This window comes from Xiphophorus maculatus, chromosome 15 (genome assembly GCF_002775205.1).
Source record: "Xiphophorus maculatus strain JP 163 A chromosome 15, X_maculatus-5.0-male, whole genome shotgun sequence".
Classification (NCBI taxonomy): domain Eukaryota; kingdom Metazoa; phylum Chordata; class Actinopteri; order Cyprinodontiformes; family Poeciliidae; genus Xiphophorus; species Xiphophorus maculatus.
This window is the reverse complement of record NC_036457.1, coordinates 5,390,971-5,897,426: the sequence shown is the minus strand read 5'-3', so window position 1 is coordinate 5,897,426 and position 506,456 is coordinate 5,390,971. Positions and strand designations below refer to the sequence as shown.

Genomic DNA, 506,456 nt, shown 5'->3' with positions numbered 1-506,456 from the left:
TTACCACTTAGGTCACTTGTTAGGCTCAAAGGAGTTTGATGAAAAAGTTACTCCTTACAGAAATGTTTTGAGGTTCTGTTCTTCATCGTTTGCACACTTCAACAATCGGAAAAAATGTGCTTCCTGGAACATCTCGTCAAACTACGCACCCCAGTAAACACACGATAAATATAACAATATTTCAGAGAAAATATTTCCGGGAAACGATTTTTAAATTCCTCCTTTAGCAGAGTTGAGACTAACCAGGCCTCTGTTGATGGGGTAACCGAGCAGCTTGGCTGCAGAACAACAACCAAACAAAGGGAGCCGGTTCAGGGTCATGAACCCAGAAGAAAAGGACCTAAACTCCGAGGAAGAGGGCAAAGATGTTGACATATACACAGGAAACTTCTATGTTTCTGCTTAAACTCGTAAAACTCTACAGTACAACAGAATTTAAAGCAGCTCTGACGTCCATTTGAAAGATAAATAGTCAAAGCTTCGTCACTCACATGGACAGTGTCATGCAATGCTTCCAAAGTTGGAGTAGTTTTTTCCACTTCTAGAGTTACAAACATACCATACACTTTCTAAACATCAATACTTTTGCTGCTTTTTAAGGTATTGTAAGTGTAAACAAACTATAAGGTATTCACAATACAGGTACATCTAAAAAAAACATTAAATCAGGGGTGTCGAACTATTTTTGTTTTGGGCCAAATCAAGATCATGAATGCTCTTAAAGGTTGTGCCAGAATGTATTGATAAAACCTGTTCACAAACTGTTAAAGTATCAATGAATTCTTAAAATTAAACATTATTGAACATCTTTTCAGTCCTTCCAGGATTTTGGCATTCTTTTTGTAAATTTTTTTGCAATAAAAATCAAAGTGTTTATGGTACTAATGTGGAAATATTTTCAATATTTGTGCTTATTTATGACGGTAAATGTGACTTTTTACTCGCTGTATAGATAATGGACTATACTCTGACAACAATTAATGCTGAGGCAGCTGCTTAGTACAAGTCAGAATGTTTTTGACCATTTTTCAGCAATAAACTCCTAATTATGTTATGGCGCAAAAAAGTGCAGGGATTTTCACAATAAATCTCAAGAAACTGGAGGGACTGATTGATATAACTTGGCAGTAAACAGACAAAGACTACATTGATTTGATTGATAACAAAATATTTAAGCTCACTTAGTGTTTAGTCGAGAATCTAGAGGGCCACATAAAAAGCCCTCTATGTGACAAACTCACAAACATGTGAGTTTGTCACATGTGCATTAGAATATCATGGCAAAGTTTAATATTTTTTGTGTCTCGTTTTAAAATTTTTAATTCACACACATATGGGGAAATATTTCAAGCCTTCATTTCATGTCATTTAATGAAAACCCAAAATTCAGAGCATTTGGGCCTTCTTTTGCTTAAATTACAATATTGGTAAAGCATTGCACATCCGTGTGCTCTCCAATGCCATAATTCGAGAGCACACGTTTTGTAGTTTGAAAGCAGGACTTCATGTTTTTTTCCTCAAAACTTGCAACGCTTTTACTCAAAACTTCTGTTTTCTTTCAAATATTCATTCTGCTTTCTCAAACTTTTCTCCTCCAGCAGCAGCGTCGCCTAGCAACCTCTCAGCCAATAGAATGCAAGTGTTGTACTGGGTGCGTTTGTTTCCTTCTAGTGGGCGTGCCTGTGTGGCTACGATCGATTGTAGCAACCTGCTCTACACCCTCCCTCTCTCCCTTACTCGTCCGTTAACTGATGGATTTCCACTAAAATGAAAATGTGTTTCTCTCGAATTATAAAATTCCCCCATAAAAATGGGGTTGAATCAGGGTAAACTCTCTTTGCTTAAATCTCTGTGCACCAACAATATGTTTAATAACAGTGAAGCAAAGCATAACAACACCTGTGGCCCAGCTGTTCAGCTACAGCATGCTTCATAGCATCTTTTTTAAAATTTATTATCTTAGAAAGAGATTTTTAATTAAACTTATTTTATAGTAAACCTGCTATTTTGAGAAGCTTTTTGGACTGAACCCTTGTGCATATTGTGAATCATGAATAGGTGCATCGCACGCAGCATAATCATAACTTTATATGAAACTGGATGTAAAGGTTATATACTTTAAAAGAAGCATTAATTGACAAAGTAGACAGCAGAGCTGGTACATGTTTACTAAAAACATTTAATTTATGGGCAAAGAATTTTCCAAAAATTAATCCCATTAAAAGAGTTGACACGTTTCCAGTTATGTATTTGTTTGCATGTCCAGAGCAAATGTTGTTTTGGTGTTTTTAGTGGAAAAAAAGGATAAACATAGACAAAATACTTACAGAATTTTATAGACATTTTTGACACTGAATAACTCTGTATCTTAGGTGTTTTTTTCAGTATGTAACAATAAACTAAAATCAGATTTAGATCAACACATGAAAGTCTAGCGGTGTTAAAGACAGCAGTAATGTACTTTACACCATGTACCTCTAAAATGGACTAAACTCAATTGCTCAATTTTGTAGAGCTTACTTTAAAATCTGAACTTTTGTTATGGTCCTTGTGTCTGCAGGTTTCAGGTTTCATGTGCTTTTGTATTTTCAATATTTTCTTGGTTTTTATCTTTATCACATATTGCCATATTCTGTTCATTTATCTCTGATCATTATTGCTAGTAAAGTATTGCCATATAAATTTATCCCTTTGTTTTTCTTTAATTATTCTCCGTTCGTTTGCGTTTGAATTTTGTTCGAATTAGCGATTTAAGTCTTAGTTCACCTCTTTTGTTTCAATCATTCACTTTCCCTCAGCTGTCTGATGGAAACCTTATGAGGTTTATTTTTATAAAATAAAAATATTTGAAGACAAATAAAGTCTTCAGGTTAGCAAGATGGAAGTAACTGGAGGTCCTAACATCTGTTTAAACCATTTTTAGCTCTGAGTTTTCAAAAATGATAAACTATCAGCTTGCTTTCTAAACCCCATCATGATCAAACTTATGTAGGAGTCTCTTTAATTGACTATTACACCAATTTTGAATAAATGTCTAGAGGTGTAGCTGTATGATTATAGCAGAAATAACATACAAAATAACAAATTTCCAATGCAGAATTCTACCAAGGTTTTTAAAAACTGAGCTGTTAATGTGACTCTTTGTCTGGGCAGCATTTTATGTAACGAAGCCTTTAATTCAGAAGCTAAATCTTAATCCATTCGCTTGTTTTTTGCTGTACAAAGTCAAATTATAACTACAAATACATAGTATTTGTATGCATACGATACAGCTTAGGAATGCAAACAGTTTTTCCATCTTGTTGATGACCTTGGACTAAGATATAATTAGGAAGCACAGTGTGTGCTGTCTGCACCAGATTACTGTTTCAATCCGCATCTATATCTGGAACATCCAAATGTTTGTATCAAACAGCACAAACTTTACTCGCTTATCCTTGCAGATTTATCTCCAGTTGTTTTGATTTAGATATGGCAAAAACACAACAGTGAGATTTAAAAACAAACAGGTGTGGCAGTGAATGCAGGTTTATGGCGCGTTCACACCGAACGCGTTTTGAGCGTCAGGCCCGTCTGGTTTACGTCCACAGTCTACGTGGAGGCGCGCCGATGCGTTTCATGCATCTAGCACAGCAAGATTTGAACTGTTTGGAGCTTTTGATGCATCAAGATGTCCGACAAATGGGCCAGCAATAGAAAACAAAGGCTAGAGGGATTTTGACGCGTTTGACGCACCGCCACAGACTTTGAATGTAAACCAGATGCACAAAACGCTAGGTGTGAAGCAAAATGCCAAGTATCTGCATTCAAAGTTGACGCATTGGGTGCGTTTGGTGTGAACGCACCATTAGGATTTTAAAATTGTCTTTAAATTATAGTTTTTCTTCTTTCCTTGCAAGTCTGCAAACACAGACGTCTCATTGAAGCTATTATAGTTATGCCAAAACCAGATTTGGTGAAACTGTGGATTAAACTGGTTGATATTAATTAGGAATAAAAAAGGGAAGTGAAGTTGACCCATTTAGATGAATGTTAAGAATTTAACTTCTTTTATCATACATCAAAAATCTGTGTGTCAGGAGACTTTGTAGTTGCAAGAAGAAAAGTCGTGTTAAGCCGCTGCACCCTACTGATTTACTACAAGGCCTTCGGCCCTGTTAGTCCAACAGGGACTAAGCCTTTTCCCTGCCTTTTCTCTCTACAACCTGCTATTACATGCCAGGTGGATAAGCTCCAGGGGTATGCAGGGTATTTGTCACAGTGATCGAGCATGTAAAGACTGTATTTTCTCAATTTATTACACGTGCACCAATGTCTGCTGTACCCTGAGTGTAATTTACTGTTACTGTTGGTGCACAGACACATGAATTTGGACCAGTGACTGTTATATAATCACTGGTCCATACAACAGAAGGGAAATTATGTGTGTCTTCTGCAGCATCTTGTTGGGTGAATAAAAGAGCAGCACATGAAAGAGGCATCAGCCCAGACAAACCAACGACAGATGATTCAATTGATAGGTGAAGCTGTTGATGGAGAAATAAAAATAAAGGCCTGGCTTTTGAAAACCCAACTGAGGAAGAATGCAAAGAATGTCTGCCATCTGAGTGAAAGTTGTTCATAAAGAAAATCCCAAATAAACCATTGAAACTGTCTTTATTTCAGAGGTAGGATGTTGGGAATCACCATATTTCAAATACATTATTTTACAGTTAAGCAAACAAATATATGCCCAGGTTTACTGGTTAAGTGTTAAAGCTATAGCCATCTTTGACCAAATTACAATATTTGTTTTTAATGTTGAGTGAAAATTCACCAGGCTCAGATTTTCAAATTTTAACCTACAAACAAATTCACTCTGAAAGATTTGTCTTAGGGGGCAGTATTATGTATTTTCCAGGAACATATTGCCACTTTATAGCATAATCAAGTAATTATGTTAACTTTAGTTGTTATAAAAAAAATACTGTATGTATAAAACATAAGTTGACTTCACAATTCAACACATTGAAATTGGCCTTTGTCTTTTTGAGAAGCGCTGGCTCTTTCAGACACACGTCATCACAACAATGCTCCTCCAAGATCCCGTTTACATCTAGAACATTAGTCTGGATGATACGACGCACATGAGGAAGAAAGCGCATGTTGCTTATTTTGGGGCAATTCTAGAGTTCCCATAAACAGGGGCGCTTGCAGGATATTTTCAGATGCTACGCACAAAACTATCACTGCACCCGACCCACAAGAACACAACCACATCTCCAACGTGCATCATGTGTGTGTCACACAAAACCAGCACAGACCTAAACCACACAAAACAGGTCACACAAGCAAATACAGGTGCACCTCTTTTTTTGTACAAATTATGCTAAATAATAAAGACATGAAAGCAAAGCCTACATGTGTGAGAAGGAGGATGGAGATTCCCAGGTTCAAGTGGTGTGTCAAACGTCCAGAGGAGGAAAATGTTTGGGTAACGTTTCAACTAGATCTAACCTTAGCGTGATGCTCAGGACGAGCGCAGCAGATGTCACGGTCACCTAACCAGGTGACCCGTCAGCTCTTCAGTTTGCAAAACCACAAAAAAAGAAAGGCTCATAGACGGGTGACCCCGCCAGAACCACATGCGGTAAAAAGCTCAGGCAGGATCCACAGGAGGGTTCAAACTCTGCTCATTCATTTTCAGCTTGCAGACAAACTCCAAGCCGCCACATAAGTAAACCTTTCCATAACATTTAGGCATTGGCGTTCCTGCCCTCACAGACTCACAATTACACTTTCAAATTGTAATGGTCTGCATATTTCTCGGTTTCCCCAACTTTCTTTCTAAATTCATATTAACATTGATCTGTGAAACTTGTTTTGTATTTTATATCACCAACCTCTTTATTTTCAGAGTTCAGAAGAAAAAGTAGAAAACTATGAACATAAAAAAAAGATTTCCTCTTAATCTGAGAATAAAAGATAATTATGTGGTACCTTTGATCAAACTGCCAGCTGGCATCTGAAAACACAGTTGTAAGAGTCAGAATGCAAATATTCACACCCTTGCTTGTTTTGTAAAGCGAAGCTATGAAGGAACTCCCTTATAATTTGCATTTTTCAGGCATTATGTGTTTGTCACCATGTGTTGCCTGTACCTGCCCTGAACGTGCAGCTTGTGGTGAGCTCAGGGAATCATCCTCTGCAGTTTCATGTTGCCAGAAGCAAGGTAACTCCGACTGTTACAATAACCATACATGTGCCAAAGTTCAGGAAATATCAAAACTCGATACACCCAGAATCTATCAGACGTCCAGAAGCTGGACAGCACCCATGTTTTCTTACGTTCTGTGGCCTTTTTTAATTTGCATTCCTGTCTAATATTTCCCTCATTCTTTCTGGATTTTAGAGATGATTGGCTTCCTGAAATCACAGCTGCCACTCACTTTTTAGCAATAAAAAGCCAACTTGTCACAGCTCTGTCGCTGTTTTTCATATCCCCACCACTATTAGTAGCAGCAGATTCCATGTTTATAATTGTATTTGTATTAAAATGATCAAAAGTGTTGGATTGGTGCTTCTAACTCTCGCCAGGGAGCAGCGGGACACCACAAGTTCTGGGAGAATGCTATATGCAAACATCTCAATTTAGGATTAAATATACACAGCTACACATGTGTTGCTTCTATTTATTGCTTGCCTAATTTATGCTTGCTCTATAATTTTCCATTTAGGTCAATGACCACAGGTTAGCAGCACGTTTGAATGTTTGAATTCATTTCAAGACTTGCTGCATCCACTGTATGACTAAACATACAGTGGATAAAAGTTTGGGAAAAAAGCGTAAATCTCTCAACTTCAGCAGTTATTGGTGCTAAGGTTCATGAAAGGAACAAAAACACAAGTATTATTGGTATAATTTCTTAAAATAAGACAAAGTCAACTTACAAGTAATTTTTCAGCAAAATATAGGAGTTTGCTTTAAGTCAAACTTTATTTTTTCATTAATATTAATACAATAACTTCCTGTCTTGGTGAAAAGTTACTTGCAAGTTTAGTTTTAATGTCACTCAAGTCATGTGATCAACAACCGGATGTTACTACTGGTGGAGAAGATGAAGAAGACAACAGGAAGTGGTCGGAGGAAGATGATTGATGAGCCATGATTGTTTTTTTAATGAATAATCATGTGAACAACCTTATGCACATGTGATTTTAATTACATTTTTTTATTTAGTAGAAACACTGCAATTGCAAAATTGAGTTTGTTTGTTTTTTTACATTTTTTTATATTAACAAACTTTTGCACACATTTGTAATGGAAACGCAACTTCTGTCATCTTCTCTGTAATTCCTAATGAAATCATTATAACAGTATTTACAATAAATTTGAGTCTAGAGTCTGTTTCAATTGAGCATCTTTCAAACATTTTACTTTGCTGTGAAGTTTCCTCAATTCTTTTGGACACTAATCACAACCTGTTGATCTTCTATTAGGTCCAAAGTACTAAATCATGGAAGTTAAATATTTAGTGTAAAACTGCAACTTCTCTCTTTTCTTTCTCCCATTTGGTGAAAAAGGACTTTAATAAATTAGATTGTTTGCAGTCCTTCAGCACTTTCTAACCAGAGTAATTGGTTTCTCTCTCTCTCTAAAATATTCCAGTCTGTCTTCATCGGTCTCTCTCTTCTTTTCCTGCCATGTCTGGAATCAGTGCGACTTTCTCTCAGCAGATCAAAGCTGCAGTGACCGAGTCAAAGGAAACATTGTTAACAAAGCTGATACCGTGCCGTCGGCCTATTTTGTACAATGTTCCCAATAACAGGAAACCAGAAAAAAATGAGTTCTCCCATAATTACATTGAGCCTGTTTCCTTCCCCCACATATAGTGTTCTTGCGCTGAGATCAAACACTTGAATGTTGATCGCTGGTCTCATGTAAGAGGAGGTTTCCAGAGCACAGCAGCAGTAGTTTAATAAACCCCAAAGCTGCTTTATAAGTGGGACCATTAGTATCACACACATACAAAAGCTTAAAACCTCTTTTGGAAACAATGTTGTTGACATTTTCTGCACAAATAGAAAACGGTGTAAATGTTTACCTGAGGGTAAACACTGGAGAAATACCTTCTTTTACTGCAGACTTTCAGGAACATTTTTACCTGATTTCTTTTATCTTTACATCCTTGTTTAGTGACAAACTTTACAACACTCCAAAAACACAAAGTCTTAAGTATTTTGATTTACTTTTTATTACAAATATCTTAGTACACTTGAAATAAGAAACTAACTTACAAGTAGCTTTTCAGCAAGTTAGAGTCTTGTTTAAAGTTGCTAATTGCTTAATATTGGTGAAAAAGTATTACTTTTACTTATAACGGGACATTTTAAAGCTGATTTTTATTCATTGACATTTAATTGAGGCCTGATACTGTAACTTTCCTGTTGTGATGTCTTATTTTAATTTTATTTCTATTATTATTTTAAATTTTTTTTGTATTATTTCTTTCTTTTTCTCTTTTTATCAACTTATTCTATTGTGTTATCGTTTTTGTACAGCACTATGGTGCCGTTTAGGCTTTTTTTAAAGTGCTATATAAATAAATTTGACATTGACATTATTCCCACGTTCCAAGCGAAATAATCTACCAGCGAACTAGCACATTTCCATCTTTTTCATGCTTTTGCATCTTGCTGAAAAGTTACTTTCGTAATTATTTCCGTATTTTTTAAGTGTGATAAGATATTTGCACTAGAATCTAGACAAAAATACTTGGTAGGATTTTGTGTTTTTGCAGTGAACTCCTTTACTTTTAACTGTCTGCATGTTTTTTACGTCTACATTAAATGATGCAACTTTCCTGCAAAACAACAAATTTGAAACGCAAGAACTTAATGTTCACTCCATTAGGTTCAGTTGATGCAGTCCTGTCCAAATTAGTAATTCCTTTTAGTAATTAAAGAAATTGCTAAAATCCCTTTATTGCAATGTCACTTGCAATAAAGTGACATTGCAAATCAATGGTTCATGAACAACAACCTTAAAGTTGAGACCAAGTGGTCCATATAAATATTCTCTCTGGTTTGGTTTAAGGTTAGTAGACAGCCATAAGAAAAGCTGCCAACTGATCACCATCACCATCATATAGGATTTTTTTTTTTTTTAAGATCCAGCAGCTGAAGTTGCGTTGATGCCTCTTTCTGACACTTCTTACATGAACTCTGAGCGAACCACTTCTCTGTGTTTTAAAGGGAGACCGGGGACATGATGTCAGAATGGATGCCGTTCAAAACCGCCATCATGAAAACAGCTGCAAAAATGCAGGGCCACAAAGTGGTCATTAAAAGTCAAGGCAGGCACCCAAGAACCTGTTGTTAGAGGTTGTGAGCAAATCTGCTGTAATGAAGAGTCCTTCTGAAAGTAGTTACTATAAGTAAGTGTTGAAAAGATCCAGAGAAAGGTTAACGCAGGTGAAAGAGATACATCTCAAACGTGGAAGCAGAACTTAGTGAGGTCTTTAACAGCTCACTGTTAAAATAAGCTTAACAAAATTATATATATCTGTAAAAATCAAATACTGCAAGGTTAGAACTACTGGCTGCTTATGTTTATTTGGAAAGTTCACATTTGGTAGGCCTGATATAAATACCTTACAAACTGGAAAGTAAATACTTATTTAAATAAAACAGAGTAAGCAGTAACCAACATACTAGCCACGATATTAGCACCAATGAAAGTGAATAACATAGCTTCTTACGCTAAAGGGGATCTGTTACGCAAAATTCACATTTTACACGTTTTTATGCTTCCATTTGGACCTCTACTGCTTCTTTAAAAAACCACCAAACTGCTTTTTTTGCAATAAGTTTAAGTTTTTTTGGTGTGTGGAAAATTTGCCGTTTCAAAAACCTTTGGCATGTGAAGCCCAGCCCGTCGCCTAGCAACCAAACCAGAGCTCCAGCACGTTTGGTCAGCTGGTTTTACTGCTGTACAATGGCTGCTGGAAAAGACAAGTGTTTTTTTTGTTGACTTGCCGTTCATAAACCTCATGCTGCATTCTTGTTGGTTATGCAGGAGGCTCTACTTCTGCTTTTAAAAGATGTTCAATGGTATAATTCAGGGGTGTCAAACTCCAGTCCTCAAGGGCCGGTGTCCTCCAACTTTTAGATGTGCCTCTGCTGCACCACACCTGAATAGAATAATTAGGTCATTAGCAAGGCTGGGAGAACTGATCTACACAAGGAGGAGGTAATTAAGCCATTTCATTCCAGTGTTTTGTACCTGTGGCACATCTAAAAGCTGTAGGACAGCGGCCCTCGAGGACTGGAGTTTGACACCTGTGGTAATTGCACAAGATCTGTTTGCAGCCATTTTCACACACGAGTGTAAACGCTGAGTGGCAGGTACCTGGCCAGCAGCAGCTTATATGGATTTAAAGTGACCCTAAAACAGCTCATTATGAAAGGAAAGAACTGAGCAGAAGAATTATTTTGTGCACAAAATGTTACAAACTTGTTTTTTTTTAACAGTCCATAGACCTATCCTAGCCTGTTCAAGGAAGCATAACACTAAGAGGTCACCTTTGCAGTGTTACTCCAGGTAAATCTGAGTCTTGGCAATCACTGATAACCTTTTTGATTTGGGCAACATGACTGGCTTTCCATGAATCCTTCCCTAAGGGTGCCACAGACTTCTTCAAAGAAAAAATCTCTGCTTGTTGAGTCTAAAAGGACTTAAGTTGTAACTTTTGTTACAAGCAATGTGAGCAAATATAGCTGCACTCCAAGAAGTTGGGCAGAAGTTGGGTTTGTGAGGTGCCTGATTCTTTTTCTTTGGTATTTAGTTTACTTTGAGGTGTTTTGCCATTTAAAGCCTTCAATATTAGTCCATTCCTTTGTGTTTTATACATATTGTAAGTATTCATCTTTAGCTTCTTGTTAGTAAGATCATTTTATGAGCCAATGCCTGGCATTAAATATTGACAGCCTATCTTCCTATTTTCAGAATGCATTCTAATTGTTTTTAGACTGCAGATGTGTACATCGTTGTATAGTATTTAGATATAATTTGTTAATCATGGGTTTTTTTTTGTCTCACCTTATCGGATTATTTTGAAAGTTTTCCAAATGTTATGAAACTGGAGCCCTGGGATCAGAGCTCTAATGAAAGATTTACACCCTCGAATGCTGGCGTTTTTATCCCATCAAAAGCTCCATGGGAGAATGTCGTTTACCTTTGATTCATCTTTAAAATGGCGGTCAGAGAGGTTTTAATACCTTTAAATCTGTGATTACACAAGTTCATTAATGCCAAAGGTTGTAGGGGTTCCCTTTGAAATCATCCATGCTCCTTGAGTCATTAAATCACTTAATGGCTTATCAAAGCAGCTAAAGGAGAGGAGAATAGAGCTGTTGTGTAGCTAGCGAGCATGGGAGAGAGAACCGACAGGAAAAAACGGAAAGTGAGAAGATCTTCTGGATTTCTTTTTTCCCAAAATACGGGAAGGAGGAATCAGAGGTGAATAGCAATTATCTGCCAGTGACTGTAATCAGGTACAGTGTGAGTGATGCAGTGACAGTAATCCTTGGGAAAATATGGACCACAATGAACAGGTTGTCCTTGCGCATGACAGCAGTGACTCCGTCATTTATAAGTGGAAGAGGCCAAAAAGGATGTTTATGTAGCAGGGAGAACGATTCAACTACTGATTAAAAAGTGTAATACACAGATCCTGATGTGTTTCACCACCCACATATTGAAAAAAAACATTAAATCTTACTAAGCATTTTGGTCTAGTTTCTAGTGCAAATATCATATCACACTTGAAATAAGACAAAACTAACTTACAAGTAACTTTTCAGCTCAACGTAGGAGAAAATAATTCCTTAATATTTGTTTTAAAACTTATAACAAACTTTCTTTCTGCCATAATCTTTCTGAAATAATCTGCCAGTGGAACTAGAATTGGGTTGCTAGGTGACGGGCTGAGCGTGGCTGGGGTTGCTAGGTAACGGCTCCAATGGAACTAGAACTTTTTCATCAATATTAAGGAGTTACTGACTTAAATGAAGCTCCTACTTCTTTCAGAAAAGTTACTTGTAAGTTAGTTTTGTCTTATTTGAAGTCTGCTAATATATTTGCACCAGAGACTAGACCAAAACTACTTGCTAAGGTTTACAACTGGTTTGAAGGTAGTACTTTTTTTTTTCAACTTGTCAAGTTAAAAGAACTCGAAGGCCACATTTTTTAAAATTAAAACCGAAAAGACTTATTTCTGAAGACATTTGTCAGACAAATGACAGAAATTTGTTATTTGTCTGAACAAATGTCTCCAAAAGCTCCTGTTTTGGAGCTTTTGGAGCTTTTAAGAAGATTTTATTTGTCTGCAAAAATTTCTAATTAATCATAAATTTGCGATTCAAGAGGGCCACATGTAAGACGTCAAAGCTCTATGTTAAGAGGAAAATGTACGGTAGTTTCTGAATAGAGTGCACCTGAATATAATCTGCACCCAGAAACTTTAAAAATAAAATAAAAGTCTACATAAATGGGCCACACTTGTCTATAAGTTTCTGTTAATTTATGCACAATTTATACAAATTTACTTTTTTTATTTTTCATAAAATATGTAACGGTAACTCAGATATGTACTGTAATTCTTTTGCCTGTAACATGGCTGCCTAAAAGAAGAGAAAAGTCATGGATTGCTGTCTTTATCTTCATCCTGATACAAAAAGTATTAAAGAATATAATGGTTATTAGCTACCATTGTATAGCTAAAAACTATATAATTTTTTATATAGTTATTAGTTATAAAAAAAAATGTAAAACTGAAAAAGAAAAGTTTTAAAATTCACAACATATGCCATTTAATAAACAATTTTATGAGAGTTTGTGGTCAAGTTATATTTTTATTCTACATTCTCTCATATTCAGAAATAAATGTTCTATTTGCAGAGTGGAGGAAACTTTCCTGCTCAATCTCCTCTGGGATTTGAGTTATACTACTTTACGTCACCGCCTGTAAAAAGTGATGAGATGAGCCCTGACATCCTTTAAACAATAAGGAAGACTTTTGCAGACAAAATTATGGCACAAAGACAGAGGAGTTTTTCTGTGTTTTAAGGGTCTGTGGTAAGTCGGCCATTTTCCTGTCAGTTTTGATGGGCTGTAGTCCACCACAGCAGCCACACATCGAAAGACAAGAACCCTTCTGTTTACAGAATGGCTTCATGGAAGACAAATTCCTATTTGTTGTTTACTGACGTCATATGTTTTAGTCTGAAAGCACATTTAGAGTACAATCAAAGCGGAACAAGTCAAGAATTTCCCACGTAAATTGTTTTTCTGGATGCTTTTATTCAGCTAACTGTCCTATATGTTCCTTTTTCACTTGAATCACGTTTGTCAAACTCAAGGTCCGTGGGCCAAATCCGGCCGGCCGTAGATTCTAGATTCGGCCGTAGATTCTCTAGATTCTAGACTAAACACTAAGTGTGCTTAAATGTTATGTTATCGATCAAATGAATGCAGTTTTTACCTGTTTACTGCCAAATTGTAAATCAGTCCCTCCAGTTTCTTGAGAATTGTTGTGAAAATTCACGCGAAAATCAACAAGTTGAGCTAAAAAGAATTTTCTCAAAAATTGTCCGAAACTTTTTTACTTGTATTAAACAGCTGCCTCAGCTTTAATTGATGTCAGATTATAGTCCATGCAGCGAGTTATAAAAAGTCACATTTACTGTCATTAATAAGTGCAAATATTTCCAAACTAGTATCCCAAACACACACAAAAATCACAAAATCTTGGAGGAACTGAAAAGATGTTCAATAATATTATTTAGTTTTAAGAATTCATTTATATTTTAACAGTTTGTGAACAGGTTCTGTCAATACATTCTGGCACAACCGGCCCTTTAAGAACATTCAGGATCTGGACTTGGCCCAAAACAAAAATGAGTTTGAAACTCCTGAATTAAATAATGAGCCCAAACTAAAATAAACATCCTTTTCTTTAATATTTAACTTCTTATAATTATTTCTAAATTTGAAACCATTTTAAAGTAGTTTAAATAATCACAATGCTGCAAAGTCACCAGTCTTTTACGAACCAACTTCAGCTAAATACTGGATTCTTTTCCTAGAAGCGAAGCTTGCACCAGAACCATCTCTCTTGACTGATCCACTTGTTCACTGTCAGGGGTGATAAAGAGGTAACCTGGTTAAATTGAACTCTTTTTGTTGTTCAGGAACCTCAGCGTCCAACAGTTCAGGTGACCTGGTTTCTTCGCAGCACCTGAACACATCCTGAATGTCTTGCATGCTTGAAGGATCCCAGGTGCTAGCTTGCATAAGAATCCCGTTGACACTTGCCAAACCCATTTATGCCCGGAATGGGTTTTTTAATTAACTTGTACAGTCACTCTTTATCTATTTGCCTTCCCTTTCTCTGAGAGGCCTTATTTCATTACAGCTTATGAAACATCGACTGGGCATTAAGAAAGCGAACAATACAATGGATCTATATATAATATTTTTGTACTGTCTTGTTTGGTTGGTATTGGCAGTCATTTTTTGTTTTTCTCGGTTGATGAGCCAACAGAAACTAAGACTGGTGTTTTGTTCAAATCTGTTAAAGTTAAAGCAATTGCTATCTTATAATCTTTACACTTTTGTCGCCTTTGAAATAAACAGTTATTTAAATAAAAACCTATTACTTACGGAATAGCAGAGTCCTGAGGCCAAATCTGATCCGAAGTGGGTGATTGATGCAGACAGACTTTTTTTTAAATAATTTTTTAGTGACATTTTTACAGACGACCTAAAACCAAAAAATGTTGGGTACAACACAACTTATTTCTCATTCACAAACAAGGTTTACATGTTCATTTTAATTGTGTGCACTGTTAAACATTTGAAGGTGGTTTAGGTTGAAAATGAAAGTCCACTTGAAAGTGCCTTGAAAATCCAATTAAAGTCGACAAGAAAATTGTTTTGGTTTTAACTCAGAAATTAAAGTTCATGAAGTTGATTTAACAACAAGAGACAAGTTGTCTAAACATTGTTTTTTAAGTTCGTTAAACTTGAGTTGTGAATTTTAACTTAATGCTGCAATTAAACCACATAATTATTTCACAATCAAAAGAAAAAAAAACTGTTCTCACCTGGTTAAAGAGCCACATTTCTCTATTATTTTACTCACATTATCAAGTTAAAATAACTATTTATTTTCCTTTAGAATAATTTCAATTCTTGTTTCAAATTACAAGAACAAAATTTCTGATCTGGTAATGAATTTTATTACCAGATTATTTATTTTGCAAACTGAGAATGGCATTGAAATAATGTAATAAATAAATAATAAATAAATAATGTAACGCACTTCCATCTCAGGATATAAAAACACACCGCCAAGCATTCTGGGAAATAGTTCCCACTCCTGTATTTTTCTTTCTTCAGCTTCAAATAAGTAGTTATTTTAAATTGATAATGTGAGTAAAATAAAAAATCAGAAAAAGCTAATAAAATTAATTATTATGAAGTCTTTGTAAACAAATTTGTCCTCCAGAAAAAGGGATCGTTAAGACCAAAACGACAGACTGAAAACTTTTATCATCCAGTTTTTGATTGAAAGAGAAAAACAATAAATCATGCAAATGGGAACGATTGAACTCGTTTTAATTTATCATGCAATTAATTGTAATTATTTATTGTGACAGCCCTTCTCATGTGTCATGTGTTGGTAAATTTTTGCCATTTTGGTGAACATGTTTGCATTCTTCCAGTATTAAATAAGAGTAAACACATCATTTTGTGCTCTTATTAGTTATTAAGGTAATCTTTTCGGTTTGCAAAGATATTTTTGCATTTTTGAGGAAACTAAAACAGATGCTGAGCAACAACAGGCTCTCTGAAATAACCATAAATGTTAACTTCTTATCAGTCCACTGGGAATTTATTTCCTGCCTTCGTCAGTCCTTATTTGCTTCTTTATATTCAAATATGATTGGTATTGTAAAATAAGAGCAGTGGCTCCTTTGGGAGCTGTGGGAGTTTCTTTTTTCTACCAAAAGTGAGCAGTGCTGAAATTAAATATTATCTCACTTCCTCTGTATTTATGACATTTAGCCTTTTACTTTCATCTGTAGTAATCCAAACAACCTAACATATAAAAAAGCAGATTGCAAGAAAAGTTTAGTCTGTTTTTTATTTCTTTTTCTTTTTTGCAAGTCTTCCAGAAGGATAAAGGTTTGGTTGTGTTTGCTGAAAATCCCACATTGAAGAGAAATTGAAGGATGTAAATTTAAGCTAATTGAAAAATGCGTGTTGTGAGGATATTATTGGAACAGGCGCTCAACTGTGAAATACCTGAATAAAAGTGTTTGCTTTCCAGAAGAAATAATCTAATTACATAGAATGAGATAAGCTGAGGTAGATTTTTAGCATTCTTTGAGATATAACCAATCTCAATTGTCTATCATATTTATTTTGGCGCCGGCTCAGCTGGCTGCCTGCAGACGCAGCTCCTGTTGTGTGTGTGTTAATCTGTGTATAAAAAATTCTTGCTGTAACTGCGAAATAATTTCCCTACTGGGATGAATAAAGTAATTCTTCTTCTTCTTCTTCTTTTATAGTATACTAATGTTGTTTTCTTCTGTCACTTTCCTGTCTGTTGGAAGACTGACTTTTCAGAAGTGATTAAAATTTAAAATGCTTTTTTTTTATGTCTTAAAAACAGTTACATTGACACCTACACTGCAAAAACGCAAAATCTTACCGCGTATTTTTGGTCTAGTTTTCAGTTGAAATATCATCGTACTCTTGAAATAAGACAAAAAATGACTTATGAGAACCTTTTCTGCAATATACAGGATTACTTCACATTTTTCCCATGTTACAAGTGGAGTAATCTCAGTGGAACGAGAACGTTTTCATAGATATTAAGGAATTATTGACTTAAAATATATAAGCTCCTATTTATTGCTGAAATGTTACTTGTAAGTTAGTTTAGTTGTAAGATATTTGCACAACAAACTAGACACAAAGACTTAATAATACTGAATTATCCGTTAAATGTCTTCAGTTTATTTGACATTCAGCTACATGGAAAACACGTCTTGAAGGGAATTCTTATTTTCTAAACATTTCTCAATTTCTGAGTGCTAAATCATCTTTTTAGAATACACTTTAATCTTCTTTAGTTCAACAAATTCACGATATGTACAGTCAATCCTCCACTACAAATGCACTTGCTTCAAATCTGCATACACTCTGCAATTCCTGCCAGCATGAATCAAGGTTAAGAATAACTCCAGATAAAAATGACGGCTTCATTCATAAAGATGGAATTACATTTGAGAGTATCAGCATTCATTTTTCCTCACCGTCTCTGACAAAGAATGAAAATCTTCAGCATTTCTGCCAAACTTTACACCTCAGGTCCGAAACCCGACGAAGTCCGAAAACACGAGCAGGAAATTAACGACATTCCTGAAATAAAATGGTCTTTAAGAAATTAGTCTAAAGAGTTTAAATCTCAGGGTTTTTGAATGAGCTGGTTTAGGATTTCTTATGTTTTGCTTCTTTGAAAATTGATTGTAAGCCTCTACTGTATGGATAATCCATCAGTTCCTCTATTCCTGACTTATGTGAAAAGAAGAAAAACACGCACATGGCTGAGGTCAGGAGGTCAAGGCATGAACAAACCGATGGAATCAGATCTTCTTTGATGGGAAGGAAAAACTCCCAACAGTCCAACCAGCTAAATGAAGATGGATCTCACTCCATACAGACATTCACAGTAATCTAACAGTTGTTTTATTGTTCGATTTAGGATTATTAACAAAGCTGAAATGAGAAGTAATTCAATAAAACCAAATATGAGAGGATGTCACAACGTCCTGCTTCAATCCAGACACTGAGCAGCTGCAAGCCTCTTCTCCACTTGTTCTGGTAATGATTATCCTCCAAGCATGTTGCATTCACCTGTAATTATCTGCTGCACATCAGGCCTATAAACGGCAGACATGCTCTGTCTGCTGTTTGCTACCAGACGGCTGTCTAACAAGTCATTAAAATGTTTTGTACTGGAGAAATCTGGCAGACTTCTCATTCCAGATCCAAAAAATGAGCCCATTACGCTGTCAGCCGCCTGACTGATTCGCTGAGCGGGTTTCCTTGCACCCTTGTTCCCAAACACAAGGAATACAAGAAAACATGCACGACGGATTTGGACATTATTGAACTCAACTAGCAGCAAAAACATGTCCAAAAAACGTATTTATGAATTCGGTTTGACTGTAGAGTATCCGACAAACTGTCCCATTCTAGACGCATTGCACATCTGGATCATATTTCTTGTTTTAAAGACAAAAATCTGGTTGAAAATAACGTCACGCCGTCACATGGGAGGTTATGATTTTAACCTCCCGCGGAGTAATGGATTTATAGCAAAAATGAAACCTTATTTCACTTTTTTTCTTTCCTTTGGATAAGTGTCGGCTTTGGAAAATTAAATAAGTGATTGTTTTCATAGAGAAAGTGATTTCTGAACAAACTTCACATTTCACATATTAATCACAAAGCTTTTAGGGAAACCAGAGTTTCTCTTTTCTGAATGATGTCACAGCTCTTTTTCTCGTTTTTCTTTAAATTAAATAAAAATCATAAATGCCTTAAAAAGCAAGAACAGCCTCGAGACAAAAAGTGTCACATCCTCATCTTTAGCGAACGCCAACAAAAGCCAAGAGACGTTTTATGAGCTTGGGAGATGTCACTCTGATTCGCTAAGTAAAATGAATATCCCCTGCGCAGCGGGTTAGCACGCCCCACGTTTGGAGGCCTTAGACCCGCGGACGTCGCGGGTTCGACTCCCGGTCCCGACGACCTCTGCCGCATGTCCTCCTTCAAAAAAAAAATGGCGCCGGCTCAGCTGGCTGCCTGCAGACACAGATCCTGTCGTGTGCTGTAACTGCGAAATAATTTCCCTGCTGGGATGAATAAAGTAAAAATTAAAAAATGACAGCAAAAATTCAATAAAACAGTGTTTAATACTAATTGTAAAAGGAGTAGGAGCAGTAAAATGTTGAAGATTTAAGACTTGTCTTCTTTTTGTATGGTTTGAGTAAAAATTTCAGTAACACTTTATTGGAAGGGGTGTGTATCAGACTGACATAAACATGATATAACACCTGTCATGGCCATGAATGACTCTTCATAAATGTTTACAACTGTTGTCATGAAGTGTCATCCGGATAATAATGACACTTTTAATGCAAAGGTGAACTAAAAGCTGCATTAAAAGTTAGTTAAAAGAGTCAACTTTCCATTATTCTGTAAATAATGACATTTTAATGCAAAGTTCAATTAAAACTTGCATTAAAAGTAACTTTGCATCAAAAGTGTCATTATTTACCAAATAACACTTTATGACAACAGTTGTAAACGTTTATAAACACTCCTTCATGTTCATAACAGGCGTTATGTCATGTTTATGACAGTATTATGCATACCCTTTCCAATAGAGTGTAACCAAAATTTCTGAAGCAGCCAGAATGTAGTGAAGCTTTGTTTAAAACTGTGCACACAGGACAAGTTATGCAAGTGCATAATAAACGACTGCAAGTTCATCAACAGATTGTTAAAGTGATGGCGTGAAGGCACCAAACGGAAAGTAAACGCTGCTGAGTAACGACTGGAGCGCTGGTGGCTGTTTGGGTTTAGATGGAATCACATCGGGAGTGTTGAAAAGAACACATTCCTCCACTGCTCCTTGTCTGCCGCCCAATCGGACGGCTTCTGTGATTCGAACTGCGCCTGGTGTTATTAGCTTTATCTGCACCAGGCCTGCCACTGAGCTATGCGGCTCCTTGGTGCTTTCGTTTGCAGACAGGATCTGGGCTGAGTACGTCTGCAGCAGGAGCGTCACACCAACAGCAGGGCATCCTGGAATAATCTGAGAAAAGCTGCACTGCAAAAACACAAAACATCTGGTACACTGTAAAACACTTCAGCCGCATTTAGTTGTGTTTACTGTCTTCTACTCTTTAAGTCAAATAAATTTAGCAAGTTTTAGATTTTGAGCCTAAATGTGCGAGTTTGTGAAAGATAAATTTATACTTTTCATTAATTTTGACAAATCCCTATGAGTTGAATAAACTAGAGTTTTTAGATTAGCACTTAAAAAAACTGAAAGAAGAAAAAGACAGGAGTGGGGACTATTTCCCAGAATGCTTAGCGGCGTGTTTTTATACCCTGAGATTGAAGTGCATTACACTGACCTGACTTGAGTTTTATTTTAAATAAATGTTTATTTTAATGCAAAGCTTGAGGAGAATGTCCTGTACACGCTAAATATTTTTGAGCAGAATTTAATCAAATTCATTATCAGATCAGAAATTTTGTTCATACAATTTGAAGCCTGTATGACCGGTGTCAGAGTCTGGTCCGCATTGCCGGCAGTAAGTCGGGCTCGTTTCCGGTGAGAGTTGGACTCCGCCAGGGCTGCCCGTTGTCACCGATTCTGTTTATTACTTTCATGGACAGAATTTCTAGGCGCAGCCAAGGTGTTGAGGGGATCCGTTTTGGTGGCCTTGGGATCTCATCTCTGCTTTTTGCAGACGATGTGGTCCTTTTGGCTTCATCAGGTCGTGATCTGCAGCTCTCGCTGGAGCGGTTCGCAGCCGAGTGTGAAGCGGCCGGGATGGGGATCAGTGCCTCCAAATCCGAGGCCATGGTCTTGAGCCGGAAAAGGGTAGAGTCAGGGGTTTGTCCTGCTCCAAGTGGAGGAGTTCAAGTATCTCGGGATCTTGTTCACGAATGAGGGAAGAAGGGAGCGGGAGGTCGACAGGCGGATTGGCGCAGCGTCTGCCATCAAGCGGGCGCTGTACCGGTCCGTCGTGGTGAAGAGAGAGCTGAGCCAAAAAGCGAAGCTCTCGATTTACCGGTCGATCTACGTTCCCACCCTCATCTATGGTCATGAGCTTTGGGTCGTGACCGAAAGAACGAGATCGCGGATACAAGCGGCCGAAATGGGTTTTCTCCGTAGGGTGGCTGGGCTCTCCCTTAGAGATAGGGTGAGAAGCTCAGTCATCTGGGAGGGACTCAGAGTAGAGCCGCTGCTCCTTCACATTGAGAGGAGCCAGTTGAGGTGGTTCGGGCATCTGGTCTGGATGCCTCCTGGACGCCTCCCTGGTGAGGTGCTCCGGACACGTCCCACCGGGAGGAGGCCCCGGGGAAGACCCAGGACACGCTGGAGGGACTATGTTTCCCAGCTGGCCTGGGAACGCCTCAGGATTCCCCCAGAAGAGCTGGAAGAAGTGGCCGGGGAGAGAGAAGTCTGGGCCTCCCTTCTGAAGCTGCTACCCCCGCGACCCGACCTCGGATAACCGGAAGAAAATGGATGGATGGACAATTTGAAACAAGAATTTAAATCATTCTAAAGTAAAATAAGTAGTTATTTTAACTTGATATGAGTAAAATAATAATAGAGAAATGTGGCTCTTTAACTAGGTGTTATTTTGTTATTTGGTTTAAAGGTAAAACTCACAATTCAATATTAATGAACTTAAAAACAATGTTTAGGCAACTTGTCTCTTGTTAATAAATCAACTTCATAAACGTTAATTTCTGAGTTAAAAACAAAACAATTTTCTTGTTGACTTTAATTGCATATTCAAGGCAGCAGGTGGACTTTCATTTTTAAGTTAAACCACCTTCAAATGTTTTACAGTGTAGCTTCTAGTGCAAGTAGTACACTTGAAAATAAGACAAAACGAACTTACATGTAGCTTTTCACTTAAAATCTGTTTTAAGTCAGATTTGTGAATATTGATGAAAAACGTATAGTTTCACTGGCAGATTATTTCATTTATGACATGGAAAAAATGTGTTATAAGTGAAATGGAACTAGTACTAGTATAACAGTATAACAGTGGAACTAGTACTAGTATAACAGTATAACAGTGGAACTAGTACTAGTATAACAGTATAACAGTGGAACTAGTACTAGTATAACAGTATAACAGTGGAACTAGTACTAGTATAACAGTATAACAGTGGAACTAGTACTAGTATAACAGTATAACAGTGGAACTAGTACTTTCTCATAAATATTAATCATTTTTAGACTTAAAACAAGCTTTTATATCTTGCTGAAAAGTTTCTTAATAGTTCGTTTTGTCTTTATTCTTTATGTACTAAGATATTTGCACCAGAAATACTTCTTAAGATTTTGTGGGGTTTTTTGCGGATGTTGACATTAGAGCGCATACAAAGCATTGACCCTTCGCACGTGACGTCACTCTCTTCGAAACTCCGCCCGCTCCGCCATGATGGACGTCAAAACAACCAATGTGCTCCGAAAAACGCACATCTGGTAGCCTGATACCACTTTTATCAGTTGACTTCGCAGTAAAAATGGTCACAGGTTTCTGCGCGGTTGCAAAAACAGACAAGGATGAAAAGGAAATTTTACATTTTACTGAGGAAAGATGCGGTGGCGCAGGACAGCAGCTGTTAATCGTAATGACTGTCAGCCCTCGGTGTAACCGCGGATTTGCAGCGAACACTTTTTTTCACAAGGTAAGATGATTGACGTTCACAAACTTTATAAGTAAGTATGATTAGAAAGATATGAAATATTGCGTTATGGCGAAGGTACGCGTCTAACCGTTAGTAACCATGGAAACAGTGCCCCACCGTCATGTAGCCTAGCATGTATGGGAAAAAAAAACTGGTTAGCATCTCGTCTTCTGTATGTTTTTGATGCTGCTCCGGTTTAAAGGGAAACGCAGTTTATGACATAGTGACATAAATCATGTGGTGTGAATTCAGGCAGAGTCGGTAATTTGATCAACACGTCAGGAGGGAGGAGGAACGGGTCGGTTTCTAAGCTAGCTGCTTCCAATTTTTATAAATACCTCCGTCTATGAGCCTCAACCAGGTGTGTCACGATAACAGACAAATTAGCTCCACTCTAACAAGTAGAAGACATGAATAAACTGGCAAGAATAACTTAGCTTTGGAAAACAATTTCAGGCGCTCAGTTCAATACCCAGGTTCCTCACTTCCGCCGTCCATCATGGCGCCTCGGATGATTAAGTGACGTAGTTACAAAAGGTCAATATTGAAGAATTTAAGAGGTTTTTTTTGTTGTCACTGTGTTTTACAGTAGCAGAGAAACCAACCCCTTCCATAAAATGTGTTGATAGTGTGTAGTGCAATGAAACAGGCGACTCATTAAAAGTTTCTGCAGCTATTTTGCTTGCTGTACTTAGACCATCATTCATTGTTAAGGAGGGAAAGAAATCACACAAACACAGCACTTTCACAATACACTTCAATCAGTGCTTTTTATCCTCCCGATCTAAAAAATCTCTTACTTTGTACCAGGGGGGGAAACACAACATTAGTCTGCTTCACAGATACTTATTTGTGGACAAGGTTTTAATCATGTTTTTGTTTTTCACACAGTGGTTTTCATTATGTGCTGCATTCAAACCTCAGCCTTTACTCTGCGCTCTCTTGCAGTCTTTACTCGCTTTGATCGGACGTTGTTGAAAGAAAGATGAAAAAAAAGTTACAACTGGTACAGCGGGGGTAATTATTCTGATGTGGTTTTTGTGCCAAATATTTGGTCTGTGTTGGTGCAACAGCCGGAGAGACGCAGCAGGCTGTAGCAGCCAAGCTTTTCCGGTCACGGTAAATGTGAACCAGAAGAAATCATTAGAGCGGTGTTGTGTCTGCTGGCCTTTGAGGGTGTTTGTCATAATTCATTCTGCTTTGAAGAGAGGAGAATAGCTGGATTTTATTTATTATTAGTTTTACCAGCACATTTTTACAGGAGCAATAGAGAAAACAATCAAATTACACTGCAAAATTACAAAATCTTATCCAAGTATTTTTGGATTAGTTCTTGTGCAAATAAATTAGTATACTTTAAACAAGACAAAACTAACTTAAAGTAATTTTTCAGCAAGATGTAGGAGTTTATATTAGTAATTATTTAATATTGATTAAATAATTGATTAAGTTTTAGTGCCACAGGAAGATTGCTTCACTTATATCAAAACATTATTTACATGTTTTAAGTCACACGTGTCAAACTCGAGGCCTGTGGGCCAAATCCGGCCCCCCGTAGCTTTTTATGTGGCCCTCTAGATTCTAGACTAAACACTAAGTGAGCTTAAATATTATGTTATCAATCAAATCAATGCAGTTTTTTTCTCTTTACTGCCAAATTACATCAATCAGTTCCTCCAGTTTCTTGAGAATTATTGTGAAAATCAACAAATCCCTGCACTCTTTTGGACTAATTCATAATTAGGAGCTTGTTGAAGATTTTTCTCAAAAATTGTCAAAAACTTTCTTACTTGAACTAAACAGCTGCCTCAGCTTTAATTGATGTCAGATTATAGGCCATGATCTATACAGCGAGAAATAAAAAGTCACATTTATTGTCACAAAGAAGCGCAAGTATTCCCAGATTAGTACCACAAACACTTTTATTTATTTATTTTTTTGCAAAAAATCACAAAAAGAATCACGAAATCCTGGAGGAACCGAAAAGATATTCCATAATATTTAATTTTAAGGAGTCATTGATATTTTAACAGTTTATGAACAGGTTTTATCAATAGATTCTGGCACAACCTGCCCTTTAAGAGCATTTATGATCTTGATTTGGCCCAAAACGAAAATGAGTTTGACACCGCTGATTTAAGTGAAATAATCTGCCGGTGGAACTAGAGAAGAAGATTTTGACGTCTTCATGGAAAAGAATTATCTTCAACCGTTTGAGTTTATTACAGTTCAGCTTTTATGTCTTCAGTGTTGAGCATCTGCTGTGTGAAAGAATCAAAAATATTTTCCCTCCATATGTTTCAGATTTATCTGTGAAGACAGAAGAATCTCTAGGACTAGAATGCCTTTAACGTTTTTATTATTATATTCAAGTCTTGATGATGGTCTTATTGTAAAGGTGGAAAAATAGGATTTTTGAGCATCTGCAATATCTTTCAATCATCTTTAAAACATCCATATGTTTTTGTTGTTTCAGAAATATCAGTCTCTGGTAATGTCCAGAGTTGGGTTGCAACTAGTTACCTTTACTCGATTACACTTACCTGAGTAACTTTAAAAAAAAATAAAAAAAACATGTACTTGTTACTTCGCAGCACTTTTTACTTTTACTTGAGAGATTTTATTATGAAGTATTTATGCTCTTATTTGAGTAAAATTTCTGGATTTTCTACCTACTGAATGAAAAACAAACGTTTTAACCAAAAATCCACCAGACTCAAGACACACACCTGCAGTTTTTGTTAAAGTTTTATAAGTTTTTTAATGACAGAAACTGATCTGGAAAAATTATTTTGCCTGATTTTTCATTTTCTTGCTACTAATATTGTTACTAATATGAATTATTGTAATTTTCATCTGTAAAATACCAAAATTTACACTTAACTTTATATTTTATACTTAAATATTAAATTATTGATAATCTGATAACTGAGTACTTGAGTACTTTTACCTTTCACCAAATACTTTTTATTCTTACTAATTTCTTGTATGGAAACCTTTTACTTTAACTTGAGTAAAAATATGTTGAAGTAGTACTACACTTACTTGAGTAGAATTTCTGGGTACTCCAACCTCCTCCGGTAATGTGTCAGATGTGTAGTGATGAGGATTATTTTCTAAAAAACCTGCAGCACTGAAGGACTCTTTGTAAGTCACATCTGGTAACGTGATCTATGTTTGGGTTTGCATTGTTGGCATTCCTCCGCGGCTTTCGCTTACTGTATGTCAGTGTTTCACACCACCACCCTTCACACAAGTCGCTTTGTGCACCGACCCAGCCTGGTAGGAGGCAGCGAGGGAAACTTCTGTGTGTGAATCTGATGCAATTTATAATCAAAACTAAGGTGTATGGAGAGTTTGTTTAAGCTACTGGATGGTTTCAGTAAATGTGAGAGATCTTTTCTGTAAGAATTGAGTTTCTTTGGCCGAATCGCAGCTGTCCAAATATTTGCATGGGTGTGTTTTTTGGAGCACTTTAAGTTAAAAGGAGCATCAGATTTCTTTTTTTTTCTCAAAACAACCAAAGGGTTTCCTAAAATATCTCTGTAAATAAGAAGTGACAAAATCTTTCTAGACCTGCAAAATGTGCTAAATTCTTGGGGGTGGCGGGGTTTGTTTAATTTCCCATGACCCGCTGTCAAAGGCCAATTGGGTTTCAGTTAGTCTGTGATCTTGACCCAGAAAGCTGAGAGCAGTGAAGTCATTATTAAACCACTGGAAAAGCCAAAAACAGCCTCTCTCGCTCAGTCAAGACAGAAAGATGTGAAATAATATCTGAGGTCTCAGTTTCTCCTAAGAAACATGTTTATCCATGTGTTTATTTAGTTTGCAGCTGCTTTATTAGCAGAAATGAAGATAATTTAAAACGGTGTAAGAGGAATTACTTCATTTTGATTGTTACACAACCCAGGGGTTTGGCAGTGAGATGCATGCTAACTTATTAGCTGGTTCATGAGATATCAAATCTGGACTACAAAAAACATAGGAAGTTCAAGCTTATAGTCTAATATATATATAAATTATTCTTGTTTGGACATAAATATGATACAAAACATATTACAAATGAGAATCCTTAAGCAAAATGGCAAAGTAGCCCCAAAACACGTACACTGTAAAACATTTGAAGGTGGTTTAACTTGAAAATAAAAGTCCACCTGCTGCCTTGAAAATGTCATCTAACACTGGAAGTGCTGGAGTTAGAAAACTGAAAACTGTTTTGGTTTTAACTCAGAAATTACAGTTCATGAGGTTGATTTAACAACAAGAGACAATATTAAGGAATTCTTTACATAATTGTAGCTCTTATATCTGGCTGAAAAGTTACTTGTAAGTTAATTTTGTCTTAATTCAAGCACACTAAGATATTTGCTCTGGAAACTAGTCCAAAAATTCTTGGTTAGATTTTGTGCTTTTGTAAATTAACTCCCGAATTCTGTGTTTGTAGCAACAAAGTGGTGACATAAACTACTCTACACACACATACACACCTCTCCTTTCAGTTTTAATTTCAAGGACTTAAAGTAAGAACATTGGAATGGTGAAACTGAAAATCCAGTTAACATAAATCCTCCAATACCTTGTGATTGTGCATTTCCAAACTGTCTCCAGGCAAGCACAGGTTGAAAGGATGTGCAGGTTGTCATTGGCTTTGACTGCTCAAGATTTATTGGAACTGAAACATGTGGAGCAGTTTCTGACTGCCGGATGATGGCTGTAGCATGATGGGGTAATAAAATTTCTGGTGGACCAAACCCTCTGCAGTCCCTTGTTAGCTCATTAGTGGCTGTTTCTTAGTGACTCTTTCAATGTTTGATAAAAATGACTGCCTTGGGGATTTTGTCACAATTTTAAGCCAAACAGTGACATAAGACTTGGTAAAAACCCACTTTTTGCTTTTAGGTGACTGCAACGAAGACTTACCATCTGTGATTCAGTAACTGAAGCCATTTGTGACTTTGGGAGAAGCTTCACTCAAAATTCAATCTTCTGAACTCTGCTTTTCTGGGCAGCATTTCATCTTTTTCTGTCATCCTCATTAGAACTCTGTTGGGACATGCTGCTTCTTATTTCCAATGGAGGCTTACGTTAAAGGGATCCATGAGTAGTTGTAACAATAGACTTTATGTGGGAAATATTTACACATTTTAGATGTAAAAGCAATACAGTAATAATCCTGTAGGTTGTTTAGGTTTTAGAAATTTTAATAAAATATTGTCACACAAATATTGCCAAGTTGTTCACGCTCCAATGCATTACGGGTAAATGACGTCAAATGGTCCAACTGCGCTAGCTACGTCCAGCCAAAACAACGATGGGTAAAGTCATTAAGCCTTTTTAATTTGAACCAGAGCGTGTTGAAATCAATGGGAATGTAGAAATCACAAGAGGTGATGAAGATGAGGACCAAACGGAGGAAGAGGACAGAGTTGGCTGTAGGAGCTGGTGTTTTGCTGCTGTTGCTATCTTCCGTTTTGTAAATGAAACAATGAATGACACTTACCTCTGGTCGGACTGTGTGATCCAGTAAGTACTTCTATAGCTTTGTGTCTGGTTCGGCAACAGCTGTTTAGGTTCCAGCCGTGGTCAAGTCGGATCGGTGGTTTCATATTCAGTACCTGCAGCAGTACAGCTCCGATAGCATTACAAAGAGCCTCCAGCTCCGCCTGGCTCAGCACGGCATTTATTTTTAGGTCATTAAGGTAATGATCACCTGCTAGAGCCTTTGTCAGTTTTGCTCATACAAATGACTCAAAGTCTTCTGGAGAGAAATGTTGAGAGCACAAATGTAGGTCCTTTGGAAGTTGTGCTCGGCTCCAGCTCCTCCCACTGTGCTCTGCTTACAGCCAACAGTGACACAGTGTGGCATTGTCTAAAATTACACCAGTCAAACGCAATATGAGGTAAAATTAGCTTTCCTGTGTTTACAGATTACAGTATAGAATGGACCAAAACATGTCATCGGCCGACAGGGTGAAAGAAATGGCAACCTCCATGGATGAAAAATATAACAAAAGATGTACATTTTTAAAGTCATTATAAGTTTTGGGGTATCACAAACATCTATTTTTTAGTTAATAGGAAAATTACAATACATCTAGGCCAACATGGTCAACTAATTCAGGGGTCTTCACTGAATCACAGAGGTGGTCCAACAGTTCATGTGTGCAATGTAAACTTTTTGGACGGAGAACCGTGAAGTCAACCAGACAAGCCTATTTACAGATGAAGATTCCTGGCACCAAATATTGACAAAGTGTTGCGTCAAACTCTTAAGGTCACGCCCTACAAAACCCCACTGCCTTGTTTAAAATCCCAAAATAGACCATAATTCCTGTGTCACTCCTCAGACAGAAAGTGTGTAATAAGCGTAAAGAGTCCATTTATTAAAGATTATGATTACATATTTTTAATCAACACATATTCTTGTACTATGACACGTTCGGCCTCTAATTTAATGTTATATAGGTGTTAAAATTTTCTGGGAGTTTTTGGAAACTTTTAATGTCTGTAGCCGCCACCATCACAAACTGAAACTCAGTCAACACGGCAACATAGAAAGAAAGAGCTTCCCTCAGCGTGAAAAAACTGCACAAATAACTCCAAAATCCCCACCTCTTCCTCGTTTTAATAACAGCAGCTGTGGGTGTGATACATCCAGCGCACAAAACATGATACCAGGTCCACAAGAATAAGACAAAAGTTCTTATGATACTGATTAAAGTTTTCATAAAACTATCTAAAAAAGTGCAAAACTAGTCCAAGGAGTTTCAAACAATGAAGTATTCACTCCATGCCACAACAACTCATTACATCACTAATTGCAGCATATTCAGATCACAGCCATTTTAATACCCTCTAATCTTGTTTGGCTGTATGGAAGAGGATTAGTGCCACCGAAAAACAAAATAAATCTGACTTCTTTCTCAGGATTTTGACTTTAATTTTGAAATTACAGTCAGAATGCTGAGATAAGTACTTTTCTTTTTCAGTTTCAGGCTTTAATTCTCTTTCATACAACTCTCTTCTTCAACAACACAATGTTAATTGCTCAGGCTATTATTGGTTGCTTTCACATAATGTCCCATTGCTATACTGGGACCAGTGGATTAGCATAAGTGGAGCAACCAGTAGCCAACAAGAGCAGAAAGCACAGAGTAAAAGAGCACCATGAAACATGGCAGGACATCACCACAACATGTATGACTTTTCTTGAATGAAATAGCATGTGCAACTACAACGGCATATTAGGGCTATTGTATTTATATATATAAGAAGAGTACATTTCTGACCAAAATTTTCAGAAATGTTTCCCAAAGAAATTTCCTGAAAATTTCTGAGTTTCATAATTAAAGAAAATTTCTAAGATATAAAAATTTTAGATTTTTCTAGCAAATTTTCAACTTTTCAAGTTAAAAGAAATTTTCTATTAAATTTTGGAGATAAATTTCAAAAGTTCTTTTTTTTCCTAAAAAAATGTTAATTTCAAACTCAGAAATATCCATATGTTTTCTAGAAAATTTCTGAGATTAATCTCAAAATTTTAGATTTTTCTCTAGCAAATGTTTAACTTTTGACACTCAGAAACTTCCATATTTTTCTAGAAAATTTCTTAGATGAATCTCAAAAGTAAAAATTTTTTCTATCATTTTTTTAACTTTTCAAATTCAGAAACTAATATATTTTTTCTAGATTCTTTTTTATTAATCAAAATTTTTCTTGGCAATTTTTTAACTTTACAAACTCAAACTTCTGCGTTTTTCTAGAAAATTTCTGAGATGAATCTCAAAATTAAATTTATTTCTAGCAAATTTTTAACTTTTCAAACTCAAACTTCCATATTTTTTCAAGAATGAGTATTTTGGCAGAAAGGTATGTCTTTTTTTCTATCTATAATGACCCGAAAACGCTGTGGTATAAAACATCATCATCAAAGCTTAAGCTAAGATATTATTGCCTTACCATTTTACTTCCAATAAATAATTAAAACTCCTCCAGGCACAACCACTGCGGTAAGTTGATTTGCAGCTTTGTTTTTCATTTAATAATAATCTTGCCCGTCAGCACATTGTTATTTCTCAATGCTATGAACTAATCAAAACATTGTAATAAAGCTTCAACAAGTCACAGCAAAAAAAAAAGAAATCATTAGTCAAAGGAAAGAAGAAAGACCTGCACAGTCTAGGAGAAATTCTCATCTGCATTCAGTCATCTGTGAGGTTCAGGCTTGTCAGATCATGTCCAGTCTCTGATTTGCTTTCTCTTTGCTTTTCTCTCTCCAGCAAACTTGTTCTTGGAATGGTTTTCAGCAAAAATCATTAGCAGATTTTCTCTGTCTTTGCTTGTCTACGGTTTCCGCTTAAGTTGGGCTTTTGTTAAGCTTGTCACACTATGATGTTGCTTGTTGGAGAGAATAGTGGAGAATTTGTGCCTGCGGGGTCAGCATACTTCTCAGATTTAATATCTCCCTCTGAACCTGGAAGATAAAAGGATTTAATCATGGTTGAAGCAGCTGGAAAATAATCTTCATAACACCGCCTTGTTAATGCAAACCGTGAGTGTTGGCAAGATTTCAAGATTGTTTGGGCATAACCCAAAACAATTGGTAAAAATGACTTGTTATTGCACACGTTTTTTATTTTTTGTTATTGTTTTTGGAATATCTATTCTCTGATTTGCGACTAAACTTCCAGTTGGTACCTAGAATTAGGAGATTCCAATTCCAAATTGAATCGTTAAGTTCAGATACCATTTTGGCTTGATCAAAGTTTTTATACAAAGTTGAGTAATAAATGGGTTTCAAACAGTTTGAGTAATAAATGGGTTTCAAACGTTTTAAGATGAATATCAGATCCTGAGAACAACATTTTTAATTCAAATGGAACATAATCTTAGACTATCTTAACCTTTCTGGCTTTCACAGTTGTATTATGCAGCACTCACCAGTTTGTTATTCAAAACAATCTCAGTTTTTCATGACAATCTAAGTGTTTCTTACAGCAGACGACTGTATCGGGTGCTGCAGCTTTTTTCAATTTGTGTTTCATCTGGAGAATGAAGCAACAAGTCATATCAAAACAAAGAATAAACACTTTAGGGCTTTAATAAATTGTGCCTGACTAAGTTTAGCTGCATTACTCCTACACACAAATAAACATGCACAAAGCAATTAAGAACTTGAGACTTTTACAATCATTGTTGAGTTTTGAAACTGGACGTAACTCGTTATTCTGATGCTCTAAAATGTATTTGGAAAAATGCTGTCTTTTTATTTTTATTGTTGCTCATTTTCTGTGTATTTTAGGTACAGACAGTGCTAAAAACGTGCAAAAAAAAGTCGCATCAAGCCGACTAAGGCAACAGAAACACTAGGCAGTGATTTTTCTCCATGATGCTAACAAACTTAATCTTGAGAATTGTGTTTCAACCAATAAAGCACTTGGTTTGATTTTGTTAATGTATTTATGTATTTCAATGATTAATAAACAATTTTAGTTTTCCTCCTAAACTATAAACATTATGCATTCATGCTCACCAAAGATTTATAGACTCCGTCCAAACAACAGTTATTTAAAGTGCGAGAGCCATTCAGGCCTACATTATACGTTATTGCTACTCCTTAGATACCATAAATGATTGAAACATCTCATCATAAATGCCCGTAACTGAGTAGTTGTAAAGAGCTACAGATGGAAAATGTTGGTGGATAACTTTATTTAATTCCTCCTCTTGTGAAAATGTGGTCAGACACTTGAAAAACAAGCTGTCATAATAGAAAACACCAGAAGTCTACATAACAAGTTACTCCTCATATTATTCTTGCTTTAAATTACAAGTGCACATCTTGCTAATTGCTCCAATGAGGGCCTCGTTAACGATTTACCCGCACAAGATTACCATCCGTCACTCCTTGTTTTCTCTTTTGTACATATCCTGACTCTGAGCTGTGTGAGACCTCCTCTTTCTCTGAGAACGTTTGGGTTTCAGTGCGAGTGATACTCTTGGGAATAGCTGCAGCTCTCCGGCACATGAAAAGCGTCATGTCACTGCGGCGATGCTCAGACTGTCTGGCTCTGCCTTTGTCCTTCTGACTCACTGTCATCGCCGGCGTCGAGCCTCCTCTCATCCACCGGCCCTCTCCAAGCTCCTGTCTGGAGCGGCGCAATAAAATCTTTCTTGGGTCGGACCGCATCACGGTTGTCAGAACTGAGAACTCCAAGTGCTGACTTCCAGTTGAGTTCTGAAGTGTTTCCCGCTGCGCGAGCCAATGCATAAGCAAAATATCTGACGTAGATTTGGCAGATGTTGACAAAAAAGTTCTCTCAAGCTGTGAAAAAGTGCAAGATGTTTTAAAACTTTCACTTCTCATAGATGTCATCATTAGGAAGGGATCTAAAGTTGTAATAAAACCAACATTAATGTAAAGTTTTCTGTTATCTAAGGGCTTTATTTTTCTCTAAAATTGTCCTTGTGAATCATTAAGCAGTGAAAGCACATGATTCTGCTGAGGGGGGATTGTATATTTTCTGGCAAAAAAAAACAAACTCACATTTTTGTAAATATCTCTTGAAAAATTTCCAAAAAGAAAAAAAATGTCAATACCAAAACTTCTTATGTATTGAGACACTCATATCTGTTGAATTTAATCCATTTCATGGATGTTATATAATCACCCACAGCAGCACTGCACTGACTGTTCCCTACTGCCAGCTGAAATTATGAACACTGGCTGACTTTAAAAAACCAAACCGTGACCATACAGTATTAAACTTACTTAATGCAGTTATAGTGTTCATCACGGCTCGACACCACTATTCTTTTATTGCATTTCACAATAGATTTTGGATGAAAAGGTTTAGATGTGGCATAGGAGGGTTGTTTGTTAATAAGATGTCAATAATACTCATTACGACCATTTTTACATTGCATTTTTCAGGTGTAGTATGGTTTAAAATCTATTCAGCACAAACTGTGATATTTCTGTTCAGCTACGGCAGCGGTGTCAAACTCATTTTCATTTTGGGCCAAATCCAGATCATAAACGCTCTTAAAGAGCCGGTTGTGTCAGAATAAAACCTGTTCACAAACTGTTAAAATATAAATGAATCATTAAAATTTAATTATATTATTGAAAATCTTTTCAGTCCCTCAGGATTTCATGATTCTTTTTGTGTTTTTTCTTTTATGTTTGTGGCACTAATTTGGAAATATTTCTGCTTATTTATGACTGTAAATGCAACGGTAATGCTTTATTTGACAGGGTGTGCATGAGACTGGCATGACAGTGTCATAAACATGACATAACACCTGTCATGAACATGAAGGAGTCTTTATGGATGTCTCACTGTTGTCATGAAGTGTCATTCGGTAAATAATAACAGTTTAATGCAAAGTTGCTTTAAAGTTGAATTAAAAGTCCATTAGAAGTGCCAACTTTGTATTATTTTGTTAATAATGACACTTTAATCCAAAATTGGCACTTTTAATGGACTTTCAATTCAACTTTTGGAGCAACTTTGCATTAAAAGTGTCATTATTTGCCAAATGGCAGCAGTCATAGACATTCATAAAGACTCCTTCGCGTTTATGACAGGTTTTATGTTAATGCACACCGTGTCAAATAAAGTGTTATCGATGCAATTTTTTATTACTCGCTGTACAGATCATGGACTATAATCGGACATCAATTAAAGCTGAGGCAGCTGTTTAGTACAAGTAAGAAAGTTTTTGACAATTTTTGAGAAAAATCTGCAATAAACTCCCAATTGTTAGTTCAAATTGTTAACTTTGCATGAATTTCCACGATAATTCTCAAAAAACTGGAGGGACTTATTGATATAATTTGGCAATAAACAGATAAACATTGATTTGATTGATAACATAATATTTAAGCCGACTTTGTATTTAGTCTAGAATCTGGAGGGCCACATAAAAAAAATACGGCGGGCTGGATTTGGCCCACGAACCTTGAGTTTGGCACATGTAAACTACAGAAACACTCCCCCACAGTGCAGTTCCTCAAGTGATTTAATTATACTTTTTAAAAACGTTTCATGTTTTGTAACTTTTGTTAATGAATTTTTCTGGCTTTATATGTGCACCATATGGAAATAAAAGTAGTTTTAGGATATTCAGATTATTTTTATTCCAGTTATTATATGGTGTGTTTTTTAAAAAGCCAAATATAGAGCTAAAATAACCTTTGTGATGGGTTATAAGTTTCAACCCAATCTTGAGTCATTTTTACTTTAAAAATTGTCAATTCAACACAACATTTGGGTGGTTGCCATAATAACCCAATATGGGTCAAACCATCAACCCAACCCAGTTGAGTTAAAATAATCCATGTTGGGTCGGTCCAAATTTGACCCAGATTGGTTTGTTTTTAGCCCAGCATTATTTAGTGTTCATCCATACTAACTAACATAGTTGGCTGTAACTTACAGAACATTAATTAAACTTTTTTTTTAATACCAACTGGGTTGAGATGTTTCACATTCCTTTGCTTGTAAGTTTAAGAAATCGGAAGGATGTGGTTTAATCCCCTAGTTCTGCTGTTTTGCACAGAGAGAGGAGCTGTTACTGTTGGAAATAGTCTAACAGAGATCATTCTGTCCTTGGTACAACGGCTACATGTCAAGATAATAAAGCTGTGCACCTAAGTGGACATTTTTTTGGCGTTTTGGGATAAAGGAGAACAAGAGTCGCTGGCTGAAGTTGGCTAAGGCTTTTGAGTTCAACCTGCACCTGCCATTTTAACGAGATTAACATCTTATTTCCGTTAGTGGAGGTATTTTACATAACTGAAGCCGTGTCAGAAAAAAAAAACGGTTCCCAAGGACGTAAGACTGAGACTGTGGGTGAAAATGGATAGAAATTCTCTAAACCTTGCTGAAATGTTGTTACATAAAGATCTTTTTATTGCATCTCATCTCATGGATTTCACATGTGCACCATTGTGATCCAAGAACAATCAATCTTTTTTATTATTATTGATGATTTTATGGGAAAGCTAAATATAATCTGATTGTTCTTCAAATGGCATGCTTAAAACAATTTAGATTTGTTCTTCAATCCACCCTGACTGATTGATTTAGATTTATATCTCAGTGAAAATACTCATGTTCTTTGACTGACTTGACGTCTTCTGTGGATTAGCTGTTGAAAGGTTAGCATCTGTCCTAATCAGCTGTATTTCTCGCTATTTGCTCTCTATGATGAAGCAGTAATAAACGTGACTCCCTGCTGAGCATAGAAACCAACAAAAAAAAGAACTCCGATAAGCAGGTTTTTGTTCACTTTCTTTGTCTGAGCAGACGCTGTGGATCAATGGGGAACCATTTAACCATAAGGAGGAAAAAGAGAGAAGTGTACATGTTACATAACTTTTTCCAAACTGAAACAGATTCCTGGCAAATTTGCTAATTCATTTTTTTCTATTTTCTAATCCACTTCCCAATCCATTAAAAGTTGGACAGCTTTGATGTGATTTCCCCTAATATAGTTCTGGCCCATTTGCTTCTAATTTGATGGTTTGTAGCACACTCCATTTCCTCACTCTGAACCATTCACAGAGCTTTAATCGGGCACTTTTCTAAAGACTTTGAACCAAAGTTTTGGAGCACGGGGCGTGATTGTGTTGAAAACAAATTCCTTGTATAACTCTGAAATGTCTAATAATAGGGTTGGAAACCTATCTAGATTAAGCAGAGAAATGTGTTTGATCATGGGCTCGGGTTTAATAAAAATAGATTTGTTTGTTACCAAGCCATTGTTGTGAATACGCCACAAATTTCAGCAGATCATCAAAAAAATTATTGAAAGCAAGTTCAGATTCAAGCTTCTCCAATTTGGATGAAAATCACTAATGTGTAATTTTCTCAATTTAGTTTCAGTTGCACATATTGAGGCAGTCCAAAGCAAAACGCCTCCACATCTGGGTGCAGTGATTGCTAACTCGGCTGTCTTCTCAAACTTTTTCTCTGAGATGAAAATCAGCACGCTCTGTAGTTTTATCACCATTAATTTGGACAAAACCGGTAAAAAAATAGCTGAAATTAGAATATACATAGCATTTATTTGATACAACGTCTCCTCAAAATTTGTCATTTTTCCTTCTTTCAAAATTCAGCAACTCGGTTGAATTTTGACGAATGTCTTTAGCCCCCCGTCTAATTTAACTTCCTGTTTCTTGACGCCTCTTGGTAAAACGCGATGCTACACAGAAAATTTAACCTTGTTATTTCTCCCTTTTTTGCAGATTTTCTTTATCCTGTGCAAACTTTTCATGTTAACTTGAACGACTAATATGAAATTCTTCATTTGCACTTCGACAGCTCCTCGGGACATGATTTCATTTAAATGTTATTTCTGTAACGTACCTGAAAATGTTATTTGCACTTTACAAATCTTGTCATTTTGGGAAAACCATGTGCAACAATTTCAACTTTTTTGTAATCCATGTCATGGCAAAAACGGAGCTTAAAAAAATCTCAACTTTAACCGACACTTTTTGAAAAAGGCTCTGCAAACAATCACAAAAAAAAACATCACAGTATTCTGCGGTGCTACGCTAAATCTTTCCAAAAACAAGTGTGACTCCAGTTTTCTTGGCCACTGCTTACATCTTTTCTCTCACTCATCAACTTCTTCAGCTTCCATTTGAAGTTAAATTAATATTCAGCTCATAAAAGCGGCTTTGTCATTGTTGTGCGTTTTAGCACAGATGGTGAAAAACCCTATTTAGGCAGAACCATTTCTAAAAAAAATTTTAATATCTACAAAGTTATGCTTTTTTATTATTATTATTTTCCACCTTGTACGTGACACGTTTTGCCTGTTTGTGTGACTCTGACATATGAATCACTCAGCCATAAAGCAGCTCCTAAACTCAACTTATGAACCAGTGTTGTTTTGAGGCATAAAAACATTAGATAACTGTACTGTGAATCCCTGATATTTCATTCACATCACATTTCAAGCCTGGAACTTCAGGAAATATGATTCATTCATATGTCTGTTGTGTCGTCTTTGCTCATTTCACATCAGACGCTCAGTCCACTTCCTCTCAGCAGCTGCCTATAATCCACGCCATCTTCGTCTGGCACACAAGCCGTGAGTCATCTTACCTGAGGCTGTTTTTTTTTTTAGCAGTAGGAATCCACCAGAAGAATAGTTTTTGGAAAAGAGGATCTCTGGCTTCTGGAAATTGTTTGGACGTGCTTCCATAAAAAAATTTTAAAAATGCAATGTTAACTGTAAAATTATGAAATAATTATTCCTTCAGTTAATAACTTGATCAACAGTTTGGCATTTGAAGAGTTGTGTTGTTTTTTTTTTGCAGGAAGCATTTTAGACATGCATTGCTGAAAAGCTAGTTTCAGATAATCAGCGATAAGAGAGATCAACTTTGAATGACTTTAAATTTTATTTATGATCTTTTACTGCCTGATTAACATTAGAAGCATTTTTGCTGCCTAACTAATAACATGGAGGCAATAAGACCAGACTTGTTAGTCTTATCTTATTTTATTTGTATCTTTTTGCATTTTACGAGTAACTATTAAGTGAACTGTAGATGTTTTTTCACATATCTTCTCCCATAAAACAAGATGGACCAATTCAATCATGTTTGATCATTAACCACATCCATCAAACATCATTTCATAAACTGAAAACATTTAGTTTTTACTTAGCTTTTTGTTCTTTTAAGATACCATACCATAAAAAAAATCATAATTAGTTATTTTTTTGTGAATTCATGTTTGCCTATCTGAATCATTTTGTGGCATAACTTTCTGCAACAGTGAAGTCTTTGCTTCCTGTACACAGACGTGTCTATTTCCCCATGCTGAGATAATTGGCGCTTGCGTTCCTACGTGGAGCCCAGAGCAGGAAAACGCCACGCTGCTACCAGCCTCCTACAGAGCTGGGCTTGTTTGGCGGCTACGGTGGGTGGCCTGAGCCTTTCAGACTGCAGCAGCAGCGGGCCAAGGGAGCTGATGAGGTCAATGCCAAGCAACACAGGCAGAAGATAAGACTGTGTGTTTATGCAAACCGTGTGAGAAAAGTCACACACAAGTCTGGAAATGTGGCTTTTAGAAAGCATTCACCATTTTTTTTTAAATCGCTCGCTTTGATTGGTCAAAGTAATGAGCAAAGTGAAGACTAGAGTCAGTAATTTGAGTATTAGTGGAAGGTTTCTGATGGATGATGGGTGGGTAGATGAAACCAAATGGTTTTAAACTCAACGCTAAAATTTTGCTGACGAAATATAACTAAACTTCATTAAAAGTAAACAATTTAAATTGGTAACATTGTATTTCAAGAGGTGTGCACAACACTGACATAATACTGTCATAAACATAATATAACACCTGTTCTGAACATGAAGGAGTCTTCATGAATGCTTATGACTGTCATTCGGTAAATAATGACACTTTTAATACAAAGTTGACACTTTTGATTGACTTTTAATGGACGTTTTAATGGAACTTTACATTAAAAGTTTCATTAGTTACCAAATGACATTTTATGACAACAGTCGTAAGCATTTCTGAACAGTCATTCATGTTCATGTCAGTCTTATGCACACCCTGTCAAATAAAGTGTTAACGAATTATTTTTATTATCTTAGAAAATGATATCAACTGACTTCACACACATTATTCCTGAACAAATCCTACATGTTTCAGACTCAAATTATCTAAATTTTCAGTTTTACAGTATGAACACAACAATTCTCCATAAATTTAATGAATACATTTCTATCAAGGTCAGGCTGACATGGATGAGATGCAGATTGGAGAAACAGATGAAGTAATGGATAGATAAAAAGGGAGAGATGAACGGATAAACAAATGAGGAGCAATAAAATCTGAAAATATAAAATACTTTTCCATGCTTGTTCAGATCTGGGAAATACTGAAAGGACTCTCATTTTTATAACGATACCATCTGGGCATTGAAAAGGGAACTACTGTAAGTGCCAAAACAGGTAAACCCTCCTTTCATCCAAATCCAGCATAAAGTTTTTCTCATTCAAATGTTTTTCTATGGATCTAAAAGAAATTATGAAATAGTCTCCAACGTTTTTTTCCCAAGTTTTATTAGTACTGGGAAAAACAGTCAAATCTTCTTTTTTTTTTCACTTTCACTCTTTAAAATTTCACCCTCAACACAAAGTAACTCCTATATTTGCTTAAAAAATGCATTTTTCTTGCTCTGACTGTGTATGCTCCTGTTTTCTGAACAGGAGCGAGTGTACGTTTTCGTTTAGTCTCTGAAAACAATCCTGTCCTGTTCTGCATTCTGCACTTTCTTAAACTGCTCTGACGAAAGTGCAGGCCTTGTCTCAGCTACGTGAGAATCTAGAGAACTGTTTTATTTTACCAAACATCCTGCAAGAGCCGGCAGTGGCGCGCATAACCCTTTCTTCCTTTTGGTGAGGTTTCCTCTCGCTGCGCTCGGCTATCCCTGGCCGACACGCCAATGGAAAGAACGAGGTGGATGAACTCTTGAGATTATCAGTGACTGTCAGCACGAAAGGAAACACATGCTGTTTTCTGTGTTGTTTTAACACGGGTCCACTTACTGTCAGGAGAATGTTCTCTCTCTGCTTGATGAATTCAAGGAGAACTGGTGAGCTTATTCTCAGGGATGGAGGCAGGCACCTTACTGCTGCTACCTAAAGAGTTTTACTCACCCAGGCTGGAGTAGACCACTATGATGACATTACAGCTGACTCAGACTGTACTTATTTTTAACAATTTAGTAAATTGTAATGTTTAAGGACTTCAGCACTTAAATCTTGGCTTTCCTTTCACTCTGGGCATAAAAAAAAAAGAATCTGCAAGCCTTAACTTAAATAATTAACCTTAGGCAAATGAACACGCTTTGCAAAATACTTCTCCTTAACACTTATTTCTTTGCAGTTGAATAAAACACATAACATAGCTTCACAAAGTGTGGAGGAAAACCAATCTGTTCCACAGTTTAACCTGGTGTCATGCCTTCAAGACAATACGCAGAGCAAATCTGACCCACCTCTACTGGTTTCCCGCCTGTCAGACACAAAGAAGGGCAAATTAACCCACGAGAGCGGCGGAGTGAAACGAGACTTTTTAAAATGTAAATAACTTAGTGATGGGATTTTCGGCTCCTTTTTGAGATGCGGCTCTAATGGCTCTTCTTACTGTGGAGAGCCGGCTCTTTCGGCTCCCCATATATATTTTTGACATTATTAATTAATTAATAGCTTAAACCTAATTTTATAATATTTTGTTTCATTATTGACATTGTTAAGCACTTATGATGAGTAAAAATGCCGCATAACAATGCTATAGCAATACCGATGCGTGTGATGTCCGCATGTGCAGGTTGTTTGTTGAGCCTGCACGATAGGAAATGCTGACTTTGCACAGTCTGCACTCTGCCCTGGAGCTTGATGTAGCATTAAAATGAGTCCAAATCTTGCTCCGTTTTCTGTCACTCATTTACTTTCACCTATTCAGTTCTCACACTGACTCCCCTTCTTTCTGTGCTTCTTGACCGCTGAGTGAGTGTCTGTACATAAACACCTGCCGACGAACGCTATACAGCTTGGCCAATTGCCTGCCGTTTCCACAAAAAAAGTGGAGATAAACTTTTTTTTCAGTGTTTTCCCGCCACATTATTAATTGAAACTATGTGTGATTGGTCAGATGTGTGGAGCACATGCTTGACATGAGGGCAGTGGACCGACCGAGGGAAAAAACTCTCTGCTCTAGCACTGGCAGAAGAGCAAAAGGCGCAAGGAGAGGGAGAAGGGGGGGAGAGACAGCGAGGCACCGCAGGACAAAAAAAAACGATGTGGGGAAAAACTATCGGCTCTGGCACTTGCAGAGCACAAGCACAACGACAGGGAGGCGGAGAGACAGCGATATACTGTAGAAAAAAACCCGGCTCCCAAATAGGATCCTAAAACTTCTCCCATTGTGGAGCCGGTTCCAATCGTTCACTTCAAAGAGCCGGCTCTTAGAGCCGGATCGTTCGCGACCGACGCATCACTAAAATAACTGTTTATAAATCACATTATGACTCTTTCTCTAACATCCGCACAGCTTAGCTACATTTTTAGGGAACATTTCTGAGTGTTCGATTCCAAGATACACTTCTGTAAATATGTTATTATTTCATACCCAGATTTGGACATATTTTTGAAATAGTTCAGGTTGCCCAGCAACACCCATCAACTTTATTTTGTCAGTCGGAAACAGCTAGATGGATTTTTATAACACTTAAAAGAAATGACCCACGAAAAATGATTTAGTAGCTAAAAAAATGTTAACGTCTTGTGTGCTTTCTGACCAAAACCAAAACCTGACGCTGACTGGACTCAGCTAGCATGTTAGCATGGCGGAACCTTCAGATTTGAACGTTCGCCGAACGTGCGTGATGACGTTTCCGGACGTCAAAATAAAACACCAGTAGAAGGCCAGCGGACTTTCAGTTGAACGTTCTCTGTAGGGCAAAATAAAATGCTTTATATGGTTCTGCCAGGTCTGTAGATATGCTAATATGGCCAATATCATTGGAATGCAAAGTTTTCATGCAACAAATTGGAAAAATGATTACAACAACTTAAAACACTTGGCAAATAATTTATTAATTTCACAGTATTAACACTAAAGACTACCAAGACAAAATATGACAAAAAATAAAGGATCACACTTATTCATCTACTAAAAAGACATTAATGAGCCTTCCTTTGAACAAAGTACATTGGTACAGTATCAGTTTTAATAAATCACAAAGTCAGCATTTATAAACCAACCACTGCTTAACAATATGGATATATAAAAGAGATATCTACACCAGAAATACACCAAATCAAGTTTTTTGGTTGAAGTTTCAGGGTTTAAATAGGATTTGTGTTTATGTTTGTTTCCAAATGCGTAACTTCGGTTCATACCAGCGTTTTATTCATTTAATGTAAATAGATGCAATTCTATAAGTAGAATATCCTTTAAAAGAGATTAATATTTAAAATTTATTTATTTCCTTGAAGAATAAAGGTATATATTTTCATATTTCAGGTTATACAAAACACAGCTAACACAAAATGGAGCTTTGTATGTGATCAAATACAGGAAATGATTTGGCACCAACCATCCAGTGCAGCCCAAACATGGACTTCACCCCCGGATGCTTCTGAGAAACCCTCAGTCATCATCCCAGCTTTATCTCCTGCGGCTTGGTTTAGATGTTGGATGTGTGTCGCATGGTAGATTTTAAGTCTGGTAGATTTCAGTGTGAAACTGCACAGACAGGAAAAGTTGGTTTCCTTCCAGATGGAGAAGACTGGCACAGGAAGTCGTCGTTCACACTCTGACAGAAGCTGTTTGTACATATTTGGTTTCTCAATTCAGAGTTTGATAATAAAAAAAAAAAACTATTTTGCAGCCAAGAGACCACATTGTAGAAAAACTGAAGGATCCGCCTTTGTTGTGGTCGGACTGTTGGCTCATCGGCCTTCATAAGTGTGTGAAGCTAAACACTCCTTAATGTGGGAATCAACATACTGGAAAGGCTCTCATTGAAACTCAATTAGGGACAAACTGCTGGGTTCAGATGTTCTGGAAATGAAGATTCAGTCCACAGTTGCGGTATTTTAGAGAAATTAAGAGGAACTGAGCAATTATCATTAAACACTGATGGTTGACTAAACAAAACCCTTGATGATAAAGGAGGAACCAACAATAACATAAAATATTCAGTCAGGATTTTGGGGTTTTATGCATGTTTATTACCAGATTCACACAGTTTATTGTGCCTTCCAGTAGAATGGCTTCCTTTTCTTTTTATATACAATCTACCAACTTAAGTATTGGTTAAAATATGGATTATTTTGACTGCCTTACTGTTTTAAAATGACATTAGGAGTTTCATATCGATCGATAACAGACGTGTGCCTTCTTGGATAGAAAACAAAGTTCACTTATGACACAAACTGCATCTATTTTATGTGTGAATTTGTTTTATTACATACTTGTGAACCTTTCCCCTCCAGCACCAGCCTATCCAAAAATAGGTTTAAACCCACTTAACTTGATGACATAAATATAAACAACACAATTCAATGTCTGTATTAGGAGGCGGACAGCTAGTTTCAGCAGGTCCAGATAACTGAGTGAAAGCAGTAAATCTGAAGGTAAAGATATTGTGTGATACTTTGCCACATTTTGCCAGCTGCTGAAAACCTGCCAGATGTAAGTTGACCAACCCAAAGCTGCTTTATAACTGTTTAAAGCTCGAGCAAATGCCATATAAACTGCATTCATGGCTAATGAGAGCTTTCCATTTTCTTGGGTTCAAGCTTTTTGGGAACCCAAAGTGAGGTTGAGGTTTTCTGTGTTGACTTGTTGTGCAATAAATTTAACATTTAGGGGATATTCTATCGACTGCCAGATTTAGATTGATCACAGGATAAATATTCTATAGTCTTTGTTTCACCAAGAAGACAAAAGTAGAAACCCAAAGTATATGCTTTGAGTTTGGTTTGAATTAAGGCTTGTGAAAGTACACTGCGTTTCTCAAGCCTTTAATAAGGTCATTAAAATATTAATGCTGCTGATAGATTACAGGAAGCATGCGCTAAGAAGCTTCGAAGGCCTACGTGTGTTTCTAGTGAATCACACAACAATGAAACTTACCTTTTAGGTTTTTCTTTGGACATGTCAGTAATTAGTGCTGATGTGATAATTGTAAATAATTAGGATCTTCACATCGGAGGTTCTCACATTGGAACAAAAACCCTCCGTTACAAAACATGGGAGTGTGGAAGGCAGCAGCCCGGACAAGCGCCAGCAGGAACAATAGTTGCTCTGTGTTTCTTTCTTGGCTTTGAAAGCATCACTGGGTTCCTATGGTCGCCGTCTTGTTTGTGAGGCATTCCTCGCATACTGCAAGTCCATAATTTACACAGTGGAAACTGATATTATGGACGTTTATTTTTTATTTAACTTTAAAACAACCAACGGAAAGGTATAAGTGTTAAAAACTAACATTTTGATTTAGACTTTACGGATTTCACCCAAATCTAAATCTAATGGGACAACTGCTGAAACCAAGAGAGGCCAGTGCACTGTAAAACATTTGAACCACATTTAGTTACGTCTACTGTCAGCGGTGGTAAACTCATTTTTGTTTTGGGCCAAATCCAGATCATGAATATTCTTAAAGGGCCGGTTGTGCCATAATGTATTGATAAAACCTGTTCACAAACTGTTAAAATCTCAATGAATAATTCAAATTAAATATTACTGAACATTATTTCTGTTCTTCTAGAATCTCCTGATTCTTTTGGGGATTTTTTGCAATAAAAATCAAAGTGTTTGTGGTACTAATCTGAAAATATTTGCGCTTATTTATGACAGTAAATGTGACTTTTTATTCCTCGCTCTATAGATCGTGGACTATAATCTGACATCAATTAAAGCTGAGGCAGCTGTTTAATAAAAGTAAAAAAGTTTTGGACAATTTTTGAGAAAAATCTGCAATAAACTCCCAATTATGTATTAGTGTAGAAAAGTGCAGGGATTTGTTAATTTCCACAATAATTCTCAAGAAACTGGAGGAACTGATTGATATAATTTGGCAGTGAACAAATAAAAACTGCATTGATTTGATTGATAACATAATATTTAAGCTCATTTAGTGTTTAGTTTAGAATCTAGAGGGCCACATAAAAAGCTGTGGCGGGCCAGATTTGGCCCACGAGCCTCAAGTTTGACACGTGTGCTTTAAGTCAAATAAATTTAGCCAGTTTTAGATTTTGAACCTAAATGCGTGAGTTTGTGAAATATAAACGTAAAGCAGTAAGTTGTGTTACTTTTGTATTAATTGTTGAAGAAACTAGTTTTTAGGTTAGCACTTAAAAAACGAAAAAGACAGGAGTGGGAACAATTTCCCAGAATGCTTAGCGGCATGTTTTTGTATCCTGAGATGGAAGTGTGTTACATTGACCTGACTCTTGTGTTTTATTAGCTTGAGGATAATGTTCTGTTCACACTAAATGTTTTTGAGCCGAATTTAATAAAATTCATTATCATGTCAGAAATTTTGTTCTTGCAATTTGAAACAAGAATTTAAATCATTCTAAAGTAAAATAAGTATTTATTTTAACTTGATGATGTGAGTGAAAATAGAGAAATGTGGCTCTTTAACCAGGTTTTCTTTTTATTGTGAAATAATTATTTGGTTTAAATTGCAGCATTAAGTTAAAACTCACAATTCAAGATTAATACATTTAAAAAACAATGTTGTCTCTTGTTGTTAAATCGACTTCATGAACTTTAATTTCTGAGTTAAAACCAAAACAATTTTCTTGTCGACTTAAGTTGCATTTGAAAGCAGCTGGTGGACTTTTATTTTCAACTTAAACCAACTTCAGCTGTTTTACAGGGTACTGATTGTTTATTTTTGTTATTAGCAGTGACTTGCTATTGGAACTGAAACGGCGTGATTCAGAGAAAGGAAACAACCTGGTCTGACCTACTGCAGGCGCTATTAATAATCCTTTCTAAGCTTTTCCCCTCAATTAGGACTCAGAGTTCCAGGCTGTAAAACTCTTAACTCTGAATTATTTTGAGCCTGTTAAGTTCAACGTTTAATCACCGTAAATTGAATTGTGAGAATTCAGTTTTGTAGGATTAGTCTGTCCGATTTTTAATTATATATTTTTTTAGATATATATGATTTGCGTTCTGGTTCTCTCACTCAATTGTTGTTTTCATCAATTAGGATAGACAAATACAACCTCAATCAATCAATGCAATCCATATCTTGTTTAATATCTCATATGAATTTAGTTTGAATGCATATTTGATTGTTTTCAATTATTCTGAACGCTCATGTTGCATTTTATGAGTTTTATGTCACTGATGTGAGACATGCATCATAATTTTGCACATTAGGAAGCCAGTAAATCTGGATGTAAACTGAAATTTATAATTGTAAAAATTCTGAACTTTCTGAAAAAATCTGTCTCTGAATCGCCACTCTTGGCTCTGACTGCGTCTAAATAGACTTCCCTACTGTAGTCGCAGTCAGCGTTCCAGAAAATACCCTTGCTATTACTTGTGCTTTCTTTTTATTAGCTTCCTTCTTGTTGTTATGAACTTGTGAAAGTCATATCGGCTGCCATTGCTCAACGACTCCATCCATTATTACGTCCGTAAACAATGTGCTGCTTTGAAGCCTTTGTTCCGCTGCACATGCAGGTTGCTTTGGCGTTGTAAACTGTTCACACAGAAGTCTGATTGCGGTCACATTTAACAAGTTGTTTGAATAAACGTTGGGATTTTAGCAAAACAATCAAAACTGAGAAATCATACCTGCTTTTTTGCTCTTTTGACGTTTGGTTTGGACTCTTATTTTTGTGCTTTTCCATTTCTAATGTATTGTGTCCATCATAATAAGGGCTGATAAGCTCAAAAAGAAATAAGAATCACAAACATAAAGTGACCATAAAGTGCACACAGCTATAAATCATTTTCATTCATCAAAATACTGAATATAAATAAGCTGTAAAATAAAAATCACTAGCCTGATAAAGCTGAGTGAGGTCTAAATTTGACATATTTTTGTCTATATGAGGGATCCAACTAAGCGAAACGGCTCAGTTTCTCAGTTGGATTCCTAATGAAACCACATGGTTGCTAAACGGCATTAAAAGAAGTGCTGACATGTTTGTGGGATTAGCAATGGAGCGTTTGTGCCTCTCACAGCTTCGTGTTTTTCATGCAGCTGTTGTGATATGGGGACATTATGCATCATATCTGCAGGAAAATAAGAAGTTTGATACATTGTTCTTATTTAAATGGACATTATCAGCATATCTGTGTGAAGGAAGGACATAATTTCCGTCTGTAACATGACTGATGTCCATATCTGGGCTCTGGCAGCTTTTTATTTGACAACAATGATGGTCTTCCAACAAACAAAACAAACTAAATATCTGAAAACCTTCATGTCTATATAAGGACAGAGCCAGTTGTTTAAAAAAAAAAGTTTTTTCCCATGAATGTCTCTCAGCTGAGAGTGTTTGATCTCCTGGAAAGTATTAAGACATAAGTTACAATTTGCACAAGAATCTGAATGAGTTTATTGACAAATAATTGAATGATAAATTGTAAAAGTGCAGTGAAAGCTCAGCCAATTAATCCAAGTTATTGATTTTGCTGCAATCCAGACTCCTGAGCAAGCATGTGGGGACAGTAGAGAAGAACAACTTGCTTTTAACAAGAATCTGCAGATCGAGATACAAATACTTACATACAAAAACAAGTGAAGCACTGAAGAACTGAGTCACGTCCTGTGGTAAATAAAAAGCCTTCTTTGCTTTAGAAAAATTGTGATTTAAAGAATAATTTTGAGGAACAAGGATTTTTTCAACTTAAAAACAAAACATTCATTGATATAGACAAAGGTTATATTGAAGTAGTGTAACAAATTAATTTTTAAAGAGTTTTTTTAAAAAGAAAACTAACTTTGTTTTATTCCAAAATGACATTTTGTTGATACTTCCAAACGCTAAACCAGCATACTAACTGAGTTAATAATTTCTTTATGTATTTATTTTTTATTCTACACTAATCATATTGCATACAGGACATACAGGACTTACTTCTGTTTAATAAATTAGGTTATCACAACATACAGCTGCACTGAACCTCCTGGTTTTTCCACCAAATATTGATTCCTGAACTCTTCCTGAGTTAAAACTTTAGTATTGTTGTTTCAAAATGAACATGAACTTGTTTTCTCTATGTTATTCTGCATCTTTTTTGTTACTTTGGCCATTTCTCATTTTCTCCAAATAAATACCACATTTTTGCTTGTAATTTCAGAGACATGTTGTCAGTAGTTTACAGAATAAAAGAACAATGTTCATTTTACTCAAACATAAACCTATAAAAAGTAAAATCAGAGAAACGGATCATTTTAATTGGCTTCGTAATTTTTTTGCAGTGTGCTTTCAGGTCGTTTGGTTTCTGCTGAGACTGCGAGTGAAAGTTCACCTTAGATAAAATTTAACCAAAGTGAGAAAACCTGTTTGCAGAGGAACCCCACACGGCGCTGACCCGTTCTCTGCTCCTGCAGGGGATTACATTCCTAACCGATGATTCGGACGTTAAAATTTAATTCGTCGTATTCACCGGCCGTATAACCAGCCCAGAAACGGTTGCACCGATCGTTTGGTTTTCCATCTTTGCACACATTAATCACCTTAAGCAGCCGGTAAGCTACTTGTTTCATGCTGGCATTTACACCAGTATCTGTGAAAATAAACGAGAGGCGTTTGATGCCTCGCCAAATCTAAAATAAATTTATGAAAGCCTAATTTTGAAGCTCATTTAATCGTGTTTATTTTTATTATAATGTGCAGATGTTTGAGCTGATTAGACATTAATCCCTATGAATTTCCCAGAATGGTGCTTTAAGGAATTACTTTGAAGAGTTCACCTCATGATTTATCGTCAATAGAATAAATAATTAATAACTAGTTCAGCGTGTTATTAGAAAGGCGTCAAATCGGAATGGGCTTACATTCACAGACTTTCTTTACAGACTGACACAGTATGGCAGGGGTGTCCAAAGTGCGGCCCGGGGGCCATTTGTGGCCCTTGGACTGATTTTGTGCGGCCCCAGACTGAAATTAAAATTGATAGAAATTTGGCCTTTAGATGCAGATGGAGACTTTTAATTTGTAATCAAGGTAAAAATTGTTGCCAACAGATTTTTGTTTGTGTTTTTGTAACCAAGCTTATCCAGAGACTTTTACTGAAAATCCAACGTTGCTGCACCCAGTACATGTTTGCCACAAAAACTCATCTCAGAAAATTTATAGAAAAAAACTGGGAAATTTGTTAGAAAAAAAATCTACGTTTTAGATTAATGTCAGAAAATTTTCTATAAAAGGTGGAAATTTCTGAAATTCGAATGTCAAAGTTTTTCTATTACAAATTTGTCTAGAAAATTTACAAGTTTTCCAGATAAATTTCTGAGATTAATCACAAAATTTCAGAGTTTTTGGAGGAAATTGACTCCTTTATAATGGCCCTAATACAGCGTCATAAAAAATCCCTTTCAAGTTTTGGATCTCCAATAAATATTGAGCTGCTTTATTTGCTTGATTTTAGGTTTGGTTTTTATGGCCCACGGCGACTTTGGAGTTTGAAGTCTACAATTTTGGCCCACTTGGCAAAAAGTTTGGACACCCCTACAATATGGGATTTCAGAAAAGTATTTTCAGGAAAAATAAGTCTTTGGGAAACAATAGAAAAATTCACTTATCTATTTTTAATCACCCACTCCTCTATTTATTTCTTCTTCGTTGGTTTTCAGAGGTTCTGATTTTAAAGTCTTACCACTTTTGCCATATTTTTCCTTAAATTTCATGAAATTGATTATACTTTTTCTAGAAACCAACTGAATTTTAAACTGGAGAAGAATTGAGTTTTTACAAGATAATGTTTTGGAAGCATGTAATAGTCTTTTACAGCTGTATTCACATCCATTCTCTGATTTAAAAGAATAGATCAACACCATTTCCAGTTGATTGTTTAATGATAAGAATAATTATATCGGCGGTTTAACAACAAACAGCAGTGATCTGCAACCATCATATTTGTTAGTAACAATTTGCTCAAATGCAGCAACTGAGGGTAAAAAAATGGATGAAAAAAAACAGGTAGGAAAACTGTGATGAGCTCACTTTTACAAGTTGCTTCGTAAAATTCACAATTTTGCTACGGCTGCAACCAGAATCGTCTTTGTTTGCCCCAGAGGAAAAACCCTTCAGAGGAAGATGAATGTAAGCTTTAAAATATCTTTTACTTGTAAAAGAAAATACTTGGAAATACTTAGCGGATCCTCCACTGTGTTTAGGTCAGTAAAATATGAGAATGATGCTCTTGTGAACGTCATGAACTCTTGGGAGTAGAAATATTTTTATGTTAATAGGCATACTTTTGTTTAGACAAAGTTCGGAAAAAATTTTCACATGAATCTTTTGCCAGGTGAAACCTTAATCTAACCTATTTGACAAATGCCATGAAAACTACTAAATTTGTTCATTTTCATGCCAAGCTAATAACTTAATGGGACTTTTTGTGCTGCGTATGCTTGCCCAGTTGGCAACACTGAACTCCTCTCTTTAGGCTTCCCCTGCCAGTGAAAGAATAGTCACCAGAAATGTTTTCCTTAAAGATCTGAGTGCAAGGAGACAGAAAATTCTCATAGATGAATCAGGAAACTCCAATCAGTTCTTGCAGTAAGACTAGTCTTCCTGCAAGACGAAGAATAGAAAACAAAGATCTCCACTCATTTCTTTGTTTTCCTCAAAGAAAGCTCTTATAGATGGTTGATCTATGAGAATTTTCTGTCTTGTTGCACTCTGACTTTTGAGGAAAACAGATCTGAGTGCAAGGAGACAGAAAACCCTCGTAGATTAATTGATTGTTTAACTCCAATCGGAGACTAGCCTTCCTGCAAAAAGAAGACTAGAAAACAAAGATCTGCGCTTTGATCTTTGTTTTCCCCAGAGAAAACTCTCATAAATGATGGATCTATGAGAGTTTTATGTCTCCTTGCACTCTCATTTTTGAGGAAAACAAAGATCTGAGTGAAGGGAGACAGAAAACACTCTTAGATGACTCATGAAACTCCAATCGGTTCCTGCAGGAAGACCAGTCTTCTTGCAGAAGAAGACTAGAAAACAAAGATCAGCACTCATTTCATTGTTTTCCATCTATGAGCGTTTTCTGTCTCATTGAACTCAGATCTTTGAGGAAAACAAAGATCTGAGTGCAAGGAAACAGAAAACTCTCCTAGATGAATCATGAAACTCCAATCGGTTCTTGCAGGAAGACCAGTCTTCTTGCAGAAGAAGACTAGAAAACAAAGATCTGTGCTCTGATCTTTGTTTTCCTCAAAGATCTGAGTGCAAGGAGACAGAAAACTCTCATAGATGAATCATGAAACCCCAATCGGTTCTCGCAGTAAGACTAGTCTTCCTCCTCGTCTTCCAAGGGCTCCAGCCTGATCCACTGTTGATGAGACAGTTGTGATGACACCCACTCACCCTCCTGCTGTTGTTTGATAGTAAAGTAAGGGCTTTCCTGGAGAATATCCCCAGGGAGAGCGCTCTGTCCTCGTCTTTGAACATGCAGCGGGTTTACATTAGGCAGACGTGAGAACAAAGGAGTCCAGGGGACGGTGCGCTCCGCTTTCTGAGGCCCACTTCTCGTCGCTTTGTTTTAAGATGAGGAGGGAAACAGCAAGGTGTTATTCAGGAGAGGCAGAAATAAAACAGATGCAGAAAATTCCTGGAGACTGGAGAAGTTTAGACTCCAACACGTGGGGAAGGATTTCATAAGTTTCTCTTTTCATTTCCTTTTTTCTTTGATTTTTTTGTATTATAAAACATAAAGTCAACATTAGCGACTATTGGTCCTGAGCTGAACATTATTAGTACTGGAAGCTAAATTAGGAAGTGAAAACCTTAACAGTTTTTGTAAGTAAATCTATTTTTCTGTTGGCATGAAATTCACACAGATTATGAACAACAAATACAATAAACAAAACAACAAATTGATCCCCCAAAAAATGTTACGGGTAAAAGACTGGAATGGTACGGATCCCCCAAGGGGAAAAATGTTTCATTTGTGTTCCCTTGCAGTAAGGAAATACACGCTGGTCCATTTTGTATGCAGTCACAAATGTCAATTTAAAATTTCAAATATATACAGATTTAGAAAGCCTCAGTGAAATGCAAAAAACTGACTGAAAATGTATTTATTCGCTCTCTTCTTATTTCTCACTGGAAGTCCAGAAATACTGCTGTAACCATTTGCTGTTAGAAGGTTTTCCTGCGGTTATGTGCAGTGCTTTGGTAATGAGAAACCCTCTTCATAGACCATCAGTTAATATTAAACCAGCTGATATTGATTTAACAGCAGGAAAGCTTTCTAAACACAAACAGATTTAAGGTTTAATGGGGTTTTTTCCACATGCTTTTATTCAAATGTATTCTCTGTACCATTCCAATTTATTACATATTACGTAATACGTGACACAGAGCTGATTTGTTTGATAATATGCTTTAGGTCATAGGAGGAGTATTCACTTCCAAGTTCAAAGTCAAGAAACTTGCAGCAAAAGGTTGACGAGGAGTTACGGCAGTACGTATGGATCAGTAAACCTTTAATCAATTCATAAGTGTTTTCTTTAAACTAGAGATTATTCAAAAAAGGCAGCTTGTTTTCTGAACCAGGGGAAGTCAAGAAATATACTAGACAATCAGTAACATAGAGAACTAACAGTGTGGCACTCGATATAAAGATCAAAAAGCTCCAATACCAATTCAAAAAACAAAGATGGATGATCGGTTGCAACTTTTTTGACAAATACGAAAATAAATGGAATCTGAAAACACATATTTTGCCTTTTTCCATACTTACTTCCACCTCTATAATACTTAAATTCAATAGTTTACCAGAATAAATGGTAACCATTAAGTTAGTTGTCTTATACAAAACCTTTTCTCCCAGTTAGGTCAATTTAAGCTAACGCTATGCATGTGACAGATGGCCAAGTTAAAATGCTGATATACAGACGGACAGCAGCACTCCTTCATTTGGCTCAGACATTGTGGAAAAAAGAAGCTAATCATCCTGAGTAAAAAGATGTAGAGGTAAAAATTATAAAATTACTGTACTTTGACACAACTCCATAACAAAATAAAACAGACCTAAACACTCTAAGAAACTTTTATTAATTTAGAAATAAACCCAAATATCTTTTGTTTATAGCTCCTTGCAGAGGACAGAGTTTTCCTCCTGCTTTTGCATTCAGCAGGTCTCCCAAGTGAAGATGCAGAAAGCTCTCCTGGAGAGAAACCGCCTTCAGGACGACCACTCATACCAAAACACTGAGTGTGAGAATAAAAACAACTGCGAAGTCTGGCTTCACATGACAGAAGTTATCCACTGTTACTCTCACAGCAGCAATTACCATCAATATGAAGCTCATAAATAGCATCCAGATGTTGAATTAAACATTCCCAGCCTTCCTTTTGAATTGCTTTCACATTCAACTTTTGCAACTGTTCAGCCATCGCCTCTCACAGTCGTCTCTCGATAGCAACATCGTGTTCCTGCTTAGTCGTAGCAGAAGATTGCATGATGTCACATGGCGGAGACTGATAACAGATGTAGACTGAAGTCACTTTTAGATATTTGTCTACTGATGCTTCTTGTAAAGGTGAGACAAACCTCCATCCTGTTTGTCCAGAAGCTACATGCAGGTGAAACTTGTATTCTGACACATCGATTTTTGTTTGCTTTTCTAATATTTTCAACTTCATATCACAAACTGCCTGACCCAAACAACAAAACTGCAAGATAAAGTAAAGTTTTATACAATTTTTCCAGTGATGTTGAGAGAGTCAGTCCTCGTTAATGCTACACTGTAAAACATTTGAAAATGAAAGTCCACCTGCTGCCTTGAAAATGCAATTTAAGTCAACAAAATTGTTTTGGTTTTAACTGAAATTAAAGTTCATGAAGTTGATTTAACAACAAGAGACAAGTTGTCTAAACATTGTTATTTAAGTTCATTAATCTTAAATTGTGAGTTTTAACTTAAACCAAATAATTATTTCACAATATGCAAGAAAAAACTGTCCTCACCTGCTTAAAGAGCCAGATTTCTCCTTTATTTTCACTCACATTTTCAAGTTAAAATAATTTCTTATTTTACTTTAGAATGATTGAAAGTGTTTCAAATTGAATGGACAAAATTTCTGATCTGATAATGAAGTGTATCACCAGATTATTCGCAAACTAGAATTGCATTAAAATAAATATTTATTTAAAATAAAACACAAGAGTCAGATCAATGTAACACACAAAAAAAGCCGCTAAGCATTCTGGGAAATTCTTCCCTCTCCTGTCTTTTTCTTCCTTCAGTTTTTTTAAGTGCTAACCTAAAAACTCTGGTTTATTCAGCAATTAATAAAAGGTTAACACAAGTTACTGCTGTAAGTTTATCTTTCACAAACTCACACATTTAGGTTCAACATCTAAAACTGGCTAAATTTATTTGACTTAAATGGTAGAAGACAGTAGACACAACAAAATGTGGCTCAAATGTTTTAGTGTACAACTGTGATTGTGAGGGAAGTTGATGTGTCAGTTTATTTTGAACACTGTGATATTTTACAGTGCTTTATATTAACAGAAAGGGGTTTTTGTTTGTTTTAGATGCCATACTAACAGTAGTGAGGTGTCAAAGTTGTCTTGAGTTTTTAAAAGAAATCCCTGTATTTTCTTCATAGTGCTAACCTAAAAACTCTAGTTTATTCAACTGTTGGAGGTTTGACAAAATTAATAAAAAGTTAACACAACTTACTGCTGTAATTGTATGTGGGAGAGAGAATGTGAGATATTTCCCAGTCCTTCCCCCTCAACGCTCCACCTCTACGGTTCCTGGTAATTTTGAAAGCATTACTCAGGTAATCTGTTTTTACCCTGGTAGGTTCACTGAATCAGAGGTTTGATAATAGCTCAAGAAAACTACCCTGCTTCCTGAAAATACCTCCTGAAGTAAAAAGGCAGCCAGCGGCGCTATTCCATTCTATGAAACACTCATATGTGCCTGTTTTAGTCAGCATTAAGCACCGTCTGCTTGTCTGCTCCTTTTCCATACTTACATAAAGCCAGAGGAATGCATAAATAAAACCTATAACATCATTTCAATCTGGAGAGACTCACACGGAGAAGAAAATAGCAGTTAAAAAGATTTAATGGTACAATTTCTTTGGCGCTCGGACCCGGCAGAAGACCGTGAGCCGAGGATCGCCGTGAGCAGGCGGTCTGCTCGGCGAGCTCGGGATAGTCTTCCCCCCCGGGACCGAAACTGGTGGTGGAGCAGAGCTTGGAGAGGGAGAGCACAAGGTGATCCTGGAGGACGACCCTCATGGTGAAGGTGGAGAAGGGGAGGAGGTGGGTCGAAGCATGGCTGACGAGCAGGAAGACCCCAGGGTAGCTTGGACTTTTGAAGGTGTCTTTGGACAACGATTGGCTGGAGTGGCGTGAAGCTCCGGTCCATATTGGCTGCGGTCGGGCGTAGTGATTAGATGATGTGGTGAAGCTGATCGAGTCTCCCAGTTTGAATTTTGGCCAAGGCTCCATAATATGTGCGCTTAAATATTATTGTATCAATCAAATCAAAGCATTTTGCAATTCCACGATCATGGAACATCAACGCTTTTTTTCAATAATGCTTAAATTGTGAGTTTATTGCAAATTTTCCACCAACATGGTCAGAAACATTGTGTTTTATGTGATGCAAAATCCCACCTGCAGTTGGCAGTATTTCTAACTTCTTCTGCACTTCTTCAGCTTTACTTGGTGTCAAGCTATGGGCTCTTTGCACGTTAGCTTCTGCGTTTGGGGAAAAGCGGCTCAATCGTTTCCAATCTATTGAAAAAGGCTCTTTACGCTCGGTATTTTCAGGGCTTGTCCAAGGTAACAATTAATGATGTACATCAATCCGAAGCCCCGACAAGTAGCTGGAGAAAGGTTTTAAGATGTTCGCCTCGTTATACACAGATACGAAGGTGAGTTTTACTTTCTTTAAACTTTGTGGCTAACATTAGCTTTAGCTTATGCTAGTAGGAAATATTCTCTGACATTTTTCTTGTAAAAATGTGCTATTTACGTATTTAAACATTTTTCATCCATTCTAACGGACAATGTTTTTACCATATTTTCAAGTATATTACGTGCGTTTATTGTCGTTAGTGTCAGAGACCAAGTAACGGGGATTTTACGGTTCAGGCTTTTTGCTTCTGAAGCCTGAGGAACAACAAGCCCATAGCTTAACAGTAGAGCAGCTCTGGTGTCTGAGTTCTAGTTCAGCTGACTGTTCAGGTTCAAAGTTGTTGCATTTAGAAAAATATGGCCGTGTTCCTTAAGGTCTCTGTTACTTCGCTTTATTAGTTGTGCATGCTTCTTGTGAAGCAGGACGGTGTTTACAGCAGTGTGTTCAGGCGGATCAGTTGCTCTGCTGTCTGGCTCTGGTCTGCTCTCTCGTTCCCATAAACTCTTTCAGGCTGAATACAGAAGTGATTCCATGGAAATAACACAGGAGGCTCCTTTACCTTCTGCTTTAGGCTGAAGAAGTTGATCCGGAGTGAAGTGAAGGCTGTAAACTTTGCTGTGCGGCGTTAGCTTTAACTGGTAGCGATAAATATTTACAAGCCCTCATCTTCTTAATTCAGGATCGCTTGGAAATCCATGAAAACTTAAAAGCCCATTATATTAGGAAGACAGAAATGTTCATAGGATTGTTTTATTTGCGTCTGAAATACGACTTTGTCTTTTCTAGCTGTCATGGTAACTCAAAGCGGAAACAAGAGAGCCGCATTTGCGCATGCGGTTGTGACGTCAGCGCGGCAGGTGCAAAGAGCCCACAGTCGAACAAAGAGTCATATTTACTGTCATACATATGCACAAATATTACAAAATATTTTGCAGGTATTTCTAAGTTAGCTCCACAAATCAGTGATTTTGATTGCAAAAAATAATAATCACTAACTGATCAGAGGGACTGATCAGTTTCAAAACATGTCCAATATTATTTCATTTTAAGAAGTTCTTTTTGGGTGCAGACACAGCTTTATTAATATTTTAACATTTTAAAGGGCTTTTATCAATACATTCTGACACAACTGGTCCTTTAAGAACATCCATGATATTTCATAAGGCCCAAAATGATCTGTGGCCTCAAGTGACCGAAAGATCCTAAAGATGGTGAGGAACCACTGACTCCAATTAGTGTCCAGGTTTACATTTACAGTAAGCTCTAAAAGAGCTACGGTGCTTTATGGATCTGCGCTGCTCAGTCATCCATTTACAGTTTACTTGTGCAACCGCGAACGTTGATTTATTGCAGTTTACTGGACTCTGAAGCGTTCAGTTTCATATTTAGCATCCTGCCGATAAAGACAAGCTGGTCACTGTGTGTGTGTGAACCCTGTTTTGTGTTCCCGGCTGAAAATAAATGTTGACTTAAAGCTGCAGAAGGTTAGATAAATACTTTTTCTGAGGTTCAAAGGGGAAACCCTGTGAATCCAAGATGGAGTAAGTCTGGGAATATGGGCTGTGTGGGATGATAGCGGGATTATAGAGCATGAATAAAGCCGCTGCTGAGTTATATCTTACAAATATCTCCATCCTGTCTTAAATCCTAATACGCAACAAGGTTTTTACTGTATGTACATTCCTGAATGCTCTATTTATTCCTTGTAAATGGGGATATTTGCTTTATAAGTACTTCAATGAATGAATATTACGTCCAGTTTATCTGGCTCAGAGTGAAGCCAGAGATTACCTTCTATAAATAATCTGAAAAATGCACAGAGTGATTCACTTATTCAAAAATAATGCGTGCTGTGAGACATTTTGAATGTGGAAAACAAACTTTCTTTTCTTCCAGAAGATTATCCTTAATATAAGAGGAGAAGCTGGCAACATAATGTTAGGTAAAAACCCTCAACATAATGGTTTGGAGCTAAAATGGTCCACACAAAGCAAAATCATGTGCTGCTAGGATGGTCCAGTCAAAGCCCAGACCTAAATAACATTGAAGACCAACTTGAAAATAATTGTTCCTGATCCAGTCTTTTGAAGCATGTATGCAGTTTATGTTGTATATCGTTTTTTAATTGTATTTTAATGAATACACTAAAAGAGTGTAAATTTTACTCCCTTCGTTAAAATACACTTCATGTGTAATTAAAGAGTAAATTACTTTTTTCCGCCCCCATATCAACTTCTGGGACTAAAAGTTTAACACTTTATACAAAGTCTATGAGCGCCACCAAGTGGTGAAATAAATATTAGGTGAATTATTCAGAAAATAGGTCTGACAACATCAAGCGTTTAGCATGATGAGGTGAGTGAACGTTCTGGAACACACTTAAATATTTTTGTTCTATAATAAATTAACCAATATACTTGATTGTTTTCACTTTTCTCAAAACACAAAAACAGTTTCCAAGCAAGTTTTAAAACTTTTTGTGTGTGTTTGCAGCTACACTACTGCAAACACTTATAAATTGGTAGCTTATATTCTTTAAATCGAGACACATTTCAGGGAAAACTACTTAATTTTATGGGAGTTCAAGGTTTGGTGTCAGGATGAAAGTAAAACATGAACAGGTCATAAAAGAACCATAAAGGAAGATACATTATGTCCGCTGTTTGTCCAGATTGTAGATTCCTTTTGCGTCTGCCAACCCCAGTATTTTTGACTTTACACTTAATACATTTTTCATTCTCTTTCACACACACAGACATGCTTGTTATGATAAATCGGTGCCATTTCCCTCTCTGTGTCCAGTAAAAGGCCAGTTTCTCTGTGATATTAAACACAACCTTTCCGTGTTCAGGTTCTTTTGGCTTGGCGGCACCAGCTCTGTGCCCACTTCCTGTTGGATCTTTCTGCTGCCAGCACACCAGCACATCATATGTGCTGTAGGTCCAGACCTCAAGTTTGGACATGGAAACTCCACGATGTCAACTGTGAGCTGGAAAGATTTCAAACATGGCCTTAATTCACCCAGAACTGAATCAGAACATGTTTAAATGTGAGATTTCTAACAGTGGAGGAATTCAAACTAATCACAGATGATTTTGTTCAGCACTGAATGCATTAAAAGAATATTGCTAGAGATTTGGAAGATCAAAGATACATAATTTTCCGAACATCCTATAAAATAAGAATGTGAAAAGTGTGCTGTGCATTTGTGTTGAGGGCCCTGAATTAATACAGTTGAAACCATAAGTTTACTTGCATCAAATTCACACAAACACCTTTTTTCCCACTCCCTAAAGTTAAATCCTAACAAACCTCTCTTGTTTAGAATTACCCAAATTGTTTCTATTTGCAAAATGCCACAACAATGAAAGAATTTCTCTGAGATTTATTTATAAATGTCATCAAAACCAGAAGATTTTGTGTCTTTGTACTGTTTAACTCGGGTCAAATTCTGTGAAATCTTATCACAATATCTTGCTGGAGCTCTCTGAAAGTGGGTTTTTGCAGTGCATTGTGGGATTAGTAGTTCCTATACCCATCTATTTCTTTCCTGTATGTAGTTCAGTCCTTAAAGCCTGAAGGCATAACATGAAATAGTGGAATATGCATTGTGGGATTTTGTAATCTTTAAATCAGATTAAAGTAATTTTAAAACCTGATTAAGATTAGATGGCATTTAAATGTTAAAGTTGACAACAGGTGAACTTTAAAACTACTTTTATTAAAGACAACTAAATCAAAATAAGGGAAAATCTAATTTTGTCCAGTTCAGTGTCAATCATTTGGGTTTATATTTGGACAAAAATAACTTTCTAAATTACATTTTCAAACAACCTGCATGTGTTTAAATACCACAAGTAATTTACAATCAGTATAAGTTCAAATATATGGTATTAAATCTCAAAACATAACTGAGAGACGTACAAAATTTTAACCAATTTATGTATTTTTGGGTGGTTTTGCAACAAAGCCCACCAACATGAAGCTTCTGTTGCAGTACAACATAAAAATCCATCCCCAGAACACACAAGTCTTACAGCTTTTTCTGCATGTTTGATGAATCTACAATGGCAATCAACAATCCTATAAATTCTCATCTTCTCACATTGGGTTATGAAGTTCTGAAACTATTTTCTCCTTCAAACAATGCAGACTATCGGTCTTCAGATTACAGAAACCCAAGGGTGATAAAAGACAGAAGTTAATCTATTTGAGATGTGCAGCTAAAATACAAAATAAAGATAAATTAGAAATCAGAAGAAAAAAAATGACCTCATGCAACCGCGATGTTGATGAAGACGCATTGAGCTCTGGGGAAAGACTTGAGGGGTGCAGAGAGTTTAGCAGACAGGCCTAATTTATCTCGATCTGTGTGATAAATTTAAAATGTCATCACTGTTTAAAAAAAAGCTTCAATTTACTGTTGGCACTCAGCTTTTCTGACGTTAGATTCAGGAATTTATCAACCACTCAGCAAAAATGGTACCATGAAATAAAAAGTAGACAGTAGTATGTCTCAGTGACTATCAAACAGTGGTGGGCTGTCAGGGCTTTCTCTGCTAGCCTGTTCATTTTTTGGTGTAGGTATAAATTATACTATGTTACCTGGCAAAATGGATGCTGATCCAGGTGAGTGTTGGTAGTTGTGCGCTGCTTTACCCGTTATCTGGTCCTTTTTTTCTGCATTGAGCCTCGATGTAGCTAAACTCCGTCAAGTGCTTGTTTTTTGAAATGCCATATTGGATTTGTTGTGTTGATGCATTTTGACGTGCTTCACCCCCCGAGGTGATTTTCCATCGCAACACGCAAACTTCCCCCATTCACTCTCAGAGCGTTATAGCTTCACACGACAGGATTTGTTGCCGCGCGCTTGCGCGGTGTGACAGAAAGAGGAGATCAGTTTCACACGTAGGCTGCGAAGTGAGATAAATTCGATCGGTTTTGGTGATCGACAAAGAGACGGTGATCGGCGATCACCGATCATTCACGGAAATCGGCCGATTATGATCGGTGGTTGGCTCACCTCTAATATTTTTATTTATTTCCATATTATTGGATGCCTGTTGCTTGGTGTGGTGCATAGTTTTTGCATTGTCCTGCACAACGTGTGTTTTGTTAAAGACCCACGTTGTAGTTGACGTCTATTGAAGGCCACTGCTCTCAAATATGAGACTGCCCCTTTCTTGAACTATTCAAACAGTGCCACTTTACTGCATATTGTCTAACAAAAAGCAGCTTCTATGCACACACACTGTACAGAAGATCTCCCTGCATTACTTAAAGAACAGCGTCTCCTCCTGCAGGTGTGTATCAGACTCATAAAGAGCTGTCTGTCTGCGCCATGTTTGCCCTCTGCCCATATCATCATTAATGAAGTGGGATGAGAAAATAAGCGCTGAGGGGGGAAAAGCAACCAGGAGCCGGCCGTCTCAGCTTACCAATTTATGAAGCAGCTTTCATGAACGCACAGGGGGCCCTGCTGCAGTCCCCGCCGAACACACAGCTTTCTGTTTGCGAAGGGAGCTCTCGCGGTCTGCCTCTTCTGGCGTGCAGCCCTGCATCCGTGCACTCCTCCTTTGCAAACCCTCGTACATACCACTAACTGCACTTTCCACCTTTTAACCATTCATACCTCTCCACAGCCCTGCAGCCTCTTTGATTCCCCCTCATTCTTAATCCGTTGCTTGGCTTCGCCCTCGCCTGGAATGTTTTTTCCACAGAGAAAAAAAATATACCGCCATGCATCAACACCAGACACCGAAAATCTCCTCAATTTAGAGTGTGCCAGAGGTGAACAAGAGAGGCAAGTGCACAGAGGTTTACATGCAGTTGTAAGTCGATCCGCCTTGGAAATGTTTACCTGAAAATCCCGTGTCATTTTTTTCCTTCAGGGCTGCTGTTCCTCTTTCAGTCTCTGCAGAATGGGCCTTTGTAAGCGAGAGGTCAGCCCTTAAAGCGCCTTCCTGGATACTCCACTACTTTCTATAGCAAGTGCCTCATCAACTCACCTCCACAACTGGAATTGCTCTTACCTGCAGGCCCTCTAAAATCCAAACGAAGGCCACCATATTCCCATATTAATGTGTCACACACACTGTAAGACATTTGAAGGTGGTTTAAGTTGAAACTGAAAGTCCACCTGCTGCCTTAAAAATGCAATTAAAGTCAACGAGAAAATTGTTTTGGTTTTAACTCAGAAATTAAAGTTTATGAAGTTGATTTAACAACAAGAGACAAGTTGTCTAAACATTGTTATTTAAGTTCATTAATCTTGAATTGTGAGTTTTAACTTAATGCTGCAATTTAAACCAAATAATTATTTCAAAAATATGCAAGAAAAAAAAACTGTCCTCACCTGGTTAAAGAGCCACATTTCTCTATTATTTTACTCACATTATCAAGTTAAAATAAATACTTATTTTCCTTTAGAATAATTTAAATTCTTGTTTCAAATTGCAAGAACAAAATTTCTGATCTGGTAATAAATTTTATTACCAGATTATTTATTTTGCAAACTGAGAATGGCATTGAAATAATTATTTACCTTAATAAAACATAAGAGTCAGATCAATGCAGCACACTTCCATCTCAGGATATAAAAACACACCGCTAAGCATTCTGGAAAATAGTTCCCACTCCTGTATTTTTCTTTCTTCAGCTTTTTTAAGTGCAAACCTAAAAACTCTTGTGTATTCAACTCCTTGGAGGTTTGACAAAACTAATAAAAAGTTAACACAACTTATTGCTGGAAGATTATCTTTCACAAACTCACACATTTAGGTTCAAAATCTATAACTGGCTACATTTATTTGACTTAAAGAGTAGAAGACAGTAGACACAACTAAATATGGGTCAAATGTTTTACAGTGTACAACTGTGATTGTGAGCGGCTGAGGGAAATTGATATCAGTTTGAAGATTGTGATGTTTTATAGTGCTTTATATTAACAGCAAGGGATTTTTATTTGTTTCAGATAAGATACAAACTGGTAAGGTGTAAAAATTGTCTTGAGTTTTTAAAAAAAATCCTGGTAGTTTCTTCATTTTGTTTTGTAATTGGTATTCACCTGCACCATTTTTCTCAGAATGCTGTACATTTGTCTACGTGTTGCTATCATATACCACTGATAGCATTAATTTGGGGTAACATTTATGATACTAAACTGGAAGAATGATGCATTTACTGATGTGGTAAATGGCTAAAAAGAACTGCAGAGAGATAGCTTCAAGGTTCGAGCAACAAAAATAATAAATGTTAGATTACACACCAAGAAACATCAGATCTCATCCTCCCAAAAGCATTTTTATCAGGTTATTTCACAGTGCTTCACAGTACATTATGATACAGCTTTAGTAAAAAAAGTGAAAATATTGGGTAGTACGGATTACAATCCTTGGCAGCATCCCAGAAACAACAGACGATATTTAAAGTCCAAATTTAAGAAAGTTTGTTCTTGTTGGAGGAACGGATATGAACGTCAAAGAGGGATAAAAATGTTGGTTTCCTATATTTGGTTGGTGACTTACTGTTGGCCTTTTGGTTTAATGACACAACCATCACTAAATGAGACAAAAGAGAAAGAAGAACTGAGGCCCAGAAAGCAAACAAATGTCACAAATTCAGAAATGATACATCAATTCACAAGCAACAATCAAACTTACTGTAGGTAAGACTCCCTCAAAATGCTTGTATGTGCTTATTTGAATAGTTGCAGCACTAAATATACCTTAATATGCATAAACACATGTAGTGGAAACCATCTTAGCACCACAGCAGAACAAACATCCAATGTCTTCCATGTTTGACGCGCTTGCTTAGTACAGCTAATCAGTTTCTGGGTTAACTGGTTTACAAATGCAAATCAATAATATATGAAGGAAAACTTCGCTTAGATATTTCAGCTTCTTGACCTGCATTTTCAATTATTTTTGATATGTCCTACGAAAGATTCTGCAAACATGGACATTTTTCACAGGTAATTTAGTGAACGCCTCTCAAATGACACTGTGTTCATTGCATTACAAGCTCTGGTTATATGAAGTTTAGAAAGATTGAAAAGGCATCAGCAAACACAACATTTGACTCTACAAAGTTCAATTTCACAAATTTTACCTGCAAATTGAAGAAAAACATAATAATGATAAAAGGTGTTTTACAGTGAAAACCTTTGTTAGCATTAAGCATGCCTAATGGCCTAATGTTGCAGAATCAAGCTGAAAAACTAAAACTCAGTCACTTTTTCGTCTCTAAATCAGATCCTAAATGACATTTAAACTTTTGTAAAGAGCCAGCTGTATGTTAGGTGTGATAAAGTTTCAGAGAGCATTGACTGCCTCAGCCGGTCTGCGTCCTGAGGGACTTTTAGTGGTACAGACTGTCCCCAAGACCAGGGGCAGGTTAGGTAAGTTTACCACGCAGCAGCACTGCTACAGCCCATCAGATAAAATGTCCCAGGACATTTCTGAGTGCCCAGCCGGAGCAAGAATTCCCGCAGAAAGCTGGAATGCCCGGACTGGATTGATCCACCGGAGGATTATGTTAAACCTGGTGTAGTCGAGCCAGACGCAAAGGAAACACTGCAGCTAATATCTGCGAGAGATTAATTATTCTCATCTGCATTAACATACCACAAAATGTTCTGTGTGTTGTTTATTTCAAAAGATCAGACTTGGAAATTCGACAGACATGATCCAATAAACTTTATATAACTACACATTATACAATTCTGAGAAAAGAGTAGAATATTTTTTACTTTTGTGTAATAATCTAGTAATCTTCAACTGTCAAGTACAAAATACAGCTTAAACCACATGTGTCAAACTCAAGGCCCAGGGGCCAAATCTGGCCCGCCGCAGCTTTTTATGTGGTCCTCTAGACTCCAAATTACGTCAATAAGTTCTTCCAGTTTTTCACAAATCTACATAATTCACACAAAATCAACAAATCTCCATATTTCTTTCAGATTTTACCGCAAATTTCTTTCAAAATTGGTCAAAAGCATTGAGTTTAAGTGACTACTGCTTCAGCCTTACTTGATGTCAAGTTATAGTCTGTAATTGATACAACGAGTAATAAAAAGTCACATTTAACATCATTCATTAGCACAAATATTGTAAAAGTTTCTTACAAATATTTCCAATAAAACCCCAAAACACAAAATCCTGGAGGGACTGCTATTTATCAATATTGGTTTAATTGGTTTTAGTAATATATTCGCACACAACAGGCCCTTTGAGAACTTTCGGGTTTTTGATCAAATGAGTTTGATACCCCTGGCTAAAAGAACTGGATGACATTGATAACACAGTTAACTGGCAAACTTCTCATCTATAATATTGTCAAAATAAAACCTTGCTATAGGAATGGTGGGATTGTGTTGTGGAACAAACTTCCTTCATAATTTTCTGATTATAGTTTTTTTCAGCCATGGTTTACGTCCTGCAGAATAACGATGCACATCAATGATGTTTTTCAATGACTTGTTGCATGAACAAACTTATTTATGAGTGATTTTAATTGCATTTCTTATTTAACTGAAACACAGCAATTGCGAAATTGTGGGTTTTTGGACATTAATGGAATTTTGACAACATTTTGCACACATTTGTAATGGAAACAGACAGAGATAACCAACACCATCACTTCAGCAATGGCTAGCCTTAAAAACTCATGTGGTGTCCATCCGATCCCCTTTCTTTTATTTTCTTAGCTATATTCCTCTTTCAAGCTGCTCTCACAAACACTTTTAGGTGAAGGAAAGAATGAATATGATCTGCTGTCTTTAAAAAGTTCAGACGGAGACCAGAGAAAGTGCCAAAAATCTGAACTGCCAAAATACTTGAACAGTGTCATCAGTCATTCATATGTTAGAGTGTGAAACTTCACTTCTAAGAAATGCTAATAAATATTTTAAGATCAAACTCTTCCCACAATGCTCTGCAAGGAAATGGGCAAGCAGTTATGCATAGCAAGCAATTACTTTTATGGGACATTTTCCACATTGATGCAAATGATAGAGGGAGCTTGTATTTAAAACTGATGGAAGTTTTGCAGATGGCACCAAATGTAGAATATTAACATCAGTACCTGCAGCCTCTACTGTAATGTTTTATCTAAAAAAACCCATCAATTTGTAAAATAAAGCAGAACTCTTCCTTCTCTTCAGTGTACGCCAGCAACGTCTGGCCCTCAAGCATCAACAGCACCATTGTTTGTGAGCCATGTAGCAGAACTGCCTTTTTGATTTGGCCTGTATCCTTTGCAGTTGCTCCTGTGCCACAGGTAGAGTAAACATAGTTGGTGTGAGGTAGTTTTAGCAGGACCTCAGTGTATTCTGCTGAAGGTCAAAGTGCCTGTGAACAAGCTGTTCCCACTGTGAGACAGCCGTGGTTCGTGGCATTGTGACAAGGCAGGATTTTGGTCTGAACCTCGAACAGAAGAGAGCAGAAACTCTCCTATTTGTGTCTTTGGCAGCTAAGTTCACTGCTGACTTATCTTAACTTGGGCTACAATTACCAGTCAATAAACTCTAAATTCATATGTAAACTGAGCCTAAATTTGACCCATTTAATTGCTTTTCGTGTCTCAACAAATAAAAGTTGTAGATCAATACATACACTGAATATAAAGTGAAGCAAGACATAGCAAGAGTAAAACCACTGCTTGTGTCAAGCTAGGACTCTATTAAATTTGATTATTCCCCCCGCCCCCAGTTTTGATTTTCTTATTTTCTATATTCTGTTTGAATTTTTCATAAGTTGTATTACAAACCAAGCACGATATTTAACCCTAGAAAGGACCTCATCACAGGGTAACTGTAGAAAATTTTACTTATAAATAAAAAATAAGCTAAATGTTTTTGGAACTGTGGAGCAGCTGTTTATTAGGAAGTAATGTTTCTAGAACAATATAAAATATCAAACTTTAAGTATAACATGATTCATGCTCCTCATGTCTTGTACCTTGATGGGCCTGATTAAATTATTGTCTTGTTTTTTTTTATTTCTTGGATTGACGTTTTGTTCAGTCTGGATCAGAACCGGACTTTGAGAAACCCTAATATTGACGTTTTTGTGTTTGTAGTTTGACTTTAACGCACCTTGTTGTGGTAATTGTCCGGCCTCTAAGTTGCTATTGTTCTGAAATCTTTTAATTTCCAAATAATATCAGTTATAGTTGATGGTCAAATATTGGTAATTCATTGTATTACAACTGATTTGACTGAAACTTGAATTCAACAGTTACTAGGTGTGGTCAACTACTTTGTTAGTATGAAGTATGTTTTTTTGATGCTACATAACAAAAAAATTACTTTTTACTTCTTGGAGTCGGCTTCTGTCTGTATGTTCTCCATCAATTTAATCAACAGAATTTGGTAACATTACCATGATTGTTAACGTTTGTTTAACAAGGCCTTTGTGGTTACAGTTAAACATGTGTGACTGACAGCTACTGAAGCAATTTCTATTAAATGACACTCATCTGGATGCAGACAATATACACTAATATGATTAGTTAACAGTCAGATGTGCAGAATCGGCCACACGTGTCATGTTTTATAACCAAAGATGGCCGCACTGATTAAAGGCTGACCCACACAAAGGCTCCTGAAATCAAAACGAGTGCGGCGTGTTCTTCGGGTGAAGGGATTGTTATTGTTATAATCAGTGAAATACAATAATTTTTCCTTGCCAAACTGAAGACCCTGATTTAGCTTGATTTCTGTCGGGTTTGAACAGACAGTCACATGTTCGTGGTCTGGCTTCACTCCCAGTTCCGCCTACATCTGCTTCCTGTGGATGGTGTGAACAGAATATGAATTAGATTCTTCTACTTGTGAGGAATTCTGTTTCAGATTTGGGTCAGCAGCGACTGTACTGCAGCTCATATCACTTCAACAAATTTGCTCTCTGGTGCAGAGCCAGGACATCCACCCACAATGCACTGCTGTTCTGCAGTCTCCATCTCCACGTTTGCAATACCAATACTACAGTCTCATATGCACGGGAAGTTTCTAACAGTACATATTTTGTTGGTATTTTATGTAAAAACAAAAAAACACTACACATAATCATGAATTATTTTTATAAGGAAAAATGTGAAACGCTGGTCTGTATTTTGCATTAATCTTTGGTAAAACTAAGGCTGAAGATTTGGAGTCTGAATTGTTTCTTCTCTGCAAAGTAGCTCAAGCTCAGTTAGATTGCTGTAAACATAACATTTACACATCTTACCAAATATTACAAATTGTATTTACTTCTTTTCTTTTTTTTTTACTTAATGTGTAGGTGTCAGAATCTTTTGCTGTTCGGGTTTGTTTTGGCTTTTGCTTCCCAACTTTCTTGCTTATTTGTAATTAGCCTTAGTTTCTGTCTTTACATTTGGTCACTTTTTTAGTAGTTGTTGTTTATTTAAGTTAGATCTGTGTCCCGTGTTTAGGTATTCTTTGTTGTTGTTAGATTTATGTTTTCCCAGCCACTTCCCCTTACTACTCATCTCTCTCTCCCTCAGCCTGCCTTCTTCTCCACCCTCACAGCTGCACTCAGTTAGTAATTAGTCTTCATCCATTGTTCCATCAATCACACTTCCAGTATTTAACCACCTCTCCTTCTCTCTCCTCACCGTTTCCTTACATTTGCTTCATGTTTCCTTACATTGAATGGCAAATTAAGATGGACAGCCATATCTTGGTAGGTTTCCAGCTGTTCCATACTCTCTCTGTTTTAGATAATGAGTTGAAAATTTATTTAAGATGTTCAAATCTTGGGATATTTTTGCATAACTTAACCCTACTTAAAACTTCTCCAGCCTATCTGTATCAATAATGCTTTTTGTTCACTAACACACCAATCAAGCCATGACAGAACCATTTTATTTAGAGGTGTCAGAGTAAACGTGGATCACATTGCAAAATTTTATTTGTAAAAAAATCAAACCTCCAGTCCCCCTTTGTTTTTCTGTCACATAAAATCGCACTACAATTTGTTTATTGTAGTTAGAATATGATAAAATAAACTGAAAAGCTTTAAGTGGTGAGAATTTTTTCAAAGTTCTGCATGACACAAAAATTAAGAAATAATTTTTTTAGGAAGTATGTTTTGCTGACCACTTAATGCAAGTTCTAATGTTTTTTAGTGTGGCAGAAGAATCTAATTATTTGAACAATGTGGTAAAACAGGCTTCAATAAAACAGACAAGTTTATTTTCACCAACTTATTGAGTAAATAAAAATGGCAACTTCATAAACCACTAATAAAAGCCACAAGGAAAGCATCTGCAACAGTTATATCACCCATTCACAGAGCCACTTATTTTCTCTCTTCCTTGCAAGAGTTGCTGGGCAAATATCCCTCTGCTGGCTGACAACCACAGGCCTGTCTCACAGCTTTTACCTACTAACTTCCTCTGCCTCCTTCCGCTCAGCGTATTGAGTTTTCCTTCTTCTGGATTGGAATAAAAGAGACCAAGCAGCCTCCAAAAGCTTCAGTGTGGCGGGTTAAAGGCTGGCCTCTGTTCCCTGAACCCTCACCTCTTGTACCAGGAAGAGATGGAGTTTCATTTAAAATAAATTTATGGTATTGAAATGAGTGAAGCAAATGCTGTAGCTGTAAAAAGACAGCTTTTTCCATCAGATTTATGAGTTATAGCTTATTTTAAACTAATATTTGTGGCCATTACAATGTGACTCCTTTTATTCTAACAGCTAATTAAGCATAACTACAATATAAAATTAAACTGGTTTAAATACATGCATCATGAGGATCAATGTCATTAATTTGAGGCATTAATGATTGATCCAAGTTTGAATTTACATTGAATTTTCTTTAGTACATGGGGTGCAGCTGCTATCCATTGCCTTCGTATCTTTCCTCATGAAAAGTTATAAAATAAAATTACACGTTTGTCTGTTTGTGCAGCCGACCGCACAGTATCCTATGACCATTTTTAAAGAGAAATTAACTAATTAGAAGTGATATTAGGTTACAGATGTCTGTTTTTAGACTAACTTTAAAGGAATACATTAGTTTTGACATCCATCATGGCCGAGTGGGCAGGGTTCTGGATAGTGTGACGTCAAAGGGTCAATAGGTCGGTTTGGAGACAACAATCTGCTCTGCCATCATCTGTTAAGGTAGCAGTGGCAGCTAGCATAGAAGATTTCTGCACAGAATTATCTTTGTGTCTTCATACAACTGTACACAACTCTGGGTAAGGCACAACGGTAAACTCCCATGCCGGTTGCCACATATGCTTGCAATAATATGCCACTTTATTGGTGTTCTGGCATGTCTTTGCTGAGCTTACCAAAGAGTTTCTCAAATTCACAGAGGCAGGTGTGCCAATGCTAGTACACTCCTCATTCATCCTGTGCACAGCACTGCTCTGTCTGAAGCCCCAAAACCGCAGCTTTATTAACGGTTACATAACAGCTCAACAGATGCTCAGTGTGATGGTCCTTTGACCGAGCACTGACGCCTCTCTAATAGACACTGATGCATGACCCTGAAACAGCAAGGCCCCAAAATCTTTTTTCCGATCAAACACACGTGTGGGAAATTTGTCCAAGGCTGCATCAGCGTCTCCAAGAAAACAGAGCCTTACTCGTACAGTTTCAATAACTTCAAGCTGTACTTAAAGCAACATTATGGACTAAAAATATACAGAACTCTTGGTAGCTTTGCTGTGTCCTGACCTGACCGCTGCTGCATTTTCGAATATTAACTTGTAAGCTCTGAGCAATTGGTGCAGATGACCACTTAAAAACACAAGACTGGAGAGAAAGGTGACATGGTTGCCATAGCAACTCACAGGTGGAGAAGATTTGAAGTGGAACTTTTGAAATGAACAACCCGTGATATCCACACCAGTGAACACACCGCTGTGATCATTCCTATTCCACACATAATAACAGATTTATGCTAATAGCCTTGTTGCTAGGAGACCGACAGAAAATTAGGTTTTCTGTCTACAGTTCAAATGCAACATGTATTTGTTACACTGGCATTATATGCAGTGATAATGAGTAATGAGGATGAAAAAAAAATTGCAAACCGTCCGCTGTCTGTGCTGTGTAGAGCAGTGTTTCTCAAACTTTTTCAGGCTGAGGACCACTTGCCCCATTTAACAAACACAAACTACCTAACTTGAATTTGCCCCCGCTATAGCATAACATCTTGATATACAACCTGAAATTAAAATATTAGTCCCTTAACTTAGCACTCCCCAACCCCCAGGCCGCAGACCGGTACCGGTCCGTGGACCAATTGGTACCGGGCCACACAAGAAATAATTAAATATTTCCTTTTTATGTGTTATTTGAGTCTGGAGGATTTTTTATTTTGAAAATCCTTTAACTGGATTCTCTCGGTTACGTCTTGCGCGCCAACATTGAGCCCACAAGCAGCAAAATGAGTAAGAAACAGATCAGATTCTTTGGAAAGTTTCTTTGCGAAGGGAAAAGGCCCAGAGAAGAGACAGGAGAATGGATTTATCCCGGTAGGTGATTCCCACATTCCGAGCTCTGCATGATATGGTGACCGACTCGTTGATGAGGCAATGAAGCTTCAAACTGCTTCGCCACTAGAGACCATGAGCTCCCTGAGCATCAGCAACACTTCTGGTGTCATTGTCTCTCATCACTCCCAGATGAACCGTCTGGTTGCAGAGAAACAAGCTCAGGGCTCCATTATTCGTTATCGTGAGTTAAAATTTTCACGAAAGTAAAATGTTCGTTTTTGTGGCGCATATGTATCTTATTTTGAAGGGATATGTAAACGTTACCATAGCGACCAGAGTCAGAGAGCGTTAGCAGTGGTAGAGAGACGAGATGAGAGGAATAGAGCTTGTGAGTTTTAGGTCTGGTTCACACGGCACGATTTAAGGATTGTCAGCCGATTTTCCAAACTTCTGTGATCACAGAGCCGATAAAAGTCCAACAGGTTCAGTCGGTTCATGTGTCCAGCCACACGGCAGGAGCAACACACCACAGAACCGATTCCACTCACGAACATCCCGATTCCTGAAGAAAATTCAGTAAAACCCCCAACATACCATAGGTGAATTTAGAGTAATCAAACACGGATGACGATGTAGAAGCAGCAGTGATAGTTTGTGGCTCATTTTAAGCGATAAAAAACGTAACAAAAAGAAAAGGTGTTTGATAAAAGACGGCGGGAGCAGCCGTTCTGTTTGCTGCACTATGATTTGGAGGTGAGTTATGTTTCTTCGTAGTTAACATTTTTAACTGAATAAACAAAACCACATATAATAAACATGTCTAAAACTGACCTTTACATATAGTTATAAACATTTCCACATATTACCTCTGACGTTGCGCCATGTCAACTGTTTGGGATTCCCCTCCGTTCTTACGTCACCGCGCTCTCTGATTGGCTACCTGTCACATTCAACAGGCTGCGTTCTCCTCCCAGTCAGGGAAAACCCCACGGCTGAGATAATCAGGCCAAGACACACACCACCAAGTAACACACCACATACTGCAGGACGTAGTAAGATTGTCGTAAAGGAAAAATCGGGGCAAAAAAAAAAACAGGCTTTAGCGGGAACACCAACATGCAGAAGCGTTATCTGACGGTCCTCCCCCCCCCCAGGCTGCAGCAAAATTGCCAAGTCTTGACCGGTCCGTGGTAAAAAAGTTTTGGGGACCACTACCTTAACTCATTCTTTGAAGGGTGGCACTGTTTTGTAAATGTGATTAGCCACAGTTAAACCATGAATACATTTCTCAGAGTGTTTTGAGTTATTTACAGGGTCTGAAAGCATGGATTATAAGCTTTCCAATGATAGAAAACGCATGGAAATCAAAAAAGTTCCTTACTACAAGTGTTGTGTGCACTAATAACATTTTAGGGCTATTTGTAATTTAGAATCATAATAAAAGAAAAATAGACTTGACTTGCGTCGGCAAAAACAGTATTTAGCCCAACAAATAATTTTATTTTAGGTGTTAAGATGCATTTAATCAGCAGCTCTGCTCACCACCTCCTTACTGTCATATGGTATTCAGCACAGCCATAGACCGAGATCTGCATGCATGTGGCTATGTATCATAGCAGTATTAAAAAACTAATGTTCTGAAACTCCCCCTGAGCAACTTTCCACCGGCATCTTCGAGCTTGTGTCTGACTACCACACGCAGTACAATACAGGTTAATAATGTTCCTTCTTGAAAGGATGTTGCTCTGCTCCCCAAACATAGGAAAGGTAGATTTGATCACAAGGTCATCAGACGAAGTTAAGCTTGGAAGGTAAAATATGTTGAAGTCCTGGGCCCCTTTGTTTCTGTAGCCTCAGGGCATATCTGAAGAGTTATGTGAGCAATATCAAACCGTTCCTTGCCAAGCAGCCCAGACAGAGAGGATCATTGTATAACTACCTGACTCAAGTACTAAAGGGTCACAACATCCGACACCCTCCAGGATCACCATGTTCTACTGTAGCCCAACCAAGATGTCCCTTAATTCACTATACAATAAATTGAAAAATTAGGTTTTGCTTAAAGCATATTTGGTTTTTGTTTGTCTCCCTTTGCCCTCTTATTGAGCCCTTGTCATTCACCTTAAAAGTATCCATGATAACAATAGACTTTATTTGAGAAATATTTATTTTAGATGTAAAAACAATACAGTAGTAATACTGTAAGTTTAGTTTTTATAAATTTTAATAAGAACATTGCCATGTTTATCCTACAATGCATTCTGGGTAAATGATGTCTAAAGGTCCGACTGCACTAACTCCGTCCTCCGTTAGCATTTAAAGAGCTTCCAGTGCGGTTTGTCTGTTGTTCCTCCCAGGGTTTTTCACTGTGGGGCTTAGTGGTTGTGTGGATAAAAACTGGTACAGCATTTCTTTCTACCTTGTTAATGTAACCATCACCAGTTGGCCTTCATCAGTTTTGCTCATACAAATGACTCAAAGTCTACTGGAGACAAATGTTAAGAGCACAAATGTAGGTCCTTTGGAAATTGTGTTTGATTTCAGCTGTCTCCCACTGTGCTCTTTTTTTTTTTTTTTTTCGTGTGGGAAGCAATTAAGATTCATCTCACTGTTTGATTTTTATTTTTGTTTTTTACTTACAGACAACAGTGACACATTATTTAAAATTACACCAAAGGCAATATGAGATAATGTTAGCCTTTATGTGTTTACTCTGTAGATTCCAGTACATACTGGATCAAAACGCATCATCAACCCAGCAGCTGGAAAATGGCAACTTACATGATTGAAAAATATAACAAAAGATATAAAAATTTTGAATAATTATGAGTTTTGGTGTGTCACAAACAGAATTTTTTTTAGTTATTAGGAAAATTACAACAAAGTTAAGCCAATATGTTCAACTAATCTTGGATCCCTTTAAGATAGTGATCACCTGTTGGAGCCTTCATCAGTTTTCCTCATACAAATGACTCAAAGTCTTTTGGAGAGAAATGTTGAGACCACAAACGTAGGTCCTTTGGAAATTGTGTTTGTCTCTTGCTCTCTCCCACTGTTCTTTTTGTTTTTTCGTGTCACAGCTATTTTTTTTAGTTACTAGGAAAATTACAACATGTTCACCTAATCTTGGATTACCTTAAATAAACCACTTCTTTCTCAAAACACTGATCTGACTATGCAGTACTGATAAAACTGTAAGTGATCACTTTAATTTGAAATGAAAGAAGGTGAAAGAGAGTAGGTCATGGCTTAATGTGACTCAGAAAGCCAGTGTCAGAATGAACTTTGACCCATGGAAATAAAACATAATGAACTTCTGCAGGCTGTTTCACGGCTCCTGCTTGCAGATTTTGTGTACAGGAGCTTCACCGCCAAATGATGCGAAAGGGTGACCGCAAGCCATCGACAAAACGCTCTGGCTGATCTCTAACAGATTACCTCACATTACCCGAGAATCTGTGAAGCAGCTTGTGATTTTGAGGGAATCAAAAATAGGCTGGTAAAAATTTCATTGCAGAAGCTCTGACGCATGAGGTCGGCCTTCTTGGAGTCAATCATTTGATTCCACCATGTGTTGAATTTATCACGTAAGTTTGGCTTTTTGATGTCTGTTTCCAACAAAATATTTGCTTCTGGAAGTCTTCATAAAAAAGGACAAAAGAGAAATTCAAACTGGAAAACAATTAATCTAATCTATTCACATCTGCATCAAATTAAAATACATCCTTTCTAACATTTAATGCAAATCACTTCCTCATTACCTAGGTAGGAGCAGAGGGAAAATAGGCTGTCGTAAAGTCTTCTTTAAGGATTTTTTTTTGCTTATTATCTCACCTGAGCACTTTCAAACTACCTGAGCATCTGCAAGCTTCATTGTAAGGATAGTAGCAAGAACTAAAGCAATGAGCTTTTTTTGTATCCTGGGCTGCAATGCCAGTTTGTTTTGCCTGTTTCAGTAAGTTTGGCCCCTAATGTCTTCCATACTTTGTGCCTAAATTGAGATTTCTTTCTGGTTGGACATGCTTGTAATACCTCATCTGGAAGCTGTCTGCATGGAATCTCAACAATCTTAATTGCTTCAGATAGAAACAAGCAGCAGCTCTACAGCCATGTCTGCTGCTCACTACATCTCAAAGGGTTAGGCCAGACACCCTTGAGAAAAGGCTAATTTTAATGGGTCTTATCTGCAAAATAGTTTTTTCAGTTGCAGCCTACAGCTTGTCACGAATGACTGGCAAAAAATGTTTATTTGTTATCCTATAGTAGCAACTTTATAGTTTTTTTTGTAAGTTGTAGATCACCAATTTTGAGTCTCAGAAAGTGAACACCTTTAAAAAAATTTTATGCATTTAGATTTATTTTGCACAAGAACAATCCTTTCTTGTTATTCGACCTGGATGTTTTAGAGCATTGGCTCTTAAACACGTAGCAACTCAATAAATCTGTTTTACAAGTACCATTATTCTGATCCACAGTTAAAATTGTTGTACAAAAGAACTTGGACTTTCCCAGCTTCTTGTGTGTTGTCATGAAAACATACAAAAAATAAGAACATGTTTGGTGAAGGACAGTAAAAGGTCTTGCACAAATTCTGTCCTGTTCGAACGGTTTCCTCTGCTTGTGATGTGCAATATGCAATTCACAAAAATAAGGGTGTAAGCATACATGTTGTAAAACCTTCACATTATTGCAAAAAGCAGGAATCTCCTTGTTTCAAATTTGTAATCAGAGTAAAACTTAGTCCTGTTTTGACCCGTTTATGTGCAACCGTTCTCTGTTTGTCTCAGGTACAATAGGTTGTCGTTACAACAGACACATTCAGGTTCATTGTATTTATTTTAAGAAAAGAGGAAATCAAGTTGGTGATTAACATCAGCCCAGCAGCTTCTGCCCCTGTACGTTAAATAAAACATAATAAATAAACCTAAACAAACTACAAAGCAATAGCTCTCAATGAGCAGCTGACAGCAGCTAATAGCAGTTAGCAGCAGTAAACATTTGTAAAAAAATTTGATTAACAGTTAAAAACATAGCAAAATTACTCATGGAACACTGCATATTATTGAAATTGTCTAAAATGTATGTTAAAATATAATGATTCTAAAGAAAACACAGAGCTGATCCTAATACACATAGCACAGTTACAAAGAGCAACAGGAAAAAGGGGGAGGAGCTGTAGGTTACTGGTTGCTATGGTAACCACCAAATGCCAAGAGCGCTGAGCTGTCGGTTACTGGTTGCTATGGTAACCACCAACAGCCAAAAGCAGCATGACAGAACTTAATGCAGCAATAAAAGTCTGGAGAAACAACCTCTTGACTAAACAAAATGAATTGAAAAAATAAATAAACAAATGTTGACAAACTTCATGTCTAGAATACTGTTAAAATAAAACCTTGTAACACATATACTCCTCCTCACATGCTTCTCATTCAAGGTTTAACAAGTCTAAGTATTTTAGAGTTAAATTTAGAGCTGGTCAAAGAAAGGAACCCAATGACCCTGCAAGAAATTAAGAAAACAAAGAAAATAAATGGTCATATGTAATGTAAAATCATAATTATCCAAGGTTTTTTGTGTTTTTTTTTTTTTATTACCAGACAGAAAACAGGCATAGAAAGAAGTGAGGGAAGACATAAAGAAAGTATCTCAGCTTCTTTCTACTTATTCCTCTTGTTCTGTGGAATAATAAAAACTGGTCATTGTATAAAAAAAAAGACAAAAAAAAATTTACTCACTAATTTTTATGTTTTCCTTAAAATATCAACACCTGTGCCTCAATTTAACTCAATTATCTAGTGAATCCTACTAATCCATGGTGTCATCATCAGAAATTTCCCAAGTAGTTTAAAGGGAAAGTCATGTTAGTTTGTCCACTTTTGACCTGGAAGAAAGTATAGAAAAATCCTGATTATTTTGGCATTAAGCAAATAAAAATGTTAGTTATCCTGTCTGACCTACAGGAAAAGCTTAGTCTGATTTAACGTCAGAACATGAGAAATAAAGTCTTTTCATACAGTGTACGTAAATATCTGGGTTCAACTTTGTACGTATGTATTGAAACCTACATATGTACAGTAGTACTGAATGCAAGTCAGTTCATGTTTGTCTTCCTCGTTGCGCCTAAGCTAACATAGCAACAAAAAAAGTGTGCTGCTTTCAGTACATCCTTCTTTAACCTTATGAATGAACACAGTCAGTGCAGAGTCACGCAAACCACTGAAGAAGAATGTTTACACAAGAAAAAAAACCATTTAAAAATCTGTCAGGTCTGTTTGATCATATCGCAGTTTTAGGTGATTCTTTGATGAGCGGGTTGTGCAGGTTTTTGCTAATGCATACTGAATCTCCACTGTAAGGTACACAGCCTGAACTGGGACATAAGCGAAGCTTTGAGTCGATTCAGAAGCAGACAGTGAAGATTAGACGTGCAGACAGATGAGGGTGAGGCAGGGATGTCTTTTCAAAGTGGTTCCCTCATGGGAAAGGAGACACAATATTGTGCAGGTAGCCTTAAAAGAACACAAGTTGTACTTTATTTTCAATATCACATTTAGCTCAAATTTAAAGAAGTTACATAATGTGACAAGATAAAACTTCAAATATACGATTGAAAGAAGAAATGTAAATACACTGACTAAAATTATTTTTTCTCGCTGTCTGAAGTCAAATCTGACCAAGCATTTCTTGTTTTAGTTTACCGTACTTTCCAGACTATAGAGCGCACATTACTATAAGTTGCATCTACAAACTTTATTTAAAAAACTGGAAAAGTACATATGTTAGCCACACCGGACTATATATGTACGCTGATATCTCCACCTCTGATATTTCCGCCGCTCTCAGTCTCCGTCTCCAACGCCGAATCATGGAATTGTTCACGCTGGGTTTACATGCAGCGGTTATCGGTCTGTACTGCCAGATCGATAGCCTTCAACTTAAAAGATGCATCATATGAACTTCTTCATGTGGTTTCCATGATGAGGGGGTATGAGTTTGAAGAAATTTGTCCGTCATGCCTGCTGCTAGCATGTGCTTGTTCTACGTGAATATTAGTGCTTTCTTCTTTCCAATTTTGACTTCCAATATTTCAGTTCCTGCTAAAGAGCCTCGTGGTGGTTGAAGAAAAATCCACATAAAAATCGCACCGGGCTATAAGACGCACGGTTCAAAGGGTGGGAAAAATGTAGCGGCTTACAGTCCGAAAAATACGGTAGTTAGAATTACCAAAATTATTTCTATTTGCAAAATGGCAGAATACCTAGCGAGAACATATTTAGAGATTTTTTTTTTCTTTTAATTCAGAAATTTACACATTCAGTCAGTATCAGGGATAAATGTGTTTCAAACTCTATGACTTGGGTCAAACCATTTGGGTTAGTTTCCTTCTCACAGTAGTTTGCTGGAGTTCTGGCCCATTCCTCCTGACAGAATTGGTATAACCGAGTCCTTTCTGTAGGCCGCCTCATGTGCACACACCGTTTCTACCCTCTATTACTCTGTGCTGGTTATTGCTATCTTCAAGATTCAAAAGTCTTTAAAAAATTAACTGAAATGAAGGAAAACCAAAACAAGCGGGAACCAATAAACCTGACTGATAATCTGAACATGAGTTAAACTGAAGTACCATATCTTCACTGAGAAGTTCAAACTGAAAATATAAAAGAAATTGGTTGGGGCTGATATATCAAACAGCAAAAAAAAACTGAAGGAAAAAAAATAATAATAATTAAAAGAAAAAACATAATGTAGACTGGAACCAAACACACACACACTTCTCCATACAACCTCTGAAGACTAAGAAATAACAAAACCTTCAAATATCTGTGTTTTACTGCTAGACATAAACCATAATCAAAAGAAAATTTCAGTGTTTGTGTTGTATCTGTAAAACTGCTGCGGTCAAACCAAAAGCATGTATGTGGTTTAGCTAAAGGGAAGAGAAAATTACTTATCACAATATTTGGAATTATGTATCAATTTCAATGATTTTAAATCTTTATTTTTAGGTCTTTTCAGCATCTGATCATCTATGAAGTTCTGTATGGACTTAAAATGTGATAGAAAGCAAACATTGTCCCTCCTTTTGAACGATGTTCAACAATATGGGCATTTTAACTGAATATTCCTGAAAATCAGAAAAGGTTGGCACAATACCATGTTTTATCCATCCATTGATTCATTAATTGATCCGTCCATTGTCTTCTTTTAATCTAATATTGAATGGAGACATCCAAGAGGCAGAAGCAGACTTACTTTTCCCAGCAACCATCCTCAAATGGTTCTGGTGTCCCAGTCCTGAAGGCACATTGTCTTTTTGGTGGGATGTACCTGAAAATGAATGATCCAAATCCAAAATGAAATAATATGACTCCTATTTAAATAATAGTAGTAGATTAAACTTTAATCATAAAGTTTGCTTCTGTAACTTTGACTTTTTATTGAATTTCTTTTCAAATCGAACTAATCGGGAGCTGCCATTGCTTGCTTCACCAATATTTTCTGTCCTCTCTTGAATCCGACAGCTGGATTCAATATCTGAAAAACATTTTTGAAATGCAGTTGATGCCACTTATGAGACACTTTGTGTTTATTCAATTTCTAATAGTGCCTGTGATTTGTGCAAACCACCAGACTTGTCTAGTTAATTGATGTTTGTTTGGTTTTGTAGCTGGAATTACTACATGTTGGAGAGAAATATTTCTCTGTTTTTGCTATCAAGTGTGCACATGTGAGTCCATAATTTTACAAAATCCTCCAAGCATGTGATTTTCTGTCCTTTGTATTCAGTAAGCTAAACATTGCGCTCATACTGGCTGATTGTTGTTAAGATTTCAGGCCTATTTCACTTTGTTGTGCCCTAACCAGTGGTATTTGATGTGAAAGGCTGTTGACTGGAGTTCTTGTGTTTCCTCCTGATCAAAGAAGCATGCAGAAGCTATTTGGGTTTATTTATCCTGAAAGTCAACAAGGAGCTACTTCTACATCTGTGTTGATCCCATGTTTGCATGTTGCTGTGTTCATACCAAGAGTTTCATGTTGAGAAACGCTTTCCTGTGAAGATCGAATGTCACATTAGAACGCAGTAGTTTAGTTTTTGCAGGTTTGTGCTTCATCACGTTGTCTCCAGAAAGGAGCTGTTATCAGTTTCATCATGTTTATACCTCAAAAAAGGTCAGCCTCTCAACAGGTTCTTGTAGTGAGCTGATAACGTGTACAGTATACGCCACACTCCTCCTGGCCTGACGTGGGTAATGTGATCCTCTATGAATGTCATTGATTGCGGTTTTTTTGCAACTTAAAATGCCCAAATTGGGTGAAAGTAATTAGATCTGCCTTCCTGAAAACTACTAAAGGACTACTTTGATGTTTTATTTGTAGGTTGTTGCATTTCAAAACAAAATTTTATCCCATACTGTCATGTACTGCAGTGTAAATGTGCTGGTATTTTCCATCTACTTCTTCATTGACTGGTGTGGAGCAGTAATGCTGCTGCTCAGGTTCTCACTAAAACCAGGAAGATGAAGCTCATCACCTCAGTTCTACAGTCCTTACTCTAGCTCCCTGTAACTCAGAGAATGTTACCTTAAAAATCACTGAAAAACACTAAAATATATTAAAGACACTACAAAAACACATAATCTTACCAAGTATTTTTGTCCTAGTTTCTAGTCCAAATATCTTAGTAGACTTGAAATAAGACAAAATTAACTTACAAGTAACTTTTCAGCAAGAAACATGAGTTTTAAGTCTGTAAATCCATAATATTGGTGAAAAAAATACAAATTCAATTGGCAGATTATTTCACTGTATCATTGGAAAAATATCTTGTTATAAGTGAATTTATCTGCCAATGGAACAAGTATTTTTTCACCAATATTAAGGAATTTTTGACTGAATATAAGCTCTTATATTTCCTCAAAAAGTTACTTGTAAGTTATTTTTGTCGTACTTTAAGTCTGCTAAGATATTTGGACTAGAAACTAAATCAGAAATACTTGGTAGGATTTCTGGCTTAATAGGTTTTTTTTTTTTTTTTTTACTTTCCAAACCTCTCAGGTCTTCTGGTTCTGCTCTGCATCCCCGGAACCAGAACCAAACATAGAGAAGCAGCAATGTGGAACAAACTTCCATAAAACTACTAAACAGCCGAAACGCTGAGTTCCTTTACTGTATCATGTATTTATCATGTGATCTGCTTTGTTGCTGAAATGTGCTTTAAAAATAAACTTGCCTTGATCTGAGAACGATCTAATCTTCTGTCTGAATTCATAAGATTGAACTTACTGGTAGAAATCAAAGCCATTACTTATTTCTCTCCTTCGAGTCTAGATCAGTCCAGGTGATCTAGCAATCCCTGGATCCTCGAGTTCAGTGGAACAACATAGTGCAAATTGGGGACCATTAAAAGCATACAATGCTAGATAAATTGAAGCTTTTCATGAAAAGAGAGATTCATTTTTGATTTAAGGTTTGCATTTCAGTTGAAACAAAACTAAAACCCCTTAAATAGACAGAAAAAAATATATTTTTATTAAATGTTTCTATATTATGAAACCACAAATTCATAGGTTGGTTATGAAGTATTTATGGATTTCTCTGTTAAATGAACTCCCAGACAGTTTAAGCAACCACAGAGCATCCACCCTGCTCTATCAAGGTTTGAGCTGTATATAATTTAATAACAGGCTGGAAACCACTGAACAGTAACTGCAGCCTAAAGACAAGCCCACGTCTGGACACCCATTCTTGTCATGCCTGGAATTGTTCAGTAACTCACAGTATTAACAGACAAAACCTGGCAAGCAGGACGTCGGGGTCCAGAGGCTGGTGTTAAAGTCTTATGACCTCAGATACTCCAGGAATAAAACATCGACAAGCCTTGAGAGCAATCACAGCTGGCAACCTGGAGCAAGCAACGTGAAAGAGGATCGGAATGCATTTTACTTGCAGCCGAAGTGGTGTGTGTGCTGTTAATCTGTTCTTAAAAGTTTGTAAAATACTGTTTGATTTAGCTACTTTGGTCTGTTTGGGATTGGTATAATTTTGAGATTTCGTAAGTCTTTTCTCGCCTCTGATTTTTGTTTTTGTGCCAGTAAAACAGTCCAGTATTTAGTTAAATTAGTTATGCTTACTTACGGTTAAGCTATTGACTTCTTACAGGCTCTTCCTAGAACCACATTTGAACAAATCTGCAATTTCTTCAAAATTTGGCTTTCAAAAATATGTAATTCTTAATGCTGTGCATTCTAACAACACTCCCTGACCCTTTGAGACAGAAATGAGCCCGTAGCATCACCATCTCTCCACACCTGAGTGAAGATGGCACCCTACCTTCTTCAAATCATACAAAATTGGTGTAGCATGTTTGTGCTGTGTTCGTGCAGCAAAACTTTTTGTTTGCGCTGCTATCATTTTAAAGATATTAAGATATCAACCGTCCCTCCCACTTTTTTCAAACCAGATAAATTCGGTGTCAATCACTTCGACTGCATTTGTGCTGGTTTGTGCAGCAAAATTTTCGGTTGGTGCTGCATTGGCTTTGAAGATATTAATGAAAGTTTCAAGGTCATTTAGCTTTAGTAAAAGTGTGGGGCTGGTTGACCTTTAAACTTTCATTAAAACCAGCACAAACTTAGTCGAGTTGATCGACACCAATTTTGTCTGATTTGTACAATGTGAGGGGGCTGGTTGACCTTTCATGACCTTTGGAAACATTTCTTATAATGTTTAAAGTGACAGCAGCACAACTGAAGATTCTTCCTGCACAAACGTAGCACAAACATTTGACACCAATTTTGTCTGATTTGAACAGCAACTTCACGCAGGTGCTCTTCCGCCATAGTTTTTCTTTTTATTGCCTTTCTGTAGTTTAAAAAAAGAAAACAAACAACAAAAAAACTTAGTAGAAACCTTTAAAACACTTTATATTTTGTAGAAATCGTTAGGAGTGTTAAGTGTAATTTTTTCTAAAACATTAGTAGTTGTTTTAATAGTTGTGGTATTATTCACACAATAAAAACATACATATTATTTCTCTGATTTCCGTTTTGTGTCTTGAGTGACTTTGGATGTTTATTATTCCATGTTTGGTCACAAGTTGCGTGACAGCCTGCCCTGGAACATGATGCAGACTTCAACCTTATGGACATAATGTCCTGTTTTTTTTCACTGGGCCATTAATTTTCTGTTTGTGATTTTTAGTTGTTTAACTTTCTCACCAGCCTGCATACATTTCCTGTGGAAAATCGGCAGTATAATCGATTTTCCTGGCAGTCTGTTTGCGGTCGTAACTCTTATTTTAAATGTTTCGAAGTAAGAGCACAAGTTCAAACGTGCAGCTGATAAACTGGGTCTGAAAAAGTGAAAAGAAAAGAAAGTCTGAGTGTGCTGTTTTTGTAGCAGCACCGAACCTTCTTGTTTAGAGTCTATTGTAAAGACAAATACTCGTGCAAACACATTTAATAACCTTCCGTCTTTTTTTCATCAGCTTTTAACACACAAATGACAGCTTTGACCTCCAACCTTTTTCTTGTAATCCTCGAAACTGAGGCTGTTCCTCCTCTTATGTCAATAAGATGAAGATTTAAAGGGAAAAAATAAAAGTATCGCACTATTTCTAGGAGCTACAGTGAAGTATAAATACGACTTTTGTTGGGCTTTTGTTAAGAACAGTTGGTGTATTCTGTTTTCATAGTTTCTAAACTCAGAAGAGTCATCAGCTGATTTGACCACAAACCCAACATAAACTTTACATTACATTCACAGAAAGATAAAATAACCCCAGTGGATTGAGTTGGTGGTCTTGTCTGCTGGGTGGACACATGCTTTCCCTTCAAACAGTCTCATGGTTCAACACATCCTCAGGCTTGTGGCTCATTGACAGAGATGTTTACCTCTCCATGGATTGTGGAGGAGAATCTAAAACTCCCTCAGCTCCTTTTAGCTCTGCATATTTGATCCAAAGAGTGGCTGGATATTTTTTTGGTGAAGTGATCCGTGATACATGCCAGGTGTGCCTCATTACTACTCAAGTGGGAATTGAAGGGTGAGTGAGGGAGCAGTTGGGGCAGGATGGTGCATTTTTGAGCACCTGCGTGGAAGAAGAACTGGAGGAAATGGAAATCACCGAGACACGGACATGTTGACGAACCTAGCACATTCGCCCTCCAGGTTTATCTGCAGCTCAGGGAAAGATGTATAGCAAAAAACAAAAGCATAAAAGAAATTACAAATTCTCATTAGTTTATGTAGCACCCTCAAGGATTTATGCACAATGTAGAATCAAAAAAACAGGGTGTTGAGAACCCGTGAGAACTGCTCACGAAAGAAAACAACGAGCAAAACGATAACATATCAAAACTGATTCTTGTACTTTGTATCTAAGGGTTAACAATTAATTACAGAAATAAACATATAAATTGAACAGACCTCGTATTCTCTTGTCCTCTATTGCTTTTCTCGCGTATTTCTAATTTTTATCTTCAGCTTTTACATTTCTTTCTTTCTGTGCCGTCTCACGGCTGGCATATAAACAAAATCAGCTTCTATAATTTATTACTAGGTGGTGCAAAAGCTGGGATGGAACATTAAAAGTAAAAATACTGTTACAGGTTATCATATTTTGTCTGAAACCGAATAACTTATTTACCAATTAGCATATCGATAATGTTAGTACCAAGCACAAGACATTTTTGGCAGGAAACTTGTCTGAAGACACAACATGACATTTCAAAAAGCGAATCGTCAAGTTTCAAGAACACCTAAATGTATTTGTTTTAAGTTAGAAACAAAAAAACCCACAATTTTATTCCTAATGCTAAGTTTTAGAACCAGAAATTTCTTACAAAAAGTAAATTGTGATGTTTTACAAAACTCAAACCAGTCTATTTCTGGCCACATCAAGACTTTTTATTGACTTCCAGTTAGTTTACTTTCTTATTTTTTTGTATAAACCTAATGTTTAACCAGTAAAATAAGATTTAGAATCCAAACTTTAATCTAAACCTTATTAAAATTATAGCCTTAATTCCCAATTCCAACAAATTAGAGTTTGCCACGTTGGATTTATTGCTGGCGTTGCAGCCTTACCTGTTACTCTCACACATCCACCCACATCCTGTTAATGTCCGGATTGCAAAATTAAGGATTATTTTTTGTCGTCAGCGATGCAAATCCTAAAGGTTTATTCACCTGTACCTACACTCTGCTGTATACCGACTTCATTCCTGGGTGCTGGAAATGGCACAATGAACGTCCTGTGCTGGGTCACTCTTGCATGTCTTCTTTTGGCTTCTTTCAGGCAAGCATCTTTAATTTCTGGGCTTACCAAAACACAGCAGGAAAGAAGCAACAAAAAAAAAGGCTTGAGGTGGAAAAACTTTTTTCTTGTCTGTCATCAAAGAATCTAAAGGGGCTGGTTCTTCTTTGATGAAAGGAAGTTTCTTATTTGGACGGGTCGTGTGAGTGGGGCAGTGTGGTTAAAGCTTTTACAAGGTGGACTGTGTCTTACCTGGAAAATGCTGCTCCTGTGATGAATAAATCCAGCTTTTTAGGTCCTCTGAATGTGTGAAACTCTTGTTTCCTAACATTTTTAGCATTATGAATACCTTGTGTAACCCCATTTGTTGGTTGAGCTTCTACCAATATTGTGCTCAAAAACAGAAACTCCAAAGCAAAGGCAATTAGGATAATCAAATCTTTCTCAGATTATTCTTTTTTTTCTGTGAAGCATAAAACTTCCTTCTTTATCTCATGATAATTTATTTTGTTGTGATATTGCGCTTTGTAGGTCACTATCCCAGACTAAGAAATATTTTTTTGGAGATAACAAAAACATGTTTTATGGGGTTTTTTTGACCTAGAAATGGCAAAAACTGATTTAAATTTGGCAATCAAGTGAAAAGATGTTCACACATGCAACTGGTTCAAACTGAATTTTTTTCATTTATCAACTATAGTAAATCTTGCTGTTTTATATGAACCTTACCAACAATCATGGCTTGTTTTTATCAGTTTTAGCTGTAAGTCAGCATAAACACTCTGAACCTTATCTGCTCAGAGTCTAAATGCCCTGCTCACTCATTAGAAACAAGGTTTTTCCAGGTCACATGTGTCAAACTCAAGGCCTGTAGGCCAAATCTGGCCCGCCATGACGTGTGTGAGCTTAAATATCATGTTATCAATCAAATCAATGCAGTTTTTATTTGTTTGCAGATAAATTACATCAATCAGTCCCTTCAGTTTCTTGAGAATTATAGTGGAAATTCACACAAAATCAACAAATCCCTGCAATTTATTTGCGCTAATTGGGAGTTTATTGCAGATTTGTCTCAAAGATTTTCAAAACAGCTGCCTCAGCTTTAATTGATGTCACATTATAGTCCATGATCTAAACAGCGAGGAATAAAAATTCGCATTTACCGTCATAAATAAACGCAAATATTTCCAAATTAGTACCACAAACACTTTGATTTTTATTGCAAAAATATCACAAAAAGAATCACAAAATTCTGGAGGGACTGAAAAGATGATTCATTGATATTTTAACAGTTTGTGAACAGGTTTTATCAATATACCTGGCACAACTGGCCCTTTAAGAGCATTCATGACCTTGATTCGGCCCAAAACTAAATGATTTGGTATAGGTGACCTGTTAACCTCTGAGAAAACAAGTCCAAATCTAAGGGTGCCTTCAGACCGGATGGTCCGGTAGACTCGGTTCGATTGGGGACCGAAAATTGCAACATTTGTTACATTTCCAGAACTCTAGTTCGCATTCACACTGCACTATGTCAAACGACTAAAACGAACTGAGAAACCTGTTCCCCCCGTCGCCTGTGGGGGCGCTGCACCAACAACTACTGAAGAAATCGACACAAAACCTCTGAAGAAGACCAGCGCAACTTCCTTCTTCACAAAAAGTAAACAAAAACGGAACAGTGTCAGATTTTAGCTGTTGCAGGATTTCTTCATTGATATACATTACTGGTTCGGACATCGACTGTTAGCCGCTAACGCTAGTTTTTGTCATTTATTAAAAGTTTAAAAATTGTTGTGTGCAGAGCGCCACAACAACGGGACCATAAGCTGATAAAAAGCTGTAAAACAACTACAAACCATTTACATTCTGCTTGTCCTTGCGTAGTGTCCGCACGCAAACCCGTTGGTATGACAACCGACGCAACATCTCCGTTAACCCGCAGAGCAGAGAGGGATGTGTTGACCAGAATGTCCTGCACTGGAGCTCAATCCCTGCTTTTGAAACGGTCTCTAGTCCGGTCGCATTCAGACAGGTTTTCTACCGTTTTAGAGTCCACTTCAACCGGACCGAGGCCTGGGTTTTTAGGCGGATCAGAGTTCGGTTTTTAAGTCCGTTTTGGAATTCAAATTTGCATTCAGACCTCCCCCCAAAAACTCGGACTTTCTAGACAACCGGATTAGAGTCTGATTCGGGACTCTAATCCTAGGTTGGTGTGAATACACCCTAAATCTAATAAAGCATTTTATAATCCTGTTAGACAAAATATGCAACCGTGTTTTCCATGCCAACTCTTTTGACTCTGTAATTGTCTTATTTTGGCGTGTGATTTTAAAACCTCTCTGGGACTTTGGTAATCATTTGGCAGTCAAAAAATCCCAGTGAAACCATTAAAGGAGGTCTGAACAGCTGGATCTACCAGCTTTGATCAGTTACAGACAAACGCTGCCATCTAGTGCTGGAATGTGCATTTAACAATCTCTCAGTGTCTATTATTCTCATCTGTTTGCTGTGATGGGCCACCTACTTTGAGATTCATCTCACCAGACTATCAAAAAAGATTCGCTGCGACATTTTGATGGTCTGAAAAAGCTTAAATGTTGATACAAAAGGTTCAAATACTCTTGAACTTTGTGTTTTCTCTTTTTGTCAAGTTATAATCATCACTGTATCTTATTTAGATTTTACATCTCACAGTAGCATACCAATGTGAGATCAAAGAAAATGACACATGGTGATGATGTAAAAATTAGTCATGTTACTCTGATGCCCCTAAATGAAATTACAGAAGCCTCTAGTTCGTAAATAAGCCAAACGTTTCATATTTTTATTTGTAAAATTTATGATTTTCTCTCCATTTTTGTGTCAGTAACAAAAACACAATAAAATATACTGAAGGTTTAGGCTAGTTACAAGTCAAAATTTTAAAAATGGTGAGAAGATTCAAGGGGTGTGAATAGTTTTATTAAGTCTTGTTGTGTTATTCATCTACAGATGGTAAAAGTCTGCAGAAAAAAATAATGATTCTAATTTTAATCTCAGAATTCTGACTTTTTTGGTCATAATTCTAATTTAATCCAAAAGTTCTGATTTTAATCTCATAATTCTAATTTTATTCTCAGAATTCTGACTTTTTGTTCAGAATTCTATTTTTTTTTTGTCAGAATTCTAACTTTTTCTAACTCTAAAATCAAGAATTCTGATTTTAAAATCAGAATTATTATTTTCTCAGAATCCTGACTTTAATATTCGGAAATCAAAAGTTTGAATTTTTTTTGTTTTTTTCCAGTGGCCCTAATCCTCTTCCATATTCGTTTAGAATTATGGCACTTATTATTCCCACTCAAAGGCATAGTTAAAGACCAGTCCTGTTTTTAAGTTATAGTTACTCACATACAGCCTGGTTCTGTTTAGGAGAAAAATCTGAGATACAGATGAACTTTCTGAACAGTGTAAATGTTCCCACGTTGACTCATCCAGCTGGTGGCTTTTATTTCAGGGAAATTGCATCAGTGTGTCTCCTGCTGATTTTCTGATGACGCTCTCTTGGTGCCAGATGAGAAGAGGAGCTCCACCAAACACAGGATCTGTGGGGAATAATAGAAATGTATACTTGGGCTAAGAGGGAGTTTTATGTTTTTGGAGCATCTAAATGAGCCCCGACGCTCTCTGTCTGCTTTGAGATATTCACCCAGGAATGTTGAAATCTCTGCCTCCGCTGCTGTCTTGATGTCTTTGTCATCCTTTTCATTTCATGTGGTTTTGCACTTTGCAAACAAGAAGCCTTTTGTTTATGCACTGAGCTGACTGGACAACAGAGGTGCTGTCATTTCAAAAGAATTTCCAAATGATGTGAATGGAATTATTTACTGTATACAAAGCTTTGGATGCAAGGACAGCAGATCAAAAAACATTTCTAATCCCAGAAGAGACGGCGTGACATGGAAAATGTCATACAGGCAATCATTTTTTTATTTAACAATATATAAAAAAACAAAGGGAAGAATAAGAGAAATACGAAAGAGGATTAGGCCCACTGACTTTTAATCAGACTTTTTCCTCAGAATTCTGAGATTAAATTCGGAATTCAAATTTTTCAGAATTATGACTGTTTTGAGAATTCTGAGATTAAAGTCATAATTCTGAGATTAAAGTCAGAATTCAGAGATTACAGTCAGAATTCTATTTTTTTCCAGTGGCACTCTGAATAGTAATCTGCATATTGAGAGTTTTTTCTTCTTCATTTTTCAATAAAAGAAATCTGATCTGCATCATTTCAAGATTTTCCACTTTTAGGCCTGAAATGTCCTCCTGTTTCATGAATACTTGACAAAAATGTCATGTTTTCTCTGCTAATTGTAATATACTTACCTGTGAAACCAAAACACAAAGCAGGAAGGGAAATGTTGTGATTTAAACTCGACGGACCAAAAGCGTGTGAGCACGCGAACAGGAAACCAGCCACACAGAATAATCAGAGTTTACTTTTTTTTATTCTTTTTTAGCGCTAGAAAAGAGAGACGCTTACCCTCACAGGCTAATTTGTTGTGGAGTGAATATAACCGAAATTATACAGCATCTGAATCATTGGTCATATCTAAAAACACGCCCAGTGGTTGCCTGATGTCGTACGTCAGCTAAAGTTGCTATTTCTACAAAGGGGTTTGTGTGAAAGTGAAACATGCCATGTGTGTAACAAACTGTGTGTGCGTGTCCTTGATAAGCGTCTCAACAGAAATCACTTAGATTTCCAGAGGTTTTGTCAAATAAACCGGTCAATTTTAGTTAATTATTACATAAGTGCTACAGAATTATTGGTCATGTTTTTCAGAAAGTTGGAGTTGATTTCTTTGAGCGTCGTTTAAATAACAGTTTCTTTCACTCAGAGCCGGAAGAGATTTCTTCTGCACTCGCAAACGCCTTGCTTAGCAGTAAGCACATCCTGCTAAAAGAGACTAAACACCCTTTCACAAGTATGGAGGGGATTTTCTGCACCTCAGCCAAGTTCCAGCTTAAATTTCAAACAGCCACAGACTCCAGCAAACACTCTGCTTTTATCTGGGTGAAACCTTGTAATGCAAATCCTTCCTTGCTGATGTAAATCTGATAATGCTCTTAGTCTCTTTGTGGGTGGTTGTTTTTATCCAGACATTGAAATCTTTCCGAGTTATTACTTAAAATGTTTCCAATAAGCCAATAAAGTGAGCTGGAATAAACAAGGTTTGTTGTGATATAATTAATTTATATCTAGATGTTCAGAACTGCAATAGAATGGCCAGAAAATGTTGAAATATTTTTTCACGACCTTATAAAATTATTGATTTAGGTTCTACTTTTTTATTCACAACCTGCTTTTACCTAAACTCATCAAGAGTCATCAACAAAAATGTCTGAAATCTTAAAAACACTCCAGTCACTCTTTCAGATTCCCTCACTGTCATCTGCAGGGCCCTCTGGTTTGGTATTTTTTAGTTTAATCAATAACTTTTGATTTTTTGCTGTTATTTGTTACAAAACTCTCACAGTGAAATAAAACAAGCACCTCTTACTCTAAATAACTTAGTCAAAAATGTCACTAAAAATGCTTAGAGAAGTAGAGTTGGTCTAAATATCTTCCATTATTGGACTCAGATAAAATTGAAATCAAACGACTTGGACTCTTATTGCACCACAGATTAAGCTAAGAAAAATAAAAGAAAAACTTTAATCAAATATAGACATTTGTTTTGGAATATTGATCAGTTTGTCTCACAAGAGAAACTTATAATTTGATGTTTTTGTGTCAGTGTATGCAGCTGGATGCTGATCACGATCTGCTACAGATTACCAGAAATGTTCATTTTTGTGGTTGTCTGGAGACAGAAACGTCCACATTTTAAATGTGCAAGTTTCTCCAAAACAAAGCCCTGTCGATGTGCGTTGCTTTATTTTCAATTCTTCCAGTATGTGTTGGCTGGACTTTACATGTGTTGCCACAATGAATGAACCGTTAAACCTTCCAAAGAAAATTAGGTCACTGGTTTGTTATTGTTCCTATTGTCTTTGAATTAAGAGAATCAAAATGTCTGGCATCCAGATCGTCAATAAAATAAGAATATAATCTTTTCTGGGGAGAATTTCAGATATTTCCATGCTAATACATAAAAGGAGGAGCAACAAAAATATGTCATGCAAAGGAAAACTTCTTTGTATGACATTGAAGGTAAGTATCTTTAGTTTATAGAGTTATGTATTGAAGATACCCATTAGTTTAATATATAGCAAATACATATTGAAATGCATAAGTTATCTAAGGTAACATTAATTGTTGAAAGATTATTATATACACTTATTGTTTCATAAAGTCTAATTTTTCATGACCATCTGTCTAGCTTCCATCCTTTTATATCAGCATTAATAATAAAAAAATAAATATAAACACACAAAATGTGTTGGAAGACAGTGTTTGGTGGCTGGCTGAGAACATGAGAAAGTTGGAGAAGGACTTATTCTCTGTCATTAAAAGCAAAACAGAAAACTGTAAGAAGAACCCCACACAAGACCAGGTTTACTTATTTATTTTAGACTTTTACTATTGTTTTAACAACAGCTGTCGATTAAACTGAAAGTTACAACTTTGACATTATCATGAGTCGTTTTACTTAGAAATCGTCCAGAAGCGCCGTGAAAATGGCGCTCTACCTTTACTAAGCTGCAGTGCAGACTACCGACCACATGATGGCGCCATAGCGTGGCGTTACAAATGCTTGTTTGTCAACGTCCACCAGTTGTCGCTAAAACTACCCAAACTCCATTCCTTTCTTTGCCAAAATCAATCCCACAATCCCGCACACCGGTGGTGTATTCATTTGAATGGTTAAACTGTGAGGCGTTAACATCGAGGTGGAGTTTTCGGTCTGACTTTAACCAGTTTTTCACGTTGTTTTTTTTTGTGGATTTGCACATCTGAGGAGCCTTTACTACACCTTACAAAATGAGTTGGTTGGTATTCAATCCCCCGATGTAAATGGTGAAAACGGTAGCTTGTCGGAATAACCCTTTGTTTTTGTGTGAAGCCATATGTTCCCTGAAGGTGGCGAGGCTAACTTGCTAGCTAGCTAGCTCGTAGCAGCGGCCCAGCTCGTCACTTTTAACGTCTCCGTGTTTTCTTCGCAGTTGAGCTAAATGCTAAAAGTTAAAGCCACTTATAACGTCAGTTGGGTAGTATTAAATTGCCGTCTTATCGGTTAATGTTCACTTCCTTACATGGCCTGTTTTCATGTTTATGAAAGCTAGAAGTGTATTCTGAACTTTAATTTCGACTTTTGTTGCAGCTTAACGAGTCTAAATCGGGAAACGCCTATTTAATTAAAACGTTTACACTTGGATTTACCTTTTAACACATTCTTAGTTGATCTTGTGTTAAAAGATAGCCTTAATGTTAGTTGCCAGCTCCGGATATATGAGTTATATTATCAATAATTATGTTTGTTCAACAGTGTCCCTTATTATGGCAGCTGGCAACCATTGTAAGCAACGGGAAGTCTTTAAGGTCAACTGCAATAAATCCAATGGCTTTCTGCGGTCCTGCCTGTATGTTTCTACTGAAAAGAACATGAAGCAGGTATGAATACCAAGAACTTTGGTTTAATGCATGAAATACAGTAAATTTGTGTGTTAAATCCTGGTGAACGTGAAGTGTAGATCAGTGGTTTCTAGCAGTGGTAGTGCCTTCATCCCCTATCCTTTTGTTTTAGGTGGATTTTATTAATAAGGAAGAATTAGATAAGGACAGGTGAGTCTCTAATTTCACATCCGTGGGGTTTATCCAAATATAATCATTCTCTCACCGTCCCACAGATTAGTCCCTCTTCGCCCTGGAATATTACAGGTAGACCTCAAGAAATTAGAATATCATCAAATTTTTTAAGTGATTGAAATAAGAAAATGTAGCATTCATATGTTTCATAATCTTTAAATGTAGAATTGGATAGTTCAAGATAATTTCTATTATTAATTTCACCTTATCAAAACACAACATTCAGTTTTTAAAAGAATTGGTGTACATTTTTGATTTGTCGTATCCAAGCATATTCATTCAAATTGTGTGGAAGGAAATTGGTAGAAAAACATAAATGTAGAAGCAACAGGGACACCTAGAAATTTGAGAATATTTTTGAGGCAAAGTCCATTCAAATGGGTATATTTATAAGATGGATTGTGACTGACTTGAGTTCATTGTAAACATAAACTCTAGATAAAAATCCACTCAGTTACTGGAAAATAATTACATGTACTTTGATCCAAACAACACAGTTTTGTGTTGTTACAACACAAAACTGTTTTACAACTGGGTTAAAAAAAAAGAGTTACAACTGGGTCCATCTGAAGTTTTGTAGAAGAAATAACTTTATTGTAATCTTTTAATGAGTTTACAAGAGTATCTTAAAGCTTTTAAAACATTTTTGAGACGATCTCAACACGCATCAACACATATATTACTGGCATAGTACTGAATAGTAGGGTTTCCCTACTGTATTATAAGCCTGGCGGGCCACCAGGCTTTCTTTGTGCCCCCACCAGGCTTAGCATTGTTAAATTATCTTAGGTTTTTTTTTAATTTTGCCTTTTTTTTAAAAGACTTTATAGTTGGTGTTTAGGTATGAGTCTTCCATACCTAAACAAATGCACAACTATCAAGTAATTTCAAATTTCCTGTCAACTTTAAATATTTTTTAACTCAAAAACATGGCGGACAGCTGCCCTAGCGCCCTGAGCACCGGGCTTAGCAGGTTTTCTGGGGGAAACCCTGTACAGGCATACATTTGAAAAGGCTGACATTTCTGTACTGTGTATATTAAAAACGTTTTTTCTTTTTCTCCAACCTTTAGTTAAATAAAACCCATTTAGAACCACAAATTTTATGGGCTTTTCAATTTTGAGAACCAATTTCCTGTTTTCTTGTCATTTTTAAACAGTCCCCATTTTATTTCTATTTCTAGACGCCAACATAAGGACAAACATTAAACTTTTGCCAAAAACTGATGGGTAAAAATTTCTTCTTTGGAAATGATGAAAAATACCTCAAAATTTTGAACTCACAAGAAAAATAGATCCCCATAAAAATATGCGAACAAACATGGAAAAAATTCCACAAACAGCTAAAACTTGATATTTAAATCTTTATTTAAAAAGATTCAAATATTAAGTTTTAATAATAGTTTGGCCATTTTTAGTCAAAGTTATTAAGAAGGTCTGAAGAGCAGCAGATTGAAGATTCCTGGTTTTGGGTGGGCTAATAAAGCTGAATTTTGTGTTTTCAGTAGTCGTTGGTCATAATCTAGAATTAATATAGTTAGTTTTCAGTGATATTCTAATTGATTGAGATGCACCTGTAAGTCATCTTCCCATTCCATCAACACAGAATATTTGTGGCTTTGAATCTCACTTCCTGACTGAACCACCGCTGCTTTGGCCCATCTTGGCGTTTCTCCCCTCAGATTCCAGGTGCATCACAGAGTGCAGAGTCCAGGCAAAACACAGCGCCCGTTGCCTTGCAAGAGGAGGAGTTGTTCATCGGTGGAGGTGGGCGCAAAGCTGCTCCGAAGGTCATCAAATGTAGGCCGTCTCCGTGGCCCCGGCATGGCCAACAAGGAAAATGAGGTGACATGCTCCGATGACGTGCGGGGCGTTCACTCCAGGCCGCCGATGAACCCTGCTGAGGCTTCCAAGATGGCAGGGACCAGCTCCAAGTACGCAGACTTTACCGAGGTGAGAAACAGACTTTTAAAAGAACATTCACAGTCTTGGTTTTTCTCTTACACGCAAGTATTTTTTATTTTTCACAAGTTATCAAAGGACCATGAAGCTATGACCCACATTCTCTTTGGAAGAGATCTCCGACTTAAAGTAGCTCTGACACTATGGCGAAGAAATGCCAGCGAGCTGGTATCCTACCTTATAAGGTAGAATTATATCGTATTGTTTGGTGCTTTGGGCTTTTTCTCGAACCATGTGACTCATTTTTTGTTGTTTTTGCTCCTCAGAATACAGGACACGGGAGTGCTGCTTGACTGCTTACCTATCTTAACTAACAAGTGAGTCACATTTCGTTTTTATAGCCCAGATGTTAAATTTGAAAGTTTTTTTTTCACTACTGGTGGTTTTAAAATGTAACATGTCAGTAATAGGATTATACAGCAGAAGCCATAAGTTTACATACAGCAAATAAAGATACATACACAATTTTCTTATCACTCTCTGAAGCTAAATTAGACCAAATTTTTTCTGGTTTTGTCAGTCAGAAGTACTAAAATTATTTCTATTTGGTAAATGTTGGAAAACTTATTGAGATTTCTTTTGTGTGACTATTTTTGAATAGATTATATATCAGGGAAATTTCTTTTAAACTTCTGGTTTCAACTGTACCTTGTCAATATATATTATACTATATTAATACAAATAAAAACACTTGCATATCAATAAATACCACAATAAGTGATAAAAATCAATGTAGTTTTTAGTGACCTCAACTTCTTTTTCTTCATTTCATTTAAATATCAGTTGTGTTTTATTATTTTATGGCTGAACTGAATGTGTGACGTAAATAGATGCTAAAGAGAGTCTACTGCTTTACTGAAATAAAGTATTTTACCTTTCTGCCTCCTACAGAAAATTCAGGTGTACGACTGTGAATCATCATCCATTCATTATTTATGCTTCTTTTTTTCTGATTTTTATCAGCCTTCAAACTGAAGCGCCATGTTTGTCACTTGGCTGCTGTGTTGACCTGCTGCCCCAAGTCAAAGTCATTCTTTCCAGCAAATATGAAGAGTAAGTTCCTCTGATATCGTCAGTATTGTATCACCACATCCATCCAAGAAGTTTTAGTTGTTGTGATTTCTTCCCTTGCTTCTCCCTCCCAACCATGTAGCAGTAGAAATACTCGTTTTTGTGAAAAGGAGGAAGATGACAATCTTGGACAGAGAGTGTAAACTGTGAGAAAATATTTTAATATAAGGGTGAACATTTTTTATGGACTTCAGAGATTGTTTTTCCTTCCATATCTGAGGAAACGCTGAAGCAGAAATTCCTCTCATTATAGTTTTCCAGTTCCACTTAATGAAAGTATGACAACATAAACTGCTGATTTAAAAAACTTATTCAGTGTTTTTAATACACCGAATCATTGTGCATGGGATACGATGTTGTGCGGAAGTAAAAATATAAAACTGATGTCATTATAATGTTACCAAAAATTATGACGGGCAGAGGATGATATGACTAAAGTAAAGGAGCCATACTTACCGTCCACCACAATACTACCTGCTCTTTTCTGATTTGGTCCAGAAAAAACTTACTAAAGTCCCTGCAGTGAAAACGCCACAATTATTTCCCTGAAAAATGAGTTTTTAGATCTGCCTTGAGCCAATTCTGCTAGCCATTACAGAACCAGAGGGGGCGCTCTTCTTCTTACATTATACAAACCTGTTGTTTATGTCTAAGAATGACTGGGATGGGGTGAAAACCGGTCAGGCCTAACTACTGCATTTATCTTTTTTCTTTTTTTTTTTTGACAGGCACATAACGGTGGCTTTACGCTGGGTTCAGTCCGTCATCAGGAAATGGTGGCCTGAACTTTCCAAAGCCGAGAAGAGACTGCAGGACAGTTGTTCAGAGGACAGGTGGGTGTGCCATGCTGATTACCATCTTAACGAATCTCCAAAGTTGAACCTCTGATCGTCTTGTGACGCTCATATTTCAGAATGAGCGAGGATTTCTAGTGGCCTTTAAGGTGGACGGCTTTAATGTTGTTACCGATTAATATTCAGCTTGATATCTCAGATTTATCACAACTAAATCTACATTTAGCTCTGTTGACGACAGCAGCTGAATGTAGAATAAAATGAAATGTGTTCAGCTGAAATTAGTGCTTTCCTTAGTTCATACTAAAAGACAGGGTCAAGACTTTGCTGTGTACACTTTTAAAAAAACTAACCAGATGTTTGTTGGCAATAAGTTTGTATTTTGGTGTCTAGAAAATGAGTTGTTTCAAAAACCTTTGGAATGTAATGCCACAAAAAGATTAATACCTGTCTTAACAACAAGCACTGCCCCTCACCTAGCAACCACAGGAAAGCCCATCCCGTCACCTAGCAACCAGAGCTAAGCTTCAGGATGTTTGGTCAGGAGGTTAAACCGTTGTACAATGGCTGCTGGAAAAGACAAGCGTTTCCCAAAATCACTTACTAAATTTTTGTTGGTTGTGCAGGAGGCTCTACTAATGCTTTTCAAAGATGTATGGTTGTATAACTGTGCATCTGTTTGCAGCCATTTTCACATGCGAGTGTAAATGCTGATATTTGGAGCAACTTATTTGGATTTAAAGTGATAAGAGGCCCAAAAACAGCTAATTCTGAAAGGAGCTCATTAGTATATGGAAATCTGATTATCTAAGAATTATTCTGCGTACAACATTTATTAAACATGTTTTGTATACTTGTAGGCCTATCCTAACCTATTAAAGGAGGCATAATGGGTCATCATCCAAGGTTTCTCTCAGAAAACCTGCTGGTGGTTGAGCGCTAGGGCAGTCATTCACCCAGCAGCTCGTTGTGTTTTTGAGTGAATTTTTTTTAAAGTTAACTGGAAATTTGTAAATATCACTTGATAATTATGTATCATTAAAAGATTGGAAGATTAATACCAGCCTTAAAAAATGCAAGCATTTTAAAAAGACTTTTAAAAAAGCAATTCTTAGCCTGGTGGGGGCAGAAGTAAAGCCTGGTGGCCCTCCAGACTTATAATACACCAGGGAAAACCATGCCTTTAAGTTTGTAAGTTCTGGTAGTTTTCCAGGTCCTAGTTAAAGTATTGGTTGGTGTTGGCAGCTGTCAGTTGTCAGCCTGTAAGAACCACTAGATTACACTTTTGTGTTTGTTTCAGGAATGTCGATGTGATGAAGCAGCGACTGAAGGACTTGTGGAAGGAAGGATCTCGATTATGTTTGGTTTCAGGATCAGTGGGAGAGCTGGCGAACGTAAGTTCCTTCAACTGCAGTCTCTAGATATTTTTATTCAGTTTTAATATTGTTTAATGACTTTAAAAACATGTTATAGTTTAATTAATGATCATGCTCTCTCTCATTTGTATTCCAGACCATTGACTCTCATCTCTCTCAACTGCCCTGACAGTTAATAAATGTAGCACATGTGACCACTACTGCTGATCATGGCTGTATTTTGAACTGATAATGTTTGCTAGAGAAATGGACTGGTTCACTCTGCGGACACTCCAACCTCTTAACTGGGACTGAACTTGATCATTCAGACAAATCTCCTCCCTAGAGCTGGGGACTCCTCTGGAGGAGGGCAGCAAGCCTGCACAGAAAATGACTGCTTCACATTGAAGTGGACCGTCTTGTGAAGGGGCATGTTTAGTGGACCTCATAAAACCTACCGTTTTGATGCTCTATGAAGTGCCAATATCTTTGTCTCTCACTAAACCACTTGTCTTTGAAATGCCCTGTTTTTTTCTTCTGTGTGCCTGATTCTTTGGAATCAGGAACTTGAATCTCCAAGAGTCTTTAAGTTATTAGTTGTCTTGCCTCTTCTTGTTTTGTTTGACCAACAAATGTCCAAACAAGTGATTCTTTTAATTTTCTTTTAAATAAATTTCCTAAAAAAAATCAAAAAACACTATTGCTTTTCTTCTCTCTATGGTTTGTCTACTCATTTCTGTTGAACCAGTCTTCTGTGACATTCAACAGCAGTTTTCAGAATATTGGATATCTCCTCTCTAGTCAAGTATGATTGTAACGCTAGAAAAAACTGCTTGGTTCTCCTTGAGAAAAAAGAAAATGTCCAGTTTGTGGTGACAGTTTTGGACAAAACAGCAAAAATATTCTCAAAGACAAGTTATAAACAGTAAATGCAACTTTAAATCTCTAAACTTAAGCTAGAAACATTATTGCCAAATGTTTACACTTTAGTAGGTGGAAGTAAGTATGCAAACATTCAGTCTGTTACAATATCAAGTTTCCAGGCTTGATATTTATTTCTCGATTATTAATCAGTGCTTCCCTGAACACAGCCATGGTTGATTGACTAGCTGTACTTGGTGCTAGAGTGGCTAACATGAGTAACAGTTTAGTCCAAAGCCTTTTCTGCTAAAATAAAATCTTTTGTGTATGTCAGATACAGACACATTACATATTGATCTGTTTAGCTAACGTCAGACTGTGTAGCAGACAGGCTTCAAGGTGTAGAAGTTGTATCAGTTCTGCCATTATGCTGTACTTAGCTAACGGGAAGCTAAGTGTGTTTGTGAGACGGCCACGCACGTGACCAGCTAGAATGGGCATCAGCCAATGAAAAGTGGCCCCTCTGGTAAGGCCCATGAAAGCATATTAGATTGTCCCCACAAATCTTTGGCAACTAAACACAGATTACATGTCTAACATAACAATCATCAATGATACATTAATAAAAAATGTCTTCATGAAATGTGTACTTTTCTTTTTTTTCCGTCAGTCAGGGGCTTCACCTATTCGCTGTAATGCTGACCGCTACAGGAGATGTTCTTGCCAACAGCATTTACCACTCTCTGAAGGAAGGAAATTATTTAATGTGAGTTAAAATACAACTTAATTTGTCTCTATGATTATAAAATAATTTTTGAATTGAATTCAGTTTTTATAGTAAGGGTCATAAATAAAACGGTGATTTAAAAAAAACATTTGGTACCAAAATTTGTATATCGCTTTTCCACATGTGACGTCACTTCCCCGCAGAGACAGCTGATGTTGAAATAAGCGCTTCTCCCACAACCTGCCATCACATACATGTCACTGCGAAGTTTATTCGAGGTCGCTTTAGTTTAACAACAACGGACAGCATGTCGCAGAGGGGAAGGATGCCGCTGTTATGGCTTTTCATTCAAGCCGGCCTCGTCCTGGTTAGCTGTTTCACCGACATGGAAACGGGGCCTGGTGCGGGCGTATCGACGCAGCCGAACGGAGATAAGTTCAAAATCGAGGGAAGAGCGATCGTTCCTGGCGTGAAAACGCAAGACTGGGTCTCTACGGCCAGAGTCTTGGTAGAGGGCGAGGAATATGTGGGGTTTTTAAGGTAAGAAATGACCAAAGACGCTCCAGCGGTTAGCTTGTTTGCTAAGTATTTAGTGTTAGCATTGCTGGTTAGCATCTCAAGATCAGGTGATCGCACGGTTGATGCGGAACACAAATAATGGCTTAAACCTGGAAGATTACTTACAGATTAATACACCTGGATGTAACTATATTAACCATGTACGAGAATTTGGTTAATTTCGACATAAAGTGCACCTAAGGCCCCCATGCTAAATGCTAAGTGTGGGCCTCTTGAGAGTCGAGTCTGTTAACATAGTAACAGTTCAAACCAATGTTTTCTACAAAACATGACGGGTAATGGCTTCTTATTACACAAAAAAATTCTCTGAAAAGTTGTTTTCAAATGTTGGAGTTAATGAGAATAACATCTTCACAGTACATAACAATACAGTCATTTCAATTTCGTATCTTTTATGGATATAAACCGAACACTCGTTTCCAGGTGTAGTTCTGTTTAGATTGCTGCAGTTTCTCCTCATCCCATTGGAAGGAACAGTGATTTTCCCATATGTCACAACTCAAAATGCACTTATTAGTGAATTGGAATTGAACACAACTATTAAATTAAATATTTAAATTAAATTAAATATTTATTGCCATGTATGCATGTTACCCCAGATACTACAGCTGTCACTCTTGTACAGGAGGTTGGTGTCTTTCAGAAAAGTGCGTGTTCACACCCTTTCAGTGTTATTTCACTCAACTATTTGGCATATCTCAAACAAAAACAACACAATTTTGATGCTATATATTTTTATTGCTTTAATGTTAAGGATAAGCTGTGTTGTGGTTGGAGAATGTGTGATTTAAATGATTTAAATCTGTTTTCAATAATATAGAAATATTAAAAAAATTACTGTATTACTTGCAAAAATGTTGCCCTTTTGTTTTTACAGAACGGATGGGAGTTTTGCAGTGAATGACATCCCTTCAGGATCTTATGTTGTGGAGGTTGTGACCCCTACATATAGATTTGAACCAGTTCGTGTTGATATCACTTCCAAGGGGAAAATGAGGTAAGGCTTTACCATAATTTAAGCCAGAAATACATTATTTACAGCTGTAACCCATATTGAGGCCATGTCTCCTCCACAGGGCGCGTCTTGTAAACTACATTAAGACTTCAGAGGTGATTCGTCAGCCTTACCCACTTCAGATCAGGGCCAGCGGTCCTCACAGTTATTTCATGAAGAGAGAAACTTGGGGCTGGACAGATTTCCTCATGAACCCGATGGTAATAAAACTAATTAGTGGCTCACTTAGAAATCACAATATCCGGAAAGCAATACTAGATCTCAGGTCATGTAAAAGGAATAATAAACTTATTTATATTTCCTGTAAAATGAATTGTCACTACTTGTGATTTAGATTTTGTCATCTTCAGTTTACATATGAACCTGTTTAGACTTTTGTCAACAGTGAATTGAGCTCCAGGTGAATTCCTCATTTAAATGTTTGTTGCTTGTGCAGGTGATGATGATGGTTTTACCTCTGCTCATAATTGTTCTGCTGCCCAAAGTCGTCAACACCAACGACCCAGAGATGAGGAAGGTAAGGGACACATTCACGTCTCCGATATTATGTTATTATGTATTATTATGTTCATAATAAGCAGCATTTTTAACTGGCGTAAAAGGCATTCTTGTGTTTAAATATTGACCTCATTGTACTGAGTTGTAATGGAATAACTTTCTCTTAGAGAACTGTAAGGAATAATATCAATTTGCTGGGCAACAACTGGCCACAGAAGATTGCAGGGTTTTTGAGTTTTTTATCGGATCCAGGTCAACAGTCAATTTCTTGTTTAACATTTATTTACTTTGCTTTGGAGGAGAGGAGGAAGGTGTGATCACAGCAAAGAGAGAAAAGGGAAAGCAACAGTGCAGAACTGGCAGTAGGGACTTTGAATGTTAAAACCAGGATGGGTGAAGTTAGAGAGTTGGGCATGAAGCAGAAAAGAAGGGTGGTATAAGATCTGTCAGGAAACCAGATGGAAAGGTAGCAAGGCTAGAAGATGAGGAGCAGAGCTCTCATGGTTCTGCTTCAGTGTAGATGAAATGAAGAGTTTATTCAGAACTTTCTGGTTGTGAAAAGAGTTTCAGATCGACTGATGAACCTGAAGCTCAAAATGTGAAAGAATCATGATCGGTATTCAGAGTTTCCCCCAGTAAACCTGCTAAGCCTGGTGGTAGAGGCAGCAGCATACCGTGATTTTGTGTTAAATATTAAAAGTCATAAAAACTCAAAGATGCACCAGCAGGCATCATAATAGTGTGAGGTCAACAGGAATATGGAGGGGCCGCACAATTAATGCACACCCCCTTGCTTAATCTGTCTTTACTGTCAATGGTGTATTAAAAATCCTATTTGAATTAAACAAACAATGCTTAGCCTGGTGGGGAAGCAAGTAAATCCTGATGGCCCGTCAGGCTTATAATACACTCAGGGAAATGTTGGGTATTGTTGGTGGTTATTCCCTGCAAGTAGGATTTGAGTTGGTGATGGGAACAGAGGTGATGGGCAGGTTTGGTGTCTAGGGTAAAGACAGATGGGGGCAGACTTTGCAAAAAGAATGGAAATGGTCCTGAAGAGGCATGAACACAGAGTGACTTATGATAGTGAACTACAGCTTTTGTAGACGTTATTGGTGACTACACAGTTGTTTTCAATGTGGGTAGCACCTTATTTGACTTATTTTGCATTAGTCTGACATGAGACTGCCATGAACATGACATAACACCTGCTATGAACATGAATGACTTCAGAAATGTTTACAACTGTTGTCATGAAGTGTCATTCAGTAAGTAATGACTCATTTAATGCAAAGATTCACTAAAACTTTGCATTATTCGCTAATAACACTTTTAATGCAAAGTTCAATTAAAATCTGCATTAAAGGTAAATTAAAAGTGTCATTACAACACTTCATGACTTCATGAAGACTCCTTCATGTTCATAACAGGTGTTCTGTTTATGACAGTCTTCTGCACACCCCTTCTACCAAAGCGTTACCTCAGTGGGTAGCTACAGACGACCGAAGGATGTTAGTCTGTAGTTTCTTAAATCCCTTCCATGTTTGCAGGAAATGGAGCAGTCCATGAACATGCTGAACCCCAATCCTGAGCTTCCAGACGTCTCTGAGCTCATGACCAAGCTCTTCTCCGGCTCCAAGGGTTCCAGCAAGGCCGGCAGCAGCAGCAGCGGCAGCAAGGGCAGCAGGCCCGCAGCCAAACGGAGGTAGTACCGGACCAACCTGCTGGAACTGACTCACTACGTCAAAGCAAGATTTTTCAAGTGTCATTTCCCCCCCCTCCCCATTCACCTGGGTCTGCTGTACAGTTTTCTCCATCTGTAAATGTTCTGAGCACGCCGTGGTTTCCAATATACTGTCTGAAACGGAGCTAAGTGTTTTTGGTTTCAAGCTGCACTGTGGAAAATGTTTGCTAAAGCTATTATTCCTACTTCCTGTTTGTCTTTCCTACTTGTGTAGTTTTCCCACTGCTGCTAAATTCCTCTATCTAACAAAAAAGAGCCTATATACATATTCAGAGTTTTTCTTTTCCTGGACAGTTTTGGTAATCCGACTGTGAATGAAATTGAAATTTAAGATGAGTTCTTATTTAAAAGTATAGATAAATAAATTAAAATGCTATATAACCTTTTTTTACTTGAGAAGATCTGATTTGACCTCATTCTATGAATTATTATAGTGCACTGTATGCTTACATACTGTACATGATGTGCCTGAGGTGTATAAATTAAAGCGACAGTGGTTGACAGGTTAGAGAGTAAAGGAGGTGTGGCTGGTTTTCCAGATCTGCGGAGTGTTGCTGGTTTTGCTTTTTAATAAAGTGGGAAGTAAAGTCAATATTAAAATCATTAACTCAGTTGTATGTGTAAAATGTCCTTATTTTCTTTCTTCATATTTAAGATTTTCACATCATAACTTGATGTGAAAATCACACATCATTTCTACTAAGGCGTAACGTACGTAACCTAATTTTGAAACATTCAATTCCTTTTTTTAAAAAATAAGAAAATAAACATTTTCTTGCTCAAAATGCAACAGCATAACATTTCTTTAACATACACTTTATTTGTAGCAAAACACGCATCTAAAAAAATACTTTCAATATTGTGATTAATTGAATAGCAATTACAGAATTTGAACCAAGTGAAGCAAACACTTTTACTTGAGGAGTACTGGGTAAAATATATTTACAAAGGTTCTTTTTTATTTATTTAAAATGCAAAACTTATATATATATAAAAATCATTGTTGTTTTTTTTAAGTACAAACATATTTGGGGGAAACGGTTAGGGCTAGGCAATATGGCTGAAAAACGTATCACGATATTGGCATTCCTATCAGTTGACATTAATAATTACTGATTAGATTTTTGTATTAAATATCCAAAGTACTGTACTGCTAAACTAGTGATGTGACCTTTCCTCTTTTATCTGCAATTTCTTCATGAGTTGTTCTCATTTTCTCTGATCACCCCCATTTGTTTTATTTTTAAGCAGTAATGGGTATGTAAAACAAAAACTAATCAGTAATTTTTTATATGCACTGAAATAAAATGCACCCGGTCTCCCCTGTTTTCCTCTGTTTATTGTCTTCTCTGGATGGGGTGTACTGAAATAAATTTTGTTGTGGTTCGGTACAATAACAAAAAAGCATTCATTAATTTGATCGTGATAATCTTTTGGGGCCATATTGCCCAGCCTTAGAGAAAATTATAAATATTTTTGACATGCTATTTCAGTTAAAAATGTAATTAATAGAACATTGTTTTTCAAAAATGGAACTATTTTATCTTATATTTTTAAAGATGCCCGACTTATTTAGTTATTGGTTGAATAAAACTGACTTGAAATCTAAATCTGCCAGGGTACGAATAATTTTGACCCCAACCGTAATATTTTCCTACCTGGAAAAAGAATTGCTGAAATAATGAACATGACAATCAGGCTGTTGAGTCTTTATCAACGTCTGTCTGACTTTGTTTCCTTCTGCATTTATTTGGATTCTAAATGTAAAAGTTCAGAGCAGCACAAATTCAGTCACAAATATATAAACAAAACAAAAGGCACAGAGTTTATAACTGTAAATTCAACAGTGACAGGTTTACAGTTGGAGCAGTATCGACCCTTTGCGCGTGACGTCACTGCCTTCAGAACTCCTCCCGCTCCGCCATGATGGACGTCAAAACCACCAACGAGCTCCCGCAAAGCCGATCAAAAAACGCACATCTGATAGCCTGATATCACTGTTATTTAGTCGATTTCGCAGTAAAAATGGTCACGGGTTGCTGCGCGGTCTGCTGCACAAACAGACAAGGGTGACAACTAAACTTGTCATTTTATTTTGTAACTTTTAATGAGAAACAATGCAGCGGCGATGGACACCAGCCGTTAATCATAATGACTGTCGGCCCTTGGTGTAACCGCGGATTTCCAGTGAACAATTTTTACAAGGTATGAAGATTAACTTTTATAAACTTCACATGCAAGTATGATTAGAAAGATGATATCCAGTATTACATTATGTTCGTGTAACCATTGGCAACCATGGAGACAATGCCGCGCCATCATGTAGCCTAGCATGATGGAAAGAAGTGGTTAGCATCTCGTCTTTTCTACCTTTTTAGGGCTTCCTCTGTGTAAAGGGGAATCGCCGTTTATGATATAATCCCATAAATTATGTGGTGTGAATTCAGGCAAAGTCGGTAATTTGATCAACACGTCAGGAGGGAGGAGGTACTGGTCGTTTCTAAGCTAGCTGCTTCCAATTTTTATAAATACCTCCGTCTATGAGCCTCAACCAGGTGTGTTACATTCATAGATAAATTAGCTGAACTTGAACAAGTAGAAGCCATGAATAAACTGGCAAAACAACTTTAGAAAACAATTTCAGTAGCTCTGTTCAATACTCCCGTCCCTCACTTCCGCCGTCCATCATGGCGCCTCGAATAATTTAGTGACGTTGTTGCAAAGGGTCAATACAAAATCATCATTCAAACATATAAAATATTTTTTACATGATGGATACTAGTAGGGCTGTTATCCTTAAATAATCTCACATGTACGTTACTGTTCAACTACATAATTCACAAAATGCACAATTAACCCTTAAATATAAGATAAGTTCCCAAAAGCCAGAAACAGAACAGAAGAAAACATCACCAAACCCAAACAGTGTATGAAATTTACATTTAATATTCACGGGTGTGAAACTTAAATTATACTGGTAAATATAATCTTTATACATAATTAATCAGATTAATTATTTACTGTATTTTCGGTTGAGGAATGGAGCATTTCGCTAAAACTTAGCAACAGTCATTTTGAATGCATATGAAGAGTTTAACATTATAACCATTGTGAATCTTGTACAAAAACCTTACAGAACAGTATAAAATACAACTTTAGATTGGGAAATTTAAACAGTTAAATATATAAATTATAAGTAAACAGTAACAATGGCTATTTTTCAAATTCAATCTCCCTGTTTTAACAATCTAGTTGATGAAACTACAGAATAGACAAACACTACTGCTATCTATATTTTGTACATTTATAAACACAAGTCCATGTTGCTGCTCACTAAAGTCAAGTTGTTACAGATCACTGTTTTTATATTCTAATTTTAATTTAAAGACATTCTTGATCTTGATGTGGCCTGAAATGAAAATAAGTCTGACATAGCATAAAACAAATTCCAAATATCTGGCAAATGCACATGTTTACTGTTGAGTACAGTGGAGGATCCATGATGCTTTGGGCCTCTTTCTCTTCCAAAGGAAGAAATCTTGTAGCCTCTACCAGAAACGTGAATGTAGGGCTTCATTTGGTCTTTCAACTCTCTGATTATCCTGAACATACAACTGAATCAACGCAGAAATAATTCACCACTCTGAGAAAGTCTTCTCAGTCATCCAGAATATTCTCCAAAATTACTTAAAAGACGAGAAACAGAGAAGAAGCTGAATAAATTTCTGTCTCCTTTATTCTTTACAGCAGGGTTGTCAAACTCATTTTGGTTCTGGGCCAAATCCAGATCATCAATGCTCTTAAAGGGCCAGTTGTGCCAGAATGTATTGATAAAACCTGTTAACAAACTGTTAAAATATCAGTGAATCCTTATAATTAAATATTATTATTGAACATCTTTTCAGTCCCTCCAGGATTTTGTGATTCTTTTTATGATTTTTTGCAAACAGATAAAAACTGCATTGATTTGATTGATATCATAATATTTAAGCACACTTAGTGCTAGAATCTAGAGGGCCACATAAGAAGGTATGGTGGGCCGGATTTGGTCCACGGGCCTTGAGTTTGACACCTGTGCTCTACATATCTGGATATATGAATAGGATTCCATGATAAAATCTTTTTCTTTTTTAAAAAAAACATCCAGGCCTGGATAAAATCTCCTAAAACTAGATGGAAGAATGTTTTCTGGTCTGATGAAACCAGAAAATAAACATTTGGGGCACAAATTGAAAAAGTACACAAATCAGGAACAAAACAGACACAGTGAAGCAAGGTGGTGGCAGCGTCATGCTCTAGAGTTTGCCTTTATTCATACTTACAAAAATGTTTTGTTGTGGATAAAATTAAAAGCTGGAATAAGTGTTTCTTTTAGGATCAGTGTATTTTTAAATACTAAGTTGATTTAAAGTTGAATTGTACAGGATTTTTCATATAAAATAAAGTCAAAAAAGCTTTATTTTGGTTTCATATCACAAAAACCTGGCTGGTTTTTGCACACCTTTGAGAACTATAGTGTAATTATTTGCAATTTTTGACATTTAAATACAGAAAGTTTATTTTCTTCAATCTTAATTTGAGAAAAAGTGACTGAACTCCACTTTTTGCTTCTTTTTTTGTAAAGTCACAATCACAGATACCTCACATCCCCCTTGTTGATATAGTCATAGTTAGAATTTTATTCAGAAGACATAACTAACAACTGAGTTGTGAGTCTCAAAACAAAAATACTTTTCCAGATAAAACACATCAAGAACAAGAATAGAAATACTGGAAATGCAAGTAGCATTAGCAGCAATAAGCATGTGAATGATTGGTAATCTCGTAATAAGAAAACGCAAATTAATGTGGCGGGATGAAGAATAAGGACATTTTTCAGATACATCACAAAATAATTACATCTTCTCAAATCAACCTGTGTATCTGACTCTGCATGGAAAAAGATCAGTACAATGCAACAAATACAATGACATTAACAGCTGTCATAAATGAGCACTTCAAGCTTTTTGCACTTGTGTAGCTTATGCTGGACCCAGAAACACAGATTGAAGACAACACCTAGAAAAATACACTGAATTATTCTTATTTAATCAGTTTTTCTTTGCTGTGAATAGTGGCAGCATCATTAACCACCATGGTACACAAATTACAAATTCTTCATTCTGAGATTTGGAGGCATCATAATCTGAAGCCATACATTTCAAGAAAGATTTTGGTTCCTTCATGCGTTCACATTGGCTCTTTTATACAAAAGCGTTTGAAAATTTGAGATATGTTCATTCAGGGTAACTTTTGCAAAGCCGTTAGCTCCTTCTAAATACACACATATACTGGAAAAAGATGTGCAAAAAGCCTTTAAATAAATCCGTCTTTTACTGCAGTAGTATACTCACACAATTAAAAATTGAGAAAATCCAGATTTTATATTGAGCACAATTATTGAGGGTTAAAAAATGCAAACAAAAAGGAGAAGAAATGTACAGGTCTGGAAAAAATGCACTGACCCCCATTGAAAACATCCTGGTTATTCCTCCAAATGTTAATTTCTAAACTCTTCCTGAGTTAAAACATTAGTATTGTTGTTTCTAAATGAGTATTAACTTGTTTTTTTTTGCATTATTTGAGGTCTGAAAGCTCTGCATCTTTTTCATTATTTTGACCATTTCTCATTTTCTGCAAATAAATACTAAATCTTTGCTTGAATTTCTCTACAGCAGGGGAGACATGTTGTCAGCAGTTCATAGAATAAAAGAACAATGTTCATTGTACTCAAACATATAACTATAAAAAGTAAAATCAGAGAAACTGATCATTTTAAGTGATCTCTGAATTTATATAAAAAATAGTAAAAATAGCTATAGGACCAAATCAGTTGTGCTGTACTTGTAAGCACTCCAGCAATTTAAAATGGCGGAGGCGTGTTTTTCTTATACCTTGATGCAAGGCAGGCCATCATGACATATTTGAAATTACAAGATTTTTTAAAACTAAAACATGTAGTCTCTGTCAGAAAAAATGTTAATAGTCTAGAAGCAGATTAATAATCCAAATCTTCCATGGCAGAATTGGTTAAAAATTGTTCATGAGACACAAAATCAACCTCATCCTCTAGACCTAAATTAAGAGACTAAACTGATTAGATCTTCCTCTTTCTCCTCTTGAACTTTGTGAAATTCTAAATGCAAATTCTCAGTGTTTGCTACTGCTATAAAATATAGTTTTTTACACATCTTTCTCTTTGTAGGGTGCTTATCTACTTTAATATGCTGAGTAAACGTTCCTTCCAGTCATTTTGACTTTTTCTCATTTTCTACCAACATATATTAAATACAAAAACCACCACACTGCAAATGAATACTAGCAAATATCAAGAGATGCCGTTATGTGGGGATAAAAAGCATTAACCACCACATCAGTTCATTTTATTGTTGCCTCGCCTCTTCTTCCTCCACTGGCAGAGCAGGAGCATGCGGAAGGTCTTCCGGAAGGTCTTGTTGCACAGAGCGTAGCACATTGGGTTGACGGTGCTGTTGACGTAGCACAGCCAGTAGCCCAAGTGCCAAAGGGACATTGGGATGCACTTGGAGCAGAACGCGGAGATGAGCACCATGATGTTGTACGGCGTCCATGTGAGAATGAAGGCCAGGAGGATGGCGCTGAGGGTTTGGGCTGCCTTTTTCTCCTTCACAAGCACCATCCTCTTCCTCTTGGTGATCCTGTTCTTCATGGCGGAGTCTATGGGCTTAGAAGCAGTGGAGGATGAAGAGGTAGACGGCTTTTTGACCGGCTGCTCGGGCTCTGGAGGGCACGGTTTTGGACTCGGTGGATTGTCATTTTTACCCTTTGAGATGCCTTTGAACTTGTAAGAAATTAAGCTTTTATGGCTCTTCTTCTGAGGAGTGGAACAATACTCCTCCTCTGGATAATCTGGAACCTCCCCGTTCTTATTACTCTGTTCCGTCTGCTGCTCTTTGAATGATCCTTGTGGGGTTTCTATTGAAACCCGATGCTCCTCCTCTGATGATGATGTGTAGCTGTTGAAAGAAGTGATCTGATCTGCTTTCACCCATGCTTCACCTGACCTGCTGGTCATTTTAGTAACGTTACTTTGAGTAGACGAAGACCAGGAGGCCTGACTCTGGTCTCTTCTCTCTCTAGGGAAATGAAAACAAGACCGAATCATTGTCTTCTGTGGTTTATTCCCCTCTGGGACATTCCCAGTTGTGAGTCCTTGAAGCTCTGCAAGGTCTTTTGTCCGTTTTTGCGTCTCCTTGTAGATCCTCCAGTAGAGGATTGTCATAATTGAGACCGGGATGTAGAAAGCAGCAATTGCCGTTCCAAACGTGATCACAGGCTCGGTTAAAAACTGGATTTCGCACTCGTCATGAGGAACTGTTCTCCTTCCTACAAAGTACTGCCAGCATAGAATGGGTGGCGCCCAAAGGACAAAAGACACCAGCCAAGCTAGTCCAATCATAATGGCGGCTCTCTTCGGTGTCCTCTTTGCCCTGTAAGTCAGTGGCCTTGTGATGGAGAAGTATCTGTCAAAGCTGATCACAAGCAAGTTCATGACTGAGGCATTGCTGGCCACATAATCCACTGCCAGCCAGAGGTCACAGGCAATGTTCCCCAAGGACCAATAGCCCATCAGTATGTACATGGTGTACAAGTTCATGGACAGCACTCCTATGATGAGGTCAGCAAAGGCCAAACTAAGCAGGTAGTAGTTGTTTACAGTCTTAAGCTGGCTATTTACTTTGAATGAGAGCAACACCAGTATGTTTCCAACTATAGTTATCAGACTGACGATGGCTGACACTGTAGCGATGGCTATGACCTCCAAGAGGCTGTAGGGAACTGTCGCATTGCGTAAAGTGCTGTTGTGGACATCCATTGTCTTCTGTTATTAGTTTTTCCTTAATAGTAGGCAGTCTCCTCTTTGTGTCCCCATCAAGTTGGCAGCCTAAAATAAAACAAAAACAACAATGTTGAGACATTAACATAGAAAATATATGATAAAACACTTAATTAATCATCAAGAACTTTTTTAAAAATGACTTTTTAGTGATTTTAGAGATAAAAGGGCTGCTACCAGCTCTGAGTAATTTCAGATTTTTAAACTGTTTCTGTGTTCAGAAAAGTCCAGTTTGGGTTGCATTTAAGGTGGAAAGGGTTCAACCGTAGTCTGACTCTGACTACCCTCAAGTACTAGTATTGTGATTTTTCATGTTAAAAAACATTTAACATATTAAACAATTACCAGCTTTTGTTATTTTCAAAGCTGCTATAATAAAAACACTTTACTTTTTTTATTATATATATATATATATATATATATATATATATATATATATATATATATACATGTTGTATTTTATTTTTATTATACTGTAAGTATTTAACTCTGAAGAGAATATTCATTGCAGTAATAAAAAAAATTAAAAAAAACTCAACCGGAAACATTTTTACGGGACATATTTTGCGGCAGTACCTCTTAGGCGGTGCCACCCGCTAAAGTGTCCGACACTCAGTAAACAACAACTGTTATGGAAGGTAGAGTCATGCGAGGCAGGGGAGGCGGCTGGAGGAGAGGCGGCCGGGGTGGACACGACGGCGACGGCAATAACAGTGAGCACAGAGGCCGGGGGAGAGGCGGCCAACACCGCGGCAGGGGCAGGCGAGACCACCGGGGACGCGGACGCGGTGGAGACTACCACGCCGCAGCAAACTTTCCCCAGCAGGTGAGAACTGCTGCACCAAACTTCATTGAAAAATATTAAAACTCATACTTTTTTGTCTGTGAGCTAACAAACTCGGTTATAGATAATATTTGAAGCTTAAAAATAAGGTTGTCTTCAATTCGGCATAGATTGGAGTTGAGTTGCTTAAGTCCTGCATGTTTTAGATGTCCCCTTTTTCAACACCTGAATTGAATGAATGTTTCATTACGAGACCACTGCACTGAACTTGCTGGTCAAACAGCTGTATTGGAACAGGGACACATCTAAAATATGCAGGATATTGACTTTTGAGAACTGTTGTCTCCTCTAAATAAATTTAATGTTCATGTGCGACACAGTAAACACTTTTACAAGGAACGTGCAGAACCTCAGCCTTTGAAATTAAACCTAATATCCTCCAAGATGTTGAGTCATGTGATGCTTCTGACAGAATTAGAGGAAAAACAATAGGGGCTCCTTGATTGCAATCATAGAAATAAGTTTTGTTACTTGGGGCTTCTTGATTGCAATCATAAAAATCTCCCTGGTGCATCCATGCCTGCTGTGTGGTGTTTAATGACGTGGCTGGGGGCGAGAATGGGCATCCTTTAGCTTGATTTAAAAGAAAGGAAGAAAGAAAATTGACTTTAGCATGTTTCCAGAGAATCATTACTGGAATAACTGCAGATGAACAGGAAGAGCCACGACTCCCAACAAATTTAATGAGTCTACTGTTGACATTGGATGTTGTTTATCTTTTAACAGTAGGCATTGCTTGCAGTTGTGAATTACAGGAAGTACTTCCTGTAAGTAGTACTTACAGTCCTTTGCAGTCCTTTTCAAAAGTGTGGTTTATTATAAAAGAATGATTTGAGCAGATAAAATTTGATTAGTATCTTAATTTCTGTCTTAAAACCATAAACAGTCGTCATTTGATTAAACAGGAAAAATGTTCAAAAATATAATCAGTTCAAGTTTTGTGATTGTTTTGAAGGAACACTACAATAATAATTCCTAGTTTTTTTCCATTTGTTTTTTTTTTTTTTCCAAATAATCTCACTTCTGATTTGTTTTCCTTCAGCACCAAGATGAGGGGGAGAACCTCGAAGATGAAGACAACAGGACGGCGGTGTTCTCCAGAAGAAAACTGGAGTCCAACTGGGACCGTTACGAGGCATCAGAGAGGGCGGAGGAAGACGACGGCACGCCGTCTCAGAGAGGAACCGACTTCCATGTGCTGCTGGAGTCAGCGGGTAAGAGCAGATCCACTTTTGTTTTACTTTCTACTCTTTCTGCTCCAATATCTCAGATTGTTCACTGATGTTGCTGCTGATTACTTTGAGAAAATCTGTTGTTGAATATCCCTGATGGTCTTTGTTTTCTAATTGACTACGTTGTGTTGCTCTGTGAGGGTTCTCGTGTCGGCTATGCTGCCTAGACGACTGCTTTGTTTTGTTTGGATCTCGTGGACCCTTTGATTTTGTTAATTATTTACTGCAAATGATCAAGAAAAAATTTACAGTGCTTGTTCATTGAAAGGAAACTAACAATGGTGGTGGCATTATTCTTACAGTGGGAGGAAATAATTACTATATTTGTTTCTGATTTTGTTGCAGAAACTCTCTAAATCTGTCAGGTTGCCACTTGAAATGTCAAAGCTTCAGCTTCCTTCACAGATTTTCTCTGCAGGCTGGTTAGATCACTACACAAACTAAATGTGTGTTTTTTAAAAATATTTTAAAAAATGAATTAAGTAAAGGGCCAAATAAAATATATAAAACAAATATTTAAAAATCTCTTATCTTTTCTGTACAGTCGGTACAGAAAGTATTCAGACCTCTAAAAATCTTTGACTTTGTTTCATCGCAGCCATTTGCTATAATAAAAAAGTTCACATTATTTCTCATGAACGTACACTCAGCATCCCATCTCAACAAAAAAAACAAAAAAAACAAACAGAAATGTCGAAATTTTAGCAAATTTATGAAAAAAGAAAAACTGAAATATCACATCTACAATGTCAAATATGTGGCCTGGAGTGATAAATAAAAAATAACTCTCAGGTCAATCAGAGTCCTAAAGTTTAAAAGGAAAAGCCAAATCTTTGTCACAACTTCTAGGTAAAATATAATACCATAAATCACTAGTTACTAGTATTTAAGTGAGTGTATTATTTAGCAGTTTATCTTCTGAAATTTATTCATATTATCTATACAACTGGATGAAGAAAAATTGGTGTAATTTCATAAATTTCTGTGTTTTCCTTGGACCCACTGATACTGGGAACTGCTAATTTTTTACCTTCTTCACTCAGTAATGCCATCCACACTCAAGATGTTTGTTAGTAATTTGACCTAGTTGTGCTCTCACTGATGGGGAAAAACTGCCTATATTTCCATCTGCAACCAAATCAAGCAGATTCCTGCTTCTTCAGATCAGCTGCTTGAAAAGGAAACTTTATAGTGGATTAATCCTACAGATTACAGTTTTACAGTTTCCACTAAACCAAGGTAGAGGTAGTTGTACAGCTTCATAACAAAAAAAATTGAATTTATTTTAATTAAAACTGTTTTCATATTTAAATTTTTTAGAATTAATCCCCTAATTAAAACAATTGTTTTATTGTGTTCTACTAGATTAATATTATCTTTATTTGGAATAAACTGAAAGTATCATAAAAACTGGAGACTGTTATTTTAATCAGCAGGTAATTATCAACGATTATGTAACCCATAATCCATGTGTCAAACTGAAGGCCCGTGGGCCAAATCCGGCCTGCCGTAGCTTTTTATGTGGTCCTCTAGATTCTAGACTAAACACTAAGTGAGCTTAAATATTATGTTATCAATCAAATCAATGCAGTTTTTATCGGTTTACTGCCAAATTATATAAATCAGTGTCTTGAGAATTATTGTGGAAATTCATGCAAAATCAACAAATCGCTGCCCTTTTTTGCGCTAATAAATAATTGGGAGTTTATTGCAGATTTTTCTCAAAAATTGTCAAAGACTTTTTAGTTGTACTAAACAGCTGCCTCAGCTTTAATTGATGTCAGATTATAGTCCATGATCTATACAGCGCGTTATTAAAAGTCACACCATCATAAATAAGGGCAAACATGGCAAATATTTCCAAATTAGTACCGCAAACACTTTTGTAAGAAAATGACAAAAAGAATCACGAAATCCTGAAGGGTCTGAAGAGATGTTCAATAATATTATTTAATTTTAAGAATTCATTGATATTTTAACAGTTTAACAGGTTTTTATCAAAACATCCTGGCACAACCGGCCCTTTAAGAGCATTCATGATCCTGATTTGGCCCAAAACAAAAATCAGTTTGGCATCCCTGCCATCTTCCTTCTATGTTTGAGTCACGTTTACGTTGTAGAAAATTCCAGAATCAGTATATAAGGACCGATTACTTCTCTTCTCTAATCTGCAGCTCTTCGTCTTGGTCTGCACGGTGTGGCCGGGACCTTCAACCTCTGCCTGCTTTCATACTTTAATTTTGTGCTTCTCATTTTCACGGATGCAATTTTGTTGCATTTTTCTGATGTTTTGCACTTTGAAGCCTGAAACGGTTTCCTCGCTTTCAGGCCGGATCTTTACTGTTTGTGTCATCTCTGACAGAACTACTGACAATTTATCTTCCTCAGAAATCCCAATCAGTGGGGCCTGTGGGAGCTGCGATCGGTTTGCTCGAGTTGTTTGTGTTTTCTCTCTGGCGTGTGGCAGATTTTTTTTAAACTGCTAAAAGTCTGTAATCATTTAATTTTTAGTAATGCTGGTTGACTTATTTTGCAGTGTTTCCAGTCAAATCTTACAGTGAGATGGAAGATTTAAATGCATCAGAAGTTGATGCTAAATAGTGTTTTTTAGTGATTGCAAGGGGGAAAAAACACTTTTTAAGCATTTCAACAGAAACTAAAAATTGTGAATTAAATCTAAACAATCTATTTGTCTAAAATATCATCATATGATGTCCCTACCAAGCTTTTGTTTTTTTTTCCAACAGCCGATTTATTTTTCCTGACAGATTCAAATTAAACAGCATGTTTCCTAATCCACTTAGCCTTCTTGTTGTCTCACTCTCCAAGCAGCCAACGGCTTCTTTTATGAGTAATTCTGATATTTGCAAAACAATTTCCACACCTCTGTTTGCTTAGCACACATCATTATGTGTTGCAGTCTTTCTTTTCTCTCTGTCAACATCAAAATATCTCCAAAGGACACAGTGAGCCAACAGACTGCCTGCCTCACTAGGTTCTGGCAACTGGTTCACTTCATAAAAATCAGATGAAACAATTTGCAGCAAACACTATTTGAATTACAGACTGCTAAACATAATTAACTTACTTGTGCTGGGTTTTTTAAACAGCAGTTTAATAAGTGGCTTCTGATCTTAGAGCATTGGATTATATTTATATCTGCGTCTTAATATGAATTGGAAAAACTTCTCATGGCGTTTACTGCAACATGCAGCATTATAATAAATGTCTAAAAGACCTTAAAGACCAATTTGTGTACCTTTTAGAATGAAATGCTCTAACAAGAAAAAGTCTATAGGCACTTTAGGTAAATAAACTAACCATCCAATTGGTAGTTTATTTGATATTTATCTTCTTATTGTGCCTCAGGAGGGTCTGCATATGATCCAAAGTCATCTCTGATCAGCCAAGTTTAAAGATAATTTTATTTGTATAGCACATTTTCAGCAACAAGGCAGCTCAAAGTGCTTTACATGAACTAGAACTAAATTAAAGCAAAACAACAAAACCAAAAGAAAGGAAAAAGTGTAAAACTACATATTGGTTCCCCATGTTTAATAAGAATAAATAGACCATAATTTATAAACTAGTGGGGGTTTGACAGGATTTTTGTTCTGATAAAACTAAATGTTGGTTCTAGTTGTTCTGGGTTCTAGATTTGTACAACATAAAGCTAAATGTTGGCTCTCCATGTTTTATTTTTGTCCTGGGTTGTTAAGTAGATGATACTTTCTAAGTTTGTTCTAGATTTGTAGACCAACAGGAGTTTCTCTCCAAGTCTTGTTCTGATGAAAAGACTAGATGTTGGTCTAAAGTAATAAGTTCTCCCCAATTTATAAAAGTAGTAAACTAACCTGACAGGGTAAAGAAGTGACACATCAGGAAAAATAGGCTCATGTAGCAACTAGGCTTGTCACAATCAATAAACCAATTAATTGCTTGATAAATTAAAACAAACTTAATAATTTCCCTTGACATGCCTTAACGTTTCTCGTTTTTCTTTCTTTCTACCAAAAACTGGATGATAAAAGTTTTCAGTTTGGTGTTTTGGTCTCAACTAGACCTTTTTATTTGAAGAGCAATTTTGTTTACAAAGACTTCAAAGTTCATTTTCTTTGTTGTTTTGTTTATTTATTTGGGATATTAAAAATGTCTTCCAGTTCCAGTGTTTAAATGTTCATTAGAATTTGAAGTTTACTCATCTTTTAGAATGTGCTCTTTCATGAATATTTTTGTCATTACCATTATATTACTTAAAAATTATCTCAAAACAGCAATGCTATCGTTTATCACAATAACTTCTGGAATAATTTATTGTCCAGCAGAATTTATGCTCTTCTTTGTGTGAATTAATTGAGATTTGCGGACAAACTGAACCTTTTCAAGGTCCCACCACAGCATTTTTACTGGGACGATGGCTTTGACTGGACCATTTTGTAGTCTGAGCCCAGCTTCAGCTGTCAGACAGATGGTCTCATGTTTTATCTCTATAATGCTTTGGGTTTCAGAGGAGTCTGTGGTTTACTCAGCAACATCTACAAAAAGAAAAAAACAACAACAAATCCTAACTTTTCCAACACCTGACAATTAGCATGCAGTATTTAGTTTAACAGCATTAGGTCATAATATACGGTTTGGTTTTTTCCTAATGGTGCTAATGCATTATGGTCTCATCCATCCTTAATATACCGAACTAAATAAATTAATTTCATGCTGTAACATCTCTTCTTGTTCACTATTTTTCTAATTATTCTGGATTATTCAAAAACTGATTTATTTTTTGTTTAGGTAATTTGTCTTTACACCACATTTTGTCTAATGTTTTTCTCATTCCAGTCAATATTTTACACTTTTGCACTGTAGCAAGGTGTATTTAATTTTTCAACAAATGGCTTTTGCTATTTAGTTTTTATTTAATTCTCTTACTGTGGCATAACTGAGTTGGTGTGTTTTTGTTGATTGATTTTATTTTAAAAACAAAAAACTATTTGAAAACCTAAAAGTGAACACAGGTGTATTTCTTTCTACTGTAAATTTTAATACAGCTCTGGAAAAAAATTAGACCACTTAAAATGATCAGGTTTTACTTTTTATAAGTATATGTTTGAGTAAAATGAACATTGTTGTTTTATTCTATGAACTACTGACATGTTTCTGAAATTACAAGCAATGATTTAGTTTTTATTGGCAGAAAATGAGAAATGGTCAAAATAATGAAAAAGATGCAGAGCTTTCACGCTTCAAACAAGTTCATATTCATTTAGAGATAACAATACTAATAGGAAGAGTTCAGAGGTCAACATTTGGTGGAATAACCAGCAGGTTTTCAATGGCGCTCAGTGCAGTGGGCTCTTCATTTTTTCCAGAGCTGTACATTAAAGCATTAGTGTTTCAGCATCTTTCTGGCTGTTGTAGTGTACATGTAAAGTTGCTCTTTTTTTAGTTTTTTTTTACTCATCTTCTTTGCCTCTGTGTTTTGTTGGATTAGTCATGGCATATACAGCAAGAGGCTGCTGCTGCTCTCTAGAGGAGACATAATTGTTCGTGGGCGGTAATGCTTTCACAAGTTGTTTTCTTTTATTTCGCCATATGATGTGACCAAAAATAACCCAAAAACAAAAACTGGAATCTACAAAACACCTTTCTACTGTCACCTTTTGGCTGGAGCTACGATAGATTACATATTAGGCTTCAACTTTCTGCTGTAAAGTAAAATCTGGCGAGAATGTAACAGAAGTATTTGGAGATTTTCTGTATTTTGGGAGAGGAATGGCCTGCGGCAATGTTTCTCACCATTTTGTAATGTATCTCATAAGGCTTGCGAATTTTAAAAATCTCAGGGCAGAAAGGTTGAAAGCAGAGCTCTACTTACGGCGATGGTGGAGGCGTTAGAAAGGAGTTTCATTATAGGAAGGTTTTTCAACATTTTAATCAACAAGCTGAAGTATTGTTTGTTGCACAGCAGATTCTGCAAAAGGAGAGCTTCAGAGATTCAGTTTAAATTCAGTTTTTTGACAAGAGTCTTACACCTAACTCATATTTCCAGGATGAGTTTTTGACATTTTATTAACTCTGAAAGTAATATATAAGGACTGGACGTCGCCATTCTTCTTTTCGGATGACTCTTATGCAACCTGTTCTTCAGGTTTGCTGTTGCTGAATATTTAAATCTTTGATAACGTATCAAGATCAGCGCTCCCTGCCTGTTGTTAAAGACATTATTAATGCAAATTAGCCATAAGGTATACCAGGTTATGCAAAAGTAGCAACAGTGTAGCTGCTTTTATTACAGGTTTCCCTTGTAAAAAAGGTAAAATATCTCAATGGGACTAACTTGGTTAAATAAGTAAAATATAATTTTGATTTTATTAAAAAATGAAGGCAGTTTTAAATCGGACATATGGAGTTTTAATATGTTGCATATGAACAATGTGGCTCCTGGAAACTATTGTGGTCATATTTTAAAAATGATTCCTTTTGTTTTATGGAAATGACACAAAGTCATGTTGACTCCACAGAGATGTTCAGTCGCCGTTTTTCTTCTCAGTCAAGTTTTTTATTCCAAGTCTGAGTCAATCATCCAAAATATAATTGTTCACTTTATTAAAACATAAACAGACTGATAAATGAGATTTTGGTTAAATTTTACTTTTCATGCTTCTGTTAGACAGCATGACGGGTAAAAGTGCCACAAAATTTCCCAGTCTATAGAAAACGTGTGTCAAACTTGAGGTCCGTGGGCCAAATCTGGCCCATCACAGCTTTTTATGTGGCCCTCCACAGTCTAGACTAAACACTAAGTGAGCTTAAATATTATGTTATCAATCAAATCAATGCAGTTTTTATCTGTTTACTACCAAATTATATCAGACAAAATTCACACAAAATCAACAAATCCCTGCACTTTTTGCGTTGATACATAATTGGGAGTTTATTGCAGATTTTTCTCAAAAATTGTCAAGAACTTACTTGGACTAATCAGCTGCCTCGGCTTTTATTGATGTCAGAAGAAATTACTCGCTGGTCTATACAGTGAGGAATTTCTTGTTCAGGCGTTGCTTTTTCTTCTGGTTTGGACTTTCAGGCAGTTGTTAAGATGTGTAACCATGGCAACAATGCATTTTTTTTCCTACTCTTTTTTTTTTTTTTTACAATTGAGAGCTTCTGATTAGCATCTCAAAAATTCAAATGACACCTGAACTAGAACCTCAATTCCCTGAGGAGTTGAAACTGGAGCTTCATGAATGTAGAGCAGGGAGAGAAAGAGGAAGTTCAAACCATCTTATGGAGGTGGATTAGCAGTGCTTTCCAACTACTGATGATGTCAGAGGCTTCTTCAAAATTGTTGCAACACTGACTGCTACTGGAGATCCTCCTTTAATGAGTTACGGCAACTTTTAATCTCCATTTTCTAATAAATAAAATAGTTTTGAATTTGATTGAATTAAAACAAAGCCATTAACATATATTAGTCGGCAAAAGGTTACAAAGCCATGTCCCAGTTAAGGTTCATGATTCCACAATAAATAAAAGACTCTACAAAAACTGCATCTGTGAGAGTTTGAAGGAAAAAATGAAAATTAAAAATACATTTTCAGAGAAGTAAAAGCTTAAAGCTTCTCATGTATTCAGTCTGTTATAGCTGACTTTAGCAGTTTAAAACAACTTGCACTTTTTCAGTCGACTAGAATAATTATACTTCATGTTAGTCAAGTCTACAATTTTACCTTTAATTTGGTGCAATTTTTTTCAGCCGTACATCTGTACGTCTGCGTAGATCTACCTTTTATTTAAAAAGATTACGAGAACTAGGAGATCTAGAAAACAGAGGAACATAACGTCTTTGATACTAATTGTTGCACAATTGACACAAGGTTCAAATGTTCACTTTTGCTTGAAGTTACTCCAAATAAAAACATGATGATCAGCTGAAAAAACAGAACCAATAACAACTGTTTTGTGAAATTAAGACACCTACCAGAGTGGTCTCTCCTGTTTATATGAGCATTTGAGGTTAGCTACTAGCATTCACCACCCACTACATTTTCAAAGAGCTTTCTGCTGTCACCTGTAACTTCTGTCAACAGCCAAAACATTTTCTGGGGTTTTTCAACTGTTTTAGGGCAATTTTGATGTGCTGAATCCAAAAATCACGTCGGTTTTGCTCCATCGGGTCAACTTTCTGAACTATGGAACAACATGAGCATCAAAATGCTTGACCTGTTCTCACATATGGATCGGTGTCCTGAGAATCTGGGATCAATGTTCAGGAATTATTTACTTAGAATCTATAAGATCTATATCTTACTAAAAGTTCATTTTAAGTTAGCGTTGTCGTATTTCAGGTTTACTTAGATATTTGCACTCGAAAATAGTTGTTAAGCTCTTGTGTTTTTGCAGTGAAGCTACATATTAAAGTTCCAGTGTTTTTATAACCGCTATTAAAATCTGCATTTTACTGTGTGGCATTAGGAAAAATGACATAAAATTATGTAAACAAATTGTTTGCTTTAAATTCAAGGTCAGGTGCATTTCAGATTTTAAGGCCTCATTGAATGTTTTCATGCATCATCGATGTGTTTTTTAAAACCCATCCCGGCTGGATTTAATGAACGTTTTGTGTCCTCTGTGATACAAAGCAGCGGATATTTTTCAAGGTTGAAAACTTGATTAAGTATTTTGAGAAAGATTTTCATCACCTGGTTCATTTTGGTTTGCACCAGTGTTTTTATTTTTTATTCATGACGTTCTGTTTGTCATGCTGATTGTGTCGTCGGTGCACATGGTGCCATCCTGATATTTTGAGTCTGTAAGACTTGGGGAAATTGCTGCCCAGTTATTTTCATCCTGACGCTGTAATCCATCTGCACACATTAACACGAGGATCAATCCTCCTCCCCCGCAGCCGTAGTTTACCGAGGCCGCTAATGGGCACCTATCAAGGCTCAATCATAATGAAACAAAAGGAAATCGCATTACGGCATCACTGATTTGGCCAACTGGATCAACAAACGCAAGGACGATTTCCTAACTGAGACAAATATTCCCAATCATGTTGTTAATTAAGATTTTCCAGTTTGGTTAAGAATACGACTGAACAGGTTGGACTCAAAGCGGAGGAATGACTGCAGTCGTTCAATTAGAGGTTGGACGAAAATAGGAAGTGAATCATTGTAGGTGTTTGGTCCGTTTGTCTCCAAGTACTGACATGTGGAACAGCCCACTGAACAATCCGTGGAGTTGTTTAAAAATAGTCATCATTTTGAGAAGAAGTCATTTTTACAAAACCCAGAAAAAATCCAAACCTGAATTGAATTCATAGCTGTTTCCTTTAGATCAGCGGTGTCAAACTCATTTTTGTTTTGGGCCAAATCCAGATCCTGAATGCTCTTAAAGGGGCGGTTGTGCCAGAATGTATTGATAAAACCTGTTCACAAACTGTTAAAATTTCAATGAATCCTTAAAATTAAATATTATTGAACATCTTTTCAGTTCCTCCAAGATTTCGTGATTATTTTTGTAATTTTTTTGGAATAAAAATCAAAGTGTTTGTGGTAGTAATTTGAAAATATTTGCAATATTTGCACTTATTTATGACGGTAACAGCAACTTTTTATTGATTATGATCAATTGATTTGATTATGATCCTATAATTCTTTTATTTTTTTGTACCTAAAAGTTATTCCTCTATTAAAGAAGAGGGATGACATTTTTTCCTCTTAGATGTTTACAAAAAATCAAATACTGGCATGTTAGAGCAAGAAAAACAGGAATCGTCATTAGTCTGCAAAAACCTTATCGGTTCATTTACAAAATGAACAGGGTAAATATTAGATCTTTAAAAATATATATGCAGATTTTGAACAATTTCTAAGAGCTGAAGGGAATTTTTGGGTTTTGTATGTTGAGTCAGAAAGGCAGCTCATTTTTAATTTTAAATCCAAGTGTAAGGTGAGCTGCAAATTTTATAAAAAAAAAAATAATTTTAAGGAAATCTGGGTTTCTTCAAGAGTATCCTTTCAGAAATTTTATTTATTAACAAAACGTACAGCAATAAAAAAAATAATCTAGTATCATAATTTGATATAAATGTAAATTTTTGTGCATCAACATTTCATAATGAGCAGAATATTTTTTTCGTCTTCCTCTCCCCTGAAAGTATAATTTTGGGGGTTTTAAACATGTTTTGCTTTTAGTTTAAGGAACATTAAAACTGTTTTAATGCTCCTTATTCTTGAATAATCTGAAATTAATTCTGTAGGTAACATTATTCAGCAGTTTGGGTAAGTTAAGCATTGATTAAATAACCTTCTGTATAAGAAAATGCAGTTTCCCACCCAAGTTGAATAAAAGTTGACATATTTTATATGCATTTACGATACAGCAATTAAAAACGAATGCTGTTGGAAGTCTGCTCTTTCAGACGCTGCTCTTATATTCATCACTTCAAATAGAACATATACTCACCGCGGCGCTCCAGAACAAAATGGGCGTTTGACCAAGTCTGAATTTTTTTCCCTCCCTCCTCCTTCTGTCTGGCAGCGATCGTTCAGTCTCTTCTCCCCGCGGTGCGAGTCATTTTTCCTCTCAAAGCGTTTGCCTCGCACCTTTCCCGGCTGGCTCTCCCCTCCCCTGCTCACTCCTGCACACTTTTTCCCTCTGCGCTCTCCTCTCCAACGAGGTGAAAAACACACTTATCAAATACAGGTAGGTCGCCACGGCATCTCTCATCCTCACCAGTTGCTAAGAACAGAGCACTTTTATGCAAACAAGTTTGTCAGGATTGTTCGAGTTCTGCATCCTGTAGCTTTTTTTTTCCTCTTTAAGTCGAGGTGGCAGAAGCAACAGCTGTTGAGTATCTGCGTGACAAAACCAGCTGTGGTTCTTCGAAGCCTCTGCCCAGATTTCTCACCCGAAAAACGCAAACTACCAAGAAGGACTTCTGATTCCTGGGAGCAGTAATCACAGTTCACCGACCATGCCCTCTCCAGATCTGCATTTTGGAGAATCAGTCGTAGTTTGCGTAAAGTTTCTCCAGCTGGAATTAAATTGAAGACAAAGTGTTAATCCTCAAGGCTGCACAGGATGAATCACTTTTTGTCACCTCACTGCTGCTTGGATCCCGATTCAGCCGTGAGTTGCTGTTGCATGACATTCCCTTGTAGATGGACCTCTGATGCTGCTTCAGAGCCTCGAGCAACACGCGAAAGAGGAGGTGGAGGAGACGGAGGAGGTGGAGGAGTAGGATGAAACGGAGAGGGGAGGAGCTAGAGGAGGAGTTGATGTGGGTGTCTGTCGTGCCTCAGGAAAATCTGAATGTTGATGCAATGACGGAGCAGCAGATCTTTATGCTCTCATATGCTCTCCTTCAATTTAACTTTCTTTAGAAGGATGGCAGTTATTGTTTTACATTAAAACCACAATTATTTAAAAAGATTCCTTAGAAAGTTTTGGCATGGTTTGGACAAGAACAGTGTGTTAATTGGAACGTTAAATTTATTTTACCTTTCTGATTAATCTAGCAGTTAAATGAACTAAAATCTAAAGAGTTTTATTAAAAATAACCTAAAATCTGCAATTATTTGTACTTAAACAAACACTGTGTAACAAAATACAAAATTTCTGACACTATAGAACAAGAACCTAATAACATTATATATGTATAAGAAACTCAGGCTGCAACTAACAATTATTTTAGTAAATGATTATTTTGCACTGCAAAAACACAAAACCCTACCAAGTATTTTTGGTTTAGTTCCTAAAGCAAATGTCTTAGTTTTGTCTTATTTCAAGTTTGCTAACTTAAAAGCATCTTTGTACCTACTGTAGATGTTTTGTACCTAAAATAATTATTTGATTTATTTATTGTTTAAAATAAGTAAAATAATTTGCTCATTTTAAGTAAATAATTCCTTAACATTGATTAAGAAGTTCTTTTCCATTGGAAGATTATTTTACTTGTAACAAGATATTTTTCCCATGTTATAGGTTAATTTATCTGCCAATGGAACAAGTACTTCATTAGTAAAGAAATTATTTACTTAAACAAGTGCGTATATCTTGCTGAAAAGTTTTAAGTTCAGTGGTTCCGAAATATTTTCTGGCCCTATGGATTACAATAAACCCCCCCCCCAAAAAATCAACTGGGCGCACACATCGTTCAACCAGACATAAACCTAAACACATATTTTGTTTTTAAACTCTACTGAAGTTTATTTTACACTTCAGGTTGCATCAAAACACACTACAAACCATCTTTACAGTGAAACACTTTTGTGTAACTGTTTTGTTTTTTTTTTCTTTCATTCATTCACTCTGCTTCCCGCGCCCCCCCTGCAATGGGACTGCGACCCCCCTATGGGGCGCGCCCCACACTTTGGGAACCACTGCATTAAAAGATCACATTTCTTACAGGGATGTTTCTTCATCCCTGTAAGAAACACAGCAAGTGATTTATTGTGGTGCAGACAGAATATCATATTTTGAACGTTTGTGTTTTAATCGCCATATTCCCACACAAATTAACAGATTAGCTTATTTATTTACTAAACCCTGCTGTGCCTCCTCTGCTCTTTCTGGTGCTGATTCTTCGAAATGCGACCGCATAATGGTCAGACTTTTAGAGCTGTGGAAACCTGCATCAGTTAGAATAATGCAACATAATGCTGTGATGCAGAGTTGAACATGCCAGCAAATAAATAGATTATATATACTTTTTTCCCCCAAATAAAATATACGTCAATCACTAAAAATATACAGGGCCGTTGCTCTCCAATCATTCTGGTCAAATTATTGATTTGCAGATTATGAAATTTTGTTACATGAAATATAATAACCCAGTAAATATTACACTCACTGATATTCATATTTGTGCAGCTCAGAGAGGAAAAATTTAGGAAAGCAAACGCTTAGTCACGCAGATTTATCTATTAAATTATATTAAGCTTTCAGCTGCAAACTGCTGTTATTGCTCCACAAAAAGCTTTTGCAACTTGACATTTTTATAACAATAATAAAGCTGGCCAACATTCAGCAAACATTACAAAATTTATGTTTATGATTAACCCATATTTTACTCAGTCAAACATGCATTTACGTAAACTTTTTCTGGTATTTGTATTGTTTTTTTCCCATTTTTCCACATCCTGTTAAAGGATTTACTTGGTCATTGTTTAAGTAATCTGCATAAGGCTGGACAAATAGGCTTAACCAACCAGGCTGTCAGATGGTTGAAACATTTTTCAGTGTATACAAATGACCCGATCATGGTAACCAGGAGTCCAAATAACTAGGGGTGTTCCCCAGGGCTCACTGGTTGGACCACTTTTATTCAATATTTGTTCAATAATGATGTCTGCAAGGATTTATTACAAGCTATCTATCATTTTTATGCAGATGATTATAATCATTTACAGCACTTGCATTTCTTTTGTGCAGACTTTTAAAACTCTTCAGTCTACTTTTAATCAGGTTCAGTGGCATCAGATTCAGCTTAAGCTGGTTTTAAATGGAAACAAATCATTACCCGTAGTTATTCCAACAATGAAGACTATCAATAGGGCAGAAATTGAGATGGTCAACTCTTTTTGAGTACCTGGTTGTGACCATAGGTGATACACTTTCCTTTAAGGAGCTCACTATTGTGTCTAAATTAAAATTGAAATTGAGTTACATTTTTAGAAACAAGACCTGTTTTACTCAAGTCTGAAATCTCATGAGATTCTCTTTTGGACTTTGGTGAATTGTTTATGAATTAACCTGAACAATATCTCAAGAAACTGGACTATCTGGTTAAATAAAGGCACTTATTACTTAATACATGTCCTAATGAATCATTGTGAATCAAAAATACTCAGCGATAAAGGCTCACAGGTTGTTGTGTTTGAATTCAGGAAGCATTTTCCACTCTGTAGAGAAACCCTTAGGGACTTTTGTTAATGCCGTTAGCACTCACTAAATATATAAATACAAGAAATGACATCATACTTCAAGGCAGCAAAGAAGATGAATATGTAGTTGATGTTATTTTTGTCTTATATTTGGGTTCATAGATATTTATAGGCATCATGGTTTTTCTTTGTAGACTCTCTTTGTTCTCTGTCTGGGAAATGGGGTCAGTCCTTGTGGTTTTGCCACATGTACTTCCCTTATGGTTAAAAAAAATCATAATTAATTATGATTAGGCGTCAGATTGTTGGTATTGTTTTAGTTTTTAGAAAGTATTCCAGTAGACATGTGGGCTGTATTTGTCTGATAGGTCATTAGGACTTGCATATACGCTGTAATTGTTGGATTTTGTAAATTGGGCATCTGTGAAGTAACAGGATGAGTCTGAAAAACGGTTATTGAATCTGGTACATGTCACTTTCACTGACCTGATCCTCATTTGCCTTCTGAACTGCTTTAATTCTTTTGTGGCATAGATTCAGGTGACCAAGTTCCTCAAATGTTGGTCCGTTTTGACCGAAAAATAACCCAAGAGCACACATTTTCAGTCTGAAAGCAGGATTCTACGTCTTTCTTCTCAAAACTTGCCGATGATTGTACTCAAAACTTCTCCTCCCGCTCACACTTAGTCTCTGTTCTGAGCAAATCTTTTCTTGCAAAACTCTCTACTCGCTTGTTGGAATTTGAGATATAAAAACTTGTGCTTAAAAATATGCAGTTTCTGAGTATTTCAGAAACTGTTGACCTTCTGAGACAATCTTGTGTGGACCCTTATTGATGCAAGGCATCAGAGTGCAACAAGCAAACAGGTTCAAGACGACAGAAAGGCAACAGCAGCTCAACCTTGAAGCAGAAAGGCTGCAGCAGCAGAAAAAAATAAGTTGAAGGAGATACCGTTGAAATTTCATTGTTCAGAAACAAAGCTTTGTTTGAAACAAAGCTGAATACTGAATACTCAGACTATAGTTTCTTTTGTCAGTAGATTATATGCAATTATACCAGAGTAATGCTTTGTAATACCGTTTAATTTTCAAAACCTGAGCCAGTTATTTAAAAAAAAAAAAAACTAAACGGTACGTTTCATACAATAAAAAACCCCAACAAATTAGTCATTTAATGATGCGCTTCCCAGCCTCAATTAACGATAATTGCTTTGTGTACTTCACATCTCCCACACTGCTTGTCTTCTGGTAAGTAACAATAGCAACACCGATAATTGCGACGCATAAACCTTTCCACCAGCAGCGCGGTCTCAGGCGTCTCTCCGAATATTTTCAGCTTTTTATTATCAACTCGGGCTTCTCATTAGCTGTGGTCAACCAAACGTAAAATTCCTCATCAGTTAGACAAACGTCAAACCGTTTGCAGACCATTTTCTGCAAACGGACACTGCAGACGTCAAGCAGCGTCTCAAGGAGCTGTAACTACTTTGGGATACTTTCATGATAATCTGCCTGATGTGGGGAATACATTATTAACTTGATTGATTGGATTGTCTTTTACTGTCTCCCATTAGACATAATCTGGAATATGAAAGTAAGTCTGAGGCAAACTAGATGAATGACAGCCATTAAGGCTTAAGAAGAAGGAGATAAAATTATTTGTTTTTCTGTTTTATCATTTGAAAACCCAGATTTATAGAGAAACACTGAGGGAAAGATGGAAGTATGAGCAGCTTGTTTGGGATAATTGCTGTTGACTTGATGACCCGGGCCTTCTGACCCGCATATGACAGCATGACCCATCTGGGTGGGTAGACAAGGATTTTAAATTACATGGAAACATTGCTCTTTCTCATGCTTCATTAAAAAATCACAAATTTACATCCTCTACTCTTGAAGAATAGACTCTGAGTCCCTTGTCTGCTTATATTAGTCTCTTAAGTTTTGTAAGGCTGGGATTTTAAAACGCCTCTTCCCTGCGGATTTACGATCTCAACTTGATTTTCTTGATGCAACTGAACGGTGGTTGCTGTTTTTAACTGCAGCATTACAGTGAAATATCCAGACCCAAAATCGTCATTGTTTGAGTCGGAAATGTAATTTTTACACAGACACTCAGCTGTCAGCAACTCGCCGTGATTCCCTGCTTGTATAAACTTGTTTGACCTGGCAAGAAAACCAATGCATAAGGTGGAGGTAAAGGACACGAAAACCAAACAGGACGGAGGAGCAGAGCCAGCTGTTGGCACAGATACTCTGTTCATATTATGGAGTATATTTATGGAGTATGAGAAATTTGAATATCACATTTCAGCAACAAGGCTTTATATCATAAAAATACAAAGTTATTGAACACACAGTCAACGACTGAACATTACATTTTGCCGTCGTTACACAGCAGAAACTTAGACTTAGACTTGTACTTTATTGATCCCTTGGGAAGACTCCCTCAGGAAATTGAAGCTTGATTGTTTCATTAATTTTGTTTCAAAAATAACTTTAAACGGATAGATTTAAAGGCACTCAGTGTTTCAGCTGTTTTGCAGTTTTCTGGAAGTTTGTTCCAGGTTTTCTTTCTACCATCTTCTCCTCTTAAGAAACTTTTAGTCTCACTAATAATCCTAACATTTTAGGAGCTTCTTAAAGTTGCAGTGTGTAACTTTTATATTTAAAAAAAACCTTGTTTTTTTTTTTTTTTTTTACATATTTGTTAAAACTGCCACAATGTTGAGACAGATAATCTTGATCTCCTCCACCTCCCTGAGCTACTATTACCGCCTGAAGGAATGCAACTCTCCCGACCAACAACAACAGCCAGGAGGAGGGTCTTAGCGCTGCCAATCATCCTTATGTCTACTATCTTCTAAATGTGCCAATAGCGGAGAAACAACTTATGGTGCCTTCACACCAAACGCTTTTTGACACATCTGGTTTACATTCAAAGTCTATGTGGAGGCGCGGCTATCGCTTCGCCATTTGAAGCGTTTAGAGCGTTTGAGGCGCATCCAACGCTGGAGTCAAAAAAGCCGAACTTTCGCCGCTCAATGCGGACATCAACCAATCAGTAGTGGCGCATTTTTCAATGTGATCTAAAAAAAATAACAAACTATGGAGGATAAACAAATGGTCACTGTTTGCTCTCATCCTATAATCTTGACCAATCAAGTTATGACTACAGAGATAGGAATATAAAGGACTTTGCTTGGAAGAGGATCAATGAGGAAGTTGGGGTAAATATTTTCCCGTATTTGAGCTTCCCATATCCGTCCAGCTAAAACGTTGAGTCATGTTGAGCCACAGTAAATAGATGTTAAATAAATGTTAAAAGTATTTATTTAGATGAAATATGCAGGAGATGGTGGAAGAGTTTGAGGGACACTTAAGCCAAGGAGTTTCCTCTCAAGGTCCGACTAGCACAATTTTGACGAATCTACAGCAAAATGCTAACATCTGACTTCAAAATGCACACGTATCAAAATTAAAGCATCAGACATGTTTCTGACGCGCAAAACGCGTTTGTTGTGAACGCAGCATCACTGTTAAAGAAAAACAGCTTGTCTGCTATTAGTGGTCAACAGCAGAGAGGACATGATTGACAGCGCTAAGACCCACCTCCTAGCTCTGATTGGTTGTTTCTGTCTCATACTGTCACAACACATGGATAGTTTTACCAAATATGTAAAACGAATATATTTTTATAAAAGTTACATACTGCAGCTTTAAGTCCAAAGTTGTGTTGCCGTTCAGGTAAAATTTAGTTTCATAAATTACAAGAATTTTCCCAAAATTCGTAGAATCTTAGGATTCTTCGAGGAAATGTGCCGTGATGGGTGCATCTGTATTATCAGTCTAGACAGGAAGAAAAACATCACCTGACCTTGAAGAACCTGCTTAGCAGGTGGTGGAGGTTTTCAGCAGAAAAAACATCCTTGCATTGCGTGTTTGCGTAGCTGGGAACACGGTGAGCGATCCTATATGTCCTGTAGGCGTGCCTTTACAGAGTTTAACTGTGTAGCGTTTGGTTTGACTCAGCCAGACCGCAGCGCCACTCTCACTCAGGAGAAGTTTCAGTGTCTCTTGGTTTAGGGAAACGGTGAAGACACCAACCTGTGTGACCGGTCTGGATGTGGTGTTTAAACTTCTGACTCTTCGTGCTTCGTGGAATGCATCCAGTCACGCTTTGTTTGAGTTTGGTACTTATTTAAGGCGATCCTCAGATCTTTATTTAGATGCCCGAAAGCGTTTTCTTTTCCTCTTTCTCTGTCCTTTTGAGTCCATATTTGTTTTTGAAGGTAGAAGGAACGCATGAATAACATTTATATTTAAATATTTCACTTTATAATCAGATATGTTCACAAATTAGTCAAATAGAGGCTGGTAAGATAGATTAAAAACTTTAACATTGTCTGGGCTTTGTATCGGATCAGGACTTTATATTTTTAATGTCTTCCTGGACGTGCATTTAAGTTTTGGATCACTGTCATGTTCCAGTTAAAATTCTGCTTCAGCTTAAATTTTATTTTATTTTTTAATAGATTATGTTGGATTTTCTCAAACACCCTCTGATACACTGTAAAATTCATAGTTGACTCTGTTATTTGGTTTCATTTCATTTAATTAACTTATTTCAAACAGGTTTTTGAAAACAAGAAAACAATTAATCAGTAGGACAAGAAAAACCAGGAACAAAATAATTAGCGTACCACTACTTTTGTGTTTGAAAAGGAAGAAGTGAACACTTATTTAATCCTACTTCTTATCTCAGTTTAATGAAGTATGTTGAGCTATGCAGCAAACATGAAGTTTTATTTATGCAATTCTATGTCAAAGATATTTAGTTCTTACATTTACTGAATAAAAAAAGATAAGACTTGCATTTTCACACTGATTGAAAATGAGACGATAAACAAAGAGTTTTTAGCACAAAAAAGTGCAGGGATTTGTTTTTGTGTGAATTTCCACGATAATTCTCGAGAAACTGGAGGGACTGATTGATATAATTTGGCAGTAAACAGATAAAAACTGCATTGATGTGATTGATGGCATAATATTTAAATTCACTTAGTGTTTAGTCTAGAATCTAGAGCTACGGCGGGCCGGATTTGGCCCACAGGCCTTAAGTTTTGACACGTGTGCTCTTGGTTTTCATGTGTAATGAGAATCGACGTCTCTCTGGACGAGCAGCAGACATGCAGACCTCGCTGTCTTCACGCTTCATGGAGGTGAATCTCTGAGTCACTGAGAGTCATTTGCTGCTGATCAACTATATGATCAAAGCCTTTCATTCACTCTGATTGTTTTGTCTGCGGATCTTTTTGATGGAAGAATGGAGACGGTTTTGCTTTGAGTGCAACAGAACAGTCCAAATTGCTCCTATCGTGTGTCTGCATGGAGCCTTTCTTTCAATATAATCTTGGTTTTCATACATTGGCTTCATTTTTTGTTAAATATTTTGTGGCATTATCCTGAATTTGTTGAACAGAAGCCATTTAATGGAGCGTTGATTGTGCAGAAAAATATCAGATACTCAGACACAGAGTAACATATTAATATAGAAATAATCAATTCAGAAGATATTTAGTGGTACAGTAACTTCACCTGCTAATCAGCGGCACCAAAGTCACCAAAACGCCTGAAATAAACATATCAGAATCAAAACATCTGCTGTACTTAAACCCTTTGGAGCGAAAGCAAAAGTTTGGACTCTGTGTGAAGATATCATTCTAAATTTGTAAACTTTGCTGTCAAAGATACAAAAAGTAAATAGTTTTTTTATTTACTACACATAGGAATAATGCTTAGAACTGGAAAACAAATGAAAATGTAGATTGATGTTTTTTCTACTTGTACTCCAGAGAAAGTGAGTTTTCTAGACGTGTTTTTGTACGTTGGTGTCCACAATAATCAAACCTGGACATTTGGAGCAGACATGTAACTTCTCTGTGCTTCAACATACCTTAATGATGATTCAAAACTCAGAGGGATACTCTGTTATATGCAAATTCACTGACAGTATGGCTGATACTCAATTATTGACAAATAAACCCAATGGAATAGTGATTACACCATTGTGCATTGCAAAAATAAAAACTGAGAAATGCTGATCTGCAAAATGGGTTGTGAATGTGAAAGTTATTTTAAAAACAAAAGCGCTCTGCTCCACCCTCAACACGTTATTGGAGCAGGCAGGTAAAAATGACGCATTAGAGCAGATACTACAGCACAGTGAAAGCTCCAATGCTACTATTTAACACCTTCCCTTCTCCCAAACTAACCAAAACACAGTATAAATTACCACTGCCAGACACTATCACTGTGTTATTTCTATGTAGTTGTGCATGTGAAGCGCACTTATCCAAACGGCATACAAACAAAGATGAGCTGAAAACGGCATACAAACAAAGATGAGCTGAGAATAAAAATCTGCGCTTACTTGCAGATGAGATTATCTCCTTCTGTGAGCAGCAGCTGTTCATTTGTGGGATTCTGCCGCCATAAATCCAGTGGAATCAGTGAAGTCCTCTAATGAATCACAACCCGCTCTGGTGAGGCATTTTGCCATTTCATTGAGGAAATACTGTATGTCCTGCTTGGCTTGTTCTGAGAAGCTTTAGGTGCGAAAAACTTCTCTGAAGACCGATTAAGAGTGTAAGTTGGTTCATAGACTCTAACTTCCTGGAGGACTGACTCATTACGCATCAGCTTGTGGAGTCATGTCACAACAAACCTGAAATAGTTTAACTATACAACTCTGGTTTTATATTTAGTGTCGGAGTTGACGGCCTGAAAAATTGGAGAAAATATCGGCATGTTGTTTCAGAGTAGCTTTGTGACGCTTTTGGTTTGGAAAAACCATCCAACTAACAGGGTTGGTTGGATGAGATGTCGAACAAAATGTGAGGTTTTAAAACTGTTGTTCAGGGTTGAATACAGAATTATTTTGACAATAAAAGGCTGCAAATCTGTCTGCAGTTTTAACCTTTAGTTAAAACTTTAAGGTACTTCTGTCCCCTCTTATTCATACAACCTTTTACAGAATATAAGCCTTGTATCACAAAATGTGGCATTAGGAATAGTTTTTCATTCCCCAATAATTATTTATAGAGTATTTTTAATTGTCTCTATGTAATCTTTAATTTATGGCTTACGTTTAATTTTGTGATAAATAGTAAGTAGGTTGGTTGTCCTATTGCTGTTTTTCCTTTGGGAATGGCATTTTAAGTAGTGGAGATACAATGGTAGTAAATATCAATAAAAGTAAACACATATTTCAATATGTATTATTTTTAAAGTTTAACATAATATGTTTCTTAAAAAAAATGACGATAAGAATATTTTCAGTTTGTCCTATCCAGCATCCTGGGGGTCTATGTCGGTACCACTTTTCATATAGTTACAAATCAGTCAGTATAAAAAAATTAAGTTACGAGCAAATAAAATAAAAAAATCACAGATATGTCACAAATTTGCAGAAAGGTTGAAACTGCAATCGTGCAGGGTCTGTTAGTAACGGCATGATATTTGTAGTAACAAATTATTACTAGTATTACTAAATAACATTTGTAATCACATAATGTCCACATAAAGTTGTGCAAAATATTATGTAAAACAACATAAAACACTGACAGAGAAGTTGGATTATTGTGTCAAGAAAAAACTATTTAAATATCTGCCCATAATTTTTTGTAGAGCGCTTCAAATCTGATTTTATCTAACAAACTGAACTTGGATAAATTATAATGTATAGTATTACTCAATAAATTTTAATATTATTGAAAAGTACTAACGCATTAATTACACACAGACTGTCATTTTATGACATTTATAATTAAGTTTTACATCAGAGCAATAAAAAACATTTTCAATACAGAACTATGGGCTTAATTAAAAGTACGTTTATTATCCGCTTTAATTTTATTTTTCAAAAAGTACTATTAATCTCATAAGTAAGCTTCTTCCAAACGCATATTCTAATCTGTTGAATATTGCATTTGAATGGATTGAACAGGAATACATACTTCACTCAGTTTATTAATTTTTACATTTTTTGCCTCATCTACTTAAATATTGTAGTAAAATAGCTCTAAATTTATGAAACTGGAATCGAGGTTGTAAATATCTGTAGCTAGCAGCAGGACAAATCATCTTACTTTCATGATTTTTGTTGTGTTTTTTTTGACTCAAAGAATCAAATTATGTAAATATACCAGTGCCAGACTGGCTCTTAACCAAGAATGTCCAGCAGAGAAGATGGCAGAAATTTATTATGATTGATGAATTTTGAAGTAGGAAGTGGTTGAGCCTCTCGCCTCTAAACAAATAAAAAACCTCACACGCCTAATGAGAGCAGAGCCTCGGGTGGATTGGCGCTCCACTGATATGACTTTGACACAAACAGCCTCACCATTAAAAGTTAAGAGCAAAGACCTTCGCTCCTTCATCTCCTCGCCTGGTTTGCTCCAGATTTTAATTGCAATTAGCTCCGACAGTGATTTATCGACGCGTAGTGGGTTTCAGCGCCATGTCATGGCGGACTAATTGGTTTGGTTAAAAAGGCGTGACAGGGAGCGCGCTGGAGGTGCTGCAGCTCTCAGCGGGAACATCAACTCTACAGGGAAGTTTGTAACTTTCCCTTCATTCTCCTCTCTTTCTCACCTTTCAAATCAAAAATCTAATAAAATTTTATTTCTGTGCAACGTTTCAGTAACAAGGCATTTCAAAGTGTTTCACCTCATAAGATTAGATTTTTTCTTACTTAGCCGTTCAGTGATTTATAAACTAACAATAGTATTTTAACATCTATCCTCTGAGCAACAGGGAGCCAGTGGAAGGACTTTAGGACTGGGTGATGTGCTCTAACTTCCTGGCTTTAGTCAGAACTCCAGCAGCAGCGTTCTGGATCAGCTGCAGCTGTCTGAGTAATTAGTCGATGCGACTAAAGATAAACTCATGGACAATTTTCTCTAGATTAAAGGTGTCAAACTCAAGGCCCAGGGGCCAAATCTGGCCCACTGGAGCTTTTTATGTGTCAATAACTTCAATAACTTCCTTCAGTTTTTCACAAACCTGCAAAATTCACACAAAATCAACAGATTCACACATTCTTTCCGTTTTTACTGGAGTATTTTCTCAAAATGTATCAAAAACATTGGGTTTAAGTGACTGCTGACTTACTCGATGTCAAGTTATAGTTCGTGATCGATACTCTGATTAATAAAAAGTCACATTTAACATATTACAACTGATATTGTAAAAATTCCTTGTAAACATTTATAAATTAGCACCATAACATTTTTAATTTTGAATGCAAAAACCACTTTAAAAAATCACAAAATCCTGGAGAGACTTGATCACTGTGGAAAAATTTTCAATATTACATTTTAAGAAACACTTATTGAATGCTGAAACAAAAAGCTATTTATTAATATTTTAATAGTTCAATGGGTTTTTATCAACCGGCCCTTTAACAACATTGAGATTTTTTTATATGGCCCAAAATGAAAATGAGTTTGACCCTGCTCTAGATCTTGCTGAGACATTAGTCCTCTAATCCTGTAAATGTTCTTCAGGCGATAGAAGGCTGACTTTGTAACTGTGTTTATGTGGCTCTGAAGGTACGGGTCATCTCTACACCCAGATTTCGGGTCTGATCGCTGGTTTTTAGTTGTAATAATTTAAGCTGTGCAGTTATTACAGATATTTCCATCCTCTCTCCTCTTTCTCAGATCATCAAATCTGATTTGTCAGGCTTGTAATAGCATTCAATTGCTCCTAGTTTCTTGAAAGCTGCTTTGCTTGATCTCATCTGGTATCTTGCAAGGTTTTGCTGACATTGTGTTTAAAAAGAGAAGAAATCATTCTCTGATGTCGGCCCATTAATCTACAGACAAATGGAGGCGAAAGCAGGGGCAGAGGACGAGTTTTCCTCTTCCAGTCACACGAAATGTCAACATTTCATTACAAGTGTTACTGGAGACTGAGCAGTGGGAAAGTTTCACCTCCTGGTTCTGCTCAGTTACCGGCTGCTCCAGGTTCATGTGTGACGGTTGTGTGTTTAGGGAGTATCCTAACCGTTCAGAGTAAACCGCTGTGCTGTTTGCACTGCGTGACGGTGAGCAGTGACAAAGTTTGGATAAAGTATTAGCAACGCTGTACACAACACAACACAACCATGGAGACCCGAGGTGTGCTTAAGATTGTTTCTGATAAATAAATAAAAAATCTTTTGGATGACATATTAGCAGATTCACAGTCTCTGTTTCATGCATGAATTATGGTCTTTTATGTCAGGATTTTTCCTCAATGTTTTTGATTTTATTAAGGCATAAAAATTGTAAAAAAATGTTTGGGGGGGAAAACAGTCAGTTGTAATTTTCAAGAAATACAAAGTTGTTTGGAAAATTACTTGATATCACATTTTTTTTTTTTTTTTTTACCTTCGAGAGTTTCTACAGTAGAAGGAAGGACTGGATGTTCCTGAGCTGCTTTTTTGTCTGTCTGCCATATTGGATTTAACAAAAAATGTCTTGAGGTTACAGCATATGTCCAGTAGTTGGCAGTATATTGTATGATGCACTAGTATCAGTGGTCTGTGTGCATTTATAACATAAAAATCCACAAGAAAATGGCTTTTAGAAAGCTGTCCACTGCAGTGACCGCTATGCATGAAAGAGTTAAATTAGCACAAGTTTATTTATTATTTTTCAGCAACAAGGCAGTTCAAAGTGCTTTCTTTTTGTGATAAAAACATAATACAGTAACCAATTATCAAACAAGCAATAAACATTACATTTTGTCAAGTGCCAACATCAAAATTATCAAGCAAATACACATTAAAAACAGCTCTGGAAAAATTAGGAGCCCACAGCACTGAACCAAAACCTCCTGGTTATTCCACCAAATGTTGATTCCTGAACTCTTCCTGAGTTAAAACATTAGTGTTTTTGTTTCTAAATTAATAGGAACTTCTTTTCTTAGCATTATTTGAACTCTGAAAGCACTGCATCTTTTTTATTTTGACCATTTCTCATTTTCTAAATACTAAATTTTGGCTTGTAATTTCGGAGACATGTTGTCAACAGTTCATAGAATAAAAGAAAAAAGTTAATTTTACTCAAACATACACCTATGAAGAGTAAAATCAGAGAAACTGAGCATTTAGTTTTTCCAGACCTTTATGTTGATCACTGTTGCACAGATGGGGTTTGTAGGCTCGATCTAAAGTAACTTGGTTTAATATATTGTTTAAAAAATATTAATCAAAATCAAATAAAATGTTAATTGTGTAGCTTATTTCAGAATCATAAAAACAAATTGAAATATTAAAATTTTCCTTAATTACGGTACAAAACGGACTCTAAACAGGTTTTTAATTTAAATTTAAAGGAGCTCAGTGTTTCGGCTGGTTTGTAGTTTTCTGGAAGTTTGTTCCGCGTTTGGTTCTGGTTCTGGGGATGCATTTTATTGCATTTATTAAACTATTTCCACTGCATTTTGGAACTAAACACACTTTATTCCTAATTTTAATTTTTGTCAATTTCCCCCCCAAACAAGCCAATATGTTTAATTATCTTTAAAAAACAGTTTTACTCAACACTACTCGAAAAAGATCCTTGTATATGATGTAGACATCATATACAACTGGTATGCATGTTTTCACAATGTGAGTGAGATGGAAATAAACACTATTTATCACAAATCGACCTCCTTTGGCTTTAGAAAATACAGTTTCTGTACATTTTTAAGTTTAATGTTTGAGCCAAAAATTGGTGTGAGATTCAACACAACACTGTTTTGAGAAACATGTCGTTGCGTAGGTTTTCTTTTATCTCCAACTTTAGTCGCAGAATCAATTCCTGTGAAGTGGTAAAATAAACATGACGGCCAGGGAAATAAGCATCATGAAAGTAAAATAAAACAAAGGTTTCACGAACCTCAAAGAATCTGTCCTGATTTCTCTGTCCGTAACAACATCCCATTTTCTCTCCAAATTCGGCTTTTTGAAGCTCTTGACTGAAGAGGTTTAGTACTTCAGTGAAGCAGCGGATGTGCAGAGTGTAAATTATTTAAACAACAAACCCACATATTGAATCTGCACAGTCTAGAACTCAGTCAGGACTATTTATCCTCTTCACAAAGTTATATTTTCGTTACGGCACGGCTGAAAAGTTCAGGAGCAAAACGCTTTGTCTTTTTAAATATTGGTCCAAATTACAACAAATATAATCTGAAATCACTTAACAATATAGAAAGTTCAATTTAAAGGATACAAATTCAGTTTATATCAATCAAATGGAATTATCATATTATGTTACTTTAATATTCAGAACAAAATAATCCTAATTCATGGATTTTAGAAGGCTAGTTGGTAAGAATATTTTTTTTTTTAAAACTCAGCCGTTTGCCGTTTAAGTTTCACAGTAACTTAATTTAAGGAGTTATTGGTTAATTTATGTTACAAAATTAAATTATTTTTTTCTTCCAGATAAGTAGTTGGAATTTAAGCATAGGATTATCTAAAAAAATTAGAAAATACTGAAAGGTTATTTTATTTCACTAACTCAGTCAATAAATTAAACACATTATATAAACTACACTTTTTTAAACCCTATATTTCAGTTATCAGGATGTTGTTCCATTTAAGATTAAAATACTACACCTGACCATTTTTAAAACCCGACTGGAAACTCATTGGCCTTCAACCCAACTGAGACCTGATTTTAATTTTTTATTTTATTTTTTTTGCTTTTTATTGGTATTGATTTTATCTTCTTAACTGCTTTTTTTTATAATTTCTTTATCTTATTTATGCATTGCTGATTTTTAACACTGTTTCAGCTGCAACTGGTTAAAAAAACGTTTGTACAAAAATAGGGGTTTAATGAAAAGTAATAACTTCTTAAATGTTATTTCACAAGTTTATTTTAGACAGACAAATGAGCCTCGTCAGAGTACAAATCCTAATTTCCTAAAATGTACCTGTAATTTGTCTATTTTGTTCATGTTCAACAGAAATTCCCAAAATTTTGACGAGATATTTTTTAAAGAAAATTCTCATTTGGTAAAGAGAAGTTAAATTGAACGCACCTTAAATCTCATCTACATGATTTTGGCTTTCAACAGGTTAATTTGTTGAAAACGGAGAGAAAAGTTAGGATTTATAATTAAAGCTGTTCATAAAAAGTCATTCAGATCCAGCAGTCCTTATTTTTATGCAGAGCCTTGGTGCCTAAGCGCGGCGGGCGCACAGATGGGGTGAAGATGAGCAGCAGGGAAGTGAAAACACGGCGGCGCTGAGTGGAGCAGGAAAAGAGCAGACGCCAGCGAGGGCGAGCAAAACAACCAAAATATAAAATGTGAGTGGAGAACAGGTAACAAATAAAATGATAATCTGTTAGCACTGAGATTTCAAGAGTTAAAATGGCTCTTTACGCTGATTTGATTGATACAATATCCTAGAAAGGATATTCAATTAAAAGCGCCTTTCTAGGATATTGTATCAATCAATATGCGTGATTTTTGTATCACGCATCCCTAATTATTCTATTACTCAAAACGACAATATTGTTCATTGCAGTAATTTCTGGGACAATTATCGTACCAGTTGCTATGGTAACAGGCCTGGTTTCAGGTTTTAAAAAGTATTTGTCACTAGTGGTCCGCGGGCGCCCCCTAGTGGGCCGACAGGTACTGCATGTTAACAGTTTATTTGCCATGATGTCAGCTCATAGTGCTACGCTACAGCTAGCTTACCGAAGGATTGTCTTTAAAACTAATAATTGATAAATAACTGAAGGCCAGGTCACTAAAAAGAAAACCTGAAGGTTTGCAGAACTTTTGTTTTTGAACATTATTACGATGCATAGCATGCCACAGGCATGCAGATCTAGGTCTGTGACTTTGCTGAATGCGATACGATGGTGACGGTGTGTGGACAGTGCTGCGCCCCACGCTGCATCTCAACACCTAAAATAAAGTTATTTGCATTGGGCTATCTTCTGTCTGAAAGAAAATGTTTGTGCTTATTGTGTTTCAAAATTACTAACAGCCCTAAAATGTTAATGCACACAACACTTGGTAGTAAAAAACATTTTTGATTTCCGTGCGTTTCATGTAAATAACTCAAAACGCCACAGGTCAACTTGTTCATGGTTTTATTGTGGCCAGTCACATTTGCAAAAAATGCCACCTTTTCACTTCAGGAGGAACAAAGAAAATGAGTTAAGAGACGAATAATTTAATTTCAGGTTGTATATATTTAGATGTTTTGTTATTGTGAGGTAATGAGTGGTTCATGAGTGTTTGATAAACTCGTCTAAACTTCCAAAATATCCATTCAGTCACCTGAATATTAAAAACAAAGCATTTATTATAGCGCTTAAAACGTTAAATGTTGCATTCAGTTGACTCTCTTTCCTGTGTTTTGGAAATTTGACAGCCATTTTTCTCGTCTTGGTTTGCATCTGTTGCTATGGTTCTGTCGGTCCGACATGCAAGGCTATTTCTATGGACACAGATCAGGAGGACACAGGCAGTGTAGGTGGGAGACATCAGCAGGTTTCTGCGTTAGATCGAACAAAGACGCCGAGGGAGGAAAAGGAGGATTAGGAAGATTTTAAACAGAGAGAAGCAGGAGCCGGAAACAGATGGAATGTGAGAGTGAGAGACTGAAGTGTTTTCAAAGTGAGACGCAGTTTGGCTTTAATGCAAATTCACCTTTTAACACAGAAAGTTGGGATTTAGGTAACAAGGCTGTTTTACTGCATCATGTAATTATCTAAAAACCCGACTTGGTGTGAATAAATAAAACAGAATTAGGTATTTTGTGAAGAATTAACTGATGCCACTGAGGTGTAGATTCACAAATATCACTGTCATCAATAAGAAAAAGTAAACAAATGAGTCAAACCAAATGCAGCATTTGCATTAATTCGTTAAATTGTGAAGAGGAGCCGGCGGACGGCGCTGACCTCGTTCAAATGTGGTCTGGGTCGCATATGGTGGCTTCTCTTTTAGCGGCCTGAACACAAATGTGCTCTGGACTTCATTCAGCCGTCGCCCACGCATCTGCTGTGCCTCCGCTGACTAACCGGCAAAGTTTTAGACAAGATTTGTCCAGAAATGTTTTTAAAAATGTGTGAAACAGAGCTTGAGTCAGTTACACAATTTATTCGCTTTCCATTTAGTCGGCAGACTCTTTAGTTCAAACACGATCGATTGCAGTTTTATTGTTAACAAAACTATATAAGTTCACAGGAGTTTTAAAACAATATTTTGGTTAAATACTTTATTTAAATTTTATGCTACTCCTACTGTTTTGTCAAAAGCCGTTTTATTTTAGTACAGGGGTGGGCAATCCTGGTCCTCGAGGGCCGGTGTCCTGCAACTCTTAGATGTCTCCCTGGTCCAACACACTTGAATCCAACAGCTGAATCACCTCCTAAGTGCAGTCAGGTTCTCCAGAGTCCTGCTAATGACCTCATTATTTGACTCAGGTGTGTTGAAGTAGAGATGCATCTAAAAGTTGCAGGAGACCGGCCCTCGAGGCCTGGAGTTGCCCACCCCTGTTTTAGTATGTTACAATCTAGATATGGCATTTATTGCACACCACAAAAACATTATAAAACTCTAATGTAATAAAATAAATACGAAGGTTTTATTTTGTGTCTTAAGTGTTTTTAAAAAGCCTGAATGTCAAATATAATCAGACAAGAAATAATCAAAAATAGAAATAGATTCTATTAACTTTTTAAAACCCCACGTAAAACGCAACAAGGCAATAGATACAACATATCCGTTCTATCTATTACCTGTACATATAATTTATTGGGTTATTTGATTATATTTTAAGTTAATAAAATAATAAAATTAGTTAATTGTGTTTAAAACAGATCAAAGGAGCATTTTTGGAAACATTTAAATATTTCCAAACCCTCAAAACTCTACCAGTAGACATCCTCATCATCACAACAAAAAAAACTCATTTTTAAAAATATTTTTAACTTTTTTTGAAAATTTTTTTTTTAGCAGGATTATAATACTGTAAAACTGATTGCTTTAACTTGTGGTGAAACTGCTAGTTTGAACATTAGTTTAAGAAGGCAGAATTGAACCAAAAACCAGAAAGATTAAAAATTGTATGTTGAAGTAAAGCAGGAGTGTCAGCCATTTTTGTTTTGGCCCAAATCAGGATCATCAATGCTCTGAAAGGGCCGGTTGTACCAGAATGTATCAATAAAACCTGTTCACAAACTGTTAATATTTAATTTTGAGAATTCATTGATATTTTATCAAACATCTTTTCAGTCCTTCCAGGATTCTGTGATTTTTTGCAATAAAAATCAAATTGTTTGTGATACTAATTTGGAAATATTTGCGCTTATTTATGACAGTAAATGCGACTTTTTATTACTCGCTTTATAGATCATGGACTATAATCTGACATCAATTACAGCTGAGGCAGCTGTTTAGTACAAGTAAGAACGTTTTTGACCATTTTTGTGAAAAATTTGCAATAAGCTCCCAATTATGTTTTAGCGCACAAAAGTGCAGAGGGTTTGTTGGTTTTGTGTGAATTTGCACAATAATTCTGAAGAAACTGGAGGGACTGATTGATATAATTTGGCAGTAAACAGAAATAAATTGCATCGATTTGATTGATAACATAAAATATAATCACACATTTAGTCTAGAATTTGGAGGGCCACATAAAAAGCTACGGAAGGCCAGATTTAGCCCACAGGCCTCGAGTTTGACACATGACGTAAAGTGCTGATGTTGATGTCATTGATTATGTTGACTGGTCTAAGCAGTATTATTAGTAAATTAAACCAATCAAAAACATCAGTAAACGAGATATTTAATTGTTCATGATTATTGGCACCTTTGGATTTCCATCATGGTGATTTAAATTCATGTAGCTGCCAATGAAAGTCCTGCAACAGTAGTGAAGAAATGCGTTGTTAATATATAAAGGAAAACATAAGGTAGGGTTCTGAAATCAAGAATTACTGACGTTGAAGATATTTTTTTCCCAAAGATCGTTTACAACGTCTCTGACTTTTATTCTCTTTTCTTCATATAAATGTATTTCCAAAATGAACAGAGGATAATTTTAAAGGCCTTGATTTACATTTATTTGATCAGCAGTGGAGCTCTGGAGTCAAAAAACATCAGATCCTTATCATTTCACATCCTTAACTTTTTATTATTATTCTCTCTTATATCATCTGTTACATAATGAAGCCAGGTTTGGAGGAATGTAGCTATCAGGTGACTCATGTTCTCTCTCAAACTCATGTCTCTGCCTATATCTGAATGTAAAATGAAACTTTGTAGAAACATAAACCTGCTGGAGAAGAAAAATGACTGTGTGAGCTGATGGTCGGATTTTTTACAAATAAAAGAATATGAGATAAACGGTGCAGATTAATACCAGCTGTAATTTTAGCCGCTGTCCAAAGTTCACTGAATATTCAATCAAACTCATCATGTGACGTCATAGTTTTATGTTTTATAGTGGTTCACCACAGAGTGGGAGTGATTGTGGAGCACGTGTGTCAAAGTCGAGGCCCGTGGGGAAAATCCGGTCCACTGTAGCTTTTTATGTGGCCCTCTAGATTCTAAACACTAAGTGTGATTAAATATTATGTTATCTATCAAATGAATGTAGTTTTTATCTGTTTACTGCCAAATTATGTCAATCAGTCCCTCCAGTTTCTTGAGAATTATCGTGGAAATGTATGCAAAATCAACAAATTGTGCTAAAATCTGGGAGTTTATTGGAGATTTTTCTCAAAAATTGTCAAAAATCTTCTTACATTCTTACTAACAGTTGCCTCGGCTTTAATTAATGTCAGATTATAGTCCATGGTTTATACAGAGAGTATTAAAAAGTCGCATTTACCATCATAAATAAGCGCAAATATTGGAAATATTACCAGATTAGTGACGACACACTTTGATTTTTATTGCAAAAATTCACAAAGAGAATCACAAACTCCTGGAGGGCCTGAAAATATGTTCAATAATAATATTTAATTGTAAGAATTCATTGATATTTTAACAGTTTGTGCACAGGTTTTATCAATACATTCTGGCACAACCGGCTCTTTGCTTTAAAAGTAATTTTTACCCGAATAATGCAAAGCTGGCCATTTTAATGTACTTTTAATGCAAGTTTTAGTGCAACTTTGCATTGAAAGTGTCATTATTTACTGAATGACACTTCATGACAACAGTCATAGACATTCATGAAGACTGGTATTAAATTTATGACAGTATTATGCACACCCCATCACATGTTACCATTCAGTCTTCTGAAAACTGCTTTTTCTAGTTACTGATGATTTATTAGATCTGAAATGAGCGTAAAATTCTGACTCCAGCCTTTTGTAACCTCTAGGCTTCATTATGTTAAAGTCTGATAACCAGGCATCGAGGTTCTTTAGGTTCTAGTTAGTTGTTTTGCAAAGACCAACGCCTGCTTTCATGTTATCACAGATCCCGCTTTTCACTAAATATTGTTATCTGTTGACGTCTGATCAGCTTAAGATACCATCTGGGGCTAAAATCGATTTCACTTCCACCCCAGGCAGGATTTATGTGGCAAGACCTGAAAAGATCAGCTATTATTGCTGATATCAATCACGCTCATGGTCAAACATAAAGGCATCCGTCGCTGAGCCTTCACTTCAAGCTGACATTCACATTTCCTTCTCTTATCCATCTGCGTCACAGTCGCTGTGTTCTCCGAAACGCCAGCCGGACTCGGTCTGACGGACACAAAGCCCTCCTGTAGCTGCGGCGGGTTGACCTCACTCACTTTTCATACAGCCAAGATATCAAGGACAACTGCAGATGGTGCCGATGAAGGCCGAGTGTAAAGCAGGAGAGTAAAGTGAGCAGCAGCGACCGACGGCGTACATTGTCTCCCGCTGACTGTCCGTCTGCGTATGGCAGGCTCAATTAAAAATAGACATTACTATAATAAGAAGGAGATCTAACAAAAATGAAACATGAGCTTCCAGGCTGCTGGTCGTGTCCCATATTTCCTCTGAAAACCAGAAACAGCATTCAACTGTTTGAGAAAACTGCAGCTCAGATAATGAAATCAAAATCCTGGTGCGTACTTTTATTCTTAATAGGGCGGCCTTCAAAATAATTTTATGTTGCGTCCAGCCGATGTTAAAAAAATGGTGTAAATTTGATGCCATCAAAAGATTCTGACGCAGGTCATCACTTCTTGTAATTCTTTTTAGTGAATTAGTTGACAATTATTAATATAATTGTCAAGTAATTCAGTATATATATACATACTTTCCAAGCAAAAAAAAAAGTAACTTCCTGTTCTGAGGGGGCGGGGCTTAGATGACATTGGACTATGATGACAGGATCGTCAGGGATGCAACCAGGATCATTCATACTAAGCTTGGTGCCAGTTGACCTTTTTATGTGAACGTTATAGCGTTTCATTTGTTTTGGCGAGTACGCCAAGTTCGCCGCTCCGCCACGCCCCCTGAACATATACAAAAAGTCAATTTTTTTGATAACTTTTAAACCCCCATGCCTCAACTGCATTCTGACCAAGAATGAAGCCGATAGGTCAAAATCCCTAGGAGTAGTTTGTTAAAGTTCGACGTGAGTAAAAGTGAAAAATTGCCAAAATTTGACCTTTGACCCAAAATGGCCACCTCCCTGTGCATTTTAGAGGGTACCTCCAAGAGACTTTTTTTCTTGATTTGGGGGGATCTACCTACATACCGAGTTTCAGATCTCTACGACCTACGGTTTCTCCCATCTCACGTTAGGGGGCGCTGTAGAGCAGTTTGGCCACGCCCACTTGCAATTCCACCGGAATCCAAAGATTTTCCTCGGGGAAACAATTTTCTGTCAAGTTTGGTGAGTTTTTGAATGATAAAGCCTCCAAAAGGCCACGTAAAGTGGAGCGCATTGGTTGTCATGGCGGAGCGGGCCGAGTTTCTAAGAGTGTGACGTCGCGTGCAAAGGATCAGCACTTAACCTGTCATTTTTCTTACAGTTCTTCTGTTTTCTCAAATTTGTAGGCGGTTGTTATTTTTTTTGACGTGTCCCAGTTTTGTTGTCTGTTTTCTTTAATAGCTAAAATGTTTCTGTTCTTCTCCTTCTACCTCACAGAAAAGGGCCGACTTACTGTTACCTCTCTGTTTTGCATTTAAGAATTTTTAGCTTGCTTTTTGAACAAAGGCAGCCTTTCATCATGTTGTGTAAAAATACCCACAGCGGCCTTTTATTCCATCCGAAGTGACATCCTTCTGCAGCGCTGCGGAGATAACCACATGCATGAAGCGGGCAGAGTGGTGCTTCACACCTGACACTGTGTCCTTGTTGTGCTGGATGTTGTGATTTAACTCTGAGCTTTCTGCTGCAGCGTTGTGCCTCGTTCAACACCACAAGTTTTCTCTTTTATTTATTTTTTTTATGAGTTTTAGCACCCTGATTCTGTTTATTAATAACACTTTCTCGGTGTCTGTGGAGTGTTGCACACCAGAGCTATTGCTGTTAATGTTGTGAAAAGTTGGTGCTGCTGTAGCTCTCCAACAGTTCACACAAAGATGCTGATTGACTTCCAAAACATTTCCAGATGTTATTGCAGCAAAGTGACGGATCAGTTGAAACAGATGCTCATGACGTTATTTCTGTTTGTCTTCCAGGGGATTCGTTCACTCAGTTCCGGTTTGCAGAAGAGAAGGACTGGGAGATGGATCCATTCGCAGCCAATCAGGTCAAACTCTGCTTTCGCTTTCATTAACCTAAATCAGGGGTGTTCAAACTGTGGCCCGGGGGCCATTTGTGGCACTTGGACTGATTTTGTACGGCCCCCAATTACGATTCAAAAATGCTACAAATTTGACCCATATTTGCAGATGGAGAGTTTCAATTTGTAAACGGGGTAAAATTATTACTGACATAATTTTCTTATAAAGTATTTGCCTTTTTATATCCGAGCTTTAAGAAAAAGTACAACCACGTTTATCCAGAGACTTTCATGCACCACTTGCATAAAATCAGATTTTATGCTTTCTTAAATTAGGTTAAATGTATCCTTATGTGATTTATTTTTCTCATATGGACCTATTTGTGTCTTTAATAAAGTTAATAAATGATGGCAAGCCTTTTGAAAGAATGTGAACCAAATCCTGTTACTACTGAAAATAAATATATTCAGTCGAGCCCAAAAGAAACTGATGATCAGATCTTCATATATATCAAAACTGCAAAATCTGCCACAGGGCTGTTGTTGAGGAAAATAAAATTTTTTTGTAAATTTCTGCCAAAAATCTTGGACATTTTGGATGTTTGAAATTCAGAAATTTCCAAATTTTTTCTAGAAAATATCTGAGATCAATCACGAGATTTACTCTGCCTTTTAACTTTTGTTAAAGTCCCTTCCAAGTTTTGGATCTACAGTAAATATCCAAATCGAAAGAATTTAAAATGAAAATCGGGTTACTTTTATTTTGGGCTTTTTTGAGTCTAGAATTTCGGCCCACATGTGAAAAGGCTTGGACACTTCTGACCTGAACCAATTCTAAATCTCAGTCGAGATCACCAGGATATAGACTTTGAAAAGCTGTGGAATAATCTAGCTGCTCAAAATCTGTCTCTGTCTGGCCGAACGCTGAGATTAACCAACACTAGTTTTGGTGAAAAGCCACAGGGACGTTTACTGAGAGTAAAAATAAATACATATCCTTGAAGAAGCAGGCTTTCATGACGTACAAAGTTGAAATTATCTGAAATAATCTCAAAGGTTTTCTTGAAAAATAACTTTGTTTGAAGGAAAACACAGCTTCCTCGTCAATTTAAAAACCCAGATTATGAAACTGCCACCGCCGTGTTTCAGCCTGGATGTGGTGATGCAGTGTTGATATTACATCCTGTCAGAATAACACGAGATCTTCCCTTTGTTCCCATGCTGAAGATTTGACCTGAGCAGTAAATCTGAGTATTATTGTCTAAATTCACATAAGCATGGAAAATGAATAAAACAATGTTGCAGTTAAAATAAATTACCATTAAAGTCTCATAATTACATCAAATTTAGTAATTAAAAAAAAATAAATACTTTGCATATTACCGATAGCAGCTCATTTTGATCAACATCTAGTTCAACAAATATTTTCATGAAATAAATTATTTGTTTTTAATATTTTTCATTTATACTTGATGCCTATTATGGATCCAAATCTTTAAGCAATAAACTGTCAGTTGTTTCTAATAATCGTTTATTGCCTAATGTAAAGTCGTTACAACTTCGAAGTTTTTAAGCTAACATGATTTTTGTTTTATGGCTGCTTTGAATCTTTTCCTTTCAGAGGCGTTTGATTCTGATCATTTTCTCCGTTTTCTTTATTTTTTAATCGTCAGGTGTCAGCGGTGCTTTTGGACCTCCCTGCTCTCGCCCAGAGTCTCCAACAAGTTCCTCTCCACCGGAGACTGAATCTAGAAGCTGAACTGGTTCAGGTTGGAGCTTCTTCTTACGTCTCAGGTGGAATTGAAGTGGCAGAAATAAAGTTGTGGTGTAAAAGAAAATTAGGTTATCACTTAAAGATATTTCTGTCTTTTGGATTTTAAAACAAGTGTATAAAGAGAGTTATCTGGAAATAACCTTTAAGAAATGCTGCTTCTAAGAAGTTTTTGTTTGTTTTTTTTTAGCTATCATTAGCGTAGCTCTGTAAGAACATGGTGTACGGTTACTATTTGCTTTTAACTGTGTCTGTAACTTTAGAAAGGTTGAAAATGACTTCCAGTTATTCTGATCTGTGTTTTTAACTATTTATTTTATTTATTTACTCTTGGGCTCTTCATGATTCAGGTCTCGACACCAGTAGAGCTGCCAGCTGTGAGCCTCGCACCTAAACAGGAAGTACCCAAATTTCCTCCTCCGCCTGCTGCCTTTAAAGGCCTCAGCACCAGTCAGAAACCAGCAGTGGGCTTAAACTCCCAGGTTTCCTCTGTGGCTGTTAAACCTGAGGAGGAGGAGGATGATGAAGAGCTGGATGAGCTACTTGGTTTACAGAAACCCGGTTCAGATGACGCAGGACATCAGCTGATCTGCAGTCCGAACGAGGAGAGACGATCGCCAGAGAAAGGCGAGTTTTATTATCATCTGTTCTGCAGGTTGATGAAAAATGAAAAACCTTTCGGAAAATAATTTGCACCAATTTTAAAAATGTTGATTTTGGGTTTTTCATGGTGGAGAGGGATTCTTGAAACTTACAGAAGAGAAGAGTATGTTTGCTAATCTTGTTCATATGCAGTTGAAGTATGTTGAGCAGAATTATCAACAAGTCGTATCAAAACAGTAAATATGCTAATGCTTCACATGGTAACATTATGAGAACTATTATTAGAAAAATAAATATTTAGAGGGCAGAGCATTACAACTTAAAAATAAAGTCAGATTTTTATTTTGCTAGTTCACTTTTTCTGAAAAAGAAATTATGTAAATTATTTACAAAAAATTTAGTTTATTTGAATCATAAACCTAATTATATTAGGGCCAAGACTACAAGATGTTTTTGTTTACAAGAAAAAAGCCATTATTGTGGTTAATTCTTTGTAAAAGACACTGTTGTTTGCATAATTGTACCGATGACTTTTTAGCATATCAGCATAATTAAAAAAATATATATATTATTTGTAAAAATTGATGAGATGAACTTTCTTAATTTTAAAATTTAAATTATTCTCATAATTTAAAAAAAATTAATTTACTTAGCCCTGATATTATGTCACAGAGTAAACATGAATTCAAAGTCCAAATAATAAGAAGCTGAAAAACAAGATGGCGGCTCTGGCTGTGCTGATGTCAAAGTTTAACTTAAATATTCAAAAACCAAAAATAGATTTATCGCCCAGCCCTTTATATGTTATAGGGTAACTGAGATGCTTTAATCTTGTGTGGATTCAAGCTTCCTTCTACCTTAATATTTACTTTTAAAGGATTTGAAGAAGCGGCACCGGAAGAAAAAGTTTTAGACGAGGATATTGCCCCTCCAAAGCCTGCGGAGGTCAAAGAGTCGATGACTGAGGAGGACCTGGAGGACTGGCTGGACAGCATGATCTCCTGACCATGAAGAAGATGCACAATTTAAAGACCGGAGGTAAAACTGGGCCATCTGCTGAGAAGTTTGCAGAAATGTGTTGCGTTTCTTTGGCTGGAGACAGACGGCATGTTTCCGAAGTCAGAGGGTGTAGAGAGGACAGCGCATCCCAACCTTTGATGCAATGTGTGTTCAGTACCGTACGTTTCTCTGCCAGAGGCTGATGGTCAAACAGGCTACAGATGACACAATATATCATATTGCATCAGTTTATTATTTTCCTCCTACATACGTACAAATGGCCGCACAGTTTCAGCCAATAAATCATTGAACCGAGTTTCATAACTCTCCTCTGCTGTGGGGTTCGTCTACTGTGGAGAAGAAGTGCAGGGTGGGCAGGACACCACAGTGTAGGAACACAACCAAACTAAGCAACATTTACACAAGAAATGTCTAGATTTTATACAACAATTTTTTTTTGTTCATTTAAAAGCCAAAAAACCGATGTGATTAAGACCAGAACTAGAGCACTGCTTGTGTTAAGAGGAACAAAGATTCGTTTTTGCATAGTTAATTTTTCCAAAGGCACGTCGGTACTTGTTAAATACCTAACAGAGTCGTCTCTGGTCCTGACGGAACCACGTTCGTTTCGTTACACGCTTGAGCCAGCGTTGAAAAGGCAAATCATTTAACTCAATCAGCTCTGATCCATTCCAGGAGCAAACATCCACTCAGGTTCGTGGTGACGAGAAATTGTGCATTTACGGACATTCAGTCGTCATGCTGTAACCCTTAGCCGTGTTTCACATGTCTACACACAACACATGGTGGGTTTAAGCAAGTGGGAAAGGCAATGTGATTCAGAATCAAAGCAAAGAGATTTGCATAAATGAGCCGTCGTTACAGGACGTACAAGAAACTTGATGCACAAATCCGGAGCGTCCAGTGAGCGGTAGAATTCAAAATGCGTTCAGGTTCTGGTAACAGGGCGACGTGGAGTAGGGGAGGGGCGTTTGGGGCGGCGCCGGCGGTGGCCGCCCCCTCCTAACCCAGCTGGTCCTCGTATTGCTTACGGAAGCAGTCTCCGGCAGGGAAGAAGTCCCAGCATCTCTCCTGGTACATCTTCCACACGTACGACTCCTGGAAGAGGAAATGGGAAACGTTAGTGATGGGGAAACGAGGCGTCATGAAGCGTTTCGACCCCAAACTGCATTGATACTGAACACTGACACCTGCTGGACATTAAAAATCCCTACAGGCAAATGTAGTTGACAAATCTTATTGTATAGACTAGGTCATCAAATCAGTCTAAGTCATTGTATTTTATTGAATATTATATATTGTATTAAGTCATATTTTCAGTTAAATTCAAAATACATTTTATATTCTTACAGTCAATAAATAATGTGAACATGTAACAAGTGAACATATTCGCTTGTGAACAGTTTTTTTCTCTCACAAATTTTCATTAAAAAAAAGTTTTTCCAACATTTTGAAATTTAGTCTTGCGTTTTTTTGACACAACTTCTCCTGCTGTAGAAAAAAAATGAAGTAAACAATACATTTATATGAAATAATTTATAAAAAGCAACTGAGTAATTTGTAGAATATACCTGAGTTTATCCCAGGTGTATCCTTCACTCTGATGCCTGGCACTATAAGGCATCAGCATCGCAGAGGTGGATTTATTTAAATAAGTTCTGTCAAACATATGCAACACTTAACCTGCAGAACATAATGTGAAAGTAAAATAAGAGTCAATTTCAGCTGAATTTGGATTCAGATAGATCAAGTAGAAACTGAAAAGAACTGGATGAAACAACAACGAAGTGATAACCAATCCCTTATTTTCTGATGTAACATCAAAATGGTCCCAAACTACGAAACCTTTTAACGCTGTACCGTAAAGGATCAAGAATTATTTTGGCAAGTGCATCCAGTTGGGATGAAAACTTCAGCAAGGCGAGAAACACGTCTGATCAGACCAGTGGTGTCCAAACTTTCACAAAAGTTTGACTTTTTTATCTTATCTGATCAATACCATATTTTCCGGCACATTAAGCGAAACAAAAAAAACCAGGTCAGTCAAAACACAAAATCTTACCAAGTATTTTTGGTCTAGTTCAGTGTTTCTCAGCCGTTATCCAGGTCCCTAACCGGATCCGTCAAAGAATTTGTGGGCTACTTTGCACTGAATAACATTTTATTATTAATATTACTATTACTATTGTTGATGTTTTAATTTTTATGGTTGTTTCTGTAATTATTATCAAAAATAATTTCCCAGAGAACAGAAAGAGTGGAAAAACGTATTCTTGTTCTGTGTCATTTTCTGATGTTAGTTGTTAAATATTGCACAAAACGACCAGATAAAAGACGTACAATCTGCCAATAACTGCATCTACATTAATTATAGCTTCTGCTCTTCTCTGTATTTACTTTAGTTTCTTAGTTTATTCTTGCGTTTTGTTCTTCATTCAATTCCATTTAGTTTTCTTTGATTAGTATTATCCTCTCTTGGTTTATTGTTATGTTCTCTTTAGTTTCTTTCCTGTTGCTAGTTTTATTTCATCTTTTTTTTATTGACGCTCTCCACCAGTAATCTTCACTCGTCATGTTATCCACCTGCTGTGCCGCATCATGTGTTTCACCTAATTTGACACTCATATTGATTTTTCACTGTTCGCCGTCGGATTCTCTGATCCTGATTCACATCTAGTTTGTCGCTCAGTTCTACGTCCTGTTTCAGAGTTTTGCTTATTTATTTATTTTTTACCCCCCATGGTGCGGAGCGGTCGGGGAGCGTATCGATGGAGAAAAACAGACTGACGTAAACCTTTTAAAACAAGGGAAAAAATCCCCGTATTCTGATGATTAAAATTCAAAAGTGCTGGTATTACCGTTTCATACCGGATCACTTACAGCACCAATGTTAACTCTATAAAATGAACGCTCTCTGCCACGGTATCACCACAGACAGCGTGGAGGGATTTCTTTATTTAAACGGGGAAATGTATCCACACAGTGAGGGGATTGTGATTTTAGTCATTACATGTTTATAAGAGCGACATTCTGTTGTCCTACCATGGAAGTGGCCGAGCGGGCAGCATCCAGACGAACATTAAAACACTTTAATATACGTCACAGCACTGCCGAAACATATGTACAAAAATCCTCAATAAAACATAAAATATTTGAAAATGAGACACCAGACAAGTAAATCTGTCTGGTGTGACGCTGAACTGACGCGGTGAAGCTTCCAGTAGCAGGAGAACGGAGCTGCAGCAAGAAGCCAACAGAAACACTGAAGAGAAGAAGAGCTGCCGTCGATACAGTTGCAGCCAAGGATGTTTTAATGTTGCACAATACAGTTTTACCAAGTTGCTCAAAGTCTAAAACTGCTATTGTGCATTTAAGGTGTAAAGTTTACCTTGGAGCCAACGCCCCCCAAAGGAATCTCAGAGCCCCCCTCTTGAAAACATTTCCACCAGCGCCGTCCTCAGAACGCCCCCAGGGGGCGGTACTGCTCCCGTTAAGAAATGCTAGTCTAGTTTCTAGTGCTAATGTCTTACTTCACTTGAAATAAGACAAAACTAACTTAAAAGTAGCTTTGTAGCCACAAACAGAGGCTAGTTCCATTGGCAGATTATTTAACTTATAACAAGACATTTTTCCCAAATGATGTTCAATAATATTATTTAATTTTAATAATTGATTGATATTTTAACAGTTTGTGAACAGGTTTTATCAATACATTCTGGCACAACCGGCCCTTTAAGAGCACTGATCTGGATTTGGCCCAAAACTAAAATGTCCAAACTGCATCCTGTTGTTGAGGGCCACAAACGGCCCCCTAACCACATTTTGGACTCCGCTGGCTTAGTTTAAGTAGCTGCATTTCCATTGAATTCACAATTGTACAAAATGGGATTATGAACATAAAAAGAAACACTTGTTTCACAGGCCTGATCAACAAACCTGCAGATCTGTTTTCTATAAATCTCTGAATTAGTTTTTTTAGAAACTTCATATCAAATAAGAACAACTTAAATCTCAGGTGCACCAAAATTGTCAAAGCGAGCCCACGCGTTGCTTCGTTCCCCTGCAACATTTCAGCCCACTTGAAATGTTGCATAAGTAAAAACCTGAAACCGGAGCTTTGCTGTCTTATTGTGCAGAGGCAACAACAGACGCGGAGATTTTCACGTACCTGACCCGTGTGTTCAGTCTCATCCTTGTTGATTAGGTACATCAGGAAGAACCTGCACAAAGGAGGGCAGGAGTTATTTAAAATATTTAAAATATTCATGTTTTAGAGTTCAAGTGTGTTGCTGCACTTACAGGTAGTTGGCCAGGTTGTGCTCTTGTAGGGTGTGAGTTTCAAACCCGTGAGGCGTTCGATCAAAGTAGTCGTTCCCAATGCCGCAGATGAAGCATTTGGTCTGACGGAAGTAATTGAGAATTACATATTTGGATTTTAGAAACTGTTAGAACTTTAAAGTGCATTTATATATATATTCTCTGTATCCCTACTTTTATTTTGTGAGTACTGAGCAATAAATTAATCGCATGAGCATGCTAATTTCCATTACAATATTTTTTGAAATGCAGCTTTGCTTACTGAGATGTCATGACCCATTTTAATCATGGTTTTGGTTTTAAATGGTTTTAAAATATTTCCCAGTTCCAGTACTAAGTATTCTTGGCCATTATTATATTACTTGAAAATGGTCCCAAAACTGTATTTTCTTGTTTATCGCAATAATTACTGGGACAATTTATCATCTAGAAATAAGAAAAATGTAAAAGTATTCATTTAGATCATACCCCAAATTTTTCTGTTTTATCTCTAATCAACAGAGTTTCCTCAGAAAACTTGCTAAGCCCGAGGCGCTACGGCAGTCATCCATCCAGCCGGCCGCCATGTTTTTGAGTTAACAGGAAATTTGAAAAGATCACTTGATAGTTTGCGGTATTGGCAGACTGGAAAATTAACACCTTAAGTCTTTAAAAAGGCAATAATTTAAAAAACCTAAAATAAATAAACAATGTTAAGCCTGGTGGCCCGCCAGGCTTATAACACACTGTGGGAAAGTCTGCGTTTGTTTCTCAAACTGCATTTTTTTCCCCAAAATATTTTAGAAATGCAGAACCAAAAACTTGTGAATGAGACTGTAATCAAAAATTTAAAAATCTGATTAAATCAGTTAAAATTTTAGTTTTTTTTCCAAAGTAAAAAATCAAATAAACACAAATTCAGTTTTTTTTTGTTTTTTTAAAAAAAATAAAACAGTTTGTCTTACTAAACCTACACACTATTGGCTGCCGTTTTGCACACCAGAAAATCCAGGAGTGTCATAAAAAATTTTTCGGGCTCCCAAGAAACAAGGAAGACTGTCGATGCTAGCTTTGGTTTCAGTGCCAAGATGGCTTCCACTTTGAGCTATTAAAACATGCAGTTATGAGCATTTTTAAAGGGGGTTTCAAGGTTTCACAGGTTAGACGTGAGTCTTACCTCCATGTCCTCCTTAACCTGCTCCTGCTGGTCTCTCAGCTCCCCGAAGGCGTCGATGATCAAACCTGTGGCAGGTTGGGGAGTTCTGAACAGTCAGGAAGTACTTCTGGATCTGCTCTGACTGGGAGTAAATATTTACCCTGAATGATGGCTAGCAGGATGACGATGACGAAGAAGAAGAAGGTGATGTCAAACAGGATGCGGTAGAGTTCGTAGGGATCTCCGGCCGGGTCCTCCAACTCGTCTCCGATGCCTCCGCCGGCTCTCACGCCCACATACATGTGGAACAAGTAGCACTAAAGCCAATTAAAGGACAAAATCATTGAAACTTTCATTATTTTGTTGAAGACTGCTTTACGTTTATGTCATTAATAAATGTTAAGCGCGATTGCGTTGGAAACTGTCAAGGCCGTGAAGAATATTCTAAAGGAATTAAAAGCTTAAGAAACGTTCTTTCTGCTCAGTCTGGTAGTCGTGTCTTCATGCCGCGATCAAGGCCAACAGGACTTGATCGTCATCGGTTCAGAATAAAAGCCAGAGGAATCTCTTTCAGCTACAAACAACGTGAAGTTATTTTCCAATTTCATGCCTTTTCTTTGTTCTAAACAAACAGAGGTTAGACGTACCGTCATCATGTCGTCACACTTCATGTCGGGCTCGTCTTCGTCCTCGCTCTTATTGTAGAACTTTCTGAAGAAGTTGAAGGCCACCACAGTGTAGAGGTAGACGACCACGGCCAGCAGACCGACGGTCAGCACAAGCTGAGGGAAACGGAAACCATTAAGCTTCGCTTTCCTTCCTTTACCTCCAGTCAAAGTTACAAATATTCTGTCCAGGAGTGACGCTGAAAAACTACTTCACACATTCAAGGCTGGACTATTGTAGCTGTTTACTAACAGGAAGTTCACAAAACTCAATTAAGATCAAAAAGAGAGATCATATTTCTCCTGTTTCTGCTCCCCGTCAAAACCAGAATACAATTTAAGATTCTCCCTTTTATCCACACACCGCCTAAGCCTACATCGCAGTGGACTTCAATGAAGTCTTTTACCCACAATTCATTGCTGCATGTGACGTTTTGAATTAAAATGTGAAGTATTTAAACATTTTTCCTTTCTTTGTATTCGACAAGTCAAAACGGAACACATTTGAACAGCCAAATATCTTTTGCAACAACTTTTGGAAAGCAAAATAAACGCATACTGTACATTTAAAATGAAACTGATGTTGAGAGGAAATCTAAGAAATCCTGGGCATAACTTTGATACTTCTGCTTCCTTCAGAAGTATTACTAAATACTAAATGTTGGCTCCAGCGATGCCCCTCCACCCTGAAGCTTTTTATAAATATTATGAACATTATCCATGACATAGAGATGTGGACGTTTTTCAATACGTCTCCATAAGAAGGAAGGAGAGAGACTTTGGGAAAAATGGGATTGTTTTATAGCCAAAGACTTGCAGCAGTTAATTGTTGATTCCTGAACTTTTTTGCTCCTCCGGTTGACTTTAACCGAGTATTTTTCTGTTGCTTCCCTTAGCCCTCATGTTTTGGTGCATTTTGCATAAAAATAAAGTTTAAAAACGTAAATAAAATCATACTGCCACCTTAATGTGCACTTTGAGTCCACACTTGTGAAGCAGACACCATGCCTCGTCTTAAGACTTTTCCAGAATAAACTGACCAATTCTCTCACTCTGCTACTTTTTCCTACTACTCTCCAATGTTTCGGTTTTCATCCATGATTGCTGCAAGTCAACTCAGACTGCTGAGTTTCCTCGGATTAAAAACTTCTTAACCAAACCGAATTATAAACTGACTGTAATGTTTATTAACCAGGTTCAATTTGGGTTACATTTAGTTAACCTTCATTTTTGAAACCACGTTTCAAAAATGAATTTTTTTTATTTACAAAATGAATTGACACTTTGTAAATAAACAGAACTGAATGTTTCCTGTGTCACTGTTTTCAATATTTTCTCTAGTTTATTATTCCTCAGGTGTGAATTTATGAACCTCAGCTGATCAACTTCATCTTAAGAATTTTATTTATGTAATATAGTTTATTTGTTCTTCTTTATTTGCTCTTTAGCACAGTATACTGAACAGGCACATGAACATTTAACATGAATTTATTAACACATTTTGAGTCATTAAGTAATATATTTCCTTAAATTGAGATAAGGGGTTGGATTGAGTCTTCACTTCTTTCCAAACAGAAAAGTGGTGGCAAACAAATTATTTTTGTTCCTTGTAATGCATGCATGTGTTTTCTCCGTCTTACTGATTGCTTGTTTTTAAAAACCTGTTTGAAGAATAGTCTGCATTTTATAACCCATCCAAATTATGAAGTTATATTTGTTTCCAGTCGCTAATTTATCTAGACAACACATATGCATCTGTGTTTGGGTAAATTAATTTCAGTAAAGAGTTTGAGATGTTCCACTGTACATGTTACAAAAACGCCTAATTTTCTTAGTTTGAACCTGGATTAATAATAAAAGTAAATCATATTTAATTCCATCCAGCTGCATTGGTTTAGCGACATTCCTGATGCTCTACAAGTCTTAAATCTTCAATAAATCAAATTACTTTATTCTTTTTAATCATGTCATTTTGTTCTTTTAGTTAAGATCTTACAGAGTAAAATATTTAAAAACACTTTGGCTCCCTCTAGTGGTTGGCGCACTCACCTGCTTGCCATTGTGAGTGACGGAGGACAGGATGGTGCGAAGCGTCTTGAAGCCCATGGCGATGTCCAACAGATGTGCAGCGAAGAAGAAGTTGTTGAAGTGTCCAAAGATGGACATGGTGGTATACCAGATCAGATACAGGAAGTACTGGAGGACAGAGACGGACAGAAGCCTGTCTTTAGAGAAAAACATCATGGCCGCCGCTGGCTCCTGTGATGTTATTTTACACAGATTAATAAACTCACATTGTCAGTCAAAACCACTCCCAGTTTCCAGATGTGGTACTTTGTGTCAATAGAGCTCAACCTGTTAGGGAGGAAAAGGTTTATTATAGAAATATCAAACCAGCAGTTTGTTTTACAAACCCGACAATATAATAAAAATCACATAATTACTGAATACAACACATTATGACTCGAAAAACAGCAATTTAAAAACTGCAATTTTGTGAAAATAATTACCTGAAACCTGACTGTGATGTGAAGGTTTAAAAATATTTCCACAATGGGGGAGACATAACAGCATCTACCATCAGTCCAAATTCATTTTGAAGCTACTAAATAACTAGTATGTATTGGATACGGCTTATTTGTTATAAATAATCCACATTTCTGTATTTTTATTGGTCTGATATCTTTTATGCCATGGTTTCATTGGCTGTAAGCAGAAAATCTTCAGAATTACCAGAAATGAAGGCTGTAATTAAATCAACTCTGAATTGAGTTACTAAAATAAATCAGCATTTAATTATGATTCTAATTTATTGAACTGGTGCATAAAGAAGTGTTACCACAGATCCTTCCTCCTGCAGCTGTGAGAACAAACTCAAGTATTTACATTCCTGTCATTATCCACATTTTTTCTTTTAATTTCTCATAGCATGTTGTTGTTTTTAAGCACAAATATATGTGCACATTTATGTTAATAACTGCTGTAGATTTGCCCTTACTTCACAGTTTATTTTTATTTTTGTGTTAAACTGCATGCTTCCATTTTCCACTGAGGGACAATAAAGGAGATTTCTATTGTTTTCTAATATGGCATGTGTCTGTTTTTGGCTTTTTCATTTCAAATCAGTCTAAAGTCGCCTTATAAGGTCTAACTGGTCTCACCAGGACAGCAGGGACGCTTCCTTCTCCACAGTCTCCACGGTGGGGTCAAAGTCCAGAGCGCTCTTATCCAGGCCCAAAAGCTCAGCGATGCGCTCGGCCCCGTACATGTCGCCATATTTGTTGATCACCTACATGCACAGAGGAAGTACAGTATATTACTCGAATCAAGCTAAGGAAAGCATAAAAAAATATTAATTTAAATATTTCCTGATGGCTTTGTATTTTTTGAACGCGCCAAGTTACAAATAAAATTACAGAAAAACAATAAACGTTGAAAGCTGAGGGTAGAAGTATAAACTTATTAAAACCTAACCTTTCTCCAGTAACATCACAAAATCATCTCATCCTATTTAAAGGTAAACATTCACTCTTCATTCAGTTTATTTCTTAATACAGTACATTCAATGATGTGCCAATAATGAATACAATAACATTGAAGTTAGCAGTGCTGCGCTGACTCCATCATAATGGTTTTACTTTGAATCAGAAGTTGTATAATAGAGCCGTACTGCCACCTAGTGGACATTCAGTGCATTTGCCATTTGAGCTGAACTGCTCTGGCTGTCCTTCAGATACATTTGTTCCTTGTCTGTAAGTTCATTTTTATTAATTAGTTGAATATTGTGTAGAATAGAAAACTTCTTTCTACGTCTTCCAGCTTAATTTTCAAGCTAAGCTACATCATTAGCTGAGGTCTAGTTGCCTTCCATATTTTTACGTACTTCATTTTGTGTTTTGTTACAGCTTCATAAAAGAACTTAATGTAAAACAGGAGCAAATAAAACCAGGAACCGTCAAGGACTGGGTTATTTTCCAACTCAGATGTTAGCTAGCCGTGTAGCTTTGCATAGGAACACACTGAGAGAGCGTCATAAAGGCAACAACAACAGAAAACATCAAGACAGTTCCACTACAACAAATCAATATTTATGAGGAATTAAATAAAACCTTTTATTCAGAGCTTTACATTTTGACACTGAACCAAACTTGTATCTAAACATTTAAATTGACTTCTACGGGTCTCAACAGTTAAACACACGTCGGATGTTCGTTGCCGTTCACTAGACAGTTTTGTTCCTGCAGATTGAACACATTAAAAACTTTTTAAACTACATTTTATGTTACATTTCACTGTATCTGTACCGAGCTCCCGAAACTTCTCTTAATAAAAGTCCCTGCTTTTTGTGCAATCCAGTAATGAAATGGAATGTCCAAAGTTTCACACCACAAAATGTCGTGCGTGGGTGTGGGTGTGTGTGTGTGTGTGTGTGTGTGTGTGTTTGAGCCAGACACTCACCTTGCGTTTAATAAACTTGTCCCAGTAGTTGTTGGGGAAAGATCTGAAATCCCAAAAAAATAACTACATTTTACTGAGTTAAAATCAGTAAAATGACAAACGTCTCGGTTGACTTACGGCGTGTTGATGACGAGTCGATCCCACTGGCCCTTGATGTCGTCGTCGGACGGTTGCTCAGTGATGTACAAACCGTCGAACTCCAGCTTCCTGGCGATCTCCTTCTCCCTCTTGAACACCACCAGAGGAACCTGACAGCAAAACACAAAGAGTGCAACGACTGTCACATCTAATCGAACCCAAACGGCTGGTTCTGCTGGAGGTTTGATGAAAATCTGCACCTTCAGGCAGTAGTAGCCGACCAGGCAGAGCAGCGAGATGACGGTGTGGAACACGGCCAGGAAGCGCAGCGTCGGCAGCATGTACCCGGTGCTCTCCTGCAGCACAAACTCGTCCATGTCGAACAGTGTGTTCTCGTCGTCTTCCTCATCCCAACGGTGCTCCTCGTCTTCCTCTTCTTCCTCAGCTTCACCAGTGACCTAAACAAGAAAGTGTACAGAATAGGCCAAAAGGCCGTGAGTTTCATCTTAACTCCTCAATATGCTGTGGAAATTAGCAGCATTTTTTAGCAAGAAGTTTTGTGGAAAATCCTGGGAAGATTTTTGAATTCATTACCTTGTAAAAGAGCAGGATGAAGTTGATGGCGAAGCAAACGAACAGAGCCAGGAAACGGAGGTTGTAGAAGTTACGAGCCAGGTAGTTCTGCAATAAAAACGTTTGTTACGAGTGAGAATGGCGGCTTTACAACAATCCAATAATAATACTCTTCAAGTTTTCCCTAATTTTCTTCTATTTTTATTCATAATAGATGGATGTCTTTTTTGTAACGTCTTCATTGTGGTCTTGAGTAGAAACGCACTAACTAAGGTTTTCCTACTTTTTGCTCAATATTCTTAATTTATGACATTTTCTTTAAGGGTTAAAACACATAAGAAGAAAAAAATGATGCAGGATCCTTAAGAGAGATAGTAGTTTAGAATAAAACAGAAAAGATTATCCCACTTCTGCGTGAAAGAAAGAAATAAAACTTGAAAAAAGTGCATCAAAGTGCTGCATATGGTTCTCACCAATGCATTTATAGACTGACCAAAAATACTCGGTAGGATTTAGTGCAAAGAATAAGATCCTGCAGACAAGAGGTTGAAATGAGTTTCCCTGGTTTGTGTATTAAAGCAAATTTCTAATTCTGTTCAGAAAACAACTCTTGATCTTTGATTGCAAAACATTTTGAGTTTAGTTTCGCTCACCAGTATCTTATTCAGATAGACGTCAAGAATGGTGAAGATGGTTGACATGAAGGCTGGAGACGCCTCTTTGGGCTGACTGGATCTGGGTTTGGGTTTCTCCTCCACGGCTGGTTCCTTTGCCTCCTCCTTTGGTTTGTCCTCCTTCTCCCGGGTCTCTGTGCTGTAGCAACAAGTAAATAAATGTGTGTAAAAAGGAGACGTCACTCTGCAAGGCGGCTGACTTTCAGCTCAAGTTCACTCTGTTACTCACTCTGCCTTTTCTGTCTCGCTCTCAGAGGGCGCGGCTGTCTTGGCAGCGGCTTTCTGGAAAGCATTTTTAATAGACAACGGAAATTACTGTCTGAGCAGAACAGTAAACACAAGATGATAGGGGCAACTGAGAAAAAAATCAGTCATTTTTTTCAGAATTACAACTTTTTTCTCAGAATTGTTTTTTTTTCTGAATTCAGTTTTTTTCCCCTCAGAATTCCAAAACTTTTGTCAAATTTACCATTTTATTCTTAGAATTCAGATTTTTTTTTAAATATTCTTTTTCAAAATTATGACTTTAATCTCACAATCCTGCTTTCTCTCAATTCAAACTTCTTTCTCAGAATTTTTATTTTTTACCGAATTCAGTTTTTTTTTTCTTAGAATTTAAATTTTTTGTCAAAATTACGAGTTATTTTCTCAGAATTATGAGGGGTTTTTTTTGTTTCAAAATTCTGACTGTAATTTCAGAATTCAAATTTTTTCTTAGAATTCCGTTTTTTTGGTCAGAATTCCGACCTTTTTTGTCACAATTGCAAGTTTTTCTCAGAATTCTAAGTTTTTTCAGATTTTTGTTTTTTCTCAGAATTGTTTTTATTCTTTTGCAGAATTCGGACCTTTTTTTAGAATCAGAAATCTTAAAATTCTGACTCTAAGGTAAATTCTGAGATTAAAATTCTTTTTATGTTTTTCAATAAAAACTAGTTGAATAGAAGAAGCTGAAGCACCTTTTTACTGTCTGCAGTGGAGGACTCCCCGCTCAGCTCCGACACGTCCCCCAGGCCCGGCTCCACGTGTTTTCCTCCTTCCTTTTTAGGCGTCAGCATCTCCAGCATCACGTCCACCTCTGTGGCGTCTCCTGCAGGAGCCATGGTTTTGTCCGAGCTGCCCGACGACTCCATGGCTTCCACTTTGTCTCCTTCTCCCACGTCCCCGTGGATGCCGAACTGCGTCGGGTCCGGCATGTTGCCCAGGATATCCGTCACCTTTATGTTCTTGGCTCCTTCAACAAGCCCTCCGCCGAACATGGACGACCAGATGACGTGAAAGAAACCAAAAACGAGGCTGAAAATCCCCTTAAAGAAGCCAATAAAGATCATCCAGGAGAAGGAGAAGAAGCCGGTGATGAGTTCCTTGATGCTCAGCTTCTTGATTTTCTTGAACTGCTTGCGCGCGGTTTTAATGGTGAAAATCTGCCGGATTTCTGAAATGTTCTTCTTGACCGAACGACACGCGGTGGTGAACGCCGAGGCAGACTCCAGGGCGCCATCTTCTCCCCCGGAGAGCTCCTCAAGGATGCTGTGCACCTCTTCCTCGTCCTCCTCCTCCGGCTGCTCCACGGCGTCCGGCTCAGAGATCTGCGAGGCCAGCTGCATCTCAAAGATGGTGTCCTCGCAGAAGTTCACAAACATCTCCATCTTCTCGCTCTCTCCTCCCTCGTTCACCACGTCGAAGATGAACTGCCGCTTCGACTCCTTCACCTGCGGCTTTTCCCACTGCTCGCGGCTCGACTCGCTGATCTCGAAGTAAACGCGTTCGATTCGCTTTGCGCTGCCTAAGATCTCGATGCGACCCAGGTAAGGCTCGAAGTAGCTGAGGACGCTTTCGGCCAGGTCCAGGAAGGTGGTGAGCCGGGCGTCGTGGGGCATGTGTTCGGACAGGTTGGTCAGCAGCACGGCCACGTTGAACCCGATGTCCTTGGCGGGCTCGTGGAATCGCTCCACAAACTCCTTATAGTTGAACATGTCGTTCTCATCGGCCTCCGCGCACGACAGCAGGAATTCGATTTCTGACTGGTTGTACTGCTTCTGGCTCTCCATCGACTTCTGGAACTCCTTTTTGGAAATGACTCCTTTGCATTCCGGGTCGTACTCCTTAAAGTTGTCGGACGTCGTGAGATCTTTCAGTTTGAGGAACATGTCGAAGAATTTTAGGATCATCTCCACGTTACTGGAAGACTCCACCAGCGTGTCGACCATCTGCTTCCCGATTGTCCCGTTCACCACGTTTCCTGAAGAGGCACCAAACCACTCTGCTTACTTTATGACTTTAAAATCATATTAAATTAAATAAAGTAACATTTTTATCATCTTACCCTCAAGGAGAGACAGCAACATGACAACCATGTCCTTCTGTAAATCCATCAGTTCCTTCAACAACTCAATCTGACTGGCATCCTTAAAATTAAAACAAATATTTAGGATTTGTTTCTGTTTGTACAACAAAACAAAACTACTGAAATTAACCAGATATTTGATGGAAGCAGACCTACGCACTGCGAAAATACAAAATCTTACAAAGTAGTTTTGGTCTAATTTCTAGAACACGTGTCAAACTCGAGGTCCGTGGGCCAAATCTGGTCCACCATACCTTCTTATGTGGCCGTCTAGATTCTGGACTAAACACTAAATGAGCTTAAATATTATATTATCAAACAAATCTATGCAGTTTTTATCTGTTTACTGCCAAATTATATTAATCAGTTCCTCCAGTGTCTTGAGAATTATTGTGGAAATTCACACAAAATTAACAAATTGAGCTAAAAACTTTGAGTTTGTTGCAGATTTTCCTCAAAAATTGTCAAAAACTTTCTTACTTGTACTAAACAGCTGCCTCAGCTTTAAATGATTTCAATGAAACTAGAACTTTCTCACCAATGTTGTTTTACTTAAAACAAAAACTTCCTTTTTATCTTTCTGAGAAGCTACTTGTAAGAAAACTTGAATTAAGAGAAAACTAAGATATTTGCACTAGAAACTGGACTGAAAATACTTTGTAAAATTGTGTTTTTTCAGTGCGTTAGCACATTTTTTTTGCATTTTAAAAGGCTAATCTAAAATAAAATGTAGTTTGCGAAAATGTGGAAGGAAACAAATGTACGGTGGCCGACAGGTGCAAATGCGCAGCAAAAGAGAAAACATGCAAACAAAAAAGAAGACACCCCCGAATGAAATGCAGCAAACAAAAAGAGAGACGCAAACACCCCCGAATGAAATGCAGCAAACAAAAAGTGTTGAAAACGGAAGTGCTCCAGACCACTAGGGGGAGTCAAAGAAAATAGTATTCATTTCTATGGGACCAGATGCAAGATTCTTCTTCTTCTTCTTCTTGGTATTTATTGGCGGTTGGCAACAAACTTACAGTAGCATTACCGCCACTTACCAGTATGGAGTGTGGTTCGAGATGGTCTATAAACTTTCACTTTCTACCTTTTCCCTCCATTAACTCCTGATTAAACATACCCCCACACATACACACCTGCTTATATTATCCAACTTGCTTATAACTTTATATACCCCTCTTTGATATTCTTTACACATTCACACCCAACTTGCTCTACTCATATCCTATGAAATAGCTTTGTTTTTTTAAGATACCGAATAATTATTTGAATATGTCTACTCCCGAAATCTCTCCTCAAAAATTCTATTAAATTAAACCTTTCTTTAATACCTACACACTCTCTCAGCATGCATCTTCTCTCTTCTTCATACTTACAACACTCTAAAATAACATGCTCTATTGTTTCAGACTTCTCACAATAATCACACTTTCCAGATGCAAGATTCAGAGAGATACCTTTACTTTCTTTCAAATTTCTTTCTCTGAATCTTGCATCTGGTCCCATAGAAATGAATACTATTTTCTTTGACTCCCCCTAGTGGTCTGGAGCACTTCCGTTTTCAACACTTTTTGTTTGCTGCATTTCATTCGGGGGTGTTTGCGTCTCTCTTTTTATTTGCTGCATTTCATTCGGGGGTGTTTGCGTCTCTCTTTTTGTTTGCTGCATTTCATTCGGGGGTGTCTTCTTTTTTGTTTGCATGTTTTCTCTTTTGCTGCGCATTTGCACCTGTCGGCCACCGTACAAATGGGATAAAAAAATGCAAAATAGAGAGAAAATGGTTTAAAAATGCAAAAAACTGTTTTGTAAATCACTTACTGTTGGACTATTTAGACTTATGGATCTTTGCCACATGGCAGCTATTTAGGCAGATAATTGTAGTTTATGGTTTTAGTAGCTTTAATTGGTTGTGTATTTCAAATCGTCCCTAAGATTGAAGTCCTACAATTTTCAATTTGCTTCCTCTTTTCACATCGTAACAATTCAAACTAATTACTTGAAGTCAAATCTGAACACTGTTAGGTTTCACTCAGGCTTACGTATCAACGTACACATAATGTTTTTTACAATTTGTGACAAAAATAAAACATGACTTTAGGTTAACCTGTGAAAGCTTCATTTGCATGTTTGCAAACACGTGCAGGAAGCCAACAACTGCATCCCACAGTCTGCTGTGGGCTAAACTCTGCTGGTTTCCAATGCAAGGCCCCTGCAGGTGAGAGAGGACAGAAAAAACACCATGAAATAAACGATAAAAACATCAATAAATGACTTTATTCATGAGTTTCCTACCTGAATGTACTCAGTGAGCGAGTTAAATATCTGTTTGGCTACAGATAAAGCTTTGGAGAAGTTGTGCTTCCCAGTTTCATCAATCACCTCTTTCCCAGAATAATACCAATAAAAATCACTGATTGATTCCTAAACGGGAGATGAAGAGCAGCAGATATGATCACAGTAACAAACAGAAATGATGAAGAGGAGGATGTGAGCGTGTTCGCCACCTGGAGGCGGAGCAAGTAGTCCACAGTGCTGATGATGATGTTCACTGTGGTCGTGTTTCCAGTTTGGGTCCTCAGGAAGTTTTGGAAATCTGACAGAAGGAAATGTTAAACTTGAAAATGAATCCGTGCTTTAATGCACCTGTTTTTCAGTCCGTTCCTCACCGCCGTTGTGGCCCTCGCAGAGAAGTTGCAAAAAGCGGAACAGATCTTTGGTGAATTCGTCGTTCTGAAGCACCTTGGAGCCTTAAAGAAAGATTTTTACATAAATGTGGATCCAAAGTTTTAAATCATTTATTTAAAACAAGAAATTATAATCCCTTGCAAAACTTTTCATACCCATTTTGTCACATTTCAGCCGCATGTTTGATTGGGATTTTATCTGATAGAGCAACACATAAAATGTTCAGTTCTTCTGTTTAGAAAAATAAACTTTTTTAACAAATATCCAAAATCTGTGATGGAAAACTTTACATCTTTGTGGAAATAATATCTTCATGATGGATGGAGGCATATGAAGCGTAGTTCTGGAAGAAAATCTTTTAGTGGCCACAAAAGACTAAACATGCAGCTCTGGAAAAAATTAAGAGACCACTTAAAATGTCCAGTTTCTCTGAGTTTACTTTTTATAGGTATATATTTTGTTCTTTTTCCCATAAAAATTTCTGAGATTAGATTTTTTTTTCTACCAAATTTCAAACTCAGAAATTTCCTTTCTTCTTCCAGATAATTTCTGAGATTAATCTCAACATTTCTGTTTTTTTTGTTGTTGTTGTTTTTTTCAACTTTTGGAGCTCAGAAATATATTTTTTCTAGAATATTCCTGAGATTCATCTAAAAATATCAGTACTTTATTTAAAGCATATTTTTGACTTTTGGAGCTCAGAAATTTTATTGTTTTGTCCAGAAAATTTCAAACTAAAACTTAACATCTTAGTGAAAAAATATCTCCATGGTGGATGGAAAGATGGATGTGTAGTCCTGAAACGTGTAAAAACAACAGCTCTGGAAAAAATTAAGAAACCACTAAGAATGATCGGTTTCTCTTGTTTTACTTTTTATAGGTTTATGTTTGAGTAAAATGAACATTGATCTTTTATTCTATGAACATGTCTCCAAATTTTCAAGCAAAAATTTTGTTTTTTTTTGCAGAAAATGAGAAATGGTCAAAATATCTAACTAAGATGCAAAGACAACAAGTTGACAATTTAGAAACACTAATGTTTTAACTCAGGAAGAGTTCAGAAATCAATATTTGGTAGAATAACCAGGAGGTTTTCAATGGGGGTTTCAGTGTTTTTGTCCAGAGCTGTATATTCTGTTAGGATGATCTAGTCAAAGTCCACACTTAAATCCAATTGAGAATATATATATAAAAATATATATTTACAGTTTCCATCTAACCTGCCTGAGCTTAAACTATTTTAAAAAGATGAAATGTGCCAGCTGACTAAAAAACTGCGAGCACAAATGCATAAAACATTTTCTTTTGTAAAAACTGTTTTCATTTTATCTGTAAATCTGTTTTGTTCTGATTTGTCACATAAAATCCCCCCAAACCAATGAGGTTTCCAGTAGTAATGAGACAAAATGTTAAAAAGTCTAAGAGGAATCAATACTTTCGCAAAGCACTGTGTCATATAAAAGGCAGGCCGGGCATTTCTTATGTTCAAGGTTTCTGAGCCTTTAGATTACAGGTGGAAAACTGAATTCAAAGAGCAGTTTTTTATAAACAAAAATAAAATAAAAAACACCAACGAAACACCAGGACATTTCCTTAAGCTGGAGGAAGCTGGAAAACTTTCACATGCAGGCCGTGAAGAGGCCCGATGAAAACAGCGGACAAACGGGTTTACAAATCATTTTAACTGGATAATCCAGTCAGAATAAATTAAATCAGGTGGATTCCAAATCTGAAAGCTACGATGGAATAACAGGGCCACTGTAGGTAGAAGAAAAGAGAGAAAATTTGCTTGAAAAAAAATCAGAAATTTTCTAGGAAAAGCAAGAAATTTGAAAGTCAAATATTTTCAAGAAAAAACTCAGAACTTTTGAGATTAACCTATAAGATTTTCTAGAAAAAAAACAAGGACATTTCTGAGTTTGAAAAGTCAAGAATTAGCTACAAAAATCTTACATTTTGAGATTAATCTCTGAATTTTTCTTTGTTTGAATTTGTTTGAATTCTGAAACAGAAATTTCCATGTTTGTCCTAGAAAATTTCTGAAATTAATCTAAAAAATTCTAATTTTTTTTCTAGCATATTTTAAACTTTTGGAAATCAGAAATCTTTTTATTTTTTTCTAGAAAATTTCCGAGATTAATCTTTTTTCTTCCAAATTTTTGACTTTTCAAACTCAGAAATTTCCTTGTTTCCTTCAACAACATTTCTGAGGTTAATCTAAAAAAAAAAAAACAGATTTTCTAGCATAAAATATAAAGAATAATACCAATAAAAATCACTGATTGATTCCTAAACAGGAATCAATCAGTGATTGCATATTTTCAACTTTTGAAGTTCTGAAATTTTGTTGTTTGTTCTAGAATATTTCTGAGATTAATCTCAAAATGTCCGAGTTTTTTTCAACAAATTTTCAAACTCAAATTTCATACTTTCTTCTAAAACATTTCTGAGATTAATCTCAAAATTTCCGTTTTTTCATTGTTTGTTTTTTTTTGGGGCATATTTTCAACTTTTGAAGCTCATAAATTTCGCTCTTTTTTTCTAGAATATTTCTGAGGTGTATCAAAAAAATTTCTTAGACTTTCCTAGCAAAGTTTTGACTTTTCAAACTTGTTTTTTCCAAAACATTTGAGTTTTTTTGGCAGAAAAAGCGGGGGAAATGTAATCTTTTGTTGTTCTACCCACAGTAGCCCAACCACGCCGTCGTAGAAAGCAGCTTGTGACGCCATGTGAAAGTTGATAATTACGAAACGGAACCAGCTTTGTGGAATAGCCCCCAAATCCAAAGCAAGCCAAAGCTTTGCTTGAGCTGTGGAAGAGCCCACAGACCTATTTAGTCAAACCTGTTGGGAGTGGCACTGAAAGCCAACATATCTGAGCAGCACTAATCAGGACTGGCATTAGTAAATGTTAACATGGGAGGGAAACTGGAACAAAAAGCAAAATAAAACGGAAAACAGCCAGTGGATTGATTTTAATGGCCCACTTTGGGTGTTCTCCATCAGCATGCTCCCTATAGGAGGAGCTTCACAAATAAAAGCAGGGAGGATGGACCACATATATGGAGGGAACATTCAGGGAGGAAGCATAGCCATATCACGATGATCTAAATTTGCTATTTACCCCGCCGAGTGTGGACTGCCATCGATGGGTTTTTAAAATGACAGGAAGGAGACAAACAGCACACGAAGACACAAGCAAAAAGAGAGGACACCGAGTTACAATACAAAGAGATATGAATACATCAGCTACGAGTGGAAAAACAAAGACATGCTGCTTAGGACGAAGGGGGAAACCAGTGGTCTGGGTTGCATCTAACAAAACAGGAACTGAGTCATGGTGAAAGGTTTGAAACGGCTACAGAGACAACAGTAGCTACAGTGTTAAATCTCAGTGGAAATGATGATGAGGAGACAAACAGTTTGATGAGACGGGAGGTTTGTGGTGAAAGTTAGAGAGGTGAGAGCTTTGAGTGCTAAACCAAGTCTTCCTCATCTTCGCTCCAGTTATATCAGAATATTAACCTAAAGTGGGATTTTTTTCAGGGCTGCGGTGAAAAACATCACACCGAAAACTTCACTGACCCCAAGACAAGCAGCAAACCGAATCAAAATTCATCATTTTGATTCTTCAAAAGTCCAGGCAGGCACTGATCCACACGTTTCAAACATTGATACTCAACAGCTGCAAATGTCTCAACTGCAATGGAAAGTTTAAAAATGCATAACAGGAGAAAGTCTTCAGACTTACTTGAACCTTCTTCCGTTACCATGCCAAGTCCTTCTGCCTTGTTTTGCCTCTCAAATGCATTCAGGTCCAAGACACTGAGAAACAAAGTAGGATAAAAATAGTTAGCTCCACTTCAGGAGATCGACACATGCTGCTAGCTTCTTATTTTTTTAGCATCCTGAACATTTCTTCTTGAACTTCTGGAAGATTTCATCAATCAGGGTTGTTACACATTTCTCATGTGAAGCTGTCATGGTTTTTATTATTCCCTTAAAAACAATAATTCAAAATCTCTTTATGAACTAAATATTTTGTTAGCCAACCAAACATTTAGTTAGCAACCCAAGTATTTAGTTTAAAGCTAATATTTAGTTAGCAAGCTAAATATTTTGTTAGCAAACCAAACATTTAGGTAGCAACCAAGTATTTAGTTTAAAGCTAACATATAGTTAGCAAGCTAAATATCTAGTTAGCAAATGGAGCACTTAGTTAGCAACCCAAGTATTTAGTTTAAAGCTAATATTTAGTTAGCAAGCTAAATATTTGCTTCAAAGCTAATACTTAGTTCGCAAGCTAACTATTTTGTTAGCAAACCAAACATTTAGGTAGCAACCAAGTATTTAGTTTAAAGCTAACATATAGTTAGCAAGCTAAATATCTAGTTAGCAAATGGAGCACTTAGTTAGCAACCCAAGTATTTAGTTTAAAGCTAATATTTAGTTAGCAAGCTAAATATTTGCTTCAAAGCTAATACTTAGTTCGCAAGCTAACTATTTTGTTAGCAAACCAAACATTTAGGTAGCAACCAAGTATTTAGTTTAAAGCTAATACTTAATTAGTAAGCTAAATATCTAGTTAGCAAATGGAGCACTTAGTTAGCCACCCAAGTGAATAGTTTAAAGCTAATACTTAATTAGTAAGCTAAATATCTAGTTAGCGAGCAAAACACCTAGCTTCATAAATATAGTAAGTAAGCTAACTATTTAGCTCCAAACTAAATATCTAATCCTAAGCTAGCTAAATTAAACTAACCCCAAGCAAGCTAAACACTAAGCTGGCTCTGAGCTAACTAAACATTTATCTCTGAGCTAGCTAAATATTAAGCTAACTATGAACTAGCTAAATATGAAGTCGTTTCTTGTTAAGGAGTAAAGCAATTTGAATTTGGCAGCCAGTCAGGAAATTAGCAACAGAAATAACATTAAAATTAATTATTTTGACTTATATTTTATTTAAAATTAATTGAGTAACAGAAAACAAAAATTCTGATGAAAAATATATGATTTATAGCCCCTGGTGGCTCCCACTTTTAAAAACAACACAGTTTGCTACATAAAAGCAACAGAGTTGGTAAGAAAACATTTCTGTCCATCTCAAAGCTTTTTGCCCCAACAATCCCTACCTGCAAGACTGCATCAGTCCTGACAGACTCTTGAAAAAGCCTGCGTCTCTTTTGTCCGTCAAGTAACCGAGCATTTTCTGTGATAAAGGAAGATTATGAGTTCATAAAACTCTGCAATCATGCAGCTCATGGCAGGTTGTTGAACGGGAGCAGAGATCTGGATCAAGGTCACCTGTTGAACTTGCACGTTGCCTCCATTTAGGATGGAGATGCCCAGTTTGAGGGTGCAGGTCACCATGGGGCCCAGACGACCTGATGGTGGAGAGATAAAGGTTGTAATCAGCCGCTTTTTATCCTGTTTCTCTAAAGCAGCGGTGTCAACCTCATTTTCGTTTTGGGCCAAATTAGGATCATGAATGCTCTTAAAGGGCCGGTTGTGCCAGAATGTATTGATAAAATCTGTTCACAAACTGCTAAAATATCAATGAATCATTTAAATTATATAATACTGTTGAACATCTTTTCAGTCCCTCCAGGATTTTGTGATTCTTTTTGTGATTTTTTGCAATAAATATCAAAGTGTTTGTGGTTCTAATATGGAAATATTTGTGCTTATTTATGACGGTAAATGACTTTTTATTACTATATATGTTCAGATCATGGACTATAATCTGACAACAATTAAGGCTGAGGCAGCTGTTTAGTACAAGTAAGAAAGTTTTTGACAATTTTTGAGAAAAATCTGCAATAAACTCCCAATTATGTATTAGTGCAAAGAAGTTTCGGGGATTTGTTGATTTTGTGTGAATTTCCACGATAATTCTCAAGAAACTGGAGAGACTGATTAAACTAGATTGATGTAATTTGGCAGTAAACAGATAAAAACTGCATTGATTTGATTGATAACATAATATTTAATCACACTTAGTGTTTAGTCTAGAATCTAGAGGGGCTGCACAGTGGCACAGTGGGTAGAACTGTTGCCTTGCAGCAAGAAGGTTCTGGCTTCGGTTTCCGGCCCGGGGTCTTTATGCATGGAGTTTGCCTGTTCTCCCTGTGCATGCGTGGGTTCTCTCCGGGTTCTCCGGCTTCCTCCCACAGTCCAAAAACAAGACTGTCAGGTTAATTGGTCTCTCTAAATTCTCCCTAGGTGTGTGTGTGTGCATGGTTGTGTGTCCTGTCTGTCTCTGTTTCTGTGTTGCCCTGCGACAGACTGGCGGCCTGTCCAGGGTGAACCCCGCCTCTCGCCCGGAACATTAGCTGGAGAGGCACCAGCACCTCCCGACCCCTCTAAGGGACAAGGGTGTAAGATGGATAAGGATGGATGGACCAGATTTGGCCCACGGGCTTTCAGTTTGACACACGTGATCTAAAAGCATCTCATGAAAACTCAGTCCAATGAAATACAAAGTTTCTACATAGCATAAAAAGTTTTGAATCTGATTTTTAGCAATTTCCAGGTCTGGATAAAAATGGAGGAAAAAAGGAAGTAGAATTTTCTGAGTTTATTCTCATTCTGATTGTTTAAAATTTGTGTTTTTTCCCATTCTTTCTTGTGTCCCTCCTTTCTTTTCTCCAGGACTTCCTAACTTTTTAAAAACAAGTCTCGCCATCTTTCTTTCTTCTTCCTTCTGTCTTTTATTCCTCGAGTCATTTTTGTACTTCATTTCTTCTTCCTTCCATCATTTTTTCCTCCCTTTCTCATAGCTTTTCTTTCCAGATTTGTGACCTTCCTTCCTTGAAATTGCAAGTTTTGAATTTTGCAAGTTGTACAGAAAATGTGGCCTGGATTCCAGTTGAATCTTATCATTTTATATTTTAAAATTAATGTGAAGGGTTGAACACATTTGAAATCAACGTTCAACATAAAAGAATAATGAAGCTGAGAGATGAAAGCTTAGTTTTCCAAAATACATCCTAGCATAAAGTCAGATCCTTCCTGAATTATTCCTCCAGACGTTCAGATGATTACAAGCAGGCAGACTTTTTCCAGCCGGATCATTTTCACCTTTGCTGGCGCTGATCATCTGCAGCACCATTTCTGCAGCCCCACGAGCGTGCAGCCTCGCCTGCTGGTACAGGATCTTCTGCTTTTCCATCTCCTTTTCCTGAAGGTGAAAAGCAAAAATGTGCCTCACAAAAAGACATAAAAACAGTTTTAGAGCCGCTGTGCCAAGCAGCAACGTCCAAGTACCTCGAATGTCTTTTCCCGCCCTTCTTCTTCCTCTTCCTCCTCATCCTCTGCACAGCTCTGACAAAATACAGGGCCACAATTTAAAACATTTAATTAATAGATAATGTTGCAGCTGTTCAAAAGGAAAATACCTTTGCCATCATGTCTGCATATGCGATATATAAAGGATCTACTTCCAGGTAGCTGAAAAAGAGAAAAATCAGAATATTATGAAAAGGTATTACAACCACAGTTAGATGTTAGAAACCGTGGTGTCAAACCACGGGCCTCAAGGTGTCAAACTTGAGGCCCGTGGTCCAAATCTGGTCCACCATAGCTTTTTATGTGGCCCCTAGATTCTGACTAAACACTAAGTGTGATTAGATATCATGTTATCAATCAAATCAATGCAGTTTTTATCGGTTTATTATAAAATTATATCAATCAGTCCCTCAAGTTTATTGGGAATTATCGCGGAAATTAAAGCAAAAACAATAAATTGAGCTAAAAACTGAGTTTTTACAGATTTTTCTCAAAATTTGTCAAAACCTTTCTTACTTGTACTAAGCAGCTGCTTCAGCCTTAATTGATGTCAGATTATATTCCATAATCTGTACAGCGAGTAATAAAAAAAATCACATTTACCGTCAAATATTTCCAAATTAGTACGACAAACACTTTGAATTTTAATGCAAAAAATTACAAAAAGAATCATGAAATCCTGGAGGAACTGAAAAATTTTTCAATAATATTTAATTTTAATAATTCATTGATATTTTAACAGTTTGTGATCAGGTTTTATCAATACATTCTGGCACAACAGGCCCTTTAAGAACATTCATGATCCTGATTTGGCCCAAAACGAAAATGAATTTGACGCACCTGGTTTATTAATTTAAAAACATTTAAAATCAGAAAATTGTGATTGTCACTGCCTTTAACTTTGAAATCTCAAAATAAAATTCCTAATAAGTAGATAGAGTCCACCTGAGCAAACGTTTAAAATGATTTGAAAGTTGATTTTGTGAAGAAAAATTGCCAAACATTTCTCTCTCTACAGTAGACATATAAATCCAGAAAAAAATAAAAAAACTTAAAGTTGTGACCGTGGTTAAGATTGTCCTTCAAAGTATTTACTTCCCAATAAATCACTAACATTTGTAGCTTTAACATCACTAACTGAGAAAAAGATTTTAAAAAAGACACATACAGTATATTTGTACTAATTGACATTCGTGTTGCGGTTCTGAGGAGAGTTTTCACCCTCTCACCTTCTCTCCGTCAGAGCGTTGTGGCTGAAGTGGAGGATGAGCTGGTGGAGCGGGTCCGGCTTGATCTCAGCCACCTCTTCTTCCTCTTCCTCCACAATCTTCATCGGGGTTTTCTACAGGAGTCAACAAACTGCATCGTTATCACTCATCCTGCAGGAGATTTTCTCACTCCTTCTTCTTCCTCTCAAGCTTGAATATAATCGAAATTATTTATTTAAAGGTGACCTATTATGCTTCTTTGAACAGATTAGGATAAATCTGTGGCCTAAACAAATCATGTTCTTTGCATTCTTTGCATCAGATTTTTGTCTGCTTTGAGCCCCTTCCAGAATGTTTTTGGGTCTCTGTCACTTTAAATCCAAATAAGCTGCTGCTGGCCACGCCCCCCAACTCAACGTTTATGGCTGCAAACAGATGTGTAAGGTTACAATCATACATCTTTGAAAAGCAAAATTGGAGCCTCCTGCACAACCAACATAAATTCACCAAGTGGTTTCTGGATGGTAAGTCAACAATAATTTCAAAATTCAAAATGGAAGTACAAAAAATGTGAATTTAGCACAACAGGTCCCCTTTAAAACACATGAACGAGTCAGTTATGTCTGACCAGCATGCAGATCTTGTTCGCCAGGTGATTCGTGGAGAGAATGAAAAAATTTGAGCTGTGTTGGATTTTTAAAAGCATGCATGATGCAACAAACAGATGCAAGCACACTGCAAAAACACAAAATCTTACCACGTATTTTTGGTCTAGTTTCTAGTGCAAATATCTTTAAAAATAAGACAAAACTAACCTAAAAGTGACTTATTAGTAAGATAAAGAGGCTTGTTTTAAGTAATTCCTTAATATTAATGAAAAAGTACCAGTTACTTTGGCAGATAAATTAACTCATAACAAGGGAAAATGTCTTGTTATTAGTTAAATAATTTGTCAATGGAACTAGAACTTTTTCATCAATATTAAGGAATTATTTACTGAAAAAAGCCTTTTTATCTTACTAATAAGTCACTTTTAGGTCAGTTTTGTCTTATTTCAAGTGCACTAAGAAATTTGCACTATAAACCAGACCAAAAATACTTGGTAAGATTTTGTATTTTTTGCTAAAATGAAGAATGATCCTCGTCCAAAACGGTAACCTTCATAATCTCAAACTAACGTGACGGATTGAAAACTAGACCTAAACTTTTACACTCGGTAGGAAAACGTTTTACAGTTTGACAGAGATAAAATATGACGTGTGATCTCCAACCAGCCGAGGCGAGCATGCCCACTGACGACACCGCCACAGAACCGCACTGCAACACCACCGTCACACACTTCTTACAGAGTGCAGCGAAAAGACAACTGATGGGTTGGATCCGCGTCCGACAGCCAAACAGCTACGGCAGCCTCCTGCTGCGGGGCGAGAACCCGCCTTACCGCTGCCGTCAGAACGCCACAGCCCGCCTTTCTGGCCCTGCGCCTCCTGAGTTCGTCATGCAGCCTCTGACTCCTGACGGATCTCTGTCTGAAGGACTTAGCATGCCTGGAGCGAAGCCCGCCGGGCGCTTCGGGCGGCATCCCCGCCCGGACTCGCTCCCAAGGCTCAACGGGCGCCAATCTAAGGAAGCATTCTGCAAACAGGACCGGCAGAGGGGTGCCAACGCAGGGCAGGGGCGGGGCGAGCCCCGTACTTACTGCCAGGTCCTGAACTAGCTTTTCCTCAAAGGAGTACTCCTCTGCCTCTATCCAAAGTCTCTCATAGGCCGGGATGAAGAAGTTGATAGCACGATGCCTGGGGAGGGGGTTAGGGGAGATGGAGGGATGAAGAGGAGGTGGGAGGGAGGTAGAGTGGCATTAGGATGGATTCTGGTGAGGATTCTCTCCTTTTTTGTGAGGAGAAAGAAAAAGAGATGTCAGGGAGGAGGAGAGGGTTACAGGAGGTGCATTTCAGGCAGGGTTGTGATTGGTCAATGTAGGATCCACTGGCTCTTCTGACTGGTCAAGTTTGGGCATCAAAACCCATTTTCTTAAAAAGGATGAACAAATCTAGGAAGATTGTGCAATCTTTCAATCAAAACAGGAGGAAAAATTACTTAAGATTTACTGAATTCTTCCACTAAGAGCTGAAAAACATTTCACACGCTGCAAAAACACAAAATTATACCAAGAGTTTTTATTCTAGTTTCTAAGTTGATAATTCCTTTAAATTGGTTTTACAACAGCGGTGTCAAACTCATTTTTGTTTTGTGCCAAATTAGAATCGTGAATGCTCTTACAGGGCTGGTTGTGCCAAAATGTACTGATAAAACCTGTTCACAAACTGTTAAACCCTTAACATTAAATAATATTATTGAACGTCTTTTAGACCCTCCAGGATTTCGTGATTCTTTTTGTGATTTTTTGCAGTAAAAATCAAAGTGTTTGTGGTACTACTTTGGAAATATTTACGCTTATTTATGACGGTAAATGCGACTTTTTATAACTTACTGTATAGTTCATGGAATATAATCTGACATCAGTTAAAGCTGAGGCAGCTGTTTAGTACAAGTAAGAAAGTTTTTGACAATTTTTGAGAAAAATCTGCAATAAACTCCCAGTTTTTAGCTCAATTTGTTGATTTTGTGTGAATTTCCACAATAATTCCCAAGAACCTGGAGAGACTGATTAATATAATTTGGCAGTAAACAGATAAAAACTGCATTGATTTGATTGATAACATGATATTTAAACTCATTTAGTGTTTAGTCTAGAGGGCCACATAAAAAGTTATAGTGGGCCAGATTTGGCCTATAAGCCTCTAGTTTGACACGTGACTTATAATCTGCCAGTGAAACTAGTACATTCTCATCACTATTATAAAATTATTGACCTAAAATAAGCAGCTATGAGTTAGTTTTGTTATAGTCTCAAGTGTACTAGAAACTAGGCCAAAAATACTTTGTAAGATTTTGTGTTTTTGCAGTGCAAATAGCCTAAAACGTTTTTAATTATTGCCACTACATCAATTTCTCTAGGCTCGTTCTAGCCGACCAATCAGAATCAGCAGTTGGTTGCTAGGCAGCCATTGGTCCACAGCCTGGCGGATGAGAAGAAGGGGTTTGAAGGCGTGAAGCTTTTGCAACGTCACTTTACCGTCAGCAGGGAGAACAGGCGGTCAAAGCTCGAGGCTTTGAACGCCCTTTCCAGCCAAACCTCCCGATAGCCATTCAGGAAGTAATTATTATTTTTGTATCTGAGAGGAGGGAGGGTGAGGCGGTGTTAAAAAAACATAAATAAAAAAAACAACACAGAGGAGAGAAGGTCAGCGGGAACGGGATGAAGGCTTGTACTGGTTAAGTAACAGATCCTACGTCTAGGACGATGAGAAAAAGCTGTACTTTATATTATTTTAAAGCCACTATTTAAGTGTTGAAATTGACAGTTTAAAAACTGAATAATAAACGCTCACCTGGGCAAATTGTAGAGTGGAGCCATGCGGAAACAAGCGACGACGGCCCGCTTACGCTGCTTGGACAGCAGCTTCTGGACGATGCACTTCTTGTTCCTCAGAGGCTGTTCCACCTGGGAGGGAAGAAATATGTGACAAAACGGAAATATTTGCCTTAAAAGTCAGTTTAAAATCAGATAAAACACCAATCATCACATTAGAAATCTGTGATTTTGTTGACTTAGTTTGCTTAGCTGTTTAACACGGGAATAAAATAATAAATATTTATATTTATTTAAAAAAAAAAAAGGATTTTATGTGAAAGCTTGTTAAGTTGAATGTAAATTATATAAGTTAAAAAAAAAGTGTAAGGAAAAAAATCTGAAAAGTGTGGCGTGCATTTATATTTACCCCCCTTTTTCAAAAACCCCCTAAAAAAATTGAGTACAATAAATTACCTTCAGTAGTCATTTTATTAAGAGAGCCCACTTATGTGTAATTTCACATGCGTACAAATTCATGGCTGTGGCAGCATCATGCTGTGGGAATGTTTCACCATGAATAAATCCATGCAACAGTTTTTAAAATAATTTCATCTGAATGAGTTAAAATTTGTTGAAAAAAGTGAAACGCTTTTAAGGGAGTGATGTGTGTATTTATATCAAAATAAAAAAATGTTTTTATTTAACACCAACACCATCGTAATGTTAATGTGACACCCGAAAGCAAACAAAATGCAAAAATGGTGACAAATGCTGCGTTTGTGCAGCAAAAATTTTCATTTGTGCAGCTTTCATTTTGAAGATATTCAGAAATGTTCCCAGAGGTCATGAAAGGTCAACCCTCTACTTGTACAGCAAAAAATTTCCATTTGTGCTGGCTTGGTTTTGAAGATACTAATGAAAGTTTAAAGGTCAAAAGGTCAACTAGCCCCTCTCACTTTGACAAAATCAAAACGACCTTTAAAATTTCATTAATATCTTCAAAACCAAAGCAGCACAACAAAAACGTTTGCTGCACAAACCAGCACAGAAGTAGTTGAGTTGATTGATATAATTGTTTGTCTGATTTGAAGAAGGTGGGAGGGCTGGTTGACCTTTCATGACCTCTGGAAACATTTCTTAATATCTTTAAAATGATAGCGGCACAAAAAAAAATAATTTCTGCACAAACATAAAGACACTTTGTGTTAAATTAACACTTTTTAATTTAACACTGGTGTTTTTACTGCGTAGTTTTGCGTTCTTGTATATGTCTATTCCTTATTTTGAATGTATTTAAAATAATTTCTACCTGCTCCAAATTGAAGACTGCTGCAGAGATGCTCTGGATTCTCTCCACCGTGTGCTCCGAATCCGACGGCTCCTCCGATTTCACCACTACATCTTTATAAAGGTTCAGCTGCCAGTGAACTGCTGGATCATCAGACTAGAATTAAAAAAAATAATCAATAATCAAGCAAATTGTGTTCAAGGGATTTCTGCTTTCTTCTGCTTGAAATGCTGAAGATGATTTCACCTTTTCCTGCAGGTGGAGGTTCTGACGCAAATGCTCCTTCACCTCATCGTCCGTGTCTTTCTGCGAAAAGACGGTTTGTTGAAAACACCATTAATAAGCATCGGAATAATTGATTTATTATTTTAGAAACTGAACCTTAAATATCTTTGATAAAGGAATGCCGAACTTCTGAACTTTGTCTTTATTTTGGACTCAACTCTTAGCTTAAATACAATCATCACTCGCATGAAAAACTTGGAAGTTACGCTCAAAAGTTGTACTCAAGTAAAAGTAAAAAGTAGCCATCTAAGAAATTACTTGAGTAAGAATAAAAAAGTATTTAGTAAAATAACTGAGTAACTGATCAAATTATCAATCACTTAATATTTAAAAATTACATCATCATATATAAAGTAAAGTGAAAATTTTGGGACCATAGAAATTACAAAAAGTAAAACTAAATTTTTCCAAATCAGTTTATTTCAATAAAAATCTTATGAAACTGCAACAAAAACTGCAGGTTTTTGGTGAATTTTTGGTTAAAACGTATTTGTTTTTCATTCAGTGGGTAGAAAATCCAGAAAGTTTACTGAAGTAAAAGTAGAAATACTTCATAATAAAATTACTAAAGTAAAAATAAAAGGTAAACATCTAAGAAATTACCCAAGATTAGAAAGTATTTAGTGAAAGTCTACTGAAGAACTGAGTAGACTTAAATTAAATTATTGATCATTTAATATTTTAAAATAACACAGACGGACAAAAATATAAAACTAAGTGAAAAAGTTGGAATTTTAAAGACCAAAATGACAATAATTTTTATAATTAACAACAAAAAAATCAGGAAAAATAATTTTTTTCCTTCAATAAAAAACTTAAGAAACTTTAACAAAAACTGCAGGTGTGTGTTTGGTTTGTTCTTCATTCACTGAGTAGAAAATCCACAAATTGTACTCGAGTAAGAGTAGAGATACTTCAGAATACAATTACTCAAGTGAAAATAAAAAGTACAGCGTTGTAAAAATACTCCTAAAAGTATTTTGTTCTTCAAAAACATAAATGTAATTGAGTAAGTGTAGTTAGTTTTGGATAGTACATTTTTTGCCGCTTTGTAAATAAAAGTAACTGCTTACTAAAAGCTACAGCTGTGAGAATTGAACTTGCATTTCAAAGTTTAAAAATCAGAGCAGCAGCGATCCGTTGCTCACCAGGCTGTAGCGTATCTTTGCCAAAGAGATGAGCTCCTGGTCTCCCGGTGTGCACATGTTCAAGCCGATAGGCAGCAGCTTCTTGAGCGCAGCTACGATCAGAGACGTCTGAATGGAGTAATATTCACCGCGGCGGCGTTTATGTTTCCGCTCCTGGTCCCCACCAGACTGCAGACGGAAAACAGAGTTAAAACTTTACGAGTAGAATTGGCAAAGTAACAAATTTCTTTATTCTTTTTTTTACTGTTTAAAGAATCTTCTGCACTAAAGTGATGAAAATTACCTTGGACATCTTGGATTTGCCCTCCCCGGTTAGGAAGCCCAGATTGTTGATCTCGTTCTGAATCACAAAGTTTTGCTCCTCACGCTTGAAGTTCTACATCAGAAGAGAAAAACAAAAGTCTGATCAGAAGCTGGAATACGAGGGGTTAACGCGGCGGCCTGAGCAGAGGGACCTACGTTGGATTTGCACCAGAGGATGAAAATCTCAGCCACCATCCTGAAGAGCTCAGTGGAGTCTGCATCTGGCTCCTTCAGCCACCTGGACCTGGAAGGGACAGAGAGATACTTTAACTATACCATCCTATGTAAACGACAGGCCTGTCCTGGTGACTAAATTTATCATTATTGCAATAAATGGTAATATTGTTGTTTTGAGACCATTTTATTATAAATATATGTATAATCAGAGTTGGGTAGTAACTCCATTACTTGAATAACTTTTTAGGAGTATTTTTACTAAAAAGTAAAATTACTTCAGTAATTTTATTATAAAGTATCCAATGAATGAAAAACAAACAAGTTTTAACCAAAAATTCACACACAAGTTTCTTTTAAGTTTTATATCGAAAAAAACGGATTTGGAAAAATTTTCTTTTGCCTGATTTTGTTACTTTTTGTCATTTTGGTCCTTTAGAAGCCAAAATTTCCACTTAACTTTATATTATAAGTTATATATAACTTAACTTTATATTTGATTGTGTAGTTTTGCGAATATTAAATTGAGTAATTGGGGCCTGCCATGCAAAGCAATGGCAGGAACCTATTGCTATTCTCCCAATTCTTTATTTTTCATCCGTAACCGTTAATGCGGCTCATACCGCTGCGTGCACACCTACAAATGAGGTATCAAAACGTGCAGAAAATTCACGCCATTGGAGCTATTACTTTTGGTGGGATTCGGGCTTAACGTGGCGACATAATTCGCAAAAAACTACGAAAAAAAACCCATTATAAGTCAATGGGAAAAATCCTTCAAATACCCTATTTTTGAAGATTTTCTGTGTCGTCACGAATTCACGTAGAAATGCCATTCAAATTTCATTTTGTAGATATGTCTGTGATCTCTTCGAAAGTGAAGACGGCTCGTCGATACCAGTTACGGTTTGTCCACAATTTGTCTCTAAGCGACCCAAAGTTTCTCATTTTTCCTAAAATTAGAGTGCGTCTCTGGCTGATTAGAGTGAGAAATCAAGACAACTTTTTCACCCAAAATAATTTTGAAATCGCCATCACGCCCACAAATATCGCACGATTGGTATCAAAATCGGTCCTGACATTGATACGCATGTCTGCTCCGGTAAAATGTTTTTGAAATTTATCTAGACCGTACGGTTTTCTGTCACGGTGCTTCAGAGCAAAGTCATGCCACAAGATTTTCTGAGGCTCTCAGGCTCTTTCACTAACAGTTCACACCTTGGTGTGAAACTTATTTACCATAGCAACGGAACTCAAGAGGCTATTGGCTGGTGGTTAGGACTACAAATACGCATCACTGTAGTTCTATCTATAGTGGACCGCTCAGTTGAAACAGATCAGGACTGAACTGGCCTTTAGAACTACTTGCTGCTATGGGCTGTATATAACTGATTTAACTCAGTAACTGTTACACATGGGATTAGTTTGGAACTTTAAAATTAAGCATACTGAAAATTTCAAAATAAAAGCCTTGAATATTTTTAAATCAGGTAATTGCTCTGTTGAGCATTATAATTGATTTAACCCAATGACTGTTATACATGGGATTAGTTTGGACCTTTGAAATGAAGCATAATAATAATTTCAAAATAAAAGCCTTGACAATTTTTACATGAGATTATTGCTGTTTTGAGCACTATATAACTGATTTTATCCAATGACTGTTATTCATGGGATTAGGTTGGCCCTTTGAAATGAAGTTTAACAAAAATTCCAAAATAAAAGCCTTTAATATTTTTACATCAACTACTTGCGTTTTCAGCATTATATAACTGATTTAACCCAATGACTATTACACATGGGATTAGGTTGGCCCTTTGAAATGAAGTTTAACAAAAATTCCAAAATAAAAGCCTTGAATATTTTTACATCATGTAATTGCTCTTTTTGGCTTTATTTGACTTTTTCATCCAAAGCACTGTTACACATGGTATTAGTTTGGCCCTTTGAAATGAAGCATACTGAAAATTTCAAATTAAAAGCCTTGACAATTTTACATCAGGTATTTGCTCTTTTGGGCATTATGTGATTTTTTTATCCAAAGCACTGATAAACATAGGATTAGTTTGGCGCTTTAAAATGAAGCTTAACAAACATTTCAAAATGAAAGCCTTTAATATTTTTACATCAACTACTTGTGTTTTGAGCATTATATAACTATTTTAACCCAAGGACTATTACGCATGGGATTAGTTTGGCCCTTTGAAATGAAGTTTAACCAAACTTCCAAAATAAAAGCCTTGACAAAATTTTAAATCATACTGAATGGTGCACGTCCACCTTACTTAACGTTCTTGTGATTCTCCACATGCTATTGATTACGTTGCGGCGTTCTTTAGCATTGATGCTAATTTGTAGCATGACAACGCCGGGCCCAAACCGACGGGCACGCCTTGGCAGGCCCCGGCTAAATTTCTTCAGAGATTTTCTAGTTTCTAATATGATTACTTTTTTAGTTTTACTTCGCTAATCTTATTTGAGTAAAATTTCTTTATTTTCTACCCACTGAATGAGAAACAAACATGTTTTAACCAAAAATTCACCGGACACAGACACACACCTGCAGTTTTTATTAAAGTTTCACAAGTTTTATATATTTAGATTTTATTATTTTTTATTACTTTTGCCATTTTGGTTCCAAAATACCAAAATTTCCACTTATCTTATTCCGTCTGATGATGTAGTTTTTAAATATTAAATGAGTATTATGAGTTTTACTTTTACTTGAATAAAAATATGTTATAATATTTCATTTTGGTAAGAACTGGAAGATATTTTATATATCCAAATAAAATACGACAACCAAAAACAATAACTAATACAGAAATAAAAAACCACACACAACTGAAACCACAAATAAAATGAATTATGACCCCTCTAAACAAAATTGCGCTTCCAAAAGCATTAACAGGTGAAGTCTGCAGTTGTACCTGTTGTTGTCCACGTAGCGGATGAGCATGGGGTAGAAAGCGTAGAGGTCCCTGCAGAGCACAGAGAACTCATCCAGGATGAGCAGCTCTGCTTCCTGGTTGTCTCCTTTACCGTCGGCTTTCAGCAGCTCCTCCTCAGACACAACCTGCAATCAAACAGAAATCTGCTTATTCCTGATCGCACTGTAACGCATCGCAAATCAAAATCAAATCAAATTTTATTTGTATAGCACATTTCAGCAGCAAAGTGCTTTACATCATATCAAACACAAAGTCATGCAACACAGAGTCAACAATCAAAACATTACACTAAGTCGTTAAATTCGTATTAGATTAAGTTTCAAATACAATTCTAAACAGGCGGGTTTTTAGTCTAGGTTTAAAGTAAGTCAGTGTTTCAGCTGTTTTACAGTTTTCTGGAAGTTTGTTCCAGATTTGTGGTGCATAGAAGCTGAAAGCTGTTTCTCTTGCAGCAGCAGATCTTTAATGTATTGTTGTGCTAAACCGTTCAATGATTTATAATCTAGCAACAGTATTTTAAAGTCTATTCTTTGAGCTACAGGGAGCCAGTGTAGTGACTTTAAAACTGGTGTTATGTGCTCTATCTTCCTGGTTTTAGTCAGAACTCCAGCAGCAGCATTCTGGATCAGCTGCAGCGGTTTGATTTTTTAGGCAGACCTGTGAAGACGCTGTTGCAGTAATCAATGCGACTAAAGATAAACGCATGGATGAGTTTCTCTACATTTCGCTGAGACATAAATCCTCCTCTGATCACGAGACCATTTGGTTTCAAGACACGAAAGTTACTGAACTTAAACAAGCGTTTGAGAAAAATTGATTTTATCAATCAATCTAGATTGAAGATTTAATATTTGGAAAATCAGATATTTTTTTTTTCCCACCAATGAACGCAGTGGTTGGGTTTCCATAGTTCAGAATGATGTCATCACAGCCAGAGCCGCCATCTTGTTTGAGAGACGTGTTTCACGGCTTTGAATTGGACTTTGAATTCAGGCACCAAACGAGAACATAGTCATAAAATTACAAGAATAAAACTGTAATATTATCAGAATACAGTTAAACTTTTGAGAACTAGGGCATGGAAAAGTAATAAAACATTAAAATGAGAAATGTTGAGCCTCTTGTGAAGTTATACTTTTGTATAAGTTCTACAACTGTGTCTATTTCAAAGAAAGTATTCAAATTCAAAAATACTTTATTACTACCATAGGGAAATTCAATAATATTTTAACAAATATAGTTTGTTAGAAAAGAAAGTGAGAACAAATAAATAAATAAAAATCAGAAATTGGATCTGAAATGAAAAAATCTGATATTATTTTTAAGGCATACTGTTCATACTTCACACAACTTCAACTCTACAGAAGTGATTACTATACTTAGCAAAATTATATTTTAAGGATGTTACTGGTTTACCAAGGAAGTAAAAAACAGTTTTCAGTGCATTTATGGTTCTTACCTTCACCGTCTTTTTCTTTAGTTTTTCCATTGTGGGCAGGAAGTGGGTTCTCAACAAATCAGCTCCAGCTTTGCAGACGATTGGCTGCGAGTAAACTGGAGACCAGAAAGGTGAGTTATGATTGGGAGAGACAGAAATATAACTGGAAGCAGGAAGAATCTGCAGAAGAGACTTTTTTCACCCAAAACAAGCTTTATTAGTGGTAATGTTAATTTAGAAAGAGTGGAAACAAAAACAGCTATTTTCTAGATTTTTCTGCTTTTGTTTAATCAATCAGGCTTAAAACGTTTTGTAAATGTATCTAACTAAAGATATTTAGGCATTTAATTACTTATAGGCTGACAATTTGTTCCATTTACTGATGCCTCCCATTACATGTAGTCAGATTTATGGAAAATACACAACTTGACTAAACGGCACTTTAAGTCCGGCTAAAAGATGAAATCTTAGTGATTCACCTGCAATCCTCTTCATCCAGGGAGCGTCGTCAATGCCCAGATTGTTGTTGAGGATCTTCAGGATGTTTCCCAGAATGATGCTCAGGTGTTCAGACGTCACCATGGTGCAGCAGTCGGTGTCCGGCGGCGAGTTCTCCGGGCCTTTCTCCCACCAGTAGGACAAGTAGTTGCACAGCATGGGGAGGACGACCTCAATGACCTGCAGGAAACGGCTGGAGGTCACACTTTGACACAAAGGTCAGGTCAAATTGGCAGGAAAAGTATAACGTCCAGAAATGACCAGGTTAAAGGTATGAATATGAAATACAACTCCTGCAAATTTGGCAAACAAGTAAGGAAATCTAAAATATTTTGGTACCAATTCATATGTTTGTTCCGACTTTAATCTGAGAATTCTGACTTTTTTCCTAGAATTTTGAAATTAATCTCAGAATTTTGAAATTAATCTTAGAATTTTGAATTTAATCTCAGAATTCTGACATTAATTTCAGAATTCAAATTTTTCAATCTGAGAATTCTGACTTTTTTCTTGGAATTTTGAAATTAATCTTAGACTTTTAAATTTAATCTCAAAATTTTTAATTTAATCTCAGAATTCAAATTTTTCGATCTCAGAGGTCTGACTTCTTTTCTTGGAATTTTGAATTTAATCTCAAAATTCTGCATTTAATTTAATAAAACTGACCTTTTACTCAGAATTTTGACTGTTTCTCCAGAATTCTGACATTTGATTTCAGGAGATTAAAGTCAAACTTCTGAGAAAAATATTTGTATTTTTTTAGTTGCCCCAATCTTCTTCTATATGTTCCAGTGGGATCAAAAAAGATAAATAAATACAGGGTCCTAATTAGTCCTAATTTTACATAATTTCTCAAAAGCAGCAGCTGTTTAGATGAAAAGCGGACCTGTGGCATGTCACTGTAGCGAGCGCCGCACTCCGACACGTCGTTGACGTCCTTGAGCAGCTTGTCGAGGCGAGGCATTTCTGGACACATCTCCTCCACCGTGTCGGGCATGCTCAGGACTGTAACGCAGAAACATCCGTCACCGTGAGCGAACACAGGCGCCGCGGCCTCAGCGAGGTCGACGAACGTCAGAAGAGGAGACGAGGCTCGGCTGGAAACTCACTGGCTCGCTCTCGGGGCGTCTTGGTGTTGAAAACTGAAAGTGGGTTGTGAGCGTTGAGATGAGGCTCCAGGAACGCCACCGGCATCGCTCCCACCAAGGTCGCCAGACTCTCCCCAATCGCTGGAAGATGTCTGAAAATCAGCAAATAAACTCATACAATTGATCACATGTTAGGAAATATGATGAACTGATAAGAGAAAGCATGACCTAATGTTTGATTTACAGATTCCTATGTGTGAAGTGATGGCAAATAAGAGCTAAATTGCAAAAGTAAATATTTTATAAGCAAATTCTGAGCACAGAGCAAAAAAATTATTTATAGTAAAAGTATTTTAGTTTAGGAAAAAACGATATTTTAACTCAAGAAGTTGGGAAAAGATCTGGAAATTTCTCACCGGCTTTGGTTTGGAAAATTGTGTGGCTAAACACGTTTGTGTCCAACAAAAATAAAAACACACGACATCTGATTCGTTTCTCTTTTCCCCAAACTTGTCCAATCACAGATAAATTTTAACACATAATGGTTTTATCATTTAATCAGTGATCAAAATCTCACATTTTCTCTCTAGTTTTCACTTCAAACAAAGCTAAATTGAACTTTCCTTCAGATTTTCTAAATGCATAAAAACTTAAAATAAAAACTGATTTGGACTCGTAGACATACCAAAACACAGATTGTGTCCTGATACACTTTTGTTTTAAGCTTCACAAAAATGTAATATTTATGACTTAATTTAAAAAATAATAATTTTATTTCTGTTGAATTTGAGCTCTTTGTTTGCATGAAATCACTGGCTTACTGAAAAAAAATACCTATAGTTCTTGCAAATAAAATTAAAATTAGCCAAAGCAATATCTTTCAGGTCAGCACATGAAGAAGAACGTAAATCAGTGCCATTGAAGATCTTGACCTCTCACCTCTCCACAAAGACATTCTTTCCGATTCCCAGGCTGTAGAAACACATCAGGATTCGGTAGCAGGACAGCTGCACATCATCCACTAACGAATAAACACGGATAATAAAACATTCATGATTAAATCAGGATGAGAATCCTGGTAGGAAATGGATGAGTTTCATTTGGCTTCACTCTCTTTTATCCAAACTAAACACAACACAGTTAAACATGATTACGCCAAATATAAAAATGTGTTTTGAACATTTTGTTTGACTTGGGCTCTCTAAAATTTCACACACTGCAAAAACACAAAATCTTACCAAGTATTTTTGGCCCAGTTTCTACTGCAAATATCTTACCAAACTTAAAATAATCCGAAGTAACTAACAAGTAGTTTTTTAGCAAGATGGAGAAGCTTGTTTTAAGTAAATAATTCCTTAATATTGATGAAAAAGTAATAGTTCCATTACCAGACAAATTCAAAGTTGAATAAACTGCCAGTAAAACTGACGTGTACTAAGATATCTGCACTAGAAATTAGGCTAAAACTACTTGGTAAGATTTAGTGTTTTTGCAGAGCTTAAGCTGCTGGGCTTACTGAGCAGGTCCACGTCAAACTCGTGCGTCCTGATGTGTTCAAACAGGCCAGTGAGGATGGGCAGCAGGGCCACAGTCACATAGTTGATGCTCTGAGTGACGCTCTTCATCTGCGCGCGTGACTGCATGAACTTCCCCAGCTTCAGCATCTCCACCAGCTTCTCCAAGTCCTCCGCCGCGTTCTCAAAGAAGGCCTTGAACCCGACTTTGACCAGCTCTGCGCCGGATTTCATCACTGTTCTGAGGGAAAGTTGGACGTTTTGATAACCGTAAGTCACATGACGACACATTCCCAGAGCTTGGTTAGTGGAGACGGCGTGGAGGTTTGTGTACCTTGTGTCGAGTGAGTGGGACAGGATGTGAAGACAGCTCACCATGATCGCAGAGTCACTTCCTGTAACAGAAACACATTTTTTTATTGTCTGCTGGAACAAATTCAAACTCCAGACAGAGACAGCGGCAACCTTACCGAAGAGAGAAATCCTGTGTCTAACAAGAGCTGCCATCTTACAGAACAGGCTGGAAAAGGAGAGGAAATAAAGGTAGAACTGAAGAAAAGCTGACAGGAAAGAAAAGTGAAAGAAATTAAAGGTGACCTATTATGGTCTGTCGGATCGTATGACCCAAACGAAACCATTCTTAGAAAATGAGATTCTAGTCTGCTCCGTTCTGCCTATTTTGAGCTCCTAAATCTAAATAAACTGCCACTGACCACGCCTCCACAACTCAAAGTGTACTAAATGGCTGTAAACAGATGCGCAATTATACGACCGTATATCTTTGAAAAGCAGAAGTGGAGCCTCCTGCACAACCAACAACAAAGCAGCAAGCAGATGGTAAGTAAAAAAAAAAAAAAAAATTCTTGTCATTGTACAGCGTTTATAGCGGTAAAACTAGCTGACCAAACATGCTGGAGCTCAGCTGTGGTTGCTAGGTAACGGTTGTGACTCAACATTTATGAGGTTTTTGAAATGGCTCATTTTCCAGACACCAAAAAAGCATCAGCTTATCGCCAAAAAAAACCCATCTTTGCTGTTTTCAGAAAAAGTGGAAATGGAAGAATAAAAACGTTCAAAAAGTAAATTTTCCATAATAGATCCCCTTTAAGGAAAGGTTTTGGGAATATATAAAACTGCCAGACATCAACTCCACCAGTTTAAAGGAGAAAGTAACTTAAACAGGTCGTGATTTGTTTGCGGTGATACCTGGTGACCATCTCCTTCTCCTTGTTGGAGGCGCAGCCACAGCTGCTCAGGTTCTTGCTAGGTGTGGACAGGAAGTAAAGGCAGTGGTTCTTAAATGTCTGATCAATCATTGGAAGTAAAACCTGAGGAGAATAAAAAGAAAACCTCAGTAAAAATAAAAACTGTCTAAAAAAACATATACAAGTGGAGTAATTCCAAATCCTCATCCCAACCTTTGCAAAGAACTTGATCTCCTGGTCATGGGGGGACTTGTCAGTTTTCCCACTGGTAGCCATGGCCTCTGTAAATGGTTGAGTCAGTATTTTAGTTTCTACATCTTAGCGATTGATAATATTAGTATTAGTGCTGCAGACGCACCAAGATGGGCGATAAACTCCTGAGCAGAGTCGATATTCTTCAACAGCCTCTTTAGGAACTTGTAGGCAAAACGTTTTTCCATGGATGACGAGTCCTGCTCCATGTCCTTCAGACCTCTGAGACCGAGAGACGAGACGCAAAGAGATCAACTCCAACCAATTAGTTTTTATTCATAACTTCAATATTCCACAAAATCCACACACAAGAAAATTAAACAATTCCTAATCTTGCTTGTTTTTGTCACTCCAAATGAATTTGAGTTTTATATTTAGCAATTATAGAACAAAAAAATAATAATCTATTTAAAAGAGGCTCACCTTGTGATAACATAGCCACTAATCTGCAGGAACTTGAAGAGCTCTTGGGCCTTTTCTTTGTCTCTGTACTTCTCTTTAGCAGTCAAGGTATCATAGGGAACAAGCAGTGGGTGAGCCAACCCTCCTCCTGTTCGGTCAAAGACAATTAATTAAAAATTTTTTTTTTAAATGCTTATTTTTTAGCAAAGCTTTTTAATTTCGACACCTTTACTCAGAAGTTCTGACTTCTTCTTCTTAGCCCAGATGTTGTGGTAATTTTCTGCAACCACTTCCACCATAGTCTGTGGAAATAAAAGAATAAACTTGAACAGTGGAGAGTCTTTTCCCCCAAACTAACATGAGTTGAGACCTACCTGTAGCTCTCGGGACAGTGTGACATTGTGCAGGTCCATCGGAGCAGGACTGAATCCGTTAGACTGCACAAATTAAACAGAGAGGAAGCAAATAAGGCAGCAGATGCATATCCTCCTTTTTCAGACTAACCTGTTTTCAGTCAGAAACTCTATTAGACTCTACGACTCCATCTGGAATTTAAATAATCTCAGTTGTAAATAAGAAGGTTGTTGAATGCTGGATCGCAAGGAGTAGATTTGGGAAATCAACATAACAACAAAAAAAGACGATATTTTTTGCAATCTGGTCGTGTCAGAATCTGGAGGAGTCACCTGAGATTCTGAAAGCTTTCTCTGTTTTTCACTCTCTCGCTGCTGGAACATGGCTTCTCCCTCCTTGGTCCTCTCAATGTTCCAGTTCATCGCCAGCATGCTCTTCAGGGACTCTTTCACAGGCCAGCGGTAAGTCTCCCTCTCCTACAAATTACACACAAAAAGCTGAACTCATTGTCCTCTGTAAGACTCTACACCAGCGGTGTCAAACTCATTTTGGTTTTGGGCCAAATCCAGATCCTGAATGCTCTTAAAGGGCCGGTTGTGCCAAAATCCATCCATCCATCCATTTTCTGTTCACCTTTGTCCCTAATGGGGTCGGGAGGGTTGCTGGTGCCTATCTCCAGCTACGTTCCAGGCGAGAGGCGGGGTACACCCTGGACAGGTCGCCAGTCTGTCGCAGGGCAACACAGAGACATACAGGACAAACAACCATTCACACACACACACTCACCCCTAGGGAGAATTTAGATAGACCAATTAACCTGACAGTCATGTTTTTGGACTGTGGGAGGAAGCCGGAGTACCCGGAGAGAACCCATGCATGCACAGGGAGAACATGCAAACTCCATGTAGAAAGACCCCGGGCCGGGAATCGAACCCAGGACCTTCTTGCTGCAAGGCAACAGTGCTACCAACTGCGCCACTGTGCAGCCCGCAGCCGTTGTGCCAAAATGTATTGATAAAACCTGTTCACAAACTGTTAAAATATCAATGAATTCTCAAAATTAAATATTATTATTGAACATTTTTTCAGACCCTCTAGGATTTTGTGATTCTTTTTGTGATTTTTTGCAGTAAATATCAAAGTTTTTGTGGTACTAATTTGGAAATATTTGCAATATTTGATCTTATTTAAGACAGTAAATGTGACTTTTTACAACTGTATGGACTATAATGTGACCGTAATATAGATCATGGACTATAATTTGACAGCAGTTAAGGCTGAGGCAGCTGCTTAGTACAAGTAAGAATGTTTCTGACAATGTTTGAGAAAAATCTGCAATAAAATCCCAATTGTAATTTTAAAAAAGTGCGGGGTTTTGTTGATTTTGCGTGAATTTCTACGATAACTCAAGAAACTGGAGGGACTGATTGATGTAATTTGGCAGTAAACAGAAAGAAACTGCATTGATTTGATAGATAACATGATATTTAATCACACTTAGTGTTTAGGATCTAGAGGGTCACATGACTATGGCGGCCCAGATTTGGCCCAGAGGCCTAAAGTTCGACACATGTGATCTATATGTTCACTAATAAGAAAAAAATATAAGTGTCTCCCATTTTTATCTATTTGACAGAAGATTAAAGTCAGAAAGACTCAACTCTGCAAGTATTTCAGATTTATTTTCATTTGCTGAGTGCCATGAAAATGCTGTGTATAAATAATTTGGAGTGAAAACAATTCAAGCAACACATTCAGTTGTAAAATGAATGTTACTGGTGCCACTTTGTGGCTGATCATATTTTCTGGTTGTAAACTACAATAAAAGTCGTGTTAGATGATTAATATTTCATCAAGGATGACAGAATGAAGATCAGATCAAATTCTGCTCAGGGATTTAATACCGGCTCTGTTTTTGCAGGATTTCGATTCATTTTGGTTGCTTTGACGGTGAGTTTTTACTCGCATAATTACAATTCTCAGTAACTCTCCAGTAAAATAAAACAGAAAAGCAAATAGAAGTGTAACAACTATCATCTTAAGGGGATTCAAGTAATTTCTAAGCTTTGTGTCAATTTACTCCACCAATTTTTTCAGATCTGTGCAACCTGCTTCCATTTCTGTCAATATCCTAAACTATTTTAGTTTTTTCTCTCTGCACTTTAGTATTCTATTAAATATGTATAATACACCAATGCAAGAAAACTAGATTGTTGAGAATTAAAAAGAAAGGGTTTATCCTTCAGGAAGTGTCTATTTACTATATAATTTACTTACCGTAGTTAAATACAGAAAAGTAATGTCTTTCCAAAATAATACCCCCTTGTTCCATTTTTTTGTTTTGTTTTATTTTTGTAAATGGAAATGTAAAGAGAAGGAATTTTGTATCTAATCACAGACTGAAATTGTGCTTTTGTAATCTTCTCAATACCTCAAAAACAAATAATAAAATATATATATATATATATATATATATATATATATATATATATATATATATATATATATATATATATACACTGTATACATGTATAATATACAGATTGTAGGGAAATTTACATTCAAAATTCTCCCTAAAATTTATTTGCATATATTTTTTATCGTACCTTATTTCAACTGATTTCAGTTCTGAAGCATGTTTGGGTCAGTTAACTTGTATGAATTATTCCACTAGTGTATTATAAGCCTGGCGGGCCACCAGGCTTTACTTGTGCCCCCACCAGGCTAAGCAGTGCTTATTTATTTATTTTTTTTAAGTGTTTGCATTTTTTAAGACTCTACAGTTGGTGTTCAGGTATTAATCTTCCAATCATTCAGTAACACATAATTATCAAGTCATATCTTCAAGTTTCCTGTCAACTTTAAACACTTTTACTCAAAAACACGGCGAGCCGCCGGATGAATGACTGTCCCAACCACTGGGCTTAGCAAGTTTTCTGGGAGAAACCTTCAATCAGGGCAACTATTAGTTGAAACTTTGTGGGACAGAACATCATAACATAAAAGAACATGTAGTTTATTTTTATTCATTGAGAACATTAACACATAATTACCTCTTTCCTGCAATTTTGATGAAGATATCAGCTTTTTGAAACAAACAAGCTGCTCTAAAGCGCTGCAGAGCAGGAAAAATATCAGTAATCTCATAATAAATCAACAGAACTTGAGTTTTTTTATGTCATAGTTGAATTGTTTTGACTTTGCAATAAAAACAGCAGAGTAAAATCCGACGAATAAGGGAAATTCTTTGTTTTTGCAGATAGTGCAACCTTCCATACCTTCTCACTTAAAGATTTATAAGGCTTCAGCAGTGGATGGGCTTTGGCCTGCTCGTCCAAACTGTCTCCGTGTTTCCAGCCAGCCGACATCTAAAGATGCAGGTTGTCAGAGTCATTACTGCGCTTCTGAAAAACACGCACTGCATGGATAAAATATGCAGACATGTGGTACAAAAAGAGGAGGTTCTGACCTTCTCTGAAGCCCACTTGTCGTGGGAATGCTCTGCATACTTATTAGCAATGTAGTCAAGTTTTTCAGGAAGGGAGATGCTGGAAAAGAGGAATGATGGCTTAAATATCTGTCATTAACCCAAAGTCAGCTGCTTTGCATGTGTTTTAAATAAATTCTTGCATAATATTGTGCACAAACACAGATAAAATCACATACTTGGCAGTGTTGATGGGTTTTGGCTCAAAGTTTCCCTGTGCATCCACTGACTCCTGTTTCTCCACCATCGCCCCTAAGCTGGTATCCACAAAGTCTGGAGGCAAAGCTCCAGCGATGGCGCACAGGCACAACTTGGCCATTTTAAACAGTTCAGAATCATATTTCTACAACACAAACGAAAGGCTTAAGAAGTTGGTTTCTGCCTTTTTGATGGATTTGTGAATGTTGTTACATTACAGCCATAAATGTCAATGCAGAATCTAACCTGAACTGCAAAAACACAAAATCCTACCAAGTATTTTTGGTCTAGTTTCGACCGCAAATATCTTATTACACTTGAAATAAGACAAAACTAACTTACAAGCAACATTTCAGCAAATAGAGTAGGTTTTTTTAGTCAATAATTCCAGAGGAACAAGATATTTTCCACAGATTACTTTTAATAGTATTTAAAAGTAGACTTTATCAACTTGCTGAAAAGTTAGTTGTAAGTTTGTTTGCCTTGTTCAATTGTACTAAGATTTGCGCACTAATATTTGGTAAGAGTATTAATAGAATTGTAAGTAAAAATATGTTTTTTAAAAGAGTGGCATGCAAATTTTCTCAGCCCCTTTTACTCTGACAGTCAAAAATAAAATCCCGTGCAACCAAATTTTATCAAAAGTCAAATAGTAAACAGAGTAATTCAATCTCAGGCTTGCAGGTTTATGTGAAGACCACAAATCCTGATTCAGAGGGACTAAACATAAATGCAAGCCACACTTTTCAGATATTTGTAAAATATGTTGACCATTCAATCTTTTCTTCCACTTTATTTTATTCACAACTTACTGCTCATCCTCAAGATACAGTATTGACAAAATATTTTAAATCTCCTATTTATGACACGAGATAAAAGACACTGTGAACAGTTTGGAGTTAAAGTGAAAGCTGAAACAGACCCTGTCACAGACTGATAAATGATCAATCTGGGCTTTGCTTCAGCTGCACAGCTCACAGCACTTCATTATGTAGTCAGTACAAAACCGTCTCTCTCAGGGAAGCAAAGCTCGAGTGTCGAGAAGGGAAATTACCATAAAACAGAGCAAAAAGAAAACACAAAAAGCCGACGAGAGCCTAATTACTGGAAGCATTTTATTTTTTATAAAATATTGAGTTGCTCCCACTTTTTAAAAGTCGCAGCAGCAAAATAAATTTAAACATTTGAAGATAATAGAAAGCTATCCTACCTTCTGAGAAAGAGAGTCAAAAATTCCCCAGAAGAGTTTCTTTGTGAGAAGCAGTTCTTCCTCAGAGGCCATGCCGAAGCCGCCCATCCCAGACGGCAGGCAGTAATACTTCCAGTTCTGCTCATAATGGTTGGTCAGCAGCTGCAGAAAGATGCAAGAATCAAAACTTAATTCAGTGATGTACTATAATGAAAATAAATTAACTTGTGTACTGTGTTTTAACTCAAATTTGTAAAGATAAACAAGGCAACTAGAGAAGCATGAATGCTGGATTTTCTGGAGGAGGGTGAAGGAAATCAGGTGTAAAATATTCGATGTCGGCAAGAAGCAAACAGATGCGCTTCCTCACCCGGAGAGGCATCTTGCAGTATTCAGTTAGCAGAGGAACGTCGAAGACGAGGCGCCTGAGCAGCTGCTGCATCATGGATGGACGAAGATGCCTGCAGATAATCAGAGTTGCACATGAAAAATAAAATAAATCTCAAAGCAGACTGTGATGACAGCAATAATAACAAAAAACAGGAAGAAGAAGTCAAATAACTACAGTGGGACTTCCTTAGATATTACATTAAATCCTAGTTTTACTTTTGCAATTAATATTTGATTCCTGCAGGATGGATGGTTGCTCTTCTATAAACCGCTCACATGTACAACAGCATATTAAGGATTTTTTTAATTAAAAAAGGAGATCATTTCTGCCAAATTCTTTTTTAGGAATTTAAGTTAAAATTTCCTATCAAAAACTTATTTTTTTAGAGAGAAAATACTTCTAGATTTCTGAGTTTGTTAAGTCAAACATTTTTAACATTTAGGAAATTTTTCAAAAAACAATTTCCCCCAAAATTTACACTTTGTTTGGGAAATGTGTTCCAAAAGTTGGACACTTTCAAATTTTGAAACTCAAATATTTCCATGCTTTTTTTCTAGAACATTTCTGAGATTAATCTCAGAATTTCTGCATTTTCTCTGGCAAATTTTCAAATGATCAAACTCAGAAATCTGTTTGTTCTAAAAAAAAATAAATAAATAATAAAAATTCTGCAATTAACTTAAAGATTTCTGAGCTTTTTTCTTGCAAATCTTTGACTTTTCAAAGTTAGAAATTTCCACGTTTTTTCTAGGATATTTCTTAAATTAATCTCAAAATTTCTGATTTTTTCTTGCAAATGTAGCCAATTTTCCAAACTTTCGACCTATTGCAGCTCTGAAATTTTCTTTTTTTATTGAGAAAATATCTGAAATCAAATTCTCACAAATTTTTAGCTTTTAGAACTCAAAAATTTCCTCATTTTATCTAGAAATGTTTTGGGGTTTTGGTGTAAATTTGCTCCCTTTTTTAATGTACAATGGCCCTAATACACCATCATACACATGAGTCTTCAGATAAAAGTCCTGTAAATCTATTTCTCTCTGTTTCTGGGCCAAACCAAGTGAGCGCGTACTTGCAGATGGCCAGCAAACACTCCTCGATGGCGTCCCGCTGGGCTTTAGTGAGCGAGCGACCTTTGGACAGCCGATAGATGGTCTCCAGCGTGGAGTCGACCAAATGCGCGTAGTGCTCCGTGTTGCCGAACAGAGCGGCGCAGCGGGTTAGCAGAGGAAGCAGAGCCGAACCGATGTAGCGATTCATGGCCAGCGCCGTCTCCGTGGTGCTCAGGACTTCCTGTGGGACGGAGAACCAACATGCGGTCCAGTTTTCACACAGAGATGAACTGAAAAAGTGTTTTTATACCTGGTGCCTCATTTCAGAAAGGAAAGCAGAAGTTTTCTGAATAAAACTGAAGCTTAAAAGTGAAAAGGTAAAAAATTACTGAAAGTATTTCCAGATATTTTTAATACAAATTAATTTATTGTGGTGATGCAGCTGAATTAGTTTGTTTGTTAACAGATTGCAGCACGTTTTGGCTTATGATAAAAAAAAACAAATAAATCTGAAACATTGGACATTTTCAGACAAAAAGTTCCCCTGGTGCTCACACCTGCATATGATTAGATAAAAGCAGTGCCTCGTGACATCTTGAAATCATGATATTACACTAAGAAATTGGATGTCATAGACGCTTTTGAGAAGCTTTTTCTTCCCTTCAAGTGGCTTAAAGTTATTCTAGGTTAGAGTTGTGAATTAGACGAAGGTTCTTTTGGACTCACCGTGTCCAGAGACGCCGAGGCTTTGAGGTCCGGCAGGAACCCGACTTCCAGCATCTGCAGCAGGAAACTCTGGTCCTCAATGCCGTAAACTCTGTCCAGGAAAAGCACCATGGGGGCCTTGTGGTCCGGGCAGAAGCAGGCCGACATGTCAGGTTCCGTCACGGATCCGTCTGCAGGCCAGATTAAACAACTCAGATTAAGCACCGTGTCTAATATTTTAAATTTCACAGTGTATTTTAGAAAGCTACAGAAGGCTTTATGACGAGGGTAAGAGGACAAAATTAACTGAAAGTAAAAAGTTAATAGTTTAAAACAATCCCAAATGATGTAAATGCCACAATAAAAATGGGGAAAATAAAAAAGTAGCAGTGCAGTTATTTCAGAATTTATTGCTGCTGCCACGTTTTTACATAATAATTTAGGTAAAATGATGCATTCAGATTGCTACAGAAAAAGGAAAACTGTTGTTTCTTTAGTAGCAAAGGCTAAAAAAGGTTGATGGATGTTTGCATAATATAATTTAAAAAGTCTCTTTGGGATTCTAAGATGGAAAATTGATCAAATTATTTTAGTTTCCATTGGAATATTCCATTTTCTGAGATGTGATCTGTGCATAAAAAAGCAGCAAGATGGATTATGAGAACTAAAACATGATTATAATTTTAAAGCTTCTGACTTAAATAAAAACTAAACACCATTTCCTGCTACAGCCGAAAGCTTTTTACTCTCACATCTCCAGAAATGACTGCAGCCACTAAAATGTGCTGACCTTTATTAATCACAGGCATCTTGAGGGGGATGCTGATGATGCCCACCAGGTCTGACGTGGGAACCAGAGAGCGCAGGATGGCTCTGATACGCAATGCTTCACCTTTCCCTGCATTGATAAGCTGCAAAGGGAGGACATACACTGAAGACTGGATCATGCAAAGTGCAAAAAAGCCCAAATTTAATTATGAAATACTAAATAAAATCTATGTTAATTAGATACAGGTATCTGAATTCCAGACTATTCAGCTTTCCTTCTCTTTTTGCTGATTTTTTGTTTTCAAAGTCAGTCATGAATGGAAATATCTCCAGTAAACAGATTTGGACCTTTTGTGAAAAATGTGCCAGAATTGATTTATAATCAATTATTTACTAGCTAGCCATTAACCGAGGCGTGAGTGTAATTTAACCAACAGTTTTCCTCACATGCATCTCTGGAGCGCAGCGTCCCAGCAGGTCGATGAGGGCGGAGTAGAAGGACATGATGGCGTTGCCCATGTGGATAACTTCTCCTTCCTCTTCACCAGACCTGGAGCACAAAAACAGGAACCTGGGATCAACCTGCTTCGTTTGGCACTTTTCTTGGTGTATAACTGCGTTTTGAGCTCCTTCCTGCCCACTGCATTGTATATTTCACTGATTGTAGTTCCAAAGTGCCTGGCTTCACCTCAGGCCATAATTTCATTCAGCATTAAAGCTCCACTGTGTTTCAGCTTCTGCATAACAATGTGAAAAGCAGCTGCAGCGCCAGTAAATCTCAAAGCTCCAATTATTTATTTATTTTTTCTTAAATCACCAAATTAAATCTGTAGCTTTGTAAAAATGTTGCTACAGAAGATCTGAAAAAAAAAACCCTTCAGTCTATCATACTGGGATTTTCTAGATAAACACAAAGTAGTTCATAACTGGGAAGTGTACGGAGCCAACTGGGGGACACGGGGAAAAACTTTTCTTTTTCGTTCCCTCCCAATAAGTAAATACGCTGGTTAATACAGACACAAATGTCAATTTAAAATGTTAAATATATAAACATTTAAAGAGCCTCAGTGAAAATGTGTTTATTATAAAAATTGACTGAGAATGTATGTATTCTCTGCACGTTTATGTCTGTTTGTGTAAGGTTGAGATGGAACAACTCATGAAAACGGCCCTTTATTCAGACGACCAACACAACAAAGACACAATCAAAACTGTCAGATATAACTTTATTATCCCGTGAAAATAACTCAGAAATAGTCAAAATAGTTTGGATGTATTTTTTCTTTCTTATGGAAAGTTTCTGTTTGTATCTTAGAAGGGATGGAAAGAGATGAAAAGCCCATGATTGGTCTGTTTTGCTTTTGCATTTCTATGCTATAGAAAAAGATATAAAGCTTTAGATATCTCTCAAAAGAGATGGAAAAACGTGACAAAAACCTGATGTTAGAAGAAAGAAAGACTTTCAGTGTTCAATTATGCCGCATGAACTGATCGTTATTAATCAGTTCATGAACTGATCATTATTGATCAGTTCATGCAATAATGTCTCACAACATTATTGTGAGAAAACGCAAAAGAAAGAAAAATCTCCCTTGTCCGTAAAAGTGAAATGAAGAAAAATGTTTTAATATTTCCTCCAGTATTAAATATTTTATAGCACCATCCATTTCTGCCAGCTTTTCACGTCACACTGAAATCTTTCTCCACTGTGGGTAAAAAAGCTCAGTCCGAATGGATTTTTGAGAAATATTTTCTAAGATTTTACACACATTATCAGTGAAATTCAAGTCTGGCGTTTGGATTGTAGACGATTCAGCAGTTCTCTGTCAGACGTCTGAAACTTGAGATCATTTTTCAAAGCCTAATCTTGTTTTAAACTTCTTCGGAAAGTTATCCACAGTGTTCATTTGTCTTTCCTAAATATGTGACGTCTTTGCAATTTACTGCACTGGAATGTAAAGGGGTCTGAATTTACAAGCATGCCGCACATTTCAGTTTCTTTTTAAGACTTTCTTGTAAACCATGTACAATTTTCCAATTTTCCATGTGTGTTCATGTATCATATGAAACATCTATAAAACCCCTTAGACAACAGTGAAAAATAATAAAAGGTTTTCGGTAGATGAATATTTCTGTATCATACAGTTATGTTACACATCATTTCAGTTGTAAAATGAGAAAGTTAAGACTTTTTCCTGTGGATGGAGGACAATCAAGCTGCTTTGGATCTTTAGCAACACAATAAACTCATAATTAAAAACAAAGACTTGGCCTATAAAACAGATCCAGCCTTGATTCCTTTGAAAAACTCAATGAAGAAAATCTGAGCCTCTGATTTCCTTTGGGGTTTTTTAAACAATCTAATGAAGTCGATGTAATTGATCAAGGGTGGAATGAGAGCAGCATCTCTCTTTTGAGCAAAATAAAAGCTTCTCAACATTTTTTTTTCTCAAAGCTTCACTCAGGAATGATTTCTAACCTTTAAAGGTGACATTTTATGCTTCCGTGAACAGGATATGTTTATGTGCAATACAAAACGTATTCATAGCACTTTTTTTGCACAAACTCATTCTTAGATAGTAAGATTTAAGTCTACTTAGTTCTGCATATTTCCCAGACTGAGCTGTTTTAGGATTTAAATGGTGTCACTTTAAATCCAAATTTAAAGTGCCAACATTTACATTTGCACAAATAAATGGCTCCAAACAGATGTGCAATTACACAATCGTCCATCTTTGAAAAGCAGAAGTAGAGCCTCCTGCACAACCAACAAGAATGCAGCAAGACGTTTCTGGATATTAAATCAACAACAAAACACTTGTCTTTTCCAGCAGCCATTGTACAGCGCATACAGTGATAAAACCAGCTGACCAAACGTGCTGGAGCTCAGCAGGGGTTGCTAGGTAACGACACAGAGCATGTGAGGCTCATTTTCCAGATACCAAAAAAACACTAACTTATTGCCAAAACAATGGCTGGTTGTTTCTTTTAAGAGCTTGAGTTGTTTTTAGAAGCAATAGAGACCCAGATGGAAATATAAAAACATGAATTTGCAGTGTAGGTTCCCTTTTATATAAGATTTTGACTAAATCTGGTTTACAAGCTAGAAGGAGCCAGTGAAACTGGAGACATTTCTACCCTGCGGTGGCTCCAGCCGGGCTCTTGGGCAGGTCCAGAGCAGGATCCTCAGAGATCTTGATGGCCTCCTTCATCGCAGCCAGCAGACCCTGTCCCCCCTCGCCTCTCAGGGCGGGGCCGAAGCACTCGGGACGTCGGATCAGCAGCTTCACCACCACGTTAGCATTTTCCTCCACGCTCTCACCTACAGCCAAAAGGAGCTCCACATTAATCTTCCGTGCACATTAACGATTCATATCACGCACAAAAGGAATGGACGGAGTCAGCTGGAGCACAGTTATTACTGGGAGTGTTGAAAAAGCTGACCAACATTTTTACTTCTTAGTCCTGGCTACTCAGCAGCAGCTTGGCAGCCTTTCCTGGCAGATTTCTTTTAGTCACAGCATATCCTGTTCTCATTTCTATCAACATAATGCATTTTTCTATGGATCTGTGTGCACGGTTCACATTTACCTACATAATCTATTCTATATGATCCCTTTTTAAACACAACCGTGACTTTTCTAAGCTACACAATTCAATTTCAAGGTAATCACTCCCTGATTGTCGAAGCTGCACTATTTAATTCACTGAAAGATTATCTCTGAGGAAATATTTGATATGAAAGTCAATGTGAAAGTAGACCGACGTACCATTGCAGAAGACGACAAATCTCAGAAATGAGAGGTAACGCTCTCCCTCTATGGGGTTCCAGCCCAGGTCCGGGTAACCCTTGGCAACCAGTATGGCACAGCTCTGCAGGCCACATCCTGCCAGGTACGTCACCACCTGAACACACACACATCTGGGTAAGACTCCTGGGCATTTAGGCAAAGTTCTGTCATTTTACAACTAAATGTGTGAAAATATGGACTTGTGTGTTCCTAATCCCAAAATTATATCCAAAATGGAAACATTTGTCCTGAACCAATAATTTTTTGTGCTCATTTCATCAACTGAAGCATTTTTACATACATTTATGTATTTTTAGGCAAAACATGATTAGAGCAAACTGAATTACGCTATCAAAAATCACACTGTTTGCATTATGCAGGTTAAAAACAGTCAGCAGGAGGAAAATAAATAAATAGCAGCTTGGTTTTGTTCACCAAGATCATGGATGTTTCTGGAGAGCATCAGGGTATTAAGAGGTGACAAACATGCACACAGAAACCAAATACTTTTTATTCATATATTATGTGAAATTCAAACTCTGCAGCCTCAAAAGGTTTTATATATATATATATATAAGTACAAATTAGTGTAGCCTATCACTACAACTCTACTTTTACTTTTAATAGGTCTATGTTTGAATAAAATGAACATTGTTATTTTATTCTATGAACTACTGACAACATGTCTTTGAAATTACAAGCAAAAATGTGGTATTTATTTGCAGAAAATGTGAAATGCTTTCAGAGCTCCAATAATGCAAAGAAAACAAGTTCAGATTCATTTAGAAACAACAATACTAATGTTTTCACTCAGGAAGAGTTCAGACATCAATATTTGGAGGAATAACCAGCAGGTTTTCAAGGGTGTTCAGTGCTGTGGGCTCTTCATTTTTATCAGTAAGTTAAAGAAATGAATGATTTCACTAATCAGCATCACTTTAACAAAACTCCATTAGTTAAAATTTGTTTTAATTTATGGAAATGCACCTGTAAGTGTGTCATTTTCACTTATCATTTCAAATCTTATAACAGACTGATAAATTGAGGCTAACCTGGCATGTTCAGTTTTTTAAGCTTTGTTATTTAAATAGAGATTTTCCAGGTTTGCCAAACCTTTTCCAGGTCAGGTTCCTCCAGAGCCAAAGCCAGACCGTTGTTGTCCATCACTGAAGATGCTGCAACATCCAGAGGAGTGGAGCCTCGCATCGCTTCAGACGCTAAACACAAACAAAACATTTTATTTCAAATGAAACAATAAAAGGTGGTAACATATCACATCAGATTCAAAATTTTTGTTGCTACTACAAAGCCTTGAAAAAGGGCTCAAACCTTTCATTTCGTGTAAAATGATCCATGGTCTTCAAATTATTTACAACCATCTGAAAGGTTTGGTTTTATCACATTGTGTGTTATTTAATCTCAAAATAAATGCAGCTGTCAGATTATAACAGGAGCAAGAAGGAGAAAGTAAAATATTTATACTTTAAGAGAACAGTCACAACCACTGAGCCACACTGCGGTCACAGCTATGAACCAGCCAAGAGAATAACTCATCCTATTTTTAGCTACACGTGTCACCTAGGCGTGTTTTCTTGTTTTACTTTATTTAAAAATTAAATACTTCACCAAGGTTTTTGTTTTATTTAATTTACATGAGTTTTACAGTTAAGTGCATAACAATTTCATACTCTGTTCACTGGAATATCATTGAATCATCTATTTTTCTGTTACCAAAAATCATAAATCTTTGGTAACAGAAAAATTACAGACAAATTACAGTTTGTCTGTAAACCTCTCAAGTTTAGACATCTTACAGACAAACTAAAAGTTCTACACAATTTAAAAATATTATTAGAATCAGCAAAAGAAAAATATTAACACAACCATATTTGATATTTCATAAATGTTCTTAAAATATAATATAAAAAACTTTGGTCCTAGCACTGAACCCTGGGGGACTCCACAATTAATCTTCACTTAAAGATCTGCTCTTTTATTTTGTAATTGCACAAACTGTTTCCTATTCATCAAATAATTACTTAACCAGTAGTAAAATGTCCTTTTTCTCCCATATTCATGTAATTTAAGAGTAATAAAGTGTGGTTAGCTGTACCAAATGTTTTCCCTTAAATGCATTTATTCCATTTGTACCAATAAACTTCCACAATATATTTTGTTTCTTTTAAATTTCTGCTCTAATGTTAATAGTGGAAAGTAAATTGGGAATTTATCACCTTTTCTTATAATAAAAACATTTAAAGGTCTTGGACTTTAGCATACATTTAGTCTAACTGTTTTGCCAAACTAAAATTTGTTATTTTAATTAAAGAAAATGTAAAACGCTAACATTCAAATTAAGAGTGTTCTAGTTAGCTTAATTAGCTTATGAAAACATAAGAAGAAAATGTGTTTTCACAAGAGTAAACCAATCAATCTGCCATTCAGGTAATAAAATTATCTTTCCAGATCATCAAGTTTTCATGATTTGTCACGCTACATTTTGCTGGGTGATAAATTGTCCCAGAAGTTATCGCGATAAATGATAATATTGTTTTTTTTTTTTTTGAAAGACCATTTTCAGCTTATACAAAGAACACATAATCAAAGATCAATTACATTTCAATTCTAATGAATATTTAACACTGGAAGTGAAAGACATTTTAAATATTCAAAATTTATAAAACAACAGAAAAATACAATAAAATAAAATCAATTATGAAGTCTTTGTGAACAAAATTGGCTGGTTGGGGCCAGTGAAGACTTTCATCATCCAGTTTTTTTCTCGCTCTCCTATTGTTACATGATCTTATTTTGCAAGTCAAAAGGACATTATACAGACGATGCCCTCCAAGTATTTTCTCCAGAGGTCCAGGTCAAATTATGCTTTTAAAGAGACTTGGCAAACACCTATAGCAGGGAGTGTCCAGCTTCAGTCCCTGAGGGTCGGTGTGCGCCAAGGTTTAGGTGTGTCGCTTCAACGCAGCTGATTCAAATCACTAATTAACCTCCTCTTCAACATGTCTCTAGGTTTTCCAGCGGTGAACCAATCATTTGATTCAGGGGGACATCTAAAACATGTCTGACTTTGGAAACCTCTGACCTAATGTGATATGTTGGACAACAACTGTTGTGTGCAATCATCAGTCCCACCCTGCGTGTCTAACCGTTTCGCCATCCTGCTCAGTCCACCAGCTGCCTTCCTCTTAACCTGATATCTTGGCTGCATTTGGAAACACAGCCTGTTTATGACTGAGTTTTAACACTGATTGGCTGAAAACTCTTTAAAACAACTTGGCATTTTAATACAAAAACACGTGGCATCAGTAAATTCCTCGGTTCTCGTATGATTTTATATAGAAATTCCTTACTTTTCCAGATTTCTGTTTTACTAACAACAACCTTAAAATAGTTGTCCAGACCTGATTATCTGTCGGTTCCATAAATTACAAAACAACACAATGTTAATTTTCAGAATGTGGCTCCAAGTCATTTGGGGCCCTAAGCAGAGTTTACCAACATGTCAAAACCAGATACTTCATTATTCCTAGACCACGTTATGCATGTACAGAACCTACTATTATTAGCTCATACTGCAAAAACACAAAATCTTACCAAGTATTTTTAGTCTAGTTTCTAGAGAAATATCTTACTAAACTTGGAATAAGACAAAATTAGCTTACAAGCAACTTTTTGGCAAGATAAAGGAGCTTGTTTTAAGTCAATAATTCCTTAATATTGATTAAATGTCTTTTATAATTGAGACATTTCTTCACTTATAGTGTGAGAAAATACCTTCGTATTATTTCCTCATATTAGTGGAACCAACACTTAGGAATATTAATCAGTATTAAGGAATTATTGACTTTAAACAAGCTCCTATACCTTGCTGAAGAGCTACTTTTAAGTTAGTACACTTGAAATAAGACAAAACTAAGACATTTACACTAGAAACTAGACCAAAAATACTTGGTAAAACTTGTATTTTTTGCAAAGTGTTATTATGGTTCTTGATTATAATCTTACCGGAGTAGCAAACAAGCAAAGATGCTCTAATTAATTTGCATTTTGAAATGGAGAGTGGTATTTACTAGGGATGCTCCAATCAGATTTCTTGATGCCGATACCGATACCGATCATCCAGGAGGCCGATCTCTGCCGATTCATTGATAGTTTAACAGTTTGTGAACAGGTTTTATCAATACATTCTGGTACAACCGGCCCTTTAAGAGCACTCATGATCCTGATTTGGCACATCATGAGAAAGAGTTTGACACCGCTGCCTTACCCAATCCAACGCTGCTGTTCTCCAGCAGGTAGCTCAGGTGGTCAAACATGGCCTTCTGGTTCTGGCGGCTGATGCGGCAGAAATAGCACAGAAATCGACAGCAGCTGGCCACCATCTTGGGAAAGGCAATCTCCTGTAGAAAACAGAGACACACGGTTTTAGCTTCACTTTAATACACCTGGAAGATACAGAGAGTAACTTTTTTTGCATATCAATCAGTCAACTGATCCCAGAATTGAGTTAAAATTACGGTAAAGTATTGACAAATGGTGAAAAATGCAAGTAAACTAATGTTTTAAAGAAAATCTCATCAAGCAGCAGCTTAACTTTCAATCACATCAAATCCAACTAAAGTCATGAGCAGATCTTGACGTCTAAAGCAACTTCTCTGAATGTCCATCTATCATAAAGCCTTTTTAGCTATTAAAATGTTATTCTTTCATTATAAACCATAAAGAACCTGATTGTATAAATAAAAGCTAATTAATGACGCAACCTAGATGGTCATAAAATACATATTACAACCCCCTGGAGCTTTATATAGACACAGTGAGAGGCGTATCTAGTGGCGGACTGGAATCCGTCTCTGACTGATCCGATCGTCAGCGTCAGTCATCGGGTCTTAGAGCTTCCCGGAGGTCTGTCTGTCTGTCAGGCTGAGGCTCAATCCCTGTTTGGTTCTGGCATTTAATCCCAGCTGGCTCCTCCAGCTTCTGTCAGCAGGCTTTTCAGTTCCCATGCCGGGTCCACTCCCTGCGCCGTCTCCGTTACTCCTGTGGTTTTTCAGGGTGTTAGGCTGTTACTTTAGGCTCCTCTTGAGTCTTAGGATAAAATTTGTTTTAAGTACAACCTAATATGAATTTAAATTTAGCCTTCGCTCATATTTCACGACAATACCGGATTTTATAGGAGATGCTATGACCAAATAATTAAAATATATTAAATAGCACCGTCTACAATTACCAGAGTAAAAGGTTTTCAAATATTTTTCCTTCTTTAATTTAATTTCTTTCTTTTTTTTCTGTACAAAAAACATCCCACATTAGGAAATATATTTTTAAAAATGCAGAAGTGTCACACAAATGAAATATGTTTGCTGCAGTAAGCAATAAATCAATAAATCAACTATGTTTCACTACCATAAAACATAGTGAGAAAAGATGTTGTCACTATGGCATTTAGCAAATAGAAATAATTTTGGTAATTCTAGCTAAGATAAAACAAGAAAAGTTTGGTTGATTTCACTACAGACAGTGAGAAAAAAATGTGTATATGTCTTTTCATTTGGTGTATGTAGTGTTTAATATATTTATTGAAAGGTGTTTATTACAAATATGCAAGCATACAAGAGTTACCAAAGAGAAAAAGAAAATTATAATAAAAAAATCTCTCAATTTCTCACTGTCATTGAAGAGTGCAAAACTGTTATACAATAGTAGATCAACCACCATAGAAATCATCTTTTTCTGAGGGTACATTAAAGAAAAGAACATTTCTTTTCTGAGCCACTGATTACACATCTGATTTTGTCCAGTTTTAATTTGGATAATTCATCCCTAATCCAGTGTCATTCGGTGTATGTAAATATTTGGCTTAAACTGTGTGTGTGTGGGTGTGTGTGTGCGCGTGTACCAGGTTTTTATATCCTTATGGAAACCTATTCTGTCTACAATGTGGGGTCATGGGGACCATTGCTCCTTGTGGGGATATTTTCTTGGTCCCCATGAGGGAAATTGTTGTTTTTGGGTTAGTGGTTAGGTCTGTGATGGTTAGGTTAGGATTATGGTAAGGATTAGGCTGTAGATATTAATGGCGTGGATGGATGGGTGTTTTACCTGGGACTTGTCTCCACCCAGGACGTTTACCATGACCTCCATGACCGTCTCATGCATTCCCAAAACTCTCATCAGATTGGGATGCTGGTAGAAAACCTTGTTGTTCATGATGTCCCTGTAACCACAAAAATAAAATAAATCTATACACTTTACATCACCGTTCATTTCCAGAACCATGTTCCCTTCTGTTCTCTCACCCGAGCCCATCGATCATGAGCTTTTCCTCCTCCTTGCCCATGCGCACAGAAAGCAGCGACCTGATTTGACCCAGAGACGCCAGCAGGTTGATGGCATCCTGCACCGAGGCGGCACTGATGGTGTACGACTTCTTCATGGCTCGCAGCAGTTCGCCGATGCCGTCGTACTGCCTCCTCAGCAGGCTGAACATGACTCTGACCAGCTCCGGGTCCTGGATGTGGGACTCCTGGGCCCAGCTGGTGATAGTCTGAGAAATCAGCTCCTTCAGGTTGGCTGGAGGAGGAAGGAAAACGCATCAATCTCCATCAATTAAGCCACACTGAAAGGCTTTTAAACATGAATGATCGGTTTAAAGTCATGACTCTGCATCTCAATTTTTGACTGTGCCACCAAAAAAACCTTCATTTTGTTTTGGAGCCTTTCAGTAACAGACTTCCTGGTGTGATTTACATCTTTCTTCAGCTACTTGTGCATCACGCTACCACCGCCATGTTTGACTGCAGGTACGATGTCCTTTAATATTAGTGTTGTTCAATAAGAATGAGCCAATCTACGACGGTGCATTGGAGCAATTAGAAAAAAAGAAGGAAATTTCTGAGTTTTAAAAGTTGGAAATTTGCTAGAAAACAATTTAATTCTTGGATTAATCTCAGAATATGTTGAGAAAAAAAACCAAGAACATTTCAGAGTTTGAAAAGTCAAAAATTTGCAGGAAAGATTGTTGGATTAATCTTGGAAAATTTCTAGAAAAATACAAGGAAATTTCTGTTTAATATTTATAAAAAGTTTGATATTTACAAGAATAAACTTAAATTCTTAGATTAATCCCAGAAATTTTCCAGAAAAAACATGAAAACGTTTGAGACTTAAAAGTTAAAAATTTGCTAGAAAAAAACTTTAATTCTCTGATTAACTTCAGAAATTGTCTAGGAAAAATACTGAAATTTTCTGAGTTTGAAAAGTCAAAACCTTGCTAGAAAAAAACTTACATTTTTAGATTAAACTCAGAAATTTTCTAGAAAAAAATGCAAACATTTCTGAATTCCTGTAATTTGTACAGAACTAGACAGTTTTTTCAAAGCACCGCAAGAAACACAGAAATGTTTTCCATCAAAAACAATAAAACTCAAAAAATATTCAAATATAGTTTGTTTGACATTTGGAATTAAACTTTAAATATACTTCCAGAAGTGTTCAAATAAGACCTTAGGATATAATTTGGTTACTTTATTCACTTTAAAACACACCTCAGAAAGGATAGCATTGCAGCTAATCTGACAAACCTGAAGTAGCCACTCTTCACTCTTCTTAGATAAACGTCTCTCTGTGATAACATTGGCTCACCAAAGGCCTCGCTGAACTTTGAAAGTTTCAAAGCACAACATCTGTAGCAAACAAAGGGTCAGATTCCAGCAGAATCCTAATGAGGGACGAGGCAGGGAGCCGAACGCCCTGAAGGTGAAACTCTGACAGCTGCACAGCTGCTCTGTGTCATCTACCCCTGTTACACTTTTAACAAGGGAGTATAAACACAAAATAACCCACGCTTGCTGCATTTTCTCTATTACAAAAGCCCCGAAAGCTATAAACTCACACTAGCATTATGCTGTATTACAACTTCATCTCTGGAGCAAAGTTCAACAAACCTATTAACCTGATAAACTAAATCACTAACAAAACGTTTTTCAAACTCAACTCAAATCTCATTGTTTGCAGATAAAATGTCTAAAAGTAGGGCCTGAACACTAAATTGTGTTTCAGAATCATCTCGGTTATCATTTGTCACTTCTATGTAGCTCTTCAATTATGCAGGCTAGCTGGGCAAGAAAGGAGCACAGCATTAAAATTCATAGCCTCAGGTCTTACAGACTCTGCAGATTAGTCTTTCTATTATATGAACCTGGACAAAGCCACACATTCAGCAAAAGGAAGAAGCAAGTGTAAAAACCACTGACCCCAGCCTGAACTGAAGAATCAGATAAGAAGTATCTGAATAAAAATGGGAAATCTCCTCAGTTTACCAGATTTCTCAGAATATTATTTTGGAATCAAAGTAGACTTGATCTGATCTTGAACTGAAGTCGTTTGGTGTGAAGCTGAATAAATATTTAAACATTTACTTTAATGACGCAGGCAGATTCTGGAGGATGATTTGGTTCTTTTTCTAACATGAAACTGATCAGGTTTTCACAAAACCCTTTCCTTTTTCCCGTGTAAAGGAGGATGTGGGGGAGGGGAAAGAATCACCGTCGTAATTTGTAGAGCTCTCAGAAATGACAGCAGTCGGATCACCAGTACATTTTTCTCATCAGTGTGTTATTCGCTTACTCGGGGCGGCCTGCTCTGTCTCTGCAGGCTCCTCTTCTGTCTTCTGAGGGGGGCCCTTGATCTTGTAGAGCAGAGCCAGGAGCCGACCTTTAATCGATGTGTCCTGCTCTTCCTCCTCCTCCTCCACGGGAATTCCTGCCAGGCCAAACACCTTTCTTTGAGTTTTAATGCGATTGCTCAACTGCTCAAGCAGGGAAATTACATTTACAACACAGCTGCTGCTAAATCAGGCGTAAATAACCTCCGTCAAGTCTTTAAAATAAAGTAAAGACATTTACATTTTGTGTGAAAATACTATTTAGTCCAGAGGTTTGCAACCTGTGGCTCTTTGGAACTTCAACAATTCCTCTTAACAGCTTTGTGTAAAATGTTTTTTGTTGGGAAAATGTTTGTTCATTCTCATTATTTTATGTTATCTAACAAGAATAAGTCATGTTTATTGATTACATTGATTTAATTATAATTTGTTGATCTTACACTCTGATTTTGAATAACATATTGATGGTTAAAGTGAAACTTGCGCATTGCAGCAAAATAGTACTTAGATATTTTAATGTAGATGAAATAACAAATGCAGCCTAGCAGGTTTTTCTTCTATATTTTTAGTAAATTTCTTTAAAGAATGATGCTAAAAGTTCCAGCAATATGATTTTCTTGTCATTAGGTTGCAAATCGTTTTCCATGCCACAGATTAAAAATGAATTTTATGCTAAATCCTAAAAATAGGAATAAAATGGCGGTTATTTTAAAAAAAATACACAGCATAGATGTTTATATGTTGTCTTTTGTTGTAAAAATCACATGACAGTTGCAGCTGTGTATGAACAGAGAGAAGAAACTTTATACCACTGGTTTAGTCATGATTGTCTAACTATAATCAGCAGCTGAACTCTACCACAGTGCAGCCGTAATTCTTCATGGAAAGACGTGAGTTCATCCTGGATCTCCTCGGGACAAGGGCAGTCCTCCCCCGCACTGAAGTTCAGCAGAATATTGATCTGAAAGAAACAAGACGAGCTACAGAAGGTTAGAGGAGCAATAAGTCGAGGGAAACTTGAGAGAATAAGAGTTAATTAGGATGAAATAAGCAAATAAGATGCTTGTATAGAGACTTAATCAATGAAAATTTAATTTAAACCAGGAATAAGATCAAATTACCTGAGACACAGTCACCTGAATAATTACTTGAATAATCCCTCAGAAATGTCTCCCAATGACTTGGATTTTAAAACAACTAGAACTGGAGAATAACATGAGGAATAAAGAAAGAAAATTGCAGATCTGAGCTTAGATTAAGAAAATGTTTCTGAGCACTTTAACTAACATGAATAAATAATGATGCTGTATGATTATGAATTATAAACCAGTGTTAAATAAACCCAACCTTTCTATTTAAGAACAAAATGAACATAAAAAACCTTCATAAAGACTTCTATTTACTATTAAAACATTAATACATTCTTCCATAAAAATTATAGTTTTAGCCATATTTCCATCAGCGACAGACTTATATAATGTGCTTAAAATCTTCTGCAACACATCACGACCTTCAAACTTTAAATTGAAGACATAAAACACTCCAAGCACCATCATTTCATATTTTTCTGCTCTTAAATGCCAGATGTTAGGCTTCACCGCACAGCTGATTCAATTTAGCTTCACATGCGGTCCAAGCTGCCCTTTGGGCATTCCAACTCGAAATAAAGTTAGGAGACGAAGGAAACCAAAAGCATTTTGAGGACTACAAAACCATCTGTGAAAGGCTCTGACTGATGCTTTTTTAATGGGTTTTTGCTGGAACATTAGGAGATCCAGCACCTAAAGTTCACATTTTTCCTGCTAATTTGAACAATTTGGTATGCAGAGTGAAAAACACTCAGAATTATGAGACTCAAGACAAACATGTATAAGAATATAGGTCGATGTTTCTTTAAAAAAAACACAAAAAAACTGTAATATTACCCTCACATATTGGCCTGCCTTCAACTTCGATTAATGAGAGAATATCTGTCAAAATTAACTATTTCTCTAAAGCTTCACAAGTAATGAAATAAAACTCTGTCCATCTCTTATTTGATTTTAATCATAAGCTAATCATTTTTCATGCATGAAGCCATTAAAGTGCAGCACCTGTTCATGTGGCGGCGAGCGAAACTCCTTGGTCTTCTTGGCCGTGACGGCGGCGGACATGTTGAAAGCCTGCATCAGCTCGTTGTAGCGAAACTTCTGGTTGTACTGCAGTTTGGAAACGAAGCGGTCGGAGAAGGAGACGATGGCCTCGATGCGGTGCTGCAGCTCGCAGTCGCAGAAGTAGTGCAGCAGCTCGCACATCTGGAAACAGCAGAAATCTGATCAGATAAAGAACCTTTTCTTTCTTTATCTGAGGAGATAAAAGTAGTTTTGACTTAATTTGATCTTAAAGGTGACCTATTATGGTTCCTGGAACAGGTTAGGACAAGTTATGGGCTAAACAAAACATGTTCATTACATTTTTTGTACAAAATTATTCTTAGATTTTAAAAAAATAGTTTTGAACTGTTTTAGGGGCTCTGTCACTTAAAATCTAGATACGTTGCTGCTGCCCATCTCTCCCAACTTAGCGTTTACACTCATGTGAAAATGGCAGCAAACATTATCACGTGAAAAGTAGGAGTGGAGCCTCCTACACAACCACAAGTGGTTTCTGGGTGGCCAGTCAATAACAGAACACTTGTCTTTTCTAGCAGCCATTGTACAGTGGTAAAACCAGCTGACCAAACATGCTGCAGCTAAGCTTGGGTTGCCAGGTAACGGGCAGAGTTCTGTGGTGGTTGCTAGGTAACGGGCAGAGCTCCACTAGGGTTGCTAATTTAGGCGAATTTCCTGCCATTCGGAAGGTTTTTGAAACAGAGAACAAAAATCATTAACTTGCTGCTAAAAAAATCATCTGGATGATTTTTCTAAGCACTTGAGCCATTTTAAGAAGCAGTAATATCCAAATAGATTTATAATAGATCCCCTAGCATTTAGCATTTTTTCACTGAAATTAAATATTTCATCACCTGGTGTTTGACAGACTCCGGCAGGGACTTCTCCAGCAGACCTCTGGCGGCTGGTTTGCTCTCCTTGGTCTCCTCCTCTCCCGCCTCCACAGCCTTCTCCTCGTTCTTGCTCACCTCCTCTTTCTCTCCCGCCACCACCACCTCGCCCCCACTCCCTTCCTCTCCCTCCTTGGCCTCCCCAAACACGTTGGGCTCGATGAGGAGGAGAATCAGCCTCACCTCGTCGCTGGTCAGGACTCCCATGATGAGCAGCGTTCCGATGAGCTTCAGGATGGGAACGAACTGGTACTCTAGGCTCCCGCCTACCGGGTCTCGGATGTGGGAGCCTCCTCCCTGCACGGCCTCCATCAGCATGCTGATGGCTTTCTCCTTCAGGACGCCCAGGGGGATCTGGGGGCTGTAGAGGAGCTGGTGGCGTTTGGTGCTGATGATGCCGACCGGGGAGAAGTTGACCCGAGGTTTGAGGGAAGTGCTCAGGCCGACTCCGGGAAGAGAATGCCGTTTGGATTCATCCGGGAACAGCTTGATGGACCGGGTCTCGTCCGTCACAGGGATAATGAATTCGTTGTTCATCATTAGCCGTGCCTCTTTCGCCGTCTCAAGATGAATGCTGGATGAAAAAAAAAAGTAGTGGTTATTTTAAAGATTTTAGATCATAATAATTAATCCAACGTAACTGGCAGGATAACTTTTGTAGACTAAACCCACGAGATAAAACATGCAGCTATGAATTTATGTGAAGATGAAATCTGATTAAATTCAGTACATGCTGAAACACAACCTTTTTTAAAGTGACCTGTGATGCAAAATTCATATTTTGCACATTTGTATGCTTCCTTTTTGGTCTCCACTGCTTCTAAAACAACCCAAGTGCTTAAAAGACAATAAGTCAATGTTTTTTTGTGTCTGGAAAATGAGCTGTTTCAAAAACCTAACTACAGACAGGCACTGCACCGTTACCTAGCACCCTATCCTGAGCTCCAGCAGGTTTGGTCAGCCAATTTTACTGCTGTATGAGCTGTACAATGGTTACTAGAAAAGACAAGTGTTTTGTTGTTGACTTGCAGTTCAGAAACTACTTGCTGCATTCTTATTGGGTGTGCTGGAGGCTCCACTTCTGCTTTTCAAAGCTGTACAGTTTGATAATTGTGGGTCTGTTTGCAGACGTTTTCATGTGTGAGTGTAAATATTAAATCGGGGGCGTGGCCAGCAGCAGCTTATTCAAATTTAAAGGCCCTAAAACAGCTCAATCTGAAAGAAACTCAAAGTAGGAAAAATTAACACTAACATTTCATTATCTAAGAATGATTTGGTACAAAAACTGTAATAAACATTTTTTGTACCTAAATCAAGCTGTCCATTGAAGCATAATAGGTAACTTGTCATGTAAGGGTGGTGTTGAGGTGGTGAGGCAGTCGCAGATGGAACCAGGTTAGATGAATAATGAAGATTTAATGAACAAAATCCTAAAACAGTCCAAAAACACAGGCAGCACGACTGAGCGGAAGCCAGGGCTCAACGTCGGTAGCAACTGGTATAACGACAGGACAACACGAAGGACTGAGCGCACATTAGACACCAAATGAGACGACAGCTAGACAAGGACCCGACAAACACACAGACACACAGGTGACACTAAATACACAGGAGGTAATTACAGGGATGAGAAACACCTGGGGACAATCAAGGGGAAGACAGGACAACATGGAAACTCAGAAACTCGAAATAAATACACAGGAACAACATGGAACATGACACAACTATCTTCTATATTTAAATTGGACTAAAACTTTCTAAGTTTTTGCCATTTTGGATTACTAAAATTGTTAGTGCTGGAAAAATTTTGATTTTTTTTCAAAACGCTTATAGCCTGAAGTGCCTTGAACCCACTGCTTCTTTGTGTGACATGGTAGAAAAATGAAAAGAAACTTAAAAGTGAATCAAACTGTATCTTTGGAACATGCTGCTTCGAACAAATCGCCAAAAAAGCTCATTTTTTAGCCAACTCCTCTGTTATGCCATTGAGTTTGGGAGCCTCAGCCTGAAATAATCATAAGTCACAGATAAGTGGCTCAAATGACAGACATTTCTCTGAGAATGGCCAGATAATATCGTGAAAGTGAGTGTGAAATTACCCAAAAATCAAAGAAAAGACTTCAAAAGAGCCTCAGAAAAATGGTGAACATTACCTGGGATCACTTCAAAAGCTACAGGAAAGCTCGGCTCATTAGAGACAAAATACACAGAACTGAGGGAAACTGAAGGCAGAGATTTATTCATAAAAGAAAGATATTCAGACGCAGCAGATGTGAGCTGGCTACATAAATATATCTCTACCATTAATTTGATTTACTGAGTAATTGTGATGTTGATTGTATTTACCACTTCATCATGTTACCACTTATTGGCACTAAAGCTGACACTGAAATAGCCATACATCAGTAAACATTTTTTCTCTATCCTTTGCTGAGATGAAACCAAGAGGCGGGTTTTATGTTTTATAAAAGAAAAAGGAACAAATTAAAAAAAAGAAGGGTTGCTGTGGTGGCGCAGGGGCAAAGCACAACACACATGTGGAGGCCTTAGTCCTCGTTGCGGTAGTTTCAGGTTCGATTCCCAGCCTGGTCAAATTTGCTGCACGTCTTCCCCCTCTCGCATTACCCTCGTTCCTGTCAGGCTACTTTCAAATAAAGGCCAACAAAACCTTTAAAATAAATAAATAAATTACCCACCTGATGAGGACATCGTAGAAGCCTTCTCTGAGCATGCCCGATAGGTACTGGTTGTCGATGGTGTAGAGAAGCTGTGATTGGTCTAAGTGGCTGCAGAGGGCGTGAGCCACACGCGTGTTTCCCAGAGCACAGAGGGCGCAGTACAACTTCAGAGTGTGGTAGTGAAACTTCCTCAGGTCTTCATGCTCCGACAACTCCATGATGTCCAAACACCTGGAGAACGACGGAAAAATATCAGCTTTTTAGTCCATTCGTTGATCCTTGATTTAGGGAAGCGTTTTCACCATTTGTCTCTTGTTTGACCTCTAGGGTTCATCCTGGTTGGGGTCTATTTTAAAAAAAACTAATTTGGGGTTTCACTGTTCTGCAGACATTTAAATGCACCTGCTGCTTTAGGTAATTACGACAAAATTATCTTAAAAAACAGAATTTTGTTTTGCAAGATAATAAAATCTTACAAAATAATATTTTGTTATCTTACAAAAACCTTGTAAAATAAGATTTAATATGAACTTTTTTGATTTTAGTGAATGGCTACAATTAGCTAAAATTTAAAGGTTTTTAAATACTTTCAGTACTGATGTGGAAAAATTACAATAAGGTCACACCTGTTAGTTGTATTGCTATATGTTTACTCTAAGTTCCAGTATATTCCCACCAAGTTAAAACTATTTTGGTTACATGTTCAAGGTTGGACGTTGTTTTTCAAAGCTGCATGGGAACCAGTCTGTTTCCAGGCTTAGGATCTTTTATCCCTTTGTATAAAACTCATGTGTTGTCACTGCCTAGCAGAGCTTTCCATGCAGACCTGCTTCATTACTGATTGTCCTAAAAGCTCTCTGTATTGTGCACAATATATGAATAAACCTGATTAAGTGATTTCACCTGAACAGTGCTTGGAAATAGTTTTTTTCCACGACATGTACCCACTGCACATTTAAAGGATTTATAATCCATGTTTCTCACTAAATCTCACTTGAATTACTGTAAGTCCCACTGTGCAGTTCCTGATAAAACCTCAATTCAATTCAAGGTAAATTTTATTTGAGTATCATTGTGATCCTCAGCTGCAGGCTGGGCTGACCTGAGACTAAAATAATAACCCTTGCATGATTATTTATATGATATGAGAGGGCACATGGTGTACCGGAGGGTATATGGGCACATTTGTTTAAAAAATTAAAATAAAGCCCAGCAGCGTACAAGGAGGAGAGTAGCCATGTGAAAAATTGATACGCTCTTTCTTTACTCTCAGAGACTTTCATTTTGGGAGAGGCGGCCACAGTGTCACAATTCCCATCTTGAAGTGAAAATGGATGTCAAAGAAACACTGCTAAACGTTTAAACTCAGTGACACATTTAAACTGGTCTTGTAAGGCAAACATTAAACTTCCTGAAGAGTCTTTTCAATTTCTTTACCTCTTACAAGCTAAGAAGGCTCCAGTAAAACAAATCAACTACACCAATTCTTTTAGCCCTCTTAGTGTTAAGTTTCAAATCTCCGCCTGGATGTTTTTGCTTATTAATTGTACGCAGTTTTTTAAATGTCCTGTGAGCAAATATATTTTTCCATTTATCCATAACAACTGGAGCTTCCAATATCTAGCAGTTATTTTTGCAATTTACCGTCTACTAAGAGTGTTTCATCAAATTAAACCAAGAAAAAACATGCTCTGTGCTACGACAGGAGTGAAATTACCGTAATAACCCGATATTGGCTGGAAAGTGCAACATCTCCCCTTTCAGAAACGGTTGGAGTTTTTCAGATAGCACAAAGTATCGCAGAATTATGGTACTGCAAATTTGGCTGTGTCGTCACCGACACGTTGAGTGTAGAAAGGTTAAGAAGAGCGGTCAAATATCCAGATCAAATAATAACAAGCTTGTCGATGACTTCCAGAAATGGTATCTCTTCAACTTGCTAAGATTTACAGTATCTGAATATTATTCCTGTTAATAATTGAATTTTTTTCCAACTCCAAAAGAAAAGCAGCTCAAATGCGAGTAAGCCCCATTATTTTCTACAATGGCAGCGTGTAAACTTCTGAAAGACAAAAAAACCTGAGGATTCAAAACTGCCCTGAGAAATACATTCAATCAAATGAGATATATCCATCAGTCTTTTATATGCTACCTGTTCTCTTCAGGTATGTGCACGGCAATCATCTGCAGAGGTTCCAGACACTGCACCACCCAGCCGTGCCGCTCGCTGACCCGAGCCATCTCCACGTTCAGGAAGGTGTTTGGCATCCGGCTCCAAAGGACGGCCACGATGGTTTGCACATCTAGACGCGGCGGACACTGTGGAACCGGGTTCCGCTGCTCGCTTCTGAACATGGCTGACGACAGTGGCATGGCATCCTGGGATACGACAGGGAAGGCAGGGGAAACTATCTTTGGTTCCTTCAATTCATAAAAGTTTGTCCTTCAGAAAAATTTACGTGAATATTTAGCTCCAACACGTTTTAACACTGTCTTTTAAAACACATTCTTGCATATGAAATCTAATGTTTAATGGTAGCAAATTGAGACAAACCTTTATTTTGACAAATTCAAACTGGAAAAGGTTGGAACTGGTGGGGCAGCAAAACACAGCCGGGAACAGCTTGGTGTTTGGCTCCACCTGGAAACAAACAAACCACAAATAATGACATGCATCACAAAATGAAGAGAGAAGATTTTTCAAATTTATTCCTCAAAACTTTCAAACAGCAAAGCATCCTTGACATGTGGAAGATCAACAATAGTCTGAATGATGAACAATCCTGAGATCCAGTTGAAACGATCATTAATAAATGCTGCAGGCAAAAACAAAAACAGAGATTTCTACTTTTTTAAAACATTTACAATACTGAAATATTTACTATTAAGTAACCAAAAACAACCCGACAAAGACGGATTACGAGAACTACTTGGCATATAATTTCTGAAATTCAAGACCTATAAATTAAATATAAAATACTAAATAAAATAAAATAAATTTTAAAACATTATATATTTAGAGGTTTTTTGCAAAAGATTTGCTTATTTTGAAATGGATCAAACTACATTGTTTTTGACAAAAAAGACAGAAAAAGAGGGAGTTTTTATCAATTTAATGAACAGAGAAGAAAAGATTCAAAATTTACTTTTAATGTTGAAACTTTAACGTTTAATCATTTCATTATTTACCAAAACAACTTTGGAAAGTCTTTTAAAATTTATGCTGCAGAGATTTTGCCATCCACTGAAAAACAAAAAAAGATAAAAATGCATATATATCCCAACTTATTTCTGCTTTGCCTTCAGGCTGAATCGGATGGATTTGCTGGCATAAATAAGCTTCACACCGAAGCGTATTCCCTGTGGCATCCCCGTTTTTAGGACGATAGAGTCTTATTAACCTGATACGCTGTAGGCAGTTCTTTGCCGTTGGCAGTGAAGGAGACGAGGCCGGTGGCCAAGTCGACCAGACAGCCGATTTCCAGGTCGGTGTTTGAGTGGCTGGAGGAAGACGGGCCGAGTGCATCTGCTGCACACACCATGTAGCAGTTGCTCCTCTGAATACTGCAGCAAGAGGAACAACAGGAAGAATTCAGAAACTTTGAAACCTCTGCAAAACACATTCCCAATAATTCCGATTGGATTTGTGTTTTGCAGAATAAAAAACGACCATCCCAGGCAAAATTAAGGCTTTGGGTTTCATTGCTGATCTAGATAAAGAAATTAATACCTTTCTATAATAAGGGTCACATAACTTCAATAACTTCTCTGCTGTTTGAAAGATAAAACTATATATTTTAAGCTACTGCAATGATTTCTGGAATACGTAGTTGCTTTGAAAAACTGAACACCTTAAAATAAGAGGAAAAATATGATTATAGTCATTCATGCTGAATGAAATGCAGAAAAATTGATTGTAGAAACCATTACTATGAGAGCAGATTTAGCTGCACATCAATACAATAATGTAACCATCTAATAATGGAACATTCTAGATCCTGGGCGTCAAAACTCATTTTCATTTTGGGTCAAATCCAGATCATGAATGCTCTTAAAGGGCCAGTTGTGCCAGAATGTGTTGACAAAACCTGTTCACAAACTGTTAAAATATCAGTGAATTATTAAAATTAAATAATATTATTGAATATATTTTCAGTCCCTCCAGGATTTTCTGATTCTTTTTGTGATTTTGCGCAATAAAAATCAAAGTGTTTGTGGTTCTGATCTGGAAATATTTGCAATATTTGAGCTTATTTATGACGGTAAATGTGACTTTTTATTACTGTCTCGATGATGGATTATAATCTGACATCAATTAAAACTCAGGCAGCTGTTTAGTACAAGTAAGAAAGTTTTTGACAATTTTTGAGAAAAATCTGCAATAAACTCCCAATTATGTATTACACATTTGTTGATTTTGCATGAATTTCAATGATAATTCTCAAGAAACTGATTGACATAATTTGGCAGTAAACATATAAAAACTGCATTGATTTGATTGATAACATCATATTTAAGCACATTAAGTGTTTAGTCAAGAATCTAGAGGGCCACATAAAAAGCTACGGCGTGCCGGATTTGGCCCACGGCCCTTACGTTTGACATGCGTTCTAGATGAACCTGCTGTATTTCCCATAATTCTTATACACTGTGAGGTTTTGCTCTGCACTTTAATTTTACTTCAGTTTCTAGGTCTGGTCAGAGGAATGACATTGTTGCAGAGAATATCCTCTGAAACACACTGAGGAGCTCTGAGCGTTGTTTACTCCCAGACTTCCTATAAACTGCAGATATTTAAAAACCAGCAGCTTGCCTCTCGTGGACCCGGCCCCGCTCGTCTCCCAGAGTGACGGTGACGGTTTGCGTCTTGCTGAGACTGAAGTTCTTGCTGTAGTAGTGATAGTCTGGTGTGACCCAGCCCACCCACACGGTGGCGGGATCCTGTCCGGCAAACACTCTCACCGAGTGGTAATACTGCAGATGTAAAAAATAAAAATAATTTAATGAAATGGGAAAGCATATTGTGAAGATTAAAAAGTGATATTTTATCAGTAAGTTTAAGAATTAATGGTGATTTACAGTTGTGATGCTTCCATAGTCAATACTTCCATCTTCTTTGGGAGTTTGGCTGAAAAAACAAACAAACATGTTTAAATAAAAGGGTTCTGACAGCTTCTGGAAGAAAGGAAACAGATAGATGGATAAATAAACAAATGGATTAATAGAAAAGAAAATGGATGAATTGAAAAGAAAGGAAACGGGTGGAGGAACAGATAAACCAATGGATGAAAAGGAAATAGATGAATAGATAAATTAATGGCTACAGAAAGAAAGCAGATGGATGGATAGATATACAAAGATAAATAGATTAATGGATAAAAAGAAAGGAAGTGGATAGATAAATATACAGATGGACCGATGGGAGGAATTTTAGGGGAAAGAAGAATAAAATCTAGAAACAGTTTTTCCATTCTCTATTTGCCAACCTCATCCATTCCTGGAAAACATTTCAGTCCAACTCCATACTTTTCCAAACCACATTGGAAACGTGAATAAAAGTAACCTTAGATCTTGCATTAATTGTTTTACTATCTATTTAAAAGAAAAAAAAAAAACAGGCTCTACACAGGATGAAATCATCAATCTGAGTGCAGATGCCTTACCTGAGTTTCAGTGACTCGTCCAGCAGCCTGTCTGCAGAGTAGAACTCCACCGGCATGCTCAGTCTGCAGTAAACCATGTCGCTGTTGCTGTTCTGGGTGCCAAACGTCTTATGTGTGACCTTCAGACACGGGGGGCTGTCCACTGTCCCGTCAATCCTGGTAACCTAAGAGGACAAGAAACAAATCCCAAAGAGAGTGAGGATAGACGGCGTGTCCATCAACAGCAATCTGTGGCCATTTTTGCTGCGTTTACATTGACCATAAAAATTTCACAAATTGGAATGTAAACCTGGAACTTAAACTTTTATAAATAAACATTTTTTTTACATATTTGTTGAAACTGTCACTATGTCATGGCAGAGCAGTATGAGACAGATAATCTGTGAAACAAAATCAAGCTCCTCTGCCCTCTCCCAGTGCCATCTAGAAACAACCATTCAGAGCCAGTAGGCGGGGCTTAGTGCTGACAATCAATCTCTGGTGTCCTGGTTTCTGCTATGCTACAGCTTCTTCCTGATAGCAGAGCCTGTGTGAATGCGCAGGCTAGTTAGAATGGCCATCAATGACAGCAAATAAACGGTTTTCCAGCACGTTCATGGGGTTGATTGTCAGCACTAAGACCCTCTCATCCTGGCTCCTACTGGTTGTTTTTGACCCGGACAGCAATAATGCCACAGGTAGGACATGGAGGAACACAATCTTTCATGATATTGTGAAAGTTTTTAACTTTTTAAGTTTCAAATCTCCGCCTGGATATTTTTTCTTATTTTAATTGTACAAAGTTCTTTAAATGCCAACAAATTTCATCAGATTAAACCAAAGGAAAAAACGTGCACCCTGCAACGGTGGGAGCAACATTACCGTAATAACCCGACATTGGCTGGAACATTTTTTCAGATAGCACAAAGTATCGCAGAGTTAGGGTACTGCAAATTTGGCTTGTAAAAATGTTGTGGGCGACACCTTTCGGCCAATAAGGGTTAAATATTATGTAAAAAACACGCCACATCTGGAAAAAAAAAGGCTCACGCTTTGATGAAGTGCTTTTTAGCCATATCAAAACTGCAATGAAGACATGATTTTTAATCACTTATCATGTGAACAAGCTTATTCACACCTGATTTTAACTGCATTTCTTAATTAATGGAAACACCGCAATAGCAAAATTGTGTTTTTCAACATTAGCGGAGTACATTTGAAATGGAAACGCGGCTCATGAATCCTGCGGATACTAAAGTTTGACATGCACATCTACCTCGATGTGCATGTGGTCGTGTGGAACGTTGAAAAAGGTGGGCAAGCGCTTGCTGAACCACATGGTTATCTCCCTGTTCATGTTGACAGCAAAAGGCTCAAAACCCTCCTGGAGACCACACATGGTGTAGTATTTAAACGTGCCGGCATCCTTGCCGAGGTTCATGCGGCCGATCTGAGACATCCCGAGACTGCACACCGGAATAAAGCCTGCATTAAGGCAAGAAGTTAGTGGACAATTAGTTCTTGTGTTATGTTTTCCATTTCTAAAACTAAATACTGAAAGAATCTGACTGAAGTTCTCACCATCCTCTGTTTCAAAGTCAGCGAAGCCAAGCTCAGAGCCCTTGCTGGTGATCAGGAGCTCTCCATTCAGAGTGAAAATCATGGATTTGTCCTCCATGTTGATCATGCAACCAACCACGTCGCCCTTCTTCCAAGGATGTCCAAAGTAACGGCTACCAGCATGCATCCGTCGACCCTGAAGAAATTAAAGCATTATGACAAACAAAACTAACAGAGATCTCTTGCTTGGATTTCATTGCAAACAATGAGCAACTGTTTCAGTTTACCCTGTATCCATCAAAGACGTAGGCCTGGTCATCCGTTCCCAGCTCCACGTCGGGCCTGCAGCCCGGCCTGGCCCAGCCGACCCTCATGTCGCCTCCACTCAGGACCTCAAACTCAAAGTACCACTTCCCGGTCTTCACGGCGTACGTTTGCTCCACACGGAAAAAGCGGATTGTCTCGATGCTCTGATTATCTATTGCATGCACAACTTTGGTCCAGAGAGAAAAAGAAGAGCCGTTTAATTAAAAAATGCAAATAATGATATAGATAGATAGATAAATCTTTATTGTCATTGTCACAAGGACAACGAAATTTAAAAGCTGCCATCAGTCAGTGCATATGCTTAAAAACAAATATATAAATATATATATATAATCTTTCCAAATATATAATAGTATATATAATTATACTTCCAAACAGGGAGACCAATGAACTAAAGATGAGAAAAAAATATTTTATGAATTAGTTCCTAATTTTAAAGGTTAAATAACCATTTTTTTCTGCACTGCACTGATAGCTCAGGTCATCCTGAGTTAAATTTGAAATTATCCAGCTATTGTTTAGGCAACTGATACACTTACTTAACAAATATTGCTCACTCTGCATTAAGTACAACTTTAGCTACCATTCATTTTGTGTTGATTTGTTTCAAAGCTTTGATTTCAGCTGCACTGCAAAATATTATCAAATATTTTTGGTTTAGTTTTCTAGTGCAAATATCTTACTACAACTTAAAATAAAACTTTTCAGTGAGAAATAGGAGCTTCTTGTAATTCCTTAATATTGATGTAAAATTATTAGTTACAGGTTAAATAATCTGCCAGTGGAAGAAGACATTAGTCTAGTTCTAGTTACTCGATAAAACTGTTTGTGTTGCCCTGAAGTTTTTCCACGATTCTGCAATCGAGGAAATTCATGCAAAAAAATAAATAAATCAGCAGATCCCTGTGAGTTTACTGGTCGAAAACATTGTGTTTGAGTCACTTCTTCCTAACTGCTGCTTCAGCTTTAGTTGATGTCAAATTATAGTCCATCATCGATAAAGTAAGTAATAAAAAGTCACATTTATACATTTATCATCATACATCTGCGCAAATATCACAACATTTCTTGCAAATACTTCTAAATTTAGCACCACAAGATCATTGCAAAAATCACAAAAACAATCCTGGAAATCCTGGAGGGACTTAACGTAAAAAGATGTTTAATATTATTTAATTTTACGAAGTACTTATTGAATTAATAATGGGTTTTTCAATGCATTTTGGGGACAATCGTCCCTTTAAGAACATTCATGACAGAAAATGGAGATTAGCTTGCCACCCCAGATTTGGATAATTTATCAGAATCAGAATCTCACCCTCTTGGTCTGGAGGGTCGATGTCATATCCGTATCCAACCATCGTCCGAATGGCCTCTCTCAGACTGTCTCTGTTAGATTTCTTTGTGCGTTCATCCAATAAAGCATATGGCACCAAGCGAGGATTACGTCTGCTCTTCACATCCTGCAACACAATTTAATTTATGAACTCTGCATCAACGTCTTAGTCTGTCTGAACATCGCATGAGAACGGTTTAATTTACCTGCTGGATGCCATAGGTCCATCCTTGTTTGATTCTGTCTTTGGCCCAAACATTGTGTGCGTTTTCGGCCAGTTTATCAACCAGAACCTCTTGACCTGGAGTCAGTTTCACGTCAGAGAGTTCCAGCGGCGCAGGCTTGTATCCATTAGACATCATGTAGCTGGAAGATTTATCAAGGTAGAATTATAAAATGTGGAAATTTGCACAAATAAGCCAAAAATGATGGAAAATGTTGACCATACTCTTTTGGTAATTTGTTTTTCTTCAGGTCCTCTTCAGCGTGAACATTAACCTGGGCAACATGGCAGCCGAGTGCCAACAGCGTCCTGCGGCAAATGAGAACAATGACAAGTGTTAGTCAATACAATAACACTAAACTTCATTTAGCTTCGACTGTCTGAATAAACGGCTCTATAACAGGAAGTTCCTTTAATGAGGTGAGCCAAATGTTTTTACAGTAACATGACTCAGTACTCAACTTGAAAAGCCTCTGGAGCCAATATTTCCTAGAAATCAATGCTGGAACTGCACCAGAAGACGAATATCATTAGAAGTGCTGCTTTAATCTTATTCTTAATCTTGTGCTGCTAAGCATTATGCCGAAAACTGCTGCTGCAGCTGTAGGAATGGATAATTGGATTATTTAACGGCCTAAAACATATAACCCTTTTCTAGTGGTGTACAATCTAAAAATCTTGCAAGCCTCAACAAACTGGACTATTTAATTGCAAAAAGGAACATGCCAAATAAATGTATAGTTACTAATTATGGCAACAAGGGAAGGAGTGAGCAATCCGATTTTTCTCAACGATTAAGAAAACAAAACAAAACTGAAGTTATTATCTTTGGACCTAAAGAGGAACGATCCAGAGTCAACACACAGTTTCAGCTATTACAACACAAAAAATTGAAAACGGGCCTGAAATCTGGGAGTAGTGATGGAGTCAGATCTGAACCTTTAGGGCCACATAAAGACTTTTACAAAGTCGGCCTTCTGTCACCTGAAGAACATTTCCGGGATTAAACAGCTTATGTCTCAGCGAGATCTAGAGAAACTTATCCATGTGTTTATCTTTAGATTACTGCAACAGTGTCTTCTCAGGTCTGCCTAAAATAAACAATGAGACCAAAACGCTGTTGCTGATGTTCTGACTAAAACCAGGAAGTTAGAGCACATCACCCAGTTTTAAAGTCCTTCACTGGGTCCCTGTAGCTCAGAGTATAGACTTTAAAATACTGTTGCTTCTTTATAAATTACTTTAACGGCTCAGCACCACAATACATTAAAGATCTGCTGTTGTCATAGCAACCTTCCAGTCCCCACAGGTCTTCTGGTTCTGATCTTCATACCAGAACCAAATGGGGAGAAGCAGCATTCAGTTTCTATGCACCACAAACTGTAAAACAGCCGAAACACCGAGTCCCTCTAACCTTTCTAGACCAAACGTAGTGGCGACGACACAGCCAAATTTGTGGTACCGTAACTCTGTGACACTTTGTGCTATCTGAAAAATTCCAACGGTTTCTGAAAGTGGAGACGTTGAGCTTTCCAGTCAATATCAGGTTATTACGGTAATTTCACTCCCGCCGTAGCAGGAAGCAAGTTTTTCTTTGGTTTAATCTGATGAAACACTCTTAATAGAGCGAAAATAACTGCTGAATATTGAAAGTCTCAGTTGTTGTCGATAAATGGGCAAATATATTTACTCACAGGACATTTAAAGAACTTTGTACAATTAAAATAAGCAAAAATATCCAGGTGTAGATGTGAAACTTAGGACTCAGAGGGTAAAAGCAAGTCTAAAACCCACCTGTTTAGAGTTGCTTTTGAAACATAATAAATTAAATACTAACCAACATTTTGATATGTAATGACAGCATTTGGAAAATTTTTTATATTTCAATAGTTGAGTTTTGTTGTTTTTATGATGTAAAGCACTTTGAACGGCCTTGTTGCTGAAATGTGCTAAACAAATACAATCTGATTGATTGATTCTTTACCCATTTCAATTCATGAATTAAAAATGAATATTGTGATCGCTTGCTAAACTCTAAATGTAAAAATGTTTTAAAAACCATGAATTTTCCTACTTTCAGGGTCACCCGCAGCCTTACTTGAGTGTTTCGCTTGACATCTGCACGTTGTAGTTCTTTTCAGTTTCAGGCAGCTTGCTGAAATCCACAAGACAAGGGTGCTGCCTCTTGTTGTCATCACGAACCTGTGGAAAAAGAAAACCGGCATCTCTGTTTAAAGTTTCATCTCACATCGCCCTCGTCTTGTCTGAAAACCTTCCTCTCTGCTGCAGAGACTCTACATTCAAAGCCAGGAAGAAGTCAGATTTATCTGCTCTTAGTTCTGTTCAAGTTTCTGAACTTTACGAGTTGCTTAGACTAAAGTGTTGCAGTGGATTATGTTTTAATTAGCGCCTTTACTGTCTGCAGGAGACCTGATTAAGAGAGATTTACTGCTATCATGACATCCATTAAGACTCTCACTGATAATACTCTCTGCTACAGAATTACACCAATTTTTTTAAAGGTGACAGCAATACACAGTGCAAACCAAGCAAACAGATGTGATGTATAACACATTCCTGCTTGCCAAATATCCACAAAGAGGAATCTGACCTGGAATTATAGCAATGTCATTTGTTACAGCACATTTGTCATGCCAGGCATCTGTTTGGACCTAAACGTAGGCCTTGATATTTTTTTAGACCTTTTGTCCCTGTCTTAATTACTGTGGATGTCACATTCTTGGAATAGAAAAGGGATTCATTAATATTGGCTGAATGGCCTCTGTGGGAGCAGCCTCCGAGGAATATTATCCTGTGATAACTACAACAGTAAAAAAAGAGGCTAATTGTGTGATCAGACTTCTGATGGCGCTTCTGCAGTGATGAGCTGCAGAGAGAGAGAGAGACCAGAGTGATGAAGATGTCTTTGGATGGTGAACAAAGTAATTCATGTTAATGCAGTTTTAGCTCAGTTTTATTACCTAGAGCATATTAGCTGAAGCCCTAAAACGTTTACTGTATTTTTCAAAAGTACTTTTGAAGGACAGTCAAAAGTTTCCAAAACAATAGAAACCTGACACAATTTCAACTAAAATAATTCAAACTATTAAGGGAAAACTAGCAACATTACCCAGAACCAACAAAGTTTTTTTTGTTTTCTATCGACATATACAGTCTACATAACAAATTCCAGTAAATACGTTCGACGTTGTGCAAATTCACAACAAAATTAAATTTCACGGCATTTGATCAGACAAATGAGACCCATTAATATCCCATTAAAGCATCTCTCAAAGTGTACACATTGCTGTTAATAGGTCATGTTTTGTGACATACAAAATAAGACTTTCATTACACAATGAAGGAGGACATTAATAACTGGATAAAATATGGGACTAAAGAGACGTCATAAAGTCTAGATGGTTATCCAAAATACATGAAAACAAAAGCTGACAATTGGACAACAGTAGCTGGGAATTTATATACAGATGAAACCAAACTATACATTCACCAAATAACTTTTTTTCTGAAGTTAAATCAGACCATTTTTAAGTTAGCAAATAGAAATAATTTTTTATAATTCTAAGTGACCTAAAACAAGAGAAGCTTAATCTGATTTAACTTAAGACAGTTAAGGAAAGAAAAGGTGCACGCGTCTTCTTAGACTTTTGGTTTCAACTGTATATAATCAATATGTGTAGGTGTAGAGCTGCAAGACAGAGGCGATTCTGTTACAGACAAACTTCATAAGATCACCTAAAGCATCGTGGAACATTTTGCCATTGTCTGACGGTACTAAACGTGAAAAAAAAGAAGGACACTTTGCGTCACAAAAAAGGAACACCGTTATACTAGTATTATACAAACAGTGAAACACGGAAGTGGTAGCAGTATCCTACGGAGTTACTTTTAATCAGATGAAATTAGTTTTTGTCTAGATGAATAACTTAACTGAAGTAGCCTCAGTGAAGGTCATCTGACTTTACTCACCTTTAATGACCTCTGGAAACTTTTTTATTAATATCAAATGAAAATTTTTGCTGCACAAATCTAGTAAGAAGAAAATAAAACTCAAGTTGTGTAACAGCCTAGCAAGAAAATTAAACTAAATCCAAAAAGCTAAATCATATGAATATGTTAACCACAGATAGACTAGATGTTGAAATGTTTTAAATCAAAGAATTGGTTTAAGTTTGTCCACACTGACTACTAAATTGTTTACTAGTTAGTGTTTATTATGTTTAATTTCCCCAAATGTAAATGATTTTCTGTTAAATTTTACATGGCCAATGTCACATCAACGGTGAGAAAAAATTGTCTTTACAAGGCATTAATTTGCTGCATCTGCAGTGAATAACACCAACAGCTTTAATTAAAAACAGACAAACACTTAGACCAGGATTCTCCACCTGTACTGAACAAAAGAACAGCAGCCATGTGGGAAGTTTTCTTTTTTCTGGAGCCACTAAAAAAGCGTAATTGGTCCACTGGGACTAAACAAATAAGCATCTCCGATAAGTAAAGGACGCAACGGCAATTACCGACCTTTAAGTGAGTTATCTTGCAGATTTCTCAGTTTTTACCAGCCAAAAAGTAAGAAATTCCTAGTTGTGTTTTTAAACTCTAAGGTGAAATGACGCTGGATGTAATATTAAAAGAAAAGCAAGAGGGATGCAGATCAGTAAACACTGTTTCAATCAGGATTAATCCATTCACTTTCTTCTTAGATGATGATATCCTTACTATTTGCCAAAATATTTTTGATAAATTATTTTTACAAAATTTATTGGATTTTAATTATTAAAGCAAATAATTTTGCTTTGATTTATATTGCACATTTTACTTTGTGCATTAATACTTCTTTAAAATAATATGCACTCCTAGGTTTTCTGCAATTTAAACTTCTTATAAGGAATAACTTTTGCCTGATCATAAAACGTTTCTGCATCTGCAAGCAATAAATCATTTTTCAGACGGGATGAAAATGGTGAAACATTTTCAGGTGACTGTCTGCAGCTCTGCATCATCAGTCATGAGTTTCAACAACCTTTTTTACAGCAGGTTTACCTTGCCATACGTCCAGCCCAGCTCAATCTTATTCATTCCCCAAAGTTCGTGGATGTTTTCTGCCAACTTGTCACGGATGTTCTCCAGATGAGGGGGCAGAACAATCTGCAGAGAAAGAGAAAAATAAATAGAACCATTTCATTAATGCATTAAGAAAGTCATTAGGGAAGCATTTGTTGATCTTATAAAAGAGGAGCTGAAGCAACATTCATTCTTTCTCAGAAATACTAAGCTTCCAAAAGTAGAATAAGCTTTTCAAATATCCTAAAAGCTGTACAAACTAAGAAACAAAACAAAAATTAGACGCTCTTTAAAGTTGCTTATAATGTTCATTATTGCTTTGATATACATTCAACATGCAGCCCAGTGAATGGTTAGGCTCACCTGGCTGGTGTCAACCGGAGTGGGAATAAAGGAGGCCTGAGACAGGAACTGAGTGGTTCCCAGCAGGTCACGGACCCCGTCATGGTCCCGCTTGTAATCCTTCACAGGCTCCACATGCATCTTCTCCTTGGGCAGGAGCGCTTCGTAGCACGGAGAGTAACCGGCTGGCGGCAAGAACTTAAAGTCTCCGTGACGCCCACCAAGCAGGAAACGGGCTCTGAGAACAAAAGTCACACAAACTATTTGGAAAATAGCCATTTTTATTGCTTTTTAATGGGGTTTTTTTGGGCTTATTTCAGTTCTTTTTACTAATCCTTAAAAAACATTCCCATTTAAAATGGACTTCTCCAGGATTCCTCTGACTTAAAAAAGTGTAATTTATATAACTAAACTGCCCACAGTTACTCCGGTTTAAGGAGAAATGCTGTTTGTGACATAAATCATGTGGTGTGAATTCAGGCAAAGTCAGTAATTTGATCAACACGTCAGGATGGATGAGGTATGGGTCGGTTTCTAAGCTAGCTGTTTCCAACTTTTGTAAATACCTCCGTCTACGAGCCCCAACCAGGTGTGTTACATTCACAGATAAATTAGCTCAACTCTAACAAGTAGAAACCATGACTAAACTGGCAAAAACAACTTCAGAAAACAATTTTAAATTCTCCGATTCTCACTGTGACGTCCATCATGGTGCCTCGAATGATTAAGCAACGTAGCCAATACTGGGAATGATTGTCAGGGTTTCTCTGAGTGTATTATAAGCCTGGCGGGCCACCAGGCTTTATTTGTGCCCCCGCCAGGCTTAGCACTGCTTATTTATTTAAGTTTTTTTTTTAATGTTTGTATTTTTTAAGACTTTATAGTTGGTGTTCACATATTAATCTTCCAATCTCCCAATAACATATAATTATCAAGTAATATTTTCAAATTTCCTGTCAACTTTAAACATTTTGTAACTCAAAATCACAGAGGGCCGCTGGATGAATGACTGTCGAGGGCCCAATCATAGGGCTTAGCAAGTTTTCTGTGGGGAACCTTTATTGTAATGTTCGTTATTCTATCTTACTTCACTCCAGCAGAGAAACTGACGACGGGGAAGAAGAATCCGTCGGTGTTAAAGTCCTCGAACATGCCCTGCACCGGCTGCCCGTTGATCCTGAAGGACATGCTGGGAGCGCCCAAATCCAAGCAGCAACTGACCACATCGTCCGAGTTCAGCAGGTGCTGGTTAATGGAGGCCACGGCTCTGGGGATCCGACCTGGGAGACGAGAGCGGATCTCAGTTACAGCAGCAAAGTCACAGCAAATGCAGGGCAGAATGATTAGTGAGGAGAAGAGACGGGGCGGAGAGACGTCTGATGAATGCTTTAACAGGAGTGACATAAAATGGATGAGTGGGGAGACGTAATGGATCTTTTAGAGGCTTTGGAAGTGAAAAAATCATGAAGATGTGGAGCAGATTTTCAGTCAGCTGGAACTTTTAGTGGCAGGAGCTGCATCACGTTTGATGCAGGTCATTTAATGACAGGCAGTGTGTTTACAACAGCTTAGGTTTGTCCTTCACCGGAGAAGATTAAACGTGCCACTTTTCAGTAGAAGTGAGCAATGCTGCATATTTTGGTATTGATTCATCACCTTTACCGATACTCTTTATTTAAATTTGATATGTCATCAAACTTATGTCCTTTAGGTGTTTTTGTAGAATTACTTTGTTAAACCCTGGGACAGAATTTGGATAACGTTCATAGATGTCTACAGAATACTTTAATAAATGTTTGACATAAACAGAAACAATAAAAAAACTAACAAATTTGTGTCCATTTTTCCTAAATAAAAAGGAAAACAGTATAATTTAATTGCAAATCAGAACTTCTTTTAATTGTTTTTGCTAATTTGTCTTGAGAAACTACAGTAAAAAAAAAAAACATTTCAAGAGGAAATCTGAATCTTGATCCGATACTGATACTGACTTATAATCCTCCACCTTTATTTTTCATTGGAAAACTTTAATGAAGTACTCAATTATGTTGAATAAAAAAACTAAAATGCATTCATATTTAGAAATAAGTCACTGGTTGTCACTTTAGAGTTTAAGAAGGAAAAAAAAACTTTTTTTTCTACAAACATGTGAAATACTTAGTTGCTTTTTCACACAGCTAACCAAACCCGCTTTATATAGATTTAATTAACAGTAGGAAAACTGAGTTATTAAAGAAAACCCAGGCGGTTTAACTGAGTTTCTCACCTGACCACAGATGAAGTCCATCAAAGCTGTAGGAGTAAAGGTCATCCCCAACGCCGTTTCCACCCCATCCCTCTCCTCCGCCGGGATACGGAGCGTAGCCTTTGGTGTTGGCCCAGCCCACTCTCAGGTGGGTCGGCTCTCCGGTCACAAAGTGGTCCACCTGGTCGATGACCAACTCGTAGTACCACTTCTTATACTGAGCCGAACCTTCAGCGATGCCCAGGAAGATGTTGGGCCTCATACTGGAGTCAAATAAGATAAGCAAGACTGCATATAAATACAAGACTGCATATAAATACAAGACTGCATATAAATACAAGACTGCATATAAATACAAGACTGCATATAAATACAAGACTGCATATAAATACAAGACTGCATATAAATACAAGACTGTATATAAATACAAGACTGTATATTAATACAATACTTTATATTAATACAAGACTGTATATTAATACAAGACTGCATATTAATACAATACTGTATATTAATACAATACTGTATATTAATACAAGACTGTATATTAATACAAGACTGTATATTAATACAAGACTGTATATAAATACAATACTGTATATTAATACAAGACTGCATATTAATACAATACTGTATATTAATACAATACTGTATATTAATACAAGACTGTATATTAATACAAGACTGTATATTAATACAAGACTGTATATAAATACAATACTGTATATTAATACAAGACTGCATATTAATACAATACTGTATATTAATACAATACTGTATATTAATACAAGACTGCATATTAATACAATACTGTATATTAATACAAGACTGTATATTAATACAAGACTGCATATTAATACAAGACTGCATATAAATACAAGACTGTATATTAGGGTGGAATGATATAACAATATCAGTGTGTTCAGTATTTATATTGCAAATGTTTGGAGTGCAAATAATTGTTTGTCAATATTCCAAGTGTTACAAACATGAATTTTCACATGCTAATGTAACATAATTACCCTGAGGGAAAATCCCAAAGTAACGTAAGCAAAGTAAGTAAAGTAAATAAGTAAGTAAGTAAAGTAAGGTAAATAGGTAAAATTAGTAAAGTAAATAAGTAAAGTAAGATACATAAGTAAAGAAAGTAAGTAATGAAAGTAAGGTAAGTAAGTAAGGTATGAATTAGGTAAGTACAGTTAGGTAAATAAGTAAAGTAAGTAAGTTAAGTAAATAAGTAAAGTAAGTAAGTTAAGTAAATAAGTAAAGCAAGTAAGTTAAGTAAATAAGTAAAGTAAGTAAGTTAAGTAAATAAGTAAAGCAAGTAAGTTAAGTAAATAAGTAAAGTAAGTAAGTTAAGTAAATAAGTAAAGTAAGTAAGTTAAGTCAATAAGTAAAGTAAGTAAGTTAAGTAAATAAGTAAAGTAAGTAAGTTAAGTAAATAAGTAAAGTAAGTAAGTTAAGTAAATAAGTAAAGTAAGTAAGGTCCGTCCATCCGTCCAACCAACAAAGTACTAAAAGTCACAGAGTGATGGAAACACAGAAGAGAAAGAGGAATTTAAAAATATGCATAAATCTCTATTAATGTTATCTTTACAATATTTACCAATATTATTGCATCAGTTAGATTTTCTAATATTGCGTAGCCCGTAATGACTGAACAACATATTTGATGTATTGATGATTTTAATGATGGCATTTGACAAAATGTAATGTTTGTTACCAGTTTCACAATGTTTTTTACGTTTTTATGATGTTTTTATTTTTTTATGATGTAAATCACTTTGAACTGCCTTATTGCTGAAATGTGCTATAAGAATAAACTTTGACTGATTGATATTGTATATGTCTTTCAAGGAATAATCGAGAATTTTTGTTGTATATAAAGAGACAGTTTCAAAAATACTTTTTTGAATGAAAATGAGTAGCTGGAAGGAAAAAAAAGTCTAATATAGTCTACCTCTTTTTCAAACGTCAATTCGCTGTACCATTAGCAAACATCCCTACCAATAAATCTTTAGACATAAAACAGGCAATGTGTGTCTGTGTATGTATGTATATTGGAATAAAAAAAACTTTTCAACATGTTTCTGCTTTTTTACCTTTGAACATCGTTGACCAGTCGGGTCTGGAGCAGCAGGTCCCTTTTTGGCAGCAGGTTGTCACAGATCAGGTTCTGGTTGGTTCTCACTGCCACCCCATTGCACACACACAGAGAGCACAGCACGTCCAGAATCTAAAGAGCAGAAAGAAAGAAGAGGTATTTCCTTTTTTCATTCATGCAACACATTGCTTTACATCATTTACTCTCACACTGCATGTAGAGAAAACCTAAACCAAGCAGGACTCTCACGCCCCGACTGTTCATGATCTGGATCTGTTGTTTAGTCAGACGTCCTTTCATGTCATATTAAGAGACTGTGACATTTAAACTCTGCATGTAAAACACGAGTCTGGAAAGTCTGAAAACGTGCTGATGAAGACCTCCTGTCTGTTGACTTTGGGTTAGCTAAAATAGCCAACCTATAGTTAACTAGAGACGTTCCTCTTTTAGGAAGAGGAACTGTTTCTGTTTCTTCATGTTGAAGACATTAATAGTTGTGCACTGGATTTAGGTTTGTGCTTGACGAAAAGAAAGCAACAGGTTTACCAAACACATCAAGTAGGGAAAAAAAATTATTAATCCAGTGTTAATTTGGTAATTTTTCTCAGGTGTAAAGAGTATTTACAAATATATACAGCTCTGGAAAAAACTAAGAGCAGAATGATTTTTTGATAATGATGAATGCAATTAAAGATAAAAACCAGACCAATTTTTCCAGCCCACCTTGTGGTTGCGTCCGTGCTTGTAGAGAAGAGAGATGATGGATTTAATGTGAGCTTTCTGAATGATGTTCAGGGCTTCTGGGCTTTCCACCAACACACAGTGGAGGACTTCTAAGATTCCTGCCCAGCAAAATTAAAACAAAACACCCCTAAATATCCGTCGTTCCATGTTTATAAGTTAGTACAAAAACAAAGAGACTTGTGATACCTGATGATGACTCCATTCTTTCCAGTTTGCTGACCAGCCAGTCCAAGTTTCGGGAGAACTGGGTGCAGTTGGTCCGGTTTCCACGAATCAGTGCAGCTGAACAAAAGACAAAGTTTGACTCAACACAATAGGTTTTTTTGAAGGTCTCACGTCTGATAATAAACTGTTGGGTGAACATGAAGCCAAAAGCTTTTACGGTTTAAAATTATTTAGGATTTCTTTTGGGCTTTCTTTACTACTTAGACATTTAGAAGAAATATTAATGAACATCTTTTCAGTTCCTCCAGGATTCTCTGATTCTTTTTGTGACTTTTTTTGCAGTAAAAATCGAAGTGTTTGTGGTTCTAATTTGGAAATATTTGCGCTTATTCATGACGGTAAATGTGACATTTTATTACTCGCTGTATAGATCATGGACTATAATCTGACAACAATTAAAGCTGAGGCAGCTGTTTAGTTCAAGTAAGAAAGATTTTGACACTTTTTGAGAAAGATTTGAAATAAACTCCCAGGTTTTAGAGTAATTTGTTGATTTTGCGTGAATTTCCACAATAATTCGCAAGAAACTGGAGGAACTGATATAAACAGTAAAGAAATAAAAACGGAATTGATTTGATTTATAATGTAATATTTAATCACAGTTAGTGTTTAGTCTAGAATCTAGAGGGCCACATGAAAAGCTACAGCGGGCCGGATTTGGCCCACGGGCCTTGAGTTTGACATGTGTTTTAGAGGAACATCCACCTCTGATGGATGCGTAATTAATGTCAAATTATAAAATTGATGTTTAATGAACAACCTAAATAAATAACTTGGACTATTAAGCTTGTTTCCCCTTTATACTGAAAGGAAAGGCAGAACAAATAATCCATCATGAAAATCTGCTTCCTCAGAGGCAACCCCACCGAGGGGCAGCAATAATTTACGATTAGCTGTGTGTTTGTGGGCTAAACCTGTGCACACATGCAGGACAGGGAATGATGAATGTAAGGGTGGTCAAGGTGAGCTTGACCACTCTGGAAGAATGCCAGCGACAGGAATACAAAACACCCACTGAGCTTTAAAAACAAAACAGTGGAAAATTTAGGATCCGGTATGGGCCAAGTGACATATCATTTATTTATTTTCAGACAAATGAATCTGCAAAAAGTTGTGAACTTTAAACATAACCAACAGAATGTTAGCGAAGGATGAAATTAAGGACTGTAGCGCGATGAGAGAAGAGGAGTCCAAAGGGGAAAAAAGGGATTCAGTGAGGGATGATAAATACTTCATGTCCACTCAGACTGAACAGGTGCTGACAGGAGATATTTTCTGTGATCCATCACTCACCCAGGAGTTCATAGAGGAGGTTGAGGATGTCCTTCCATGCTGCACCAGCTTCCTCCCCGGCCATCTCTCCGAAGTGGGCCGCGCTATCATACAGGTTCATCCGGTCAATGCATTTGGAGAGCAGGGCCAGCATACCCTGACGGAAAATACATACATTATTATATATAGTCATGCAATTGCTGATTATGAGATGCGAAATTTGCTATATGTTTATTATAAACTTAAATTTTGTCATATTAAAAACCTTTTATGTAGTAAATCAACAAAAAGTAGTGCTTATATTTGTGGTGGAAGTAAATTATTACAAGAATTCAAAATTTTTTGGCAGAAAATGAATATAATTTGGAAAGTACTGCATGAATAATGACAAAATAAAGCACTGTATTGAAATATGTAAGTATAAACATGCATGTACAGTAGTTGCCATAATAATGATATAACTATAAAGACAGTTTGTTCATTGTTAGTCAAGAAATTGCGACATGTTATTTTGCTGTAGTTATCACAATAATTCTGTTTTTAACTTTAATCTTTTCCCTTTTGTTGAATTTCTTTTTTAAATAAGATATTTAATTTTGTTTAATCAATTTATCCCATCAATAAATACTAACTGGTGGACTTCCTGTAGTTGGGTTAGATTTACAAAAGCTAGCCCTCTGATTGGTCCTTGGGAAGGAAATGAAGTTTGAAAACAGAAAACTAAACTAAAATGAGAAAAGGTTGCAGTGCATCAAACTAAACCAATTCTGCAAAATGACTAATTTTGCAGAATAAAACATATAATTCAGTTTTATAAGTAAAAACTGACTTATAAGTAACTTTTCATCAAGATATGATCGTTTCTGGCACTGAAAATATTTAAAAGCCTTCACTATTAGAAAAATAGTAAATTCTGGAGCATTATTTTGGAAACTGCATGTCCTTTGTTGAAAGCAATTTATGATGATATTCATAAATCATCATAAATTGATACGGCTTTAGTCAAACCCATGACTACAGCCATATTTATGGTTTTGGACCTCAGAAGTATTTATGGACTCCACTTTATAAATTAAACAAACAGATTTACCCACAGTAAACACAAAGTTATAGTTTTATATAAAATAATTAAAAACTATCCCTTTAACCAAAAACATCCTTTTAAAATCCTTAAAATATAAAGTATTAGCTAAGATTATTTCCGTATTTATATTATATTTTTTCTATTTTGGTAACGAGTCAACTCAAGATTTTTCCTCTGATTCTCCAAACTAAGGTTACTTTTAATTTTTCCAATAAATTGAAGATGCTGCCAGATTCTTTAACTCCCACATAACATTATTTACCAAATAAAACAAAAACCCAGAGTCTGTGGACCGATTCAGCCGACTTACCTCCTCCTTGAAGAGGTCTTGTTGTTTGATGAGTGAGCGAAGCCTCGCCTGTTTTTCCTCGTGCTCTAGATCTACATCGGGCTGCTTGAAATATTCAATCAGATCGTTCAACGTCTGCAGCACCTCTTCAACATATCCGGCCACCGCATTCGTCTCTCCAGCTGCAGCGCTGTCCAGTGCCCTGAAAGTCAAAAATCAGACTTTTAAACTTTAACTTGATTCGCTTTGGAATCACATGTTGGCTCTGCGGTGCTTTTTACCCACTTTATGAAGTTTTTGAAGAGGAATGTGGTGTTTCGGATGATGCGAGCAGCCCGAGATTCCTCATGCTGGCAGCGCTGTAGGATGAGACCATCATCCATGTGGCCCTCAGAGTGAAGGCAGGCCTAGATCAGAAAAATGTGCATAATGTAAAAAAAACAAAATATTTTCTGATTGGAATGATTGAAATATTACCTCAGATTCACAAAAAAAGAAAAAGCATTGAGAAAAAAACCTATGAAAGAACTGAGTCACTGGAAATCCAGCAGCTTAAGGACAAAACAGGGAGAGGAGAGATGGATTTAGTTGTAAACTGGCCATCACCTTCAGCTTGTCAGGTGTTTGGCTAACGCTCAAGCCTGCAGACGCTGCCTTGCATCATCACAAGGTATCATCTCTGCAGGGAGACTCAGCCTTGAGCAGCAGACAAGAGCCAAACTCATTTAGGAGTCCCCATCACTCCTAATGAGACAATTTCTGTGAAATTGCTGCCAGCCGAGTAAAAGCGAAGCCTGGTTTTTAATAGAAATATGAGCTGTATAAACAAGTTTGATGGACTGTGATTTGATTCTGCAAATGTCACTTTTGTCCTGGACTTTTCAGCCTTCCAGGGCAATTTTAACTTGTGGCAAACAAAACCTTTTAAAAAACCTGTTCCCCTATTCGCCTGTGGTGGCGCTGCAACAAGAACTACCGAATGAAATGACATGAAAATCTCTGAAGAAGAAATTAGTGCAACTTTCTTCTTCACAAAATGCAAACAAAAATGGAGTTATGTCAGATTTTAGCGGTTGTAGGATTTCTCCGGAGTCATTTCGCTGTAAAAACAATCTTACCAAGTATTTTTGTCTAGTTTTGTAGTGCAAATATCTTAATAAGCTTGAATTAAGATAAAACTAACTTAAAAGTTACTTATCAGCAAGCTATAGAAGCTTACTTCAAGAAAGTAATTCCTTGATAATGATTAAAAAGTACTCGTTCCATTGGCAGACTATTTCATTTATTATTATTCACTTAAAATAAGCCTCTATATCTTGCTGAAAACATACTTGTAAATTAGTTTTGTCTTATTTCAAGTGTAATAAGATATTTGCACTAGAAACAAGAATTAAACAATTTGGTAAAATGTTGTGTTTTTGCAGTGGATCCCACTAGCACTAGACTCTTGCGTTTGTTTTCATTATATTTACCCAGAATCCCCAGCACTTCCTGCTTTTGGAGCGGTCTCCAGTCCGCTTTGCATCAAGATATGCGTTCAAACCGCGCCCGAGTTCAATTCAACCGGACCAAGACTTAGGGTTTTAGGTCAGAGGTCGCTTTTTTGGTCCACATTAGAGTTCAAATGTTTATTCACAACTCCTCAAATTAGCTTACCCTTCTAAGCAAATGAACTAGAGTTTGATTAAAGTGGACTAAACAGGGCTGGTGTGAATGCACCCTTAGATTCTGTCACTTCCAATCCCTTCCACTCTGTTAAACTACCAGTAACAGCGTCATGGTACCACACTGGTCTTCACTGGGTGTTTACAAATCTTCCACAAATGTTTGTGGAAGCAGACTGCATGACTAGATTTTAGATTTCAATTCAGTTATTGTAGATATCCACAATTACTTTCCACTACTGGTTTTTATACTTTATCTACCTGGAATCCACTAGAAGCATATAAATGAATGGATTTAAGTCAGTGGTGTCCAAACATTTTGAAGCTGAGAGAACTCGAGGGCTTCACTTAAAAAATATATTTTTATTAAAACTGGAAAGATTTATTTCTTAAGACATTTGTTGTCTTTATTGGCTCTATAATATACCAAATAGACAATATTTTAATAAAACATAGTAGTTTAATATTTTGTAGAAAAGGAATCTGTATGCATTGTGTTTCTGTGTTATTTTCAAAAACTTTATTGGGGTTTATAATCCTTTTATTTCCATTACGTTTGGAAATACGTTGCGCAGCGTAAAGTGTAATCAATGATTGCAAAAACACAGTTAATAAAAGAAAAAATACTTTTCCTTGTAGCTAAATGATTAAAAGTAAGAAGATTTTATTTGTAAAAATATCTAATTAATCAAAAAGTCACTCTATTCTTGTATTGTGGACCAAGGGGCCAAACAAAAGCATCCAGAGGGATGCAAATGGCCCCGAGCCACAAGTTGGACATCCCTGATGTACTAGATAAAGTAAAATCTTTCTAAATTGCCTAAATAAAAGCGGACCAAAAGATGAGTGAAATATTTATTCCCACTGTCTGCAAACAAAATATTTACCCTTCTTTTCAGGGGACCAAGACGAGACGATTTGGCATCAGGCGCCAAGTAGGACAGCCACAGTCCAGTTGCCACGTGCATGACAAAACAGACAGAGTCACCATACTTTATCTCGGGTACTCCCATCCCGTCAATATCCCTCTTCATGCCAGAATCGCCTTTTTCCTGATTTATTCAGAATGAAAAGGAAAACAAGGATTAGCAACAAAAAAAAACTAAGCAGAAAGACCTAATTCACTCACATGGCTGGAAATATGACACAAAGTCCAACAAACACGATGAAAAATTGGTATTAGATGATAATCACAGGTTGAGGACATCAATTTCATTGGAGGCTCGGGCAGGGATCAATAGCTTGTCAGACAGAGATGGAGTGATTCAATTGATTAATGTCAACAGCAAGTTGGGAGGAACATATTAATGCAATGTTGAGCACGACGAGGAGTTGACCTTCCTCGATAAAGGAGCCGATGAGCACAGGCTGATGTGGGTAGAGAAGATGGAGGGATTAGCTAAAAATAGAGTAAATAAAGACCAACTCTGAGTCCTGAGTAATAACTCTAGGAGGAGTGGTTATTGGCAGAAGGGTCATTACTCTCTGAGTTTTATGACTTTAGATAAAAAGGTTCTGCAGGTAACTCATGCAGCTCATTTCTGGGAGGTTTTACTAGGGAAATCAAGCAGGGATTGCTTGCATAATAAAACAAATAGTCAAACAAGATGAAAAACAAAACAAATTGATTGTGTACTATAATCCAACACTTGGAAATCTCTCTAGAGCACTTGGCCTGTAAACCTGTAAATATGAACATCGTTTGACTAGTTACATTGTTTTCCACACGTTTCAAAGTCCTACACTTTCAGTTGTTAAATTTGAATTGGATGGTAAATAAATCTTGATGCATTGATACATTTCTCCTCACATTCTCTGTGAAAAGTGGCCTGAATCAGAATTGGCTTGGACAACATGAATGATTGCTCTAATATGTCAACAGTGCAGTTTGTTCTGAAGAGAGAAAAGGTCAGATTATGATGGTGACACAGTATCTCATTAGAGGCTCCCTGAAACAGTCATAGCTACAACACAAAAGCATGGTTACGGAGTAAAAACAAGGTCTAAAGTCAGAGAATACGAGTAACCTTGGATGCCTTAAAGCAAAAAGCAGTGGCTTTGGTGTGACACTTCTCTCTGTCCTCCAGGACCAAACCACGGTCTTCAGTCAAGGCCAGATAGTGACCAGTGGAGAGATGACGCAGACGGAAAGACTGGCCCCATCGAATATGGCTGCCGCTCCAGCTAAGCACACAGAACAGATGTTAAAAGCTCTGAAATATGACATTTTTATATAATAAAATTACTTAATTCATGTTTTTGTTTAGCTGTACTGAATTTCTTCCAATCAAAATGTCTTTTTTTGGACAAATTTCAATTGTAAATACTGCATTTTATTTCATATGATCTCAAGTTATCAACACTTGTTTGGTAAATATTTCAAAGTTTTCTCAAAAGGGATTTTATGATTAAGTGCCATTTGAAAGTTTTTCAAACCTACGCTCTGTTCAAGTCAAACTAATTTTTGTTTTGGGCCAAATCAAGACCATAAATGCTCTTAAAGTGCCGGTTGTGCCAGAATGTATTGATAAAACCTGTTCACAAACTGTTAAAATATCAATAAATCCTTAAAATTAAACAGTATTTTTAGTTCCGCCAGGATTTTGTGATTTTTTGGTGATTTTTTGCAATAAAATAAATAAGCATATGTACTGACTGATGGCACCTTTTAAATTTCGTTGTCCTTGTGACAATGACAATAAAGATTTATCTCTATCTCTAAAAATCTAAGTGTTTGTGGTTCTAATTTGGAAATATTTGTGCTTGTTTATGACGGTAAATGTGCCTTTTTATTACTCGCTGTTAGATCATGGACTATAATCTGACATCAATTAAAGCTCAGGCAGCTATTTAGTACAAGTAAGACAGTTTTTGAGTTTTTGAGAAAAATCTGCAATACACTCACAATTTTTAGCTCAATTTGTTGATTTTGCGTGAATTTCTACAATAATTCTAAAGAAACTGGAGGAACTGATTGATATAATTTGGCAGTAAACAGATAAAAACTGCATTGATTTGATTGATAATATAATATTTAAGCTTACTTAGTGTTTAGTCTAGAACCCAGAGGGCCACATAAAAAGCTGTGGCGGACTGGATTTGGCCCACGGACCTTGAGTTTGACACGTGTTTTAAAGCATTTAATTTTTGAAGAGACAGATACAAGCAGAAGATTTAAGAAGACGAGTTCATATTTGACTTGAATGTCCATCCTGCACATAGCAACATTTATTTTTCTGGAATTATAATGATTCAAACAGGTGTGATATTTGTTGAGTTATTTAGGCAACAAATCTCAGTTAGCTCAATCACATGGGGTGAAACAGTTGATATGAAAGTCACAGTAAAGACCTGCGTTTTCTCAGAAATAAACTTTACTGTCCACATAATGAGGAAATATCAGTAAGAGCAGTCTTCTTTTTTAAACAACATGAAGTCAATCAAGAAATTCATTAGAAATGTAGTTATAAAAACATGATTTTATAAAGGACTTTCCCACAGACAGTTGATTTAAGCTATCTGGCAGCACTGTCTAATTTGAACAATCCTGTTTTCTATCTGTATTCTATGCTTTGACAAAAACACAAAAAAACAGAAATGTCAGACAGGACTTCACATTCTGCAGGATTAGCCAGCTAACTGGCAGTGACTCCTAAGGACAGAGGCAGGGGAGTTTTAAATATAGTCTACACTGCTTGACACATTCAAGAAAGGTGAGCAGTGAAATTTACCAAGCTTGAAAAAGTGAGTGTGTGACATATCCTCGGTTCATTCGGCCATTTTGTTTTGTCTTACCTGATCCTGAGAGGCTCCAGTCTCCACAGGGAGCGGGCTCTTGATGCTCCCTTCCCCGCCTCGTAGTTCACTATTCTGTCCAAACAACAACAAATAGGGGTTTTCATAATTCTGATTACACAAATCATATAAAATGAAGAGGTGGAAGAGAAAACACCAGTCACACAAAATGTAATACTTTTTTTAATTAAAGAAATTGCATAAAATTAAAGCAGCAATATTGCCTAATATACATCTGTGATCGGAGGGCTTCAAATTGTTTTTTATGTGTATTTATAGAAATTAAAGATAATATTACATGATATAATATAATATAAATAGATAATATACATTTATTTATTTTATTTATAAAATTTGCTGCTGAATTTTTGTACTTAATCTTAAACTTCCTGTGTTTAGATAAAGTTGAAACCAGATGCACTGCTCAAAAACCCCATTAAAATTGCTTATTTAAATATTAAATTAGGATAAAACATTTCCTGTTGTATGTCAAGTAGGATTACCAAAATATTTTTATCTACTAAATGCCAGAATAATGACACTTTATACATTTACTTTTGTACTTTTTTAAAATTCATAACTGAAAACTCATACATTTATTGAGTATTTGGTAGGTTGGTAGAATGAATATTATTCAGCAAGTTTCTGACTATATCTTGCTGTAATTTCCTCCTGATAGAGCTGGTGTAACTGAGTCAGGTTTTTTACACACACCTTTTAATCTCTGAATACTTATATGTTACTGGGATCAACACAAAACACTGATTTTGTTTCGCTTAAGCCACTTTGTAAATAATATATTGGTATATTTAGAGTAATTTTCAATTTGTAGAACTCATTTAAACCCAACCCTTTAATTTCAAGGCTCATATAGTCCCATTCAGCAACTAAAGACCCCATCTTCAGACGTATAACCCCTTTCTCAACGCTGTGGAGAACAAACATATTTTCTCAGGATGAACTAAGTGCGTTCTAGATTTAAATCTCTTCAGCAGTTTATTACAAACCTTTGCTCCTCTTCACTCTTATCTGCTCCAGGGATTGTCAAGCTCTCGTCGTGACCATGACAGAGACGCATTACATGCCCGCCAATCAAATACCCTTAGAAAGCAGAAACAGAACGGAGTTAAACGGTAAATGGAGTGAATTTACTTCATGCTCTTCTAGTGATACAGGAGCACTTTACACTAGAGCCGCTACTTTTCCCACTGTGCCGCAGTTACCTGACATAATAACATGACAATTTTAAAAGTAACCTATAATTCTTCGTTGAATATGTTAGGATAGGCGCATAAAGCCGTAAAAGTAACCGACCAAACATTCTAGAGCTCAGTTTGGGTTGCTAGGTGACGTGCTGGACTTCAGTGAGGTTGCTAGGTAACGGCCTGGGTTTCTCTGGGGTTGCCAGGTGAGGAGCAGTTCCTGCTGATTTGTAATGTTACATTCCGGAGGTTTTTGAAACAGCTCCTTTTCAAGACACTGAAAAACATTAACTTATTACTTGTAGCTTATTATTACTTATTGCTTATTATTTAAGCAGTTGGTCTGTTTTTAGAAGCAGTAGAAACCCAAATGGAAGTAAAATCCTAAATTTTCAGAATACGTCCCACTTAAATTTTTCAAATTCTGAAAGAAAATGATGTAAACATTTGTCTATGGCTACATTCACACTGCAGCTGGAAGTGACCCAATTCCGATTTTTTTGTCCAATCTGATTTTTTTGGCGTGGTCGTTCACACTTCCAAAATATATCTGACTTGTATGTGATCTCTAGTGTGAACTGCAAATGACCTGAAAGTGTCGCAGTAGAGGGCGCAGTAACGTTACATGCTCAGTGTTTCCAACTGCCAGAAAAAAGAAGTAATCCGTATTTGTGGAAGTAGACGTGGATGCTAACGGTTGAGCATAGCTTATGATTTTGGAGTTGTTGTCCGACTGGAGTCAGCACATTAACAACTTAATCCTCATTACAGTCCGCCGTGGTTTTTCCTCCCGCTTGTGCCTATCAGCACGCAGAACAGTGACCTTAGTCGAGTATCAGTGACGTTCAGGTCGGATGAATAAGACCTGCACATTAGTTCACATTTGAATAGGATGCATATCGGATATCCAAGTGGCCTGGGTCGCATTTGAAAAGAATCCGACCTGTGTTGTTCAGAATGTCATGAAAAGATCAGATACATGTCACATTACGTCAAAAAATAAATAAATAAACGGAATTGGGTCACTTCAGGCTGCAGTGTGAATGCAGCCTAAGACTCCTGCTGTCATTGATGGAGGATGAAGGACCCACCTACAGCCATGCTGCCTGACGAACACGTAGGCTGGACGTTCCAGAGGGTCTGCATGAAGGAGGCGTCTACCTGAATGTTGCCGTTGCAGTTCGAGAGATGCTGAAACAGAAAAGCAGGTTACGCGGGACTTCAGATAGAATGGAAGACTACTGCTGCAGACAAAACAATCGATTACATCTAGCTTTATTTATGCATTATTCATAGCAATACTGAAGTCATTGAGGTCCTGAAGCAGTAAAGCAGCACCATCACACTTCCACCAAGTTTTACTGTCAGTCTGATCTAAAATGCTCTTGTACCAGATTTAACAGAAAATTTCACTTAGTTCACAGAATATTTTCCCAGAGGGGTTTAGGACGTCACCAGAAAAGTATGAGCATCTCTGTTGTCGGGGTTAAGCCGTGGAATAGTTTGAAGAAAATCAAAAACAAAGTAAAAACATAAGATTTAAAAGGGAATAAAAACATAGAATGATTGAAAGTTACACTGCAAAAAGACAAAAGCTAGTTTCAATACAAATATCCTTGTACACTTAGAAATAATGTTTCTGCAGGACACGAGCTTGTTTTATGTAAATAATTCCTTAAAATTGATGAAAAAGTACTCGTTCCAATGGCAGATTATTTCACTTGTAACATGGGAAAATGTTTTATTATAAATGAAATAATATGCCAATGGAACTAGTTGTTTCTTTTCATCAATTGACTTAAAACAAGCTCCTATAACTTACAGAAAAATTACTTTTAAATTAGTTTTGTCTTATTTCAAGTGTAGTAAGATATTTGCTCTGAAAACTTGACCAAAAACACTTGGTAAAAATGTGTGTTTTGCAGTGTATAAATATTTGACAACTCATTGAAACCTTCATGATGGCGATTTACTTACTTTTTCTTCTGTTTTTTGTTTCTTTTTTGTGTGTATTTTGTTAATATTTCTCATGCTAAAGCGATGAAGAGTTAAAATGGTTTATTTGTAATGAACACAGAAGGGTAAGCATGTAAACGCTCAATAGATTTAGCCTACAACTTTTCAATCTTTTCATTAAACTTCAGCTTTAGACATTAAAATATATTTTAAAAACAGTAGAAAGGAAAAACATATTCAGTGACTGGATCAAGTGTGCAAACCAGTAAAAATCTGTAGGTTATTATATGCTAGCGTAGATCTCAGTCAACCAAGATATGCAAATCCTAAGTGCTTAAGGAGAAAACAACTGGATTTCTCTGGATTTCTCAAAATTTACAGAAAAGAAAAACATTTACTGAGTAATTTATCTTGACGAAGCAAATCAGAATAATTTGGATTCCAAAAAACCTCTTCAAATAATTACATTTTTGGAAGACAGTTTTGAAGTTCCTGAACTGACTAATTATGTCCGTGCAGAAGAGATAAAAGTCTGGATTTTTGCCAGTTTAGCTATAATTCAGTACCTTCATCACTGCAGGTGGTTAGAACACCCAGCATAAAGTATTTTTTAAAAAGTTTCATATGCTTAGCACATCACAGTGGCTCCCTTTAGGCAATTTCACTCTCTGCCTCCAGCTCTCCCTCCTGAAATCCCTCTCTCCCCTTTCACAGAGCAAGTTAATTGGGGTCAGGTGTGGAGCTGAGCTTAGGAGACAGCATTAACTTTAAACCCATCTGTCAGATGAGTAAGTACATCACAAATAGTTTTTAATATGCATAGAGGTGTTTTACAAGTAATCTGGTTTCCAGCTCAGGTAACAGAGCAAAGATATGCTGCTTTCAACTTAAATAGTCTTGTCACTCTGATGTTAGCTGGAGCTAGACTGATCAGAGCTTACATAGCTAATCAGAGAACCACGGTGTGCATGTATATATATATAAAAAGTGGACACTTTATAAGGTACACCAACCGGGTTGGGCCTCCTTCTGCCTTAATCCTTCGTGGCATAGATTCAACAAGGTACTGGAAACATTCAGCAGAAAGTCTGGTCCATATTGACATGATAGCATCACGCAGTTGCTGCAGATTTGTCGGCTGCACATCCATAATGCGAATCTCTTGTTCCACCACATGCCAAAGCTGCTCTATTGGATTGAGATCTGGTGACTGTAGAGGCCATTCGAGTTCAGTGAACTCATTGTTCAAAATTGGCGCTTTATGACATGACACGTTATCCTGCTGGAAGTAGCCATCAGAGGATGGGTACACTGTGGTTATAAAGGGATGGACATGGTCAGCAACAATACTCAGGTTGTGGCATTAACATGACGCTCAATTGGTACTAAAGGGCTCAATGTGTGGCAGGAAAATATCCCCCACACCATTGCACAACCACCACCAGCCTGAACTTTTGATACAAGGCAGGATGGACCCATGCTTTCATGTTGTTGACGCCAAATTCTGACCCTACCATCTGAATGTCGCAGCAGAAATCGAGACTCATCAGATCAGGCAACTTTTTCCAATCTTTTCCAATTTTCCAAAACTCATAGTCTTTCCTCAGGTGAGTGTTAAAATGTGACTTGCCAGGTATCTCTCAGTGGACACGCTGACGAGAATCAGATCATCTCCAATGCGGACTTTCTCTCCTTCCGATCTCTGCTTGGACGCCGGATGAATCGTCCACCAGCAGGCTTCTCCTAAAGGCACAAATACAGAAATACGTTGATCAGGTGGAACCTTTTGACATCTTTCATTCAAAGACATCAGAGAGGGTAAGATGTGCAGATGTTTCACAGCACATACAGAGTTATATTTCAATCATATCCGGTACTTACTTAATCTCAAGGTTAATTCAAACTGGTTCATACTGGTTGAGTGTTCATTAGTCATACTGTACCTACTGAATCTTCTTGCAGTCCGACATCAAATGACAGCTTGTCTGTCAGAGACCTTGATGTCTTCAAACAGGTCAAGTACTGGTGAGTGAAAAATGAATTAGTGTTGGGTCAAAGGAAATGGAGCTCTGATGCAAACTGGAAAAATATTAATGTTTTAGAAGTAGGAATGTGAAGTTTTAGTGCTTAATAATAAGTGTATTAATTTATTAGTCAATTAAATCAACTCAGTAACCAAGTTTCTGAATAAGAACAGCACTATGGGAAAAACGGACATGTGCTTGTATAGTTTTTGCAGACTTTCTCATAATCTTTTAAAGTCATCTAGATTACCAAACCTGCAAATTGTTTTTATATCCTATCATTTTCTGCAGTGTTTGGATCCAAACTGACAAGAGTGCTTAAAAATAAATAAAGTACATACAACAAAAGAAACAGATATATAAAAGAGTTTCCACTGCAGATGTGCTGGGTCAAAATTTGATTTGTTTTGGTCAGAGAAAAATAAATCCTGCAAACACCTGGATCTATTTTATACCAGTTTGTAAGAAATACTGAACTAGTCATAAAAATAATTTCTTTTGAAAATTACCATGGACAAAAAATGAGTAAAAAGCTACAAAATCTAAAGGAAAACCTTTATAGACTTTCCGATTGTCAAAGAAAATATTTCTTGAGACCATTTTAACAGATTGCAAGAAAGGCTGACTTTCTTGTAACAAAGAAATATGAAATGTCTCAAGAACTTTATCACTTTATGCAATAGATCAGAATTGTTTGTATTGACTCTTTGGAAATACGTCACTTAGTCATTCCAAGCGCCATGATGGACGTCGGAAGTGAGGATCGGGAGTATTGAACAGAGCGCCTGAAATTGTTTTCCAAAGTTATTCTTGCCAGTTTATTCATGGCTTCTACTTGTTAGAGCCGAGCTAATTTGTCTGTGAAAGTAACTCACCTGGTTGAGGCTCGTAGACGGAGGCATTTATAAAAATTGGAAGCAGCTAGCTTAGAAACCGACCAATACCTCCTCCATCCTGACGTTTTGATCAAATTACCAACTCTGCCTGAATTCACACCACATGATTTATGTCACTATGTCATAAACTGCGTTTCCCCTTAAATCGGAACAGCCTTAAAAACGTATAAAAGACGAGATGCTAACCAGTTTTTTTTCCAAACATGCTAGGCTACATGACGGTGCGGCACTGTCTCCATGGTTACTACATGGCGTCTACATGGTGACTTGGACTTTCTCCATAATGCGATATTTCATATCTTTCTAATCATGCATACTTAAAGTATATGACCGTTAATCTTCTTGCCTTGTAAAAAATTGTTTCGCTGCAAATCCAGGGTTACACCGAGGGCTGACCGTCATTATGATTAACATCTGCTGTCCATCGCAGCTGCATCTTTCCTCATTAAAAGTTATACAATAAAATGACAAGTTTGGTTTCACCCTCGTCTTTCTCCGCAGATGACCGCGCAGCATTCTGTGGCCATTTTTACTGTGAAATCAACTTAATAAAAGCAAAATTAGGCTCTGTGTTTTTTTGGAGGGCATAATTTGTTTTGACGTCCATCATGGCGGAGCGGACCGAGTTTCAAAGAAAGTCAATATTTAATAATAATTATTTTTTTTAAAAGCAGCTCCACAACCTCAGTAACAGAATGTCTAACAATTATCAAAGTACAATTTATCTCCATCTTAGTAATTGGAGTGTAAATACTCACCATGTCACTGAAGGAGTGACGTAAGAGGATGGCGTGACCGTAAAGCAGGGTCCGGTGTCCGCCTCCCTGACCCGCCTGCCAACAAACAGATCCATAACATCACTGCGCGTCCCCAAATCTACATGCTGTTGATGTAGAAGAGGGGGAACAGGAAGCTGGCTGTAGAGCTGCACAATATTATAGTTGGTCAAGGTTGCGCCAACGACATAACGAGTGATAAAGTGAAATAACTGAAAAGTGTTAAAGTTACGAACACAGACCCTAAATAATGACCAACAAGGATTTATTTTTTAAAAACTTCCTCTGCTGTTTTGGTGTTAAATCAACTTAGCTGAAGTTTTTTAACGATTTTACCACCTTACCAGCTATTTATGTTGCATTAAATAAAGATTGTTACTAAATAACTGGAACAAATGTCCAAATTATTGGATTTTTGGATTTGTTCGTGGCTAGATATCAAGTAGCATTCAAGCACAATGCTACTTGACGTGCCATTGGAAAGCAGCCAATCCAGAAGGGGCATTTATTTTCATTGCTACTGATTGGCTGAACCCCTGTAAGCAATATAAAGAAGAACATGAATGCAGTATAGCCAAGATGGCTTCCACTGTGGGTTTTGGGTATAAGTGGTGTTGAACTATTCAAATATGCCGCTATAAACGACTTTAGAGGGGCTGTAAAGAAATCATTGTAAATGATATGGCTCCACTGTATTATATTTAGTTTTTCTATACAACTTTTATATAATTTCTGTGTGTGTGCTCTGGCGATTACATTTTATTGCCAATTTCACTGATGTATCTTTGTGCAAAGACAATAAAATAGGTCTATATACAGTGATATTGCAATAATAACTGCGATATACTGTGCAGCCCTACTTGATTCTCTACTGTTTTTGCATTTTGCCCACAAACAACAATAGTCTCACATTTCCATGGTATTTTAATGTTGAGAGACAGAACATGAAGCAAAAATCCAAAAAGAACACATTACATGTAGCTAAATTTGTAACTTACATTTTGTTGAGTTAAATTAATATTTGACTCTCTACCATTGACAGACATCTGCTCACACAATTAATTTCTTCCATTTCTACCTTTTAACTGCCATCAGCAAGACCAAACAGGACATCAAGAACAAGATGGCACAACCCTGAGATGATGGTGTAGTTAATCTAAAAATGCAAGACAAATAAAATAACAATTGATTGCCCTCTATCTGTAGATTTCTAACGTATTTTTTTCTCATAGTGGAATGCTTAGTATGACCCAAAAACCATTGAGGTGGAAACATTCAGATTTTTCAAATGAATCTGTCTAACCTTTCTTTCTCAGCCAGGAAGAAATGATTGGTGAAGAAGAATCATTTTTAGGTATTTCATTAGTCTTCACCTCAATCCTGCACATAATCTGTGATGTGATAAGTAGCCAAAACTAAAGGATTTTCCACCAAATCCTTCCCAAGGTGTATGAAAACCTTCTGAACCTGCAGAAAATGTTTCAACTCTGCAGCCGATGAAGATTTCAATACATACTTCCTCCAGTGACATGTAAATTTATCTTCAACTCATGCAATGTGTATTTCCTCGATTTTTGATTCCGTCTTCATTAAAATCAAGCTACCATAAAGATTAGAAACTTATATTCTCGTCAAGTGAGCAAACATACAAAATCTGCAGAGTCTCTCAGCTTCTCCTCCCCACTGTAACATTTACACTGCAAGTTAATATCTTCCACTTCACCTTTGTGTGAGATATTAAATCCGAGTTGCCATTACTTTACGTCTTTTGAGTAAAGTCTGTGAAACTCGAGGGGTTATATGTTTGGTATTTAGTTCAAAGTGCAAGCAACAGACAGAGGAACTAACACAAATTATGCTCACAATTAAAGATGAAAACAAACACATGATCACACTTAATGCCAACACTTACTCAACAACAGAGAAATTTGTTCTTTTACCCAAACAACAAACAGTTTCTGGCCTAAATATTTCATACTTCACAGGAGTGCAGAACTCCTGGGAAGTTTTCACAAGTTTCTCCCACCAGCGGTACCGCCGAACCGGTTCAGAGACCACAGAAGAAAAAAAAGCTCTACCCATAATATGCATCAAGAAAAGACTGCAAAAACCAAAGCTGCAAAAACAAAATATCATTTAGATCAGGGGTGTCAAACTCATTTTGATTTTGGGCCAAATCAAGATCTTGAATGCTGTGATAAAACCTGTTCACAAATTGTTAAAATATCAATTAATTATTAAAATTAAATAATATTATTGAACATCTTTTCAGTCCCTCCAGGATTCTCTGATTCGTTTTGCTATAACAATCAATGTGTTTGGAAATATTTGCGATATTTGAGCTTATTTATGACGGTAAATGTGACTTTTTATTCCTCGCTGTACAGATCGTGGACTATAATCTGACATCAATTAAGGCTGAGGCAGCTATTTAGTACAACCAAGAAAGCTTTTGACAATTTTTGGGAAAAACTTGCAATAAACTCCCAGTTTTTGGCGCAATTTGTTGATTTATTGTGAATTTGCACGATAATTCTCACGAAACTGGAGGGACTGATGGATACAATTTGGCAGTAATCAGATAAAAACTGCATTAATTTGATTGATAACATAATATTTAAACACACTTAGTGTTTAGTCTAGAATCTAGAGGGCCACATAAAAAACAGTGGCGGGCCAGATTTGGCCCACTGGCCTTGAGTTTGACACCTGTGATTTAGTTCTTGAATTTCTGGGAGAAAGAGCAAATTTCTCTGTTCTTGCTGTGTACAGGCCTTCAGACGGCTCATTCTTGTGATGAACAAGAATAAGTACGATATCCACTTGCCAGACACCTGAGGAAACGTGGAGGAAGGTTATGCAAGAAGAAACGAAGTGGGTTTTCTGTCATCACCAAACACAAATAGGAGCACCTACCTTTTTAATTAACCTCTAGCAGCAGGGGGAGAGGTACAAAATTAAACCAGTGGAGCTCCTGAGAAGCTTCTAACACTTTACTTCTTTTGTTATTTGATATATTTTTCCAAACTTCTCATATAAACGGCATCTAATTTCTTTCAAAGTAATCAAATGTAATTTATTTGAAGCTTAGGTCTTATTGGTTTATACAGAGAAACTGCTGGTGTACTTATTCTTATTCTGCTTAGCAACCCAGAAAAATAAATAAAACCTATTAGTTGGAGCAAACTTTGGATCCAGAAAGACTCCTTTTAGTTTATCTAGAGCAGGGGTGTCAAACTCATTTTCATTTTGGGCCAAATAAAAAACCTGAATATTCTTAAAGGGCCAGTTGTGCCAGAATCTGTTGATAAAAGCCATTAAACAGTTAAAATATTAATAAATAGCTGTTCCTCCAGAAGTTTGTGATTGTGTTTTTGCTAATTTATGAACATTTGTAAGGAATTTTTATGATATTTGAGCTAATGTATTATGTTACACGTGACTTTTTATTGCTTGACATCAAGTAAGGCTGACGGAGGAGTCACTTAAACTCAATGAAACATTTGCAGTAAGATCAGAAAAAATGTGGGGATGTGTTGATTTTGTGTGAATTTTCAGGATCCGTGAAAAACTGGAGGAAACTATTGACGTCATTTGGAGCCTAGAGGGCCACATAAAAAGCTACAGCGGGCCAGATTTGGCCCCCTGGCCTTAAGTTTGACACGTGATCTAGTTGTTTTGTTTTTCTGTTTTGTTTGTATTTCCTCTAATTCATGTAAATAAAATTATCTTACCTCAGGTCATCTTTAAAACAAAAAAAATAAAGGTTTAGCCCTAAAGTGATTCACAAACTAGCCCTCTGATAATTCCTCCTTTTTGATTTTTTTAATTTTTCACGGTTTATTTGGGACGGACAAAAAAAATGAATCAAAAGAAGACAGGGAGATTTTCAAGCCAAAGCTGAGAGGAAGAGGAGGATGTAATCTTGTAGTCCAGGCCTGCTGCCTTGTTGGCAAATGGCTCCCAGGATCTGCTGTGACCTTTGAGTCGGCCATCTTATTGCAAAACACGATCCTGAACATGAAATCCCGGCTTGTTAATGTACATGTACGTTATAGAAGTTAATTGGATCATTGTTGCATACAAAATATACTCTATTTAGCTCCATCATTCATTAAATCAGTGAAATGTGTTAAAATTAATCAATCCACAGAAACACTGGACTGAAATATTGAAGCTAAAAACCTCATTTACTGCTGTGAAAAGGGCATTTTGCAATCAAACACATTCATTAAGTCCTAAAGGTAATCTCTGGAAACTCAAATCTCTGACAAAACTCAAATTAATTTGTCATAACTAAAACTAGAGCTCATTTAAATGCGGCTTCATGCTAATCAAGTAATTTACTCAAACCTCATAGGCAGATAATTATTTAGTTCCTTAGTTCTTTAATTAGGTCCATAATTCCTTTCTTTATTACTGCATCATCTTCTTCTATTATTTTCTCATTCTTAATCCTAATCATTCAAACTCTTGGCTACTGTACTCATTTTTTCCTTAATCCCCTTTCCCCCTATTCTTTTCTCATTTTTATCCTTGAACAGTGGTTTACTCAAATATTTTGTCCTAACTGTTTACTCAACTCTTTCTCTTCAATTCCTCCTTTCCTCAATTATTTCCTCATCTGCTTCCCTTACCCAATCTGTCTTTAATTTTCTTATTTCATTCCCATTTCATCTTTGCTCAATTCCTTTTTCAACATTAATCATTCTTCAATTATTTACTTCATTGTTTCTGCAGTTTGCTCAGTTTATTTATTCATTTATTTATTCAATTCTTTTCTCAGCTTTTATTGCCCCACAAAGGGTAAATTCAGGATATTAATTTCCTTCTTTCCTCCTCTATTCAATTTCTTGCTCAGTTCCTCCAGTATGACTATTAGGGACATGCTAAGAATAAAAACATATTAGTAAAACATAAAATACAATCCAATTTAATTTTACTTTATTCTCAAAATATTGACTTTATTCTTTCTTATTTGTTTTTTTTGTGTGGTTCTAATATTTTGTTGGTTTTATTTTCTTAATCTCTCCGATCCTTACTCAACTGCTTCCTAATTTCCAGGATTACTAAGTCAAATATTCCTGAATTGCTTCCTCAACTACACCAAATACATTTCTTTCCTACATAATTCCTTAAATCTTTTTTCATACTATTCATGTTACGTTTAGTTTTTACTGTTTTCTGTTAAAATGTTTTCTGAAAATTAGAACGATTAGAAACTAGACTACATAAATAATGTTTTCAATCCCTGAATTCAGAATTGATTTCAGAACATTACCTCTTGTCAATCTTTTAGATTTTTAATTAAAAGATCAAACTCAGAGAAAACAGAGCAACACTCACAGACAGCAAACTGACGTCTCTGCCAATTTTGAAGTTTGTTTGATTACATTTACAGGTTTTGTTTGACTACATCTCCACAATCTTCTCTTAAAAATGCAGCTAAAATGAAAAAAAACATATGAATAAGAAACAAACCTTCAATTTGAAAGGCTTGGACATTTGCACACTGAAGGGGTCAGGTCACACATTCACTCATGTAAACAAAACAAATGCATCTATTTCAAGATTGCCATATTTAGAATTTCATTGGCTTTTAAACGTTTCCAGAATAGCTAATGTGAGCTGAATGTTTTTCTGGAGAGTTTATTCAACACTCCAATGCAAATTTTGTCACATCCCCATCGATTGGATGGTTTCCCTTTAACAAATGCAGCTTTGACAGTCGAGAAATAAGCATCACATTGAGTGAAAGTGCCTGAAGTTTGGCCCCTTGAATTAGCGGTCGGTCATGCACACTGGCAACATGATGGATGAACAAACTGATGAACCTACCCATTTTTCATGGTCGGCTTTCTAGTAACAAACAAATACAAGTGAGAAGAATGTGTTACTGGGATGTACGGCAGTCGATTACACCAGTCTGAGCAGCAAAAGGGTAGAAATGGGGCCTTACAGTGGAAACTGGGGGAGGTGATTTATTAGCCCTGCTATCAGAGAGTTTGTATTCCAGCCAACATCATGTTGTCTTGCCAAACAAGGCCAGCCAACAATGTTGCACTGTGGAGCACAAAACAAATCTGCTACCCAGGCTAATAACAATGCAGGCCTAACTCCCCGGCGAAGCGCCGTACAAAATAAGATACTTAAAGAACTGTCTGTGCCAGAGGGCGATGTTGTGCATGAAAGGACAAATGTGGTTACTGTAACCCAGAACAGCCTGCAACTTTTCTTTTCTTTCCTTTTTGTGTGAAAATATTGCAGGGTTGTTTTTGTTTTTGTACCCAATTACAGTGCTGTACTGTCCACATCTGTGTTTCACAACAACGTTTGCTGATTTAGCCGATTTATTCCTAGAATACCAGTGGTCTCGTTAAAATATCCAATAACAATTTGGGGTTATTTGGGGGGATTGCTTTATAAATTGAATCAGACCACGTGTATCCACTAGGAAATGTGATTTCTTTTTTTTTCTTCTTCAAGCAATACCAAGCAGCGTATTCCAAATAATATCAGCTCGTATAAGAAGTAAGCATTGTTTTCTCTTTGTTTTTAAATTTAAAAGAAAGAGATTACCAAACTAATTCCCATCTCATGACTTCAGCCTTCATTTCAATCATACATTTTCTATTTAAAGATTTTATTTTAGATTTTTTTAACTATAGCTCTGGAGAAATTAAAGAGAGTGAACCCCATTGAAAACCTTCTGGTTATTCCAAAAGATATTAATTTCTGAACTCTTCCTGAGTTAAAACATTAGTATTGTTGCTTCTAAATGAATATAAATTTGCTTTCTTTGGATTATTTTGAGATTTGAAAGCACTGCACCTTTTTTTGTTATCTTCTGCTAATAAATATATACAAATATATATATATTTGTAATTTCAGACATGTTGTCAGTATCTCATAGAATAAAAGAACAATATTCATTTTACTCAAACATATTCCTACAAAAAGTAAAATCAGAGAAACTGATTTTTTTAAGTGGTCTCTTAATGTTTTTTTCTAGAGCTGTATATGAGCCTCCCCCCTTCCCCACCTGTTTCTGTGCAAAGTAATATATTATCCTTTCATTTCATCTACAAGAAAGAGCAATTTGGCTGATTGTAAATATTTGTGGTTGGGAAAATAAAGCAGTCTATTCATCTGCCTAATCAAAGCAAACTCATTTAATCTAAAACAGTAAAGCAGCAACTAATTAATCAGATAATGTCAGTGTTTTTATAGAACTGTTCAGCATTACACAAAAGGTGTAATGTGTTACTGACTTTAACTGATTTTCACTAAATTTTTCTAAGCAGATAGAACTTTCACACAACGTATTTAACAGTAGGAAGTTCATTGTTTTCAATCGCACTTCTGTGGGAAGAGCAGAGAATCCACAGGATCCGAGAGAAACGAGCTTTTCAGTTTAAACCAAGGATGCAGAGGGTGCAACGGTGAACCCAGAACAATATTTCCCTCATTTGTTTTGAACTTAGTGAATTTTAATTCATCAAAACCTTTCAAAATACTTTGGGAAGCCTTAAATAATGTAGAGAATATGTTGACTACAAGTACACAAAAGCAAGTTTTCATCCGCTGAATGATAATTATTCAAAATGTTTAATACTTTATGCAAAAAATGTAAACTAGAGGGACGGCACTGTTAAAAATGTCTAAATCCAATTAGTTAATTTTTCTATTTAAAGTTTTTTCTATTCATGAACAGATTGTCTTCTATGGGGGGAATTTTTCTGCCATAATAACAAATTTTCGATCTGAATCTTTCTATCTATATGGGAATATAGATTGAATTCTATCTATATCTATATAGAATATAAATCTATTCTATCTATATAGAAATATACATATAAAGATATAGACAGTGGGCGGCGCAGGTTGCTACAATTGATAGTAGCCACACACGCACGGCCACTAGAAGGAAACAAACGCACCCAGTAGAACACTTGCATTCTATTGGCTGAGAGGTTGCCAAGCGACGGTACTTCTTTGTTCCAAGTGAGCAGAAAATGTTTCATAAGCGAGCAGTGAGGTTTGATACAAGCAAAGACAAGTTTTGAGCACGAGGAGAAATGTTTGAGAGAGCAGAATGAATATTTGAAAGAGAGCAGAAGTTTGGAGTACAAGAATTACAAGTTTTGAGAAGAAAGACATGAAATCCTGCTTTCAGACTGAAAATGTAAGCACGAGTATTTAAAGGTTAAAAACAAGACATGAAACCCTGCTTTCAGACTGAAAATGTAAGCACGAATATTTAAAGTTTAAAAACAAAAGACATGAAACCCTGCTTTCAGACTGAAAATGTGTGCTCTTGAATTATGGCAGGAAAATTTTCCCATAGTCTTCAGGCTTTTTAAATATCTTTAAAAGGTTTTCTTTGGAAGTTGGCTGTTAAGAGAGATTGGTTTCTCTCCACTGTAGCCACATGCTTGTTTAGGTTGAAGGATTCCCAAAAGAAAATCACATGAACTTCCCTAATTAATACTTTATCAAAAAGCATTAAAGATACAATCTGCATCTACATTATTGGACTGAGATTAACTGAATTTGGACCAAGAATTGTTTTATTCATTCATCTTTTAAGGTATCTTATGATGATACTCTTTTTTTCCATTTGCATTTTATAAGAAAACTGAATTGAAGACATTTTGTTCCAATTTCTTTAGCAGATTTAATGTAAAATATCAAATATACAGTCTAACAAGCAGAAAACTGTATTTAAGCCCCAACAACGTGATTTCTAAGGAGTTATTTAAGAGGTTTGGCAAAAAGTAGCTCCTGTCTGCTGGATATTTCAGTAAATTCATAAAAACTTGCATTGTTTATCTGATGTTTATTGAATTTTTTATTATCCTTTCCATTTGATTCAAATCTTTAGAGCACATTACACATAATGTCATGTGCAGGTTTAAAGACTAAGCAACAAATAAAAGAATGGTTTAAATACAATATAGTATTGAAAAACATCATATATTAAAAATATTTTTGAAAGAAAATAAACAAAAAGAGACTGACTAATAACACTTAGGTGTAAGACGTACCACTCAGATGTCCGCTACGTACCAGACGTTTTCACAAAAATGTCCTTTTTTCTCCGCAATTTTGTTGATCGTAAAGAGATTAGATAATAAAAAATCCCATAACTACTCAAAGGAAAATCTCAAGGTGTGCTCAGTGGGTACAGCTGCAGGTGCTACTATATGCTATATTCTAATTAGGGGTGTTAGGGTAAATTTGGCTGAAAACATGTGCACACCACACTTTTCAGAACTTTATGTAATACGGTTGGAAAACAATGCATTATTTTCCCTAAACTTTGCAATATTTCCACCACTTTACTCTTATTTAAATTTGTGGTCGTACCAGGAGAAAATGTGGAAAGGTTAAAGGTCACTGAACGCTGCGCATAAAGCAGAGGTTTGAAGAACGTACTCACCCCTTCGCTGCTCGCTCCAGTGTTAGCCAGCATCTCCTGCAGGGCGCGGACCGACAGCGACTGCTCCAGCACAAAGTTACAAATGCACATGTCTGGAGGAACATACTGCAGGACAGAGGGGCAGGAAGGCAAACGGAGGGCAAATCAAATCACACATTCATTATATGAATAATGAAAAACACATCACTGCTCCACGGTTAATTAGAAACAAAGTTTTATGTTTCTTGAATTTCTTCTTATGTTACGTTTGGGGCTGCAGAAGGAAAACAGCAGCTCCTCGCCTTTCTTCTCTATCCGATATAAAAATACTTGGTTAAACCTGAGACCCAATACTTTAGAGTAAAACTATTTTAGAAACACTTTTAGGATTTAAAATTCAAAATTTATACGGGTGGAATCTGATATGCATGGAGTGACCTAGACGGAAAACATCGTCTGTGAATAACAAAAACTAAAAACTGGTTAAAAGCTAAATTTATGATCAACAAACAGGGTTTGGTGATTTATTAAAGCATAATTATACATATATAAATAATAATAGATTATACTGGTCAAAATGCAGCAATATTTTACCACAGTATAAATTAATTGTACTGTAAACAAGATCAATTTTTAAAGGTTTAAAATAAGCAATGCAAACAGATTTCTTTAGACTATGATTAGAAAATTTTCAGTGCTGCATTAGGGTAAATTTGGCTTTCAGAACTTTATGTAATACAGTTGGAAAACAATACATTATTTTCCCTAAGCTTTGCGATATTTTACATTGCAAGTTAAAGTTAATTGAGTAATTATAAATATTAAGTACAATATGGGTTTTGTTAGCTGGCGCAAACATCATACAAAACAATATTTAATTAAAAACTGTTTGAACGATTCAGATTTTTCTGCTGCATTAATTAACTCAGATTTCCTACTTGCTGTGATGGAAACATCCGAACAAATGCATATTTTTGTTTTTTCTGGTTATTTGGTGCTCAATCTGCAAAGAAAAAATTATCTTTAAAACATGTTTGGAATGCAATTTGTCACATCTGTGTTTTTATAACAACATTTCTTCTAAAATGTTCACTAAACTTACAAGACAGTAGCTCTAGTTCTAGATCAAATGTGTCAAACTCAAGGCCCGTGGGCCAAATCCGGCCCGCTGTAGCTTTTTCTGTGGCCGTCTAGATTCTAGACTAAACACTAAATAAGCTTAAATATTACATTATCAATCAAGTCAATGCAGTTTTTATCTGTTTACTGCCAAATTATATCAATCAGTCCCTCCAGTTCCTTGAGAATTATAGTGGACATTCACACAAAATCAACAAACTGAGCTAAAAACTGGGAGTTTATTGCAGATTTTTCTCAAAAATTGTCAAAAACTTTCTTACTTGTACTAACTACAAGTACATACTTGTACTTGCCTCAGCTTTAATTGATGTCAGATTATAGTCCATGATCTATACAGCAAGTAATAAAAAATCACATTTGAAGTCATAAATAAGTGCTAATATTTCCAAATTAGTACCACAAACACTTTGATTTTTATTCCAAAAAATCACAAAACAAATCACAAAATCCTGGAAGGACTGAAAAGATGTTCAATAATATTTAATTTTAAGGATTCATTGATATTTTAACAGCTTGTGAACAGGTTTTACCAATATATTCTGGCACAACAGGCCCTGTAAGAATATTAATAGTCTTGATTTGGCCCAAAACAAAAATGAGTTTGACACTCCTGAACTAGATAAAGACGTCATATGATCAGTCTAACTGTCTATAACCATATTATTCTATCCCAGTCACCCTGGTCTGCACATTCTTGATGTTTTTCTTCTCTTACATATGCATTTTAAAAGGGGATTAACATAAAAATGCTCCATCAGTTCAAAAGGTCAAACTAGTCACACAGCTGTATGAAGGAGGGAATCACTAAAACATGAAGCTGAAGAAACTCAGAGGGAAACTTGTGTCTAGAAGTTAAACTCAGAGAAAAGAGAAAAACTTTTTTATTCAGATATTTTAATAAAAGGCAAGCGTGGTGGTATTTATGGAGATATAAGCTCAGAAATGAGAGAAAAAGATTAATAAACTTTGACAGTATGACAAAGAAAGAGCTTAAAATAAACATTCACCATGATGAATGTAGAGTTACAGCACTTCCAAATCACTAAAACTAAGCTTGATAATGCAAAAAAGTCTGTATTAATGAATCCAATTAGCTGAGTTATTTTGGTATAGAGGTACTGTAGAACAGATGTGAATTTTATGCGTTAAAGTTAAATTTTGGTAAATATTTCCCTTCTATGCAAAGTCTTCATGCAAGACAGAGTTTAAAAACTAACGTATGTCAACAGTCTAGTTAAAACACTTTTGACACTGTGAGAATCACAATTTTTTTTAAATATATGAAAAAAATAAAGAAAGTAAAATCCAGTAAACGTAAATGACTCACTAGAAGCTGGGAGCAAAAACAGATCAGGAAATCTGACAAACTGAGAGGAGAGAAACTAAAAAGTAACGAGACACAAGTGCAAACAATTAAACTGAACAAGCAGGACAGCCAGGAAGTGACACACAGACACATTTACTTTCAAAATAAAACACAATAATTAAAAGAAAACTAAGTAATTTTAACCTTTTGGAGATCCAACTTAAATCCATTGGCTTCAACATAGTTAGTTTAATTCATTTCATCTTTGCATACTTGCGTTGCAGCAAACAGCATTAAATCTGGCCAGATTGTGTATTTTGGGATCTTATGCCTTTCAAAATAACTTAAAGCCATATACTAGTAGCATTTCTCTAGCAATATTTAAGCATTTTTGTGTCCAAAAGACGTAGCACAAAAAACAAAAAGAAAAACTCAAAGGTCAAAGAAGCTTCAGCTTTCCTCAACGTGTTTTCAGGCTTCTAAATCAATTTTAAAAATAAATTCAAAACCCACTTAGAGCTCCTTTTGTTTTGTGGCGCCTCTACATCCTGCCGAACGTGTCGGAGTGCACACAGCTCATAAAGAGAATGTTGGCGGCGGAGAGGTTTACGATCGTGAGATTATCACCCCGACATGTAAAGACTGTGTGCAAAGATTCCTGCTGGACAGTAAACATGCCGTCGTAGAAATGCAACACAAACGTCTCCAGAGAGGGATTGTTATGGAGCTAAATTGGTGCCACACAGTTTGATTTAAAGAGGAAAAAAAGTTTGAAACTGAAAAGAAGATGAGTAACCTTATGGAGGGGTGTGAAAGTGATTTTTCATTTTGTTCTTTGTTGTTTTTGCTGTAATATTTACTGTGTTATGGTGAAGGTTTCAGAAAAAATCAGCAATTATTGGAGAGAGAGAAGAGAGAGAGCTAATAATGTTCAGATAGAAACCAAGAATTTAGAAAAGTATGACAACTACTTCATCTTCCATTTAATGTACGATGACGTATTTGGGTCATTGTAGAGAGAAAAAATAAAAAGTAGGAGTAAATTCCTGCCAAAACATTCAGAAATTTTGAGATTAATTTCACACTTGACTTAATTTCTCACTTTCAAAACTCAAAAGTCTGCCAGAAACAACTTGGATATTTTCAAACTAACCTCACAAATTTTCTAGAAAAAATTAGGAAATTTCTGAGTTTCAAAAGTCAAAAATGTTCAAATTTTAAAGTGATTTTCTCCTTTTTTTCTTTCTGTGATGGTCCTAGTACGCTGCCATATTTACTGAGTTGCAGTGAAGGTTTCAGAAGAAAAAAGAGTTAATTATTGGGAAGAAAATCCTTATGATTTGGATTATAGCATGACATCTTTACTTTAATAATTAATGACATGATAACTTTTTTCTTTTACTTTAGAACAAACTTTATGGCCCCAATTTAGTTCCATACTATCTCCTGAGCTACATTTAAACACCAACTTTGTGAAACTGCATTGAAGAAAACTGACGTTCTCAGATTCTGTGTTGAATTTTCCAAAGTGAAACTCTACTACTGCAATAAAACAGGATTCACACACATTTTCTCCAGTTGTATCAGCTTCTATTGACGACGTTTCTCTATAAAATCATCTAAGTTTACACAAAGCTGTGAGCCGTTCCCACCTTGGCTTCAGAAGTGGGTTCCAAGTAACACAGGCGGTTTCCGAGTCCCTCCGCGGCCAGGCAGAACTTGCGATGCTCCTTCTGGATGGTGGCCACGCTCTGGAGCACCACCTCATCATCCTGCCAGGGAGAGACAGGAGTGTTAATGCCAATAATGTTCCGATAGCGACCGAACGGAGATGAACAACATGCCTCCCTGACCGAGAAGTTAGAAAAGTATGACAACTACTTCATCTTGCATTTAATGTACGACGGCGGAGGCCGAGGGCCATCGTAGGTAGAAAAAATTAAAATTGGAGGAGTACGTTTCCAGCAAAACACTCAAAGATTTTGAGATTAATCTCTCAAATTTTCTACAAAAGACTTTCTGAGTTTCGAAACCTGAAAATGTGCTTGAAACAACTTGGAAATTTTGAGATTAATCTCAGAAGTTTACTAGAAAAAACTTGGAAATTTCTGACTTTCAAAAGTCAAAGATTTTCTACTTTTTAAACGATTTTCTTCTCCTTCCTGTCTGTCTACATCAGCAATGAAGGTTTCAAAAAAAAATCCTTCAAAACTTGAACATTTGCTTGAAACAACTTGGAAATTTTAGATTAATCTCAGAAATTTACTAGAAAAACTTGGAAATTCCTGACTTTCAAAAGTCAAAGATTTTGGACTTTTTAAGTGATTTTCTCCTCCATTTTTTCAATCTACAATGACCAAAGTCTGCCGTTGCATTTACTGAGTCGCGGTAATGGTTTCAGAAAAAACCTTCAAAATTAAAAAAATTGCTGGAAACAACTTGGAAATTTGGAAATTAATCTCCAAAATCTTCTTGAAAAGACCTAGAAATGTCTGACTTTCAAAACAAAGCAAAATTTTCTGGTAAAAACTGGGAAATTTCTGACTTTCAAAACTTGAAAATTTGCTAGAAACAACTTGGAAATTTTTAGATTCATATTAAACATTTTCTAGAAATTTTTTTTTGGAAATGTCTGACTTTCAAAAGTCAGAAATTTGGTACTTTTTAAGTGATTTTCTCCTCCTTTTTTCTGCCTACAACAGCCCTAGTCCACCGTCATGTTTACTAATTTGTGGTGAAAAGAAAAAAAAGAGACAATTATTGGAAAGAAAACTCCTTTGATTTGCATTATTTGTGGGGTGAGAACCACAAATTTGTAATTACATTCATAGCAACAAATGCACCAGTGGGAAAGACAAATAACTATGTTAATCAATAACAGAATATTATTTCTAAGATCAGGAGGGGAAGAAAAAAGCCTCGACTCAATCAGTCCAGCCAACAATAGAACATCTGATTCTGTCGGGCTGCAGCGGGTCAACCAACACACACACTTATTGATTTTCTTCACATGGGCGTGCGCATCTGTGTGTGTGTCTCCAGCCAACTTACTTACTTACACACAGATTTAGACAGAAACGGCGATAAATGCTCCTGAAAATGTTTAAAACAGCGGCTGACCGGTTCTAAAGGTGGAAAATTAGAAGCGAATGCAAAGTTGGAAATATTTTGGTTTGATTTAGAAAATCTAAAGATTACAAGAGGGAAGTCAAAAAGTTTGCAGAACCGGTTTGTTGTTTCAGGATGCAGAAACTTCATCCAGTCAGCTGAGAGACCAAAGGCTTCACACTTCATTAAAATCAAGTAAATAAATCTCTTTCTATTTGGCTGTTTGACATTCTGGAGGCCTTATGACCCAGCAGGCTCTGGCATCGCTGCTCAACAAACTATCTTTACGCCTGCATGCGAACCAGCTCCCGGTTTTTACATATAAAGACATGAGACAGGCCGTTTGGCTTTTAAATAGTTTTAAAGTTACAGAATAAAATGTCACATAATTCATCTGAAAGCCTCCCAACTAGTGCAGTTTTCTTTCTCACTTGTTTTTATGTTTAAATATTTGTTGTTTATTTTTTAAACCCAACTGAGAATGTAATTGCAAATCGTGTTTTCAATTCAAATTTAATAATTTTGGACATATAAAGATTTAAACATCCTGTTTAGGACTTAGATTAGGGGTGCACAAACTTTCTGTTGAGTTAAAAGCGATGGGGGAAAAAATAAAAAAATAAAATCAAGCAAGTGAAGTAGTCTGATTTTGTTTTTGTAGAAAAGGGATATTATTCACAAAGCATAAAAATAATTTGGTATGTTAAAAAACAAATTTATACACAGTTATAATTACAGAATTTAGGTCACTTTCTTTCAAAACGGTTGCTATGCTCAGCCAAGTGAAAGAAACTAAATAAAAGCTGATTTGAAAAAATCTCTGGATATACGTGCTTTTCTTGAAAAAGACGAGTACTTTGTGTTGTACTTAAGAAAATTATGTGAGTAATAATTTCACTCTGATTAAAAACAAAAAAGTTTGATAAACAAATCTGCATGATTCTTGAACTGCAGTTTGTGGCCCAAAACAAATCAGTCCAAGACCTCAAAATGGCCCCCGGGCCACACTTTGAACACCCCTGATTATAGAACATGATTTTAAAGTATCTATAAAATCTAAACCTTTTCACTGGACTACGACACAACAGTTTTAGCTCAAAGTGTGCAATATAATGGCCTAGTCAAAGTCTAGATCTAAATCTAATTGAGAATATGTGGCAAGAATTGAAGATTAAGGTTCACAGACACTCTTCGTGTAATCTGAAACTATTTTGCAAAGAATTAAGGAATTTTTTCAGTATTTATTTGTGCGAAACTTTAAGTGATAAAACTTTGAAGTTCAGCTGTGACAAATTCTGTTTCGTTTTGGGCCAAATCTAAATCATAAATGCTCGTAAAGGGCCGGAATGTATTGATAAAAACCTGTTCACAAACTGTTAAAATATCAATGAATTCTCAAAATTAAAGACTATTGAACATATTTTCAGTCCCTCCAGGATTTCGTGATTTTTTTAATATGATTTTTTGCAATAAAAATCAAAGTGTTTGTGGTACAAATTAGGAAATATTTGAGCTTATTTATGACGGTAAATGTGACTTTTTATTACGCGCTGTATAGATTATGGACTATAATCTGACATCGATTAAAGATGAGGCAGCTGTTTAGTTCAAGTAAGAAAGTTTTTGACAATTTATGAGAAAATCTGCAAAACTAATAATTTGTTGATTTTGTGTGAATTTTCATGATAATTCTCAAGAAACTGGAGGGACTGATTGATATAATTTAACAGTAAACAGATAAAAACTGCATTGATTTGATAGATAACATGACATTTAAGCTCACTTAGTGTTTAGTCTGGAATCTAGAGGGCCAAATATAACGCTATGGCGGGCCGGATTTGGCCCACGGACCTTGAGTTTGACATCTGTGTTCTAGAAAGTAATGACTGACAAACATTTTGAGCATAAAAACCATAAATCATTTTTATTCCTCTTGACAGTTTAGCTTAAATTTTTGTAGATCCCCAATCCTTTTTCTGTAAATTTTTTTGTAAATTGCTGTTCAACATAAAACAAAACTTCTTTCATATCTTCTACTTTCAGAGATAGCGCTTTCCAAACAAGATGGCAACATTTTTTTAAACCAGTATGACTCTAGTGATTTATCCAGAAGCATGAATTGTTTAAACTCAGCAATAGCAGAAAAACTTCATTTCTGAAATATTTGATTTCCTCAACAAAAGCTGTTCACCTCTAAATATTGGAGCAAAACAGAGACAGTGAATCCTGGGGTTCAGAGAGAATATTGGCGCACTGCAGTCTTCAACCCAGAGAAACAAAATGAACACCGCCTGAGGTTAGAGGTCGCTGAGCAGCTCAAACTTCAATATCAGAAGCAGGGGAAATTGCTAATATGAATTGTTTATTGGCACTTTTGGCATTTTCCACCTCATTAAAACACAGTTATGCACAACCTCTATTTGTCAGTGTGTTCCTGTAAAACAGCAGCGGTTGAGTCCCGCTGGTTTAAAATGTTACAACTAAACCTTAAAGCTCCAACAGAAAAATCAAACGCAACTTATATTTCAATAAATTATAACGTGGTTTCTTTGTAACCACAACAAAACTTGGTAGTTAGCATTTCTGTGGCTTCAGTATACTGTCTGACCCACATGTGTCAAACTTAAGGGCCGTGGGCCAACTCTGGCCCGCTGTAGCTTTTTATGTGGCCCTCTAGATTCTAGACTAAACACTAAGTAAGCTTAAATATTATGTTATCAATCAAATCAATGTAGTTTTTATCTGTTTATTGTAAAATTATATCAATCAGTTCCTCCAGTTTCTTGATAATTATTATGGAAATTCATACAAAATCAACAAATTGAGCAAAAAACTGGGAGTTTATTGCAGATTTTTATCAAAAATTGTCAAAAACTTTTTTACTTGTACTAAACACCTGGCTCAGCTGTAACTGATGTCAGATTATAGTCCATGATCTGTACAGCGAGTAATAAAAAGTCACATTTACCATCATAAAGAAGCTCAAATATCACAAAAATTTCCAAACACTTTGATTTTTATAGAAAAAAGTATCAGAAAATCCTAGTGGACTGAAAATATGTTCAATAATAATATTTAATTTTAAGGATTCATTGATATTTTAACAGTTTGTGAACAGGTTTTATCAATACATTCTGGCACAACCGGCACTTTAAGACCATTTATGATCTGGATTTGGCCCAAAACGAAAATGACTTTGAGTTTTATGAGTTTTTTCCCGCTGCGCTATGGGATAAAGAAACACTGAAAACACTTTAAAATGTTCCGTTTCTCTGCCTGTGTTTCCACTGTCCATAAAATTGCACAAATTTGAATTACTAAAATAAATTTGCTTAATGAAAACATGATCATTTGCAAAAACATGTTTTTGATCAAAAGTTATTACGCTAGCATGAGTACTAGCATGAGCGCTAGTATTTTTATAAGATAAGATAAGATAAATCTTTATTGTCATTGTCACAAGGACAACGAAATTCAAAGGGTGCCATCAGTCGGTGCACATGCCCAAAAACAAAAAATAACTGTCTCACAATTCACACACAACGCAAGAATCAACAAACAACTGGCAAAAAAAAAAAAAAAATGTAAGAACATATCTCATATCTCAGCACTAATTTCTTAATAACCAGCTTATTCACACGTGACTTCAATTGCATTTGTTATTTAACGGAAACACAGCAATTGCGAAACTGTGTTTTTTTAACATCAGCAGAATATCGTGAAAGCTTTGCGTACATTTATAATATAAACTTCAAGTAGAAGTTTATATTACTCCAAACTGACTCCAAACGCTTTACTTTGACTTAAACTCCTGGCTTTGGATGCTAACTTCAGACTCAACTAAGTTGTATATTGCAACATCTACAAGACAAAAAAACTAGAAACTTTTAAAATTGTGTTTATAAGTTTAGACCGAACACTGTCTAGACGGAAAGATGACGAGTAAGCAGAAACGGCCGACATAGCGGCCAATAAATAGAATCATATTTGACAGATTTTTCACGGGTCTTATCACCAATAAAAAAAGGTTCAGGTTCTAATGAAGCGGCCATGTGTGGCTGACATTTTGACACAGTTTCTGCCTCTGCACTCCTGACTTGGTTCCAAGCCAGAGAATCTGGAGACGCTGAAGCACAGCGATCTTAGCGACAGCAGAGTGACCATCTGCTAGACAGCTAGACAGATAAGAAGCAGCTTCATTACTATGTATAGGGCTCTGGTAGGAGGAGGAAAGTGAGGGTTGGGTGGATGTGTGCAGAGGGGGGAACTTGACCCTGGCCTCTCCCACCCGTCTTCAACATGTCTGCACCAACATCAGTGTTATAACACAGCGAGAACAGGAAAATATGCTGGTTTCTTTCGCAACCGTTTGGTTTCTCTTGGCGCTTTTGGGTGTATTGACCCTCCAGAATAAACCACAAGTATTTCTCATCCTGTTTGTTCTTCCTGTTCATCTTTGTGCTAGATAACCGGCGTGTGTGTGACAGCAGCAGGTGTGTGTGTGTGTGTGAGACCTGATGCATCCACTGAACGAAACCCGAGATCTCTCCCGATGCTCCTGCGTGCCAAATAAACTCCTACAATTCACCCGCCACTGCCACCAATGTGAACTTGAGAAAAGTTGAATCTGTTGCTGCTATTTTGACGCACTTGCTTCTCGATATACTTGAGAGAGCAACGCTTGTTGAGTTTTTTTGAAAGACAGAAGACATGTTTGAAATCCAAATTAATTAGAAGAATTCCAGAAAACGTGTCTCCTTGTTCACACCGTCTTCGAGTGCGGTCTGTTTAAACTGGTCTGGCTTGACGGGAGTCGTGTTTCTCATAAATGTCAGGCGGGGTGCTAAGTATACGGCCTTAGCTGGGTGTTTTTAGTGAAGCTTTGCTAACAACATTTGGAGAGAAGCAGATACTGTGTAGATGTGTGAAAACAAGAGCCTGATCATCTGCATTAGAGCCGCAAATGTTGTCATAGAAAGGACTTTTCCTGCTGGAGGGGAAAAAATCAACTTAGGTTGGAAAAAATGAGTATTTATACCAGTTAAACTTAAAAAATAACATGTTATTGACATAGTATTGCTAACTCTGTAAGGTCTGGGGTCTAATTTTGAATTTATTCTTATATTTTCACCTTAAAAACAATTTACCTTGCCTTTTTTGGTATTGTTATTTTCAGCACAACCTCAGCTTTGTGGTTTTACAGTGTTTGTTTCATTTTCACAAAATGCATTATCACAGTGGACCAAAAAACTCATTAAAAAAAACCAAACAAAAAAAATCAACTCAGGTTTAAAAAAAATGAATATTTAAACAAGTTAAACTTAAAAAATAATACATTACTGCTACATTATTGTTAAATTGTTTGACATTTTGAGTTCAAACTCAGACTGAACGGAGAGAATCTGAATATCAATTTTCAGTGTCAATTGGATTTGGGATTTGGATTTGACTAGGCCGCTCTAAAGCATGAATATCCTGTAAGCTGTGTCTGTAAGCTTTACAATCAGAAAAAGCCACATTTTCTTTCAGTTCAGCTAACTAAAATGTAAGACTTTTCTTTTAAACTAAAAACATATATATTCCAACAGTGGGAAATATGTTGTAATTTATTGTTGTTCAACATAATGACAAGAAACATTTTTATTATAAAATACTACTGATATTTTTAGTCTCATTCTGTTTTGTGAAATTAAGTCATAAAATACTAAAAAAACTGCTACAACCTGCATATTTTTATTTTAAAAATATGAAATGTTTCCTTGTTATTTTATTCAAAAAGCCACTTGCAGAGCTGCAGCTGCAGACCCTTCATATAAATCATTCAGTCTGTCTTGTGCAACTTCTTGCAGGTACTGAACATTTCCGAGTGCAAGTTAAAGGAATGTGAAACCTTTTCTAGCATTTAAAAAGTCAAATTGTCACAAAAGACTAAACATACAGCTCTGGACAAAATTAAGAGACCACTTAAAACAGTTCAGTTTATCTGATTTTAGTTTTTATAGGAATATGTTTTGCTCTTTTTCCTAGAAAATTTCTGAGATTAATCTAAACATTTCTGGGAGGTTTTTTTTTTTCTATCATATTTTCAACATTTTGAGCTCAAAAATTAGCTTCTCCTTTTCTAGAATATTTCTGAGATTCATCTAAAAATATCAGTTCTTTTTTTTGAAGCATATTTTAAATTTTTGGAGCTCAGAAATTTCATTGCTTTTTCTAGAAAATTTCAAACTAAAACTTTACATCTTGGTGAAAAAATATCTCCATGGTGGATGGAAAGATGGATGTGTAGTCCTGAAAGAAAATCCTTTAGTGGCCGCAAAAGACTAAACATACAGCTCTGGAAAAAATTAAGAAACCATTTAAAATGATCAGTTTCTCTTATTTTACTTTTTATATGTCTTTGTTTGAGTAAAATGAACATTGCTGTTTTATTCTATGAACTACTGACAACATGTCTCTGAATTTATAAGCAAAAATTCAGTTTTTATTTGCAGAAAATGAGAAATGGTTAAAGATTTCTCCATTTCTTTTTGGCTCATCACCTGTTTCTTACAATAAATCTGTATTCCCTTACAGTTCCCTGCAATGGATAATAAAGTATTCTCTCAGTAAAATGTTCAGAAGAGGTTCAGAGAAAACGCTAACTTTTCATTTCTAACAGAATAATGTTGGTTCCGATCGGCAGAGCTGTCATCCTGCGGTTGTGCTTCAGTCTGCTGCTTTAAAACATCAATAAATGGAAGAAAGTGAAGAAAATCAGGCCACACAAAAACTGTTTTCTGAGTTTACTGTAGTGAAAGTGTTATAAGAAACTCTATCAAGTTAGTAAAAATAAAACTACCAAAGAAAATGCAATTATCTGGCAGTTATTTCAAACAGAAAACAAAGTCAGATTTTTTTTTAATGCAAGGTTTAGATTTTGTTTAAATAGTAAATTCTCTCTATTTTTTGCTAAGTTGTGTAAAAAAGTAATGTTTTTCAAAAAGATCAGCATTTATTGACAAAGTATCATGCCGCTCTCACCAAAATTGCCAAAATGAATCCACGAAAACCAAACCCGACCACAGTGAGAAGCAAACTTAATTATGTTTGAGATCCAGAAAATCAAACAAGTCTTCACAGCAAAACAAACAAAAAAAAAACAGAAATAAATCCCCACAAGTCTTTATAGTGTTTACAAAGCAGATAAATGATTTCAAAATAAATTTTCCCACAAAAATCGGCTTCGCGGAGTCTCTCTAGGACCCAAATGAGTAAGAATCAGCAGAGCACAACTGTTCTTTACAAAAAAAACTTTCCATATCTGTATTATATCATTGCCAACACAAACAAAAAAGATAAAGTGAGTTTTTTTTTACTTTTTTAAAAGTAAAAAAGCTAATTTTATCTTTTTTTTCTAAACAATTTCTGCTCCAGGATTGAGAAACAATTAAAACATCATTTAGGTAACAGATAGAATTATTTAATCTGTCTTTTCAAATGTTCCTCCAACATGTTTCACCCACAATGTTTTTGCTTCAGCTGCAAAATTCCTTCACAATAGATTGAAAGCCAATATTTTCCCATTATAGCCGATGTAACATATAATTTTACAGTAAAATTATATGGTAAAAATTGGCAACTGTAAACTAATTTCTCATCATAGATATTTAGTTTTTTACATCAATGCAGTGCAGTATTATGTCAGGTAAAACAGATTAATTATGTGTGGAAAAACGAGACTTTCAGCTGCTTCCATTCACTGCTGCTATGTTTTACACAACCACTGCACATTTCAGAAAAACAAAAACATATTTGGGGCCACAGCTGTTTGGAAGAAACAGAGTGCTGAGTCAGTGTAACAATGCAGGTCAGAATTGGAGCAGATTATATAATCTGCAACTGCTTTCTGCAAGGATTTCAGTTTTCCAAATTATGAATTTTGTCACAACAGACCAACAGACTTTTAAATTTCTTATTTCTTCTTGGCCGAACATTTTTTATTAGCTGCTGGTTGGTTTTCTGTATTTAACGTCGTCAAATGCAGCAATATTCTCAACGGCTTTTCGATTGCTTTCACTGTTTTAGACGTTTTCCTTACATATTTCCAAACTTTAAGCAGGGGAATTAATATTTACATGAAAGGGAAAAATTTAATAAATGACGATATGTGAGATTTAAGCAAATCATGTGTCATAAAACAGTAAAGCAGCTTTTAGTGTAAAAAGCTGTTTTACACTAAAATTAGATGTCCAATGAATACAATGTTAAAATAGGCTAAAAATACAACTAAAATTAAAATATTCAAAAAATAATTTGTAGCTCCTTCTACAAACAACTCACATCTGCTTCCCTATTTATATAAACATTTTTATTTCAAACTGATCTCCAGCTTTAACCAACCCTTCTCTTTATATCAGTACTTGTGCAGCAGAGTTTTATATAAATTTTAAATCATAATTCACATTTTCATGCAGTATGCCAACAGAGCCATTTTTCTCTGCCCTGCTTATCTATCATACCTTGGGCAACTAATGGATGGATGCATCTAATATGCGGCCAGAGTCGTTCTTTATGCACAAACATATAAGCATAAATTATTTGTGTAGGTGTATGTATAAGTACAAGTGCATAAATGTACAGGTCAAAATGAATAATGCATTACACATTAGGCTACATGTTAGAAAACATAAATTATATTCCGCTGCCGCCTGTGTGGTGTCCTCCTAACTAATTGGATTTTCTGGGCTTACTTTGCATGCATATTGCCTCTAAATAATGAAAGCCTCCACGCATGCAGGAGCAACTCATCCAGCTAACCAGAAAGAAACAATTGAGTGAGTTTCTGTTTCATCGTTCAGCAGAAATGCTGCGTGAAGAGACTCAACGAGTCGCTTATGTGTGAGAGGCGAAAAAGAGCCGAGATCAGGAGAAGTGAAGGCATCGACCGGCGTAGAGCCAAACAGCTAACCGTTAGCGCTGTTTGTGTTTCAAACTTTATGTGCTGCACAATTACCTCCTCAGAAAATACATCATTTAGTACGCATGTGTCAAACTCAAGGCCCGTGGGCCAGATCTGGCCCGCCGCAGCTTTTTAAGTGGCCCACTAGATTCTAGACTAAACACTAAGTGTGACCCTGTCACAATGACAAATTTTGCTGGTCGATAAATTGTTCCAGCAGTTATTGCAATAAACAATAATATTGTTGTTTTGAGACCATTTTTAAATAATATAATGGTAATGGCAAAATAATAATGCAAGAACACATTCTAAAAGATCAGTAAACTTTAAATTCTAACGAACATTTAAACACTGGAACTGGAAGACATTTGAAATATCAAAAATGAATAAACAAAACAACAAATAAAATGAATCCTAAAGTCTTTGTAAACAAAACTGTCCTAGTTGAGACCAAAGCACTAAACTGAAAACTTTAATCCTCCAGTTTTTGCTAGAAAGAGAGAAAAAGAGATAAACGATAAATCATGCCAATGGAAATTATAGCTTGTTTTAATTTATTAAAATTAATTGATTTATTGATTATTGTGATAGGCCTAACTAAGTGAGTTTAAATATTATGTTATCGATGAAATCAATGCAATTTTTATCTGTTTACTGCCAAATTATATCAATCAGTCCCTCCAGGTTCTTGGGAATCATTGTGGAAATTCACACAAAATCAACAAATTTCTCAAAAATTGTCAAAAACTTTCTTACTTGTACTAAACAGCTGCCTCAGCTTTAATTAATGTCAGATTATTGTCCATGATCTAAACAGCGAGGAATAAAAAAATCACATTTAACGTCATAAATGAGCTCAAATATTTACAAATTAGAACCACAAACACTTTGATTTTTATTGCAAAAAAATCACAAAATCCTGGAGAGACTGAAAAGATGTTAATCTGTTTACTGCCAAATTATATCAATCAGTCCCTCCAGTTTCTTGACAAATTGTATTGTTTGCCAAACATTGTGATACATATTGTATCGTGATCAGAATATTGTATCGTGAGAGTATTGTATCGCTACACCTCTAACAACAACAACACACGAAATGGTAAAAGCCGGATACTTTAAGTTGTGGTGAACCGTGGGAGAGAGTAACTCAGCTCAGTTTTTCAGATGCTCTGACTTAGCTGCTACAGAATATGCTGAGGTATAAATATAAATATAAAGTTTCCTTCATGAAACATTAGAGCCTTTAAGTCTTTTTGGGATTTCAAAAGGCCCAATGTCACTTTGAACAAAGTAGTTTCTGTTAGATGTGAATATCCAGCTGTAGGAGCTGTAATCTAGGTGAGACATCTTGTTCTCCTGGATAAACCCACAAATCATTAGCAAGTCTTTTAGCTTTTTCACTGACCATTTTATTGCAAACCCTTCAGAAGAATTACATTTTATCCTGCATATTTTCTTTATTTACTAAGTTACTATCAGCAAATAGTAACTTAGTTGATACGATTCGATGCACTTTTACGATTTTCTGAAATATTTTATTAGGACAGAGTGATTTTAGTGACATGTTGTGTTCCATAGACTTGGATTTAATTTATTAAAAACCGATTAAAAGCACCAACTATACAATACCTGACTCTGATTGGACAGAGTCTAACAGTCTACAGCTGGACAAAATGAATCAAAGATGCAGAGAGAAAATTAGTTTCTGTCATTTAATTCATGTGGATTTGACATAAAACTCAAAGTTTCAACAGTGATCTGTGAGCTGAGTGGGGAGATTATCAGCCTCTGTAGACTCTCAATATGCAAATTATTGCACTTTTGTTTTTCTTTTGGACATAGTGTGGCTGCATTTTGGAGTAAAAAAAGTCTTTTGGACTCTAGGAAAAAGGTTTTTCTACCTTGGCTCTCGGAGTTAGCCGTGGCTGTAAGCCGTTTACTACTAGCTGCTGGGGGAGTGGCTCTGCCTCACCCTGCAGTGATCGACTCCTTGCAGCTGCACAGCGCCGCCGTTCCCCTGTTGGACCTCTGAGTAGCTGCCTCTCAAACTGCCAGGATCTCATCGTACTCTCAGTCTCTGATACTCTTTGTCAGTTGCTAATAAGAATGATCGATCCACCATCGTCATCATGACAATCCGCACTGCGCCCAGACTGCGGGTTTCCCCTCTTCTACTACTACTGCTCCATAGGGAAATACTCATTTGAGTAAAACTAACTTATATTCCATCTGAAATAGTAATTTACTGATCCGAATTTAAGTGTTGCCTGCCTCAAAGTGATTTTAAATGATTTATATTGGAGTCAAGGCTAACTTGGTCAGCCATTTTGCAAAAATCCCTACTGTTTTCAAGTGCATGGCTAGCAAAACTGATGTATTATATCGTCAATCTTACAAATATGTGTTTGTAGCAAGCAGCTAGCATCCCAGTATGGATGCACAGAGCTGAAACAGTAGTCAGTAACTATTTCTGCAAGGTCAGAAACTGTAAAATAACTTTTTATTTTTGTTCACTCTGTACAAAACTGTAATGAAACACATGGGACCCAAATGATCAATAAGTCATATAAAAACAGAGATAAAACATGATAACATTAGCCTAGCATTTTTGAGTTACATGAAAACATAATTACCAGGAGCCAGAGATGAGATTACTGTAGCTGTATGTGTTGAGTGGAGGTCAAAACAGCTTTCTTAACCAAATTAGCCCATTTTGAAGCAGCGCATTGAGACTATTGACCAAAAACTCAACATGTGACAAAATATTTGAACTGAAACACGAATGCATCATCTGCTAACTCATGAGTGGATGTCAGAAGTTCTGCAGGGCTTCTGGTTTTCAAACTACTGCAGGTAGCATACTGACTGTCCATAACTACCCCACACAGCCCCTGTTCGAGCCAATGAAGCAATCCAAAAGCAAGAAGAAAAAAATAAAGACAAATAAAAATCTATTCAGTTCCAACAAAGCTGTAAGATCTCTGGGGATCCTGCCAATTAATTTCAGGAGATTATGCAAATGTATGAAAAATTACTAACAACTCAAAGTTTCAAAATAAAAAAGACTGATCAATAATGAAAATCAACCAAAAGAAACCCAACAGTTGCATTTACTTTTACTCTCTATTGATTACTGAAGGAAACCCACCCACTCACTTTCTTGTTACCTGCTACATTTATATTTAATAACTGTAAAAATACAAAACATAACAAGTTTACAGTCAATAATTCAAACAGTGTGTCATAAAAGGTCATGTTGTCACTAAATAGCTCTTCCTGCAGCATTTGAATGGAAACTGAAAAGAGAAAAATGTCATCTTACCGCCTTCATGTTTTATAGGTAGGAAGTAACATCACTGAAATCCAAATATCCCATGATGCAAACTTAAGTCACCCCTTTTCCAGCGGGAAAATGCTAAGCTAACGCAATCCTACCCAGTGCTGCATAATTTAAATGATCAATTAATGGGATTTCCCCCATTACCCCTCTGACATTTCATTTATAAATTAAATTAAAAGTTGTTGCGTTGAACCCAGCTAGAGTTAAATCATGTGTTTCTGTGACTGATGGCGCCGGCAGCCGCCTCCCTGTCCTTCATTACAGATGACTGAGAGCACACATTGGTCCTCTGCCAGCCAGGCCTGCTAAATCAATACAGAGGAAATCCTTCACATTTCATTTGGGTCCAGCTGGGAGAGCTTCACCTGATGGTTTAGGACACATCCACAAGAGAGGCAAACTTTGCAAGGACATCAGCGAGTGACACGAAGGAAATGCAGCGTATTGGAATAATGATGCAGTGAGTCACACAGGATGTTTCCTTTATTCTTCCACTCTTTCTAAAAAGTCTGCTGTCCATTCAAGATTCTTTCTTATATCTAAGAGTGTCTTTCCACACTTCCAGATAAAATTATCTGTCAATATTCTATAAAATAATAAAAATTTCTAATGTTTATTATACAGCAGGGGTGTAAAACTAATTTTCGTTTTGGGCCAAATCCAGATCATGATTGCTCTTAAAGGGCCGGTTGTTTCAGAATGTATTGATAAAATCTGTTCACAAACTGTTAAAATATCAATGAATCCTTAAAATTAGATAGTATTGAATATCTTTTCAGTCCCTCCAGAATTTAGTGATTTTTTTGCAATAAAAATTAAAGTGTTTGTGGTTCTAATTTGGAAATTTTTGCAACATTTATGACGATAAATCCAACTTTTTATTACTCCCTGTGTAGATCATGGACTATAATCTGACATCACATGAAGCTGAGGCAGCTGTTTAGTACAAGTAAGAAAGTTTTTGACAATTTTTGAGAATAAACTCCCAGTTTTTAAGCTCAATTTGTTGATTTTGTTTGAGTTTCAACGACAAAACTCTATGAACTGGAGGGACAGGTTAATATAATTTGGCAGAAAACAGATAAAAACTGCATTCACTTGATTGATAACATGATATTTAAGCTCACTTAGTGTTTAGTCTAGAATCCAGAGGGCCACATAAAAAGCTACGGCGGGCCAAATTTGGCCCACAGGCCTTGAGTTTGACACGTGTTATAAAATATATTTTACTTTAAAAAAGTGATCAGAAGTTTTTTTACTAATGTATGACAGAGGCAAGTCCCTCTTTGCAACTCTTAATACTTATCAATCTTTATAACTCAGAAAAACGCCACAGGAATACAGTTACTTGCATAAATGTATCCATATCTACATCCTATCACGGTTGCTAGGTGACGGCCGGGCTTGGCTGGCGTTGCTAGGTAACAGTGCTGGTGGAACTTGTACTTTTTCACCAATATAAAGGAATAACTGACTAAAAACAAGCTCCTATTTCTTGCTGAAAAGTTATTTTTTAGTTAGTTTTATTTACAACCAATATTTGGTTAAATGTTGTGTTTTTGCAGTGCAGATGCCAGCTATTTACCTATGAACTGGTTATTCGGGAGGCGTGCCAGGAAAAGAAAAGGACTTTTCTGACCTTGGAACCTTAACTGGAACAATTTGTATGTATCAGATTAATTTAAATGAGTTATTTTTAGCTATAAACATCCCAAGTGGCTGCGGCATAAAGTAGAAAAAACTCCAAATGTTTATTGATAAACATGGTAGAGGATCTGTGATGCTGCGGGTTTGGTCTTCTATTGACACCTTGTTGGAATGCAACGCATTTTTAGGAAATTATGCCATGAACTGGATTATTAAACAACTTTTGAAGCAGATAATGTTTAAAAACACCGCACTGTAATTTAAGCAAGTTATCTAACTCATTATTTATTTTATTTCTTGTCCCATAAACCATGCAGAATAAAATAAATAATCTCTTTAAGCCACACTACTAATCCTGAAATACTCAGTTAGTTTTACTTCTTTATTTTTCTCAGCATTTCAAGCTTTTAAAGGAATGCAGTGGGTATAATGTGGATAAATCAATGGGTTAGGGTTCATTTTCCTACGATGGATTTCATTGTAAGGAGCATTTTATAAGTTGAAAAGCACTTAAACCTGACTACAACTATCACTTTTAATTTAAAATCCCCCGAACATCTGTCAACCTTTTAACCCTGCCTATTACCAGACACACTAAGCTCCAGAAAATTTTATATATTACTCAGTGGTTACGTTTAAATGCTACTTCATCCCCATAAAAATGGTGTTTAAGTGTTTCGAGTCTTGTGCTGTCATTGCTAAAGCAGCTCCCCATGGTGTGGTTTAGTGCCAGGCCAGCAGAGCTGTATGTGCTTTGGAAGCATCGTCTTAAAAAAGGCTAAATTTAAACCCCCAGAGTCTCTGGCTTGGTATGCACAAGGCTTCCAGAACAACATAAACTCCAAATAAGCCCAGCAGAGAAGCTGCTGCTGCTGCCATACAAGCGTCAATCACCTGCGTTTGAGAAAAGGTGCAACTCACCTGCCCTGCAACAGGCAAAAAGGACTTTCAGTCGTCTTATGTATTGTTACAAAATAAACCTAGAAATAAACTCAACTTGGCTGAGTAAGAGAACATGAGTCAGGTTTTTCTGGCGTGTGACTTTTGCAGAATACAAAAAAAAATGATAAATATTTCACTAGTTGAAATGTATTTTTATATTTTTTCTAAACTGTTTTCTCCAGTCAGTTCAATTATCTTGATGCCAAAAGCGTCAGGAATTAAACTGTGTTACGTTTGAACTTTTAAATCTTCCAAAAAGAAACAAGCCTGGGTCTAAACTGGTTGAGATTAGATGGCAGTGAAAGTTATGTTTGTTTGTTAATCTTGTGTTGGCGGTATTACTCAAAGGAAGAGCTGTGGCATGACCCAAGTTAGACGTTTGGGTTTCAGTCTGGATCTGGATCAAGATCTGAATCACTTCAGACAGACTCGATTCTCGTCTTTGCTTATCTATTGTTGTCAAAGATAAAAGATTGACAAAATACAGATAGTTTTGATAAACAACTCAGATGACAAATTTAGCAGCATTGTCTTGGAATCAGTTATTTAGAAATTTACTGTCAGAAAAAAACAAAATATTTGCAAATCCAACCTTGTTTTTAACTAGTAAAACCAAGTGAAATTGTCTCTACAGCTGTAAACAAAACAAACAAAAACAATAATAAACTGATGAGTTGGTTTCCAGAGCATTCTGCTTTTAGGGTTTCCTATAAAATCCCATTTCTCTCAGCTCTAAGAAGCTCAGGGAAAGACTGCCCTCCCCCTCTGACTCCGCCGCTCTCAAATCGCTGTTGTCATCAGATAAGCAGGATGCCAGTGTGACAGTAGAATCTGAGAGGAGTGGGTCAGCATATCACTGGCATCACAAATAGTAGGAGCTGTTAAGAACAAGGTCCCAACCTGCTTCCGACAGCTCAGCCCAGCCTTCAGGCTGCTTACAGCACATGTGTCAAACTCAAGGCGCCTGGGCCAAATCTGGACCGCTGTAGCTTGTTATGTGGCCCTCTAGATTCTAGACTAAACACTAAGTGAGCTTAAATATTGTTATCAATCAAATCAATGCAGTTTTTATCTGTTTACTGCCAAAATATATCAATCAGTCCCTCCAGTTTCTTGAGAATTATCATGGAAATCAACAAATCCCCACACTTTTTAGCACTAACACATAATTGGGAGTTTATTGCAGATTTTTGTCAAAAACTTTCAGTAACACTTAATTTGAAGGGGTGTGCATAAAGCTAACGTGACACTGTCATAAACATAACATAACACCAGTTATAAACATGAATCAGTCTTCATGCATGTTTAAATAATTCCACTTTTAATGCAACAAGCATTACCACAGTTAGCCGGTAGACTACAGCTCTCTATCGTAGGACAAATTTGTACCGTATATACCGCACATTCCTATTCATAAGTCACACAAATGAAGTATATGTTGTTGCTCAGGATGCAGCCCCAAATGTCTGGAGCCAAAAGAGACACAAATGGCAACACCTCAAACAGTGCTTGCTTACATAACGTCAGTTTTGGTTGTTAGATTGGAAAGAAAAAGGGGGAAACTTGTAAACAAACCTGAGAGCACCATCTGAACTGTGAAGTTTCTCTGCCAAGGGGATTTATGCACTTCACAAAAAACAATGGCATGTGTAAATACTGAAACAACCTCTCGAGATATTATCTAGGATTCTGTTTCAAGAAGGAATCGACCAAAGTTCCCACAAACTATTCCAAGAACTACGACTTGGTGTAACCCAAGTCATACAGTTAAATGGTCATTCTATGAAATGCTCAGGAAATGTATGTCCAGTTCTGAATTTGAAGAGTTAAAAACATTCACCAAAACCAAAAAAAAATCTCTCTCATTATAGAGGCATTTATGTAAATATCCCCAAAGACGCGAATGTTTTCGTCTGATTTATTGTCAGATCATCTCTGAAATCTAGTTCACTTCTCAAAGTCTGTGTGGGAATAACTGTTAGCTGAATTAATCAGAAATAAAGAAAGAGGGTCAACTACCCCGCCACAGAGAGCCACTTATAGCACTTAGCATGTAGATCTGAGTGAATCTTCATCAGCACAGACAAAGCATCTGCATAGCATAGCATATATGTTGAACTTATATGAATTTCGTAACAGTAGCACCTCTTTGAGATGTATATATTAGCAAATATGAGTTGCAATGCTCATATAACAGAATATAAAGAAGTAATGGCACCCTGGCTTAGCTAGAGATCACATCATGTGATCTCAGGCTTAAATCTGAATATCTTAACGCTTCATAGCAACACAAAAATAATCCAGTAAAATACATTAATTTTACTGTTTCTTATCACCAATTTGATGATTGGTTGTTTCAATCTGGGAAGCTGTCGGTGTTCACCAGGCAGGTCCAATGTTTGACGCCACTACACTAAATATCTAAAAAAAAATCTAAAACATTCAAAACAAAAACTATCAATGCCTTCAAATGCTATTTCCAAGCAACATCAGCAAATGTAAATCAACCACTTGAATGACAAAGTACATCAAGAAAATTGGTACAACTGCAAAAGAGCACAAAAAACTGAGTTGAACAAAGAGTGAAACTTATTTTCTGTTCTATAGGTTCAAGCAGCATCGCAAAAACAAACCACAAATTCAAATATGACCAAGATACTTTCCAATCATAATACTGGTCCTTTCACAGTAACAATCAATATGTGGCTACGGTAGTTAGTGTCTTAGCATATCTTAGCTGCTGCAGAAAGAAAATTAATTTAATTATTTTACTTCATGGAAACATTTTGGTAACAACAACCATTTATCTAAGCTCAGTTTTATTTCCCAAATACCAAAAATGCTTTAAAGCTTGGCACTTTTTATGACTTGTATGCAAAACAAAGGCTCCAAATGATTAAAAATGCATGTATTTTTAGATGCAAAAAAAGTCAATCACTTTTATTTCCAAACTGATTGAACAGTTTAGAAAAATTAGCTGCAACTTTCTAGATTTGTATGGCTGTTCAATTGATCATTTTTGTCACTTTTGGTGTTTCAGATGCTTGTAAGTAATATAGTTTTTTGAATTAGCTTCAATGTAGCTCATCTTAAAGATCTAGATAGTGTGAACATTTGTACTGCATCATTTTTGACAAACCAAAAAGCAAACTAGTGCACACTTTGGATCGGAGATATTAAAACTGGACTAAATGCACATGATTTCCAACGAAATATCAAGACTATCTGCTGACTCCTGACTATCGCTCTTCATGCAGCACCAAAATAATAACGTTTTATGAAGCAAGCGAGAATAATATGTGCTCTGTCAGGGCACCACTATATCTGTTCCCACCACACCAACACACAAGCTGTCATATCATTTACAATACCGCACAGAGAGAGGGACACTGTAATCAATCTGCGCCAAACAACTAAAATAGTCACCGCGGAGGGCGGTTTGCGTGTAAGGACAACTTGGGTCTGAAACTCTTCTCCCCGAGGAGGTCACTGCGTCCATAAAAGTCAAAGCAGCGAGGATAAACCTGACATACTACTCGCTCCACCTGGTCGTGGATTTTAACGCGATCGGGTTCATTATTTCGCCCTTGCACCTGCGGATCGGATCGTCCCCACATCGTGAGCGCTGCCGACAGGTGCGCCGTGACCGCGGGGGCGCAGCGTGCAACCTGCGGCAACTTCCACACTCATCAATTGTGCAGACGCACCAGCGACACCGACGATGCCATTCAATAACTTCCGCAGAAATACACTTTGGATGATTTGTAGTGTGGATGGGACTCGGAAACGCTTCAGTCTGCTTGAAACGATGAAATAGTAATTATTTCTCTCTTTTTTATTATTTTACTTACAGTTCTCAAGAACTGGATCTCATCCTCCCCTTCTCCGCCCTCAGCCATGGCTGTGAAGGCGCCTCCTCAGACTCTGGAAGCCACCGCTGACTGCCGGCAGAAACGCAAGCTGAGCCTTTCAAGCCGATATTAGCATAGAGCTCATCCACAGCCATATAGGGCAGCCCGAGCGAGGCCCCCTCCTCTCCTTTTGCAACCCCACACTCCTCCACGAACCTTATACCCCTTCCTCTTCCTCCCTGCGCCCAGCAGCAGTGCGGAGCAGTGCGCGGTGTGAGCCGGGGAAGCAGGGGACGAGTTACAGAGGGAGGGTGATGCTGCTGGAGCTGATGGTTGCTGTGATTAAATGTTTGCAGTTTCTTTTTTTTTTATCAAACAATGACGCATTCTGTTGAGTAGCAGCAGCGGGTGAAGTTATGAATGGAGGGTTTGCAGGGAAATGTGTTAACAGGTGCATCCTAATGAATTAGAACATAATTTAAAAGGTTTATATCAGTAATTCCATTACAAATGCTCGCTATACTTTGTCAATATTCCAGCTAATGTTTCCATTAAATAAGAGTCATAATTAAAATCTCGCGTGATTAAGTTTGTTCACACTAGGTCATTAAAAACACATCTTACCACTTCCTGTCTTGTGCGTCGCTTCTCCCAGTAGCAACATCCGGTTGTCGATCATATTTAGATATTTCTAAATGTACTTACTGGAGTAGTTTTACTTTTACATTAGTAATATTTTATAAAGCATCGCTACTCTTGAGTAGAAAAAAATGACATACAGCCGCACCTACAGTTTACGTTGAAGTGAGACTTCCTGTTTGTTCACAAGCTTTGTTGTAATATTTTCTACCGGCTGAGCCTGCTGTGCCATTTGGCACCGGAAGTACTTCACCCGGTTCTATTTGCTTTAGTTTAATAGTTTTTTATGATTTGTAAAAGAGTTGTGTGAATCATGTATTTTTCTTTTCATTTTGTCTTTAAAATACCAGAATTTCAGCGTAGCTTTACGTTTTCTGTCTGTCTGATTACATCATTTGTAAATATTACATCAGATTCTTTTTTTTAACTTTTACTTGAGTAGTTTCTTTAAGGAGTACTAATATTAATAGAGTGCAACTTTTGGGAACTCTGCTTACTTCTGATTAGCCTAAACACTCGTGAGAACGACTGATTATCTGGTTGTCCAGCAGAAAGTCACTGATAGCATCGAGACGAAGAATAAACCCCCAAAAGTTGGATTTTAGAGAATGCCATTACATTAATTGAGAGTTAAGTGGAAGGAAAAAGGCACAGAAAACAATACTGCCGGTCCATATCAAGCTGAAAGTCATTGCAACCGTGAACCAATTAACTGTAGAGCTTTTCATTTGTACCTTTGTTGACAATCTCAGACTTCCAGAAGTAACAATGTCTGTTTTTATGACCGTAATATTTTATTTATTAATAGTTCTGTTATTAACAGTCCTCAATGAAGCCCCGCAGAGAATCTGCTAAGTATTTGTCAAGAGGAAGATGATTCAACATTAAATCTGCTTTTGAAACCAGTTTTCTTGAATTATCAGCAGCTACTATGCATTTACTGCTGCAGTAGTTCATCTTAAAGGCGTGTTACAGTCACATTTAATAAATATTTTTGGTTGTTTCTAGTGGCTGCAGTGCTGGAAGTGCCACCATGAGGAATGCAGACAACTAAATGATCACTTCCTGTTGCTGAAATGTAGTCAAATATTTAAATAATTTGATATTATCAAACTTGTCGCTCTGATTCTGAAAAGGAAACAAATCTTTTGAAGTTTCTGCTTTGGAGATAAATTTTTTCTGGTTGGTTTTATGTTGAATCTACATTCAGTTACACATAAATCTGTTATTTTGCTGCAGTAGAAAAATCTGATTGTGGCCCCTTTCCTTGGATTAGGATTTACTTTAACCCTACAGAGATTCCTGTTGTGGACCCTTGTAGAAAAAGACAAAACATATAAATTTCTCGACAAAAACACGTTTAAGGAAAAGAAAAAACATTTTCATTATGTCCGTTTTTGTCGTCCTTATCCCATACTGGATCCAATGACTGGTTTGCAAAAAAAAACCTGCAAAAATATTTAAAGAATATAAATCAAAATGATACATAAAGCATATAAATTAATCACAATTTTTATTTTTTAATTTATATGTGAACTCATCCTGCTCTCTTTGAATGCCTTGTGTTTTGTTTTACAGAATATTTGTTTATATTCCCCTGTATTCATTTTGTTGACGTTTTTATTGTTGCAAATGAAATATATGAAGAAATAAGAAACATTTCCAACTGATTATGAAATAAATACATAATAAATCTCAAAGTCTGAAAACTAAATTACATCTTATGTTAAAAAGATTTTAAAAATGAACAACCTTTTATTTGATTTTTTTAACTATTCCATAATAAATTAAAATGTTGCTCTACCACAAACTAATGCATAAATATTCAACAAAAAAATAATATTTATAAGAAAATGTCAGCCGATTTATATGTCAAAATTAAACTACTTTTACTGTTAAGAAATTTTGTTTTTTAAAATTTTAATTACTGTTTAACGATAAAAAATATTTCAGTTTTGGGTAAGCCATGTATATCCTGCGCAATATATTGTACAAAAATAATGATTTTATTTCAAATTTGTAGTGAAATAACAGTCGCCAGAGATGTATCTTGATGTATAACAGATTACTGTGGTTAACTTTGAATTTTATCGGTTTTTTTATGGCTGTAAATTACTGTAACTAAAAGATTCTGCATACATAATATTAAATAAAACATGAAACTATAGTATTTATTGTCCTCAGTGTAGGCGCCAGTCATTTCAGGTGACTCTGGGAAAGGAAACTGCCTTCAAATCATGTTTCTGTCTATACATGACCGCCACCTAGTGGCCGCGCGGCGCATTTCAGGTGAAAATAAACATGATTTTATAATCCATGGACTGTTGGGTATTTTCATGAAAGCAGAATTAATCTGCCCTTACACCTTCATTTTTATTTTTGCTGCACAAAAATATGAAGCAAAAAGTTATATTTATATTTTCAGTTCATATTTATCTAACATTGATCCAAGTGATAGAAGATTTATGAAAACTTTAACATTTCTAAAGTGTTTTTTTTAGCATTTCTTTTCATCTAAATCCTCCATTTTCTCCTCTAGCGCCCTCTGAAGTTCTGGTCGCTGCATTAGGACATATGAACAGTTGTTTGTTTGGTTTAAATGACAGCGATCGCGCTGAGGCAGCTGGTCTGTGGTCAGATTAGCTTTCCGTGCAGCACAGCATGGTGCACAGCTGACCTTAATAGAGCCAATGGTCAGTGAACTTCAGCCAAACAGATGTGACTTACGGCCAAACCGTTAGCCGACATCCTTTTCTCAAAGTTTGCTCCTGAAAGCAAACTTTATGGAGGCTTTATGCAAGATTAACTTTATGGCTTCTGGTAGACTAGACATTGACCGACTTATAACTAAGGCACTGATTGAAGTCCAGAAGATTACACTAATTAGAGCAAATCCCCTCCGTCTGTTTCTTTTCTCCCCTCTGGGGGGGATTAGCTTTCTGCGAGCTTTGGGAGACGAACCAATGGGAGATGTTTGAGTTTACATCCTGAGATGGTGATTGGCCGAAAGCTTCCCAACAGAAGGTGGACACAGGTCCTCGGTCACCTGAGCATCACAGCTGGTACAACAAGGGAGTGACCTGCTTCTGCAAGTAGGGATGCTGTTTGGCTGAAGGTAAGTCCAAAGATATGCTATTATTACTTAAATTATTTTGTAAATGAGTTAGGGAGAACCTTCTTTGTAACCTGATGGTTCAGGGTAACTACATTGGTATTGTGAAGTTTGATTTATTAAGAACCTGGACAACCGAGACTGGGAGCCTTGCAACTTTTTACTCTTGCATTGCAAAAACAAAATCTTACCAAGTATTTTTGGTCTACTTTTTAGTGCAAATATCTTAGTACACTTGGAATAAGACAAACTAACTGAAAAACTTTTCAGCAAGATATACATACTTGTTATGTATATCAAGTATATCTTATTTTAAGTCAATAATTCCTTAATATTGATGAAAAAGTACTAGTTCTATTGGCCAATCAATTAACTTAAAACATGGGAAAAATGTCTTGCTGTAAGTGAATTAATCTGCCAATGGAACAATTACAAGTTCATCAATATTAAGAAGCTGGCTACAAAGTTACTTTTAAGGTAGTTTTGTTTTATTTCAAGTGAACTATGCATTCACACTGCAGCCTGAAGTGACCCAATTCCGATTTTTTGTTTGAAAGGATCAGATAGTATCGGATCTCCAAGTGTCCTGGGTCACATTCTAAATAAATCCGACCTCTGCTGTTCAGACTGTCATAAAAAGATTAGATTCAGGTTGCATTAAGGCAAAAAATAAAATCTGAATTGGGTCACTTCAGGCTGCAGTGTGAACACAGTCTAAAATATTTGGTTGTGTTGAACAAACTGAAACTGAAACAAACTGCACTTGAAACTAGACCAAACATACTTGGTAAGATTTTGTGTTTTTGCAATAACAAGAAACTAAATTGACAGCTAAAAAGGTGTGCAAGAATATAAGTTTTATTTTTCATTTCAGGTCTAACAATCGTCACCTACAAACACCAGCATGGAGAGCACCTATTCTTCCTTAAGCTTTTACAAACTTCTAAAAGAGAAGATATGTCAGAGTTCATCTACCGTCTCTGATGCTCATTCATGCACCCAACAAATGCCAACCTCTCAACGTGAAGAGGAGGGTTCAGCTGAACCAGCAAAGCACAATCAGGCAGATCAATTCAGCCTCGCAGACTTCAGGGAAACCCTAAATGCCTTAGATGAATCGCTGGGGGACTACTGGCTAAAATCCTGCTCCGAGTGCCAGGCCTTTATGAGGATGGGCAACCAACAAGCAACAAAACTGAATCCAAATTACTACACAGAGAGCTGGGATGACTTACAAACAGCACCTGGAGTCCAAATTCCCCGCAAAAGAAGGCGGAGAGAAGAAGAGGCATCGACGTGTAACTTCAGGGCAACGCCAGGCCAAGCAAGATGGAGAAAGTGCCAAATAGTTGATGAGGAAGCAACAGAAAGAAGACGAAGAGCAACAGAAGGAGAAATGAAGCACATAAGGACTTTTTCCTCTGAGCTGCCGAAGCCAGTTTGGAGAGTGAAGCTGCCAGCTGCTTCTCCTGGACGTTCCCAGAGGTGGGAGGTTTTCTCCGCAAACCAGGCCGACTCTGACACCGAGCTTTCCGAATATGATAACGAGATGTTAAGTCCTAGCAGTAAAACTGCAGACCAGAAACACGAGAAAGAGGAAACTGAAGTTGTAGCCGCGGCAGAGGGAGTGATGGGAAAGATCAGGGAGGTGGAGGGGATTCTGCGCCGCGTCAGTCTGACCAGCTCAGACTGGATCAGAAAAACAAGCGAGGAGGAAGATGGCAGCAATTTCGCATCTTCAGACGCTTTGCAACAGGTTGCAAGCTGGCTGGAAGATCAGAACAGAGTATCTAAAATTTTAGGAAAACCAGAAAATCCGACTGAGATGAATCCAACGTCACATTCTCATCACTTCACCTTTCCTTTCCAGTCGCACAGTCTACCAGGTAGAGAAGACACCTCGCCAATCCCCTCTGCATCCAGCAGCTCAGGAAGTTTATCCCCCATCCTGTCTTCTCCTCTCACATTAAGCCTGACCGATGTGACAAAATGGCAAGACTCTGAGAAGAACAAAGCTTGGATCAATTCAGAAAAAGGTTCGCTGGATGCTTTGGGTAGTGGCTGCAAAAGGGTCGCCACAAACCCAAGAGGAGCGAAAAAGGATGAGAAGTTAATGTGGTCAACTCTGCAGCTGAAGGAAGATTATCTGTTATCTTCTGGTAAAAATGCCTCCAATACTTTACAAATTAACAACTCCATGAGAAATTTACCTTTAAGATTAATTAATATTAATCCAAAAGGTTAATCTATGGTTTGCACAACAGTGTACTTATCTGTGAAACACAAAATTTCACATTTACTTCATTAAATGTATCAAAATGTAACATTTTAAATTTTAATTTTTAACACAAAAACGTTAGGTTTAATGTTGCTTAGCAATTTTAGAAGCCAAAAACTTTCAATTCATGTTTAGCATAATTATGCATCTTATTTTTAAATGTTGCACATATACGCTTGTGCCAGAATGTGTTAAAAGAACCCATTAACAAAATGTTAAAATATTTACAAATAGTGATTTCTGCATTCGATAAGTTCTCTTAAATATTAAATAATACTGAAAATCTTTTCACATTGATAATCCATCTAGAATATCACTTTTCTATTTTTTGCAATCAAAATCACAGATTGATGGGAACTAATTTAGGAAGATTTCCAAGAAATTTTACTGGTGCGCTTCGATCACCGACTATAAATAAAAAGTAAGGCGAGGAAGCAGTGTAGAAGAAACAGTGCCACCTGCAGGTGGGGGTTAGATAGCATCACTTCAGCGATGCTAACTCAACGGTTCAGTTAGCATCACTTAAACGATGCTAACTCAACGGTTCAGTTAGCATCACTTAAACGATGCTAACTCAACGGTTCAGTTAGCATCTGTTAAGTGATGCTAACTCAACGGTTCAGTTAGCATCTGTTAAGTGATGCTAACTCGGTTAGCTTAGCCGATGCTAATTTTATGCGGAAAAATTAGCAATGAACTCACAATTATGCATTAGTGAGAGAAGAAGTGATTCATGGAAATTGGCTGTATATGAATAAAAACTGCTTGGATTGGACAGATATAATATTTGAGCGCAGGACTCTTCACGGTTCCGTTTACGTAAAAAGTTACGGTGGGCCGGATTTGTTACGTAAATGAAACGAGAAGGAAGCCTTTATTTTTCAATGTCACACGTAATGATTCCCACGTTACTCATCCTGAATAGAGTACAGTGAAGAAGCAAATAGGGTAAACCAAATATTTAAAAAGTCTTACCTGGTGGGGGAAACAGCGTGACTTTGACTTTTAATGGCTGAGCAGTTGAGTGAACATCAGAGGAAAGAGCAGCACCATGCTGAGCCCTGACTGTCAGATTTACACATCGATTTAAAACACGCTGCCTTTAAAGCTTGATGGAAGCCTGGAGATCTGCTGCATCAAAGCTCTTACTGGAGGATGTGTAGCAGGCTGAGAATAATCACCCCTTACTGTTTGACATCTCTATTAAAGTGAGAGTTGAATTACCTCTTTGGTCGTGATATGAAAACTCATGTAGGTTTGGTTTGGACTTGACCTGGAACAGACGAAAAGAAAGTTGCTGTTCGCATTTTTCATGTTTTATGCCTCATTTGATCGAACATTTTGGCTCTGGTTTTATTTTGGGGGTAAATAATGGGTTCAAGCATCACTTTGATGGTTTAGGGTAAAGTTAATTGCATGCTCACATGAGGTGAAGGACATCCGTAATGAAAATTAATCAGTGAGCTCTTATGGAGTGGAATAAATGTAACCTACTCCTCATTTTATTTCACTATAGTTACGATTTTTTCCCAAACAGTAACAACACTGTTTAAACAAAGAAACGTTTTTTACTTACTGTAGCTGCGCAAATATTGCGCCAGTGTCGTAAAAACAAAATTACGATGTTTCTATTAAGAAACAATTAAAATCGCACATGAATAACTTTCTTCACGCAATAAATCATTAAAAACATGCCGCGCCAATATACTCCTGCCACTTCCTGTTGTGTTCTTCTTCGTGGCTTATGCTAGAGGCGACATCCGGTTGTTGATCACGTGACGCAAAAAAAAAAAAAGGAATTTTATTGCAGTTTTGCGAAATAAACCCTTTTCCATATGGCCAAAACACACACCTACCACATCCTGGGACCAAAACTATATTTTGAAAAATGTCTTTGAAATTGGTGTGTTTTCATTAAGCGATTTTATTTTGAAAATTTCAAATTGCACACTCATATGGTAAATGGAAACGCAGCTGATTGTAATTTACAATCCTAAATCAACATTGATTAACCAAAAATTCTGGGGTTTGGTACAAACACAGAAAGCAATGTCATCAGAGTTTGGAGTTTCAAAATAATATTGTGCAATATTTGTGCCTTTTCCCCCTGAAAAATAAAATAGCTAATAAAAAATCTGAATTAATGACACGTATTTGCATCTTGTTGTCTGCAGACGAAGCCCTGCAGAGGCAGGAGGAGATCTGGCAGCAGGAAGTGGAGGAGTCTCTGTCCCGCTGCAGATCTCTCTTTCATCCATCACGACCAAAACACGTCGACTTCCTGCACATCACTGCTCCTGATGATGAATTTTCCCACCTGACGGTGAGTCAAATAAAACTTATCACGTCAAAAAATATATATATTGTTCTTACAATGCTTTATTAGGAAGGAGAAAATATTTACATAAGTTGCAGGTTCAAAATGTGGACATCTAGTAGGAAATGCAAACATTCTTAAATATCTTGAACCAAAATGCCTTCTACATTCACCCTACATTTATTGAGCCAACAAACAAACCTCTTTGTTGCATTAGTCTTTGGATTTGATGAAAAATATTCCTTTACATTACATATTTACACCACAAAATTATCTTATTTTTTTACTGTCTGACTAACTGGGATAAAAGACAAATACATATGCAGCTCTGGAAAAATTACAAGCCCACTGCACTGAACCTTGTTGAAAACATCCAGGTTTTTCCACCAAATGTTGATTTCTGAACTCTTCCTGAGTTAAAACATTAGTATTGTTGCTTCTAAATGAATATGAACTTTTCTCAGTATTTGAGGTCTGAAAGTACTGTATCTTTTTTTGACCATTTCTCATTTTCTGCAAATAAATACTAAATCTTTGCTTGCAATTTCAGAGACATGTAGTCAGTAGTTCACAGAATAAAAGAACAATGTTCATTTTACTCAAACATAGACCTATAAGGAGTAAAATCAGAGAAACTGATCAATTTAAGTGGTCTCTTAATTTTTTCCAGAGCTGTATATGTATAAAAACATGTTGATATTTTCTGACATGAAGCTCCTGATGTGCTAAAAATGTAAAAACATGAGCCGAATACATTAAGTAGGATTTGTACTGCACTGCTTTATGATGTATTGTCAGAATGAAAAAGAAAATTAAATAATATATGTCTACAGTTCATATCATGCGATGCTGTTTGTGTTTGCTCATAACCTCATTTGACCCCCAGAGGAAAAACTGAGCAGATTCCTCAGTGGGCAGCAGGCCTGTTGCCCAATGAGGATGGATCTTATTTACAGACCGAATGAATCCGACTTCTGTTTGTGAACCAATCTCTAAGTTCCACAAAAACAGATTTCGAAACAAGATATTGGATTTAAATTATGAACACCATTTAAACAGCTTTCAAGGTTTCCCCCAGAAAACCTGTTAAGCCCGGTGGTTGGGACGCTCAGCAGTCATTCATCCAGTGGCCTGTTGTGTTTTTGAGTTAAAAAAATGTTTAAAGTTGACGGGAAATGTGAAAATGTCACTTGGTAATTATGTGTTACTGAGAAATTGGAAGATTAATACCTTGACACCAACTGTAAAGTCTTAAAAATGCAAACATTTAAAAACATTTTAAATAAATAAGCAATGCTAAGTCTGGTGGCCCGCCAGGCTTATAATAGAAACCCTGACTTTCTTTCCTTTTGTATCCAACATTTTGTTTATTTTTCTTATTACCACCAACTTTCAGAAGACAATATTTATATTTTTATGGAAATAAAAAAAGCAAAAATATATTACATTGAAAAAATGGCTAAATAAAATTGGCTTTTCGCAGAAACATGACAGGTTGTCATTCTTTTAGGACTTATATTAGGGCAACTGGTGCAGATTCAAGATCGAATTGATCAGATGAAATCTGATATTCATGTTTTATACACATTTAAAGCTAAAAAAAAAAAACAAAACATTATGCAGGTTAATTTTCTCCAAATCCAAATCTGAAGTTAGTTTTACAGAAGATAGTGTTCATTTAAAATTTTTCAATAAAAATGTGTTCTATTACCTTTATATTGTCTTTTGAATCTGATCATTTGAATGCAATTGTGGTAAATTAAACTGATTGTTGCAAAATATAGAAAAAAGTGGACATCTTATATTAACCTACAGCACTAACTTATCATATAAAGCTGTTATGCTGCAGTACATCACTACTTTCTTTATACTGAATAAAATGGAGGATCATATTCATGCATTCTTATTGCATGAATTTACATAAACATCAAAGTTTAGATCCATTAGTATTAGTAATCTAAAGTGCAGCTCATTAAAGCTGCTCCCTTGTAGAGAAACGTAAACATTAAAATCCTCTCTGTTATCACTCTTCTGTCTCTAACCTGCTGGCAAACAAAGGTGGAGCCTGAAGAGGAAGAATAATTCAAACAAAAGCTAGATAAGAAAACAGAAGTTTACATTTTCATTTTGATGTTTTTATATTAATAAAACAGTTTATTAAAGATTCTTTCAGTTGAGTAGAAAGTGGGAATCCTTTGACTCCTTGTGTGACATTTTAGCACTTTAAAAAAAATTTTTTTAAATGTATTTATTTTAATTTTGTGTCATTTGTAACTATTTTCTATATTTTTTAATCAGTACAAGACAAGTGTAATATTTAAGAAATTTACTTATATATTGTGCACTTACATTATGTATCGTGTTACTGTTTAAGATGTCTATTTTTGTTTTGCTTGGCATTTAAAATTACAATAATTATGATTATTTGCAGCTTTATTTGAATTATTTTTCTACTTTTCTTGACTTTTTTGTGTAAAACCTCATTAAATGTTAGTGTTCCTTTAATGCTGAAGTGAAGTGAAAGTTAAATATTCAGTTCAATTCAGAACACAAGATGTAATTAATTAATTGTAAAACGTTTCATCGGGCCATTGCACACCCAGCCAGCAGGAGTTGGCATTGCATTTACATACCAAATGTTTAACAAGGGATCCCTGGCCGTCTTGTTTGCCCTCCTTCTGCTGTGGGTGTGGCGCTCCTCCATCTGGTCTGCGTGACTCCTTGTAGGATGTCAGGGTGTCGTAAGAGACGGGCTCAGCTGGAGACACCATCTGTCTGAGCTCCGGTCTGCAGGACGGCGTCCAGGAGGTAAACAACCACACCAGGTAGGGAGCAGCAGCAAGGAGGAAACCAGCCAGGGATCAGCGGCTGAGACTCTGATGGGATTTTAACGGCATGTGGCAGAGCTGAGTCACTCCAACCAGCAGCGCCATGGAAAAAGAGTTGGGAAATTTTCCATTCCGTCTGTGGATTTCTGCGGCTCATCTGGATCACTGAGAGCTGCTTCCACTTGTAGGAGGAACTTGTGGAAAGGATTCATTGGTTTACTTTCGCCAAACTGAAGGATAAGGCTGAAACAGTAAAGTGAAGTTTCCTTGCTAATAATCCTTTAAAGTTGCATGCTGGAACCAATGAAATAATTTAACAAATGACTAATAATCCTCCCTGAAATCTCAGATTGAATCAAATGGAAAAGCCAAGAACTTTAAGTAGCCCAATGGAGGCAGAAAATGCAGATTTACTGACAAATGTTAACAGCAAAATGAAGTCTGAAGACGCTTCTGACCCGTTCAATGATTCTGAATGCTATTTCACAAAATCCTTGCAAAGTGACGTGTCTTTTGCAGAAAAAGAAACAAGGAAACAGTACATCCTAGAGGAACAGAAAACTTGGATTGAAAGCACTAAAATTGCTTCCAATACGGAGAGCTGGATGCCGAATAATGATCAGATTAACTCTGCAGTTGAAGACAAAGTTAATAACTGCAAGGAAGTTGATCTGTCACTGGACAAATTTGGAATAAATGAAGCCATTTCCCCAAAATGTCCCCAAAACGATAAGCAGGATGACGTAAAGGAGACTGAAAATAATGGTGCACATTTTCAGGAAGACTGTTTCCCACTTGTGCATTCTGCAGTGGAAACCAAACATCCTATGATAATTGTAAAACGTTTGATTTTTGCTGTTGAAGAACAGGAACCAGAGTTGGAGGATGCTGAAGGTAAAGAGAAGAGGAAACATTCTGAATATGAAGAACAAAATGCCTCTGCACGTCTCCTTTCCAGCCCAAATGACGTTCCACTTCATATTAATAAACAAACTGTTAATCCTCCGATTGGGTCAACTCTGACTAGAGCTACTTTCTCTCCAGGCTGCCCAACAGACAAAAAGGTCGCGCTCCCGGCTCTGTTCAGTGGCCTGCGGGTCTTGAGGAAGGGAATCGGTGGGCCTGAGAACGGCACAACCACTCAAACCAAACAGAGTCCTCCGTTTGCAAAAAATCCAGTTTTCACAGAAAAACAGAGCGACACAAAGACCCAGAACGGATTTCTGGACCAGATCTCCCAGCTTCTGAATCAAGAAAAAACTCCTGGTGATAAAGAAGATGAAGATTTGGTGACTGAACCACATCAGGATGAAATCAGGATCCATTTGGATGGAAATGATGAATGTCCAGAGAGTAAGAGGAGAGAACCTCAAGCAGAAGAAGATACAAAACCAGTCGAGCCGACCAGACCTCTGTCGAGCGCGGAAGCTGCTTTCGATGCCTTCAAGGCCTTTTTCACACCAAAACCTCTGAAGAAAGACTCGACAGAGAGGATCGACCTGGAGGCAGTGAGGAAGAAGTTGAGAAACGATAAAGATGTGCTAAGAACAATTTTTGAGAGAACCTCCAAAAAAACACTAGAGAAGAACGATGCATGTGATGAAAAAGTAAGAAAGCATAACTTATGTTTCATGCAGAAACTCTTTGTGAAAGCAAAACGGAATCCTTTTAGAATGATAAATGCATGCTTGAAAACTTTGCATCGCTTCTGATTATGGCTACAGGGAGCAGAGACTGTATTTTAAGAGTCAAAATAACTCTGTGGTTAACTTACAGTCAGAGACGCCCACAGCAGGAGAAGGAGAGGAAAAAACTCCTGGTCGTCTGCAAGCCGTGTGGCCACCTCTCAAGGAAGAAAAGGTTGGCCTGAAGTATACAGAAGCAGGTACTGATCAGTTTATAACAGGGCTGGTGTAAATTCACCAGCCCTGTTAAATCCACTTTAATCAGACTAATTCGTTTGCCTAGAACTTGTGTCAAAATCAAGGCCTGTGGGCCAAATCTGGCCCTCCATAGCTTTTTATATGGTCCTCTAGATTCTAGACTTAACACTAAGTGAGCTTTAATATTATGTTATCAATTAAATCAATGCAGTTTTTATTTGTTTACTGCCAAATTATATCAATCAGTCCCTCCAGTTTCTTGAGAATTATCGTGAAAATTCCCTGCCTTTTTTTTTGCATTAATACGCAATAAATAGGAAGTTAATTGCAGATTTTCTCAAAAATTGTCAAAAACTTTCTTACTTGTATTAAACAGCTGCCTCATCTTTAATTAATGTCAGATTATAGTCCATGATCTACACAGCTTACCGTCATAAATAAGCTCAAATATCGCAAATATTTCCAAATCAGTACCACAAACACTGATTTTTATTGCAAAAAAAAAAAAATCACAAAGAGGAAATCCTGGAGGTACTGAAAAGATATTCAATAATATTTAATTTTAAGAATTCATTGATATTTTAACAGTTTATGAACAGGTTTTATCAATACATTCTGGCATAACCGGCCCTTTAAGAGCATTCATTTTCGTTTTGGCCCAAAACGAAAATGAGTTTGACACCCGTGGTCTACAAAGTCTGATTCATTTGACAGAAAAAAACAGTCTATAGATTTATATCAAGGGAGAAAACATGTTTTATATATATCAAAGCATCAGCAATTTACTCTGCTTTAATTTAAGCCATATGTATAGAAATCAGGTAAGAAATAAGGGCGCAACGATGATTTTTGTGACAAATTCCTGCTCACCCCGCATTGGAGCAGTACGGTTTTGTGGACGTGACTCAGTCACTCACAGTAATGGCGCCTACCGGAGCGTCGCTATCGTTAGCGGCTAGCAGGCTATGTCCAAACTAGTAATGTATACCAATGGAGAAACCGCTAAAATCAGACGCCGCTCCGTTTTTGTTTACATTTCATTGAAGAAGGAAGTTGCGCTGGACTTCTTCAGAGGTTTTGTGTCGATTCCTTCAGTAGCTCTGGTGCAGCGCCACCACAGGCGACGGGGGGGAACTGGTCTTTCAGTGTGAAAACGAACCACAGCAGCTGAAAATGTAACAAATGTTGCAATTTTGGTTCGCAATGAACCGAGTCTACCGGATTATCAGGTGTGAAAACACACTTGCATTATTTTAAAAATATGTTTGCTATTAAATATTATTAGAGTAGGAGGCCCTGCAAAAACTCTTGGATTTTCACTTGTCACTGTTAAAACTTAATTTGTTGTATTTTATAGGCATAAAAAACTAAACTTTTCCTTCATTAAACAAAATTTCCTCCAGTATATATTTGTGTTGTAATGAATCAAAGAAAATCTAAAGTGCTGAAAGAAGTATATTACTCCATTAGTTTTATATTTTTCATAACTTGAGGGAATTTATGAAATGTCTCAGCAATGGTGAAACTGGGCTTCACTGTACACACCCACATCTCTGCAAACAGTCAGAAAGACGACAGCAAATACACTTTGTAATTTACCTTTCAGTACTTCTAGTCATCCATTAGCAGATGAATGTTTGCTTAAACTGTTTGCTCAAGATGCAAGTGAGCGGTCATCTTTTTGTCGTGAGAAATATTTCTTCTTTAATCTTTAGGAATCTGCAGCAATCATCTGGTCACATTATAGAGACGTTTGTTTGACAGAGATTTTTTCCAATTATTTCTTTGACTCCAGTGAAATGTTGACATTTTGAGAGGTCTTGTTTAGTTTTATTTCTGGGAAGCTAAAGCTGTATTTTGTTATTGTATGCTTTCCTTGGTAGAGCACCAGGCCGCTCTCCTGCAGCTGAAGAGAGAATGCAAACAGGAGCAGGAGAAGCTACAGGTCAGTATAAAATTCATAAAAATATCTACATTTTTAAGATTTTCTAAAAATTCTCAATTCTTAGTTTCGGACTTGCACACAAATGCAATCTAAAGACTCATTAGAAAATAAACATTTCCAATTTATAAAAGGTCCAAAGTCCGCGACAGTTTTAAGGCTTTTGCAAGATAGAAAAAAAAGAAAAAGTACAATTCTGCCAAAAAAGATCTCAGAAATTTTCTACAAAAATATCCAAGAAAATTTCTGAATTTGAAAAGTCGAAAAATTTCTACTTTCGAAACTCAGAAATGTCCAAGTTTTTTCTAGAATATTTCTGAGATCAATCTATAATTTTCAGATTTTTTTGGAAGATTTACTACTTATTTATTCGAGCTACAATAGAATACGTTGTAAAAATATGTTCAAATCAATAAAACCCTTTCTAATAGGACAGATTGGTTTATTATATTATTGCCAGAAGGAATATTAAAAATATAACATAAGATCAAGAATATGGCTGTGAATGTTAAAATAGCATTAATGACTACACTTAAGCCTTTTTTTACTTTATTATGTTGCTAGCACAGATAATAAATAAAAACTATTTCAAAATAAGGTCAGAACAAAACATCCATGATGATAAAGTAATTATTTTCTTTTTCAGAAATACTTATTGCAGCTCTTTGCAACACAGTTCTCCCTTCTGACATCTTTTCTAATTTCTGCCATAATCGATTGTTTTCTCCAAAAAATTCAAAGAAAATTTCTTTAAAATAATAAATTAATTAATTAGATAGTAGTTTGGGGACTCGGCTCAACAAAGTTTTTCATCCCACAACACAAGTTTTCAGCTTTTGGTCAAAGAAAAATTTAATATTTGATTGCCAAAGTGAGTGACCATGCTACTTTCTTCTTTTACGAACATTATCTTCAGGAGGATTATGAGCGTCAGCTCTGCAAACTGAGGGACGAAAACAGAGACAATGTTGCTCGCCTGGAGTTGATGCTTGAGGAGCTACAAGTCTCACAGGTTTGGAGCCAACATCCCGATGGGCTCAAAGATGCTGCCGTTTCCACAGCCGACGGCTTGTTAGACAAATCCTTCCGCAATGTTAGCATCCAGACTGACCGAGAAAACTTTATCATAAGTCCTGAAGATGGTGACATTACCACGACAACCTGCTCGAATCTTCAGCAGTCAATGGGAGCCTCCAAAAATCCAGACATGGTTTCCACAGAAGTTTTGTCTTCTTCTTCTGTGGTTTCAACGTTATCTCAGAGTCATCCTCCTAATTCTCAGAAACAACACAGTTTGTCTCCTCCTCCACCGCCTCCACTACCACCACCAGGTGTCGCTCACCCACCACCTCCTCCACCAGCAGGGGGCATCATTGCCGAAAAACCTCCACGGAAGCGGGCAGTGGAACCTTCCCGAGCCATGAAGCCGCTTTACTGGACCAGAATCCAGATCCAAGATGACAAGTAGGTTTGAGCATTTAAAATCAAATTGATTGGAAGTTTATTTTGAATAATCAATATTTATTTATTTTTTTGGTCATTTTTAACTTTTCCATACACAAGTCAAAAAAGAAAGAAAAAGTACAGAAATTGGTAATATTTAATTCTTGTCAATGGCAAGAACACAAAGTGTAGCCCGAAAAAAGTGGAGGTAGAAGCAAAAGCTTCTTATACCTTCACTTTGTTATACAAAAAGTCAAAGCAGCAGAATATTTTCTGTACGTTTTTCTAAAACAAGTCTAGGGAAAACAAAATCAAACTGTAATGTATTTGTTTAAAAATTATTTTTATACTTTATTACATTTCAAGAGTGAAAAACTGAGCTTTAACTCCTCATAACAAATAATCCACACCTGAATCAGTCGAACTGAAGTACATTTTTTTCTCATATTCGTCCTGATTTTTATTTGTTTGTTTTTTTTAAATCATAACATTTTAATTCATAGTTTGTCTCTTTAATTTTGAACCACTTTTGTCCCAAGTGTCAGGACTGCTGTAGCAGTGATGTGTGCAATCTGAAGAATAAAAGCAATGACGACCTAAGCGCTGCCTTTAGCATCCAGATCGCATCTCATTTATTTAACCACAAACCATTTATATTGTACAATATTAACGTTTTACATTACTTTTGTTTTATAAACCTTGTTTCCTTTTCTCACAAGTAATAATGCACCTTAGCACATTATCTTTTCACATTAAAATCCTTCACTTAGATGAAGACAACCATGGTATAGTGTACTAAGTAGGATAAAGAAACTGTTTTAAAGTTTTACTGCATGTAACTGCATATTAAATGGCGTGAATATCGAAATGTAAACTGATTTTAAGTTAATAATGATCAAAAATAAAATAAGACCAAAAAATATATAGAATTTACGTCAAACTTTAACGTCACAATTCTCACGCTTCATAAACAAAAAATAGTTTCTCTTCCTTTAAACTCAACCACAGTCTTAGGCTCTGAGCTACTTTATGAGTCACCAAACAACATTCACTGAATATTATTCAAACAAGCGCAAAACAAAACTCATAAAACCCGAAGTTAGTAAGACAACGCGGTCTTTCAATCAGCTAGCCCCGCAAGACTTCCCAGGCGTGGGTTAGCTTGGTGCTAATCTAAACCTCAGCTGATCAAACTTACATCTGTTAGCAGAAAGATGCACAGAAACCGAAACGCAACGCTACCTGCTGATCAAATAAGAGGTAAACATCTTACAGAGTAGTTTTGGTGTGTTTTCACCGTTTACTGACCTGAAGAATATTAAAACAGGACTCAGAAATGACGACCGAAGCGCTGCCGTTAGCATCCAGATTGTTTCTGAAGCAAACAGGAAGTTCGTCCTAAAGCAAACCCGGAAGCAACCAACCGTCCCAAATATAGGTTCCGCTTCGCCACTACTGCTCCCATCTCCACCTCATAAAAGCATTAATGCAGACAGATTAGCATTAGATTATTCATGTTTGGAAAAAATACAATAAACTGTATGTAAAAATATTTAACAAAATATAAAACAACCGAAATAAATGTGGTGACATTTTTAGGTGCACCACAAAATTGAATAGAATCAACATCATGTATAAGGGTTCACACCAAAAAGTTCTTAAAGTGTTAAAAACAATATATTAAAACAAGATTAATAATAATAATATAGCTTTGGCATATCGCAGTTTTTCTCTAATAAATAACGACATTCAAGAATATTTTCAGGTTGAGTCAAATGATAGACTAATACATGCAGCATATTGGAAACTAATTTCCTAAGTTAATATGACTGATTTACTTTTCCATCTTTAGTAACCACTCGCTGTGGAACATGTTAGAGGAACCACACATAAACGGCAATGAGTTTGAGGATCTGTTTGCTAAAACAACGACGATGGAGAAAAGGAAGCCGCTGTCTCAGGCCTATGAGAAGAAAGCGAAAGCCAAAAAGGTATGAAGCATCCTATCAACATAAAACACAACTCAGTTTCCAGAAACTGTTTTACTGAAGATATACTGTTTCTCCACTAGAGGGAGTCAATACCAATACTTTTGGGAACCAATTTCTGAACGTCTCAGTACTTATCAACAAAAGTTAAAGTCATTGTGGTTTTAGGTTTTAGTAATTGTAATTTATTAACTGGAATAGTTTTTCCAATGTATGATCTGGACAACAATTTCTTTGTTGTTTCTTTTAAACATTTAAAACATTGAATTTCAACCAACACATAATTAAAACTAAATTCATGATGCAAAATATGACACTGACAAGTAGAAGGAAACACTGTAACATGATCTGTATTCTTTCAGTACTGCCGTTACGAACGCCTCGTTAATGGTTTCTGATGGCCAGGTTGTCATGGTAACCGTTTGTTTTTAGATCATTAAGCTGCTGGACAGCAAACGCTCTCAGGCTGTGGGCATCCTCATATCCAGCCTCCATTTGGAGATGAGAGATATTCAGCAAGGTCGGTGGATTTTACTCATTTACACACCAATTTTATAAACTGGAATCATTTAGATTTGAAGGTTTGAAAGCCTTTATTTTTGTTAATTATGATGATTTTTCTCTTTTAGGCAAAGAAAACATTACATTTAAAATTATAATATTACATCAGAACAATAAGAAAAACTATTTTTTATACTGCAACGTTATTTTCAAAAGATACCTTAAATCTGAAGGCATTAAATATGATGTAGATGTGAATTAATACTGGAATTAAATGCTATTTGCATTATATGGAGATTATAGTAAAGATTATTCTTATTGTTAGCAGGAATAGATTAAAAACAATTTTTATCAAACCAATACGTTTATTTTTTATTGGAAATAAGAGAGGCATTGCTGAGAATACATTAAAACGATGCTAAAGAAGTACAAATGTAGATAAAAATGAATACTCTGCCTTTATTTACATTTTATTGAAAGCTGGTTTGTCAAAAGAATCCATACCCTTCTTAATAATCAATTGAAAAATCTCATAATTGTTGATGTTTCCATTGATATTTTTGACGATTTATCTTTTAATTTTGCCAAAATGTTTTGGGGTTTTTTCTGATCAAAAATATTAACAGCTTGGGACGGTCCAGACAGATTAAAAAAATAAAATAAAATACAACTTTAAATCTAAACAATCCTGGGGTATGAGTAAATTTGAGCTTCATAGGAGTAGTTTTGATTTTATCCACTGTGTTATTTATTTATTTTTATTTTACGACTTAATATTAGCAAGTATTGACTACTAAATCTTTTCTATGGGAAATAAAAGCAAATATGCAGAAAAGAAAAAAATATGTATGAAAGAAAAAACTGAAAGGAAAAACAATATCAAGGTGAACAATAACTATAAATGGAAAGTAGTAGGATAAAATATCAATAAACTAACAATAACAAAGACTTTTAAAGGTTAATGTGGATTTTATGAACCGCTTATTGTGCATCTAACATGTATTGTTTGCTACTTTTAAACCTTTTCTGTAATTTTTCATTCTTTCAGCTGTTCTGACTGTGGATCATTCTGTGGTGGACCTGGATGCTATCGAAGCCCTTTATGAAAATGTTTGTACTACACAAAGCTTTCTGAATGTTAAGCAAATATTCTGAGTTTTGTTTTAAAATGTGATTTTGCTGATAGAGAGGTCAACCGGATGAGTTGGAGAAGATCAGGAAGCACCGCGAATCGTCTGAGGAAGATGATGTCAAACTGCTGGACAAACCTGAGCAGTCAGTTTTTATATTGACTCGTTTTGTGGTCAGAATCAACTATGCTATAATCCAAGAGCACACATTTTCAGTTTGAAAGCAGGATTTCATGCCATTTGTTCTCAAAACTTAATACTTTCGCTTATATTATCATTTTGAAAGAAGGACTTCATGCCTTCCTTCTCAAAACTTGTCAAAGCTTGTACTCAAAACGTCGGCTCTCTTTGAAACATTCAGTGCTCTCTCTCAGACCTTTCTCCTCGTCTCTGCTCGCACCTGGAACAGAAAAGTATCGTCGCCTGGCAACCTCTCAGCCAATAGAATGCAAGTATTCTACTTGGTGCGTTTGTTTCCTTCTGGTGGATGTGCCTGTGTGGCTACTATCGATTGTAGCAACCTGCGCCATCCATCCATCCATCCATCCATCCAGGTCTATAGATTATAGATATATATACGTTTACTGTTAGTTGTTTATACTATATATATATATATATATATTGTTCCAAGCACAAGTACAAATTGATTCGCAAGCTTTTCAAGAGGAGATTTGATCCGAGCAGAGATGAGTTTTGAGCGCGAGGAGAAAGGTTTGAGAAAGCACAGTGCAGAAGTTTTGAGTAAAAGCATTACAAGTTTTGAGAAGAAAGACATGAAGTCCTGCTTTCAGACTGAAAATGTGCTCTCGGATTATGGCAGAAAAACGTTCCCCATACTATGCTGACATGAAATGGATCAGAAGATAATTTCTGTGAATGTTCTCCAGGTTCCTGTATGAACTGTCTCAGATTCCAGACTTTCCTGGGAGAGCTTGCTGCATGATCTTCCAGTCGACCTTCACCGATGCGATTTCCTCAGTTAAACGCAAGCTGAGCTCCGTCTCATGTGTCTGCAAGGTGGCCATCAGACAAAGCCTTAACAGAGAACTCCAATAAACATCAGCTCCCAGTCGAATGAATGCATCTGGTTTACAGGTTCTGCTGGAGAGCAGCGGTGTCAGGGAAGTGATGGGACTGGTGCTGGCGCTGGGAAACCACATGAATGGAGGCAGCAAGATCAGAGGCCAGGCCGACGGTTTTGGTCTGGAAATCCTCCCGAAACTGAAAGATGTCAAAAGCAGAGTGAGCGCTGATATCTGCACATGAACAGGGACTCTTTTTCTGCATGCTTTAACTCAATTCATACGTTTTACAGTGAACATAAAGCAAAAGGGTCTTTATTTGTAAACTTCTAATTCTGGTGGTATTAGAAAACCTAAAAACACAATTTTTAGGTCTTTTGAATACCTATTATAATATAGAAATCAACTATTTTTACTTGATTTAGAATCTCCTGAGAGCAAAACAAACATAATAGTTTGTCTTACAAAACTGTAAATAAATTCAGTTGTTACATATTTATTACATTTTTCAACAAAGGCTTCTGGACTCAATTATATTATATGTGTGCAATAATAAAAAGGATTATTCCTATTTGATATGCAGTCATTTACATGCATTTCTAATTGTGTTTACAGAATAACAAACATAATTGCAATATGTCTATATAAACATTGAATATTTCATATTAAATCACAAACAATAAGGTAGACTGACAATAGTCGGATACAAAAAAGATATTTAGGCAACTTTTCAGATTACACTCAGATACTTAAAATATCTTTAAATTAGGTACATCATACAATAAAGAACAAATGTTTTATATTATATTTTATATTTTTGATGTGGCTAAGAAGTCAACATTTTCTCTCAGGACAACCGGATCAGCCTGGTGGACTACGTAGTATCGTACTACCTGCACAACGTGGACAAGGTGTTGGAAATTAAACTTTTATTAGTTATCTGTACTTTAAATTAAGGATTTGTGTGTTTTTCTGTGGAAAATGGTCAAAAAAGGTAAAACTAAATAAGTTTCAAGTTTTTTAAAATGACGATTGACAGAGACCAGGTGGAGACTTAAAAGTGACCATTTACTAAGCTAAATGCTGTTTACTGTTAACTGAGCAGGAACGTTAAAGCTAATGTTTTGTTTGTGTTCCCTCAGAACGCTGGAACAGAAAAGTCCATGTTTCCTCTCCCTGAGCCTCAGGACGTCTTCATGGCAGCTCAGGTCAAATTTGACGACCTTCACCGAGATCTGAGGCAGCTTGAACAAGACTTGACAAGTACGTGGCATAATAACATGTCAAATGTAAAAAATATGACTTTAATCATGAAATCTGAGGTTAAAATATGACTGGCCAACAAACGCATCACAGCAGATGTTCCTACACTGTAAAACATTTGAGCCGCATTTTGTTGTGTCTACTATCTGCTACTCTTTAAGTCAAATAAATTGATCAAGTTTTAGATTGTGAACCTAAATATGTGAGTTTGTGAAAGATAAACTAACAGTAGTAAGTTGAGTTATCTTTTTATTAATTGTTCAATAAACTAGAGCTTTTAGGTTAGCACTTAAAAAAACTGAAAGAAGAAAAAGACAGGAATGGGAACTATTTCCCAGAATGCTTAGCGGCGTGTTTTTGTATCCTGATATGGAAGTGTGTTACATTGACCTGACTCTTGTGTTTTATTTTAAATAAATGTTTATTTCAATGCAAAGTTTGAGGATAATTTTCTGCTCACACTAAATGTTTTGGAGCTGAATTTAATAAAATTCATTATGAGATCAGAATTTTGTTCATGCAATTTGAAACAAGAATTTAAATTATTGTAAAGTAAAATAAATAGTTATTTTAACTTAATATTGTGAGTGAAAATAGAGAAATGTGGCTCTTTAACCAGGTGAGGACAGTTTTTTTTCTTGCATATTGTGAAATAATTATTTGGTTTAAATTGCAGCATTAAATTAAAACTCACAATTCAAGATTAATGAACTTAAAAACAATGTTTAGACAACTTATCTCTTGTTGTTAAATCAACTTCATGAACTTTAATTTCCGAGTTAAAACCAAAACAATTTTCTTGTCAACTTAAATTACATTTTCAATGCAGCGGGTGGACTTTCATTTTCAACTTAAACCACCCTCAAATGTTTACAGTGTGCCGACCAAACCTCTGTTCAGTCTGGTTTCCCACTGAGGATCTGTTTTTACTCTGGACTGAATGTCTGCAAAGTTTGATGACAGAACAAAAGATTTCCTCTCCTCTTTCTTATCCCCCATGACGCCATCCTGCATGCCAGTCAGCCACTCTGAAGACAATGCTCGCAGTGCACAATTATGATTGACTGCTTTGTTGTGTCCCTGTGAGTTTCTGCGTTTCTGATATACTGGCCTGGCGCCTTCCAGATCCAGTTCCTAATCCCTCTGCCCATCAGATCTCCCATTGTTGTGCCTTTTGTGCCCATGTCGCCAGCGCAAGGAGACTGTTGCCTTCTGCTTATGTAATCTCCAGACCTCCAGTATCTGCAGCATCTCTGCAGAGAAGCATGCATCCTTAACCTGCTCCGTTGTTTCACCTGGGCGCCCGTGTGGCCCTGAGATGTGCACAGCAGATAGCTTTCTCTTCCTCTCAACACAGCTTTGTCTCAACCCAAACTACCGAAGGATCTAGATCTGCAGTCGCAGCTTCCTTTTGTTCAGTCTGTTTGAACTGCCCTCATGCCTGGTTACCAGCTCCACTTTTGTCTTTCTTCACTCTCCCTGTGCATGTTTGGAAATGGACGCTTTTATTGTGCTTTAGTTTCTCTTAAATCATTCATCTTGACCCCATTTTCTGACGAAACACCCTTACATCAATACATATATCGGCTAGATAAACCGTGTTTGAATTTCAGGCTTTGAAAACCAAAAAAAAATGGATAATGTTTTAGAAACTACAAACTGTTTCCACTTCTAATGTAAAATATTTCCTGTATAATTAAACTAAACTCAAGGCCCGGGGGCCAAATCTGGCCCACCATAGCTTTAAATTTGGCCCATATACACCAGAACCATAAAGATAACAGTTGTGCGATTAAATATTATTTTTTCAATCAAATAAACGCAGGTTTTTTATCTATTTGTTGCCAAATTACAGCAATCAAATCCCTCCTCTTTTTGTGGACATTAATCCAAAATCAATCACTTTTTGACACTAATATATAATTATAAATTTTATGCAAAAATGTTCAAAAACATTGGGTTTAAATGACTAACTCCCTCTTGTAGGTGACAGTATGTCTTACTTCTACTAAACTGCTTCCTTAGCCTTACTTAATGTCAAGTTATATTCTGTGACCGATATCAAAAGTTGGAAGTTACAGTCTTCCATAAGAGTGAGTATCGCTGAATTAACTGCAAATATTTTGACATTAGCACCAACAAATCTGCAATTTTAATTGCAAAACAATTACTAAATCCTGGACGACTGAACAATGTGGAAAAATGTTCAATATTATTTAATTTTAAGAAGTATTTATCAAACTTAGACACAGCTATTTATTAATATTTTAACAGTGTGTTAGTGGGTTTTATCAATACATTCTGGCTCTTGTGGCTAAATCAAAATAAGTTTTACATCCCTGATTTAGGGGGTAAAAAACAACAGAAACTTTACAGAAGCCCTTTTTTATTCAGTTCCACTGCCAGATTATTTTACGTGCAGGAAATGTTTTCCCATGTTGCAAATGAAATAATCTGCTAGTATTATCAGTACTTTTCCATCTTTTACTTTTATTGAGTAAAACAAGCTCTTATATCAGGCTGAAAAGAACTGCAAACAACCAGAAAGTGTCCTGCATGCAAAATAACGTCACACGAGAGCGAGCTCAGTGTTTTTCCAACCGCCATAAAAAGGAAGAAGTGATCAGTGAAGTAAACATGGATGCTAACGGTGGAGCATAGCTTACGATTTTGAAGTTGTTGTCCGACCAGAACCAGCACAGTAACAACTTAATACTCATTATTGTCCGTCATGGTTGTTGTATTTCTTCCCGCTTGCACGTGTCAGGACGCAGAACAGTGACGTGTGTCGAGTATCAATGACGTGCAGGACCTGGCCGTAAGGATTCAGGTCACATTTGAAAAGATCGGATACGCATCAGATATCCAAGTGTCCTTGGACGCATTCGGAAAAAATCCGACCGGTGTTGTTCAAACTGTCATGAAAAGATCAGATACGGGTCACATTACGGCAAAAATTACACAAACAATTAAAATTGGATCACTTCGGGCTGCAGTGTGAATGCAGCCTAGAATTTGGGGTTAAGTGCGTTGCCTAGCAACCCACAACTTCCTCTGCTACTTTTCCCACCGAGCCACAGTTTGTGTAAATGCAGTCTCACATCAGACAACGCCCTTATTTTCCTCATCCGTCTGTGTTTATGTGAAGTTTATGTGAACTCTTCAGTCTGACAGAAGAAAACTTTTTAGTCAGAACCAAAATTCAGACAAAAAGAAACGCGGAGATAGGCCGCCTTAACAGTTTACACAAATCCTAAATGAAAACACTATTCTCTTCTGTAACCTTATCTGGGAGATGCGGATCAAGCGTCAGGGCCGGGGAGCCCGGCTCCATTATGGCTGGCTCCGGAGACTGGCTCCGCTGATCCACTGATTGGACCCAGACGGCTCAGAAACAGGGACAGAGTAATCAGAGCTGCATAGTAACTAGTTACATTTACTCAGTTACATCTACTTTTTTGAAAAAAATTACTTTTTAGAAGTATTTTTACTATGCTTTACTTTTTACTTTTACTTCTGTAATTTTATAATAAAGTATTTCTACTCTTACTTGGATTTTCTTCCCACTGAATGAACATTTTAACCAAAAATTCACCAGACACAGACCTGCAGTTTTTGTTAAAGTTTCTTAAGTTTTTTATTGAAAGTAACTGATTTGGAAACATTTTCTTTCGCCTGATTTTGTTATTTTTGTTACTTATATGAATTATTGTCATTTTGGTCCTTAAAATACCAACATTTTGACTTAACTTTATTTTTTGATGTAATTTTTAAATGTTAAATTATTGATAATTTAAATGATCAGTGACTCAGTGCTTGAGTAGACTTTTGACCAAATACTCTTTTACTTTTACTTTTGAGTCATTCTTTGGACAGCTACTTCTTACTTTTTTTATGAACTATCATTACTCTTCCTTGAGTAAGATGTCTGGATTTCAAAAACTTCCTCATTTAAAATCAACAATATTAGCATTCAAAAGCTGATTTTGGCAAATCATAGTAAAATACATAGTTTTACTTTATAAGACAATCATTATTTTTGTCTTGCTGTCAATACATTAAATTAGACTAAATATTTTCTGTTTTAGGTTATTTTGGATTACAAAAATTATTCCTACTTGCATAATAGACCAAAAATGAAAGACAATAGCAAAGAAGTCATAAGTTTACATAAATTACTTTACTATTTGTTAGTATTGCTTTATAAATAATGATTTTGTGTTAAATGTTTTGAATATTGTTCAGCCCAGAGGATTTTGCGATAGCCACACAAAAACATCAACTTTATTATTCTTAAGCTACAAATATGTTTAAATTTAATGTCAATCATTGTCAGTTGTGTAGTCAGGCTTCCTGTTGCTTTTGGAATAATTTTATGGCTTCACTACAACGTTCAAATGGTTTAATGCAGCTGTTTCATCTATGATTTTTAATTTTGGTTTACTTTCATACAAGCTTCTGCATGCTTATGTCCAGTCTGGTGGAATCTGTGTCTTCCTTTTAGAAAATGGCGACAAGCGAAGCAAAACACGACATCTTTACTCACGTTGTATTCCAACCACAAGTGTCCATCAAGCCTGAAACTTCTGTGTTGCACTCCCAATAACCGTGACGGGTATTTTGGCAAATGGTGGTGACCAACGTCCATCTTGAGGGCGTGCCGTGGTGGCGTAGCGGTTAGCGCGACCCGTATTTGGAGGCCTTGAGTCCTTGACGCGGCCGTCGACATTTGCCGCATGTCTTCCCCCCTCTCCTTCCCCGTTTCCTGTCAGCCTACTGTCATATAAGGGACACTAGAGCCCACAAAAAGACCCCCTGGAGGGGTAAAAAAAAAAAAAAACGTCCATCTTGAGGACTTCCGCTTAGCTCCGCTAGCTGTCCGGTGCTAACGCTGTTAGCATCCTCAGCGGCGGTGGAAGGACAGCTGCTGCACAGTTGATCTCCTTCATCCAGATTAATGTTTATTTGTTGGTCGGAGTCTGCTTCCAAAACAATTATACTTCTGTGATTCCATTTGTGGAATTTTTGGTTAAAAAAAGAAGACGATCCATATTCGCATAACGTGTTCCGGAAGTGATAATGCGCATACACAAAGTTCAAATCCTGTTGCGTCACGTGATTAGTTATTGGGTTTTTTTAACTCAATATATAATAATAAAAAAAATTTTCTTTGAAAATGTTATGTATTTTGAGAAAAATGCCACAATAGCTAAATCATTAAAAAAAATTTAATTAGTTGAAGAAAAAAAAAACTAAATCAAATATTTCCAGGGGTTTGCCATAGCGCCCCCTATCGCTCACCTGGCGCCGCCATTGTTTCTCTGCCTCATTGGGGGTTTTTATACTCTAAGAAATTTATATTGTTTTGGTATATTAAGTTGTACTTTCTGTTTTTATTTTTACCTTAGGATGCGAGAAAAATGTTCATAAAGTCTGTTCAGAGTCTTCTGAAGAACACCTGCAGCCGTTTAAGGACAAGATGGAAGTTTTTGTTTTAACTGGTGAGAATATACAATAAAATAAAATTATGTTTTTATATGTGCATGTTAAAAAAGTAGTGATGGAATAAATGTTTCAGAATAAGGAAACCGAATAAGGAAATGTCAATTTGAGTATGTTTGTTTTGTCTAAGATAATCAGTTCACGTCTTTCTTATCTGTTCGTGTTTTCTCTTATTAGTTCTAGTCCTGAGCTTTAAAAATATTTTTTCTACTTATACTTTTGTTTTTTTCTCTTTGTAGCTCTTTATGTCCCTGTCTCACATGTCTATGTAGAAAACAAGCACACATTTTGTATAAATTGGGTTGTTTGTGTCACATTTCTTACAGGAAACAATCACTTTAATCGCTATGATTTACAAATGTTGCATCTGTTAATTTTATTTACTTCAAAATTACGCCATTAAGGCTTTATTTCAATCAATTTCAGGTGCAGTATTTAATTCAGCTTTCTTTTTTTGCAGTCTTTTCTTGTCAGAATCAATCCAATCAAAGTTTTGGCTTTGACTCGATCAGACATTTTTCTGAGGTCTGCAGTATAACATTTAGTAAGAGACGGCCGCAGATAATAACTAGAATGACTTATTTTATCATAACAGCGCCGCAGTCTGAACAATGGCCTCACTGTTTGAGGAATGACTGCGTAATTAAAGTCTTTTAGAGGCTAAATGGTCGTCTGGCTCTATTAGACAGACTTTTCATCAGTCCCTGTTCTCCTGCATGTATGTATGTAGGCTTGCAGCAGGATGCAGCCTGAAGAGGAGGATTGAATTAAATGTTTCTTTCTGTTTTTCTTTGCAGCTCGAAAGGAGCATGCAGAAGCTTCCTATCAGCTGATGACTGTGCAAAAAACGTGAGAAAATTAAACTATCCAATGCAGTTCTTGTTAAAGTAGTGTTTATGCAGACATTTTAAAAAAAGAATTACATTTTCTATTTGAATTTCAGTATGCAAATACACAATTTTTGTTTTCAACTTATTTGTTAACATTATATTTTATTTAAATTTAAATTTATTTCTGGTTTGCTATATCTGTATTTTTTATGTAATTCTTTATATTTAGATTTTATTTTTCTAATTTGGTAAACTTTTCTTATTTAGCAACAATTTTAAAAAATCCTCTGAGATTTACATGCAACTCAATGAAATACAGTTTATTATAACTAAATCGCAATATTTTAGGTGAACAAATTTATTAAAGAAACTTTTCTTTCACAAATTTAAAGAATAATTTATTCAGAATTGATTCAGAATCAATTGGTTCTGAATTTGTCAGAATCAATTGATGACAAATTCATTTATTATTGCAGTAATTTTATGCTCAATAAATAGTTATTTAACTATAAAGCTTTGCAGCTGAGTGAATGAAATGTTTTGTTTTTTTACAGGATTTTTATGTTGTGAAAATCGTCAAATATCTGCACCAGAGAATTACTAACTGATTTAATTTTAAGAATGATAAAAAATAAAAAATATCTCCAGTGAAATTTTGTGGGGAAAAAAATTCTATAAATAATTCAAATAAAAGATGTGATTTTTCTACATTTCTCAGTGTGAGACCCGGCCAAATTTATTTTAAAGTCTGTGTCTTGTTCTCTGTTCAGCTTCCAGGATGTTGCTCTGTACTTCGGACTCAAACCCAAACCCGGGGAGATGGAGGTGACGACGGGTCACCTCTTCATGCTGTGGTTTGAGTTCAGCGCCGACTTCAAGGCCCGATGGAAGAGGGAGAACAAAAACATCTCAAAAGAAAGGTTTGTGTGTCTGAACGTTATTAACTGGATATTATTAAGTTATCCACTAACCTCAGAGGAAACATTATGAGAGTTGTCCTTCGAAAACTCTCCAAAACTTCAGCGGCATCGCTCTGTTTCCATTTTCTGAATGCTCCGGTTTTAATCCGACAGATTAAAAGAGGCTCAGATGACAGTCAAGAGGATCACTGGAGAGAAGAAAGTAGAAACAAGGAAGATAAACCCCAACAGTCTGGTACGACATCAACTTTATGACATTTATTAATGTCATCTTTGCTTGTTCTGACTTCTAATCCACAAGTGTCAAACTTGAGGCCTGTGGGCCAAATCTGGCCCGCCGTAGTTTTTTATGTGGCCCTCTAGATTCTAAACTAAACATTAAGTGAGTTTAAATATCATGTTATCAATCAAATCATGCAATTTTTATCTGTTTACTGCCAAATTATATCACAGTCCCTCCAGTTTCTACAGAATTATTGTGTAAATTCACACAAAATCAACAAATTGAACTAAAAACTGGGAGTTTATTGCAGTTTATTTTGCTGTGCAAGGCAGTGCACTAGTGGGGGCTGGTGAAATGCTAATGTTTGTGCTAATGTGAGCATTAGCCTTTTTCTTAAAGAAAGCTTTTACTCATCTTTCTTACTTATTAGCCATGTTTACTATACTGACGGACAACATGCTAGTGATGCCCCACATGCTACTGACAGCATTCACGCTAACACTAGCGTTTTTCTCATTTTAGCTTATGCATTAATTTTAACATACTAAATGGTGCAAGTCCATGTTAGTCAACATTCTTGTGATTCTCCACATGCTATTTTGTAATTGTTAGCTAAGCTTAGCATTGATGCTAATTTTTATCATCAGAACTCTGGGTCCAAACCGATGGGCACACTTTGGCAGGAACCCATTAAATTTCTCAAAAATTGTCAAAAACTGTCTCACTTGTTCTAAACAGCTGCCTCAGCTTAAATTGATGTCAAATTATAAGATCATATCTATATATATACACAATATTGGAGGTTTGGGCGATATCCGATATGCCGATATTCTAAAATTAATTTGGCAGATAACCAATACCGATATTTTTTTCCTATACTTACTTACTGAAACAACATGGCTTTCTCTACTGTGGATTAAAATACTGCAGTATCTTTGTAAATTTAGAGCGCTACCAAATGAAAATGCTAAGAAGTTAAAAAGGAGCCTGAAGTGTAACATTTTCAACTTGAATTACGTTTATGTCAAATTTATTCATGACATTTGCTCTCTAAGACAATAAGACAAAACTCAGAACAAATTTGGCATTGTGCTGCAGGCATCATTGTCTCTTGTTTGCCATATAAAAATGTCTTTTATATCAGTGGCGTATTTTGACAGAATGGCCGATGTCCAATATTAAATTTTACAGCTAATATTGTCCGATACTGATACTATGGCAATAATATCATACATTCCTTAGCATTTACCGTCATAAATAAGCAGAAACATTTCCAAATTAGTACCACAAACACTTTGATTTTTATTCCAATAAAATCACAAAATCCTGGAGGGACTGAAAGATTTTCAATAATATCATTTAATTTTAATGATTAATTCATATTTTATCAGCTTGTGAACAGGTTTTATCAATACATTCTGGCACAACCGGCCCTTTAAGAGCATTGATGATCTTGATTTGGCCCAAAACGAAAATGAGTTTGATACCGCTGGTCTAATCCAATATTTTACTTCCAACAGAAGGAACGACTGCGCCAGAAAGAAGCTCAAGTTGCTTCTCCTTAAAAATTGTAACTTTTGGCTCCTGATATTTAAATATCCCCAGAAATCTGGAGCGGACTCAAAGAGGACCAGGACAGAAAATCTACATTTTCATCAGCCGACCAAAATATTTGTTCTTTAATGTAATTTAACTATTAAAGATGTGATTAGTTCATAACCAACTATTAGACTTTTAAAAAATTTTTAATTTCTTTCACAAAAATAAACAACTTGCATGGTTTCTCACTGTATTTTTTTCAAAAATAAAACAATATTTTGACAAAGTCATGGTGTATTTTGTTTATTTAAGTAGCAGAATTCAAAAACCGAGTAGTATCAAGGAAAAAAGAAAAGGAGCATAAAAACAGCTCAATAAATTAGAATATCATTTTAAACTACTTTTTAGTAATTAAACTGAAAGTGAAACTTATACACAGCAAATGATCAATTTCAAGCCTTTAAATCTATTTAGTATTTATGATAACCGTATAGAAGAAATGAATCCAAAACTGAAATGTCTTAGAAATCAATAAAATTAAATTTTCATACAGAAATGTTACGACCTGCACAATAATGGATAAAACTGCTGATTTGTTCAGTAGACAGAAGAAAATAAGCCACAAAAAGTCAGTGCTAAAGAAGCTAGCTTATTTTAGTGCTGGATGCAAATGTATTGGTAGAATGTTGAGTGGAAGGAAGACAGGAAACCACAGCCTTGTTTGTTAAGTAAAGTCTCTTCACGGTTTTTGGGGAGGTTCAGATTTCTGAACAATCTTCCAGAACAGATGAAAGTCAAAATATTGCCAAATACGTCACCAATGCTAGGCTACCCTGTGTGTGCACAATAACTACTATTATTACCTCATACTGCAAAAACACAAAACATTACCAAGTATTTTTAGTCTAGTTTCTAGAGAAAGATATTAGCACACCTGAAATAAGATAAAATTAGTTTACAAACAACTTTTTAGCAAGATATGGCAGCTTGTTTGTAATATTAATCAGAATTAAGGGATTATTCACTTTAAACAAACTCCTGTATCTTGCTGAAGATTTACTTTTAGTACACTTTTTATTTACACTAGAAGTCATTTACACTAGAAGCTAGACCAAATATACTTGGTAAACCTTGTGTTTTTTGTAGAGTGCATCATATCGGTGTTATTAGGACTCTTGATTTTAATCTTACAGGCGTAGCAAAAAAGCGAAGATGCTCTAATTAATTAGCATTTTGAAATGGAGAGTGGTATTTACTGTAGGTGTGGCATGTTAATTTAACTATTTGAAAGTAAAATGTTATTTACAGTAAACAAGTTAGCAAGTATAATGTCTTTTGTTGTTAAAATTTGGTGTAGACAGTGTAAAATGGGCAATTCATCACTACAAAATAAAATAAAATGATACTCTTGGGGGGCCCTGGTGGTGTTGGGGCCCCAAGAAGCCACAACTCGCATTTGCTTTGGGCCGGCTTTGGACTCTGCAGCAGTTCGGTCAAGTTTCATCAAAGGTGTCCTCACTCTGGTACCCTGACGCCTTTTTCTTGATTATTTATCAACGGTCCGGTCATCCGGCTGCGGTTCAGTCCGTGTTCATATTTACGCAGCGGCACTGCTTCACGCGCTGGACCCGCTTCCTCCGCGTGCTGGGCGTCTGACCCGGACAAAACAGCGTGAGGGTGATGGTGCTGAACGTTTTCGGTCTGCAGGCGGAGCAGGCCTGGAACACGCCGCCGTCCTGGTAAGTGTGCCGCGGGATGTAAAAGGAGTTGCACTGTCCGTAGCAGAAGCGGTTGGTGATGGTTCGGCTCAGGCAGCCCTCCTCCTGGATGGTCTGCTTCAGCATCTGCGTCTTGCACCAGTCCGTCCGCAGGTAGCGGCGCTCCGTGACGAGCAGCGCTTCCTGGCTGGACTCCAGGATCTCATCTGTCGCGGCTGCGGCGCCGCGGGAGAGAAGCGCGGAGAGAGGAGGCTGGAGGCACCCGACCGATTCGTTCGGGTTGACGGCTTGAAATGGGTCGGACTCGGCGCCGCTCGGCCGCGGGAGTAGAAGAGCCAGGACTGCTTTAAAGATCAGCCCCGAATGGGAATGCATCGCTGGAGCTGAAAGGAGAACAATGGAGAGCATTTTACGCACAGCTTTTACGCACAAACTACCCGTCAAGTCTCCCGTTTTGGCCGGGAAACAACCGTGTTTTACCCCTCTGTCCCGCAAAATTTCCCGCCTTATTTCCTCATTTTTAAATCCAAAACTTGACAAAGTTCTGAAGAGCCCACTGCAGTGAACCCGGTTGAAAACCTCCTGGTGATTCCTCCAAACATTGATTTCTGAACTCTTCCCGAGTTAAAACATCAGTGTGGTTTCTGAATAAATATGAACTTGTTTTCTTTGCATTATTTTGGGTCTGAAAACTCTGCATTGTTTTCGTTATTTTCTGCAAATAAATACAAAATTTTGCTTGGAATTTCAGACATGTCAGTACTTCATAGAATACAAGAACAATGTTCATTTTACTAAAACAAACTTATAAAAAGTTAAATTAGAGAAACTGAGCATTTTAAGTGGTCTCTTAATTTTCTCCAGAGTTGTCCAAGCACTAATTCAGGAAATAAAGTCTGTCAGTGTATCTCCATTTACCTGCTGTGTGTTAAATCCCCCTAAAAATGTTGTTCTGTCCACAAGATGTTCTCCCTCTGCTAGTCCTGGCTTCTCTAGAGCAGCTTTAAGTTTCAGCAGAAGAACACACCTCCCGCCCCGATCCTCGCTTTATCTTTCTGAAAACTGGAAAAAAAAACAAAAACTTCCAGACTTTGTCAATGCAGATAAGTCGTTTATTTGACTTTACAGAACAAAAACAGAAGACAAACATTTTGACAAGATCCGGTAAACAAAGATAAGAGTCGCTGCAGCCTGAAGAGAAAAAGCTCAAAATATTTGTCATGGCGGCGTGAAGATGTTCATAAGCAGATTTTAAATAAAAGGAGATTTAAGGATGTTGAAGAGACACATGAATCATAAAATTTTAACAAGCTTTGTAAAACTGTTCTCTGAACTGCTGTGAATAAATAAGCTATAATTTAACCTCCAGATCTTTAATAAAACTTTACACATTCTGGATTGAATCTGTCATTATGGGATCTTGCTTTAACGGCATCAATTTTAATCAGCTGAAGGATTCTTGAATCAATTTTTTTCCTTCTAAATTTAGTTTTAAATATTTACCAAAACAGTTTTAACACGGACTCCACTTCCTGTTACCAAGTTTCTAAAGCAAAGTTGCACATGACTTTAGCATTGTCTTTCCAAAATATTCTGTTTCTAAGCCCACTTGTTTATTTTTGAGCTTCAGATATAAACATGTAGATACTTTAAGTCAGGGGTGTCAACCTCATTTACATTTTGAGTCAAATCAAAAGTCTGAATGTTATTAAAGGGCCAGAACGTATTAATAAAGACCCACTAAATTGTTAAAATTTCAATAAATAGCTGCTTGTTTCTTAAAATTAAATATTTAACATCTTTTCACACTGATCAGATCATCCAGGATTTTGAGATTGTTTTTGTGGTGAAAATTTAGAAATATTTGTAAAACGTTTTAATGATATTTATGATGCTAAATGTGGATTTTTATTAATCGCCGTATCGGTCCTAGACTATAGCTCATCAGGTAAAGCTGAGGTACCAGTCACTTAAACTCAATGGTTTTGGGCAATTTTGAGAAAACTTTGCAGTAAAAATCTGAAAAAAATGTGAGAATCTGTAGATTTTGTATGAATTTTGCAGATTTGTGAAAAACTGGAGGGACTAATTGATGTAATTTGGAGTCTGCAGGGCCACATAAAAAGCTACGGCGGGCCAGATTTGGCCCCCGGGCCTTGAGTTTGACACCTGTGCTTTAGGCAAATCACCAGATAAATCTTGGCACATTTTTACGTTTAAGTCAATGAAAATGCAGCGTTTCTGCTGAAAACACTGTCCCAGTGACTAATGAAACAAATCCTGGAATGTGCAGCCTACAAACATTTTTCTGAGAGGAAAACATTTTCCAAGTTTTCCCAAATTTCAGATTGCAGGTTTGCTGGGAGCCGCGGTGGTCGATGCTTCTTCTTCTTCTTCTTCTGAGAAATGGGGAACAGATTTCTTGGCGACCACATTGTCCAACCTTTGACCCTGTAAATAAGGGTTGATGCTCTGTGGAAACAAACATCAGGAATGTTTATGTAACTTCAAAAATATTGGTTTATCAGAAGGATTCATTTATTGATGAACTGATTGAGATTATTGGAAGATTAACACCTGAATACCAACTATAAAGTCTTAAAAATGCAAACATTTAACAAAAACTTAAACAAGTAATGTTTAGCTTGATGGGGGCACAAGTAAAGCCTGGTGGCCCGCCAGGCTTATGATACACTGCCGAAAACACAGTAGTCAGTGTTTCTAAAAGACAAGACATTTCTCAAACTTAATCCTACAAATGAAAAAATGTCAAAGGTAAAAGTATTGTAAAAAACTAGAGGTAAATATTTTACCCTTTTCCTTCTCTTTGGTCCTCCCTTCAGCTTTTGGTATAAAAGTTCTTTGTTCTGAAAGAAACCAAAGAAATTTTTTTTTTAAATAAAACACAAAGTTGTAGTTCACATGCTTTCAAATCAAAGTACAAATATATAATCACATTTTGCAGGAGATAAAATTTCCTGCAAAACAAGATGTCAATTTAAAATAAAGTCTGTTTTGCCCAAAAGGAGGTAAAAAACCTAAAACAAAGAAGCTCAAAGATCCTGAATCACTGCCACATTTTAGACAAACCAGTCAGTTTGAAGCGTCTAATAAGAAACATTACATTTAACTATTTTTAAAAATAATTTTAAGAGTTTATGGTGTCGGCTGATTCTCTCACCCACTTTCCCAGAGCGGGGTAGTCATGCTCTGGGTCGAAGAGGTGCTGGTGTTTCTGAAACTCCCTGCTGAACTCAGCCGTGTCCGGAGCATTTTCCAAGCAACCGTCTCCAGCTGCGAGTAAAAAAAATAAAAGATACTTTTATGAATTAATGTGTTGTCAGAAAATAGACATTTAATGCATTTGTGGTTATATCCTCCGATGTAAATCTAAATAATTGCCACCGTTTTTTTCTCACCGACAGACTAAAATCAAACGTTTCCTGTTTTACGTTATTTCTACACTGTAAAAACACAAAATATTACCAAATATTTTTGATCTAGCTTATAGTAATTTATTTGTAATGTCTTGAAATAAGACAAAACTAACTCACAAGTAACTCTTCAGCAAGATACAAAGGCTTGTTTTAAGTAAATAATTCCTTAATATTGGTGGAAAAAGTACATGTACCATTGGCAAATTATTTAACTTACAACAAGACATTTTTCCCACCTTATAAGGTAGTTTATCTGCCAATAAAAGACACATTCATTCTCTTAAGTTGAATAAAGCAACAAAAACAAAACCTAAACCTTCAATTTGTCTTTATTTTGGCATTTGTTGCTTTTAAAAGTCATTGTCTGCCTGTATATTTACATTGGTGGTTCAGAACATAAAAATGGAGGTTAAAGTTTCTACCCGTTTTTCCCAGGGGGCAGGGGTTTGGGGGGTCTGGGTAGCTGTGGTCATCGCTAAAGTCTTTGGGAACATTGTCGCCTGTCAGCTCAGCCACGATGTTTGGGATGTTTCCGTAAGGACCGAGGTGCTGCAGGCCTTCATGAGCACCACCTGGTGGGCGGAAGAGACATTACAACCATCAACCTTTTTCCTACAATAAAAAAAAAAACATCTTACTTCTTACACTGCAATATCTAAACACAATGTTAATTTAAGTGTTCTTAATCTTATTCTGAGTTATTCCAGAATAAGAACAAACTGAGACTGATGAAAAAAGGGGAAAACATTTTATTAAAATGAGGGGAAGGAGGGGAATAAGTTGTTTTGATTACCTTGTATGCTCTGAGGCCCGACGATGTTCGTGGCCTGATGCGCAGGGTACTCCACCCGGGGCCGAGCGATGCCCAGCTGCTCCATGACGCCGTGCAGCAGCCGCTGGATGTCGGCCTCGGACACCTGGTCCACCGCCGTGCGGGGAGTGCGAGCTGGAGCTCTGCCGAGCTGCAGGCACAGCAGCAGTCCGAGCAGAAAGAGCCGCGCCGAGGATCCCATTTCTGTCATCTGCGGGGGTGAAGAGCACACCAAGCATCTTTGGACAAATGGCACATAACCGCCAACAAACAGCTGTTTTTACTTAATCAGTAAATAATTAGCCTGAACTTTGACCCTTAACCATAACAGATTGAATGCAGCAAGCTGTTATCTAAACTGTAGCAAATTATAAAATGGAGATACACATTTATGATGCGCCACTCTCTGTAAACAGCCCGTGAATAGCCAAAATAATCAGATTACGTTAAATTCAACCACGTGCTCTGTTCGTTTTAAGTTTCATTTTATGTACATTTGAAAAAGAAACGCACAAAAAAGCACTAAAATGATAAATGTTTTTCTTTACCTTGAATGCGTAGACGGAGGAACCTGCCTTCTCCATCAAGTAAGTCACCATGAAAAAAATGAGTTCCGTTTTTCTTTCAAAATAAAATACATTAATCCCACATGTTAGTAACTCGCGCAAAAGCGAATTCCTGACGACTTTAAATCGATGTTATACAGGAAAATGTAACATTTAAGCGTTACCGCTCAGATTGATACACCAACTCCTTGTTAAACGCAGATTTGTTGGAACCATCTATATAGTGGTGTTTTATTTTGAAAGAGAATTTCCCCATTTCCGGTGTTGTGTGTCCGCTTCACGGATCAGATGCAGTTGCTAGGAAACCAGAATTCCTATTTTCTCATTGGTGGCACACAGAGCCGTTAACAAATGTGTGCCATTTTGTGTCGAATTTCATTATTTACCTTTTCAACTGAGAAATAATGGAGAAATTCAAAATGCTGATATTTTTAAATAAAAAGCTTTAGTTAAATTGCTTCTATATGACCTGATCAGGCCTTTAAACCCATATCATCTTATTTATTCCAAGCAGGAACAGTCAAAACAAAATGTTAATTCAAACTAAATTTAAATACTGAGGTTTTCTGAATGAGTGAAGTAATAAAAGGGACAGTACCAGGAAGAATGTTTACGTTTTAACAATGTTTAGATTTGAACATTTCACAGAGCAATGTTCAATCCATCTGGAAGAGGAAATAATTAGCAACTTGAAATCTAGCAAGATTTGTTTCAATTGCACTCAGAAGTGGATCTAAAAGCAGATTTTTTTAGGGGAATGCATGACACTTCAGATTTGTTTAAAAGTTTTACTTCACAATATGCTCAAATGAACTGAAGTTTGTTGATAAACATGACAAAATATGTAATGTAAGAAAGTTAAGTCTTTGACAGATGAAGTACAGGAAAGTAACAGTCACATAAAAACAACATTTATTCAAGAGAAAAAAAGTCTGATACAACAAAGTCTGTTCAAATATTTTCAGAGATGGACAGACATGGGACAACTAGTAAAATTTAGATTGGTGAAGAACGTCTCCTCCAGTTTTTGTGCTGCAGTCTCTCCATGGCAGTAACAAAAGTTTTGTTTGCAGATCTGAAACGTTGATCTACAAACATGTGTATTAATTATTCTTTCCACAAGAACAGAAGCGTCCATTTTAAAATAGTTCATACCTTCATTGGGCATGCAGGTCCTGAACAGCTGGATGTTGGGGAAGGTTTCAAGACCAACGCTTCTCCTCAGCTTTGGGTCGCAGACAAGAGTCGGATCAGAAACTGCAGGCCTGACCTTTGGCTTGCTCTGAATCCGGAGCACGGTCTTCTCAGATCGTTTTACTGAGAAAAAAAAGCAACTTTAATCAAGTGAAATTTTAATTTCTCAGCAATAATTGTTTTTTTACCCTTTAAGCTGCGCATCTTTTGGTTTCTTTTCTTGAACACATCCTCCAGATGAACAAAGTTCATAAAATATTTCATGCTGTCCATAACGGTTTTAGAAATCACACCTAAAATATGATGCATTTAGAAGAAAGTCAGCTAAAGATATTTTAAAATGATATTCAACCAATATGATTAATTTATTACCAAAGACATGAGGAAACTCTATGAAAGTGCGCAGGACAAGAACTCGAAGTTCAAGTCGTTCTTCTGACATTTCGGTTTTGTTTGGCGGCGGTAAGAGGCATGGGACAAAGACTGTGGCCAGATTGGAGCTGGTCATCAAGTTGTCAGAGCATCTGAGGAAAGAATAAGACATTTATTTTTATGATCACATGAAAATGTATGAAACTCTTTGGTAAAATGACACCTTCCCTTTCAAGCCTCAAAAGTTGACTAGTTTCATTCTCAGTTTGAGAGAACTTTGAAAACCAAAATGTCCCAACAGAGAACTGATTTAACAACATGGTCTTTTTGCAAACTAACACTCTAAAATAAAGAATCAGGAAGTAATAAAATTGGCTCAAAATGTTGCAGCATTTAAAAATGACAGTAATAAATTTGTTCACAAAATAGGTGATTTTTAAAAAGCACTACTCCAGCATCATCCTACCATTTCCTGTCACCTTTGTCTTTTCTGCAACATCCGGTTGTTGATCACATAACTCATGATGCAAGTTATGTGATAAACACTAGCTTTAAATACAGCCAAAAAAAACCCATCCTAGTGCAAAATACAGCTTTTTTTTAAAATTGTCGTGTTTCAATTAAGCAAGTTTATTTTTGTAATTCCAATTAGTACAATGTTATGGTCAATGTAGACGTAGCGAATGTTGATCTCACTCAGCATGCTGAATATCCAAGCAAATCCAGCTAAAAACTGTCCAAACAGGTTTCTGATTAGTTCTGGTATCAATCACAGGCCTCCCTTCACTGCACTAATGAACCATAAAGGAAATTAATATATAACAAATAATGTTTGTAAATGCTTTTAAATTATATTTGCGCTCTTTAATCGTGTCACTGTATGGGGTGAAACAACCAGTTTTAAAGCCTGTGATGTCATTGTTCAAACACGTTTTAGAGAGAAATTGTTGCAAAATCCAAAAGAGTAAATTGCTAACTGATACTTTCATCCATTTTTCTTTCCTATAAATGTGCCTCAGTGGTGATACTTAGCAAAAACAAAAACAAAAAAACTATTTTCTGTGTCTATGGGTCCAGTATTCTCCACTCTGTTAATATTCATTCATACCTCTGAGAAACTTTGTGAAGGAAGTCAAACAGATACTGCAGGCAGGACGAGTTTCTGGCTGGAAGCAAACAGGAGAGTAACTGAAGGGCGGCCATCTTGCCCTGCAGGTCGGGTAGGGCCTGTGCTTCCAGCAGGGCTGCATGAATCTCAGAAGGGAACAGCAGCTCAGGAAGTTCCCTGCAAAACTGTTTGACGAGGGTAGCAATATCATAGGGGGAAGCAGTGGACAGGGCATCGTCCCCACGATTCAATTTCTCCTAAACCAGGCAAAACAGAATGTTCATTTTGATGCATGATAGCTATAAACATAGAAAACAGATCAAAAGTACTGCATATGACCATTTAATATGGTTTAAATGGAGGATAAATCTTACCCTGAGGATCTTAACGCGAGAAAGGGAGCCTGGTTTTCTGAACAGGCCCACAGTACCAACACGGTCCAACAGAAAAGAGCAACCTTCCACTAAAAAGCTAAGATAGAAACCAAAACTCTAGATTCAATCAAGCTAATCAGTGTTTACTTTCCGCATTCACTTACCAGGGTACAAGACCAAATTCAGGAATGTACCGTCTGGGCAAGTTTTCCAGAGGGACCCCAAACACCTTAGCTCCAGTGTACACCAATTTCCCTTTCTTCTTCGCAAAGTTCTTTGCAGAAATCCCATAAAGAGCTTGGAGGTGAAATCGAATCACGTTACCGTCTGTAATCTTCATTTCAAAAACAAGAATCCAAAAGCAGCCAGCAGTTTTCTGTTGACCTGGGAAAATAACTAAGAAAATGAACCTGCATACATAGAAGAAGGCTTTTTATGCTAATTATACTGATTAGTTTCACCTGGGACACAGAAGAAGGAAAGTGTTGCATTCAGGTGACAAAGGGAAGATAGTTGACATGAGTTTTTATCTTGCGCAACATTTTACTCAACATTTTACACCCACTCTTTAGTAATTGAAAAAAACAACTATTCTTTAACTAAAAGAGGGCTTTGAGGATAAAACCTCCCCAGTTTTACTCTCTTTACTATTGTTTTAAATATATTATTTATTCGTAAACACATGGTGCAGTAGTCTTATTAGTTATAATTTTTTGTTTTCAGGGGAAGGGGAAATATTGAGGAAGTTTAATTTTCTTTGGTTCCAAAAGTTTGATTTCAGACACAGTTTTGGGTTATTAAAGCATAACAGCCAAACCATTTGGTCATCTGTAAAATAATCTCCAACTAAATAATAATAATAAATGATTGCTGACAGTGTATTGTTATTGTGTCGGCTTGTGCTTTTAGTCTTTTAAATGACTTGTTAGAAAAGAAAATGGTTTGTTACCAAACCCACCAAATACTTAGAATAGCATTAAATGTAATTTTATCAAAACAACTCTCCAAACCCTTAAATTGCATTTTAAAAAACTATTTATTATTACAACAGTACATGTATATACATCACAACACAGTAGAAATACAGTTATGGAAAGTAAGCTAGTTTGGTTGTTGGTTCTGGTTCTGGTTTTGGTTCTGACTGGCGATTTAGAAGCACTTCCTGTGGACGATGGAGGGGCCAGCTTCATCATACTCCTGCTTGCTGATCCACATCTGCTGGAACGTGGACAGAGACGCCAAGATGGAGCCACCGATCCAAACAGAATATTTCCTCTCAGGAGGAGCAATGATCTGCAAGGAGAGAAGAGAGAAAGGTTTTTACAAAAAGGACATCAGAGCAATCTATAGCTTCCCATAAGGAGTCATGCTCACCTTGATTTTCATGGTGCTTGGGGCCAAGGCGGTGATTTCTTTCTGCATACGGTCGGCAATACCAGGGTACATGGTGGTTCCACCAGACAACACGTTGTTGGCATAAAGATCCTTACGAATGTCAATGTCACACTTCATGATGCTGTTGTAAGCAGTTTCATGGATGCCAGCAGACTCCATACCTGAGAAAGTCACACAACAAATGTTTTAGGAATTTACAGTAAAATGTGAAGTTTAGAGAAAACATTTGAAATAAAATAATGTACAATAGCTCAAGACCTAAACAGCTAATATTCTTTCTTTTTGTTTTAAATATGTAATATTTCAGTCCAACTGAGGCCCCTGAATTTTACAATGGTGTTTTAGGGCCATTGTACGCAGAATAAAAGGAGCACATTTCCACCAGAAAAATCAGAAATATTTAGATTAATCTCAGAAATTTTCTAGAAAAAATGGTGAAAACTTCTGAGACTGAAAAAAATTTTAATGCAATAAAAAAAGAAAGAAATTTTGAGATTAAGATAAGTTTGAAAAGTCAACATTTTTCGGTATTTAGAAATTATCTGAGTATGAAAAGTTTGATAAATTTGATTAAAAAAACTGAAAAATTCTCTAGAAAAGTAAAATATTTTTCATGTTTGGAAATTTTCTATGTCTCAAAAGTTTAACATTTTTAACTTTAGAAACTTTGAAAAGTCAGCAATTTTTGATATCTTAAAAGTTGTAAATTTGCTATAAAAAATTTAACATTCTCTAGAAAAAACGCAGAAATTTCTGAGCTTGAGAAGTCAAAAATGTTACTTTTAAAAGTTGAAATTTTTTAACTTTTGAAAGTTAGAAATTTCTGTTTTTTTCTAGAAAATTTAAAAAGTCTTTCTAGCAAATTTGTGACTTTTCCAACACCAGAGATTTCCAAGATTTTTCTACAAAACTTCTGAGATCTCAAAATTTCTTGTTTTTTCTCTAGCACGTTTTTTTATTTTTCAAACTCAAAAATTTTCATCTTTTTTCAAGAACATTTCAGAAATTTACTCTTTTGTTTTCTATCCACAGTAATACAGCTAATACATGACGAAGAATTCATATATACACAGAAACGAAAAGTTACAACTGAAAACTTGCATGTATGTGTAAAATAATGGTAGTGATCAAAATAACTATAGCAGATTGTGGTTTCCTCCAGAAACATATTTTACCATGTCAGTAAAATAACTCAATTTTCTCCTCGTCAGTGTTTTTGTAAAAGGTTTCTGTTGTTTCGGTCTTTTTTTGTTGTTGTTGCGGTTCATGGCTCACCGATGAAGGAAGGCTGGAACAGGGTCTCCGGGCAGCGGAAACGCTCGTTGCCGATGGTGATGACCTGCCCGTCGGGAAGCTCGTAGCTCTTCTCCAGGGAGGAGGAGGAAGCGGCGGTCGCCATTTCGTTCTCAAAGTCCAGCGCTACGTAGCACAGCTTCTCCTTGATGTCTCGCACAATCTCACGCTCAGCTGGAGAGAAAAATTATCTCAGTTCAGTCAAAAAGTATCACCAGACATTCAACATGTGAAACTCAGATGAACTTGATAATCACGTGACAATTTATAGATTGTTTCTCAAACAAATTAGCTATATCCATTAGCTTAGTATATGTTTGCTAGAGATAGTTTATTTCAGTGGTTGTAAAAGTACAATTATTTACTCACCAATCAATTTTTTATCTTCTTAAACAGAGGTTGTGTTTAAATTGAACAAATGTAATCAGACTTAATTTATTTTTTATCGTTTTTCAAGCATACAGAATCAGCTGTAACCATTAGCTTAGCACAGGTTTGCTAGCTTAATGTCGAGAGCTAGCTAATCATTCAAAACTGGTTTCATCCGGTGGTTGTAAATGTACAATCATTTAATCAGCAGTAAACTTTTCATCATCTTAACTAGAGGTTGCATTTAACAAATTGTAATCACACTTAATGATTCATTATTCATTGTTTTTCAAGCAAACCTAATCAGGCATTTCCATTAGCTTAGCACAGATTTGCTAGCTTCATTTCGAGAGTCAACTAAAGTCAACACTTGTTTTTTTACATTGTAGTGCATATGTGTTTGTAAACACTAATTTAAAATGTGCTTTAGATAAATGAACAATTTATTTTTTAGTTTATTAATGTGTTAAGACAATAGTTTGCTAATGCTTCATGTGGTGGCATTAGCAAAAACATCCATTTGTTTTCTTTTAAGTACATAATGTTTTAAGCTTAAAAGTGTTGAATATGTTTAGTATAAAGTTTAGGCTAAGCTATATTAGTTTTTATTTGCAAGATATAAACTATACCTTTTGCTGAAATGTATATTTTATATACATTGTTTTTAACTTTTTAAAACTATTTATAAAGATTTATCATCTAATAGTCAATTTTTAGCTAAACTAATCGACTTGCTAATGCTAGATGCATTTTAGAGTAATATTTTAGCTTTACTTTTATTGTTGGTAACACTATAATACCTGTGGTGACAAAAGAGTAGCCACGCTCAGTCAGGATTTTCATCAGATAGTCAGTGAGATCCCGACCAGCCAGATCAAGACGCATGATGGCGTGCGGCAGAGCGTAGCCCTCATAGATTGGTACGTTGTGTGTCACACCATCCCCAGAGTCCAGTACAATACCTGTTGAGAAAAAACAAAAAACAAAATGTCCTTAACCAAAAAGTTGACTTTTACTGTGATGTTGTGGCGTAAACTATGGCAGAGTCTCACCAGTGGTACGTCCAGAGGCATAGAGGGACAGGACAGCCTGGATGGCAACATACATGGCAGGGACATTGAAGGTTTCAAACATGATCTGAGTCATCTTCTCTCTGTTGGCTTTTGGGTTGAGAGGGGCTTCAGTCAGCAGGGTGGGATGCTCCTCTGGAGCCACACGGAGCTCGTTGTAGAAAGTGTGATGCCAGATCTAGAAACATTCAAAAGTGTCATGGATTGATTTTGATGTTTCACCTCACATTTACTGCTGATTCGCTTCCATTTCTCACCTTCTCCATGTCATCCCAGTTGGTGATAATGCCATGCTCAATGGGGTACTTCAGAGTCAGGATACCCCTCTTGCTCTGGGCCTCATCTCCCACATAGCTGTCCTTCTGACCCATACCCACCATCACACCCTGCCAGGGACACAAATTCATTACAGATATTCAGGATAAAGATACGAAAAATCACCTTTTTAGTTACTGACTCTTTGTACGTGACGTCACGCTCTTCAGAACTCCGCCCACTCCGCCATGACGGACGTCAAAATAACTAATGTGCTTCTTTAAAACTAGTCTAAAAACAGAGATATGTAACCTAATGTTGCTTTAATTTAGTTGATTTCACTTTAGAAATGGACGGCTGCACAAACAGACAAGGATGGGAACCAACCTTGTCATTTTTCTTGCGTACCGTTTAATGAGCAGCTGTTAATCATAATGACTGTCAGCCCTCGATGTAATCGCGGATTCGCAGCAAACACTTTTTACAAAGTAAGAAGATTGATGTTTAATTACTTTATAAGTAATTATGATTAGAAAGATATCAAATCTTGCATTATGTAGACGGTGCATCTAACCACCAATAACCATGGAAACAACGCCCCACCGTCACATAGCCTGGCATGTATGGAAAATAAAAAGGTTAGCATCTCGTCTTTAGTACGGCTGCACCGGTGCAAGGGGAAACGCTGTTTATGAAGTGGTGATATAAATAATGTGGTGTGAATTCAGGAAAAGTCGGTACATTTGATTAACACATCAGGAGGGAGGAGGTATGGGTCGGTTTCTAAGCTAGCTGTTGCCGATTTTTGTAAATCCCGCTGCCTATGAGCCCCAACCAGGTGTGTTTACAGACAAATTAGCTTGACTTGAACAAGTAGAAGCCATGAATAAACTGGGAAAGACAACTTTGGACAACAATTTCAGTCGCTCTGTTCAATATCCATGTTCCTCTCTTCCGTCATGGCGCCTTGAATGATTAAGTTACGTCACGTGCGAAGGGTCATTAGTAGTTGCCTCACCTGGTGACGGGGGCGTCCAACAATGGATGGAAAGACGGCTCGGGGAGCATCGTCACCAGCAAACCCTGCCTTGACCAAACCAGAACCGTTGTCGCACACCAATGCGGTGGTCTCATCATCGTCACACATGTTTGGTCTGTTGTGTTGGCCTTCTGCAAAACCCAAAACATGGGAACATACTCAGAAATGGCTCGGTTCTGTGAAGCAATCTGGCGCTATTTTTGATATGCAGACACCCTTAAGTTATTTAATCTCCTCTTTAAGCTCTTCCGCTTTGTGAAAAGCTAAAACTGGACTTGGCCCAGTCCACTCAAACAAACTAACACGTCTATTTTAAGCCTCAACAGCCCAACTCCTGCTCAGTGTCTCATTGTTAAGCCAGGGCCAGTTAACAGCTGATGCAGTGAGTCTTTAGACAAGTGGCAGGAGGTCTGGGTCTCCTCTCAGCTGTCGTGAATAATAAACTCCTGTTTGGATCCAAAACATATGCTCAGATCTTTCTAGGATTTCTGGGACGCATCCAAAGTGCCAGCCTGTTTTTTTAAACTTCCAAATTACACAAAGCATCTATTAACTGATGCTGGATGCTTGAAGCAAACCAAAACTTTTAAACTCCAAATGTGACTTCATTGCTTTTAACTTCAAGTTATTTCACATTCTACTTGTCTAAAATCATTCCCTCTTTGTTATTTGGGAACAGTGACTCTTAAATGTTCAGCTATTCCTGTTCAGTCAGCAAAATTTCCTTTGTAATGTAGAAATCTTTAGATGTATTTCATTTTTGCAGCACAATTGACACTATAGTTGTGTAAAACTAAACATTCTCCTTGTAAATGTAAATAATGTAAATTTATGTGAAATAATAACAGAAATAGAAAGTCTAATAATATTGGGGTTTAAAATAAAATTCACTCTCTTGCAAATTCTCCTTTTCAAGATGTAGAGTTTTTTAAATGCGTTTAATTTTATGCAACACAATTGACATTATAGTTGTATAAAACTAAACAAACGAAAAAGGAAACATAAAGTTGGGGTTTAATGTTGTTTATAAAATTCACTCACTTGTTTTCTAAATGATAAAATCTTGATTTTAATAAATGAGTGTCAAGAACTCTCCTTAAGTGCACAAATATAATAATGTCCACATTTCTGTTTGTTATTTAGTCAGTTTATAAGATGTTGTATCAACATCCCACATCCTACATCCTAAAACTGAATTACCATCCAAATATCTCTTCAGTTTCTTTCACAAACGATCTAATTCAACAAGCAAAACCGGCAGCAAGAAAATAGAAATTCAGTATCTTCTGAGCCAGATTGTTAAAGATACTCACCAAGTTGTAACCAGTGGGCTGGAGTTTCCTCTGGGATTCGGGGGCGAGGGTGTGAGGGCCTCCTTAAATATGATTCAGCATGCTGAGGCTGGGGGCCAGTGGGTGGGCTCAGGACTTTATGCAAGTCCAAATTAAGTGTTGCTCAGCAAAAAGGCAGCATAAAGTGGATCCCGTGTCAGGAATGCCTCCAGAATGGAGAGATATTTCCTTTGACAGTTTAAAGGTCCTGGATGAGACATAACCAGCAGCACTTTTTACGATCCCAATAAACTGCTAAATAGCAGCTTTTATGGTGTGTGTGACAAGAATTTATTATGACTTAGGGTAAATGTATACTTTTAATGCAGGGGTCTGGTTTTTAAACATGTTTGGGTGTTATGGTTATTGTAATTATTTGGATTTATGAACAAAATATCATTGGTAACACTATATTTGAAGGAGTGTGCATAAGACTGATATACGGTCATAAACGTCATGAAGTGTCATTCAATAAATAATGACACTTGTAGTGCAACATTGACAATTTTAATAGACTTTTAATGCAAGTTTGGAACAACGTTTTATTAAAATTGTCATTATTTACCAAATAATGCAAAGTTGACACTTTTAATGTACTTTTAACGCAAGATATAATAGAACAAAAGAGTCATTATTTACCAGATAATGAAAAGTTGATGCTTTCAATAGACTTTTAATGCAAGTTTTGGAACAACTTTGCATTAAAAGTGTCATTATTTACCAGATAATGCAAAGTTGTCGATTTTAATGGACTTTTAATGCAAGTTTTAGTGCAACTTTGTTTTAAAGTGTCATTATTTACTAAATATCACCCCATCACAACATTCATGAAGACTCATTCATGCTTATAACAGATGTTATGTTATGTCAGTCTTCTTCACACCCCTTAAAATAAAGTGTTACCAAAACATTTCTTCAGTTTGTGCTGCTGCTCGGATCCTTGTGAATGAAGTATAATATCGCTTTAATTGGGGATGTGGATGCTTGCAGGACATGATTGTAATGTGAGAACATGTCTGAGTGATTCAGTTGCCAGAGACAGTCTGCTTGTGTCATGGTATGTGTGTGCTGAGTGAGAAGGGACGGAGCGGTGGGGGGGGTTGCAGCCAAACAGCTGAAACGCAGCGTTGTGAGATGGGGAGGGAGGCTGCAGACCTCCAGAGAGCCGAGGCGACATGTGGGGAGCGACGGCTGACGCTCCTCAGCTCTCATTGGCTCCAGCGTCTCCTTTTAGGGGAATGGCGTGCGGCCGGTGCCAGTAGCTGCACACACTGAAGGTAGAAAGATGGCAGCTCAGGATCCTTATTCGTCACCTTGTACCGCCTGCAGGGAGCCTGTGCAGCGGTGAGGGCAGCAGGAATGTAAATACCCCCCACCTGCCTCCCCATTACTCTACGAGTGCCCTGAAGTACTCCATTTGTAGACATGTGCTGCGATACGCGCAGGAAGAAACCAGTTTGAATGAAAACTCATCTTCATTCTGAGCCATATCACCATCAGAAATGTTCTTAAAGGGACGGTTGTGCCAGAATATATTGATAAAACACATCAACAAACTGCTAAAATATTGATAACTCACAGCATTCAGTGAATAATTCCTAAACTTAGATCATCAGTCCCTCCAGGATTTTGTGAGTCTTTTTGTGATTGTTTGCAATAAAAATCAAAGTGTTTGTGGTTCTAATTTGGAAATATTTGCGCTTATTTATGACGGTAAATGTGACTTTTTATTCCTCGCTGTATATATTATGGATTATAATCTGACATCAATTAAAGCTGAGGAAGCTGTTTAGAACAAGTAAGAAAGTTTTTGACAATTTTTGAGAAAAATCTGCAATAACTCCCAATTATGTATTAATGCAAAAAGTTCAGGGATTTGTTGATTTTGCATAAATTTCCACAATAATTCTCAAGAAACTGGAGGGACTGATTGATATAATTTGGCAGTAAACAGATTAAAAACTGCAAAAATGTTTTATCTTGCATAAAAAGAGGCAAAACATTTTCCTTTTTCTGTATTTGGAAGAATTAAAACGTTTTACACAAATGAAACCGTGAAAAACGGGACTACTTACTTTCACATGCAGGGAGGAAGAATATGATAATCAAGAAAATTGTTGACATTTTGAGTCAATTCATGCAGTAATGTAATATTTTTAACACAATGGATTCCAGTAATTGTGGAGAGTTGCTGTATATTTGTCTAAGCAAAGCAGCCAAGATAAGCATTTAAATATGTTGGATGTTCCACACATAGTTTGAAATGCGGTCATTCCTATAATCAGGCTACAGCGAAGCTTCTATGTTTACATTTTTACAGCAGCAGCATCATCAGAGATAGCATAAGAGCTCAGATTTAAATTCCTGAAACTGACTGGTGGAAGAAACCAGCGCTTTGTTTTGTCAACAGCTCTGTTCAAGTCAAAGAAGCACTTTTTGGCAGAATCCCTGCAGCTTCAGGAGGAAGCTGATCGCTCCTAAATGGGTCACGGCGTTGCGGGACATTCGTCCTTATAAGGTAACGCAGGAAGTCCCTCTGTCTTGACAGCTGCCTCCTCTGCATTTCAGCCTCACACACATAAACACACTCAGGCAGCTGCTAGAATCAACTGCTGTCCAACACAGACAGGATTATGTTCTCTGAGCGGTAATATAAATGTTTTATGCAAACTTAACCCACAGCATAACTATGTTTTACTGTGGATTTGATGTAATAATTTGTTAAATCAACAAATAAATTGAAGGGAAACTCGTCTAATAATGTCAAAATGATTCATTGTAGTGATTCTGATGAAATCAGCAGAAGTTTTAAAGGCCACACCTGCCTGTTGCAAACAGCTGACAGTTTTTAACAAACAGATATTCTGTGCCACAGGTGTCAAACTCAAAGGCCGTGGGCCAAATCCGGCTCGCCATATGTTTTTATGTGGCCCTCTAGATTCTGGACTGAACAGTAAGTGTGCTTAAATATTATGTTATCAATCAAATCAATGCAGTTTTTACCTGTTTACTGCCAAATTATATCAATTAGTCCCTTCAGTTTCTTGAGAATTATTGTGGAAATTCACGCAAAATCAACAAATCCCCCCATTTTTTAAATTATAGATATAAAACAGTTTACCGTATTTGACTTACTTTTTATTGTGATTATTACACAAAAAGATAATTCTGTTTATTTAAATATTTCAACCCTTAATCACATTTTACAATTCCTAAATAACCTACAGGATGATTATTGAACACTTTAAACCAGACACCCTCTTATTACCTCATTGAGGATCGATTACTATACATGGTAAAACCCAACCAATCAGTCCTCATTCTGTGTCATTGTGCTTTGAATAAATGACTGGCGCGTTCCACTGAGTGCCCAGATCTGTGCGAAGCAGACGCCGTGAAGAGCTGATAAAGTCAGCCCTATAAATAAATGGGGTGCTTTGAAAGTTTCCATGTCAGCACTCCATTGTCCTGCACAACGAGGGGATCGACAGGACCACAGACGGGGCTTGTTTGTGCAAATAAGGAGTCCAGAGTGGCAGCTGCTCTGTCTGGAGGGTTTTAATTTGGTATTCCCTGCAGGAAGAAGCCAGTTACATCACCTAAATGGGATTCATGAAGCTTTACATTTACATTCACTTTCCTTGTTAAATTTACATTACTTGGTAAAAGTGTAAAAAATAATCTTCATAGTGTGTTTGATGGCTATAATTTTTTATATTTTCTTTATGTTTAAAGCTTTGGGTTTGTCTATAAACACATCTCAGCAAATAAATGATCCCTGATTCTACCACAACTGTACTGAAATGCTGTTAAACTACCTCTTAAGGTGTTAAAATATGAATAAATAAATGTCTCAGCATTCAATGAGTCCTTAAAGTTAGATAGTTTTTTTCACACAAATGTAATTTGGCAGAATACAGATAAAACTGCTCTATTTTGATTACTAAAATAATTAAGGTATACAACTGAAGTTTCTTGTTATGTGTCTTTTTAGAGTCTGGAGGTCGGGCTCCAAATCAAGTTCTAGTTAAGGCCTCATATGATTTTGAAATAAACCGGTTGGCACTTGTATTTATTTATTTTTGGTAGGAAAATCTGCACCAGTATTTAAAAAGTTTAATAATATACAAAAAGGAGAATATTTTGCTAGTTTTATTCCAGCTTTTAAAATTAGGCGGCACCAAATAAGAAGTTAAGCTAAGCTAACTTCATTCACTTGTATGTCAAGTTTTGTTTTTTTTTAAAAAACAATAATAAAAAATAAGTAAACAATGAAAGAAAATTATATAGGTATATATTTTTTAAATGGGTGGAAGGCCCCAATGTTTATGGATTGTAGAACCGTCCCTGGCCTCCGTTTTGACGTAGCTTACGTAATCAACGTATCTCTGGCTGAACCCTACCAACCGTTTTCGAGTCCATAGCAACCGCTAAGACTGGCGGAACCGAGCCGTTTTTGTCTCAGCAGTTTCCCTCTTACCGCCGGTTATTCTGTGTATCTACAGCAACAGTTTTTGTCATGGAGGAGGAGAAGAAGTCATCGCTTCCTGTTAAGCAGATTTTCGTGAACGACGTCCACACGTACGTTTCCAAGCACGTCGCCCAGGTAAGGGGTGGAAAAAGTTCGCCGTTTCGGTACCAGTTAAAGTCAAGACACCTGTGGTATGTTGTCTGACTTTTATTTTTACCTGGGAAGATTATAGGACAGATTGAAGCTCCTGAGGAGTCGGACGATGACGACTCAGACGACGAGATGCCGAGTCCCCGAGAGGAACCTGCTTTCCAGGTCGTAGGAACTTCCATCAATGAGGAGAAAGTCCAGAATGTTCACCAAGTGTATGTGGTGAGTCGGCTGCTTAAAGGTGCTCCTGTTTATTTAAAGACAAAAAGGAAAAAAATCACGTCGTAAAAGCAGACTATTATGTAAACAACAAAAAAAAAACGCTAATAAATAGTTGCAGATGGCTCTTAAAACGGACGGAAGTTGTCAGCATCATGGATATGAATGTGTTAGTGATGAATTGGAACACTAATTTTTAAATTTAGCTTTTAATCATAGCCCTCAAATTATTATATTATAGCATAATGTAATAATTATAAACCCAGTTGTTTTTTGGGACAATTGTCAACTGTTACTCTTAGATCAGGGGTTTTCAACATGAGGCCCGGGGGCCATTTGTGATCCACTGGATAATTTTTTTGTAGCCCCCAACCACAAGTACAAATTGATACAAACTTGGTCAAATTTTGAGGATTTTTTAGTGACTAATGTATGTTTTCCTAAATTGAAAATGTTACGTACAAAGTAAACAGTTTTGTTTTAATATTTAGCTTTTAATTGTAGCAACATTTTACTCAAAATGTTCAATAAGTTGGCTTAATACAGCAATGGTCTGGCTAGAAAGTTTTCAGTGTCATCGCTGCAAATATGAACATTTTCTATGCTAACAAAATAGAAAACATTTGACCCAAAAACATTCCTTTAAGACAAACATCTGCAACCATTTTTCTGTCATATCATAATTAGTTCCTTTCTACTTCATTTACACATTTAACATTTAATTTAAAGCTGAAAAAATAATTCACCATAAAATTATTTTATGTTGCCATTCAAGTAAGTAGTCAAGTAAGAGTAAAAAGTATTTGGTAAAAAGTTCACTCAAGTACTGAATAACTGATAAAATTATTAATCATTTAATACTTAAAAATTGCATCATTAGATGAACAAAATGTAAAGCTAAGTGGAAATTTTGTTATTTTAAAGACCAAAATGACAGAAAGTAACAAAAAATAAAAAATCAGGCAAAAATAATTTTTAGAAATCAGTTTCCATCAATAAAAAAAAACGTATAAAACTTTAACAAAAACTGCAGGTGTGTCTCTGTGTCTGGTGAATTGTTGGTTAAAACATGTTTGTTTTTCATTCAGTGGGTAGAAAATCCAGAAGTTTTACTCAAGTAACCGTAGAAATACTTCATAATAAAAATACTCAAATAAAATGCAAATACTCCTAAAAGTACATTTTGTCAAAGAAAGTTACCCAATAAAAGTAATTGAGTAAATGTAACTAACTCTGATTACTGAAAACGCAAAACTGCCTCCATATTCATTTAGCAATAATAAAATAAAAGACTAATAATTGTAATTTGGTGTGTTAATCGGATCTTAATCCCTGAAAAACGTCAAAGCTTTATCTCGGTTTTGGAAAATGTGTGGATTGAGCTTAAAAGCCTGGCGTGTCATTTCCTCCCAGTGAATCAGTGTAAATCCACAATAAATTCAAACTAATTCACCAAACACTGGCTTTTGAATTTGAGTGAGCAGTTTAAATAAATCATTGAAATGAATATTACTAACATCCTGTTGTGTTTTTTGCCAGTCCCCCAGCAGAGAGGAGCTGCAGCTGCTGCTGCTGGATTGTGACATTGTGGTTTACTGCGTCACCGAAAGTGCAAGTCAACAGCAGATTGAAGAAGCAACATGGGCATTATCAGGCGAGAGTCAGAAAACACAACAATAGCGTTATCAATTGGCTTTCTGAGATCGTTCACAGATGAACACTGCATGTTATTTTATTTATTTTTTTGTCTTTTTACAAACAGTCCTTCAGGATCAAATGGCAAACTTCATAACCCGGAGATATTTTATCGTCGTCTCCACATTGATGACTTGGACGAATTTCAGGCTTTCAGATATAGTAAATCCCCCAAAAAAGTCTAAATCTAAACAATTATAACATCATTTAATTCTAATATTTCTGTTTTTATATACGAAATTGTTCATTTTTATTTCAGAATGACGCAGGTCTCCCTGTTTTAGAAGAAGATTTTCTGCGCAGAAGGCCTCATCCCAAGTTCAGGAAACACAATGAGCTGGAGAAACTGGTGCTGAAGTTGCCCCGAGGTGTACGTGATTTCACTGTGCCACAAAGCAAATTACGCCAAAACTACGGAGGCAAATAAGAAAGCAGAACTGTAAAAATATATATATATTCTCATTTTCCAGAAAGCATCTAAGCTCAAAGGTTACGTTGTATGTGCTGGATTTCAGTACGGAATGGGAGAAAATCTCTTCCACTACTTTTTTAAGGTAAATATAATAAATCCCTTATGAACACATAATTTGTATAAAAAAATCTTACCAAGTATTTTAGTGCAAATATCTTACTGCGCTTGAAATAAGACAAAACTAACTTTAAAATAACTTTTCAACAGGATATAGGAGCTTGTTTTAAGTCAGTAATTTCTTAATATTGGTGAAAAAGTCCTAATTCTATTGGCGCCGTTACCTAGCAACGCCAGCCCCGTCACCTAGCAACCCAGCTCTAGTTCCATTGGCAGATTATTTCGCTTTTAACAAGACATTTTCCCATGTTATAAGTTAATTTATCTGCCAAAGTATTTTTTAACAATATTAAGGAATTATAGACTTAAACACACATAGCTTGCTAAAAAGTTACTTTTAAGTTGGTCTTATTTCAAGTGTAATAAGATATTTGCAGTAGAACTAGACTAAAATTACTTGGTAAGATTTTGTCTTTGCAGTGTATTTTACATTTTTGTCATTTGCATTTCTTTTAGGTTTCGTGGTTAATGCAGGAGCCAAAGGTTCCCATATTTGGAAGTGGTGAAAATTTTATTCCCATGATTCATGTTTGTGACCTTGGAAGGTAAATTTATTTATTTATCGATGTGTAGTGTTATTGTTGTTGTTGTTTGTTATTTGGGGAAAAATTGGATCAGAGCTGCACTGACTTCTAATTTATTACAGAGTGGTCCAAGAGATCATTAAGGTGAAGCCAAGCCCAAGGTACATTGTTGCCATTGATGAATCCAAGACCACGTTAGAGGAAGTTGTAAAGGTAGCATTTTACGTCAGAATTAAGCTATAATAACAATATCGTGTGTGTAAACCGATAAAACATCATAAAATGTTTATTTGGTCTCTTTTCTTTTAACTCTTTAGACTATTAGTGAGGTGCTCGGGCCAGAAAAAATCTGCAAGTTACTTCCAGAAGACGCCATCAAAATGAACGCTTTTAAGGTACAACTTGTATAAACGAACTCAAAACAAATCTTATTTTCGATGCTCTTATCCTTTAATTTTTTCCCCCCAAAATCCCAAAACGTGAGATGTAAAATAAAACCTGCAAACAAAGAAACAAACAGATGAATTTAATATCGATTCAATAGTTCAGTTTGCTCCTGGTTCCAGCCGGAAGAACTGGACTGTCTCAACATGAACCTGCGAGTGGATGCCTCTATAGTCAACGACTATTTGGCCTTTGAATGGACGAGTGAAGAGGGACTGGTGAAAAACATCAAGAGCATCGTGAAGGAGTACAAACTCACAAGACAGCTTTTCGTAAATATTTAACTCTTCAAATCAGAGTGTTGTTTGTGTCGAAGCCGTCTTTATCTAAATATTTGATCAATTAGGATCCCTTTTTGCTAATAAGCTTGTTTTTAAATGACAGCAGTGGGTTATATTTTTATTTCCTGTAGCCGATTCGGATCTGCCTGATTGGCCCTCCGGCGGTGGGGAAGACGACTCTTGCCATGAAGCTCTGCCAGTACTACAAACTTCATTACATCAACGTCAGCAACATGTTTGATGAGAAGATTTCTCATCTGGTCAGTGGAAACACAAAATGCAACAATAGAGATGCTCACTGTATACTGCCCCCTTGTGGAAATGATTAAGCGTTTTCACATGTTGTCAAATCCAAAAGTCAAAAGTGTTTTACTCTGTTTGTAAACACAAAATCTTACCAAGTGTTTTTGGTCTAGTTTCTAGTGAAAATATTTTGGTACACTTGAAATAATATAAAACTAATTATACGTAACTTTTCAGTAGGAAATAGGAGGTCGATTTAAGTCATATTGATGAAAAAGTATTTGTTCCAGTGTGATAGATTATTTCACTTACAAGACATTTTTCCCATGTTATAATCCAGGGGTGTCAAACTAATTTTCGTTTTGGACCAAATCAAGATCCTGAATGCTCTTAAAGGGCCAGTTCTTCCAGAATGTATTGATAAAACCTGTTCACAAACTGTTCAAATATCAACGAATCCTTAAAATTAAATAATGTTATTGAACATCTTTTCAGTCCCTCCAGGATTTTGTGATTTTTTTGCAATAAAAATCAAAGTGTTTGTGGTTCTGATTTGGAAATATTTGAGCTTATCTATGATTGTAAATGTGACTTTTTTATAACTCTGTATAGATCATGGACTATAATCTGACATCAATTAAAGCTGAGGCAGCTGGTTAGTACAAATAAGAAAGTTTATGACAATTTTTGACGAAAGTCTACAATAAACTCCAGTTAGTGCAATTTGTCAGTTACTAGGATAAAAAAAGTGCAGGGATTTGTTGATTTTATGTGGATTTCCATGATAATTCTCAAGAAACTGAAGGGCACATAAAAAGCTGCGGTGGGCCACATTGGGCCTTGAGTTTTTACGCATGTTATTGGTTAATTAATTTGCCACTGAAACTAGTATTTTTCCATTAATATTAAGGAATTATTGACTTAAAACAAGCTCCTACTTCTTGCTGAGAGGTTACGTGTAAGTTAGTTTTATATTATTTCAAGTGTACTAAGATATTTGCACCAGAAACTACACCAAAAATACTTGAAAGGATTTTGTGTTTTCAGTGAATATATCAGGATTTGTACTAACGATGCAAGTTATCCATCAACAAGTTCATCCAAATTCATTGTTGATCGACTAGCCCTTCATTTCATGAAGATTAATCTTTCATAAAATTAAAGGCTATTTTTTTCATAATATGTTAAATTAAAAAAAGCACATGATTCAGTTTTAACATTATTTTGTGTTGGTTGTTGTTAATACTGACTGAATAAACAGAAATTTGTGGTTTTCACATCAGCCTGAACTTTGGACCTTCCACAATGGCTAGGCAAAATTGTAATAAAAAGCACCAGCTAATATTCTAAATATAGATATAATAAATGTTTTTATTTTTTCTGCAATATTCCCATTTAAAAGAACCGATTATATGGTTTTAGATTTGTTTTTCTTATCATTTAAGTTTTACATAATTTTCCATCTCAGAAAGAAAATTGTCCATCCATTTTTTCTTTTTTTTACAAAATTGTATGTTTATATTCATTTTAAAGCCTAAAAATAGAGTTAAAATGGGGATTCTTTTAAAAAATTACAACATATTTCCCAAAGTAGATATTTATCTAAATATACAAGATTTTCTTTCTCCAAATCTTGTGACATTTGGGCCTCTAAACTGGTTTTTGGCTGGCCTGAGAGTGCAACAGCTATGTCGGTTATAAACGTTTAAATTTCAACGTAGAGCAGCTGCAGGTCCACGTCCTCGTATGACAAACATAAAGAGATGTTTTCTGTTCGCCGTGTTTGTTTCTACGTTTTGCAGGAGACGACGATCGCTACCGAGGAGTACGAAGAAGAAGTTACCGAAGACGCTCTAGCTGCTGCACAGGACCAGCTGGAATATATCAACAGGACTCTGGAGGACAACGAAGGCGAGTCGACAAAAGAAAAAACCACAGCAAAGAAAGTTTTCAGTTAATGAAGGCTGATAACAAATCCTAATACACGCACTGTAAAACATAACTTAAAAATGAAAGTCCACCTGCTGCCTTGAAAATGCAACTTAAGTCGACAAGAAAATTGTTTTGGTTTTAACTCAGAAATTAAAGTTCATGAAGTTGATTTAACAACAAGAGATAAGTTGTCTAAACATTATTTTTAAGTTCATTCATCTTGAATTGTGAGTTTTAACTTAATGCTGCAATTTAAACCAAAAAATTATTTCACAATAAAAAGAAAAAAAAACTGCCCTCCCCTGGTTAAAGAGCCACATTTCTCTATTATTTCACTCACAATATCAAGTTAAAATAAATACTTATTTTACTTTAGAATGATTTAAATTCTTGTTTCAAATTGCAAGAACAAAATTTCTGATCTTATAATGAATTTTTTTAAATTCGGCTCAGAAACATTTAGTGTGAACAGAACATTATCCTCAAGCTAATAAAACATAAGAGTCAGATCAATGTAACACACTTCCATCGCAGGATATAAAAACACACCGCTAAGCATTCTGGGAAATAGTTCCCACTCCTGTCTATTTCTTTCAGTTTTTTTAAGTGCTAACCTAAAACCTCCAGTTTATTCAACTCTTGTAAGTTTGACAGAATTAGTAAAAAGTTAACACAACTTACTGCTGTAAGTTTATCTTTCACAAACTCACACATTTAGGTTCAAAATATAAAAAGGCTCAATTTATTTAACTTAAAAAGTAGAAGATAGTAGACACAACTAAATGAGGCTCAAATATTTTACAGTGTACGGAAATGTCCTTGAGTTAAATTTGACTTTTAAAAGCTTTGATGTTGTTTGATTTTTGTTGTTTTTTCAGGTGTTCTGAGCGAGGACCTGATTTTTGAGGTTCTGCGTGAAAAGCTTTTCTCTAAAGGAAGCAGGAACCAAGGGTTTGTTCTGGATGGCTTCCCTCAGACTCTGGATCAGGCAAAGGCGGTTTTTGCTGGCAAGTTTTATCCGTCAATATGGCTTTTGTTGAATTAATGAATGAAGACGCATCAGTAATATTAGAAAAACGGTGATTTTCATTCTGTACAGATGAGAGTCAGGAGAACCAGGATATAGATCTACTGTCCAAATTGCCGTGGTACAACAAGTTCATCACCCCAGGTTCTGCTCATAGCATCAACTAGTCGCTGTAGTTAAAATGCATCAACTCACAATTGCTCAAATGTGTTTTTACTTCTTCCATATCTGTATTACAGAGTACATTTTTGCCCTCGAAGCACCAGATGATTTCCTGATCAACCGAGTGCAAGAGCTTCCAGACAGCGTAGCTGAGAAGATGCGCTACACCCAGGACGAATTCACGTCTCGCCTGGGTGTATACCGGCAACTCGACAGAGCTCCAGTAACCTTGTTGGACTTTTTTGATCATCGGGAACTCCATCCAGAATATTTAGGTAGTCTGCAAAACCATAATTGACCACCAGGGGTCAGCACAGCAAGTTGATTTGTACCTAATATGTATTATATTTATGTAAAAGGAGAAGCTGCTTGTATTTAAAAAAACAAAACAAAACAAGCCACCCTTGTTCTCCTTTTCCCAGACATCAGCTCAGATGATTCGGAGTACACATCTTCTATGAAGAAGATTATTGAGATTATAGGGGAGCCCAAGAACTACGGCGGGACTCCAGAGGAGGAGGCGGAGAAGAAGAGAATTAAAGAGGAAGAGAGAAAGCAGAAACTGGCGGCGGAGGCAGCAGAGAGGAAGGAGAGGAAGATGGCTGCTCTGGCTGAGATGACGGGTCATTACGAGGATTGGGTGAGCTCAGAAACTAGGAGCTTTAAAAAAACATCAAATAAAAAATGTTTTACACCTGTGTGTGCTTTTTGCAGAAGAAGAGTCTGGGGATGGTGTTGGAACAGGAGTCTGAAATGTTGGAAGCCAAAGGTCTTCCTCTCAGAAACTACCTGATGAAGCACGTGATGCCTTCGCTGGGCGAGGCCATGCTGGAGTGCTCCAAGGTCAAACCAGAAGACCCCGTCGACTTCCTGGTGCTTACGCCGCAGCCTGTCACAAAACGGGTCAGCGTGTTGATAAATCTGTCCGTTTTCAAGGTCTGTTCTGCTTTTCGCAGGCTGAACATCTTTTACGGAACAGCACAGGAGACTGAACAACGTCAGATCTAAAAGTCATGGACAAATTGAGATGATCGGTTTGTGAGCAATCACTCAGACTCTTAAGATATTATGATAAAAAGTACAGTTTCGAGCACTTCATCCTCTAATCTAAATTCAATAAAAGCAAGTTTTACGCAATGGAAAACGTCACATTTTGCAAAAATGTGAAATCTGCATTGTAAATGTTAATTAAATAGCAGATTAAAGAGCTTGTCTTTGTAAAAGGTTCACTTCTTCCATTATTAACTCTTAATTGTGAAATTTTGACATCCTGCATTTAGAGAAAACCAATTAGAGAGATTTGACTAAACCGTTGAACTCAAAATTATAAGTTACCGAACTAAATAAACAGTTTAAATAACAAGGGAAGCAGCAATGCCCAACGGATGAAAGAGACAAAATGCAAGGAACAAAATCTGATTCATGGAAATTTAGCCAAATATTCCAGATTTTTTGGCACCACCTTTACTTTCAGTTGCATAAAATATTTTTTTAAAATATAACCTTTAACATTAGTGTTTATTACTTGCAGTATCTACTCTGACCATTCCTATAAAATTAATGTATTTTACATACACTTAGCTTTTCTTTTGTTTTGTTGATTAGTGTTATTTTCGCCACTCTTCAAAAGGAAAAAGACAAGAGAACATAAGACAGATGTGAGCTGATGTGCATGACTCAGGACATGGCTATAGGGAAATGGCTGCTTGCCAAAAATCTGTCAAATTCTGGTAAGAGCAATAATTTATGTTTAAGCGAAACATGAAATATCTTCCAGGGTTTTTAGTTAAAAATGACTAAAACTGCTGGAAATTTGACAAATTGATTAATAAATGTTTAGCTTGCCATAAGGCAAAGTAGTGAAGATGGTAAAGGAGGTAAAAACGTCAAAACATCAAGCATTTTAGTAAATGTTCATGGCCCTGTGAAAGCAAAACCCAAAACTTCCAAGCAGATTTGACAAGTAATATGAACACTAAGTGACTAAAATACACTTTTAAAACATCCTGTGATAGAATAAAGTGTAAACTTTACCAAACATCTGTAATTTTTGCGGGTTTGTACTGGTTTTGGTTCTGTTCTGTTTGTGGCTCAGACTGAGCTGCAGAGCCAACACCTCCTGGAAGAAGGATTATTCCCCCAATGTTTCCAGTAAAGATGTATAAAGTTCTAGAGCTCACAAAAACAATCAATTAAATACTGCAGAAATATAATGCAGTATATACTGTATCTATGTTTTATCTCCAAAGCAACAATCATAAATATCACAGATGCAAGAGGTCAAATCCCAGGCATTCCACTGGTAAAGCCTCCAGTTCACCACTAGGTGGCGCAGAAATACTTTTTTTTGGAATAGAATAGAAATATCCTTTTAATGTCCCAAAGTGGGGGAAATTTGGTGTAGAAGGAAAACAAATGACGTAGATTCACAAACCCACTACATAAGAGCAAAATTACAACATAAAATAGTGCGACTGAGTAAAATCTTTTTTTTTTAAATGTTCATGTGTGTTTGTGTACATCTTACCTAAGATCTTCTCATAAAAGTAACAAATCTTGGAGGGAAACCCAGACAATTAAAATAAACCCAAATAAATGTCTAATAAAGATTTATAAAAAATATCAAGTGGAGCTTGTGGGTTGGTTATTGTTGTAACAAAAACTGCCATCATAGTTTGTGTGAGTTGGTAAAAGTAAGTGCTAACAGAAAGTAAAGACTCTGCGCTGGCCATCTTTTTTTTATCTATGTGTCTTTGTAGGAAATACATTATAATTTTCTCCAACGTACCATCTGTTGCAAATAAAGGATTTCTTTTTTGTTGCTGATTCCCGTGAGCTGGTGAAATTACTGACGGTGCCCTGCAGTCTGTATGCTTTCCTCTAAGTTAGTGGACAGAAATCTGGTTCTAAACTTATATTTAGTTTTCTATTTTCACCCTACTTTTGAATAATGTCCAAGCAAGAAGAGAGGAGTTGTGGACCAGATGTAGGGTGTGTATTTATCCCTGTGGAAGAGCCGGTGGGAGGATGGTGCTGGTTCTGACCATGTGGGTTTATCTGCTACGGTTCCAGCTGCCCCAGTGGTGGTCACAAAAACACGTTGGAAACGGCCCGCAACACGCCTGTGGTGGTCACCCAAACATGAGCCGGTGGTGAAAATGCTGGAGGAGGACCACACACACACACACACACACACACACACACACACACACACACACGCACACACACACACACACACACACACACACACACACACACACCACTGAGGAGAGCAGTGAACCCTCTCAGTGTTTCTTGTTGCTTCACACACACATTACCCACATAATATATCCAGTCTTTACGCATTTAAGAATAAAGTCCGAAATCATTCTGTTTTATTTTAACATTATCGTCGATATAAAGTTTGTCAAAATTTGTTCATTTATTCCTTGATTTTATTTTGTTTAGTCAAGAAGTTGCTTCTCAAGTCAGACGTTTGTTGCTGTTTTAAAAAGTTCTGTTACGCTGCTGCTCTTGACCGTTGGTGGTTACCGTAGCAACCAGTAACCAACAGCTCCGCTCCCCTTTTTCTGTTGCCGTTGGTAACGGCTACATACAGTATTACCATGTATTAGGATCAGCTCAGTGTTTTCTTTACAAGTATTACACTATAACATATATTTTAATCACATACATGAGATTTCTTGGGTAATTTTGCTGTGTTTTGTTTAAGTTTTTAACTTTATCAATGTTGTGCATGTTAGCCATCTTTAATTTTACAACTGCTAACTGCTATTAGCTACTCATTGGGAGCTATTGCGTTGTAGTTTGTTTAGGGTTATTTATTATGTTTTATTTAATGTTTAGGGGCAAAGGCTGCTTGACGTTGGCCACCAACTTGACTTCTTCTTTTGTTAGAATAAATACTGGATCTGAGATGAACATAAAGGGGTTACACATGCATACAGACTCCATCAAGCTACAACTACACTAATAATCTAACAGCATAATTTGCATTTGTCGGAGCAGAGAGGCTGGCCCTGTGTCAGTGTGAGCTTCTGAATATAGGCTTGCTTTAATGTGCATGCAAACCATTCAACCATAACTAGGCCCCAAAGGTCAAACCTCACGTGTTTGACCTTTAGGAGTCAACATGTTCACTGTGTTGTCAGGGGAAAAGTGCTTTTGATAGTTTCCTGAATGAAGTTCTGCACAGTCCATCAGATTTCAGGTCTGAAAGTCTCAGTCGACACCAATTTAAAATTCAAAACACTACAAAGTAATGATTCCATTTATGACGGCGCATTAAAAAAAGACAAGAGGAGAAAATTTCCACCAAATTTTTAGAAGTTTCTCAAGTTTTTTTTTTTTTAATTTCTGGGATTAATCTGAGTTTGAAAAGTCAACATTTTTCAAGAAAAAGGTTTTATTCTATAAAATGTCAGTTTTTCCAAGCTGATTTTCAACTTTTCAAGATCTGTACCGTTTTTCCTAAAAAATGTATTAAATTAGTCACAAAATTTTTACGTTTTTTTTCTTGCAAATTTTTGACTTTTCAAACTCAGAAATGTCCATTTCTAATGCAGTTTCTCTTGCATACAGCCTCCATACGTAAAGGCTTGTAGGACTTCCTGTTGTAATAAGATGCAATAAGCGTTGCATAAACAAGCTCTGGATACTAAGCTTAAAAGTCCGGTAAGTTGCAAAATTGCAAGAAAGACACTTTCCATTTATTCTGAGTTATATTATGTTATTAAATTTTTCTCTTTACAGTTGAACTCCCCTGATTTTTTTTATAACAAAAAGACAATAAAAATTTCATCTGTTGCAAAAATAAAACTGTCTACTCAAATAAATCTTTATTCCAGCTTTACTTCAAACATCTTCTCCGCTGTATTATAATGTTGCACATTCTCCAGAAACCCATCCAGATCAGTACATCACACAAGCTTTTCCTCATCCAGTAACTTTTTCTTTTTGGGATTATGATCAGATGGCAGTCTTATTAGGAGTGAGCAGCTAACTCAGACCAGTTCCTCTGGGGCTGTGAACTTCTGTCAGATCTTTTTTTATATCCTTTTTTAAGCATGTGGGATCCTGCTGCTCCATCTGGCAGACATTTGTGTTTGTATATTTTCAAAATGAATCTCTTTATTTATCTGAAGTAATTTTCTGATTTATTCCACTTAGTGTCAGATTGAGGAGTTGACAGTTTGAAGTTTTAAACCAGCTGTCAATATCTAATTTGTGTATGAAAAAAACAAAATCTCACCCAAAACAAATGTCAGAGTCTATTGCTAGTGGGAGAAATGACTTCTGTTCTTTTACCAAAGACAAAAGAGAAATCCTAGGATTGCTCAAATCTGACACTGCTTCATTATTATTTACATTTTGCGAAGAAGGAAATTGCGCTGAAGTTTTCTTAAGAGGTTTTTGTGTCATTTCCTCTAATAGAAGCGCCACCACAGGCGAGGAGGCGAACAGGTTTTTCAAACAGTTTGGATTTGACACAGCGCAGCAGGAAAGTCAACAGCACCAGCTGAAAAATGTAGCACATGTTGCAGTTCCTCTCATAAGCCCAAAAACTTGTTTATGTGCAACTTGGAGGTGTGTGCGTGTCCTGTGACACAAAGCCCTCGTCAGAACATTGTATCTATTTGCTTTGCAGCTTTGGATTAAATTTTGTTCGAGGCATGGCAGTGATGGGATGTGATGCACACCAGCTGGACTGCCAGGAACCTTAAAATAAATTACTTGGAGTCCTACCAACCTGCTGTGATGAGGTTGCATTTTGGGCAGGAGGTTAGCATGGTTCGTCAAACCGCAATTTTACGACAGTCAACACACACCAATGCAGGCAGGCCACAGATTAATGCACGTGTCAAACTCAAGGCCAAATCTGGTCCACCATAGCTTTCTATATGGCCCTCTAGATTCTAGACTAAACACCAAGTGCACTTAAATGTTATGTTATCAATCAAATCAATGCAGTTTTTATATGTTTACTGCCAAATTACATCAATCAGTTCCTCCAGTTTCTTGAGCATTATCATGGAAATTCACAAAAATCAACAAATCGCTGCTCTTTTTTGTGCTAATAAATAATTGGGAGTTTATTGCAGATTTTTCTCAAAAATTGTCAAAAACTTTATTACTTGTACTAAACAGCTGCCTCAGCTTTAACTGATGTCAGATTATAGTCCACGATCTATACAGCGAGGAATAAAAAGTAATAAATAAGAGCAAATATTGCAAATATTTCTAAATTAGTACCACAAACACTTTGATTTTTATTAGAAGAAAAAAAAATCACAAAAAGAATCACAAAATCCTGTAGGGACTGAAAAGATGTTCAATAGTATTATTTAATTTTGAGGATTCATTGATATTTTAACTGTTTGTGAACAGGTTTTATCAATACATTCTGGCACAACCGGCCCTTTAAGAGCGTTTATGATCTGGATTTGGCCCAAAATGAAAATGAGTTTGATACCGCTGGATTAGATGCTTTAGCACCCAGATCCTCTGGATCTAGAAGCTTTCTGCATTTTCAAAACAGTCTGGGAACTTTTACGCTCCTCCATGCTGAATACAGTCAAAGTACGCAGCTAAAGTTATGTCGCTGTCTAACATCGGTGTGAAGGGAAGTTTGACGAATTATATTTCTGTCTGGTTAATGACGCCTGGTTGATTTATGACACTGACCTCCAAATGACTCATTTTACATAACACTGCAACTATCCTTTATGTTGACAGTTAATGCTAATGCTAATGTCTGTGGTTGTTTACTGAGTAAAACCAGGACATGTGCAGCAGCTTATGTATGAAACCGAGGTTATTTTAATGTGAACTGACCGGCCTTTCTCCCATGTGCTTAACGGCTGCTGAGTCAACTCACAAGAAGAAGAAGAAGAAAAAAAAGAAAGCGTGTTAAGGACAAAAAGCAGACAGCAGAGTTAGAGCAACCAATGGGCAGAGCAAAGTGAGAGCTGCACTTTCCATCCAGAGCAGCTGGATTTCAGTTAATCTAAACAGGGACAGAAAAGGAGACAGAATTTTATATTTGCAACTCCTCCCAAAAACAGTGGACAAGGCTTAGCTTAGGGTATGAGTATTTGTCTGGACCGGGTCATGTGGTGGGCCATGTTTTTAAAGAACCAGACCTCATTTTAGTGAGGTTTTATATGAGTTATTCCCCAGCCTTAGAAGGCTTTTGCATAGTTTATTCTCACAATTTTTAAAGGGTTTTGCTTCCCTTTGCTGCACAGATGATACTGAGGCCCATCTCCTCGTAAAGCCCGGTAACAACTCTGATTTATCCTGGGAAAATCAGCTACAGATGTGAAGAAAGCTTGAACACTGTTACTGTCCCGTCATCTGCCCAGAAACTGGATTTAAACGTGCAATAACTGAGAAAATACCTATTTTATCCCGCAATATATGATGAAATAACTTTTACCTGAATGAAAACGGTATAAGAGCAGCCAAAGTTGTTAAATTGGTCTAATAATGAGTGTTTATAAAATAAGATGTATAAATGGAATTCAAACCATCAGATTACTGGTTTTTACTGTCGAAGCTCATAATGAAAACCTTAAGTCTTACGAGGCTTTGACAGAACGTGGCATGTTTAGCAGTGAGAGAAAATCCACCAACCCACAACAAGACCACCACTGCATCACTCCCAAACAGCAGTGATGGTACTTCAGCACCAACAAAATCAGCAATTACATTCAAATGAGCTGTTTGGAGAAGCAGAGAAGCTAAACAGGAGGGCAGATCATCTTCCACTGTAATTACAAAATCCAAGACGCTGCAGGTAAACAGCTCTCCCACATGTAAGCAAAAAACAAATCTCTTTAATTGGATCCAATTTTATCTTCTTTTAACTCACAATTGGAAATGTGGGACAAGTTCCCTCCACTGGCGATGCGAGAAATATGATTTCGCTGTTGTTGTTTTCCTGTTTGTAAAACGTTTGAAGGTAGAACCGATGCTGCGTTCAAACCAAACGCGTTTAGCGCGTCAAAAACGTGTCCGAAGCTTCACTCTGAAGTAAGACGCTTGCAAAGGGTCAACAGATATACAAGGTGGGCCATAAGTTTCCACACATAGAAAAAATAAACATTTCATATTGGACAACCGTTTTTATTTTTGTGGGACTCTGTGTAATCGCTGCACGTCTTGGACCACTTCGCGGTTGAGCTGCAACATTTCCAGTTTTCTGAAACTTGCAAAAAAATTTTTACAGTGTCGTGTTTGATGCTGGTTGCATGTTTTCTGTTAAAGTTTCGTGCAACCATCCGACTGCTTCCCAATCCAGCCATCAGCATAATTTAAATTCTTTGCTCTTTTGTCAAACGCATCTTCTTGGGTATCTGAAATATAAAAGAATACATTTTACATTCTCCTATGTATGTAAACGTATGGCCCACCCTGTACTTATCATATTGATATAAAAATATGTTAAAAGTCAGAGTTTTCTTTTCTTTTATTTTCTGCGTTACTTGCTGACTCACTTTGGAGCAGGTGCGACTTCACTCTTGGTTACCTGAGCCTGATTGAAACTCCCAGGTTGTTTGTACAGCTGTGCATGTAATGGGCTCTTTGGCGGCCTGTCAGAGTCGATGCTTAGCTAACGTCTCAGGCTGTGTATGTTTGTGGAGGTTAGGTAATGTCTCAATGTGTCACATTCCTTCTTCTGCAGGTCTGGTGACTGAAATCACACAGAATAAACAACAGCTGTCACACTGGTTTGGAAATAGTCTTGAATCACGGAAACGAATCAATTAACTATCAATTTAGTGAATGATTCAATGAGATTAGCTAAAATACTAAGACCAGCTAAGGCAACAAAACAAATAATTTCTTGAAATACTTCAGTACTACTGCTTTAGTTGTCAATAGCATTCCTTAGAGGTTTTGGTCCATGTTTACATGGCTACACAGTTGATTAGCAACTAATTTCTCAAGGTTTTTATTTAAGAAAGAAATATTAGAAATATGGTTGTAATTTATTACATCATCTTGATTGAGAGAAGGTTTTTTAGGTGTAATTACAGCTACCTTTCTTACTGCGATCAGATTAAAACTCTCTTTCCTTATGGTAATAATAATAATTCTTTTCAAACTTCAAAGCCATTAAGTATTTCTACTCAGTTATAAAATTGGATGAACAGGATCTGAACTCAACCGTCCGTCTAAATCAGTCTTTCTAAACCACTTGTGTCCGCGGGCGCCCTCTAGTGGTATGCAAGGTACTGCATGTAAACATGGTACTGAGCTCAAAGTGCTACACGTAAGTTTAGCTTACCAAAGGATTGTTTTTAAAAAATAATAATGCATAAATGTCTTAAAACTGGGTCACTCGAAAGAAAATCTTTCTTGGTATCTGAAGAAAATCTTTAGATACCAGTGGAAAGTTTCTCAGGGTGAGTTGCAGAACTTTAGTTTTTCTGACACGATTCCGATAGATTTAGGTCTGTGGCCTATAGAAGAGAAGGTGAGCAGCACTGAGCCCCATGCTGACTAACTTGTTATTTAACTTCCATCCATCCATTTCCTGTTCACCTTTGTCCCTAATGGGGTCGGGAGGGTTGCTGGTACCTATCTCCAGCTACGTTCCAGGCGGGAGGCGGGGTACACCCTGGACAGGTCGCCAGTCTGTCGCAGGGCAACACAGAGACATACAGGACAAACAACCATTCACACACACACACCCCTAGGGAGAATTTAGAGAGAGACCAATTAACCTGACAGTCTTGTTTTTGGACTGTGGGAGGAAGCCGGAGTATCCGGAGAGAACCCACGCATGCACAGGGAGAACATGCAAACTCCATGCAGAAAGACCCCGGCCGGGAATCGAACCCAGGACCTTCTTGCTGCAAGGCAACAGTGCTACCAACTGCGCCACTGTGCAGCCCTGTTATTTAACTTATAACAAGAAATTTTTCCCATGTCATAAGTTAATTTATCTGCCAATACAAAAGGTACTTTTTTATCAAAATTAAGAAATTATCAACTTAAAACAAATCTCTATATCTTATCAAAAGGTTACTTGTAAGTTAGCAATGTGTAATAAGATATTTGCAGTAGAAAATTGACCAAAATTACTTGGCAAGATTTTGCGATTTTTGCACATTGTTTGCAAAACAGAGGAGCCATTTAATTATGGTTTTCCAGTCGTGGCTCATCGTCTTTCTGACAGCAGTAAACATAATAATTCACAGAGGAAAACAACTAGAATGTATCATGCAAAGGTTCCTGAAACCTTTTTTTTATTTTTAGATGTGAACGTCTTTCACTGTACTACTCAGTGAAAAGTACAACCTTGAGTTAAACTACAAAAAATCTCCAGCAAGCATTTAAAGTTGGAAGGGTTCCTTCAGCCGAGCCAGCATAAATCTTGCCATTAGGTGTGTTCGTTGGAACATCTGACAAGCCTGAATTTATTAAGAATAATACATGAAAGCTTTTTTTATATGTGCAGACTTTTTCCACGGACAAAAAAAAACCCAAAACAGTTTCATAATGTCTTTTTTTCCATCTGAGAATAATTATTTAAGGGATGTAGCACCTCTGCCCACTTCAACATGTAACCGCTCCCAGGCTGAGTGAACTTTGTAGCCAACGTCTGATGCTCTGGGATACGTTTTTGCTGCCCAAGTTGCCAACAGGATCGCTGCCTGTTTCCAAATCAGTTATGCAATGTTGTGTTTGCACTTGGGTGAACTGACATGTGATACTGTAATTCTCTGTTACTGACAAACAGTGCTGTCACGTGTTCACAACGGATTACATCAGAGAATAATTTGGATCTGACCACGAAGACATTGGTTTAGACCACAGATGTCAAACTCCAGGCCTCGAGGGCCGCTGTCCTGCCGTTCTTAGATGTGCCACAGGTACAAAACCCTGGAATGAAATGGCTTAATGACCTCCTCCTTGTGTAGATCAGTTCTCCAGAGCCTTAATGACCTAATTATTCTGTTCAGGTGGTGCAGCAGAGGCACATCTAAAAGTTGCAGGACAGCGGCCCTCGAGGACTGGAGTTTGAGACCCCTGGTTTAGACCAACGTTTCTCAAACCTTTTCAGGCCGAGGATTACTCAACCTATTTAACAAACACTCACTGACCACCTAATTTAAAATTGCCCCACAATAAAACCACATCTTAATATACACAGCCTGAAATTAAAATATTAGTCTCTTAACTTATTGTCTTTATTCGTCCTAATGTGAAGGATGCCGTTGTTTCCAAAAGCAACAAATGTGAATGGCTATGTTATTTACACATGTTGAAGATTCCAAGCTTTCCATAATGGAAAACATTTGGAAATCAAAAACGTTTTTTATTACTACAAGTGTTGTGAGCATTAATAGTTTTAGGGCTACTTGTAATTCAGAAGCACAGCAGAAGAAAAAAAGACTTTGGCAAAAACAAACATTTTTGTTCAGCCCAATGTAAATAATTTTTCTATCTGCCAATAGAAAAAGTACTTTTTCCATCAATATTAAGAAATCATCAACTTAAAGCAAATCTCTATAGTTTGCCAAAAAGATACTTGTAAGTTAGTTTGTCTTATTTCAAGTTTGCTGAGATATTCACACTAGAAACTAGATCAAACACAGTGCTGCTCCCTTTAATTATTCTGGCGCTAATAAATCTAAAACCACAATAGTTTTTGTTTACTTCTGCCTCTTGTGAAAACTGAAAGGGATTCAGAACAAATGATTGAAGTAGAGAGAAGTCTCACAATTTCAGAAAGAAAGGAAAAACGTTTTTGTTTTGGTCCAGATTTCTTACTCTACAATGGATTGTCATGTTGCAATACAGAGAAAAAGAGGGAAATGCCTAAAAGTTACAATTCAAGGGGGACAGGGAAAGTCTTCTGCAAACAATCATTTGTTTTCTTCCACATCTGTTTTATAGTCTGTCTTAATACAAGCATTCACAAATCCTACCAAGTTTAGATCATTTGTTTTACTGGAACATAAACCAGATGATATTTTGCATGCAAAAGCAACGCAGTACCGTGAACTGAAAGTGAATCATGAGCCACATTTTTGACTGCATGCAGTAAGTTACAACAACAAGCTAAATATAACCAGAGCCTAAGGGGAAGAGGTGACATGTGCTTTTGTTTATTAACAAATTCTCCCCCCTCCCACATGCGCTACATGCTTTCAAGTTATAGACTAATGCTGGAAAAAAACAAAACTTTTTATTGAAGTTCAACGCAAACCAGTCGCATTTCATCACAACAACAGATTACACTTTTAAAGCATTTTTTAAGAGATAAATGAGTAAACAAGACAGACATTTTACTGTCACACATTAACCGTAATTGATACTTAGATGTTTGTCGCATCATATATTTACAAATATACAGATTTGTGACATATTTGTCCTTTTATGTTTCATGTTTTGGAAATTTGTAAAGTACTTTCATTTATTTTATTTCCAAAATGTGATCAGCCAACAGGGGCGTTACGCAGAGTATCCATTTGCACTTTGAATGTGGAGCTGGGAGGGACAGCTGTAAGAGGACCAGGCTTCTGGTGAGTGTTTTTTGTTTTGTCGGAGGTGAAGCGTTATGGTACTATGAGGTAATTGTTGATAAGATTAAGAGCAATACATAAGTTTCTAAACTTCTTCTATTCTACTATTTTTGTTGCACGGAGCTCTCACTTCCGCCTGAGTTGTTGACAAAAGCAGCATAACATCCAGTTTTCATGTTCGGTCTGGGAGGTTTTTATTGATTAATGATAATGTCCAGGTTTTTATTGTTTTTCGGGGGACCAATAAGCATCTTTAAAATAATTGGCAAGACTCCTGGAGTACGGCAGCTTTTCTCCTCCTGGAGCTGCTGGTTCAGAGTGAACTGCGAGGAAGAGTGCGTTGGGATTATTTATACAGGTGAGCAGATAAACTGAACACTGTGCTTTAGATGTGCAGCTTTACAGACAAACCGGAAATTTTATTTAATACCATCCTGGTCTCAACAAATGGGTGGCGGAGCTCATTGTGGCGGAGCGATGGTAGATGTTCCTGCGTGTAAGTGCCAAATCCCGTCGCTAACATGGATACAAAAGCTATAAATGGTTGAGTAACGTGAGAGTTTATTTGTTTATGAATACATAAACGAAAAGCTACAGTATAGACATTTTTATAAGCGTATTTTTGAGCCTGCCTCTTTATTATTAAATTGAGTACAATTTCAATTTTTTTTTGAATAACTTTTCTTCAGGTTAACTTAGAAATGAGCTATTATTCTTACAGGTTCATTTGATAAACTACAGAAAAATAATTGTTGGGGAATCTCAAAAAACAAAAAATGGACTGATGTTGATATCCGATAGTAGCGCTGCTGTTATGTTAAGATTTACCAACGTTTGTCCCTCACTTCTGACGTCCATCATGGCGCCTGGAATGATCGAGTGACGTAGTTGCAAATGGTCAATAGTGGCTAATTAAGTAGCTAGATTTAGTCACTTTTTGAAAAAGAGTCACTAGAAGGGTTGGAGTACACACTATGAAGCCTCTTCGTTCTTGAACTGTTTTGGTTTTGGTGCCGTCAAACTTCAGTGCCATGTTAAGAGCTGACCAGTGACGTGCGGTGAGGTGCATGACATGAAAAGTAAAATAATATTTAGTTGTTTTAATGTTTTGTTTGGCTGACCTCTCGTTTCAGATTTAAATTGAAAATCATGTACGATCTTACCTTTATTTTATATGACGTCCAAGCCTCTATCCTTCTCCACAAATATTTATTTTTAAAAAGTCCTTGTTCCCCATTTTTCTTTAATTTTCACAATTCTGGCAGCCAAAGAGTGGCCTTCGGCGGTTCTGCTCCGTCTGTATATTATTTCTCCGACTGTTTTCAGTCTTTTAGATGCGTAGAAAAAGAGGACAGGTTGCTCGTTGTGTCTATGGGAATCAGCACTGCCCCCAGAGGCGAGGCACAGCACTGCACTGCCTCATCCGGGTCTTTTTTTCATGTATTTTAACAGACAATGCGTAAATTCAGCGATTTTGACCCGCAAAATTTTGAAAAACAAAATAAGAAAAGCATTTTATGGAAAATTCAAGTGGACAAATACATTTTCTTATTTTTACTTATTAGGCCACACGTCACTGGAGCTGACGCCCGCTTCCACCAAGTATTCCTCATCAAGCAAGATGGCAGAGCTAGCTTAGCTGTGCTCCTTACGTCTTTGTTTACGTATTTTCCTTTAATTTAGCAATCCACAGACCTTTCAAATGATCACCAACAGAGGAACCAATGTCATAAAACATCATAAAAGTTGATAAGTTTGTGTGGGGGAGCGCTTACCAGGCGATAGTGAAGATGATTGTCTTCTGCTTTCCAGCACTCCAATCAACCTAAAATAAAATCAACCGTTTCCTCAATGTACCACTACTCTTCACTGCCATTTCTTTGTTCACAGTTTACGTATCAATTATATTTAATGTTTTCTGGAAGTCTGATGTCATTGTGCAGCCATTAAACAAATTCACAGCGAGAAGATATCTGATCATATCATGGTACATTCCTGTGAACACCTAAAACTTTCTTGTACTTGTGAGAAAATTTCTTTTGGCACATGAAATGGCTCTTAAATGCATGTTGTTTCCATGAGAAACCCAATTGTTTATTTATTGCTAGTCAGTGTCACCTCACAAGCTGTAATATATGACAAATATATCTTAAAAAAAGAAAACAAACTGAATTTGATTTCTTAATTTTCTTTACAAACCAGCTAGTTAATAAAATTGTTTTCAGAGTTCCCGCTCTGAAATCTCTTTAGGTTTCACGTTTTAGAGATAATAAAGTGCTTCAAATTGGACGTCTTTCTGTTTATAGTAAATAAGTAAATAATTTGATTCTTTCCTAATTCATGGTTACCATCCTACTTTTAAATGATTTTTTGGCTTAACAAACCTCTATGTCATATTCTTTTATATTCTGAAATAAAGACCTATTAAGATGATCATTTTAGTTAATCTGGTTGATACACATGTGCCATATAAAAAACTCAAGCAAACAAATCGAAAAAGATAATATTTCACTCAATAGTTGAGTCCATAGAAAGCTGCTTTGGTCTTCCTTATTCCATTCATCATCACCATGTTTTGTCAAATTCCATTGTGAAGCCAGTGTGCTGTATTTTTTATTTAGTCTTCATGGCTTTGCACAATCCAATGAATGAATTCTTGTGTGTCTTCAATGAAAATCAGTATTTTAGTTCCAGAATGGTCATTCCTCAGCTTCTGCGTACGAAAACATCAAACTCAGACTCTTCATTCAGAGTTACTGTCTCTTGGGGCCAGCAGCAGGCGTCACGGTTTGTTGCTGAGGCTCATGCCTGTACGGTAAGCCAGGAGGTCCAGGTGTACCTGGTGGTCCAGGTGGTCCTGTTGGCCCAGATTTTCCTCTCGGTCCTGGAGGTCCAATGATACCTGGTAGTCCTACATGGCCCTGGATTCCTGGAGGTCCTTCAACTCCAGGGATGCCATCAGAACCAGAGGGCCCCAAATCCCCTTTCTGGCCCCTTTCCCCTTTGGGGCCTGGAAGACCGATTGACCCCTTGGCTCCTTTTAGACCTGCGGGCCCTCTGCTGCCAATAGAGCCCGGTTCTCCTGGTGATCCTCTAACACCAAGCGCACCCTTCACGCCAATGGTTCCACGGCCTCCTATAGGGCCTCTGTCGCCTTTACTGCCAGTAAGGCCCATGGGTCCTTTTGGGCCAGTCTCACCACGGTTTCCTATGGGCCCAGGTGGCCCAGGAGCGCCTGAAAAGAAAACATCAGGATGTTAATTTGAGAATTAAAGTGGACCGACAATGTTCTGCTACGGAAAAGGATTAGGGACACTGGAAAATAAAGAGAATTCAGTTTCTTTGGGGTTTTTTTTTTCGTTTTTCACAGAATTCTGACTTTAATCTCAGAATTTTGATTTTAATTCTGGTATTAAAATGTAGATTTTAATATCAAAATTCTGACTTAAACCTCGGAATTCAGGCATTTTTCTCAAAATCTTTACTTTAATATCAGAATGCTGACTTTAAACAAATTCTGGCTTTAATCTCAAAATTTTGATTTTAATCCCAAAATTCTATCTTTTTCTTGGAAATTTGACTTTAATCTGAAGATTCTGACTTTAAAAGAATTCTTACTTTAATGTCAGAATTCTGGCGTTTTTTCCTCAGAATTTTGTTTTTAATCTCAAAATTTTGACTTAAAAAAACTTGACTTTAATCTCAAAATTCTGACTACTTTTTTCAGAATTCTGACTTAAATCGTCTCGCATCAAAAGTCAGAATTCCAAAAGAGAAAGTGAGAATTGTGAAAAAGCACAATCTGAGAAAGCCAGAACTGCTCAGGCTTTCATCTCAGAATTATGACTTTTTTTCCCCAGACATTTTTCTGACTTTAATCTTCTGAAATCAAAAATCTGAACTCGTTTGGGATTTTTTATAAGTGGCTCTAATCTTCTTCCGTAGTTCTGGTTTTCCTAACATATTTCAAAACCAGCTGTACCTTTAAGAACAGTGAAATTATTTATGAGGTTGGAGTGAAAAACATCAACCAGCTTCATCTCCTCCATCACCATCGACAGATTCCTCACATCCATGTCTAGCCGAACATTCAGCAGCATGTTCTGCTGCTTCAGAGTGCTGGCCAAGTTGAGAAGTAAGAAAACGGTGGTGTTCATGTTCTGCATAAAGAGGAAAACATAGATAACACAGAGCAATACTATGATACAGGGATAACTGGAAAAAGACACAAACTGAATACATGTCCTTACTAACATTAGTCATTTTAAACAAACTTTCTGCTCTATGAGTCAACAATAGAGCTATTGCTGCAATTAACTTTGCTTTTTTTCCCCCATAGTAAATGTTCCTGAAAAAATTCTGTATATTTAAATACACATTTTGTGTTCTCTTTCATTTTTCAGGGGTTTTTAATTCATAAAGAGTACCTTTCCCACGGCTTCTACGTTTCGCTTGGTGTCTTTCTTGCATTTAGTCACTGAGGGGAATAAATCCAGTTAAATATTCAATGTTTTCCATCCTCTTAGAAAGCAGTTTCTTTATTTATTTTTTTTTTCAGATAATTTGTGTATTTCTTTCCTTCAGAGGAAAAATAATTTTCTTTGCATTGTTTACAGCTATTCTTGACACTTACTCCAGGTTTTATGGATGGAGACATTGCTGCCATTAATTTCATAAGCAGGAAAATTAAAATAAGTCAAAAATGACTTAGAATTCAAGAAAAGATGCAATTTTTCCAATGCTTTTGATAATTATGATGATAGAATCAGAGATCTTATGTGTTTATATCTATTTTTGTAAAACTTCTGATATATTTTTGTCATTTTTAGCACCTGTAGGTCTTCGGTGTGTCTGCCCAGGCGACTCTTGCAGGAGGAGCTCTCCACGTTGATGTACTTGTACATGCTCTGGACGTGGCTGACCGTGGCGTTGACGCTTGAGGCGATGGTTTCAATCTCCATCTCGATGGAGTTCAAACGGCCATCTAAAGCTGAGAAACGCTCACCTGTCCGATTCTCGTAGTACCTAAAATAAACAGTTTAAATTTAGTCTGAGTTGATCAAAGTATTTCTCACCAATCTGTGAAGATATACGATTAGAAAATATTAATTTTGGGGACAAAACACTTTACAATAAAGCTCCTTTTAGAGATGGCTAATAAATAGTTTATAGATATTTTATCTGTTACTCCATAAACACTTTATAAATCATTAATAACTGTTCATTATGCAGGTTAGAAATGCTTATTTTGCCTACAAGTTAGTCTGAAATGTTCAATATAACAACTCTAGATAAAATATATGGTTGAACAGATTTAGCTGATTATTTGGCAAGAAGCTGTTAGATTCTGTCTCTTTCACATCCTTCATTAATGCATAATAAAAAGTTCTTAATGATTTGTAAAGTGCTTACAGATGAATTAATAACAATAATTAGCCTTATTGTAAAGCAGGAGCGTCAAACCCATTTTTGTTTTGGGCCAAATCAAGATCCTGAACGCTCTTAAAGGGGCAGTTGTGCCAGAATGTATTGATAAAACCTGTTCACAAACTGTTAAACTATCAATGAATCTTTAAAACTACATATTATTGAACATCTTTTCAGTCCCTCCAGGATTCTTTTTGTGAGCTTTCCAGTAAAAATCAAAGTGTTTGTGGTACTAATTTGGAAATATTTGGGCTTATTTATGACAGTAAATGTGACTTTTATTACTCCCTATTAAGATCACTAACTATAATCTGACATCAATTAAGGCTGAGGCAGCTGTTTAGTACAAGTAAAAAAGTTTTTTGACAATTCTTGAAAAAACATCTGTAATAAACTCCTCGTTTTTAGCTCAATTTGTTGATTTTGTGTGATTTTCCACGATAATTCTCAATAAACTGGAGGAACTGATAGATATAATTTGGCAGTAAACAGAAAAAAATTACATTGATTTCACTGATAACATAATATTTAATCATTCTTATTGTTTAATCTAGAATCTAGAGGGCCACATAAAAAGCTACGGCGGGCCGGATTTGGCCCATGGGCCTTGAGTTTGTTTGACACGTGTTGTAAAGTGATACTTATGTCTAGTCTGTGAGAAATACTAGAGAAAGGTTGCAAGAATCTGACAATGCAGATGATTTAAAAGAAGAAATCAGTGAAATGTGTTTATTTATGTCACCTGGAGTGATACTGAAGATCATGCATGTTTTCCTCGTTTTCATCCATTAGCGACGTCACGTTGTCGAGCTGCATCTGGAGGTTCATAACCTGCAGGAATGAATCAAACAAGTTTACAACCTGGTCTGGTATTAATAAAAAAAAAGGACACTACTGCTCCACCTTTAACTAGCCTCCTTTACAAAATGACTTCTTCGTCTTTCTATTTAGTTTCTAAAACAATCAAGGCGCCAAGGGTAAATTAAGTCAGCCTGAAACTGCTGACCCACCAGGGAAATGCAGCAATGGTTGATTTTTACAAAGGTATGCCAGTTTCATGGCTCAGTGGTAACATGTGGTGATGATAGACAGTCTGCACACAAAAATGTGAAACTCCTATGTTGTAACATGATATGCCTAAATTGTGATAAAAGTAAATAAAACACTGACTTGTAGCGTCATGGAACAAAGAAAACCAAACATCTGTGCAGCTCGATTGGTGATTTAAAAATGACTGGTAGCTCATTTGAAAAATTTAGCTCCTCTATGTTGGTTTCCAGGCAAATTTAAGGAAGCAGATGCCAGATTTGTTTAAATATTAAACTCTTAAAGGGAAATATTAAGTGTAATTTTCCAGCATAATCAAGTGATCATGCTAACTTCAGTTGTTATAAAAATGCTATATACTTCAAATATGTCTTAAAATAAAATTGACTTCCTAATTGGGCCTCTGTCTTGTTCCTTTTGAGACTCCGCCTCGCTCCTGTATTAACTCTCCAACAACGTTTTTACCAGCGTTGCACTAAGAAGTAGCTTCTATAATGAGCTCAGCAGGTGAGCAGTTCCACCAGATGTTTGCAAATGGTTGCTGGCTAGTCTGAAGGAGTTGAGTGGGGGAGTTGTGAGCTTGGAAACTGCAGCACCCAGCTGAATGTCCGGCGTGGGAGATTAAAAGATTGCTCAAAAATGCATGAAAGAATCAAGACAACACCGCAGGTATGTTTTTGATAAGGGAATAACATTATAATGCTCCATTAAGGTACAAAAAAGTATTTTAACCCTGAAAATGTGCATTGATAGTGCAAATGGCAAAAAGGTAAAAGAATTTGAATTTAAAAAATTACCTTTTCCGCCAAACAAAAATGTTTTCATCAAACTGTCCGACTTTGAATCTAGTCTTACCTGTTGTGTGAGGTCGTAGATCACATCCGAGAACATTGCCATTTTCTGCTGGTCTATTACGATTGTGCCCTGAAGGGAGCGCATTTTTTGGGAGGTGTTGCTGGTGTTGGATTTGATAGCGCTCAAAACTCGAGTGTAGTTCTGCAAATTATTCGTCAACGTCTGTAGGACGGCAGTCTCTTCATCTGCTTTTTTTTGGAGGGCATCGATCCACATTGTGCTGAGCAACAGAGAGAGGAGAGCATTATGGGACACTTAACTTTGATTCACTATTTTAGGAATTCAAAGTCAAGTTTAGATTTTTTTTTCCTAGGGAGGCCAAGCAGAAGTAGAAAATACAGAAGGGTGACACACTAAAACTGAAATTTCCTCTTAAACACACTGTAGTCTTAGGCTATAATACACAAAACTTGAATAACATAATATTTATTTACCTACATATCTGTTTACCATGCAAGAACTATGCAGCAGATTAATTTGTTACAGTGGTTAGGACACAGGCTAGCTTTAATTATCACACAATTAGCCTTTTTAGCTTAGCACAGCTTAACCACTCTATTTTCAGCGCTGTTATGCTAACTCTATTCAACTTATCAACTTAAAGTGAAAGTTATTGAGTCATTACAAATTACCCGTTTCTCTTTTATGAAGTTTTTTGTGTGCAGTAGTCCAAAGCGGCTTTTTCTTATTATTAATAAACTTACACATCAATGAGCCAAAGGACTAGAAATGGAAATTAGGCTATGTTCAGACTACAACCCGAAGTGACCCAAATCCTTTTTTTTGTCTTAATCCGACCTGAATCTGAACAGCCAGATCACATTCAGCGAACCTGAACGTCACTGATACTCGACAAACGTCACCATTCTGCATCCTGATGAGCGCAAGCGGGAAGAAAAGCAACAATCATGGCGGACTAATGAGGATGAAGTTGTTAATGTGCTGACTTCGGTCGGACAACAACTTAAAAATCGTAAGCTAGCAATCCGTGTTTACTTCCGCAAACACTGAGCATTTCTTCTTCTTCTTCTTTATGGTGGTTGGCAAAACCACAGACATGGATACGTCTCATGTCTACGGGCAAAGCACTGAGCACGCTACAACGTGACGTTATAGCGCCCTCTACTGCGCATGCGGGAAACTTTCAGGCCGTTTAATTGCATATTAGAACTACATTTCCAAATATTCACACAAAATCGGATTTGGGTTTGAACGCAGCTTTAGTTACTTAAACTCATGTAATTACATATAAATGTTCATTAATATGCAGCATCTCTTCTGTTCAGTCACCTGAGTGCTACTGTTGTGTTGACTTGTTGCGCCGTTGCTTTTACGTCGTACTGATCCTCTGTTAAAGTTTTCATCTTTTCTTCTGTTTCATCAATCACCTCCTTCCAACCCTGCACCTGATTGGTGAATCTCTCCAGAGATTGGTTGAGGAGTTTGAGCGACATGAGGTGGTTTTGGACTTCCCGTGTTAGCTGGTTGCTTGTTGCTTTTATGGTGGTTTGGGTTTGGGATGCCTGATCCAGAAACTGGGTAATACAGAAATCAAAGAAGAGATTCATTACACTCAGAATAAATAGGAGTTTAACACATTCCTCCTTTATATATTTCAAAGTGTATCTTTTGGTTTTAAATGCAGTCTAGACAAAATGGAAAACCTTTTTCACTGTGGATTTAGCTTCAGATTGATCATACCTGCTCTTGACCCAGTATCATCTTCTGAATGTCTTCAAATTCTCTCTTTAGCCTGCTGATCTCTTCACTGTAAAATGAGACATCCAGGCAGTCTGAACTGTTCGACACAGACCTCAGATCTGAGATAAGAAAGCAGGCAAGAGAGAAAATTAATAACAGCAATAGCTAAGACAACATTACAGACTTTTTAAAGACCATATGTGAGTTGGATGGTAAATGTTTAAACAATAAGTCAGTAAAAAATGAGCATTATAGTTTTAAAAGTGACCTATTATGCTTCCTTGAACAGGTTACAGTAGGTTTATGGGATATACAAAACATTTTTTATTCTTTAGATCGTTTACAAATTACTATTTCCAAAATATTTTACTTTACCCTCTATTCCTTCTTGAACTTTTGCAATCTTCTTGTTGTGCGCCGATTCCTCTTCAGACAAATTGTCCACCTTTTTGAACACTAAAGACAAAGAAATATTTTCGAATGTCACAAAAGTATATACATATCCACGCATTTATTTTGCATTCTTTATAAGAGAGAATCACCCGAGTTAGATAAAAACATGTACGAAAAACCAACTAACCTTCAGTGTAAACAGGAAATGGGAAATATTTGAAAGAACACAGAGAAGGTTGTAAATCAACCCAAAACAACAAAACACGTTACGTTTTCATTAACTTACAAAACATGGAGAAGTTATTGTTTTACTAGCTGACCAGGTCTTGGCCCCTCACATGTTTCCCAAGAGAGAGCTAACAGTTTAGTGAGTGTGAGCGTTTTGTGTGTGTGAGTTTACATTATGGAGAATGCAATGATGTGTGGTGTGTGTTTTCATGCTATTTTGCCCATTTAAGCTCTGGCCCAGAGGAAATATGGATAAATGCTTCCACATGTTCAGCTCCTGTCATTTATCAACTGTCAGTTGTATTAGACGTCAAGATGACATATTATTTTCATTTATTCAATAGCATAGTATTATTTTCTTATGCAGATACCCAGAGGAAGTGACACATAGTGTTTGTATGTAGGTTTTGTTTTATTTTTGAATGTTTATTGGTTTATTTCCACTTTAAAGTGCTAAAATGTTATATAAATATAACATTTATATTTAGAAATTTCCAAGTTGTTTCAAGAAAATTTCTGACCTTTGAAACTTAAAAATGTTTTTCTGGTGCATTTCTGAGATTTTTGGCAAAGATTTACTCCACTTTTTCCCCCCCAATCTACAGTGGCCCAAATACGCTGCTGTAGCTCTAGGATAATTTAAGGATACATATCAACCTTAAATTAAATATTTTGTTATGTTTTTGCATGCAATTCATTACAACTCAGAAAAGCTTGGCAGCTTGTTGCTCATGAATACTTATTTCAACAATTATGAACTGAATTAAATCAGATGGATGCTATTTCTGCTAAGAGAGAATCAGGGATAAATAAAAGTAAACCAGAGCTCACCTAGTGATGCCAGAACTGCAACAGTTATGATGAGGAAAGCAACAAAACCATAGAGGACCTTGACAGCCAGCTGGAGAGAGTGGCTTTGCTGGCATCTCACACAGCCAACTCTTGAACGACCTAAAGACACACAACGGAAATGTGGCTTAAAGGTCTGCTTAACGTTTTGTTGACTTTAAACCTTCTGATTTGTTGCAACATTAAGCAACGGTGGTTGGCTCGTTGGCTGCTGTTCTACATGCTCCATTAAAGCATTGCTAAGCTGCATGCCTCTGCCGTTACAGCAGATTTAACGGAGGCGGAGTTGTGTTTGCAGATTGTTTTGTTTGTTTCTTGGAGATGGGAAGCATCCAGCATGTCTAAAGTGGAAGGACATCAAGAGAGGCTGGGCAATAAATATTGCGAGGGAACGCAAAATAAAAAAAATTCCCTATGTCCCCTAGGGGGCTCCGTAATTTTTTCTCTCTCAGTAGGTGAGCTTAAAGTTAAGGTCAAAGTGCGTGACTCGTTGCCATGGCAACCAATAAACAGCCCCGGGACAGCAGAGCAAAGGTTACGCTCAAGTGCATCAGGAATCAAAACAAAACAAAAAATAAACACAAAAACATTTCCCACACAAAAAAAGTAAAAACACCAAACAAAACATTCTGTCCGTTGCAGATTTATGTTTTTGAATTTTCATTTTGCGATCATTAGGAAGGAACACTCACGGTGGTTGATTAGTATAAACTTAAACACCTGCTCTCCTGATTATCTGTCAGAAAATGTGGATCGCCTTATTTTTGTGTTAATTGAACCGAAATACTCCGAACTGCGCAGCAATAACACATGTTAAGGTGATAAACGTTAAGCTAGCATAGCTAACCTACTCCCCATTTTCTTTATATATATTTTTTAATTAAACCTTTTTACTGACCTGTTAAATGTGAATCCCTTGGACCTTGTTATCTTGCTGTCGTAGTTTTGACAATTAATATCAAAACTATTCGTCACTTTTCCAGATTCTTTGCTTGATTATGTTATTTCCCCACCACTGATATTCCTGACTCAATGTAAACAGTAGCGCACAGAAAGTCACATGATGTCCAATCCACTAGATCAATCAGCGGACATATATATATAAAAAGAGAAGGAGATATTGGTGGGGACATATCCACACCGGTCCTTCGGGAAGTTACGCTTATGCATGTATGTGTTCACCAGTGAAATGCTAACGACCTCAAAGTGTCCCGCATGCGCAGTAGAGGGCGCCATAATGGCAGGCTTAGAGATCTTGCTCGGTGTTTTGCCAACCGCCAGTAGTGCGTCGTGTTTGCGGAAGTAAACATGGAGGCTAACGATGGAGTATAAAACTTACGATTTTGAAGTTGTTGTCTGACCGCACCAACACATTAACAACTTAATCCTCATCATAGTCCATCATAGTTGTTGTTTTTCTACAGGGCGCAGAATAGTGACGTATGTCGAATATCAATGGGATGAAAGCGACCTGGCTGTACAGACTCACATTTGAAAAGATGAAATATGTATCTGGTTTCGGACCACATATACAAGTATCCAGAATCGCATTTAAAAAGCCCGATCTGTGTTGTTTTAGACGGTCATAAAATGATCAGTTACAGGTCCCATCTACCGCACTCTGGTTACCTAGCAACTCATTCTTTCTTTGGTTACCTAGCAACCCCAGGCTAAATAGCTTGCTTAGCTGGATTCGCCACTGTTCCTCCCAACTACTTAAAAATAAACAACAAATGAAAACTGTGGCTACAACAGGAAGTGTCATGGCAGCAGTTTGGTAGTACTTCTGATATTTGAAACAATACAGTAAAATAGTAAAGCGGTTGTCATATAGTCTACTTTTAAATCACACACTGCAAAAAGGAGTTATATTAGCATATAGTATGAAGCTTACCTCTAAATGAAGGCATTTCTTCCTCCTCTCCCATGAAGTCCTCATCTGAAGAGTGAATAAAATATGGATAGCACAAGTTTAGGTTTTAATATTTTGATATTAATAATACAAAGAACAACTTTGGTTTACAACCCTGTGAGTTTGAGACACAGCAACAAAGCTGGGATTCACAAATACATCCCCTAACAAAAACTTAAATCTACAAGAAACTATTGTCACCTCTTCATTGTTTTCTTATTACGTTGTTGATAATTTTTTGTTTGTCTTAAAAAAAGTCCATAATAATAAAGTTTTTGGACATTTTTGTAAATTTTTAAAAGATGTAAACATTTCAGGAGCAATAATGCCTTAATATTGATGAAAAAGACATTTTTCCCATGTTGTAAGTGGAATAATCTGCAACTTTTTCACCAATATTAAGGCATTATTGGCTTAAAACATGCTCATTTATCTTGCTAAAATGTTACTTGTAAAATAAGTTTAATCTTATTTCAAGTGTACTAAGACATTTGAACTAGAAACTACTAGACCGAAACAGTTGATAAGAGTTTGTGTTCTTACAGTGTAGGTTTTTTTTCCCTCTTTTTTAAAAATAAAACAGTTGGAAAAGTGAATGGTTGTCAATATTTTCTGGTGACACTAGCGCCCCTTTATTGCAGCGGTGTCATATTGAGCTAAAAAATCTGAATGTTCTTAAAGGGCCGGTTGTGCCTCAATGTACTGATAAAACCAATTAAACTGTTAAAAAAATGAAGAAGTAGCTGTTTGTTTGAACATCTTTTCACACTGATCAGTCCCTCCAGGATTTAATGAATTGTTTTTTGTGGGGGTTTTTTTCTCCAATCAAAATCACGCATTTTGTGATGCTAATTTAGAAATATTTGTAAGAAATTTTTAAGATATTTGCGAGGTTTAATGTGCCTTTTTATTACTCACCGTGTCAATCACAGACTATAGCTTGACGTCAAGTAAGGCTGAGGCAGCAGACACTTAAGACCAATCAAAAAAATCAGAAAAAATTCGGGGTTTGTTGATTTTGTGTAAATTTTGCGGATTAGTGAAAAACTGGAGGGACTTATTGATGTAATTTGGAGTCTTGAAGGCCACATAAAAAGCTACAGCGGGCCAGATTTGGCCCCCGCGCCTTGAGTTTGACACATGGGCCTTATGGCATCAACTGCCTTTAAAAAAAAAAAAAAAGACAGAAAAAATATGATAGTTGTTTTAAGCAATTAAGTTTCATATTTTCTGCAAAAGGTTACTAATTTAAATTCATAACCTTGATGACAAAACCAGCTTAATTTTTTACTGTTACCTTTGAATAGCTGGTTCTCGTATCCACCGTTGGTGTCTGCAGAATAGAGACAAAGAGACACAGATTTAAAGTCTAAAGTTATTTCTACCTCTAACGAGCTTAATTAGTTTGACCGTTAGCATCTGCCTCCCTATCGCTCTCTCCTGCAACACAGCATGTGGTCCCACCTGGTTATTAAATGCTTTCTGTGAGCAGGAATCAGGAAAGCAGCTGTTGGTTGCGAGTGCTGATGCTTGTGGGATTTTCTGTGTGTGTCGAGAGTCTGAGGAGGCTGTCATCACAACCACTGTAAAAACCAATAGCGCTAATAAACTGCGAAAAGTCAGTTTTTATTACGGGTCCCACAAAAGGGTTGACTTCATGTTTTTATAGCTGCAGACTTTATAAAACATGTCATCAGCTGGACGCTTTCCAGCGCCACACCTGAGGCTGTAGTGGTGGTTTGGAAACACACAATTAAACCACAGGGGAGTGTGTGAAGGAGAAGAACAGCAAAACTCACAAATATTCTGTTTGATGAGAGATACTTGGATATTATACACTGGTTTAAGCTGATATTTATGCAAACAAGGTCACAATGGGCTACTAGACTGCTGGAAATGTGCTAGACATGTAGTTTTATAGACATATTTTTATAGTTTGACTCTGAAATGTTTGACTTTGCAGTCATGTTTCTGAGGTACATTTGGCATTTTACTTTTTCAGAAACCACAGATACAGCTTTGGAAAAAATTAAGAGACCACTTAAACTCACCAGCTTCTCTGATTTAACTTTTTATTGGTTTATGTTTGAGTAAAATGAACATTGTCCTTTTATTATATGAACATGTCTCCAAAAATCCAAGCCAAAATTTAGTATTTACAGTATGTGCAGAAAAGGAGAAAGGGTCAGAATAACAAAAAAGATGCAGCACTTTGAGACCTCAAATAATGCAAAGAAAACAAGTTCATATTTATTTAGAAACAGATTGTTAACTCAGATTAAAGTTGTGACTCTATCTGGGCCACACTACAACTGTACATTTTACTTCCAGTCTGAACAAATATGTTAGTAAATATGTTAGTAAATTTTAAAGATGCATTAAATGAAATCTACCAAAATGAAATGATGCTGGGTTTAACTGGAAATGCACAGCTAAATATGTGTTAAATACTGCAAAATTCATAGTAATATTGATGCAGTTTGCAGGGACACAACAGATTAAAATGTGAAATATTTGAGATAAAAGTCACCAAAAGCAAGATAATGGGAATTCAAAGAGCTTTTTATCCTCATCTTCACTTGCAAACTCAAATGGAAACTGGAAAAAAATAAACAATAAATAATTTTTTGTATTTGCTTGGTTCAGTTTTGCTACAAATATTCTATTCTATTCTATTTTAGTCTATGAGCAGAGGTCTAAATTTTGCAATAAAGAAACAAAACAAAAATGGGTGGCATGAGAAAACCAGCAGAGGTCTTAAGGTTCATAACATAACTGAGTATTTTTGCTTTAAGACAAACATTTTCACCAAATTCTTAAACTACTCCAAATTGTTTTATCTCAAGTAAACGAGTTCAAACAACATAATTTGACAGCTGGTTAAACAAAACGGTCTGAGCTGGAGGAAAATTAGAGAACAGAACCGAACAAAGACAACATGACATCACAAGATAAATCTAAAAATATATATAAATTGTTATTGTTCTGGAAACGTTGCATAAAAGTCCAAGTTTACATGAGACAGAGGTGGAACATCTGAGGTCACAAAATAACAGCTTACATAACGAAACAGGGAGGAGGGAGAAAAAACAGAAAAGAAGAGAAAAAAACACATTTATTCATAAATATACAGTAATTAAAGTGAATAGTGAGCATATATTAGTTTGCCCTGAATATTATTATTAAAACTTTAAACGTGTGCAAAAAAGCATAAGATGTTGTCATTTTGGGGGTTAAATTTGTTTTTTGGTTCATTTTTCTATTTGAAAATGAATTTAAAGTCATTATCCAGGTTTATCCTTCCACTAGTTTCATGTTTACAGCCAAACTTTTCACCTTCTTTCTGCCAGCCTTGTGGGTTTGGACTGCGCCATGTTGGAAAAAAACTAATGTCCGTCTCGTTAGTAAGGAAGTGGACCGGTCCAAAGCACACAGAGCAGAACTAAGCTAATCTGACTGCAGTTGACCAGGTCACACAATCCCAGTCAGGAAAAAGAAAAAGCTGTGAAATACTTAGAAACATATTTGGTTCAGTGGAAAAGTTGTTTAAACTTTGCTTGGCTTCATTAGCTGACAAAATAAAAGGGCAGACGTTAGGTACGCGGAAAGATTTCTGACCAAAAACAAAAACATTTTTATTTGCATAAAGTTTATTCTACAATCTCAAAGCTTATAAAAATCAAAAGTATCTACATTTGTTGAAAATTATTGGGAGTTTTTCCTATAAATTAAATTAAGACAAGTCAATCTGAGGCCCATTTTTTATGTTTTAACTTATTTTCTGCCTGTATGTTCCCCATATGTGAACATTTTCTGTATTTGACTTTTACTCAAAAACAAGCTTCGCTGCACCCAAATCTGCTTTTCACTAATTTAATAAACCTGGCTAAATACAGCAAGCACTTTCAAAGAAAGACTGAAATAAATCCTGATTTTATTCACCAGAATTGATTAAATTGTGACCTATTGTTTTCCAATTGGTACCTAGAAAATTAGCAAGTTTTGAATCTGGAATAATTCCCACATTCTTTTCCAGCAACAAATCCGATTCCTTAATTTAAGTATTACATGTTTAGTTTATTGTTGAGTGGGTAAAGCCTTTTTTTAGGCCATTGTGTCCTTGACAAAAACTTTGGACACCCCTGAGGTAAGGGTTTTGTCCAGCTGTTTTTATCCCCATGTTAGGATTTAAAGTACAAAACGAGAGTATTTGGCGAACAAGGTGATATTTTATGGCAATAAAATATGAATATGTAACTGTTCATGTTCCTGGCTGTGGCCTCAGGCCCAGATGTTGTAGATCAAGCAGTTCCAGCAGCTATGAAAATATTGAGCCAAGCAGCAGGTTACAAGAGCACAAAAAGGCCGACATGTAACAGACTGTGAAAGCGTGCCGCTACAAACATCTCCTGTTTCTGCCCTTCATGCCTGAGAGATATTTGCAGGTGAACAGATGGTTCTGAAAAAAGAAAATGCTAAACATTACCGTTTTTAACTAAGGGTGTTGCTTTAAGCTTACATGTAAGAAACGTGTCTGACCTCACCATGTCAGTCACAAAAAGATTCTAGGAAATCTGTAAAAGCAAGCTAAGTGGCTGATTTTTCATTCTATGTGATTATATTGACAAAAACACACAGTCTCATAATAAAGTTGTGATTTCTTTTTAGAATAATATATATCTGATCATGTAGAAATCATTGTTTATACGGGTAAAAAGAAAAAATAAATTGCTCTTGGGGGCCCCCTTGTGGCCGAGGTAGGTCATGCTTTATCGGTAATATGAGCTGCGCACGCATCCAAACCTCCAAAGGTCCAGTGGAAGATAAGTTAGCAAAACAATGTCATAACAAGGAACTTATCCTTCAAGGACAGAGAAACGAAATAGAATAAAAAGCAAGATAAATGTATGATTTCATTACTTGCTGTGTTTCCATTAACCATAAAACTGCTAAAATTGAAATTCCAAAAAATAAATTAGCTTAATGGAAACGTCAATTTTGAAAAAAACTCATGTTTTTTGATAAGATGAGATGATTTTTTTTCCGGCTGTATCTAAATGGACATATTTCACAAAACTGCAGTGGAAATACTTTTTCAACTCACACGAGTCACGTGATCAACTGCCAGGCATCACTACTGACGAAAACCCACGAAGAAGACGACAGGAAGTGGCAGAAGAATGCCTGTGTGTGTGTTGTTTTGTTTTTTACGGACAATGTGCATCTCACAGCATCGCACAGAAGTTGTGTGTCATTCATAGCTCGTCTTTAGAATTGCATATTACAATTTCCCCCAAAACTCTGCGTACGTAAAGTAGCTCCGTACGTCTTGTTGGTTCCAACGCCTGAATAAGACGCAGAAGTCTCCTCTCACGTAAATGTTTACATCCGTCACTATCATGATTTGTAATGATTTACTGCGTAAACAAGCTGATTCATGAGTGATTTTAATTTTATTTTTTATTCAATGGAAACACTGCAAATGTGAAATTGTGTGTTTCTTCGACATTGGGAGAATATTGACAAAGATTTGCGCACAACTGCAATTAAAGCGCAGCTAACGCAACGATATAATTTGTGAAAAAGGAAAAAAAAACTCACTGCAAAAACACAACATATTACCAAGCATTGTTGGTTTAGTTTATAATGAAAGTATCTCAGTACATCTAAAATAAGACAACACTAACTTACAAGTAACATTTCAGAAAGAAACAGGACCTTGTTTTAAGTCAACAATTCATTAATATGGATTAAAAATACTCATAACATTGGCAAAAATGTCTTGTTATAAGTGAAATAATCTGCCAATGCAAACAGTACTTCTTCATGAGTTATGGACTTAAAACAAGCTCCCATGTCCTGTTGAAAAGTTATGTTTAAGTTAGTTTTGTCTTATTTTAAGCGCACTAAGATATTTGCGCAAAAATACTTGATGAAAGTTTTTGTTTTTGCAGTCTATGAATTCATTTCCCTTCCCTTCAAAATGATGTGCCACTTTGTGTTGATCTACCAGCAAAATTCAATTAAAGAATATCGAAGTTTGTATTCATAACATGTCAAAATGTCTAAAAGTTTTTGCAAGGCACTGTGTTCTGGCAAAACAATTCTCCGTGGAAAGAAGGGCATTCACAAAGTCAGAAGATGGGATCCTCTCCAGATCTGACTGGAGGTTAACCACAGCTCATAAAAATTACAATTCTCCCTCTTCAAACATTTTCTGACATCTCAGCCGTTTTGTGCTCTCTGACTGGAGCATATGGTCTCTTCACAGAGCTCTCTGGTATGCACTGCTGCAGTCTGCAAAACTATAGACAAGAAAGAGACTTCTTGTTTTTTACTGCGGTTCCTCCACAGTGAATCAGGACGGCTTCCATCCTGTGCATGCTTTCTCAGGACTTAACTGGTCTGGACTGCCAGAAGGAGACAGAAAGACAAGCTCGGTTAGATTTTACAAGGCTAAAGGGTGTGTACGACACAATTACTGGCCTTCATTTTCACGCAATGATCATTAAGAGCTGTGGAATGCAAGAACTGTAATTATGAAACGAAGATTTTTGGTCTCCAACTCCATCAAGGAGAAAATTTGGGGTTTGTCCTATTAAGAGGTCAAGTTTCTGGCAATAATTGAACAATGTCAGATGAATGTTTGTTGAGGCCACAAACCTCTGATATCGTGAATAAAAAAACTCCTAAACTGATTGGCTGACAGAAAACATCTCAAAGAACAAAAATTACCACGAGTTTATCAATCCAAATCGCTTTTCTGCGAGTCTTTCCTTCGCAGCCACCTGCCTCTGCCTTCACCTCCCATCTCTTCCCGTCTTCATCAACCCAGAGAGAAATCTGTAAAGCAGCAAGTTTTATTCTGCTTGGAAGAGGCTGGAAACCACATTATGAGACCTCCTACTCCGTTTGGCTGGGTAGTGCGCATTTGTGCTTTAATGGAGTTAATTTATGACATTCTTTTGGTTTCAGTTTGACTCTCACCAAGATCGCTCCAGCTTAAGGTCTAGCTTAATGTACAATAATCCCTTTTTATTTTTATGTGTGGCTTTTTCTAAGACACAGTTACACGGAAAACTAAGTACCGCATGAGTGAAATGCTTTAGAGGTGATTTATTACACTTCCTTGAACAGGTTAGTATACGTCTAAGGAGCAAAACAGAACATGTTCATTACATTTTACGCACAAAATTATTCTTACACTCACACCTGAAAAACAGAAGTGGCGCCTTCTGCACAGCGAACAAGAATGCAGCAAGTGGTTTCTGGATGGTAAACCAACAACAAAACACTTGTCTTTTCCAGCAGCCATTGTACAGCTTCAATTGAGTTGCTAGGTGACAGGCTAGATTTTGTTGGCATTGCTAGGTGAGTGGCAGTTCCTGCTGATTTGTGACGTTACATTTGGAAGGTTTTTGAAACGGCTCGTTTTCCAGACACCATAAAACATTAAGTTATTGCCAAAAAATGGCTAGATGTTTTTTTTTTTAAAGTGCTTGGTTTGTTTTCAGAAGCAGTAGAAACCCAAATGGATGGGAGTATAAAAATGTTAAAAATATGAAATTTGCATAATACATCCCCTTTAAGAAACACCATTAGCATTAATCTTTTGAAAAAGCTGTTAGTACGACTTTATTATTCTCATATTTAACCCACTCATCAACACTAACTCTGCTCATTGAGTTTTGAACTTCTCTATTAAGCTCCTTCCACAGCACTTCAGTCAACTTAAGGTCTGGACTTCAACTGGGTCATTTTAACACTTCAATTTTTGTCTTTCTACTTGGAATTTGTTTCCTGTTGACACTTTCATATAAACAGTAACCAACTCAGTACCCCATTTGAAATCATTGTCCTGCAATGAATATGCAGCCACAGACATCCCAATATAAACCACTTTGTCTTTCATATGCAAATTCATTCAGCAAGATCGCGGATCTGTTTGTGATTTCAGAGAACGCAAACCAAATGGGGAAAAACTAGACAACATTTACCAGAACAACGTGTAGGAAACATTTGCCAGGCATTTTGGGCTTAGTGTTAGATTCTTGAGCAGGTTGACTAAATGCTTTCTCAAATAAAGTTGTTGTGAATCATTCTCAGCATGTTATTATCTTCTTTTTTTTTTAAAGCAAACCACTGTGGATAGCAGCCAAACTATCTGGATAGTTAAGTCCAGATAGTTTAATTAAGTCTCATTTGTCCAAAGTATTTTGTTTTTGTGGTTGACTCAGATTAAATTTTTTCTTGCCAACTTTTGCAAACATGACTTACTTGTTTAGTCTTTTTTAAACTGTCCTGTCATGAACATTAATAATTAACATGATACAGGTTAAAAAATGTAGCTTTCCAGGAGGATACCACCTCCTACTGGTGTCTTCCACTGGTGAATGATCTTTTGATGGGGCTTCAAATTGTTTGAAAACTCCTTCCAGATTGACAGGTAGAAATACTTGCTGCTCTGGTGTCACCATGGATGTGTTTTTAGCTTCATACGGTGTTAATTTGCAACCCAACCAGCAAACTGCCAAAGCTCCTGCAAGGGTGTACTTAATTATTATCATTGAAAATGAGCTAGGAGATAGATTTGTGCAGGTTTTCATGTCTATTAAGTCAAGAACAAAACAACTTGTATTTTCCAGCAGCCATTGTACAGCTCCAATTGGGTTGCTAGGTGATGGCGGAACTCCACTGCCATTGCCAAGTAACGAGCTAGACTTTGCTCGGGTTGATAGGTGAGTGGTAGTCCCAGCTGATATGTGACGTTACATTTGGAATTTCTTTTCAAAACAGCTCGTTTTCCAGACACCAAAAAACATTAACCTATTGCCATTAAAAGCACTTGGGTTGTTTCTAGAAGTGGTTGACACCCAAATGGAAGTACAAACACATGCAAAATATGAATTTTGCACGTAATCCGTCCCCTTTATGTAGGGGATGTATCAATCATTTGATCATGGCCTAAACAGGTTAAAAAAAATAAACATAAATGACTAATTTCTTGCCTTATTTAGCATTTTTCTTCTTGTACTGTAATAACGTGAGACTTGTAAGAGCATCAGCACATTTCAAAGCCACTGCAGGCTCTTCTTTCACGCCCTGTTGTGATAAAACACACCTAAACTCACTCGCCCAGGTTTTGGGAGTTTGTGAGAATCTGGCAGAGGAAAAGCAGATTTTGTGCTCTCCAGAAACTGCTGCGTTTTGCACTCACACAGTTTTAAAGCTGACGGATGTAGGAGTCATGTCCAACTACAACAACCGAGCACTTTCTCAGGATACGAGCTGCCAAGTTTCGGCGCTGATGAGAAGCATATGTTGGCTGGTGCCCAGTGCAGGTGCCTGCCTGCATCCCACAGTGACAAACATGGCTTCTCTTTACACGGTTAGCAAAGAAACCCCACCAAAGTTTGATTAAAGAAAAAGAGCAGCTTTACCTTTCATGGTTTCTGTCGTTGGATGCCTGGCAGGTGATGCTGTTCCAGTTTGCCTGAGGACAAGGATCAGTATGATGATAATGTCGTCCTTTTTTACCTTTTATCCAACAAATTTGTGCTCATTTGTATTCCCAAACATGCAAATCAAACGTCCCACAATGCATTTATGCAAAAGACATGAAAAGAGACATTCATCTGCATCCAAACTGGATAAACGTATGCCTAATTAAAAAAATACTAATGCATATAAGTTAAATGGTTTTCATTTTTTAAAAGAAAATGGATAACGGCTGCTCTAACTTCTGAACATGTGTGTTCAGAGTCTGAAAACACAAAATCCCTGAGCAACTACTGAAGAGGAGGGAAGGAGAAAAAAAAGAAGAGTAGTTTAATAGAAACAAGGAGTGAGCAGAGAGAGAGAGAGAGAAATGTGGGAGGGGAACAAAGGAAGTAGAGAAGAAGGGAGGGAGCAGAAAGGGGACAGGGTGAAAGAATGGGAGTGGGAGGAAAACAGGGAGGGTCCATGTGTTTTGTTGAAAGTCAGGTTTGTGGCTGAGGCTAATTGCTAACAAATGTTGCAGGGTGAGCACCTTGAAAACCAGCTGCCTTGGCCTCTGTGATGGAAAAAAAGGGCTTCTGTGAACACACACACACCCATCCCCACACACACACACACACAGGGTGACACATGTCTAAGCGATTATCCCTGCATGGTACCACTCTTCTCAGGTTGCCTCCGCTCCCGGCGTGTTGGAATAGCGGCAGGTGTTATTCCCGCGCCGACGTACGCTCACATCCGGCCAGGCGGCTGACGAAGCAGCTTCGCCGGCCGCCTGGCCGCTTCTCACTTCCACTCATTTCTTTCTTACTCTCCCTTTTGCTGCAATACGTCAGTGAAACAAAAATGTTTTCTTCCAGTTTGTTAAACACAAAATCAGAGGTGGGTGGAGAACCCAAAAAGAGTAACTACTCCATAACTTAACTGATCAAAAGATCAACCCTTTAATATTTCATAATTACGTCATCAGACGGACCAAATTATAAAAGCAAGTGGAAATTTTGGTATTTTAAGGACCAAAATGTCAAAAAGTAACAAAAAATAAAATCAGGCAAGAGAATATGTTTCTAAATTGGTTTCTGTCATTTAAAAAAACTTATGAAACTTTAACAAAAACTGCCAGCTTGTGTCTGGTGGTTATTTGGTTAAAACATGTTTGGTTTTCATTCAGCGGGTAGAAAATCCAGAAATTTTACTCAAGTAAGAGTAGCGATACTTGTACATATTTCTACTCAAGTAAAAGCAAAACGTAGTTGTCCAAGAATAAAAAAGTATTTGGTTAAAAAGTTTACTCAAGTACTGAGTAACTGATCAAATTATCAATGACTTAGTATTTCAAAATTACATCATCAAACAGGCCAAAATATAAAGTTAAGTGGAAATTTTGATATTTTAAGAACCAAAATGTTAATGATTTGAGTAAAGATTCTCAGGGTTGTCTGTAAATTTCTTTATTTTATGAAGATTTTTGCTATACAACTTTAAAGTTTCATGTATTGGATGACATTTGGTGTGACATAAAACCATTAAAATGTTTATATTATATGGAGATAACTGGTTTAAAACACTCAAAAACGGTGGCCATCTTGAAAAATTCAAGTAGCTAATGGTGGGAATAGAAAAAATATGACCTCAGTGATGAGCATACAAATTGTTATGCTTGTACTGAGGCATGAACAAATATAAAGTTTGGTGGAAAATTTGGTATTTTAAGGACCAAAATGACAATAATTCATATCAGTATAACAAATAATACCAAAATCAGACGAGAGAAAATTTTTCAAAATTATTTTCTTTCAATAAAAAACATATGAAACTTTAACAAAAAAAACTGCAGGTGTGTCTGGTGAATTTTTGGTTAAAACATGTTTGTTTTTCACTTAGTGGGTAGAAAATCCAGAACTTTTCCTCAAGGACAAGTAGAGATACTTCACAATAAAATTACTTAAGTGAAAAACACATTAAAGTGTTTTTTTCTACTGTAGGTGTAGGAAAAAAAAGTTATTCAAGTAAATGTAATTGAGTAAACGTAACTAGTTCCTACCCAACTACCCGGCCGAACGGCTGATGAAGCAGCTTTACGGTTCGTCTGGCGACTTTAAATCAATGAAATATTTTGGAAATGTTTGCTTCAAGTTTGTCAAAAACAAAATAAAGAAATCCCACTTTTCTCCAGCACAACTTAAAATCTGATTAGGATCGTTTCTTACATTGTACTCTTAAAGTTTTCCATTTCAAAAGTTTGTATTCATTGAATGGTCACAAAAAACTAAATTAAATTGGAGTATTTCTTTAGGAACATTTGTGTTGTGATCAAACATCACTAAAATATATTTGTGAAAGTTTCAAAAGTCTAAAATTATCAACTTTTTAAAAATTTTCTGAGCTCAGTGCAAATGTGGCATCATTAAAATTGTTGGCATAAAGTATTTTTTTTGTCATTTAGACATTTTTTTTTAACACATTTTGATTAATAAAATGTGGAGCTGCATTGTTTATGCTCTAATAATTAACATCCAATTTATTAACTTCTTTATAAACTAAAACATAAACATCCTGAGAGACAAAAAATACCTGTAGACAAATCAAACGGTACAATTCAACACAATTCAAACAAACTTTTTACTGCAGCAGAAATGTGCTGCACATAATTCACCAGTGTCCTCAGGTAAATACAGTAATGTACGGACTTTGTGTGATCAGAGTAATTAAACTCTCTGACCTCTTTTGCTTTGTTAAATAAGTACAACCGTTTTGAGTTGAGTTTCTAAAAACTGGGAATCCATGAGGGAATTTAATGACCAACATTTCTCTGCCTGGCTTTAATTATAAAGCCTCTAACTTTTGATTACAACTTGAAGTTGCTGGAGCTGCTTTGTTTGCACACATTCCAGCAGACTAATAGATCTGCATTCCCGAAGTGACACAGATTTCATTCAAATTGGTCCCAGAATCCCTCTGAAATGTCTGAATCTGTGAGCCTCAGTTGTGCTTGGACTGAAAAGCTTTGATGCTATTTTGTGTTGCAAGCAAACAAACCAAGTTTTTTCATGTCTAACAGTGATAACAGCAACATTTTTAGGTGAAACAACTTTCACTCACTGAATAGACAATTACCTTGGTTGCAATTAGCTGTTGCTGAACAACAAATACTTTTCCATTTATTTACATATCTATTGGTGTGAATGACGAGTTTGCGAAAATTATGACGTAGCCTCAACATACAATGACTAATATAATAATTTGGGATAGTATTATTATAGTAACCTCAAACCCAAACATCCATAAATTCATATATTAGACTTCTGAACATACATTTTTCTTGAGATTAGAAAAAAAAAACTGCATATGTCCTTCATGTGTGATTTGTATGTAATTGAGTGTGCTCAGGTACGAAAAATAATTACAAAAAAATAGATAATGATGCTGTAAATCAGAATAAAGAACAAATGCACCAAAACAGAATTAAACAAATCATATTAAAACCTCCCAGTAAAAATGTTGATATGTACTACAGGTGTGACAGAGTTTTCTTTAAACAATATTATAGATGCGAAGTTTGTCCAAATTTGTTTATTTATTCTTTAAGTTCAATAAAGACGTTTATTGGTGTTTTAAGTTCTGTTACGCTGCTCTTGACGGTTGGTGGTTACCATAGCAACCAGTAACCGCAGCTCCGCCCCCTTTTTTCTGTTTCTGATTTTCCTTTTCACCAGCTCCAGCAATCCTTCCAGTACTGCCGTTACTTCTCCGGCTTGAGCACTACCGGGAGCTTTTCCTTTCTGACGGCATCTCTCTTTGCCGTCTTGCTTCAGAATAAATCCCCAGTATGCCGACTGGTCGGACGCCTTTCTGGATCCATCGGTGTAGATTGCCCCTTCCAGTTGTCCTGGCTTCTCAGATGTCGCTTGCGGTCGTTTCTTACTGGTGGGTTGTGCTGGCTCAATTTCAAGCTCCGGGTCCAGCAGGATGTCTTTAACCATGTCTGCGTCTGTGTGATGATGTCAGCTGCTGGTGTTTGTTCCTCTGTTGCCGGATGTCTTCTCGATGGCTGCAGTGGAGGACGCGGTGTGCTTCCTCATCCATCGTCAGCTGATGATACTTTTCTGTGTTTCTTGTGCATGCTTGCAGGCTGGTCTTTTCTTTTCTTGTCAGCATTACATCACGAACCACTCCAGCAAGACTGAGCCAACTTTCCTTTGTCAGGGGTTGATGTTTCAGTTCCTCATTCTTGGAACCAACGTCCCCCCTTGCTTCAGGTCTGAGTCACAGTAGCTGTGTAGAAAGTTGATGCAGTTCTGTTGAGGTCTCCTCCTTTTCCAAACGATCTGGGCGGCCGGCTTCCTCCGGTTTCTTCCCCAGATTTTCCTCCTCGAAGTGATCATCCATCACTCCGTCTCTCTGTCGGTTCGAGTTGTCTATCCCCCAAAGCCTCTCTTTGCGCTTCGAGCAGGGATGGGTCTAGACTATGTTGGCTACTAGCTTCACTGTCTGGATCCGGTCATTTATCCTCAGTAGAAGCTTTCCCTCACCTGTATGCCATACAGTTACTGCAAGGGTTGTGACTGACGGCCTTATCAGTCACCATTAACTCTATTCCCTAAGAGTTAACAAACCAAGTGAGCTATTCAGATCCTCACATCTGTTTTTACTGACTTGGCATAGGGCCCTCCTACTCTGTTAGTCTGGGCCCCACGTTGGGCGCCACTTGTTGTTGCGCAACACCCCCCCCCTCCTTCCTGTCTCTACTCTCTCACTCTCTGCTTCCTCTTCTGAGAGGGGAGATGTGCTACCAGCTCTCCATCTAACGGGTTAATTGAGTTTCCTAAATCTGCCGGGATTTACCCTGTCCAGAACTGAAGTAAACTCTGTTTAAGCTGGTTTCGAGAAACGATTCACCTGATTTTTAACGGCCTACATCCAGGTGTCCCACCCTTCTTCCCTCTGTGAATTAGCCAGACTGAGCAGCCTACAGCCAACTAGTTTCACAGAGCACACCTGTTAACGGTCGCTCGTTCTCTTATTTTACAACTTGCATTTGTTATTGAACCAGGTAGGTTTTAGTGACTCGGGCGAGTCCCAAGGATGACGTTTTAAATTTGGGCTACCAGCAACTTAAAAACATTTTAAACTTTTTCCTCTCCAGAATCAAACATCACAGCTATTTTACAACCATCAAAGAACTTTAAGGTGACTCATTAACTGAATGTCCACAACATCTTTTAGATTTTCTTTATGCTAAATATTTTATTAGTAAGGCATTTTTGCAAGGGTCAGTACAGCTTAATTCAGTAGCAGAAATAATCAAATAAGTAAAATCAATCATCTAGTCTGTCTTTCCCTACTGCTGACACTGAAAACTAAAAAAGGAACCTTTGAGAGAGACGGACGGAGTTTGGCGTTTCGAACCCCAGACCTGGCTTGATGATGAAGAAGATGTTGCAGCAGGAGGAAGACGCCGATCGATGAAGGCAGGGATCTCTGTAGGTCTGATGATGAAGAAGGTGCTGCAGCAGGAGGAAGACGCCGATCGATGAAGGCAGGGATCTCTGTAGGTCTGATGATGAAGAAGGTGCTGCAGCAGGAGGAAGATGTTGATCAGCGAAGGCAGGAATCTCTGTAGGTCTGATGAGCTTCTTCTCCGCATGGATGGTGAGGTCACACAGGACTTGGTGCTGGCAGGAAAAAAGGCACCAGTTCTTCTTCTTTGTCTTTGCCTTTGTCTTTGTCTTCATCTTTGTCTTTGGGGTCTGAACCCAGCCGATGAGAGAAGTGCGATTTGAAGCCACAGGTTGTGGGGCTGACGGGTTGGTCCCCATGGCAGGACAGTCTTCGGCTCTGTGGCTCCGGCTCTTCTTCAGCTGCAGAGTTCTTTGTCCATCTCGATCTTGGCTCGAAGCTGCCCGGAGGATCCAACAAAAGGTTCCTCTTTTGCACCCACTTTTTATAGGGTTTATCCACCCTTTTGGTGCGTTTTCATTGGCTGTCTGCTTAGACAGATGACCTCATATCCATCACTGTCTTACAGACATTATGTCCTGATGTCTGTGCTAATGTCTCAGAGTTGCTCAACCTCCTGTCCATTGCCTGCACAACCTTTCACCTACTCTCTAAATAAGGCGTTGATCATCTCTGCTCTCCTGTTAGTTCCTTGCCTTTCACCTTTCACCTACTCTCTACCTCCAACATATCAGTGATGTTTAATTGCAGTTACACCTTTTACACCATTTCAAGTTCAATGTCAAAATCACATTTATATCACATTTATTTTCTTTAGCTTCTCTGATTTATCATTCATTTATGATTTTATAACCATAACTTATTAATTATACTTATTATAATCTTAATGTGAGTTATTACAGATGTTTTCTGAAAAGAAACCAAGAATAATATATGATTCTAATTATTTGATGCCAAAGTTACAGTTACTTGTTTTTCTTGTAAGTGTTCCCACAAATGTAACTGTAAGTATTATTACAAGTAAACCAATATTAATATAAGTATTTTACTTTGAATCTTATCAAATTACTCAAAAATGTTTAGATTTCATTCTTTAAAACTTTACCTTTGAAATAAAGAATAGTCTCAGCTATTTTTATAAATCTGCAGGCTGGAACTTACTTCCTCTTTTTCCAGGAAACCTGCTTTTCTTGCTTCATGACTCTCTCTGACTGACTATGATTTCTTATGATTAAATAGAGAAAAGTAGAATTAAAGCAAAGTTTGCATGAGACAAAAACAACACACACAACTAGATTTATTTTATTGACACTTAAGTCTACTGTTGGGCCTTGATGTCACTTGAGTGATTCATTTTAAAGATAACTTTATTTATTATTACTGTTAAACTAAAATCTCCAGCATGGGGAAGTGGGATGAGCTCGGATTTTCTTGACATGCTGTTTGTACCTGTGCTACGTATTAGGATTAACTCTGGGTTTCCTTTACAAATATTACATTTCATATTTACATCATAGACGAATTTAATGATATACAGCGTTTCATGAGTAATTTTGCTACGTCTTGTATATGTTTATAACTGTTATTATTAATGTTGTCCATTTTAGCTCTGTTTAATTTTACACGTTAACTGCTGCTAACTGATAAAACCAACTTATAAGTAATTTTTCAGCAAGCTTGTTTTAAGTAAATAATTCCTTAATAAAGATGTTCAACTGGCAAATTGTAATAACTAGTATTTTGTTTTTTATCAATATTAAGGAATTATTTACTTATCATTTTCTGTTTCTTGTTTAAAAGCATGTTTTATCTTTTTTTAAACTGTACTAAGATTTTTGCATTAGAAACTAAACCAAAAACACTTGGTAAGAGTTTGTGTTTTAGCAGTGTGTTTTAGCTAGTTGTGCCATTTTGTAATAAATAAAAAAAAAGCACAATTTGTCCTTTAAGGCATAAAACTGAACAAATATTGAAACCACTGTGATGGAGATTTCATTTGTTTGTTTTTAATTCAAGCATTTATTTTCTGTATTTTTAAACACCCTTTACCACATTGTAAACTGGAGGAAAATGTAATAAAGCCCAAAAAATATAGGATTTTTGAACAGCTTGAAACAGAATTAGTCTGCAGGAGCTGCAAGAAGAGCGAAGTAGAACCTGCATTCTGCAGAAAATGCAGAAATTATTTCATTATTTTACAACTAAATTGAGTATCTCAATATTAAAAATAAGTGTGCAAACATTTCGCGCAAACAGACTCAGAAAGTGCTAGAAAAAAAGCTATATTTGTGTAAAAGCATGAGCAAAACCTGTCAACAATATCACTGAATTGTGGTGAAAGTCACATGGATCTTAATTCCTAAACACATCTCGACCTCATAAGCAAACATGAAGTGGAGCTCACTGTTGTCACAAACAACCACAATCTGTTGTGATCGCAACCCAAACATTTCCACACACTCTTCATCTAGCCAAACAAAAAGAAACACAGAGAGACGCCAACACTGAGATCCAGCTTTAACTGCAACACCATTTATTTCAACAAAAACTGAACATCAGATTGATTATAACCTGATGTCTGTTTTTTTGAAATTAATATAGCTATAAAACATAAAACACAAATAAAAAAAACATATTCAACTTTGACACACCAAGTTAATCAAAAAAATAATTTGGTATGCTTTCAGTGCAAGGTTTAAGTCAGGTAGTTAAATGTATATGTGAGAAAATACATTTCTTTGATTTCAGCCTAGCTAAAATTACATATTAAAGCAACAGATCAAATTAGGAATAAAAACTCAGTATGAGTATGTATTACTTGTCTGAATACACCGAAATGACAGTGAGAGGAAATATGAACATTAAATATGTTAAAATAAGAATTTTCAAGAATGGATTTTCTGCCACCTGGTGGTAAAGTTGTGTATAGCGCTGCCAAACATTTTAAACATAATTTTTTTTACCCTACATTTGTGATCAAATCTACAACTTTGTTCGGTTGTACATTTCTCTGCAAAAACATTAAAAGGGAGCAAGTATAACAAACAGATAATGATCCACTTCTGCAGAGCATTTGTGGCAAAACAACAGCGTTAATGCCAAAGAAACGGTTCTTTTCGCACAGATTACAATTTACAAGCAGCTCGTCTAATAACATTTTCCTTAACCGCCTCTCTATTAACTACGTGCATTTGGCTCATTCTACAGTCGGAAAATATGAGCAACACTGACTCATGTAGCATGTTCTTAGAAACAACACACAGCCACTGTTGCAGCTTTAGGACACAGTAACATGTAAACAGTGCTTAAAAAAAATTAGATCATCAAGAACCCGAATATGATGCATTAAGTCTGCCTAAAAAAGGACTTTGTTTCTTGTAATTGCTGTGCTTTTAGTCCATGAGCAAAAACATTTGTTTTCCAACATTTAGCATTACATAATCTTATTTTCTATTGTGTAACAATAGGTGAAATAAACAATCTTTTGTGTGGAAGCATATCTCCATAAATGCATTCGTCAAATAAGGGAAACTTCCTTTCAAACATTTGAACTTTTTCACATATTTTCAAGTTACAACCACAAACCTCAATGGATTTTTGAGGTATTTTACGTGACAGCCAACATGGAGTAGAACATAATTATAAAGCGGAAGGAAAATTATCCAAGTTTTTTTAAACATTTCTTACAAGTGAAACATCTATTATACTCCTAAATAAATTTCAGTCAGGTATATTCCACTGAGGAGGATTAGGGACACTGAAAAAAAAAATCTGCCTTTTATTCCTTTTTTGGCCCTAATCTTCTTCCGTAGTGTTCCAGGATCTACAGTTTATTGGATTTTAACTTTGTTTAATTCCTACTTTTCTTACTTTTTGCCTTTTAAAAGATGGATAAACCAAAAATAAATAAATAAATAAAAAACATGCTACCTCACAGAACAACAAAATTCCAATTCAAAACTACTTCATTGACCCAATAGATAAATTAAATGCATATATGTGTAACAGGGTTTTATTTTAACAATATTATTGATGTGACGTTTGTCAAACTTTGTCTATTTATTCTTTGAATTTATTTTGTTAAGTCAAGAAGTTGTTTCTCCAAACATTTCTTGGTGTTTTACGTTCCGTTACGCTGCTCTTGACAGTTGTGGTTACCATAGCAACCAGTAACCGACAGCTCCGCCCCCTTTTGCCGTCCTGTAACTGCTGTTACCGTTAACTGCTGCTAGCTGCTCATTGGGAGCTACTGCTCTGTAGTTTGTTTAGGGTTATTTATTATGTTTTATTTAATTTATAGGGGGGCAGAAACCACCAACTTGAGTTCCTCATTTGTTAGAATAAATCCAGTGAACCTGCGTGGATCTGAGATGAACACACAAGCGTTACACATGTTATGCAGAATCCGCATTAAAGCTTAAATATACAATCATGGATTCGTGGCATTGAGCTTCTACACCACAGATCCCAGCCGTGCAGAAACATGACTGCAGCTGACACATTGTGAAACAATGTGTTGCTTTGTTATCTGTGTGTGTTAATCCCGTACTGGTGTGTTATTTACAGGAAAGTCCAGCCTGTGGGATGACACAGCCTGAATGTGGTGGTTATCTGAATTAAAGGATTTTATTCCTCCTTAAAGCGACAGCTACAGCAACTACTAATCAGCTGGTAGAAATGTGCCTCTATTTTGTATTTTAACACATTGTTGCTTCCATTTATTTTGTCCTAAACCATTAAAATCTTCCAGAGACATTTGAAAATAGGTGTCAAAGTACTTTAATTATTATTATTAGCTCCTTCTTCTTTTCGCGTTGTTTTCAGGAGTCTGTGAACAGATGTGCCACAATTAACAATAGGTAGGTTTAAATATTTTTGCTCAGTTATAGAGCAACTATTTAAACATATTTATGTCATTTCCTGTGAGCAGTTTGCTTACTTCACAGTTGGCTTTTAAAAAACATTCTTGTTGTTACTGAAGTGAATATATTTTTTTCTTTTCTGTCCTCCATTCTAATATGTTTCTGTACATTTAAATTATTTTTGGGTGCATTTACCTGCTTGCCTAAAACAGAAAACCACAGCATGACATCTGCCTGGGAAAACATTTTGAACATATTTTAGTAACTCAGTTCAGTGAGTGAAATACAGTATATGGTTAAATTAGACAGGATGTTGTTTTTAAAACTTTATTTCTGTTATTTATGATGATTTTCTGCTTATTGCCAACAAAAACTGTCAGGATCTGTGTTTTTCTGTGTTTATTTAGAGTTTTCTGTGTCCTTAAGTCTCTTCGTTGTCCTGTCCTCCCCTTGATTGTTCCCAGGTGTGTCTCGTTTCTGTGATTACCCTCCCGTGTATTTAACTCCACCTGTGTTCCTGGTTCCTCGTCGGGTCCTCGTCAATTGTTCGTCAATGTTAGCTTCTTCGTCGTCAGTGTTTCCTTGTGCCTGCTGTTCGTAGTTTGCCTGGTTTTCTCATTAAATCATCATTTTTCATCTTACCTGGGTCCGCTGCCTCTGCCTCACCACCTCTACACACTGCTTCATGACAAAAACATGACATTTAGGATTTTAATATTATAGCAAACTAATAAAAAGTATGTTTTAATACAAAAATGTGTTTTTTGCTAAATGTAATTTTCAAGTTATAATTAATTTGTATCCATTTTTAACAGATTTCTTCTTCCTCTGATGCATTTCCCTTAATTGTTAAGATTTTTTCTAATATATTTGAGTAGAAAAACATCCCTGTTATGTTAAATTCTAACATTGTAAAACTGCATTATATTTGTGAATTACCAGCAAAGCTATTTTTATATGTGTTACATGCCAAATATATGAATAAACATTGCATATTTTCACTGTTTGAAAGATGATATTCACAATATTTGCTCACAGGATACAGTTTCACTGCTACTGTTGTGAAACTGCCTGTTTAAAGTGGTGTGAGTAGAAAACAGAAAGCGTTTCTTAAATGATGAGTCAGAGTGAATCAGATGTTTGTCTCTCTGCTCAGCAGCATCAGCTCCTGCCAATTAAAAAAAAAAAAACTTCTGGAAACGTCCTCAAACCTCACCAATGTCAAGTAACTGGAGATAGACGCCGCAGGTACCGGAAAAGGAACTTAGATTTCAAAATAAAAGCTTGGTGTCATCTGAATGGGGCGTCTAATCAAAGAGGAATTCAAAAAATATTGGCAGAAAATACCTGATTTTGAAAAATAACTCATAATAATTAGTAGGATGGATTTTATTATTAAAATCAAATATTATTCCTTCAAAGTTACTTTGTTAAAATGATCATTTGTATTTTTTTTTAATTTATACAAAAATGGTTTCCATATGTGAAGGAATGACCCTGTATCGTTTGTAATATGAAAACAACAAATTAAGTATTAATTTTTGTGGAAATTATATATTGAAACAACCTAAGTTAGATGTTTGGTGTTTAGCATCCATTTTTCTGGGCTCATTTATCAAGTATTAAAATGACAATATAGTTAATACTTTGATTTTCAATTTAAATTTAGTAAATATTATTTGTACATCAGAGTTTAGAAGGTATATTCACAGTGATCAGAAAGAAAACAGAGCTAAATTTAGGTTGTTTCCACTAACAACTGTTACATTATAACTACACTTTGTTACAAAATTATCTTAGGACCAATGTAGATAAAAAAAATAAAAAAAACTTTGAGATTAATTTTGTTTTTAAAATTCTAGAAGAAACATGGCAACCAAAAATTTTAGACTTCTAGAAATTTCCTGAGTTTGAAAATTCCAAATTTTTCCTTTAATCCCAACACGCGGTCGTAGTTTGTTTCTTTAATAGAGGGTTTTTTATTTTTAATTAATTTAATTTGAAATTGGTGACATTTGATTCTCACTTTTGCAGTAAAACTATTGGCAAGTAGTTTTCTCCTTACACATTTTAATTTTATTTTAACTCCTCTAATTCTCTTTGAAGATCAAAATCAAAAATGAAAAGCATACAACTGTAATCAGAAGTCAAAATTACTGCAAAATAAAACACATTCAGATTTGCCGTAATAAAAAAACACTTATGGTTATTTACACTCTTAAATTAGATCCGCAGGAGTTAGTAAAAATATTACAGTGTTTTCTTTCATCAATCACTCTTGCAAACAATTACTTTGTGCAACAATAACACTTCCTATAGATCTGCCTGTTCAAAATGGACAAAAACTCAAGTCAAAAACATTATTTAAAAAGTGTGAAATATAGAAAACTATAAAAAGCTGACCATAAGATAAAACTTTGTTCGCTAATAAACAATCCTACATGTATATACTGTAGATACAATTTGAAACTTTTAAAAAAATAATAATTATAAGTCGAACATTTTACAAAGAAATTTACTAAATATGTCTTATGTTGACCTAAATTATAAGACACTGGAGTTTTATTTTGAAGGGTTCTGCAGGAAGTGTGGTCTCTCCCGGGGTTTTTGACGCAGAGGATGCTGCAGCAGCGTGCTTTCTCTCTGGATCACATGTCTGCACCGTTCCCGTTATCCACTGGTTGGATATAAATACGGGCTGCAGCGCTGCTGCTGCTGCAGCTTCAGAGGCGGCACAGTCCCAGCAAAACTACCAACACAGGTGAGTCCGTGAGGCTTTTAGCCGTTTCCATGTGTCTGCAGCAGACTACTGCACTGCAGGATGTCTGTTGTTCTTAAACATTAGATCCTAATTGGTTCTGTTTTGTTGCATCAAGTTAGAAAATAATTGTGCAACCTTAGTTTTCCTAAGGTTTAATCTGTAGTTTGATGTAAAAATGTTGACTTTGTTTCTGATGCACATATAATCCATGGGTGTGACCTCCATCTCAGGATGAAAACAACGGGATTAGAGCAGATGACGTCACCCTGTTGTTGATTTACCTGCAATGTAGCCTGTAGAAGGTCATTTAGAATATAAACGTTAAAGATAAGAACATTTTAGATATTTCTCAAAGTTGCACTCGGTGAGATAACAAAGGATGGTATCGGTTTTCTTTTGCTACAAGGTATCCAAGCCTTGTGTGCAAACAGTCGTCATATTTTCTTGATAAGAGGTGACCCTGTTCTCGGTTACTCTATAAGAAGTACATCCTGGGGGTGCACAAATCCCCAAAGCATTAAAATAAGGTGGAAATGAGGGCACATCTGCTGCTGTCCCATTTTTTTAAAGATAAAATGGAGCTCAGATCTTCCAGGATTACTTGGTTTTTATTTCTTTCTTAAACAAGCGTCACCAGGATGAGAACATGAACCCATATGTAATAAATTAATAGCATAAAACCAAAACAAACTCTTGACTTTTTTATTTTATCATGAAATTATATTTTAACAGTTAATTGTGACATAAACTATTAATAGCAAAAAATAATCATTCAATTTCAATAGCATTGCATGGAAAATATGTATTAAAACATGAAATCAGGTTTACTAATGCAACTTTAAGCTTGAAATTTAAGTAAGTCACATTTTACTTTTGATAGCAATAGCAACATATATTACTAAAGTGCTTTTTTTCCCTCTCAGACATCTTATTTTATCATCCATTTTTTAACACTTTTAAGAGAAATGGTTCAACTAGATTAAGTTTCCCCTAAATCTAACATATTAAACTATTTTATCAGGATAAATAAAGGTAGTTCTTGTTTCATGAGGAAACTTGTGAATTCAAAGTCCATGTTGAGTGCAGTGGTGGTGTTTTAAAGGTTAAAATGAACTTTCTAGAAGACCTTGGAGGCAACATCTGGAGCGGAAGAGTGTCAGTATTTTGATTGTGCAACCAGAACGGCTGCAGCTGCAAGTCGGAAAAAAAATATTAGTGATTATTACGGTGCTTAAGCTTTAAGCTTTAATTTCAGCGTTTTGACATTTTTCACCTTGAAATATAATTTTGCTGCTTCTGTCAAATAAACATTTACTGGGTTACAGCAGCAGTTTCTTTGATTAGACTTCTTCTTTAAGAGGTTTATGATTTTGTGAATAATGGTCTGGTTTGATGTCCTGACAATGGACAAATGGGGTAAAGAAACTGGGACATTTGAACGTTCCCAGTGCCTTTCCAAATGCAGATTAAACAAATCACATAAACAGATGTTTAGGCCAGATGTTCTCACATCTGTACAAATATATCACAATTCAAAGATATCAATAAGAAAGCAACTGAAATATGTAGTTAGAGTTTACGCCTGAAAGTCTCTGAAAATATCCTTTTTATATTTTTTTTGTATATTTTGTATCAAATTAAGAGATTTAAATGTCACCCTCTGCAACAACAACATGCTGCACATTCTGTACTTTTCTCATTACCATAGAAACCTGAGACGGTCGTGGGCGAGAAAACGACTGTGGAAAAAAAATAGTAACAACACAGCGCTTGATTACATAAATTGAGCAAAGAGAATGTTACTGGGAAGTTTTGAACTATTCTTTTAATAGATTTTTAAAACAACAGTTAGGAGGGATAATTTAAATCCATTGACCCTTTGCAACGTCACTTAATCATTTGAGGCGCCATGATGGACGTAAGAAGTGAGGGACGGGAGTATTGAACAGAGCGACTTGAGTTGTTTTACAAAAGTTGTTTTTCCCAGTTTATTTATACTTGTTAGAGTGGAGCTAATTTGTCTGTGAACGTAACACACCTGGTTGGGGATCATAGACGGAGGTATTTATAAAAATTGGAAGCAGCTAGCTTAGAAACCGACCCGTTCCTCCTCCCTCCTGACGTGTTGATCAAATTACCGACTCTGCCTGAATTCACACCACATGATTTATGTCACTATGTCATAAACTGCGTTTCCCTTTAAACCGGAGCAGCATTAAAAATGTACATAAGACGAGATGCTAACGAGTTTTTTCCATACATGCTAGGCTACATGACGGCGGCATTGTCTCCATGGTTACCAGCGTTTACCATGGAGACAATGGTAAACATATTTCTAATCATACTTACTTATAGAGTATATTAATGTTAATTTTCTTACCTTGTCAAAAGTGTTCGCTGCAAATCCGCGGTTACATCGAGGGCTGACAGTCATTGTGATTAACGGCTGATATCCATCGCCGCCATATCTGTCCTCGTTAAAAGCTATACAATAAAATGACAAGTTTGATTTCCATAAACCCCGTCTGTTTGTGCAGCCGATCGCGCGGCCCCCTATGACCATCTTATCTGCGAAATCAGCTCAATAAAAGTGATATTAGATTACAGATGTGCGGGTTTTTTTGTTGTTTTTTTTTGGACGGGCTTTACAGGAGCGCATCGGTTGTTTTGACGTCCATCATGGCGGAGCGGGCCGAGTTCCGAAGACCGTGACGTCACGTGCAAAGGGTCACCAATATCTAGAAGCTTCCTGTAAAATTCTGTCTGGATATTTGACCACTCTTCTTGGCAGAATTGGTGTTGTTCATTGAAATTGGTTGGTTTCATGTTCTTACATTTTCAGTAAGGTTGAGTTCAGGCAGATCAGAAGTTAGGTATATATATATATATATATATATATATATATATATATATATATACAAACTTTGTATTTATTACCTAAGATGGAGTAGCTTTCAACAAATAAGCAATTTCCCCTTGGGGATCGATAAAGTATATCCTCTTCTAAGTTGTTAATTTTGTTTTACATATTTTTGGGGCTGTTGACCTGCTGGCGCTCCCAACTCTACAATAGGGGAAAAGTTGGAACCTTCCAAATATTTTCTCACAGATTTTAGTATTTCATCCAGTTTTATCAATAGTTATGTTTCCATTGACCATAAAATCAAATTGGAATTACAAAAATAAATTTGCTTAATGGAAAAACTCATGTTTTTTGATAAAGTGAGGCGGTTTTTCCGCCAAAGTGTATTTACCAAAACCGCAACGCTACAACCAATCAGACGACAGGAAGTGGTAGGAGGGTGGTTTTAATAACAATGCGTGAACAAACTTATTCACATGTGCTTTTGATTTCATTTATTATTTACTCGAAACGCCACAGTTGCAAAATTGTGTTTTTTTGGCCTCAACCACAGACCGTTTAATAAAGATACACCGATCCAATATTAATGTATCGATCCCAATATTGAAAAATAAATAAACAGTATTCAAAAAGTGACAGCATGAAGTAGCATTTCAAGTCAGCTGTCTGGGTTTGTTAACAACTCATGCAAAGTATTTCAAAAGTATTCTTCGTGGTTCATCTGTGTGCAGATTTCTAGATCAGCTCTACTTTGTTGAGATCTGAGCCAATGAGAGAGCTGTACTTCTCCATTTTAATCTTCATAAAAGTAAAATAATAAAAGCAAAGCAGCCAATATGGCATATTATATATTATTAATTTAAGAAAGAGAAATAGAAAGCACGTTTTTGCGTGAACTTTTAGCCTCCCAGGTTCTGCCGCCTGTGCCTGAAAGAGTTTTTCCTCTGTGTGTAAATTTGACAGCGGCATGGCAGAATGTCCTGGAACAACGCTGACATTTCCAAGCAATGGAAACAAATCCCTGCATCCACAAAACTTAATGTTTCCTCTCTTTCAAATCTATATTTTTCTTCTAGCCAGTAAGTGCAATAAGATAAATAGCCATGTTACATTTTTACAACACAGTTTGTAGGTAATATTCTTGAACAGGTTCTGCACAAGTGGGAGTCGAGGAATAACAACCTTTAGACAGGATAATGAAGTGCAAGTGTTGAATTTTGTTTTGCAAAAATAACCAATCCTGCTTTTAAGTTAATTATAATCATAAAACTATTTGTTTTCCTTGTTAATACTGTGTGCCGGGCTGGAAAAAGTAGCTGTGGGTTTCTGAAAATGTGCAGTTGTCTTAAAAAGGGAGCATTTTTACTGTGTATCTTTCGTTCTGATAGAGGCAATAAAGAAAGTCATGCAAAAAGAAGCTACACTGAGAAAGCTGCAGGAATATGAGAGAAAAAGCAAAGACACACAGCCTCGCTCTGCTGAATCTGTCATTGTTAATAAATGGGCAGCTGACCAAGCACACATGGGAGGGAGAAGAAGATGGTAAACAGAGAAAGGCTGTTCCTCTTATATAATGCTTTTCCAAGCCTGGTCGGAGTCACAGGAAGGGCTGATTAGAGGTCAGTTTGGTCACAACATCTCAGAAACTCGAGATAAAAACAAGCATCAGTTATTTTTATACTTTGCTGACATAGAAAGCTCGTTTTTTCTGCTGCGTAGGTCGCCGCCAGGTCGCCCTCTGCTGGAGGCTTACAGTAACTACAGATATTTTAAATGCGGTAAAGGACATTTTGCATTAAAAATAACATTTGTTTCCAGGTCTCTCTCTCTCTCTGTCATTATATCCTGCTCCCTCTGAGGGTCAGAGAGGATGTTGATGATGATGATGATGATGAAGAAGAAGAAGGGGTCCAAAGAGACGCTGGCTCTGTTGGCCCTTTTTCTGGCCTCGGCCAACTGCATCCTGCCTCCGTCCACCGAGGAACTTAACAGTACGTTTACAGATTTACCTTTAATGTTAATTCACCAATTTATAAAAAAAAACAATAATTTTTACTTATAAATACTTTCAAATTACACATCATATAAATTTATAAATATAAAAAATATATTTATGGGATTACTGAAATGGATGTCAAAATACCTGCGTAAATGTTGATTTCTTTGGAATCAATGATTGGTCCTAATAAATAGCTGTAAATCATTACGTTTATATTATGGTCAAACGAGAATAAGGGTGTCCAGAATGTGGCCCGGGGGCCAATTGTGGCCCTCGGAGTGATTTGTGCGGCCCTTGACCAAGGATACAAAAATGGCACACTTGTTTTTCCAACTCAAGTTTAGAAGTTGTTGCAGTTTTAAAAAACTTAGCTAAATTTTCAGTGCCTTTGAAAGTCTTAAATAATTAATAATTTATTAATAATTTTTAAAAGTTCTAGTTCCATTGGTATTTTTCCCATGTTATATAAAACAATCCCCCAATGAAACAAGTACTTTTTAAATTAACATTAAGGAATTATTAACTAAAACAAGCTAATATATCTTACTGAAAAGTTACTTTTAAGTTGTTTTTTCTTATTTCAACTGGATCAACATATTTGCACTGGAAACGAGACAAAAATAATTAGTAACGTTATTGTTTTAGCAGTCTGCATTTGACATTTCTGCCCACTAGAGGGCATCCTAGCCAAATCGCTGAAGGTGCCCAGAGCAGGACGAGGTTTAAATAAAATCCACACGAGGTCAGAGGTTGAACACATTTTGCATGTTGGTTGTTGTTCACAGAGATTTCCCTCCAGGGTGAGAAGTTTCTGGATAAACAGATTGAAAACGCCATCGATGGCGTGAAGGAGATGAAGACCGTGATGCAGAAATCCTCCGAGGACCACAAGAAGTTTTTGGATGATCTGGAGAAAACGAAGCTACAGAAAGAGGTAAAGAGAGAGATTTCTGGGGAGTTTATTTTCTATCGAGCAGACTTTTTGACTTAATTTTTAAAATGAACAAAAACACCTCCTTAAAATATCTTTCCAGAGAGGAGTACTACAACTACTACATCTAATCTGCTGTTCATATTTTTTTGTTGTTTTTTTTTGTACTTCCATTTGGGTTTCTAAAAATAGTTTAAGCGCTTAAAAAAATCCACTCACCCATTTTTTGGTTATAAATGAATATTTTTGTTTGGAAAATGAGCCGTTTCAAAAACCCCGTAAGTGTTAAGTCACATTCCATAGGCCCTGCCCCGTTACCTAGCAACCCCAGTGGAACCCAGCCACGTTACCTAGCAACCCCAGCAGAGCTCCAGCTAGATTTGTGTGATACTGCATATTTTGGTATCGATCCGATACTAGGTAAACACAAGACTGGTACCAATATCAATCATCAGACCTCTGACCTTTAGGCGTTTTTGTGAGTTTCCTTTTAATTATTTTGTTAAAACCAAAATAATTCAAATTAATTAAATACATTCTGTCCTTTATTTAAAAGACAGAATTTAGATAAAGTTTATAGGTGTCTACAAAATACTTCAATAAAATTTTTACATTATTTACAGAAATAATTTAAATACAAAACACTTTGAGTACATTGTTTTCTAAATAAACAAAGTGCAAAAAAATATAAAACGAAGGTAAAATAAAAATATCAAGGGTGAATCTGAAGCTAAAGCATCGCTCCGATACAGATACTGACTTGGTATCAATATTATTGATACTTTGACTTCTAGCTCCAGCATGTTTGGTCAGCTGGTTTTACCACTGTATGCGCTGCACAATGGCTGCTGGAATGTGTTTTGTTGTTGATTTGTCATTCAAAAACCACTTGCACCATTCTTGTTAGTTGTGCAGGAGGCTCTGCTAATGCTTTTCAAATGCCATTTTCACATGCGAGTGTAAACACTGAGTTGACCAGACTAAAATCTCATGGTCACGTTTTGTTTGGGCTGTAGATTTATCCTTACCTATTCTAGGAAGCATAACAAGTCGCCTTTACTGCAGGAGGCGATCCGTGCAGCTGAGGAGATGGAGGCCAAGCTGGCGAAGGAGGAGGAGGTTTGCAACGACACCATGAAGGCTCTGTGGGAAGAGTGCAAGCCCTGCCTGAAGAAGACCTGCGTTAAATATTACTCCAGAACCTGCAGCAGCGGATCCGGACTGGTTGGACGTCAGGTTGGACATTTAACAGATAAACACTGTGGGACTGAAACTAGTTGGGTTGGTAGGTAAAAATATCTCGCCTGCTCTGGGCTGTTTAGCTGGAGGATGTGCTGAACAGAACGTCTCCGTTCTCCATCTGGATCAACGGGGAGAGGATCGACTCTCTGGAGCAGGAGGGCCAGCGGCAGAACAAGGAGTTCAGGAACCTGGAGGAAAAATACTCAGAGATGGCAGATGGAGTGGATAACATCTTCTCAGACAGCATGAAGGTGCTTGTTTATGTCACACAGACAGGAATACTGATCTCCAGTGGCTACATATGAGTTTATCAATATTTATCAATGTAATGCATCGCCTTCTACAAACAGCTTCATTAGTTCATGGCTTTCTGGAAGTCATAAACTTCCAGAAAGCCATGAATCATGTTTGTGGTACAAACATGATTCAAAGTCATGTTTGTGCCACATTAAAAGAAGCTAGTTGAACAAAATGTTTTACAGTGTAGTACAATGGCACATTGGAAAAATAAGTGGAGTAAATTTCCACCGAAAAAACTCAGAAAATTTAAGATTAATCTCGAAAATTTCTTAAAGAAAACGTAGAAATTTTCAGTTTGAAATGTCAAAAAAATTTGACTTTTCAAACTGAAAATTTCCAAAAGTCAATTTCTTTTTACTTCTAAAACTCAGAAATTTGCAAAGCTTTTTTATAGAAAATTTCTGACATTCATCTAAAAAAAATGTTTTGTTTTTTTCTTGTAAATTTACGACTTTTGAAGTTCAGGAATTTCCAGGTTGTCTTCGAGAGATTTCTGACAATAATCTCAAAATCTTTCAGTTTTTTGGCAAAAATGTACTAAGTTTTTATCTACAATGTGTCTAATTTACTGTCATAGTTTAACCCAAAAAAATTTAAAATTAATAAATAAAAGAAGTAGAGTCTGCACTTCTGCAGAATCTCCTTTTCCGTTTGTGAGTAAGTTGGAATCCTGCATATTTGGGAAGGGAAATTGTTAAACACAGAGGAGAAAAATTCCTGCCAGGAAGTAGGGAACTAACTAAAATTAAAACGATACAATTACATGTTTTCTTTCTTTTTGGAAAAACTTAAAACGTAACTTTTCCCACACAAACACGAGAAAATGATACTGAGTGAAGATTTGATCTTAGCAAGTAATTTTGCTTCTTGTGAAAATATCTTAGCACTTTTGGAATAAGACAAAACTCACTTAAGAGTAACTTTTCAGCAAGATTGAGAAGCTTGTTTTAAGTAAATAATAAAAGGATTGCTTGAATTATTAGAAGGGGAAAACGTCTTGCTATAAGTGAAATAATCTGCAGATGGAACAAGGAATTTTTTATCAATATTAAAAAAGTATTTACTGAAACAAGCTCCGATGTCTTGCAGAAAGTTACTTGTATGTTAGGTTTTTTTTATTTCAAGTGTACTAAGATATTTGTACCAGAAACTAGACAAAAATACTTGGTAAGATTTTGTGTTTTTGCAGTGTAGAGGTGCAGGAGAGATTTGTAATCGTGTCAGAAGAAATGCGTTGAAGCTTTGTCTGTCAGTTTACCTGTAACTTTTCCTGAAGTTTATCCAAGCACTGCATTTGCTAAATTCATAAAAATGCAGCAAGATGTTTATTTTACTGGAAAATAATTAAAAATAATATAAAATGTAGCTTTCATGTTCAAACATAAAAGTCATTCCTAAAGGAGGGACAGCACTGGAAGGTTTAAAAGAGGAAGAGTTTAAGTTTCTGCAGGGTTGCCACATTAGAAACATGTATTTTCTTGTAACCAGGTTGCTATGTATTGCAAATTTTTTGCTCAGGTGCCTCTTGAAAATGAGATCTAGATCTCAACGGGGTTTGCCTGATTAAAAAAAGGAATATATATTTCTTTAAAGTTTACATTTGAAATGAAGGAGCTCACCTCTGTTCGTTCCAGGTTGCCGATCACATCAACCCTCCCGTTTTCTTCTTTCCCAAATTCCTGGCTCCGGCCGTTCGCCACGCCAGAAGCATCCACATGCTTTTCCACGATCCTTTCCACAACTTCCGGAGCTTGTTCTCTCCCATGACGGGAATGGGCCGGAACCTGTTCAGCCCCATGGACTCCATGATGGACCTGGACTCCGACGCCGCCCCAAACGAAGGTACGTTTTCACGCACCGGTTCTCAGAAAGGGTCTAGAAGTCGCTTTCGATGTGCTTTCCTGTAGGATGGACTCAAATTTAAAAAAAGGATGCAGACACTGATATTATAAACTAAAACAAAATGGTTTTGTTAATCCAGTTTTATTCTATTTCTACAGTTTTCATAAATTATTACAAAGATATTTAACTAAACTCTTTATTTCTTATATAGCTATTTAGCTATATTTAAATAGCTGATAGCTAGATATAGCTATTAGCTATTTAGCTATATCTAAACAGCTAAATATAATAGCTATTAGTTAAATATTAGTTTTAGTTAAACAGCTAATACCTATTTAGCTCATAGCTAAATAGCTAATAGCTAAATGTCTATTTAGCTAGTGGCCAAATAGCTAAATAGATATTTAGCTATTTATAAATAGCTATATTATAAATATGAACTGCTTATCTGTACCATGAACATTTCGATGTTAATATAATACAAAATAAACACAGGATCAATATTACACATACTGATACCGATACTTTTTATTATTTCCGTTTTATAAATCAACCTTCTAACATTTAGGTGTTTTTGTGGTTTTTCCTTTTAAAATGTTTGAAAGAATTTCAGCAAAGTTTATGGGTGTCTTAATATTTTAGTTATTGATATTTCAACTGTTTATAAATGGGTTTTATTCATGCATTCTTGCACAACCGGCCCTTTAAGAAAATTCAGGATCCTAATATGGTTCAAAATGAAAATGAGTTTGACAAAGAAGCTTCAAATGAGAGGTCAGATACATATTTTATGTTTTCTCGTCCAAATTTACTGGAATATTTTACTACTAGTTCATGCAGCGTCCAGTTTTTGAAAGTTATTTATATTCGGCTTGATCTACTGCACTGTCAGCTTCAGAAGTTTATTAATATGAAAGTAAAGTCTGGTTGCTGTGTTGCTGAGCTTCACTGCTGACATGTTAAAATCTGCCCTGCGTTTGTCGGCTGCAGACGGCAGCGTAAACGAGGACGTGATCATCACAAGGCCCTTCGGCAACGGCAAGATGACCTGCAGGGAGATCCGTCGCAACTCGGCAGGCTGCATCAAGTTCCGCGACGAATGCGAGAAATGCAAAGAGATCCAGCATCTGGGTGAGAGAACGACAAAACTTTTAATTCAGCTGGAAATAGATCAGAATATCTGCATTAAATAAACAGAAATTAGAGCTGAATATGACTTGTGTTCAATTAAAACACAAAAATGAGGATTTATGGTCCTGAGCAGGGCCGGAGTGACAAGGATGTGGGCCCTGGGCCGGAAACAGTTTTCGTGCCCTATCCACTAAAAAAAATTAAGATTGCAAATGCAAATTACAATACATTAATAGGTAGCTCTATACATATGAACTGATGGTACTAACTAATAATGGTATGCTTAAATTGTGTCCTGGGCAGGAACTCAAAATATTAGTGTAAGTTCATCATTTCCAAATACTTCAGTGTTGTTTATAGTCACAAAAATCCCAAAATGCTATTACAACTCAGCTGATATGGGTCTATTACTCCTTTAAATTATTTATTTACCCAGGTGAGTTAGAACAAACTCTTATTTATAATAATGACTTGGTGGGCAGGGAAGATTTCACAGGAAGATCAAGCTGCACAACATTAGCAACCCTGTAGAAATCATAAAACAGCACAAAGGCATAGGATAAAATTCACATTATAATACCTTAAAAAGTTCCCATATGCAGTTTTGTAAAAGATTAATTCAGTAAAATAAAAAATTCTGTGGGGTCCGCCCCCAACAATTGACGCCCTAGGCCACCACCCATGTAAGCCTTTCCTTTTCTAAACTTAAGAGAAATAGAAATCTATTCTCAAAATCAGCACTCCTACAAATTTACAATAATAAACAGCAGCTAAAACATTTTTCTCATCTGGATCTCGTCCTAAATCAGTAAAATTAGCAAAAGGTTTGATAAAACGCCAATAATTTTCATGGTTTTTGGCTGATTTTGTCCTGTTCATTCTCTCACAGACTGCTCTGGGAATAAACCCCTGGAGGGCCCACTGAAGGAGGAGCTGGAGGAGGCGCTGGCGATGGCCGAGCGCTTCACGCAGCAGTACAACTCCCTCCTGAAGAGGTTCGAGGAGCGCGTGTTCAACACCTCCTCCCTCCTCGACATGCTTAACAGGCAGTTCGGCTGGGTGTCCGCCCTGGCAAACAACACCAAGGACGGCATCTTCAGCGTGAAGGGGGTACGGCGCTTCCTGATGGTTTAACAAACAGGACAACTTGGCTGAAAAACGCCAAAAAACGGGTTGTTTTTGTTTTAAATATCTCAATATCTGAGATACTCCCACGGTAGTGACGTAACATTTCCTGTTTTATCTGCCGTTTTCGCTCCATGTTGTTTATTTTTCAGCAGTTATGAGCCACAGTGACAGAATGTTAAACTGCTGCTCTGCATGTTACTCAACAAGTTGTTGCTAGGTAACCACAAGTTGTTGCTAGGTAACCAAAGTCCATTCCACTAACTTTGCTTAGCTAAGTTACGTTGAGAATGCTGTGCAAATCCTGGGTCAGAGTTCAGTGAAATTATTGAAAATACTACCAGACGTATTATCTACTGAAATTGATCAAGTGTCAATAGCCATATATATTGTTACTGATTGGTTTGTTAGCCCTATCATTAAAGAAGCATTCACACCAGGGTGTTTAGCCCACTTAAGTCAAATCCTAGTTTGTTTGGGACCAGAGACCGCTCCAAAAGCAGGCAGCGGACTATAGTGCAAGGCATTCTTGGTAAATACAAACAAAACAAATGCGCTAGTCAATGCTAGCAGGGAGAAATAGCTTGTGGTCTTTAGCCGAAGACGTACAACCGCTTAAATCCATTTTTGTTTACATTTTGCAAAGACAGATGTAGTGTGCATTTCTTCCTCTGAGGTTTTTGTGTCGCTTCCATGAGTTGTTCTTGTTGCAGCGCCCCCTACAGGCGAGGAGGGCAACAGGTTTTTCTGAGTTTGGATGATTTGACACAGTCCAGCTGAAAATGTAACAAAGTTTGCAATTTTGTTCCTTAACTGATCTGCTGTTACAGCCTCTGTTACTTCATATGGTCCAACATTGTTATTTAATTCAATAATGTTAAAACATTTTCTATTCAAACAGATGGAGCAAGGTTTGTTCACTAACATTTGGTAACAAATGTTGGGTCTTTTGTGGGGATTAAAAATTTTGGCTTAACATTAAAATTTTAATGTGTAATATTCATCTAAATTTAAATAAAAATAAAGGCATTTCTTAAGTTTTGTTATTTATATTCTGGAATCCCCAGTATTTGGGATGTTTAACGCAGAGCCTGTTAAAGGGTGTCTTATTTTTTTCACCCGACTCTGAACTGTAGATGAAGATTTGCACAAATCCATTTTTTTCTGCCTGAGTCAGTATTTCATTATTGATTGGTGAGGTCACCGCTTCATGTTTCATCTGCAGTGAAGATAAAAACGAGGAAAGCCAGATATTATTACCTTTTTCTGTTTGTGCTGCAGGTGATCTCCAAAGGCGACACGGAGGAGAACCGAGGCGGACAGGATGCCGACACCAAAGTGACCGTGCAAATGTTTGACTCTCCGCCCATGACCATCACCGTGCGCGGCGACATTCCCTGGACCGACCCGAAGTTCTCCGAGGAGGTGGCTCAGAAAGCGCTGGACCGCTACAAAGCAACCAGCATGTGAGTGGCGGGTCTAGACCAACACGTTATTTTTTATTTTTTTGCAAAATAAATGAAAATCCACACCTGTAAAATTCTAATTTATCTTTATTTTGTTTTTTTTCCCAGTGTCGCTAAATAAGTTTCAGCTGCAAACGCTCTGAATCCATGGAAACACACCTGGATGCTAACGCTCCGATCCCAAGCTTCATCTTCCAGTCCTGCTTTTGCAAATAAATGAATAAAAACAAACAACGTAAAACTTGTAAGGATTAGTCCTGCTGTAAGAGAAGATGTTCAGTAGAGAACAGCCATATGTTTATCTGTAGTCCCTCCTACAACCAGGAAGGCCTCGCATTTTATGCTAACTAACAAGGCCCATGCTACAGTAAGTGCTTAGTGCCAATACTCTGTGTTATTAGGACATAAATTACCATATTCACTTCTGCTGTTCATATGTTTTAGAGACTTTGTATGAATCTGGGGGCTGTTTCACAAAACGCAGGATAACGGGAGAAAGCTGGGTCCGATTTCTTAATCGCCATTTTACTGCATTTTGATGCTAAATAATAAGCAAAAAGAGAATTAGAGAGCACTGGATGGAAAGATAGATTAAATATTTTTAAATAACCATATCTGGTGGGTAGTTTAGAGATGCTGAGTGTGTCACTGCTTTTATGAAATTCCAAAGAATAAATGAAAAATCTTATCTAATAAAGGTTTTATGAAAAAGCTCCAGATCTTCATTGCTACTGTGCGCAGATAGGTTTCTAATAAAGGATGAAGCGGTTACTTTTGTGAGTTAACTCAGTAATTTCAAAGTAAAATTTTAAAGTGATTTCTTTTCAGCTGCTGTTAAGGTAGCAATAAAAACATTTAATAAAACCTGCTGAAACATATTTGGTTTATGACTCTTTTATGGTTTCTGCTACTCTGAACAGATTCTTGTCAAAAACATTTAAATATTTAAGAGGAATGACAAATTTTCAACCACTAGATTACAACCAAAGCAAAAAAAAAGTTCAGTTTTTATGATTGCATATTAGGGTGATTGTAGATAGGAAAAGAAAGTTTTCTCCCAAAATTGGAGAAATTTCAGGTAAGCTCAGAAATTTTCTAAAGAAAAAAAAAGGAAATTTTTGACTTTGAAAAGTTGGAAATTTGCTGGAAAAACTCAAATTTTGAAATTAATCTCAGAAAGTTTTAGAAAAAATGAAATTTGAATCTGAAAATTTGCTAGAAATTATTTTTTTTAGATTAATCTCAGAAACTTTGAAGAAAAAAAGTAAATTTCTGAGCTTAAAAAATATGAAATTTGCTAGAAAAGCTCAAATAGAGCATCTTTTCAGAAATGTTCTAGGAAAAAATTTTGTTTAAATTTGAGAAGTTAAAATTTGGTAGAAAAACCTATGAAATCTAGAAAAAAAGAAATTTGAGTTCAAAAATGTTCTACAAAAAAATGTAAATTTGAGAATTATCTCCAACTTTCTAGTAAAAAAAAAGGAAATTTCTGAGCTGGAAAAGTCAAAAATTTGCCAGAAAAGCTCAGATTGAGCTTAATTTCAGAAGTTGGCAGAAACACTTTAAATTCTAAGATTTCTGAAATTTTCTAGAAAAAAAACATGGGATGTTCTAAACTTTAAAAGTCAAACATTTGCTAGAAAAAGAAATTACTTTTGAGAATTTTCTTTTCTCAGAGCTTTTATAGAAAAATCAATGAGTTTGAAAAGTTATCAAAAATTGTACTCTTTCCATTCTGAGAAAGACACCATAATTTAAATCAGCAGCTTTCAATTTTCCACAAAACAAATGATCAGAAGGAGCCATGTTTAAAATATTGTCCCGTTTTTTTATTTTTGTGTAAAAATCACACAGCTGCTAGTTAATTCTGCAGAGATACAGTACATCCATGCAGTTAAACATCTAGGATCCCACAGCCAAGAGAGAAGGAATTAAATAGAATATTCTTCCGCTGTTAGCCAGCAATTAATGCAAATTTACATGAGTCCAAAAGTGTGTATCATATACAATATACAACACAGATCTGGGGAGAAAATGGCATCTGAAAGTTCACAGACTCCGTATGAGACTGATTGCTTGTGCCTGTCTGGATTGCCTTTTTTTTTTGTTTGAACGAGGAGGGAGCCGTTGTGCGAGCAAACATTAAATATTCCTGGAAGGTTTTCAATTCGGTTTCCAAACGATGCGCGCGCACAAACACACACAAGACGTACACCTTCATCCACAACAGCAGGAGGAAAAAGTAAAAAAAGAAAGAGATCAATCAGTCGCTATGGAAACCTGAACACCAATCCAATCAGGGCGAGTAAGGCTTTAGAAAACGATGCTTCACCTACAAAACATTCAGAAAATGAGACATTTCAGGACGCTCCAAGTTTTCAGGTAAAAAAAAAAAAAGACAGGAAGAATCTGGTTAAAAATAAATCAAATAAGGACACAACAAGTGGATGAGTTCAAAGTGCATTTTGGTCATTCAGGTCTCCCATATAGCTGACTGGTCTCCACCAGGAAAGGGTCAGATTTCGCAGATAAAAATAAAATTAATTCTCCTCTGGAGCCGAGGAACACAGTGAGGAAGGAAGCTCATCAGTACCAACAGAAAAAGGCCGACAAATACCACAAACATACAGCAGATGGAGTTCTGGAAGAGCTACGATACAAAACCGGGTCACACAGCTGCTACGACCGGAGAACAAACAGCTAACGTCGATCTGTGGAAATGTTTAGCAAGTAGTTGCATAGCGCTGCTTCGCCCGATTGGAAAACAGTTCATTTATATTTTACGTATTTATTTTACAAACATGACTCAACTCCCAATCAGTTCTGCAAACGCGTTTCTTCATAAACAAAAATAAAATAAAAAATGTTCAAAACAGAACGTCTGGTCCTGCTATAAATGACTTCCCAAAAACTTGCAGCTTGAGGAGAAAAATAATAAAAAGGCTGAAATGTTTCAGAAAACGAAAAGGTATGAAAAAAAGAAGAGGATGTGCAGTTTTCATCTTCAAATCAGAAGAAGTGAAGGAGTAGCAGTTCAGTCTTCAAGAGTCGAACCATTCAGCCATAACAAACCTGAAAACGTAGGAAAAAACGACACAAACACATAGATCTATATACGTAGAGTTGACTGGCAGCAGCAGGAAGGACTGAATTTATAATCACAGGATGAGACACCGATGCAACTTTCCTCTCTCAAATTTACAAAAGTGTTTCAGCGCCGCTGTAGATAGAAAAAAAAAAAAAAAAAAAAGAGTAGAGGAAATAAAAATGAGTTCGAAAAGTTGAAAATTTGCTGGAAAATTTTTTTTATTTTGAAATGTCATAAAATTTCTAGAAAGTTTGAGATTAATCTCAGAAAAAACGTGTACATTTCTGAGTTTCCAAAGTATTAAATATTTGATTTTTGGACATTTTCCGAGTTTCAAAAGTTGTTGATTTTTGACTTTCAAAACTTAGAAATTTCCACGTTTTTTCTAGAAATTTCTGAGATTAATCTCAAACTTTCAGATTTTTTTCCATCAAAATTAAAACTTTTCTGTTTTTCTAGACAATTTCTGAGATTTTTTGGTGCAAATCCACTCCTCTTTTTCTACGTCTACAGTGACCCTGATACGCCGTTGTAGAAACTAGCTCACTTAGGAAATCTTTTATTCGGTTCTTATAAATCAAATACAAAGCTGCTTACGCCACATTTGTCAATTTGATGAAAAAGCAATAAGAGAAACTTTGGGCTGTCCAATTTTCAGTCTTTATTGCAGCTGGTAGACATTTAAAAACAGTCATTTCTCTTTTAATTCTGCCTAAATCTACAGCAGGTGTATTTAAAATTATTGTTTTGTTTTTTTTAAGTGAAGTTCAGTTAAAACAATGGAAGTGTTTGATATTTTACAGACTGCAGCCGACTCTCTTTGTGTCTTTATTTAGCATAAACACAGATTAGTCCTGAAGTCCATGTTTTATCAAAAACTATTTTCTGAACCTTTAAATTTGTCAAGTAGAAAATTGATGTTGGAGGCAGTCCGTCACCTTTCATCTTCCCCGAGAACATAAGATGTAAAGCATTTCTGGTTCAATTCATTACCTAAAATAAAACTGCACCAACTTAAACTGCCGTGATATTTTGCTATTTATGCAGCTTAGTTAGACAGTTTTTCTGACTAGTAATAAATTACATGTTGCATTTTCAGAGTGTGTTTCAGGTAGGAAGACTATTGGTGGCGCACAACCTCCAACATGGATTTGTTTTGTGAATTAACACCTTTTTCTGTGTAAATAACCGTCAAATGTAAACCTGACGACTGGTAAAAGGGAATAAAAATAGCATTTTTATGTTTTTAGTTCTTAGAATAGAGTTGTTTTGGTTTTTAAACTGTCCAGTAGCTAACCTAGATTTATACTAAATGAAGACGTCAAAAGAGTAATCTACTGACGGCAAGATATTAACTGCTTATGATGTTTCCACAGGACCTTACTTCAATTTTAATATTTTCTTTGGTCAAAGTTTCATTATGTATTTAGAATAAAAATGGATCAGATTTTAAACTATTTCTGAACATTACTGACCAGATTTTTTGTATTTTTTTTAACCGTTTTCCTCAAAAAGTAAACACATTTTTCCGTTTCCTTAAATTAACCAAATTTTCAACTGCAATTTGGACTTACTGGTGCAAACCTCTAATTAAGCCGCTTTAAGAGGAACAAAAACAAAACCAGTCACACCAACACAACAATTTGTTTCTGAAGATGGCCTCTCCATCTTCAGAAACAAGGCGTTTCGTCTTCACGTTTTTTTCCGTCATCCTCTTCAGAAAAACAAAACAAATAAAAAAGAGATGTGAAAAGTGCCGGGTGGTGAAATCTGCTCCTCTCTTCTCCGTTTGTTGGTAAGACTGTGCGACAGATAAGAGGGAGAGGGTTTCGTTTAACGGAACGCCCGGCGGCCTCCGACCGGGGAAATGACGACGGAGGGCGAGAGGAGCGGAGGGAAGGAGAGCGCCGCGGAGTTACGGCAGAGTTCTGCTCCGTGTGTCCGGCTAGAGGTGGGAGAAAGGCCGGAGCTGCTCCAGCTGCACTTCCAGGGATATCCTCTCCTCCAGCAGATCCTGAAAACATCGACAGGAATCAGCAAACAAACACTTAAGATCACCACAACAAGCAGTAAAGACACTAAATAAAGATGTTTTTGGAGTTCACATCAGTAATAACGCTCATTATAATTGAAAAGCCGCCATTTTGGAAAACTAGTTTGCACTTTTTTGTAGAAGAATTCCTAACTTTTACCTGAAATCTTGTTTTGTTAAGATTTCATAATCAGTTTCATTTGTTTAATTTGTTTTAGACGTTTAAAATGTTGGTAACACTTTATTTGAAAGGGTGTGAATAAGACGCACATGACACTGTAATAACTGTGATATAACATGTTATGAACATAAACGAGATTACAACTGTTGTCATGAAACGCCATTGGGTAAATAAGAACACTTTTAATGCAAAGTTGCAAGAAAAGTGTCATTATTTACCGTATAACGCTTCATAACAGTCTCAAAATGACTATATTATCGTTTATCGCAATAATTTCTAGGAAAATTGATCATCCAGTTAATTTTTTATAATGTTTTTACCTTCAGTTGTTGCTGTAGTTCACTGTTGAGTCGAGCCAATACTGTGTTTGTCTCCTTGTTTCTTCTGATGGAAGCTTGAATTGCCTTTTTGTCCTTTCCAACCGATCTAAAGATACAGAAAATGTTGTTTTTCTGCCACTAAACTTTCCAAGATGCAGCACTGGAAGCTTTTTAACAGACAGAGGGTTCAGACCTGGAGATGGAGGGCTGAGAGGTGAGGGGCGCAGCAATGGCGGCGGCTTTCTGGGGTCCGATCTGCTCGTCTTCGGGTCGGAGCTCGTCCTCAGACTTCAACCGCCGCCGAACGGGCTTTGGTGGAGGAGCCAGAGGGCCTGAGGAACCCTTGGCCTTTTGTGAGAGTAAAGCACCGTCACTGACTGGGATTAACGGTCTAGTTAAATCACTGTGTCTTAAATTAAATACACACAACATGTACATTTAAAATGTTTAAATGTACAGTGTAAGTATCTTATTACAGCGTTCATAGCTTTTATTTGAACTTTAAAGGCGATCGATTATGCATACAAAACATGTTGGTTACAAAATTCTTCTTAGACGAGATTTTATTCTGCTCACTTCTAAAAGTTGTTTTAGAGCAGGGGTGGGCAACTCCAGGCCTCGGGGGCCTCCTGCAACGTTTAGATGTGTCTCTACTTCAACACACCTGAGTCCAATAATGAGGTCATTAGCAGGACTCTGGAGAACTTGACTGAACTTAGGAGGAGATTCAGCTGTTGGATTCAAGTGTGTTGGACCAGGGAGACGTCCAAGAGTTGCAGGACACCGGCCCTCGAGGACCAGGATTGTCCACGCCTGTTTTAGAGCCTCTGTCACTTTAATCTAAATAAGCTGCTGCTGGCCACGCCCCTAAACTCTACTTTTATGCACATATCTGAAAATGGCTGCACAAAGATGCACAACTATACAAACGTACATCTCTGAAAAGGAGAAGTGGAGCCTCCTGCACAACCAACAAGAACGCAGCAAGTGGTTTCTGGATGGTGAGTCAACAACAAAACTCTGTTTGTTCCAGCAGCCATTGTACAATGCAACTGATTTATATAGACAGATCTATTTAGACATAGATAGACAACACTAGATAGATACAGATAGATGGATAGATATAGATAGAACTCGATATATTGATTGATATAGATTGATGGAGAGAAAGAGATGGATAACTAGCTACCTATCTAGCTAAATTATATATCAACTTATCTATCCATCTATCTATTTATCCATTCATCTTTATAGCTATAGATAGATAGATAGATAGATAGATAGATAGATAGATAGATAGATAGATAGATAGATAGATAGATAGATAGATAGATAGATAGATAGATAGATAGATAGATAGATAGATAGATAGATAGATAGATAGATAGATAGATAGATAGATAGATAGATAGATAGATAGATAGATAGATAGATAGATAGATAGATAGATAGATAGATAGATAGATAGATAGATAGATAGATAGATAGATAGATAGATAGATAGATAGATAGATAGATAGATAGATAGATAGATAGATAGATAGATAGATAGATAGATAGATAGATAGATAGATAGATAGATAGATAGATAGATAGATAGATAGATAGATAGATAGATAGATAGATAGATAGATAGATAGATAGATAGATAGAGAGAGTATCTGGCCTCCTTGGAGCAAAATGGCTCCTTTGTGTTATAAACATCTTATCCATCACATAAAATTCATTGTTTCTGATTGTAACAGGATAAATAAAAAAGGTTCAATGAATTTTAATACTTTAGTAAGACACTGTATAGAGTTTAAGAATCGACTTACAGAGTTGACTGTAGCCGATGTTCTCTCATCTGCTGGGCCGTCACTTTTTACTGTTCTTAAAGGGCCGGCACCCTCTGATATCTTGTCCGCCTGTTGGTGCACACACACAAAATCAGTACTTTTAGTAATTACACAGGAAATTGAAACTCATAATATTTTCACGAGCACAACAACGTAAAAAATCAGAATAATTGCGGCCAGGTGCGAGCGTACCTGTCCCGCCTCGCTGTGCTTGTCGATGTCCGGCAGGCTGGACGGTTGCTCAGACGCAGCAAACGCCTGAAACTGGCTGAAGTCGGCGAAGTTGGGTTGCTGAGGAATCTGCTGCGGGGAGGTGGTGGTGAGAACAGCGCCCCCTGCAGGGACACCCTCTGCCTCCACACGATGTCCAGTGAGCGGTACCGATGACTGCAAGCGGACGGGACAGGAAATGGATCAGTGGAGGCTTTTGTAACATTACCAGGAAGTAAAACCAGTTTGTTTTCGGTCTTTTAGCGCGATTACCTGTGTGGGCAGCGGTCGAGGCGGCACCGCAGGAGGAAACGCTATCGCAGACGGCTGGGGCTGGCCTGGTGCCGCTGTGGCAGCGAAGGTGCGATTCATGTCCAAAGACGATGAGCGAGAGTGGGACTGCTGGGGGCGAGGAGGCGGAGGGGGCGGGGCTACGACCTTCAGCGCCTCTGGAGACGCACCTGACTGAGACCTGAACACAAAGAGTTCACTTAACGGATGCTTGGATAAAATATTTACATTTTATCATTCAATTAGCACTAATCCAAACAGAAACTAGAAATATTTTATATATTAAATATTTATTTGTTAGAGGTAAAAATAACTGGGTAACAGGTGATTATGCAGAATAATTCTCTCCCACGTCTAACAAAATGAATGTATGACAATTACAGATGAGATTTTGCTAAATTACTTGTGTGAAATTATGCCAATAAAAATGAAATTGTTGTAAATTACAGAGAATAACTGAAATTTTTAGTTCTACACTATAAAATAACAAAAACAGACCTTTGCCTGGTGATTGGCTCCGGATCTGAGGTGAAAGAGTCGGAGCTGCTGTAACCATCACCTATAAAAGAGGAAAATAAAAACCAGTAAAATACATTTCCCACAGGAAAACAAGAGTTTCAACTCACTATTATATGACATGATTTATTACTGTTATTAATGACGTCTTGTGATTGTATAAAGTAAACTTAAATACAACAAAATTTCATGTTCTGAAACGTCTCACAAACTTTATAGACCTGACTGATCATAGGACACCAATTTAACAAAAAATCACCCAATTTTAATAATTAACAATAATAAGTACAAGTCAACCTTTTCTTTCAAATGCAAAAATGAATAACTAACAAAACACAAAATCAAAACAAATTAAATGCGTAAAAACAAAATACAGAAAAAGTAAAAAAATAAAATAAAATCTCAAAAAATTTCTCGCCATATTTTCAGGATTTTAGTAAATAGAAATAATTTTGGTGATTTTAATTGAAATAAAACAAGTTTAGTTTAATTTAACTTTAAAATGTGTATGTGTCTTTTTATTATTAGGTGACTGAAAATATGTAGTTTAGGTCTTTAATCAAACGATGGACTGCACTTTGCTACAAAACTGTGCCGTTTGAATATCAAGCACTTTCAAGGATTTTTCAGAAATCAAGCACTTTCCAAACCTTAAAAATACCTAATTCAAGATTTTAAGCACCTGTACACACCCTGAAAACAAAACAAAAACAAAAAAATAACCACACCACTGATCCCTTTATTTCAAAACCAGTCTGACTTTTCAGTCCCATAATTAGTAAATAGAATTAATCTGTGTGGTTAATAGCAGTTTAAAGTATAAATAAATACTTTTTATATTATTAATATATCTACATATTCAACCATAAAAATAAAAAAAATTCTACAAATCCGTTTGACTTCTTTTTGGATGATTAAATGTAGTTAAATTCACAAATTGGTTTTGATTTTAACCAAATCTGTAATCAATATGATTGATCACCTGAAGTGGTTCAGTTAAAATGACTCAACAAACCCATAAAGTACAATTTTTAACCAGAACTACAATTCATTTTTCAGATTAAGAATATTGACTAAAACAGTAAGAAATAAAAGTTGCATATTTTCGTTTTTTCCTAATGTCTCGATCCTTTCTGAGGAGTTTTGGCGCCACCTTTTGGCCACTCACCGACGGTGTTGGCAGCTACAAACTTCATGGAAGGAGGCAGTTTGGTTTCTTCGGACAGTTCTGGGGGTTTTGCCAGCAGCGGACTAGTAGGATGATTGTGATCTGGAAAAATAAAATTAAAACTTCATGAAAAGTCAACAGAAAATATGTTTTCATAAAACGATAAATTCAAGAAATTTATTTCACCTGCAGTGCTGTAAAGTAGTATTTGCTCTCTTTTATACTTTTTTGCCAAACACAAATGCTTCAATAGATAGATAAAGAATTAGGGCAAATATTAAAGCTAATATCTGAATAAATTTAATACGTATGAGAAAATTATTAACATCTCTGTTTAGATGTTTCTTAGCAAGCTTCACTTTCCTCAGTTAAGGTCAGAGTTCAAGACTCTACAGTAAAGAAAGAAGAAACAGGGAAAAATGGCATTAATGAAAAGTCCCAAGGCCAAAACTAAAGTGAAGATAAAAAGGAAAAAACAAAACTTTTCGCTTCCGATAAAAATAAATAAATAAAAGAAAATATGATCTCTTTGGAAAATATTCTGCAGATTCAGCAATCCGTTTCTGAATTTAAGAGAATTTGAAGACAATAATCCAAAGAGTCGCACTCTTAATGTCTCAAAAAGAAAAATCATTTGGAATGACCTAGTCAAAGTTCAGACTCAAATTAAACTCAGGTGCAAGGCTCGACTGTCATTTCTTGTTAAATTCTTCAATGTTGCCAAATTAACAACGAATCTGCAATGAAAGAGTGGAATAAAAATTCCTTCACGGCCGTTTTATCCTGCGCCGGTCATGGCAGCATCATGTCAGAGCAGCTGTCACCTTTTCCTTTGCTCTTAACTTTTCTGGTTGCTGCATTGCTTTTTGGAGCAATTATTCACTCCAGTTGGTCAACTTTAAGGATTTTTACTCCTTTTCTTTTTACTTCCGGACAGCTGTCATGTGTAACCGTGGCAACAATGTGTCCAAATAATACCTGAACTATAACGGCAAATCCCCGAAAAAGAGCCTTCGAAACCATTTCCTCTATTGGTCACATCCCCTACTCCAACATCTTTTCCCAAACAGTCAGAATGAGGTTTAATTTTATCCTTAGCACGCAGGGAAACAAAGTGTGGGAACAAATGCAGAAAACAGAGAAAAGTCGTACCGCTGCCCGTCCTCTTCAGCTCCATTTCCTGCATGTGAATCTTACTGGGAGTCATCCGGATGGGAACTGGGTGGACGATAGCCGTGTCCTGAAAGGCACACATCCACAAAATGAACTCAAGGCTAAAATAGGGAGTTTGATTCTTTCATTGCCTCAATTTAGTGGTTTATAATAACCATTTCAAACACAAAGTGTCATTTTACAAGCATAAATGTTCGAGCACAAGATTTATTTTTTAAGTATTTAAGGAATATCTGGTTTGCTGGAGGAAAACAAGCCGATTTCCTACAGAAGTCAAATCAGAAATCAACATGCACAGAGGGGATGATACAGATAGAAAAAGAACCAGGAAGGGTTAATGTCTGTGCATTACTCTGTGAAACCGTGCATGCCAAGTGATTGACTTACAGGGTCAGCTGGTGCAATGTTAGAGTCAAATTGGGTCAGAGTTTGTGAGCTGGAGGAGCGCTCGCTAAACGTCTCCCACTGCTGCAGGAGACAGACAGTAAGAAAAAAAAAAAACAACAAACATGTCAGTCAGCCGGAAACAGTGACATCACACTCTTATTGAAAAAATCCTCGAGTTTGGGCGCGACTGTCTAGGCTAAACTACCATTACGGTCCCAAAGAGGGGGGAAGAGGTGCTGAATTAGCAATAATTATGTCTAATGATGAAGAAGAAGAGATGGAATCTTGAGCAATTAGGATGAATCAAATGCAAACCAAGCAAAGAGCAAACAGAGGTTTGAGTTTAAAAGTGTAAAAATGTAGAGGTGTGATGGTTGAACCTCGTTGCTCTGGTTCATCTCTGGCCAGGCCTGGTTGAGCGAAGGCATGGAGGGCGATTTGTTGGGGGTGACTTCCACCGGCGAAGCCGAGAACCCGACTTCAGCCGCCGGCTCAGGAACTTCTGGACACGGGAAGAAAAAACCAGGAAGCAAAAAACTCATTGAAATTAAAACCCTCATTTCTTGAGATACACAGCAGCAAGACAATTTAAATCTTTAAAACATTTAACTTATAAAACAAATCACATAAAACGGAGGTTTCTGTCTTCCCTGTCCTTCATATGAATAAAAACATAAATAGTGACAAAATCTAAACTCCAGCTACCAACAAAACACTGGATCACATATTTAGGTTATTAACAGGTACAAGTCAAGTTGCAACATTTGTTACATTTTCACACTGCATCGAGTCAAACGATCCAAACTAATTTAAAAACCTGTTCCCCTCCTCGCCTGTGGTGGTGCTGCACCAATAACTACTGAAGGAAATGACATGAAAACCTCTGAAGAAGACACAAGCGCAACTTCCTTCTACACAAAACGTAAACAAAAATGGCGTAGCTTCAGATTTTAGCAGTTGTAGGATTTCTGTTTTGTCTTTGGTAAAAAAAAAAAAAAACAAACCATGAGGCATTTCTCCCGCTAACGCTAGGCTAGGCTGGTTTGGTTGTATTTACCCAGAATGCCCTGCGCTGTAGTCCGCTACGAACTAGAATTCGATTCAAGCGGACAAACAACACAATTGCAACACTGTTTGCTTTTGTTTTCAAGAATTTCTTTAATGCAAATGAAAGGGGCTCCTTTGATCTCTTAGCACAGAGGTGTCCAAAGTGCGGTCCGGGGGCCATTTGTGGACTGATTATTTGCGGCCCACAACCACAATTCAAAAATTATACAAATTTGGCTCGTCGATGCAGAAGGAGACTCTTAATTTGTAATCAGGGTGAAAATTATTATTAACATAAGTTTCTTACACAGGAAAATGTAAAGTACAACACAAAGTATTTGTCTTTTTATAACCAAGTTTTAACAAAAGTAAAAATTAACATAGCAAGCGTTGTGAAAGAAAGAAAGAAATCCTGATCTTACTACTGAAAATAAATTTATTCCACCAAAACTAAATGTCTTTCTTCTAATACAGCAAATAGGCAAAAGTAGTAGTAAATAGTAGATTTATGCCAAAAAACTCAGCCTTACAATTTTTTTAGATAAAAACTTTCATAGAATAATATCAAGACATTTTCTTCAAAAAAAAAAAACAAAACATGGAAATTTCTGAATTTCAAATGAAATATTTAGAAATTTTCTAGAAAATGTCTGAGACTATTTACAAAATTTCTGCTTTGTTGACGAAGATTTACTCCTTTTTTTCTGATCTACAATGGCCCTAATATGTAAAAATCGCTTTCAATATTTGGATTTATACCCCTATCTTAGCATATCATCAAGCCTTTGCTTATAAAAATGCACATCAGCTTAGACAGACGAGTCAGGAGAATATGAGCAAACCTGCTGAGTCGTCCAGATCAATCAGCTTCGGCATGAGACTCTCTGGAAGTTTCTCTGGAAGGTCGTAGCCGTTTTTTCTGGCCACGACGAGGTGAAAGGCCGCGCAGAACTCGTCCAGAGTCAGAGCTCCGTCTTTATCAAAGTCCGACAGCTCCCTTCAAATAACAGAAAAAAGCATCGGGTTTGGGGTCCTGAGTTTGAATGCAATGCTGCAGGAAGCATCAGCAATAATAATAATAACTCACCAAATATGTGACAACTCTAAAATTGGTAGTTTTGATTTAGTGAAGAACTCTTTCGCAGCTGAACCTAAAACACACAAAAAGTGACATTTAAAACACTTATTTGGTTACGACCTACGGGGCCCCATAAGGGACATGGGGAAAATGTTTCTTTTACGTTCCCTCGCAGTAAGGAAAAGTTACACAGTCACAAAAGTCAATTTAAAATTTCAAATATATACACATTTAAAGAGCCTCAGTGAAAACATGTTTATATATTCTTAACTCTTTGGTGAAAAACTGAAAATCAATTAATTCACTGCATGTTTATGTCTGTTTGTGTAAGGTTGGCCATTAGTAACCATTCAGACCACCAACACAAAAAGACAATCAAAACTGTCAGATGACTTTATGGATGCGTTTTCTTTTCTCTTTTTCTTACAGAAAGTTTCTGTTTCCATCTTAGAAGGGATGGAAAGAGATGGAAATCTCATGTTTTGCTTTTGCACAAAGGCTTGTGGTCCATTTCTATCCAAAGAAAAATATATAAAACGTCAGATATCTCACAAATGAGATAAACTAGGGGGCTCTGTAACAACCTTTATTTGAGAGTTTATAGGTTTTTCCCTACCAGGTATTAAGCCAGTGAGGTCCGGCTGAATGGTTTTGAACTGGTTGATGTAATACTGTCTCTGCTCGTCTGTGATTTTCCAGGGATCGTCGTAGCCGCTGGACTGTCGCTGGATCTCATTGGTCGTCGCAGCCGAGGCCACGGTTCGTATCGTTGTGCTTTCCTACAGGCGACACAACTGTAGTTAAAAATCAACAAAACCTTTTTATTTTAAAGTCAACACTGAAGAGAAATTTCAATAAAGAAAAAATGTCAGTGCCTTGAAACATGGAGATGGTTTTTATGTCTCAAAAACCAAAAATAGAAATGAATTCTGTCTACAATTAGACGCAAGCTTTTATTTGAAGCGTTAAAATAGCTGCTGAAGTCTCAGTTCAGCAGCGCCGGCTGACAAAGCAGGGGCAGAAAACGCTGACTGATGTTTAAAGACACAACTGTGTTGCATTTCTCTTGTTTTATGTTTGCAGCAACTGCAGCCACCAGCTTATCTAATGAAAGATAATCACTGTATCTGCAGATATTTTTGTTTTAAATAAATTTCAAATCAAGACTTCCTATACATTTCTAGGTGTGTAGCGATACAATACTCTCACGATACGATATTCTGATCACGATACAATATGTATCACAATGTTTGGCAAATGACACAATTTGACACTATTTGATGCACTTTTATGATTTTCTGAAAGATTTTATTAGGACAGAGTGATTTTAGTGACATTTTGTGTTCCATAGACTTGGATTTAATTTATTAAAAACTGATTAAAAGCACCAACTACAATACTTGACTCTGATTGGACAGAGTCTAACAGTCTGCAGCTGGACAAAATGAATCAAAGATGCAGAGAGAAAATTAGTTTCTGTCATTTAATTCATGTGGATTTGACATAAAACTCAAAGTTTCAACAGTGATCCAGGAGCTGAGTGGGGAGATTATCAGCCTCTGTAGACTCTCAGTATGCAAATTATTGCACTTTTGTTTTTCTTTTGGACATAGTGTGGCTGTATTTTGGAGTAAAAAAGTCTTTTGGACTCTAGGAAAAAGGTTTTTCTACCTTGGCTCTCGGAGTTAGCCGTGGCTGTAAGCCGTTTACTACTAGCTGCTAGGGGAGTGGCTCTGCCTCACCCTGTAGTGATCGACTCCTTGCAGCTGCACAGTGCCGCCGTTCCCCTGTTGGACCTCTGAGTAGCTGCCTCTCAAACTGCCAGGATCTCATCGTACTCTCAGTCTCTGATACTCTTTGTCAGTTGCTAATAAGAATGATCGATCCGCCATCGTCATCATGACAATCCGCACTGCGCCCAGACTGCGGGTTTCCCCTCTTCATTTTCAAGCTCAAAACAGAGCGCCACTGCCTGCTGCGCGTTCATTCTTCAGGTAATCCTTTATATACAGAACAGAGCTAAAACCACTAAGCTAAAAACAAATTACGAAGTGGATGCCACTAGTCGCTCCGATATCCAAACTCTGAATTAATTTCGCGATCTCACTGCTTTTGCTGCTGCTCCGTTCCGCTTGTCTTTCATGGTTACTTGCGCAACTTTACTTTGTTTCTTAGCAACAAAATACAGCCCATCGTTATTTATTGAAGATTTGAGATTTCCAAAAACAAAGAAATCTAATGTTGCGTTTTGTTTTTTACGTTTGGAAGCTCATTATTCCCTTTCACATAACCAGAAAAGACGGTTTTTGACATTTCTGACCTTCAGAAAAATATGGTTTACTTATTTTAGCATAACTCCAGTTTTACTTGGTCTATTAACACAATTTAAAAACTGGTGTGTAGTTTATAATGTGCACTTTAAGCACAACATGAACAAAAAAATTCTGGAAGGATTTGGATTTTACTAGAGATCTATTTTCATTTTTTTTAATTATTAAAGAAGGTTTTGACTTTACAGATAAAATTATACAACACAAAACCCCTTCATATAGAGAGTTTGTTCAAGTATACAAATAAAAATAATTTAATAAAATGTATTTAGTTATCTATATATAGAGAAAATCCACTAAGGCTGCACAATATTGAGAAACAATACTATATACGTTGATATTGGTTAATGTCACTATAGTAATAAGACTTGAGAAAAATGAATAAATAGTCTGAACTCATATCAAACTTTTGCCTGATAGAGCAAAACCTATAAAATATATAAAATTAAATAGACCTGCCACAACAAAATGTAACATCAATTTATGGCCAAATTACATTTTAAGGCCTTAAATTAACTTATGCACTTGTATCTATTTATTCATTAGATACATAGTAAGATAAACTGAATATAACAGTAGTCCTGTTATACCGTGATCACGGTGCTAATAGCATGAGCTAATTTTAATTTTTCTAAACAATATATCTAACAGATATTAGGAAGTGAGATAGTAATAATATTGTAATAATATGCAAAATAATACAAGAAAAGAAATTAAAAACATGACAATAAAAAACATTTGGCATGGATATAGTGCTATTTTTAAAGAGTCAAAATAGAGTTTTGTTTGTATTTTGAACATATTGAAGCTGGTTATAGACTGACTGGGTTCTAAATCTTCTCAGAGAGACGATTTCTTCACAGATTTAAACAACATCAAAGGATCCAAAATGGCTGACATCATGTGAAGTGAGGGCTGGGTCTGTTGTGCTTTTAAAGTAGTCTGATGAGTGGCGTGTTTTGTGCCGCTGCCCTACCTGGACTGAAGACGGGTGCATTGCTGGGAGCGTGCTGGAGGGCGGGGTGTCTGCTGTGAAACTGACCCAGCTTTCCTGGCTTGGGGGAAGAGGAGGAGGGGGCGAGTGAGACGACCACATGCCATCACCGGTCACTGGCCCTGGCAGAGAGGAACCACAGCAAAGGATGTTTTAAAAAAAAAAGCCCTCCGACGCCCTGATTAACACACGCGGCTGCAGAGGGACTTCTGTGACTGTCACCTGTTTGTGGTTCTCTGAACTGCGTCCACACAGCTCCGGTTGCAGCCACCACTTGTTGCCTGTCTGCGTTCCCTCCGCTGTGTTGCCGTTTGTGCTTTCTCCAAGAGTGAGGGGACGTGGGGGGAGACTGGTGCGGGGAGATGACCGGGGACGTCGGTTCGGGCTGGGAATCATATGGAAGCAAATCACACACATATTTAGTTGACAAAATGATAAAAATCTATATATTCTCTAGTAAAATACACCATTTGAAGTGCTCTAATCAACTATATTTCACATTGAAGGATGCATTGTGCTTTTGAACATGTTAGGATAGGGCTACATGTTCATAATAATCCTTCTTAGATAATTTGATTTTAGTTTTGAACTGTTTTAGGGCTTCTGTCACTTTAAATCCAAATAAGCTGCTGCTGGCCACGCCCCCAAAAATCAACATTTACAAATGGCTGAAAACAAATGCACAATAAAACAATCGTACATCCTTGAAAAGCAGAAGTGGAGCTTCCTGCACAACCAAGAAGAATGTAGCAAGTGGTTTGTGGATGGTAAGCCAACAACAAAACACAATTTCTTTTCAGCAGCCATTGTACAGCGCACACTCAAAGAAATTAATCATTGACTTAACATAATTATGTTTGTTTCAACGGGTTCCACATAATTGTACTATGTTAACTGGAAGCAAAACAGATATAGTAATCTGACATTATGACTTTATGTTTAACTAAGATTAAAATTAACCCAACTACTTCAAATCACTTCAGACTGACAAAAGAGAAGTTAGTTGAACTAACTTAACTTTTTTATGTTAGTCTGACAAAGCAAACACTCTTTCAGTGCTTCTAGTAGTGCTGGAATCCCACCTGGGTTGCTAGGCAATGAGCTGGAGCTCTTCTGGGGTTGCTAGGTAACAGGGCAACGCCTGCTGATTTGTGATGTTACATTCTGGAGTTGTTGTTTTTTTTTTTTTTGAAACGGCTCATTTTCCAGACACCAAAAAACATATTTGTTTTTTTTTTTAAAACACTTGGAATGTTTTTAGAAGCAGCAGAAATCCATCACTGCAGAAAACGAAAAACTAAACTCAAGTATTTTGTAATTTTTGCCTAGTTTTTAGTGCAAATATTTTTAACAAACTTCAAATATCACAAAACTAACTCACAAGTACCTTTTTGGTAAGCTATAGAAGCTTGTTTTAGGTAAATAATTCCTTAATATTGATGACAAAGTACCAGATCCATTGGCAGATTATTTAACTTGTAAGACATTTTTCATACATTATTAGTTCAATTATCTGCTAACAAGCACTTTTTCCATCAATATTAAGGAATTATTTACTTAAAACAAACCTCTATATCTTGCTGAGAAGTTACTTTTAAGTTAGCATGTCTTATCTTAAGTGTACTAAAGTATTTGCCCTAGAAACTAGACCATAACTACTTGGTAAGATTTTGTGTTTTTGCAGTAAAATTAAAGTACAAAAACATGCAAAATGTGAAATTTGCATAATAGCTCCCATTTACAGCATTCAAAGTGAATTCAAAAGTGAATTATTGCTTCATTTCACATGTAGGATGTTAAAGCAACCAGTGAATGAGCATTTCAAAACACTTAGAGATAACCGGCGTGTAAAAGATCTACTTGGCTGATTGGAAAGTCAAAACACTGAAAAAGCAATCTGATCAACAAATCATCAAACACCCACAGGAAAAGAAAGTATTAATACTTCAGAAGCTTTTCTGTAGCAGCTGCAGGCTTGAAATATTGTATATCACTCTTCAAAATGAAGAACACACTAGTAAAAGTCATCCAGATTTACTATCTGAGTGGTTTTGTTGGCAAACGACTTGAGAAATAAAGAGTATTTGCTGCCTTGTTACCAACCTGAGCTTCTATGCTGGGCGCCAGGGGCTGGATGACCTCGTGGGCAGGAAGTGAAGTGGAGGAAGGGGGGCCTTTCTTGTTCTGGAGACCCCGGCCCGGCGGTCTGGGTATTAAAGCAGTTCCGGGCGCCGGGTATAAGCCTTGGCTGTCTGCGTCCTGGTACAGGGCAGCATGCCTCGCTTCTGCCTCGTTCTTCCCCACCACGAACCTGGGCAGCGGCAGATCTTTGACTGTAGAAGTAAAGGAAAAAATTAATTCAATCAAACCAAATCCAGGTGTCTTAACACAAAAAGTGATGATCAAATCTCTTTCCACAGGCGCTGAAAATGTGTGCGTAAGTAGTCCGTCTACGCTTTGAGCCGAGTCATACAGTGGTAGGCATCAGCTGACAATATTATAGCTTGTAAAATGAGGGAAAGCCATAAAATGGGAGCAAAGTGGAGATTTTTGCTTCCTCAAAATAAAAAGCACTGATCTGTTCTGCACAGCTCGGCTTATTTGTGTGAAATTAAAAGATTACAGTAAAATATGGAAGCTAATATTTGCTCGGAAGTGTTCAGAGTTACATCTTAAGTGTTATAGTCTTTAAATAGAAACGGCAATAAAACAGGAGGAGAATAAAAAGAGGAGGGCAAAACCTGGCGAACCATAAACGCGTTAAAAGCTACCATAAATACGTGAAACGAATCAAACATAGTTAACCTTTGGATGATAAAATGACAAATATTAAACAAATTGAACTTCAAATCTTAGAATTCACAAAAATCGAGCAACATCGGCTCGATTGGAGATCATAATTACAACATTTGACTCATTTTTCAGTTGGTGCAGTTTGCTTTCTCACTGCACTGAGTCAAACAAACCAAAAAGCTTTGAAAAACCTCTCCCCCTCCTCGCCTGTAGGGGCGCTGTACTGAGAGCTACTGAAAGAAACAACATGAAAACGTTTGAAGAAGAAATGAGCGCAACTAAAATGGAGTAGCATCAGCGTGTAGCGGTTGTAGGGTTTTTCTTATGTTTAGTAAAAGACAACGACTCACCAGGAGTTTGTTTTGGTTGTATTTACCCAGAATGCCCTGTTCTATAGTCCACTTCCTGATTTTGGAATTATTTGCAGTTCGCTTGGCGTTCAAACCGCAACAGATTTCACTCCAACTGAAAGTGGTAGGTGGCGTCGTTTAATTGTAATTAAAGTATAGAGTCAGAAAAATGTGGGTTAATTATAACAAATTTTTTTCATTTGAAGAATCTGGTTGGGAAAAAGGGAAAAACTAAATTGTATCCTAATGACTGGATTGACTTTATTAAATTACGTTAATAAAGTAGAAAAGTTGCATTAATAAAACAACTCGAGTTCATATTACCTATACCTATGTGGATATTATAGGTGTGAGACTGAACATAATCTATATCATCATGATTTTCAGAAATGGCTGTAGTCTCCTGATATTTAATCTCTTATTTTAAGAAATTAAATTAAGTCTTAAATTTCTGCTCCATCATCAGTCTGGACAACTATTCTCATGATCTGATTTTAGCAATAAATTGAATAAACCCAGCAGACCTCCTACTGTACATGTGCAAATCAAATCGTGTCTCTTTCCGCTCTTGAAAAGCCAAATTTAATTTAGAAATATATATATATATCCATGATGCATTCTGTTGCCTCTAGTTGTTAAAAATCTATGTATCTTAGTTTATGATATAAAGAAATGTCTAAAGAAGTATTTTCTGTAAAACTCGAAAAATAAATCAGCTGAAACAGTTGGAGAGGCTGAATGTTTGTGTGAATGTTTTTTGGAATGCCAAACATTTAATTATTGAGGAACAAAAGTAACTTTTTTAACCAGAACTCCCCTCTCCAGTATCAACTGAATCAGGAATCTTAACTTCAAAGCGTCCACAAAAGTTAATAACCTTCCTGAGGTACAATGTGTCCTTTTATAGCAAAAGGAAGTGGTCGCTTCACTTCCTCAAATGTTCAAATTATGAAATCATCAGAGCATGTTGCAATATTTCAGGGCCCAACATGCAACTCAGAGTAAGAGTAAAAACTTTGGGTGCTTTAACCAAACAGGAAGCCATGTTGCAAAGATGTTCAATCATGCTACAGCTACAAAGTTTTATATATTTTATTCAGATTTCTGTAACAGAGCAACATAAAGTAGTGCATAATTGCAAACAGGAATGATACAATCAGGGTTTCTCCCAGCGTATTACAAGCCTGGTGGGCCACCAGGCTTTACTTGTGCCCCCACCAGGCTAAGCATTGCTAATTTATTTAACTCTTTATAAAACTTTTACATTTTTAAGACTTTATAGCTCAGGTGTTAATCTTCCAATAACACATAATTATCAAGTACTATTTTCAAATTTCATGTCAACTTTAAACATTTTTAACTGAAAAACACAAAGGGCCGCTGAATGAGTAACTGCCCTGGGGCCCAACCGACGGGCTTAGCAGGTTTTCTGGGGGAAACCATTGAGAGGAGTAAATACACTCCAAAAAAAGTTGAAAGAACAGATTCAGAACAAAAATTAAGCCAAAACTGTACAGAAATTATAAACATATCGCATTTAAGATAAAAAAAAACCTTTTGTCTGTAAATATGTTCCACCAAAAGCTCCTTAAATGTCATTGTTTTAGCTTCACCCAGTTAAAATTACTGTAAAAAGAAAATCTCCTAGGCACCTTCTGATATTCAACTATTAATCAAAAAAAATAATCACCAGCTCTGCTGAGCTTTTCACATGTTGATGTTAGAAATATTTTTTTAGTTTCAGACGCAACCTTTGCTACAAATGATCAAGCATGAACTAAAGGAATACTGTGCTGCTGCATTTTAGGCAATAAAATGTTCATTTTCTTATTTAAAAAAGGAATTGAATTGTTTATTCTCATCTCTTAACATATTTCTAATATTGTATATAAAAAGGCTTAAATGAAATATGTGCAAAATGTGGGAATATTTGTCAGAATAATTGATAGAATAATTAATAACTAAAACCACTTAATTGTAGCTATACCTGTCACAATAACACATTTTGATGGACGATAATTATAGCAATAAATTATAATTGTTTTGAGACCATTTTCAAGTTATAATGGCATAACTTTAATTTAGCAAAGAACACTTCACAGTAGAACTGGAAGATATTTCAAATATCCAAAACAAACACGACCAAAATAAACAAACAGAAATAAAAGCCATTTATAGCCGAAACCATAAATAAAATGGATTATGATGTTTCTATAAACAAATTGCCAGTCATCATGTTTGATGATCAATTTTCTCTTTTTTTGAAGAAAATTACAACCGTTCTCTATGAAACTCTGAATTTAAATGCTGCCAGTTGTTCCAAAACAAACCAAGGCAGATTCTTCTTACAAACTGGGAGATTGTATTTTCCACAAGCAGTTTATGTTCAAAGTAAACATCGTTGTTTACTGTATTCCTGCTCCATATGCAAATAGAGGCTTTAATAAAAGGCGCCGCACTGACATGAGAATATTCAAGTTTGAACTCACCCGAATTGAGGCTTTCCACCCTCAGGGGCAGCCCAGACTGGGCGATGGCGATGAGCTTCAAAGCAATGTAGAACTGGCTGCGTCCGAAGTGACCCAGCCGAGTGGCTCCACACAACTCTGTGATCTGAACACACACACACACACACACACACAGAGATAAGGAACAGTCAACACTGTATTCAGCTGGACTTCCCTCTCAGAATCCACACCTTCAACTTCTGTTTCTACCCAAAAACAATGACTGTCCAAACAGTGTCGCACTTTTTTGTATGTTTATCCAACAGCGACTCTCTTATTTGTTAGCGTTCTCGCTAGCAGATGATCAGACGTCATAAACTTGATTAGGCCTGTTGCAATAAGCAATAAATCAATGAATCGCAAGATAAATTAAAGCAAGCACAATAATTTCCATTTGCATGATTTATCGTTTTTCTCTTTCTACTAGGGCTGAAACAATTCCTCAAATGATTCAAGTGGCTTAATTATTAAAATTCCTCAAGGAAAATTATCTGCCTCAAAGCTTCGTTAAGTCATATTTTATTATTTTGCGCACCGTGTTGTGGTCGGGTGATAATGCTCTCACTTCCGCCTCTGAGTTGTTGACGAAAGCGAAGTGTTAGCAGCATAATGTCCAATTTCCAATCCTTGGAGGATTTTATTGATTGATGATAATGTCCGGGTTTTTATCGTTTTTCGGGGGACCAATAAGTATCCTTAAAATTACTGGCGCGATGCCTGGAGTACGGCAGCCTTTCTCCTCCCTGAGCTGCTGCCTGGTGGCGGTGAAGAGCGCAGCGGGTGTATTCATAGAGGTGAGCAGATAGACTCAACAGCCTTGTGCTGTAGTTGATGCTTAACGTAAGTCTAGATTTACGGACAAACTGGAATATTAATTTCATATCCTTCCGGTCTCAACAAATGGGTGGCGGAGCTCATCGTGGCGGTACAGAACCGGTAGATGTGTTTCTGTGTGACTAAGGAACCAAATGCCGTCGCTAACAATGACACAAAAGCAATAAATGTCTGGGCAAAGTGAGAATTCAACTATTAAATTGACTGAAAATGAAAACATAAACTAAAAGCTGGAGTATAGACATTGTCAATAAGTTTATTTGTGAGCCTGCTTCTTTATTATTAAATTTCATATAATTTTAGATTTTTGTATAACTTTTCTTCAGGTTAACTTAGAAAGTGAGATATTACTGTTAGAGGCTAATTTTCTAAACTACAGAAAAGTTATTGTTAGGGAAGCTCGAACATGAAAAATTGGACTGATCTTTGTATATGATAGTGATACTGCTGTTATGTTAGATTTACCAATATTTTATTTTAGCAATTTGTTTTATCCGATTACTCAATTAATCATAAGAATAAACGATAGAATACTCGATTACTAAAATATTTTTTTACAACGGCTCTACTTTCTACCAAAAACTGGATGATAAGTTTGGTGCTTTGGTTTCTTTTTTGGGGACAATTTTGCTTACAAAGCCTTCATAATTCATTTATTTGCCGTTTCTGTTGTTTTGTGTGTGTTATTTATTGTTAAATGCTCATTAGAATATAACGTTTATTCATCTTTGAGAATGTGTTCTTGCATTATTATGCCGTTACCATAGTATTACTTCAAATTGGTTTCAAAACAACAACATCATTGTTTATCTTAATAGCTTCTAGGACAATTTATTGTCCAGTAAAATTGGTTATTGCGTCCAAACTTTCTTGATCTGAAAGTCCTTCAGGGTGGGCAGATAAGGAGAAATCTGAAAAATGTTTGAAATGTCGTTCACCAGAAACAACATGGATTCACACAACCAGAAATGCAAACTGTAGCCGCCTGATATCAGGAGAGTTCAGCTTAGTAACGTTAGAACAAGTCTTCAAGTGGGAGTCCTTCAGGACTGGGAACCGCCACAGCTGACTGATCCCTCTCCTGCTGACAAAGGACCTAATCTAAGTCTGTGTGTGTGTGTGTGTGTGTGTGTGTGTGTGTGTGTGTGTGTGTGTGTGTGTGTGTGTGTGTGTGTGTGTGTGTGTGTGTGTGTGTGTGTGTGTGTGTATGAGCATATAAAGCACCAGCCGCTTTTCTCAGCCTGTTACAACATGACACTGGAGCATCAACACTGCGCCCAGTGTGGATTTTCGAACTAGAGAGGGATTGCAATTCTTCCACCACACAGTCTCCCCTTGTTGACCTTGAGAAGGATGCTGACTCACAAACGGCAAATACTGGCCTGCTGAGTGACGCCGAGTCACACCAGAACGGTTTGCTGCAGCGCAGACGAGTTGCTCAGGACTCAGGGTTAACAGAGATCAGGAGCTGAATATGCTCTCTCAACATCTCCGTGTTTGCACCTGCGCTCGGCAAATCACCAGGCAGCACAACTAAGTCAAAGGAAAACCGAGGAGTTCCTAAAGATATGCATGCGGTCAGAAATTCAACATTATTTGCACAGAAACAGACAGGGTGGAGGAGGCTGCAGAGCCAACCAGTTGTTGCCAAAGAGCGTTGCGACACCAACTTTGTTTGGTTGTTCAAAATTAAAACCACAAAAATTATGTACATGAAGTGCAATGCCCAAAGGGAAACAATTAAAAATAAAATCTTAAGATGTTAAAACGAATTAAGTCTGAGTGAAACATAAAAGATGTTTTAATTTGGGAGATTAGACTGAGGATTAAAACATTTCTTTAAATGGCTACAACAAATAAAACAAAAATCTACTGCATGTTCTTTGTTATATTGGAGTCCATCAGAAATAACATTTCCAAAATATCCATTTATATGCCTCAAACCAATCATCCGATACCATTATTATTACTTTTTTTTTTTTATTAAACTTAAAACAATCAATGCACATGGACTGAAAATATTTGATAAAATCTTCAAGATGTTAAAATGAATATTGATGCATATTATGAATAGAAACATTGTTTTTGTATGACTTAAATTCAATACTGATATAATTGGTGCCTCTCTAAATATCCAAACATGTTTTAAAAGCAAGGACTGTGTTACTCTAGTCAATGAGGTTGTTTTTTAGTAAGAATGATAAGAATAACACCAACTTAAAACCTTTTAAAACATCTCACAGGATTGGTTCCAGTTAATCTTCCCAATAGTGGTATCCCGTGATCAAGATTTATTAATGCCACCTTTAAGCAAAAATACATACAATTTCACAACTAGATTATAAAACCAAAATATATTTGAGGGTTGATCAGCGGTGAAGACTCTTTAAGCCTGAAGCTGGATGTTGCAGTTACATTAAGAAGTGCACACGGTGACATAAAGCCTGTGTGTTCAGCATGTCAGCTCAACCCTGACAACAGGGAGGCAGATATCAGTGGAAGGAAAAGGGAGGAAACACTGAGCAGTCAGCTCAAAGCCTGATGGGAACATTACATCTTCCAATGGATGAAACCGTAACAGATTATTTTATGTTGTATTACACTTATTTTGACAAGATTAGGTTGATATCAAGGAATCAAAGAACAACTTTAGTAATGGTTGCTAAAAATGAGGAATTAACTGGTTATTTGTATCAAGTTACAACTTCAAAGCTGTTCAATTCTTCATCACAAACCTCTTAAGGTATAAAAAACCTCTTGCGGTATAAAAATAACGAAGGTTCCTACACTTTTCTCACCTTTGAGATAAATTTGGTAGTTTGGAAATATTTACAGGTGTTAAAAATATATAGAGGCACGGTGTGGCTACCAAAGGGGTATCGCTCATATTAAACTACAGTTATAAATGCCTGACTATTTAAAATCAGTTTATTATACCACACGTGTGAAAAAAAGATGTTAATCCACAAAACGAGTATGTATAAATGAAAATTAGTAATAAACTTAAGGGATATTTAGTACACTTTATTTTCTATAGTAAATGTAGTTCAAATTTGAAAGTATTTAAAAACTGCCAAATACAGTAGCTGCTTATAATACTAAATAAAATTGTTATATTCTTTAACACATGTTTATAATCAGAATTGTTACTTATTTCTGCTCCCTGTTTGCAGTTGAGTGATTCTGTTCAACTTATAATGGTGGGAAATGGGCTTTGACTGGAGAAAAAGCCCAATAAAGTTCAGCTTGGGGCTTAAAATTGTTTTGATCGTCTATGGATACTAATAAAACGTAAAGGTTATTAAAGCCGTTTGTGTTTCCATTTTATCCTTTTGAATTTTTATTACCAGCCATGTTGGTTGACTTCATGTAGCATCACTGAGGTTCGCGGGTCTGTGTAGGTTTTATTTTGTTGGTCTGAAGCTGAGAAGTTAATTCATAGCCGTGTAGTTTGGCTAACTTTAGCCGGAGGAAGGTGTGTCTCTCGCTGCGCAGCTTTGCTAACCTGCCTGGCTAACCTCAGGTCATCACTCTGACAGGCAACACCGTTTAATACATCTTCCGTATAAACATCCATTTGTGCGGCGTACGAGGTGGTTGGGAGTTCAAGCAAACTGGTACCTGGTTGTTGTTAGCTTACCTGCAGGACAACTTCACTGGGGAGCTGAGCCGCCCGGAAAAGGTCAAGAACTCTCCCATTAGAAGCCACTTTTTTGGTGTTGTCCGTGTCGCAGTAGACGAACAGCTCCGAGTAGTATTTCTGCTCGACATCACTCAGCGTTAAGCTTTCCATCGTCGTACCGAGTGAAGCAGGAAAGCGGACTAGCTGGCCGTTGATTAGCCCCCTTAGCCAATGGCTGGGGCAGGATCCGAAAACGGATGAGACTTCAGGATCCCAAGTCGGCTAACGGTGAGGTTAGCAGTAAAACTGTGCTCCGCGAACGTCCCTAATATTGTATCCTGGTAAACAAGGCTGACCCCTGCACGGTTACCCAGCCGCGGATAGCTTTCACACAGTTAGTTAACTTGTTGGGCAGCCAAGCCAAAGTGGCCAACCGCTAACACGGCTACCTTGAATCAAAGTCAGCGGCTCGAACAGAAGGCTAAACTAGCAAAGTGCGTCCGCCTCCTCGATGTGGGCATCAGCCGCGTTGATCTCGCGGTACAAGACGACTTCTCCCCCGGATCTGAGTCAGGATGGTGGTTCCGATCCTGGTCCGAGGCAGACTCCTCCACTGGGCCGTTAGAAGTAAAGTTTCAGGGTCTTGGTGCTCCTTCCTCTAGTAATCATAGCCGCCATTCCTGCCGTCATTGTCAAGCCGTCCCGGAGGCAGAGCGCCTCTTCCGGTTTACCCTTCAAAATAACGGCCGTTTTGCATATCATTGCACTTTAATACAACGGCGACATTGTAGATAGAAAAAAGTAAATTTCCGCCAAAAAATCTCAAATTTTCTAGATGAAAACGTAGAAATGTCTGCGTTTGAAAAGTCGAAACTTTGCTAGAAAAAACAGAAATTTTCTAGAAAATTTCAAGTCGAAAATGTCCAACTTTTCAAATTAAGAAATTAAAAAATAATGATTTCTGAAATTAATCTCAATTTTTCAGCCTTTTCTCTAGTATTTTTTCAACTTTTCAAACATAAAAATTACCATGTTTTTTTCCACACAAATTTCTAAGATAAGTCTCAAAACTTCTGATTTTTTCCAGCAAATCTTTTGAGTTTTCAAACTCAGAAATTTTCAAGTTTTTCTAGAAAATTTTCGAGATTAATCTCATAATGCCTAACTTTTTGGTAGAAATTTACTCCTTTTTTCTAAGTACAATGGTGCTAATTAGCTGTTATGTTTTGTTTACATAAAACCTTAGGAAGTTACAAACAGTTATGGTCATGCAAACAAAACAATTGTAATCTACTTTGAGTAATATAATTTCTTCAGCTTCTGTAGAAATTATGTCTGTAATATTTCATGCTGTTTACCAAATAAATCTTGACAAGTAAATGACAAATTTTCATGATTTTATATAAGTACAATGAATTAAAAATGGCCATACCAAATTAATAATTCAGATAAATCATAAATAACTAAATAGAATAGACATAGAAATAGAAACAGACTTGTCCTGCAACCCTAATTTGCCATCATACTTTAAATATTCACACAAAAAGTTCTTAAAGTGCTAATGTTGGATCAGCTGTTACCAGTAAAGCATGATTTGGTGAATAATACAAATGTTTAAATAATTAATAAATGTGGTAGTGATGTGGTGCTCCAAAATCAAATTCTTCTTTGGGCCCCATATAACTTTGGGCCGGCCCTGGCAGTACATCTCCTTCATTGTGTTTTTCTGGTAACATTAAACAGATCTGAGTAAATATAACAAATTAAACAAAATATATAAAAATAAATGAAAAGGTTTTTGTTTTGAAAGGAAAATGGGCCGACTTCCGGTATGAACCCTGGCTTTATGCATGTTACTCTTTAACTTGACGTTTCCAAATGTCACTGGTCTCCTGTTTGGCCTGCAGGGACCCCGGATGAGTAATTTCAGAATAAAAAGTGTAGCTTTCCTCTTAACTTTATAATTAGTATGGAAAATAAATATTATGCTGGATTTTTGTCTGTTTTTATAAAATTATTTCAGAACAACAAAAAACAGGATTACCTAACCTAACGTGTTTAACTTTTTGATGTAGCAATTCTGGTATGATGAACAAACCATAACGCAAATGCAAAAGGGCAATTGTGAAATAATTAAATTAAGCCACATTTTGAGCATGAAAATATGCAAATAGATTAGAACTTTCATTCAAGATGGAAATGTATACAGTTAAAATTTTCAGATTAAACAGTGTAAAGTAATTCGTAGCCAAAAAAAATCAAGTATTACAGTAATACAATTTTCTTAATAAAAATAATATGTGTCTTGTTGACAAATGCATAAATATGAGACTTAACCAACTTTTAACCCATTATGAACCAGAGATCGTGAAATGATCACATCCTGTGTGTCACAATGAAGTCAGATGAGTGGTGATGTGTCTGCTGTGACAGAGCCGGCCAAATATGCTAGCTCTTTACTTATTCCCATCAGAATCCTTCTAATTCTGACTGTTCAGATTGACCAGTCCTGGTTCAATAAATATTAAAATCTGCCTTTTTAGGACAGAGTAGCACTCCAACTGATGTTTCGCACACGGAAGATCTGAATCAAATGATTTGGATCCTTAAAAGGAGACGGAATTCCCATCATTACAGCCCGTTATCGTGATGCTTTCATGTTACATTCGGTCCGGAATGGAAACAAACCATTAAAGAAGATTCATTTTGACGCTTTTCAGTGAAGAGTAGCTAAATTTACGCAAGTCAGCATTATGAGGTTCTTTATAGCGCTTCAGTCAGCAAATTTATTTCAATTTGTTGCATTTCTTCTTGATTTTACTTTTTCCTGGCACTGGGATTGGAGACGGGAAAAGCTACATTGTAGCGTAGTACATAGTTTATCACTGAACTTAGAGGTTTTTGTATATGTTCCCAGATAAATAAACAGATAAAAATGTAAAAAAACAAACCACATTTTTTGTACTTGATTTCAAGAAGCAGAAATTCCGAGCACCCGCTGAACGCAACGTCATTCTTACCGGGTCCCGACTCTTCAGAAAGTCCTACATTATCTCCTTACCGGAAAACGCACAACACCTAAAAAGGTAAAGCTCCTTTTACTACTGTCATGTTTAGGGGTTGTTATGTGTAAACATTTTAAAATCAGTTCAGCCGACAGAAAAGGGAAAAGAAAACTCCTTTATCCGCACCGGCAGATCATTTGTCTGAGGTACTGAGCGGAGAAATCCGTGTTTTGCACCCGGAAGTCACGGAATAAAATGGACCAGGTTGGGAAATGAAACCGCGCCTTAAAATTAATATTTACCTTTGATAATTAAAGAGCAAAAATATGAATTTGTTTCTTGTGTTGGCTAGCTGTGGGTGCTAATCCTGTATTTCCGCATTAGTGACAGTCCGCCCTGGTTAGTTCAGGTGCTCGTTAACGTTGATCTCAGCTCTGCAGTCTGCAGTAGCGCTGATCTGGGCGTTTCATGTCTCATATCCACACCTATAAACATCTAATCAAATTTATTCATGTTTTTTTCACTAATCTATTTTCTTTTTGTGTGTTTTTTCCCCCTTCAGCAACAATGAATGTGTCTCATGAAATAAGTTTGCTTGTGGAGGAAATTCAGCGACTTGGCTGCAAAAGTGAGTCCAGACTGGGATTCCTGCCAGGACGTTGATGTCTTGCGTCTGGAAGTTGTTTGCTATATCAAACAATAAGTTAAATAATATAACACTCAACTCCTAGACTTAGCAAACATAATGAGATAAGATTGTTTGATCGACTTACTGACCCAGTTAGTCAGTTATTTGCCTTAAGCTGTAAAGCATGTGGCGTTTATGCATTTTGTCATATTAAAATCACAAATGTCATTGTATTTCATTACGGTTTTGTGTGAGAGATTAACACAAAAACCTGAATTTATAAAGCGGAAGAAGTGTATCAAGCATTTGTATTCATCCCCCATTTTTAGAGTTAAAAAAAATCAACACTTAACTGTTCTTTGGTCATAAGTTAGTACTTTAAATGAGCCGTTTCAAAAGTCACATTGGGAGATCACTGCGCGTTACCTAGCAACCCCGGCTAATTCCAGCCTGTTACCTAGCAACCAAGGCAGAACTCCAGCACCTAATTTTACCCTGCAGTGGTGAACGATATGGATTTGAAGTTTTATCACAGTATTTTGTTAAAAACAAAAGTCATAATCATAATTACTTTGTTTTTACGTAACTGTATTGCTGTGACTGCAAACGCCATTGATATTTATTCATAGTTTCATTGAACAAACAATGGAGAAAAATAGTTAACAAAATAATAAAGCACTACAGACAGTGTTGTGGGGTTTTAAACATCATTAATTGGAATTTATAGTGATGACAATAAATCAAAATCCTTATAAAAAATTTATCACAATAAAAGATAAACAATGCCATAACTCCTACTATTACTTTTAGCAAAATAGTTTCTGTAAACACCAATTCTCATGTCATGACAAAGATTTCTAATTTAATTCAAGTCTTGACTTTGATTAGGCCATTTTAGGACATGAATATGCTTTAATACAGGCCATTGTTTTGCATGTCTGGTTTTATATTAGGCTTTTTTTCTGCCTCATTCTAAAGTCTTTTACCTCCAACACATTTTTACCCTTTATTCTTTATTCAGTTTCATTCAACTTCCCACAACATGCCGCTGCCACTGCCACGTCTTGCCATGTTTATGGTGTGTTCAGGACAATACGTAGTCTTGGTTTTCCACTAAACAGGAAGTTTTGACTGTAAGCCAAAAAGTTCCAATTCTCTGATTGCTGCTTTCCATTTTGTGATGATCTATTACATAAAATCCCATTGAAATACATATACGTTTGTGTTTATAACAAGAGACAGGATGAAAAAAGCTTAAAACACTTTTGTTATTCACTGTATTTTTCAATATTCCATCATGTTTACCTGTAAAATCTTTTGTACCAACTTTCTTCCAGATGACAAAGGTCAGACCAGTGTGAAGTTCGGCGTCTTATTTAGCGACGACCGCTGCGCCAACATCTTCGAGGCGTTGGTGGGGACGCTGAAGGCGGCCAAGAAGCAGAAGATCATCGACTTCCAGGGCGAGCTGCTCCTGCAGGGCGTCCATGACAACGTGGACGTCGTCCTGCTGGAGGAATGAAGCCAAATTTTGAATTTAACGACCCTTTAATGAGCCGAGGGTCTGATTGAAACCTCTGAGAGCGCTGCGTCCCTGCGGCACATCTGTCCAAGTTTTTCTCTTTCTTTTTCGTTTGCAGGTCCGTTAAACTAAAATTCAATCACATTTTGCTGGCATTTCTATATTATTTCACTTCAGTGTGCCAAATTGTTTAAGCTCTAAAGCAGCTCTGGAGTGTTTTCGGTTCTTCGGACAAATATTTCTATATTTTGTTTGTTGCACATTTTATCCCTTCAGCTATAAAGTTTCCAAAATCTTAAAAGATGCATGTTTCAATTTGGAAAATTAACTTTCTGCTTCAGACTTCCACACTGTCTTGTTACGGTCTGATCCTGCTAAGTACAGAAACATCTTTTACTATAATTCAGGAATACATACTACAGATTTAACATTAAAAATGCACAAACCAAGAATGTAATATATCTTTATTTTTTAGGTTATGTCATCTTTCGTTGCCTTTTTTTGGATAAAGTTTGTAAATCCCAACCAGATGCCTTTCTTGAGCATTTCCATGCTTAGAAAACCTGTTTGTTTATAGTTCTGACTTCTTGTTCTCTAAAGGCAGCTGTTTTCCCATCAGATCTGAAAAATCCTGTGCATCATCTGTTGTATAAATCCCAGCGTTGCTTCAACCAAACGGCGGTTCTGCTTACTGTTTACATGCGCCGCTTCTACTACCTCCTGTGGACTTTCAAACACGGCGTTCAAAGCACAGCGACTTTTTATACAAACTTTGACCACAAGGAAAGTTAAAAGTGCATTTCAGTACTGCTCTTCTGACTCATTACAACAAAAAAAGTTTTTTTAAAATGTCACGAATGAATTTTCTCCCAAAAGAAAAACAACTTTTTAGAAAAACAGCCTTTTTTTTGCAGGAACTTGTAATGAACAAATGGAGAATGTATTTCTTGTGCAGCCTTAAGTGGTGGAAAATGTACTTATAATGATTCTCAGGACCAAAAATGTGCTTGATAACTGTCCCATGGCTTTATTTAGTGTTATAAATTGAGATTTATGATATTAATCTTGTGCTGTTGGTCCAATGAAACATTTGGATCAGGTGTGACTACTTTCTGAAATCCTTGCTCAAGAAATTTTTTGGAAATAAATCCTTAAATAAAATTTGATTTCATCTTATTCCTTATTTTTTTATTTGTCTAAAACAGTTGCACAAAAGTTTGTAAAGGTAATGGAGAAGGATTATGAAAGCTCCCTGATCTGCAAGTTTTACACGACCTGTTTCTCTGCTGTTCTATCGACTTCACCACTTTTTTGCGTTCTGGTTTTGGTTCAGTTTGATGTTTACTAGTTGACAAAAACAGCTAAAAAAAAAACAAATCCAGAAAAGCGGAGACATTATCAAAGTGAACGAAACCGAAACGTCTTAAAAGTTGTGGGAATGATGCTGCTGCTTGTGTCCGCTTGAATGCGACGTTACTGTATGTTTGGCTCCATCATTACTACCAACAGAACTGAAGTTGGTTCTGCTGTGGAACAAAATAAAAGTCTTTACACTTGAAGACTTGAGTTGTGATTCTTTTTCTTGAATCTGAATTAATTTAGAAATGGCTTCATGTGTTAAAAGTGTTGCTTTCACATGAAAATAAATACTACTGGTAAAAAAAATAGTGGATTTTGTTTTCATAAATTGCTTCTGGCCTCTTAAATCCTCTGGTATGGATCAGAGGAGATTTTGGTCATTTAAGGGATTAGAAATACTTGCACCATGTTGCATTAGAGCAGGGGTGTCAAACTCAATTTCACCAAGGGCCACTTCAGCATATTGGCCACCCTCAAAGGGCCACATTGACGGTATCAATCAGGAATGCCCAAGTGCAGTCCTCCAGACTGCAACTTTTAGATGCGTCCCTGCTAAAACATACCCCAGACAAAAAGTTGACTTCCCTCATTAGCAGCAACTTGGTTCTTTAGAGGCCTATGAATGAGTCAATGATCCAGGTGTGTTAGAGAAAGAACGCATCTAAAGTTGCAGAGTGATAGGTCTGGAAAACTAGACTTGGGCAACCCTAGCATAAATGTATTAAAATACAATGTTAAAAATAAATTAAACAACACCTCACATTGTTAAATAACTGATTTTATGTATTCAAGTTTTAAATATTACATTTGAGTTTGCATGGATGTAAAATTACTGCTCAGTTTAAAAATTACAATATTTTTAAACTGAGCAGTTTAAAAATATGCTCAGCTAAACTTCGCTCTTTAGCTCGTTAGCTTGTCGATGTTTCAGTTTTATTCGCTGGAAAAATTATTCTTTCTCTGCTTTAAAGATAAGCAGACAAAGAATAAAAACAAGTTTTGATATTAACTCTCAACTTCATTCACAAAACTTTTTCGTTATTTATTACACAACCAACATGTATTTCACATAAGAACAAAACAATGAGGTGATGCTGCCTGTCCTTGAACACAAAGCTGATCCTCTTCACCCTGTTACCAACTCACACACATCCTCATTGTGTTGTGTTCTGTAAATGAACACAACACAAGCAAAATCAATAAACTATATGCATATTCCAGTATACTGAGTTTTGGTTTTACATTCATTCTATTTAAATTTAGTTTGTTCGTGCTTACCAATGTTTTCTGGCCGGATGTCTGGCACCGTTGTCCCCTGGTCAGTTCGTCGATGTCCGGTTTTAGTTCTATTCTGTGGAAATCCGCAAAACGGCGTGTAGGTTTTCGTCAGTAATGCGCGATCTGGTCTTGGTCTTGTATAAAGTCATTATTGAAAACATCTGTTCGCACAGATAGGTGCTTCCAGACGTGGACAAAACACGAGCTGCATGGAGTCGAAGCTGTGGCATCAAATCAGGGGGCAGGAGACGGTAAAAGTCCTCGATTGAAACGTCACGGAACTTCGCTCTTTAGCTTGTTAGCTTGTCGATGCTTCAGTTTTATTCGCTGGGAAAATTAATAATCAGCTTGAGGTGACTCTGCTGCACTCTAGTGGCGAGAAGCCGTAATGTTGGCTGGTAAGAATCGGAAGGCATTATGGGAGATGTAGTTTGTAGTCAATTCGTTCTCAAAACCTATTTTAAGTCAATCAATGGGGCTGTAAAACGGTGGTGGGGGGGAGAGGGCCACATAAAATGACGTAGCGGGCCACATGTGGCCCGCGGGCCTTGAGTTTGACACATGTGCATTAGAGTCATTAAAGTAAAAGATTGTTTTGTTCTTGGTGCAACTTGGAAGGTTTATACATTAATCTGTTGCAAAAACATACAAAACATTTTTTCTTCTACCCTGTATGATTTTAAACTGTAAATGGAATATAAAAAATAAGAAAATAAATGCATGATTTATGCATAAATACAGTATATGTATATATTCTCAGAATTCTTTTTTTTTTCAGTGGCCCTAATCCTCTTCCGTAGAAAACATCAATTTTGACCCTCGGTGCAAAAAGTTTGGACACAACTGCTTCATCCATCTATACTCTGTTATTCTTTTCCAAATTGCTGTCTCCTTTTGTAGTTCCGTGCTTTCCGAGCGGACTTGAACGCGGCACGTCGTTGACGGCCAGCGGCGGGGGGCGGGGCGGGACCAGCGGACGTCAGGGGGTGGAAGAAAACAGCAGAGCAGGAATCAAAACAAGACACGGACACGCCTTCACTCTTAAAGGTTATAGCAGCTTATTTCTTCTACCTGCTGCAAGCAGCAAAACCCGCGACTGGAGGAAACCTCCGCCGCCAAGCGAGGCGCAAAACAGAAAGCGCAAACGCTCCGTCGAAGTCCGCAAATGGAGTCCACAGAAATGCCAGACGGCGCGGACGGGAGGCGCTGATAGAGGTCGAAATCCCAGCCGCCGTCGTTGCGAATCGCGTAAAATGCCCAACCAGAAGAGCAGCAAGGGGAAGAAGAGCAAACGCACGAACAGCAGCGGGGACGAGCAAGAAAATGGAGGCTGCACGGCAGCAGCGGGAGGCGCGGCCGCGGCGGTGGCTGCTGCAGCTACCGCTGCGCCCCGGACGGAGCGCTCCAGCGGTAAGAGATGTTGGAGAAGTTTGGAGATGTTGCTTTCCTTCCAGGAGAAACTCTGGCTTATCTGCACCCTTTAAGCACTCATGCGCTGCGACCCTGCCGACGTTTTCACCCATCCGATCAGAAATGCATGAACTAAATTGATTGATTATAGGCAAACAGAGGCGCTACTGCTCGAGGCCTTGCATGAACTGTTTGATTTTATAAATCAGCTAGTCGTTGTTCCTCAAACTCAGCTGGTGACACTGATTTTAAGGCCATCGCGGCTTGTTTGACTCCAACAAAACAAGCTTAAATCACATTCAAGTGCGCATATTGGACAGGAAAGCGGCCAGTCGGACTCATAATCCATGTAAAACTTTAAAATGCTCTCCTGCGGGCCTCAGCTGTGGTTCCTGGCTCACACCTTGTCCGCACTCAGGTTAAGCTTGTGGCCTTCTTCCTCGACAGTAACGCTGACACCTCACCGCTTGCGTGCGCACCCAAACTCCACTGACAGCAGCTGGAGGAGTCATCCCGCTGCAAGCCGCACAATTATGGCTGAGGACGAGCTGTCCGTCAGAGGGCTGCAGCAGGACGGAGTCCGTCAAAGCAAAACCGCAAATCAGCGCATAAACAGCGGAATTAAAAGGGATAAAATGCAACTTTGCGTCATTTGTGCCGTCAGATTTTCAGCCAAGGGGCCAAACGATAAACAGATGCAGCAACACAACTTGTTGTTGATATTTCTGAGACTTTTTCCTCATTTTGTCACGTCGCAACCACAAACTTCAACATGTCGTTCTTTCATTGAGATTTTATGTGACTGAACTAAAACAATATGGAGACATGTTTTTTGTTGCTTTACATTATGTTATAAAGTTATTCCCTCATCAGAAACATAACTAAAGTGTTGCCTTGAGTCTTTCATGCATGTTTGAGTAGTCCTTTAATCTCCATGACGACCATTCAGCTGTGAAAAACGCCTGGTTGGACCTAGCTCCGCCTTCGAGGACACAGCTCCTCCTCTGAGCTTTCTCATAACAAACCAGCTCCTTCAGACTAGCCAGCAGCAATGAGCAAACACCTGGTGGAACTGCTAAGTTCGTTATAAAACGTTCTTAAAGGGTTAATAGAGGAGCCATGTTGTGATAACTTCCAGGAGGCGGAGTTTCAGAAAGAGCAGGAGTTTTTAAAGAGACAGAGGCCCAATTTCAAGGTGCTAAATTACAAAGTAAAATTTATTTTCCGTCATATTTGACTTACAGAAGGTAACATAGTTACTTGATTTGCTATAAAATGACACTATGTTTCTAGTAAACGTATATTTCTCACACAAAAAAAACCCTGAAAATGAATGAAGCTGTCATTATTAAAGTCTGAACGGGTTTATTAATAGTTTAGTATTATTCTATCTAAAATACAGTCAGTGGACAATCAAGTCTTGGTATGTTTGCATTTTCAGATGGACTGATGAGCGTTCAGTGAGATTATATTACATTATTGCCAAATTCAGCTTTAAACTTCTCCACAGCTAAATCCTATTTGTTCACTAATATTCTCCAATCTTCACAGAACATCTGGATTCATAACTTATCCACCGTTAAACTCTGTTTACTTATTGAGCGACGTGAAATCAGTTGGTTTCGTTGGGTTTCATGTCACATGTTTCAGATTTTTTAAAGAAGTTGGTTTGTTGCCTGAACGCTCAATTAAACGTACTAAAGTTCGTGTTTGTAACATGGCAAAATAGGAGGAAAAACGTGTTCATGATAATAACATTTATGACCCACAGATGCGGAAATTGGTGTTTGGCTTCACATGGTGGTTAAAAACACTCGCAATACATAATAAAAAGGATCACAACAAAATCACAAACCTACAAACCAACAACAGACTCAACCTGACAACAACTCTGAGTAATGCTACTGAATTTGGGATAAATTAGTTCTTATAAATTTGCTTCACTTCCAGAGGGAAGCTTAACTAACTCCTCAAATATGGCGACAATTTGTTGGACTTTTTGTTCTGTTTACTTTTTGTATAAATATCCCAGCATCCTTTGCTCCATGCTGATGATCTCATGTGCCACACTGATGATTCAGTCTATTTGTGTCCATATCACGTGAACATGTTAAAAGTTTAAATACTTTAAATGAGATACTTTTATGCAGTCTAAAATACTTTCACTTATATTTAATTTTCTGATTAAATACAGAACTTTAAAAAAATGTAATCTACATTAAGACTGTTTAAATTCATCAACCACTTCCATTGTGTATAAATATTTAAGTCAGGGGTGACCAAAGTGCGGTCCGAGGGCCGTTTGTGGCCAAGTGACTGATTTTTGTGGCCCCAAACTGCAGCTCAAGAGTGAAACAACATAGCTAATCCAGATTACTTTTTATTTTTAAACACTTTTTTTTACCACGGAAAATGTTGATTATAACAGAGTGTACGTGTCTTTTTATAACAAAGTTTCTATCTGGAGACCTTTACTGAAAAGCCAACTTTGCTTCACCAAAATCAGCTTTTATTTAACTTTTTTAATTTGGCTAAATGTAGCAAGTGCCTCTGAAAGAAAGTGACTCAAATCCTGTTCTTATAATTGAGAATAAATTTGTTCAACTCAGCATGAAACAATTTGTAAACTAGAAGCCTTTCTTTTAAAGTAATTCTGCAAACGTGCGAAATCCTTTCAAATTTTTTTATCTGCGATAAACAATATTCCTTAGCAACAAAGAAAAAAAAGAAATTGGACTACTTTATTTGCTTTTTTAACCTTTAAAGTTTTCTTTTCCCATATGACAAAAAGTTTGGACACCCCTGACTTATAGATACTTTACGAAAAAGAGTTAGTTGCTCCTGTATTCAAGTTTGCTTTTTTATTTTTAAACATTATAATTAAACATTTAGATTGAGCAACACAATCTGAATGTGTTTGCTCATTTTCTTGTTATTTTCAAGTATTAAAAAACAACTGCGACAAACAGAAAAACATTCACAAAAACCATAGAAAATGTCTCTTGATTTAAAACCTTTCCACAGTCATGCATGAATGCACTTGGGCAAGATACTAATCCTCATAAATGATTAATACATAGATAAATATAACTATAAAACATTTATTATTCATCTGAAACTCCCAAAACGATGTCTGAGTTTTGAATGAGATCAAATTAAAGATTTCTTCCTTAAGAAAAAAGAACAACACTGGTGTGTAACACAGACAGAGAGCTGACAGCGCACCGGAAAAGGAAGGAGGAAACACACACACTCACACACACACACGCACACACACCCCTCTCATGTTATCAACTCGATGAAGCCGTCTGCCAATGTTTGTTGGCCTTGTTTTTAAAAAAGCTGCTGACAGTCCTGAATGGCCTAATTCAATTCTAGAAATAGATGCTATTAGTGACATTTTCACCATTTTCTGTTTTATTTTAATTCAGCTTATGGTGAAAAATCTGCTTCAAAGATTCAGGCTAAAATGGCACCCAATATGATCCATTATTGGAACAATAACAACAATGTTCATCAGAAGAATAGTCAATTAATCTTGATTAATCGTTTCAGCCCTTATCAAAATTATGTTTTTTCTGAAAATTTCAGATTTAAGCTCAAGATGTGGGCTTTAAATCGTTTTCCAACTGGTTGCCTTTCTTGAGTCTTAACGATTAATCTATGACTAAATTATTTGTCGATTATTTCAGTAATCGATTTATCTTGATTAATCGTTTCAGTCCTACTAACAGTTGGATGTTTCTTCTGAAAAGTTCCCAGTTGTGTAGGCTCAGCATGTGGGATTTAAGTATTTTACCAACTTGTTGCCCTTCTTGAGTCTTAACAATTAATCGGCGACTAAATTAGTTGTCGATTATTTCAATAATTGATTTATCTCGACTAATCGTTTGAGCCCTAATCAAAATTGGACTTTTTTTTCTGAAAATTTCAGCTCTAGAGTCATGTGGGCTCAGGATGTTTTACCAGCTGGTTGCTCTTCTTTCTGTCCACTCAGAGGTCCAGTGCGCCTCCCCTCTGGGCTGCAGTCTGGGCCGCTCCATCGACCTGGAGAAGGACGACCACCAGCGGGTCCTCTGCAACAACGAGCTCTGCCCGTACGGCAACTGGATGCACCTGCAGTGCTTCTACGAGTGGGAGAGCTCCATCCTGGTCCAGTTCAACTGCATCGGCCGCGCCCGCTCCTGGAACGAGAAGCAGTGCCGGCAGAACATGTGGACCAAGAAGGGCTACGACCTGGCCTTCAGGTTTTGCTCCTGCCGCTGCGGACAGGGCCACCTGAAGAAGGACACCGACTGGTACCAGGTGAAACGCATGCAGGACGAGCGCAAGAAGAAGCCGTCGGAACGGAGCGCCGGCAGGACTGGGGCGAGCGGGGGCGCCGTGGGGCCTGGAGACGGTCCATTTGAAGAGCCTAAGAAGAGCAAGCCAGCAGCAGGGGCAGCAGGTGGGAAGTTATCCCAAAGGGCCTCCAGCCAGGAGTTACCTCGTAGACAATCAGTGGACCGCCAGAACTCCATAGAAAGAGGGGCACATGCGGCGGGAGGACTGTCTCCGCTGGGTCCCCCTCAGAAATCCCCATGCGACTCCCCAGGACTGTCCCCTCCCAGCGGGTTTAACTTCTCCCCAACGCCTGTTCTCGGGTCCGGAGGTGCCGGGCTACGAGGTTCCCGCCAGCTGGGCGAGTTCTTCAAGTCGGCCGTCCACATGGACCCCCAGAGGAAACACCTGCTGGCTGGCGGCGCTCTGAGTCGTCCCGTCGGTTCGGCTGGCGGTCCTCACCTGGACCCCGGGTCCGTCTTCCCGCTGCAGCTGTCCTTCGCCCTCCCGCTCCACCCGCGGCTGACCGGCGGCGGCGGGGACGGGACCCACCCTCACCCGGTGCAGTTCCTGAGGAGGCTGGACCTCTCGGAGCTCCTCACCCACGTCCCCCGCCACAAACTCAACACGTACCACGTCCGCATGGAAGACGACGCCCAGGCCGGCCAGGGGGAGGAGCTGCGCAGGTAAAAGTCAAAGGGGTTAAAGAAATGTATTTAGAAAACAACAAAACTCATCCGTACACGACGGCGTTGTACGACCATTGTAGGTAGAAAATTAAATTTACTTCTTTTCTGTACATAGCATAGCTGTACTACACATTGAAGATAGCGTAGTACGCCGTTCTACTCACGAAAAAGAGAAGTATATATCCGCCATAAATCTCAGAAATTTACTACAAAAAAAAGAGGAAATTTCTGAGCTTTAAAAGTCAAATATCAGCAAGAAACCCTAAGAAATTTTTATATTAATCTCAGAAATGTTGGAGAAAAAAAACATGGAAATTTCTGAGTTTCAAAAGTCGAACAAATTTAGAAAATTCCTTTTTTTTTTCTTAAAAATTTCTAAAATTAATCTCCAAGTTTCCTAATTTTTCCTAGAATTTTTTTCACTTTTCAAACACAGAAATCTTTTACGTTTCTAGAAAATTTGAGATTAATCTCGAAATTGAGTTTTTGTAGCAAATTTTCAACTTTTCAAACTAAAACATTTCCTAGTTTATTTTCTAGGAACTTTCTGAGATTAATTGGAATTTATTGTGACAATAACAAATCAAAATTCTTATAAGAAATTCATCAAGATAAATGATAAACAATACGATAAATACCCAACCTTACACTCTATGCACTGTACAATGGCTGCTGGAAAAGATAACACACCGTTGTTGATTTACCATCCATAAATCACTTGTTACATTCTTTTTGGTTGTGCAGGAGGCTCTACTGATGCTTTTCAAAAATGTACATTTGTATAATTGTGTATCTGTTTGCAGCCATTTCCACGTGCGAGTGTAAACGCTAAGTTAAGGTGCGTGGCCAGCAGCAGCTTATTTGAATTTAAATGACAGAGGCCCTACACATCTCATTCTGAAAGAAGCTCAAAATGGGTAGAACCAGACCAAAATCTCATTATCTACGAATGATTTTCTGCAAGGAAAATGTAATGAAAACGTTTTGTATCACCCATAGATCTATCCTAACAAATTTAAGGATGCACAATAGGTCACCTTTAAAGAAACTGAGTACGTGATGACTCTTTTGTGTGTAGAAACACTGCAGCACAATTAAATTGCTGCTGCAATTCACTCTACTCTTCAACATAGAAAGAGCAGAACTCGTACTCCTGGGCTTGTACTTCTGTGTATGTTTGATTAGTTGTTGACAGGTTTTTAGACACTTATAATGAAATTACTTCTAACAGGCTGCTCCCTTACAATAGCAAAAAGAAAGGTTGCAAAAGTACAACGTGGAGACATAGTCAACCAGGCTCAAAGCAAAGGAACTTAAGGTGTTAAACAAAAACAAAACGCCGTTTTCTTTGGTTTTCGGTGTAAATGCTTTCAGCTTCTTTCCTGTTTCCTCTACACATTCCTCCTTTTATCAATACCAGCTTTTGGGTCGGGAAAAAATGTCCACATGGTTATTGTGTGCACTGTGTATGTATCTAAGCTTCAGCAGCAACACAAATTTATTGAATGAGTTTATATCAGAATAACTGTGAGGCTCCCACCCTGATGTTTGTTTTTTTTGACCTTTGACATTTCCGTCCTGCAGGTTTATCCTGTCTGCTCTCAGTGCGAGCCAGAGGAACGTGGTCAACTGCGCTCTGTGCCACCGCTCGCTGCCCGTGTTCGAACAGTTCCCCCTGGTGGACGGGACGCTGTTCCTCAGTCCGTCACGCCACGACGAGATCGAGTACGACGTCCCCTGCCACCTTCAAGGTCAGGTTTGAGAGTATCAAATCTGTACAGTTACAAAGTCTGATTTTTGCCACTTCCTGGTCACTTTTACTTGATGAAACTCCAATAAAACGTTTTGATCTTGCTGGTTAGGTTTGCAAGTTATCATTATTGAGTTAATCTAAAGCTGATCAATCTTATCTATCAACTTACGATTAATTGGTAAGCATCTATTTCTTAAAAACTTGAGTTTGCTGTTTTATCAGGGGTTACATTTTTCATAATATGCTGAATATAAGATAAAAAACGTAAAATTTTAACATTATTTGTGTCAGCTGCATGACTGGATAAACGGAAAACAGAGTTTTCTCCCATTATTAACCTTATTCATATTTATAAAATATAATAAAACAGGAACTTCTTGATTGCTGAACAGAAAAAAAAGAAAAAAGAATAAGATAGACATTTTCATACAGAAATACCATCTTTGCTCTTTAAGAAAAATCAGCCTTACTTATTTGGATCATGTTTTTTTCCTGTCATCACATCTTCGCTTTCGTAGCAAATCAATAATTTTTTAATCAGAAGTTAAGGTTGCAACTTAAGAAAGGAGTTTGTTGAGTGTTTATATTTCAAAACAGAACCGCATAAAGTGTATTTTGTGTCCCACATCAGACACTTTTTGGACCGTTGCTCTTTCCTGTTCTAGGATATCCGCCATCTTTAATCTTGTATCAACTGGCTCCATCTGCGGCGCCCTCTGTTGGATGGCAGCCAAACTAACACTAAAATAAGGTCTAAGCCAGTGTTTCTCAAACTTTTAATCCATTTAACAAACACGCACAAACCAACTAATTTGTCATATATACAACCTGAAATTAAAATATTAGTCTCTTAACTCACTTATTGTCATGAACCGGTCTACTCTGGACATTTTGAGTTTTGTGAAAAGTGTGTTTTCTAAGTTTTCCAATAATGTCCGACACATTTGAAATCAAAAAAGAAGTTGTTCTTTACCAAGTGTTGTGTGCATTAGTCACATTTAGGCCTATTTAGAAGCATAATTAAAGAAAAATAGACTTGAGTTGCTTTGGCAGAAACACAAATCCTCATCTGCACCATTAAATACAATAAATATAAACTCATGTATTTATCTATTGTATTTATTTAATTTAATCATTTAAAATAGACTTACCTGTTGAGGTGCAAGCAGAGCATCATGAGGAAGCAAAGTCATAAAAAAAAAACCAAAGAACAGTTCTCACCAACTGTGACAGTTGAGCCGTTCAAAAGAACTGAATCGTTCGTGAATATCAAAACTCGCAGCAGCTTTCACTTAGCTTCCTCCGATCTTATAAGTAGTCTTCTTTCCAGTCTTCAGTTTTTCTTTGGAGTGACCCACTAAGCCACTTTTACTTTGCTAATCTTAACCACAATCCTTCGCTAAGCTAGCTGTAGCGTCGTACTTTGAGCTGACGTCACGGCAAATAAACGGTCGTTTACATGCAGTACCTTGCTGACCACCAGGGGGCGGCCGCGGCTCATAGTTTGAAAAGGGCTGGTCTAAGCGGACGATTTTGGTTATTCGATTGGAACTAATTTGAGTATAATACACTATCAGTCTACAATTAATCAAAGTCAATTGATACCGGCCTTCCTTGGAGAAACTTGAAGCTGTATTGATCAGAAAAATCTCACTCTGCGCTTCATGTTTCTCCATTTAGGTAGAAGTTGCTTCTTCGTTGTCCTGCTTGGTCCAAAAAGGAAACTCTGCACTGATGGCAACAGTTCTCATGGGAAAACGTCCTTTAAAAGTCTCAGTGGAGAGTTTCCATTTGAATTTAAAAACTGTTGTCACACTTTTCGGATAGAAATCCAACTGAAGAGCTTTTAAAAAACATGTTTTCGGATCCACTTTCACTTGCAGGTCAGTCTCAGAATAAGAACATGCATCATAAAATGACTGTCTAAAAAAAGAAAACACTGACCCATCAGTCAGCGTTGTGCGTAGAGATGTAAGATTTTCTGCCGACTTCTGCACAGTCCCAACATGAATGTGAATCAGCGCAGCTGCAGCGTGGAGCGTCTTTGATGTGCTGACCCACAAGCTTTGATATTCTTGTCTTTGATATGCAGAAGCATGGAAGGGTTGTTTATTCGAGGGTTTTTTCACCCTTCTGTCTGCAGAACCAAAGGAGAAGTTAAAAATACCTCACACGGATTTAACATGGTCTAATTTAACTAAAACACTCTGTGGTTGTATGAATAATATCGCTATTTTTTAAAATTTCAAGCAAGAAATATTTAAATTTGGTCTTTCTTAAAGGGAAAGGCGAAGAAAACCGAGAAATACATCACCAGGATTTACTCACCTCTTTGTAGATTTATTTCTTTTAAACATTTAGAGTTGGGTAGAGGTGGATAGAAAACCCAAACATTGTACTCAAGTAAAAGTAGCACTACTTTGTATTTTTACTGAAATAAAAGTAGAAAGTAGCAGTCCAATAAATTACTCAAGGAAAAGTAAAAAAGTATTTGGTAAAAAGTCTACACTGATCAAATGATCAATCATTTAATATTTAAAAATTACATCATGAGACAGACTAAATGATAAAGTTAAGTGGAAATTTTGGTATTTTAAGCACAAAAATGACAATAATTCATATAAGTAACAAAAATAACAAAATCAGACAAAAAAAAAGTTTCCAAATCAGTTTCTGTCAATAAGAAACGTATGAAACTTTAACAAAACGGCACGTGTGTGTCTGTACGTGGTGAATGTTTGGTTAAAACATTCAGTGGGTAGAAAATCCAGAAATTTTACTCAAGTAAGAGTAGAAATACTTCATAATGAAAATACTCAAGTAAAAGTCAAAAGTAAAGCATAATAAAACTATTTCTAAAAGTGCATTAAAAAAAAAAGGTTACTGAAGTAAATATAATTGAATAAATGTAACTAGTTACCGCTCAACTCTGCAGTTGGAATATTTTAGGAAACTAAAGCTTTTGTATGGAAATATAAAAAGCGAGAACCCATACTCTCCTGTAACTGTGTTTTCTTAGCTCTACACTTTTAATAATCATTAAAAAAAATTTAAATATGACATAAAACATGGTGGAAAAGCTACTTTAAACATCTTCTCTTATAATAACTTTTAATTACTTTACAGATTAATTTTTCTGTCTAATAATTTTTGTTGTTTGGCTTTCAACAGGTCGATTAATGCACCTCTATGCCATCTGTGTGGACTGCTTGGAGGGTGTCCACAAGATCGTCTGTATTAAGTGCAAATCACGCTGGGACGGGAGCTGGCACCAGCTGGGCACCATGTATACCTACGATATACTGGCTGCCTCACCTTGCTGCCAGGTGGGTAAACTGACCACACAGTGAATTAATATTTATGCGTCATCCACCCTGGAAATCTGATTACAGATACAGGTGGTAACACCCACCGTCATACATGATAGCAAAGTAGCAAATTTCCATGACTAGTCCTGTTGGCTTATTGTTTTAATAATAATATAAGAAAAGAAACAGCTTCAGACTATTGCACATAAAAAAAACTCTTCATGAAGGAGAAAAGGGGGTAATCAAACAGTTGTTTGCAATTTGCAGTCTATGATAATAGCCAGGCTAACCTAAGCAGGCTAATTGTTAGCATAAGGCTCCTTTTGTTGTTTAACAATCACCATTAATATTTTTTTATATATTGTTTCAATTGTATTTTTGTTTAATGGGACATTAAGTATTAATCAACATTTACATGCAAATACATGAGATTATAGCAAAATGGATAATTTCTATCTCTAGTCCCGTTACTTATGTTTAGTAAGAAAAAGCAGCCTCAGACTGCTACATAAAAACTATTCATAAAGGACAAACGAGGGTCATTAAACAGTGGTTGTTTGCAATTTGTAGTCTATAATAGTTCAATAATGCTCCCTTTCAGTTGATAAATGGACTAGAGTTAGCATAATGGCGCTAAAAACAGAGTTATGCCAGGCTAAGCTAAACAGGCCAACTATTTAGCTAACCTACAAAAAATATGCTCCTTGTTTTGTTGTTTTAAAACCAGCATTAATATATTTTTATTTGTTGTTTCAAGGTTTTTTTTTTTAACTTTAAATAAGAAATTCCATATTAATTATTATTTACCTGCAAATATACGAGATGACAGCGAAGTGGCTAATGTTCACCTCTTGTTCCGTCGCCCATATGATTAATAATAAGAAAAAGCAGTTTGCAATTTGTAATCTATAATAGTTATACCATTTTCCTTTAAGTTAACTAGAGCATAAAGACGCTAAAATTAGAGTTTAATTCACTAATGTCAAATTAGTAGCATAACCTATTTTATCGTGCTGTAATAAACTGTTGTAGTAGGCTGACAACTTGCTAGCTAATGCTAAAACGGCAAGATGAATGTGGGTAACCAAGGCAACCAGTGAGAACACCGGTTCGGGTCTCGCTGCAGTCGAGTTGCGCGCGCATCCGCTCTGTTTACAAATAAGCCACGCTAAGCTAAACAGGCTAATTGTTTAGCTAGACTGTTAGCAAACAAACAAACAAAGAAAGAAATCTGCTAGCAGTGTTAGCTCACCTGTGCGTCCATTTCCTGTTTGTCCTCAGGCTCGGCTCAACTGTAAGCACTGCGGCAAGCCGGTGGTGGACGTCCGAGTCGGGATGCAGTATTTCTCAGAGTACAGCAACGTCCAGCAGTGCCCTCACTGCGGCAACCTGGACTATCACTTCGTTAAACCCTTCTCCTCATACAAAGTACTAGAGGCTTATTGACAAACGTTTCAACACACGCTAGTTCAGATGCTTTTTGTTCTCATTTTCTAACACAATCTAGGAACGATCTTTAATTTTCTGGGGCCTTAAAGGTGGTTTTTATAATTTTAAGTTCTCCCTTTTTTTAAAAAAAAAAAAAATGACGGAAGAAAGAGTCGAAGTGTGAGAGAGAAGTGTTGATAAAGTGTGGAGCAAACACATTTATCTGAGACAAGTGAATGTATCTGTAAGCCAAATTTGCTTTTATTTTTTACCAAAACCGATCTTAAAATAAAGAGGAAGATTCACACTGATGATGCTGTCGCTCATTCTTTACATCTTCAACCTTCAGCAATCATTTCATTTATTTCCACACAGTTTGGCAAACAAAAGCCAGCATCTACAAGCCAATCACATTTAGAAAAAATGGATCAGATTACTCATGATCCACGAGTAATCTGGAGCTTTTTCACCCAACTAGCCATATGTTCACACCCAAGGCTATTAGGTTACAGGAATATCTGCTCTCAAAACACATCATCATCATCATCATCATCATCATCAACTCTTTTACAGCTTTTATTCTGCCAGAGTGTTGAAGTTGCTGCTTCATTATCTCTCTTCTTGTCCTTGCACGTCTCTGTAATCCTCGTCTCATCTTACAGCAGCGTCTTATTGCCTCTGCTTACTGAAACATGATTCAGTTCAGCCACTCTTGGGTCATTTTGAGTCTATTTCTAGTTATTTTGCATGTGTGTGTTACTGTGAGGTCATCTTGTCAGCTGGTTTGTGGGGCTGTAGCATCTCAATGTGACTTGTGTGAACGCTTTCATGTGTATTCTGCTTGAGTCCAGTATTTTCATTTTAAGACTCGCTGACCTCCCAACATGAGAACCCAGCTGCCTCCGTTGATAAATATGACCTTAAACGCTCTGAAGCTGCTGTAACATTCAGGCACCATTTTGTTCGTGTGAAAGCGTCTCTCCCATCACTGCTGCACGACTTCCTCCTTTGTGTCCGTGTTGCTAACAGGAAGCGTTTTACTGGCTTCAGGCTGCGGCTCCTCAGCTCTGGTCTTTGCTTTCTGCGCCAGCTCCTTGGCGGACGGCGGCCGGAGAACGCACATGGCCACCTGACCTTCTCGTGTGACCTTTGGCTTGGAGACGAAGGCCGTCATCACGGTCATTTGCTCCACCATTTCCTCCAGAGTTTTGTCCTACAGAGAGAAAAACGTCATTAGATCTTATCAGACGTGTCCTTGCCAGAGTTGGGTAGTAACTGGTTACATTTAATCGAGTAAATTTGTTTTGAAAAAATTTACTTTTAGGAGTATTTTTACTACGCTGGACTTTTTACTTAAGTAATTTTATTATAAAGTATTTCTACTCTTGAATAAAATTTCTGGATTTTCTACCCACTGAATGAGAAACAAACATGTTTTAACCAAACATTCACCAGACACAGACACACACCTGCAGTTTTTATTACAGTTTTATAAGTTTTATAATGAAAGAAACTGATTTGGAAAAATTTTCTTTTACCTGACTTTGTTATTTTTTTGTTACTTATATGAATTATTGTCATTTTGGTTCTTAAAAAAAACAAAATTCTCACTTAACTTCACATTTTGGTCTCTGATTGTGCAATTTAAAAATATTAAATGGTTGATAATTTGATCAGTTACTCAGTTCTTAAGTAGACTTTTTACTAAATACTCTTTACTCTTACTTGAGTCATTTCTTTGACATGTACTTTTTACTTTGGTGTAAAAATATGTTGAAGTAGTGCTACTCTTACTTGAGTATAATTTTTGGCCGCTCTACCCACCTGTTGTTACTGATTTCTGTGTTTTTGCTTTTTTTTGGGCCACATTTAAATGTTTTATATCAAATTTAATTTCAAAAACGTTAAGAGTGGAAGCAAAGTTAAGTCTTTAAATGGCAAATAGGGGGAAAGGCTGCCTACAGTAAGAAGACTACGTGTGGTAAATTAATTTACTTAAGTAGAACCATGAAGAAGTAAAATAATAAGAATAAAGCAACAGATCACAGTCCAACCTCTCAGTCTCACTGACAAACGCAAAATCTTACCAAGTATTTTTGGTCCCGTTTCTATTGAAAATGTTAGTACACTTGAAATAAAACAAAAAACTTACAAATAACTTTTCTGCAAAATAGGAGATTTTAAAAATATATTCCTAAATATTGATTAAAAAAAGGTAAAGATAAATTAGCAGATTATTTCACTTGTAACATGGGATGAATGTGTTACAACAGAAAAGTTACTTGTAAGTTAGTTTTGTTTACTAAAATATTTGCAGTAGAAACTAGACCAAAAATACTGACAGTGCTGGAAAGCGTCACAAAACATTTTCTTAACTGGCAATTCACCTATTCACAACATCAGGCTCATTTTCAAAAATGTTAATAAAATCCTTGCTTTGTTTGATATTATATGTTTTTCTCATATAATCCATTTAAGAGGGTGAAAATTAATATTTGTGATTTAAAGGCTAAAAGGAAAATAAATTATCCTTCAGAAAAAAATCCAATAAGTAATCAAAAAACAGCAATTTGCTCATAAAAAGGCGAGTAAATTAAACCCAAACTTTGAAAATGATATAAATATTCCTTATTTGTGAGTAAAGCTCACCAGGTTATCAATGTGCTGGTTGCGTTTTCCCCGCAGCGTCAGCCTGACGTGATGCTTCTTCTCCAGCCAGCTCTCCACTTGTTTCAGCTTCGTGGACAGATCGTGGGACGCGATGCCGGCTGAGATGTTGAGCTCCTTCACCTGGACAGGACCTGCAGCGAAAACCTGAGTCAGGAAACCTTCAGTAAACTCACTCATTTTCACTCTAGTGAAACTGATCTCAACTTGCCACCATTTTTTTTTGCGTAACAGGAGCGTGAAACAGACGAGGAGTTGCAACCCTGTTGATAAAAATCTGGAGCAAAAGTAAATTTTATCCAATTATTTTTATGTTTTCTACCTTTGCAGAAAATCTAAATGACAAAAACTTGGACCAGAAGTGACATTAATATGAATGATTTATTTTTCCACGGGAACAAAATGTTGCAAAAACTGCATTAATCTGTTTGCACAATAAATGTCAAAATGGTTTTTTACTACCAGGAAGACTTTGCTGCTCTTTCTACCTTTCCGTCTTTGTATAAATCTTTGGTTCAAACACGTTTAGTGGAACCAACATATTTAGCTCTTAATTGTGGCTTGGTCTATTCAAAAACTTTTATTTTGTTTGCTTGATGTTGTGTTTTGGTTTATTTGGATGCACGTTTGGACTCACAGGGAAGCTGAAAAATAAAATCTGCCCTCATTTTATAGAAAAACTCTAAACTTTCTGGGTCAAAACTGACTTGTATTTGGATTTAATAATTGTTATCCACCTTGACTCAGAGCCAACTGTAGAAATGTGAGCCCAGAGCATGATGCTGCCTCTACCAGGGTGTTTCTTTTGGTCCTGTTCTTTTTGTATCAAACAGACGCCCACAAAGTTTTTTTTTTATTATTTTAGTCATACCTAAATGTTTTCGTTAGGAGAAAAATCTTGTAATCCTCTCTAGTCCTAACATTTGGAAAATAAAGGAGATTATCTTAACTTTTAAATAAAACTTATAATTTCCAGAAATCTGTGCAGCTGTTTCAGCTTCTTAAATAGTTTGACTATTTTCCGTCTCGTTTTTCATTAATTTTATCACCGTTTTTTAAAATACGTTCCATGATTTACCGATAATGCTGTCAAAAGTTGCTGTTGCTCATCTACTGACTGACGTCTGTGAACAATTATACCATTTTTATTCTCTGAAATCTCGCTGCAGATTATGGCAATACCTGAAGATGGAAATATCAGGATAAATCCAGCAAGAAAAGCTGAGTTTTATTTCAGGTTTATTAGATTTATGGCAGCTGCAAAATCAATTTAAATGAAAATGAAATCTTGCCTTGACAAAGTGTTAGTTTAGCAATCTGTACTTCTATACAAACAGGTCACTGCACCTTTTAATTATTGGGGCCTGCCCATAGCAATGCATAGGGATGTAATCCCTATGCATTGCATGGCAGGCACCTATTGTTCTACACCTCCAAATAACTGCCGCTTCCTACTACCGTTAATGCGGCTCGTACCGCTGCATGCCCCCTCACAATATATATATCAAAACGTGAGGCTCAATCCCGTGAGGGGAGCTATTACTTTTGTTGGCATTTTGAGTAACTGTGGCGACATAATTAACAAAAAACGAGCCAAATTTAACTCAAAACAAAAGTCTAACTGACACAAAACAGTGTCAGTTAGACTTAAAATAGACATAGAATTTAGTCTGCCTCTCTGAACTGCTCTTTAGAACTACAATGACTGAAGGTTAGAACTACAACATGGCGGACACTGAGTGCCTACAAAAGAGGTCTGAGCTGAATGTCAGAACTACAAACATGGTGGAACTGTCAGTTACTACAGAGGAGGACTGAGCTGGCCTTTAGAACTACTTGTGTTTTGGGCTACTTGTGTTTTGGGCTAATGAACTGCCTTGCTGCGCATTAGCATTTTAGCTTAAATAAGCTATTAGCTATTTATTTGACTTATTAGCCATGTTTAGTCTACTGAATGGAGTAATACCATTATAGAAAACATCCCAGTGATGTCCCACATGCTACTGACAGCAATCACGCTAACATTAGCATTTTTGCTAATTTTAGCTGATACACTTACTTTATCATACTGAATGGTGCAAGTCAATGTTAGTTAACATTCTTGTCATTGTATTCATATGATTGCAGCTTTCTTTAGCATTGATGCTAATTTGTAGCATCAGAACGCTGGGTCCAAACCGACGGGCACACTTTGGCAGGCCCCGGTTAAATTTCTTCAGGAATTTTCTAGTTTTATATTTTCATCCTTAACAGATTTTTTAGTTGTCAGATAAAACATATTGTTTAAACGGAGGGTTGTTCCTTTTACCAGTAGGAAGTGAATAGTTGTGATCTTCTGTACATTAAAGCGATTTAAGTTTCATACCTGCTTTCGCCTTATTTTTCTCTCGAAGTCTCAGCTGCTCCTCGTGGATCTGTTTCCCGCTCATCAGCTGGTACAGCGGCGGCTCTTCGTTTTCCCTCACCAGCACCAGCTTCAGATCCTTCTCATTCATGACTCTGATCACATCGGCGCGATGCATCAGCCCCAGTTTCTCCCCCTCCTCGTCGATCACCTGGATCTCTTTGTGAGGGATTTTCCGCCCGACGCTGCTGATGGAGGCGTTGGCGCGAGGATCCTGCTTCTTCTTCTTCTTCACTGCTGGAGTCGGTGTTTCTTCAGGAACCTCAGTGGAGAACGCAGATCGTCTCCAGGATGTAGAGACGATGTCGTGTCTTTCACAGAGTCCGGTTGATCTCAGAGCTGGTGTCCAGTAGCCGGGCCTGCCGCCGCACACGGCTCTCACTGTGTGGCCCAGAAGCCACCGCACACAACCTGCAGACATTTCCTGCACAGAACAACAGCAGTGAAACATAATTAATTAAAAAAAACAAAACAAATTAATGCTAAAGGTATAAAAATGTGGAAGAATAACAACCCCAAAACGCTGCTCACTGAAATCATTTCCATTTGGAAACAATGTCATAATATGGTTGATAAATTGTAAAAGTAATTATTGCAATAAATGATAATGTTGTTTTGTTACTGTTTTCAAGTAATATAATGTTAATGGCATAATAATGCTAGTACACGCTTTCAAATATCAGTAAACTTGAATTTTGTAAGGAACAATTCACACTGGAACTGGGAGACATTTTAAATATCCAAAATAAAACGGAAATTAAAAAAAAGCCACACTCAACTCCAACCATAAATAAATGGGTTAGGAAATCTCTGTAATCAAAATTAGCCTTCAAAAATATGAATCATTAGACTCATTTTAATTTACTATGTTATTAACTGCTTATTGCGACAGGTTTAGTGGTTGAGACATTTTTCCAGTTATCAGTTCTGGTTATGATGGTTAACCGAGTTGTTCTTTAACTTTTAATAGGCCAATTGACTTAAAAATAAAAATAAATATAAAACAGAATTTTATAAAATTAACATTAGCTGTCTGATTTCTAGATGCAATTGTGCACAAATAATGATTACAATGCAATTTATAGTCAACAAAATGATAAAACAGTCTGGTTATGGAGAGTTTGTTTTTAAATTGTCCTCAAACACTTAAAACTGACCTCCAGCAAAACCCTGAAAAAACAACAAACAGCGTTTCAAACAAAGCCTGTTTAAAAGCGAAAACTCTTTCTAATTTGCATAAAGTACATTTCCCCCGTTTGTTAAATACATTTGCACATGTTTTACCTCAGTAGTGGATTATTTTTCAGTCCTCTGTGAGCAGCTGCAGGGTGACTGAGTCTACTTCCGCCTTGCGCTACTTCACGGGACCATGCGTCAGAAAAGCGCTCTGCTGCCCCCTGGCGGCCTGGACACGGAAACGGAATCCAAAATTAGCAAAACAAATGCAGGTTCTGCACGTTTCAGGCGTTTTCTTGCTTCAACAGCTCAGGATTTAATAAGTGGGTCAAAAACAGACTGCTGAATAAATAATGTAACCATTTTAATCAGGTTTGTTAGAGCAGAGACACATTTAAAAGCTGCCTTAAGAGATTAATTGGGTTTGATCTGGGTTTAAAAATACCATACACATAGGTCTTGTTGCTAAAACAAAGTACAAAGCTTACTGTTTATTTATTTTTCACAGATATTTAAGAGGTCAAAAATATTTAATTCCAACTTTAACTGCAACGTGTAATTACAGAAGAAATACAAATTTATGAAAGCCAAACTAAAAATATAAAAAGTTTTTAGTTTCCTTTTGGAAACTTGAAGGGTTTCCAAATGGACCAAATGTGAATTGATTTTTATTTATTTATCTATTGGAGGGTTTTAAAAGCAAAAATAAACATGTTATAATGGGTTAAACTCCTCCTTTGCACAAATAAAAGCTCACACTTAATCATAAAAATCAATAAAGGAGGCATAAACAGGAAACAATGGGAATCTGACACATCTACTTAGGAATATGCAAATATTATCTTTGCAAAAGCTTCTGGAGGAAGAAACAAGCTGGAGTTAGCTTGTTTCTGAAGTATTTCCAACACAAATATGACTGCAACATCACCTTTAAAACAAAATAGCTTACCTTGAATTATCACAATAAAATACATTTTAAAAATAGCTATTTAACTTTAATGTTTTTCTAATGTATTTTAAAACCAAGACTGGTTTAGGAAAAAGTTTAGTTTCTTGTCTCTTATTACAGAAAGTAGGTGGAGATTGTTAGGCTTTAGTGTGGAAGTATCATTGTTTTAATTTGTTTTTTGAGTGCATTCATCTAAATATCACCACTTTTTGAAAGTAAACATAACTTAATTAAATAAGATGACATTAAAATAGTATTTTTCTGTCCATATTGATGTAAGCAGCTCCATTTCTACTTCAAAATATAGAAATAAAAGTTGCAGTCTTGCTTGAAATATCAAATTAAATGAAGTTTCTCTTTTTTCCCCACAGCTCTTTAAAGACAAAGAGTTGTTTTGTGCCTCTATGTGAGATATCAATCATCTCATGTAAATCAAAATATATTAATGTCACTCAGAAGGAAAATTCATGGTAATATAGTTCAGAGGTCAAGGGAACAAAACTTGTAAATAAGTAAAATAAGCAAAGAGAATGTTAGTACACATAAAACACATGCAAACCAGATTGAGAGTCCATCACTGTTACCTGGAAAACAGACAGACGGCATCAGATACAAGCAAACAAATGAAACAGCAAAGTGCAAATGTAAGGGTGGATTTAAATGACCTTGTCCAGGTGAACGGCTGGAGAAGTTCTTTACGAATGACGTGGAAATATATTTTAGAAAACATTTTCATCTCTCAGGCTGAACTATAAATATCTCAAGTTTCACAGACGGGAGACAGAGGATTTTATATTCCAGTTTAACTGCTGGGAAGATGGAAAACAACAACAACTTAGGCATCAGTACATACTCTGTTACTTATATTTTATGACAATAAACAGCTTATTACAGGGAAAATACATTAGACGTAAGAAATATTTTCATATTTTCCTTTTTACAAGCTGTTATATGATATTTTTAGCAGCAACTTTAGACTCAAATGTTTATGTTAAAATCTGAAGAACCAAAGCAACTGATAAAAACAAATAAAATACAGAAATAAGGAGCAGAACAGGGACAATTTAGAGTATTGCACAGATATTAGTGAACTCAGAGTGTCGGAAATCGAGAGCAGAGGTGGGGAGTTAATGAACTAAGTTGATAAAATTGAGTTTATGTGAAATAATAAAGAGGTAATGTGCATAACTGAGAGCATCTGAACCCGAAAGAGCTTTGGTTCTTACAAACAGTAACACAAAGATCTAAATAATTTTATAAAAAGGATCAACTTTCCTGGACCAGAACAAAAATTAGCCAAATATTTATTTATTTTCCAGTGGATTTCAGATCTTATCCAAATGTTTGCATCTTAAAGGAACCGGGACGGAACAAACTGGGCTTCCTCAGTCACAATCATCGTTTATTTATTCTGCTTTTCCTTTCAATGAACTGTTGTTTCTTGAATTGCATTCATTCTTAACATAAACATTACTTAGAGGTGGACAGAGAATCCGAACATTTAACTCAAGTAAAAGAACCGCAACTTCAAAATATTTTTACTTTAAATACTTTGGGAGTATCTGTTATGCAAGTAATGTCTTAATGATGAAAACTGTTGAACCCACATTTAGTAAATCAGCCTTAAATCTATCAGAGAATCAAAATGGGGGCATTTCTAGTTTTCTTACAAGTTCACTTTGAAAAAAATAAATAAATGACAAAATAAAGTTCTAAAAGTTTGTCTGTAAGATTAGGAAGTACGGTAAGCTGTTGTGTTTACTTCCTATTATCTGTTTTGACTTATGTCAAATCATTGTAAATAATAATAATAATAATAAAGTTCTGTTTGGAGGAAAGATTTTTGTCTCAAGAATCAATGAGCTATTCAAGCAAAAGCGTTTTTCCTATTACTACTTTGCATATTTAGGACAGCAGCACAGTCACTGCTGATGACATATTGAGGATCTGAGGATTTGCAAGCCAAAATACTTGATGCTGGTAACTATGCAAAGTTTGTTAGCAGTTTCATTTGGCAAAAAGGCTCAAGTGATTCTGGTCGCTTGACTCTGATCAGCAAGGAGTGAAAACCAAAACCTTTGACGGTGACAACTGACTAATTTACAGGGCATTTTTTAATCATTGTTATACAGGTCAGTCTGTGCTGCTTAAATTAACTGTAGCTGAGAACGGATCATTTAACCAGACTGAAACTCAAAGCCGGGAAAACAAAATGCCTCGGCAAAGATGGATAATTCAGGTTCTCCTCGTCGGCTTTTTGGGCATTTTTCCTGTTTGTAAGTAAACATAATTTTTTTTAAAAAGTTACAAATTTGTTGCATCTAAACCTGTATTTAATGTTTTAAAATTTATATTTTTATGTATTATATGAATCGTAGTTGTTGCTACGATAAAGGCACAGGTAATTAATCTGCAATCGTTTTAATATCTTGTCTCAACTAAATCTTTCAGCAGTGACTGTGCTTCCTGGCTCTCAGCAATTAGATAAACTCAAAGACTGCTTAAGCCAAGGAAACACAAATTATGTTGTTGCTGACAACTTCTACGGCATCATCAATGCGGCTGATCACTTCACAGCTAAACTGTCAGGTGAGGTCAAAGCTCGTCCTGTTTGATGTCATATGGGTGGATTCATATCATCAGCAGCAAAAACAAACCAAACAAGCTTTTCGATCCGTTGTTGTCAATCGATCTTGGCTAAAGATCCGACACTAGACCGGCCAGAAGAGTTTCGTCTTCCTCCGTTAGAGGAGCAGCACTTTTAAGAGCTTCATGTGGTTTTAACCTTTTGTTCACTCACAATCGAATTAGGATTTCTGGTAAAGGAATAACATAAAGTAAAATGAATCGGATTTTGAACATACAGCAGCTTCGCTGCAGATACCAAATGGTTTTAAAGATAAAGTTGTTAGTGAGTTCATTTCCTAGTCATGCTGCTTTTTGACAGAAAAAAGAAAGACAACTATAGTTAACCCAAAATTATTCAAGCCGTGGCAGAGTGGGGGTTTTGTGTGTCATCCTCTTCCTCTTTACCTTCGTCCACAGATTCTCTATCTGATTCATACGGAACTAGAAATAAGAACTCTAACGTTTATCGCAAAATTCTGACTTTTTTCACACAATTGTGAAAAAAGTCAGAATTTTGACTAAACTTAGAATTCTGACATTTTTGCAAAATTCTGACTGTAATCTCAGAATTGTGATTGTTACCATTAAATTTTAACATCGTTTGCAGAATTCTGACTTTTTTCACAGAATTCTGACTTTTAATCTCAGAAAACTCTTTATTTTTCCCCAGAGGCCCAAATCCTCTTCTGTATACTCAAATTGGGTCTCTATAATATAAATATCACTGCCAGCCAGGAGAGACTTGCTTTAACTACATTAACCACAGAAACTGGAACCAAAACATTAGGATAAATGTGCTATTTATAAAAAACTAAACATTGTTTTATTTCCTGTCAAATGATCACAGGCAAGAATGGACTGATTCCGGACGAGTTACCGAACGTTGTTGAACAGATCTTGAAGCAACTCAACAACACATTAACCAGTAAGACAAGTCATGCACTGTAAAACTGTATTTAACTGCTCTGTTAAGATTTAGGCCTAGAGACCTAAATGTACCAGGTATATGTATGAATAATTTTGGGCTTATCCCTGCAGTGTTTCTCATCTTTGGTCAAACAGAAATTTAGTTGAAGAGCTTTTGTTTCCATGGTTGAAACTTTTAAATGTGTAACTTAGGGCTGTGATTTGTACAGCTTGATTTTCAGTGAAACTCAGAAGCATCAAGCTAATGCTAAAAACTGCATTAACCACAGAAACTGGAACCAAAACATTAGGATAAATGTGCTATTTAAAAAAACTAAACATTGTTTTATTTTCTGTCAAATGATCACAGGCAATAATGGACGAATTCCGGACGAGTTACTGAACGTTGTTGAACAGATCTTGACGAAACTCAACAACATATTAACCAGTAAGACGAGTCATACACTGTAAAACTGTATTTAACTGCTCTGTTAAGATTTAGGCCTAGAGACCTAAATGTACCAGGTATATGTATGAATAATTTTGGGCTTATCCCTGCAGTGTTTCTCATCTTTGGTCAAACAGAAATTTAGTTGAAGAGCTTTTGTTTCCATGGTTGAAACTTTTAAATGTGTAACTTAGGGCTGTGATTTGTACAGCTTGATTTTCAGTGAAACTCAGAAGCATCAAGCTAATGCTAAAAACTGCATTAACCACAGAAACTGGAACCAAAACATTAGGATAAATGTGCTATTTAAAAAAACTAAACATTGTTTTATTTCCTGTCAAATTATTACAGGCAATAATGGACCAAATACGAACGTGTTATCGAACCTTCAACAGATCTTGACGAAACTCAACAACATATTAACCAGTAAGACGAGTCATACACTGTAAAACTGTATTTAACTGTTCTGTTAAGATTTAGGTCTAGAGACCTAAATGTACCAGGTGTATGAATAATTTTGGGCTTATCCCTGCAGTGTTTCTCATCTTTGGTCAAACAGAAATTTAGCTGAAGAGCTTTTGTTTCCATGGTTGAAACTTTTAAATGTGTAACTTAGGGCTGTGATTTGTACAGCTTGATTTTCAGTGAAACTCAGAAGCATCAAGCTAATGCTAAAAACTGCATTAACCACAGAAACTGGAACCAAAACATTAGGATAAATGTGCTATTTAAAAAAACTAAACATTGTTTTATTTTCTGTCAAATGATCACAGGCAATAATGGACGAATTCCGGACGAGTTACTGAACGTTGTTGAACAGATCTTGACGAAACTCAACAACATATTAACCAGTAAGACGAGTCATACACTGTAAAACTGTATTTAACTGTTCTGTTAAGATTTAGGTCTAGAGACCTAAATGTACCAGGTATATGTATGAATAATTTTGGGCTTATCCCTGCAGTGTTTCTCATCTTTGGTCAAACAGAAATTTAGTTGAAGAGCTTTTGTTTCCATGGTTGAAACTTTTAAATGTGTAACTTAGGGCTGTGATTTGTACAGCTTGATTTTCAGTGAAACTCAGAAGCATCAAGCTAATGCTAAAAACTGCATTAACCACAGAAATTGGAACCAAAATGTTAGGATAAATGTGCTATTTAAAGAAAACTAAACATTGTTTTATTTCCTGTCAAATTATTACAGGCAATAATGGACCAATTCCGGACGTGTTACCGAACCTTAAAGAGATCTTGACGAAACTCAACAACATATTAACCAGTAAGACAAGTCATGCACTGTAAAACTGCATTTAACTGTTCTTTTAAGATTTAAAATGCACATCACTGGCATTTTAAACCAACACAAACTGCAATTTGTTTACTTGTTACTAATTGACTCTTTTTTTAAAGTGAGATCACCTATTTTCTTTTTTCAATGTTGTTTAGAAGAGAGGTGTGTGTGTGTGTGTGTGCATCTGTGAATATATGAAAAAGACAGACACCCCATGTGTATCCACCATGTCTGGTTTGCTTTTAAAAAATGGTTAAACTGACTATTTGTTAATTAATGAGATGAAAAGAATAACACACAGTTATGTAATGTTTGGGTTAAAGTGTGTGACATGTGTAACAGATGGTATCAATGAGTCTCGGAAGTCGTTCAGGTGGGTCTCAACCAGATATTTTATTTTTTTATTCTGGGGGAAGAAGGGAAAACAAATGAACAACCTCCTCAACTCCTTCTCCCTGCACTCCAGCTCCACAGCAGCGCAGAACAACGCTCTCCTAACATTTTTTTCTCTCTCTCAGACTTAACAAAAGTTAACAAAAAAAGAAATCTTCTCACAAAAATCGTAAACTAAAAACAAGAGGAGAAAAACGCCACCTGGTGGCCACAACAACACAATACAGTGGGACAGAGTTAAATAAACAGATAAAAAGTATAAATTAAAAATAAAAACACATACCTGGGGGAAGAAGGGAAAACAAATGAACAACCTCCTCTACTCCTTCTCCCTGCACTCCGGCTCTAAAAATGTGAAAATAAAAACAATGTTCAACCGAGCTGTACTGGACTAGCACCGGTCGTTCGCGCCAAAATAAAAAGGAAATTATAATAAAACTGTTTATAAAAAAAACCTACAATGACGGTCAAAACTGCAAAATAACACACTAACAAACAATAATAAACAACATATGGTAAAGACCTCAACATGAACAACATCCATACAGAAAGACAAACATATCTCAGCAGCGAACTTTCCTCTGACTTACCCACAGCAGCGCGGAACAACGTTCTGAGGGAAAAGGGGGGGCAGAGGAGCTACGAGGGCTGGAGTAAACTACGGAAGCCCAGGAAACACAAACGAGGCGGAGAGCAGAAGGGCGACCCCCGCAAGCAAAAACAACAAAATAAATAAAAATAACCGAATAAGATAAAATTCACAAATTCTCAATATAAAATGAATAAGAAATAATAATTTAACAAAGAAACACATTTGTAACTCTGTTACACATGCATTCTGAGTTTTTCTGTCAACATATGAATGTTTGGCAGATCCAGATAGTTTTTTTTAATGGACTCACTTGGGTTGACTTAATACAACCTAAATCTCCAAATCCTTCCTACATTCATGTAGGTCAGACTGGTATCTCCTTTAGCTAATAGTAAGAGAATACGTTGAAATTGCCCAAAATATATAAATCCAACGTTTTACCCCAAGATGCATCAAACCTAGAGAAATAATTAAGATGGGGAAAGTTTCCAGTTAGTTTCCCATCTATATGACCAAAAATGAAATGTTATGGTTAAGTGTCTGTCTGTGTAACATTTTTTTCTTTTCTTTAATTAAAACAGGCATTAACATACTGCTACTAGTTCGGGGACAATTATCTGACGGTGTTAAAAACATATTGGAAAACGATGAGCAACTCTTTGGTAAGAACATTACTACAGTGTAATAAATTTGTATTATTATGTATTAAAGCATTTCATTGCTGTGTTGTCCAGGTCTTTTCAAGCTATATCTGAACAGAAGCACTGGGAACTCTGGTAAGATCCTAAATGCAATTATTAAAATGTAATTTATACTGTGCATTATTTGAACTTAGTCAAAATCTTAAATAGTTTTTAAGCACTAGGCATTTCATTTGGTCTTTTATAATGTTGTCTTATTTAATAAAAGTTTTTATGTAAATTGCTGCTGCTTTGTTACAATTTTTGGCTCCAACAATGTAATCAACTGGATGATGGATGTAATGACCAATTATTAAATCTTTACTTTGCCTTTTTCTTTGTTTTCCAATAAATGGACATGACATTGACCTGTTTTTCTTGTAATGTGTCACCAGATTTGAAAAGTCTCGTTAAGACTGATATTTTGAATTGGATCATAAACACATCTGTTTCTGAAACTGGTAGGTACACCATGGTAAAGTTATTATAAAAATATCACTAATGAGTGTAAATGTATTAATTTCACTTCTTTCAAATGATTTGGTAAAAGTTTTAAACACAGATTCATCATTTTTTTATGTGTTTACTAACTTATGTTGAATAAAGAAAAAAGTTTTTGCATTGCTTTTAACAGGAAGGAAGAGCTGTGTGATATTCCTACAGAAAGATCAAACAAGACACAGTAAGCTGAGCTTAACTTGCAAATCATAACTTGTAATAAAACTTACATCATAAATGTAAAAACTGAAATGAGTTCATTTTAACTTGCAGAAAAATTGTGGAAAACGTGGCCACAAGTGAAAATGCCATACTTTACACTGTACATTACAAAAAATCTTGCAAAGGTCCCAGTGGTAATTCGTGCTATGGAAGGAAAGAAATGCTTAAATTCAACTGGTAAATAATTTTATTTTTTTTTACCCAATACACGTCGATGCTGATGAGAGATTATCTAAGTTAAAGTTAAAGGCATTGCTGTCAAATTTGATGTTTTATTTAATCTTTTTGGTTTTCATGAATGCCTGAACCGATAAGACTGCATGTATGGAAATCTGACTACAAACACTGTGTGTAAATCAGGGACTGCGTATAATGAGGACTCCTGCCAAAACAGCGGTAAGTATGATTAAAAAACTATTTAATAACTGTGTATCTATTATTTCACCACATCTGATTTCTATTGATTATTCGCTTCAGTTTGGCTGCAGTGAATCGTTGTGAAAAATGGCTAAAATGGTTGGTTGTTAGTTGTTATTTAGGGATTATTTGTTTGTTAGCACAGCGGATACGCACGCAGCTTGACTCCTGCTGTTGTTAGCAGCGGCTAACAACATAGCAAAGCTCACTGGTTACCCTAATTTATTTAGCTGTTTTAGCATTAGCTAGCATGTTGTCAGCGCACCACAATTGTTTATTAAAATAAATTACACTACTAAATTGACATTACACTCTATAAAGAGCTTTTGGCTGCAGTTCATTTTATTGACTTATTTATCTCACTTAATTCATTTGGTTTAATGATGGCAACTTACTTTTTTGTGTTCAATAAAAGTAAAAGTTACAAATCTAACTAACTTAAATTAACGGAAAGGAATTTACTTTACTTGAGTTCAATGGCAGTTTCGTATCCAATGTCTGACCAACTCAATTCATTAAGTTTATCCAACTCAATTTTCTAAGTTTTCGTATCTTAATTCATTAAATGTGTTTAACATTACAACTTGAAATCACTCTTACACAAATCATTTATTTTTTTCTAATAAATAATTAAAATCTCTTTGACTAAATTCTACAGGAAGTCAAAGAAACGTTTAAGTTGTTCCAAACTAAGGAACTAAAATATCCAAAATTATCCATTGTACTTAAAATGCAACTTGAATTGAAATAATTTTCAATGCATCTTTTAACATGTTATTTTAGGTTTCCAAAGATCCTGTACGCTGAAAAAATAATATAGTAGAACCAACTAAATTGAATTGCTTCAATTGGTAGCAAGTAATTCAAATAAGTTGAATCACTTAATGTATTAAGTTGGTTTAACTCAGTAAATAAGAGAGGGAAGACATGCAGCAAAGACATGCAGACAACCAGGTTGGTATTGGTGCAGGGCTGAGGCACAACGGTCAAAAGGAGACCTTAGTCCTCAAAATGGCCGCCGCAGGTTCAATTCCCGGCCTGATGACCTTTGCTGCATGTCTTCCCTCTCTATCGTTACTCACTTTCCTGTCTAACTAACCTCAAATAAAACCCACCTGACCCAAAACACCCTCTTAAAAAAGAGATCCTTTATTAGTTTACTTCTTTATTTGAAGTAAACTAAATTAATTTGAGTAAGACTGACTTAAATGTGTTACTTTTAAGACACTTAGTGAATTCAGTAAAAAAAAACTTAATAGACTGAGTTTTATAGATATGAATTGTTAAATGTAATAAATTAAGTTAGATAAACTTAATTTAGTTACTTGTTACCAATTGAAGCAATTCAACTAAGTTGGTTCAACTGATGTCTTTTTACAGTGTTAAAGAGCCACCATAATGATTTGTCAGGAAATTGCTCACATGTTGTTGTTATATGGAAAAACTGACAGGTTAAATGCATGAAATCTGTAGCCTATTGTTATTCTCGTGAGAATAGTTTGTTTACATTTGTGATTATAATTATGAATGAACTGATGACTTGTCCACTCTGCTTTACTGACTTTCAGACTACGCAGACAAGTACATAATAAACATACATGACAATATCCCCGAGTGTGTCAACTGCGACAATCCCATAAAGGAGCCTGATGAGATTATTAAAATTAACAACACTATTTTTGAAAGTCATGATGGAGAAATTGACGCATCCAAAGCTGTGTAAGACATGCTTGATATTAAATAAATCCTTTTGAAAACGTTTGACTTCTTTGCAGTTACATGTTGATCTACTAAAAAGAGATTATTTTAGTTCGGCTAAATTATAAAGAAGTACGACTCTATGCTTTCACTGTAGAGCAAAAATACATTCAGCTTGATGAGATTTGTGAAACCCCATCTTTACGTGAATAATATTACATGATTGTTTATATTTCAGAGAGTTTATGGGTGACATGGCAAACTTAATCTCCAAAATGAATGGGACTTCAGCTGAGCTGTCGGTGGCGAAAGGAGTCGAGGGAGTCATAGTGAGAAAAACCGATCCTGCAGAACTGGATGAGGTGTCCTTCGCTTACAAGACTCCAACTGAAAAACTGAAAGTGAGTCCTTTGATTTCCCTCTCATGTTCTGACTTGACTTACATTCACTCTGCAGACATACAGTAGGTCAGATTGAGCAGGATTATATGCTGATTATGTGTTAAACTAATAACCTTCTGGAATTTAAAAAAATCAGATTTCTTTTGTCATTAAAGTAATCTTAATAATATTATGTACTTCCTGCCTGTTTTATCTCAATCCCCTGAATCTCTAGTCTCTAAAACCAGTCCTTTGTTCTACCCACAGATTATAGAAGACTCGAAAAGTCTTGAAACATTTTCGAGATCCGTCTCCGTGTCTAAAGAAGCGTTTGAAAAGGCCATTGGTCCAAACGCCTCTCTACCATTCGCAGCTGTTCTCCGGTTTTTGAACTTGACTCGGGTATGGAGAAGGAACCAATAATGTTTTTTCTTTTTGCATTACATTTAAAGCTGCAAAATTTAATTTTTACAAAAAATATATTTTTTTCCCATTTGTGTTGAAACTGTCACTATCTAGTGAGTTTATGAGACAGATAATCTGTGAAAAAAAATCAAGCTCCTCTGCCTTCTCCCAGTGCTAACTAGAAACAACCAATCAGAGCCAGGAGGCGGGCCTTAGCGCTGCCAATCATGGCAGGATGCGCACCCCTCACGCCTTCTCTTTTCTCTGCTAAGCTGCAGCTAGCAGAGCCGACCACCATGCTAATTCTGGTTAGCATGGCCAACAATAATGGCAAATAAAGAGTTTTCCTGTAACGCTGAATTGTTTCTCCACCATTAACAGATTTAGCAGCGAGTACACGAGATTGATTGACAGCTTTTTTCCTCCTTTTTCTGATTGGTTGTTTTGGTGCATTTCTTGAGACAGCTAAATAACTGAAGGAGGAAGTGGAGGAGATTGATCTTTTCACAAATTACCTGTCTCGTATTATATTGACAGTTTCAACAAATATGTAAAAAAACATTTTTTTTAATATAAAAGTTACATAATGCAGCTTTAAATATGTGTTAACATTTGTTGTCCATGCCACTATTTTTATCTCCAGGATGAGATGAACAGTACTGTTCTTTATGATGAGGTTGTTGCGATTGAGATGGGAACTGCGATCAAGAATCTCACCAACACAATAAACATCAATTTCAAGAATGCAGAATTTGTGAGTTTTTATTACAATTTTTTTTCTTTAGTTAATTATCTCTTGCATTTTTTTTGATATTCCCTCCTATTATCCCAACAGACGTGTTTAGTGTTGCTCTCTTTTACTTTCAGGGAAAGTTTTATCCAAACTGCAGCTCGTGGAACGGTGAAGGTAATTCCCTACTACAGGTTGATATATGAAATGTAAATTATCCTGACAGATTCAGCCTTTTCTGTGAAGCAGCTAGCGGCTAACAACGTAGCAATAATCCATTATTTTTGGAATAAAGTTCTCAAAAAGTTTTGAAAACCTCAATTTTCATCATTTTACTGCATAAAACCAATTTGTTGCTGATTTTTCTTCCCCTCCATAAAGAAACATTTTATTAGCATTCATCATTTCTGAAACAAAACTCTCTTTAACACAAGACAAATAAAGAAAACAGAATGTCAGTTGCACAGAAACGTACTCAAGAACTTGATTTAAATCATTAATAATGTGCATAATTTTTAGGCATCCCATTACAAACTGTATAAAAGTACTGCGTTTGATAAAATAATGTAAAAAACTACTTTAACAAATTGAAAATTCTATATTTGTAATATCTATTTTTATTCTATGTTCCTGTCTTGCAGGAGGAAAACCCAACTGGACTTCTGAAGGATGTGAAACTATAGTCGAAGGAAACAACATCAGATGTCAATGTTCGCATTTGACGTTTTTTGCTGTCTTACTGGTACGTTTTTACATTTTATATATCATTCATCAATCAATCGTAAACATCTGGACCGAAACGCTCCGTTGTTTCTGTATGAACTTTACCGTCTCACCTCACAGTATCTCCTTTTTCTTGTCATCACACAAATCATCCCTGTAGCATTTTTAAATCATGCTACAAAATGGCAACGCTGTTTAGTTTGTTTGTTTGTTTGTTTGTTTGATTTTTGCTTCTTACAGACTCCCATAAACGAAACCATCTCCAGCTCTGACCTGAACATCCTCACCATCATCACGCAGGTTGGCTGCGGCTTGTCCATTTTCTTCCTCGGCATAATCCTCTTCATGTACTGCCTGATAAGGTAGGAATCAGAAACAATTTTGTTTGTAGATATCTACAATGAAAATGCAGAATATGCATTAATAAAAACAAACTTCTCCACTTTCCCAAGAAGAGGGCTTTTCTGTTATTTTGAAGTGGCTTGCTAGCTGGGTAGCTAGCACCTTAATTTCCAAGAATTAGGGCGATTTGCTTTCCAGATATACCATTTTCATTTGGGTAATATTTATCTAATTACAAATGAAACTCCATTTTGTATTTCCTCATATTGTCTTTCACCTGAAACTTAAATATTTACCCATAATGATCTCTGCAGTTTCTCCATAAGAGTATTCTGGCAAATTACTTGAATTTGGCTGAATGGTGTTGCTGTTTCGTTGTGGTTGATTTACGGAAAGTTTATGTAAATAAGTCGGCCATTCAGGCCAGGAAACACTGCAGTAAGTTCTAGTCGGACTTATTTACAGCAGCTGCATGGAAATGTAGGATAGTGGCTTCGTTGTTGGAGTCCAATGGAAAACTCCCATATGCACAGCAGCAGCAGCACATCATGCAAATATAACCAACCTCCTTCTTTATCAGTCTGTCCCGTTTTCAGGAATGTTTAGTTATTGGTTGCTTCTGTATTCAGTTACATCTTATAAAGAAAAAAAACTAACATATATTATTTTGCATTTATAGTAAACTTTGAAATAATTCAAGTCAAAAAGGGTCATCACATATTAAAAGCAATTAAAACAATCAATTTAAGATAATTAATAATGTCATATGTTCTTATTAAGGTTTTAAGAATGTTATTTTTTTCCAAAGTAATGTTATAGATTCTTGTCCTGTTTACGAACAAAATTATACCATAATTTTCATTTAATTTGTGTTGTTGGCTTTCTGGAGATAAATGTCCATCGTAACCAAATTTAATATTAATCTACTAGATTTTTCTTAACTGCAATTATTTTTGTCTCTTTTATGCCTGACTAAAAATATAAACATACAAATGTTTGTTACATTATTTAAAAATGTATTTCAAGCACTCTTTCAGCGTTTAATGTTTTGTGAAACACCACACAACAATAACAATTTTATGAAACAGTCTCAGTTATAACCTCATTGAAGCATTTTTTGTTTTCTTTTGGTGTGTACACCTGGAAAAAAATGTTTCTTGATTTGTTATGTTAAAGAAAATTTAGAATATATTTTTTAACATAACCCTGAAAGCACTGGATGTTATTGCTCTATTCAGGACAGAAAGAAATGATTTTTTTAACCTATGTTTCCTATGAAAATGTGGAAAATATATAAGACTGAAAAATGGACAAAAGTTAAGTTATTTTTAAATTATGACGGTAAAAGTCTGGTTTAGTTTGTCCTGTCTGTTGTTGTCCAAACTCAGTAAAAATAACATTGTTCAACCTAAAGCAAGAAGTAAAATGTTAGATATAGTTTAGCCCATTTATTTGTTGTCCAAATTAAGATAAATCAAAGATGCTGATGATGATGAATCACATAAAGAAAACTGGAAAAAAACAAACAAAAGAAAAAAAAGGAAATATGTGAAAAAATAACAAGGAAAGGGAACCACATTTTTTTATTTTTGCTAGTCTGGTGCCTTGCAAATTCAGCTCTAAGTTTCACAAAGTCAGGCTTTGTTTATTTAGTGAAATAAAGTCCAAATTCTGCTACAAGTTTTTTTTTTGTTGCTCTGAAGCGATCCAGTATTTAACCAAAGCCAAGACAGTAGAAAATTTGGCTCAGTTTAGTCTGTTTAATGTCATCCAAAGCCAAAACAAAAATTCTAGCTAGTTTCATACCCTCCAAATTCAGCCCTAGAAAAGTTGCTGAGTCAGACTTTGTTCAGCTGGTCCAAAGCCGAAGTGACGACATGAAAACCAAATTTACTTCAGTCAGACTGATGTCCAGATCAAACTATCAGAAAGTCATTCACAACGTAAACAAATTAAGTACAAATGAAACAAAAATCAACTCTCATTTAGTCTTTTATAGACCAGAAGTGGTTCAGATTTTATCTAAAAACCTGTAATAGCGTTTGTGAAGTGAAGACTTGTTGAGTCCCTTTCATAACATTTGGACATCAAGGGACAGCCTTTCCAAGAGAATATTAATTATTCCACTTTTGGAGGGAATTTACACTTGTTTAGCTGGAGTTTAAATAACCACTCACTTGTTTTTGTTTGTTTGTTAATTATTCTGTCCTCACAGGAAGACGAAGGCCAGTCCTTCCACACAGATCCTCATCCACCTGGTTTGCGCCTTGTTCCTGCTAAATTTGACCTTCGTCGTCAATCACTTTGTGGCAAACCTGAACAGCGATGTGGGTTGTGAGATAATGGCAGCGGTGATGCATTACTCCATGTTGACCACTTTCAGCTGGTTTGCTGCACAAGGCTTCCACCTCTGTCTGCAGCTGTACAGAGGAGGAAATATCGCAATAAAGCGCTACCTACTCAAAGTTTCTGTCATCACCTGGAGTGAGTTCATCCTGCGATAATAAAGCCTGAACTTTCTGGAGCCGACTCAGGACTTACCTGGCTCTCTTCTAAAAATTTTGTACTTTGCTTTTCTAGAACTTTTATGGATTTTGAATATTTTCATGAAACTTTGATTAAATTTACCAGGTACTTTCCTTCATCTGCCATTAAACTTACCAGTTACCTTTATGGTAATTCGAGCAAACTCCAAACTTTTCATCAAATGGGCCAAAATCGTTATGTCGAAAGAGGTCAAGGTTCACCAAAACAGAGTTATTACTATTTTAAATTACTTTGTCATTTACTCTTCCTTATTATCTTTGAAAACCTTTGTTGTATTGAGCTTTTATTAGTTTAATAAATCAATAAGATGCAGCTTTTCTGGTGAATTTTGAGTAAAAATTTGATGGACTTTTGTGATTCTACTTACTATGAAATCAAAAAGAAAGCAAAAAACATTATTAAAAGATAAATACCAAATATTTTCCATCTGAATCAATTTGGTAGGATAAATTTTTCAATTGTGGTTAGGGAATCACAAGAAGTTTTTTTAAAAGAACTTTGCTATGCCCTAATAAGTACCTGGCAAGTTTAAGGTAAATATTTGTAAAGTTTCATAAAAGTCCCATTAAGGTACTTGGTAAGTTTCAGAAAAGTTGGTGGAAAGTATTTGGTAAATTTATTGAAAGATCCATCCAAGTTTCTGGAAAGCAATAGCGTCATTATAAAGCACTTTGTCATAATTTGAGGTTATTTGTAAAACAGATAAATACACAATTGTAGGAGATGAATTTTGCTACTTAATTTTTATACGTGACTGCTTTTCCAGTTCTACCGAGCATAGCGGTGATTATTATCGCCAGCCTGAAAAAATATGGGAAACAGATCATCTACACTGATAATCCTGAGAACAACGTGGCGATGTGAGACTAAAAACAGCTTTGAATGACATACAGTCTTATTTACATTTTCATTGTGTCCAACTGATTAATCTCACTTTTCACAGGTGCTGGATTAACGACAATAACATCCATTACATCGTCAACGTTGGCTACTATGCGATGGTCTTCCTCTTCACCTTCACCACAGTCATCATCACATTGTCCTGGCTCTTTTGTCTCAAGAGAAGCAAAGCAGCGAACCAACAGGAAACAGGAACCGGCAGGAAAATAGTGATCATTCTGGGTCTGTGTTGCCAGCTGGGTGTCACGTGGGGCTTCGCCTTCTTCGCCTACGGCTCCTTCCGGATGATAGCCACCTACATTTTCACAATCCTCAACTCATTTCAAGGTATTCACTAATTTCTGTTTAGAAAATGAAATGGAACATTTTTAACTCGTAAAAATGGTAGAGTCGGCCATTTTTGTATGATAGAAAAGGTGTAAAATGTGTCTTCAATGTTGAATTTTAACTTTAAAATGAGAATGTTGAGCATTGCAACAAAAAAAGATATATTTTCATTTGTAAACAGCTGGCATGTCATATCAGTCGATATGAATTACATATATATATATATATATATATATAGTCAATAATTATTCATTAGTTTTTGTTTTAAATATTTGACATATTACATAACTGGTGGTGTGACTTTTCCTGTTTTATTCACAGTTTCCACTCAACGTTTTTAATTTAAGCAGTTATGAGGCACAGTGGCAAAAACTTAAACTGCTGCTGTGGCAGTTACTCAACAGGTTGTTGCTAGGTAACCACAAGTTACTTAACAAGTTGTTGCTAGGTAACCAAAGAACGAGTGAGTGAGTTGCAACCAGCCTTGGCCTTTCCTTTACCTAAATCCCCCAGAATGCTGCGTGATATCGGATCGGCGTTCAGGGAAATTATTGAATATTATATCAGATGTACTATCTATTGGTATTGATCACATATCTATCACCCTATATTGTTATTATAGCAATAATATATTGCTGGACAATGATGAAAATTAACTGCATGACACAAATAAATGTGGAGAATCTTTAAATTTAGAAAAGAAATATTTTCTAAGCTATAAGAAACAGCTAAAATCATTTAATATGTTCCACTGTAGTTTTTAATTGTATTTGTGGACTTGATAACATTTTAAGACATTATCAAGACATAAAGGGGAAGCTGTATTTCCCACTGCTAATACTGCAGTGATATTTACAGAAGATGTAATGAATATTGAATTGGAAACCCATGTTTGCTTTGAATGTTTCCATTTAAAATGGATTTAACAACCAAAGATTCAAAACTACTCCGATTTTTAGAGATAGCATGGATAAAATAAAAAATGGTGAAATGTCGACAATATTTGTTGATGTTTCACCACAGTTTGTTGGGTCTGTATTGTTTTTTACCTGCTGAATAAATGCATAAAAAATGTATAAAAGGCTATGAATTTAGTAAAGCTGATAAAGTTAGGAACTTATGCAATGAAGCATAAATGGGAATGATCTGGAAATATCTTTTTTTTTCTATTAAAATCAAAATTAAAAAGGTTTGCTTGTGTTGTCCATGGGAAGATCAGAATTGGCAAGTTAGAGTTCAAAGAAAAACAGAAATTGGAAAAAAATATTGCTGAGCTTTACGCAATTTAGTCCTTCCTTATATTTTTCTGATTTCTCCCTTTACCAATTTACAAATTTTGTAACAATTAAATGCAATTTTTTTAGTCCTGCTGAGCTAGCCTACTTGTCTTAAAAAGGTGGGTATAAATAAAAGGTATCGTTATCATCTTAATATTTTTATTTAGTGAGAATCCTCCTGTCTTTGTGTCTGCCAGGGTTCTTCCTCTTCATCTACTACTACAAGACAACCCGAGTCGGACCAGGCGGCGCCAATGCGAAGGGAAACTCGGGAAGCACCAACACCAGCGTCAGTACTCTTAAAACCGGACTGGAGTGTGTTGTGAACCCATATGTGAGTTTTGACAAACAAAAAGACACGTGATCTGTGGTGGGACAGAGAAATGTAAACTGGAACCAGTAGAAAACGTGTACTATACTGTACTATACGTGTACTATACGTGTACCATGTAAAATACTGTAATTGTGTCTCCTGATACTGATTTTATACACTAGGGTTAAAAACGTTTTGATGAGATAGACATTTCTAAAGATTTCAGGTTAATCTTAATCGTCCTCTTCATGAGACTGTCTTGGGAAAACAGAGTATCTTCAGTCAGAGGCTTTCTCAGATTCTCTGTAATACAGACCGCTACAGGAGATCTTTCCTAAAGACAGACATCACCACCTAAAACAACAATTTGAAAAATCTGAATTAATGAGCTACAACAATATTTCATTTCCCTTTGGGATCAAGAGAGTATTTTTGAATTTAACTGAATAAAACCAGGAACCTGCTCTGTATTAAAGCCCAACAACATGTAGAAAGTTTTTGTTTAATTTATGCTTTTATAGTAAAAATCCCTCTGCTCCTTTTGAAACCTTTACTTTTCTGATGTCCTCCATTGTTGTCTGGATTTTCTGAAAAGGCAATGAAACATCAGACACCTTAATGGGGAAAGTTGCAGCTAAGATTCATGGTATTTTTTTAAATAAAATGTTGTTTTTATCCTAAACAATGTAATGTAGATTATTGTTAAGCGATGTATTAGTATAAATGTATGTTTCAATCTTTCTGTGTCTCTTTGTGCATATTCAAGTGAAGTGAAAATAATAATAAAAGAAAAACTTCCATAACTTTTTTTCTCTCATTTTTGTTGTGCAAATTCTCCAACTGTTTCCTATAAAAATCAATCATAAAACCAATGTTTACATCAAAGTTATACATACAAAGTTATATACCATTTCAATGCTTCTTTATCCGGTTCCGTCAGGTTTAGTTCCAGTTCAACAGTAAAAACAACTATCCAAAAGTGCAGGAGCTCTGGCTCAGGTTGCTAGGTGACGACAGAGTGCTTCGGGGGTTGCTAGGTAACGGGCGGAGTGCCCTTGGGACTGGTAGTTTTTTTTTTGTTTTTTTCCCCTTTCTTTTTAAAGTGCTACAGCTGTTTTTAGAAATGGTAGAAACCCAAACGGAAGTACAAAAATGTGTAAAATATGAATTTTGAATAACAGATCTAGTTACAACACACAAATGAAGCCAACAGAGGTCAGAAGTCAAAATATGAATCAGCAAAGGAAATTAGCCAGGAAATCCCTGGTCTGTGAACCTTAGTGAATATTCCATTGTTTACTGTAAATAATACGTAAATAATATGTTAACATGTGTAGTTATTTTTATCCTGCCTCCATTACAAGGCAGGATATAAGGAGACATTTTTACCTTCTAATAGGTAAAAATGCAGCAAAGCTGGTTTCAGACACTAGTTTTAGTTTTAGTTGCTTTTGTGCTTTTTTTTTTTTTTAGCAACATTCTATTCCTGTCAATTGTTCTTTACCGACATGGCCAGATATTTTTGCCCAAAGAATTTTGTGGCATAATTATTAATTGCTAATCAAAGTTTTTAAAGTACAGAATTGTCAACTGATCACCTTAATTTTGCTACAATTGAAATGTTGGACTAGAAGCAGATTGATGTAACCTTCTAATACATTGAAAACACGCAAATAGGATCTATAATAGACCAAAAATTTAGAAAGTTAAATAACTAGCATTTAATTAGCAGAATAAGCTATTGCCAAAATATGTTGCGGATGGTTTGTTGGTTTATTATGTTCTTAACTTATTTGTTGTGTCCCTGAGTGTTTCAAAAGACAATTCAAGTAAAATTTATTATTGATTACAAATCTAAAAAAAAAAAAAAAAATCAGAAAAATTGTACATTTCTTAATTTGAAATGTCAAAAAAGGTTACCATTTCTGATAAAAATGTTCCACTTTTAAAACTCAGAAAACTTCTTAACGTTGAAAACTTTTGAAACTTAGAAATTTCCAAAGTTTTTTCTGACAGTCATCTCAAAAGTTTTTCAAGCAAATATTAGACTTCTCAAACTTAGAAATTTCCACGTTTTTCTGAGAAAATGTCTGACAATCTCAAATTTAGTTACTTTTTAGCAAGTTTTAAACTTTACAAACTCAAATTTTCTTGTTTTTTTCCCATAACATTTTTTGAAATTAATCTAAAAATTTCTGAGTTTTTTGGCAGTTATAATATATATGTTACATATTCAACATCTAACTAAACTACAAAACTGTTTTCAGAGTACAAGAGAAAGTGGAAACAAGGTATAATCTCTAAGGAAAATTAAATGAAGCTAAATTTTTATTAGGATAAATTTTAAGTTTTGTTTTTAATTTTTATACCATTTATAATATTTGACAGTTTTCAGATGCTACCGTTAAAAATACATGTTATGTTTTCACTGCTTGTGTTGAAAAGCCCAAATTTTTACATTATTTTTAAACACAATGCATGAAACTTTGTTCAAAGAAACTTAAACACACAGTTATGACTTATTTGATAATGTGGAAAAAATAAAGAAAGTAAGCTAAACATATTTATATTTGCTTTATTTTATTTTAAAAATTCAGCCAAAAGTATTATGTCATTCATGTCAATATTTACAACGTTTGATTACAAAGACCTGGGATTTAAATGCCATCTGAGACGTTTTGATATTAAGAAAGAAGAGTTTCATGAAGTTTCCTGATGATCCTCGTAAACAGGTTCCTTCCTGGACTGAGCGAAGCCACAACTTCCTCAATCTGTTGGATCCTACAATAAACCACAATTATTAAACATTAAACATTCTGACAGTTTGAAATGTTACAGTGCTACATTTACAACAGAAAAATTCTCAGATCAAGGGTGGTTATCATTTGTATTTTAAGTTTTTTCCTACTTCTACAAACCTGAATCAATGTTGAGATGATTAAAGCAGAAAATAATCTTAAAAAAATGCTCTGATTTCTTTAGATTTTTTAACATAAATGCACTTTAACGGAAATATTTGAATGACCAAATCTCAACAAATAATTGATAAGACAATAACCATTTTTATCAGTTCTGATCAAGAGGTTTTCTGAAGGATAATGTCTAGGAAACTGTTTTTCCAGCCAAGGAATGAAAAATTATGATGAAAAAGGAAAATGAACTGAAGCCACAGGTTGAAATTTTTTTGTCAGCGTCATTTTTCTCCATAAATTATTTCATCATTTTACTAGTTTACTGAATTTAACCTGTTGATTTCCATCTCTGCTTCACTTACGTTGTGTTTCCGATCAGGTTTTTAAAGCTTTGCACATGGAAGACGCAGATCTGGTCAGTCAACCTGATACCGAAGACGACGTCAAACTTGGAAAGCTTTTTCAGACTGCTGAAGACAATGTGGATTCTAGAAGAACAAGAAGAAAGACGCAGAAAATAGTGTTTATGATAATGTTTCCAGAACGTATAGGAACCTGGTTAAAATTTAGGAATATTACTTAGCACAACTTTGCTTTTGAAATGATGCAAAACATTCATCCATCATAGCAAAGGCAGAAAAGGTGGCATAAAGTAAAACTGAGCATTTCCATTTTTTAGAATAAAATTCTTCATATAGCCAAATTCTGTAGTCCGACAAAAAAAAAAAAAAAAATCCATAGATGTAGGTGTTAGAAGTAAAACTGGGGGTTTAAATGGATGTTGCTCATTGGTAATGGAGGTGGGTCTTACTGGGTCTGGGAGCAGCTGATGTGGAGGATATCAAAGCGAAGACTTCCCCACATCTTCAGGAGCCGCAGCTCCTCTCCAACCAGGCGGCAGCGGCTTACCACCAAGCTGACGTCATGGAGAAGCTGCAGGAAAACAAAATACTTCAACTCGCAGCTTCAATTCAACGTAGCAAGAGATATGGAGAAATATGTCACCTGTCGTTAAACATATGGACCCCTTGCCGGGTGACGTCTCGCGCACAAGACCCTGCCCCCCATCTCCATCTCCGTGCTTAGCTAAGCAGTGTTAGCTTAGCTAACAGCAGCGATAGTTAGTCTACCGCAGCGTTCACTTATAGATAATCGCAAAATAAACATCAAGCCTGAAAACACAATATTGTAACGAACTGAATGTTCTGTTCTTTGTGCGGAAAACGCTTGAGTGTTTCTTTTTGGTGTTGAATCCCGAAACATAAGGTGGTGGTGGTGTCGGTTGCTATGGCAACGAGTCTGCGCATAGCGTAGCCGACGTGTAAACAGAGCGAGAGAGAAAAAAAAAAGTGGTTTTGAGTTGTTTTTCTGCGTTAATTTCCCTTCCCTGTGGTGCACTGCACTAAACTAATAATATCTACATCTCCAGGTTTCATTTTGTTAAACCGCGGCAGCGCGGGTATAACGGACTGAGCGAAGTCCATGTAAAAGGAAAAAAATTTTGTCCGCCAGCGTTGTGCGCATGCGCGGAATTTCCGGATATACACGTCATTTTATGCTCCTATTTTAATCAGTCTAATCATTTATAACCAGAAAAGTGTGAGCTAAAGCGGATTTTCCCTACTTTTGTCTCTTTTTAAAGTTTAAACAGGAATTATAACAGCTGAATGTAACTCTTAAAAACAAACGTGTGTTTTCACACCAACCTTTGGGACGTGCCCACTGGTGGGATATTTCTCCACCCAGCCAGACTCTCCCTCAATGAACTGGGAGACTAGTTTATGAACTAGACGAGCGTGACACTGCGACTTCTCATCTGGCAGAAAAAATATTTATAAAGTACTAAAGTTAGAAACAAACATGATCATGGTCAGACTAAAGATAAACGAGAGCAACAGATTATTTTCTCACCACTGAGATTAAACTTGAAGTTGATGTTTGTTATTTTCCTCTCAGATTTGCTGTCAGCATCGTTTCCTTAAAAAAGCAAAAAAAAACATTTAGATATTAGATTAAGCTTCCTAACAAAAATGTTTTTAGTAAGAAGAAATTATAGAAATAATGTAGAGAAAAGTAGAGGAAGGAAATATGAATGACCAGACAGAGGGACGGACAAATGGATAAAATAAATTTTAATTCATGTTAAAAATAGAAGCTATTCAGCATTTGTTTGCTTTTACTTTAATCTGACAGTAAATAAGACAAAAAAACATCCAGTAACTTTTACCCAGAAGCTGATTTATATTAAATTTAGCTAAATAATTTTTACAGAGTGTATATATAAAATATATATATAATATATATAAAACCTAATACAAAAATAATAGGCCCAAAATATTTTAAATATTTTTGTGCTGAAGTCAGACAATGTTTTATTCATGTTGTGCATTTAGTTCACTGAAAAAAAGACAATATAATTGGTTTTTCATTAAAAAAAAAATTTAACCCATGACTACTTTCGACTTAAGAGTTTTGGCCCCCAATTTATCAAATTTCTTTTACATATTTTCTTTTCTCACACCCATCCAGAGTGAAACTTTAATAAACTAAATCACAGATTTTTCTCAACAGAGAATGATAACTCCCTTTTTAAAGACCAACAATAGTAATACTTAAATATTTATGCTTCAGACTGTGAAATAACTAAAACAAATCTCACCATTGGTCTTTTCATACACCAGGCGCAGGAACATGGTCTTATGGAGGAATGTGAAAACTGAACAGTTGTCTTTCTTGTCGTCTTTCTCTTCAAGCCTCCATTCATTCAGCCTGATAAAATAAAACAAATAAATCTTCAATATTCTCTGACACAAAAGCATAAACCCCCTGAAAACAAACGGACATGTTCAGCGTGTCGATGTCGTTTTCCAGCTTCCTCTTTTCAGCTTTCAGCTTCGTTAGCTCACATGAATTCTTCTTTTTCTCCAAATCCAGTTCAGATGTTTGTCTAAAACAAAGCAAAATTATTTGTTAGACTTAATAAACAATATTAAAACTGAATATGTGTGAAAAATGATTACATCTTTATGAAGCTACATGGAAAGAGGAATAAAATAATCTTAACTCACCTTTCATGGTCAGCCAAAGTCTCAGTGACCTTTGACATTTCTATAAGGAAACACAATTTCATTATTTAGGTTAAAGTAAGTTAGAAAAAACAACAAGTAAAGTAGATGAGATTTATCACAAATTACCTTCCTGTAGTGATTTTAAACTAAGTTTATCTTCTGAGCCTTTTTCCACAACTGCATCCAGTTCTGTATGAAAAGGAAAAACACATCAACCTGTCCTTTCTTATGCCGTTTTCTCCCTGACGGTCCATCTAACTTCAATGTATGAAATACAAAAGATTTCATTTTTAGTAGAATAAAGCTAAAGCTAAATTGGAAACCTGTGTGAAAAACTAAATACACTCTCATTATTTAAGTAGAGTTCACAATATGTTGTTAGGAGCGTAATAATTGCAGGCTGTTATGTTCTGATGTGTACCTGCTTCTAAATCGCTGATGCAGCCGTCCAGAGTTTGAATCATCTCATCTGCCTGACTGATTGTTCCCCTCAGTTTTTGTTGTTCCTCCTGAAAAAAACAAACAAAAAAATAAAATAAAAATGGTTTCTGAACAGACACAACCTTAATATTGTTGCAACGAGTCTCACCAGATTAACTCGAACAAGGTTTGCGTAGAGCTCCTCCTTCATTTCATGACTCTGAACTTTGCTGTTTTTTCTGAACAAGTTGTTTCTCTCCTTTAGCTTAGCACCGAAAGATTTGAGCTGGTGACGAAAGCAAAAAAAAAAAAACACATGGAACATGGTTTTATTTTAAAAACATTATAGATATAAAGGTTGTCAAAAGTTGTTTATTTGTTCTTTGAATTTATTTTGTTTAGTCAAGAAGTTGTTTCTCCAGACATTTCATGGTTTATTAAGTTTTGTTAGGCTGCTCTTGGCAGTTGGTGGTTACCGTAGCAACCAGTAAGAGATTGCTCCTCCCCTATGCTGCTCTTGGCAGTTGGTGGTTACCGTAGCAACCAGTAACCGACAGCTCCTCTTTTTTCTGTTGCCATTCTGTAACGGCTGTGTTTTCTTTACAAGTATTACATTTTAGCACATACTTTAGACAAATTCAATCATATACAGTGTTTTTCCTGAGTAATTTTGCTAAGTTTTCAATCAATCAATCAATCTGTATTTGTATAGCACATTTCAGCAGCAACGCATTTCAAAGTGCTTTACATCATAACAAACACAAAGTCATGCAACATAGAATCAACAATCAAAACATTATATCAAGTCAAGTGCCATCATTGAATTCGTAATTGATTACGTTTCAAATACAACGCTAAACAGGAGGGTTTTGTAAATGTTTTTAACTGTTAACTTTAGTAACAGTTAAAATTGTACAACTTAACTGCTTATTGAGAGCTATTGCTTTGTAATTTGTTTAGGATTATTTATTATATTTTATGTAATGTTTAGGGGCAGAAGCTGGTGGACTAATGTTGATCACCAACTTGATTTCCACTGTTGTTCGAATAAATAAATGAACCTGTAATGAAGTCTACTTACCGGATCTGAGACAAACATAGAGGGGTTACACACACACATAAACCTGATTAAATTGAGGAAGTTCACTATCGGACTCATGAAACAAACAAGATTCATTCTTTAATACCTCTTTCTCTGTGAAGTGATTCACTTCCTCCCACAAAGATCTATTTACAGTCTTAAGAGGTTTTCTTAAATCTTGCATACGATACTTGAGCCTGGAAAAGGGACAAATACAAAAACACGGAACCTTGAGCAAAGTGGTATGCTTAACTTTGCCTATATAAACAAAAAATAAATAAAAATACATACCCTTCCACTTTTTCTGTGAGGGTCTTGACATCTGCCTCATAAACTGATTGTTTAGGGCGGCTTATGTGTTTATCTTTTAATAAATTCAGTGCCGTTGCATCAGAGTTGTCCAGAAGCTGCAAAAGCAAAATAAATAACAATCAAAGCAAAATTTAGCTCTGATCACGTAAATGTGAATATACAAACAGAAATGAACCGTACTGTGCCAGGAAGGACGCTTTGGCGAGGATTATGGATGACAAAATCTATGCTGAAGAGATTGAAGAACTCCAAAACTGTAATTGTGCCATCTTCGAGTTTCTGAAACCAAAACAATAACAAAGTTTTGGTTTTTTACATAATTTCAAATGGAAATCACATTTTCCATTTGAAATTTGTCAAAAAGGACATACCTTTTGTCCATCATTGCCATAGTCTCCAAGCTGGGATTCAAACAGGCTGTGTTTGAAAGCTAGAAAACATTAAAAAGTGAGAATTACCAAAAAAAACAGATGAGTATGAATACCAATGCCTTCATTTTAAGCAGTGACATCTTACTAGACTCTGATGCAATTTCACATCTGCTAATTGTGTTGCTGGGGGAGTCGATGGTCTGCGCACAAGCAGCGGCCATGTTGCTTTCATAGTCAACATCAGACTGAGATGCCTATGAAGAAATTAAACAAGAAACGATGAGAAAGAAGTGATGATTTTTAGACCACCAAGATGTAGAAGAAGAAAAACAAACCAAGATTACTTTATTATAACCTGTAACACCATTGTTATTATTGTAGGGAAATTGCTTGTTTTAGGGATTGTTTCAAGGGTAAAATATCTGATTACTATGAAGGATGCATTATTAAACAGTCTATGGTCTATATAAAACATAATCATTACATTTTTTTGTACAAAATTGTTCTCAGTCTGCTTAGTTCTGCCTATTTGACCTCCTACGGTCTCTTGTCACTTTAAATCCAAAAAAGCTGCTGGCCACACCCCCTGAGCATTTACACTCACACTTGAAAATGGCTGCAAACAGGCACTTTGAAAAGCTGAAGTGGTGCCTCCTTCACAACTAACAAAACAAAGCAAGAATGAAGGTTTCTGTGTTTTAAAACAACAAAACACTTGTCTAATGTGTAAAACCAGCTGGCCAAATGTGCTGGAGATTTGCTTGGCTTGTTAGGTAAAAGGGCTGGGCGGGGTTACTAGGAAACGGCACAGTGGCTTTTGATTGTTAGTCAATGTTTGGGAGGTTTTTGAAACAACTACTTTTCCAGACACCAAAAATTATTTAATTACTGCTAAAAAAACAGCAGGATGTTATTTTTAGAAGCAATGAGACAAAAAAGTGAATTTTGCATGATCAGTTCCCTTTAAGAACTTTGTGCCTTTTGTTGAGCATCACAGTATTTAAGATCTTAACTGAAAAGATTCTGGGCCATTTTGCTTTCGTTGCCACTTTGACTTCATTAATGTTGCTCAATATAATATACATGTAAAAAATAAAAGATTTAAATAGCAATGTCAAGAACCTAAAAACACAATATACATTTATTTTCGACATACCGTTTCAGAGAACTCTGGGCATAGCTTCTTTCTCTTCTCATCCTCCTCTGTCTCATCTTCATTGTCCGGCAGAGACCTCTTTTGTCTCGGGCTGCTGGACGTGAAGTCGTCCATATAAGCAAAATCTTCCTCCAAAGGCTGGAACGTGGAGAACTGATTGGACGAGTTGTCTTTCTTAGAGAACTTCTCAGGTGTCATGGTGTCAATCGTTTCAGAAAAATCTTCGCAGTCAACCAGTTCTTCACCGTGAATATCAGTGATTTTGTCAAATTGGCTCAGCTGATTGGGAAAGCTGACAGTGAATGTCTTTGTAGGTTCTTTAACAGCAGATTTATTCAACTCACCCGCTGTGTTTCTTTTAGGGAGTTTTGGTTTAAAGCCTCCAACTGACAGCTTTGACATGAGCTGTTTTGTCTTTAAGCTGAAAGGAGTTGAGCTGCTTGCTACAGAGAGTTGTTCTGCTTCTGCATCATTGGTATTTTTTTCCGCATTGGGATCCAGATGAAGCAACAAAGGTGTGCAGGTTTCCATGGCAGCAGGATCGGGAGCCGCATTTATCAACTGGCTCAAGCGTTTCACTTTAGACTGGAGATCGGCTAAACTCTTTCGTCTGGACATCCGCGAAGACAGAACATTGGCATTTTGATCTGCATTACTGGGTGAGCTTTCCATCTTCTGTGATACGGTCTGCGTTTCTGCTTCAGGTCGATATTCATCAGACACAGATTCCTTGAAACTTTTTGAATGAGGGTTTTGTTTGGAAGAAACACCTTGAGGTGGATCATCTGTAGATGACGCCAAGGGTTCAGTCTGATCCACGCAGATTTCCTCAGTGTTGGTTTTATTTATCGGCTTGCCCACATCTGAGCCCAACCTTGAGGATTCATTTTCAGGATCAGTGTCGGGCTCCTTTGTTCCACATTGGGAATAACTTGAGTCTGGACAGGATGATGTGTTTCTGTTAGCCTCGCCCTGGGCACAGCTCGTCTGAAACAGTTCAGATTGTGTTGATGAAGGTGGATTTGAATCCAGACCACGGTTCCCACTGTCCGTTTCCTTCTTAGCGAGAGTATCGTTCATGTTCTCAGAGTTTTGATCTGACATAACAGGGTGTAATAGGGAGTTACTGACGATGTTTGCACTAAGGCAGTGAGTCATATCCATAGTTGCATTACTTGTTGTGAATTTTGTGGTTTTCTCTCCAGATTTCGGCAACAATTTGACGTGACGTGACCCTCGTTTATAATTCTTCAAAATGCTTTTTGTGTCACTTTCTGTCTCATCCACAAAGGTGTTGCTTATCCACTCTGTGCCGGTGGGAGAAGAGTCTGTATTCTGGCTCGGGGCTTGGTTGAAATCCGTGACAATGCTTACAGTGTGGCTTCGGGTAATATCCATAGTAACATCATTTGCTGCCAGCCAAGCCAGATTCTTTTCATTAGCAGGCAGCAGGCTGACAATTTGGTCTGACAACACATTTGAATTTACAAGAACCTTCCCCATCAGACTTTTTGTTGATTCCATTTCTTCATCAATTACCCCGAACCTTACAGTTCTCCCACCATCAGCGTGTAACGCGTCCACGCTTTGGTGTGGAAGCAGGTCTAAATCATGTACGATGTTCACAGTGTGACTTTTCGTTATATCCATGGCTGCATCATTTGCATTGAACTGCACCGTTTTCGCTCCATTTGAAGGCATGGTCAAATTTGGGAAAGACCGCAGAGACAAATCCCTCCTAATATTTACTGTGTAGCTTTTGGTCTCATCCATTTCCTCATCGATTACCCCGAACCTTACAGTTCTCTCACCATCAGCGGGTAACGCGTCCACGCTTTGGTGTGGAAGCAGGTCTAAATCGTGTACGATGTTCACAGTGTGACTTTTCGTTATATCCATGGCTGCATCATTTGCATTGAACTGCACCGTTTTCTCTCCACCAGCAGGCAGCAAGTTCTTGCTTTGGTTTAAGAGCATTTTTAAATCGGTGAAAATCTTGACAGTGTGACTTTTCGTCACATCCATAGCTGCTTCATTTGAACTGAAACACTCAGTTTTCTCTCCATTTGAAGGAATGGTCAGATTTGGGAAATCCCTCTCAATATTTACAGTGTGGCTTTTGGTCATATCCATTTCAGCATCCTTTGCACTGAATCTCAATGTTTTCTCTTCATTTGAAGGAATGGTCAGATTTGGGAAAGACTGCAAAGGTAAATCCCTCATAATATTCACAGTGTGGCATCTGGTCACATCCATTTCTGCATCACTTGCACCAAACCTCTGTGTTCGCTCACCTTCAGCAGGTAACAAAACCTCTTCTTCATGTACAAGCACATTTAAATGATGAGCAATGTCTATCGTGTGACTTCTCGTTATATCCATTGCTGCATCATTTGCATTGAACCTCACCGTTTTCTCTCCATTTGCAGGTAAGGCCACATTTATGAAAGACTGCAGAGGTAAATCCCTCAGAATATTTACTGTGTGGCTTTTGGTCACATCCATTTCTGCATCATTTGCCCCGAATCTTACGGTTTTCTCTCCATTTGCAGTCAAAACCTGGTTTGGAAGTGGCAAATCACTGCTAATGTCCACTGTGTTGCATTGAGTCACATCCATGCAGACATCAGCCATGTCAAATCTCATGGTTTTCTTTCTGTAGTCATTTGTAGACTCAAACTCAACCTGAGGAAACAGAATTTTCCATTAAATTTTAATGAACAAGGTAATTACTGCATTAAAAAAAGGTTGACACTGAAATATACTTTATTTAAAACTTTAATCTCACCTGGTTTCTTTGTTTTATTGTCTTTAAAGAGGTCTTTGTTGATGTTTCTGCAAGTAAACATAAAAAAAATGCAGTTTACACTAATTTTCAACACTTTTACTGTTGACAATTAGTGGTCTACCTTGTAATTTCATATGCTTGGAGACATTTTAGTTTTTACCTAATAATAATATTAATAAATAAAGAACTGTCTGCTATTATGTCACCTGTATAACCTGATGCTCCAAATCCTTCTTTATGCTGTTGATGTAAGTTTATCTCCGTCTCCCCATGAACACTTTGACGATGTGTAACTTTAGTGGGTAAAACAGTCTGAAGGGACTCGTGTTTATGTAGCATTTCTTCGCTCACTTCAGCTTCCAAAATGCATCCCGTCTGAGCTTCAGTCATGTCCATGTTATCTTCCAGATAAACTGTAAATCCATCAGATGGCCCTGAAGTAGCAGCCATCGTTGTTGAATCAGCTTCGCAATTGTTTGGCGTTGATAAACTGAGTAAGGATGAAAATTTGCCTGATGCTAAATCAGTGGTTATCTTCGTGGTGAGGCACTGAGTCACATCCATTGTGACGTCGTCTGCATAGAATTTGATGGATTTCTCCTCGCATGAGGGCGCCATGTTGACGTTTTGGAGCGGATTCGGTTTGATATTAGTGGAGATCTGTACGGTGTGACTCTCGTCCAAACAGTCGTCACCAGCAGAAAACCGCAACGTTTTTTCTCTGTAGTCATCTGGAGCTGCAACTTTATCCTGTAGAGAGGCAAAGTTAGCAACATGAATGTTTTATATTAGCAATTGTGGCTCATAAACATCAAAGTTTATGCTATTTGCAAACTAGCGGTACAACTACAGCTTTCTAATCACACAATGTTTATTGAAAGATATCTGCACTGCAAAAACACAACAACTTACCAAATATATTTGGTCTAGTTTCTAGTGCAAATCTGAGCAATCTCGGTAAACTTGAAATAATTAAAAACTAACTTAAAAGTAACATTTTAGTAAGATATAACAGATATCTAAGTAAATAATTCCTTTATATTGATGAAAAAATTCTTGTCCTATTGGAAGATAAATTAACGTATAACAAGACTTATAAAACAAGATTTATTAAATAATATAAATTTATTAAATATTCCAAGTATTCCAATATATTGTTGGAAAGTTACTTTTAAGATAGTCTTGCCTTATTTCAAGTGTTTTACAATATTTGCACTAGAAACTAGACCAAAAATTTTTGGTAAGATCTTGTGTTTGTGCATTCACTTACTCGTGAATATTTGTTTATAAATATTAAAATTACAAAGGCCAGAGAACATAAAGTAGTGCCTCTAAAATCCCTACTGACTTAAAACGCAATACATCAGCTAAAAAACAGAAATACTCAGACAGCATAGAAGTCTGGTCACAGAGAAAATACAGGATCTAAATTAATGCTCCTGTTTTTTCTTTTAAAAGTGAATTTCTGTCTTAAGTTGCTGCTTTTAAGCTGACAGATACAAATTTAATTTCGGGGATTTAGACAAATAAAATAAAAAGAAGCTTATTTACCATCAACTGATGCCTTTGTGGCTCCATGTTCAGCTTTGAGGAGGTTTTTAAACCTGGAGAAGTAAAATAAATCACATCAACTGTATCTGTTTCATCACTGAATGTACAATGGGAGACTACCATCGTCTTCATCTGCAAGTACAATTAAATAAATATAGTAGAACCACTTATAACAGCAGAGGACGGCAATGGAAGCCTACTAAAATGATAAGCATTATTGTTTTTTTTGTGTGAGTATTTTATGTTTACAATTATTTGGAGGTTCAAAAACCCATTAAAGTTTAATCTCTACCAGATGTGTCAGTTATGAGTATCAAGATATTTAAATGTTTAAACGTTTTGGTTTCCAAAATGATAATTTATTTAAGTTTCAGGTTTTATTCTAGATTTATGTTAAAAATCTGGAACAAACTTTCAGAAAACTGCAAAACAGCTGAAACTCTGCGTTCCTTTGAATCAAGACTAAAAACCCGTTTAGAGTTTCTTTTGAACCAGAGTAAATGAAACATTGACCAACATATTTGATATGTATGATTTCCCTGATGTCAATCATCAAAATATAATGTTCATTAAACGTTTTTTTATACAAGGAAAACAAACTTGTTTATATTTTTCAGGAGATATAAAATAGATAGATATTACAATAAATAGGTCTGTCACATTAACTCATGTTTCTGGACGATTAATCGTCCCAGAAGTTATTGCGATAAACAATAATATTGTTCTTTTGAGACAATTTGCCAGTAATATAATGATAATGACATAATAATGCAAGAAAACATCCTCAAAGATCAATAAACTTAATCATGTGATTAATTGATTTATTGTGCCAGGTCCAACTACAACCATAACAATTTAGGTTATAGTTTGTTTTTTTTTAAACAATTTATCAGGTTTTAGTCATTTTTTCTAAATTAATCCTCTTTTAACCCATTACTAAAAACAAACTAAAAATAAATTCGAGTTTTTTTGTACCTTTATGATCAGATGACTGTGGTCCATCAATGTTCTGCTGTCCAAATTTGAAGATTTCCTTTTTCTGACTTTTACAGAGAGGCTGCATTTCTTCTGAAGGAATGAGAAACTGAAAAACATCATCTGATCTTTGAACTTCAGTCATGTCCATGCTGAAATCCCCTCCAGGTTTAACAGGAGCTGCCGGGTCAACACCACTCCTGTTTGTACTCAGTGGGTAGTTCTCTTGGTCGACGTCATTCGTTGGGATTTTGTGCTGCTGCGGGGAGCGGTCGGCGCTGGCGATGCTTCCTGTGAGATTCTGAGTGATGTCCATAAACTCATCTGCAGTGAACACAACCGTTTTCTCTCTGAAGTCGTTTTTTAAACTGGACCAAACCTGGAAAAAAGAAGTAAACAAAACAACAAACAAACAACAACAAACAACACACAGAAATGGCAAAATGTTAATATCTGACTGCTTTCCAAAAACCCACATGTTAAACTCCTTAAAAGGACTACAGAGAGTATCTCTGAAACTCACCTTATGGCTTTCAAGAGGAGTGTGTACGGAAAGATTTATAGAAGATTTACTGGCTGAAAAAGAAAGCAAAAACAATAAATTAACTGTTGAGAAATCCACTATTCAGCTACAGTAAGTACTACATATAAACTTTTTTTTAGAAAATCTGATTAACCAACTTGTAGTGTACGTAGATACTGTATGAAATTGTCTAGTAATTGTATTTGTAGTATACTGGAATGTTTCTTAAATGCTTGTTTATATGTTAACATAACAGCAATATCATTCCCAGCTGTGGAGACAGTAGGCTATTGTTAAATGTTATGTAATTTTCATTTTAAATTTTATTTTTAGGCAATTGTAGATATGTATATTTGTTATTTGTTCCTTTTTTAAAGTTGGATGTTGAGTCTAAAATAAAGCATCCATCCATTCATCAATAGCAAATGAGTTTTGGCTAACGTTTTACATTAAGAAATGTAGATAAAAAACAAACAAAAAAAAAGAAACTATGAGATTAAATCATGTTTGCCCAGCTATATGCAGCTCTGAAAAAAATTAAGAGACCATTTAAAATGACCAGTTTCTCTGACTTTACTCTTTATAGGTTTATGTTTGAGTAAAATGAACTTTGTTCTTTTATTCTATGAACTACTGACAACATGTCTGTGAAATTACAAGCAACAATTTTATATTTATTTGCAGAAAACAAGAAATGGTCAACATAATGAAAAAGATGCAGAGCTTTCAGTCCTCAAATAATGCAAAGAAAACAAGTTCATATAAATTTCGAAACAATACAAATGCTTTAACTCAGAAAGAGTTCAGGAATCAATATTTGGAAGAAAACCAGGAGGTTTTAATGGGGTTCAGTGCAGTGGGCTCTTAGGTTTTTCCAGAGCTGTATATTCGCTCTTAAGACCCATGTTTGTTACCATTTTGGTTTTTGACACAATTATGTACAAAAATACTCATTGTCAAGCTTCAAGAAAGACAGAGATGTGAGATTTCTCACCTTTTTGGTCGTTCGACTCCAAGCTTTCACAGCTCTGTTGCTGTTTGGTTTCTCTGGCTTGTGACTCTCTTTCTGACTTTTCGTACATCTCTTGAGTTGGAAAGAGACACTGAAAAGGATCGTCGTCGTCGGCGCCCAGAATACGGCCGGTCTGGGCTTCCATGCTCACATAATCGTCTCGACGGAAACCACTTCCATTAAAGGATTCTCCAATATTCCTGCTGCTGCTCAGAGATTTTGGCATCTGATTTTCTTTGTCAACATCTGCAGCCAGGGATGATTTTATGTCGTCAGAGGTTAAAGGTGTCATCCCTGTGCTGGAGGGACTCACTTTGGAGAGGCTTGAGAGAAAGTCTTTAAAGCCAGGATCCAAAATAGGAGCCGCTGAGGAAACGGCTCTCGTTTCCAGACTTGAATCCGTTTGTTTATCAAGCAGTAATGCTGATGCCTGATTTGTTGCTTGTACAAAATGATTGGGAGGCACTTCTGTGAAAACATCAGCTACGTTCCCCCCTCCTGAGAGTAACAGATCGTAGTTTTGGTGGTCTGGATCTCCAAGCAGATCTGCATCACTGTTGATGTTTATGGTGTGACTGCGAGTCATGTCCATGTCGGCGTCCTCTGTGGAAAACACGACTGTATTCTCCCCAATGCCACCGCCACTGTCAAAGTGGATCTAGTGAAAGTAAATAAACTCAATGAATAATTACTAAACACAAACTAAATGAGAAAATAATAATATTTTTAAAAAAACCTATGTTTTTTTAGTCTAACAACTTTGTGACCGTTATAATGTAGCAAACATACCACTTCAAAAAAAATAAAAAAGCAAATTTATTATAGCAGGTCACACCTCTAGTTCATCCTAAGTTTCATCCAGGGGTGGGAATTGAACATTTTCTCCACCAGCCACTGTGACTGATGGAGAAAAGCTCAGGATATGAAATATCGCTACAAGTACCAAAACTACAAACTAAACTAAATTACCAGGATCCGAATTTCACACTCACCATTATTCTTTGTTGAGAAGAATGTAGAGGAGCATTCAACAAGGAGTCTATACCTACAATCAGAGAGCTGAGTTACTAAAAATACTAAAAACAGACAAAAAAAATACTAACAAATAAAACAATATTCCTACCCATGATCTGTGGGCTTGTGTCCTCAGCTGTCACCATCTGAACCCTTAATTAAGACAGCAAAACGTACGCTCAAACAGATGCAAATAAATTAACTGAGATTTATTAAACTGGTCTCTTTACCTGTTTTGTGTTGTTGCAGTAGCTGTGATATAAAAGGAGAACAATTACAAACATGCTTCAAGTGAATAAAAGGGAATAATATCTCTATAATTTTCCTGCATACCTGCTCCCATTAGCTCTTGAAGAGGGTTACGTGCAGGCGAAGCGTTCTTAGCATCCCTATTAAAAACAAACGAGCTGATTGGGTAAAAACGATTTCAACATGTAACATAGTAAGAGTTTTCTTCTTGCACTCACTTGGCCAAAGGCAGAAAGTCGTGAGCAAAACTCACTCTCTTCGACTTTCTCTTTTCAACCAGTTTGGCAGTTTCCACCTAGCGGAGATAAAAAAAAATAACTGAACAAGACCCGTCTTTTTTTAACAGTTTGCATCATCATTATTTTACAACATTTAACCATTTAAAATGTAACAGAATAAACAAAACCTGGGCATTTAATTTACCTCATTTTCTTGTTGCTGTGGGTCCTGCACAGAATTCTGTGTTGCCTTTAAAATCTGAAAATGTAAATTTAGGAAACTGATTTTATATGTGAGATGTATGTCTCTGATGTTTTTTAATACAAACACAAAAGTTCACTCATAACTTATTACTGATATTTCTACAGTGGTCAAGATGTGAACAAGGAACCCAGAAAAATGGATGAATGACAGAGATCGATGGATAAAAGGTCAGATGGATGGAACAGGAAGTTTCACACTCTTTCTTTTGTCTTAACTATCAAAACCTGAGAAGGATTATGTGTACTTTCTGTAATAAACTATTTTGTAACACTTACAGAAGAAATGCGTCGCTTGGAACATCCAGTGCCTTCACTGTACCAAAAAACACAAATTATTATTAGGTCTCAGTTTGTCTTTTCCATTCAAGTCTTTATTCATACAGAAAAACATGATGTAAATATAAGAAATACAACATATGCTTGATAATCTGCAGCTAGATCATGGCTAAAATGTTCAATTCATCTATTATTGTAGAAAAATAAATACAAAAATTCTTATTTTCATAATCAATGTAAAAAAAAACCCTCCTTTTACCTGCTTACATATGTGGACTTTCAAAGGCTGTAAATCTTGAACCTCGTTTAAAGCTCAGGCAACAACCATAAATAAAAACTCTCAACAATAATATTTTTTACTCACACGTTCTGTCCTGGATCCACAGGTTCCATCTTCATTTATCTTAAAAGGGAATTTTACTGCACATTAATTGAGTTATTTCACAGCATTTAAGGAAATGCTACAAATGGTCACACCCGGACTAGATTATTGTTCACAAGAAAACTATTTGATTTTGATTAGCAAAGTTTTACTCTCAAGTAAGAAAATACAACGAAGTCTGTTTCTAAAAGTGTTTATGTTATTTAGGTCCACCTTTATTAAAACTGGTTCAAATTACATTGTTGTGTTCCCAAACACCGCTTATAGTTTGATCAGTGTTTATTCACATAGAAGCGCAATTTAAAGGCTAAGCTACGTGAGCATCCTACTAACCAAAGATCAACTTCAGATCAAATTAATCTTTCAAAGTAACGCACATTCATTAAAAACATTGTGTGATTCATTGCTGAATTACACATAATTAACATAAACATAAATTAGACCTTCTGAAAAACATTGAGAGAATCTTTGCCTTCACTTTTTACATAAAGGAATGCATAATGTTTCCATATTGCTAGCATTTTTAACAGAAACAGTTGTTGTAAATAGCTTTAAAGTTAACAAGCTATGGACAAACTGCCCGTCAAACCAGTATTAAGTCACGTACCTTATTCACTGTAAATCAGCTTCTTGGTTCTACACCAAATACATCTATGTTAATACTTACTAACTATCGAAAAAAAGGTTTTATAAGACATTTGTTTTTTAGATAGTGCGCGATTCTCCAACCTAAAGCTAACGTCTAAAGTTTTGAATTTAGCCGCCTCCACGCATGCGCATTAGCTCTTACAGTGCTCGTCTCGCGGCTTCTTTTTTATTGTTGTTATTAAATTATAAATATTTAAATTATATAATATAGCAAATTATGCAAAACGTTTCCATACTGTTTAGCCGTAATAATATTTTCTAAAAATAAAAAATAAAAAAAACCTCTTGAAGACGTTTTATTTACACCGGAAACTGTTGCCGGATCGGAAATGATCACAGAGGGCGGGACATATTTGAAATTTGTGGCTGTTATTGAAAGCCTCTTTCTGAGTCTTCGAACAGGTTGTTGTTTATTCTCTTTCTTTGGTATATTAATGAACGTTTTTGTATGTTTTAGTGTTTAAGGGTTATTTTATACCTGCCAATCAGTAAACTGACCGGGCGTTTTTAAATTGCAGCAGCAAATGTTACATTTATGTCTGTCAGTTGACTCGGTTTTAGCAACATGCCGTTAGTTATGTACTTTCGGATCAAATTTACTGTATTTATTAGTTATATTTGTGCAAAGTGTAAAAGTGCAAATATTTAACTGATAGAAATGGCCGTTTTGAGGGATTAAAGTGTTATTTTGGTGCCGCACACATAAGTTAATTGTTTTGTTTTTTTTCTACACTGTTTATATTAACTGCTATCTTTGCTGTATCTGAGAAATATCTTCAAATTGTATTTAAAAAATGTCTGTCTAATGTGCTATTCCTTTAAGAATTAGAATTTGTGATTTTTCTTGTCTTAGATGTGATAGTAGCAAAAGAAAAATATATATTTTCCCATCCTAATTTTTTAAAACTTATTTTTATGTTGCCTCTTAATGCAGGTGCCTTTATTATTATCACTGGAATTAACGTCACTGTGAGGAAAACTCAATGTCTTCAAAAATTCCAAGAGGTGAGCTTTTTATTGTATTTTTCATGGATATTTTGATATTGAAGTTTAAATTAGCTTTCTTTGAAGTAATGCTAATGAATACTCCTATTTTCAGGTACAAATTTACCAACAGAGGCAAAAACCGTTCAGAAAACAGACACAAATCTTAAAAATTCAAGGGAAAATGTCCTAAGGTGAATTCAAAATTAAATAAAAAAATCTCTAAATTCAGTTAGCTTCATTTCATGTTTATTATAAATTGTCTTTCAGGAAAAATGTTGCTCCTAAAGTTCACAAAGGGTAAGTAATGCATCATATTACATGATATTAATGTTCAGCAGACACTAGACATTTTTATTGTGTTCAACATATTTATATGTCCCTTTTTTTGCAGTGTTTCAACCAGATATGGGCAACAGGTGGAGCTGAAGGAGCAAAATCAGAACCTGGTGGCTGCAAATGGAGAGCTACAGAAAAATCTGTCAGAGAAGCAGGTAAAGAAAAAAATGAAACAAACATTTATCATCTATTAGTTCATGTTCTTGTAGTATAAATTTCATATCACAGCAAAGAGTTGAAGAGTTGGAGCTGCAACTCGATGAGCTTCAGAAGGAGAATGTAGAGTTTCAGAAAAACCTGCAGGACTGTCACACGCTCCTAGTTTCTGCCAAGATAGACCCAGGTGAAAAAGATAACTTTAAATTTAAATTTCTAATTTTACCCTTTGTAATGTTGTCTGTTGTAATAAACATAAGTTTAATGTTTTAGTTTTAGGGGAAAGGGTTGGAGATGCAGTGAGACAGAAAGAAGACGAAAGGAAAGAAGTTATGGTATGTTTTTATTAATCTCCCTTTCACTTTATTATGTGCATATAGCCTCACAAACAAGTCAACATGCCTACAACGGTGCATAACTGCTTAAATTTCAGAGTGTTTCCACCGATCTGCTGAGGGAATTAAAGGCTTTTGGAGATATTGCATCACAACAGCGTACTCAGCTACAGGCAAGCCATCGTCTTCTTTCACCTTTGTAATCCTGTTGCAACATTTCTCTTTAGTTTGGCTGAGGTTGTACTATCATTTTTAGGAAATCCAAGCAACAATGGAGGACATCACTAAAGCGCGAGAAGTTATGAAGCAAGAAAGAGAAAATTTCTCTCAGGAGGCTGCTGAAATGGAGGGAGCTCTAAAAGAGGCAGAAGCACTTTTAGTGTAACAAAGAAATATATATCTGTGAGATTTTATGTTGAAATAAAGGATTAATGTTTTTCTACAGTAACTCACAGCAGGATCTTTGCTTTAAGATGAGATCATTAAAATGTTTCTGTTTCTAAATCTCAAAGCATCACAAACGTAAAACAAAAATGTTTGTACAATGTCGTTTATTTAAATGTGCAAAATGTTGCATTTATGTAAACAACAATTAGTAAACATGAGAGAACAATTCCCATGAAATCACAATATTATTATTCTAAAATGCTAACAAAATTGATTTGGAGAAAGCGACCAGGCTAGCATACAGACATATTTGAGATCTTTGCTCAAATATAAGGAAACATAACGGTCAGCATTATTAATAACATAAAAACAGCATAATTGTTTGCTTTCTAAGCTAGAAAGTAAAATAACAAAATAACACTGTTTCTGAATGTTTTGAGTGAACATTCAAATAATTTTTCTTTGTTTTAACTTAAAACAAAAACACATCTCCAGCCTTCCAGTTTATTAAATGTTCTGCCATAATTGCATATTTTCACATTTTAAATTTTTTTTCCTTAGATTTCTAAAGTGATCAAGTAGCTTTTTTCTTACTTTGTTTTTGTTTAGTCTTGCACATATGTCACATTTTGTATTTCTTTTAATGACAGTTTGCTCAAATTATGTCGCATTTTTCTGCCATTTAGTGCAACAATATTACTTCTGCTCAGCTTGTCAGACCGAGTTTAAACTTTAGAGGGCAGTATAAGGCTATAAATCACAAATCCATTACCTTTTCTGAAAGACGTGTACTCATACTGACTTACCTTTGCTTTGTTTTTAAGAATAATTAACTGAAACAACAAGCCTTAGATCATATTTCTGTTTAGATCATATCCAGTCAAGTAGAAATGACTTAGATTCATGTTTCAAGTACACAATGTTCAGTTTTAAGTTACTCCTTTCAATCTGCTATCATTGTTTTGAGATAAACTAGTTTACAATTTATTTATCTCGTTATCAATCAAGTAGCAGCTCTCTGACCAGACTAAATAACACAGAAAGACAGATTTATTGCAGTCAGGACAAATCTAACAGGGACGGAACCAAAAAGGATGGCAGGGGGGCGGGCAGTGATGGTCCCCTCCCCTGAGCAGCAGCGTCAGGGGTCAAAGTGCACTTTCTAAACCGTCACATTCCAGTGAGCCGTTGTGGGAGACACGTTCATCCCTCCTTCTCCTGAGAACAATGGCTGCTGTCAAGCCAAATGGAAGACAAGCAACTTCATAAAGCCACCTCAATTTAATTTTAATCGATCAACTGAAAACATTTGTCATTTATTGAAGAGTGTGGTTGAAATGTTGGTTTGATTTAAATACAGCATGACTACAGAGCCAATTTTTTAACCTCATATGTATTTTGCTTTATTTCTTGTTAAATAACTCCATCATACCTACAATTTGATATTACGTACTTTATTGCTTGTTTCACTCAAGACTCAAAGTTGCTAAAGAGATCAGTGTCTCCTGCTATTAAAAAAATATGACACTTTAATTGGGATTTTGAGTAAATTTAGTGGTGAAACAGGCCCACAGCATCACAGATCCTCCACCATAATTACCAGCTGACATGAGGTGAAAATAATAGATGGGTGATATGGATTTTCTTTTTCTTTCTTTTGTATATTTATTTAATGGCGTAACAATAAAAGTGGCAAAAATACTGCATCAAATACCTACCCCCCCAAAAATACCCTCCAGTCTCTGCAATCCTAAATGTTGATTTTTTTTAAAATGTATTTAAATTATTTGTTGTTGTTCTGCTTTTTTATTTTATTTCACTTTCACAAATCGCTTCTTCCAAACAAATTTTACTTTAATCAAATAGTGTAATTGTACCGCCAAACACTAACAGGACACAATAATCTCAGTCATTAAAAGGTAAAAACTTTCTGATATTCATTGATGATCTTGTGAAACCAGCAGTAGAGAAAACGTTAAACAGAAAAATATAACAATTCCAGACGTGCACTCAGTTTTTGAGGTTGGAATACATCATCAGTTGGAGTTTACCACACTAAATCACAATTTTTCTTATAATATTTTCCCTGATAATGAGAAACTATACAATAATTATCCTTCACTAAAGGGACTTCCACAAATAATGTGGAACTTGCGTTTGCATTGCAAGAGTCATACAAGATCAGTTTTCCTATTGGGATTAGTGTCTTGTTGGACATGTTTTCTTAAGTGCTATAAAAATCACTATAAATAAAAAGTTCAAATCTGGTCAGTGTATTTCTGATTGTGCTTATTTCTATTCTTCTCCGTTTTCGATTAAATTCGGCTTTATGATCCGAGTTTTACTCAGCAGTAAAACACACGAGCCATGCATTAAAGCTCTGCAGGGATTTCTGAGCAATTGGAAGAAAAAAACCCAGCAGAGACTGAAACTATGGAAGCCCGTTTCCGCCACTCTGTAAAAAAAATAAATAAATAAATTATCAAAAAAATAATGATAAAGTTTAAACCTTAAAGTTTAAACTTTAAGGTATATGGTTTGTTAGGGGTTGCAGCAAAAACAGCTGAACTAGAAGCTGAAATATGAAGCCCCACCATGCAATGCATTCTGGGTTCTTTTAAAGTCCATTTCTGATGTTCAGAACCGTGATAATACACATTTCTGGCACCTAGCAGGAGCTCAACAATGAAATCAGAAGCTGAGCTGTGATCTTCAAAACAGAGTTTGAAGACAAATAAAACAAAATAAAACTTGGTTAAAATATCAGACTTTTAAAACCAAATTCAAGCCCCTTCAGAGAAGCATTAAGATAAAACTCCATCATCCAACAGTTATCACTGAGATGACTTTTTAAAGCTGAGCTGAGTTCATTCCAATAACATGAGTTTATTGGAATGAACTCATGTTTATTCCAATAAACATGAATGAACATGAGTTCATCTGTTCCTTTTTACTCCTTAAAAAGTCAAAGGAGAGAAAATCTGTTTAAACATTTACTTTTAAGGCCAATTCCCGGTGAGCCGAGCAGCATTGAGGCAAAACTCCTTCATTCAACAGAAACTCAGACGAGTTTTTAAAGCTCAGCTGATTTATTTAAAAAATTGAGCTAAAAAACAAATCAAAATGTATTGAAACCTGGCTGAGGTAAGAGGCCACTGAAGTTAGGATTAAGTCCCAGCTCGATAAGACGTTCCTAGCCAGACTTTGACTAGGTCGAAAAATGAACGGGAGTCTATGGCAGCTACATGAAAGGAATGGGCTAGGACCACCAAACATGGCGGGGACCTGCAGAGGGTTACGAATACGAATCAAGTTTGGTCAAATGAGCACTTTTTGTACTTCACCAATTGTCCCTTCTGTGCACCACCCAGGTCCGTTTAACAGTTTCAGGACCTGACCAGCACCCCTCAGCATCATTTGCTTGAGAAATAATGAGATTTGGTTAAGTATAAAACAGGCTTTAATGCCAAAAATGATCAAATGTTACAAACCGTGCAAGTCATAGAAATGGAACAGAAACAGAGAGACGTTCACCGTCCAGCACTGAGTGTCACATAGCTCACCTTATGGGTGACAGTAAGTGAAGCAGATTGTAGAGCAAGTTCTGCTTTTATTCTCCTTCTGTTCCTTCTCTAATTATTCAGTTTATGTGTGATTGTCAGTCTTATGTGATATGGTTATGTAAGCAGCAGTGTGTGTGTAAGCAGATAAAAGACAGAATCCATAAAATAATTTTTGAGATATTTTGAGTGAGAAATTGTTCAAATAAATGGGAATCAATGGTAGCTACATCAATGGAACAAGCTACGCCCACCAAACTCGGTGGGCATGTGGGGCCCCTCCCATAGATCACTTCCACTTATACTGTTTGAGTTACTTTAAGTGAGAAAACTCATTTTCTGGTTTTCTTCCTATATGCTTGACCCTAACTGGACAAATTTCTTCTGTTCACCAGAAGATTCTATCAATACTAATATTGATATATCTGAGGGCATTAAGTCCATTGAAAATGTTTTCTATAAATATTTCCTCCTTATCTGTAGAAGAACAGATAAGGAGCTACTCCAACTTTTACAAATCAATTAGGGGAATCATTTTTTCCTCCAGATCAAGGGCACTAACATGGGGAAGAAGTTTGAACCCACATATGCAAACATCTTCATGGAACAATAGGAAACAGAGGATTCAGGAAATGCATTAAAAAACCATGTTCTACTTCAGATACCTGGATGACATCTGGACTCACTCAGAG

At 36.6% G+C, this 506,456-nt stretch overlaps 21 protein-coding genes across 34 annotated transcripts; 11 read left to right on the top strand and 10 right to left on the bottom strand.

The window, feature by feature from the left end:
- The first annotated feature begins 92,736 nt into the window (after positions 1–92,736).
- Positions 92,737–99,593, top strand: katnbl1 (katanin regulatory subunit B1 like 1). 2 transcript variants are annotated; one of them, XM_014471061.2, is made up of 10 exons: positions 92,737–92,906; positions 93,404–93,528; positions 93,662–93,699; positions 95,405–95,675; positions 95,754–95,869; positions 95,951–96,001; positions 96,648–96,737; positions 97,484–97,588; positions 98,850–98,943; positions 99,062–99,593. In XM_014471061.2, exons 2-10 carry the CDS (start codon positions 93,415–93,417, stop codon positions 99,092–99,094), a joined length of 912 nt encoding a protein of 303 aa, XP_014326547.2. In that variant the 5' UTR covers positions 92,737–92,906; positions 93,404–93,414; the 3' UTR covers positions 99,095–99,593. The 2 variants fall into 2 exon arrangements, with proteins under 2 accessions (XP_014326547.2, XP_023204084.1); XM_023348316.1 differs by lacking the exons at positions 92,737–92,906; positions 93,662–93,699.
- A 1,082-nt stretch (positions 99,594–100,675) lies between these two features.
- On the top strand, positions 100,676–104,941 carry emc7 (ER membrane protein complex subunit 7). Its single transcript, XM_005805168.3, has 5 exons — positions 100,676–101,032; positions 101,949–102,068; positions 102,148–102,286; positions 102,523–102,603; positions 104,135–104,941. The coding sequence occupies exons 1-5, from the start codon at positions 100,800–100,802 to the stop codon at positions 104,291–104,293; spliced, it is 732 nt and encodes a 243-aa protein (XP_005805225.1). The 5' UTR covers positions 100,676–100,799; the 3' UTR covers positions 104,294–104,941.
- A 5,006-nt stretch (positions 104,942–109,947) lies between these two features.
- On the bottom strand, positions 109,948–134,853 carry LOC102222626 (muscarinic acetylcholine receptor M5). Of its 2 annotated transcripts, none has more exons than XM_023347907.1 (2): positions 134,642–134,853; positions 109,948–112,291 (listed from the first exon to the last, which is right to left on the bottom strand). In XM_023347907.1, the coding sequence occupies exon 2, from the start codon at positions 112,220–112,222 to the stop codon at positions 110,741–110,743; it is 1,482 nt and encodes a 493-aa protein (XP_023203675.1). In that variant the 5' UTR covers positions 112,223–112,291; positions 134,642–134,853; the 3' UTR covers positions 109,948–110,740. The 2 variants fall into 2 exon arrangements, with proteins under 2 accessions (XP_023203675.1, XP_005805260.1); XM_005805203.2 differs by lacking the exon at positions 134,642–134,853 and adding an exon at positions 124,787–125,508.
- aven (apoptosis and caspase activation inhibitor) lies at positions 112,778–160,572 on the top strand. The gene is made up of 7 exons (XM_005805202.2): positions 112,778–113,069; positions 114,130–114,301; positions 148,899–148,969; positions 150,616–150,711; positions 151,064–151,340; positions 152,194–152,354; positions 160,487–160,572. Exons 1-6 carry the CDS (start codon positions 112,875–112,877, stop codon positions 152,319–152,321), a joined length of 939 nt encoding a protein of 312 aa, XP_005805259.2. The 5' UTR covers positions 112,778–112,874; the 3' UTR covers positions 152,322–152,354; positions 160,487–160,572.
- LOC102222111 (ryanodine receptor 3) lies at positions 152,548–288,690 on the bottom strand. 4 transcript variants are annotated; one of them, XM_023347902.1, is made up of 107 exons: positions 288,553–288,690; positions 268,376–268,495; positions 264,299–264,403; positions 260,695–260,715; positions 254,839–254,913; positions 253,104–253,182; positions 252,791–252,903; positions 250,296–250,395; positions 249,010–249,103; positions 248,003–248,077; positions 246,235–246,391; positions 245,095–245,259; positions 242,829–242,950; positions 242,565–242,745; positions 241,192–241,327; positions 239,860–239,955; positions 239,653–239,771; positions 238,928–239,061; positions 236,847–237,088; positions 235,668–235,860; positions 234,602–234,818; positions 234,218–234,322; positions 231,249–231,352; positions 229,376–229,459; positions 229,134–229,293; positions 228,910–229,054; positions 227,552–227,757; positions 227,286–227,460; positions 226,981–227,189; positions 225,726–225,889; positions 225,142–225,190; positions 224,876–225,036; positions 223,464–223,626; positions 222,617–222,703; positions 222,215–222,441; positions 220,081–220,293; positions 217,349–217,958; positions 216,438–216,638; positions 215,203–215,305; positions 214,308–214,442; positions 211,979–212,252; positions 211,782–211,896; positions 209,947–210,079; positions 206,775–206,878; positions 205,641–205,776; positions 205,009–205,192; positions 202,318–202,420; positions 201,893–202,013; positions 201,124–201,293; positions 200,418–200,638; positions 199,325–199,415; positions 198,976–199,116; positions 197,747–197,910; positions 197,550–197,628; positions 197,359–197,448; positions 194,413–194,556; positions 194,101–194,163; positions 193,953–194,028; positions 193,748–193,874; positions 193,431–193,546; positions 193,286–193,353; positions 193,074–193,195; positions 192,338–192,387; positions 192,202–192,262; positions 191,870–192,108; positions 191,293–191,374; positions 190,375–190,505; positions 190,152–190,270; positions 189,247–189,445; positions 188,789–188,883; positions 187,309–187,454; positions 184,361–184,448; positions 184,185–184,277; positions 183,902–184,069; positions 182,715–182,774; positions 182,490–182,624; positions 181,218–181,330; positions 179,465–179,561; positions 177,787–177,899; positions 176,668–176,719; positions 176,537–176,593; positions 176,351–176,450; positions 174,575–174,654; positions 174,403–174,479; positions 173,022–173,095; positions 172,395–172,409; positions 169,253–169,333; positions 169,091–169,179; positions 168,879–169,007; positions 168,691–168,795; positions 166,560–166,641; positions 165,193–166,475; positions 164,466–164,518; positions 164,216–164,375; positions 163,584–163,670; positions 163,250–163,447; positions 163,029–163,159; positions 162,912–162,954; positions 161,615–161,742; positions 160,748–160,808; positions 160,503–160,649; positions 158,436–158,570; positions 157,949–158,105; positions 157,810–157,874; positions 156,636–156,736; positions 156,505–156,556; positions 152,548–153,434 (listed from the first exon to the last, which is right to left on the bottom strand). In XM_023347902.1, exons 1-107 carry the CDS (start codon positions 288,598–288,600, stop codon positions 153,339–153,341), a joined length of 14,562 nt encoding a protein of 4,853 aa, XP_023203670.1. In that variant the 5' UTR covers positions 288,601–288,690; the 3' UTR covers positions 152,548–153,338. The 4 variants fall into 4 exon arrangements, with proteins under 4 accessions (XP_023203670.1, XP_023203672.1, XP_023203671.1 ...); XM_023347904.1 differs by lacking the exon at positions 260,695–260,715 and having other exon boundaries at positions 288,553–288,689; XM_023347903.1 differs by lacking the exon at positions 172,395–172,409 and having other exon boundaries at positions 288,553–288,688.
- A 4,619-nt stretch (positions 288,691–293,309) lies between these two features.
- Positions 293,310–297,796, top strand: LOC111611435. The gene is made up of 3 exons (XM_023348233.1): positions 293,310–294,462; positions 296,756–296,904; positions 297,785–297,796. Exons 1-3 carry the CDS (start codon positions 293,310–293,312, stop codon positions 297,794–297,796), a joined length of 1,314 nt encoding a protein of 437 aa, XP_023204001.1.
- A 1,654-nt stretch (positions 297,797–299,450) lies between these two features.
- Positions 299,451–320,155, top strand: LOC102221843 (formin-like). 2 transcript variants are annotated; one of them, XM_023348091.1, is made up of 17 exons: positions 299,451–301,333; positions 301,503–301,611; positions 303,493–303,554; positions 304,468–305,015; positions 306,847–306,985; positions 307,415–307,502; positions 308,532–308,593; positions 308,670–308,758; positions 309,501–309,630; positions 309,709–309,855; positions 310,487–310,546; positions 310,778–310,898; positions 316,307–316,399; positions 317,198–317,249; positions 318,001–318,150; positions 318,304–318,385; positions 319,979–320,155. In XM_023348091.1, exons 1-17 carry the CDS (start codon positions 300,086–300,088, stop codon positions 320,054–320,056), a joined length of 3,258 nt encoding a protein of 1,085 aa, XP_023203859.1. In that variant the 5' UTR covers positions 299,451–300,085; the 3' UTR covers positions 320,057–320,155. The 2 variants fall into 2 exon arrangements, with proteins under 2 accessions (XP_023203859.1, XP_023203860.1); XM_023348092.1 differs by having other exon boundaries at positions 299,452–301,333; positions 319,894–320,068.
- grem1 (gremlin 1, DAN family BMP antagonist) lies at positions 320,149–323,673 on the bottom strand. The gene is made up of 2 exons (XM_023348093.1): positions 322,549–323,673; positions 320,149–322,013 (listed from the first exon to the last, which is right to left on the bottom strand). The coding sequence occupies exon 2, from the start codon at positions 322,003–322,005 to the stop codon at positions 321,493–321,495; it is 513 nt and encodes a 170-aa protein (XP_023203861.1). The 5' UTR covers positions 322,006–322,013; positions 322,549–323,673; the 3' UTR covers positions 320,149–321,492.
- A 58-nt stretch (positions 323,674–323,731) lies between these two features.
- scg5 (secretogranin V) lies at positions 323,732–326,488 on the bottom strand. Its single transcript, XM_005805167.2, has 6 exons — positions 326,427–326,488; positions 325,861–326,089; positions 325,490–325,639; positions 324,812–324,924; positions 324,444–324,497; positions 323,732–324,102 (listed from the first exon to the last, which is right to left on the bottom strand). The coding sequence occupies exons 1-6, from the start codon at positions 326,475–326,477 to the stop codon at positions 323,974–323,976; spliced, it is 726 nt and encodes a 241-aa protein (XP_005805224.1). The 5' UTR covers positions 326,478–326,488; the 3' UTR covers positions 323,732–323,973.
- A 734-nt stretch (positions 326,489–327,222) lies between these two features.
- Positions 327,223–329,891, bottom strand: arhgap11b (Rho GTPase activating protein 11B). 2 transcript variants are annotated; one of them, XM_023348151.1, is made up of 7 exons: positions 329,657–329,891; positions 329,493–329,589; positions 329,119–329,375; positions 328,011–328,162; positions 327,827–327,931; positions 327,600–327,761; positions 327,223–327,532 (listed from the first exon to the last, which is right to left on the bottom strand). In XM_023348151.1, exons 1-7 carry the CDS (start codon positions 329,830–329,832, stop codon positions 327,441–327,443), a joined length of 1,041 nt encoding a protein of 346 aa, XP_023203919.1. In that variant the 5' UTR covers positions 329,833–329,891; the 3' UTR covers positions 327,223–327,440. The 2 variants fall into 2 exon arrangements, with proteins under 2 accessions (XP_023203919.1, XP_023203920.1); XM_023348152.1 differs by having other exon boundaries at positions 327,223–327,519.
- A 618-nt stretch (positions 329,892–330,509) lies between these two features.
- LOC102233599 (actin, alpha cardiac) lies at positions 330,510–336,298 on the bottom strand. Its single transcript, XM_005805165.2, has 8 exons — positions 336,227–336,298; positions 334,893–335,044; positions 333,877–334,005; positions 333,602–333,797; positions 333,350–333,511; positions 332,163–332,354; positions 330,867–331,048; positions 330,510–330,785 (listed from the first exon to the last, which is right to left on the bottom strand). Exons 2-8 carry the CDS (start codon positions 335,019–335,021, stop codon positions 330,642–330,644), a joined length of 1,134 nt encoding a protein of 377 aa, XP_005805222.1. The 5' UTR covers positions 335,022–335,044; positions 336,227–336,298; the 3' UTR covers positions 330,510–330,641.
- A 4,388-nt stretch (positions 336,299–340,686) lies between these two features.
- On the top strand, positions 340,687–349,188 carry LOC102221059 (adenylate kinase 7-like). 2 transcript variants are annotated; one of them, XM_014471058.2, is made up of 18 exons: positions 340,687–340,850; positions 340,941–341,087; positions 342,624–342,738; positions 342,847–342,941; positions 343,039–343,149; positions 343,250–343,333; positions 343,825–343,913; positions 344,015–344,105; positions 344,210–344,287; positions 344,459–344,608; positions 344,749–344,877; positions 346,663–346,771; positions 347,671–347,799; positions 347,892–347,963; positions 348,059–348,256; positions 348,404–348,621; positions 348,696–348,854; positions 348,938–349,188. In XM_014471058.2, the coding sequence occupies exons 1-18, from the start codon at positions 340,764–340,766 to the stop codon at positions 348,971–348,973; spliced, it is 2,097 nt and encodes a 698-aa protein (XP_014326544.1). In that variant the 5' UTR covers positions 340,687–340,763; the 3' UTR covers positions 348,974–349,188. The 2 variants fall into 2 exon arrangements, with proteins under 2 accessions (XP_014326544.1, XP_023203266.1); XM_023347498.1 differs by having other exon boundaries at positions 348,696–349,188.
- Positions 349,189–360,164: 10,976 nt separating this feature from the next.
- On the bottom strand, positions 360,165–382,723 carry scara3 (scavenger receptor class A member 3). Its single transcript, XM_023347468.1, has 12 exons — positions 382,373–382,723; positions 374,230–374,265; positions 372,915–372,959; positions 371,003–371,122; positions 369,926–370,006; positions 369,551–369,669; positions 369,140–369,384; positions 367,850–368,069; positions 366,690–366,778; positions 365,353–365,545; positions 364,503–364,680; positions 360,165–363,755 (listed from the first exon to the last, which is right to left on the bottom strand). The coding sequence occupies exons 1-12, from the start codon at positions 382,377–382,379 to the stop codon at positions 363,274–363,276; spliced, it is 1,815 nt and encodes a 604-aa protein (XP_023203236.1). The 5' UTR covers positions 382,380–382,723; the 3' UTR covers positions 360,165–363,273.
- Positions 382,724–395,394: 12,671 nt separating this feature from the next.
- Positions 395,395–409,290, top strand: LOC102233342 (clusterin-like). The gene is made up of 10 exons (XM_005805164.2): positions 395,395–395,513; positions 400,195–400,367; positions 401,161–401,309; positions 402,372–402,542; positions 402,629–402,799; positions 404,483–404,690; positions 405,681–405,821; positions 406,711–406,931; positions 408,228–408,412; positions 408,521–409,290. The coding sequence occupies exons 2-10, from the start codon at positions 400,247–400,249 to the stop codon at positions 408,531–408,533; spliced, it is 1,380 nt and encodes a 459-aa protein (XP_005805221.1). The 5' UTR covers positions 395,395–395,513; positions 400,195–400,246; the 3' UTR covers positions 408,534–409,290.
- A 2,851-nt stretch (positions 409,291–412,141) lies between these two features.
- Positions 412,142–435,906, bottom strand: reps1 (RALBP1 associated Eps domain containing 1). 2 transcript variants are annotated; one of them, XM_023347462.1, is made up of 19 exons: positions 435,190–435,906; positions 430,698–430,821; positions 427,169–427,398; positions 425,288–425,450; positions 425,048–425,187; positions 422,358–422,520; positions 421,751–421,814; positions 421,506–421,660; positions 419,997–420,118; positions 419,617–419,697; positions 419,209–419,296; positions 418,057–418,158; positions 416,871–416,931; positions 416,355–416,553; positions 416,064–416,258; positions 415,851–415,940; positions 414,227–414,381; positions 414,034–414,139; positions 412,142–413,514 (listed from the first exon to the last, which is right to left on the bottom strand). In XM_023347462.1, exons 1-19 carry the CDS (start codon positions 435,340–435,342, stop codon positions 413,446–413,448), a joined length of 2,460 nt encoding a protein of 819 aa, XP_023203230.1. In that variant the 5' UTR covers positions 435,343–435,906; the 3' UTR covers positions 412,142–413,445. The 2 variants fall into 2 exon arrangements, with proteins under 2 accessions (XP_023203230.1, XP_023203231.1); XM_023347463.1 differs by lacking the exon at positions 419,617–419,697.
- Positions 435,907–438,147: 2,241 nt separating this feature from the next.
- abracl (ABRA C-terminal like) lies at positions 438,148–441,885 on the top strand. Its single transcript, XM_005805161.3, has 3 exons — positions 438,148–438,257; positions 438,739–438,804; positions 440,142–441,885. The coding sequence occupies exons 2-3, from the start codon at positions 438,744–438,746 to the stop codon at positions 440,324–440,326; spliced, it is 246 nt and encodes an 81-aa protein (XP_005805218.1). The 5' UTR covers positions 438,148–438,257; positions 438,739–438,743; the 3' UTR covers positions 440,327–441,885.
- A 1,893-nt stretch (positions 441,886–443,778) lies between these two features.
- Positions 443,779–456,182, top strand: heca (hdc homolog, cell cycle regulator). The gene is made up of 5 exons (XM_005805160.3): positions 443,779–444,373; positions 448,371–449,379; positions 450,967–451,133; positions 454,307–454,461; positions 455,725–456,182. Exons 1-5 carry the CDS (start codon positions 444,217–444,219, stop codon positions 455,887–455,889), a joined length of 1,653 nt encoding a protein of 550 aa, XP_005805217.1. The 5' UTR covers positions 443,779–444,216; the 3' UTR covers positions 455,890–456,182.
- mtif3 (mitochondrial translational initiation factor 3) lies at positions 456,109–464,056 on the bottom strand. 2 transcript variants are annotated; one of them, XM_023347482.1, is made up of 6 exons: positions 463,733–464,056; positions 463,627–463,651; positions 462,227–462,347; positions 460,904–461,366; positions 458,521–458,672; positions 456,109–457,084 (listed from the first exon to the last, which is right to left on the bottom strand). In XM_023347482.1, exons 4-6 carry the CDS (start codon positions 461,361–461,363, stop codon positions 456,857–456,859), a joined length of 840 nt encoding a protein of 279 aa, XP_023203250.1. In that variant the 5' UTR covers positions 461,364–461,366; positions 462,227–462,347; positions 463,627–463,651; positions 463,733–464,056; the 3' UTR covers positions 456,109–456,856. The 2 variants fall into 2 exon arrangements, with proteins under 2 accessions (XP_023203250.1, XP_023203249.1); XM_023347481.1 differs by lacking the exon at positions 463,627–463,651.
- A 135-nt stretch (positions 464,057–464,191) lies between these two features.
- On the top strand, positions 464,192–481,576 carry LOC111611346 (adhesion G-protein coupled receptor G2-like). 4 transcript variants are annotated; one of them, XM_023347455.1, is made up of 24 exons: positions 464,192–465,343; positions 465,519–465,656; positions 466,543–466,620; positions 466,972–467,018; positions 467,445–467,475; positions 467,823–467,900; positions 468,253–468,327; positions 469,906–469,986; positions 470,059–470,100; positions 470,400–470,465; positions 470,639–470,686; positions 470,776–470,901; positions 471,040–471,120; positions 472,710–472,860; positions 473,078–473,240; positions 473,487–473,621; positions 474,268–474,378; positions 474,492–474,531; positions 474,996–475,096; positions 475,318–475,439; positions 477,635–477,903; positions 478,733–478,826; positions 478,910–479,193; positions 480,668–481,576. In XM_023347455.1, exons 1-24 carry the CDS (start codon positions 465,280–465,282, stop codon positions 480,832–480,834), a joined length of 2,592 nt encoding a protein of 863 aa, XP_023203223.1. In that variant the 5' UTR covers positions 464,192–465,279; the 3' UTR covers positions 480,835–481,576. The 4 variants fall into 4 exon arrangements, with proteins under 4 accessions (XP_023203223.1, XP_023203221.1, XP_023203222.1 ...); XM_023347453.1 differs by having other exon boundaries at positions 466,972–467,049; positions 467,401–467,475; XM_023347454.1 differs by lacking the exon at positions 467,445–467,475 and having other exon boundaries at positions 466,972–467,049.
- A 1,775-nt stretch (positions 481,577–483,351) lies between these two features.
- knl1 (kinetochore scaffold 1) lies at positions 483,352–500,111 on the bottom strand. Its single transcript, XM_023347417.1, has 32 exons — positions 499,963–500,111; positions 499,338–499,376; positions 498,974–499,010; positions 498,639–498,692; positions 498,434–498,510; positions 498,300–498,355; positions 498,197–498,218; positions 498,076–498,119; positions 497,945–497,997; positions 496,935–497,610; positions 495,941–495,993; positions 495,418–495,796; positions 494,443–494,495; positions 493,098–493,641; positions 492,892–492,938; positions 490,104–492,788; positions 489,093–489,201; positions 488,948–489,006; positions 488,757–488,855; positions 488,556–488,671; positions 488,371–488,461; positions 487,353–487,469; positions 487,185–487,272; positions 486,890–486,952; positions 486,764–486,803; positions 486,538–486,642; positions 486,355–486,464; positions 485,607–485,672; positions 485,402–485,511; positions 484,507–484,628; positions 484,058–484,183; positions 483,352–483,564 (listed from the first exon to the last, which is right to left on the bottom strand). Exons 2-32 carry the CDS (start codon positions 499,370–499,372, stop codon positions 483,468–483,470), a joined length of 6,333 nt encoding a protein of 2,110 aa, XP_023203185.1. The 5' UTR covers positions 499,373–499,376; positions 499,963–500,111; the 3' UTR covers positions 483,352–483,467.
- Positions 500,112–500,338: 227 nt separating this feature from the next.
- On the top strand, positions 500,339–502,326 carry LOC111611349 (girdin-like). The gene is made up of 9 exons (XM_023347488.1): positions 500,339–500,405; positions 500,938–501,008; positions 501,103–501,181; positions 501,258–501,287; positions 501,382–501,481; positions 501,555–501,669; positions 501,756–501,817; positions 501,916–501,990; positions 502,074–502,326. Exons 2-9 carry the CDS (start codon positions 500,987–500,989, stop codon positions 502,200–502,202), a joined length of 612 nt encoding a protein of 203 aa, XP_023203256.1. The 5' UTR covers positions 500,339–500,405; positions 500,938–500,986; the 3' UTR covers positions 502,203–502,326.
- The last annotated feature ends 4,130 nt before the right edge of the window (positions 502,327–506,456 follow it).

Bases quoted from the DNA above. Each gene is read 5' to 3' on its own strand.
- katnbl1 (XM_014471061.2), top strand. From the start codon at position 93,415: ATGGCAGCTGGCAACCATTGTAAGCAACGGGAAGTCTTTAAGGTCAAC. The intron at 95,870-95,950 runs GTAGAATTATAT...TTTGCTCCTCAG, and splicing joins CTGGTATCCTACCTTATAAG to AATACAGGACACGGGAGTGC. The intron at 96,738-97,483 runs GTAAGTTCCTCT...TTTTTTTGACAG, and splicing joins CTTTCCAGCAAATATGAAGA to GCACATAACGGTGGCTTTAC.
- emc7 (XM_005805168.3), top strand. From the start codon at position 100,800: ATGTCGCAGAGGGGAAGGATGCCGCTGTTATGGCTTTTCATTCAAGCC. The intron at 101,033-101,948 runs GTAAGAAATGAC...TTGTTTTTACAG, and splicing joins GAATATGTGGGGTTTTTAAG to AACGGATGGGAGTTTTGCAG. The intron at 102,604-104,134 runs GTAAGGGACACA...CCATGTTTGCAG, and splicing joins ACGACCCAGAGATGAGGAAG to GAAATGGAGCAGTCCATGAA.
- LOC102222626 (XM_023347907.1), bottom strand. From the start codon at position 112,222: ATGGATGTCCACAACAGCACTTTACGCAATGCGACAGTTCCCTACAGC.
- aven (XM_005805202.2), top strand. From the start codon at position 112,875: ATGGAAGGTAGAGTCATGCGAGGCAGGGGAGGCGGCTGGAGGAGAGGC. The intron at 113,070-114,129 runs GTGAGAACTGCT...GTTTTCCTTCAG, and splicing joins CAGCAAACTTTCCCCAGCAG to CACCAAGATGAGGGGGAGAA. The intron at 151,341-152,193 runs GCGAGTTTTATT...TTACTTTTAAAG, and splicing joins GAGACGATCGCCAGAGAAAG to GATTTGAAGAAGCGGCACCG.
- LOC102222111 (XM_023347902.1), bottom strand. From the start codon at position 288,600: ATGGCTGAGGGCGGAGAAGGGGAGGATGAGATCCAGTTCTTGAGAACT. The intron at 242,951-245,094 runs GTAAATATTTTG...TTTCTGATCTAG, and splicing joins TTGGTCCCCTGAAAAGAAGG to GCCTGCCTTCACTCTGAGGG. The intron at 176,720-177,786 runs GTGAGAGGGTGA...TCTCTTTTTCAG, and splicing joins AACGCTCTGACGGAGAGAAG to CTACCTGGAAGTAGATCCTT.
- LOC111611435 (XM_023348233.1), top strand. From the start codon at position 293,310: ATGCCAACCTCTCAACGTGAAGAGGAGGGTTCAGCTGAACCAGCAAAG. The intron at 294,463-296,755 runs GTAAAAATGCCT...TGTTGTCTGCAG, and splicing joins AGATTATCTGTTATCTTCTG to ACGAAGCCCTGCAGAGGCAG.
- LOC102221843 (XM_023348091.1), top strand. From the start codon at position 300,086: ATGGAAAAGCCAAGAACTTTAAGTAGCCCAATGGAGGCAGAAAATGCA. The intron at 306,986-307,414 runs GTATGAAGCATC...GTTTGTTTTTAG, and splicing joins AGAAAGCGAAAGCCAAAAAG to ATCATTAAGCTGCTGGACAG. The intron at 310,547-310,777 runs GTGTTGGAAATT...GTGTTCCCTCAG, and splicing joins ACCTGCACAACGTGGACAAG to AACGCTGGAACAGAAAAGTC.
- grem1 (XM_023348093.1), bottom strand. From the start codon at position 322,005: ATGCATTCCCATTCGGGGCTGATCTTTAAAGCAGTCCTGGCTCTTCTA.
- scg5 (XM_005805167.2), bottom strand. From the start codon at position 326,477: ATGGTGACTTACTTGATGGAGAAGGCAGGTTCCTCCGTCTACGCATTC. The intron at 324,498-324,811 runs GTGAGAGAATCA...GGTTTCTTTCAG, and splicing joins ACCCCGCTCTGGGAAAGTGG to AACAAAGAACTTTTATACCA. The intron at 324,103-324,443 runs GTAAAATATTTA...TTGTTTCCACAG, and splicing joins GACCAAAGAGAAGGAAAAGG to AGCATCAACCCTTATTTACA.
- arhgap11b (XM_023348151.1), bottom strand. From the start codon at position 329,832: ATGAAGATTACAGACGGTAACGTGATTCGATTTCACCTCCAAGCTCTT. The intron at 327,932-328,010 runs GTAATAAATTAA...ATCATATTTTAG, and splicing joins AGAGTTTCCTCATGTCTTTG to GTGTGATTTCTAAAACCGTT. The intron at 327,762-327,826 runs GTAAAAAAACAA...TTTTTTTCTCAG, and splicing joins AAAGATGCGCAGCTTAAAGG to TAAAACGATCTGAGAAGACC.
- LOC102233599 (XM_005805165.2), bottom strand. From the start codon at position 335,021: ATGTGTGACGATGATGAGACCACCGCATTGGTGTGCGACAACGGTTCT. The intron at 333,798-333,876 runs GTGAGAAATGGA...GAATGTTTCTAG, and splicing joins ACTGGGATGACATGGAGAAG to ATCTGGCATCACACTTTCTA. The intron at 330,786-330,866 runs GTGAGCATGACT...CTCTCCTTGCAG, and splicing joins CAAGCACCATGAAAATCAAG to ATCATTGCTCCTCCTGAGAG.
- LOC102221059 (XM_023347498.1), top strand. From the start codon at position 340,764: ATGGAGGAGGAGAAGAAGTCATCGCTTCCTGTTAAGCAGATTTTCGTG. The intron at 342,739-342,846 runs GCGAGAGTCAGA...TTTTACAAACAG, and splicing joins AGCAACATGGGCATTATCAG to TCCTTCAGGATCAAATGGCA. The intron at 344,609-344,748 runs GTAAATATTTAA...TATTTCCTGTAG, and splicing joins AACTCACAAGACAGCTTTTC to CCGATTCGGATCTGCCTGAT.
- scara3 (XM_023347468.1), bottom strand. The intron at 369,385-369,550 runs GTATGATCAATC...TGTATTACCCAG, and splicing joins TGATACTGGGTCAAGAGCAG to TTTCTGGATCAGGCATCCCA. The intron at 366,779-367,849 runs GTAAGACTAGAT...TCATTCCTGCAG, and splicing joins TCTACGACCTCACACAACAG to GTTATGAACCTCCAGATGCA.
- LOC102233342 (XM_005805164.2), top strand. From the start codon at position 400,247: ATGTTGATGATGATGATGATGATGAAGAAGAAGAAGGGGTCCAAAGAG. The intron at 400,368-401,160 runs GTACGTTTACAG...TGTTGTTCACAG, and splicing joins GTCCACCGAGGAACTTAACA to AGATTTCCCTCCAGGGTGAG. The intron at 405,822-406,710 runs GTGAGAGAACGA...ATTCTCTCACAG, and splicing joins CAAAGAGATCCAGCATCTGG to ACTGCTCTGGGAATAAACCC.
- reps1 (XM_023347462.1), bottom strand. From the start codon at position 435,342: ATGGAAAGCTTAACGCTGAGTGATGTCGAGCAGAAATACTACTCGGAG. The intron at 416,554-416,870 runs GTCTGTTTTTGT...CTTTGTGTTCAG, and splicing joins GAGCCAATCACCAGGCAAAG to GTCTCAGTCAGGTGCGTCTC. The intron at 416,259-416,354 runs GTAATCGCGCTA...GTCCGCTTGCAG, and splicing joins CTCGACCGCTGCCCACACAG to TCATCGGTACCGCTCACTGG.
- abracl (XM_005805161.3), top strand. From the start codon at position 438,744: ATGAATGTGTCTCATGAAATAAGTTTGCTTGTGGAGGAAATTCAGCGA. The intron at 438,805-440,141 runs GTGAGTCCAGAC...ACTTTCTTCCAG, and splicing joins TCAGCGACTTGGCTGCAAAA to ATGACAAAGGTCAGACCAGT.
- heca (XM_005805160.3), top strand. From the start codon at position 444,217: ATGCCCAACCAGAAGAGCAGCAAGGGGAAGAAGAGCAAACGCACGAAC. The intron at 449,380-450,966 runs GTAAAAGTCAAA...TCCGTCCTGCAG, and splicing joins CAGGGGGAGGAGCTGCGCAG to GTTTATCCTGTCTGCTCTCA. The intron at 451,134-454,306 runs GTCAGGTTTGAG...GGCTTTCAACAG, and splicing joins CGTCCCCTGCCACCTTCAAG to GTCGATTAATGCACCTCTAT.
- mtif3 (XM_023347482.1), bottom strand. From the start codon at position 461,363: ATGTCTGCAGGTTGTGTGCGGTGGCTTCTGGGCCACACAGTGAGAGCC. The intron at 458,673-460,903 runs GTATGAAACTTA...TTTTCGCTGCAG, and splicing joins GAAAAATAAGGCGAAAGCAG to GTCCTGTCCAGGTGAAGGAG. The intron at 457,085-458,520 runs GTGAGCTTTACT...TTCTCTCTGTAG, and splicing joins ACCAGCACATTGATAACCTG to GACAAAACTCTGGAGGAAAT.
- LOC111611346 (XM_023347453.1), top strand. From the start codon at position 465,280: ATGCCTCGGCAAAGATGGATAATTCAGGTTCTCCTCGTCGGCTTTTTG. The intron at 467,476-467,822 runs GTAAGACGAGTC...AAATGATCACAG, and splicing joins ACTCAACAACATATTAACCA to GCAATAATGGACGAATTCCG. The intron at 471,121-472,709 runs GTAAGTATGATT...ACTGACTTTCAG, and splicing joins GGACTCCTGCCAAAACAGCG to ACTACGCAGACAAGTACATA.
- knl1 (XM_023347417.1), bottom strand. From the start codon at position 499,372: ATGAAGATGGAACCTGTGGATCCAGGACAGAACGT. The intron at 494,496-495,417 runs GTACAAAAAAAC...TTACTTCTCCAG, and splicing joins ACAGTCATCTGATCATAAAG to GTTTAAAAACCTCCTCAAAG. The intron at 488,856-488,947 runs GTATGTCCTTTT...TTTTGGTTTCAG, and splicing joins ATGGCAATGATGGACAAAAG to AAACTCGAAGATGGCACAAT.
- LOC111611349 (XM_023347488.1), top strand. From the start codon at position 500,987: ATGTCTTCAAAAATTCCAAGAG. The intron at 501,182-501,257 runs GTGAATTCAAAA...ATTGTCTTTCAG, and splicing joins TCAAGGGAAAATGTCCTAAG to GAAAAATGTTGCTCCTAAAG. The intron at 501,482-501,554 runs GTAAAGAAAAAA...TTCATATCACAG, and splicing joins AAAATCTGTCAGAGAAGCAG to CAAAGAGTTGAAGAGTTGGA.